The 551,186-nt window shown below is 42.6% G+C and overlaps 7 protein-coding genes, 1 long non-coding RNA gene, 1 other non-coding gene and 1 pseudogene across 30 annotated transcripts; 3 read left to right on the forward strand and 7 right to left on the reverse strand.

Moving 5' to 3' along the window:
- Positions 1-492: 492 nt before the first annotated feature.
- Positions 493-6,344, reverse strand: LOC133499343 (LIM domain transcription factor LMO4-B-like). The gene is made up of 5 exons (XM_061817267.1): positions 5,983-6,344; positions 4,822-5,060; positions 4,640-4,736; positions 3,844-4,002; positions 493-1,589 (listed from the first exon to the last, which is right to left on the reverse strand). Exons 2-5 carry the CDS (start codon positions 5,034-5,036, stop codon positions 1,581-1,583), a joined length of 480 nt encoding a protein of 159 aa, XP_061673251.1. The 5' UTR covers positions 5,037-5,060; positions 5,983-6,344; the 3' UTR covers positions 493-1,580.
- A 14,311-nt stretch (positions 6,345-20,655) lies between these two features.
- LOC133499341 (CCN family member 1-like) lies at positions 20,656-68,760 on the reverse strand (annotated as a pseudogene).
- zgc:64051 (leukocyte surface antigen CD53) lies at positions 53,328-70,024 on the forward strand. 2 transcript variants are annotated; one of them, XM_061817266.1, is made up of 9 exons: positions 53,328-53,409; positions 54,414-54,488; positions 55,695-55,883; positions 58,025-58,099; positions 58,185-58,286; positions 59,206-59,316; positions 59,436-59,519; positions 60,182-60,289; positions 68,768-70,024. In XM_061817266.1, the coding sequence occupies exons 2-8, from the start codon at positions 54,426-54,428 to the stop codon at positions 60,251-60,253; spliced, it is 696 nt and encodes a 231-aa protein (XP_061673250.1). In that variant the 5' UTR covers positions 53,328-53,409; positions 54,414-54,425; the 3' UTR covers positions 60,254-60,289; positions 68,768-70,024. The 2 variants fall into 2 exon arrangements, with proteins under 2 accessions (XP_061673250.1, XP_061673249.1); XM_061817265.1 differs by lacking the exon at positions 68,768-70,024 and having other exon boundaries at positions 60,182-60,485.
- Positions 70,025-70,220: 196 nt separating this feature from the next.
- Positions 70,221-133,302, reverse strand: araf (A-Raf proto-oncogene, serine/threonine kinase). 3 transcript variants are annotated; one of them, XM_061816808.1, is made up of 16 exons: positions 133,200-133,302; positions 132,021-132,231; positions 130,352-130,455; positions 97,143-97,245; positions 96,864-97,021; positions 93,901-93,987; positions 93,657-93,801; positions 93,292-93,319; positions 93,068-93,198; positions 92,770-92,972; positions 92,379-92,555; positions 82,124-82,170; positions 81,725-81,843; positions 81,497-81,628; positions 81,154-81,288; positions 70,221-73,802 (listed from the first exon to the last, which is right to left on the reverse strand). In XM_061816808.1, the coding sequence occupies exons 2-16, from the start codon at positions 132,126-132,128 to the stop codon at positions 73,662-73,664; spliced, it is 1,818 nt and encodes a 605-aa protein (XP_061672792.1). In that variant the 5' UTR covers positions 132,129-132,231; positions 133,200-133,302; the 3' UTR covers positions 70,221-73,661. The 3 variants fall into 3 exon arrangements, with proteins under 3 accessions (XP_061672792.1, XP_061672791.1, XP_061672793.1); XM_061816807.1 differs by lacking the exon at positions 133,200-133,302 and adding an exon at positions 132,960-133,158; XM_061816809.1 differs by lacking the exon at positions 133,200-133,302 and adding an exon at positions 132,372-132,870.
- On the reverse strand, positions 102,868-102,940 carry trnat-ggu (transfer RNA threonine (anticodon GGU)). Its single transcript has one exon. It is a non-coding gene; the product is annotated as a tRNA-Thr (tRNA).
- Positions 133,303-133,622: 320 nt separating the features above from the next.
- On the reverse strand, positions 133,623-148,058 carry imp4 (IMP U3 small nucleolar ribonucleoprotein 4). 3 transcript variants are annotated; one of them, XM_061816365.1, is made up of 9 exons: positions 147,677-148,057; positions 143,650-143,758; positions 142,576-142,659; positions 142,394-142,503; positions 140,478-140,610; positions 134,781-134,935; positions 134,595-134,689; positions 134,398-134,471; positions 133,623-133,941 (listed from the first exon to the last, which is right to left on the reverse strand). In XM_061816365.1, the coding sequence occupies exons 1-9, from the start codon at positions 147,677-147,679 to the stop codon at positions 133,829-133,831; spliced, it is 876 nt and encodes a 291-aa protein (XP_061672349.1). In that variant the 5' UTR covers positions 147,680-148,057; the 3' UTR covers positions 133,623-133,828. The 3 variants fall into 3 exon arrangements, with proteins under 3 accessions (XP_061672349.1, XP_061672350.1, XP_061672348.1); XM_061816366.1 differs by lacking the exon at positions 147,677-148,057 and adding an exon at positions 147,445-147,463; XM_061816364.1 differs by lacking the exon at positions 143,650-143,758 and having other exon boundaries at positions 147,677-148,058.
- A 20,034-nt stretch (positions 148,059-168,092) lies between these two features.
- rabl6b (RAB, member RAS oncogene family-like 6b) lies at positions 168,093-208,119 on the reverse strand. 3 transcript variants are annotated; one of them, XM_061816362.1, is made up of 16 exons: positions 207,968-208,119; positions 204,989-205,357; positions 203,891-204,025; positions 203,482-203,529; positions 202,854-202,906; positions 202,599-202,687; positions 193,385-193,525; positions 188,605-188,710; positions 188,395-188,498; positions 187,933-188,315; positions 186,910-187,051; positions 183,788-183,985; positions 178,463-178,712; positions 173,276-173,462; positions 169,675-169,733; positions 168,093-169,587 (listed from the first exon to the last, which is right to left on the reverse strand). In XM_061816362.1, the coding sequence occupies exons 2-16, from the start codon at positions 205,116-205,118 to the stop codon at positions 169,402-169,404; spliced, it is 2,211 nt and encodes a 736-aa protein (XP_061672346.1). In that variant the 5' UTR covers positions 205,119-205,357; positions 207,968-208,119; the 3' UTR covers positions 168,093-169,401. The 3 variants fall into 3 exon arrangements, with proteins under 3 accessions (XP_061672346.1, XP_061672344.1, XP_061672347.1); XM_061816360.1 differs by having other exon boundaries at positions 188,395-188,528; XM_061816363.1 differs by lacking the exons at positions 168,093-169,587; positions 169,675-169,733 and adding an exon at positions 169,749-172,740 and having other exon boundaries at positions 188,395-188,528.
- Positions 208,120-220,665: 12,546 nt separating this feature from the next.
- LOC133499037 (TNF receptor-associated factor 2-like) lies at positions 220,666-285,039 on the forward strand. Of its 4 annotated transcripts, none has more exons than XM_061816513.1 (11): positions 220,666-221,034; positions 223,401-223,479; positions 223,760-223,858; positions 236,014-236,175; positions 236,723-236,839; positions 246,197-246,271; positions 246,419-246,493; positions 267,761-268,246; positions 275,949-276,126; positions 276,216-276,364; positions 282,180-285,039. In XM_061816513.1, the coding sequence occupies exons 1-11, from the start codon at positions 220,847-220,849 to the stop codon at positions 282,396-282,398; spliced, it is 1,827 nt and encodes a 608-aa protein (XP_061672497.1). In that variant the 5' UTR covers positions 220,666-220,846; the 3' UTR covers positions 282,399-285,039. The 4 variants fall into 4 exon arrangements, with proteins under 4 accessions (XP_061672497.1, XP_061672499.1, XP_061672498.1 ...); XM_061816515.1 differs by having other exon boundaries at positions 282,136-282,270; XM_061816514.1 differs by lacking the exon at positions 236,723-236,839.
- An 8,094-nt stretch (positions 285,040-293,133) lies between these two features.
- Positions 293,134-430,904, reverse strand: LOC133499419 (tenascin-like). 11 transcript variants are annotated; one of them, XM_061817443.1, is made up of 25 exons: positions 430,744-430,904; positions 366,504-366,635; positions 366,299-366,403; positions 366,005-366,081; positions 359,637-359,830; positions 341,724-342,271; positions 339,713-340,933; positions 335,557-335,820; positions 335,349-335,464; positions 331,077-331,230; positions 324,343-324,612; positions 323,762-323,947; positions 320,298-320,387; positions 319,430-319,693; positions 302,871-302,993; positions 301,449-301,592; positions 301,099-301,218; positions 300,704-300,847; positions 300,418-300,548; positions 299,261-299,393; positions 298,639-298,790; positions 296,669-296,765; positions 296,137-296,298; positions 295,816-295,979; positions 293,134-295,075 (listed from the first exon to the last, which is right to left on the reverse strand). In XM_061817443.1, exons 6-25 carry the CDS (start codon positions 342,208-342,210, stop codon positions 294,965-294,967), a joined length of 4,533 nt encoding a protein of 1,510 aa, XP_061673427.1. In that variant the 5' UTR covers positions 342,211-342,271; positions 359,637-359,830; positions 366,005-366,081; positions 366,299-366,403; positions 366,504-366,635; positions 430,744-430,904; the 3' UTR covers positions 293,134-294,964. The 11 variants fall into 11 exon arrangements, with proteins under 11 accessions (XP_061673427.1, XP_061673420.1, XP_061673428.1 ...); XM_061817436.1 differs by lacking the exon at positions 430,744-430,904 and adding an exon at positions 390,439-391,188; XM_061817444.1 differs by lacking the exons at positions 366,005-366,081; positions 366,299-366,403; positions 366,504-366,635 and adding an exon at positions 403,192-403,312.
- On the forward strand, positions 318,000-325,479 carry LOC133499420 (uncharacterized). 2 transcript variants are annotated; one of them, XR_009794646.1, is made up of 4 exons: positions 318,000-318,093; positions 319,436-319,527; positions 319,670-319,713; positions 325,255-325,479. It is a non-coding gene; the product is annotated as an uncharacterized LOC133499420 (long non-coding RNA). The 2 variants fall into 2 exon arrangements; XR_009794647.1 differs by having other exon boundaries at positions 318,026-318,151.
- Positions 430,905-551,186: the final 120,282 nt, after the last annotated feature.

Here is a 551,186-nt window from a genome sequence, read left to right on the forward strand (position 1 = left end):
CTGGAAGCTCAGTTTTCACGAGTTGTTGACATTTTTGGGACGAAATTTTGTCCCGGTTTGCGTGAGCGATTTTTGGGGGAGCCAAAATGTGTTCCCTGTATTTATACTTCTGCTTGGTTTTCATACTTATGAAAATGATCCAAAAACATTTACCTGCCTGTGTCACCGTAACCTATTTCAAAACACATTACATTTCTTACATTATTAAAACTGAAGACAACTTGAAATTTTGGTCCAGAAGAATACGAAGTAGATGCCTGTGATTTACTAATGCAGGCCACCTGAAATAATACAGCAAGATTTAGCTGCAAGTTCTTGACTTTGAAACTTAGCTGAGGAGATATATTCTTGCAAACAATCACGCACAACAGCATCATACAGCGGGCACAATGCAACATGATAAAGAGTAAATATGTGCATTTCTTAAAAAAAAAAATCCCTCAACCTAGAAGCGACCACTCCCTTTTAATTAGACTGATTTCAGATTGGGCTTTATTAGCAGCAGACAGTCAGCCACAGGATGTGCCCCAAGTTCAGCCTCCGAGGAGCTCCAGCAGTACAGATACTCAGGGATCATGTTTAATTGCTTCTGTAAATGGTCAGAGCTCAAGCCCCCTAATTCCATTCCCCAGGGTAATCAGCCATGTTTTAACCATACAGCGCGAATAGGAGTGAGAGAGACCACTACAGCCACCACACTAGGCACCAGGAAATACAGAACAACTCCTGTGCTGCCAACTAATACAAGAAAATCATTTTAATTGGATTTTTCTCAATAAAATAATTATTTGCTTTAACACATAAACCAGGAACCTGATGAAGAATACAATTCATGATGAAAATTGAAGGCATTGACCAAAAAAAATAAAAAACCTCCTCTTTTCAGTACTGCTTTAAACATTGGTAGCATTTATTTTGAAACAGCAGTTTTGGGGGAATGCATGGATTTCTCAGGACTGAAATACTGTATACACTTTTTGCCTGACACCCATCGAATTTTATAATTCCAAACTTGGAGTACAAGATCTGAGATAGACAGTATAAAAGACTGATCAGAGTTCACTCAAAACACTGACACATGGGGAAAATAACTCCACTCGGCACAAGATGTTGACATTCATATTACAGCAGTCCATTAAACTCTCATTCAAGCATCCTTCACTTCATCCTCAAATTGATGACAATTGTTATCTTCTGGCTTACTCCAGAGTCCAGAGGAGTCTCTGCTACAGCAGTCCACACAGAATGTAAGCATCTGCCACTTTATACTGAACACCAGGGGCAACATAAAGCAGAAAAGTGAGGAGGCCACATGGCTGATCAGTTCCTTAGAAAATGGTATTTTCAATGTGCCATTTTGGTAGGGCCTTGAAGTGTGTGTGTGTGTGTTTTTTTTTTTTTTTTTTATTTTATAAACAGGGCCCAAAATCCCTAGCAGCACACAACATAAATTGTGAGATGACAATGGGACAGGATTTCTCTGCAAAAGAGCTGGAAGGGATGCGTTGATGGTGAACAGAACTCACAGCAATAGCAAGAGTGGCAGGGGGGAAGAATTAAAGGTTCGGCACACATTCCACTCAGCACACCTGCAAAGACAGCACAAGAATCTTATTCATGCAGTACTGTGGTCCCCTGATATTCGAGGTGTATGGGGGGGTAGACAGCGTATAATTGATTCCATCGGGAAAAAAAAGTTTTTTTGTTTTTTTTTTTAAATCCCCAAAAAGTTTTTGGGAGGTTGTGCCAAACCCTCCCCCCACACCTCCCAAAGAAAATTTAGAAAAAAAAAAATCTGGAGAAACATTTTAAACGACTGAAAGCAAATCCCAAACTGCAAATATCTTGGGGGGGCCACTGTAATTTGAAAAGAGATTGTCACAAAGCCCAGGAAACATCTCAACTATCAGTTCACGAGGACAACATGGCCTTCATTACACTTACATTAAATTATGTTTCATAAATCAGCGGAACAAAGAGCTTAGTTGGGTGAAAGTAGACAAATAATGTAAGTAGAGAATAAATTAGAGGAAAACAGATCACCTGATTAATGTGGAACTTTTTCAACAAAATCGCATTCATGTTCATGTTCATGTTCATGTTCATGTGTGCTGTAGTTGTAAAGTAAAGTTGGCTCGAGGGTACCTTGTGCTGCCACATTCCAAACATATACCACAGTGATGATGGTTGCAATTCTGCCTTTGGATTGTTGGTGGAAAGATGGGTCATATGTACAGACACTACAACTAATATCAATGTTTGGTTATTTCACAGGGAGTAATAAAGATTTCTTGATGGAAGAACATGTATTTAAGGACTATTTTCTTCTTCTACATTTCTGAATGCATGAAAACAAAAAGGCCTCAAACAGATATAGCTGCTTGTACGTGTCAAATAGACCAGGAAAAGCTCATTAAATGCTTGTATCTCAAAAGTAGACTTGACTACTATAATGGTCTTCTGACTGGACTCCCAAAAAAGAGCCATTAAACAGCTGCAGTTTGGGTTCTGACTGGAACAAAGATCAGAGGATCCATCCATCCATTCATTTTCTGAGACACTTATCCTCACAAGGGTTGCAGGAGTACCGGTGCCTATCCCAGCTATCATCGGGGAGGTGACTGGGTACACCCTGAACTGGTTCCAGCCAATCGCAGGGCACATGGAGACGGACAATAGGTCGCACTCACAATCAAACCTAGGAGCAATTTAGAGTCCCCAATTAATGCACGTTTTTGAGATGTGGTAGGAAACCAGAGTGCCCAGAGAAAAGCCACGCAGGCATGGGGCGAACATGCAAACTCCACACAGACGGCTTGGCATTTAAACCCTTTACTTCAGAACTAGGAAGCCAACGTTCAACAGCTGCGCCACCGTGCCGCCGAGCTCAGGCCATATTATTCCAATTCTAAAGTCCTTACACTGGCTTCCAGTCAGCATTAGAATTGATTTTAAAGTTTTGCTACTGGTCTACAAATAACTACATTTTTTAAGTCAAGAATACATGAAAAAAATGCTAATGGAATACAAATCCAGTCGAGCTCTGAGATCGACAGACTCAGGTCAAATAGTGGAGTGCAGAGTCCAAAGCAAACATGGTGAAGCAGGATTTAGCTATTGTGCTGCATGGAAATCGAAAAAGTGGCCAACAGAGGTGACGTCAGCCCCAAGTGTGAATGTTTTTAAATCCAGGTTGAAAACTTTTCATTTTCTCATGCTTTTTAGAGTAATTCCACTTTTAATGATATTTCTTGCACTAAAATGCTATTTTTAATTGTACTTTAATGGATATACAGTATACACACACAATTTTTGTTTTCTCCCCTGTTTTAAATCTATTTCTTTGCATTCAAATCCTTTTAATTCCTTGTGTACGCTTTATAAATGAATTTACTTTGCTTACTTTTCCACTTTGTGTAAATTTGTATTGGTGAATTGGATTTATGCATACTGATTTAGTATTCTTCTATTATAGGTAGCAATGACACAATATGTTGGGAAGGAACAACGGTAATGTGATGAGATTCTTTAAAGACTGAGCTCAAGATCATTTAGACACTTCAAGGCAATTTTTTTATTGTATCAGTGTAGCAATTATTTGTGTGCAACTCTTATGACCTGAGACATTGACAACTATGTTCACTTCTCATTTTAAAGTACCGTCACCTTGAATACTGGACTTTGATGTCATATTTTATACAAACACTTTTCCATTTGACTACTCAAATATACTGCATTGGCATACGAAATCACTTCTAAACATGCTATTCCAACAAAACAAACATACACTGCTTGTGTCTTTTGGGATCATTTCAAAGCTCTGTATCGTGAAAATGGATTTACCTTCTGATCTGTCAGTACTGAGTTACTCTGAAACTGTGGCAGGTGGCTATTGAGCAGGGCAGCACCAGGTCTGTCATGCTCACAGAAAATGGTACCGTTCATGTAATGGAAGCGATCTCCGGGCATCAGTCTGTTCCTGCACGTGGCACAGCTGAAACACTGCCACAGAAAAACTACATGTTGGGCCAGGAAATAAATCAAACCAACACAGAAACATCATATTGAGTTCATTGATAGCCCCATCTACGACAATGTGTTTTATATTATTTTGTGATACAAGGTTGAGCGCACAATAATGACGAAGGCAAAATTAAAAAAATAAATATAAATGCCGCGATATTCAGTTCAAAAGCTAGAGCAAAAATGTTGCCCGTACAACTAACGTTTTTTCAATGAGGGCCATCACCACCAGCGTTGTGTACCCTAGCCAGCATCACACCTGTAACTGCAATATTTAAAATAAATAAATAAATAGATTTGAGTGTGGCATGCAACAAACATCCATCCATCCATCCATTTTCCATAGCGCTTATCCTCACACGGGTTGCGGACATGCTGGAGCCTGTCCCAGCTCATTCTGGGCGAGAGGTTGGGTACACCCGGAACGGGTCACCAGCCAATCACAGACAACATTAAACATTTAAGTACAATTTTGTTTGTTCCAAAATCCTAGTATTTCTGATAGTAAGCAAAACTGAACAACATCTTTTGTGTGTCTGTCTTTGAATCTTTGACCATTGGGTGGGGAAAAATACCTCTGATGTTTCTGTCAAATAAGTGGCACCTGGGGACTTACCTTGAGGTGGTAAACGTTTCCTTGTGCCCTCATCACCATCTCATTGGCTGGGATGGACTGGCCACAGGAACTGCACGCACCACTGTGCCCAAACAGTCTGCAATTTTTTTAAAGCACATTTGAAAGAGTGTCCATCTGCTAAAGGCACTTACTTCCTTTTCCCTCATCACATAAGACCTCACCTGATGTAGTCACTGCGACACAGAATCATGCCCCCTTTGCTGTAGCAGGTGGAGCCAATGTCACCCAGCTGGGCTTGGCAGCAGGAGCACTTGAGGCAGCGAGTGTGCCAATAACGCTCCATGGAGAAGAGCAGGAAACGGTCAGCGATCTTCCCCCCACATCCTGCACATGACCTCGGGGCCGGCGCAAAGCCTGGTACTTGGCTGTTCACCATACTGATATGGGCCAGCAGTGGCTCCTGGACATGCAGGACATTTGAATTGAAAGCAAGAAAAGTGTAGGACATAAACCAGTGTAATAATGGACCATTATGGATGACAGTAGGGCTGGGAGTGAACTCATTGGAGGTCAAAGGCCACATACAGCCTGATTTGATGTCAAAGGGGCAAGACCCCTAGAATCATAGGACACTTAACACAATAATAGATCATATTTTCCCTTTTTAAATTGAAAACAAAACGAGAATATTATGAAAATATTTATGCTTAATGACTTTTTTAATTTACCAATCAATTTCAAATTTCTGGAGCAAAGTTTTGCTTCAGTTTGTATGAAGATTTAGGAATCATTACTTTCTTTGTTCTACAAGAGTACAATAATTCTTAAAAGTTATCCTTGCTTCCCATCACCACATTGTCTTGAGTATTTTTTTCACTTTTAAATTCATCCGGCGGGTCAGACTGTACACCCTAGCGGGTTGGTGTGTCCTGCTGGCCATATTATTTACACTGCTAGGCTACAGTGTGTTTAATGTATCTAAGTTTAAGGCCAAGCGTACAGTTTGATAAAAATGCATCAATAACTGATTCTCAATTATAGAGGTGATAGATCACTTAGAGTTATATTTTCTATAAATGCGTCACGCAAAATAGCTGTGGGATACCTGAACATTACCAACCGGTAACTTTCGCCAACTATGCACTGATGTCCATATGAGATGTCCACGGTCGTGTAATTTCTTTTAGGAGAGAGTGAAAGCCAGAAAGTCACCAAATGGGACCTTTGGAAGAGTGCCAGCGTTCAAACGGAACGAATTCGAGTTCAAGAGTTTCTCTCTGTTCTTACAGAGTTGTTTTCGGTGCTCCTCGTTTCCGAGGAGAACGTACAAGTTCAGGAAATGAAAGAAAGAAAATAAGAAAGAAAAGGAAACTACGTGTTACCTTGTGGAGCCAAAGGTTTTCCTCGTGCGTTGAAGTCAAACCAGAGTGGAAAACAGAGCTCAACAAAACACGGATGAGTTGAGGGCTGTGAAAGTGGATTCGGCCACGGCGTTTTTCTTATCCATAACTCCCAAACCCAATACCGGGGTGGCGCGCACAAGCCAAATTGTCACACGAAAGTCTCTAACTTGGAGAAATAAACAATTACTTTGAATTGCCGCTATTTCTACGACTTGCTCACGCACTCTTCCAGCGACCCGTGCGACTATACGCCTTGCCTTGCTTCTGAGCTTTGTGACAGCGGCGACTGAAATTGCCCAGAGCCGACATAGTCACGTGAGGCAGCATGCAACCAATAGCTGAGTGCTAGGCGCGGTCACAGTCACTGATTTATGGCTCGTCACTTTCTGTTCCCACACTTTCATGAAAGCACAATACAAGAAGACAAAATGTAGAGTGTTTTCGAAATATGAGCTAATCGACAATCTTTGCTCGACGTGCCAAAGTTTTATTTTACTCTATGCAGGGCCTCACTCTGGTTCATATTACATTGGTTCTCAAGTAGAACAAGAAAAAAAGAAACGTTACCCTCCCACCAACTTTACCAGCATACAAATACAGTATTGGAATGGAACGTAGTGTTAATCAAAAATTGTATTCCTATAAATTACATTTATTTATTTAGTACTTATTGTAATTGTAGGAAAAGTGTGCAAGTCCCCATTTTTAAGAACACATCCGATGTTCAGAGCTGTGGAAACTACAGAGGAATAAAGATGAGCCACACAATGAAATTATGGGAAAGGGTAGTGGAGGCTAGACTCAGAACAGAAGTATGTGTGAGCAACAGTATGGTTTCATGCCAAGAAACCATACTACAGATGCATTATTTGCCTTGACGATGCTCGTGGAAAAGTACAGAGAAGGTCAGAAGGAGCTACATTGTGTCTTTGTAGACCAAGAGAAAGCCTATTACAGAGTACCAAGAGAGGAACTGTGGTACTGCATGCGCAAGTCTGGTGTGGCGGAGAAATATGTTAGAATAGTACAGGATATGTATGAGGGCAAAACAGCAAAACAGCGGTGAGATGTGCCGTAGGTGTGTCAGAAGAATTTAAGGGGGAGGTGGGACTGCATCAGGGATCCGTGCTGAGCCCCTTCCTGTTTGCGGGAGTACTGGATAGGCTCACAGATGAGGTTAGAATGGAATCCCCTTGGACTATGATGTTCACAGATGATATTGTGATCTGCAGTGAAAGCAGCGAGCAGGCAGAGGAACAATTAAAAAGATGGAGGAACGCACTGGAAAGGAGAGGAATGAAGATTAGCCGAAGTAAAGCAAAATATATCTGCATGCATTTGAGCGGCGGATGAGGAAGAGTGAAGCTCCAGGGAGAAAAGATAGCGAGGGTGGATGACTTCAAATACTTGGGGTCAACAATACAGAGCAATGGTGAGTGTGGTAAGGAAGTGAAGAAACGGGTCCAAGCGGGATGGAACAGTTGGCGGAAGGTGTCTGATGTTCTAAATGAAAGAAGAGTCTCCACTAGGATGAAGGGCAAAGTTTATAAAACAGTGGTGAGGCCGGCCATGATGTATGGATTAGAGACGGTGGCACTGAAGAAACAACAGGAATCACTGGAGGTAGCAGAAATAAAGATGCTGAGGTTCTCGCTTGGAGTGAACAGATTGGATAGGATTAGAAATGAGCTCATTAGAGGGACAGCCAAAGTTGGATGTTTTGGAGACAAGGTTAGAGAGAGCAGACTTAGATGGTTTGGACATGTTCAGAGGCAAGAGAGTGAGTATATTGGTAGAAGGGTGCTGAGGATGGAGCTGCCAGGGAAAAGAGTGGGAGGAAGATAATAGAAAAGGTTGATGGATGTTGTACGAGAGGACATGAGGACAGTGGGTGTTCGAGAGGAAGATGCACGAGGAAGGCTTAGAAGGAAAAAGATGACACGCTGTGGCAACCCCCAATGGGAAAAGACGAAAGGCAAAGAGGAAGAAGAACAAGTGATCGTATAGGAACATTGCAATCAATAACAACAACAACAAAAAGGTGTTTATTTATGCTGCCTGGTCTTACAGTGAGGAAAATGAGTATTTGAACACCCTGATATATTTAGAAATCATGGAGGGGTCTGAAATTTTGATTGTTGGTGTATGTCCACTGTGAGAGATATAATCCAGAAAAATCCAGAAATCACAATGTATGATTTTTTAACAATTTATTTGTGATCCAGCTGCAAATAAGTATTTGAACACCTTTCTGTCAGCTAGAATTCTGATCGTCAAAGACCTGTTAGTCCACCTTTAAAAGTCTACCTCCACTACATGTATTATCCTGAATCAGATGCACCTGTGTCAGGTCGTTAGCTGCATAAAGACGTCTGTCCACCCCATACAATCAGTAAGACTCAAACTGGAACAAAGCCAAGACCAAAGAGATTTCCAAAGACACCAGAGACAAAATTTTACAACTCCACACGGCTGGAAAGGGCTACGGAGAAATTGCCAAGCAGCTTGGTGAAAAAAGGTCCACTGTTGGAGCTATCATTAAAAAATGGAAGAAGTTAACATGACGGTCAATCACAATCGGAGTGGAGCACCATGCAAGATATCGCCTCATGGGGTCTCAATGAACCTTAGAAATATGAGGAATCAGACCATGACTACACGACAGGACTTGGTCAATGACCTGAAAAGAGCCGTGGCCACTGATTCCAAGGTGGCTGTTGGTACTACACTAAGACGTCATGGTTTGAAATCATGCATGGCACGGAAGGTTCCCCTTCTTAAATCAGCACATGTCAAGGCCCGTCTTAAGTTTGCCAATGATCGTTTGGATGATACAGAGGAGTCATGGGAGAAAGTTTTGTGGTCAGATGAGACCAAAATGGAACTTTTTAGTCATAATTCCACGAACCGTGTTTGGAGAAAGATGAACACCATCCCTCCTGTGAAGCGTGGGGGTGGTAGGATCATGCTTTGGGGGTGTTTTTCTGCACATGGGACAGGACGACTGCAATGTATTCAGGAGAGGATGACCGCAGCCATGTATTGTGAGATTTTGGGAAATAACCTCTTTCTCTCAGTCAGAGCATTGAAGATTGGTTGTGGCTGGGTCTTTCAACATGACAATGACCTGAAGCAGGCAGCCAGGAAAACCAAGGAATGGCTCCGTAAGAAGCATATCAAGGTTCTGGGATGGCCTAGCCAGTCTCCAGACCTAAACCCAAAAGAAAATCTTTGGAGGGAGCTAAAACTCCGTGTTTCTCAGCAACAGCCCAAAAACCTGTCTGATCTAGAGAAGTTCTGTGTGGAGGAGTGGGCCAACATTCCTCTGCAGTGTGTGCAAACCTGGTGAACAACTACAGGAAACGTTTGACCTCTGTAATTGCAAACAAATGCTACTGTACCAAATATTAACATTGTTTTCTCCGGTGTTCAAATACTTACTTGCAGCTGTATTACACAAATAAATTGTTAAAAAATCATACATTGTCATAAAATACTCGCTACTCTACTTGACACTCTACCATGCACTCTTTAAAAAACGTATCTACCCTTCGGAGGAAGGCTTACTGCCTTTTGCCAGTAAATAACATCTTTGTGATTGCTTCTTGGATGGAAGATGTTCGAATAAATGTGTTTTGCTGAGCCTACAAACTAGCTACCATGTTCTTATGTTGAAACGTTGCTGGCCTAATTAGCGTGTTTGGTGGAAAAGTGACGACTAATGTTGTATTCTTTTAAAACTGCAATGGTTTCTTGGCAAAAAAGATATACAACCTTAGTAAAAACTTCAGTAAAAAAGTATTTTGGTGTCCATTCTTTCTCAAACACCCTGCACTCACTGTCGACTTTTCCTTTCTTTGACATTGCTGCAAATGGCTTCTGATCTGACCAGTAGAAGAGCAATAATTGGAAATGGATCTCTCTCATTCTTCTGGGTCCGGGCTCTGCAAAATCAAGTCACTGTGCCTACTGCGGCACCTGGTTTTTGAAATGCCTGTCATTACAAGTCCAAATGAAATGAATAAAATCTTTCAAATCAAATGTTATTTCTTCTGTTGTGGGGCTGTCTTGGTTGACACTCCTCTGCAACATCGCGTGGACATGGGGGACAGTCCCTCAGGATTGGCAGACTGGACTGATGGTCCCCCCTTTTTTAAGAAGAGGGACTCGAGGGTGTGTTCCAACTACAGGGTGACCACACTCCGCAGCCTCTCTGGTAAGGTCTATTTAGGGATGCTGGAGAGGAGGTTCCGTCGAATCTCAATTCATGAGGAGCAATATGGTTTTAGTCCTGGCTGTGGAAAAGTGGACTGACTCTACACCCTCAGCAGTATCCTTGGGGGTGCATAGGAGTTCGCACAACCAGTCTACATGTGTTTTGTGGACTTGGAGATGTCATTCGACTGTGTCTCTCAGAGAGTCCTGCAGAGGTTCATTTGGCGGTATATTGTACCGAGCTCTCGGTTTGGGCTGTTTGGTCCCTGTACGGCCGGTGTCAGGTGCTTCCTGTGAGGGGCATGGCCTTGCCACTGTCCTGGGCAGTGCCACCTCTGACAGCTGTCACATAGCTGTGTTGCATGTAGGACACTAATTGACCAGGCACTTAAGTGGTGAATGTGTCATTGACATTGGCCAGTTCATTACGTATGCATTACTGCATCTTGGGATACTCCCGGTACTGTGCGTAAGTTTGCAAGTTTACTGTAGAGCAATCCTTTGTCGCAGCGAGTCTGTGCCTCTTAAGTTTGACCACGTCTTGTCCATGTATCTTAGTTTGGCTCATAGCCATCGGAACTTGTGGACATTTTTCGATCTTTCCTGTTACCTAATGTTTTTGTGCTTCCACCTGTTTTGGACTGCCAACTCTGACAGCTGTCACACAGCTGTATTGCATGTTGGACACGAATTGACCAGGCACTTAAGTGGTGAATGTGTCTTGGACTTTTGCCAGCTTGTTACTTATGCTTTACTGCATCCTAGAATACTCCACTTCTGTGCGTAAGTTAGCAAGTCTAGTGTAGAGCAATCCTTTGTCAGATCGAGCCTATGCCTCCTTAGTTTGAGCACGTCTTGTCCATGTTTCTTAGTTTGCCTCATAGATCATTGGACGTTGTGCACGTTTTTGTGTTCCCACCTGTTTTGGACAGCCTTTCCGTATTTGACCTCCTTCTGGAATAAAAACCACTCTTAAGTGGAGTCCTGCATTTCGTTCTGCCCTCGTACCGCTGGCTTATGACATCCGCATTTCCGACAGTAAGTCAGACTCTTTTCCGGTAAGAGTTGGACACCACCATGGCTGCCCTTTGTCACTGATTCTCTTCATAACTTTTATGGACAGAATCTCAAGGCACAGCTGATGTGTAGAGGGGCTCTGTTTTGGTGGCCTCAATATTGCATCTCTGCTTTTACAGAACATGTGGTTCTGTTGGCTTCATCAATCTGTGATCTCCAACTCTCACTGGAGCGGTTTGCAGCCGAGTGTAAACCAGGTGGGTCTCAAATCTGAGAGCATGGTCCTCAGTCAGAAAAGGGTGCAAGCCCTCTCCAGGTTGTGGATGTTTGGATTAGCCCTCAGTGAAGGAGTTCAAGTATCTTGGGGTCTTGTTCATGAGTGAGGGAAGAATGGAGTGGGAGATCCACAGGCAGATCAGTGCCACGTCTACAATGATGCAAAAGTTGTATTGGTCCATTGTGGTAAAGAAAGAACCAAGTCGCAAGACAAAGCTCTCAGTTCACCAGTCAATCTACGTTCCTACCCTCACCTATGGTCACAAGCTGTGGGTCATGACCGAAAGAACAAAATCCTGGATCCAAACAAAATCCTGGATCCAAGCAGCCAAAATGAGTTTCCACTGTAGGGTGTCTGGCCTCTCCCTGAGAGATAGGGTGACAAGCTCGGTCATCCGGGAGGGTCTCAGAGTAGAGCTGCTCCTCCTGCGCATTGAGAGGAGCAAGATGAGGTGGCTGGGACATCTGATTTGGATGCCTTCCGGAAACCATCCTGAGCCACATCCCCCCGGAAAGAGACCCCAAAGATGACCCAGGACACACTGAAGAAACTATGCCTCTCAGGTGGCCTCAGAACGCCTCATGATTCCCCCTGAAGAGCTGGATGAAGAGGCTGGGGAGAGGGAAGTCTGGGTGTCCCTGCTAAAGCTACTGCCCCCGCGACCCAACCTCAGATAAGTGGTAGAAGATGGATGGATCAATGGATGGATACATATCTTATTAATATTGAATTTCTTTTGTCATTTTTTTCTGTTGGAAAAATCCAAAAGCAAATGAATTGAATCAAATTGAATGACTTTATGGCATGGTGGTGCAGCTGTAGAGCATTGGCCGAAGGCGTGATTGTGATTGTAAGTGTGACTGTTGTCTGTCTTCATGTGCCCTGCAATTGGCTGGCAACCAGGTCAGGGTGTACCCTGCCTCTTGCCCGATGACAAGTGGGATAGGCTCCAGCACTCTTGTGAGGATAAGCGCCTCTGAAAATTTATGGATTGATGGATGGGTGGATTCTCAAAGTATGGTAAGAGATACACGAACGTATCACTCCCTGAGTGCTTCTCATTCTCCATCCATCTATTTTTTTTGAGCTGTTTTTCCTCACAAGGGTTGCGGAAATGCAAGAGTCGATCCGAGATCACTCCGCGCAGAAGGCGGGGTACACCCTGAACTGGTTGCCAGCCAATCGAAGGGCACATAGAAACAAATAATGAGTCACACTCACAATTACACCTATGGGCAATTAAGAATCTTCAATGAACCTACAGTGAATGTTTTTGGGATGTGGAAGGATCCAAAGTGCAAAGTGAATACCCACCCAAGCATGAGGAGAACATGCCAACTCCACATAGGCAGAGCTGGTATTTGAAATCTGGTCCTCACTACTATGAGGCAGACACTCTAGCCAGTTGTTCCACCATCCCCCCACATTTATCAGAATGCCATTTATAAAATAAGACTTTCAAAAAACATTTGAATGTATGTACAAGATGAGATTATTTGTTTGTGACCCATATGCAGTGAAGAAAATAAGTATTTGAACACCCTGCTATATTGCAGGTTCTCCCACTTAGATATCATGGAGGGGTCTGAAATTTTCATCGTAGACTTTTGATTTTCATTGATCTGTAGCGCTTTCCTGACGGAAGGAGCTGGAAGAGCTGGTGGCCTGGATGTGGAGGATTCAGAAGGATCCTGTCTGCTCTGGACCAAGTTCGCGTTGTGTGCAAATCCTCAGTAATGGGGAGCATGGTGCCGACAATCCGTTCAGTGGTTTTGATTGTCCGTTACAGTCTGAGTTTGTCCTTTTTTATGGCGGCCCCAAACCAAACTGTGATGGAGGTACACAGTACTGATTGGATGACCGCTGAGTAGAACTGTCTCAGCAGCTCTTGTGACAGGCTGTGCTTCCTCAGAAGCCACAAGAAGTACATCCTTTGCTGGGCTTTTTTGAGGAGTGAGTTGATGTTCGTCCCCCACTTCCGATCCTCTGAGACTGTAATTCCCAAGAACTTGAAGTTCTCGACGGTTGACACAAGACGGCTAGACAGCGTCATGGGGCAGCTGTAATGAAGGATGCCTCCTGAAGTCCACAATCATCTCTACAGTCTTTAGAGTCTTCAACCCCAGGGTGTGTTGACAACACCAACGGTCCAGTCTGACCACTTCCTGTTGATACGCAGACTCGTCGGTGTCTTTGATGAGTCCAATGACCGTGGTGTCATCTGCGAAGTTCAGGAATTTGAGAGTGTTTGTTAGTTTCGTTAGTTTACCATTCAAATGTCCACTGGTTTAATTTTGATAAAAGTATGTCAATGTGTGTGGGAACTCAAATAAGAGATTATTTCATTTTTGGAGCTATTTGAGAGTGCTGATAATTTTCCGCATCTGAACGACACAGATTGGCTTTGCGATTTAGCTTTCACTGTGGACATACACACGAACGAGCTGAATTTGAAGCTACTAAGGGAAAAAAAAAGTTTGTGCAGGAAATGCAACCAAACATTAGTCTCATTGAAAGTAAGTTAATACATCAAAGCTTTTTTTCTCTTTATGTTTTATTTGTACTGTTAACAAATGCATTTTTAACAAGTATCATATCTTGTGCTCACTCAGCCCGTCTGTCAAATTTTTAAAGTTAATGTGGCCCACTAGCCAAAAATTTGCCTACCCCTGCTTTAGGAAATCCAGGCGAATCTCATCCACTCCCAGCGTCTTACCATCAAGGAGCTTTTTAACCACCTATGTGACCTTAAACCCAGAAATAGGAGAGCCCCCGCCCTAGACAACCCAGACTGTGCTTCCTTATGGGAAGCCGTGTTTGTGTAATTGAGGAAGTCTTCAAGTATTCTCCCCACTGACTCACAGCGTCCCGAGTCGAGCTCAGCAGTGCCTCATCCTCACTTACATACTGGTGATAGTGCACGGCTTCCCCCTCCTGATACGCCATATGATGGACTAGAATTTGCTTAAAACCATCAAGAAGTTTTTATTCATGTCCTCACCGATTTTCTCCCAGGCCTGGTCTTTTTCCTTCAGTGACCAGCAAAACGGCATTTCACTTGGCCAGCCGGTACCCATCAACTGCTTCAGGAGTCCCACAGGTCAAAAAGGGCTGATAGGACTCCTTCTTCTGGTTGGTGTCCACCAACAGGTTCAGGGATTGCCACCACGACAGGCACCGAGGTATTGCCACCTCAGCAATGGCGGTGTGGAACCTGGTCCAGCCGGACTCCCCACATCCTCTGAAACATGAGCAAAGATCTCACAGAGGTGTGAGTTGAAACTCCTTCTCACAGACGTTCCTAGGAGACCTTCACAATACGTTTGGGCCTGCCGTGTCGGACTGGCATCTTCCCTCACGATTGGAGCCAACTAACCACCAGATCATTGGACAGCTCCGTACCTCTCTTCACCTAAGTGACGCAAGTTCGATAACACAACCACAAAGTCGATGATCAAACTGCAACCTAGCATGTCCTGGTGACAAGTGTATGCGTGGACACCCTTATGCTTGAACATTGTGTTCGTTATGGACAATCTCTGATGAGCCCACAAGTCCAGTAACACAACACCGCTCAGGTTCTGATTGGGGTGTTCGCCCCAATCACGTCCTTCCAGGTCTCACGGTCATTGCCCACATGAGCACTGAAGTCCCTCAGCAGAACAACCGAGTCCCCAGCAGGAGCGCTTAACATATGCAGTATATATGTATATCCAGGCGGCACGGTGATGCAGCTGTAGAGCTTTGTCCTTATAATTATGAGGTCCAGGGTTGGAATCCCGGCCCCGTCTGTGTGGATTTTGCATGTTTTCTCCGTGCCTGCGTGGATTTTCTCCAGGCACTCTGGTTTCCTCCCACATCCCAAAACCATCCAATAACTGGACACTGTATATTTTCCCTAGGTGTGATTGTGAGTGGGACTGTTGTCTGCCTCCATGTGCTCTGCGATTGGCTGGCAACCAGTTCAAGGTGTATACATCCACCCATCCATTTTCTGAGCCGCTTATCCTCACAAGGGTTGTGGGAGTGCTGGGCCTATCCCAGCTGTCATCTGGCAGGAGGCAAAGTACACCCTGAACTGGTTGCCAGCCAATCGCAGGGCACAAGGAGACATACAACACTCAAACTCACAATCACTCCCAAAGGCTATTTCAAGTCTCCAATTAATGCATGTTTTTGGGATGTGGGAGAAAACCCATGTAGGCACATAGAAAACATGCAAACTCCACATAGTCAAGGCCAGGATTTGAACCCCGGTCTTAAGAACTATGAGACCAACGCTCGAACCAGTTGCACCACCACGCCACCCACTTCCCACTTTATGAATCAATAATGCGCTGCTAACTCCAAAAGGTTGGGGCCCACAATCAACAACTGTCTCGTCCTGGTTTAAAATTGTAACCTAACTAAAGAATCCCAATTTCTTCTTCCCCTGGAACAGTAATGAATACATTTTTTAGTAATCTGATGATGTAATTTTGTACAGTATCCTAATACTTTGCCACAGCATTGTCTCTCAAATCGTCTGGCATATGTTAAGAAAACACTTAGTAATGATAGTTATTTCCAACTTATTTAACCTTCATTTGTCTAGTTAAGGCAATTGAGAACAGATTCTCATTTGCAAAGCCGACTTGGCAGCAGAAAACAGAGTAAGAGAAAGCAAAATAAAAGAAAATACAAATACATACAAACTATACATTGTGGTGCAGTTATAAAATACTTTACAACATAACACATGGTGAATAAAATGTTCAAAATAATGACAGAGTCCCATTCGTGGAATGTATTAAAGACCAATTAACTACTTAATTAGTGTATACATACAGTAGAGTTGATACATTTTTCAATGTTCGGCGAATCATACAAACGGTAGTTGCAGTTCAAAATGTAGACACTAGAGAGCAGTACAGACCCGTGGTTTTGGGTAGTCTACCCTCAAAAGCAATTAAACGTGCACATTAATGAATTCCAATTTAAGATCAAAAGTTCAGTAGCTTCCACTGCAATTATATTTTTACAATATTGAATTGGAAAAAATGGGTTTTAATTTTGATTGACACCTGTATATATTAATGAACCATGTATGCTATGACTAATTTACGCAGGTGTCAAATTCAACTTCAAGCAATTGCGATTGGGATTGGCTCCAGTACTCCTGCGACCTTCGAGAGAATAAGATGCTCAGAAAATGGATGAATGGATATACAGTACATATATATATACACGCACACACACGCACGCACGCGCACACGCACACACTGTTGCTTACTGACATATTTCCTGTTCCGATATCAAACCTCTGTTGAAAGTCACAGTTAACTGTGGGTGTGGATAACACCTGCAACTTCCAGTCTGGGTTCTCAGCCCATACACACAGCAGCTCACCAACATCATCACATCTCTGAATCCAGCAAACTGTGATGTGAAGAAAGCCTTTAAACTGAGATTTGAAATCCTGCATCACAACTACAAGTACCAAAATGTCCCCAGATGTTTGTGGTATAACATGTTAAAACTTACATGCCCATTTTTCACTTTAGTTTTAATCTTCATTGTTGTTCGAGTCACTTTGAGAGTCACATTTCTGTGCAGTGTATCTTTTGCTCCCGTTCAACTATGCAAACTTGTCATGCCACAAACTTTGAAAAAAAAGTTATCTTAACACATTTCGCTCATAGTTGATGGCACAGTGGCGCAGCTGTAAAGTGTTTACCTCACAGTTCTGAGATTTGGGGTTCAAATCCTGTCCCCCCCAGTGCAGAGTTTGCATGTTCTCCCTGTACTTGTGTGGGTTTTCTCTGGGCACTCCGGTTTCCTCCCACATCCCAAAATGGATGTCTGCTGTGTTTCTTCTAAAACACATTTGTTTGCTAGATAGTAAAAAAATATTTTGATGGACACTTCTTCTTCTTCTTCTTTTCCTTTCGGCTTGTCCCGTTAGGGGTCGCCACAGCGTGTCATCTTTTGCCATCTTAGCCTATCTCCTGCATCTTCCTCTCTAACCCCAACTGCCTTCATGTCTTCCCTCACCACATCCATAAACCTTCTCTTTGGTCTTTCTCTCGCCCTTTTGCCTGGCAGCTCCTTCCTCAGCACCCTACCACCAATATACTCACTCTCTCGCCTCTGAACATGTCCAAACCATCGAAGTCTGCTCTCTCGAATCTTCTCTCCAAAACATCCAACTTTGGCTGTCCCTCTAATGAGCTCATTTCTAATCTTATCCAACCTCCTCAATCTGAAGTGAGAACCTCAACATCTTCATTTCTGCCACCTCCAGTTCTGCTTCCTGTTGTTTCATCAGTGCCACCGTCTCTAATCCGTACATCATGGCCGGCCTCACCACTGTTTTGTAAACTTTGCCCTTCATCCTAGCAGAGACTCTTCTGTCACATAACACACCAGACACCTTTCGCCAGCTGTTCCAACCTGCTTGGACCCGTTTCTTCACTTCCTTACCACACTCACCATTGCTCTGGATTGTTGACCCTAAATATTTGAAGTCGTCCACCCTCGCTATCTCTTCTCCCTGTAGCCTCACTCTTCCCCCTCCACTTTTCTCATTCACGCACATATATTCTGTTTTACTTCGGCTAATCTTCATTCCTCTCCTTTCCAGTGCACGTCTCCATCTTTCTAATTGTTCCTCTGCATGCTCCCTGCTTTCACTGCATATCACAATATCATCTGCAAACATCATGGTCCAAGGGGATTCCAGTCTAACCTCATCTGTCAGCCTATCCATTACCACTACAAACAGGAAGGGGCTCAGAGCTGATCCCTGATGCAGTCCCACCTCCACCTTAAATTCTTCTGTCACACCTAAGGCACACCTCACCATTGTTCTGCTGCCATCATACATGTCCTGTACTATTTTAACATACTTCTCTGCCACACCAGACTTACGCATGCAGTACCACAGTTCCTCTCTTGGTACTCTGTCATAGGCCTTCTCTAGATCCACAAAGACACAATGTAGCTCCTTCTGACCTTCTCTGTACTTTTCCACTAGCATCCTCAAGGCAAATAGTGCATCTGTGGTACTCTTTCTAGGCATGAAACCATACTGTTGCTCGCAGATACTTACTTCTGTCCTGAGTTTAGCTTCCACTACTCTTTCCCATAACTTCATTGTGTGCCTCATCAACTTTATTCCTCTATAGTTCCCACAGCTCTGAATATCCCCTTTGTTCTTAAAAATGGGAACTAGAACACTTTTCCTCCATTCTTCAGGCATCTTTTCGCCCGCTAGTATTCTGTTGAATAAGTTGGTCAAAAACTCCACAGCCATCTCTCCAAATTGCTTCCATACCTCTACCGGTATGTCATCAGGACCAACTGCCTTTCCATTTTTTCATCCTTTGTAGTGCCTTTCTGACTTCCCCCTTAGTAATCATTGCCACTTCCTGGTCCTTCACACTTGCCTCTTCAACTCTTCCTTCTCTCTCATTTTCTTCATTCATCAACTTCTCAAAGTATTCTTTCCATCTATTTAGCACATTGCCGGCACCAGTCAACACATTTCTATCTCTATCCTTAATCACCCTTACCTGCTCCACATCCTTCCTATCTCTATCCCTCTGTCTGGCCAACCTGTAGAGATCCTTTTCTCCTTCTTTCGTGTCCAACCTGGTGTACATGTCTTTATATGCCTCTTGTTTAGCCTTTGCCACCTCTACCTTTGCCCTACGTCGCATCTCGATGTACTCCTTTCGCCTCTCCTCAGTCCTCTCAGTATCCCACTTCTTCTTCACTAATCTCTTTCCTTGTATGACTCCCTGTATTTTGGGGTTCCACCACCAAGTCTCCTTCTCCCCTTTCCTACCAGATGACACACCAAGTACTCTCCTGCCTGTCTCTCTGATCACCTTTGCTGTCGTCGTCCAGTCTTCTGGGAGCTTCGGTTGTCCATCGAGAGCCTGTCTAATCCCTGTGCCATGGAGAGAACCTGTGGCTGTTGGGCTGGAGGGGTTATGGTCCAGATTATCAACAGCCCCCACTGTGAAGAGCCCAAGACGAAGCTGTGGTGGGGTCATAATGCCTTCTTTCTGGGTGTGCAAGCAAACTGCTGTTGCCAGCTGATTTTCCACCTGCAAGACACAACCATAGCTGACACTGAGACCCAGTTCATGGAGGTCTGTGACTGTCTTCTTGGTCCTCAAGCGGGTGTGAATGTCCGATATACAGAGGCAGTGGTAGTTCATAGTTTATTGAATGATGAGATTTTCCCGCTGACAGACCTTTCTTCCTGAAGTTGAAAAAGATGGTCTGAGAAATGGTTAGACATGCCTGTGAGTCATTTTAGTCCTGTTGTTTTACATCTGGTCCATTAAGTAACATCACAAACAGCATCTTCAGTGTCGATGGAACAGATTGTTCTTAACAGGAGGCCGGAAACGACGCTTCATAGTGAAATCCAGTTCTCTGGGAGATTTCGTTGCAAACTATTTTTGCAGCTTTTTTTCAAGCATGGCAGCATCTCCTTCGTGGTCACGATTCATAGCCTCTTTCAACATTTGCTGCATTCCCTCTGGAAAAATGAGAACAATGTGTTTTCCATCACTTTGTTCTTGGGCTCGAAGGAATTACTGCAGTATATTTATTTCCTTTGGAAGACCAAGGTCTTGAAGACACTTTTCATACAACTTTCGAAGATCCACAAGCTTGGAATTAAAGATACTGTCCTCCACAGAATTTTCGATGGAACAGGTGAGCTCAGATGACCATTTTGGTAGAATTTGTCGGTCTTTTCAGCGCTTCTCATCAGTGGCGAGGCTGGATCATCTTAAGTCAGTTCTCTTTTTCTTTCAGCTCTGTGTTATTTGTCTTTGGCAAAATTTCTGCTCCCAGATTTGTGCCACTTTGCCCGATGTACCACAAAGTTCTCAACGGTGACGCCTTCATCGAAGCACAGTTTTTGTCGTAATCTGTCTATTTTGCGGAATGGACAAACGTTAGTGAGGAAAGTCATGTATGGCGCTGTTTTATCTGTAGTGCCTGGCCCATCCAATGGGCACCTGAGGTTTTTGAGAGTTCCATTTTGCAACTTACTATTTCATCATTTCCATCTAACGACGATTTTCCCCTCGGAGTGTGAAACGTCAAAAATTGCATTTTGCTGCGTACGTGCTGTCAATTTGACCTGTGCACGTGGGGCCTCACAAAAATTATTTTAGATGTAGATAGCTTGGAAATAATGTTACACTTTTGTCAGATCTCTCCCCATCGGGTCAAGAAATCGACGTAAGATGCCAATCTATTAGGAATGTTTCCCTGTATGACTCATGAAACCCTCCCAAATTTTTCAACCCTTTTCCAGAAGGTTTTTCAGAAAAGTGGACAACCAGTTTGAACATTGTTCACAAATTCTAAATGATTTTTTTAAGCTGCTATTCAGTTGTGTACAGATGAAAACAAAAAAAGTGCATCTTAAATATGCAACATTCCTCAAAAATAAAGCACACTATGGTCAATTTCAACACAATGACAAAATATCACACCCCGAAAAATTAGGTGATTCCTGAAAATGTCACTCCACAAACACAGTATGAGTGAAGTTTAGATAGGTTAGGTTAGTAATTTGTCAGAAAAAAAAAACACTTTAGAGTGGATCGGTGATGATACAGTACACACACAGTCTGTAATGTAAAACAAATGTCACGGATTTCATTAACTGAAGCTGCGCTGACAAACATTGTGTTACTGGTCTTAACATCTCTGAGACTAACTTCATATGACCCTGTGAGCACAAATGTTAAAAAAAAGAAAGAAAGAATGAAAAACATTTCAGTACAAGCTTTCTGCCAGTAGTCTAAGAGAGCTGCAGTGTGTTTTCCTCGGAGCTTCTCTGGTGGTGGAAAGGTTGCACGCCTCAACTGAAATGTGGGCAAACTGATGTCATTCTGGCAGGGAGCTTAAAGTGCAAGCTGGTAAATTGCCAAGGGTTGGGATAGTTAGGTTAAAGGTGTAAAAGGGACAGTTGCAAAAGTCTTATGGGCCAGAGCTGATGACTTAGCATCAGCGCTTGAAGGTGTGAATGTCATTGAGGAGGCTCAGCGAAGCGCTTGAGGGCCTGCTGTGTGTGCGACAGCTTCTACTGCGTGTTGGATCCACATGATGTTTCTGAAGAAGCTCTCGCCATCCGGGCAACGGAAGCGAAGCCGCACAGTCCGGGTGATGGAGGGCCTGCAGCAGCGGTCATTCTGGAAAAATCCGCAGGAGCGAGGGCGGTAGCGCTGTACTGAGGAGGATCCGGGAAAAGTGATTGGAACTGGCTCCTGCTCGCGAACAGTTCTCTGGCACTTCTGTCCCTACATACAACATTCAACAGATGATTTGAAAATTACATTGAGAAATGCTTTTAACTGTAAACAACAATCTCTCCCGCTACTCAGAGAACTTTCATATTCTTCTTTTCCGCATTTCTCTGCATACCTTAACAGCCGCAGGAAGCTCCCAGTCACAATGTCGGATCTGACAAAGCCTAGTTTCTCTGATCATCTGACAGTCTGGGTTGTTGTTAGTGACACGACTTGATATTCCCATCCCACATGAAGTGGAACATTCTGTTGAGTCAGTGGTTTGTGAAAAACAGCTGGACTCCGGTAACAAATCAGACATTGGGAATCCTACAGTGAAGAAAATAAGTATTTGAACATCCTGCTTTTTTGCAAGTTCTCCCACTTAGAAATCATAGAGGGGTCGGAAATTTTCATCGTTGGTGCATGTCCACTGTGAGAGATATAATCCAGAAAAATCCAGAAATCACAATGTATGATTTTTTAACAATTTATTTGTGATACAGCTGCAAATAAGTATTTGAACACCTTTCTGTCAGCTAGAATTCTGATCGTCAAAGACCTGTTAGTCCACCTGTAAAAGTCTACCTCCACTCCATGGATTATCCTGAATCAGATGCACCTGTGTGGTCGTTAGCTGCATAAACACACCTGTCCACCCCATAGAATCAGTAAGACTCACACTTGTAACATGGTCAAGACCAAAGAGCTGTCCAAAGACACCAGAGACTAAACTGTACAACTCCACAAGGCTGCAAAGGGCTACGGAGAAATTGCCAAGCAGCTTGGTGAAAAAAGGTCCACTGTTGGAGCTATCATTAGAAAATGAAGAAGCTAAACATGACGGTCAATCTCGATCGGAGTGGAGCCCCATGTAAGATATCACCTCTTGGGGTCTAAATGATCCTTAGAAAGGTCAATGACCTGAAAAGAGCTCGGACCACCGTTTCCAAGGTGACTGTTGGTAATACACTAAGACGTCATGGTTTGAAATCATGCATGGCACGGAAGGTTCCCCTGCTTAAACCAACACATTGCCAATGACCATTTGGATTATACAGAGGAGGCATGGGAGAAAGTTTTGTGGTCAGGTGAGACCAAATTGGAACTTTTTGGTCATAATTCCACTAGCTGTGTTTGATCGAAGACGAATGATGAGTTCCATCCCAAGAACACCATCCCTACTGTGAACCATGGCGGTGGTAGCATCATGCTTTGGGCTTTCCCAATGCTTTTGTGTTGAGGGCAGACGAGTCACGTTCTTCCACAGCAAACTAATCCAAGGGGACCTTTATGGTCTTGCTTTGGAAGAGAAAGGGCCCTGGAAGCTTTATTGTCTAAAGAAAGATGATAGATTCCAATAGTGTGGATACTAGGCGGTTGTAGCGAAACAGTTTTGTCCAACTGTCGCGATACTGAAAGTGGTGCTATTTCTTTTAACTAAACTGAAATGCAGTCCGTAGCTCATGTTTATTACCAAGAAAGACATCCAAAAAGAAGAGTTGAAATTTAACCTTGAAACATGGTCCCGCCAGTGGCAGCTGACTGGTGAGGCTGTGGGTAGGGTGGCAGCAAAACACTGATGTGGTTTGGAAGAGACTGAATGTCTAACAGGGTGTGTGTCTCTTCTCTTGCCTCTACTCTGATGTGGTTGTTGTCGTCATCACAAATCCACTCCTCGCAGCAGCTGTCTTCTGCCCGTATCAACCGGGGCCGTAAGCAGTGCGACTTGGGAAGGGGGACTTGGTGAGGACAGAGGGGCATGCAACCCACCACTCCATCGATACACGTGCACTGGTGCTGACAGCTGGTTTGGAAGTTCTCACTGTGCTGGTACCACTGGCCGTTGAACTCGTAGGGTTGACCATGAATCTCAGCTAGCATCATGCACACAAAGAAACACAAAACAACACTGTGAGAACCTTTTGACTGGCATTCAGGGATAGAGTAGAGGGAAAACACTCTTCAGTATTTATATTTATTGCAGTACTGACTTCAAGAGATGTCAAAGATTTGCTCTACAATAGAACCTCAGGTTAAGATTTTAATTAGTTCCATGATCCTGTTCTCAAACCGAAATGTTTACAATCCAAGGGAATGTTTGCCATTGAATAAAAATGGAAATGCAATTACTCGCTTTCAGCCACAGAACAGCTTTATATTTTCTTCATTTTGATTGTTGTGTGGTTAAAATCAAATACTGGTCAAAATAGAAATTGCCTAAAAGACTGTTTCTGATGATGAACTTACAGTGGGTTCTCTCGCAAATCACCGTCCACTGACTTATCCTTTTCAGGTACAGTAATGCTTTGCTTATTGTGGACACTCCAACCTGAGGTCATTTTTTTTTTCTTCAAAAATTGTTCTTGAAACCAGCTTGTTTGCAAACAGAAGTTCCCCTGCTATCATGGTTTGATCTCGTTTTGGTAGTTTGTAACTAGCAGTATTACATGAAATCAAGTCACAAAGGGTTGCCCCTCCCAAAACAAAAAAACAACAAATAAAAATTGCTGCAGATTCAGATTGTGGTGCTGCCAGACCACCTCAATGCCATTCTCTTTTTAACACGGTGACATTTTTAATAATGTTTCCTAATTCAAGGAATAATACATTAATTGAATATTCAGCAGATGTATGCATCTTTTGAGATGAGTGGAATGTCTTCAGCATGAGTTTGCATACAATTGGGAGTTGAAGTGTTAATCCTGATCACTACCATCACATTATCGTATCGTCACCTCGGCACAGTCCTCTCTCGGGGTCTCCTTCAGCTCCGAGGTAGCAGTGTAGCCCCTTGATGTCATCACAGGGCTGAGTAACACTGCAATTTTCATTGAACTCCCTTGCACATATTTTACAGCAGCCACAGTGGTCAATCACCCAGCTGACCCCAACAGGACACATTGGGGATGTAACAGCACAGGAGCAAACAGGTGGGCATTCATCATCTGCCTAAGGAGCAGGGTCAGAGGTTATAAAAAAAACATTAATGGATGTGGAATACTGGTTTGACAGCTTGATGAGAGTGCGGACGCACAAAAACTCACCATCACGACAGTGGTGCAGATGACAAACAAGGTCGAAAAGATCTGGTGGAAACTGACAGCAACGTAAAGCATCCTTATTGCAGAGTTTGTTCAAAGTGAATAAAAAAAAATAAAAAATTAAAAATATGTTTGAAAGAAAACTATGTCCAAAGTGGAGTTGTGTCTTGTTAGTCAGTTCCAAATTGAGACATCCACAGGATCCTTGAAAAATAGTACACTAGTCAGCTCTGTTATGTTTCTCCACTGTCAGCTCAGCTCTACTTCATGAAGAGGTTTACCCCAATAGGGCCTGTATTTATAGGCACACATGGTCCCACCCACTCTGTGATATCATCAGTACAACAGATGCAGAAGGTGGGACTGACAAAAACGTGTTCAAACTACTGAATACTTTTAGTTCCAAAATAAGTTGGTTGCACTTGTTTGGAATGATATAACAATTTCACCAAAACCTGTCAAATGTGTCGGTTCATTTAGGTACCCCTCGTTACCAAACACATACTTTGAGGTGGACAGGTCCAGTCATAGTTGACTGAAGTCATGAACATAGGGAAAACAGCAGGTGTAATCGAAAAACGAAAAAGGAAAACATACTCTATGTGGCAGTTTTTAGGCAGGGATATGTTGAAATGGAGAAAGTCCCTGTGAACAACATTACACTGTGCTGTGCAGACACTGTAGCTCAGGACATCCTGTATTCCACATTCTCTTTCCGAATGGGCCACATTCCAGGAAATACAGGCCTCATCTCAGATTCTCATAAGGGGCAGGAAAGTCAGCATTCCCTTTGTCCGCCATTTTACACATTTCTCGGAGGGCAAGGAACTCATCACCTCAAGTGAAAGATCTAGATTTATGCTCCTTCTGAGTGTCTGTGGTCCAGAGAGAGGTGACGTGTGATCATTTTACAGTCTGTCTTTTTTTTAATATTGGTTTAGTGTCTCTTTGAATCCTGTTGACTTGAACTCTTTGCTATTGGACTTGGAAGTAGCACTTGACAAAATCATCTCACCACAAGGTCAGAGTTTTTAGCCATCAAGGACAAAACACCAAGTGTAATTTGCACATGAAAGGAAGCTGAACTCGTAAAACTATGAGGATACTGATGTACTCAAACGTGTGGCATCTAAATTGGAGCCACTGCACACCACTCGCCTTCCAAGAGCAGGTGCTGTCAATCAAGTATGAAGCTGACGTGTCGTTTTGTGTGCATGTGGGAAGGCACTAACCACAGTACACAAACTTACAGTGCCATGAAAAAGTATTTGCCCCCTTCTGAAATTCTCCTTTTCTTGTGTAGTTTCCCCAATTGAATGTTCAAGATGATCAAACAAATGTAAATATCACACAAAGAAAGAAACTGTTCAAAGGCACTCTGTGAGAAGTACTGTATACATCCCCTCTCGTTAAATCATGAATTAAATGTGACTAATCAGCTGAATTCATTTTCAGTGACCACACCCAATCCTGATTAACTCGAGATCTGTTCAAGCAAAAAAAAAAAAAAAATCACATAAAGATAACCTGTCGGAAAAAAATGAGAGTGGTGTGCTGTGACGGCCTTCCAAGATGTCTCCACTGGCCTAAACACCATCAAAAGTACTGACTTACAATTACAACTTAATTAAATGAATAATATTTATCCATCAATTTTCTGAGTTGCTTATCCTCACGAAGGTTGCGGGAGTGCCGGAGGCTATTCCAGCTGTCTTTGGGCAGGAGGCAGGATACACAGAACTGGTTGCCAGTCTGAAAATTGTCACAAACACCATTTCTGAAACTTTAGGATTCCAGCGAGCTCCATTGAAAACCATGATCCAAAGGTGGAGAAAACACGAACAAAGAAACTTTCTCAAGAGTGGCTAGCCTACAGAAATTACCCCAAGAGCAAAGTGACAACTCCTCCATGGTTCACAAAGGAACCCAGGACAACCTGTAAAGAATTGCAGGCCTCTCTTGCCTTAGTTTAGGTCAGTGTTCATAACATAACAATAAGGAAAAGACTGGGAAAAAAATGGCATCCATGGCAGATTTCCAAGGCCAAAACTATCCTCACCAAAAAGAACATAAATATTTGCCCTACCTTGGCAAAAAAAAAAAAAAAATATTCCCAAGAATTTGGTAGAATATTCTATGGACTGACAGAACAAAAGTTGTACTTTTTTGAAGGTCATTACATCAGACATAAATGTAACAGCATTTTATAAAAATAATATACCAATAGTCAAACACGGTAAGGAACTGTGGTGGTTTGCCGCTGCTTAGGTATTTCAGGACATGGATGACTTGCTATCGTTGATGGAACCATGAATTCTTTTCTTGACCAGAAAATCCTAAAGGAGAATGTTCTGCACTCAAGCTGAAGTGCACTTGGGTTCTGGAGCAGGACAACAATCCAAACATATCAGCAAATCAACTTCTGAATGTCTTACAGAAAAAATATAATGAAGAGTTTGGAGTGGCCTTAATCCAATTGAAACATATTAAAAAGGCCATTCCTGCTTGAAAACACTCCATTGTTGCGACTTAATACAATTGACCCCTCCGTAGAAATTGCGGGGGCCGCGTCGCTGACCAATCAGAGGCCAGAGATGTGCCTAAACCACGCCCCTTGTTGTCGTCCGCCATAACCTCAGACAAAGTCGCATGGTTCAGTAGAGCTTTTGTTTGCGTTTTATCACGTCTTAGGGATCCTTAACAATAGATACGGTTAACAGGTGTTGTCACGGCCTTTGTAATAGTGACGACAGGTATCCTGATAGGCTAGTTGATAGAGTTCAATTTGTACCCTTTCCAAAACCGAAGACCGAGTACGAAAAATGTCTTCGATGGATCAAACTTTGTGGAAGACCGCATGATCAACTGAATCTATCTAAAATCAACCGGAACAGATATGTTTGCACGAAGGTAAGCCCTATTTTTGATTTTCAATACATGTCTCATATAAATGAATTAGCAGTTCTTCGCTTGCATAATATAGCTACGTGTGAATGCTTGACACACTTGATCTGTGTTGAGCGATACTTTGCGAGGACCTGACTGCACAAACGTGTCTCTTTGTTGGCGGCTAGCGAGCTAAGCTAAACCGGACTAGCGAGTCCTAAAAGCCTTCGACGTGCACCGAGACACCAAGACTGAAGGAAGGATGTTTGAGGACACTAAAGTAGTGATTGTCATACTCGGTTGGGACTTACGTAGGTTCGGCACTAATTCAAGAATAATTATTGAGGGGAGCGTGTGACGTTACACAAAGAAAACGAGAGAAACAACTCATAAATCAAGCCTCGCCTTCTTTTCCTTCATACGGCGGTTCACAAACGGCTATACATATACACATACAGATTCTGCACACAAGTGTGATATGTAACACGAAAATAGGAAACTGTCAACGGCGAATTCGTCTTTGGGTTACAATATATTATATTATGTGGCTTCTCGGTCTTCCTCTGACTCCGGAAAGATATCGCGCTAATATCAATGGTTTCTCCGTCGATATGCATGAAAGTACCATTGAAATACCCCTCGCTGAAATACTTGAAGGCCTGCTGTCTGCTCTTCAACGACATTTCACTATTCGGTAAGAATGCGAGTGAAAAATCAGATGGTAAATCGGACAATTTCGCTCTCGACTTTTCTTCCTGCAACGCCATTTTGTCTAATGTTTGTCTGAGGTTAGCAACAGTGGGGTGACGTGACTTCAGGAGGCGTGGTTAAGTGCCCTGTACAGAGGGGTCAATTGTGCAAGGCAGAGTGCGCCTAAATATTTCCAGTGAGATGTCAAAAACACAATCCTTTTTTGAAAATGCTTGATTTCTGTTGCTAGTGAGGGTGGCCCAACCAGCTCTTAGGGTGAGGGGATTTTTTTTACACAGGGCCAGGTTGCTTCGAATAATTTTCAAACTTGGTGAAGGAGTATTCAGCTATTATGCTGAAAAAAAATGAAATAAGTTGCCAACAGAGGTGACACCAGCCACAAGTGTGAGTATTTTCAAATCCAAATTCAAAACTCTTTTTTTCCTCATGCGTTTCAGAGTAATTGCAATTTTCACTGATATTTCTTGCACTAAAAATGTTTTAATTGTATTTTTTTGTGTTTTTATGTATTTGAACACTTTTAATCACGTAAAATGTATTGAGTTAACTTGTGTATGAAATACGCTATACAAATAAATTTGCTTTGCTTTGCTTTGTTTTCCTTGATAAGTAAAATCATCATTTATAGCAGGGGTCTCAAACTGGCGGCCCGCTGGCTATTTCCGGCCTGCAAGATGACATTTTGTGGCCCCCACTTCTCGCACGGCCGCGCTGAATGGGAAGCGCACACCTGCGCCTCATGCTGGTTTATTGCCCCCGGTGTATATAGGACCCTGGGGAAGACTGGTCCTTCGCCAGATTGTTGCAGCTCATGCCCCGTTCCTGTACTCCCGTATCTCTGATCCAGAATCCGTGTGTACCGACCTCGGCCTGTTCTCCGACCGACCCCGTAAGCCTGACTCCTTTGGCACTCCTCCCTTCTTTGATCGATCTCCCGTGTACCGACTGCTGCCTGCCCGCGGACCGGCTCTCTTGCCCAACGTCCTGACTACTGCTGCTGCACCTGACCGACCGCGTGATCCCGACCTTGGAACAATAAACGTGTTCCCCGAATTACCTCTGAGTCTCCCGAGTCCTGCATTTGGGCCCTCCCTCCGTATCGATGGGTTGTGACAGAACGATCTGGTCAAAACCAGACCCAGCGGGAAAGACCCGGCGTCGCCGGGACCGACGCAAGGTAGACCGACTGCCGGAAGACCAAGCCTGTCCGATGCGGGTAGGTTCTATGATGTCCTCCGCTTCCGTGTCACACGCTCCGCCGGCGAGCTATGAATACGTCCCAACCACGACCCGTCCAGCACCTCATATTCTTTTGGACTCTGATTTTTCGGACTATGAGGAGGACCTTGATTTATATGACCGGCTGCATGACTACGACTCAGATTATTTCAACTATGAATCTCTTCACCTGATCGTTAATCCCAGTAAATTTGTTTCACCTCCCCACGTTTCCAGCTCCCGAGTGTCTTCACCCGGAAGGTACGAGTCCTCCAATCCGTTTGTGGGAACCCGCTTGGCCATCTACCTGGGTCCTCCGCGTGGCGGCCAGAGGAGACGCCCAGGTCAGGCGCTCCCTTGTGCCTCCCGCTGTGCGGCAACAAAGACGGCATCCTCGCCCACCCACTCCTCACCGGCAACGGTTAAACCAGCAGACCCGCAGCTGGTGGCGAGGCTTCCAGCACAGAGAGAGGAGGGGTCACTGAATGACAAGGTCTTGTATCGTGAAATGCAGGCGGAAATAGAGCGGCAGAGCGCCGAACTGGCGGTCCTCACGGCGTGCAGTGGCTACGGATCCGCTACCGAGCAAGGTCCACATCGCTGTGGCAACGGACTCTCGGACAAGTCACGCGCACATCGCAGTAGCAACGGACCTGCTACCAAACAAGGCTCATGTCGCTGTGGCAACGGATCCACCGCCGTGTTATGCCTACGTCGCGGTTTCAACAGACTCTCGGCTGACTCACGTCCATACTGCAGTGGCTATGGATCTGCTACCGAACAAGTTTCATGTCGCTGTGCCAACGGATCCACCGCAGCACTATTCCCACGTCGTTGTGGCAACAGATTCACTGCAAGTGCACGCTGCGATAGCCACTGATCCGCTACCGACCCGAGCGCACGTTGCAGTGGAAACTGATCCGCCGCCTCGCCACACACGTTGCGGCTTTGACAGACATGCTGCTGATCCACGCTCACGCCACGGTATCCTTCGGCCCCTTTTCAGACCGAACTCACGTCGCAGGTGGCGACAGATTCACTCCCGCGTCACACCTACGTCAAGGTGGTGATAGGCGTCCGCGCGACCGCCATAGGAAGAGGGTGGAATTGGCGATCGAGGATGAGCCTGCCAGAGCACCTTCAACCTGCATTTTCCCAAGGAACAAGACCCAGAAGCGACTTGCAGAGGGCTTAAGTTCAGAGGCTGGAGTGAATTCTGATAAAGACGAGGCAAACTATTTTCCTCCAGAGAAGAGGAGGAGGACCTTATCATTCCCATCGCTCCGTGCCGTGCCCAGGAATGATCCATTCACGACCCTAGTGTCTGCCAGTTCTCCTCCGGGACCCCTGACTATGAGCCAGTCGGTCTCCATCTGAAGGAGCCGACTCATTCAGGAACAAGCGCCTAGTTCAGGAGTGCCAAGGCGAACACCGGAAGTGCAACAACACAGTGTTCTGCCGCCTGTGGGGTTTCAGGAGCCAATCTCCAAATGTCACGTTCCTGTCCAGCAGGCAGCGGCAACAGTTCCGCAGCCGCCTCACGTTCCTGTCCAGCAGCCGGCGGCGACATTATTTTGTATCAGTCCTTTGAGATAAAGAAGGACCTACATTGCCTTGTGAAAGTATTTGGCCCCCCTGAACTTTTCAACTTTTCGCCACATTTCAGGCTTCAAACATAAAGATCTAAAATGTTTTTTTGTTATCAAGAATGAACATCTGGGACAAAATTGTGAAGTGGAATGAAATTTATTGGATATTTTAAACTCTTTTTTTACAAATAACCTGAAAAACGGGACGTTCTATGTTATTCAGCCCTCTAGCATTAATATTTTGTAGCCACCTTTTGCTGCAGTTACAGCTGCATGTCACTTGGGGTATGTCTCTATCAGTTTTGCACACAGAGAGACTGAAATTCTGGCCCATTCTTCCTTGCAAAACACCTTGAGCTCAGTGAGGTTGGCTGGAGAGAGTTTGTGAACAGCATTCTTCAGCTCTGCCACAGATTCTGGATTGGATTAAAGTCTGGACTTTGACTTGGCCATTCTAACACCTGGATACATTTATTTGTGAACCATTGCATTGTAGATTTGGCTCAATGTTTTGGATCATTGTCCTGTTGGAAGATAAAGATTCGTCCCAGTGTCAGGTCTTTTGCAGACTCCAACAGGTTTTCTTCCAGAATGGTCCTGTATTTGGCTCCATTTATCTTCCCATCAATTTGAACCATTTTCCCTGTCCCTGCTGAAGAAAATCAGGCCCAAACCATGAGGCTGCCACCACCATGTTTGATAGTGGGGATGGTGTGTTCAGGGTGTTGAGCTGTGTTGCTTTCACGCCAAAGATTTCGTTTTGTGTTGTGGCCAAAAAGTTCGTCTTGAGTTTCATCTGACTAGAGCGCCTTCTTCCACATGTTTGGTGTGTCTCCCTGGTGACCTGTGGCAAGCTTTAACCAAGACTTTTCATGGCTATCTTTGAGAAATGGCTTTCTTCTTGTCACTCTTCCATAAAGGCCAGATTTGTGGACTGTACGACTGATTGTAGTCCTATGGAAAGACTCTCCCACTTCAGCTGTAGATATCTGCAGTTCATTTAGAGTGATCATGGGCCTCTTGGCTGGATCTCTGATCAGTCTTCTCCTCGTTCGAGGTGAAAGTTTAGAGGGACCACCGGGTCTTCGTAGATTTGCAGTGGTCTGATACTCCTTCCATTTCAATATGATTGCTTGCACAGTGGTCCTTGAGATATTTAAAGCTTGGGAAATCTTTTTGTATTCAAATCCAGCTTTAAATTTCTCCACAACAGTATCTCAGACCTGCCTGGTGTGTTCCTTGGTCTTCACAATGCTCTCTGCACTTTAAATAGAACCCAGAGACTATTACAGAGTAGATGCATTTATATGGAGACTTGATTACACACAGATGGATTCTATTTATCATCAGTCAACATTGGATCATTGAGACATCCTCACTGAACTTCTGGCGTGAGTTTGCTTTACTGAAAGTAAAGGGGCCGAATAATAATACACGCCCCACTTTTCAGTTTTTTTTCTTTGTTAAAAAAGTATAAAATATCCAATAAATTTCGTTCCACTTCACGATTCTGTCCCACTTGTTGTTGAATCTTGACAAAAACTTTGAATCTTATATCTTATGTTTGAAGCCTGATATGTGGCAAAAGTTTGAAAAATTCAAAGGGGCCATATACTTTCACAAGGCACTGTAAGTTGAAAGGCGAAGCTCTAAATTTATCGTATCTACCCTCACCTATGGTCACGAGCTGTGGCTCATGACTGAAAGAACAATATCCCAGACACAACCAGATGAAATTAGTTTCCTCCGCGGGGTGTCTGGACACTCCCCTAGAGATAGGGAGGATTTCAGAGTGGACCCGTTGCTCCTCCACATTGAGAGGACCGGATGAGGTGGCTGGGCATCCGATATGAATTCCTCCTGAATGCCTCCCTTGTGAGGTGTTCTGGGCATGTCCCACTGGAAAGAAAGCCCGGTGAGGTCCCAGGAAACACTGGAAGGACTACATCTCTCACCTGTGCTGTGGTCGGAATGGGAAGAGCTGGATGAAGTGGCTGGGAAAAGGGAAGTCTGGGCGTCCCTGCAAAACCTAATGCCCCCATGACCCGACCCTAATAAGCGATATAAGATGGATGAATGGATAATAATAATAAGAATAGGTACAGTGCAATATTGGTTAGCACATTCGTCTGACAGTTCAGAGGTTGGGGATTCGAATTTGGGCTCTGGACTTCCAAGGTGGAGTTTGTGTCTGTGTTCTCCCCTTGCTTATAGGGGTGTTTAAACATGTTCCTTGGTTTCCTCCCACATTTGAAAATATGCATGTTACCTCAAGGTTGATTGAAAACACCTAATTGTCCTTAGGTGTGAATGTATGAATGGTTACTTGCCGATAGGCAGCATGGGGCGATGTGAGACACTGGGTAACGTGAGATACCCCCTATATCTAGCCAACAAACACATTTTCAAGTTCCTCCCATTTTACTTTAAGCGTGAGGAAGAGGACCTCGTGGTTTATCTGTTTTCTTCTTCTTCTTTACCTTCCAGCTTGTCCAATTAGGGGTCGCCACAGCGTGTCATCTTTTTCCATCTAAGCCTGTCTCGTGCATCTTCTCCTCAAAAACCCACTTTCCTCATGTCTTCCCTCACAACATCAATCAACCTTTACTTTGGTCTTCCTCTCGCTGGTTTGCCTGGCTCCTCCATCCTCAGCACCCTTCTACCAATATACTCACTCTCTCGCCTCTGAGCATGTTCAAACCATCGAAGTCTGCTCTCTCTAACCTTGTCACCAAAACATCCAACTTTGGCTGTCCCTTTAATGAGCTCATTTCTAATCCTATCCAACCTGTTCACTCCAACCGAGAACCTCAGCATCTTCGTTTCCAGTTCTGCTTCCTGTTGTTTCAGCCGCCATCCCTAATCCATACATCATGGCCTCACCACTGTTTTATAAACGTTGCCCTTCATCCTAGCGGAGACTCTTCTGTCACATAGAACACTAGACAACTTCCGCCAACTGTTCCACCCTGCTTGGACCCATTTCTTCACTTCCTTACCACTCTCTCCATTGCTCTGTATTGTTGACACCAAGTATTTGAAGTCGTCCACCCTCGCAATCACTTCATATAAAGAGGGAAAAACAATTCCTAAATGCTTAGCATAATGCGTTTTTAAACTGATGTTTGGTTGGATTGTTTTTAGCGTGGTAAATAAATATCAACAATGTCAAAATAGTCCTTGAATCCTTCGATTTTTCTGTATGCAGCCCTTTGAAGAAAAGGTTTGGACATCTCAACTGTCGATTGGTGGGAATGTGAGTCTGCACAGTTGTCCATGTCACCCCGATGATTCCCTGATGATCGGTACAGGCAGGGTCGACTGCACCTTTCACCCTAAATCATCTTGAAGATGTTTGTTTCCTTGTGAATTGTAAAAGTGATTGAAAAAATGGCAAAATGGAAGCAATCAAAAATATGTTTGTGCTAATAAGAAAGCACTTGTGTCAAACCGCAATTACAAATGCACATGGCACTCGGGAATGGAGGTTTTATGATCTCAGGGGGAAATTTTTGCTAACTTTGACCGTTTAAAGTAGATTGTAGTTCTGTATTGGATTCATTTGCCCTAAAATAAATGAGTACTCATAGCTCTTTGACTCTCTGCATGTGATGGAGTCTTGATAGAGTATTTCTTTCTTTTTTGAGTAAGCGTGAGAAGTGAGTTCAATACCAAGCCCAACAAACTGCAAAGTGTTGGAAAATGTTGCACAAATTTATTCTGATTGATCAAAATCTGAGAAGTGAATCTGAGCTAACACACACACACAAAGGGAGTGGGTAGGGCCATTCACAGTGATGTAGCCTTTCCCTCCAGTGAATCTGGGTTTCTTAAACGGTATCATGCATATTCAGTAATATAGAATAAACAAAGTGGCATTTCAAAGGAACTTTAGTGTGGGAGCTGCTGCTATAGCTACCTGACACAGAGAGTGCCCAGTTAGCGGCGGCGAAAAGGTGGCACCACTACACAGCATTCCCTGTGATTCAGCACGGAAAATGTTATCACGGTAAATGCGTAAGCAGAAAAGGTTCCAGGGCTCCCCTTCGGGAAGTAGGACACAAACACATAAAAGCCCACTGTGTTTTTGAGGTGATTGGAAAGTGCTTTACAGCATTTAAAAATGAAGCCACATTTGATCAAGAAATGACAGCACAGGCGCTGAAAGTGTCATCAAGGTTCACGGAAACACCCATTGCAATTTATCTCTCTTAGCAAAGTTGTGTGATCATTTGTTTGATCAAGACTTCAGAGTCCCAAGTAAAATGAAAAAAAATCTGATCAATGTTGATATTGGAGTGTTTGCAATATGATAGGGATACCATTAAGGCTTTGCATACATATTCATATTGGTGGTACTCTGAGTTCAAATAAATATTTATAATGGCCCTATATATGTTAGTGAAAACCTCCCCTCTTGGACATTCACTTATATAGAATTTGGAATGAGACTAAAATTTTCAGCCAAATTAATGGTGGACAAATAACAGAGCAGTCATTAAAATTAAAAATGTCAGTGTACCTCACAATTCTTATTTTCAGACGGCATCAAAGGAATGGGTCATGGTTTCCTTTATCCCTTCCCAAGCATGTAGACCATGAAGTGCAGCAGTGATCTGTGTGTATGTAAAGAAGCTTCATTTCTTCATCCGTATAAACGCTCAGCACTATGGGGTAGTGTTTGCAAAGTATTAATGCTGAAAATAGCTATATTTTGTCACATTTAGCTCTAAAACAATCTTGGAAAAACTGGTGGGAATTTTTGACTTCGGTTTTGCGCATTAAAACAGTCTTTACAACCTGATAGTAGACTATTATTAAAATGATCTTTTGAAAAGTCATCCCTCTCTGGCACCCTTTTCATTCATTTTCCGTACTAATTATCCTCACTAGGGTTGCGGGCGTGCTATCCCAGATATTTACAGGCACATCCTAAACTGGTTTCCAGCAAATCGCAGGACACATATAAACAAATATCCATTTTTGCTCACATTCACACCTACAGCCAATTTAGAATCTTCAATTAACCTCTCATGCATGTTTTATGATGTTGGAGGAAATTAGAGTACCACTAATAAATCCACACAGGCATGGGGCGAATATGCGAAGTCCACCCAGGCAAGTCAAAACTGTAAGCCACATATGCCCAATAAGAAGAGTTTCCTTTGAAATTTTAATGGTAATGTGGTGACTCAAAATGAAAGTTTCACTGGTCAGAACACCTGAAAAAATGCAAGCCAGCATGTCACCACAGAGAGCACACATTTACATCGCCGTGGGCTCATTCAGATGCCCCGCCCCAACATGCCAAGTCTGCTTAAACCTTTACCTATGACTCGTACAGTATAGATAAGTAAGCATAACCAAAATACAAAACACAATACTAAGAATGCTGAAGAATGAATATAAAAAATATATTATTTGATGAAATGCTTGTTTAGTGACATATCAGATGGTGTTAACATTTGGCTCACAGTTCTGGGGCTTCAAATCCGACCTCCCTGTGTGGCATTTGCATGTTATCCCCGTGTTTGTGTGGGTTTTCTTCAGGTGGTACTCCAGTTTCCTCTCGGATCCCAAAAACCTGCATGGGGGACAAATTGAAGACTCTATAATGTCCGGAGGTGAGTGGGAATGGTTGTTTATCTATTTGTGCCCTGGAATTGGCTGGTGACCAGTTCAGGGTGTGTCCCGCCTCTCGCCCGAACATACCTGGGTTAGGTTACAGCACTCCCACGACCCTTAAGCGGTAAAGAAAATGGATGGATGGATGGATGGATGGATGGATGGATGGATGGATGGATGGATGGATGGATGGATGGATGGAATCCTCTTCTGCTGTGTCTCCCTACTCATAAAACAAGGCAATGATTAAGAGCAAACCAATTAATAATGACTTAGTTTGATTATCAGTCCCAAAGTAAAGAGACTGAAGCTGTCCATTAAATAAAATCATGAAACACTTGCATATGTTTGAACTGGAACAGATGTTCCCAAATGTATTCTGTATAACTCTTTGTAGGAATGATTGTGAATATAAGTGTCATACATCTGCTTCCAATAAAGAAATGCTTTGCTCTGCTCTAGATAACGTGGCAGCCGCCTAGCAGGAGATAGCACAAGAATAAAAACATCTAATCATCAGAACTGTTAGAACCAGGAGCACCTGTTGTCTGTAAAAGAAATGATGACCTCACATGTACTCAGGAATCTTACACACGCACACACAAACGAGTACACTTTGTTTCCAACTATGTTTTGCTCGCATGTCTACTTTTTGTAACATCTATGTAAATAAGGGGCGTTTTGAAACTAAAGGTGCTGAGGAGAGGATAATCAGGAGAGTGCAGTGGGGAATTGTACAAGACAGTTCCTCTCTTCTCTCCTTGAACTGACTTGAACTGGTGTCTTTGCTTCCATTTTGTCCAGTTAAATGAATGTCTAATTGGTAAACCCGACATTTACTTGGTCCTTCAAGCCAGATGTCAAGATATCTGAGGTTTCCAGGGGCTGAGTCGACGTCCAGGCAAAGACCATAGCCACAGCACTTGAGACCCTTTCCGGGACTGGGCCTCGACTTTGCGTCTGGACGCTGAGGGTTGACGAGAAGCCGATGGAAGTCAAGTCATCTCTGGTGATAGGAAAGTCACACACTCATGAAGAATGAGTGAATGCGCATCTGGATGACTGCGGCAGAACCAAACCTCGAGAATACTTGTCCCTATCAAGTAGACAAATTAGTCTATAAAACTGACTAAAGGGCAACATGTGTCCTGTATGTACTTGAGCTCTGTGAAACGTGTGCATGTGTAAAAGTTTGAGTGGAGGTTCACTACCTCATTTGAACAGGAAATTGAGTGACAACTGTTTGAGGATGCAGACGTAAGAATTCTCCGCCACTTGTTGCAGAAGCTTTAGAATGACCTCAAACAGAAAGTAATTGTCACCCTGTTCAGGTGTAAGTCAGTATAGTCACCCTAGGCGAACCACTGACTCCAACAGGGGAAAAACAAATACCAAAATAGTTGATATAAAACATCTGAAAAAAAAATCTGTAAGGACTAGAAGTTTGTAGAAAGCCAATGTCCTACTAAAATAAAGCATCTAAATTTGTGGATAACACAATATTGCTTTGCTGGCCAGCTCAACATACACACAAAAATATATATCGTTAACCTGCAGGATGAAATAAGAAACACACGCACATAAAACTGGACTCAAGATGGTGTGAAAATGGCCATAAAAAGGTATCACATCTCATAAAGTTGAAAGAACAATTCATCCAGGGAATGGAAGACTTGAGAAAATCTTACCACTTAAATGGTGTGGAAGTACAACAAATTTGGATGACAGCAAAGTACTTTGTACACAGCAGGGAGTTCAAGGGTTAATATAGCGCACTTCTGCTAGATTTAGACAAAAGCAATTTTTTCTGCAATTGGAAGAGCAAAATAAAACAACAAGAAGAATATAGAATCGGAATGACTGCCTGTTTCAAAGCAAACAGTGGCATTCCTGAAGATTACACTTCAGGGAGTTTGTATCAAGAGACATTAAAAAATGCTCTTCATGCGAATTCAAATAATCCAACAAAACAATGGTTTGAAAAACATTGGGTTGACAAATCAACTGGCAGCCTGTAACAATATGTTAACCAAGCACTACACGCAGAAAGAGTGCTACAAAATCAGAAAAAGAAAGATGACACCTTTCTGACATAGGAAGGATAAATTGATGGAGCTTTATGCAAAATATTTAATAATTGTGGCCGCAGATGAGGAAGAAGCAGGGGAAGAGTATTGGGAAGGGGACGGGAATTTGATTAAAAAGAAATTATGTGCTGGTGTTGTGGAGAAAAGGTCACATTTCACGTGACTGCCCAAAAAACAAAACACCCACCACGCATGACTAGTGCAGCCATCTTCCCCATTAAAAATGTCACACCCAATTCTCCCAAAACGCCACTTTTTAATTTGTCCCGTAAGTTTGTTGGGAAGAGATCGCTTGCTGAAACCAGAATTGGGCTTCATTCTCTCTCCAACAGAAAATATAGAAGTAAAAAGAAAAAAGGAATGACTGGGAGGACAGTTGAATATCTTAAAAATAGAAACCTAGCACTATTTTTGAGAAATTACGGTATACCTTAAATATTCTAAACAAACCTCCCACAAGAACAGGAGATCTCTTGCTGCAAACAGCTCGAGACATGATTAAACCACAAAATGGCGTGGGAAGTGACTCATTGCATGTGACTATGTAGTATAAGATACTGTAAAGTGATAACAGCCCACACCAGCCAAAATCATGATTGATTATCTGTACTCAAATGGTATATCGTGGTGGCAGGAACAAGACTGACGGACAAACTAAATGCATTACACAAAGAATGAACACCATCACGCACATCATCGTACAAACAAACTGGACAGGAGTGGAAGAGTTTGGTACAATTTGTATAGGTAGCACAAAATGTTTCTGATTGGACAGAAAAAGAACCAGATTTGGATTGGGAATCTTATTTGACCATGTAACAAATGAAGACATATTTTCAAATGGTTGTCATGGCCCTGTCGGTCCCTGTTCTGGCCGCACCGGTCCCCGAGGCGGCACGCATTTGCCACAATCGGCGGAGGCGCACACCTGCGCCTCCTCTCTAGAAATTGCATCCCAGTTATAGAACCACCCATATGGTCTGGCCTTTGCCAGATCGTTGCTTCATGCCTCGTTCCCGCACTCTCGTAATCCCATTCCTGACCTCCCGTGTACCGGCTCCTGCCTGCCCACTGACCTGCCTCCTACGCCTGACATTCTTGTTACCGGTGCTCCCGTTGACTACCTGCCTGATCCCCGACGCTGGACCAAATAAACACTTTTCCCAAACTGCCTTTGCGTCTCCCGAGTCGTGCATTTGGGTCTAACCCCATGTTCTGGTCGTGACGGAACGATCTGGCCAAAACATGGACCCAGCCGACTCAGCTGGGTTCCGCCAGTCCCTGCAGCTCCAGGGCAGACGTATCACCAAGCAGGAAGCAACTCTCCAAGCAACTAATCACCAGTTACGGGAGAGGTATGCTCGGCTGGACGCGTGGTTTGTGTCCATGTCCAACGCAGCTCACGTCAGTCCGCTAACAGCCGCCGCCACCCCAAGCCCAAATCTATCCGCGCCCGCTCCCCTGCGGTTGCGGAAGTCCTGTGGACCATGTGTACACCCCTCTCACAACCCCAGTGGTTCTCCGGAGACATGGGTAACATTAAACCGTTCCTCACCCAATGTGATCTCCATTTTGAGTTGCAGCCTTCCCCACTGACCGCTCCCGGATAACATTTGTGATATCCCACCTGACCGGGAAAGCACAGGCCTGGGCCACAGACGAATGGAGATGCAGTTCTGAAACCTGGCGCTCCTGGATCTCCTTTGTATGTACAATGACGCAGGTGTTCCAATATGCTTCTCCGGAACGTTAGGCGGTCGCCTCCTTGATCTAGCTCTGGCAGGGGAAATGCCCCGCCGCATCGGAGTGGCGGAGAGCCAGTGGAACTCGTCGCCATGGAACTGCCACAGACCTGGACTCACTCATCGCCCTTGCCCTGAGGGTCAACCAGAGGCTCACAATACGGGGGGGGGGGAGGGGGGGTCGATTCACTACAGGGGGACGTCCAACGGCACTCTGCATCACTTACCGCGCATCAACCAGTTCAGGCTGTTGAAACGGAGCCCATGCAAGTTTAGGGGGTTCACAGCTCCCCGGAGGAACAACAACGACGCCGGTGAGAGGGTCGCTGTTACTACTGCGGACGGCTCAGCCACCTCGTGGCTCGCTGCTCAGTCAAACCCGTACGACCCACACTCAGGGTATCCACGATGGTGAGTCTGAATTACACCACGGACAGCTCAACGCGATCCCTGCTTCAGGTGACTTTAAGTGCAGGAGAACGTTCATACATGGCTACGGCATTCATTGACTCTGGCTCTGATGCCAATCTCCTGAACCCGTGAGTAACTGACTTATTGGGTTTAGAGACTTTTAGAACGCAGCGTCTCCGACGCGCTTATGCAGCCAATGGCAAGTTTTTGTGCCAGATTACTCACCGCACTCAGACTTTAAACATGACGTTCCCAGACGCACACACTGAACGCTTGAGTTTTCACGTGTTTGATTCATGAAGCAGTGACATCATCTTGGGGAGTCCCTGGCTCCGGCAACATCACCCTGTCATTGACTGGCCATTCGGACAAATCAAGTCGTGGGGTTCGAAATGCGGAGGCACGTCCTTCACATTCCCTGATAAGGAGGGCTTTCAGGTTACCTCCACGGGACTCTCCACGGGAGCCAGATTTAACCTTGGTCCCTGACTGCTACTCAGATCTGAAGGAGGTGTTTTCTGAAGCTAAGGCTAAGTCCCTTCCACCTCACTGGCCGTATGACTGTGCTACTGATTTACTGCCTGGCACCTCACCCCCACGAGGGAGACTCTTCTCTCTTTCAGGCCCTGAACACCAAGCCATGAGGGACTATGTGTAGGAGTCGCTGGTGGTGGGTCTCATCAGACCCTCGTCATCACGTAAAGAAAAAGGATAAATCCCTGCGTCCCTGCTTTGACTACCAGGGGCTGAATGACATCACCATAAAAAACAGGTACCCTCTTCCCCTAATCGCCACAGCCTTCATGCTGCTGAAGGGAGCCAGGATATTTCCTAAGATGGACCTGAAGAACTGTCGGAGATGTTCCTAGAAAAACAACTAAGACAAGCCTGAGGACTGTAGGGAGTGAACTCAAACCAACCAAGATTGTCTTTCTCGCGAGGGACAGATAAGAAGGAAGCACTGTGTGAGTGCGTTCCCTCAGACTGCCAAAGTGGTGGTCCCTGTCTGCTCTTCTTTATTGCTTTCTCAGGTCAAAGGGTTACATGGTTACACATTCAAAATGCTGGCACAGATGGCACATAAACACTAAGGTACATGTTTCTTCAAGGCTGCAAGAGTGTCCTGATAAACCCACAAGAGAAAAAGCATGGCATTGTTTAAAGACTGGTTCATGGCATTTGGGGTTATCCTCTTGCGGTAGAAGGGCGTCATCTCCTCCCAGTGTTGAGGAGTATCTGCTTAAGATCAGAAGGGAAACATGCTGAGGTTAGGATGGAGACATCGCTTCCCAGTGTTCAGGAGTATCAGCTTGAGGTCGGCAGGGGGGCATCGCCTCACCATTGAATGATTACCATTGATGCCTCGTTCCCGGACTCCTTCGACTCTGATCTCGACTCCCGGCGTACCGACCCCTGCCTGTCTCCTGACTGCCCCGTAGACCTGACGTCATTATCACTGCTGCTCTCGTAGACTGCCTGCGCAGTTAACGACTCTCGACTGAATAAAGATATTTCCCGAGCTGCCTCAACGTTTCCCGAGTTGTGGGTCCAACTCAGCGTTCTGGCCATGACAGAACCATCTGGCCAAGACATGGACCCAGCCAATTCAGTGGCGATCCGTCGCTCCCTACAGATCCAGGACAGACACCTGGCCGAATAGGAGGCTGCTCTCCAGGTAACGAATCAGAGAGTCCTCGAAATATGCGCTCGGTTGTAACCGTGGCTCACGTCCAGGACCAGCACTGCCAATGTCAGTCTGACAACGCCCACCACCGATCCAATTCCACGCATGTCCACACCTGCTTTACCGCTGGTCACGGATGTCCAGCGGTCGGTGTGCACGCCACTCTCTCGGCCCGAGTGGTTCTCTGGAGACACTGGTAATGTTAAGCCCTTCCTCGCCCAGTGTGATCTCCATTTTGTGTTACAGGGTTCCGCCTTCCCGACTGACCGCGCTCGGATTGCCTTCATGATATCCTCCCTGACGAGGAGGGCAGAGGCTTGGGCTACTGCCGAATGGAGCCGCAATTCCGGCACCTGCTGCACCTGGACCTCCTTCATGCGCGCGATGATGCACGTGCCCCAGTACGGTTCCCTGGAACCCGAGGCGGCGGCTTCATTGATCATGCTTTGGCAGGGCCAACGTCGCGTAGCGGACTATGCTATCGAATTCCGCATTCGAGAAGCAGACAGTCGGTGGAACGAGGAGGCTCTTATCTATGCCTTTCTTCAGGGACTCTCACCGCAGATTCGTAGCCATCTCATCGCAGTGGAACTGCCCACTACCTTGGACTCGCTCATCGCACTGACCCTCAGGATCGATCAGAGGCTAGCAATCCAGGGAAGGGTTGGCGCATTACAGGAGGGGGAGCAAGAAGCCCTCACACCACATCCTGCGCTCCAACCAGTGTCAGTACCTGAGACAGAACCTATGCAAGTCGAGGGGCTCAACGATCCGGCTGAGGAGCAGCAACGACACAGACGAGTTGGTCCATCCTTCTACTGCGGACGGTTGGGTCAGCTAGTGGCCCATTGCCCTGTCAGGCCAATGTGCCGTACTCTCAAGATATCTACACCAGTGAGTGTCAACTACACTGGTGCTGGCTCGAATCGGTCTTTGCTTCAGATTACGCTAAGCGCAAGTGGACGTACCTGCACGACTACTGCATTCATAGATTCCAGGTCAGATGTGAATCTGCTAAATCTGCGTTTAGTCGACTTGTTGGACGCAGAGACATTCCGGATACAACGACTCCACAAGGCTTATGCAGCTAAGAGGAAATTCTTGTGCCGAGTAACGCACCGTACGCAATCCCTGAACATGACTTTTCCGGACGCACATACAGAACGCATAAGTTTTCACTATTTTGACTCCCGAAACAGTGACATTATTCTGGGCAGCCCCTGGCTCAAGAGACAATCCATACATCGATTAGTCCACTGGCCAAATCAAAGCACGGGGCGCAGAGTGTGGTGCGGCATGCTTCGGGGCTCCAGAAGAGGGGAACCTGCAGGTCGACCCAGTAGAGTTGCGGGAGCCACAACCAGAATCGGACCTCTCACTAGTTCTGTCTTGCTACTGGGACTTAAAAGAAGTCTTTTCTGAAGCAATGTCCCTTCCGCCTCACTGGCCTTATGACTGACCCATCGAGTTATTGCCTGGCACCTCACCTCCATGTGGGAGGCTTTCTTCGTGAACAGGCCCGGAGCACCAAGCCATGAAGACATATGTGGAGGAGTCGCTGGCGGCGGGTCTCATTTGACCATCGTCTTAGCCCGCTGGAGCCTTCTTCTTTGTCAACAAAATGGATGCCACCTTACGTCCCTTTATCGACTACCGGGGAGAGAAATGCGAATTCAACCAACTCTCTGTCTCGTTCCTGGGTTTTATCCTGGTGGAGGGGGAAATCCGCATCGATCCCAGCAAGGCCAAGGCCGTCCTTCAGTAGCCCACTCCCACGAATCATACAGAGAAGTACAGAGATTCATTGGGTTTGCCAACTTTTGTCGCAAGTTTATTCGGAATTTTAGCACCATAGCTGCCCCCTTGCATGCACTCACCTCCCCCCACAGTGCCTTTGACTGGGATCCGGCCTGCTGGGCGGCTTTCAGCAAGCTCAAGGCCGGATTCACGTCAGCCCTGGTCCTCATCCTGCCTGAGCCTGACAGGCACTTTATTGTCGAGGTGGACGCATCAGATTCCGGAATAGGGGGAGTCCTCTCTCAGAAGAGTTCCAGGGATGGGAGACTACACCCCTGCGCTTTCCTCGCCAAGAGGCTGACTCCGGCGGAACGGAACTTTGATATCGGAGACCGGGAGTTGCTCACTGTCAAGATGGCCATGGTGGAGTGGAGACACTGGTTGAACGGCACTCAGGTCCCTTTCCTAGCGCTGACAGACCATCAAAACGTTGAACCATCTGTTGTCTGTTAAAAGAAATGATGACCACACATGTACTCAGCAATCTTCAACATTCATGCACACACGCACGAACACACACACACACACACACACAAACAAGTATACTTTGTTTCCAACTATGTTTTGCTCGCATGTCTACTTTTTGTAACATCTATGTAAATAAGAGGCGTTTTGAAACTAAATAAATAGAGGTGCTGAGGAGAGGATAATCAGGAGAGTGCAGTGGTGAACTGTATGAGACAGTTCCTCTCTTCTCTCCTCGCGAGACTTGAACTGGTGTCTTTGCTTCCTTTTTGTCCAGTTTAATGAATGTCTAATTGGTAAACCTGACACTCTTGTTTCATTACATTCCAGCCCGACTGGAGAAAGACTGAAAATACTTTACATATAGTATTATTAAAAGTTCTCTGATCATGTAACAAATGGAGCAATCCTCCATGTTAGGGAATACGGTGTATAATAGCAATTATTTAATTGATTTCTACTCTTTAATCCCAAGGAATTACATTCTGCAATCAGAGAAGCAATGTTAAACATCCATCGCACTCACAGGAGTGCTGGAACTTATGCTAGCGAACTTCAGGCAAAAGCCAGACTACACCCTGAATTGGTCGTCAGTCAGTGAGCAGCCACGTATCGACACCATCACTGAGCGGGAATCGATCCCAAGGTGCCTGCACCAAAGTCAGACGTGTGTACGGCTACACCATCAGTGACCTTCAAAGAAAAACATCAAATGATAAGCATTTTTAGAAGATTATAGTATTGTGGTGGACTCTCAGTACACTGTTGTGAAAATTGATGAATGATGAGAGCTTCCCAAATAATTTGTTAGTATGTAACATGATAATGTTGTGGGCAAATTCTCAACTATTTTATAATCTAGACTAGTGGAAGTTCGGATGACCTTATTCTTGTCAAGAGGAACATTTTCCAAATGGAGCCATTGGGTCAGTTTGTCACAAATAGTTTCAGTACAATTTTTGTCTTTGTTTTACTGAATTAATATTCTTGAATACTGTATTAATTAACCAAGCACATATTTAGTTGGGGCGGCAGGTTGGCTCGGCTGAAAAGCGTTGGCCTCACAGTTCTGAGGACCCAGGTTCAAACCTAGCCCTCCCTGTGTGGAGTTTGCATGTTCTCCCCGTCTGTGTGGGTTTTCTCTCGGCACTCTGGTTTCCTCCCATATCCCAAAAACATGCAACATTAGTTGGACACTCTAAATTGTCCCTAGATGTTATTGTGAGTGTGGTTGTTTGTCTCTATGTGCCCTGCGATTGGCTGGCAACCAGATTTGATGATTGTTTTAGTGTCGTTTTTATGAAGGGAGTGGGACTTGAGACCTGTAGGCACTTCAGGCAAACACGAGAGGGGTTATTTAGACCAATATGTCATGTTGGCTTGCATCAGGGTCAGTAAGTTTAAATGTCAGTAAAAATTTTAAAGAAGGCCGAATTGTCAAATGAGGTTTCTCCAAAAGGGTTATTTCAAGTATTCCTCATCACATAACACAGGAGTGTTCATTTTTTTTTCTTCCAAGGGCTACATAAAGAAAAATCAAAGGAGGCAAGGCCCACTTTGCCACCGTAAAATGTTTTAACACATTAACACCAATCCATCAGTGTAGGTAAAGCTATCCAAAGCTGTAAGAGATTAATTTTTAAAATGTAATTTGAAAAATAAAATAAACTGGGTAATAAAGCAAAGTCAGTGATTTTTCAAGATTGTGGAGTGCCCCTGAGAATAGCTCTTTCCCCTGCAAACAGCAGAGCCCCAACTCAACAATTAGCATCAAAACAGGACTACTGCAGAAATGTCGGCATGGTGAAACACTGGTTAGCACATCTGCCTCACACTTCTGAGGACTGCGGTTAAAATTCCAGCCTTGCCCAGCCACTATAGATTTAGCATGGGTGTTACGTTTAATATTTGGATTTAATTATTTAACAAATATTTTTATATATGTGCATCAATATGTTTTTGTTTTAAGGTGTTTTGTTGAGTTTGGCACTGCCACAAAATATTTTGTTGGATGATAGCAATTGTGCTTATGGTAAATCTACATCATGTCAGGCACATCCCAGCAAGCAAAGAGGGATGAAGGGAACAGGTCTGTGGCAACCTTGATCGTGACTATCCAGCGGGCCATATGTCAAAGCTCTTTGGAAACGTCCAACTGGATGTTGCTCCATGGGGTGATTAGCCATATCAAGGGTGTTAAGGAGGAGGAAGCGGCGGTATCGACTCTTACCTGCGGTGGAGCTAGTTCTACATGAGTTCTTTCACAGTTGTTTCTACATCGCTATTGATACCTGGCAAACAGAATGTAAGCAGTATTGTGTCACCCTCACAACACCCAGGTGTCCCTCCTATACCATGGATAGAACGCAGACCCTCAAGCTGTTGGGACCACATGAAGTATGTGTGAAGTATGTGTACCCCTTCACTATCAGTGACGTGTGTAGTTCCTACTACAACAGTAAAAGTCTACTAATTTTGAACACAATAATTGGGGAAAATTTCTCACAAACCAACTTCAACACAATAAAGATAATACACAAATTACACCCCTACAAGATTCAAAAGACAAATTTACTCAATCACCACAGGATATTAATGGTGATGATATTCTACAAGCGGCACGGTGACGCAGCGGTAAACCATTGGCCTCTCAGTTCTGAGCTCCACAGGGTTCAAACCAGGCCCCGCTTGTGTGGAGTTTGCATATTCTATAAATGCCTGCATGGGTTTTCTCCCGGCTCTCCCATTTCCTATCACATCTCAAAAACATGCATTAACTGGACGCTAAATAGCCCCTAGATGTGATTGTCAGTGCGACTGTTGTCTGTCTCCATATGTCCTGCGATTGGCTGGCAACCAGTTCAGGGCATAGCCCTCCTCCTGCCTGTTGACAGCTGGGATAGGCTCCAGCACTCCTGCGACCCTTGTGAGGATAATCGGCAGAGAAAATGGTTGGATCTACAACTACTACAGTATCTTAAATGCATCCACAATAAACCAAGTAAAAATGACATCAAAACATTGTTGAATAACCTAAAAATCTCTCAATTAACTTTAGAAAGTAACGCATTTTTAGAGACCTCCTTAACACTCGCAGTTGTACATAAGCCCTAAAACGAAATGCCAACAGGACAAGCTTCAGGTAATGATATTATTTTTTTCTCACAAACTTCTATAAACATTTCTGTCATGAGCAAGGCTGGACCACGGCCCAGAGGCGCATGAGCTCGCCACCGCTCTGAGTGGTTTCATCTCTGACACCTGTCGCCAGTCACAGCTGTGTCTCATGAAATGCATAATTTTTAGTATGTTATTAATGAATAAACAGCAGCCGACATGGACCCAAGAATTTTTTCACCACAAAACAGGATTTTGACATAAACAGCTTTTTGTAACTCGCCCCATGAAAATCCTCTCGAGGGATTTGTTTTCGAGAAGAAGCAGGAAGTGACATACATGGCAGCACCGCCCTCAAGTGGACTCATTTGTTTCTATTAGTTTTACCTCCGGGAAGGTAGCTCCTTGTTCCTTTGTGTTAGTCAAAATGGCGGGTTGTTGCATTGCTGGGCATTGCTTGAACACTCAGGAGGATGGATTTACCCTTCATAAGTTTGCAAGAGACCCGGTTCATCGTGAAAAATGGATTGCACGGGTGCAAAGGATGAGAGCTTTGTGGGTTCCAAATGACAGGGAGGTGTGTATACAGCTACTTAAAAAAAAAAAAAAAAAGTAGTGGGGGGGGGCGTAATCCATAAATAAGGGTTGCAAAATGTGTCGATGTGCACATCAGAAGGCTTCTGTGGAGCCGCCGCTGAAGAACGGCCTCCTTGTGGATCGCTACCGGCCTTGTCGACAAGGCCGCGCCCGCCTGCGTAAAGTTTTATTTTACCATGGAGTCGATGCGAATAGAAATTGAGCAATGGTTGTTTTCAAAGAAGAGTTAACGAAGAATGTCTTGGAAGTGAAAAGAATATCAGTTCAAGTGATGAGGCTCAAACTTGAAATTGAAGGTGTTATGTATAATATGATTAGTGGCTATGCCCCTGTGACCTAGAGTTGAAAGATAAATTCTGGAAAGAACTAGATGAAGTAGTTCTGAGTGCTTCAGTGTGCGCTCACACACTGGTGTGACAAACGGGCAGTTCATGTTCGAAAACCGCTAATATGGCAGCGTTGAAACAATTCTGCAAAGAAGATTGGGACAAAATTCCTCCAGAGCAATGTGAAAGACTCGTCACCAAATATCGCAAACACTTGGTTTCAGTTATTGCTGCCAAGGGTGGAACAACTCGTTATTAGGTTCGAGGGACACTTACCTTTTCACAGAGGGTCAGAAAGGTTGGGATTTTTTCCTGCCTTAATAAATTCAATTTTGTATTTCCTTGGGTTGTCTCTGAGCAAGATTGAAATTTGTTTGATGATTTGAAACCTTTCTGTGTGATGTGCAAAAAAAATGAGATCAAAAAGGTTGTGAATACTTTTATGTGATAACACTCACACAGATACATACAGTAGTCAACGGCTACCACGGCTAACAACAGATCTTCCTGTAATCAGTCAAATAACGCACTTTCACCAAACACTTGGCCAACAGTCCAGCATTCGACTCACTAACATCAGACACAGACATAAACATATATGGTATGCACCAACAGACCAGCACACCACAATCACTCACACCAAGTTGTTTTCATCCATAAGTTGAACACACGTTTCGTCGGTTAGAAAGTCTGATCTCTTCAGTCTCAAATAACTTTAAAGCTTTTTAACCATTTTAATTGCTGTAAAGCACTTGGTATTACATTTTTAATTTATAAAATGTGATCAATAAAAAATGTGATAGCGTTTGAAATAAAGTATTTCAAACAAAATTAAGACTGTGAATGCAAACAAATCATGGTTTATAACTGGGTTGAATTGCACATTTTCACAAAACCGATATTCTCGCCTTTCACAGAAAGTAAACATTTAGGTTTCCACATTTGTGTTAATCATTTATTAGTATCAATGGAATTAACCATTAGTTTGAGTAAAATTTTGATTAATCTAATTTCCCCAAAATAAACGTTTTTTTTTTTTTTTTTCCAAATCATCCATTAATGCATTTTAATTCTTTTTCTAAGACCAAGACCATCGCTAAAGGACAACAACAACTGTAGCTCGCCAAGATCCAAGTAATTGTCGACTGGCCCATTCAAACAAATCGAAAAGCATTGCAACGCTTCCTCGGATTTGCCAAATTTTACCGTCGATTCATCCGGAACTCCAGCAAGGTAGCCCTTCCCCTCACCGGCCTCATATCCACCCGGATTCCCTTTTAGTGGACCCTGGCACCCGCTCAAGCTCTCAAGTCACTATTCATCAATGATCCCATTCTGCATTACCCTGACCCCTCCCTCCAGTTTGTGGTTGAGGTCGATGCCTCAGACTCTGGTTGATGCAGTCCTGTCAGAGCGAAACCGCACGACTCACAAATTACACCGCTGTGCCTTTTTTCCCATCGTTTATCACCTCTTCTTCTTCTTTTCCTTTCGGCTTGTCCCGTTAGGGGTCGCCACAGCGTGTCATCTTTTGCCATCTTAGCCTATCTCCTGCATCTTCCTCTCTAACCCCAACTGCCCTCATGTCTTCCCTCACCACATCCATAAACCTTCTCTTTGGTCTTCCTCGCGCTCTTTTGCCTGGGAGCTCCATCCTCAGCATCCTTCTACCAATATACTCACTCTCTCGCCTCTGAACATGTCCAAACCATCGAAGTCTGCTCTCTCGAATCTTGTCTCCAAAACATCCAGCTTTGGCTGTCCCTCGAATGAGCTCATTTCTAATCCTATCCAACCTGGTCACTCCGAGCGAGAACCTCAACATCTTCATTTCTGCCACCTCCAGTTCAGCTTCCTGTTGTTTCTTCAGTGCCACCATCTCTAATCCGTACATCATGGCCGGCCTCACCACTGTTTTGTAAACTTTGCCCTTCATCCTAGCAGACACTCTTCTGTCACATAACACACCAGACACCTTTCGCCAGCTGTTCCAACCTGCTTGGACCCGTTTCTTCACTTCCTGACCACACTCTCCATTGCTCTGTATTGTTGACCCCAAGTATTTGAAGTCGTCCACCCTCGCTATCTCTTCTCCCTGTAGCCTCACTCTTCCCCCTCTACTTTTCTCATTCACGCACATATATTCTGTTTTACTTCGGCTAATCTTCATTCCTCTCCTTTCCAGTGCATGTCTCCATCTTTCCAATTGTTCCTCTGCGTGCTCCCTGCTTTCACTGCATATGACAATATCATCTGCGAACATCATGGTCCAAGGGGATTCCAGTCTAACCTCATCTGTCAGCCTATCCATTACCACTGCAAACAGGAAGGGGCTCAGAGCTGATCCCTGATGCAGTCCCACCTCCACCTTAAATTCCTCTGTCACACCTAAGGCACACCTCACCATTGTTCTGCTGCCATCATACATGTCCTGTACTATTTTAACATACTTCTCTGCCACACCAGACTTACGCATGCAGTACCACAGTTCCTCTCTTGGTACTCTGTCATAGGCTTTCTCTAGATCCACAAAGACACAATGTAGCTCCTTCTGACCTTCTCTGTACTTTTCCACGAGCATCCTCAAGGCAAATAATGCATCTGTGGTACTCTTTCTAGGCATGAAACCATACTGTTGCTCGCAGATACTTACTTCTGTCCTGAGTCTAGCCTCCACTACTCTTTCCCATAACTTCATTGTGTGGCTCATCAACTTTATTCCTCTATAGTTCCCACAGCTCTGAACATCCCCTTTGTTCTTAAAAATGGGAACTAGAACACTTTTCCTCCATTCTTCAGGCATCTTTTCGCCCGCTAGTATTCTGTTGAATAAGTTGGTCAAAAACTCCACAGCCATCTCTCCAAATTGCTTCCATACCTCCACCTGTATGTCATCAGGACCAACTGCCTTTCCATTTTTCATCCTTTGTAGTGCCTTTCTGACTTCCCCCTTAGTAATCATTTCCACTTCCTGGTCCTTCACTCTTGCCTCTTCAACTCTTCCTTCTCTCTCATTTTCTTCATTCATCAACTTCTCAAAGTATTCTTTCCATCTATTTAGCACACTACCGGCACCAGTCAACACATTTCCATCTCTATCCTTAATCACCCTAACCTTCTGCACATCCTTCCCATCTCTATCCCTCTGTCTGGCCAACCTGTAGAGATCCTTTTCTCCTTCTTTCGTGTCCAACCTGGTGTACATGTCTTCATATGCCTCTTGTTTAGCCTTTGCCACCTCTACCTTTGCCCTACGTCGCATCTCGATGTACTCCTTTCGCCTCTCCTCCGTCCTCTCAGTATCCCACTTCTTCTTCGCCATCGTTTATCACCTATGGTGTGGAATTATGACGTCGGGAATCATGAACTGCTGGGTGTAGTCTGGGGGCTGGAGGAGTGGAGGCACTGGCTGGAGTATGCTCCCAGTATGCTTGTGCTCGCTCTCCCCACCCCCCTCTTTTCCAGCACCTGTTCTCAATCAGCCATCACCACTACAATTTAAGTCTGCCAGTTTCTCAAGTACTGGCACGGTGAACAACTGGTTAGAGCATTGGCCTCACAGTTCTGAGGACCGGGATTCAAATCTAAATCCCGTCTGTGCTGAGTTTGCATGTTCTCCCCACACATGCGTGGGTTTTCTCCAGGCATTCCAGTTTCCTTCCACATACCAAAAATATGCATTTATTGGAGACTCTAAATTGCCCCCTAGGTGTGATTGTGAGTGTCGCTGTTGTCTGTTTCCATGTGCCATGCGATTGGCTGGCAACCAGTTCAGTGTGTACCCTGCCTCTTGCCCGATGACATCTGAGATTGGCTCACGCACTCCCGCGACCCTCTTGAAGATAAGAACCTCAGTAAATGGATGGATGGATGGATCGACAGTACGCTCTGTCCTCAGGATAGAGATTGAATCAGTTTAGAGCAGTACCAGATATTTTCACCCAGAATTCTAACATCTGTCATAAAATCTCATGGTTGATTATGTCACAGGCAGCAATCATGTCTCACAGAAGAATGAGACTTTACTTCGGTCTGTGTTCAGTCAGATATGATTTGTAGCAGGCTTTTCAGACCCCCTCCCCAAACCTCCGAAAATAATACAAGTCTGCTGTGCTATTTTGCTTTATTCCATGCTGAACTTTCTCACACATAGATTTTCCACCCAATGCAAAGAAAGAGGAAGTAAGACAGTGTTCAAAGCCCCGGGAGGCACAACTCAGTCCTCAGTATGAAGAAAAGGGGAAGTGTAAGCACCAGCAGAGTTCTCAATAAACATTCATAACTGCCTTCTAAACAGGTAAGACCTTGATCATTCACTTTGTCTTGGAATTAGTCACATCATCCGTTAGACTAAGATACGATCTTCATCATACAGTTGTTAAAATTATGTATTTTAAATAAGTGTGTACGCGTTGTACACTGTATCGACTATAAAAAATAGCACTTGTTTTTACTAGCATACACAAAGGAGGAAAAGATGTGCTAAAATAACAGCTGTGACACATTCCTTGAAACATTTCTTGTACTACTATTAGATAAGTATTTTTAGAATACTCACTTTTTTTCTCTCATAGGTTGTCCCAATTATGTTTCAAATTTAAAATTATATATTCTATGTAGGCGGCACGGTGGCTCGGCTGGAAAGCGTTGGCCCCACAGTTCTGAGGTCCCGGGTTTAATCCCAGACCCGCCTGTGTGGAGTTTGCATGTTTCCCCGTGCCTGTGTGGGTTTTCTCCGGGCACTCCGGTTTCTTCTCACATCCCAAAAACATGCGACATTAATTGGACACTCTAAATTGCCCATAGGTGTGATTGTGAGTGCGGGTATTTATCTCTATGTGCCCTGCGATTGGCTGGCAACCAGTTCAGGGTGTACCTCGCCTCTTGCCGTTGACAGCTTGGATAGGCGACCCTTGTGAGGATAAGCGGCTAAGAAAATGGATGGATGAATATTCTATGCACAATAATGCAGTAACCATTTTCACAATTCGCCATGAACACTGGCTAATGAGTTAGGAAGCAATATTTACCTCGAATAATTCATTTAACATTTGTTCAAACATTTCCACATTTGACCAAATGCTTACATATTGAGATTTTAATTGGAAAAATACAACAGTCAATGACCAAAATGTATTCGAAAGACTGTTTCGATTTGCAAACTTGGGAGGAAAGACAGGAAATGAGTCAGAATCACTTCCCTCAAGTGTGACTGTCGATTTGTGAAGACAAACTCAACATCGAACTGCAAAGACACGTCCTCTGTTTGCATTTTCATGATCTTGTGACATTTCTTAACAGAGTCATCACACAATGACCCACGGCTGCCTCAAGTGTTTAAAGTACACCATGTGTGTCGCCAACTTTCTTTGTTTTGTACGTATGTCTCCATGAGTCATCTGTTCTGATGCTGTGATGGCACAAATGTGCCAGAACCAATCCATTTACAAAACACTTAGCCTAATAAGATCATTGTAGTTGTAGTTATTATTCATTAGTGGTATGTTTGTAAGTGTACATACTCAAGATTAAATTCTTCAACTGAATACATCATTCCAGGGTGAAACTCTAGTCATCATAAAGGCATCATTAACACTACACCCTTTTTTTTAACGTTACATTTGAAATTATTACCTCGAATATTGGTCTAAATACTGGTGTTAACAATTAAGCATTAAAAACAATAACAATTAACTTAGACAGACATTAAATAGCATATAAAGTTCAATGGAAAACTGACATTTAAATTACTTGTATACAGTGGTAATAGTTGAGTCTCCAAGCGACCGGGTGTAGGACAGGAGTCCTGAAGGACAGGAGCCCTCAGGACATAAGCCTTTAGCCCTTATTTCAAATGTGGACACGAGCCCTTATCACTCCCAGTATAATCGCAATTGAAAAAAAAAGTACTAAAACTGATTATTGTTTTGGACATTAATTTTTAAACCATATATATTAGCAACCTTTAGCTCTTTTTAAGATGGAGATCAAATAAAGCCCAAATGACAGTCGAAAACAAATCTGTGAGGTCGAAAGTAACATTTAATCCATGACATGTTACAACACGTTTAGGACTGTTCACAAGATGTTGATATTTTAATTATAATTTATTTAGATTTCCTTTACAAACTTTTTAATTGATGTTGAATGAAAAGGATTCATTTTTATTTTTGTTTACCAGCACAATATTGAAGACACAAGAAGTAAAAATTCAGGCAATGAAACGAGCTTTAAATAGAGTATTTTAGACGGTCAACATTTATTTTTTATGTTGAAAATAATTAAGTTGTTTTTTTGTGAGTGTTTGCTTTATTTTATCAGACAAAATAAATACTTAAGGGCTCATGTCCAGATTTGAAATAAGGGTTATGGGGGCTCATGTCCTTAAGGGCCCCCCAGGCAACCTGTACACCCATCAAATTTAGAATGAAACAACTGAGTAACACCAGCTCAGTGAATAAATGCCAAAAACAGAAGAGAATTTTCTGTTTTAGAAAGTTCTGTGGCTAAGTCAGTGCAGAAACTGAAAGCATTTCTACTGAATATGTGCTCCGGACTGAAATTATTTTTATATGGTGTCAGATGTCTGGCGTGGCAGTCCTAGGCTTTGGCGTGTACATGCTGATGAACTTCAAACTGATTGAACTTACACCTTCCTTGGCCAAGTTGAATATAGCAAGCATGTTGCTGATCAGTGGCATCATCATCTCATGTGTTTCCTTCCTGGGCTTCCTGGGAGCGCTGAAGGAGAACCGCTGTCTCCTGCTGACGGTACCACACGCTATATATTTTTTTGTTTTATTATACAAATCGGTTTTGATATGACAAAATAAAATATGCTTGTACACAAAATACCAGGAGAAAAACAGTATTGCAGACCCCAGGTATTTCTAGGTGACAAGGGACCATGCTGCACCGCAAATAGTGAATATCTGCCCATATATATTTTTTAAACCACAAAAAATACGAGCATGGATATAATGCAAACAAATGTTCTTGGGATTGGTGTCCCAAAAATAATATATTTAAAAAAAAATGTAAAAAAGCGGTTTTTTAAGATTTTTTTTCTTTTAGGTATATTCGCAGGCGGCAAATCGCTAGGATGCATCTACTGCACTGTTGAGTCTGTCCTTATAACAGTCCTGACTCATAATGTTTTGAGGTTCTGAAAAGTTACTTGTGTTCCATGCCGCATGTTAAGAACTACACTGCTGTGAAAAATTATTTTCCCCATCCTGATTTCAGTGTTTCTGTTTCTATCACACACAAAGGTTTCAAATCATCAAACCAATATTAATATCACTCAGAGACAACCCAAATAAATACAAAAGTCATCTTTTAAATGACAATTGAATTTATTAAGGCACACGCAAAAAAAAAAAAAAAATCCAAACCTTTCTGACCCTCTCTGAAAAGGTAAATCTCCCAACCCCCGTTGGGAAAGGTGAGTCTGGAAATGGTTACAAAGCCATTTCCAAGGCTTTGGGGCTCCAGCAAACCACTGACATAGTCATTATCCACAATTACGAAAACTGGGAACAAACCTTACCAGGAATTACTCCAAGAGTGCGATGACGACTCATCCAGGAGGTTGCAAAAGAACCTGAAACAACATCAACAAGACCTCCAGGCTTCGGTTAAGGTTAGAGTTCATGACTACCATGAGAAAGACACTGGCCAAAAATGGCATCCATGGGAGAGTTCCCAGGCGAAAACCCCTGCTGTCAGAAAGGAATACAAAGGCTCTTCTCAGATTTGCCAGAAGACATCTTGATGATTCTCAAGACTTTTGGAGAAACATTCTGTGGACTGACGAGTCAAAAATGTAACTATTAGGAAAGTGAAACAGGCTACAGCCTGTTAAATCAGGCATAAAAATGGCACAGCATTTCATAAAAGGAATATTATGCCAACTGTGAAGCATGGTGGGGCAGTGTGATGGTGTGGGTGGGCTTTTCTGCCTCAGGACCAGGAAAACTTGCTGTGATTAATGGAGCAATGAATTCTGTGATGTACCAGAAAATCTGGCCATCAGTTCGTGCCCTCAAACTCAAGAGCTCTTCAGTCATGCAGCAAGTCAACGATTCGAAACACACTAGCAAGTCCACCTCTGAATGGCTCCAAAAAAAATTAAGATTTTGGAGTGGCCAAATCAAAGTCTAGATTAAATCCAATTGAAATGCTCCGTAAATGGGCAGTTCATGCTAGAAAACAATAATTCTGAGTAACCAGTGATAACAACTGAAGTAAATTGCCACATTACAGGTGATTTTCAACACAAGAAACGTGTAGTTTTTTAGACTGGCACAAGAAACAACCCGTACCATGAATCCTTCTTCTAGCAGACAGCAAACAATTCTCTTTAAAAAGGCCACACCTGGGGAATATCTTTCCTATATGAATCTGATACCATTGTCATTTTTAATCTTCCCCTTTTCGCATGCCTCCATGTTGCCGCTGTCCCTGTTTTTTTTCTTATCTGAAGTTCTCAGTCAGTCAATCAAAAAGCGACTATTACTTTTGTTTGTTTACATTATTGGCAGAGGTTGAAAAAGTAATGGCAATGAAAGTGAGGACAAAATTTGCAAATGTATAGTAAGAAGTCACCTCATACTAAACTACAGATCTACTTAAGTACAGTAATGAGGTATTTGAACTATGACACTTCCCAGCATTACCAGTGCCTGTGTGCAAATGATCTGATTTGACTTAAATCTTTGATCCTCTTGTGGAAAAATACCAACATTTCTGGATTTTTATATCCCCCAACATCAGTAACATTAAGGCAAATGCAAAGCAGCAGCAGAAGCAGAATTTGGACAGATTATCCATTGTTTCATTTTGTGCTTCTTCCGTGCAAATGCATGTAGTTGAAAGAATGCCATTAACGTGTTGTGTGTATCTATTGTCAGTTCTTCCTGATGCTCTTCTTCTTGCTGCTGATGCAGCTAACTGCGGCATGCTTGCTTCTCCTGTACGAAAAAGACGTAAGGACACATCCGGAACACTTTTGCACTTCCCTACAGTGTATAAACAATTGTTATGCCAATAATCTACATTTCACCTCATTAGATTTCTGAATGGGTCGAGCGCGATCTGAATGAGGGTTTAAAGGAAGCAAAAGGGAAAAATCCAGGGGACTTCCGCAGTGAGTGGGATCTGGTTCAGAACACGGTGAGATACAAACCAGATAAAACAATGACATACGAAGCTGTGGCACAAAATCTACATGACTGGAACCACGAGATATGTTTTAAACACAAACAAAGTACAAGTTTTCAACTAACATGCCAACAGAGAGAGATTCTGGAGAATGTTTTGAAGACATGGCCGACTTCAAGTTGGCTGTGATGACAGAACTGTGGAGAATCCTTTTAAGAATTCTTCCATGAGTACATGTATGTGTGGAAGAGAAGGCTCCAAGGGGAAAACGTGTCATTTATAGTTTGAATTTTAAATGAGTATTTTGTGACATTTTATGCACTTCTTACCTCAGTCATTCTCAAGACTGATACAGGTACCAAGGAAGTACGCTAGTTTCCTCTTGTGGTACACTTGAGTCACTACCTAAGGTGGCTCGGCAATCGTAGTTAACTTGTAAACAAAATACATTGTACTGTACTGTACTATCTACATTCAATCACAGCGTTAGTGTTCAAAATGTAATGTTACAATAGCTTACTGTATTGGAAGAAAGAAAAATACCTCCCAATTTTGATAAATACTAACCTTTACTTCACCGTATTTTAATGTTTTGTCATGATCGTGGTATTTGGAGAGCTTTTTTTTTTGTACACTGAAGGACTTAAGACCATTCTCATGACGCTGGGTGAGAAGGAGACAACTGTTGGTACAATAATTAGAAAATGGAATAAAGAAATGTCTCTAAATCTTATGCGGTCTGGGGCTCCTCCGATTTTTTTGCTTGCGGGGTTTCATGTAAAAGGTTCAGCATCAGCCCACAATTACACGGGAGAACTTTGTTAATTATTTCAAGAGAACAGGGACCACAGTCACCAAGAAACACATTGCCAACACACTACACCGTAACAGAATACTGCATAATCCTGCATCTGAATGTTTTTTCCCCCAGTTTGATTGCTGCGGGGTGCACAATGTGTCAGACTGGGGAGGCAATGTGCCTGAATCTTGCTGCTTTAAAGATTGTACTGGGCCACCACAGACTCCAGAATACAGATCAATGGTACAGTAGGTCTTCTCAATGAACACTGTGGAGTAGTCTAACGAGAACAATGCGAAAATCAAGTGTCTTCAGTGCTCCTCCCTCCTCAGTTCAGTCCAAAAAGTTTGTCTGTTTTGCAGGGGTGTTTGGACAAGCTGAGATACTGGTTTGAAGACAATTTCCTAAGCACTGGGATTTCTGTCATTTTCCTCTGCATTATTGAGGTAAAAAAATGCATAAAAGTCATTTCTCATATGGATAAAGAATATCAGAAATAAGAATGAAGAAGAACAGATTTAATCAGTTGCATTCATTGTCTTCATGAAAAGGTTTTGGATGAGCTCTTGAACCAACCTGCCAAGTCATTTTTGTTCTTTTTGCAACTAAACTAGTTGGCTACACTAACTAAAACTGATCACCCTGCCAAAACATTTTTTTCTCAGCACAAGAGTTGACTGAACAACTGTAACTTTGCTCACATCTTACATATTAATAAGGCATATAAAATACAGTCAAATTCATGAAAGTGCAATACTGTTGGTATTATAGGAATTTAGGTGAAATTGTAAATTCTAAAATTGACATATTAATGTATATATGAACTGAATGACAAACTGTGATCTATTAAACAGGTGTATCACATTGTAGTGGTACATATTACTTTTTTCTGCCAGATTCGCAGGCCCAGATGGTGGAAGCTGAGTCAGATCAAAGTATCATGTGACAAACGTTAACCTTAGCTAGAATTTGAGTCCTGAAGAGTAGCATTTTATTCAAACAGAAGAAATGCAAAACATAAATGCCAATTGATCGATTGCATGGCTTAAACATGGTTAAAACTTACAGTACAGATGATTATGGTAATTTTTTTTTGTTTTGTTGGCAGGTCTTAGGGATGTGTTTCGCCATGACACTGTTCTGCCATATCAGCAGATCTGGACTGGGCTACAAGTTGTAGAACAGAGAGCACCATGTTGTCATTCAAAATTCAATTGTATGTATTCAGTTGCGTTCATAAAATACTAATGAATTGGCTAAGATTTTTCATTAAAAAGAAAAATCATCCCACTTCCTCCATCACCACATCCCAATATATTGTTCTTTCACATTTATGTCAATCCAGTCTCTGTACTGCTCCTCTGCTTTTATTGACAGTATGCACCTAAAATACATCTCCAGTTTGTCTTCAATCTGTCCCTATTAGCAATTCACTGAAAGTTCATTCTTATTTTATTGCCAGAAAAATTTGTTTTCATCTATTTTCAGTCTTTAGAAATCAACAGAACATGGGTTGATCCTGATCAAAAACACCAGTTTTGATTTTGTGAAAAGAAACATCTATACATGCATTTTCCGAGCCGCTTATCCTCACGAGGGTAGCAGGAGTGCTGGAGCCTATCCCAGCTGTCATTGGGCAAGAGGCAGGGCACACCGTCAACTGGTTGCCAGCCAATCGCAGGGCACATAGAGACAAAACTGTTGCACTCACAATCACACCTACAGGCAATTTAGTCTCCAATTAATGCATGTTTTTTGTATGTGGGAGGAAACCAGAGTGCCCGGAAAAAACCCACACAGGCACCAGGGAGAACATGCAACCTCCACACAGGCAGGCAGGGATTTGAACCCCGGTCCTCAGAATAGTAAGGCAATCAATCTTTTGTCATAATCGTGACACACATTCTATACACTGTGATGTGACCAAACAGACTTCCATGATGGCAATTCTCTCTCTCATAATCAAAATTCAAAGTCTAATCTTCATCTTGAACTCAAAATCCGTGTTGATCTCAAATCCAAAGTGATGCAAGGCTGCCATGTACAACAATCTGTTAGTCATCACAGTGATTTACCAAACTGAATTTCAGAAAAGTAGGCTAAGAGCCTCTTCCACTTGTCCTCGTTGAAAAACTTACCGCATTTTCCGCACTCTAAGGCGCACCTAAGCGCCTTTAATTTTCTCTCTCTGTGCCTTATATATGGATCAGTATTGAGCCGCAACAAGTATCGCAACTACGGTAAGCAGGCGCCGACTCCATTTTCCCATGTAGAAGAAGCAGCTTGCGGTGCATGCTGGGATAAATGACTGCGCAAAGCGTGCCGTTTCATTTCCATTTATGTGTTTGTGTAAAGACCCCAAAATGGCTCAGACTAAGAGACACGCTTACAACGGAGAGTTTAAACTCAAGGGAATCAGTCACGCAGTGGAACATGGGAATAGAGCAGCAGTGAGAGAATTTAATATTGACGAATCAATGGTGCGGAAGTGGAGGGAGCAATAAGGATTTGATGTGCGCCAACTAAAGAAGACTAAACAGAGTTTCCGAAGGAACAAAGCAAGATGGCAAGCCCAGCCTCTACTGTAGCGTCTATTCTATGCACCTTATAATGCGGTGCGGGTTGTATGAAAACAAGTTTTAAAATAGGCCATTCATTGAAGGTGCACCTTATAGTGCGGAAAATACCGTACTTGATTATAAACAGTTGAAATCAAAAGTTTACATAGACTGCAAAAACACATTTAATTTTTGGTGTCATTGTCTTTACTCAAATCAGACTAAACTTATGTTTTAGGTCAGTCAGGATCAACAAAATTAAATTTTGTTAAATGCCACAATAATGAGAGAATTTAATACATTATTTTTTGGATGTTGAAAGTTTACATACACAAATTACTACATCCTTAAAGAACATGGGGAAACCCATATGATGATAAGGTCATGGCTTTGGAAGCTCCCAATTAGTAAGTTGACACTGTGTGAGTTAATTTACGGCACACCTGTATTCAAGTTCACACTTCAAACACTCTGCTTCCTTGTGTTATATCATGACAAAATCAAAAGAAATCGTCCACGAAATCAGAGAAAGAATTGTGGAGTGGCACAAGTCTGGAAAATCCTTGGGTGCAATTTCCAGATGCTTGATGGTGCCACGTTCATCTGTTTAAACAATTATACGCAGGTGTAAACATTAAGGAAATGAAAGGCCACTCACAGAGATTGAATCCATGACTTCTAAAAAAATAAAAATTAAAAAAAGAAATTACGATTTGCAAAAAGACCTCAAGACAAAGAGCTTAACTTCTGGAAACATGTCCTGTGGTCTGATGAAACTTAAGTGGACCTGTTTGGCCATAATGAAAAATGTTACATCTGGAGGAAAAAGGGAGAAGCTTGTGGAACCTGAGAACACCATACCAGCTGTGAAGCATGGAGGTGGCAGCATCATGATGTGGGGCTGTTTTGCTGCAGCACGAACTGGAGCACTTCATAAAGTAGACAGCATTATGAAGAAAGAACATTACATGGCGATATTAAGGCAACATCTCAAGACATCAGCCAGGAAGGTAAAACTTGGGTGTAAATGGGTCTTCCAAATGGACAATGACCCCAAGATTACTGCCAAAATGGTTTAAAAAAAGTGGATTGAGGAGAACAAAGTCATTGTCTTGGACTCGCCATCACATCTGAATCCCATCTAAATATTTGTGGGCAGATCTGAAAACGTGTGCACACAAAGGCAACCGATAAACCTGACTCAGTTACAGCCAGTTCTGTCAGGAGCAATGGGCCAGGATTCAAGCAAAGTACTGTCAGAAGCTTGTGGAATATTACCCAAAACGTTTGTCCCAAGTCATGCAGTTCAAAGCAACTGCGACTTAATACTAAGGAAATGGATTAAACTTTTGAAATTCTCTGTCTCATTATTGTGCCTTTTAACAAACTGAAATAATTTGGGTGATCCTGACTGGCCTGAAACAGAAAAGGTTTCCTGTGATTTGACTACAGTGAGACAAAACAATGAAATGTGTTTTTTTCAGTGTATGCACTTTCTGGCTTCAACTATACGTAAACTGGTGAAAAACTGGAGGAGAGGACCTGGGAACACAATATTGTGCGTCCTGAGGCTGGTCCCAAACCCGGATAAATGCAGAGGGTTGCGTCCAGAAGGGCTCCCGGCATAAAACTGTGCCAGACATATTTGACCGTTCATCAAACGAAGTCAAGAACGGATAGGTCATGGCCCGAGCTTAATACGCTCGTCCCCGGCACGGTTAATCTGCAAGGCGTAGGTAGAAATCCAGATAATGTAGGTTGAAGGCAAAAAAAGAGGAGGAAAGCGGCTTAGTCGGCAGAAGAAGAAGAGGAATGCACAGACCCGACAGCTGTGTGTAGGGACTTTGTATGTTGGGACTATGACAAGAAAAGCTCAGGAGTTAGTTGACATGATGATTAAGAGAAAGGTTGATATATTGTGAATCCAAGAGAGCTAGTCGAAAGGGAGTAAGATTAGAAGTTTAGGTGCAGGGTTTAAATTATTTGATCATGAGTAAATGGGAAGAGAAATGGAGTAGGAATTATTTTAAAGGAAGAGCTGGCGAGGAATGTCTTGGAGGTGAAAAGCATTTCAGATCGAGTGATGAGACAAAAATTTGAAATTGAGGGTGTTATGTATAATGTGGTTAGTGGCTATACCCCACAGGTAGGATGTGACCTCCAGATGAAAGAGAAATTTTGGAAGGAACTAGACGAAGTAGTCCTGAGCATCCCAGAGAGAGAAAGAGTTGTGATTGGTGCAGATTTCAAAAGGACATGTTGGCGAAGGAAACAGGGGCGATGAAGAAATGATGGGTAAGTACGGCATCCAGCTAAGGAACTTCGAGGGTTAGATGGTGGTGGACTTCGCAAAAAGGATGGAATTGCAGTGAACACCTATTTCCAGTAGAGACAGGAACATAGAGTGACCTACAAGAGCGGAGGTAGGAGCACGTAAGTGGATTATATTTTGTGCAGACAATGTAATTTGAAGGTTACTGACTGTAAGGTAGTGGTGGGGGAGTGTAGCTCGACAGCATAGGATGGTGGTGTGTAGGATGACTCTGGTAGTGGGTAGGAAGATTAAGAAGGCAAAGGTAGAGCAGAGAATCAGGTGGTGGAAGTTGAGAAAGGAAGAATGTTGTGTGGCCTTTCGGAAAGAGGTAAGACACACTTTAGACGGACAGGAAGAGCTCCCAGAAGATTGGAATACGACTGCCAAGGTTTTCAGAGAGGCAGGCGGGAGAGTACTTGGTCTTCTGGTAGGAAAGGGGAGAAGGAGACTTGGTGGTGGAACCCTAAAATACAGGAAGTCATTCAAGGAAAGAGATTAGCGAAGAAGAAGTGGGACAGGGAGAGGACTGAGGAGAAGCGAAAGGAATACATTGAGATGTGACGTAGGGCAAAGGTAGAGGTGGCGAAGGCCAAACAAGAGGAATACAAAAGATGCTGTATGATGATGCTTGTTGGATACAAAAGAAGGAGAAAAGGATCTCTACAAGTTGGCTAGACAGAGGGATAGGGACGGGAAGGATATGCAGCAAGTAAAGGTGATTAAGGATAGCACTGGAAATATGTTGACTAGTGCCAGTAGTGTGCTAAGTAAAATGGAAAGAGTACTTTGAGACGTTAATGAATGAAGAAAATGGGAGAAAAGGAAGAGTAGTGTGAATGACCGGGAAGTGGTAATGATTAGTAAGGGGGAAGTTAGAAAGGCACTACAAAGGATGAAAAATGGAAAGGCAGTTGGTCCTGATAACATACCTGTGGAGGTATGGAAGTATGAGGGCAGCAGAACAGCGGTGAGATGCTCCGTTGGTTTGTAAAAAGAATTTAAGGTGGTGGTGGGACTGCATCAGGGATCTGATTTGAGCCCTGTCCTGTTTGCGGTAGTAATGGATAGGCTGACAGATGAGGTTAGACTGGAATCCCCTTGGACCAGGGTATTTGCAGATGATATTGTGATCTGCAGTGAAAGAAGGGAGCAGGTAGAGGAACAATTAGAAAGATGGAGGCACCCACTGGAAAGGAGAGGAATGAAGATTAGTCGAAGATATATGTACGAGAATGAGAGGGGTGGTGGGGGAAGAGTGTAACTCGAGGGAGAAGAGATAGCGAGGGTGAATGACTTCAAATACTTGGGGTCAACAATCCAGAGCAATGGAGAGTGTGGTAAGGAAGTGAAGAGATGGGTCCACGCGGGGTGGAACTTTTGGAGGAAGGTGTCTGGTGTTCTACAGTGAAGAAAATAAGTATTTGAACACCTTGCGATATTGCAAGTTCTCTCACTTAGAAATCATGGAGGGGTCTGAAATTTTCATAGTAGGTGCATGTCCACAGTGAAATGGATCATTTAAAGAGAAAAATCCAGAAATAATGTATGAATTTTTTTCAATGATTCATGTGTGTGATACAGCTGCAAGCGAGTATTTGAACACTTGTCTATCAGATAGAATTCTGGCCCTCAAAGACCTGTTAGTAAGTAAGTAAGTTTCTTTCGGCTTGTCCCTTACGGGGTCGCCACAGTGTATCATCTCAAATGAACGCACATATATGTTTGGCACAATTTTTACGCCGGAAGCCCTTCCTGACGCAACCCTTCTCAGGGAGTGGAGGCCCCAGTGGGATACGAACCCACAACCCCTGGTTTACCAAACCAGTGCTCTAACCACTGAGCTACAGGGCCTCTCTCAAAGACCTGTTAGTCCTCCTTTAAAATTCCACATCCACACAGCTGGAAAGGGCGATAAGAGAAATTGCCAAGTAGATTGGTGAAAAAAGGTCCACTGTTGGAGCAATCATTAGAAAATGGAAGAAGCTAAACATGACGGTCAATCTCTATCGGAGTGGCACCCAATGCAAGATATCACCTCGTGCGATATCCTTAGAAAGGTGAGGAATCAGCCCAGAACTACACGACAGGACTTGGTCAATGACCTGAAAAGAGCTGGGTTAGGGTCACCGTTTCCAAGGTGACTGTTGGTAATACACAAAGACGTCATGGTTTGAAATCATGCATGGCACGGAAGGATTCCCCTGCTTAAACCAGCACATCAAGGCCGGTCTTAAGCTTGCCAATGACAATTTAGATAATACAGAAGAGTTATGGGAGAAATTTTTGTTGTCAGATGAGAACAAAATGGAACTTTTTGCCCATCATTCCACTAACTGTGTTTGGAGGAAAGTGAATGATGAGTTCTATCCCAAGAACACCATCCCTCCTGTGAACCGTGGGGGTGGTAGCATCATGCTTTTTTTTTTTTTTCTGCACATAGGACAGGACGACTGCACTGTATTAATGAGAGGATGACCGCAGCCATGTATTGTGAGATTTTGGGAAATATCCTCTTTTCCTCAGTCAGAGCATTGAAGATGGGTCGTGGCTGGGTCTTTCAACATGACAATGGCCCGAAGCACACAGCCAGGAAAACCAAGGAATGGCTCCGTAAGAAGCATGGCAGGGTTCTGGCGTGGCCTCGCCAGTCTCCAGACCTAGACCCAAAAGAAAATCTTTGGAGGGAGCTGAAACCCCATGTTTCTCAACGACAGCCCAGAAACCTGACTGGTCTAGAGAAGATCTGTGCGGAGGAGCGGGCCAAAATCCCTCCTGCAGTGTGTGCAATCCTGGTGAACAACTACAGGGAAATGTTTGACCTCAGTAAAAGCAAACAAAGGCTACTGTACCAAATATTAACATTGGTTTTCTCAGGTGTTCAAATACTTATTTGCAGCTGTACCACAGAAATAAATCGTTAAATTATACATTGTGATTTCTGGATTTTTCTTTTTAGATTATTTCTCTCATAGTGGACATGCACCTATGATGAAAATTTCAGATGCCTCCATGATTTCTAAGTGGGAGGACTTGAAATATAGCAGGGTGTTCAAATATTTATTTTTCACTGTATGTGACAGAAGAGTCTCCACTAGGATGAAGGGCAAAGTTTATAAAACAGTGGTGAGGCCGGCCATGATGTATAGATTAGAGACGGTGGCACTGAAGAAACAACAGGAATCACTGGAGGTAGCAGAAATGAAGATGTTTAGGTTTTCGCTTGGTGTGAACCGGTTGGATAGGATTAGAAATGAGCTCATTAGAGGAACAGCCAAAGTTCGATGTTTAGGAGACAAGGTTTGCGAGAGCAGACTTCGATGGTTTGGACATGTCCAGTGGCGCGAGAATGAGTATATTGGTAGAAGGGTGCTGAGGATGGAGCTCCCAGGCAAAAGAACAAGAGGAATACCAAAGAAAAGGTTGATGACTGTTGTGAGGGAGGACATGAAGACTGTAGATGTTAGAGAGGAAGATGCACGAGATGGGCTTAGATGGAAAAAAATGACACGCTGTAGCGACCCATAAGAAGAAGAAGACCCCTACTTAAATATATAAATATATATTTTTTGGCATATTGAATGGAGTTCTATTCATATAAAATTATAAATTAAAACGGTATACATATGTGTAAACATCAACTGTAGATCTGTGCCAGTAAATGGTTGGATTGCAGTTTACGAATGCAAACATTGTAGGTAAATTCCACTCATGGCTTAGTATTCAAAGAATTAGTTGGACGCGCCAAGTGTGAAAGGCTGAGGAATAAATTACAGCTCGTGTCAAACTACTGACTTGTGTTATGCCCCAATAAGTAATAATAAGTCATGTTCTGCTGCTACGGCCGACAAGGTTTATCATCCGCCAAGTGACTGCTGTAGCAATTTTGCCTGGGACTATAAAACAATTTAATAGACATCCATGCCAATCAATTGCGCACCCAGTTTTGTCCATAGAAGCTTAAAAGGGCTTGATTCCGACACTTAGATGAGTGGAAAAATGCAATTAACCAAAATAGAATGAAAGACGCTTATGTAACAGATGAATTTATTCATTTTTAGAAAAAAATCTTTAAAAAACTAAGACTTTCAATACACTTTGCAATAATTTTGTTCTTTTTTGAAACCATCACACAAAAACATACTTTTTTGTATTTAAAAAAACAATGAAAACAAACTAACTGTACACAGCAGAATATACCATTTATTGCAAACTGAACATCCCTGGCACCCAAGAAAATAAAGTACTGTAAATTAACCTACAGATATGAAAAGCCTATTTTTGTTATAACCCTCCTTTTGTCCACCATTTTTTTTCCTCTTTGAACATAGTCACATAATAGTCTTCTGCTAAATAAAAAAAGTTCAACATTTCAAAGAAACCTTGGACTGATATTGTAATAGTTAAAGTATTGCTCATCTTGCATTATGGACATTTTCAAAAGCTTGTATTATAGCTATTTCTGAAAGACAAACAACAGTATTACAACTTTTCAATGTGATGTAATTTACAAAATTATTGTGTAAAGTCACAAACATTTCAGGTTAACTTAGAGCTCACGACGTTGAGAGCAAATACCGTCAAAAGACATAGTTCAAATTAAGAGTACGAGCAGCAGTACCAATAGCTTTCAAAAGCATTCCTCTGTTTAGGTTGTAAAGAGTGATCGACATCGCACGTAAACATACAGTAGTGAGAAAGTGTTTGCCTCTTCTTTTTTGTGTCTGTGCGCATATCACATTTAAATGTTTTCCATCAAAATTAATTTAGTCAAAGACAACACAAGTAAACACAAAATGCATTTTTTTTTTTTTTTTAAATGAAGGTTACTGGAGGAAAAAAATCCAAACCAACATGGCCCTGTGTGGAAAAAGTGAGTGCCCCCATAAACCTAACAACTGGATGGGTGACCCTGAGCAGCAATAATGGCAATCAAGTGATGGTGATAACTTGGAATGAGTTTCTAACAGTGCTGGAGTGTTTTGAAACATTGTCCTGCTGAAGAAGCCAAGTTCACTTCAGCTTGAGATTCGCAGACAGAGGGCTGGACATTCTTCTTCAGGATTTTTTGGAAGAGAGCAGCATTCATGGTTCCGTTTATCATTAAAGGTTTTCCAGGTCCTAAAGTAGACCTAAAACACTCCCAGATCATCACACTCCCACCACCATATTTGACTGTTAGTATGTTCTTCCATAATGCGGTATTACAGTTTTATGCCAGATGTAATGGGGCAGTCCTTCACAAAAAATTTCCAAAATGTCTCAGCCTCTTTCTTATGGTGGAGCCATGATCACCAGGCTTAATTGAGGCAAGTGAGGCCTGCAGTTCTTTGGACAATGTGATGTATTTAGTGACCTCTTGGATGAGACATCGCTGCGCTCTTGGGGGTAATTTACTACTACTACTCCCAAGAAGCTTCACCACTTCTATTGTGTGAATAACAGCTCTCACTATGGAACAGTGGAGTCCCAATCTTTTAAAAATACATTTAAAGCCTTTTCCACAGTAATAGATTTCAATTACATTATTTTTCATTTGTTCCTAAATTTATTTGTATCTTGGAATAATGTTAAGCTTTTGAGGATCTTTTAGTGTATTTGAAGTTGTTTAATTTCTTGCTCAAAAACAAGTGTGGGAGTATGAGGCTTGAGTGTGGCTAGAAAAATTGAACTCGGGTATGATAAACCATTGTTTTAACAGGGAACAAACTTTCAAAAAGGGTCTTGTGGGGTTTTTCCCCCCTCCCTTCATAATAATTAAAAAACTGCATATTGTGTGTCTTGTGTTGTATTTGACTATTTCAAATTAATTGTGATGGGGAACTAGTGAGAAAAAATGCAAAACAAAAACAAAACGAAAAAAAAAATTCTGGAAATTTGCAACTTTTTCACACCACTGCTAAAACAGGCTAAATTACTCGTACGCTTCATTTAAAGAGCCACAATAATCAATGAAATACCCTAATTACTGAAAAAAATAAAAACAGGCAGTGTTTTTGTGCTTCAACAGTGTTAAACACGAATTGAAAGTAATTTTTTTTCCATTAGTGTCTGTGTGTGTGTGTGTATATATATATATATATATATATATATATATATATATATATATATTTGAAGAGGTCAGACGGAAAAGCATCCATTTTTGCTGTGTCTAGATTCTATAAATTAATGCATCTACGGAAAAAACAAAAATGGAGATACCTGCTCTTGCATCTGTACTCTTCATATATATATATATATAATATATATATATAAAATATATATATAAATATACACACACACACACACACACACAAATTTGTTGTTCGATTCAAAATGACCAAAAATAAATAAACGTGCAGTAAACTTTTCATCATGTTCTTTGAAACAAATCTGCAGGGTCATTAGAAGCAATGCCAAACTTAAGAGTCAATTCTCAGTAAATTTTGTATTACTTTGTCAGTTATTTCAATATCCACCTCACCCCCCGGTTCCTTTTAATGCAAGCATATCAACAATTTTGTCTATTTAGTTACCCTAAAATGCTGCAAGCACGGCACCGCAACTGTAAAGACGTTAATAAATAAAAGAAAGACCTAGTCTTTCCAACCCTGGTTCACAAATATCCATCTTAACACCAAATTAAAGGTTATTTCCTAACAACAAATCCCCATTTCTACGTGGAATGAGTTAGCACATAGGGTACCCAGCCCCTAACTGCAATGTTTATGAAAATCCACATGTCTGTTCTCAAGTAATCTTGTGTTGGAAACACCCAATGCTATCAAGATCTGCTCTCTCTCTCAGTGCAACAAAGCCGAGCATGTTTACAGAATCCTAAAACCCAAGTCGCAAAGTTTATGGTTCAATTTGTCATCATAAAACAATTGTGTATTGGTATCAGTGCTGAATCTCTAGCGATGAAAGTACATTAAATTGACAGAATTCAAACCTAGAGCCATCAACAAACCAATGACCAAACACTGCTCCGTTCTTCCCATTTTCACATATTCCTGCAAGAAGATGAGTTTGTAGATACTGTCACAATAAGAGGAAAAGGGGGGAAATAAAGTGCACGCTTTATGACTACACTCAAACACCATGTGTTACTTCGCTGGTGTCAAACTCCAGGCCTTGGTGCCAGATGCAGCTCACATCATGTACATCTACTTCATGTAACTGTAATCTGTACCAAAATGGAAAATTGTCTTTAATTTTCATTTTTATCCTGCTTGTTGCGTATATTATATATATATTGCGTATTTATATGGTTTCATAGTCATAACAGCCCTCCAAGATAAACCACAACTACAATTAGGTTTTCACAAAATTGAGTGAGACACCTCTGCTTTTGTTACAGATATACCCGGTCTGTAATGCTATCAGTATTGCTGCAACAACAAAAGTCATATAGGCTTTCTAGTTTGCGCCACTCATACTGATAAGGATAAACCAAAGTTAAAAGCAGCATCCAGAGCAACGTGGGTGTGAAAAATTACAAAATTTGACAGGGCAACCACATTGTAATTAAATCTAAACATAAATGACATTATTTTTCTTTTTCAATTCTATAACTGGGATTGCTGCACTTGACGCTTTTTTAATCCCAAGAGTGCCTGCACTCCGCCTCTCACTGTAGGTCAAGGATAGTCCCCAACATCCCTGTGACTGCACAGTATAAGTGGTATAGAAAATGGAAGAACGTGTAAGAACAGTGAAATTAATGAATAGATTGACCTTGTATTTACAAAACCAAGTTGTTTTCAATCTCGGCAACATTGAAACTAAAACAGACTTTGTAATGGAAACAACAAGGTTAAATATTCAAGTAAATGACAAATATATGCTTAACTATATGTTGCTTTCGCTAAATTAACCACAGCTAAACTCATTTGTGTGAGCAACCAATGACAGATTTTGAAAAGACAATGGGGCTAAACATTAAAGAAGACCTTCAAGTGCCAGTATTTTTAAGTCTTTTATGTCTAGTAATGTCAACTGGTGGGATATATTAGTTTAAACGGAGAAGCAGCTCTTGGCATGGTTCAAGAAAAAAAGAATTCATCCATTGTCAGCCCAATGCACTTCATGACATAAGGGAGTACACAGACGAGTGATTTAGGAGATTCTACAAACAAGCATGAGCATCACACCAAACAAATACAGAGTCAGACATTCTGAGAAGTTTGGAAAGTGCACGGATGGACAAGCTGGGTAGAAAATTGGTCACATGGGAAAGCGATTCAGAGGTACTTGCCTTGGATTTCTCCACTTATGGAAGCACCATTTTTAAGGAATGTTCTGATGAGCTGTACTCAACACAATCACTTCCTCTCCAGTTACTTCCAACTACTGTTTGTCGAATTTACAAGCACTAGGTTTACAAAAAAATAAAATAAAAATACACTCACAGTTGAATAAGAAAAATAATGAAGTCAATGTCAGTTCTTTTGATACACCATTACAAGTCAATCCTGTGTTCCATATTCATTTATGATATTACTCATCATTCACCAATTAGTATGTTAATGTTTATTTGACAAAATGGGTCTGAATTTGAGCAACAGTGATTAAGATAACCCGTAACAGATTTGGACTTCAGCCACATTTACTGCGCTAATGTTTTCCAGGCTTCTAAATTGTGTGTGCGTGCAGTATGGAAGTAAACATGTGCCACCAGGATTTGAATTAAAAATGCCACTGAACATTTCATGTTGTAAAATACACATTATTTCAAAGTGATCACATTTTCAATAGCTGTATTTTAATTTAACTTTTCAATGTTAAAGTTGCCATTTAAAAAATTCAACCTTTAAAACTCAAATGCATTATTTTCAGTCTCCTGAGATTCAACTGGCTACATTTCGCTGTCTGAATTTCGTCTAACAACCAGCCAATCCAGTGACTCTCAGGAGATTGGAAATATTGCGTTTTAATTTTAAAGGCTGAATTTATTTATATGGCAAATTTGTGACCATTGAAAAGTTACACTGAAATAGTTATTGGAAATGTGATCGCTTTGAAAAAACTGTGAATTTTACAACATAAAATTTTAGTGGCATTTTTAAATGAAATCCTCGTGGCACATATTTACTTCCATCGTGTAGACATTTTAAAAAGGCTACATAATGCTCACATATTCAATCTGTCTGGCTTGCAACTTGGGTCTTGTCTTCATTTTTCCATGTGTATTGTTATGGTGTTATAAATCTGCAAATCGCATGCACTCAGCTTTAAATAATGTTTTTTTTAAGTAATTGGAGAAACAGCGTTTTGGGGGTTCACTCTAAAGAAAAAAAAAACATACATAGTTATCAAAAGAGCTATGTACTATGAGAAGGACCGATATTGCTGTGATGTGACTTTTACATTATGGTCACAGTGATCCTGGCAAGCTGTGAGCCTGTATGAGACAATGCTGCAGTATTTGTTTGTCATAAAACAATGGACACCCTGTCAGAGTATCTAATGCCCACTTTGAAGATACTCAAGAAATACATAAACTGCTGACAAATAAGATAAAAAAATCCCCTTCCCGTTGTCAAACAGGTATTTGTCATTTGAAGAATGAAAATAAGAACAAAACATTCCTGCAGTGTTTGCGTGCTGGAGCTCCAAGTTCTCTGAAAGGATCTGTTATGAAATTCTGAAAAAAAAAGCAGCTGAAGCCTCTCAGAGGCACTGGAATTCTGTGGTTTTCAGAAAAGGCTGCATCCTTTCCACCGACAGCAGCTGGAATCTTACGGGGGCATCAGTCCAGTGGTGTGGAACAGGAGAGGGTTCAGGTCCGCAGCATGGACGGCCCGATGGAGAGAGGGCTCTGAGCGACTCCGCTCAATTTTTGGCAGCAGGTCCTGTACTTGCTCAATGGCTACCAGGATCTAATAAGGGAGGAGAAAATGTAAATTAGCTATGTAGCTTGTAGATTTGAGGCCCACACTGGAAACAGTTTCAAGTATTTTTTTTTTTTTACATAATTTGGCTTTCCTATTCGTAAAAACCCACAGAATCAGAAATCCAACACAAATTTTGGAGGCCATAAATGTTTTAAACTTAGTGGAACACACTAATGATCTACTAAACTCATAGCAAATGCAATGGTTTCCCCAGGTGTCATTATATTCTCCCAGTTCGTTTCAATATGGGGAACAATATCATTAACACCCTCTATAGCAGGGGTCACCGACCTTTTTGAGGCTGAGGGCTACTTCATGAGCACTGATCATATGAAGGGCTACATGTTTACAGCAAACTTCAGTCAGTTCACTATTATATATATATATATATATATACACTATTTCTTATTTTATATATTATACAGCATTTTAAAAATGTCAATGTAAGCAAGTCAGACCTAAAATTTAAAGCACAAATAACGATAATTTGTGATCTGTGCTATATTTAGAACATGCCTCGCGGGCGCCTTAAGTTAAAGGTCAAGTGTAATGCCGCCGTGGCAGATCGACACATTTAGCACCCCTGATTTACGGATTACGTCCTCCCCCTAACTATTACTTTTTTTAGTAGCTGTGTAGACACCTATCTGTCATTTGAAACCAAGGAAGCTATCGTCCTTTGCACCTGTGCAATCCACTTTTCACAATGAACCGGATCTTTTGGAAAAGTATGAAGAGCGAATCCATCCTCCCGAGTGTTCGAGCAATATCCAGCAATACAACAAGCCTGCATTTTGGGTAACACAAAGGAACAAAGAGCTACCTTCCCCCGGGTAAAACTAATAGAATTATACGAGTATCCTTGAGTGCCATACTGCCCTGTACTCCACTTCCTGCTTCTTCTCGAAAATAAATCCCTCAAGAGGATTTTAATGGCGGGAGTTACAAAAAGCCATATACGTCAAAATCATGTGTGGTGGAAAAACGGATGGGTCCATAACGGCTGCCGTTTTTTTTTATTAATAACGTACTAAAAATCATGCATTTCATGACAGTGGACCTTTTGTATTGATTGGTTTGTGTGCTGCGATAGAGCTTCTCTTCCATTGGCTATCGCCGGAGTATTTTCCTGGCATCCCATTGGATAGGACAAATGTCAATCTTTACCCATGATGCACTTCCTGTATCTTGGTTTGTGTGGTGTGATAGAGCTGCTCTCCGAATGGCTGTTCTGTAGCATATTCCTGGCATACCATTACCGAGGAGGGACGTCAATCTTTACCCATGATGCACTTCCTGTATCTTGGTTTGTGTGTCACGATAGAGCTGCTCTCCTATTGGCTATTATGTAGCATCTTCTTGGCATCCCATTGGCTAGGAGGGACGTCAATCTTTAGCCATGATGCACATCCTGTATTTAGTGTGGCATGATTTTGGACACTCGACTGTCACCGAATCATGCTGGCGCTGTTACAAGCTAACGCACAATGCAAAAATACAACTTTGTCTGTTTTAGTTTATTCAACATTCTTCACCATAGACCGCAAGGAACTTTAGTTTGGGATTAAGTTGCATGCGTACATTCATACATGTTGACTCTCGGCTGTCAAAGTTTGCCTCCTCCTCCGTCCTCCACGATACCTTTTGCCTGTCACTCACCCTTTTCTTCACAAAGTCGCCCAACGCCAAAGGTAAATCAACATTTTTTTTTGTTCATTATTGTTTACATTATGTATTTTGAATGCTTAATTTTGGCGACGGGGTAGGGAGTGGTGGAGGGGGGGGTGTTATTTACTTGTAAAATCTTCTACTTACGGAAATTTCAGGTTATGAAACGACTTCCGGAACGGATTAATTTAGTAAGAAAAGGTACCACTGTCGTCGTCTTTTCCTTTCAGATAATCCCGTCAGGGGTCACCACAGCGTGGCATCTTTTTCTCATGCATGTTCCTCTATAACACCCACTGCCCTCCTATAACACCCACTGCCCTCATGTCTTCCCTCACAACATCCATCAACCTTTTCTTTGGCCTTCCTCTCACTCTTTTGCCTGGGAGCTCCATCCTCAGCACCCTTCTACGAATATAGTCACTCTCTCGCCTTTGGATATGACCAAATCATTGAAGTCTGCTCTCTAGAACTTTATCTCCAAAACATCCAACTTTGGCTGTCCCTCTAATGAGCTCATTTCTAATCCTATCCAACCTGCTCACTGTTAGCGAGGACCTCAACATCTTCATTTCTGCCACCTCCAGCTCTGCTTCCTGTTGTCTCTTCAGTGCCTCTAATCCACATATCATGGCTGGCCTCACCACTGTTTTATAAACTTTGCCCTTCATCCTAGTAGAGACTCTTCTGTCACAGAAAAGTACCACTGTACTTATCTTGAATGATTTGCAATAAAACGTGAGAACTTTCAACTTCATTGAGGTCAGGACTGTCAACTGGATTAACATGCTGCATGACTGGCGTCACCTAAGTAAATGCTCCTCCCCGCCTTTAATCAAGTTGCAAGTTAAACAGTTGGCAATCTTGTCACTTTTTCTTACTCCTCACATCTAAATTACCGTATTTTCACGGCTATAAGGCTCACCATATTAAAAAGCGCAGTCTCAGATGCGGGTGCAATTCCAGTATTTAACACACGTACAAGGCCCACTATATTATTAGGCACAGGCAGGGTGGCGTTCGCGAGACAGTGAGGCACAATTGCACCTTTATTTTTGTGAGCAGAAGAACAAGCTTACACTCCCCCCCACCACCACTACGAGCGGTGGAAGCGAGTCATGAGTCAACACACCATCTTCACCCACTGTTTCACACCAAACCAAAATCTTTACACCACAGCAAACAGAACAGTACAACCAGCAGATGACAAAACGACGAGTGAAGAAATAATTGACAAAACATGCACGTTTAGCACCGCAAAGGATATAGCTATATAGCAACATTAGCTTAAATCATACGGGAGCATCCATGTCCATTATAACATATTTAAGTGTAAAACGTGACTTCAGTTGTACTTTAAGAATTTAAACATGTAGCTATATAGTATAGGTGTATAGCGATACTAGCCGAAACCATAAGGTAGCGTGTATGCACGCTTTTCAAATACTTCAATAAAGTACAACCAAACTCAAGTTTTCCTCCGGGTGCCTTTTTAAATAGCGTGCATGCATGCTACCTTATGCTTTAAGCTAGTATAGCTATATAGCATAGCTATATTATTAAATACGTTAATAAAGTACAATCTAACTCACTGTGTATATGGTTAATCCCACGCCGCTCGCAACTTCACGTTGCTTACCCTGTTCGCGCCGATGTCCAGCAAATGAAGTTACTTTGTTGTTTTTCTTTCACAGCGATTGTCTGTTCTTTATTAATTAACCAAGCTTGGTCTTCTTGACTTTGCAAAGCTCGTTTTCCGACTTCCTCAAGTGGAAGCAGACATGTTAGCTCAAGCATCCAGAATCCTTACAGGAATTGTGGCGTAACTCGCCTGGGCCGCCTCTTTCCTTTTGTTTTTTTTTCCCCTTTTTCATTGTTTGTCATTTGTCATCCATCGCTCCCAACTTCACTTTTATTTTGTTCCCGGCGATGTCTACCGAATGAAGTGGGTTCATTTCTATTTTTCATGGCGATCATTTGTTCTTTGTTAATTAATCCATTGTTCGTGTTGTTCTTCCAACTTGGGCCACCTCGCCTTGTAGGCTCCCAGTATGACAGCAAGCTCTGAGTTCATTAGCTGTGCTTGTTTACTCATGGTGGTGGTTTGTTCTTTGCAAGCATATCTCTTTGTTGATGCCGTTTTTGGGGGATCATAGCGAAAGCTATGTTGTTTAGCACAAACCACATACCAGCATTATGCAGTCACTCACATCTGAAAAATGTACGGGTGTGGTCAGTCATGCCCACAGACAAAATTGCGGGTGTGATTAGGGATGGAATCTCAAGGCCTTAAAATAACTTACTGAGTTGTTATATGCGAGTATGTACTTGTTACATAATACCATAATCAGAATTTATTGACATTGAGACGGACATTTTTAAAGGGCCACTGTCATGAAATGGATGATTTTTAGTATGTTATTAATGAAAAAATGGCAGCCAATATGGGCCCATGCGTTTTTTCCCCACCACAAAACATGATTTTGATTTTTTGTATCTCACGCCATGAAAAGCCTCTTGAGGGATTTGTTTTCGAGAAGCAGAAAGTGACGTAAAGGACAGGAGCGCCCCCAAGTGGACTCGTTTGTTTCTATTAGTTTTACCTGCAGGAAGGTAGTTCGTTGTTCCTTCATGTTAGCCAAAATGCCGGCTCGTTGCATTGGACATTGGTTGAACACTTGGGAGGATGGATTTATTTACCCTTCATAAGTTTGAAAGAGACCCGGTTCGTAGTGAAAAATGGACTGCACGGATGCAAACGCCGAGAGCTTCATGGGTTCCAAATGACAGGTAGGTGTGTATACAATTACTAAAAAAAAATAATAGCGTCTCATAACGTAACAAAAGATCCACGTACGTATGACAGGCGTGTTAAATGTTTCGACGTGCGGGTCGGACGGCGATGGGCTCATCAGCGTAGGGTGCTGCATCGCCTCGCCAGCGAAGGAAGAACTCTGCGGACAATGCTGCACTCAGCCGCGTGCGACGACAATGCTGTAAAGCGCCCCGGCTCAACAGTGTTGTTCATTGCGGACGGCGGCAGCTATGAACAATGCCCTAATGCAGCCTGGCTCGGCTCCGTGATAAGCCACATCGGCACCGAAAATGACCCACACCGGCCGAGGCGCCCCGTCAGCCAGTCACGGCTTCGGCGAAGGTTGCGTGTTGGGCTTGCAGACAGAAGCGGCTCTGAAGAACGCTGCGGACAATGCAGCACTCAGCCCCGTGCGACGACAACGCCGTCAAGCGCCCCGGCTTGAAGGTGTTGTTCATCGCGTACTGCAGCGGCTATGAACAACGCCCTAAAGCACCTCGGGTCGGCTCCGTGATTTGCCACTTCGGCGCCGAAAATGAGCCATACCGGCCGGCTCATCGCCACCGCGGAAGTGGATCGGACGAGGAGGCGCTTAGGCCGTGATCGCATATCATCTGAATATGGCTCGAAACTATAGGGTAATATTTCTTCAGTCTCTTCACTCGGTTCTGAGATGTTCTCTTCTTCGAAAAGAGCTTGTTTTAGAAGGGGCGTGTTCGTCTCCCATAGTTGGGTCCACCACGTGTTTTTATTGGCGAATGTCCGGGTGACGTCACTGACAAGGGATGCAGCAATATGACGACCACTTGGATGTCGTAGAATGACCCTTCTGCAACTTTGCGCATAGATGACGCGCTCTCCGCTCATATTTATTTTTTCGTATAGACATTGACATGAATAGTTATGTTTTTTACATTACAATATCTATTTTAGAATGTTTATAGGGATGACACTTGACCTTTAAAGAGGTCAAGAGACATTCCATTTCAAAACAAAATATCCATACAATCAAATCATTTTATTTCATCATGATGTATTGTCATAATCTAGCGTAATTTACAGTGGTATCTATTGTCAATCCTTTGATGACGGCTAGCAGTAGATGATCTATCTCTTCCTAAAACATGGAAAGGGGAAAAGTTTTCAACTTCAAGATAACGCAGTACCACGGTAGAAAATGACCATTCGCATTTAGATATATGGACAGACTAATCTCATGTTAGAACTTAGATGAAATCACAATCTCATATTTATTATAGTGAGATACTGAAACATTACCTGTTTATGTCGACGCACACACGCACACAGTTGCTTTCATAGAGCATAATCAGCATCCATCTATCTATCCATCTGTTGGTTAAGAGTCTTTAGAGAAGAGTACTAGGAATAGTGCGCTTATTTATGTTTAGGTACTTACTGTACTGTGTTTTAACCCTCTCAGGACCAAATAAAATTTTGCAGAGAGAAAAATCTGATACTTTCAGAAAATGATACTCTGGACTTAAAATTTTTGATTATATTAAACCTGTTGCAAATTTGCAACCCCTGCCCGGAAAGGGTTAATGTCAATTCTGCATTAAGTTGCTGATTCAACACTAATATTTAGGTTAGTGGTTCATGTTGATATAACTAACTTGTGTGGCATACCTTACTAAGTAATGGGTACAGTTAAACACTTTTTTAAAGTGGATAAGTGATATTGCCAGCTACTTCTAGATGTAAAAAACATAAAATACAAACTTGAATTTTAAACTTGTCTCATATTCATTACCACAGTGCCCATTACTGAATACATTTGTGTATGAGAACAGCATCATGTTTACCATTCACAAATACTTCATACATAAATGCGCCACTAAAACAGAAGTGTACAAAATAAAAGGTAAAACAAAGTCTAAATACAAGTGTGAATCAAATACACAACTTCCATAAGATGAGCCTCCCATCAAACAATCAATATTTCATTTGCTTGGATCCACATATATTGAAACTACATATAATATAGTGGAAAACGTGGCAAAATATTTTAATTATTTTGTAATTGTTTCATTATTTGACGCAAAGGTTACTCCACAGTCATAGCCATGAATGAAACTGGACTAATAATTTGTTAAAGGGGCTTAACTAATACACTCTAAAACCAAAAATAAAATAATCACTGAAAATTGACATATGATATCATGAATGTACTGCACCAGTGTATGCTCTGACATGGCCACCACAACTTGGCTTATGGTGTCCCCAGGCCCTGAAAACAGAACACTTGGCATCTCTGAATTCTCAAGGGTTACTAGATATTTGTTTTGAGGCCCTGTAGCTCAGTGGTTAGAGCACTGGTTTGGTAAACCAGGGGTTGTGGGCTCGTATCCCACTGGGGCCTCCACTCCCTGAGAAGGGTTGCGTCAGGAAGGGCATCCGGTGTAAAAATTGTGCCAAACATATGTGCGTTCATCTGAGATGACACGCTGTGGCGACCCCGAAAGGGACAAGCCGAAAGAAACACACACTAATTGTTTTATATCCATAAAATATAGATGCTCAGTCACCGCGCACCAGCAATACAAGTGCCACACAAACAGCAATGTCCGTCCCGTTGGATATTGTCAGACTATGTGTGTGTTTCTTTCGACTTGTCCCTTTCGGGGTCGCCACAGCGGACTGCTGATATAGATCATCTGCCTGGAACATGAGCACTGGACTGTAGTAAGCACTGGTATTAGAATATATCCATGCTGCAATGGAATTTAAATACTTTTACAGAAAAAACTCATTTGCAGTTGACTTTTTGTGGCCACTTGAGGAGTTATTACTTTTGGGTATATGAGTTTGGAATGGAAACCAATGACTTGTTACCTGTGGGAACAGGAGCCTCTCATCACGCTTGAATTTCAGGCAGTCAATGATTAGCCTTTTCATTGATTTGGGTGAGGTACTGTAGAGCTTACTGAGGTCTGGGGACAAATAACCACGTCCCACCATGAAGATTATCTGGAGAGAGAGCGAGAGAGTGTGTGTGTGTGTGTGTGAGAAGAAAAAATAAATAAAAAATAAGTCAATACACTGTTACAGGAATCCTACTGTTTTGAATGGAATATGGAAATGGAAAATGGAAAAATTTTCACAGGAACAACAAAATATACCACTCTATATAATAAAGTTCACAATATTAAAGAGTTCAAATATAGTTTTGTTTAACCTGATCTCTGTTGTTGATATTGGAGTATGGTAGCGTCCCTGACATCAGCTCAAACAGCACTACTCCATAACCATATACATCAGACTGGAATGTATATGGATTACTATCCTGCATTCGGATCACCTCAGGAGCCTTGGCACACATTAAGGAACAGAAACAAGTGTAATGTCAGGTTATAGATAATTTTTTAAATTAATTATTTCTGAAATTATGTGAAAAAAAATTTACCATCCAAAGAATTGATCCACTGGGCTGTTCAACCTGCTGGGAGCCGCTCCACCGTGACTTCACAGTCGCAAGCCCGAAGTCCCCGATCTTAACAGTCCAACCTTCATGGAGGAAAATATCTAGAAAGTAATCTCAGGAAATACTGCCACAGACAAACAGAATATATGTGATTAACAGAGCGAAATGAAGAGAAAATATTGTGGTCTGGTCAATTAGTCAGTCATTTTTAAACAGGGACGTTAAAAAAAATTATGGAAAATGAGAAAAGTGTGACTGAGGTTTTCAACAGTTTTTTTCTACTAAAGTCTGTTGTCAGGTGTCTTGACACAGGATCAACGACATTGAACACAGTGTGGGTGCTAGTTGAGTACAAACTAACACTAGACAGGAAAAGGATACTGTTTGATTTCAGGTCACGATGAATAATGTTCTTTGCATGAAGATAACTGAAAGAGACAATACATGCTTCACTTTATAATAAAAAAAAAAAAAGAGGGGAAAAATTATAATTTGGTACATAACTGAAATTTGAGAAAGCCACAGTATTTGTAGAGATCACCTAGCAACTTATTTTCCCTGTCATTTACAGTGAGAAAAATAAGTATTTCAACACCCTGTAATCTTGCAAGTTCTCCTACTTTGAAATCAGTGAGGGATCTGAAATTTTCATCTTGGGTACATGACCATAGTGAGAGAGAATCTAAATGAAGGAAATCACAATGTATGATTTTTTTTGTATGTTACTGCTGCAAATAAGTATTTGAACATCTGCCAATCAGCAAAAATTCTGGCCATCAAACACCTGTTGGTCTGCCTCTAAAAAAAAAAAAAAACAAAAAAAAACTACACTCCATTTATTATTCTAAATTAGAAGCACCTGTTTGAGATTGTCAGCAGCATAAAAACACCTGTTCAACCCACACAATCAGTAAGACTCCAAATACTAACATGGCTAACACCAAAGAGCTGTCCAAAGACACCAGAGACAAAATTGTAAGCCTCCACAAGGCTGGAAGGGGCTATAGTGCAACTGGTGCGCTGCTTGGTGAAAAAAGATCCAATGTTGGAGCAATTATTAGAAAATAGAATAAACTAAATGTGATAAGCAAGCTCCCTTGGTCTGGAGCTCAAAGCAAGATCTCACCCTGTGGTGTATCAATGATCCTAAGAAAGGTGAGGGATCACCCCAGAACTATATGGAAGAATCTGGTCAATGACCTGACGACAGCTGGCACCACTGTTACTGCTGTTACTGTGAGTAATACAATAATATGTCATGATTTAAAAATCATGGACAGTACGGAAAATTCCCCTGCTTAAATCGGCACACGTCTAGCCTGTCTTAAGCTTTGCCCATGACCATTTAGATGATCCATTGGAATCATGGGAAAAGGTTATGTGGTCAGATGAGACCAAAACAGAACTTTTTGGTCTTAATTCCAGTCGCCGTGTTTGGAGGAGGAAGAATGAAGAATCCATCCATCCATTTTGTACCACGTTTCCGTGTCGGGTTGCATGGGGAATAGCTTCAGCAGGGATACCCAAACTTCCCTTTCCCCAGCTACTTCTTCCAGCTCTTCCAGAGGGATCCCAAGCCATCAGAGAGACATCGTCTCACTAGCGTGTCCTGGGTTCTCCCCGGGGTCTCTTTCCGGTGGGACATGTCCGTAACACCTCACCAGGGAGCCGTCCTGGAGGCATCCGAATCAAATGCCCCAGCTCCCTCATCTGGCTCCTCTCAATGCGGAGGAGCAGTGGCTCGACACTGAGCCCCTCCCGGATGACTGAGCTTCTCACCCAATCTCTATGGGAGAGCCTGGACACCCTGCGGAGGAAACTCATTTCGGCCACGTGATCTTGTTCTTTATGTCACGACCCATAGCTCATGCCGATAGGTGAGGGTATTAACGTAGATCGACTGGTAAATTGAAAACTTTGCCTTTTGACTTAGCTCCCTCTTTACCTCAACGGACCGATACAAAGTCCACATCAATGCAGACATTGCACCAATCCATCTGTTGATCTCCCGCTCCAGTCTTCCCTCACTCGTGAACAAGACCCCAAGATGCTTGAACTCCTCCACTTGGGGCAGGATCACATCACCGAACCGGAGAGGGCACGCCACCCATTTTCCGACTGAGGACCATGATCTCAGATTTGGAGGTCCTGATTCTCATCCCAGCCACTTCCCACTCTGCTGTGAACCACTCCAGTGAGAGTTGGCGATCACGGCTTGATGAAGCCAACAGAACCACATTATCTGCAAAGAGCAGAGATGCGATGCTGAGGCCACCAAACCAGAAACACTCTACTCTTCGGCTGCACCTAGAGATGCTGTCCATAAAAGTTATGAATAAAATCATGACAAAGGGAAGCCATAGAGGAGTCCAACTCTCACCGGAAACGAGTCAGACTTACTGTCGGCAATGTGGACCAAACTCTGACAGCGGTCGTACAGGGACCGAACAGCTCGTATCGGGGGGTTTGGTACCCCATGCTCCTGAAGAACCCCTCAGAGAACTCCCCGAGGGACACAGTCGAACACCTTCTCCAAGTCCACAAAACACATGTAGACTGGTTGGCGAACTTCCATGCACCCTCGAGAATCCTGACAAGGGTGTAGAGCTGGTCCACTGTTTCACAGCCTGGACGAAAATGACATTGCTCCTCCTGGAGCCGAGATTCGACTTCCTGACAGACTCTCCTCTCCAGTACGTCTGAATAGACCTTACCGGAGAGGCGGAAGAGTGTGATCCCCTATAGTTGGATCACACCCTTCGATGTCCCTTCTTAAAAAGGGGGACCACCACCCCAGTTTGCCAATCCAGAGGCGCTGTCCCCGATGTCCACACGATGTTGCAGGCGTGTCAACCAAGACAGCACCACAACATCCAGAGCCTTTAGGAACTCCAGGTGAATCTCATCCAATCCGGGGCCCTGCCACCAAGGACCTTTTTAACCACCTCAGTGACCTCAACCACAGAGAGAGAGGAACCCGCCTCAGAGTACCCAGACTCAACTTCCTCATGGGAGAGCGTGTTGGTATGATTGAGGAAATCTTCGAAGTATTCTCCCCACCAACTCACAAGATCCCGAGTTGAGGTCAGCAGTGCCCCACTACACACAGTGTTGACAGTGAACTGCTTCACCCTCCTGAGACGGCGGACCCGAATATCCTCAAAGCTGTCTTGATATGAATGAAGAATACCATCTCAAAATTACAATCCTTACTGGGAAGCATCACGCTTTGGTGGTGTATTTCTGCACATGGGACAGGATGACTGCACTGTATTAAGGAGAGGAGGACCGGGGCCATGTATTGCAAAATTTTAAGGAACAACCTCCTTCCCTCAGAGGAATGAAGATGGGTCGTGCCTGGGTCTTCCAACATGAAATAACCCAAAACACACAGCCAGCATAGTCAAGAAGTGGCTCCATGAAAAGAATATCAAGGTGCTGGAGTGGCCTAGCTAATCTTCAGACATGCACCCAATAGAAATCATGCGCGTGACGTCACCGTTGTTGGCGACACCATATTGGCGGTCAAACAAAGCCGCTCGGCAGTATGGGACACGTTGAACCGGAGCAGATTTTTCCCAATGCCCAAGACCTGTTGTGCTGTTGGTAGACCAGACGGTTCTTCAAATAGATCATTCTATAGAATACCATCTGAAAAGACCAGAAAGGATTGATGGATTTTGGCAATTAAATGGGATGGATGGTGCCCAACGAAATAAACACGCCTGTGTAGTGACCATTTCATTTCAGGTAGGAATTATTCTTCTAATCTCAAATTATCAAGTAGTATTTATAATGCCAAATTGACCCATTTGAGAAGAATGCATATAAAAAAAAAAAAAAAAAAAGGCTGTCACTGAGGTTTACGGAGGTAAGCGTGTGGCAGAAATACGCTTCAGTGTACGGAGGAGACGACTACCTGTCCTAATTTTTTTTCCAATCATAGTTAATGAATGAGAGTTTGTGTAAAACCAGGGGTCATATATTTAAATATCAGCGTTTGTATTGAAAAAATCTAAGTGGGTTCATGACTATGTGGGATTTATTCCTAATTGAGAACAGATCCAGCAACGAAGTATTTGTATCCGTCCAAACTTTTATACGCTTTCAAACTGTTCTGCATAAATCTCGACGACTTATTTACCAGATACACGTGCATATCCAGTTGTCCAATACAGGGAAGCGAATTAACAGTAAATTTTCTTATCGGCGAAAACATCGACTTTTGCATTAAATATGGATCCTCTATGCCAAGTGTCTCTAATTTTACCATGTACCTTCGTTTATTAATACTTTCTAAATGTTTAACACCATCAGACAAAACTCTGGGTGTCGTGCTATCAGATATTTTCGTTTCGTCATAACGTAATTAACTTTCAACAATGCTTTGTTTGACTGGCAATAAAAAAAAAAAAAAAAAAAAAAAAAAAAAATCACATGATTTTATGACATAGGTGCGCGACCTCTATTGAAGATATTTGGAGGGAGGTCAAACTCAATGTTTCGACAGCCCAGAAACCTGGCTGAACTAGAGAAGAGCAGTGTGGAGGAATGAGCCAATATCTTTGCTGCAGTGTGTGTAAACCTGGTGAAATACTACAGATTTAAATATTAACATTGATTTGTACAGGTGTTCAAATACTTATTTGCATCTGTAACATACAAATAGGTTATTAAGAAAAAAAAAAAAAAATCATACATTGTGATTTCCGGATTTTTTTTTTAAATATTTAGTCTCTCACAGTGAACATGCACCTAAGATTAAAAAAGACCCTTCATGATTTCAAAGTGGGATAATTTGCAAAATCACAGGGTGTTCAAGTACTTTTTTTCTCACTCTATGTATCGGGCAATTTATTAATCTATATCATTTTACACTTGAGAATATGAGACTCCTGGGATCCACATCTAATGGAAACAATGATTTACAACCCTCAAAAAATTAGTCCCACCTATCAGGACGGAATATAGAACTTTGTCCACACTAATGTGTATGCATGCGTGAATATAGCTAGACAGACACAGACACAAACAGAGACACAAACAGAGACACAGACAGAGACAGAGACAGAGACAGACAGACAGACAGACAGACAGACAGACAGACACACACACACACACACAGAGTTGAAACAAGACATTTACATTGATTGTGCAAAGAAAACTTTTTTGCACTAATTTGTCTCACTGTCTGAAGTCAAATCAGACTACAATTCTTGTTTCAGGTCAGTCAGGATAACCACATTTTTAAAATTGTGTTGAATGCCACAATAATAGAAGCTTTCCGAAAGAATTTTATACTATTTGAGAAACATAGGAAATTCTTATATTTCCTCCTGTACTGTATCTTGGTTTGTGGCCCAATAGAGCTGCTCTCCCATTGGCCACCGCTGGAGCACTTTCCTGGCATCACATTGGCGAAGAGAGATGTCAATCTTTAGCCATGACGCACATCCTGTCTCTTGGTATGTGTGACAAAATAGAGCAGCTCCATCTATTGTCTAGCACGGAGCATCTTCCTGGTATCAAAACTCTTCATAGGCTCGGAGCTACGGCAAATTTGTGTGTGTGTGTGTGTGTGGTGTGTGGGGGGGGGGGGGGCATGTCAATCTTTACCCGTGATAAACTTCCTGTATGTTCGTCACTGAATCTATTGTCATACGCTCGCGCACAATTGACAACTTCTTCGCAGATTTATTCTTCTTTTTTCCCCGTGGCAAGAAAGTGATTACAGCAGATAGGGTGCGAGAACGGATTGTTCTCGACGGTTGGTGGTGACCACAATCAGCAGGTGTGGGGCGACGCGACGCTTGACCTAGAGGGAGACGGGAGCAACAAAACGTCAACAACCGCAGGCGGGAGGAGTCGGCCCACCATCCTGCGGACCAATAAAGACCAATGAGAGAGCGCCAAGGATAACTGCAGGAGACACATAACCAATAGTGAATTAGTAGATTGTACTTTTAAATTGTCCTGGGCAACTCGGATGTGTAGTACGTTGGCTGGAGGGAACAGAGACGTACAGGGTTGTATTGAGAGGGACCCGAGACCCAGGTGTTTGTTGAAGGAGTAAATCCACTCGCGTGTGAAAACGCCGGGTTCCTGGTCCTTTCTTTGCAGAACGAGCACGGAAATTGTTGGATGAGTGGTGGTCAGGTAAGGTCGCAATTTGGAGTCAGATGATTAACGGACTTTTGTATTGATCTAAAAATAATATCCAACAATAATTAAAAAAAAAAGATATACACATGTATGTATGTTCGCTGTGTTTGTGTTTCTGAGACATCCATAGCAAACATGAAGACTAAGCGACAAGTTGTTGAATGGCACATGCTGAAGCATGGATGGGGATGTGTCCGAATGGCCGGAAGTTTACAAAATATATGCGCATGCGCATTACTCACAAAGAGACTTTGCAGCACTGGTAGCGCTCAGACCGTCACACCGGTACTGTATAAGCAACAACATACTTTATGAGGCGGCACGGTGGAGCAGCTGTAAAGCGTTGGCCTCACAGTTATGACAGGGTTGATACTCAGTCGGTCCCAAAAAATTTAAGGGCTTTTTAGGGCCATTCTGAGGGGCTGACACGAAAAATTTAGGGCTGACACAGAAAAAATTTAGGGCCGACACGAAAAATTTAGGGCCATCGTGGGAAATCAAGAGTAAGGAAAAAAGACTCACCCAATGGGGCCATCGGCTGTTCTTGGTTCATCAAAGGTTCCAGTACCTCAGTACCTGTGACAGTGATCACCTGTCGCCCCTTGTGGTAGTTCTCATTGATATGACCATTGTCAACGTCTTCACATAACAGCATACAGAAAAACTGATTCTAACTACAATTGCAACTATATACACAAATGTCTTCTATTGATGTCTGTCTCAGCACCCCTATTCTAGTTCCTTGAGCCTACCCAGTGCCTTCTCTATTTGCTGCTGCAGAGGTGCCAAAGAGGCTCTCTTGTCCTTTGCTCTGCCTCTGAGTGGATTGGCCTTGGTGATAAACCTCAGCTTCCTCTTTTCTTCTGCCTGCTCACACAGCCTATCAGCCTTCTCAATAAGCGTAGATATGTCAGTCTCTATTCTGGCTTTTTTGGCTCTGAGGCAGTAGAGATGAAAAGTGGGCAGCGATGCCAAATGTAGCCAGGTACGAAGTCTTCCTTTCCCCACAGTGGTAGTTTTTAGCAATGTCACTCTCTGGGAACATGACTGCAAACACTTTTGAATTATTTTCACAAGATTTGTAACTGTAATGGCTGCAGATCACTTTTTAAGTCCACACGATCTCTGCCTTTAACGAGTCCGCCTTCGTGTATTGAACTACGTTCATAGAGCCTGACAGATTCATACCAACAGAAGATGAGAGAGTCTTCGTCAAATCAGCGTGTCTCCTTTTTTTCCGGTGCAACTCCAGCGCTTTGACGCATCTCAACGAGCCCAGCTTCCAAACTCCTTACTTTCAACCCAAGCATCTTGAAAAATGCACTTCCCCATGATACAAATTGGATCGATGAAAGACGTAACGAAGACGAAGTGAAATGCCGACTCACGGAAACAAACAATGGAATATCGACGACAAGATGGCGACTAGTTGTCAACACGATGACTTCCGTTGACAATTTCTGGCTGTTTTAGACGCCAGACGGATCTCTATTTTTTTTTTAAATAAAAGATAATTTGTTTTTTTCGGGAGAATTTTGGCGGTAGAGGTCCTCCCTTTGATTTTTTTATAATTTAAGGCCTTTTTAGGGGCTTGACCGGTTTTCGCGGAATTTAAGGACTTTTAGGAGCCCCTAAATGCACCTTCGAAAATTTAGGGGTTTTTAGGGACTTTTAGGGATGCGTGCGAACCCTGTATGAGGACTGGGTTCAATCCTGGACCTCCGTGTGTGAAATTTGCATGTTCTCGCTGTGTCTGCGTGTGTGTCACCTCCCTCCTGCTCATTGACAGCTGGGATAGGCTCCAGCACACCCGCGAGCCTCATGCGGCTCAGAAAATGGATGGATGTATCTATACGTGTAATCACTTTTGGGAAGTCTCCATTTTTTTTGCATTTTATATTCTAGATATATACATAAACCATTAGCTAGTCCTACACCGTACTCAGAAAGTAAGATCGCATTTTTGATAAACTTCGGACATAGCCCATAGCATTCACATAGAATTCCCATAGCATTCACGTAGCATTCCAAGACCATTAAAAATGTGTAAATGTGGATAACTAAATTGATATGTAAAATGTCTTCATCCAAACAAACAACATTGTATCTATTATCTAGTATCTATGTTATGCAGAGACGATCGTGATCCAAATTCATTCCGATACGCTCCATTTATTGTTCAACCTTTTCAAACTCAGGACAACACTGGCATTCCACCACAGTTGGCATTATGTCACAAAGGGAACATGAACATCAGGCTTTCGAAACTAACCTGTCTCGAACATCTCATCTCATCGAACATCTCTGCTAGAATCCTGGTACATTCCTCCTGACACAACTGGTCGGATGCGTTGATCACACACGCCTTTTAAGGTATGCCCACATATTTTCATTGGGATTCAGATCAGAGCTTTGAGATGGCATTGTTAAATTTGACTTTGTTATCCTCAAGCCACTTTTTAACCATTTTGGTCGGTTGTTTAGGGTCATTGTATGTTTGGAAGATCCACTTGCAGCAAAATTTTATCTGTCTGGCTGATGTCTTGAGATTGTGACTCATTATCACCATGTAATGTTCTTTCTTCATGATAATCTGATGTGGATGATGCATTTTTTGAAGAGCTTCACTTTCTGCTGAAGCAAAACAGCCCCACAACACAATGCCTATACCTATATGCTTCACAGTTGGTATGGTCATCTCAGGTCATCTATTTTGATTTTCCCATGATTTCAAGCAAGGAAAAAGAATATAGTGCTGTGAAATTGTATTTCCCCCCTTCTTGTTTTTGTTGCATATCTATCACACAGAAAGGTTTCAAATTATGTCAATCAATCAAATCATCAGAGACAATTCAACCAAATCCAAAATGCAGTTTCTGAATGATGATTTAATTTACTTCTTTTTCTTTCGGCTTGTCCCGTTTGGGGTCGCCACAGCGTGTCATCTTTTTCCATTTAAGCCTATCTCATGCATCCTCCTCTCTAACACCCACTGTCCTCATGTCCTCCCTCACAACATCCATCAACCTTTTCTTTGGTCTTCCTCTCACTCTTTTGCCTGGCAGCTCCATCCTCAGCCCCCTTCTACCAATATACTCACTCTCTTGCCTCTCAACATGTCCAAACCATTGAAGTCTGCTTTCTCGAACGTTGTCTCCAAAACATCCAACTTTGGCTGTCCCTCTAATGAGCTCATTTCTAATCCTATCCATCCTGTTCACACCAAGCGAGAACGTCAACATCTTCATTTCTGTTACCTCAAGTTCTGCTTCCTTTATGAGGTGAAAACAAAATTAAAAAAAAAAAAAAATCACAAACCTATCGGACTCTGTGAAGAAGTAAATCCCCGCATTCTAACACCCTTGTTAAACAGAGTCATAAGTTTGAAAAAGAATCTGTCAGAGATCGTGAAGTAGGGTATAAGAGCTAAAGAACCAATGTATCGTGCCACAATCCAAATAAATTGAAGAAGAAATTAGAGAAAAAAAGTGATTGAAATCCATCAATCCGGAAAAGCCATTACAAAATGATTTCCATGGCTTTCTGGCTCCAGCAAACCACTCTCAGAGCCATTATCCACAAATGGTGAAAACTGGGAACAGTGGAAAACCTTCCCAGGAGGTCAAAAAAGAACCTCTAATGACCTGCAGGCCTTACTGGACTCAGTTAAGATGTGCAACAAACAAAAAAAAGAAAATCAGGAAGGGGGCAAATACTTTTATACAGCACTATATTTGAGGTGTGGCATTAAACACATCCCCGGGTGTGCCGGGAACGAACTCACATGTCAGTTTACCAGTCAGGAGCTTCGAAAGCCATGACATAATCACCTGGGCTTCCCCATGTTCTTAAAAAACAAAGTAGAATTTTTTGTGGATGTAAACTTTTGAGCATGAACAAATTGATAAAGAAATTCTCTCATTATTGTGGCATTTAACAAAATTAAATAATTTTGGTGATCCTGACTGACTTGAAACAGGAATGGTTTAGTAAGATTTGACTTAAGATAGTGAGACAAAGATATCCCCCCCCCAGTGTATGTAAATCTCTGGCTTGAACTGTATATAAACTGATGGAAAACTGGAGCAGGGGACCCCTACTCATGTATACTGCATAGTGGAATGCAGTTCTATTAATGTAAAATTCATATTAAAATAGTATTATACTAATAGATTTATCATATAAGATACATGCAATGCAACTTACTCACTATAGACAAGTACAATGGGATTTTTTTGTCCAGATGTATAAATGTACTTTATACCATTCTAATGACATTAGTGGATGCGCTTCTGCGCTGGCCCTGCCAAACGAAGGAGGGCCGTTCTGTGTTTTAATGTTAATTCCATTTTGTAGATAAGAATGTAAGATAACATTTATACACAACGCTGCGCACAAATAGTCACATCAGTAGTAAACAACAGTATGAAGAAACCAAACAGTGTTGGTAAAATCTAATGTGGAAAAGTCTTACTCCATGCCCTGTGCTGTCTGTCTGGCCACGTCAATCCGCCTCATCGTGTCAAACTTTGTTTCAGAGACATGCAGATGGCGGTACAGGCTGCTCCCTTCACACCATTGTGTGATGATGGCAAAATTGGGCTTAGTCATGTAGCCCATGAACAACAGGATGTTGACATGGCGGGTTTTCCTGAATAGATGGGAACAATCTAATTTAAAAAATATATTTTTTTTCCGCAATTTGTTTTTGTCATTGCTTCTTAATTTGCAAAACACAGAATGTAAACCCACCATTATTTTTTTATTTTTTTTTTTTTTAGATGGTTCTAAGCGTAAGTAAATCTAAAATCTAAGTCAGAGGGCTGAACTGTTCATTTATAACTAAATGTAAATAGGCAACTTACCGTAAGACCTGCATTTCATTTTTAAAGGCCTGTAACTGCTCTGGTGTCGGCTCTGTGACTTTAAGGATCTTGATCGCTACATCCCCATGCCACTTGCCCTTGAATACAGTCCCAAAGGAGCCAGCTCCTATTCTCTTCTGGATTGTAACTTCTCGGGAGTGGACCTCCCAGTAGTAACTAGAGTCCCTGTAGCCCCCTCGATGCTAAAAGACAAAAAATATGCCAAAATAATTAATAAATTAACCTTTGTGTTTCTGAAAAGATTAGTTTTAAAAGAATACTGCAAAACATGACGTACTACTTTCTTTTTGTCATCTGAAGAGGAGGGCTTTCGTTCTTTGTGTTCTGAAGGGGATTTGGGTGGTCTTCTTCCTGGAGAACCTAAAGAAGAAGGTGGGCTGGTGGATGGCTTTGGTGATGGCTCAGGACCTGCAAAAATAAAAAGCAGGGCATTATCCTTTCAAGTCTAACATGAAAATGTTAGTCAATCGTAAAATGACTGCCAAACAACCTGAAGCGTACCTGTTATGTTGTTAAATTTCACCGCTTCCTAAAAAGGATGGGGGAATCAGATTTCATTCAATGGATTTCAAAGAATTTTATGGATACAGATCATTTTGAATAAAAATAAAAAGCCTTTATACAAGGCTTTTCATTCTTTTCATGTCATTTGTCTTTTATCCAAAGGGCTAAACTATTCAGTTGTCACATGCATTGAGCCAATCATATTAGGTTGCGCTTTGTTTTAAAAAAATTTTTAACCTATTGTTTTGTCGACAGAAAATGTCAGTTATATGATCAAACTTGAACTCCTCTAGCATTAAAATGGACTAACGAGGACATTTCCATAATTTCAAATTGTTACAACAAAGAACACTAACACTTGCCTCTATAAGGCTGGCAACAGCAGGGCTCACTGTGCTGACCATATGAACATTGGGTGTTGAGGTGGAACGATGTCTTTGTAGAGACTGGCCATCTCCACTGGGATTGGGGAAGCGAAAGGCTGGTGGTGGGGACAGAAGGTCCAGCCTGAGAGACACAAAAAGCCACAGTGTATTCTAATATCTGCTTGAAAAAGCGGAGTCTTATTTTTAACATGCTCATAAATAGTTTGGCCTGCAAGCTTACCCATGAGGCTCTGGGGTTAAGGGTACGTTACTCTGTGATGGGGAATTTTCTGGCAGTAGTATCTGAGGATACTCATCTGTGCAGGGACTTGGATCACAACCAACCAAAGAAGTAGAAAAGGATGAGACAAAACCAAAGAAACAAAAGATAATAACATTAATCAAGGGTGGGCTGTAGCAGGTTATAACTGAACTAATTTTGTTCATTTTTACTACAGTGGAGCCTCGGAGTTCGAACGTCGTGCTAGTTCTACCAACTGGTTTTTGACCCAATTCTCGGTGTCCGAACACCCGACCAAACCGAAGCCCGTTGACCAGGTAGCCGACTCGAGCAAAGCGATGACGAATGCACATGGAATGGTGTGGAGACGAATCGGTGCCCACTTCAGTCACTTATAGCATGCCAGTGCGTGCCCATAGCATCAGTATGCACCTTCAGTAGTGCTTCTAAAGATTGCTTTTTGTTAATTTTCCAATATTTTCTTTGGCATGGGCCCAAAGAAAGACAGCAGTACTAGAAGCAGTGAAAGAAAAGGAAGGTTGAGCGACCCAGAGTGAATCTAAGTATGCTCAGTACAGAAATGTGGTGCGTTTGTTACAGCTCTTACTAGCAAACATTGTACGGCTAAGTCGACTAGTTCAACTGTTGCTATTGCTACATGAAAATGTAATAAATGGCAGTGTTCACAAAGGAGTGAGTATCATTAAAGAGCAAAGACCACAGATAATAGAAGAAAGAAGCTACTGTGGAACTACGCAGTTAAATAATGGACAGTGACTTCGGCGTAACACTTGTTCATTCCCTCTCGAGCTATCACATCGCCACCAAAAAGATAAATGATACACATTTAAGTTGGTTTAGGTGGGTGTACATGTTTATAGGTAAACGGGAATTTAAAAAATAATGTACTATTTTGAGGTCGGAACAGATTAAAGTCATTTACATTATTTGCTATGGAAAAAATATTTCCGCGGTTAAACAACTCAGACATTGAACACTTCACAAGAAGAATTGACCCCTCCGTAGAAATTGCGTCATCCGCGTCGCTGACCAATCAGAGGCCAGAGATCTGCATATACCACGCCCCTTTTTTGGACCCGCAGTTTTCTCAGACGTTGTATGGTCCAGTATAGCTTTTGGTAGCGTTTTATCGCGTATTTGGGTTCTTTAACAATAGATATGGTTGAGAGGTGTAGTGACGGACTTTATAATAGTGACGACAGGTATCCAGAAAGGCTAGTTGGTGGACTTCAATTCGTACCCTTTCCAAAACCGAAGACCCAGTACGAAAAATGTCTTTGATGGATCAAACTTTGTGGAAAACCGCATCATCAACTGAATCCATCTAAAATCAACAGGAACAGAAGACCGAGTACGAAAAATGTCTTTGATGGATAAAACTTTGTGGAAAACCGCATCATCAACTGAATCCATCTAAAATCAACAGGAACAGTAGACCGAGTACGAAAAATGTCTTTGATGGATAAAACTTTGTGGAAGACCGTATGATCAACTGAATCCATCAACCGGAACAGATATGTTTGCACGAAGGTAAGCCCTATATTTGATTTTCAATACATGTCCCATATAAATAGAATTAGCAGTTCTTCGCTTGCATAATATAGCTACGTGTGAATGATTGTCACACTTGATCTGTGTTGAGCGATATTTTGCGATGATCTGACTGCACAAACGTGTCTGTTCGGCGGCTCCCAAGCTAAGCTAAACCGGACTTTGTTAGCACGAATGTATGCCCTATATTTGATTTTCAATACATGTCTCATATAAATGAATTAGGAGTTCTTCGCTTGCACAATATAGCTACGTGTGAATTATTGACACACTTGATCTGTGTTGAGTGATATTTTGCGATGATCTGACTGCACAAACGTGTCTCCGTTCGGCGGGTCCCAAGCTAAGCTAAACCGGACTTTATTAGCACGAAGGTATGCCCTATATTTGATTTTCAATACGTCTCATATAAATGAATTCGCAGTTCTTCGCTTCCATAACATAGCTAAATGTGAATGATTGTCACACTTGATCTGTGTTGAGCGATATTTTGTGATGATCTGACTGCACAAACGTGTCTCTGTTTGGCGGTGAGCTAAGCTAAACCGGACTAGCAGTCCTAAAAGCCTTCGACTTGCACCGAGACACCAAGACTGAAGGAAGGATGTTTGAGGACACTAAAGTAGTGATTGTCGTACTCGGTCGGGACTTACGTGGGTTCGGCACTAATTGAAGAATAATTATTGAGGGGAGCGCGTGACGTTACACAAAGAAAACAAGAGAAACAACTCGTAAATCAAGCCTCGCCTTCTTCTTTTCCTTCTTACGGCGGTTCACAAACGGCTATACAGATACACATACAGATTCTGCACACAAGTGTGATATGTAACACGAAAATAGGAAACTGTCAATGACGAATTTGTCTTTGGGTTATAATATATTATATTATATGGCTTCTCTGTCTTCCTCTGACTCTGGAAAGATCTCGCGCTAATATCAATGGTTTCTCCGTCGATATGCATGTAAATACCATTGAAATACCCCTCACTGAAATACTTGAAGCCCTGCTGTCTGCTTTTCAACAATATTTCACTGTTAGCTAAGAATGCAAGTGAGAAATCAGCCGGTAAATCGGACAGTTTCGCTCTATTCTTTTCTTGCTGCGCCGCCCTTTTTGCTAATTGTCTGACGTAGGTGCACGTGGCGTGACGTCACTTAATGAGGCGTTGTTAAGTGCCCTGTACGGAGGGGTCAATTATGTTCAAACTTCAAGGTTCCACTGTATTTTAAGAACTTAATTTGTCTCATGCAATTAAAGTTATGTTTGTTCTCTAGATTTAATGCCTCTCCATCAAATCGTATTGGCCAAAATTCAAGACTGCAATATCGGTCTCCGATTTTAAGAGAAAAAGGTAGATTGAGACATTCCCATTTACTACAATTCAACTCACCGCTGTTTGCTTACTGTGTCCATGTCGACACAAACAGTAGGCACCTTGCTACTGCAGTGCTGGTGAAATTTGTAGCCACATGTCTGACACCTGAAGCCATTAAATAAAAACTTGTGGCAAAAATCACAGTAAGCCAGTTTAAAGAAGGTTTTCCGTACCTGCGCAGATACAAATTATATTGTCATTTCTGTAGTAACTGAACATTTGAGCGGAAAAAAAAAAAAAAAAAAAAAAAAAAAAAAAAAATCAGACAAGAAAGCAGATTTGCTTGCTACTTACAAAGTTGTGCATGGTCAGAGGAATATCATCCAGGACTTCAACTAGTAACTCCTCTCCAACCAAAGGAGTGATGTCCGTTTCCCACTCTGTCAGTCTCTTACGACTGGAAGACCACAACAAAGACATATATGAACCCAGAATTATGAGCACCGTTTTTCAAAAATCAAAAGGAAGCAGAGATTATATAAAACATAACATCATACAATAAATAAAAATGAAGACAAACAAAAAAATCTCATTTAAAAACAATGACAAAGCCCAAATGCTTTTGTGTGTGTGTCTGTGTGTGTGTATATTCACATATACACACTTACGCACACTGTTTTTGATTAATTTATTTTAGCAGGCTTTGAGACATTTTTGGGCCTCTCCAGTAGGTTAATGACCTACAGTATGTGCCCAATGTTTAATATTTGTTTGAGTGCATATTTGTTTTTGTGCAAACACAGCCGAGTTAGATTTATCTATTTTTAATGTAATAGATTTATTGTTCATCCATCCATTTTACAAGCTGCTAATCATCACGAGGGTCACAGAGAATCTTATTTCTCACGACAGAGTCTTTCTGGTGTTTTTTTTTTTTTTTAAATAATTTTTAACAAAACTCCATGAAGGCTTCCATGTGTCTTGCACTGAGTAGAGGCTTCCATCGGGCCAATCTGCCATAAGCCTCGACTGGTGGAGGGCTGCCATGATGGTTGACTTACAAGAACTCTCTACTATCGCCCAACTGCATCTTTGGAACTGAGTTACAGTGATCAGTGGGTTCTCTTTACTTCTTTCACTGGGTCCAATTAGGACCAAGAACTTGATGCTGGGTTTCCTTTAGAGAATCAGGATAGAGAACACAAAGTGCATTTATACGCTGTAAAGAAAGAAAAAAAAGCCTGCAACACCAAAAGAAATTAAAACACAGAAAAGAAAAAAAATCTTGTAATAGCGAGGCCGTGTAAAGTGAACTACTTTGTAGTGAGGGAACACAGTATAGCGAGGGGGAAAAAAAAAAAAAAATAGTTTCGATCCATGGGGGGCCCCATTAGTGAGCTTTACTTTATTCAGTCACTGATTTGACGAGCACGATCGCATTCAAACGCGCTCGCAAATCTGCACAGTCGAGCACGAAAAATCACGCGCGTAAAATTTGTAATTTGAGTAGAAAAAAAGACATTGAAAGACATCACTTATTATGTGTAGTCTTGACACTAATTTACGTGTTTATTTCATAAACATTAACCAAACAAGCCTGCTCCTAAACAATCAGTATTCATCCGGAAATGGTAAATGCGAGTTAACCGTACTGAGCATGTACGGAAGTGATGCCAAAAGCGCATGATCCAACCTACTTCACATACTGCGAGCACATTTACGTTGAAAGTCATCAACATCATGAGCCATGTCAAGGGAAATTCAGTTACAACCAGGGGTTCTCAATGCGTCGATCGCGAGGCAGTGTGACGGCGTGCCCAAAAAAAAAAAAAAAAAAAAAAAAAAGACGTTAAGACTATCATCCACCTTGTCACTTGATTCAGGTGTGGCCAATACATCGCGCACACGCACGTAAAATTGCGTTCTAGCATGCAGACCTCCTGTTTACGGCAGTCGCGGCAATGTGTGCACCCTCCCAAACAATACATCACAATTGCCGACAGGAATGTTTGTTACAATGTATCACTAGCTTGTTGACACCAATGGCAATTATGTTGAAATAAACTTTCAGCATTTTCAAAACATTGCAGGTATAGACTGTTCCGTGTTTATTCCTCGACAGGCCAGTACATTTAACTTTTCTTCAGATAGTTTGTCAGATCAAGAATTTTTATTGATGAAAAATTTTAAATACCATTTGATATTATGTTCTACTAATAACAGTTGATATTGGAATGAATGAATTCAATGAGGGGTGTGCCCCCCCCCCTTTGGCACGAAATTTTAGATAGGCCTCATCGTATTAACAGCTGTCAGTTATAAAATATTTGAGAAACTTACATCCAACTTACCTTTGTGTTTCCTGGTTTGGATATACTCCTAGATATTTTTTGCTCCTATCGGAACACAGAGTGCACAGCACTTTGGCGGGAACTTCCACTTTTTGTATGTGTTCGGTGAGACATGTTGATACAGTTTTCGTTCTTATCTGCACGGTTACACATTTTTCAAGCCATGTCCATCTGAAACAGTTTTTTACCCTGTGGTTTTTATCAATTTCTCTGGCACAATCCTCTTTTCGCTCCAAGACTTTCACCATACTGGCAAATGTGCAGATCGCTCAATAACATATGCATACATATGTTCATAAGTTATAACTATGCCGTAGTAAACAGAATGTTTTGCTATGAAATGTTAGAGTGAAAATACCAACGAAATACCACCAAAATGCTGCCGGAAATCAGAATGTTGTCGTTATTATAAACACCAAATTTAATGCCAACAGATAGCAATGCCATAAACAGATAGCAATGCCATAAACAGATAGCAATGCCATATTCAGATAGCAATGCCGTTTTCCGCTACCACAGCTGTGACTATTTTTACAATGAGCGTTGTCGATAGACGCTGGAGGCCGATCTTGATCACAGCCTCGCACCGTGTCAAGCCGTAACCTACACCCCCCCACCCATATTTTCTCAACGGATTTCCACGTTTCACAAAAATGACAATTTCAGATGAAAAAACTCGGAATTCTGCGAATCTGCGGAAAATTGTCATCCCTGAATTTAGTGATGTTATATTAATCCAGTAAATTATTTTAGAGGTCTAATACAGAGGAAATGTATTTTATTTGTCTATCATACAAATGAGGCTAAAATTGAATTAAAAAAATATTTAAAAAATTCTAAACACAACAGAAATGAAAAAAACTAGCATCAAAGTCAGTCTCAAGATTTTGTTCGAAAAGTGGGTTGGATTCGGCAAGTTCCGGTTCTCTCTGGAATCTAACGTCAAGGCAACATTTACCCAGAGAATGAAAAAGCTAGCAAAGATGGCGAGAGAGTGTGTTGCATATGGATGTTCTGTAACAAACGCTGATGGAGTTAGCTTACATGAATGGCCGAAAAACTAACAGATAGGCAAGATATGGACCAGGTTTGTGAAGACAAAGCGGGTGCATTGGCGTTACAAGTCATAGTCGACAGTGTTATGTTCAAGCGTTTCATGGAGGACTGCTTTGAAAACCCCGTATGGCATTCACTTGGTTTCACCAGCAAGTAAGTACGTCTGTGTTCAATTACATCCGTGTTCAATTGTTTAGTATTGACAAGTATCTATCTTGTTTTAAATGTAAGTACAATCTGATGTTTAGGAGGTGACGAAATTTGGACACTGTATAAAGTTAGTGTTCTGTTGATGCTGAGGTCTTCCTCATATTTGATGGCAGCAGTGTGTGCTCTGAAGTGTTCGGTGCATTTTAATATGGGCGAAATGCATGCAAATAACGCGAAGAACGCGCTATAAAAAAATGGACATTACTCTAATCTGACAAAATATTCCAAATTGAAAATATGAATGAAATGTTTGTTTTATCTTGGAGAAAGCCAAGGTTACTACCGTGTGCCTGTCCAACTATCCATTCGTGCCTTTCACCAGACAATGAGAATTGTAACCCTAAACCTAAAAGACGAGCTTGTGAAAAATGAAATGTTAAAATGTTAGCAGTGGCAAGTTCCCTTAAATTTAGATTATTTGCTTGTTTTTCAGAATAAAAAACCTGTTTAGGTATAATTCACTTGCTTACAGCCATGGCCATATCCACAATTGTCGGTTTAAACCCATTATCAGAAGTTGATGTAGAGTCAAGTGAGTACGAAGAGCTGGCAGACATTATTGAAAGTGCCGATTTAAGTAAAGATGTGAGGAAGCTATCTCCACTAGGACAGACCTCCAGTATCGAGGGATACCACAGTGTTGTGGACCACTTGGCTCCCAAGATGTATCACATTGGATAAGATGGGATGAGAAACCGGTAAATGACAATTACTGAATTAGTCTGTAAAACAGCAGTTAACTTTCAATTTTGTGTTTGATAGATTACACTTAGCAGCATTTCATTTCAACGAGAATAATCAATGGGCTCAAGCAAAAGACAAATCTGGCTGTTTGATGTTCAACATAACCTCTCCAAAGGCAAAACAAGGGCATCACACGATGAAGAAGATAATGCAGGACTGTACATTTGGTGAGGCACTCACCCCCACCCCACAAACAAAAAAAAAAAAACCTGAACAACACAAACGCTATCAAAGTATAACATTGTAAGTATAATTATTCTGCAATAATATTAAACCTGTTAAATTCAGGCGAAAACTCAGTTGTTGACATCACAAAGAAGACAGTCAAAATGTAAAATAAAAACATTTATGACGTAAAGTTTATGTCTGGGCCACTCGAACAGCTTGACGAAAATTTGACGTAGTCAAATGATTCGTCCATGGAAATAGAATAACTTTGAATGCCAACAAGTGAAGTAACCTAGATTTCAGAAAGACTTTCACTATGAGGCTTGCAAGAAGCAATTTTCTTTCCTGGGGTTGTCAAGACATGACATCACACGGAAGCAGCTTAAACAGAGCCTCGGTTTGAAACAGCCACAGGGGCCATTCGGATTCCAAAAATGTGCACTTTGGTGCTAATTTATTTCATTTCTGTTGTGTTGAGAATTTTTCTAATATTTTTTATGAAAAATTAGCTATGTTTGTGTGACATATATAAATAAAATATAGGTCCTCTGGATTAGACCTTTGACGTGTTGAGATTCCATGCCTAATCACACCCGCAACTTTATATGCGGGCATGACCGACCACACTCGTACATTTTTCAAATGTGAGTGACTGCTTTATTTGAGTGTTTGTTATTAAATTTACTTCCACTGTGTAAAGAGTGATAGTGGTCTCTCTGTAATGAATTGATGTTATTCCCCTTTTTGGAGGGTGGTATTACTTTAATGAGTGTGTTGGGCAAATTATGTTTTACATATATACCAAATATTTGTTATATTAGTTCTACCTTCAACTTTAATAGCTTTTGTCCTGTTGTAGCTTCTACTTCTCCTGGTCAGGCTGTTCTTCATGTGACGATGTTCCTGCCGGCTCCTTGTGTATACAGCTTGACATAGATGTCTGGTTTTGTCTCTGTCCCTCTCACTTTAAAATAATGAAAGCTTAAGTAAGTGGTGACAGCTCCTAACAATTGTACCTTTTCCTCTCTTTGCAGACTTTCCTTTCTTTTAGTAATAAAAATCCACCAAGACAAGACTGTCTCCTTGCTTATGGTGTCAGAAAAATACTTTGCCAAAAAAGTTAGAGTTAGAAGTGAGTTTCCAGGATTGATCGCCAATCCAGTGACTTTTCGAACAAGTGACTGATCGTGCGGGATGAGCGCACTAGTCCTGCCCTTACCCAAACATTAGGATGGGGGACTGCCCGGTTGCATTCCTGGATCAGCCATCACCTTGGGATTCCAAACGAACCAAACAAAGAACTCCAGTAAACATTATTATCATTTATTTCTTTATTTTTGGTGGGGAACAATCTTGTCTTTGCATTAAAGCTCAAGTCTCATCCCTATAAACATTGTAAAATAGATAGTGAAATGAAAACTGTGTGTGTTTCTTTCGGCTTGTCCCTTTCGGGGTCGCCACAGCGTGTCATCTCAGATGAACGCATATACATGTTTGGCACAATTTTTACACCGGATGCCCTTCCTGACGCAACCCTTCTCAGGGAGTGGAGGCCCCAGTGGGATACGAACCCACAACCTCTGGTTTACCAAACCAGTGCTCTGACCACTGAGCTACGGGGCCTCTAGTAAAATGAAAACTACATAACATTATTCACTTCGTCTTTACAAAAAAAAAAAAATAAATACGAGCGGAGAGCGCGTCATCCATGCGCAAAGTTGTGGAACTGTATTTCAACATCCAAGTGGTCACCATATTGGTTGCATCTACTGCCCGTGACGTCACGCCAGACATTCGCCATTGAAAACATGCTGTGGCTCCTACTATGGGACACACCCCTTCAGACACGGAAGCTCTTTTCAAAGAAGAGAACATCTCACAATCGAGTGAAGTGTCTGGGAAATATTACCACATTGTTACGAGCTATATTTAGATGATATGTGGCTCACTTCGAACTCACAACAGATTCCCAGACAGTATGTACCAGCCCAGTCGAAGCCGCGCTCGTCCGCGAGGCACGACGGGGAAGCCTTCGCAAGCGAGCCCGACGCGGAAGAGGCATGGCTTCGGGTTAACTTGTCCGCCCACCTACTATGGGACACGGAAGCTCGGCCGAAGCCGTGTTCGGCGGGCACAGGGCCGACTGGCACATCAACAAATTTACACCTGACTTACAGATGCGGATCTTTTGTAATGTTTCTGAAAGGATTACGTCCTCCCCCCGAACTATTGTTTTTTTCATAGCGCTATACACACCTACATGTCATTTGGAACCCACGACGCTCTCGTCCTTTGCACCCGTGCAATCCATTTTTGACGACGAACCGGGTCTCTTGGAGACTTATGAAGGGTGAATCCATCCTCTCGAGTGTTGGAGCAATACAAAGCAATGCAACGAGGCAGCATTTTGGCTAACACGAAGGAACAAAGAGCTACCTACCCGCAGGTAAAACTAATAGAAACAAACAAGTCCGCTTAAGTGCGCTACTGCCCTTAATGTAACTTCCTGCTTCTTGTCGAAAGCAAATCCCTCAAGCGGATTTTCATGGCGGGAGTTATAAAAAGCCATATGTCAAAATCATGTTTTGTGGTGGAAAAAAAACAGATGCAGGGTTCATACTCAGTCAGACCCCAAAAATTTAAGGGCTTTTTAGGGTCATTCTTAGGGGCTGACACGAAAAATTTAGGGCCGACACGGAAAAAATTTAGGGCCGACACGAAAAATTTAGGGCCATCGTGGGAAATCATGAGTAAGGAAAAAAGACACCCAATGGTGCCATCGGCTGTTCTTGGTTCTTCAAAGGTTCAAGTACCTCAGTACCTGTGACAGTGATCACCTGTCGCCCCTTGTGGTAGTTCTCATTGATATGACCATTTTTAACGTCTTCACATAACAGCATACAGAAAAACTGATTCTAACTACAATTGCAACTATATACACAAATGTCTTCTACTGATGTCTGTCTCAGCACCCCTATTCTAGTTCCTTGAGCCTACCCAGTGCCTCCTCTATTTGCTGCTGCAGAGGTGCCAAAGAGGCTCTCTTGTCCTTTGCTCTGCCTCTGAGTGGATTGGCCTTGGTGATAAACCTCAGCTTCCTCTTTTCTTCTGCCTGCTCACACAGCCTATCAGCCTTCTCAATAAGCGTAGATATGTCAGTCTCTATTCTGGCTTTTTTGGCTCTGAGGCAGTAGAGATGAAAAGTGGGCAGCGATGCCAAATGTAGCCAGGTACGAAGTCTTCCTTTCCCCACAGTGGTAGTTTTTAGCAATGTCACTCTCTGGGAACATGACTGCAAACACTTTTGAATTATTTTCACAAGATTTGTAACTGTAATGGCTGCAGATCACTTTTTAAGTCCACACGATCTCTGCCTTTAACGAGTCCGCCTTCGTGTATTGAACTACGTTCACAGAGCCTGACTTCTGGCTGGTTGAAGTCGATGGCTGGACAACTGTAGGTGCGCATGCACTGCTAGTACCACTGCCTGAAGTTGATGCTTCACTATCTTTATATTTTAGAAACAGATTTATACTAACGGAAGATGAGAGAGTCTACGTCAAATCAGGGTGTCTCCTTTTTTTCCGGTGCAAGTCCAGCCCTTTGACGCCCATCATTCCTAGCTGGTAGCTCTGCTTGCACAGATGGCAGTAAAACATGTGCCAATCTTTTGCATTTCAACGAACCCAGCTTCCAAACTCCTTACTTTCAACCCAAGCATCTTGAAAAATGCACTTCCCCATGCTACAAGTTGGATCGATGAAAGACGTAACGAAGACGAAGTGAAATGCCGACTCATGGAAACAAACAATGGAATATCGACGACAAGATGGCAACTCGTTGTCAACACGATGACTTCCGTTGACAATTTCTGGCTGTTTTAGACGGCAGACGGATCGCTATTTTTTTTTTTTTTAAATAAAAGATTTTTTTTTTTGGCGGTAGAGGTCTTTCCTTTGATTTTTTATAATTCAAGGCCTTTTTAGGGGCTTGACCGGTTTTCGCGGATTTTAAGGACTTTTAGGAGCCCCTAAATGCACCTTCAAAAATTTTGGGGTTTTTAGGGACGCGTGCGAACCCTGAAATGGGTCCATACCGGCTGCCGTTTTTGATTAATAACATACTAAAACGCATTCATTTCATGACAGTGCCACTTTAAGGAGTAATGGTAGTTGCTCTCCCCACATTCCATTGGTAGGATTCAAGTCGATACCATAAAGTACAGATCAGTAAGGTGTTTGAGGCTGCAAGATCTGACGATGTGGGGTTTGAGGCCCAAGGTTTAAATTTAGTGACTGGTTCGATGCCACAAGACCTGATAGCGAGGGATAGATCTCCAAGGCTTAAATTCAAGGAGGGGGTCAGTGCCTCAAGATCTAACCGTGAGGGGTTCATGTCCCAAAGACCCATTAATTAGGGGTTCAAGGCCCCGACAGTGTCAAAAACGTTTGAAGATTGTGATAAAGAAAAAAGCTTCCAGAAAAATAGAAGTTGGATGATGAGCAAAACCAGTGATAAAACGGGGTTTTACCAGTGTACACATCACTAATCATAACCCATTGCGTGGATAGAGAAATATGTAACGGTCGTGCCAAGAAAGAGTACCACAGATGCATTATTCGCCTTGAGGATGCTCGTGGAAAAGTACAAAAAAGGTCAGAAGGAGCTACATTGTGTCTGGTGTGGCGGAGAAATATGTTAGAATAGTACAGGACATGTATGAGGACAGCAGAACAGCGGTGAGATGTGCCGTAGATGTGTCAGAAGAATTTAAGGTGGAGGTGGGGCTGCATCAGGGATCCGCGCTGAGCCCCTTCCTGTTTGCGGTAGTGATGGATAGGCTGACAGATGAGGTTAGGCTGGAAGCCCTTTGGACTATGATGTTCGCAGATACTGTAATCTGCAGTGAAAGCAGGGAGCAGGCGGAGGAACAATTAGAAAGATGGAGGCACGTACTGGAAAGAAGTGGAATGAAGAGTAGCCGAAGTAAAACAGAATATATGTGCAGGAATGAGAGTGGCGGAGGAGGAAGAGTGGAGCTCCAGGGAGACGAGATAGCGAGAGTGGACGACTTAAAATACTTTGGGTCAACAATACAGAGCAATGGAGAGTGTGGTAAGGAAGCAAGTGAAGAAACTGGTCCGCTAGGATGAAGGGCAAAGTTTATAAAAGAGTGAGGCCGGCCATGATGTACGGATTTGAGACGGTGGCACTGAAGAAACAACAGGAAGCAGAACTTGAGGTAGCAGAAATGAAGATGCTGAGGTTCTCGCATGGAGTGAACAGGTTGGATAGGATAAGAAATGAGTTTATTCGAGGGACATCCAAAGTTAGATGTTTTGGAGACAAGGAAAGAGAGGAGACTTCGATGGTTTGGACATGTTTAGAGGCGAGAGAGTGAGTATGTTGGTAGGAGGGTGCTGAGAATGGAGGTGTCAGGGAAAAGAGCGAGAGGAAGACCAAAGAAAAGGTTGATCGATGTTGTGAGGGAGGACATGAGGACAGTGGGTGTTAGAGAGGAGGATGCACAATATAGGCTTGGATGGAAAAAGATGACATGCTGTGGCGACCCCTAACGGGACAAGCCAAAAGGAAAAGAAGAAGAAGACAGATCCACTGCACTCCGTTTATCTCACACTGAAGTTGACTTTGTTCCAATCTCCGTCGTTTCTCACAAAAAATCCAACAGAGATTTCTCCACTGCTGGAGCAAGTCCCATCAATAGATTCACAATTTTGGTTTGCTTTCACTTTCGAACGGAAAAACTACATTTGGTCACACTTGTGCCAAGGGCTGACATGCAGCCCCACCCTGTTCTGCAAGACACTTGCTCGCAGTCTCGAACCTTTGACACACACCAGGCACAGCTTTGGTATAATATTTTGATGATTGCTGCTCCCACCAAAGACCAGTGTGAGACTGATACAAATACTTTGTTAAAACACCTCGCATCAGAATGCCATAAAGCATCCTGATCACAAGAGTGAATCAAGAGGTTTCTAGGACACATCCTCACGCCTAAAGGAAAATGGTTTCTCCAGCTTGAATGCATGCTGTTGTTGACACACACAAAACACTCACTCGACTTTTTGGGTATGTGCTCTTGTTGTAGACATTTCATCCCAAATTATTCTGATTATGACTCTGTCAGGCGTTCTCTCACTCTGGACAGGTCACAGACTGAATACTTCAAGTGCGCCTTGCAGTCCTACCCTAATCTTGGGCTCCCAGACTACAACAAGGCAGCATGATTGCAGACTCAAACAAACCAGTTCAGTTTATAAATGAAAATCACATGACAGTGTTGCGTCAGCACCATGGTGACCATCTCTGTCCAATGGGGTATTTCTCTTGTTAACTTAATCCAGTGGCATGAGGTCTTCCTGCATACCTCCATGCAGTGGCACCCTGTGAACAAGCTGTATTTGCTAGACTTGAGTATGTACACGCCGGTCACTCTGTATGTCCCCCATTGTGTAAGTTCTATCTTGCAAGAGCAACTATCATCACACTTGTCTGCTGCACATTGGCTCAGATACAACATGGTGTTGTTGAACATTCCTCATGTATCAGTACGATGTTGCAAAACTCTAAACCACACTACTCTCATGGCACTCCCTGATGAGGCGGAGCCACACACTTGCATAGCTGAATTACAGCACTTATGTGCACCCTGTGTTGACCTTTTTGATGTGGCCTTGTAAAATCCAGATTTAGTCTTTTATCTAGACTGCTCTACTGCACAAGATCCTGATACGAGTTCCTGCTGCTGCAGGTTTGGCGTGGTTAATCATTTTGGAGTTGTGGCTTTGTCACTACTTCCTAACCATTTCTAGTCTCAAGCAGCTAAGTTGGTGGCTTGCACAGAGGCCTGCGGAGTGAAAAATCCATCACCATTTACACGGGCTCCCGCTTTGCTTCTGCCGTGATCCATGACTTTAGTGCCCTCGGGCGCCACTGCAATATTTTAAAATCTAATGGCAAAACAATTCTTCACAATGACAAGGTTGCAGCTCTCCTCAATGTGTCCTTCTGTCATCTCTTATAATCGGTGTGTAAATGTGCAGCACAAACCCAACTTCTTTGACCTTGTGTCTCAGGGAAATGCACGTGCAGACGCCGCCACCAATGTGCATCATGCCTGCCTCTTCCTTTATTCCACCTCACCTCCTCACTTTCCACTGTCCAAAGGGCTATGTGGGTTCACCCATCACACTGGGTGAAGGTCCCAGAGCCTCAGACGGTCCTAAACCCTTCTATGGTGCTTGACCATAAAGATCATCAAGGTCTGCTATAAAGGCTAACGTCTCAGAAAGAGGGTTCACTTTTAGCATACATTTTTAGCTAGAATCGGTACGAGCAACTGATTGTGTATTCATAGGTCATAGAGGAGCAGAAACTGTCATAAATCCTCTGCCTGAACTCTCTCACACAAACACATGCACACACACACTTTGATAACTCGGCAGAAGAAAAGAAGACTACAATGACATCTTCAAGGGGTTTTCTTGGTGGTCTGACATTTATTGCCATGGTTGTTGTGATTAAATTGACTACTGTTGCTCCCACTTTGACAGCTGACACAATCCTATACCACACCAAGACGTGACAGCCATGACAAGCTTTCTTGGTTACATACAATTTGCTCTACTTCTGACAGTTTTACCTCCTACAGCATGAATCTTTGGTATTATATGTCCTCCATGTTGGACGGTTGCAAAATTTTTGTTCCTTCATGCTGCATGCAACTGCGAGTCCACGTTGTAGCTGCTCCACACCTTAATGTAACAAATTTTTTCCTCACGTCTTAGCTTCTTTTGTTGGTCAGCGATATAATCACATAGATTTGGTCAAACCTAATCATACTGTCTTGGTTGAAACAGGCTCTCCTCTTTCCTACGTCAAGGTTCCACAAAAGTTTAATGGTTTAAAACAAACTAATGATTCATGTAAGGTATTGATCCCAATTCTTTCATCCCGGGGTAACGTTCCACTGTTTTGCTATGGACAAAACTCTGTCTGGGCAGCCTGTGTGAGTTGGGAGAGTCTCAAAGTCTTATTGCCAATCTATATCATACCATGCATGCCTTTTGTCTTTAATTCCTCTCTGAAAACAAGTCAGGCTGCTTACGATGCTACTTGTCTGCCCCATATGTTGGCACCTGATCAGTTGGGCATGTTGCCTTTTGAGGGAGTGTACTGGTTTTCTGGACACAGTGTCTACACTAGGCTTGTTCCAGATTGATCAGGTCGGTCTCCTCCTATTGCTTTGACGGACCACTCATACATTACGCCTACCATGTCTTGTTCTTGCTGTCGTAGACAAACCCAGTTTAAGGAACACGATCTAATCTGGAGCACAGATGTCCCAACTGATCACAAGGTTTGGAGTACAGGTACTAAGATATATTCACCTTTCCCTCAAATTGGGGTGGGCAGACGGATGTTATGCTATGAGACTGAATTATCGTTTTGTCAACACAACCCTCTCCATTCTTGAGGCTTCATGTGTGCAAGTTAACGCTATTGGCTCTCCAAAATCACATCATGCTTGATCACTTCTCAGAGTCGTGTTTGTACTCTTTCATACCAGACCTGTTGCACCAATATTTCTGACAATGCTGGCGATACGGGCATCATCGCGAGCGGCATCAAAAAAACTTTATGGCACTTTGTGACATGCGAGGACCTCCTTGATTCAGGTTGTTTGCTGGACTTGGACAACAAGCACGGTTGGATCGCTTTGCTCTTATGGCTTGTATTGTATTATTTGTCTTCTGTCTCATGTCGTGCTGCTTTGTTCCTTTGATGATATCTCTGGTTTCTCGCATGATTTACAGAGCCTTTGTTTGCAATGGACATTTTCAGTATTCCATCTCTGACGGGCATTTTCCTGACCACTTCCCTCAATCTGACTGACTGGATGATGTCGAACATTGTTCACTTTCTTCATCCTGAATCTGCTACATATTTGACAACGACCTGCTTTCAATAGATTTACTTAAACTTGCAGTGTGAATTTCTGGTTGACTGCAAGGTTGTTGTTTTGTTGATGCATGAGGATTTGCTGTTTCATTTTCCCCAAAAAACAAGCCGTGGTTTACAGCCAGTGTTAGGGAACTCTGCCAGGCTAATGAGTTTGCATTTCATAGTGGGGATAGGGTCCTCTAAAAGCGCGGAAGAAACCAGCTGACTAAATTAATATTGCAAAGAAGGATTATGCAGCTAAACTGCAAAAAAATCTTGCCGCGAATAACACCAAATCAGTCTGGCAAGGATTACAATCGCAGATTTGAAAAGGACACCTTCACACCATGCACCAAACAAGCCGCACCACCGTGCACGCCACCGTTTAACATGCATGAAAGGGACATGAGGCAGATATGACAAAAAAAAAAAAAAAAGTGCTGGGCCCAGACCTTATGTCCCCATCCTGGCTCAATGTCTGTGCAGACCAACTTGCTTCAACAGGTCTCTAGAACTGTGTGAAGTACCAACCTACTTCAAACGCTCAACCATCATATCGGCCCCTAAAATAGCAGGAGTTTCAGGCCTTAATGACTACGGCCCTGTTACCTTGACATCTGTGATCATGAAGTCGTTTGAACGCCTTGTACTGGACCACCTCAAGAGTGTCACAAGTCCCCAGCTGGACCCACTGCAGTTTGCCCATTAAGCTAGCAGGATTGCGTATGATGAAGTCAATATGGGTCCGCACTTCATCCTTGAACATCTTGACAATGAAATAACCTATGCGAGGAACCTGTTGGTAGACTTCAGCTCTGCATTTAACACAATCATCCCTGAACTCCTGTCCTCCAAACTTCTCCAGCTCAGCGTGTCTCCTGCCATCTTCCAGTAGATCTACAACTTCCTGACAGGCAGGACACAGAAGGTGAGACTGGGGACATCACCTCATCCACTCGCACTATCAGGCCAGGACACCCCAAGGTTGTGTCTTCTCCCATCTGCTCTTCTCACTCGACATAAACAACTGCACCTCGAGGAACCTGGCTGTCAAACTCATGAAGTTCAAAGATAACACCATAATCATCAGCCTCAAAAAAGACGGCAACGAGTCTGCGTATTGACAGGAAGTGGCGAGACTTGAGCTTTCGTGTGGTCAACACAACCTGTTTTTTTTTTTTTTAATATTCTAAAGACTGTAGAGATCATTGTGGACTTCAAGAGGCATCCTTCACCACAGCTGCCCTCAAGCTGTCCAACTGTCTTGGGTCAACCGTCAAGACCTTTAAGTTCTTCGGAACAACAGTCTCACAGGACCTGAAGCAGGAGACGAACATCAACTCCATCTTCAAAAAATCCCAGCAAAAGATGTACTTCTTGCAGCTTCTGAGGAAGCACAGCCTGTCACAAGAGCTGCTGAGACAGTTCTACACTGAGGTCATCCAATCCGTACTGTGTACAATCCATCACAGTCTGGTTTTGGGCTGCCACAAAAAAAGACAAACTCTGACTGCAACGGAAAATCAAAACTGCTGAAAGGATTATCAGCACCACCCTTCCCACCTTTGAAGACTTGCATGCCACTTGAATTAGGTCCAGAGCGCAAAGGATCCTTTTGGACACTCTACATCCTGGCCAACAGCTCTTCCAGCTCCTTCCGTCGAGTAAGCACTACCAATAAATCTTCTTTTTTTCCTTTCAGCTTGTCCCGTTAATCCAAGTCAAAAGTAGCAGGCATTCTAACATTTTTTCCTTCTGTCATTTAAATCACTAAATCTTTGATCAGCGAATCTCCTATTTTCTACCTTGTGCCATTGTTGGGACACACCCTCACATCCTGCAGGTCAATTAATATTAGTATTAGTAATATATTCTGGGGGCAGCACAGTAGCAAAGCTGTCAAGTGTTGGCCTCACAGTTTTGAGGGCGAGGGTTCAATCCCAGCCCCGCCCGTGTGAAAATTGCATGTTCTTCCCATACCTATGTGGGGTTTTCTCTGGGCACTCCGGTTTTCTCCCACATCCCAAAAACATGCAACATTATTTGGACACTCTAAATTGCCCCTAGGTGTGATTGTGACTGTTGTCTGTCTCCATGTTCCCTGTAATTAGCTAGCAACCTGTAATTTATGGATGGAGGGAGGGAGCGACTATATTCTGTCGACTATCGCGAGATTTGTCACTTTAAACTGCTCCCTTTTCACAAATCTCATTGCACTGGTCTATAATGGCAACAGCGAATGGGAAAGGGCACTCTGTACAAGCTTAAGATTAGTGGGACGTTGACGCACTCTTGCACATCTGTAACTCTTAGAAGGAATCGTTCCAATTAACTGAATGTCTCTTGCTCTTTGTTCTTGTTAAAATGTTTGTTCTGAATGATGTACCAGGGCGGCAGAAAAATTCCTTGTGTGTGATTACACAGAGTCTCCAGAGTCTCCTAGGTCATCTCTGGGGTCACTATGTCCGGAACACCCCACCAGGGAGGCGTCCGGGAGGCATCCGGATCAGATGCCCCAGCCACCTCATCTGGGTCTTCTCAATGCAGAGGAGCAGTGACTCAACACTGAGCCCCTACTCTCCCAAGCTTCCAAGACACCCTGCGGAGGAAACCCATTTCGGCCACTTGTATCCGGGATCTTATTCTTTTGGTCACGACCCACATCTTGTGCCCATAGGTGAGGGTAGGAAAGTAGAAGAACTGCTGAATTGAGAGCTTTGCCTTTCAATTTGGCTCCCTCTTTACCACAACGGACCAATATAAAGTCCACATTACTGCAGATGCTGCACTGATCCACCTGTAGATGTCCCACTCCATTCTTCCCTCAGTAATGAACAGGACCTCAAAATACTTGAACTCCTCCACTTGGGGCAGGATCTTGTGCCCTCTCGACCCAGCGAGGGCACGCCACCCTTTTCCGACTGAGGACCATAGTCTCAGATTTGGAGGTGCTGATTCTTATTCCAGCCGCTTCACACTCTGCTGCGAACCATCTTCAGGGAGAGTTGGAGATCATGGCTTGATGAAGCCAACAGAAACACAAAGAGCAGAGATGTGATGCTGAGGCCACCAAACCAGACACTCTACCCCTCAGCTGCGCCTAGAGATTCTGTCCATAAAAGTTATGAAGAAAATCGGTGACAAAGGGCAGCCTTGGTGAAGTCCAGCTCTCACCGGAAACGAGTCTGACTTATTGCAGGCAATGCAGACCAAACTCTGTCACCGGTCGTACAGGGACTGAACAGCCTGTATCAGGGGGTTCGGTACCCCATACTCCTGAAGAATCCCCTACAGGACTCCCCAAGGGACATGGTAGAATGCATTTTACAAGTCCACAAAACACATGTAGACTAGTTGGGCGAACTCTCACGCACCCTAGAGGATTCTGCCGAGGGTGTAGAGCTAATCCACTATTCCACGGCCAGGACGAAAACCACATAGCTCCTCCTGAATCTGAGATTTGACTACCCGATGGATCCTTCTCTCCACCATTCCTGAATAGACCTCACCAAGGAAGCTAAGGAGTGTGATCCCACTATAGTTGGAACACACCCTCCGGTCACCATTCATAAAAAGGGGGACCACTATACCAGTCTGCCAATCCAGAGGCACTAACCCCAATGCTCACACGATGCTGCAGAGTTGTGTCAACCAGGACAGCCCCATAACATCCAGAGGCTTTAGGAACTCTGGACGAATCTCAGCCAACCCCTGGGCCCTGCCACCAAAGAGCTTTTTAACCACCTCAATGACCTCAACCCCAGAAATAGAAGAGTCCGCCTAAGAAAACCCAGACTCAGCTTCCTCATGGGAAGACCTGTTGGTAGAATTGATGAGGTCTTCAAAGTACTGTATTCTCCCTACCGACTCACAACATCCCAAGTTGAGATCAAAAGCACCCCGTCTCCACTGTACACAGTGTTGACGATGCACTACTTTCCCCTCCTGAGACGCTAGACGGTGGCCCGGTATTTTCTTGAAGCAGTCTTGAAGTCATTCTTCATGACCTCTCTGAACGGTTTATGCCTCAGTGACCACCGAAGCTGCATTCCGCTTGGCCAGCCGATACCTATCAGTTGCCTCAGGAGTCTCAGACCAAAAATGACAGCATCCCTCACTGTTCGCGTCCACCAACGTGTTCGGGGGTTACCGCCTTGACAAGCACCGACTCGGACTCAAAGTCCCTCGGCTCCCCTGGAACATGAGCAAAGTTCTTTAGGAGGTGGGAGTTGAAATTTCTTCCGACAGGGGAATCTGCCAGCCATTCCCAGCAGACCCTCACAATACGTTTGGGCCTGCCACGTCCGACCGGCATCTTCCCCCATGATCGGAGGCAAGTCACCACCAGTTGGTGATCAGTTGAGAGCTCCGCCCCTAGCTCCACGCGAGTGTCCAGGACATGCGGCTGCAAGTCCGATGACACGACTACAAAGTCGATCATCGAACTGCGCCTGAGGGTGGCCTGGTGCCAAGTGCACATGTAAACACCCTTATGCCTGAACATGGATGTTCGTGATGGACAATCCGTGATGAGCACAGAAGTCCAGTAACAGAACACCAATCTTGTTCTGATTGGGGAGGGGCGTGGGGGCGTTCTTCCCAATCATGCCCTTCCAGGTCTCACTGTCATTGCCCATGTGGGCATTGAAGTCCCCCAGCAGAATGATGGAGTCCCCAGAGGCACCGTTTCCCCAGCACTCCCTCTAAGCCAGGGGTTAGAAACCCATGGCTAACGAGCGATTTCTGGCTCTTTTGATAGTTGCATATGGCTCGCAGAGCCCTCATAACGACAATGTACATGTCATTTCTGTCGTGTAAATGACACATAGTAAGCAGAGACAGTTTGTCCTAGTGGAGTTACCGTAGTTGGCTGTGGCAGTAATGGCACAGGGACTTTTGACAATGATCACTCAAAGCAAATAAAAAAAAATAAAAATAAAAAAAAAAAAAAAGAGCACTGCAGTTTTCGTCAAACTGGACAGCCTTTTTGGAGAAAAAAAAGTTCTGCTGTGTGTCTACTTTTTAATGACAAAATTGCGATGATGAAATGCTCAAATATAAAGCACCACTTCATCACACCCTTTACTGTGTTTGTATGAAAATATCCTGTGGGGGACAACAGGAAGAAAGCATGTCAAGAGCTACTTTCCAGAGTCCAAGCTAATCAGCAGTAAATCCGTGTCTGGACCCAACAAGTTGAATGGAATTTAGATAGTGAAGTGTATCTTTATTGATGTGTATCTTTTAGTGCATCTTTATTGTATCTTTATCGATGCGTATCTTTTGCTCACACATGCCAAATCATCAGTTAACCTTACTGGGGAGACCAGGGCATAGGAATGTGGCAGTTATTACCAGCTAGAACTGGTTTAGTCATTATGATGAAGATGGTTTGTGATGCTCTTATTTTATGATGCCGTTCTCTTGTGATGCAACACGATAGTATGGGAATGCTGTAAGTCCTCTGTATCTTTGCACTTGTGATCTCCTACAGCCATTGTCTGTCACTCATTTGTGCCTGGAATATTCTGTAAATAAAAGCTTTGAAGAAACCGTTCATTGTCTCCCGCCTGTATTTAGACAACCAACATTCTCACTACCCGAAATTAAACGAACACGCGGAGGAAAAAGCGTCCTCCAACAATTGGTGACCCTACGTAATTTCGGACTGAGGTGTTGGTTGACATACAGAACATCGGCCGGCCAACAATTGACAAGGTGAGAGGACATTTATCCTCCAAAAGTGATCCTCTGTTTGTTAAATGGTGTTGAGGTCCATGTCACGTTTGAATTTGTGACAGTGTGAAATTAGTTTCTGGTTGGTTGAACAGTGGGGAAATTGTGGGTGGTATAGTCTTGGGTTAGAGGCCCTGGTGGGACACCTTCGCGTCCCGCCTAAATGGTTGAAAAGTCGTAAAGTGTGTGGGCGTACCACTCTAAAAATGGTTTGGAAGTGCCCTGTGATCGGAGGTTGTGCCGACACAAAAAGGTTGTAAATCCAGTGACTGGCAGACAGACCAGTGGGTTGAAGCCACTCCAAAACTTTCTGAACCGAGAGGTTGTTTCATTCTTTTCGGAGAATCCTAGAGACTAGAATTCCTAATTCGGAATCAAAGGACGAAGTGTGCACCATAAAAAGAAGTTGAGAAGAATAACCCGGATGAACAGTGAAATGCGCAATTGTAATTTTATTTTAGGAGAGGTTGTTTCATTCTTTCAAGAATCCTAGAAACTAGAATTCCTCAAATAAAATGAAATTTTAAGAGTACTTTTGAGAAAGAAAAAAAAAATTTAACTGCTTTTGCTAAATTGAGGTTCGAGTACTTTTGTTTGAGTGGTATCGAGTACTTTTGAGAAAATAAAGCGGTTTGAGCACTTTTGATAAAAGAAGATTTAATTCAAAATGCAGAGAGAGTTTCATAGGGAAAGTGAGTGGTTCGATTGGCGGCAAATACCAAACCATTCTGAACAAGTGGAACTAAGTGAACAAGTGAGGAATGCATGTGATGTGTGTGTTGGAGGATTGCCTGAAAAGGAACAAGAGAATGAGAAAGAGTTGAAAGAATGGATGAGGAAATGTGAGAATGGATGTTTCCTCCAATGTCTTCAACTGCATGTTTAGTGACATTAATGAGGTAAACTGTAAAAGCTTCTGCTAAAAGAGCCGCGGCTCTAAAATTGGAAGTAGAAAAAACTAACAGGTTGTTTCCAAAAGGTAGAAGGGTGAGAGAGAATGGTGAGAAAGTTGTGGAAATAAAAGCGAGAGCAAGGATCATGGCGATGGGATGTGCGTTAAAGTTGTCCCGTTTGGCTGTCAAGGAAGAGAGTGTTGGACTGGTACTGTCAAAACCGAAAGTGCCCTGCGCCCCACCTCCTTACTTGGAAGAGAAACATCTTTTGGCGTTGTCTCCAAATAACCCATGTGCACCACCTTACCATGAAGCCAGGAAATTTCAGGTTCCAGTGTTGAATGTAACTGCCAGTCGACTTGAAGTAGATGTAGATGATCAAACGTCTCTCGCTCGTTCATAACAAACATAAATACTGTTGCGGTAACACAGCCTCCTGGAGTGACCCCCGCCATTAAAGAATCAGAAGGAAAATTGGACAAAGTTGTAGATTTGAGAGCCGACCTATTCACACGTTTGAATCAGCTAGGAATGTACAAGGCGGAATTAAATAGACACCAAGAGGTTCCACAAAATATTACAGATCAACTTCAGAGAATCACCACTGAACATGAAGACAGAGCGAACGCTGAAGTGGAAGAGCAGAAACGTGCCTTCCGCGCTGAACAAGTAGCAGCCCGACTGAAGCGAGAACAGGAATTTGCTGTCCACGCTGGTAGAGGCCCTTCAAGTGGGGAAGTGGAAAACAGGTTGTACATTGATCAGTTACAGAAGCAAGTGATAGAATTAAAGTGTAATTTCCAGAATCTTTCAGGTGCCCACAATGACTCTGTTCTGAATCAGACCGGAGGTCCTGAAGACCCCGAGAAATCTTCCAAAGGTCCAGCTTATCCTCATCGGCCGGTGACTCATTCCCAAATCTTACAGGCTCCCATGTTGGCCAAAGTTGATCCGGCTACTGGTAACTCTGCTATGTTTTCCAAACCTTTCTCTCCCACTGATGTGAGTGTGCTGATACAGAAACCACCACCAATGCGATCTGGTGGTGTCAATTGGGTTCAAGCAGTGCAGAGAGCGGTTACAGGACAAATGTTAACAGCAGGTGATATCCGTGTCCTTCTTACACAATCATGTCCGCTTTCACAGTTGAATACTCTGATGGAAAATTCACGTTTTTCTTCTCTCCCCGATCATCAGGCTCTTACATGAGAAAATTATCCGACCTTGTCTACAGCACTGAACGCTTTGTTTCCACTTCCTGAGTGTATTATTTCAGATTGATGTTTGCTTCCAAAGCAGATGAGGAGGCCACGGCTTTTGTTGACCGAGCCCTCACTGATTATACTCTGAAAACAGGACACGCTCCTACGGCCTCCGCCTTGCATTCGCAAGTGTTCCGAGCAGCCATTTTGAAGGGCGTTCCCAAGTCTGTGGTGCAGGCCATGGAGGCCAATCCAGACCTCCCCGGTGGTGAGGTTGACCGGTGGTTGTCACATCTTAAGCATCATTTGAGGAGACATGCTAAAGAGAAAGAATCTAAGGTAGACAAACACAAAAGTACAGAAAGACAACTTGCTATGTTGCAGTTGTAATATCTGAAAAATCAGGAAGAAGCCACTCATGCTGTGATCTCATCTCCCTCTGTCGGTTCCGAGTGCATGATGTACCAAGCAGGTGCATTCATAGGTCGAGGTGCGCCCCCTGGTGGCCGTGACATGTGCTTCAATTGTGGACGGCCTGGTCATTGGGCCCGCGTTTACAGTTTGACCTCAAGCGTCCGAATGGAGAGGCAGAGGCAGAGGCCAACAACCTGCACATGGCTACAATCGATGAGGCTACAACCAATCCCGAGAGAGAGGACATCTTACACAGCACAAGCAACTACCGCAGCAGCAACAAGGATATCCCTCAGTGCCAAACCAACAGTATATACCGGCCTTTGGTGGTAGACAGTTTCCGCAATGATGGTGCCCTGATTTCACATGTTTAGGCCTGCAGGAGCCTTTGGTGATCCTGACGGTAGGAGGATTCACTTTATCATTTATGGCCGACACAGGAGCTCGGCATTCTACTATCACAGCCCTGCCACCTGATACCTCTCTTACCAGGAAAATGATCTCACTTGTTGGATTCAAGGGTGAAGAAACTGCCCTGCAATTGACAACTCCAGTGACTGTTCAATGTTTTTCACATACTTTTTTGCATTCTTTTGTGTTTGCACCTAACTGTCCAGTCAATCTTCTAGGCAGAGATTTCCTCATCGCCACGTGCCCTCTCATCAAATGCAGCCCTGATGGATTTATCCTGGAATTTCCGGATGGGAACAACTACTGCTGCTCTGCCGCCTCTGCCTCCGGTGCCACCTCCCAGTTTCCGTTTGTTGAACAATGCCATCTATTGAGCAAGAGTGGATATTGACTCCAGTGGTTGGCTGGAGGCTGAGCACTTTTGGACTCTCTGGTCACCTTGGGTCTGTAATCTCAGATCTTATGATATGGTAACTGATTGTATGCATTGCACTCTGTACTATGACAGATCAGGAGAAGAGATCTATATAGCGAGGCATTTCAGGACATTGATAACAACATAGGGGAATTGAACATGGGTGATTTGTTTGTGGGCAAACCAGGTGTTGCCTTTTCGGTGTTCTTGACTCCTGAACAACTCGAATGGTATAAGATGGCGGATCCTCCGAATCCTTCTATGCCTCCTTGTCACCCACATGTCTCCTTGATGGTTTCGCCTCAGCACACAGCAAAGGATCTTGGTCCATTTGTCCTGACAAGCACACAGGCCCCAGATTGGCAAAATTAATTTCACTCAATTGCTCTATTCCTCATCATTTGATGCTTATTGGATTCAGTCTAACACATTGTTGCCAACTTCTGTTTTGGAGCACCAGCTTCTGGATAGGCACCATGGACGTGAAACAACCGACAGCAACTTTGCTGGTCACCTTCTTGATTCCCTTTCTGCGTCGCTGTGATCCACGAATCCCAATGATGTTGGTCTCTGCAATGTTTCACCTGCTGCATTTCTGATGAAACCAGGACGAATATATGTTCCCCAATACTCTGTAAATGAGGCTGGTATGGTTGGCATTTCGGACACAATTCACGGCGTGCTCAAAGCAGGAGTGTTATGTGAAATTCCTGAATCTCATTATAACACACCGATTTTACCAGTTGAAAAGAAAGACACTGGAAAGTTTCGCATGGTCCATGACCTGCGAGAAATTAATGCGGCCGTTTTAACTCCCACTTTGCCAGTCCCGAACCCTCACTCGACACTGTCCCAAATTACATCAGCCCACACTCATTTCACTTGCATTGACTTCGCAAATGCTTTCTTTTGCATTCCTCTCCATCCCTCAATGAGGCAATTTTTTGCTTTCACTTGGAATGGTGTTTGTTACTCCTACAATCGCATGCCTCAAGGTTTTGTCCTTTCCCCCGGACTCTTCAACAACTGTCTTCGTCAGTAGCTGTCTCCACTTGAATTGCCTAATGGAGTTCTCCTGGTGCAGTATGTGGATGACCTCTTGCTGTCAGCTCCATCTGAAACTTCTTGTCTTGATGCCACCAAGTCTATGCTCTCTCATTTGGCCTCTGTTGGCCTGAAGTGTTCAAAGTCCAAACTTCAGATTGCCCGACCACAGGTTTCCTTTCTCGGACGACTGATCTCACGCCACGGCACAGGAATGTCTCCCTCTCACAAAGACGACACCCATCATCACCCAAAACCAATGAATGTCGAAACCATGCTGGCCTTTCTTGCACAGCTCATCACCCTGAACACGCCATCTCCACTGTCAAACATGGTGGTAGCAGCCTCATGGTTTGGTCCTGCTTTTCTTTAGTAGGGACACGGAAGATGCTTAAAATTGATGGAAAGATGAATGGAGTCATATACAGGACCATTATGGAAGAAAACCTGTTGGATTCTGCAAAAGACCTGAGACTGGAACGGAGATTTACAGTGAAGAAAAAGAGTATTTGAACACTGTGCTATATTGCAAGTTCTCCCACTTAGAAATCACAGAGGGGTCTGAAATTTTCATCGTAGTTGCATGTCCACTATGAGAGATATTCTAACTAGAAAAATCCAGAAATCACAATGTATGATTTTTTTTAACGATTTGGGTGATACACCTGCAAATAAGTATTTGAACACCTATCAGCTGGAATTCTGACCCTCAAAGAGCTGTTAGTCCGCCTTTAAAGCCCACCTCCACTCCATGTGTTATCCTGAATCAGATGCACCTGTGTGAGGTCATTACCTGCAAAAAGACACCTGTCCACCCCATACAATAAGTAAGATTCAAACTTGTAACATGGCCAAGACCAAAGATCTGTCCAAAGAAACCAGAGACAAAATTGTACAACTCCACACAGCTGGAAAGGCCTACGGAGAAATTGCCAAGTAGTTTGGTGACAAAAGGTCCACTGTTGGAGCAATCATTAGAAAATGCAAGAAGCTAAACATGACGATCAATTTCAATCAGAGTGGAGCCCCATGCACGATATCACCTCGTGGGGTCTCAATGATCCTTAGAAAGGTGAGGAATCAGGCCAGGACTAAACGACGGGACTTGGTCAATGACCTGAAAAGAGCTGGGACCAGCGTTTCTAAGGTGACTGTTGGTAACACACAAAGACATCATGTTTTTAAATCATGCATGGCACGGAATGTTTCCCTGCTTAAACCATTACATGTCAAGGCCCATCTTAAGTTTGACAATGACCATTTGGATACTACAGAGGATTCATGGAAGAAGGTTTTGTGGTCAGATGAGACCAAAATTGAACTTTTTGGTCATAATTCCACTAACCCTGTTTGGAGAAAGACGAATGATGAGTTCCAGCTGAAGATCACCATCCCTGGTGTAAAGAATGGGCGTGGTAGCATCACGCTTTGGGAGTGTTTTTCTGCACATGGGACAGGACGACTGCACTGTATAAAGGAGAGGATGACCACGGCCATGTATTGCGAGATTTTGAGGAACAACTTCTTTCTCTAAGTCAGAGCATTGAAGATGGGTCGTGGCTGGGTTTTTGAACATGACAATGACCCGAAGCACACAGCCAGGAAAACCAAGGAGTGGCTCCATAAGAAGCATATCAAGGTTCTGGCGTGGCCTAGCCAGTCTCCAGACCTAAACCCAATAGAAAATCTTTGGAGGGAGCTGAAACTCCGTGTTTCTCAGCGACACCCCAGAAACCTGTCTGATCTAGAGAAGACCTGTGTGGAGGAGTAGGGCCAAAATAACTCCTGCAGTGGAAACCTGGTGAACAACTACAGGAAATGTTTGACCTCTGTAATTGCAAACAAATTGTGATTTCTGGATTTTTCTTTTTAGATTCTCTCTCTCACAATGGACATGCACGTACGGTGAAAATTTCAGACCCCTCCATGATTTGTAAGTGGTAGAACTTGCAATATAGCTGGGTATTCAAATACTTATTTTTTTCACTGTTAAGTTTCAGACAACTCCATCTAGTTTCCTTGAAAATTCTACTGAAAAAAAACTTTCAGCATCCTCATAAAAAAATTAATTCAAAACCAGTTTTGTCATGTCAAATTACATCACTGTATGTGAATTACTATAGAAATTTGTGATTTTTTTTTTTTTTTTTTATAACCAGACTTTCTGGTCACGTGTTCCCCCAAAAGTTGTTTTTTCGTACATGTCAGGTTATCATGCTGTTCCTGACCCATGAGCTAGACCGGGGTGTTCAAAGCGTCGATCGATCGCGAGGCAGTTTCGGTCAATCGCGACAGTGTGCCGAGAAAAAAAACAAGACTGTTGTATTTTTTTTTTTATAATTTTAGTTCACCACGCATGTGCAAACAACGACAGTACAGGAAAACACTCTGTCAGTGAGTACCCCCACTATTTTAAGCTATCAGATAAGAAATATTAAACATGAGTATGGATGCTGCAGTAAAGAAGACAAAAACGTATCATTTTCATATGGAATTTGAGATGGAATTTTTTTCACGATGTCATTTTCAAAGTGTATTTGCCTCATCTGCCAGTGGAGTGAATTGTGGAACGGCATCTTTGAAGTGTTTATGGAAAATACGATACGACATTCTGCCAAAAAGCAAGCTAAGAATGAGAAAAGTCAAACTAAAATCACAACTGGCCGCACAGCAGTCACTTTTCACACACAATAGTTCAACAGCGAAACCCGCCATGAAGCATCATTTCTGGTTTCGTCACATCACACATAAAGAGGCATAGTTGACTCGTAGTTCCAATCTTTTAAAAATAAGGCAGAAATATTATCTTCAGTTACACGGCGCTGTAAAGCCATGTCTGATGTGTGGAAGGACATTGGAGTTTGTGAGTGTTTCTCACTGTATTTGGACGAATCCACTGACGTGTGTGACACAGCCCAGGTGTGCATTTTCATTTGTGTGGTGCTTAGTGACCATCTACGTGAACTCAGTTACAAAAAATGTTTATGGTTCACTATGTTGTGTTGTGCAATATTGGTTCATGCGGTTTGGCAAGACACACAAACATACATTCACATATTAAGAATTCTCAATATAATTTTAAATAAATGTGTTTTGCATTTTTGTAGTGGGTAGATCTTTGTGACTTGGTCATTCTATTTCATCATTGGTCATTCAAAAATAAAAACCAAAAAACAAACCAATCAATCGCGAGAGGCTGGATGGTTAAGAAGTAGATCTTGGGGTAAAAAAAGTCTGGGAACACCTGATCTAGACTACTGTTTTCCTGTGGTTTGTATCCCTAATCCCCTTGTCTGTTCTGTCCCCTAAATCCATTTTCTCTCTGGCTCCATTTTGAATAAACAGAATAATTTTAGAAGTTAAAAAGGGGAGATGGAGTATTTTCAAACCCTCATGTTGCACAGAAAAAAAATGTTACAGCACAAAAGAAGTTCAAATCCACCATTCTGCATGGACATGTTAGAAAAAAAATCAATCAAGAGATACACAGATAAACAGTGATTATTGGTTTGTGAATGTAGAATATTTGACACCAGTCATGAACAAGATCTCTTATACACAGGCAATGTTAATGCTAGTGAATTGACCGCTCTGTACAGGGCACATAACCACGCCTCCTGAATTGACGTCACGCCACGTGCACCTACGTCAGACAAACAATTAGCAAAAAGGGCGGCGCAGCAAGAAAAGAATAGATCGAAACTGTCCGATTTACCGGCTGATTTCTGACTCGCATTCTTAGCTAACAGTGAAATATCGTTGAAAAGCAGACAGCAGGGCTTCAAGTATTTCAGCGAGGGGTATTTCAATGGTATTTACATGCATATCGATGGAGAAACCATTGATATTAGCGCGAGACCTTTCCAGAGGCAGAGGAAGACCGAGAAGCCACATAATATAATATATTATAAGCCAAAGACGAATTCGTCATTGACAGTTTCCTATTTTCGTGTTACATATCACACTTGTGTGCAGAATCTGTATGTGTATCTGTATAGCCGTTTGTGAACCACCGTATGAAGGAAAAGAATGCGAGGCTTGATTTACGAGTTGTTTCTCTCGTTTTCTTTGTGTAACGACACGTGCTCCCCTCAATAATTATTCTTGAATTAGTGCCGAACCTACGTAAGTCCCGACCGAGTACGACAATCACTACTTTAGTGTCCTCAAACATCCTTCCTTCAGTCTTGGTGTCTCGGTGAACGTCGAAGGCTTTTAGGACTGCTAGTCCGGTTTAGCTTAGCTAATTAGCCGCGAACAAAGGGACACGTTTGTGCAGTCAGATCATTGCAAAATATCGCTCAACACAGATCAAGTGTGTCAATCATTCACATTTAGCTATGTTATGGAAGCGAAGAACTGCGAATTCATTTATATGAGACATGTATTGAAAATCAAATATAGGGCATACCTTCGTGCAAACATAGTCCGGTTTAGCTTAGCTCGGTAGCCGCCGAACAGAGACACGTTTGTGCAGTCAGATCATCGCAAAATATCGCTCAACAAAGATCAAGTGTGTCAATCATTCATATGTAGCTATGTTATGCAAGCGAAGAACTGCTAATTCATTTATATGAGACGTATTGAAAATCAAATTATAGGGCTTACCTTCGTGCAAACATATCTGTTCTGGTTGATTATAGATGGATTCAGTTGATGATGCGGTCTTCCACAAAGTTTGATCCATCGAAGACATTTTTCGTACTGGGTCTTCGGTTTTGGAAAGGGTACGAATTGAAGTCCACCAACTAGCTTTTCAGGATACCTGTCGTCACTATTATAAAGTCTGTGACTACACCTCTTAACCATATCTATTGTTAAAGAACCCAAATACACGATAAAACGCCAACAGAAGCTATACTGGACCATGCAGCGTTGTCTGAGAAAACTGCGGGTCCAAAAAGGGGGCGTGGTTTATGCAGATCTCTGGGCTCTGATTGGTCAGTGACACGGATTGCGCAATTTCTACGGAGGGGTCAATTGTGTAATAGGGGACAAAATATTCTGTTCATTCAACCTACGCGAAACAAACCATATGTGATAAAACAGAAAACATCCATCTTCATAAACATTTTTTTTAATATTGGAAAGCCTTCTATGGAAAACAAATTTGGGAGTTTGCATTTTATTTCTTGAAGAGGAGATTGATGGGACAAACCCCCAAAACAGACAAGAACTGAAAGAGGCAGCAGTCAAGGCAGGAAAAGCTTTTCAAAGGAAGAATGCAACATTCTGGTCAGTCAAAGGGAAGCAGGCTTCATCCAGTTATTCCAAAAAAAGGGTTACCCGACCAAATATTAAAATTGTAGCTATTTGAAGATAACTTAATGTCTGTTCCATTACTTTCGCTCACTTGAAACGTGGGTGGCTTCAAACAAACCGTGCTCTGTCCCAAGTTAAACACGTATTATGGTACCTCGACTTACGAATGTCTCTAGTCACGAAAAATTCAGGTTACAAAACACCACCTCGGAAAAATGTGTTCTATAGTTACAAAGGAAATTCAGGACATGAAAGGAAAATTATAAGCGCTGGATTCACAGACCCCAAATTCAGTCAAATGTTATTGTGTGACAGAGCTGCTCTCCTTTTAGCAATTGCCATAGCATCTTCCTTGCATCCCATTGGCTAGGAGCGACGTCAATCTGTACCCATGATGCACATCATGTATCTTGGTTTGTGTCGCACAAGAGTGCTGCTCTCCCATTGGTTATCGATGTAGGATCTTCTTGGTGTCCCATTGACTAGGAGGGACATCAATCTTTATCCATGATGGTTTGTGTTTCCCTGGGACACTCAACTGTCACCAAATCACGCTAGCACACATTGAAAAAGTACAACTTTTTCGTGAGTTTTTTTGCTTGTGTACTGCAAGTTCATTCATCGTTATTCACTATGGGCTCCAAAAAATTTTTAGTAAAATTAAGTGGTGTGCATGCGTATATTCATACGCATGTTTTTCCTCAGCTGTCAAGCATTTGCCTCCTCCTTCATACCCACCATGTCTTTTCCTGGTCATTCACCCTTTTCTTCACATAGTCACCCAACGCCATACGTAAATTAACAATTTTTGTTATTCTTTACATTATGTACTTGTAATGATTATTTTTGGCGGGGCGGGGGTGATTGGAATGGATTAGGCTATTTACGTGTAAAAAGCACTTCTACTTATTTCCCATTACGGAACGACTTCCGGAATTGATTCATTTTGTATGTAGATGTCCCACTGTATTACTGTATTTCTTTTGTCCATTATCCATATTTTTCCCCATTCATATTCTTTTCAACACTTCAATGGTGAGATTTCGCAGGTTCAAATTAAAAGAAAAAGGAAAGAAAAAAAAAAACTGCCACTGACTTTAAACTGTACCAGGAGTGTACGAGGTTTGACAAGAAATTTCAAGAGACTTCCACTGTAAATTCTCACCATCAACCAAATCACTGGGGTAGAACTGGTAATTTTACCCAACATAAAACTTGCCCATAAAGTGGGGTGAAAAAGTGCCCCATTGTTGATTTTTTTGCCACACTTAAATGTTTCCCATCACCAATAAAATTTAAACAGTATTCAAAGCTAATCAGTAAAAACAAAATGCACTATTTTAATGATTTAGTTTTTTTAATTTCTGGAGAAGCATTCCCAGAAGTGGCCAGCCTAACCAAAATTACCTCAATACCACAGCAACGACTCATCCAAAAGGTCACAAATAATCCCCAAAAAACGTTCAGAAGAACTGGAGGCCTCACTTACCTTATTTAAGGTCAGTGTTCATGACTCCATCATGGGAGAGTTGCAAGACAAAAACCACTGCTGAGCAAAATGAAGGTTCATCTCAATCTTTTTGGGAAAATACTCTATGGTCTGGCTAGGAAAAACTTCAACTTTTTGGAAGCTTTGTCTTCCATTATGCCTGTTTTGAAAGTAAAAGCATTTCAGATAAAAAGATCATCATACCAAAAGTAAAATATGGAGGTGTTAGTGTGATGGTCTGGGGTTGTTTTGCTAGTCAGGACCCAGAATACTTGCTGTTATAAATTGAACAATGAATTCTAATGTCTAACAAAAAAACAAAAAAAAAACTTGAAGTTGAATGTCCAGCCATCTGTTCATCACTTCGACCTGACATGAACTTGGGTTCTGCAGCATGACAATGATCCCAAACACACAAGCAAGTCCACCTCTGAATTGGTGAAGAAAAAGAAGACTTTGGAGTGGTGTCGAAAAAGTCCAGACCTGAATTCTATTCAGAAGCTTTGGCTTTAATGGATTAAACAAACAAAAAAAAAACCTCCAAGGTGGTTAAACAATTCTGCTACCAGTCTGCACAGACGAATGGGCCAAAATTCCTCCACAGCGCTTTAAGACTCGTTGCAAGTTATTGAAAAAACGCTTGACTAAAATTTTTACTACTCAGGGTAACACAACATGTTATTAGGTTTAGGAGGCCATCTGTTTTTCACACAAGGCCATGTAGGTTTAGATTTTCTTTCTCCAGTGATAATAGAAATAATTTAAAAATCACATTTTGTGTTTGTGTTGTCTTTGACTAATATTTAATTTTATTTGATGTTGGGAAACATTTGTGTGTGACAAACATGCAAAATAAATAAATCAGGAAGGGGACAGACTCTTTTTACACCACTACATGAATTGTTTTGCTTGTATGATAAATGGGTCAGATACTGTCACCATGAACAAGCCAAAATTTTGGAAGTCACAAAAGCAAACTAACTTTATGTCAGAGCCCACACACAGCATTTCATCAAATCTACTGGGATAGCGCGGTATTTATTTCTTTGATCTTGGTTTATCTGCTCAAAAGTGAATAGAAATATAGGTTTGAATGTAGTCAGTGCAGTGGTGATCTGAGATGCATGTGACCACATTATTGGGTCCTGGGCCACATTGAAAGGACTGCTGACTCAACTACAATCTGGTGTGTATGCCAATGCGTGTACTCATTCATCCAATGTTTAGTTTCTGAAAGTTCAGATACCCTGATATCGCAGACAAAAAAATAATGATTCTGGTACTATTTGTGCAAATCAATACAATTAATGAAATTGGACAACCTATTAATTATAAGTAAACTGTTCCTTAAATTCGGGAAATAGAGTATCATGCCAATCAAGTCAAAACACATGACAGACTGTGCACAATAATTTGTCAACTCAGAACATATTCACACTATTGCAGTCTCAGTGCTTCACATCTGTGATCTGATCACCCAGGATCTGTCATTTTTAGGTGGGAACAATGTCTTAACTCTTTCAAGTTTTCTCCTTTTCATTGGCAAAAACACAAAATCAAACAATACATACTGTGTGCATTAAATAAAATTGTACCACATTCATTCAACAATATCATCTTGGTATTTCAACTTCTATAGCCTGACATATTGGCAGTAAAGTATTACTTCCATATTTACAGTGCCCTCCGTAATTATTGACAGCCCTGGTTAAAATGTGTTTTTTAGCTTCTAATATTTTTTTTCTAAATAATATGGGACCTTAATGGAAAAAAGAGAAAAATCCAACCTTCAATACAAGTGCATTTATTCAGTGGGGAAAAAAATCCCACATAACGAAATAATTATTTGACATCAAATAATGTGTGTCACAATTATTAGGACCCCTAGTGTTAATACTTTGTACAACCCCCTTTTGCCAACAAAACAGCACCTAATCTTCTCCTATAATGTTTGACAAGATGGGAAAAGACCGAAAGACGGATCTTCAGCCATTCCTCTTTGCAGAATCTCTCTAAATCATCCAGAGACCTGCGTCCTCTCGGGGTTGAGGCCCGGGGACTGAGATGGCCATGGGAGGAGCTTGATTTTGTGTCTGGTGAACCATTTCTGTGTAGATTTGGCCATTTGTTTAGGGTCTTGTCTTGTCTTGTTGAAAGACCCAGTGACGACCTATATTGAGCTTTCGGTCAGAGGTCAACAGATTTTGATTTAAAATGTCCTGGTTTTCCAAAGCATTCATGATGCCATGCAGCCTAACAAGGTTCCCAGTGCCTTTGGAAGCGAAACAGCCCCACAGCATCACTGACCCACCCCCATGCTTCACAGTGGGTATTGGGTGCTTTTCAGCATGCGCATCTTTCGTGGCACTCAGACCCACTTAGAGTGTTTGTTGCCAAATAGCTCAATCTTGGTCTCATCTGACCACAGCACACGGTCCCAGTTGAAGCCCCAATACCGCTTGGCGAACTCCAGACGTTTTCGTTTATGATTGTGAGTGAGGAAAGGTTTTCTCCGTGCATGCCTCCCAAACAGCTTGTTGGCGTGTAGACAGCGCCTGATGGTTGATTTGGGACTTTGTGACCCCAGGATGCTAAAATTTGTTGTAATTCTGTAACAGTGACCTTTGGAGATCTTTTGATTTCTCTTAATCCTCCTCACTGTGCGTGGTGGCAAAATCAACATGGGTCCTCGTCCAGGCTTGTTTACCACTGTTCCAGTTGTTTTGAACTTCTTAATTATTCCTCTCACAGTGGATATGGGCAGCTGCAGTTGAGTCATGTCATATTTATACCCCAGGGAAACAGGAAGTGATGAATTACTAATTAAATGCTCCTATATACTCTGGTAAACTTTGTAAACTACTGTAGAAATGACAGAAATGCTTCAATTAGATTTATTTCCTGGGAATTGTTGAGGGTACCAATAATTGTGGAACAAGTGATTTAATGAAAAATCATTAGTTTTTAGTCAGGGATTTTCTTTATTTTCTTACAATTCATTTGAGTTGAAGGTTACATTTTCCTAAAATTTTCAGTGACAGTATTCTTCAGTAATAAACACTGAATTTATTTTAAGGTTTTTAACACATCTTAACTGGGGGTGCCAATAATTATTGAGGGCACTGTATTTCAAACAAGCACATTTTGTATCTTATCTCGCTCATGTTAGTGAAAACTTAGCAGACACGAATACAATCTTACCCTTCTAGAAGGCGATATACAGCACAGCAGTCTTGGCTTAAGCCTCTCACTTTGAGTGCTTTATCTAGACTCTCATACACCGTCTGTCCTTGCCGAACATTCACCTGTGAAAAGGAGATGGCTCTTTCACAAACACTGACAATGTCAAATTCAAGTCCCATTTTAAAAGTAAAGGTTTTTAATATTTTATGTGAGAAAAAAAACACTATAATGCCAAAGGTATTCACTTACCTGCCTTGAATTACCTATGATCTGAAGTGACATTCCTATCTCAGCAGGATTTAATATGACATTGTTTCACCTTTCCAGCCATAACAGCTTTAACTCTTCTGAAAAGTCTTTCCACAAGTTTCAGGAGTGTATGTGACCAATCTTCCAGAAATTGATTTGTGAGATTACACATTGATGCAGCATAAGATGTTGGACACTCTTTCAGTCTGCACTGTAATTCATCCCTAAGGTGTTCTTTAATGTAGGTCTGAGTACTCTGTGCAAGGCAGTCAAGTTCATCTACAACAAACTCTCTCATTTATGTTTTTATGGACCATGCTTTGTTCATTAATAAGTAATCATATCGGAACATGAAGGGGCCTTCTCCAAAATGTTCCCACAAAGTTGGGAGCAATTAATTGTCCAAAAGCTCCTGATAAGATGAATCCTTCAGAGTTCCTTTCATTGGAACTAAGGAGCCAATCTCTTGGACAATTCCACGCTCCCAACCTTGTTGGAAGTTCTTCTGTTTCTAACATGGCTCTGCAGCAGTGAACAAACCAGGGCCCATAAAGACACGCATGAGTGAGATTGGTGTAGATGGATTTGACTGGCCTGCACAGAATCTGACTTCAACTCAATAGAACACCTTTTGGATAAATTATAGCGGAGTCTGAGAGCCAGGCATTCTAATCCAACATCAGCGTGTGTGACCTCACAAATGCACTTCTGGAAGAATGCTCAAAAGGTCAGATAAATACAATCCTAAACCTTGTGGACAGCATTACCAGAAGAGCTCAAGCTGTTAGAGCTTCAAAACCTGGACCGACAAGATGAAACGTATATATTAGGAATGGGATGTCTCTTGAGTTCATATGTGAGTTTGGCAATATAATCTGTCTTCTTTGTATGGAAAGTGTCTTGAAGTGACTTTTGTATGAATTATTTATAATATACATCAATTTTCTCTACCACTTGTCCTCATTACGGTTACCAGGAATGGTTAATTTATTCAGGAGAGAGTCAGGGTTCACACTGGACTGGTCATATGTCAAATGAGAGGGCAGATAATCATTCACATCTATTGGCTTCAATTAAACTAGTCTGCATGTTACGCGGGAGGAAGCCAAAAAACAGCACCGGGGGGGGACATCCACTCATGCAATCTCCAAACAGGAGGACATTTGCCTCGACTTTAGCACCCGAACAAATGTGACAGCGTGAGATACATCTGATTTGAATTATAACTCAGAGACGAGTGAAGGATGATTAAAAGTACCATCTGCCTAACCAAATGTTAATTTTCACACTAATTGCTAAAGTGAGAAATATGTCAAAGTGAATTTTTACACTTAAACCAAGACCAACTTATTTCAAAGAGAAACCAGCACATTTTAGTATCAGACACAAAAAAATTGATAACTGATGATAAAGAGCAGCATCGCGCCACTTGTCTCACCACAGTCCTCTGCTTGTTGGGGAGGTAGACTCGGATGGTGCCCCCACCTCGGGGCACATCCTCTGGACTAGTTTCTCCAGAGGAGGAGTAGGAAGAGGTGGAGGACATGATGAGAATAAGCAGGAGGGGGATGCTCTACTTGACCTAAGCCTCAGGAGAGAGTCATGGCCCGTTGGTTCAAAAAGAGTAGACTAGACGGTTTACTTGAAACCTGTGACAAAATTGACAGGTTTCATTTTTGGAGTGTGCAGTCATCATATATGTTTAACAGAGCAAAGAAATACGTGTTGAAATGTGCATTTCACAGAAGCATTATAAACATTGTAAAGTAAAATAATAAAGAATGAATACCTTCTCCAGTGGGTTATAAAGTAAATGTATATTGAACACAAAGATGACTCAATATTTGAATAAGAACAACGGCCAGCTTGTGGTGCAGTATTTTGACAAATGGCACGAAGTGCTACATGGTCGAAAGTAATTTGTCAAGACATGAACGTCACATTTAACATACACTATTATGAGTAAACTAGCACCTAAGATTCCACAACGCTCATTATAGTCACCGTGAAAGGACGAAAGGGAGTGTTAAACGGGATTACTCGCGGAAAATCGACGCAGCAAATTTAGAAGGTACAATTGAATGATGCTAATGCTATTTCACGTTAGCCACTTAGCCTAACGTAGGATTTGTCTACTCTGTGACATTTGGAGTTGTGGGAAGCCATGTTTCTCTTCGCAGTGTCACTTAAGAGACTTTAAGCTGCCTGGTCAACAAGTTTGAGATAATGGCAACTAAAAGCAAACGGGTGACATCATTCTAACACAGCCAAGTGATTAAAACTTAAAAGCCACTTTTAACTCGACTCGAAAAAGCAGTTGTTCCTCAACTGTGTGCGTGGTGGAAGAGATTATGTAGCTACCCAGTGGCTAACGTACTTTTCAGCTACTCGTAGCCAGCTCAGTTAACAGCGTTAACCAACTTCGGGGGTTCCACAATCTCGTCGGCTGTTGAGCATTGTTGGTCCTTTCTCCGCTTCGTAAGATTTGACTCGTTACATTAAAATCCAGGACATAGCACATGGTTGTGCTGTGTTGGCGGTAATTCTCGCGCTAACTGGTAATTATATAACCGCCAAATTGATTTATTATAGTGTACATATAAATGATAACTCTTACCTGTGGCAGCCATCTTGAACTCTCACAATCTAAAGTCGAATCTGTCAAGAAGTTCAGGGAAAGCAAAAAAACCTCTGAAATGCTTGAGTTTCATTGGCCACTTCCTGTAGCTGCGCTCTTTCATTGGACACCGCCAGTTGGACATTGCAGAAATGGGCGTTGCCTCACCTCTGTCATGTAAATGAACTGTACAATACTGAGTATGACTAGCTGCAATCTGTTATTTTTCAAAACGACTGCAAGGCGAACAGAAACGGTCACCTGTACCTCAGATATGTAAAACTCTCCATACAATGTATATTGTCCATGTTTTGAATCTACTGCGTCACATTAGGATGCTGAGTGTAGACCATTTAGTCAAGTGTAGGAATTACACTTCTCATTGGAAGTGTGTTGTGTTATACAAGTATAAGCAAACACAAATTGGGCAAGGCATTTTATTACTTAAAAAAAAAAAAAACCTTAGTATATGAAACAGATGTGAGCAAACATGAATAGCTACGCATCTATTACCAAATACTGACATCTACAGTGGACATAATGTAATTGTACAGTTTTTAATGGTTGTGCTAATGAAAGTTATTCGATATAACATTTTATAAAAGTTGGATTATATTGAAGATGTAAATCTATTCAACACTGAGAAACCTTCTTTTCTTCGATGTGCGCATATACGCGTGATGTCGCCACTCAACATCTGCTGTGTCCTCATTTTCCAGGGTGCCGAGTTTGATCATATATACTATAAAAAGCAAATGAGATGAAATGAGGTGAGAGAACATTATCAACGTCCAAATATTAACAAGACTACGCAACACAAACAATATCGGTTCTATCACTAGCACATAATGAACCGGTTTGGAATATCCTTTGGTATATCAATGTTATGAGTTAGTGCATTTCTGAGTTTCTATTGTGTTTAACGTGATTTGTTCAGCGTGGTGGTAGCTCAGATGAGTAGCCAGAGTTCAGTGTAAATTCACTGGTATACTGTCAACAATGGACACATTTGTCTGTTGCAATTGGTCCTCGTCTCATCAATAATACTGAGCCTTTTCTCCAAAAAATACACTATCCTCTTCAAAACAGTGTAGTTGAGGGCCAGAACATGTTCAATACAAATTAAGGTCAAATGTTGGATTAAAATTTGCTCTTATCAGAGTTCTAAACCTGTAAACCAGGCTCAGTTTATACTTACACTTCATTTCAAACCTGGGGCCCACTTCTGTCAGTTCTATATTCTTGTGGTCTTTTTTCTTGTAGGTGTGATGTCTGTAAGAATAAATAGAGAGGGGAAATAAGATAAAAATGATCAAATCAAAAGAACACATTTACTGATTTGTCTTCTGATCACACAATGTGGTCTTTAAAATGAGGGAACACCTCCACACTGACCTGAAAGAGATGAAGTCCTCTTGGTTGGCAAATGTGATTATACGTTTACTGTCATCTTTTGGCACTGGAAAAAGATACTTGAGGATATTGGATACCTGTGTGAGTAGAATTAATTAGGCGAGCTAACGAACAAATGGTGAGAGACGATATCAGTGGCATGTGACCAGAGCATGGTTGAGTACTAACCCGCTTGCCAAGCCGTGAGGTAAAGTTGTGAAAGATGAGATGAGGGTTAGCCTCAGACATGGTGCCTATGTCTGGGACATCGTGCCTCATTACCACATTATAAAGAGTGAAATAAGATGTGGGTCCAAATGGCAGGTGGGATACCACTAGGCCATCTGCAATGGTGGACAAACAAATGATCTCATCTTGTACATACATTCACGTTTTTTTAAGACTTATTTTATAAATGGCATTCTGATAAATGTGGGGGGAAGGTGGAACAATTGGTTAGAGTGTTGGCCTAACAGTTTGAAGACCAGGGTTCAAATCCTGGCCCCGCCTGTGTAGAATTTGCATATTCTCCCGGTGCCTGCATGGGTTTTCTCCAGGGACTCTGGTTTCCTCCCAAATCCCAAAAACATGCATTAATTAGAGACTCTAAATTGCCCCTAGGTGTGATTGTGAGTGAGACTGTCTCCACGTGCCCTGTGATTGGCTGTAAACCAGTGATGGTGTACCCTGCTTTCTGCCTGTAGACAGCTAGGATAAGCTCCAGCACTCCAGCGGGCACTGGTGAGGATAAACCGCTCAGATTGTCAGATTACGCAACAAGTTAAAATAAATAAATAAATGTATAAATAAGGAAAAAAAAACAAAAAAAAAGTGAATTCCAAAATAGGGAACACTGTATGATGTGTGTAATAGTGATGCAGTATATATATTTCAAACCCAAAATTTGCATTTTCCCCTGCAATGTGCGCCAGATGATAGACAGCAATCAGCAAAGGAATCCTACTGTTTCCTTAATTCAGTGTGTGAAAATAGGTGAGAGGTGTGGCAGGACAACAGGCCTGCTCACAATGGCCGCAGGATAACAGTTCCAGGCCATGAATAACTTCATAGTGCTGGAGCAACACTGACCACACCTGGATTGATGTGATATTTTTCCACCCCTTTCTCAAGCTAATAGGGGGTCATACCAACAGACGTGTGATTTGACTGAATGAAAAAAGACTGAAAAATAGCTGGTGGTCTTGGGGCTGCAAGCATGATCGAAGAATGATCACCAATTTTAATGTGCAAGTTTTATAAATTGTATTATGAATGAAATATATCTAGTACATCGATCAATAAATGGTATTCTGATTTCAAAATGTACACAATATGATCGTTCATTATTTAGGTGCATACCTTTACCCCCAAAAATTACAAATTCAAAAATTTTTAACTACTAAATTGAATTCATATCTGCATCATGGCATGCAAGCGTGCTTTCATAGCGTGTACATCGTATGCATTCAAAAACGTTTAACTTCTTGTTTTAGTAAGTGATGGAAACATTTGAAAAATGTACAGGTGTGGTCAGTCATGCTCGGAGATAAAGTTGCGGGTGTGATTAGGGATGGAATCTCAAGACCTTAAAATAACTTACTGGATTAATATAACTGTAAATTAAAAATAAAATAAACAGATATCTAAAATAGAAAACTAAAATTTCAAACTCAGAAATGATCATTTCCAATTTCAAGTGATTTTAGTAGAACATGATATAAAATGGTATTTAAAAATTTTCATCAATAAAAATTCTTGATCTGACAAACTATCTGAAGAAAAGTTAAATGCACTGGCCTGTCAAGGAATAAACATGAACGGTCTGTACCCGCAATGTAATGAAGATGCTGAAAGTTTAGTTCAACATAATCGCCGTTAGTGGCAACAAGCTCGCGATACATCGCAAGAAACATTCCTGTCGGCAATTGTGATGAGCACCCATCGCGGGACTGCCATAAATAGGAGGCTGGCTTGCTAGAACGCGCCTTTATGTGCGTGCGCTCGACGTATTGGCCACACCTAAATTAAGCCATGAGGTGGATAAGTCTCTTTTTTTTTGGGGGGGGGGGGCACGCCGTCACACTGCCTCGCGATCGACGCAATGAGCACCCCTGGTGCAACTGAATTTTCTTTGACGTGGCTCATGATGTTGATGACTTTCGACGTAAATGCGCTCGCAATACATGAAGAAGCAATGAACATGTGCTTTCGGCCTAACTTTCGTGCATGCTCAATGCGGTTAACTTGCATTTCCTGTTTCCGGATGGATACTGATTGTTTTGGAGCAGGTTTATTTAGTTAACATTTATGAAATAAACACGTAAATTAATGTCAAGACAACACAAAATAAGCGACGTCTTTCAATATCTATTTTTTCTACTCGTAACAAATTTCACCTGTGTGATTTTTCGTGCTCGACTATGCAGATTTGCGAGCGCGGAGGGGGCGAGCGCAGCCGCGGTCGTCAAATGTGATCGACTGGAAACGCATGAATTTGACAAGAATTATTAACGTCATGTGTCGTTATCAGTGAATAATACAGACATTTTTACAAGTAATTGCTTCTGAACTCTCACCTCGTTATTGTGGTGGTCAATCGATTTTGCGAATGAAGTTGCTTAACAGAGTGATAACTTCCTTCTTTCCAACTGTATCAACGATTTCTCGTTCCATTTAATCCCATCGGAACTTATTTTTGACATATCTCCGGTGAAGAAAATAAATGAAAAAAATAACACCCTGCTATATTGCAAGTTCTCCCACTTAGAAATCATGGACGGGTCTGAAATTTTCATTGTAGGTGCATATCCACTGAGAGAGATAATCTCAAAATAAAAATCCAGAAATCACAATGTGTGATTTTTTTTTAACGATTTATTTGTGTGATACAGCTGCAAATAAGTATTTGAACACCTGTTTATCACTAGAATTTTGGCCCTCAAAGACCTGTTAGTCCACCTTTAAAAGTCCACCTCCACTCCATGTATTATTCTGAATCAGATGCACCTGTGTGAGGTCATTAGCTGCATAAAGACACCTACCCCATACAATCAGTAATACCCAAACGTGTAACATGGCCAAGACCAAAGAGCTGTCCAAAGACACCAGAAACAAAATTGTACAACTTCACACGGCTAGAAAGGCTAGAAATTGCCAAGCACCTTGGTGAAAAAAGGTCCACTGTTGGATCAAAAAGTGAGGAATCAGCATGACTACACGACAGGATGAGGTCAATGACCTGAAAAGAGCTGGGACCACAGTTTCCAAGGTGACTGTTGGTAATACACTAAGATGTCATGGTTTGAAATCATGCATACCACGGAAGGTTTCCCTGATTAAACCAGCACATGTCAAGGCCCGTCTTAAGTTTGCCAATGACCATTTGGATGATACAGAGGATTCATGGGAGAAAGTTTTGTGGTCAGATGAGACCAAAATTGAACTTTTTGGTCAGAATTGCACTAACCATGTTTGGGGGAAGGCGAATGATGTTGTCCATCCCAAGAACGCAATCCCTACTGTGAAGCATGAGGGTGGTAGCATCATGCTTTGGGGGTGCACATCGGACAGGACGATTGCACTGTATTAAGGAGAGGATGACCGTGGCCATGTATTGTGAGATTTTGGGGAACAACCTTTTTCCCTCAGTCAGAGCATTGAAGATGGGTCGTGGATGGGTCTCTCAACATGACAATGACCCAAAGCACACAGCCAGGAAAACCAAGTACTGCCGTAAGAAGCATATCAAAATTCTGGTGTGGCCTAGCCAGTCTCCAGACCTAAACCCAATAGAGAATCTTTGGAGGGAGCTGAAACTCCGTGTTTCTCAGAGACAGCTCAGAGACCTGTCTGATCTAGAGAAGATCTGTGTGGAGGAGTGAGCCAAAATTTTTCATCAATAAAAAAATCTTCATCTGATAAACTCATCTGAAAATTGCTTAATGCACTGGTCTGTCAAGGAATAAATATGGTCTATCCCCGCAATGTTTTGAAAATTCTGAAAGTTTAATTCATCATAATCAGCCTTGATGGCGACAAGCTAGCGATACATTGTAACAAACATCGTGATGTATTGTTATCTCGAGTAATTTACGGCATTATCTATTATCAATCCATTGATGAAAGCTACCAGTAGATGCTCTTTTTGGCAGTGTGTGCAAACCTGGTAAATAACGACAGGAAACGTTTACTGTACCAAATATTAACATTGGTTTTCTCAGGTGTTCAAACACTTAATTGCAGCTGTATCACACAAATTGTTAAAAAAAAAAAAAAAAAAAAAAATCATAAATTGTGATTTCTGGATTTTTCTTTTTAGATTCTCTCTCTCTCTCTCTCACAGTGGACATGCACCTATGATGAAAATATCAGACCCTCCATGATTTCTAAGTGGGAGAACTTGTAAAATAGCAGGGTCTTCAAATACTTATTTTCTTCACTGTATCAACTTCTTTCACTCGAGAGGCTTCTTTCCTCCTGAGCACCGCCATCGTGTTCACCTGAAAATGGCCCCATGATCTGCTTCGTATACAACAAGTGTTTTCATTGGTCGAATGTGACGTGCATCTAATCTTCCACCTTGCTTGCAAAAGTCGGACCGGAATATAAATCAAGTGTGGATTCTGGCACGGGTTACGGTCGGAATATTGCAGAAAAATAATATATATATTTTTTTTTAATCAATGCAATTTAAAAAAGACGGAATTCCCCCTATAAACGGAAAAATCACGTCTGTACCAAGGAGACCCACTTTAAAGATGAATAGTTTAAAGTGCCACTGTCATGAAATGCATGATTTTTAGTATGTTATTCATGGACCCATGCCTTTTTTTCTCACGACAAAACATGATTTTGACGTATACAGCTTTTTCTAACTCCCGCTATGAAAATCCTCTCGAGGAATTTGTTTTCGAGAAGAAGCAGGAAGTGACTTAGATGGCAGGACTGTTCTCAAGTGGACTCATTTGTTTCTATTTTACCTCCGGGAAGGTAGCTTGTGGTTCCTTCGTCTTAGCCAAAATGCTGGCTCGTTGCAATGCTGGAGATTGCTTGAACACTCAGGAGGATGGATTTACCATTCATGTTTTTAAGAGAACCGGTTCGTCGTGAAAAATTGATTGCACGGGTGCAGAAGACGAGAGCTTTGTCGGTTCCAAATGACAGGTAGGTGTGTATACAGCTACTTTAAAAAAAAAAAAAAAAAAAAAAAGCAATAGTTGGGGGCCGGGGTGGCTCGCCACGCGGTAGCTCATGTCCGCCGTGGACGTGGATGTTTATCACCGCCGCACGGAGGTGGATAAGGCGGGAAAGTGGTTTGGCTGTGATCCACATGTCATCTAAATATGGCTCGAAACAATAGGGTAATATTGTCCCAGACATTTCACTCAGTTGTGAGATGCTTTCTTCGAAAAGAGCTTCCATGTCTGAAGCGGCGTGTCCTACAGTTGAGGCCACAGCGTATTTTCAATGGTGAATGTCCGGGGTGATGTCACAGACAGTAAATGCAGCCAATATGGTGACAACTTGGATGCCGAATGACACTTCCGCAACTTTGCGGATTGAAGGCGCGCTCTCCACTCATATTTATTTTTTCGTGTAGACATTGAAGTGAATAATCCATGTATTTTTCATTTCAATATCTATAGGGATGACACTAGACCTTTAAGATGGCCATGACAACTGAGCCGCTGAGAATCCTTAAAGAATCCTTCCAGGAAAGCACAGGCTTGGAACATGTGTTACACTCCAGGTGGATTATTTTGAACAGGAAACCTGTAGTTTTGAAGTTTAATGTGAAATCCATCTTCAGTAATATGAGTCTGAAACCTTTTTGACACACATCTGATATTGAAGTTGTTTAACTTTTATTTTTTTAATTAAACAAACCTGGCTGTCCTCGGGTTTCATGGATGATCACAAGGTCAGTAACGTTGTTGGCTTTGCAGGCTCGCACCAGTGTAGCAATCTCATGGTTTCCCCTGTTCATGCGTTGAGCTCCAGGAAACATCAACTTTACCTCCTGGGCAGAAGTGGATGAGACACTTGTTTGTCAGACAGCTAACATAACTCAATTTTGTCAAGTCCAACCGGGTGAAATGGGAGTTAAGGACAAATACGTTCATATTTGCACAAGTACCATAATAAAGAACTTTATCAATGAAATTAAGCAAATATAATTCAAAACAACAACACAACTTCATTTATGAGGCATTTTAAACAACCACATCATATTTGATAAACAAAAATATAAGAAATTGAAAACAAAAAAACACGAGCCGAAGCTAAGTCTTAAAACAAGATGAAAGGCAATAAAAACGGGATTTGAATTTCAAAAATTTAAGAAATTGAAAAAAAAAAACACGAACTGAAGCTAAGTCTTAAAATAAGATGAAAGCCAATAAAAACGGGATTTGAATTTCAAAAATGTAGACAGGTTCCGGATTTTCGAATGTGTAGAGCAGGGATCAACAATATGGTGGCCACAGGCATCAGGTAGACTCGTGGCCAGTTTCGGATATACTTCAACATTGATTCTTTGTTTGTGTATCTTTTACCAGTGAGCTGCAGCTAACTTATGTCGCAATTCCTTTTCAAATCACACCTGGGGTAAATTTACAAATTAAGATGACTATGAAAGTATTTTGAGCAAATTTACTTCAGTTCAGAAGTGGGTCTTAAACTAGTAACAAATTTCATAAATCAGAACCCAAAAAGTAGCTCAGTTTCAAAAAGGTTGGTGACCCCTGGTGGAGAGGGAGGTCATTCTACAGCCTTGGACCAGCAAAGGAAAAGGCCCTATGCCTGTCCCTTCTGGGCTTCCGCCTATATTTTGGTACCTCAAAAATGCAGCTGATTAGTGACCTGGGGCACCACCTAGGGGTGTAAGGATGGAAAGTTCAGGAAGGAAAGGCGATTAAAGATCATTAAGAAATTTTAAAATGAAAAAAAGAATTTTAAAATGTATTCGAAAATACACAGCTGAGCAGCAGCATTTTGAGCCAATGTGTAGTTTGGCATTATATTTGAAAAAAACCTGATTGAGGAGAACTAAGGTTTGAGTTTAGAAAGTAAGGTAGATAAACCCTCTCAATAATTCTACTTCAAAGGAACTCTCCGGTCTACTTCAAAGGAATTCCATTGCCATTTTGGGCTTTTACATTTAGCCACCTCACAGGTGACCACCTGGGGTTATCACCAAGGGTTCTGGTTCCAATTCTGCATTCAGTGGTTTATATCACCCAAGTATTCAATACCCAGAGACTTCCCAGGCCAGAAAGGGGTGGTGTGACATAGGTGAGGTGGAGAAGGGAGGGTCCTGCAGGAACGATGAGAGTGCGACTTCCTGTCCATACCCATGGGTGGTAGGAGGAATTTTTTTAAGGAGAAGACAAAGGTTGAGGAGGACTTAGATTTTTTGGGCGTCCTCTAGAACGCAACAGACGATCGGACTGGCAGCTTGCAGCTGTGAAACCTTTTAATTAAACAATTAGCCCAAAATTCAGTCTGAGAGTGTTTCCTCCGTTTGCTGCCCAGAGTCAAGGGGAAAATACACTTCACCAACTCGAGACATTTAGGGTTGTCTCCAAAATAAAGAGCATTACATTAATCCAAGATTAATTATTTTTGCAGTATCTATGGCTAACACCAAATGTATATAATGTATGCCAACACGAGGAACATTGGATTTTCACTAATAGTGTAGACATCTTGGCCATTCTCAGTATACCTATGCAGGGTAACTGGGTAACTGATGTTAAAATGTTAAGCCGCATTAAAATCCCTAACAAATAATTGAGCCAAACCTTAGCAAACATTTTGAGCCTAGAACTAGGGTCTCTAGAAGTGGTGACCATCACTTTTGGATCTTCAACTCCAGCCCATTTGTATTCATCATCCATATGTGAGCCAACACCTGGAAGACAGACATGTCCAAATATGAATTATGGGGAAAATATTTGGTTATCAGCACTAAAATAACACTAACCCTCTGCGCCATCATCATCATACTCCAGAAGTTTCTGGAGGTGCAATGCATCTTTGCGTACATCAGTTGGAAGCAGACAGTTTTCTACAGGGAGAGAAACAAGATGAAACCAACGTGTCCTCTAATCAGTGATTTCCAACCTTCATTGAGCCAAGGCACATACCTTGCATTTGAAAAATCTCACAGCCCACGAAACAAACAAAAATGTCACAATAAGTCGATACACACATTATACACTTTCTGCCTTCTAATAGAAAAGTTCTGTCCGTCCTTCTATGATGCTGCCATAGAAAGACAAAAATATTTTTTTTTGCTGTAAATAACATTTTGACCAAGTCACGGAAATTTGATAATTTACCACGGCACACCACAAGAGCTCTTGCAGCACACTGGTTGGGAATCATTTATCTCATGTATGACAAGATCTATTCATATGCTATACCAGGGGTACCCAGACCCCCCATCTACTTTTCAAGCAGCCAGCCTCTCCTCATCTACCAACTGGGGGAGGGTGGGGACACGAGTGACTCCCGTGGAGAACGCAAGAGAGTGACGGTAAATAGGAAGCCAGCTTGCTACTACACGCCTTTGTGCGTGCGATCGACGCATTGGCCACACCTGAATCGAGCCACGAGATGGATGATAGGGAGGAGAGGTTTTTTTTGGGGCACACAGTCACGCAATCGACCAAAACTAACTCGGTAATCGACTCGTCGCGATCGACGCATTGAGCACCCCTGATCTATACCATTGACAGTCCACTCCAAAAGTAATGGAACGGCAAAGTCAATCATTTTGTTTTTGATGGATCGTGAAGACATTCAGGATCAAAAGATAAATATGAGACAATAGTTCGTAATTCCAGCTTTTAATTTCATGGTATTTACATCTAGATGTGTTACCTCAGGACAGAAGACCTTTTCTTTGTTTTGAGTGAGCAAATATATTGGAACATACATTAATTAATTAACTTAAAGTCAGTAGCTTATTGATGGTATAAACTCTTATTTGATATAACTGGATCAAGCCTGCAACCCACTGACATCATGTACATGTGGAGCATGGCATTCATACCATCGAGAGCACCCTTCAGCTTCTGTTTCTTTTCTTCAATTGTTCGGAGCCTGTCTTCTTGTGCCTTTCTGTACAAGTACTCCCGCCGCAGTCTCACTTCTCGACGAAGCTAACAATGTAAATGAACAAAACCATCACTTTAGCAACAATGACAAGTGGCCAGAATTTTTGTGGAATTTTCTAAAACACTAGGAATGACCACTTTAAAGTCTCACTGTCATACCTATAAACATTCTAAAATAGATATTGTAATGAAAAATACATAGAACATTATTCACTTCAATGTCTATACGAAAAAATTAATTTGAGCAGAGAGCATGTCATCTATGCGCAAAGTTGCGGAAGTCTCATTCGACATCCAAGTGGTAGCCATATTGCCTGCAGATGTTACACCGGGACATTCGCCATTGAAAACACATAGAGGCACTTGCTATGGGACACGAAAGCTCTTTTCAAAAAAGACCAGAGGGTGTGTTCCAACTATAGGAGGATCACACTCCTCAGTCTCCCTGGTAAGGTCTATTCAGTAGTACTGGAGAGGAGGGTCCGTCGGGAAGTCGAATCTCAGATTCAGGAGGAGCAATGTGGTCTGGCCGTGGAACAGTGGACCAGCTCTCCTCCCTCGGCAGGATCCTCGATGGTGCATGGGAGTTCGCCCAACCAGTCTACATGCGTTTTGTGGACTTGGAGAAGGCGTCCGACCGTGTCCCTCGGGGAGTCCTGTGGTAATTTCTTCGGGAGTATGGAGTACCGAACCCCCTGATACGAGCTGTTGGCATGAAAAATCACGCGCGTAAAATTTGTTCTTCTTCTTTTCCTTTCGGCTTGTCCCGTTAGGGGTCGCCACAGCGTGTCATCTTTTGCCATCTTAGCCTATCTCCTGCATTTTCCTCTCTAACCCCAACTGCCCTCATGTCTTCCCTCACCACATCCATAAACCTTCTCTTTGGTCTTCCTCTTGCTCTTTTGTCTGGGAGCTCCATCCTCAGCATACTTCTACCAATATACTCACTCTCTCGCCTTTGAACATGTCCAAACCATCGAAGTCTGCTCTCTCGAATCTTGTCTCCAAAACATCCAGCTTTGGCTGTCCCTCTAATGAGCTCATTTCTAATCCTATCCAACCTGGTCACTCCGAGCGAGAACCTCAACATCTTCATTTCTGCCACCTATGCAGCCCTAGGGGGGCACAAACCAGTGCAATCTGTAGGCCGGTCCCAAGCCCGGATAAATGCAGAGGGTTGCGTCAGGAAGGGCATCCGGCGTTAAAAACTGTGCCAAACAAATATGAGCGCGTAAAATTTGTTATGAATAGAAAAAGATATTGAAAGAAGTCGCTTATTTTGTGTAGTCTTGACATTAATTTATGTGTTAATTTTATAAACGTTAACTAAACAAGCCTGCTCCTAAACAATCAGTATTCACTTGGAAACAGGAAATGGAAGTTAACTGTACTGAGCAAGTTTGGACATTATGCTAAAGCGCATGTTCAGAGCTTCTTCACATATTGCAAGTGCATTTACATCGAAAGTCATCAACATGAGCCAGGCCAAAGGAAATTCAGTTACACTGAAAACATTTCTGGGATAACACAGTTTCCGTATCTAACTATAATAAGTATGACATTGTGATTTACTTTGACTTGTTCTAAGTTGTAAAGTTAGACTAGTCTGTCTATATATGTAAATGTGAACAGTCATTTTCCCCGTAGTACACGTTATTTTGAAGTTGAAAACTTTTCCTCTCTACATGTTTTAGGAAGATATAGCATAGTTTGCTTAGGGTGAACAGGTTGGATAGGATTAGAAATTAGCTCATTAGAGGGACAGAAAAAGTTGGATGTTTTGGATGGAGCTGCCAGGCAAAAGAGTGAGAGGAAGACCAAAGAAAAGGTTGATGGATGTTGTGAGGGAGGACATGAGGACAGTGGGTGTTAGAGAAGAAGATGCATGAGATAGGCTTAGATAGAAAAAGATGACACACTATGGCGACCCTTAACGGGACAAGCCGAAAGGAAAAGAAGATCATCTACTGCTAGCTTTCATCAATGGATTGATTAGATACCGCCATAAATTACACTAGATAACATCACGATTGCCAACAGGAATGTTTTTTTACAATGTATCGCTAGCTTGTTGCCATCAACGCTGATTATGTTGAACTAAACTTTCAGCATTTTCAAAACATTGCGGGGATAGACCGTTCGTATTCATTCTTTGACAGGCCAGTGCATTAAGCAATTTTCAGATGAGTTTGTCAGATGAATTTTTATTAATGAAAATTTTTAAATACCATTTTATATCATGTTCTACTAATATCAGTTGAAATTGTAAATCATCATTTGAGTTTGAAATGTTTAGTTTCCATTTTAGTTATGTTTATTTCATTTTTAATTTACAGTTATGTTATCTTAATCCAGTAAATTATTTTAAAGTCTTGAGATTCCGTCCCTAATCACACCCGCAGATATGACTGGTGGACCACACCCATAACTTTATGTCTGCGAGCATGACTGACCACACCCATACATTTTTCAAATGTGAGTGACTGCTGCACGACCATTGTCAGAGTTTGGTCCGCATTGCCGGCAATAAGTCGGACTCGTTTCTGGAGAGTTGGACTCTGCCAAGGCTGCCCTTTGGCACCGATTTTGTCCAAAACTTTTATGGACAGAATCTCTAGGCGCAGCTGAGGCGTAAAGTGTCCTCAGCATCACATCTCTGCTCTTTGCAGATGACGTGGTTCTGTTGGCTTCATCAAGCCGTGATCTCCAGCTCTCACTGGAGCAGTTCAGAGTGTAAAGAGGCTGGGATGAGAATCAGCATCTCCCATCTACCACCTACCTCTGTGACCATGGTCCTCAGTCGGAAAAGGGTGGCGTGCCCTCTTCGGGTCGGAGATGAGATCCTGCCCCAAGTGGAGGAGTTCAAGTATCTTGGGGTCTTGTCCACGAGTGAGGGAGGAATGGAGCAGGAGATCGACAGACGGATCGATGCAATGTCTGCAGTGATGCAGGCTTTGTATCGGTCTGTTGTGATAAAGAGGGAGCTAAGTCAAAAGGTGAAGCTCTCAATTTACCAGTCGATCTACGTTCCTACCCTCACCTATGGTCACGAGCTGTGGGTCGTGATTGAAATAAGATCCCGGATACAAGCGGCCGAAATTAGTTTCCTCTGCAGGGTGTCCGGGCTTTCTCTTAGAGATTGGGTGAGAAACGCAGTCATCCGTGAGGTGCTCAGTGTTGAGCCGTACCTCCTCCGCATTGAGGACCGAGACGAGGTGGCTGGGGCATCTGATTCGGATGCCTCCAGGACGCATCCCTGGTGAGGTGTTCCGGGCATGTCCCACCAGAAAGAGACCCCAGAGACAACCCAGGACACGCTGGAGAGACAATGTCTCTCAGCTGGTTTGGGAACATCTCGGGATCCGGAGGAGGCTGGAAGTAGTGGCTGGGCAAAGGGAAGTCTGGGTATCCCTGCTGAAGCTACTTTCACTGCGACCCAACCCAGAAAAGCAGTAAAATAATGGAGGAATGGATGGATGAAATATATTCACACATTACATGGTGGAATTTGATTTTGAAAAATCCTGGCTTTGCGATTCTGTAAACACAAAAATAGCTGCCCATTTTGCTTTGAAAACATTAAAGCGCCATGCCATGAAAAAAAAATGTCCTATGACGAACAGAGACTTGTTATTTTCAATTACAGACCACTAGAAAAACAAAAAAAAGAAAACCCATCCACCATTAGGTCAGATAAAGAAGGCAAGCCATTTAGTTAATTGCGGCATTACCTTATTTCGTCTGAATCAAAAGTCCAAAAGTCTTGAAAGGTTGATTTTTTTTTTTTTTACGTAATAATATTGGCTCATGGTGCAACCAAACAGCCAGGGTCGTTGAGAATTTTTTCATACAAACACCCTTTTATATTTAAGCAAGTGTTGGAACGGTTAACAATGTTGTTTCCTCCCCCCCAAAAAAATATACTTGATTTCCACCTACTAAATAGGAGTCACAAATCCTTACCATGGTTTTGCTTTTGGAGCTCGCTTCTGCTAGTACCAAGTTTCCACATGGAACGCAGAGTCGGATTTACAACAGTGATCTTTATTGGCCAAGGTTGGGACCAATAGCAACGTTTAATACTAAACAATGGAAAAGGATTCCAAAATAAGAGGGACATTTAGTAAAATTCCTTAAACGTTCCACGTATTATATAATGCGTCTATTTTTTTAATCCGCTAACACGACACATCTGTAGTACCACATACAATAAATTTGAGGGAAACTATGACTTTGAGGTTCGATGTACTCTGAATGTTAATTATCGGCCGTGTTTAAGTGGGGGCCATATTGGGGAGGTTGACGATCCCTTTAACGGCATGGACATCCGAACTTGCTCAATTGTCATACGAGATTTACTTTTCTCAAGGAGTATTCCACAAATTCAGAATATTACTTTTACTAATAATATTTTTTTTTAGATCCATGCATCCATTTCTTCGAAACTCTTATCTGCAATCAAGTGATAGTTATTCCCAGTGTTTGTGCATTAATATGAGTTCGTATCTTTTCTATTCGTGTCTATGAGTTTCTCAATCCGTTCGGATTTCGATTTCCTCTTCAGGGCACTGGTCAAAAAAAAAAAAAAAAAAAAAAAGATTGGATGATCATTGGCCACCGAAACTGAAGTCGCCATCCGCCATCTTGATAATCCCAAAATAACCATGCCGACCTGTGCAGCGACTCCATTAACTGCATTAATCGCCAGTTTCATGGCTGTGAGAGAACATTCCACAGGTGAATTAGAAAGATTCATTTTGACACTGTCAAAGCTTGTTTGTAAAGGGTTTTTATTTTCTGATTATCTTAATTAACTTGAGCAAAGTGTTGTTTACAGTTGTTGTTGTTCACTCTCTGGTTCACATTTAGAGGCCAATGTGTCTTCGCAAAAAAGCGATATAAATATTTTCCCAAACTTCAGTGAAAAAATAAGATAACACATTTTCTGTGAAATTTTTGATGAATTTCATAATACAGAACGGAGCAAATTGAATTAGATTTTCAAATGCGAGGAAACAAGTTTAAATTTTCTGTCTGAAATAGGACGTCGCAGAGACGACAAATTAACAATACGTTTAGTATGTATTTTCCCATTGCGAGTCCATATTTCCCAAAATATATCTGATTGACTTAAAATTTAATGTTTTTATGACAAAAAAATGCTTAGTTTTTTGCTATGTAATGATCATTGTGCTTCACAACGTATGTTGGGAAAAGTTAACATGTCACGAAACTCGGGCCCGAGGGAATATGCAAGGTTTCTTGGTAGTCACGGTGTTATATGTCTTTCCTTTGGACTTTGCCTTTTTTGGCCTAGGAAGTCGAATTAAAAATTCTTCATGTTACCAGAACAGAAAAAAATTTCAAGCTCACGCGACCACTTTTAATTCTACATCCCAAACTTTGAGAAAAAAAACCCGCCATAATCCAACCTTAAACCATGTCCTCCACAGGTTTTGGGAGTACCAAGAAGCCGTCCAACTGGCTTCAACCAATCGACATACCGCTCGATGTGTATGCACTATCCAGCCTTTTTTTTTTTTTTTTTTTTAAATCAGTGATTCAGGGTCAAAGGGTACAGTATATATAAATGTATAGATCCATTCGTTTTCTGAGTCACCTATCCTCACGAGGGTCGCGGGAGTACTGGAGCCAATCCCAGCTGTCATCGGGCAGGAGACAGGGTGGACCCTGACATGGTTACCAGCCAATCGCAGGGCACATGGAGACAGACAAGAGTCACAACAATGACATATTGATTCACACTCACAATCACACTTAGGGGCAATTTAGAGTCTACAATTCTTCTTCTTTTCCTTTTGGCTTGTCCCGTTAGGGAGTCGCCACTGTGTTGTCTTGTTATATTATATAACAGATAGATGAGGCGTATTTCAAAGTATTCAATCTTTACTTCTACGTTGTAGCACACATACGTACCAAAACCACTCTTGGGTTACTTCCGCATCCCTCCCATCTGGCTACTGAGCATGCCGGGTAATGTTGTTGTTATAGTTTGAGGCGGACCACGTAATCCGTCTCTCATAATGTAACAAAAGATCCGCATACATATGACAGGGGTGCTAAATGTGTCGATGTGTACATCGGACAGCTTCGCGTCGGGCTCACCCGCAAAGTCTGCTGTGTCGCCTCGCCGGTGAAGGCTGCCACATCAGGCTCACGGACTCTGACGGTTATGAACAACAGTTGCCAACAATGGCGTACTCAGCCGCATGCTACGACAACGCCGTAAAGCGGCCCGGCTCGGCGCTGTGATAAGCCACCTCGGCGACGAAAATGAGTCACCTTGGCCGCCGGCCTTGTCGGCTGGGATGGCTCGTCGCGGCGCCGGGCCGCAATGGCTCGTCTCCGCCGTGGAAGTGGATTGGACGGGGAGGCAGTTTGGTCGTGGTCGCATATCATCTTAATATGGTTGAAACAATAGGGTAATATTGCCCTGGTAACTTCACTCGTTTGTGTGACGTTCTCTTCTTTAATTAAAGAGCTTCCGTGTCAGAAGGGGCGTGTCACACAGTAGGGGCCACAGTGTGTTTTCAATGGCAAATATTAGAGGTGATGTCACGGACAGGAGATGCAGCCAATATGACGACCACTTGGATGTCGAATGACACTTCCGCAACTTTGCGCATAGATGACGTGCTCTCCGGTCATAATTATTTTTTCGTGTAGACATCGAAGTGAATAAGGTTTGTAGCAGCCCTTGCCATCAATGAGACAGCATAGAGTTCAACCTGTGCAAACTTTATTGCATCTTCAAGCACCGTGAAACTAAAAAACACAATATTAATAGGTACAAAGTTCAGTTTTCTCTAAAAACACACTTACATCCAACCATAAAACTCCCAATATCATCATCCATTTTTGTATATAATTAAACAACAATTACTTAAAACAACACACACAAATATCAAGAGAATGAGCTAACCTCGCTCCGCCTACCAAGGGTGCAAACTCTTCAATGACATAATGAAGGCCACAAGCGCCTGGCCCAAACTGTATTTGAATATCGAAAAAAAACGTTTCACGGGGTACCAAGAGAGGAACTGTGGTACTGCATGCATAAGTCTGGTGTGGTGGAGAAATATGTTACAATCGTACAGGACATGTATGACGGCAGCAGAACAATGGGGGTGGGGGGTGCCGTCGGTGTGACGCAAGAATTTAAGGTAGAGGTGGGACTACATCAGGGATTAGCTCTGAGCCCCTTCTTCTTTGGTGTGGTAATGGATAGGCTGACAATTGAGGTTAGACTGGAATTCCCTTGGATCATGATGTTTGCAGATGATATCGTGGTATGCAGTGAAAGCAGGGAGCATGCAGAGGAACAATTAGGAAGATGGTGCTGTGCAATGGAAAGGACAGGAATGAAGAGCCAAAATAAAACTGAATATATGAGTGAATGAGAAAGGTGGAGGGGGAAGAGTCAGGCTCCAGTGAGAAGAGAAAGCGTGGGTGGACAAAATGAAGAAACGTGTCCAAGCAGGTTGGAACAGCTGGCGGAAGGTGTCTGCTGTGTTATGTGAAAGAAGAGTCTCTGCTAGGATGAAGGGCAAAGTTTATAAAACAGTGGTGAGGGTCCAGCCATGATGTACGGTGGAGACAACAGGAAGCAGACGTGGATGTGGCAAAAATCTCTCACGTGAGCAGGTTGGAAAGGATGAGAAATGAGCTCATTAGAGGGACAGCCAAAGTTGGATGTTTTGGAGACAAGGTGAGAGAGAGCAGACTGACGGTTTGGACATGTCTAGAGACGAGAGAATGAGTACATTGGTAGAAGGGTGCTGGCAAAGGAGCTGCCAGGACAATCCCCTAACAGGTGGTGATGCAGGCATCTTCGTCAGACCACTGTCAGCACGGTCAGGCCAACTGCCAGCCAGCTTGGTAGATCTAGCTGTGTCCTGCTGAACCGCTTCCTAGGCCGCAGTGTCCTCCTGACTGCTGCAGCTGAAGGTCCGTGCGGTTCCTTCTCAGCGTCGGTCCACTATCCATCCGAACTCGGTAGGAACGTGGAGCAACTTCCTCCTGCACGTGTCCAGTTTGCCTCCATGTGCCTGTTTTAAAGTCACGGAGACGCACATTTTGTCTTGGTACAAAGTATTCCTCCAACTTTGCTATTACCTATGCCAGAGTCAAATTAGTTTCATCAAGTTGAAACTATTGTATATATCCAAGGCATCTTCTCCGATGACATAAAAGAATGTGAGCTTTCAGTTTTTTGATAATCTCCCCGTGCTCCATTTGCTGCCAAGTACCGTATTTTCACAGCTATAAGGCGCAGTCTCAGATGCGGATGCAATTCCAGGATTTAACACACGTACGAGGTGCACCGTATTAGTAGGCTCAGGCAGTGTGGCACTCGTGAGACAGTGATAAAGATATGATATTACTATGTTAGTTATCATGATAAAAGTATATCATTACTACTATGGTTGCTGTTGGGATTGTTTTATCCTGCGTTTGAAGAGTTTGTTTTCAAAACTCTTCGTTTGTTTCTGTTAGTCTTAGTCTGAATTATTCTCTTTGTGAGCTGCGTGCGTGTCTTGAAGTGTGACCCAGTGACACCTGGGAGGCGATGTCCCCCTGCCGACCTCAAGCTCATGCCCCTGAACACTGGGAAGCGATGTCTCCATCCTGGCCTCAGCATGTTTCTGATCTTAAGCAGATACTCCTCAACACTGGGTGGAGATAACGCCCTTCTACCGCAGGAGGATACCCCCAAATGCCATAAACATGCCTTTAAACAATGCCATGCTTTTTCTCTTGTGGGTTTATCAGGACACTCTTGCAGCCCTGAAGAAACATGTACCTTAGTGTTTATGTGCTGTTGATGTAGCCATCTGTGTCAGCATTTTCACTGTGTAACCATGTAACCCTTTGACCTGAGAATGCAATAAAAAAGAGCAGACAGGGACTACTACTTTGGCAGTCTGAGGTACCGCACTCTCACAGTATGTCCTCTGTCTGTCCCGTGCACGAAAAGATAATCTTGGTTGGTTTGAGTTCACTCTCTATAGTCCTCAGGCTTGTCTTAGCTGTTTTTCTAGGAACATCTCTGACAGACAGTGAGGCACAATTGCACCTTATTTTTGTAAGCAGAAGAACAAGCTTACACTTTTTTTCCTACCACTATGAGTGTTAGAAGCAAGTCATGAGTCAACACACCATCTTCACCCATGGTTTCACACCACACCAAAATCTTTACACCACAGAAACGGAACAGCACAACCAGCAGACAACAAACGATGAGCGAAGAAGTAATTGACACAAAACATGCACTTAAAAACGTTATTTACATACACGTTTAGTGCCGCAAAGGATATAGCTATATAGCAACATTATCTTAAAGCATACAGGAGCATCCATGCATTCTATTTAAAAAGGTACCGGATAAGAAACAGAGTTCAGTGGTACATACTTTGCAGACATATTTAACAGTGTAAATCATGAGTTCATTTGTACTTAAAAGGATGGAATTGGCGGTGGTGAACACTTATTTACAGAAGAGAGTGGAACATAGAGTGACCTACAAGAGCGGAGGTAGAAGCACGCAGGTGGATTATATTTTGTGCCGACGGTGTAATTTGAAGGTTACCGACTGTAAGATTTTGGTGGGGTAGAGCGTTGCTCGACAGCATAGGATGGTGGTGTGTAGGATGAATGGTCGTGGGTAGGAAGACAAAGGTCGAGCAGAGAATCAGGTGGTGGAAGTTGAGAAAGGAAAAATGTTGTGTGGCCTTCCGTAAAGAGGTGAAACAGGTTTGAGATGGTCAGGAAGAGCTCCCAGAAGACTGGAATACTACTGCCAATGTATTCAAAGAGGCAGGCAGGAGATTCCTTGGAGTGTCTTCTGGTAGGAAAGTGGAGAAGGAGACTTGTTGGTGGAACCCCAAAATACAATAAGTCATCCAAATTAAGAGATTATCGAAGAAGTAGTGGGACACAGAGAGGACTGAGGAGAGGTGTAAGGAATACATTGAGATGCGTAGTCGATCTAAGGTCGAGGTATGTATATTCTATTTTACTTCTGCGAATCTTCATTCCTCTTCTGTCCATTGCATGCCTCCATCTTTCTAATTGTTCCTCCACTTGCTCCCTGCTTTGCAGATCACAATGTCGTCTGTGAACATTATGGCACAAGGGGATTCCAGTCTAACCTCATCTATCAATCTATCCATTACCACAGCAAACAGTAAAGGGCTCAGAGCTGATGCTGAACTACCTCCACCTTAAATTCTTCTGTCACACCTACGGCACACCTTACCACTGTTCTGCTGCCCTCAAAGATTTCCTGTACTATTCTAACATATTTCTCTGCCAGACCAGACTTATGCATGCACTACCACAGTTCTTCTCTTGGTACTGCTGCCATTTCCATGATTTTTGCAAAGTCCACCACCATCTGTTCCTCAAAGTTCCTTTCCTGGATGCTGTACTTACCCATCACTTCTTCATTGCCCCTGTTTCCTTCACCAACATGTCCATCACAATCTGCACCAATCACAACTCTCTCTCTCTGTCTGCGATACTCAGAACTACTCTAGTTCCTTCCAGAATTCCTCTTACAACTCTAGGTCACTGCTTGGGTTAAATCCAACCGCTGGATGAGTTATGCAAATTAAGGGACAAGAGAGGTCATCAATTTAGCCCGGGGAGACAGATTTTGGCTGACCAGCTGCAACTCCAACACCCGTTCTGAGCCAGCCTTTTTATTATTTTTTTTTTCTTCAAAATAAAGGGACACAGGTTTCTGATTTCCAGCATGTTTATGGTGTTGAGGAGCATTTGCTTTCAAGTCAGCAAGGGGGTGCATCACTCCTCAAGGTGTCGCTGGGTCACATGCTGGGTCACAAAGCCGCTCGCAAAGAGAATGATTCAGGCAAGGATAATATAAACAAATGCATGATAAAATAATAAATCTAAGATTTCCCTCCTGTTTATTATGTATTTACACAAATTCTCTATCATCTCTATTATCAGTCATCATTCTCTATTATCTCGTACCAAAATATTTTTTTTCTGAAAACAAATACACATAGAGGGAGAAAAAAGTTTTTACTCATAATCTGGATCTAGAAACAAGTCAGACAAGTTTAATGGAAAATCGTCATCGCTGTCACTCCAACATTCTTCATCAATAAAGCATAAATCACCATCACCTGTTCCTTTGTGGAAAAGAGTGTTAATAAGTTTTACAAATGAGAACTCATAGACAAAAAATACAAAAGCATCCACACAAGGTCAATATTGCTGCAAAAACAGTGACTCATACCAAATTGTGGACACCAGTGCTTTGAATTTTCCAAAGGCACTCATCCAGGAGTCCCACACGGATGTGTCAACACCACCATGGCTTTTGACATTTCACCATTAAGGGTTCGGAGACTCTCATATGGCGTTGGTGTGTGACTTCTCCACAGCTGTAATGTTTGGTGAGAAGTATGCGATATTGTTCTCTAATGCAGCCCTATGGGGGCACAAACCAGTGCAATCTGTAGGCCGGTCCCAAGCCCGGATAAATGCAGAGGGTTGCGTCAGGAAGGGCATCCGGCGTAAAAACTGTGCCAAACAAATATGAGCGTTCATCTAAAGAATCCCATACCGGATCGGTCGTGGCCCGGGTTAACAACGCCCGCCCCCGGCACTGCTAACCTACAGGGCGTCGGTGGAAATTCAGCTACTGTGGGTCGAAGACAAAGAAGAGGAGGAAACCGGATCCAGCGTCAGAAGAAAAAGAGGAATGCACAGAGCCTACAACTGAGTGTAGGGACTTTGAATGTTGGGACTATGACAGGAAAAGCACAGGAGTTGGTTGACATGATGATTAGGAGAAAGGTTGATATTCTGTGCATCCAAGAGAGCAGGTGGAAAGGTAGTAAGGCTAGAAGTTTGGGAGCAGGGTTTAAATTATTCTACCACGGAGTAGATGGGAAGAGAAATGGAGTAGGGGTTATTTTAAAGGAAGAGCTGGCTAAGAATGTCTTGGAGGTAAAAAGAGTATCAGATCGAGTGATGAGACTAAAATTTGAAATTGAGGGTGTTATGTATAATGTGGTTAGCGGCTATGCACCACAGGTAGGATGTGACCTAGAGTTGAAAGAGAAATTCTGGAAGGAACTAGATGAAGTAGTTCTGAGCATCCCTGACAGAGAGAGAGAGTTGTGATTGGTGCAGATTGTAATGGACATGTTGAAGGAAACAGGGGCAATGAAGAAGTGATGGGTAAGTACAGCATCCAGGAAAGGAACTTTGAGGAACAGATGGTGGTGGACTTTGCAAAAAGGATAGAAATGGCAGTAGTGAACACTTTTTTCCCAGAAGAGTCAGGACCTACAAGAGTGGAGGTAGAACCACGCAGGTAGATTATATTTTGTGCAGACGATGTAATCTGAAGGAGGTTACTGACTGTAAAGTAGTGGTAGGGGAGAGTGTAGCTCGACAGCATAGGATGGTAGTATGTAGGATGATTCTGGTGGTGGGTAGGAAGATTAAGAAGACAAAGGTAGAGCAGAGAACCATGTGGTGGAAGCTGAGAAAGGAAGAATGTCGTGCGGCCTTCCGGAAAGAGGTGAGACAGGCTCTCGATGGACAACCGAAGCTCCCGGAAGACTGGACGACGACAGCCAAGGTGATCAGAGAGACAGGCAGGAGAGTACTTGGTGTGTCATCTGGTAGGAAAGGGGAGAAGGAGACTTGGTGGTGGAACCCCAAAATACAGGGAGTCATACATGGAAAGAGATTAGCGAAGAAGAAGTGGGATACTGAGAGGACTGAGGAGAGGCGAAAGGAGTACATCGAGATGCGACGTAGGGCAAAGGTAGAGGTGGCAAAGGCTAAACAAGAGGCATATGAAGACATGTACACCAGGTTGGACACGAAAGAAGGAGAAAAGGATCTCTACAGGTTGGCCAGACAGAGGGATAGAGATGGGAAGGATGTGCAGAAGGTTAGGGTGATTAAGGATAGAGATGGAAATGTGTTGACTGGTGCCGGTAGTGTGCTAAATAGATGGAAAGAATACTTTGAGAAGTTGATGAATGAAGAAAATGAGAGAGAAGGAAGAGTTGAAGAGGCAAGAGTGAAGGACCAGGAAGTGGAAATGATTACTAAGGGGGAAGTCAGAAAGGCACTACAAAGGATGAAAAATGGAAAGGCAGTTGGTCCTGATGACATACCGGTAGAGGTATGGAAGCAATTTGGAGAGATGGCTGTGGAGTTTTTGACCAACTTATTCAACAGAATACTAGCGGGCGAAAAGATGCCTGAAGAATGGAGGAAAAGTGTTCTAGTTCCCATTTTTAAGAACAAAGGGGATGTTCAGAGCTGTGGGAACTATAGAGGAATAAAGTTGATGAGCCACACAATGAAGTTATGGGAAAGAGTAGTGGAGGCTAGACTCAGGACAGAAGTAAGTATCTGCGAGCAACAGTATGGTTTCATGCCTAGAAAGAGTACCACAGATGCATTATTTGCCTTGAGGATGCTCGTGGAAAAGTACAGAGAAGGTCAGAAGGAGCTACATTGTGTCTTTGTGGATCTAGAGAAAGCCTATGACAGAGTACCAAGAGAGGAACTGTGGTACTGCATTCGTTAGTCTGGCGGAGAAATATGTCAGAATAGTGCAGGACATGTATGAGGGGAGCAGAACAGTGGTGAGGTGTGCCTTAGGTGTGAGAGAAGAATTTAAGGTGGAGGTGGGACTAATCAGGGATCAGCTCTGAGCCCCTTCCTGTTTGCAGTGGTAATGGATAGGCTGACAGATGAGGTTAGACTGGAATCCCCTTGGACCATGATGTTCGCAGATGATATTGTCATATGCAGTGAAAGCAGGGAGCATGCAGAGGAACAATTGGAAAGATGGAGACATGCACTGGAAAGGAGAGGAATGAAGATTAGCCGAAGTAAAACAGAATATATGTGCGTGAATGAGAAAAGTGGAGGGGGAAGAGTGAGGCTACAGGGAGAAGAGATAGCGAGGGTGGACGACTTCAAATACTTGGGGTCAACAATACAGAGCAATGGAGAGTGTGGTCAGGAAGTGAAGAAACGGGTCCAAGCAGGTTGGAACAGCTGGCGAAAGGTGTCTGGTGTGTTATGTGACAGAAGAGTCTCTGCTAGGATGAAGGGCAAAGTTTACAAAACAGTGGTGAGGCCGGCCATGATGTACGGATTAGAGACGGTGGCACTGAAGAAACGACAGGAAGCTGAACTGGAGGTGGCAGAAATGAAGATGTTGAGGTTCTCGCTCGGAGTGACCAGGTTGGATAGGATTAGAAATGAGCTCATTAGAGGGACAGCCAAAGCTGGATGTTTTGGAGACAAGATTCGAGAGAGCAGACTTCGATGGTTTGGACATGTTCAGAGGCGAGAGAGTGAGTATATTGGTAGAAGGATGCTGAGGATGGCGCTCCCAGGCAAAAGAGCGAGAGGAAGACCAAAGAGAAGGTTTATGGATGTGGTGAGGGAAGACATGAGGGCAGTTGGGGTTCGAGAGGAAGATGCAGGAGATAGGCTAAGATGGCAAAAGATGACACGCTGTGGCGACCCCTAACGGGACAAGCCGAAAGGAAAAGAAGAAGAAGATGCGATATTGTTCTCTGAACATAGCACAGAGTTCCCCTCTCTCAGCCAACATGTCAACAGCGACTCCGCCTTGGAATGCCACAAATGAAGTAGCAGATAACTGCTCGTGTACAGCTTCAAACCCTCTTTGTGTCCAACTGCCCTTTTTTTTTTTTACGTTGTCATGAATCCAGTTGATTCTGTCTACATTTTTTTCGGTTGTACACCAACAACCTGAGGACTCAAATCCTGAAACCAATTCATCAGCTGATTTATACTTACTTGGAACATCAGTGACGTCGATGTATGTTAAAACACTTTTGTTGTTCCCATTCCTCTGCTCTTTGGTTTATGCCAGCGTTTGGGTAAGACTGGATGTACAGTAGATGTTAATTCATAAACAGACATCATATGAATAGAGGAGACAATAGTGTTATCAACTATAGATGAAAGTGAACTTTTGTGAAAATTCCTGAAAATACAAATGTGAGTACTATGGGAGTCCCGGGGGTGACCCCCCCCTCGTGAAATTTTTGAAAAAAAATGGATGGCTGTGGTGCATTCTGGCGATATCTGTGAACAAAATTCAGACAAAATTTGAAAGTAAACTTTCCAAGTCCTGACAAAAAAAAAAAAAAAAAAAAATTGGGCAGAAGTTCCCCAAGGGCCAAGACCAGATTTTTTTGCCCCCCTACCCCCTATCACTGGATAGCACAAAATCACATTTGTCATTAAAATATGCCATCTTATCACAAGACAAATGAATTAAATGAACTATTCAGTAAAAAGACATTAAAATTGCCCTTTTCCCTACATTATACATATTATAGTATAGATATAGAATATACACGAAAATATATCCTAGAATTTCTACACCGTACAGCAAAACATGTTAAAGCAGTTGATCTGTAGTAATTACTATTAACGTTTAAGTCTCAAACGTTGCAAATATAACATAACTGTAAATTAAAAATAAAATGAGCAAATATATAACTAAAATAGAAAACTAAAACTTCAAACGCAGAAATGATAATTTTCAATTTCAACTGATATTAGTAGAACATGATATAAAACGGTATTTAAATTTTTTCATCAATAAAAATTCTTGATCTGACAAACTTTATCTGAAGAAAAGTTCAATGCACTGGCCTGTCAAGGAATAAACACGAACGGTCTATCCCCGCAATGTTTTGAAAATGCTGAAAGTTTAGTTCAACATAATCGGCGTTCGTGGCAACAAGCTAGCGATACATTGTCAACATTCCTGTCGGCAATCGTGACGAGTTGTTGTGGGGGGCACGCACCACGGAACTGCAGTAAATATGAGGTCTCCTTGCTCGAACGCGCCTTTATGTGCATGCGCTCGAGGTATTGGCCACACCTGAATCAAGCGACGAGGTGGATGATAGTCTGTTTTTTTTTTTTTTTTTTTACGCCGTCACACTGCCTCGCGATCGACGCAATGAGCACCCCTGTGTAACTGAATTTCCTTTGACATGACTCATGATGTTGATGACTTTCGACTTAAAAGCGCTCGCATTACGTGAAGCAGTTCTGAACATGCGCTTTCGTACATGCATCGTACACGCTCAATACGGTTAACTTGCATTTCCTGGTTCCGGATGAATACCGGTTGGAGCAGCCTTGTTGGTTAACAACGTTTATGAAATAAACACGTAAATTAATGTCAAGACCACACAAAATAAGTCACGTCTTGAGAGAGTCCGAGGGGAGGGGCGTTACTCTTACTCGTGTTAGTGTATCAACTCAAACGCATGTTCATCCAACGTTGTCAACTAATTTCCGGATTAATTTTAGGCAATTTGTCCTCAATTTTCCGGAGCTATTTTCATGAAAATTAAAAAATCCGGAATTCCGGGAAAATCCGGAGGACTTTCATCACTGTATCAACGCACAACAACCTCTTTCTCTTTCCAATTTGTCCAAAAGCCTTTTACCTCTGCATCATGAACAGATGTCCTGAGTCGACAATTACTTAAATGTACTGTCAATCACAAAAATTGATTTACACATCAAAGCTTATAAATTTCCCAATTTGCCTCCAGTTCCCATCAATTTCATGCATGTGAAATTACTCAGTGCTATGCCATTAGAAAACAATGCTGTTGTTTTTTTTTTTAATTCTCAAATGAAGTTATTGTAAACACAAAATCCCATTTTTTACATTCATTATCAGATACTGTTCCACTCCAAATTCCAAGGTACAATCATCTGGTAATAGTGCTGGGATAATCTGTAAAAGTTGTCATGCAAACAAAACAATCTTTCGAAAAGAATTTTCTGCTTGTTCTAACATCCATCCCTCCATTTATTCATTTTCTTAGCCGTTCATCCTCATAAGGGTCATGGGAGTGCTGGAGACCATCCCTGCCGCCACCAGGCAGGAAGCGAGGCACACCCCGAACCAGCCATTAGCCAACCTGCTGGGCACATAGAGACAGACAACAGCCGCACTCACAATCACACTTTGGGTAATTTAGAGTGTCCAATTAATGTTGCATCATTTTGGGATGCAGGAGGAAACCGGAGTGCCCGGAGAAAAATCACACAGGCACTGTGTCAACATGCGACTCCACACAGGCGGGTCCAGGATCCAACCTGGGACCTCAGAACTGTGGGGCCAATGCTTTTCAGGTTTAAATTTGAACCCCAGTCCTCGGAACTGTGAGGCCAACGCCCTCTGACCGCGACACCTTTGTTCTACCATAGGAAACCAATTATTATTTTGTCCCGAAATGCCTGTTGCAATTGAAACCAGTCATCAGCCTCTAACTTTTGGATTACTTTTACTTACGGTTAATCTTGATTTAGAAGAAGGGGTACTCGTAGTTATCTCTGCGGCCTTGAGTCTATTCTTGTCTTCACAGAGAAGCAAGGTGAGGTATATTTGCTTCTTCATCAGAAGGTGGTTTCAAACATACTTTGGTGGTGCTCAAAATGATTGGGAGTGTCAATGGTCTTTCATAGTAGGACAACATTCCAACGCTCCACAAATGTGTCATAAGCAGGAAGAATGTTATCATGATTGCAATCATGCCGGAGCCTCCTAATTTGGGTCTTAACCACTTTTAGGGTACGCATTTCATCTACGTGTCCCTAATAGGTTAAGTGTCTTTTCATGTCTTTTCTTTTGGCTATTTTTAGACACTATAAGTCTACACCCAGCCGAGAGTCTGCTTTCCACTCACCTTACCAAATGGATCCTAGACTGAAATTACCTTTTTACAATGTGTCAAATTAACCGAAATCGGGCATTCTGCTATTATTTTTATTTATTTTTTATTTTTCAATTTGTCAGTAACTCTTGAAAGGGACCTTCCCACTTGGGAGAGCACCAATGCCCCTTCCTCACACCTCTCACAAGCATCCATTCTCCCAGCTCCACTAATTTGGCTTCCTGCTGAGAGCCTGGAAGATTCTTATCACTTGGTGCTTATGTGCCCCCCTGTTCATCAAACGTTTTTTGTCATATAGTCAGCTAAATTCAAATCATCATTAGTGTAATATTGGGTCTTAAATTTAGGAAGTTTATAAGACCTTCTAAAGAATGTTTCATGGGGTGTTAGCCCTGAAATAGTGGTAATGGTAAAGTGCAATTTAACTAATTGTACAGATTGTCCATAGTCTTTTTCCTCCATACATTTTTAATGTGTTTGCAGATAAGTCCAAGGATATTTTAAATCAATATGAAACATTTTTCCCTATTTTGTCAATTTTTTTTCTCTTTGATTTACAAAACATATTCCATTGTCACTGTCAATTTGCTTTTGGAATGCATCGTATTATATCCCTACATAATACATTTGCTACTATTATAGCATCAAAGTGTTTTGTTGGAAATAACTATCCATTTAGAGAATGCTTCTGGAATGGCCAACCAATGTTTATTTCCTTCAATTTAATTTAATAAAATCTAAATATATTCTTTGAAAGGGATAAGTATGTGTCGGAAACCTCCCCCTTTTTGGTCTGAGCCCTGTGGGTTATGTTTAGCACAGATCAGACATGCTTTAAAAAAAAATGTTCCCATGACAAAAAGTTTTTCCCATAAATTGTATAATGTAATGTATCATTTCCCTCCTGTTGAGGCATGTAGAAAACATGTCTCAAAATGGCCTCCCATTTGTATGTTTTTTTTGTAAAATGTTTTTTTGTTCTGTGCTAACATAAACTCCATCATTTTTATTTATTTATCCCCCTTCGTTTTTGCCAATTTTCCTGTTCCTGCATTGAGCTTTGTTGTTGTATATTAATGAATAGGTGTTTGGTTATCTAAATATTGTTGTGACTGTGATTGTTTCTTTTAGTCCCAGAAATGGTTTTGAAGATTTCTTCCTTTGCCATTCTATCCGCAAAATCATTTCCTCTTGAGACTAAGTCCGTTTTGTGTGTGTGCAGCACATTTACATACAGCTAAGGTCTGTGGCCGCTGTTAGTCTTGAATAGAGTTGTCATTTTCACACTGTATTCCTCAAAAGGCTCATCCTTTTTTTTTACTCTTCATGTTTAATTTGCGATATAGCTAAAATGCTTGGTTGCTCTCTGAATTTTCAAATTTTCTGCAGACTGATTTTTGTCGGCTTTGTGTGAAGTAATAACTTCCACGCGATTTTTAACATAATTCTTAATTCAAGTCCTATCCACTAAAATAGTCGAGTCGGCGTCATTTCATGTCAGTCCTTTCTGATTTAGTCATTCTGTGTGGTGTTGTCTCATAATGTGAAGGTAGTAGAAGTATGTTTTTTTTCTTTTTCTACTACCTCTCGTCTTTTTGTGTCTAGTGTCCTTTACTCTGGTCCTGTCTCATCATCTTCCTGCCTGTTTGTTCTTCTTGATCTTTCTTTTTCTGACTCCTTCTGAACATTTTGTTATCTCGCTGTTCTGTACTGCTACATGTCTCAAGTCTCTCCTGAGGTCAAAGGAAGTGTTTGTGAGGAGTTTGCAGCAGCCTCTGCCTCACATGTTGAGAGAGCTTTTTAGATTTCACTAGTATTCTCTCTGCCCTGGACACTTATCTTCCAATTAAAATGATCAATTTTCTTTTCCCCCATCGAATTTTATCCCTTTAACACGTTATGTGTTAGGGAACCCTTTTAATCCATTTGCTAAATTCAGGAGCACAGATAACCACATACGATACTACTTTTAAATCTTTCTCTCTTTATTCATTTATTTACTTTTTTTCCCCTTCTGTAATCATCATTGGGTATCGCATGCAGAGGAACAATTAGAAAGATGGAGACGTGCACTGGAAAGGAGAGGAATGAAGATTAGCTGAAGTAAAACAGAATATATGTGCGTGAATGAGAAAAGTGGAGGGGGAAGAGTGAGGCTACAGGGAGAAGAGATAGCGAGGGTGGACGACTTCAAATATTTAGGGCCAACAATCCAGAGCAATGGTGAGTGTGGTAAGGAAGTGAAGAAACGGGTCCAAGCAGGTTGGAACAGCTGGCGAAAAGTGTCTGGTGTGTTATGTGACAGAAGAGTCAGGGCAAAGTTTACAAAACAGTGGTGAGGCCGGCCATGATGTACGGATTAGAGACGGTGGCACTGAAGAAACAACAGGAAGCAGAACTGGAGGTGGCATAAATGAAGACCTTGAGGTTCTCGCTCGGAGTGAGCAGGTTGGATAGGATTAGAAATTAGCTCATTAGAGGGACAGCCAAAGTTGGATGTTTTGGAGACAAGATTCGAGAAAGCAGACTTCGATGGTTTGGACATGTTCAGAAGCGAGAGAGTGAGTATATTGGTGGAAGGGTGCTGAGGATGGAGCTGCCAGGCAAAAGGGTGAGAGGAAGACCAAAGAGAAGGTTTATGGATGTGGTGAGGGAAAACATGAGGGCAGTTGGGGTTAGAGAGGAAGATGCAGGAGATAGGGTAAGATGGCAAAAGATGACACGCTGTGGCGACCCCTAACGGGACAAGCCGAAAGGAAAAGAAGAAGAAGAAGACACAGATTTTGGCTGACCAGCTGCAACTCCAACACCCGTTCTGAGCCATCCTTACCGGTGTTTCCCCTTTTTATTAGTTTCTCAGAACATGGGGTCACAACATTACAAAACAAATGGAAGAACAGATGGCAATACCAACAGAAAAACAAATACGAAAGTAAACATTTGTTCAAAGCTGCAGCATTGTCCTAATAATCCTGCTAGAGATCATGAGGTTTCTGATTTACAGCATGTTTATAGTGTTGCTTTCAAGTCAGCAAGGGGTGCATCATTCCTCAAGGTGTTGCTGGGATTACACACTGGGTTACAAAGCCGCTCACAAAGAGAATAATTCGGGAAAGGATGATATAAACAAATGATATGATAATATAATAAATCAAACGGTCATAACTTACCTGTGTGACATAGCCGCTAATCATATTTATACATGACATCCTCAATTTCGAGTTTCAGCCCCATCTCTCAATCTGATACTCTTTTCACCTCCAAGACATTCTTAGCCAGCTCTTCCTTTAAAATAACCTCTACTTCATTTCTCTTCCCATCTACTCCATGGTAAAATAATTTAAATTCTGCTCCTAAACTTCTAGCCTTACTACCCTTCCACCTGCTCTCTTGAATGCACAATATATCAACCTTTCTCCTAATCATCATGTCAACTAACTCCTGAGCTTTTCTTGTCATAGTCCCAACATTCATAGTTCTAGGGTCTGTACATTCCTCTTCTTTTGTTGCTGACGAAACCGCTTTCCTCCTCTTCTTTGTCTTCGACCCACAGTAACAGAATTTCCACCGACGCCCTGCAGGTTAACGGTGCCAAGGCGGGCATTTTTAACTCAGGCCACGACCGATCCAGTATGGTATTCTTTAGATGAACGGTCATATTTGTTTGGCACAGTTTTATGCTGGATGGGCTTCCTGACGCAACCCTATGCATTTATCCGGGCTTGGGACCGGCCTGTCCCCCCGTAAGGCTGCATATTAGAGTCTTCAATTAAGGCTCGATCTATCTATCACTTTCATTATTTGCTTGAGTATGACCTTATACATTTAATCAACAGTTAATGTGTTGCCCATTTGCTAATCAGACAAGGATATGTTGTGGAGCCAGTGGTTGTCCTTGATCTTTGTATGCAGAAAACCGACTGGTGGCATCCGCCTCTCCCAGGCATTGCCGTGAAGACGAATGACACCAGATAAGGAGCGGAAAGTTACCATCCTGGCCCCTCTCGGACCCTCCAAAATCTGGCCACCAGCTCTTTTACCTCCTTCCATCGGGTAAGCCCCACCGATCAATGCAAACCAAAACTAGCAGGCATTCCAACAGCTTCTTCCCTCTTGCAATTACGGTCTTAAATACTTGAACAGGTAACGTACAATTCCAATGTAAAATGCTAACAATTTTCTGCCTCAAAATGTTGTTCACACATCCTGCTGGGCCTATTAGTATTACATACGATAGACTATTGCTAGAATAGTCACTTTAATGACACCCTTTTCACAATGGTCATTGCACTGGACTATCACTGTAATTGGCATTGTAACTGCTCTAAATTCTAGAAGATTCCAAATTTCTTGTGTTTTGTTTACATACTTGGCCAATGAAGCCGATTCTGAATCTCTGATTCTGACAAAGGGAGAACATGCAAACTCCACACAGGCGGGTCCAGTATTTGAACCCCGGTCCTCAAAATTGTGAGGCTGACACTATAACCAGTCATCAGTGTTGGGTATGTTACTTTGAAAAAGTAATTAGTCACTTCTCCCAAAAAGTGTCCGTGTTACTAATTGAGTTACTCCACTGTAAAAGTAACTAGTTACCAGCAAAAGTAACTGTTGCATTATATCCCCCCACACACCCACCATGTGCATAGAGCAGGACAGCAAAAAACAGGTACCTGCACAGAGGTTTGAATTTATTGCAACTCATGTTTACATTGAACTGAAAATGTTAATGGATTTATTAAATTACATGCATGGATTCCTGTCTCCAAACATCCACCCATCCAACCCAGTCATTTCAACATTTTAGCCCTTAAAACAAGTGGTTGTATCATAGGAGAAGTAGCTTCTGAACCTTGAAGTCAGAGTCTGTGCCTCTTTGGTGTGAAAACACCTTCCCCACACTTGACATGCACATTTTTACCTTCATCTCAACGAGGTTAAAGTAATGTCTGAATCTCCATTTGGCAAATGCCGTCTGAGTCCTCATCACTTGCCATCTCTCGCTATGTGCTGTAAATACCCGCCCACCTAATTTCTCTGATTGTCTGAAGACGTAATCTTAGCCAATCATCATTGCTTAGGCGATTATCTCACCCTCCCCTCCCATGTCACTCTGCAACACTCACGCGCACACGACAAAACACGCTTGAATCCGAGTCCTATGTCTGTGTGCACAAAGTCGGATACATCTTTTGTTTTTTTTTATTGGGCGGCTTCAGTCATGGGGTGTTGATAATGGGAATGGTGTTACACTTATGCTCAGAGTAATTAGTTAGATTACCCGTTACTAAAAAAAAAAAATAACGGCGTTGGTAATGCCATTTATTTAAAGGCTGTTATTCACATCACTGTCAGTCATACACCGTGCCACCCAGCCACCCATTTTCCAAGGCAATTATCCTCACAAGGATTGGGTGAGCACTGGAGCCTATCCCAGCAGAGTAGACCCTGAACTGGTCACCATTCAGATGCAGGGCACATAACATCATCACTGAGCATGAATCGATGCAGTAGGCAGGGTACACCTTGAACTGTTTTTCAGCCAATCGCAGGACACATAGAGACAGACAAAACTCCCACTCACAATTACACATACGGGCAATTTAGAGTCTCCAATTAATGCATAGCGGAGTAGCTGAAGAAAACCCACCCAGGCACGAAGAGAAGATGCAAACTCCACACAGGTCCTGAGAACTGTGAGGCCAGCATTCTACAGTTGCGCGGCTCAGAAAATGGATGGATGGACATATGTGTTTCCGTGATTTAAAAAAATAATAATAATTGTAGTTCTTCAAGAAATACATTTACTTTTATTGTACAAACCAAACATTGTCAATCTCACACAGTGTAAAGATGGAACATGTGATGGAGTAGGAAAGAAATTATGGGATTCATTTCAAAATGTTATACTGTATATCTATTTGGAAGAAACCTGATACCTGAAAAAACTTCAAAGTGCATGTCAGTTCTAAAAACTATTACTGATGTAACAAATCATCTTTGCATTTTTCCACTTTGTAACAATTCCATGAAAAATGAGTGATACTCATTCTTTACTTGCTGTATATACACGTTTCATGGTTTACTTGAAATTGCTTTCAGCATTTGTCCTCAATAATATGACGTGGGGAAAAATAACAAGGATCAATGTTATAAAGTTCCAGCTGTGGAATTTTAAACCCCAACTAAACCAATGGAGTATAAAGTTGGAGTGTGGGAGATGAGATTGAAACTAATAAATCATTTCGTGCATCACTTATTTTAAATCCAGTTACATTGGAGACATTCTTGGGACATTGTAGATTTAATGTCTACCATGATCAGCTATTCTAGCCTGACACATACAGCAATGTATCACTATACTGTTCCCTAAAAAGCGTTGAAATAAAGTAAACCATACAACAGGTGTGAAAAAAAGATTGTGCTGTAAACTGTGAAGTATGAACTCTTGCATTCTGTTTGAACGTCACCAAAACGTACACCAAAACAACCATGCCGTCCTGTAACAAAATGGTAGGAATATCTAACCAGTTCATTAAAAATGGAAATTATGCAATATGCAGAGACAAACACAAAAACAAATCACACAGTTAAGTTAGTCATTGTAATCTTAAAACAGGCTTTATAAATGAGTCTTACTAGCAAAGGTGATATTATGATCACATTATAGTAAGAACACTTAAAATAGTTCATGATAGCATTGCAACTTCTGTTAAGGCATTCAAAGAAAACATGTTTGGATGTGGACAATGCCAGCAAAGAAAATCTAGCAGCTTTTTTAAAAAACTAATTACAGTGATCATTTCTCTGCAAGAGGTTTCAAGAAAACACAGACTCATAACATCTGGGAGCTGCAGTTTTGCTCCATCCACAAGGATCTTATTTTAGAATTATGATAGCTAATTCTGTTGTTTCATACTTGAGTCTACATAAGCAAATGCTGCCATTTAAGTAGGCTATGTAAAATTATCATTGAGTCGATGATAGACATAAGCCAATCTGTAGAGTTGTGAGAAAAATGTGCTGGTCTGTTATTTGACACAAGCTGCTTTAAACCTCTTGACCAAGGTAGCATTTAAAATCTAAACAACTTTTACTATGACATACAAACCAGACGATGATGATGGAGTCCTTTTTCTTAGTTGTGATTTTTTTTAAGGTCAATAACATCCTATTTTCCCATTCATGACAGAATGGACACGTAATATTTTTGTTTCTAACTCCCCATGCATGTAGAGTGTCATGACAAAGATGATGCAAATTGTTGCTCGAAAAACAAAAGAAAAAGTCCAATCTTCACAGTTACTATCCATACCAGGTTAATAATTACTTACTCAAATGGAGAAGCTTGTTTTATGGATGTACAGTTTTACTCAAAAAGGTTTCAGTCATTTTTACATGTTACCTTCAAAAATGTAAACCTGGGAAAGAATATCATTAAATGTTGAAACAAAACCCTATAGTGGAGAATTTGTTACTTCTAGCATGCTGGCAAACATTAGTTCCAACCACACAAACATTTAGACAGAATGGTAATCCAAATTACAGACTCATTTGAGGTGAACCTATTAAAGAGATTCAAATAGACAATGTCCAATCACATCAAAGGAAAAAAAACAAGAATACAGCTACACACAGATCATCAGTTTGTAGTCTCCTTCTCATTTATAACTGAACGGAATGAAACACACCGTGTAAGTGCAGTGAGGGAAAAATCGATCACACTAGAAGGATCTAACAGGGCCACATCCAGTGCGTCTCGTTTTACCTGGGAGTCGTCTGTAGCTTCATGTATTGCATTTTGTATGGCTTGGGATACAACTTTGTGCACATACAAGTCGGGGAGCCAGGTAGTGATCTCAGTCATTGCAACGGTTACTTCTCAGGTTCAGTTTACTCATAAAATGTGACATCTTATAATTCTTCATAATCTCCATCATCTCTTTTTGTTAAACTTGATCCGCCTCCTAGGAAGTCTTCGAGCTCATCCACTTCAGTTTTCTTGGTCCTTGATTTCTTCTTCTTTTTCTCTTTGTTGTCAACAGCTTCATCTTTTTCCTTTTTCTTATGTTTGTATTTCTTCTTACTCTTTTCGTCCTCCTGAAAAGGGAACCACATTGACTGAATTGATGGAACTCAAACACTGCAACCTTTTACATAATTTTGCAAGACGAGTAGAAACTTCACCTCTTTGCTTTTCTTCTTCTTTTTCTTCTTGTCTTTAGATGACTGTTTTCGTTCTTTCTCTGAAAACAAAGGAAATACATACTGCACATTAGTTGTGTGATGTATGGGTAGTACTGCTGTGAACAAGTGCTTACATTGAGATTAAACGAACAACCGAACCAACCTATGGCAGCATCAAACTGACCAAATAGAAGTACAGTACCTTGAAAAAGTATTGCCCCCCTTCTCAAATTCCAAGATTTTTGCAGTTTCCGCACTTTAATGTTTGAGATAAACAAAGAAATGTAATATAATAATAATATAATAGTAATATAACCCTAGCAAACATATTTTATTTTATTTTTTTCAATGGAGATTTCAATTATTAAGGAAAATAAAACAATCAAAGTTACCTGCTCCTGTGTGAAAAAGTAATGACCCCCTACAGCTTATAACTGGTTGGGCCATCCTTAGCAGCAACAAATCAAATCAAGTGTTTTCTATGACAGTGGTACCTCTACTTACAAAAATCTGTACGAATGAAACATTCAGGTTACAAAAGGCCTCCCCGGAAAATTTTTGCCTCTCGTTACGAAAGAAATTCAGGTTACGAAAGGAAAAAAATGGCACTGAATTCCACCAAATGTATACATCCTGTACTGTAGCTTGGTTTGAAAACAGCGCGATAGAGCTCCTCTCCCATTGGCCACTGCTGGAGCATCTTACTGGCATCTCATTAGCTAAGAGAGATGTCTATCTTTAGCCATGATGCACATCCTGTCTCTTGGTATGTGTGGCGCAATAGAGCTATCACGTAGCATCTTCCTGGCATCACATCCATCCATTGCCTGAGAGTGACGTCAATCTTTTTTTTGTTTGGCACATCAATCTTTACCCGTGACGCACTTTCTGTATCTGCGTCACCGAATCCATTGTCATACGCTCGCACACACTCGTACTGTACAACATCTTGGTGGATTTATTAATCTTTTTTCACCATGGGCCCCAAGAAATTGATGGCCAGTACCAGTGAGAAGAAAGTGAGAGTTGTTTTGTCCATCAAAACAAAACAAGAAATCGTTGCGAAATATGAAAAAGAGGTGTGCATGTGGCTTCATGCTGCTGCTGGTCGACTTGAGAGGTTCGAAATGGAGGTTGAACATGAAGTTGAGGAAACTGTTTTGCTGGGAAAGGCTGAGGAGGACATTGATGAGTTGGTTCAGGAGAACCATGACAATCTTTTGACAGAGAAGCGAAAAGAGCTCGAGGCGATGCAACACACAACAATGCAGGAGCAGTTTGCAGCATAGAGGAGGCATCAACTATTCCATCAGACAGAATATATAAGTGTTGATGAAATTCCATGATATTTCCAAATCATCTGGAAAATGTGTTAACTAATTGGGCTGCCGCTCACTTTGATGACACTTGCCTTGTACATTTCCCCACGATTATTAAAAGCCGTCAAAGGCAAACATCCTTGGATTGATATTTCAGGAAAAATTTAAAATTAATGTTAATGTTTGTTTTGAATTCATAGTTTGTGGAATTTATTATTTTAGAAGAATTAAGTTCTGTGCGTGCCTCCTACTCTCTGTCACCCATGATGCCTCGTCACGCACCCTACTCTTCGCATCGTTGCTCAACAACAAAGGTAAATGAAATAAATTTTTGTTCTATACATCATTTACACTTTGAATGTTTATTTTTTAAGGTAAATGAACATCATTTTGTATTATTCTTTACATTATGTACACTTTGAATGCTTATTTTTCGCGGTGGTGGGTTCAGGGGGCTTGTAACGGATTTGCCTATTTACATGTAAAATGTGTTTCTACTTACGAAGGTTTCACATTACACAACGACTTCGGGAACAGATTAATTTCATAAGTAGAGGTACCACTGTATTCGCAAACTCTCTTTTACAACTCTGTGGAGATATTTTGGCCCCCTCTTCCTTGCAGAATTGTTTGATTTCAGCAGAAATCTAGGGTTTTTGATGAGCAAGAACAACTTTTTTGCCACTAAATTGAATCGGCTTCAAGTCTGCACTTTATTTAGGCCACTTCAAAACCTTCTTTTGTTTTCTTAAAAGTCAACTGACAAGTAAAGCATAATTTTTTGTATGGTTTTAATTAAAAAAAAGTCAGCCAGAATGGAGCCATCCATTTTTTCACCACACGTCAGGATGTTGTCTTATATGGATTTTTGCATCTCCCACCATGAAAATCCTCTCGAGGCAATTGTGTTGGAGAAGAACCAGGAAATGACTTTTTTTTTGCAGTAGCAGGGTCGAGTGTTTATATTGGTTTATACCTACTGTACGAGTGAAAAATTACTTGCTTTTTTTCATCATGTTAGCTAAAATGCCAGTTCGTTAAATTGCTGGATTTTGCTCAAACACTCGGGAGAATGGATTCACTCTTCACACTTTTCCAAAACACACGGTTTGTCATGAAAAATGGATTGCACAGGTGCATAAGACGAGAGCTTTGTGGGTTCTAAATGACAGGTAGGTGTGTGTCGAGCTATTAAAAAAATATTAGTTGTGGGGGAATAAATTGTCTGTTTATAGCATAGGTTATTTGTGAATCTAGAATAAATCCCCTTGGTCAAACCGGCAAAATATAACCAAGTACTTGTATTGCGTTTAAGACAATTTTATCACACACAATACAACACAAAACAATCATAAAATAGAGTACAAAGACAGTTTAGTAGCGCGTAACACGAGCGTACTAGACGAACAGTCACCAAACTCGAAAAACATCTCCAAAAGCAGCAATAATAACAGAACGTAACAAAAGATCCGCTTCATAATAACTTCATAAAGTACGTAAGACAAGGGTGCTCAAAGCATCGATGTGTGCGGGCTGGAGTTGCTGTTGTTGGCTGCTGGCGGCTCTGCGTTGTTGTACGCCGTCCACCGGCGTCAGCCTCAACGCACAGGTGGATCGGGTGGGGAGGTGGTTTGGTGCGTGCGGGGAGGAGAACGGAGCTCTTCTCCCACTACCTCCAACACCGGTCACCAGTATCTGGGCAATTCTGAAGTAGTTACTTCGCCCAGCATAGGTCCTCCTGTGTACACTACATACACAAGACTTGTGAAAGAGTTAGGAAATCGAACAAATAGGCCTGTCATTTTGAATATTTCATCGGGTTCTTCGTCCATCTGTCAGGGAGTCTGTTGTTAGTGAGAAGTGGTCGGCATATCCTCTAAACATGGCCCGAAACGATAAGGTAATATTGCCCCGGTCACTTCACTCAATTCTGAGATGTTCTCTTCTTTGAAATGAGCTTCCATTTCAGAAGGAGTGTCAGAAAAATCCAAAAATCTCTCTTGTTCATCTCCCATAGCAGGTGGCACACCATCTTCTCAATGGCAACTGTCCCAGTGCGACATCTGCAAATAACGTTGCAACCAATATGGCCGCCACTGGGATGTTGAGTGAGACTTTCGCAACTTTGCGGATTAATGACATGCTCTGCGCTCAGTTTGTTTTTTTTTAATGTATAGACATTGAAGTGACTAATTTTATATGTAGTTTTTCATAATATATATTTTAAAATGTATATACTGTAAGCATAGCTCTGGGAATAACACACTAAAACAATGTCTTGCCTTCTTGCTCGTCGCTGCTGTCTTTGGTTGGTGCGGGTTCTTCTTGTATACCCAAGCCAAAAAGGTCAGTCACATCCTTTTGTTTAAAGGAGATCACAGTGGGATTCACAGTTTTAGGCACCTTGGCTGACTGCACTTCATCGTCTGAGAGGTCAGATAGAAGTTCATCCATGGCAGGGAATGTACTCTGAGGATAACAGAACATGATTATGGTTATGACTGACAGAATTTACACCTTTCTTTGGGAACGAGAAGTAAAAACTGTGATTATAACCTCAGGATTCACATGCACATCATTCACTGAAGCACCATGGCTATTTTTAAACTGTTGAATTAAAGTCATGATTATTTTATCTCTTGAACGCCTTGTGCTGTACCACATCAAGAGCGGTGCCGTTCCCTAGCTGGACCCCCGGCAGTTTGCTGACTGATGTCTCGACAGCGTGGGAACCTACGTGAGGACCCTGTTCGTGGACTTCACCTCTGCATTCACCACAACACCATTATCCCTGAATTCCTGTCCTCCAAGCTTCTCTAGCTCAGCGTCTCGCCTGCCATCTGCCAGAGGATCAACAACTTCCTGACAGGCAAGACACAGGAGGTGAGGCTGGGGGACACCACCTAGTCCACATGCACAATCAGTACCAGGGGACCTTAAAGTTGTGTCCACTCCCTGCTGTTCTTTTCGCTCTACACAAATGATTGCACCACAAGGGACTCAGGTGTAAAACTCCTGAAGTTCGGAGATAAAACCACTGTCATCAGTTTATCAAAGACGGTGAAAAAGTCTGCATATTGACAGGAAGTGGAGAGGCTGGAGCTTTGGTGTGGCCAACACAACCAGGAGCTGAAGACACTAAAGACTGGAGATGATTGTGGTCTTCAGGAGGCATCCTTCACCACAGCTCCCCTTCACGCTTTCCAACTGTCTTGTGACAACCTTCAAGACCTTCAAGTACCTTGGAATTACAGAGCTGAAGTGGGAGACAAGCATTAACTCCATTCTTAAAAAATCCCAGCAAAAGATGTACTTCTTGCGGCTTCTGAGGAAGTATGGCCTGCCATTAGAGCTGCTGACTGTTCTACAGAGTGGTTATCAAATCAGTCCTGCGTACCTCCATCACAGTCTGGTTTGGGGCTGCCACAAAGAAGGATAAACTCCAACTGCAACAGACAATCAAAACTGCTAAATGGATCGTCAGCACCACCCTACCCAGCCTAAGTGCAGACAGGATCCTATCAGACCCTCAAAATCCTGGTCACCAGCTATTGTACCTCCTTTGATCGGGTAAGCGCTATTGATCAATACCAACTAAACAACAACTTCTTCCTTTTGCAATTAAATTATTAAATTCTTGAACAGCTAACTTACAATTCCACTGCAACATGCTACAAATTTTCGGCCTCAAGTTGTTATTCTCACATCCTGCTGGGCCCAATAGTTTTATATACCAGGGGTCAGGAACCTTTTCGACTGAGACATAAAAGCCAAATATTTTAAAATATAATTTCAAAAGAGCTATCCAGTATTTTTAAAACTAAGTACAGGTGTATTTGCGCATTTATTTAAGAGGAACACTTTTAGAGTACAATAAGTCTCTGAATTCTTAATATTGTTGTGATGTTACTCACCAATGATGACAAAAGTACTTCTTACCATTAATACGACTTCTTGTGCTTCATAAGTCGTTAGATTAAGCTTCATGCAGGCATTGAAACTACCATCCGTGACTTGTGAACGTAATTCAATTTGATTTGCCATCATGATACTACAATGGTGACCAGTTCTTGCTGACAAAGGCTTGTCTTTTATTCATTTGATTATCTTGTCTTTATGTGAAGTTGGCAAAAAGTTGATTGGGAACATCCTCATATTTTTTTCTTTGAGCAACCTTTGTCAAAAGTTCCCATAATTAGTTGTTCCGATATGATCGGCGTTCGACCCATTTGTGCCTGTGGACATCGACTGCTACACTGTACTACAGCAAACCCACTAGGACAAACTGTCTCTGCGTCATTTGCGTTGCCCGCACGACAGAAATCGCATGTACAGTTTGTCGTTATGGGGGCTCCGTGAGCCATATGCAAACACCAAAAGAACCAGGTATGGCTCACAAGCCGTAGGTTCCCAACCTCTGTTATATATGACAGAATATTGCTGGAATAAATCAGACCTATAGGAGCACAAGCCAGTGCAATATGTAGGCCGGTCCTAAGCCTGGATGGATGCATAGGGTTGCGTCAGGAAGGACATCCGGCGCAAAAATGTGCCAAATAAATATGAGCGTTCATCTAAATTATAGCACACCAAATCGGTCATGGCTCGGGTTAACAATGCCTGCCTCCGGCACCGTTAACCTGCAAGGCGTTCAGCTACTGTGGGTCGAAGAACGAGGAAGGAATTCACAGAGCCTACAACTGAGTGTAGGAACTTTGAATGTTGGGTCTATGACAGGAAAAGCTCAGGAGTTGGCTGACATGAAGATTAGGAGAAAGGTTGATATATTGTGCGTTCAAGAGAGCAGGTAGAAAGGTAGTTAGGCTAGAAGTTTAGGAGCAGGGTTTAAATTATTTTACCATGGAGTAGATGGGAAGAGAAATTGAATAGGGGATATTTGAAAGGAAGAGTTGGCTAAGAATTTCTTGGAGGTGAAGAGTATTAGATCGGGGGATGAGGCAGAAATTTAAAATTGAGGGTGTTATGTATAATGTGATAAGCGGCTATGCCCCACAGGTAGGATGTGATCAAGAGATGAAAGAGAAATTTTGGAAGGAACTAGATGAAGTAGTTCTGAGCATCCCTGACAGAGAGAGAGAGTTGTGATTGGTGCAGATTGTAATGGACATGTTGAAGGAAACAGGGGCAATGAAGAAGTGATGGGTAAGTACAGCATCCAGGAAAGGAACTTTGAGGAACAGATGGTGGTGGACTTTGCAAAAAGGATAGAAATGGCAGTAGTGAACACTTTTTTCCCAGAAGAGTCAGGACCTACAAGAGTGGAGGTAGAAGCAGGCAGGTGGATTATATTTTGTGCAGATGATATAATCTGAGAGAGGTTACTGACGGTAAAATTGTAGTGGTGGGGGGGGTGTCGAGGTGTAGCTCGACAGCATAGGATGGTGGTGTGTAGGATGACTCTGATGGTTGGTATGAAGATTAAGAAGACAAAGGTAGAGCAGAGAACCATGCAGTGGAAGCTGAGAAAGGAAGAATGTTGTGCAGCCTTTTGACAAGAAGTGAGACATGCTATCGATGGACAGGAGAAGACTGGACTACTACAGCCAAGGTGAGACAGGTAGGAGAGTACTTGGGGTGTCTTGTGGTAGAAAAGGGGAGAAGGAGACTTGGTGGTGGAACCCCAAAATACAGGAAGTCATACCAGGAAAGAGATTAGTGAAGCAAAAGTGGGACACTGAGAGGACGCAGGAGAAGCGAAAGGAATACATTGAGATGTGACGTAAGGCAAAGCAAAGGTAGAGGTGGCGAAGGCTAAAGAAGAGGCATATTACGACATGTTGCCAAGTTAGACATGGAAGAAGAAGAAGAAAAGGATCTCTACAGGTTGGCTAGACAGAGGGATAGAGATGGGAAAGATGTGCAGCAGATAAGGGGGATTAAGGATAGAGATGGACATGTGTTGACTGGTGTCAGTAGTGTGCTAAATAGATAGAAAGAATACTTTGAGAAGTTGAATGAAGAAAATGAGAGAAAAGGAAGAGTAGAAGAGGAAATTGTGAAGGACCAGGAAGTGGCAATGATTAGTAAGGGAGAAGTTAGAAAGGCACTAATGACAGTTTCTTTCGTCTTATCCCAGTACGGGTCGCCACAGTGTGTCATCTCAGATGAAACGCTCATACTTGTTTGGCACAGTTTTTACGTCAGATGCCCTTCCTGACGCAACCCCTTAGGGGGAGTGGAGATCCCACTGAGATACGAACTCACGACCCTTGGTTTACCATACCAATGCTCTCACTACTGACCTATGGGGGCTCTTAGAAAGGCACTAATGAGGCTCAAAAGCGGAATGGCAGTTGGTCTTGATGACATACCTGTGGAGGTATGGAAGCCATTGGAGGAGGTGAGTTTTGACCTTTTGACCAATTTATTCAACAGAATATTAGCGGGTGAAAGAATGGAGGAATAGTGTGCTAGTTCCCATTTTTAAGAACAAAAGCGATTTTCAGAGCTGTGGGAACTAACGGAATAAAGTTGATGAGCTACACAATGAAGTTATGTGAAACAGTAGAGGAGGCTACACTCAGTACAGAAGTAAGTATCAGCATGGTTTCATTGCTAGAAAGAGTACCACAGATGCATTATTTGCCCTGAAGATGCTAGTGGAAAAGTACAGAGAAGGTCAGAAGGAGCTACATTGTGTTTTTGTGACTCTAGAGAAAGCCCATGACAGAATACCAAGAGAGGAACTGTGGTACTGCATTCGTTAGTCTGGCGGAGAAATATGTCAGAATAGTGCAGGACATGTATGAGGGGAGCAGAACAGTGGTGAGGTGTGCCTTAGGTGTGAGAGAAGAATTTAAGGTGGAGGTGGGACTAATCAGGGATCAGCTCTGAGTCCCTTCCTGTTTGCTGTGGTAATGGATAGGCTGACAGATGAGGTTAGACTGGAATCCCCTTGGACCGTGCTGTTCGCAGATGACATTATGATCTTCAGCGAAAGCAGGGAGCAGGTAGAGGAACAATTAGAAAGATGGAGGTGTGCAATGGAAAAGACAGGAATGAAGATTAGCCAAAATAAAACAGAATATATGTGCGTGAATGAGAGGGGTGGAGGGGGAAGAGTGAGGCTCCAGGATTTGAACTCCAGTCCTCGGAACTGTGAGGCTGACATTCTAACAAGTCATACACATGCCGCCCATCAATCCATTTTCTAAGGCGCTTATCCTCACAAGGATCACGTTAGCGCTGGAGTTTATCCCAGCTAACTTTGGTCGAAAGGCAGAGTACACCCTGAACTGGTCATCTCTCAGATGCACGGCACACATCGACACAATCATTGAGCAGGAATCGATCCCATGCGGCCCGGACACACACAAAGTTGTAAATGGATTTTACATTCCTCCTTGTACTGGCCATGAATAATTAATTCTCAGGAGAGATAATGTGGGCGTTTGTAGAACAATTTTATACAATCAGAGGCATGCTATATTGACTCTATTTTACTTTACCTTTGCTGTTTTTGGTGTGCCTGATCCTTCAGACTCAAAGTCAGGATCATCCATAACAAAAGAAAGCATCTGTTGTGCCGTGGGGGTCTCAGGTTCGCTCTCAGAATCTCCAGCCATGAGTGAGACTTTCTTTTTTCCTTGGTGCTGGGTTGGCTGCTCTTCTGCTGGAACTAAAGTTAGAAAGATGCGAGCTGAGGACTGGTCACTGGCCTTTGACTCTTGAGATGCCACTTTTGGTTTTGTGATGTAGCTGAAACAGACATTTGGGAAAATTAACTTTAAAATATGTCATGCATCTGTAGACAGATTCTGTAGTGCTAAAGCTTACTGAGATTATACAGAATGCTTTCATGGTATATGTTGGGACCCAAGCTTACAGTTGACACCAGAGGTTTACATATAATGAAGAAAATGAGTACTTGAACACCCTGCTATACTGCAAGTTCCTCCACTGAGTCAGGGGTCTGAAATTTTCATCGCATGTGCATGTCCACTGTGAGAGAGGTAATCTACAAAGAAAAATCCTGAAATCCCAATATATGATTTCTCACGAATTATTTGTGTGATACAGCGGCAAATACGTTAATTTTTGGTACAGTTACGTTTGTTTGCAATTACAGAGGTCAAACGTTTCTTGTCGTTGTTCACCAGGTTTGCACACACTGGAGGAGGGATTTTGGCCCACTCCTCCACACAGATCTTCTCTATATCAGTCAGGTTTCTTGGCTGTCACTGAGAAACACGGAGTTTCAGCTCCCTCCAAAGATTTTCTATTGGGTTTAGGTCTGGATACTGGCTAGGCTAGGTCAGAACTTTGATATGCTTCTTACGAAGCCACTCCTTGGTTTTCCTGGCTGTGTGCTTCGGGTTATTGTCCTGTTGAAAGACACATCCACGACCCATCTTCAATGATCTGACTGAGGGAAAGAGGTTGTTCCCCAAAATCTCACAATACCTGGGCGTGGTCATCCTCTCCTTAATACAGTGCAGTCGTCCTGTCCCATGTGCAGAAAAACACCCACAATGGATGATGCTACCACCCCCATGCTTTACAGTAGGGATGGTGTTCTTGGGATGGAATTCATCATTAGTCTTCCTCCAAACACAGTGAGTGGAATTATGACCAAAAAGTTCAATTTTGGTCTCATCTGACCACAAAACATTCTCCCATGACTCCCCTGCATCATCCAAATGGTCATTGGCAAACTTAAGACGGGCCTTGACATATGCTGGTGAAAGCAGGGGAACCTTCCGTGCCATGCATGATTTCAAACCATGACGTCTTAGTGTATTAGCAACAGTCACCTTGGAAACGGTGGTCCCACCTCTTTTCAGGTCATTGACCAAGTCCTGCCGTGTAGTCCTGGCCTGATTCCTCACCTTTCTGAGGATCATTGCGACCCCACGAGGTGATATCTTGCATGGGGCTCTACTCCGATTGAGATTGACCGTCACGTTTAACTTCTTCCATTTTCTAATGATTGTCATGATCCTGCCGCTCCAGCCCGGGCTGTGCGGGTGCCTGCGTGGTTGCGCTGATTGGGAGGCGCACACTTGCGCCTCATGCGGGCTGATTATCCTGTGTATTTATATGACCCCGATGACGACTGGTCGGCCCTAGATCGATGTGATTTATGCCCCGTTCGAGTACTCCCGTATCCCTGATCGACAACCCGTGTGTACCGACCTTCGCCTGTTCTCCGACCAAACCCGTAAGCCTGACTCCTTTGACACTTCTGTCTGCTTTGATTGATCTCCCGTGTACCGACTCCTGCCTGCTCGCTAACCTGCTCTCTTCACCCAACGTCCCAACTACCGCTGCTGCACCTGACTGCCTGCTCGATCCCCGACCATGGAATAATAAACGTTTCTCCCGAACGACCTTGCATCGTCCGAGCCCTGCATTTGGGTCCTACTCCCGTTCCGATGGGCCGTGACAATGATTCCTCCAAAAGTGGACCTTTTTTCACCAAGCTGCTTGGCAATTTCTCCGTAGCCCTTTCCAGCCGTCTGGAGTTGTACAATTTTGTCTCTGGTGTCTTAGGACAGCTTTTTGGTCTTGGCCATGTTACAAGTTTGAGTCTTACTCATTGCATGGGGTGGACAGGTGTCTTTCTAACGACCTCAGACAGGTGCATCTGATTCAGGATAATACATGGAGTGGAGGTGGACTTTTAAAGGCGGACTAAATTGTCTTTGAGGGTCAGAATTCTACAAGACACTTCTTCAAAAGTGCACAACACAAATTGTTAAAAAAAAAAAATCATACATGGTGATTTCTGGATTTTTCTTTTTAGATTATCTCTCTCACAGTGGAGATGCACTGACGATGAAAATTTCAGACCCCTCCGTGAGTTCTAAGTGGGAGAACTTGCAATATACCAGGGTTTTTAAATACTTATTTTCTTCACTGTATACTGCAAAAACTCACATTTATTTTTTTTTTATCTCACTGTCTGAAGTCAAATGAGACTAAATCCGTCCGGTCAGTCGGGATCATGAAATGATTTTATTTCATTTCATGCCACAATATTGAGAGAGAAAATTTCAGATTGTTTTCTTCGAGGTCAAAAGTTTACCTACACAAAGAGTACTCTCCCCAGATGATGGTGTCATAGCTTAGGAAGCTCCTGGTTGGTCAACTGACAACACGTGAATTAATTAACGGGACATCTATGTACATTGCCGTGAAAAAGTATTTTTCCCCTATCCTGATTTCTGTTTTTTTATACGTCACACACAAATTTTCAAAATCATCAAACCACTTTTAATATCACTCAAAGACAACCTAGGGAAATACAAAATGTAGTTTTCGAATGATATATACGATATATTAAGGCACAAAAAAATTCAAACCTTTCTGACCTTCTGTGAAAATGTAATTGCCCCCCTTGCCCCACTGTATCTCAATCTTTGGGACTTGACGTACCAAAAGGTGTAACAGGGCAGCACCGACTGCCAGAGACAAATTCCTTGTGTGTTGTTACATGCATGGCCAATAAAGCCGATTCTGATTGTTTCATCAAGAAATCACTGAAATAGAATCTGTCAGAGAACGTAAAATAGGCCACAAGATCTAAAAAACTAATGCATCATGCGACGATCCAAAGAAATTGAAGAAGAAATGAGAAAAAATGATTTCAATCCAGTCTGGAAAAGGTTACAAAGCCATTTCAAAGGCATTGGTGCTCCAGCGAACTACTGTCAGAGCCATCATCCACAAATGGAGAAAAATGGACGACTATAATTTCTTCAACAGTGTGACAACGACTTATCCAGGAGGTCACAAATGAACCTCGAACAACATCTAAATACCTGCAGGGCTCGCTGGCCTCAGTTCAGGTCATGCTTCATGACTCTATGAGAAGAAAGAGACAGGCCAAAAATGCAACCAAAGGAAAGTTTCCAGGGAAAAACTCCCGCTGTCAGCAAAAAATAAAAAGGGTCATTTCACATTTGCCAAAAAAAACATCTGGACGATGCTCAAGACATTCTGTGGACTGAAGAGTTAATAATAAGTTAATTTTCTGGAATGTATGCAGTGGCGTAGTCAAAGTCTGGATTTAAATCCAATTGAGATTGTTTGGTGTGACGTTAAATGGGCAGTTCATGCTCGAAATCCCTCCAATATCAGGGAGTTGAAACAATTCTGCAAAGAGGAGTGGAACAAAATTCCTCCAGATTGATGTGAAAGACTCATCAATTATCGCAAACATTTGATTTCAGTTACAGCTGCGAAGGGTGGCGGAACCCGTTACTAGGTCCAGGGGACAATTACTTTTTCACAGAGGGTCAGAAAAGTTTGGATTTTTTTTGTGCCTTAATACACTGAATTATCATTTGAAAACTGCTTTTTGTATTTCCTTGGGTTGTCTCTGGGTGATATTAAAATAGTTTTTGATGATTTTAAACCTGAAAAGCATTGGCCCCAAAGTTCTGAGGTCCCAGGTTCAATCCTGGACCCGCCTGTGTGGAGTTTGCATGTTCTTCCCGCGCTTGCGTGGGTTTTCTCCAGGCACTCCAGTTTCCTCCCATATAACCAAAAACATGCAGCATTAATTGGACACTCTAAATTGCCCCAGGTGTGATTGTGAATGCAGCTGTTTGTCTCAATGTGCCCTGCGATTGGCTGGCAACCAGTTCAAGGTGTACCCTGCCTCCTGCGCATTGACAGCCGGGAAAGGCTCCAGCACTCCTGCGACCCTTGTGAGAATAAGCGGCTAAGAAAATGGATGGATGGATTTGAAACCTTTGTGTATGATAGATATGCAAAAAAAAAAAAAAAATTGAAATCAGGAAGAGGTCAAATACTTTTTCATGGCACTGTCATCCATTTCTTCCTGATGAATATTATTGAGAACACGCTCCTTCTGGTGTCTGTGAATGGTTAGAATTAATTCAAGAGTGCTAGTACGTAACCCGTCTGAAAACACGATATACGAGCTTTCATATTTTGGGGGACAAACCAATTCACTGCAGCTGCCCATTCATGTTTCCATTAGGCTACTTCAGGGGCACTGCATGGGAGTGAATGTGTTCTTTGGTTCTTTTGAAATATGTGATTACTACGAAAATTATATGTATCAGAATTCTTTAACACTGTATGATCATACCATCACAATCAGGAATTTTTGTTTGGAATGTAAGAAAAGATAAAAACAGTTTGTTAATACAGTATAGTCAGCCACCGCTATGAGAAATGCAGTTATCAATGTCCTTTCGCCATAGTTCCTGTCATGCTATGTTCCACATTTTTTTATTTTAAATCCCAATCTTCCAAAAAAAAAAGCTTGTAATAAGTTTTCCTGATATTTTTAGATTGAAGGGTGAAAACTCCAACTGGCTGTGCTGTAGACTGAATGGTTAGCAACAGTGGGGAAATGAAATGCTTGTGTTTTGAGAGTAACTGCCCGTCAGCAACATATTGAAAAAAACAACAGTAGCTGCAACAACTATGAAGTAATTAATTTTTGGAACAGTGAAAGTTAAATTCAGTTAAAGTCAAAATTTTGAATTATGAACAACGAATTGAACTACTTACTGGAACAATGAACTTTGAACTGCTTCGCAGAGAAAATTAAGGGTGAACATGATTTGCAAATCATTCCATTCTGTTTTTATTTGTTTAACACAATGACCCACCTTCATTGGAATTGGGGTTATATATAGCAGGGTATATGTCCCTGCACTATCATGTCATGGGCCTAGTTTTTATTTCGTTCATGATGCACCCTGCCACTTGCCTGAAGATAGCTGGAACAGGCTGTAATAACCTGAAATAAAATGCATTATTCCATTTAACAAACATCTGGCGTCAAAACTTACGTTTTCAGTTCAGGTTCACTGTCCAGGTCCTGGTCCTTTTGCACAGAAGGAAGCGTCTGCTCCTCTTCATCACTGGTCGAAGTGATGTCTTTGCTGGTAGGCAGAATTTTAGGCTCTGGAAGATTGGGCTCTGTGTCATCAAGATCAAGCTCATCCTGGAAACCAGACACCATTGGGTTTCCCCTGTCTTCAAAATCACTAAGAAAAAAAACCCAACAACAACAAATACACTATATATTGTATTGTGTGTGTCTATAAAGCTGTGCAAACATGCTGTGTGTCATATTTAGACATGTTATTCATGTATACTGCAATGTTTACACTCCCTAATTTCAGGCAGGGTTAAAATCAGCATAAATATCTTGACAGAACCAAATTTGTGATACAGCTCATCCATATTTGATCCCTTAAATTGTGCTGGTACTGAATACCAAATGAATTTGCAAAATACAGCCGTGTGAACAAATGCAGTGAAGAAAATAAGTATTTGAACACCCTGCTATATTGCAAGTTCTCCCACTTAGAAATCATGGAGGGGTCTGAAATTTTCATCATAGGTGCATGTCCACTGTGAGAGAGATAATCTAAAAAGAAAACTCCAGAAATCACAATGTATGATTTTTTAACCATTTATTTGTGTGATACAGCTGCAAATAAGTATTTGAACACCTGAGAAAACCAATGTTAATATTTGGTACAGTAGCCTTTGTTTGCAATTACAGAGGTCAAACACATCCTGTAGTTGTTCACCAGGTTTCCACACACTGCAGGTAGGATTTTGGCCCACTCCTCCACACAGATCTTCTCTAGATCAGACAGGTTTCTGGGCTGTCACTGAGAAACACGGAGTTTCAGCTCCCTCCAAAGATTTTCTATTGGGTTTAGGTCTCGATACTGGCTCAGCCACACCAGAACCTTGCTATGCCTCTTATGGAGCCACTCCTATGTTTTCCTGGCTGTGTGCTTTGGGTCATTGTCATGTTGAAAGACCCAGCCACGACCCAATCTTCAATGGTCTGACAGAGGGAAAGAGGTTGTTCCCCAAAATCTCACAATACATGGCCGCGGTCATCCTCTCCTTAATGCAGTGCAGTCATCCTGTCCCATGTGCAGAAAAACACACACAAAGCATGATGCTACCACCCCCAAGCTTCACAGTAGGGATGGTGTTCTTGGGATGAAACTCATCATTCGTCCTCCTCCAAACACGGTTAGTGGAAATATGACCAAAAAGTTCCATTTTGCTCTCATCTGACCACAAAACATTCTCCCATGACTCCTCTGCATCATCCAAATGGTCATTGGCAAACTTAAGACGGGCCTTGACATGTGCTGGTGAAAGCAGGGGAACCTTCCGTGCCATGCATGATTTCAGAACATGTCGTCTTAGTGTATTAGCAACAGTCACCTTGGAAACGGTGGTCCAAGCTCTTCTCAGGTCATTGACCAAGTCCTGTCGTGTAGTCCTGGCCTGAATCCTCACCTAAGATCACTGAGATCCCACGAGGTGACATCTTGCATGGGGCTCCACTCCAATTGAGATTGACTGTCATGTTTAGCTCTTTCCATTTTCTAATGATTTCTCCAACAGTGGACCTTTTTTCACCAAGCTGCTTGGCAATTTCTCCGTAGCCCTTTCCAGCCGTCTGGAATTGTACAATTTTGTCTCTGGTGTCTGTAGACAGCTCTTTGGTCTTGGCCATGTTACAAGTTTGAGTCTTACTGATTGTATGGGGTGGACAGGTGTCTTCATGCAGCTAACAACCTTACACAGGTGCATCTGATCCAGGATAATACATGGAGTGGAGGTGGACTTTTAAAGGCGGACTAAATGGTCTTTGAGGGTCAGAATTTTAGCTGATAGACACTTCTTCAAAAGTGCACCACACAAATTGTTAAAAAAAAAAAAAATCATACGTTGTGATTTCTGGATTTTTCTTTTTAGATTATCTCTCACAGTGGACATGCACCTACAATGAAAATTTTAGACCCCTCCGTGAGTTTCAAGTGGGAGAACTTGCAATATACCAGGGTTTTCAAATACTTATTTTCTTCACTGTATTTGGTCCCTTCCTGATTTCTTCTTTGTCACAAGTATTTTCGCAAGTTTATTATTTTTTTTTTAAAGTCAAACACCACAAGTTAACACTAAATGAACCTGACCTGAATGCTATTCAGATGCTGTGGTTGAGAAGGCGGTTCATGCTCAAAACCCTCAGTTCAATTCAGAAAAGACGACAGGGCCAAACATCTTCCATGGCTGTAAGCGACTCATCGGGAGTTATCGTAAATGCTTCACTGGAGTTGTTGCTGCTAAAAGGTGTCCCTACACCTAATTGGGTTTCACTTAAAAGTATACACTTGCTTACAGTCAGCTTTGGAATAGATGTTTACATTTTACGAAAGAAATGCTTACAGAATACAAACCAGTCGGGCTATGAGATCGACAGACCTGGGCCAAATAGTGGAGCACAGAGTCCAAAGCAAACATGGCGAAGCAGCATTTAGCTATATTGCACACAAATGGAATAAGTTGCCAACAGAGGTGAGGTCAGCCCCAAGTGTGAATGTTTTTGAATCTAGGTTGAAGACTTCTTTTTTTCCCCTCAAGAGTATTTCCACTTTAAATGATGTTTCTCGCATTGTATGCTCTTTTTATTGTACTTTTGTTTTACTTTTTGTAATTAAAAAAATATTTTCTTCTTTTTTTGTATTCAAATACTTTTAATGATTTAAAGTACAATGAGTTACATTGCGTATGAAATGCGCTACATAAATAAATTTGCTTTGCTTCGCTTTATCACACAGGGCCATGTAGGCTTGGATTTTTTTCTTCCCTTAATAATAAAAAACATTTAAAACCTCATTTTGTGTTTACTTGTGTTGTCTTTGACCAATATTTAAATCTGTTCTATGATGGTAAAAACTTTGCTTTAACAAACAGGAAAAAAATAAATCAGGAAGTGGGCAAACAAACTGACACATGACTGTAAATGTAATACATAAAAATACATTAAAAAATAATTTAAACAACAACAACAAAAATAATTACAGTATGTGAAAATCATCATTCATACATTTCATTACAACTAATAAAAAAAAAACAATTTTTAATTACCCACCTGTCGCTGTCCATGACTGATTGAGGCACTTTTGTCTTTAAGGGCAAACTGTCCTCTAGGAAATTCTTGTCCAGTCTATCATCTGGCACAAAGTCATCCACACTTTGTACAAAAGTAGGACACACTGGTGCAGGCAAGTCATCTGAGGAAAACATTGCAGCTAACTTGTAATCTAGATAAAAAACTACAATATTTTCTCATTTTTTCTCATGTTAAAAGTCCATTACCCAACTCCATCTAGCCATCCATTTTCTGGACCACTTATCCTCACGAGGGTCGTGGGCATGATGGAGCCTAACTCATCTGACTCTAAGCAAGAGTCAGGGTACACCCTGAATTGGTCGCTAGCCAATTGCAGTAGCCATTAGTGCTGTGAGTATTTTCCTGTCAGCCTATGCCAGCTGTCAACGGGCAGGAGGGATGGTACACCCTGAGCTGGTTGCCACCCAATCACAGGGCACATAGAGAGAAACAGCCACACACACAATCACACCTAGGGGCAATTTAGAGTGTCCAATTAATGTTGCATGTTTTTGGGATGTGGGAGAAAACCCACGCAGGCACGGGGAGAACATGCAAACTCCACACAGGCAGGGCCGGGGTCCATAGAACTGTGAGGGCAACGCTTTACCATGTGATCCACCGTGCCACATACATACATGTGTATATAAACACACACACGCACGCACGTACACACACACAGCCTGAACTGGTTGCCAGTCAATCGTGGGTCATATAAACACACATCGGCTCATCTTGTGATATAAAGCATACAAAGTCCTGTTTTCCAATTTCAATTTAACTTCATCAGATCCCCCAGTCCAAGCATCTTTGCAGCTGGCCAACTGTATTGTATTTCAAGTCTTCAAATACTGTAGGTTATTTCTTTTTATCCCAGCAAAAATTACGAAACAAACAAAAACAAAACAAAACAAAAGTGTCAGGTTAATTAATATTCTACTCATTTTAACCATTGGTCAGATAGAACATGTAAAAAAGTAATGACGTGAAAGGGAGTCATACCCGATGCACTAACAGAAGTCTCTGGGACAGGTGATGAACCAAACCATCGAGACATGAAGCTGCGTTTCTGGGGGGCTGGTACGGGTGTGGCAGAGGACTGGATGTGCTCTGGGGATTGAGCTGAAGACTTTAATTCCACAGAAGGCAAGGTTGATCTGCCAATAGCGGCAGCGAGAGCTGGAGGAGCGTGAGCTGACACAGAGGGGGACTGTGGGAGTGTCTGTGAGGGAATTGGGGGTTGAGGTGTGCTTGGACTGGAGCTTCCCGTGGAGGCTCTACTCGGAGGAACAATGGGGGACTGGGACCCTGAGGAAGGACTCTGACCGTTTGGTGGAGCAGGTGAGCCATAGCCCTTACTGCGGGATTCTAAGTTCTCCAGGAAACTATAAAAAACAGAATAAGTTACAAAATTGACTATCAATAACAATTACACATGAGATGGGTGAGGCAGTGATATTGTACATGTCATAATTTTGATCTTCTGTCTCTTGCTGTACACAAAGTTCTTCTAGGGTGGCATCCATGTCCAACTGGTTTGTCTCAAGTTGCCTCAGAAGGGTTTCTCTCTGCAAATACAAAATCACAATGCATAACATCTGGAATTAAAAAAAAAGAAAAAAATCATGAACAAATCATTTATACTGATAACATCCAATCAGGAATGAAGATGACCTGGAGTTGTAGGAAGGGGATGTTAAAAAATCTGTGAAGGTATTTTAAGCCAAAGCCATTCTTCATAGAAGATTCAGCATAGTGGATGTAAGACGATCCCATTGGTCTGAAAAACACAATGTTTTGGAGTTGTACTTAGAGCTTTCAAAATTCTTAAACTGACAAGACTGACAATTCATGTAAATCATAGCTACCCGTTAGCAGAGATTTTTGAGAAAGTTTAACCCGTTTTTGCAAAAGAGCTCCACCAAAGTACATTTCCTTTATCTCCTAGAAGGCAGTAAAACCTTAACAAAAATCCCAGGAACCACGGGTTTCCAAGAAAGGGGTTAAATCATTTTAGTTCAGGCTAATTTGATATCAAGCAAAATTAATATAGTCTAATTAACAATAAGATGGTGTTTATTTCATCCTCTTTTCTCTATTACTCGTTCCTATACATGTAGTTATTTTCTGAAAAGTAGCTGCATATTGTGAAAAACACAAGGTCCTATCATTATTATCGTCATCCCTTTCTTTTTATTGAAGTACACAAGTAGTAGTACAGGTAATGAATGTTCTTTTTACAAAACATTACAACAGATTTCTGAAGACAAATGTGCAATTTTATTCATTTTACAAGCTCTTTGTCTGCATTATACAGACATGCAAACACCAAAGGCATGAAAAAGATGACCAAAAAAAAAAAGAACAACATCAACCTATATTTAATATAATATACTACAAAGACAATATTTTTAAAGTTCAACCTGATCTACTTAATTGTTTTTAGAAAAGAATCATGAACTTGGAATTTTGAGGCTGTATGACATTACAAAAAAGATGTGACAGGTGGCAAAAAAGACTGAGAAAGTTGAGGAAAGCTCATCAAACACCTGTTTAGAATATCTCACAGGGGAACAGGATAATCGGGAAGAGGTGGGTGCCATGATTGGGTATCAAATGAGTTTCCCTGAATTGCTCAGTCATTCACAAGCAAAGATTGGGAGAGGATCACCTATTTGTGAACAAGTGTGTGAGAAAATGGTTGAACAGTTTAAGGACACGTCACGTCAAATACCTCGGTTGGGTACTGCTATCGGTACTTGGGACAACACTATTTGAATTTAATCATGAATTCTAGTGACATCCCATTCTTCATCCTTCTTCTTTTTCTTTCGGCTTGTCCCTTTAGGGGTTGCCACAGTGTGTCATCTTTTTCCATTTAAGTCTATCTCGCGTATCCTCCTCTCTTAACACCCACTGTCCTCATGTCCTCCCTCACAACATCCATCAAACTTTTCTTTGGTCTTCCTCTCGCTCCTTTTGCCTGGCAGCTCCATCCTCAGCACCCTTCTACCAATATATTCACTCTCTCTCCTTGGATCATGTCCAAACCATTGAAGTCTGCTCTCTCTCATTTTGTCTCCAAAACATCCAACTTTGGTTGTCCCTCTAATGAGCTCATTTCTAATTTGATCCAACCTGCTCCCTCCAAGCGAAAACCAAAACATCTTAATTTCTACTACCTCAAGTTCTGCTTCCTGTTGCTTCTTCAGGGCCACCGTCTCTAATCCGTACATCATGGTCGGCCTCACCACTGTTTTATAAATTTTGCGCTTCATCCTGGCAGAGACTCTTCTGTCATGGAGAACACCAGACACCTTCCACCAACTGTTCCACCCCGCTTGGACCCGTTTCTTCACTTCCTTACCACACTCTCCATTGCTCTGTATTGTTGACCCCAAGTATTTGAAGTCGTCCACCTTCGGTATCTCTTCTCCCTGGAGATTCACTCTTCCTCCTCCACCCCTCTCATTCACGCACATATATTCTGTTTTACTACGGCTAATCTTCATTCCTCTCCTTTACAGTGTGTACCTCCATCTTTCTAACTGTTCCTCCACCTGTTCCCTGCTTTCATTGCAGATCACAATACCTGTGAACATTATGGTCCAAGGGGAATCCAGTCTAACCTTGTCCGTCAGCCTATCCATTACTACCGCAAACAGAACGGGGCTCAAGGCGGAACCCTGATGCAGTCCCACCTCTACCTTAAATTCTTCTGACACACCAAGGGCACATCTCACCGCTGTTCTGCTACCCACATACATGTCCTGTACTATTCTAACGTATTTCTCCGCTAACCAGAATTGCGCATGCAGTACCACAGTTCCTCTCTTGGTACTCTGTCATAGGCTTTCTCTAGGTCTTCAAAGATACAGTATAGCTCCTTCTGACCTTCTCTGTACATTTCCACGGGCATCCTCAAGGCAAATAGTGCATATGTGGTACTCTTTCTAGGCATGAAACCATACTGTTGCTCGCAGATACTTACTTCTGTCCTGAGTCTAGCCTCCACTACTCTTTCCCATAACTTCATTGTGTGGCTCATCAACTTTATTCCTCTATAGTTCCCACAGTTCTGAACATTTCTTTTGTTCTTAAAAATGGGGACTAGCACACTTTTCCTCCATTCTTCTGGCATCTTCTCTCCCACAAATATTCTATTGAATAAGTTGGTCAAAAACTCCACAGCCACCTCACCAAATTGCTTCAATACCTCCACTGGTATGTCATCGGGATCAACTCTCTTTCCATTTTTCATCCTGTTCAGTGCCTTTCTAACTTCTCCCTTGCTAATCAAAGCCACTTGCTGGTCATTTACACTTGCATTTTCTACTCTTCCTTCCCTCCCATTTTCTTCATTCATTAACTTCTCAAAGTACTCTTTCCATCTACTTAGTACACTACTGGCACCAGTCAACATATTTCCCACTCCTATCCTTAATCACCTTTACTTGCTGCACATCCTTCCCATCTCTATCCCTCTGTCTGGCCAACCTATAGAGCTCCTTTTCTCCTTCTTTCGTATCCAACATGGAGTACATGACGTCAAATGCTTCTTGTGTAACCTTCGCCACCTCGACCTTTGCCCTACGACACATCTCAATGTATTCCTTACGCCTGTCCTCAGTCCTCTCCGTGTCCCACTTCTTCTTCGCTAATCTCGTACCTTGGATGACTTCTTGTATTTTGGGGTTCCACCACCAAGTCTCCTTCTCCCCTTTGCTACCAGAAGACACCTCAAGGACTCTCCTGCCCGCCTCTCTGAATACCTTGGCAGTGGTATTCCAGTCTTCTGGGAGCTCTTCCTGACCATCTCGAGCCTGTCTCACCTCTTTCCGGAAGGCCACACAACATTCTTCCTCTCTCAACTTCCACCACCAGATTCTCTGCTCAACCTTTGTCTTCTTCGTCTTCCTACCCACTGCCAGAGTCATCCTACACACCAACATCCTATGCTGTCCAGCTACAATCTCCCCCACCACAATCTTACAGTCGGTAACCTCCTTCACATTCCACAGTCTGCACAAAATATAATCCACCTGCGTGCATCCTCGCTCTTGTAAGTCACTCTATGTTCCACTCTCTTCTGGAAATAAGTGTTCACCACTGCCAGTTCCATCCTTTTTGCGAAATCCACCACCATCTGCCCCTCAAAGTTCCTTTCCTTTGAATGCCGTACTTACCCATCACTTCTTCATCGCGCCTGTTTCCATTGCCAACATGTCCATTGAAATCTGCACCAACCATCGCTCTCTCTCTCGGATGCTCAGGACTACTTCATCTAGTTCCTTCCAGAATTTTTCTTTCAACTCGAGGTCACATCTTACCTGTGGGGGATAGCCGCTAATCACATTATACACAACACCCTCAATTTCAAATTTCAGCCTCATCACTCAATCTGATACTCTTTCCACCTTAAGACATTCTTAGCCAGCTCTTCTTTTAAAATAACATCCCATTCTTAATCCTTAGAGTTCAATATAACACTGGTCCTCCTGCTACATCACAACATCCATCCATCCATCCATCCATTTTCTTGGCCGCTCATCCTTATGAGGGTCGCGGGAATGCTGGATCCTATCCCATCGGGCAGGAGGCAGGGTAAACCCTGAACTGTTTGCTTGCCAATTGTAGGTCACATGTACACAGATAACACTCACCTTCACAATCACACCAGGAGGCAATTTAGAATCTCCAACTAATGCATGTTTTGGGATGTGGGATAAAACACATGCAGGCACAGGAAGAACATGCAAACTTCAAACAGGAGGGACTGGGAGTTGAACCTCAGTTCTCAGAACTGTGAGGCCAACGCTCTACAGATGCACCAACGTACCACCCTATAGGAATTTATTCCTTTTTTTTTTCCAGAAGTGCATTTGTGAGGTTACACACTGAATTTGGAGGAATAGGCCTGGCTTTCAGTCTATTTAATCCAAAAGTGTTCTTCATGGTTGAGGTCAGGATTGTGAAGGCCGTTCAAGTTCAACCACATCGAACACTTTCATCCATCTGGTTATAATGCACATTCATGCTCAACATGAAGTGGCCATCTCCAAACTGTTCCCACAAAGTTGCAAATGTTCAAAAAGCCCCTAAGATCCACTGAACGGAACTGATTGTTTTCATCATACATACTGGCATGCACACTGTCCTGCCCTCAACTTGACATTTTTAAATGGACATCAAAACATCAATCTGTGACATCACCTATCTCGTGCATCTTCTTCTCTAACACCCACTGTCCTCATGTCCTCCCTCACAACATCCATCAATCTTTTCTTTGGTCTTCCTCTTGCTCCATTGTCTAGCAGCTCCATCTTCATCACCCTGTATAAATCTTTTTGATCTGGATTTCATTGGTCATTAAAATTTTTATAATTAAACTTTCTGGATCGATGCTATTGTCAAGTGTTAGGAAATGTGATATTTGGTCTGATATGATATTTACCTGTTTAGTCCAGCGATTAGCTCCCTGATGTCATCAGGCAGGATGACCCGATGCTCACCCATGTCTCTGTGGTTTCCCAGCACACACACTGGTACATGAGTGGGAACTTTGGGAAGTTCCCTTAAAATGTAGTTAAAAGTCCTGAAAACATATTTGGGACACCTCTCAGTATTATTGAATAAAATTCACGAATCAACGAACCCAGTCAGAACTTAAACTGCAACCCTCTAAAGAACTTTTTTTCAGGAGCAGTTTTGTAATTAGACTGCATTTGTTTCAATGTAGTATTCAATGAATAGGAAAATGGAGCATCATCTTTCTACAGGGCCCATTTTAACTAAATGCACCATATTTTCCAGACGACAAGCTGCTACTTTTTTCAGGCATTATGAACCCTGCAGTATATTTAACGATGTGGCATTTTTTTTTTTTTTGTCACTACCAGCTATGGTTGGACATGCATAGAAGCTGCCAATGTGTAGAATAATAATACTTTACTTTCATCACACGTAGAACAAGAACAAGCTACCTCAATTGATTCATAGAATTCACAGAATTATAATTAAATTCATAGAAGATGAAGCTACCTCTTAGCATGTGTAGAAAAAGATGGCACTAGTTTTTGATGCCATTAAAGCACGAAGCAGCATAACATGCAAAAATGCAAAATATATATGTTTAATCTAATCAATTTAAAATCTTTCAGGAAAAATTGGCTGCATGTGAAGATCGTCCTTTTCTGAGGTCTGCTAGTGGATTTTAAACGCATGGAGTAGCGTGAAAGAATCTACAATCACCAAGGGAATAAAAGGCTGGACTGCTACGTTAGGAGAACAGCACAATGTCATTGGTAACTCAAGATGAAAATGATATTGAGAGCGACAGAGACACTGAAATGATGTGTGACGTAGACTTTCTGAGGTGCTTCAACTCAATACTAAAAATAAGGTTTCAGTGAACAGGAGGAGGAGGAATAAAAACAACTTTTCTGTTATGTCTGAGCTGATTTACTGTTGTCTTACAGTCACAGTTTGGAATGTATGTAAATAAACATTTGCAAAATCTTTCTGTGTGAATACCTAATTTTACAACATACCAGTACGTACGGTATATATCCGTGGTGTATGGTAAGGCATGGTTCCTAGATGGAGAGGGGGAAAAAAAAAAAAAAAAAAAAAAAAAAAACACTACACAGAGTAGGCCTTATTATCCGGTGCACATTGTCATCCAGAAAACATGGTAGTTGGCAGCTAAACTCACAAAGGAGAAACGTACTGTACTGTTCGGAACTCATCTGGAGAATAGTGGGAACATCAACAGTAACACTGGAAACAAGTTAAACATTAGCAATACCCAGCGCAAACAATTGACTGGAGGTATAAGAATTTGATTAATCAACAATATTTTAATAATTGATTACTTGTTTCGAGCCAGTTAGTGAAACATGATCAATTTATGGAGAAAATAAAATTTGTTTAAAGTATTTGTAATGTCTAATTTTAAACGTAAATTATCTTATCTAGACGAAAATATATGTTCAACTGTACCATAAAATACATAACCTTTTTACCAAAAAATACAAGTGTTTATGAATTAAAGTCCAGAAACTTTGACCTAGTTTCCCATGTCTGAAAAACGACTCATTTCGGGGCCGGAGCCTGGTATGTCACCACAGGTGGACCTCCTATTGTGCGACTGGTACTGTCTGGTTATGGCATCAGTTTACCACGTGAAATTATATTTATGGTGAGGCAAGAGCTATTGCTCTCAAATTGACGTGGCATCATTTTAAACTGATTTAAACGGATTCAAATCCTTATTTGTCAACTTAGGCTGTGGACTACGTTATCATCTTCTGTTTGTTTTGGTGCGATAATAAACGAGCCTTGTACACGCAAATTAGTGACGCACATCGTCACATAATGGCAGATCTATCGCACTGTACAATGAACGGCCGGGTGGTCTCATACCTATTTACTAAACACACGGCATTTGCATAATTTTAAAACAAGATAAAAAATTTCATATATACATTCAGGATATCGAATCCTTTACTAATTATCAGTTAATGACGAACTAAACCAAACAAGGACTTCAGAAATGCTTACCAGCCTATTTTTTCCAACACGAGGCATATCCTGCTCCATGTGTCTGACTGCTTGCTAGGTACTTTCTACTGCATTCAAAGGTGTGTGCTGTCAAACTGTTTCAAATTGATAACCTTTAACGCCTTTATAAAGCTCGTATTCTTCACCGTCTTTGTGGAACCCTTCAGAGTAGTGTTCATCGCTCAAAATATCGGAAAAATTAATCGTTCGCATGATGTATTTCAATGCTCACCATTGTTGACACCGGCTATGACATCACTGTCATGGCTGTGCCGGTCCCCGATGTGGCGCGCACCTGCTCCGTAATTACGTCCCACATATTTATGGCCACGCGTGCGGTCTGGTCTTTGCCAGATCGTTGATCCCATGTCACCTTCCCGAAACTCCTTGTTTCTGCTCTTGTTATCCCATGTACCGAACCCCGACCTGTTATTGACCTTCCTCTTATGCCTGCCGAATCTACTACTGCTGCCTTTGCGGCCTGCTTACTGGTATTTAGACTTTGGGATCGAATAAACACTCTTCCCAAATTACTACTAAGCCTCGTGAGTCGTGCATTTGGTTTCAGCCGCGAGTTCTGGCCATGACAGAACAATCTGGCCAAAAAGCGGACCCAGCCGACTTGGATTCGGTTTGCAACGCCCTCAAGGTAGATGCCTTACCGAACACGAAGGAGCCCTCCAAATGAATGGTCGCCATCTGCAGGAGATGATGGCTTGGCTTGACTCCTTGTCCGCGTCCTTGTCTAGTGGAGCCGGCGCCAATCCGGACCCAGCCGCTGCAGGTCTACGTACACCTGAGTCCACTCCTGCGCAGGTCGCTGACACTCAATGAGCCGTGTGCTCACCGTTCTCTCGCCTGGAGCGGTTTTCTGGAGACTCGGGCAATATTAAACCCTTAATCACCCAGTGTGAGTTGCACTTCGGGTTGCAATCCGCCGCCTTTCCCCACCAACCACTCTCGGATTGCGTTTGTGATCTCCCACCTGACGGGAAGGGCGAAAGCCCGGGCTACTGCGGAATGGAGCCATGGCACAGATACGTGCCGAACGTGGGCATCCTTCGTCACAGCCATGGCAAAAGTGTTCCAGTACCCATTGCCTGAACGCGAGGCGACCACATCGCTGATCACGCTCCGGCAGGGGTGACGCCGAGTCTCGGATTACGCAATCAAGTTCCACATTCTGGCGGCCGAGAGCCAGTGGAACGAGAGGGTGCTCCTAGACCCCTTTTTCCAGGGGTTGTCGCCCACGATCAAGGATCAACTAATCCCAGGATTAAAAGTGGGACCACACCAACCAACCAAGCCACGACTCAATCCGTAATAGAACAACACTTCTGGTGGCCGGATAGCAAGAAGGACGTTAGAGAGTACATCAATGCCTGCTCAACGTGCGCTGCACACAAGCCCTCCCAGAAACGTCATACTGGGAAGTTACACCCATTATCCGTCCCACAATGCCCCTGGTTGCACATATCTATAGACTTTGTGACGGGACTATCGGCGTCACGGGGGCACACCACAGTCCTCACGGTAGTTGACCAGTTTTCCAAGATGGCTCACTTCATCACGCAACTGAAACTTCCCTCCGCAAAGCAGACGGCCGAACTCATGATGACCAACATGTTTAGATTCCATGGCCTCCCCTCCGACGTGGTGTCCGACCGGGGTCCCCAATTCCTGTCTCGATTCTGGAGAGAATTTTGCTCCCTATAGGGGCCACTGTGAGCCTTTCTTCGGCTCATCATCTGAAATCCAATGGCCAGACCGAACGGGTAAACCAGGACCTGGAGATTTGGGGTCGATGTCTAGCTTCTCGCGAGCCGAGCTCGTGGAGCCAACAGTTAAGTTGGGTCGAGTATTCACATAACTCTCTTCCCTCCGCTTCCACGTTGATGTCTCCCTTCCATGTTGTGCACGGCTATCCACCCTCTCTATTTCCTTCTATAGAGTCCAGGTCATCGGTTCCATCAGCTTTGGCCATGGTGAGACGCTGTAGATGGACCTGGGAGCGAGCTTATAGGATAATGTTGCACAAGGGACACTCCTATAAGACCGCAGCCGACCACAAGAGGAGGAAGACACCACACTAAAGAGTGGGCCAGCGCGTCTGGCTGTCAGCGGAGGGCCTTCCACTCTGGGTGGGATCACAGAAGCTTGTTCCCAGGTTCATCGGTCCGTTCCCAATCACGAAGGTGATAAACCCAGTCACCATGAAGCGGAAACTTCCTAGAAACTTCCAATGCGGGTTCACCCAGCTTTCCGTGTCTCACGTGTCTCTCCGTTGTTCCAAAGTAGGACTTCTCAACTGTGACATCTTGTCGAATATCTCTATCCCGAAATTGTGAGTTCTCCAGTGAATACTGCAAGTGCCTACACATTAAAAGACATGAAAACTTACAAATGTCAAGTCCTACAACTATTTTCTCTGTGGATGGGTGAAAGATGTGCAAAATCACTATCAGCGATCAATATCATCATTGCGAAGGTTATTAACTTAATTCTTAAACCTGACAACAACACGAGAATGTTCAAACAGATTTCTAAATCCTAATCTGAAGCAATTGACCATTTTGCTTTTTAAAACTAGATGTAATGTGCTTATTATTCATCTACAATTCAATAACTCGACCCATGAAATATCCCCTTTTAAAGCTGAGTAATGCTTGACATAATTATCCTCGACAAGTTGATAAATTAGGAAACTATGATCATGATGATATGATGGTAACAGTCCCTACACATTGAATCTAAGTGAAAATGTATTGGCTATACCAGATGTGGGGAAACTACGGTCAGCAGGCCACATCCGGCCTATTGACCATCTCAATCAGGCCCGCCAAAGATTGGGAGAGAATTGCCCATATCATACAAACATCGTGACTACATTCATTTGACCTTTTATGCAATGCCGAGTGGTTCCACCAAGTAGCCCAGTAGATGCAGGGATACATTGACTGGATTTGGGCTGTCCTGTTTAGTGTATACTCAGCTGCAGCCCTGAAGCCTTCTTCAACCAGGAGTGGACCAAAACAAATTCCCCGGGGGGATCGACATTTACTTTGTGTAATTAATATTTCACATAATATTATGAATTTTAGCTGTTAGACGAGGGCACATTCTATTTTATTCTACGTTTAATGTCATTTGACCATTTGCAAAGGCTGTATAATTTGAATTGAATGGAAGAGATAAGGAGGTGATTATTGAGTATACAATGCACAGTGACAGTGCTTTATCAAACTGCAAAGAAATGCATGATTTCATTATTGGCACAGTATTTTTGCTATTTTCCTTTGTAAAAAGTGTATTTGGTTGGTGATACTTTTCTTATTATTATTTATGTAATAGTTTTATTGGTGTGTATAGTATGGAATGCATTGTGGGTCATGCGTTATTATACATCATGTGTTGTCATAAATTAGTCATGGAGGTTAGACTGTCTCACGAAAAGTATGAACTTTCAAGGCTATTTCAGTCCAGACTGTGAGCTGGTTTTACGTGCTGCACGGCGCTAAACCCACACTCACTTTCATGTTTACGTACATGGATGCACACACGCATAGTTGCCTGCACGGACCACAAGTTTTGAGTGTACTCCATCATTCGAATCAGTTCCTTAAAAAGATTTATTCACCGAATCGTTCAGTTCTTTTTCATAAAACAATTTAAGTTGCCCCTAGGTGTGATTGTGAGTGAGATAGAGTGAGTTTATCTGTCTCTACGTGCCCTGAGATTGGCTGGCAACCAGTTTAGGGTGTACCCTGCCTCCTGCCCGATGACACCTGGGATTGGCTCCAGCACTCCGGTGACCCTAACGACAATAAGCGGCTCAGAAAATGGATGGATGAATCATTTAAGTGGTTCCTCATTCCCCTAATGATCCCTCCCTTAAGCTCACATTCACTCAACGCATTCAACAAAGTATAGTATAAACTATGTGTTGTTGCTGTCATGTATTTTAAGGTAGAAAAGGCGGGGAGATTACAAAAAAAAAAAATACACCTTTGCCACCATGGCATGAACTCAGCGAGCGACCATCCTTCGGTATCTGGTTCCGTAAACCAGCTCGGCTCTCGCCAGCCAGCGTGACTTTTCTGCAATAACACTAATCAGCATCCGTCAATTAAGAGTCTTTAGTCTTTTCTTACTGTATTGTCTTGTCATGTCAATTCTGCTGATTTTACACAAACGTTATTGGTTTATGTTGATGTTACAGTCATGTGTGTGGCATCGATTACCAAGTAATGAGTACAGTTAAGGTAATGTTTTTTTTTTGGTTTTTTTTTTTTGGTTGGGAGGTATGGATAAGTGCGATACCTGCCACTTGGAAGCTGCTTTTCTTAGAATTTTCACAGAAAAACCAACACCAGACTTTGATGGACTGGCAGAAAAGTGATAAAACAACACTGTTCCCATTAAAAGTACAATGTATATACTATTTGAGACCACTAATAAAATCTAAGTATTGATACTACAATTCGTATGATGAACGCTCATATATGAGTGTAGCTCGTCAGCATAGGATGGTGGTGTGTAGGATGACCCTGGTAGCGGGTAGGAAGACTAAGAAGACAAAAGGTAGAGCAGCGAGTCAGGTGGTGGAATTTGAGAAAGGAAGAATGTTGTGTGGCCTTTCGGAAAGAGGTGAGACAGGCTCTAGATAGTCAGGAAGAGCTCCCAGTAGACTGGAATACGACTGCCAAGGTATTCAGAGAGGCAGGCAGGAGAGTGCTTGGGGTGTCTTCTGGTAGGAAAGAGGAGACAGAGACTTGGTGGTGGAAACCCAAAATACAGGACATCATCCAAGGAAAGAGATTAGCGAAGAAAAAGTGGGACAAGGAGAGGACTGAGAAGAGGTGAAAGGAATACATTGTGATGAGTTGTAGGGCAAAGGTAGAGGTGGTGAAGGCTAAACAAGAGGCATATGACGACATGTACACCAGGTTAGATACGAAAGACGGAGAAAAGGATCTCTACAGGTTGGCCAGAGAGAGGGATAGAGATGGGAAGGATGTGCAGCAAGTAAAAGGTGATTAAGGATAGCGACAGAAATATGTTGACTGGTGCCAGGAGTGTGCTCAGTAGATGGAAAGAGTACTTTGAAAGTTTAATGAATGAAGAAAATGGGAAAGAAGGTAGAGTAGAAGAGCCAAACATGAATGACCGGGGAGTGGCAATGATAAGTAAGGGGGAAGTTAGAAAGGCACTGAACAGAATGAAAAATGGAAAGACAGTTGGTCCCGATGACATACCAATGGAGGTATGGAAGCAATTTGGTGAGGTAGCTGAGGAGTTTGACCAACTTATTCAATAAAATACGAGCGGGAGAGAAGATGCCCGAGGTATGGAGGAAAAGTGTGCGAGTCCCCATTTTTAAGAACACATCCGATGTTCAGAGCTGTGGAAACTACAGAGAAATAAAGATGAGCCACACAATGAAGTTATGGGAAAGAGTAGTGGAGGCTAAACTTAGGACAGAAGTAAGTATCTGCGAGCAACAGTATGGTTTCATGCCGAGAAAGAGTACCACAGATGCATTATTTGCCTCGAGGATGCTTGTGGAAAAGTACAGAGAAGGTCAGAAGGAGCTACATTGTGTCTTTGTGGATCTAGAGAAGTCCTATGACAGAGTACCAAGAGAGGAACTGTGGTACTGCATGCGTAAGTCTGGTGTGGCAGAGAAGTATGTTAAAATAGTACAGGACATGTATGATGGCAGCAGAACAATGGTGAAGTGTGCCTTAGGTGTGACAGAGGAATTTAAGGTGGAGGTGGGACTGCATCAGGGATCACCTCTGAGCCCCTTCCTGTTTGCAGTGGTAATGCATAGGCTGACAGATGAGGTTAGACTGGAATCCCCTTGGACCATGATGTTCGCAGATGATATTGTGATATGCAGTGAAAGCAGGGAGCATGCAGAGGAACAATTAGAAAGATGGAGGTACGCACTGGAAAGGAGAAGAATGAAGATTAGCCGAAGTAAAACATTATATGTGTGTGAATGAGAGGGGTGGAGGAGGACGATTGACGCTCCAGGGAGAAGAGATAGTGAGGGTGGACGACTTCAAATATTTAGGGTCAACAATCCAGAGCAATGGTGAGTGTGGTCAGGAAGTGAAGAAACGGGTCCAAGCAGGTTTGAACAGTTGGCGGAAGGTGTCTGATGTTCTATATGACAGAAGAGTTTGTGCTAGGAGGAAGGGCAAAGATTATAAAAAAGTGGTGAGGCTGGCCAAGATGTAAGGATTAGAGACGGTGGCTCTGGAAAAAAAAAACAACATGAAGCAGAACTGGAGGTAGCAGAAATGAAGATGCTGAGGTTCTCGCTTGGTGTTAACAGGTTCGATAGGATTAGAAATGAACTCATTAGAGGGACAGCCAAAGTTGGATGTTTTGGAGACAATGTTAGAAAGAGTAGACTTCGACGGTTTTGACATGTTCAGAGGTGAGAGAGTGAGTATATTGGTAGAAGGGTGCTGAGGATGGAGCTGCTGGGCAAATGAACGAGAGGAAGACCAAAGAAAAGGTGGATGGATGTTGTGAGGGAGGACATGAGGACAGTGGGTGTTAAGAGAGGAGGATGCACGAGATAGGCTTACATGGAAAAAGATGACACGCTGTGGCGACCCCTAAAGGGACAAGCCGAAAGAAAAAGAAGTACACGACAATTACATTTTTTTTTATTTATAAGCATCTGGTTCTTACTTGAGCCGCCGATCAATTTTTAATCTGGCCCCTGAGCTAAAAAGTTTGGACTGGACTATAATATCATGAACTGTCAATGGAAATTATTTCGTTTTTTTTTTTTTTTTAAATCATACTTTTAAACACTGAAGTAAAACATATCGCAGGTTTTTACCATTGTTAAGTACCTGTCTAGAAACACGCGATATCCTCAACTTATTTTGTTTGTTGAACTACTAATGTTTGTTTACCCCACAAAACAGACACTGTGTCACCGGGATATGTTCTGTGATATGTGAATAGTATGTATAATATCGAGAGACCTGGGTTAAAACAGTTAAACTTAATGCCTCCACCTCCATGCAAATTGTAGCATGAGCACTTGGGCAACAGATAACTTACATACAGAGGATTCTTACCACTGCTTGGTAATATCAAACATCATGATAACGCCATTGCAGTTCTTGTACACATCTAGAAACTCTGCATCAAGGGCTACCTCGTCTGACTGCAACACAAAAATACATCGATGATGAGATGACAATACACAATAATAAATCCTTCTATTTGATATTGGTAATAGCCTTCCCAATAGCTACCCCGTTATCACTGACCCACATCAAGTAAGTAAGCTATTTGTTCTTAACTCATGACAGTCATGTGACTGATATTACCTCTTGTGGTTCATTCTCTAGTTTCAAATTATCGCCACGCTTTTTCCCTTTGCCTGAAAGATGAAGAAATCACAAGCATTAGCTTTACACAAATGAAAGGGTATCCTTAGTCTGTCTGCTGGTTTAAGTTAGGGTTAACCCTAACCTTGACCTATGAGTGGAGCAAGCAGAACAGCAGTCTTTTCTTACAGTAGTACAGCTCACAGAAGCATGTTACTTCATTATGCGTCCAGTAAATAAACATTCCCGTCAGTAGGATAGCTCAATGTTTAGATGATCAGGGCTGCTATCTAAACAAAGCAAAAAACAGCCAAACCTAATATTGTAGCCCAACAGCAAGCCTTGTGAATACTGATTCTCAGTGGAGGACGGTGTGCCCTACCAACTGCACACAACAGGGTTTGCATTTCTACACACTGCGGTGGCGCTCACCTACACCTTCAGGAAGAGGATATTTTTGGCCTGAGATGAGTGCGAACGGTTCAGAAAAGAAATGATGAATGAGTGAGTACAGGGCACATAAAAAAAACACACATGGAGTCATGAGATTCAGCAGTTTGATCTGCGGTGATGAGGTCAGATTTAGCAAAAGCTTGATACCATGACACATTTTAGAGCCACCACTCACCTTTGTCAACCACGTCCCACACCTCTACCTTGACCACATCGTCAGTAGCTGAGAAACACGACACAAATTGGACTATAATTATTGGACTGCCGTGTTGGAGAAGACATTTCTTCTAACAAACTGATTATGAAAATACACTCACACAGATTCATTTATTGTTCTATTGTTTAGAACACTACAAGAGGAGGCATTTTTTTAAGTAAGTACAGAAACGCTACCAATGAACAAGTACCAGACTGAAGCTAAATCTAACTAGTTTACCTTGATATGGAGCCACTGGAATGAATAAAAAGGCAATATCACATGTAAATGTGTGTATACATGAGCAAGATAAATAAATAACCACATACTATAGCTATGTATAAAATTAACTAATTTCTTCTCTTCAAAATTAACAAAAGCCACCTACTTTTGTAATTCCAATGGATACTTGTGGCTTGGATCTCCTGGGTGGGAATGTACGCTTCCACAAACTTCTTGCCCTGCAGTCGATACCATAAAGTACTCTTTCCAGTGTTCCTATCGCCGCGGATGACGATTTTCACTTGAAAATGGGGATTTGAAAACATTTTTACATGATAAAACACACAACTAAAGAATTTAAATAACTCCAAGGCAATTATGTGTTAATGCCCAATTGTTTGGCTAAATAGCAAAGGTACATGAAAATGTACTTTAAAAACTGACTGAATTTTTACATTTATGTAATTTTCTTTCTGTGCATTTACAATATAAGAGGAAGATGTAGAAATTTTGATATCCGGAGTAAAGGTGTGCATGTGTCAACCAGACCAAGAGAAGCTCATCCATGTTTTTATCTCAAGTAAACTTGACGATTGTCTTCTGACCAGACTCCCCAAATATAGCAGGAAACAGCTGCAGCTCATTCAGAATGCTGCAGCTTAGGTTCCGACCAGAAAAAAGAGGTCAGAGGATATTACTCCAATTCTAAAATCTTTACACTGGATTTCGGTTAGCTTTAGAATAAATTTCAAAGTTATGTTACTGGTTTATAAATCAATAAATGGTTTAGGTCCTGAATACATGAAAGAAATGCTAATGGAATATAAACCCAGTCGGGCTCTAAGATAGACAGACTAAGGTCAAATAGTGGAGCAGGGTCCAAAGCAAACTTGGTGAAGCAGCATTTAGCTGTTATGATGCAGGCAAATGGAATACGTTCCCAATCGTGAATGTTTTTAAATCCAAATTTAAAACTTGTTTTTTTACCTCATGCTTTTTAAAAGTATTTACATTTTTAAATATTTCTTGCACTGTACATTGTTTTAATTGTACTTTTAGCATTTGTATTTAATTTCTCTGTATTAAATGTTTATTTCTGTTCTTAAATGCTTTTAATCATGTCAACCATGTTGTGTATGAAATGCACTGTATAAATAAATTTGCTTTGCTCTTCACATACAATTTAGTTCCGATTGAAATTACGATTGCTCAGACATGTTGGTAGTCTAGCTTCCAAACAGAAAGGATTTGTTTGAATGCTTACTATTGTACTGGACCCCTTTAGCGAAGCGTCTTTGCAGACTTTGGTTCATGGACTGCAGGCCAGCAGGAATGTTCTTGTCCTTCAACTGGCCTGGCTCAGATCCCACCAGTTTCTTCAAGGCCGAAAACATGTTTTTAATTTGTCAGGAACCTATGCTATGACCTGATACCACTAAGGTGGACAGTGAGCTTTTCCAGAAACAATTTTTTACACAGCAAACTAAGAGAAATTTGCAACAGTGAGTCTGAGTGAATTGCTAATTGTCCACACTCTTATTATCTGCGATACTATATTTGAATTGTTGTGTTTTCAGGCCAGTTGAACACGGAAGAGGTGATCATGCCGTTTACAGTAGAAAAGGCTTTCCATCTGTAAGGGAAATAAGAAAAAAAAAAAACAACAGGAAACATCAGGAGCAATGCCTATTCCTCAGGGGTTGAAATTAGTTCAGTTTACGATTAGTATAACGCTAATTAAATATGGACTATACATGCTCTTGCTGTGAATGTGTGGTTTTTGTACTTGTAAGCCGGCATCCACCCACATTTCGAAATTGATATTAATTGGCTGCAAATTGCCCACAGATGTGAATGTGACTCTTCTTCTTTTCCTTTCGGCTTGTCCCGTTAGGGGTCGCCACAGCGTGTCATCTTTTGCCATCTTAGCCTATCTCCTGCATCTTCCTCTCTAACCCCAACTGCCTTCATGTCTTCGCTCACCACATCCATAAACCTTCTTTTTGGTCTTCCGCTCGCTCTTTTGCCTGGGAGCTCCATCCTCAGCACCATTCTACCAATATACTCACTCTCTCGCCTCTGAACATGTCCAAACCATCGAAGTCTGGTCTCTCGAATCTTGTCTCCAAAACATCCAACTTTGGCTGTCCCTCTAATGAGCTCATTTCTAATCCTATCCAACCTGGTCACTCCGAGCGAGAACCTCAACATCTTCATTTCTGCCACCTCCAGTTCTGCTTCCTGTTGTTTCTTCAGTGCCACCGTCTCTAATCCGTACATCATGGCCGGCCTCACCACTGTTTTGCAAACTTTGCCCTTCATCCTAGCAGAGACTCTTCTGTCACATAACACACCAGACACCTTTCGCCAGCTGTTCCAACCTGCTTGGACCCGTTTCTTCACTTCCTGACCACACTCACCATTGCTCTGGATTATTGACCCTAAATATTTGAAGTCGTCCACCCTCGCTATCTCTTCTCCCTGTAACCTCACTCTTCCCCCTCCACTTTTCTCATTCACGCACATATATTCTGTTTTACTTCGGCTAACCTTCATTCCTCTCCTTTCCAGTGCATGTCTCCATCTTTCTAATTGTTCCTCTGCATGCTCCCTGCTTTCACTGCATATCACAATATCATCTGCGAACATCATGGTCCAAGGGGATTCCAGTCTAACCTCATCTGTCAGCCTATGCATTACCACTGCAAACAGGAAGGGGCTCAGAGGTGATCCCTGATGCAGTCCTACCTCCACCTTAAATTCCTGTCACACCTAAGGCACACTTCACCATTGTTCTGCTGCCATCATACATGTCCTGTACTATTTTAACATACTTCTCTGCCACACCAGACTTACGCATGCAGTACCACAGTTCCTCTCTTGGTACTCTGTCATAGGCCTTCTCGAGATCCACAAAGACACAATGTAGCTCCTCCTGACCTTCTCTGTACTTTTCCACTAGCATCCTCAAGGCAAATAAAGCATCTGTGGTACTCTTTCTCGGCATGAAACCATACTGTTGCTCGCAGGTACTTACTTCTGTCCTGAGTCTGGCCTCCACTACTCTTTCCCATAACTTCATTGTGTGGCTCATCAACTTTATTCCTCTATAGTTCCCACAGCTCTGAACATCCCCTTTGTTCTTAAAAATGGGAACTAGAACACAGATGTGAATGTGACTACTTTATTTATTTGTCTATGTGCAGTAATGGATATGTGACCAGCCCTAGGTGTACACTGGCCGTGCTATTGCCCACTCAGCTGTGACCCTTTAGGATTAGTGGTAAAAAAAAGTGAATGAGTGGACATTAAAATGGTGCATAAAAATAGATTTAAAAAAAAAAAGAATCAAAAATACATTTTGAAGTATGAACTGTATATGTAATAACACTCTCATTACAAGATAGTTCATATTCATAATAATGTTGTTTTTTTACAGACTAAAAGTAGACATCGGGACAGGTTGTTTGAGACCTACAAGTCAACACCCTGAGCACTGACTGTTGATTTGTCCTAGAGATAAGCGGTGCAGCACCCAAAACACCATTTAATTTACCCTGACGTCATCGTTGATTGCATGCGTGTACAATGTGCTGTGAACAGTATGCAACATTAAGAAACAAGTACTGGTAGTAGCATGGAGAATTTACCCTTATGGGTTAAAAACGAGGCACAAACCAATAATATGATGCAGCATCTCTTTAAAACGTCAGCACTTTACGGTTTTTTATTTATATATAGAAGCCAGATACTCCCGTTTTATATATAAACGGAAGAAGAAATTACATATTTGTTGAGTGATTTTTTTCAGCTTTATGTGGCACTTCATTCATAGGAAATGCTCCAGTTGTGCATTATACGCAAGCATTCGTATTATGACTCCTAATGTGATATTTTACATTTTTATTTTTGGTATTACTTTATTCTAAAATTCCATGTCCTGCAGCTCTCGTCAACGTAACCACCTAGCATTAGCTTTGCGGAGTGTTAGCTCGTTAAGAGACTTTAAGAATATTGAGGCAATTACGATTGTAAAATTGATCATTGTCGTATGTCATGGTCGAGCGTTACTCAAACCACGACCGATTTTAATCAACCTCTGAGACCAGGTAACGCTATCTTTAGTCTCCGATCAAATAAATGCCAGCTACACAATCCACATGAGCTTAGCTTCCCTTTGCAGACAAACATGTCGCTGCATTAGGTGACGACTTCTTATTGGCAATGGGGGAAAAATACTCACGGTAGTCAAAGAAGAGGAAGTGCAGTACCGAGATCTTGTTTTAATCACAGATCTTCCCCTAAATCGATATTGCGGCTACATTCCTTTGCAAGGATATTAGTGTCGCGTATGCATTGAAACGCGCAAGTAAAATACATTCGACTTCCCCTTACTCTTTCGCAATAAAGTTAGGAGGAAACGAGCGTGGTGAACTTTTATATATATATATATAAAAGTTCACCACAATATATATATATATATGTATATATATATATATATATATATATATATATATATATTATATATATATATAATATATATATATATATATATATACACACACACACACACACACACACACACACACACAAAGGTAGAGGTGGCGACATGCATACGAGGTTGGACATCAAAGGAGAAAAAGATCTCTACAGGTTGGACAGAGGAATAGAGATGGGAAGAATGTGCAGCAGGTAAGGATGATTAAGGTATAGAGATGGAAATGTGTTGACTGGTCTCAGTAGGGTGGCACACTCAGCTGGAACACGTTGGCCTCACAGTTCTGAGGTCTCGGGTTCGATCCCAGACCCACACGTGTGGAGTTTGGATGTTGAGTGAATCTGATAATCCAAACAGTAGCCAAAGTTAGATTATCCCAAATTCCTCTTTGACATGACACAATTAATGACAGAAAAGAGGACATGAGTAAAGACATCTTGGCTCAAGTAGTTGCAGATTTGATTTCAAGCCCCGGAAAAATCCAGTCTTTATCTCGACGAGACTACAGACGTTGCTCATCTAAGTCAACATCATAGAAACAGAAGAAAACCTGAAGGCTTTTCGAAAAAAAGCAACTTTTATGGAAACGACGAACAGAGAACAATAACTTCACAAACTTTCCCCTTCTTGACAATTGTGTAAGTCAGTCAAAGATGTGTTTGGAATCGGTGACATTTCTGTACCCATGGAACTGAAATAAGAAATTGCTATGCACTTGGATGAGCTTGCAAAATTTCTTGACGGATACTTCTCTGCACGAAACTCATATCCAGCATGGGTGGGACAGCAGTTCACGTTTGATGTTGATGCAGCAGAAGTCAATGATGATCATCAAATGGAAAAGTATCTAGTTATTGCCAAGAAACCCTTGGAATTTTTTTTACACCATTTGTTAAAATATACCTTTGCGGCCAATTTTTTTTTTCGAGTATTCTGGACATAAAATAAAGAAAAGAAACAGACTTTGCTGTGAAAATGACATGAGAGTAGCACTTGGGAAGGTGAAGCCATGCATAACTGAACTGGTCTCTCAAAGGCAACAGCAGAAGTTACACTTATTTGAAGGTATTTAATTTGTTGTGAGTCCATGCACTATATTGGTTTTCTTCTAAATGGTTCATTTTGAGGACCAGTAGAAAAACTCACAGTCTTGAATTTGAAAAAAAATCACATTTATTTTACACTAAAGTAGGGTTCGATGAATGTGCATTTGGAACTGGTGGGGTTTGGTAGCTCCAACAAGGTTGAGAACCACTGATCGAGAGAAAGCCTATGACAGAGTACCAAGAGAGGAACTGTGGTACTGCATGCGTAAGTCTGGTCTGGTGGACAAATATGTTAGAATAGGACAGATGTATGTGGGCAGCAGAACATTGGTGATGTGTGACAGAAGAATTTAAAGGTCAAGTGTCATCCCTATAAACATTGTAAAATAGATATTGCAATGAAAAATACATAAAACATGATTCACTTCAATGTCTATACAAAAAAAATAAATATGAGCGGAGAGTGTGTCGTCCATGTGCAAAGTTGCAGAAGTGTCATTCTACGACATCCAAGTGGTCACCATATTGCTGCATTCCCTGTTCGTGACGTCACCCGGACATTCGCCAATGAAAACACGCGGTGGACCCAACTATGGGAGACAAACACGCCCCTTCTGACACAACCTATTTTCGAAGAAGAGAACATCTCAAAACCGAGAAGAGAATATTACCCTATTGTTTTGAGCCATATTTAAATGATATGCGATCACGGCCAAAACTTCCGCGGCGGAGATGAGCCATCGCGGCTCATCGCAGCCAGCTGGTGTAGCTCATTTTCGGCGCCGAAGTGGCTTATCACAGAGCCGAGCCTGGGTGTTTTAGGGCGTTGTTCATAGCCGCCGCAATAGGCGATGAAAAACACCGTCAAGCTGGGGCGCTTTACGGCGTTGTCGTCGCACGCGGTTTAGCGCGGCATTGTCCGCATAATTCTTCAGAGCCTCCGCCGTCCGCAAGCCCGACACGCAGCCTTCGTCGAAGCCGTGACCGGCGGATGTGGCGCCTCAGCACGTCTGGCTCATTTTCGGCACCAAGGTGGCTTATCACGTAGCCGAGTCGGGCTGCTTTAGGGTATTATGGCGCTGTCGTCGCACACGGCTGAGTGTGGCATTGTCCGCAGCCTTCACGAGTGAGCCCGACGCCGTCCGACACGCTAATCGACATTTTCCACGCCTGTCATACGTACGGGGATCTTTTGTTACGTTATGAGAAACTATTATTTTTTTAGTAGCTGTATACACACCTACCTGTCATTTGGAACCCATGAAGCTCTCGTCCTCTGTACCAGTGCAATCCATATTTTTCATGACGAACCGGGTCTCTCGTAAACTTATGAAGGGTAAATCCATCCTCCCGAATGTTCAAGCAATGTCCAGCAATACAACGAGCCGGCATTTTGGCTAACACGAAGGAATGCGCTACCTTCCCGGAGGTAAAACTAATGGAAACAAACGAGTCCACTTAGGGGGCGCTTCTGTACTTTACGTCACTTCCTGCTTCTTCTTGAAAACAAATCCCTCGAGAGGATTTTCATGGCGTGAGCTACAAAAAGCCATATACGTCAAAATCATCTTTTGTGGTGAAAAAACGCATGGGCCCATATTGGCTGCCATTTTTTCATTAATAACATACCAAAAATCATCCATTTCATGACAGTGGCCCTTTAAGGTGGAGGTAGGACTGCATCAGGGATCAGCTCTGAGCTCCTTCCTGTTTGCTGCAGAAATGGATGGGCTGACAGATGAGGTTACACTGGAATACCCTTGGACTATGATGTTTGCGGATGGTATTGTGATCTGCAGCGAAAGCAGGGAGCAGGGGGAGGAATAATTAAAAAGATGGAGACATGCATTGTAAAGAAGAGAAGTAAAAAAGAATACAGTATATCTGTGTGAATGAGAGGGGTTGAGGGGGGAGAGTGAGGCTCCAGGGAAAAGAGATAGCGAAGATGGACGACTTCAAATACTTGGTGTCAACAATCCAGAGCAAGGAACAACTGGCGGAAGGTGTCGTGTGGTATGTGACAGAAGAGTCTCTTGTAGAATGAAGGGCAAAGTTTATAAAACGGTAGTGAGGCCAGCCATGATGTACAGATTATAGACAGTGGCACTGAAGAGACAACAGGAAGCAGAGCTGGAGGTGGCGTAAATGAAGATGTTGAGGTTCTCTCTCTGCGGGAACAGGTTGGATAGGATTAGAAATTAGCTCATTAGAGGGACAGTCAAAGTAAGATGTTTTGGAGACAATGTTCGAGAGAGCAGACTTCGATGGTTTGGACATGTCCAGAGGTGAGAGGGTGAGTATATTGGTAGAAGGGTGCTGAGGATGGAGCTGCCAGGGAAAAGAGTGGGAGGAAGATAATAGAAAAGGTTGATGGATGTTGTACGAGAGGACATGAGGACAGTGGGTGTTCGAGAGGAAGATAACGGGAAAAGCCGAAACATAAAGACATAAAAAAAATTTTTTTGTCAAGAATCAACAACAAGTGGGACACAATCGTGAAGTGGAACAAAGTTTATTGGCTATTTTAAACTTTTAAAAAAAATAAAAACCTGAAAAGTGGGGTGTTCAATATTATTCACCCCCTTGGCATTAATATGTTGTAGCGCCATCTTTTGCTGCAATTACATCTGCAAGTTGCTTCATGTATGTCTATATGTTTTGTACATCGAGATACTGAAATTCTTGCTCATTCTTCCTTGCAAAACAGCTCGAGCTCAGTGAGGTTGGATGGAGAGGGTTTCTGAACAGCAGTCTTCAGCTCTGCCCACAGATTCTTGATTGGATTCAGGTCTCGACTTTGACTTGGCCATTCTAACAGCTGGATACGTTTATTTGTGAACCATTTCATTGTGGATTTGGCCTTATGTTTTGGATCATTGTCCTGTTGGAAGATACTGTTAATCTCCGTCCTAGTCTCAGGTCTTTCCAACAGGTTATCATTCAGAATGGTCCTGTATTTGGCTCCATTCATCTTCCCATCAATTTGAATTATCTTCCCAGTCCCTGCTGAAGAAAAGCAGGCCCAAACCATGAGGCTGCCACCACCATGTTTGACAGTGGGGATGGTGTGTTCAGGGTGATGAGCTCTGTTGCTTTTACGCCAAACATATTGATTTGCATTGTGGCCAAAATGTTCGATTTTGGTCTCATCTTAACAGAGCACCTTCTTCCACATGTTTGGTGTGTCTCCCAGGTGGCTTGTGGCAAATTTTAAATGAGACTTTTTATGGATATCATTGAGAAATGGCTTTCTTCTTGCCACTCTTCCATAAAGGCCAGATTTGTGCAGTGTACAACTGATTGTAGTCCTATGGAAAGACTCTCCCACCTCAGCTGTAGATCTCTGCAGTTAATCCAGAGTGATCATGGGCCGCTTGGCGGCATCTCTGATCAGTCTTCTCCTTGTTCGAAGTGAAAGTTTAGAGGGACGGCCGGATCTTGATAGATTTGCTGTGGTCTGTGGCGCGTTCCATTTCAACATGTTTGCTTGCAATGTGCTCCCTGATATGTTTTAAGCTTGGGAAATCGTTTTGTATCCAAATCCAGCTTTAAACTTCTCCACAACAGTATATCGGACCTGCCTGGTGTGATCCTTGATCTTCATGATGCTCTCAGCACTTTAAACAGAACCCTGAGCCTATCACAGAGCAGGTGCATTTATATGGAGACTTGATTACACACAGGTGGATTCCATTTCTCATCATCAGTCAACAGTGGATCATTGAGACATCCTCACTGAACTTCTAGATTGAGTTTGCTGCATTGAAAGTAAAGGGGCCGAATAATATTGTACGCCCCACTTTTCAGTTTTTTATTTATTAAAAAAAGTACAAAATATCCAATAAATTTCTTTCCACTTCATGATTGTGTCACACTTGATTCTTGACAAAAAATGAAAATTTTGTATCTTTATGCTTGAGTTCTTTATGTTCAATCCCGTACCCCTCTGGGTGGAGTTTGCACGTTCTCCCTGTGCCTGTGTGGGATTTCTCCGGGCACTCCGGTTTCTTCCCACATCACAAAACCATGCAATATTAATTTGACACTCTAAATTGCCACCAGGTGTGATTGTGAGTGCAGCTGTTTGTCTCGAAGTGGCCTGCGATTGGCTGGCAACCAGCTCAGGGTGTACCCCGCCTCCTGCCCATTGACAGCTGGAATAGGCTCCAGCACTCCCCTTATATATATATATATATAAAATATTATGCGTGTGTTTGTGCATGTGCGTAAGGGAACAAGGCTGTAATATTAGAACTTGACTCAAACATCACTGTGGTAATCACAGTGGATTGGAGCAACAGCATCTATTGTGGAAATCGAAAACACAGGTTTAAAAATAGATTGCGAATTTAATTTGTAAAAAGGAAAGTAGCGAATGGTATCAAATTATTATAAGACTTAAAATACCATTACTTATTAACATAAATACTGGAGTTAAAGTAAAACGTATGCTTCATTAAAACTACTCTGACAAGTACGATTTATCCAAAATCTAACTTGAGTAAATATAGCGGATTCCTACCCACCTCAGGTCGCAGGACACTAAAAAAACAGGCCACAAATTGCTCCCAGGCCATAGTTTAGACGCCACCGTCCTAAACACAGTAAGAAAAACATTTATCAGATTAAAGTCCATGGATTTTTTTATGCCTATTTCAATGGTATGTACTTTTCTGTTTTCATGAGTGTTTACAGCAACTAGTGTATGTGGCACCTTTATTGTGATGACAAATATTGAAATATTTGGCTGAAGCATTTACAATTAAAAAACATAACATATTTTGTTGCAAACCTATTTCCACGGTCAGGAGGTTTACTTAAAATGTATTCCCATACAGTTAATGGTCACCTGTGAAAAACGTAGTCATTAACGTAATCCAAGTACCACCATATTATTGTAATTTTACTTGATTAATTTCAATTATTTTTGGATTACTCTAATACCAAATATGAAGAAAATAAAACATATTGATATATATTTCCTGTCTTGTTCAAGTAACGCTCAGTATGCATGCTATTGGAATGTGGAACCTGAACACTGGGAACCCGGAATTCAAATCCAAAACTTCACAACTGTGAGACAGACAGAACTGAATGGACTGGTGAGCACATCTGTCTCACAGTTCTGAGCACACAGGTTTAAATCAAGCCTCACCTGTGTGGAGTTTGCACGTTCTCCACATAGCTGTGTGTGTACTCCGGTTTCCTCCCACATCCCATTGTTTGTTTATATGTGCTCTGCAACTGGTTGGTGATCATTTCAGGGTAGGGATCGCAACCGGTTACAAATAAGCGGTTATAACCGGTTTTCGGTTTACAAAAAAAAAAAGAAACCGTTGTGGTGTTTACATAATTCACCCGCGGAACCTCGAGTTGGGGTGCGGGGTTCCGCACGGACTGTTTTTGTTGTTGCGCTTCCGGAGGAAAGGTTAACAGAGTTCCCGCCGTTATGCAAGTAGTTTGGTGATGTCGAACAATAAAGCAAGTTCTGTTCCTGTGTCCGACACTCCGCCTCCGACTCCTTTTCTCCGGCGCTACACTGGTGACCCCGACGTCAGTCCCGGCGTTTTCGAGACTGGAACGAACATGGCAACCGCCATCCTCAAATTGCCGGAGTTTTGTGAGACGTCCGCGGCAGCGTGGTTCGTACAGACGGAGGCTCAGTTCGCCCTCCGCGGGATCTCAGATGATTCCACACGTTACTACCACGTTGTCTCAGCACTCGGGAGCTCAACGGCGGCCAGAGCAGTGAACTTCATCACCTCTCCCCCGGCCCGAGATAAGTATGCTGGGATCAAGGCTCACCTTCTCAAGGTTTTTGAGCTTTCACGGCCGGAACGTGCCCGACGTCTGTTGGCTATTAATGGACTGGGGGACAGCAAACCTTCCGAACTCATGGAAATGATGCTAAACCTGCTGGGCACGGAAGAGCCCAATTTCATTTTCATGGAACTGTTTCTCAGGCATATGCCACCGCATGTTCAGACGGCGCTCGCGAACAGTACTGCCACTGAGCCCCGGGCCCTGGCCGAGGAAGCCGACCGTTTCTTCCTGGCAACCCAGCGCTTCTCCCCTGAGACGCTGGCCGCGACGCGCAGTTACTCACCTTCGGGCGCGGGGGTGGCATCCAGCAGGGGCCCTTTCGGCACCGACGGCCGTGCTGGCACAGGCTTGTGCTACTTCCATGCCCGTTTCGGTGCGAAAGCGAAGAGGTGCCGCGCCCCTTGCAACTACGACGCGTCGGGAAACGCCAAAGCCGTGAGCGTGGGCGCGAAGAGCCGGCTGCTGTTCGTCAAGGACAACCTTTCCGGGCGCAAATTCCTTTGCGACACCGGCGCCCAGAGGAGCGTGCTGACAGCCACTGCGGAGGACGCCGCTGGCGGGACTCATGGGCCACCCCTACTGTCCGCTAATGGCTCCCCTATCCGCTCTTATGGCATGAGGACTGTGGACTTGTGTTTCGGGAGTCAGCGCTTCTCATGGGACTTTGTCACTGCGGATGTCTCATTCCCTCTCCTCGGCGCTGATTTTTTTTTGTGCCCACGGGCTGCTGGTGGATGTTAAGAGGGGCCGTCTGGTGGATGCACTGACTTTTTCCACGGTCGCCTGCGTCCGCAATGAGGTGACTTATGGTGGTCTCTCCAGTTCGCTATCGGACGGCACCAAGTACCAACTCCTCCTTGGTGAGTTCCCTGGCTTGACACGGCCCACTTTCTCCTCTGCCACGACTAAACATGGGGTCGAGCACCACATTGAGACCAAGGGCCCCCCGATCCACGCGAGGGCCCGACGGCTTGATCCCGAGAAGCTAGCAGTCGCTAAGTCCGAGTTTGCCAACATGGAGCGTCTGGGCATCGTCCGCCGCTCGGATAGCCCGTGAGCCTCGCCACTACACATCGTCCCTAAACCGAGTGGTGGGTGGCGACCGTGTGGTGACTACCACCGCCTTAACGACGCCACTACGCCCGACCGCTACCCTGTTCCACACATTCAGGACTTCTCAGCCCACCTGGCAGGCAAAATCTTGTTCTCCAAGGTCGACCTGGTGCGCGGGTATCACCAGGTTCCCGTGCACCCCTCAGACGTTCCCAAGACAGCTGTAATCACTCCGTTTGGACTGTTCGAGTTTCTGAGGATGCCGTTTGGTCTTAAAAACGCGGCACAATCTTTCCAGCGTTTAATGGATTCTGTGCTCAGGGACTTGCCATTTGTGTTCGTCTATTTGGATGACATCCTCGTCGCCAGCTCCTCGGAGGATGAACATCTGATGCACCTCCGCGACCTCTTCGCAAGACTTGAGCAGCATGGCCTGATCATCAACCCGGCGAAGTGTGTTTTCGGGGTGCCCTCTATCCAGTTCCTCAGGCACCTCATAGACAAGAACGGCGCCGCCCCCCTTCCGGCAAAGGTGGAGGCCGTCTCCGCTTTTCCCCGACCTCGCTCGGCTCGGGGCCTCCGGGAGTTCCTGGGGATGGTGACTTTCTACCACCGGTTCATCCGCCGGGCGGCCCACATCATGCGCCCGCTCTATGAGGCTCTGAAAGACAAGGCCCCCAACTGGGACGTTGAATGGACGGCCGAGAGGATGGAAGCCTTCGAGGCTACGAAGGCCGCAGTGAGTCGTGCCGCTATGCTGGCCCACCCGACCCACGGGGCCCCTGTCGCTTTCACTACGATGCATCGGACTACGCTGTTGGAGCCGTATTCGAACAGTGGGTCGGCGGCGCCTGGCAACCGCTTGCCTTTTTCAGCCGTCAACTGGTCCCCAGGGAGCGCAATTACAGCACGTTCGATAGAGAGCTCCTCGGCCTCTGGCTGGCGATCCGCCACTTCCGCTCCCTATTGGAAGGCCGTGAGTTCACGGCATATGTGGACCATAAACCCCTCACTTTCGCCATGTCCAAGGTGGCCGAGCCGTGGTCCGCCCGCCAGCAACGCCAACTGTCGTTCATCTCTGAGTACACTACGGACATCCAACACATCGCCGGCAAATCCAATGTGGTCGCGGACTGCCTCTCCAGGGCGATTGTCGGCACTGTGCATCTGGGTCTCGACTACTCCCGCATGAGCGCAGACCAGGCCTCGGACCACGGGGTGCAGGCCCTCAAGACTTCTGACACGGGTTTGCGCCTGGAGGAAGTCGCGGTTGGTGACTCGGGCGTCAGGTTGCTGTGCGACCTCTCAGCTGACCAGCCTCGGCCGCTGGTCCCTGCAAACTGGCGAAGAGCTGTTTTCGAGGCGGTCCACAACCTCTCCCACCCGGAAGGAAACCGTCCGTGAGGCTGGTGGCCCAGAAGTTCGTGTGGCGCGGTCTCAAGAAAGATGTGCAGGCCTGGGTCGACTCGTGCGTGGCCTGTCAGCGGGCTAAGGTGCATCGCCACACAAAAGCCCCCTTGGAGCCCTTCGCTGTCCCCGAGAGGAGGTTTGACCACGTCAACGTCGACTTGGTAGGTCCACTTCCTCCCTCGCACGGATTCACCTACTTGCTCACCATGGTGGACAGGACGACCCGCTGGCCCGAAGCCGTTCCCCTCTCCTCGACAACGTCGTCAGACGTGGCCCGGGCGTTCATCGGCACGTGGGTTGCACGCTTCGGGACACCGTGCGACCTTTCCTCAGATCGTGGCCCTCAGTTTACCTCTGAACTCTGGAACGCAGTCGCTGAGAGTTTGGGGGTCAAGCTGCACCGCACTACCGCCCATCACCCCCAGGCGAACGGTCTTTGCGAGCGGTTCCACTACTCCATGAAAGCAGCCCTGCGTGCCGGCTTGACGGACGGCAACTGGTTGGATAAGCTCCCGTGGGTCATGCTCGGCCTCAGGTGCGCCCCCAAGGAGGACCTGTTGTCCTCATCCGCCGAACTCGTCTACGGCCAGCCACTGCGCGTCCCCGGCGAATTCATCCCGGACGCCACAGCGCCCTGGTCCGCAGCCAGGCAACGGTCCTCCCTGCTGGAGGCCGCAAAAGGGTTTGCGCCGGTTCCCACGTCGCAACATGGCACCCCAGCTGCCCGGCTGACCCGTCACCTGCGCTCTGCGGATTTTGTTCGTCATGACGCCCACCGTGGACCTCTCCGCCCCCATACGACGGGCCGTTCAGGGTCCTGGAGCACGGGGATAAGAGCCTGCTCGTGGACATTGGCGGCAGACCCGAGACTGTTTCCGTGGACAGGGTCAAACCCGCTCACCTGGACATTGCCCAGCCTTTGGGGTTGGCCCTCCCCCCGCGCCGGGGTCGTCCCCCTTTGCCCTGTGCCCCTGCGCCTGCCGGGGTACCCTTGACCCCGCCTGAGCCCTTGTCCCGTGACTCAATGGACAGTGCGGCCCCGCCCCCCTCGGCCCCTACAGTGCACACCCGCCGGGGTCGGGTCATCATCCCTCCACGGCACAAGGATTTTGACTATGGGTGAATTCTGGGGGGGCTTGTGTGGTGTTTACATAATTCACCCGCGGAACCTCGAGTTGGGGTGCGGGGTTCCGCACGGACTGTTTTTGTTGTTGCGCTTCCGGAGGAAAGGTTAACAGAGTTCCCGCCGTTATGCGAGTAGTTTGGTGATGTCGAACAATAAAGCAAGTTCTGTTCCTGTGTCCGACACTCCGCCTCCGACTCCTTTTCTCTGGCGCTACACCGTAATCGGACTTTCGAAGTAATCGGACTTTCGAAATCGGTTAAAATTTCCAATCATTTTTCCCGGTTCCGGTACTCCACATTGCGATATTTTTTCAACATCATTTCCACTTTTTTCAAGTTTTGCTGTGAGAGTAAAGTTGGACTCAAAAGAATATTCAGTTAAGTCAAAGAAATATCAAACATGGCATCGAGGAAACGCTTGGTATACTTTCATGCCCTTTCTGAAAGTCCGAAAGAAGAATGTTAACATTAAAACATTTTTACAAAATAAATAAAAATTTCACTTACACGAGTGCGTTGTTGAAAGCCACATTCAACAAGCTTGTTTGTCAATATTGTATACAAATTACCCGTGGAGTAAATTAACGATTGATAGTGTAGCGCAGGAGAAAATGATTCGGAAGCGGAGTGTCGAACACAGGAACAAAACTTGTTTTATTGGCAGACATCAAAACACTACTCGCATAACGGCGGGAACTCTGTGAACTCGTCACTCCGGAAGAGCAACTACAAAAACAGTCCGTGCGGAACACCCCACCCCAACTCGAGTTCCCGCGGGTGAATTATGTTAACGCCACAATGGTACCCGTTTTAAAACCGGTTAATCGGTTTTATCCTACAGGTGTTCAGTTCAAACCGGTTATGAAAGTAAGCGGTTTTTTGCGATCCCCAGTTCAGGGGTTTCCATGCTGCCTGCATGTAGTTTGGTGGGATAGGCTCCAGCATACCCACAACCCTAGTTAGGATAAGTGGAGTAGAAAATGGATGGATTAATGTGAGACAGACATGTGTTACCTAGCTTCATGGCAAAGATTTTAGATTTTTAAATCCTCCTAACCTCTAGCATGACTCAGCTGTGTGAAACCAAGTGAAATGGAGAAAAAAGAGGAAAAAGTAATTTAACTCCTCCCTTTACTGACACCACACACACACACACACACACACACACACACACACACACACACACACACACCACACACACACACACACACACACACACACTCATAATTCATCAATAATTAATTATTATAAATAATTGTAGCTGTAATCTGATTACATGTCTTTTTCTGTAACGGTGATGGAATATAGGACAGTGACAGTGTTCTACTCACTTCTGTTCTGAGAACTCTGGTTCAAATTAGGCCTCACCAGTGTTGAGTTTGCATGTTCTGCGTGTTTTCTTCATGGAGAACCTGCAGGTATTCCGGTTTCCTCCCACATTAAAAAAACATGCAATGTTATTTACTCTAAACTCCCCATAGGTGTGGATGTAAGTGTGAATGATTGTCGATATGTGCCTTGGCGACCAGTTCAGGGTGTACCTCACTTTTGCCCAGAGTCACCCGCACGCCCCCAAATCGAGTAAGGATGACCGGTAGACAAAATGGACAGATGGATGTAATGATGTTCATATTTTGTTCTGATTATATAATCTTGTTACATGTATTCCGTTTGTCCCAAAGTCTGTCTGTTTACATCCTTCCATCCATAGTCGAAGTGCACATTTAGACACGCACAACCATTCACACTCAGATTCACACGGGTAATGAATGGGAATTGAAGCCATGCTTGCCGCACCAAAGTCAGGGGTGTGTGCCACAACACCATTAGTGACTTGATGAGTTTGAGTATGAGTTTGAAGGCATATATGACACATCCAACATGGCAAAAGTGCTGACGTAACGCAGCAACTGACTAACCATTGGCTAATCTCACGTCCATCCAGTCAGCTTCCTGATTCTCTTCTTGGGCCTACTCCCCCTAGAGGTAGAGAAAATAATGCACCAGTGAACGCAGAATCCACCAACTCTCCAGCATCCTCGTCTCGTACTTGGAACACATGAAAACGCGATCCCATTTGTATTCACTTTTTAACTGTGTTTGCTACTTTGCTTTCTTGAACACCCCTCACTCAGTGAGAGTACCCAGATATTGTTGAAGGGGAATAATGGCTGCTCAGGAGCCGTCTCCACCATCTTCCCTGGAAGGAAACAAACCAGGCTTCCCAAAGACAATTTTGGCCAACAACCTGGAGGACAAACATTTATGTAATTCTTGTCTGAAAATTCTACGAAGGCCCTTACAGGCGCAATGTGGCCACCGCTTTTGTTCGTACTGTTTCAACAAAATAGTGAGGTGGGTGGAGTGCCGTGGTTGCTAACGAGCTAGCAGCCTTAGATTAATTTCGACCTGGCCACTAAGCCTTCTTAAAACAATTTAACGCTTCTATGTGTACTGCCACAGGCGATGAGCTACGTGTGTAAATGTAGTATTTAACCATAGAAACACCTATTTTCAATTTAGTGTACGGATGTTTCTTTAATCACAACTTTATTCCTTTTAAACGTGGACTTTGGGTACAATGTCCCAATTTTCACGTTAACTATGATTTTTTTTTTTAAAGGAACCACATTTAGCGAAATAGAACGTGCCTAAAGTGTTGCGGTATATTATTTTTGATTTTGTGTTACGGTGTATTATTTTAGATTTGGGTTTAATTTGTGTATTCATCGACCGATGTTTAAATAATTTATTTTAATTTACTAACGTTGTTCTTTCGATCTAAAAAAGTTCAGAAAATAGTGCTTCTGCTTATTCATATTTGCTTTTTTAGTTGTACTGTAACATTTTTAGGTTTTGTTTTGTGTCTCTATTAGATGAATAATAGATTACACTTTTTTATTTGATCATTGTTACAGAAAAATAACGAGCAATTTTGTATCCCTCTATTACATGACGAATAGATCAGACTATTTTGTCATTATTCCAGAAAAATAACAAGCAAATTAAAAATCTATTTGTCAGTCTGTTATAAAAAGCACATGGAACAAAATTAGACTTCACAGTGAATATTAGAGATGTATTCAACAGTACATTGGTTATGTTATATTACAGTGTACAGATGTTAAGTGTTATTTTAGGAAGTGTAGCGTGGGTTTCTAAGACAAGCCATTTATGCTTTATATATATATATAGGCGGGCAGCACGGTAGGCTCAGCTGGTAAAGCTTTGGCCTCACAGTTCTGAGGTCCTGGGTTCAATCCCAGACCTGCCTGTGTGGAGTTTGCATCTTCTCTCTGTGGGTTTTTTCCGGGCACTCCGGTTTCCTCCCACATCCCCAAAACATGCAATGTTAATTGGACACTATAAATTGCCCCTAGGTGTGATTTTAAGTGCGGCTGTTTGTCTCCATGTGCCCTGCGATTGGCTGGCAACCATTTCAGGGTGTACCCCGCCTCCTGCCCGTTGACAGCTGGGTTAGGCTCCAGCACTCCCAAGACCTTTGATAAGAAAATGGATATATAGACGGCACTGTGTTAGAGCTATAGTGTGGGCTCACAGTTCTGAAGACCAGGGTTCAAAACCCGGCCCCGTCTGTGTGGAGTTTGCATGGTCTTCCCATGCCTGCATGGATTTTCTCTGGGCAATACCAAAAACATCCATTGATTGGAAACTCTAAATTGCCCCTCGGTGTAATTGTGAGTGCGACTGTTGTCTTTCTCCATGTGCCCGGCGATTGGCTGGTAACTAGTTCAGGGTGTACCCTGCCTTCTGCCCGTTGACAGCTGGGATAGAGTCCAGCACTCTCACGACCCTTGTGAGGATAACCGGCTAAAAAAATGAATGGATGAATCTTAATTTTAAAAAAATCGTGACAACCTCTTCACACTGAGTATTATGGGATTTGTCTATCTAGCTGTTATGCAAGGTCGCTGATGGTGTCATGATACACACGCCCGAATTTGGTGAAGCCAGCATGTGATCGATTCCCACTCAGTGATGGTGTTGGTATGTAACCTGTGACTTTCTGGCACCCAGTTTAGGATTTGGTCCCTCTTTCACCCGAAGTTAGCTGGCATAGGCTCCCGCATCCCTTGTGAGGGTGAGTGTCTTGGAAGATGGATGGATATCTGTAATGCATTTGTCAGGATAAAATTATTTTGTATATGAATATGTAAATCGATTAATATTCATGAATATATCATATTTGTAGGATTTTCTGGGTACAATTACCTGTCACTTATTCTTATACAATAATGCAAAGCATCACTGGGGACAGCAAAGCTCATGTACCTTTATGTAGCAAATTGTAGATGCCTTAACAATACAAAACATATCCATCCATCCATTTCTGAGCTGCTTATCCTCACAAGGGTCACAGGAGTGCTAGAGCCTATCCCAATTGACACCGGGCAGGGTGCAGGGTACACCCTGAACTGGTTGCCAGCTAATCACAGGGCACATGCAGACAGACAACAGTCGCACTCACAATCACCACTAGGGGCAATCACCAAATAATGCATGTTTTTGGGATGAGGGAGGACATTGGGGCGCCTGGATAAACCCACACAGGCACAGGGAGAACATGCAAACTCCACACATGTGGAGCTTGGATTTGAACCCCAGTCCTCAGAACTGTGAGGCCAATGCTCTAACCAGTTGCTCCACCGTATCGCCTCCAAAACACATATTTGTGCAATAATAATGTTTTGTTCGTGTAGCTCTGGACCCGAGAAATGCAACGCTTGCATCAAAGAAGACTTGTTTGAGGAACCCACCTCGATTCTCAAACAAGGAGGCGTAAGTACATTTTTAACCTTAATTGTGTCTCTCAATTATCGGAAACTTTTACATACATTAAATGTAGGAATGTAGAGTCATGTAAAGAGCAGTACTGCATCACTGTTCATTTACAGTGTAATGTGTTAACACAACAAAAACTGGCTACTTACTGCTTATGGTAGCTTACTGAATGTATTATGAAACCGGAATATGTTGCAGAGTCCCGGAACCCGTCACAATGTAACATAAAATACACATCTAACTGTTAATTGACAAGATCCCCTGCTCTTCCTCTTAGGCTTTTCCAGACAATGCAGCTCGGAGAGAAGTGGAGGCCTTGGAAGCCATTTGCCCCAATGAAGGATGTACATGGACAGGGAGTATTAAAGATTTTGAGGTGCATGGTAGAGCAAGGACTTTGACTAAATACTGATTATATTACTGGTGACGAATACAAGCCAATTTTGGCCTCACCTATAGAGTATTCTCATGCAGTGAATCTATGCATATACTGTATGATGCATAAAGCTGAAACCATACCTTTTCGATCCTGTATGCTTTGCATACGAGTACTCCCCCCCCCCCACTGTCTGAAATGAAATTACACAAAAATTTTCCTGTTTTAGGTCAAATTAGGACAAGGAAAATTATTTTTAGCTATTAAAATACCAGAAAAAAATGTTTTTTTTTTTTAAAGGCATTAAGTCATTACTTTCTTCAAAGTCAGAAGTCTATGTACATTTCATTACTATTAGGTACCATTGCCTTTAAACTGTGATTGGACATATAGATGTTGAAATATTTTGGATATGCTTCTCACAATAGTTGTTAGGAAATTTGCTCCATTCCTCCCGTTAGAACTTGTGTGATTGAGCCAGTTTTGTGGTCCACCTTTCTCTCAAATAATTTTTCAGATCTTTGAATACCTTTTCAAGAAGATTGAGATCAGGGCTTTTTGCTGGCCAGCCAAGAACATTAACTTTATCCTCCAGCCATTTTGTAGTCAGTTTGGCAGCATGCTTTGGGGCCCCTGTCAATTTGGAAGACCTATATGCACTAAAGATGGTTGATGTCTTGAGATGTTGCTTCAGTATTTCCACATATGTTCACGCACCCAAACACCCACACACAAAAATACACACACATACACGTTCTTTCGTCATAATCACATCTATTTTGTAAAATGCACCAAACCCCATCCATCTATCCATCCATTTTCTGAGCCACTTATCCTCATGAGGGTCGTGGGAGTGCTGGAGCCAATCCCAGCTATCATCGGGCAGGAGGCAGGGGACATCCTGAACTGGGTGCCAGCCAATTGCAGGGGACACGGAGACAGACAACAGTCACACCAAGGTTGAATTTAGAGAGTCACCTTGGAAACAGTTGTCCCAGCTCTTTTCGGGTAATTGACCAGGTCGTGTCGTGTCGTCCTGGGCTGATTCCTCACCTTTCTAAGGATCATTGAGACCCCATGAGGTGATATCTTACATGGGGCTCCACTCCGATTGAGATTGACCATCATGTTTAGCTGCTTCCATTTTGTAATGATTGCTCCAACAGTGGACCTTTTTTCACCAAGCTGCTTGGGAATTTCTCCGTAGCCCTTTCCAGCTGTTCAGCAAGCAGTCGTATGGTTGCAAGCGCATTTAACGAAAAAAGCAACGAGTATCACACACGACAGTGTGGCAAAACTTGTCAAGTTTAAAAAAAAAACAAAAAAAAAACGGGAATTGTTTTGGATCAGGCAAGATGTGGTCGAAGACGTACATGCAGCATGTTAGAGAAGCAATAGAGTATATTCTCGAAATAAAAATGGTTGATGTCATGAAACATTTATTTTTCCGATCTATGGAGACTTATGGGACACCCTGTAGTTGACTGTCCAGTCAGCAAATGATTGAGATGGATAGGCGTGCTGCTCTGTTGGCATTGTTTTTTATCTTAATTTTAAATCCACACCGACAAAAGCGTTTGCGTGTCCGATTAAGCCACCTCCCCTTGCTGGTCTGTCACCCTACGCTGCTACGTAACTCTGCTATTTTGTAGGCTGCTTTGTCTTGCTAAGGTTTGGTTTCCTGAGTATCTGAAGATTTTTGTAATCGATTAAAGGTCTTTGCCAATGAGCAGGAGGACAATTTCAAATGGAGACACGTAAACCAGATAATGCAGCCCTATGGGAGCACAAGCAAGTGCAATCTGTAGGCCGATCCCAAGCTAAATGCAGAGGGTTGCTTCAGGAAGGGCATCCGGCGTAAAAACTGTCCCAAACAAATATGAGCGTTCATCTAAAGTCACATACTGAATTGGTCATGGCCCAGGTTAACAATGGCCGGCACCGCAAACCTGAAGGGTATCACTGGAAATTCAGCTACTTTGGATCAAAGAACGAGGAGGGAATTCACGCAGCCGACAACTGAGTGTAGGGACTTTGAATGTTGGGTGTATGACAGGAAAAGCTCAAGAGTTGGTTGACATGATTATCAGGAGAAGGGTTTTGATATATTGTGCATCCAAGAGAGCTGGTGGAAAGGTAGTCAGGCTACAAGTTTAGGAGCAGGGTTTAAATTATTTCACCATGGAGTAGATGGGAAGAGAAATGGAGTAAGTAGGGGTTATTTGAAAGGAAGAGCTGGCTAAGAATTTCTTGGAGGTGAAAAGACTATCAAATCGAGTGATGAGACTGAAATTTGAAATTGAGGGTGTTATATATAATGTGGTTAGCGGCTACGCCCCACAGGTAGGATGTGACCTAGAGATGAAAAAGGAATTTGGGAAGAAACTAGATGAAGTAGTTCTGAGCATCCCAGACAGAGAGTTGTGATTGGTGCAGATTGGAATGAACATGTTGGTGAAGGAAACAGAGGCAATGGGTAAGTACGGAATCCAGGAAAGGAACTTTGAGGGAAAGATAGTTGTGGACTTTGCGAAAAGGATGGAAATGGCTGTAGTGAACACTTATTTCCAGAAGTGACAGAAAGATAGAGTGACCTACAAGAGCGGAGGTAGAAGCACGCAGGAAGATTATATTTTGTGCAGGCGATGTAATCTAAAGGAGGTTACTGACTGTTAGGTAGTGGTAGGGGAGAGTCTAGCTCGACAGCAGAGGGTGGTGGTGCGTAGGATGACTCTGGTGGTGGGTAGGAAGATTAAGAAGACAAAGGCAGAGCAGAGAACCATGTGGTGGAAGCTGAGAAAGGAAGAATGTTGTGCAGCCTTTCGGAAAGAGGTGAGACAGGCTCTCGATGGACAGGAGAAGCTCCCAGAAGACTGGACTACTACAGCCAAGGTGATCAGAGTGACAGGCAGGAGAGTACTTGATGTGTCTTCTGATAGGAAAGGGGAGAAGGAGACTTGGTGGTGGAACCCCAAAATACAGGAAGTCATACAAGGAAAGATATTAGTGAAGAAGAAGTGGGACACTGAGAGTGGTGCAAACCTGGTGAACGACCACAGGAAACCTTTGACCTCTGTAATTGCAAACAAAGGCTACTGTACCAAATATTAACATTGTTTTTTCTCAGGTGTTCAAATACTTATTTGTAGCTGTGTCACACATATAAATCATTAAAAAAATCATACATCGTGATTTCTGGATTTTTCTTTTTAGATTATCTCTCACAGTGGACATGCACGTCCGATGAAAATTTCATACCCCTTCATGATTTCTAAGTGGGAGAACATGCAATATAGCTGAGTGTTAAAATAGTTATTTTCTTCACTGTATAGAGGAATAAAGTTGATGAGCCACACAATGAAGTCATGGGAAAGAGGAATGGAGGCAAGACTCAGGACAGAAGTAAGTATCGGCGAGCAACAGTATGGTTTCATGCCTAGAAAGAGTACCACATATGCATTATTTGCCATGAGGATGCTAGTGGAAAAGTACAGAGAAGGTCAGAAGGAGCTACATTGTGTCTTTTAGGATCCTCGAGAAAGCCTGTGACAGAGTGTCAAGAGAGGAACTCTAGTACTGCATGGGTAGTTCTGGTGTGGCAGAGAAATATGTTAGAGGACATGTATGATGGCAGCAGAACAATGGTGAGGTGTGCCGTCAGTGTGACAGAAGAATTTAAGGTGGAGGTGGGACTGCATCAGGGATCAGCTCTGAGCCCCTTCCTATTTGCAGTGATCATGGATATTGTGATATGCAGTGAAAGCAGGGAGCAGGTGGAGGAGTAATTAGAAAGATGGAAACATGCACTGGAAAGCAGAGAACTGAAGATTAGCCAGAGTAAAATTGAATATATGTGCATGAATGAGAGGGGTGCAGGGGGAAGAGTGAGGCTACAGGGAAAAGAGATAGCAAGGGTGGATGACTTCAAATGTTTAGGGTCAACAATCCAGAGCAATGGTGAGTGTGGTAAGGAAGAGAAGAAACGGAACCAAGCAGGTTTGAACAGCTGGTGGAAGGTGTCTGGTGCCCCGTAGCTCAGTGGTTAGAGCACTGGTTTGGTAAACCAGGGGTTGTGGGTTAGTATCCCACTGGGGCCTCCACTCCCTGAGAAGGGTTGCGTCAGGAAGGGCATCCGTCGTAAAAATTGTGCCAAACATATATGTGCGTTCATCTGAGATGACACGCTGTGGCGACCCCGAATGGGACAAGCCGAAAGAAACTTACTTTTTAATCCAGAGCAATGGTGAGTGTAGTAAGGAAATGAAGAAACGGAACCAAGCAGGTTTGAACAGCTGGTGGAAGGTGTCTGGTGTGTTATGTGACAAAAGAGTCTCTGCTAGGATGAAGGGAATAGTTTACAAAACAGTGGTGAAGCCGGCCATGATGTATGGATTAGATACGGTGGTACTGAAGAGAAAACAGGAAGCAGAACTGGAGGTGGCAAAAATGAAGATGTTGAGTTTCTCGGAGTTTCTCGCTTGGAATGAGCAGGAAAGATAGGATTAGAAATGAGCTCATTAGAGGGACACCCAATTTTGGATGTTTTGGAGACAAGGTTCGAGAGAGCAGACTTTGATGGTTTGGACATGTCCAGAGGCAAGAGAGTGAGTATAATGTTAGAAGTTGTGATGAGGATGGGGGTGTCAGGCAAAGACAGTTATTGTCTGCTGCAGGGTTTATCAGAGCGTCACAGACGAGCTTGTGCTCAAGTGTGAGCGTTAAATATAACTTTCAGGAAGTAGCTTTAGGGAATAGATCACCCAAAGCTTGTCAGAATGACGGAATGTTGTTTACCAGTGTGATGTCACGCGAGTCAAGGACCTCACCTGGGTCTAGTCAAATGACTTGGACGGCAGGAGAGGAGTCTTGCGGTTGGTTGTACAAGGTGGCCCATTACTGTTACGGCGAGGTGAGAGTGTCACGGAGTTGACTGGGGTTGCAGCGGTACATAGACAGGTCCTTCGCGGAACAACATTTTCTCGTCCCTTATCACGTATCACAGTTGCCGATCAATTAATCTACTGACCTCTCGGCTAGATGTAACTTTAAGAAGGGACAGTCTGTCTTCCATAGTCGCAGAAAGGAAATTGTTTAAAGGGGAAATCCAGTGCTTTGCATGAACCGTGTATCAATAGGTTGTGTAATATGTACCCTATTTTGACAATGTGATGTTAAATCCTCTTACATTTCATAGTGTTTTGAGAACATTTATCAACAATGACGCATTTTCAGGGGCGCTGCCATTTTCGCGAGTCATTTGATCTACGTGGCCATATGTGACGTGTACCGTGTCGCAACGGCTCAATTACATGGGACATCATTACGCCCAACGCTGATTTACGCGCTCAGTCTGGCCATTTGTTCCCAGGTGATGGCCTGAAGAAAGACAAACGGTGGCCCCTATAAGAGAACAAAACTCTTTCCAGAACCGGGAAATGAACTGGGGCCCCCTGTCGGAAACCACATCAGTGGGAAGGCCGCGCAACCTGAATGTTATTTATCATAAGCTTGGCTGTGTGTTTTGCGGAGGGGACTTTAGGTAGCGGAATGAAAGAACCATTTTGGAGAAGCGGTCCACCACTCAGAGAACAGTGGTGTGACGCTGCGAAGCCAGTCACCAGGTCACGAAGTCCAGAGAGATATGTGACCATGGTCGTCGAGGAATGGACAGAGGTCGTAACTCCACTGAGGGGTGTTGCCGGGATGGTTTATTTGCTATGCAAAGAGGACGCACGTTGACGTACTCCCTGATGTCTTTTTTTTATATTTGGCCATCAGAAACGTTACTCTATTACAGGCCGTGTTTTGGCCAGGCCTGGGTGACACACTGTGTGATTGGTATGAGCCCAGTTAATTACTCTTCCCCTTAGTGGGGGAACAGCATATAGCCTGTCATCTGGGCACCCTTCAGGACGGACTGTGAGAGTCCTGTAGTGCGTCTTTGACTTGAGTTTCAGTTTCCCAGGTGAAGAGTGAGATGAAACAAGCTTCCAGTAGGATGGGCGCAGGGTCAGACTTGGTTCTTTCCCCATCATCCACATGAAACAGCGCATCGGGTTTCAGGCTGATAGGTCATCACAAAGCGAAATCGCTTAAAAAAAAAAAAAAAAAAAAAAAGTTCCCACCTAGCTTGCCTGGCATTAAGCCTTTTGGCTGACCTAATATATTCCAAATTTTTGTGGTCTGTTAATACCAAGAACGGAACCTGCACCCCCTCTAACCAATGTCTCCATTCCGACATAGCTGGCTTGACTGCTAGAAGGTCACTGTCTCCGATGTCATAATTTCATTCTGCTGGAGTTAGTTTTTTAGATAAAATGAAGAGGGGTGTAATCTAGCGTCCCTGGGACTTTTCTGTGAGAGAACCGCCCCTATCACTTTATCCAACGCATCAACCTTGTCGACAAACTGCCCATTGGGATCGGGCAAGGTGAGGACCGGAGCTGTGGTAAAGCTGGCTTTGAGCTTAAGGAAGCCTGCCTGACATGCCAGGTTCCAAGCAAAAGAACTGTGGGGTGAGGTTAGTGTATGTAATGGGGGCGCAACAATACTAAAGTTTCAGATGAATTTGTAGTAGAAGTTGCCGAACCCAAGAAACCTCTGCACCCCCTTGCGGGTAGTTGGAGTAGGCCAATGAAGAACGGCCTCGACGTTGCTAGGATCCATGCATGTCTCCCCAAGACAATGCCCAAGACTGATATGGAGGGTTGGTGGAACTCACTTTTCACCCTTGACATACAGGTCGTGACGCAATAACTGTTGTAGCACCGCATGAACACGCTTGACATGGGTTTTTTCGTCTGGGGAGGAAATCAAGATGTCATCTAGGTACTCGGGATCGCAAAAAAACGCTTACTTTCATAATCGGTTTTAACTGAACACCTGTAGCAAAAAAACGGTTAACCGGTTTTAAAATCGGTACCATCGATCGTTAATTTACTCCGCGGTAATGGGGTAGTTTGTATACAATATTGACAAACAAGCTTGATGAATGTGGCTTTCAACAACGCACTTGTGTAAGTTAAATTTTTGTTCTTTTTTTTGTAAAAATGTTTTAATGTTAACTTTCAGAAAGGGCATGAAAGTATACCAACAGGGAACAGCTTGCCAATGTTGGTGGTGATCCGAGGGCGTCCAATTCTTGAGGGGTATTTCCAGCCCACGTCCAACATTCACTGTTTGAAATTTGAATGTTGTTACAGATAATAAATTGATCTCTCATGTTCTGTATTTCTTACAATACAAGTATGTCTAGTACCAGAATACCAGCAGTATATAATCGTAAATTCGTAATAGCACACATACTATTATAAATGATTGCTTAACAAAATTTATCAATCATTTCAACCATCAATAACTTTACCAAAAATAGCCCCAAAAAAATTAACACACATGGCCTCATACATTTAGAACATTTGTATATACTGCGAATACAAAATATTTTGCATGTTACAGTAGCACACTCACCGATCAGCATTGCCCTCCTCGGCATGTCTCATGAGGTGGGGGGAGCGCCGTATAGGAAAAATATACACGGTAGAAAAATTAAAATGTTTGACAAAACAAAGTCAGTTGAAAAATTGTAATGTATGGTACATTAAGTTCTGAAAATTATCATACGGATTATTCTACACAGAACAGTTAACAAACAAAATGAGCTATTTAAGGCTTTCTGGATTTCTTAAAATAGTCTTTAAGAAAGCAGATAACATGTAAGGTTTTCCCTGACAGTCTTGCTCTTGATTTTGTGGCAAACTGTCCTGCGATTGAAAAGGCCCGTTCGGACTGCACGCTGGTCGGCTTAAATGTTAACAAGGCATTAAAGAGACATTCGAGGATAGGACTTCTGGTCAAACTGGATTCGTAAGCCTTGAATTCTTTGGACCTGTCCACTTTGGTGTCCCGTTTTGGCTGGGCAGCCTGGGTCTTCATCTGATGCATGGCAGCCGTATATTCCTGTAACAACCTGGAATATGACACAGGTGACTCATCCTTCACTGCAGAATCGGCACTAACAGCGGCTGTGTCCTCCTGAGATGCGGGGCCCTCTGCGTCGGAGTCAAGTACTTCAGGAAACAGCCTCCTGTACAGGGCCTCGGCACATCTCTTCAAGTTCTGCTTCGAGACTGGGGTTGCAAAGACTGGATCCGTTTTTGCGACGGTGGGGTTGTGTAAATACCGGAGTAGCGCAACTGCCTCGGTCTGACGCCAGCATTTGTACCATTCAAGCAATTGGGCATGAATCTGTATAGAGAGGGGGTTTTTCAATCCGTTCCGTTTTTCCAACAGGAAAACCATTGAGGTTTCTGCTTGAAGTAAGTCCATGTCATCGGCACTTATGACTTTCAAAATCATTTTAACTGGCCGTAGAGTGTCTACAATAGTTTGCAGAATATCCCACTCCCCTTGAGACACAGATTCTGGGACGAGAACAGCCCTCAAAGCATTTGGTATGCAGGATTTTAACAGCACAAATCTTTCCACCATGTAAAACATGCTATTCCATCGGGTTCTACAGTCAAGTAACAGCTTTAATTCTTTCTGAAATTTTGCTTTGACAAAGTCTTGTAACTCATCATTTTTCAATGGCGATTTTCGAAAGATGCGACATTTTTCTGACCTTGTCAATGGTTGCTCCTTACTCAGATACCAACGGCATGTACATCTATACAACTTCTGAATCCCCCTCCCCTTCAGACTCCTCATCAGCATTCCCCTCAGATTCGGAATCAGGGCTATCAGACTCTGGGTCATTGGGTTGTAGAAGTCTGGGTTCGTGTTCATTTACATTGTTCAAAACATCGCAAACAGCAAGGTGCATAGAATGGGCAATGCATTGTCTACGGTCGGGGGTAACCTCACGTCCAAACTTGACCATGACAGCTGCACCGTCCATGGTGCAGCCCACGATGTCCTTCTGGACGTCGAGTCCAAAATCTGACAAATGTTTCCCAACAGTCCGGGCGGCTTTGTTAGCGTCAAGGGATCCGTCTATCTGGACTAATCTAAGGACCAATGTTCGTCCTTGGAATGAACGTTAATATTCATAAAACGCTTGTTTTGAATTGCAGTGTACTCATCCAGCGTGATGGAATACCTATGACCGTTTTGTGTTTTTTTATTGAAATATTTTCATGAGTTCATTTTTGTTGAATACAGCATCGCCTTAACGGTGTCTCTACATGCGGGGGGAGGTTCGTCGAAATTATCTTTTTGAGCCCGAAGATTTCTCAGAATAAATTCAGAATTAGCAATTGCATTCAAGGAGAAGCCGTCCACAGCTGCAAACTTAGACTTTTTCGGTCATGAGCAGCCATAGAGGACGTCACCTACACCCTCGGCAGGATCCTCGAGAGTGCATGGGAGTTAGCCCATCCAGTCGAGATGTGTTTTGTGGACTTGGAGAAGGCGTTCGACCGTGTCCCTCCGTGAGTCCTGTGGGGGGGTTATGGAGTACCGAACCCCCTTATACGAGCTGTTCGGTCCTTTTACGACCGCTGTCAGAGTTTGGTTTGCATTGCCGGCAATAAGTCGGACTTGTTTCCGGTGAGAGTTGGACTCTGCCAAGGCTGCCCTTTGTCACCGATTTTGTTCATAACTTTTGTGCACAGAATTTCTAGGCGCAGCCGAGGCATAGAGGGTGTCCGGTTTGGTGGCCTCAGCATCGCATTTTTGCTCTTTGCAGATGATGTGGTTCTGTTGGCGTCATCAAGCCGTGATCTCCAGCTCTTACTGGAGCGATTTGCAGCCGAGTATGTAGCGGCTCGGATGAGAATCAGGACCTCTAAATCCGAGGCTATCGTCCTGAGTCGGAAAAGGGTGGCGTGCCCTCTCCAGGTCGGGAATAAGATCCTGGCCCAAATATAGGAGTTCAAGTATCTTGGAGTCTTGTTCACGAGTGAAGGAAGAACTGAGGGGGAGATCGACAGACGGATCTGTGCAGCGTCTGCAGTGATACGGACTTTGTATCGGTCCGTTGTGCTAAAGAGGGAGCTAAGTTGATTTGGTCTCACTGCCGAATGTCAGATCGTAATCTTATCAGCACACCGAGTATTGGGACTTGGTCAGTGGTTTTTAAAGAGAATGACTTCAGATATTTATGAAGACCAACTCTGTTTTCTTTACTGCCAAAATAACTACCTCAATTTTTTTGCACTTTAATTGAAGGATATTTTGGTTCATCTCGTTGCTTTAGACACAACAACTTGGAAAAAAATGACAGTCTTTTCCATGGTGTATCCCGCCTCTCAGTTAAAGTCAGATGGAATATGCTTGAAAATAACCCAAAACTCAGATGACAGTAGGTATACAGGGTTCGTACGGGTCAGGGAATTTCTGGAATATCATGGGAAGAAACATTGCCTTTTGTCAGGTCTGGGAAGTCTGGTAAATAAAAAAAAATATTTGGGTTGGGTCAGCGGATGTCATGGGATTTTCAGTCACTGTGACTTTACGGGCGCGATCGCACTCACAAATCTGTACAGTCGAGCATGAAAAATTTGTTACCAGTAGAAATACATAGACATTCTCAGCACACATGAAAACCAGTCCAGTGCGGTGAACCTCAGCCTGACTCGTTTTTTTTTTTTTTTTTTTTTTTTTTTTTTTAATACACAAAACCACATGGTCTCCTGATAGTTTACCTGACTCCGCCCCCCTTTCGGCTCTTAAAGGGGTACACTCATAATTACAAACAGTTAAACAAGCTGCTTGTGTTTACTCTCGATAATAATGGTAAAAGTAAAAAAATAAAAAGTGCTGCTGCTTTAATGAATGTCGGTGTATGTGAATAATAGAAGAAAAAGTGGTGAAACTGGTCGAGATTTTCTCTTTTTTTGAGTAAAAAAAGGTCTGGTCTGAAGCTAAGTATGTGAATAATAAAAGAAAAAGTGGTGAAACTGGACGAGATTTTCTCTTTTTTTGAGTAAAAAAGGTCTGGTAGAAGTCAAAGTACAAAGTACAGGATGAGATGGTGTATAATGTTAAAATTCCATAGAGCGTATAGTGCACAAAAAGCTAATTCTGTATTTTAAATATAGGAGACCTCATAACATTAACCTTAAAACTGGTTGGTAGCATCATTCAGCTTTCAACGTGCATTGCTAAAGATATTCTGCAAGCAATAATTCAATTTTACACCAAGAAAAACAGACTGGGATATCATTGTGGGTTAAAAAAATGAAAAAAGTTGGATGCAGCATTTCAAATTTACAGTTTATAGTTGGCTTGGTTTGGTCAGCAGTGTATTTTTCCGTTTGTTGATATTTTAATTGTAAGTTTGCAAAAACACAAAATTGTTCTTAAAAATGTTCTGATGGGAATGTAAATGCTGTCATCTGAATATTTGAATGAGCCACGTAACTTCAATGGATGACACTGATCTGACCACAGTGCATACTTGTGATGTTGCTCATGGTGGTCAAAGGGGGAGCTCACGGCCCAAGTGTGTTAGCTCAGACACGTAAAAAATTAGAGGGAACATTGGTTTTAGGCAAGTTTGAAGCCCAAGGCTTGCTTGCATAAAGCCTTCATAACTGAAGAGTACGCTTACCTTACAACACAGCAGATAAGAAACCCTTTACGAGCGTGCTTTACTGCCACGTTATAGTGATAGGATAAGCAAACTCAAAGGCGAATGGCTTTGTAAAAGCATGCCCATGTCCCTGGTGATTACACGCAAAGCCAATGAGCTCCTTATTAACAATACTTTTATACACTTGTAATTATAGTTTATATTTTTAATAACCATACATTTCACAGTCATTATGATGCACCTACTACATTGTTAAGCTTTGCCACTTATTATTTAAGTGGCAACAGATGATCATATAGCTGAAATATTGTTGTCTACCACAACCAGTCAGTTCAATATTAGTCATGGAATTTTGTATTGAGTAGCTGTAAAGTCATGGAAAATTCATGGAATTTTGATTCTCTGGAAGTGTACAAACCCTGGGTATTGAAAAGTGATGGATAAGTACATGTAAAAAAATATACTAGCAGAAATAAGATACTGGAGTAAACATCACGTTTTAATATTTCTTTTTTACCCGCATTCTCATCATTCGACTGCAGGTCAAAGCGTCAAAAGGAATCGTAACATTTCAAATAATGCCTGTTGATTGACTTCAAATTATTGTTGCTGTTCCCTGCAGGCTACCCATGAGGTCCACTGTGATTTTACCATCATCTTGTGCCCTTCCTGCAAAGAGTTGATGAGAGCTAATGAACAGGAACGCCACGATGAGCGAGAATGTCCAGAGAGGACACTCAACTGCAAATACTGTAAAGAAGCATTCCTTTTAAAGAACATCAAGGTGAGATGTTCTACCACTCTACCACAATGCCATTAACAAAGTATCCAAATCAACATTCTTTATTCACAAATAGTTGATCAATACAAGTTTTGGCAGAGGCTGTCTTATCAAGCTTATGAAAATAGGAGAAAAGGAAAAAAAACAGCAATGGCTAAATGGCTACTTAAAATAATTTTCAACTGACATGACACCGAAATACTTGGTGAAGTTGGACAAAACTACCTCGCAAAGCTAGAACAAAAAGATGTGATTCCGGCTACTTCACATTACTTTCCAGGGGAAAGTCTTCTTCTCTCTGGGATGTCCTTTCAGAGAAATTATGACAAGAACACAAATAAGGAGGTAAAACAAACATACTGGACTTCACAATGTATGCCAAAGTGAAAAAAATTGTGTTTCTTTTTTTTTTGCAAGCACAAAGCTCGCTGGTGTGTTTGTCAATATGGAAAACCGGTCAGATGGGCATACTGACGTTAACAAGAATATGTCCTTTGACATCCACCTGGTTGATGTGACAATTTGGTGACTGAGGGCTCTATTTTCATAGACATCGCAGCTGCGCTTCAGCGCTAAAAGTGAGTCTCGTGCAAGCCCAAGATTTGTGCCACCAATGCACCATGTCGATGCAGCAAGTGTGTGCCCTTGTAGATGCACGAGATGGAGGGTGAGTTTGGTGTCAGAAAGTCTCTTTAAACTTACACTTACTCGGACCACACCTGATGTTTAATAAAGGAAATCAATGGGAAAGCGGGTGTAACATTTTGGTTCTCCTGGAACCGTTCAAATTTAAAAAATTCGGTTCCCAGTTTTTATCTGTAGTCCTCCAGTGGCAAAGAAGAAGTGGCGTAAACCTACAAAGAATGCTCATAAAGACGTGCTTGTCCCCTAAATAAATAAAGTAATATTGTGTAAAGGAGGCCTTCACGTTCTGGATCGTCACCCTATACAATGTGGAGCTTTAGCCAAGTCATCTGTCAATTGGGTGAGTGAAACGATAAAATACAGCAATGCCAACATTGAGACAACTCACAAGATAAATGGTTGTTTGCAGTTTTGCAATGTTGTTTAGTGTTTATTTTAGTCTTTAAGCAGCAAAGTTTTTTTTTACCCAACCCCCTAAAAGAATTGGCATGGAAATAAGGAACTGGAATTGTTAAAATTTAAATTATGCCCAGCTGTAATCATCATAATTATTATATTTTACGTACTGGCCGGCTGCTATGGGTTTTGTGGAGTAGGGTTCATGGTAGAAATAATCGGGGCGCATATACAGTGCCGTAAAATGTATTTGCCCCCTCCTGATTTCTGTTTTTTTTTCACATCTATCACACAATGTTTTCAAATCATAAAAGCAATTTTAATATAAGTCAGCGACAACGCAAGAAAATAAAAAAGCAGAAATAACTAAAATCAACCATTTGCAATAATTGATGAGGCTTTCACATTGCTGTGGAGGAATTTTGTCCCATTCTTCTTTGCAGAATTGTTTCAACTCCACTTCATTGGAGTGTTTTCTAGCATGAACTGCCTGTTTAAGGTCATACCACAGCATCTCAATTGGATTTAAATCCAGACTTTAACTTAACCACTCCTTCTTCTTCTTCTTTTAATTTTGGCTTGTCCCGTTAGGGGTTGTCACAACACGTCATCTTTTTCCATCTAAGCCTATCTCTTGCATCTTCCTCTTGAACAACCACTGCCCTCATGTCTTCTCTCACAACATCCATCACCCTTCTCTTTGGTCTTCCTCTTGCTCTTTTGCCTCACAGCTCCATCATCAGCACCCTTCTACCAATATACTCACTCTTTCACCTCTGGACATGTCCAAACCATCAAAGTCTGCTCTCTCTAACCTTGTCTCCAAAACATCCAACTTTGGCTGTCCCTCTAATGAGCTCATTACTAATCCTATCCAACCTGCTCACTCCTAGCGAGAGAGAGAGAGAACCTCAACATCTTCATTTCTGCCACCTCCAGCTCTTTTTCTTGTCTCTTTAGTGCCACTTTCTCTCATCCATACATCATGGCTGGCCTTACCACTGTTTTCTAAACCTTTCCCTTCATCCTAGCACTATTCTGTAATAACACACCACACACCTTCCACGAGCTGTTCCAACCTGCTTGTACATGTTTGTCCACTTCCTTACAACACTAACCATTGCTCTGTATTGTTGACCCCAAGTATTTGTAGTCATCTGCCCTGTTATTTCTTCTCCCTGGACCCTCACTCTTCCCCATCCAACCCTCTCATTCACACACATATCTTCTTCTTCTTCTTCTCCTTTCGGCCTATCCCATTAGGAGTCGCCACAGCGTGGCATCTTTTTCCATCTAAGCCTATCTTGTGTATCTTCTTCTTTAACACCCACTGTCCTCATGTCCTCTCTCACAACATCCATCAACCTTTTCTTTGGTCTTCCTCTCGCTCTTTTCCCTGGCAGCTCCATCGTCAGCACCCTTCTACCAATATACTCAGTCTTTCGCCTCTGAATATGTGGAAACGATCAAAGTCTGCTCTCTCACCTTGTCTCCAAAACATCCAACTTTGGCTGTCCCTCTAATGAGCTCATTTCTAATCCTATCCAACCTGTTCAATCCAAGCGAGAACCTCAGGATCTTCATTTCTGCCACCTCAAGTTCTGCTTCCTGTTGTTTCTTCAGTGCCACTGTCTCTAATCCGTACATCATGGCTGGCCTCACCACTATTTTATAAACTTTGCCCTTCATCCTAGTGGAGACTTTTCTGTCCCATAGAACACCAGACACCTTCCGCCAACTGTTCCACCCCACTTGGAGTACCACAGTTCCTTTCTTGGTATTCTGTCATAGGCTTTCTCCAGGTCTACAAAGACACAATGTAGCTCCTTCTGACCTTCTCTCCTTTTCCACGAGCATCCTCAAGGCAAGTAATGCATCTGTGGTACTCTTTCTCGGCATGAAACCATACGCTTGCTCGCAGATACTTACTTCTGTGCTGAGTCTAGCCTCCACGACTCTCTCTCATAACTTCATAATGTGGCTCGTCATCTTTATTCCTCTATAGTTTCCACAGCTCTGAACATCGCCTTCGTTCTTAAAAATGGGGACAAGCACACTTTTCCGCCATTCTTCTGGCATATTCTCTCCTGCTAGTTTTCAATTGAATAAGTTGGTCAAAAACTCACAGCCACCTCTCCAAATTGCTTCCATACCTCCACTGGTATGTCATCAGGACCAACTGTCTTTCCATTTTTCGTTCTGTTCAGTGCCTTTCTAACTTCCTCCCTACTAATCATTGCAGCTTCCTGGTCATTCACGCTTGCCTCTTTGACTCTACCTTCTCTTCCATTCGCTTCATTCATTAACTTCTCAAAGTACTTTTTCCATCTACTTAGTACACTACTGGCACCAGTCAGCATATTTCCGTCGCTATCCTTAATCACCTTTACTTGCTGTACATCCTTCCTATCGCTATTCCTCTGTATGGCCAACCTGTAGAGATCCTTTTCTCCCTCTTTTGTATCCAACCTGGTGTACATGCCGTTATGTCTCTTGTTTAGCCTTCTCCACCTCTACTTTTGCCCTACGTCGCAACTCAATATATTCCTTCCTCCTCTCCTCCGTCCTCTCCTACACACCACCATCCTATGCTGTCGAGCAACACTCTCTCCCACCACAACGTTACAATCAGTAACCTCTTTCAGATTACATTGTCTACACAAAATATAATCCACCTGCGTGCTCCTACCTCCACTGTTGTTGGTCACTGTATGTTCCTGTCTCTTCTAGAAAGAAGTGTTCACCACTCCCAATTCCATCCTTTTTGCGAAGTCCACCACCCTCTGACCCTCAAAGTTCCTTTGCTGAATGCCGTACTTACCCATCACTTCTTCATCACCCCTGTTTCCTTTGCCAACATGTCCATTGAAATCTGCACCAATCATAACTCGCTCTCTCTCTGGGATGCTCAGGACAGCTTCATCTAGTTCCTTCCAAAATTTCTCTTTCAACTCAAGATCACATCCTACTTGTGGGGCATAGCCGCTAATCACATTATACACAATACCCTCAATTTCAAATTTCATCACTTGATCTGATACTCTTTTCACCTCCAAGACATTCTTAGCCAGCTCTTCTTTTAAAATAACCCTACTCCATTTCTCTTCCCATCTACTCCATGGTAAAAGAATTCAAACCGTGCTCCTAAGCTTCTAGCCTTCCTCCCTTTCCACTTACTCTCTTGGATGCACTGGATGCACAAAAAATCAACCTTTCTCCTAAACATCATGTCAAATAACTCCTGAGGTTTTCCTGTCATAGTCCCAACATCCAAAGTCACAACACACAGTTGTAGGGACTGTGCATGCCGACTAAGTCGTTTTCCTCCTCTTTTTTGTCTTCGACCTACATTACCTGAATTTCTACCTACGCCTTGCAAATTAACAGTGCCAGGGGCGGGCGTAGTTCGCCCCGGCCACGACCTATCAGTTATGGAAGTCATTTGATGAACGCTCATATATGTATGGAACAGGTTTACGCAGGATGCCCTTCCTACCACTACCCACTGCATTTATCCGGGCTTGGGACCGGCCGACAAATAGCATAATAATGTGCTGCCCAAAGGTCTGGCCAACCTGTAGAGGTCCTTTTCTGCTTCTTTCATGTCCATCCGGGTGTACATGTCTTCATATGCCTCTTGCTTAGCCTTTGCCACCTCTACCTTTGCCCGTCGTCGTATCTCTATGTATTCCTTTCGCCTCTCCCCAGTCTTCTCATTGTCGGCCGAGCAGCTTCAACATGAACAAATACAGGTCGTATTTGGGTACTAACATAAGACTTGTTAACTTTGAATACGTCCTCACTTCCCTTGTTCTACCTGTTGTTTAGGTCGTACACGTTATGAAGTTAAACACGTTCGATGCTTCTTCAACACCACTGTTTGATCGCAAATGCTAATTGTTGTTAGCGAGCTAAGCTAAGGCGGTCTCTGCCTTATAGGCACGTTTAAATTGGTATAAGTAAGTAAGTAAGTACTCACTGTCCTCATTGTAAACGAAACAGGTTTTGCAGGTCGTGTAGGTACTCACTCTTGAATGGTTACCTCCTCAGCAAATATTGTATTACAAACGTTGCTTGATCTTTCCGGAGCTAGGTTAGGCTAGGCTAGACTGTGCAGCTTCAACACAAACGCAATTTGCTTCATTCACACACATATTCTGTTTTATTTCAGCTAATCTTCATTACTCTCCATTCCAGTGCATGTGTCCATCTTTCTTATTGTTCCTCCACCTGGTCCCTGCTTTCACTGCAGATCACAATGTCATCTGCGAACTTCATGGTCCATGGGGATTCTAGTCAAACATAATCTGTCATCCTATTTCTGTATTTTGGGGTTCCACCACCAGGTTTCATTCTCCCCTTTCCTACCAGAAGACACACCAAGTACTCTCCTGCCTGTCCCTCTGATCACCTTGGCTGTTGTAGTCCAGTCTTCCGGGAGCTCCTCCTGTCCAACCAGAGCCTATCTCACCTCTTTCCTGAAGGCCGCACAACATTCTTTCTCAGCTTCTCACCCACTGCCAGAGTTATCCTACACACCACCATCCTATGCTGTCAAGCAACACTGTCCCTTACGACTACCTTAAAGTCATTAACCTCCAGATTACATCGTCTGCACAAAATGTAATCCACTTGCATGGTTCTTCCTCCGCTCTTGCAGGTCACCCTATCTTCCTGCCTCTTTTGGAAGAAAGTGTTCACTACAGTCAGTTCTATCCTTTTTGCGAATTCCACCACCATCCGTCCCTCAAAGTACCTTTCCTGGATGCCTTACTTACTCATCACTTCTTCATTGCCCCTGTTTTCCTTTACCAACATGTCACAAAGCCCGCCCCTAAATTTATAGCCTTACTACCTTTCCACCCGCTCTCTTGGATGCACATTATATCAGCCTTTATCCTAATCATCATGTCAACCAAGTCCTGAGCTTTTCCCTTCTCTAGTCCCAACATTCACAGTCACTACACTCAGTTGTAGGCTCTTTCGATTCATCATGTTCTGATGATGAATCCTCTTCTGCAGACGAATCCGCTTTTCTCCTCTTCTTTATCTTCGACCCACTGTAGCTGAATTTCCACGGATGCCATGCTGGTTAACGGTGCTGGGGGCAGGCATTGTTAACCCGGGCCACGACCAATCCGGTATGGGATTCTTTTGGCCACTCCAAAATCTCAATTCTTATGTTTTGTTTTTGAGCCATTCAGAAGTGGACTTGCTGATGTGTTTTGAATCACTGCATGATCCTAGAACTTTTGAGGGCACGGACTCATGGCCGGATGTTCTCCTTTGGGATCAAATTCCGAATCAGAATTATGATACACTGCAGAATTCATTGTTCATCAAGCACAGCAAGTTGTCCTGGTACTAAGGTAGCAAAGCAACTCCAGACAATCACACTGCCACCACCAAGCTTCACTGTTGGCATAATGTTCTTTTTATTAAATGCAGTGCCATTTTATGACGGATGTAATGGGTTGCACACCTTCCGAAAAGTTTGACTCGTCAGTCCACATACTGTTTCTCCAAAAGTCTTAAGGATCATCAAGCTGTTTTTTTTGCAAATGTAAAATGAACCTTTATATTCTTTCCTGACAGCAAGGGTTTTCGCCTAGGAACTTTCCCTTGGATGCCATATTTGGCCAGTGTCTTTTTTTATAGAAGTATCATGAACACTGACTTTAACTGAGGCCAGCAAGGCCTGCAGTTGTTTGGGTTTTCTGGGTTCTTTTGTGACCTCCAGGATGAGTCATCCTCGCACTCTTTGAATAATTTTAGTTGGTCGTCCAATCCTAGGAAGGTTTGCCTCTGTTCCCAGTTTTTCCTCCATTTGTGGATAATGACTCTAACAGTGGTCCACTGGAACCCCAAAGCCATGGAAATGGCTTTGTCTTGTTTTTTCCAGACTGATGGATTTCACTCACTTTTTTTTCTCATTCCTTCTTGAATTTCTTCTGATCATTGCTTGAGGTCTTGTTGCCTACTTCACATTGTCTGACAGCCTCTATTTAAGCCATTTCTTGATTCAACAATTTTGGTCGTAATCAGGTTTGTGTGTGGCTTGTGAAATTTAACTCACCTTTCCCTAATTTCTGGTTTGTCACAGTGACTTAATTTTTTCACAGAGGGTCAGAAATGTTTGGATTTATTTGTGCTTTAATAAATTGAATCGTTATTATTTGATAACTTTGTGTGTGATAGCTATTGAAGTGTGTCTTCTGCTCATATTTAGTCATGACTTTATAACTCCCTCATACCCTCAGTCAAACACTGTATTGTAATCAGATGCCAACTCATCAGTTAACCTTTCTAAACTGTTACTGGAGACCAGGACATAAGAATGTGCCAGTTATTACCAGCAAGAATGAGTTTGTCATTATGATGCAGTTATTTTGTGATCCTCTTTATTTTATGATGCGGATCTCTTGTGATGCTCTTTATTTTCCTTTCATACTTTTGTGATGCGGACCCTTCTGATCGTATAAGAATGCATAAGAATATCTTCGCACTTGTGATCTGCTACAGCCATTGTCCAACTCATTTGTGCCCAAAATATTCTGTAAGTAAAAGCTTCGAAGAAACTGTTCATTGTCTCCAGCCTGTGTTTGGATAACCAACATTCTCACAACCCGAAATTAAACGAACTGGCGGAGGAAAAAGCGTCCTCCAACACTATGCAAAAATGGAATTCAGGATGGGGGAAAATAAATTTTCACCGCACTGTAGACAAATTATATCTCCTTAAGGAATAGATATTTAGGGGGTATTTCGCCAACATTCAATCCTCCAATCACACACGGCTGATTCCTTTTCCACATACCGTATAGAGATGTTTCCGTTCAAGACTATTTGAGTATGAAAGAACTCAATTTAAATTGGAAAGGTTTGATCTCAACACTGATGTCTCATTTTGATGTGCTTCGTGTACAGCGGTCAACGAAATTACCAAAACCACTTTGTGCTTTTCACAAAAATAGTGCCTTGTAAGTCGGTCTCAACTTAGACCTTCTTGGATGTTGTTTAGGCATGTTCTCCACATACCCGCGTGAGTGTTCTCTGGGTTCTCTGGTTTTCTCCTACATTCCAAAAACTTGCATGGTAGATTAGTTGACGCCTCTAGATTAAATCCATAAATGTGAATGTGATTGTCATTGGTTGTCTATTTATATGTGCCCTGTGATTGGCTGCTGACAAGTCCAGCGTGTAACCGTCCTTTCACTCAGAGTTAGCTGAGATAGGCTTCATCATGGCTGTGACTTTAGTGAGGATAGGCGGTTAAGAAAATGCATGGATGGAGTTAGGCCAAGCAAGTTGAAGAGTTGATTTTGTCTGAAACAAGTCCTCCTGAGGGGCATCCGTTCTTATCTTTATATAAAGTCCCACTGACATCCTTTATACATTGGAAAACAGATATTAATAAAACAACATATATTATTCACTTCAATGTCTGTACGAAAAAATAAATATGAGCGGAGAGCGTGTCATTCATGCGCAAAGTTGCGGATGTCTCACTCGACATCCAAGTGGTAGCCATATTGCCTGCTACGTCATTTACATCTGTCACACAGGTACAGTTGCCATTGAGAAGACGCTGTGCCACATGCTATGGGAGATGAACAACAGAGATTTTCGGATTTTTCCGATGCCCCTTCTGACATGGAAGTTGTTTTCGAAGAAGAGAACATCTCACAATTGAGTGACGTGACCCAGGCAACATTACCCTATCATTTTTAGACATATTTAGATGATATGCGGATCACTTCTAATTAACAACAGACTCCCCGACAATATGTGACAGTATATAGCGTACTCGGGCGGAAGCAACGACAACGCCGCGATGAACCACCGCGGCCCGGCTGCAAGTGTTGCCGTTGCTCGCTGAAAGAAGGATTATGTTGTCCCACGCCCCAAACAATTTTTTTTTTTAATAGCTGTAGACACACCTATCTGTCATTTGGAACCCATGAATCTCTTGTCCTTTGCACCTGTGCAATCCATTTTTCACGACGAACCGGGTCTTTTGGAGAAGTGTGAAGAGTAAATCCATCTTCCCGAGTGTTCGAGCAATATCCAGCAATACAACGAGCTGGTATTTTGGCTAACACGAAGGAACAAAGAGCTACCTTCCCGCAGGTAAAACTAGTATAAACACACAAACCCGCCTGAGTGGGCGTTTGCAAATAATGTCACTTACTGCTTCTTCTCCAAAACAAATCCCTCAAAAGGATTTTCATGGTGGGAGTTACAAAACACCATATACGTCAAAATCATGTTGTGTGGTGAAAAAACGGATGGTTCCATTCCAACTGACTTTTTTTTAAAAATTAAAAACATAATACAAATCATGCTTTTGATGTTAGTTGGGCTTTAAGGTAACATAATATTTTGGGTGCAACAGTCGTTCCCATAGCCTGTGTTTACCGAGGTATAGTGGCTAGCATGATGCGCTGCTTTCAGGGAAAATGATGCTTCCAATCAAAATTTAGATCAGACTACAAAATGTTAAGGGCATTCATAATTCAAGGAAAAAACAGTATTTGTATTCTTCACAAAGTCTTTTTACTTCCCACTTTTCATCCATCCATCCAAGCATCCATCCATTTTCTTAGAGTCAATGGACAGGAGGCAGGGTACACCTTAAACTGGTTGCCAGCCAATCACAGGGCACATTTAGACTAACAGCCACACTCACAATCACATCTAGGGTCAATTTAGAGTGTCCAATTAATTTTGGCATGTTTTTGGGATGTGGGAGGAAACCGGAGTGCCCGGAGAAAACCCACGCAGGCACGGGGAGAACATGAAAACTCCACACAGGCGGGTCTGGGATTGAACCCGGGACCTCAGAACTGTGAGGCCAATGCTTTCCAGCTTACTACTTTTTAAAAATGTTTCTTTGTACTATAGTTGATGAAACTACAGTAATAATATAATTTGGAATATATTTTGCTTCTGATTTAATGGCTCTTTTGTAATTTTTTTGTAGGCCCATGATGAAATTTGCCCGAAGTATCCAATGATCTGTGAAGGTTGTGCAAAGAAAAAGATACCCAGAGAAAAGGTATCCTAAATACAGTCTTGAAGTGATTTCTTTTTGTTTGTTTGTTAAATGCACGATTCTCTTCTCATTTACGCTCATATAGCAGGAGATATAACTCGACTAAGTAATCTGTCGATGATTAGCTTCTTTAATTTTTTTGTTTTGCAGTATGTGGACCATATTAAGTTCTGCAGTAAATTTAAAGCACCATGCAGATTTCATGTTGTTGGCTGCGATACGTCTGTAAGTAGACATTTTCATCATAATTTGCTGTGTGACACTCGCTAATATAATAATTGCAGAATCATTTGTCGTATGAACTAATTAATAATACATCATATTAACACACTAGTGGCATGGTCACAACAGAAGTTTGTTGGTTTAGGTAGAGAATCCCAGACTTCCCTCTTCCCTGCCACTTCATCCAGCTCTTCTTGGGGGACCCGGAGGTGTTCCCTGGCGAGGTGGAAGACCTAGTTTCTCCAGCGTGTCCTGGGTGCCGGGAACACCTCACCAGGGAAGCGTCCAGGAGGCATCTCAATCAGATGTTTAGCCACTTAATCTGGCTCCTCTTGATGCGGAGGAGCAGCTGCTTGATTCTGAACCCCTGCCAAATGACAAGGCATCTCACACTAAGGGAAAACCCGGACACCCTCCTGTGTCAACTCATTTCACTTAGTTGTATTTACAATCTTTCATGATCTTTTGGTCATGAGCCAAATTGCATGACAATAGTTCTGACTTGGAGAGGCCATTCCACCCTATTTCGACTAAGTATCATGGTCTCAGATTTGGAGGTACTGATTCTCCTCCCCACTGCTTTCACAGACGGGCGCAAATCGCTCCAGCGAGTTGCAGATCGCAGCTTGATTAAATCATGACAACCACATCATCTGCAAAATAGCATAAATATACTGGATTTTTATACTGGAGGAGGGCCTTTTCGCATCTTAGTGTAGAGTAGTTTCAGGTAAGGGTGGATGTGTGGAGGAGCTTGGCGTGGTGTGGCCTGGAATCCAATGTTGACAATAGTCTTCACCCAATCCATCAGACCAAACATTGCATTCAGCCAAGGAAAGAGGGAGTCAACATCTACTGCGGATTGTTTGGTTGTCTTATTCATAGAGGAGGAATTCTGAGGTGGGGACGTCTCCCATGGGGCAGGAAAAGGTGTGGGAGATTTAAAGTGCTGGCTCATTCCGTTTGTCATATTCTCCGCCGATTGTTTGGATGACCCAAATGAGTTTTTCTGCACATTGTCTCAGCTTATCTCTTATTCCTCCAATTGTTTGGGAACAACTCCATCCTATCATCCTTGATTTTTATGACTGTTTTCTTTTCAGGGCCGTGAATGATGTACACTGTAAAAAAATGTGGAAGCCAATAACTTAACTAATTTTCTCTTTAGACAGAAGCGATCTGCTTTGTAAAGATATCTACCTCCCAAAAAGCTCAGATGTTGTCAATGTAACATACGGATAGTGCAGTACACGCTTCGCTTAATCGCTTATTCAATTGACGGAACCTTGAGAAATGTTCATCTCCAAATTCTACATGTGTGAGAAGTCCGCTTATATACACTGATGCATCCAAACATTGCACTTTTGTTTGGAGATCAATGAAATCCCGCTTCAGTACATCTGATTGCAGCTTGAGAACATCCAGGACCCCTGTGTGTATAATGACAGATTTCACAGTTGGGTGCTGATCAGTGATCACCAGCATTTTTGGGAGATATCAGATGCCTTGTTATTAGTAAAAAACAGTACTAATTCTCACTACAAAAGCGTTTCACATTCTTGACGGCTCCATCACCAAACATTAACTTTTGGAGTCCCTCTTTTTCATTGGATGATTTAATTTCATACCTTTCAGTGGTGATGGGGCATGCGCATTCTTGGCCAGGGTCTTGTAAAAGTGGCTCATTTCTATTTGTAAGTCTGATATAAATCTTTTTCATTGACTCACATTCATTTTTCTAGCTGTACGCTGTAACGACATTCCATGGCCGCTCACTTGTGGTTGAGGCAGCCTTCAATGCAGGCCAGCCGGATTCCCCTATAATCTGCTGGTATTGTTGTGTCCTCCCTTTTAGATTTCTGCCAGGTTTACCAATCAGACATTCATTAAACAGGACAAAAAGGACGCAAACACACCAGTTCAAGTTTGACAGCTCGCGAGGAGAGAGGAGAACCGTCTTTTACAATTCACCACTGTACTCTTTGATTATCCTCTCCTCAACACCTCTATTTATTTGGTTTCAAAACTCCCCTTATTTACATGGATGTTACAAAAAGGAGACGGGGGAGTAAAACATAGTTGGAAACAAAGTGTACTTCTTTGTTCATGTGTGTTTGTGTGCATGTGTGTGGAAGATTGCTGAGTACATGTGTGGTCATCATTTCTTTAACAGACAACAGGTGCGCCTGGTTCTAACAGTTCTGATGATTAGATGTTCTTGTTGTGTTCCTGTTAAGCGGCTGCTACGTTATCTAAAGCAGAGTAAAGCATTTCTTTATTGGAAGCAGATGTATGATAATTATATTCACAATTATTCATACATTTGCTGCCACGTTATCTAGAGCAGAGCAAAACATTCTTCATTGCAGGAAGAAACAGTTACTTAATTGGAGCAGAGCAAAGCATTATTCAGTGCAGGCAGGAACAGTTACTTAATTGGAGCAGAGCAAAGCATTCTTCATTGCAGGCAGGAACCGTTACTTAATTAGAGCAGAGAAAAGCATTCTTCATTGCAGGCAGGAGCAGTTTTTAAATTATATTTACAATTATTCCTACATTTGCGGCACGGTGGAACAGCTGGTAAAGTGTTGGCCTCACAGATCTGAGGTTCCAGGTTCAATTCCGGACCCGCCTGTGTGGTGTTTGCATGTTCTCCCCATCCCTGCGTGGGTTTACTCGGGCACTCCGGTTCCTCCCACATCCCCCTCTTTATCTTATGTGTGGTAGTTATAGTTGACTGAGTATAATTATTGGTTCTGTTATTTGTTTTTGTCAGCTGTACAGGTGCCCAAGGTACCATATGAACAAAAACATAATTACAGCTGTCAACCTTGTAGCCAAACATGCTATAATTTATTTTGCCATTTTGAAGTCATGTCGACTAAGTCACCCCTAAATGAGTCAGGTGTCTTTTAAATATTTACCAGCCTTCGGGTATTTTCAGGTACTATAAATCTTCACCCACCTTATGCTGGACTTGTCTCAGCTTCCCCTTTGGGTGACTCAGCTGAGATGATCTTTTTACAGTGTGTAAGGTGTATCCATGTGTTTCTCTCTGCTATTTTCACTGCTGTTGGTGTAGTCAGCAATACTTGAAACTGGCCTTCCCACTTTGGATTGTGCCAGTGCTGCTTCCTTATGCTGTGTGTCAGCACCCAGTCGCTTGGCACCACCAGTTGTTGATCCTGTTGGGAAGTAATATCACCTTCTGGTAATTTAAGTTCACTTCTTTCTTCTAATGTTTTTCTCATGTACTCTGCTAAATTTGCCTTGTCATCTATCTCCCATTGTGCTGAAAATATCAGTAAATTGTATGGTCTCCGAAACAGTTTCAAATGGAGTGAGATCTGTCATGGTTGTAATGTTGATGTATAGTTTCACTAGATCTATACATTGTGTCCATGGTCCGTGTGTTTCTTCCATGCATTTCTTCAGTTTTTCTACCAATCCTTCATGTTGTGGATGGTAAGAACAGTGGCGTTTCAAGTTAATAAGGAACATGCTTCCTATTATGTCGACCACTTTGTTTACAAAGTGTGTTCCATTATCACTATATATGGTCTCTGGGATACCAAATTGTGGTATATCTTTACAAAATGCTTTAGCTACTGCTAACGCGTCAGGTTGTTTGGCTCGGAATACTTCTACCTATTTTATAAAAGCATCATTGATGACTAAACAGTATTGTTTTCACTCACTTTATTTTAGTTCAATGAAATCCATGTGTATTCTTTGAAATGGATATGTAGCCTGAGGAAACTGACCACGTTTTGGATGCACATTCCCTTATGGATTATGTTGAGCACAGGTAAAACAAACATTTTTTTTTGCATAAAAGTTAAATCCATAGGTCATGTAATGCCTTTGTACCAGGGCTACCATTCCCATGAGACTTCCCATGGCTCAATATTGCCGCCCACTTAAAAAGATTTTTTTTAGTAGAATGGGTTTTGTATCTGTGCTGACATAAATCCAATTTTGTAATGTCAACCTTTATTTTTCTACATATTTAATTCTGCTGATAAGCTTTGTCGTTGCATTTTGTGTAACACGTCATTTGAAAGTATGTCTTCATTTGTTACATGGTCACCTTATCCCATAAAGGTTTTTGCTGCTACTTCTTTTGCTGTTTTATCTGCAAGTGGATTTCCTAATATTACTTTGTCTGTATTTGATGTGTGTGCTATTTCTTTTGGTAATTGAACTGCTATGAGCAAATTTTGCAGTAGGTATGCATGTGTCACTGATTTCCCTGTAGAGCTCACCCATCCTCTGTTTTTCCAATATTGTGCTAATAAGTGACTTGGAGCAAAAGCATATTGGCTGTCTGTGTAGATTGTAACACATTTTTCTTTCATTAATTTACATGCCTCAGTTCTTCTTCTTTTCCTTTCGGCTTATCCCGTTAGGGGTCGCCACAGCGTATCATCTTTTTCCATCTTTGCCTATCTATTGTGTGACTCATCAATTTTATTCCTCTATAATTCCCACAGCTCTGAAGATCGCCTTTGTTCTTAAAAATGGGAACTAGAACACTTTTCCTCCATTCTTCAGGCATCTTTTCGCTTTCGCTTTTCGCTAGTATACTGTTGAATAAGTTGGTCAAAAACTCCACAGCCATCTCGAAATTGCTTCCATACCTCCACCGGTATTTCATCAGGACCAACTGCCTTTCCATTTTTCATCCTTTGTAGTGCCTTTCTGACTTCCCCCTTACTAATCATTCCCACTTCCTGGTCCTTCACACTTGCCTCTTCAACTCTTCCTTCTCTCTCATTTTCTTCATTCATCAACTTCTCAAAGTATTCTTTCCATCTATTTAGTACACTACTGGCACCAGTCAACACATTTCCATCTCTATCCTTAATTACCCTTACCTGCTGCACATCCTTCAATCTCTGTCCCTCTGTCTGGCCAACCTTTAGAGATACTTTTCTCCTTCTTTCGTGTCCAACGTGGTGTACATATCTTCGTATGCCTCTTGCTTGGCCTTTGCCACCTCTACCTTTCCCCTACGTCGCATCTCGATGCACTCCTTTCGCCTCTCCTCGGTCCTCTCAGTGTCCCACTTCTTCTTCGCTAATCTCTTTCCTTGTATGACTCCCTGTATTTTGCGGTTCCACCACCAAGTCTCCTTCTCCCCTTTCCTACCAGAAGACACACCAAGTACTCTCCTGCCTGTCTCTCTGATAACCTTGGCTGTCGTCATCCAGTTTTCCGAGAGCTTCTGGTGACCATCGACAGCCTCTCTCACCTCTTTCCGAAAGGCTGCACAACATTCTTCCTTTACCAGCTTCCACCACATGGTTCTCAGCTCTACCTTTGTCTTCTTAATCTTTCTACCCACCACCAGAGTAATTCTACACACCACCATCCTATGCTGTCGAGTTACACTCTCCCCTATCACTACTTTACAGTCAGTAATCTCCTTCAGATTACATCGTCTGCACAAAATATAATCCACCTGCGTACTTCTACCTACGCTCTTTTACGTCACTATATGTTCCTCCCTCTTCTGGAATTAAGTGTTCACTACAGCCATCTCCACCCTTTTTGCAAATTCCACCACCATCTGTCTCTCAAAGTTCCTTTCCTGGATGCCGTACTTACCCATCACTTCTTCATTGCCCCTGTTTCCTTTACCAATATGTCCTTTACAATCTGCACCAATCACAACTCTCTCGCTGTCTGGGATGCTCAGAACTACTTCATCGAGTTCCTTCCAGAATTTCTCTTTCAACTCTAGGTCACATCCTACCTATGGGGCATAGCCGCTAACCACATTATACATAACACCCTCAATTTCAAATTTTAGTCTGATCACTCGATCTGATACTCTTTTCACCTCCAAGAGATTCTTAGCTCTTCTTTTAAAATAACCCCTACTCCATTTCTCTTCCCATCTACTCCGTGGTAGAATAATTTAAACCCTGCTCCTAAACTTCTAGCCTGACTACCTTTCCACCTGCTCTCTTGGATGCACAGTATATCAACCTTTCTCCTAATCATCATGTCAACCAACTCCTGAGCTTTTCATGTCATTGTCCCAACATTCAAAGTCCCTACACTCAGTTGTAGGCTCTGTGCATTCCTCTTTTTCTTCTGACGACGGATCCGGTGTCCTCCTCTTCTTTGTCTTCGACCCACAGTAGCTGAATTTCCACCGATGCCCTGCAGGTTAGGAGTGCCGAGGTTGGGCGCTGTTAACCCGGGCCACAACCGATCCGGTATGGGATTATTTAGATGAACACTCATATTTGTTTGGCACTGTTTTTACGCTGGATGCCCTTGCTGACACAACCCTCCGCATTTATCTGAGCTTGGGACCAGCCTACAGATTGCACTGGTTTGTGCCCCCATAGAGCTCCATTAATTTACATGCCTCAGTTAGTGCCACTAATTCTGCAGCTTGTGATGAATAGTGTGATGATAACAGTTCAGCTTTTAAGATATTTGTTTCTGTTACTACAACATATACCATTTGTGTTTTTCCAAGTTTTTTATTTTTATTTTTAATAATCCACCTACCAAAAGGATTTCTCCTGTTTGTAATGGTTGGTCTTTTAAATCTAGTCTGCATTTAGTAGTTTATTCAGATAATTCTGGGCAATCATGGTGTTCCCCATCGTCAGGTAGTTGGTAATAGGGTAGCTGGATTTAAAACAGTACATCTTTCCATTGTGAGGTGTGACCGAGACAGTAATATGGCCATGCATGATAAATGTCTAGCCGGGGACTAAAAGGTCGTATAGAGATCGTGCACCTACGTCATAAAATCACGTGATTTTTGTTATGTCACCATATTACCGGTCAACCAAAGCATTGTTGAAAGTTAATTCGTTTGAGACAAAACGAAAATACGTCTTATACTTCGATACTCAGAGTTTTGTCTGATACTGTTGAACATTTAGAAGGTGATAAATTAAATAAATTAGAGACATTTGGCATAGAGTATCCAAATTTAATGCTGAAGTCGATCTTTTCACCTACAAAAAAGATGACTGTTAATTTGCTTCTGCTTGTCTTGGACAACTACACATATATCTGGTGAATAAGTCATTGAGATTTACACAGAAGAGTTTGAAAGCATATAAGAAGGTCTGGACACATACAAATACTTTGTTGCTGGATCTATATTTATTCAAGAATAAATCCCACATAATGTGGACCCAATCAGATTTTTGCAATACAAATTCCAATATTTAAATATATGACACCTGTTTTTACACAAACTCGCATTCATCAACTATGACTGGAAAAAAATTTGTAGGATAGGGAGTCGTCTCCTCCGTACATGGGAAGCGTATTGCTGCCACACACTTACCTTCGTAAACCTTTCTGTGACAGACGATTTATTATTTGTTTTTAAATGCGCATTTTTCTAAAATGAGTCAACTTGGCATTATAAATACTTGATAATTCTAGATTGAGAAGAATAATACGTACCTGAAATGAAATGATCGCATGTGGCACCCTTAGTGTTAGTGGGTGAAAGAGCACGATAGAGGAACTACTGTCAACACCCTTAGAGGCTGCAACCACAGCACTAACACAGTGACGAAGTGCACATGCTACACCAGGAATGCTCAATTTGTCAATCGTGATCGACCTGCAGTCTTGGTCGATCGCGGGACGGTGTGCCAAAAAAAGTCAGCCAATATTCCCTCTAAACTTACCGCGTGCGCAATTGTGCACCACTGATGCAGTCTCTTCGCAGATAGTCTGCGTTGCGCGCAAAAACAATCCAATGCAAATTGGAAGTATAACATACAGCTATTCATTTTGTCGCATTTTGCAATGTGATTCAATGAGAGAGGGATGACTGCTTGTTACATCCAATGGCGCAATTCACATGTGTGCTGTAAAAAATGAAAAAAGTATTCCACCGGTTTCTTTGGGCAGCACACAGAACTTTCTCTAACAGCGACTGCTGCACCTCCACACACTTTGTTTCCTACTTCACTTTACACCCCCCCGATCTCCCACTCTTAAAGACGTACACTCATAATTACAAATGTTACACTACTTACGCAGCCCATCAGCGAGCAAAGACGAGCTAGACATGCTGCTTATTTTTACTTTTGATATTAATGGAGAAAGTAAAAAAATAAATACTTTTTAAAGATGCAATGACTGTCGGAGTATGTGAATAATTGAAGAAAAAGTGGTTAAACTGGACGAGATTTTCTCTTTTCCGAGTGGGAAAGGTCTCGTTTGAAGCCAAAATAGAAAGTGCAGGATGAGATGATGTGTAATTTAAAAATTCGACCTTGACATAACCTGATCCAGGATGAAAGCACAGACAATACAGTGCACAAAAAGCAAATTCGGTATTTTAAATATAGGAGGGAACATAACATTAACCTTTGGGAGCATCATCATCACCCCACCGCCCCTCTTCATTGTGGGTAGCTTGCGAAAGGCTGGCTGCTTGAAAAGTAGATGTTGATGTAATAAAGTCTGGGCACCCCTGTGCTACACTATCCAATTTGAATGAGAAATATGCCATTGGTCGCATTTTTTTCTCCATACGTTTGAGTCAATACTGATATCATATATTCTCCTTTGCAATCTACCATTTTTACAAAGGGTTTTGAATAGTCACGTAATTCTAAGGCTGTACTTGACACCAACACATGTTTTATCTCACAAAAAGCCCACTCTGCCCCAGCTGTCCATTTTATTTGGGATGCCATTTTTAAATTTTCCTCATACATTATTTTTGATAACGGTGCCGTTATTTTAGCAACATTCGGTATCCAGGCTCGGCAGTAATTTGTGAGGCCTCAAAATGACAATTTGTTTCTTTGTTCATGGTCTGGGAGCTTGTACAATGGTTGTCTTCCTATCTTCCAAAATTGTTCACCTCCTGTTACTCAAACTGGGACCTAGATACTTTACTTGTTCCCTACACATTTGCGGTTTCTTCTTGCTTATTTTGTGAACTTCTTCTGCCAAATCAGGTGAAGCTACAAGCACATCATCTCTGTAGACTATAATTTTACTGCCACCTGGTGGCTGAACCTTTGACATGCTTGCTGTCATTGTGAGTAAATAGTTGGACTTTGACAATACCCGTGGGGCAATCTTGTGAGTGTATATTTTTTCCCTCCAAATGTGAATGCTAACCAAACCTGGCTGTCTTTGTCTACTGGGACTGAGAAAAAGGCATTACTTATGTCTACCACTTTCTGGTCTCAAATTGTTTTACAACATGTGGGGGTCACAAGGACACAAGGAGCTTACTGATGAATTTACTGCTTGTAAATCCTGGACCATCCTCCATCCTACCAAATGAGCGGCCTTTTTTACAGGAAATATGGGTGTTTCATAGTAAATCATTACACTCCACTATCACTCCTGCCTTCAGCAAGTAATCGAGTACTAGTTTTACTCCCTTGAGTCATCTGGTTTCAGTGTCGCACACAGGGTTTGAACTCAGTTTTGGGTCCAATCATAAACATTTTGTTCTGCCTGTACCAATTGTCCCAAAATCTTCCACTCCTGTACAGTTTGTTTGTACAATGATATGTGTGGGGGTGTCCATTCTTTGTATAATGCACTTCGTTTGTCAGTCAGTCTTGCTCCTGCTGCCACTACTGATATATAATCTCAGTACAGATAATCATTAGTGATTTTGGCTGGTATGACCTGTAATAAATTTATTTTATACTGTTTATCAGACCTTTCTGTATTTTTGTACCACATTGTCACATGCAGTGAGTTGCTTCCCATTTCATCTTGTCGTTGTTCAATTATGTCTCGAGCTGTCTGCAGCAAGAGATCTCCTGTTCTTGTGGGAGGTTTGTTTGAAATGTCTTAACCAACCAACGCGGTGCCCGCAGGCGAATGGTAGCCCGCGAGGACCATATAAGGCGGCCGCGAGGTATGTTCTCAAAACACCATAGGCCAGAAATTGTTACTATTATTTGTGCTTTAAATTCTAAATCTGACTTGCTTACGTGAATTAAAATTTTAAAAATACCTGTAATGTCATTTAGTACAATAAATTAAAACAAAAATATTTTATGTACGTGTAATGAACTGAGTCTGAAATTTGCCGCAAACAGGTCACGTAGCCCTTCATACGATCGGTGCTCACGAAGTAGCCCTCAGCCTAAATAAGGTTGTTGAGCCCTGGTCTAAGGTGTAATAATAGGGTGCTGGATTTCTATTTTGTAAGACATTCAACTGTCCTCACAGTAATTTCTTTTTTCTTTTTACTTCAATATTTCCTGTCGGAGAGGGCATTAAGTCAAGTTCTGTATTGAGCAAGCCATCTCTTTCCAACAAATTTATGGGGCAATCTGGGACCATGAGCATTGTCAATTTACACTACTCTCCCAACGGGTCTAACACCCACACAGGATTTCGTTTCGGCGACTACAGAGAGCCTTCCCTGAGCTGTTCTGACAAACACTTCCCTTTCTGACATGGTGCATCCTGGAATGCTCTCTCTAAATGGTTTTTACATGCTCCTGTGTCACACAAAAATTTCATTGACTTCCTGTTCACTATCAGTTCCACATCAGGTCTAGCCACGTCTAGTGCAAGAATTTCCTGTACTGTGAGCACCAATTGTGACATTTTGATGGGAATATAGCTGCTCTAGTCATGCGGTGGTGGGCGTTTTGTTTTTAGGGCAGTCACATGAAATGTGACCTTTTTCTCTACAACACCAACAAATGATTTCTTTTTGATCAAATTCGAGTCCCCTCCCCATTACTCTTCCCCTGCCTCTTCCTCGTCTGCGGCCACGATTATTAAATGTTCCGCATAAAGCTCCATGCATTTCTCTTCCTCTGTCAGAAAGGTGTCAACTTTCATTTTCTCATTTTTTTAGTACTCTTTCTGCTGTAGTGCTTGGTTCATGTATTGTTCCAGGCTGCCAGTTGGTTTCTCAACCCAATGTTTTTCAATCCATTGTTTTATGGGATAATTTAAATTGGCATGGAGAGCATTTTTTAATTGCGCTTGATACACATTCTCTGTAGTGTGATCTTCAGGAATCCAGCTGTTTGCTTTAAAACATGCAGTCATTCTAATTCTATATTCTTCAAGTGTTTCACCGTCTTTTTGTTTTGCTCTTCCAATGGCTGTATAATTTGCTTTTGTCTAAATCTAGCAGAAGTGCGCTCTATTAACCCTTGAACTCGATGATTAAGTTCCATGCTTCTGTGAGAAAGTACTTAATTTCTATCTTTTGTATTCCAATCTCCCCTGATGCTATGCCAATCTTCCTTCATTGCTGTCATTCAAAGTTGTTGTACTTCCACACCATTTAAGTGGTAAGACTTTCTTAAGTCTTCCATTCCCTGGACGAATTCTGTTATATAATCCTTATGAGATGTGATACGTTCTATGGCCTTCTTCACATCATCTTGAGTCCAGGTTCTGTGTACCAAAATGGTGGGTAGTTGATCATCATCAATATTAGGATTTGCCACTTCTATCATGGGGTATGTTTGTTCAATGCTTTCATTGGACTGTTCTACTTTTGGCATGGGGGAGAAAGTCTTTCCCCATGTTTTTGACCATTCCATTTCTGCTCCTCTTGACGTTCATTGGACTGTTCTACTTTTGGCATGGGGGAGAAAGTCTTTCCCCATGTTTTTTACCATTCCATTTCTGCTCCTCTTGATGTAGTTACTCTCTTATTTGCTCCTCCACGGTGTGGAGGAGGTGAAAGGGGTAAGGACATATACAGGACTGGATACCCCGGAGCACTTGGTGTTATAACTGGGGTGGTGGTGTGCGGGTATGTAACTCCCTGTCTCCCTTTTTGTCTTACTCCTGCTGGTCCTGTCTCATCATCTTCCTTTCTATGAAACATCATTGATTCCTCTTTCTTATCTACAGTGAAGAAAATAAGTATTTGAACACCCTGCTATATTGCAAGTTCTCCCACTTAGAAATAATGGAGGGGTCTGAAATTTTCATTGTAGGTGCATGTCCACACAGAGAAGTAATCTAAAAAGAAAAATCCAGAAATCCCAATGTATGATTTGTATCATGGGGACCGGCAGGACCATGACAATAAGTATTTGAACATCTGTCTATCAGCCAATGATGAAGGTCCTTCGGATTTTCCCGGTATTCCGGATTTTTAAATTTTCATGAAAATTGCTCCGGAAAATTGAGGAAAAATTGCCTTAAATTAATACGGATAATAGTTGACAACATTGAACGAACATGTGTTTGAGTTAGTTGTTTCGATCGCGAGGCAGTGTGACGGCGTAAAAAAAAAAACAAAAAAAACCCAACAACATTAGATGCACATAAAGGTCCGTTCAAGCAAGCCGGCCTCCTATTTACGGCACTCCCGTGGTGCATGCCCCCCCTCCACAACAATATGTCACGATTGCCGACAGGAATGTTTTTTCCAATGTATCGCTAGCTTGTTGCCGCTAACGCCGATTATGTTGAACTAAACTTTCAGCATCCTCAAAACATTGCGATTATAGACTGTTCGTGTTTATTCCTTGACAGGCGATTGCATTTAACTTTTCTTCAGATAAAGTTTGTCAGATCAAGAATTTTTATAGATGAAAAATGTTCAATACCGTTTTATATCATGTTCGACTAATATCAGTTGATATTGGAAATGATCATTTGTGCGTTTTAAGTTTTAGTTTTCTATTTTAGTTCTTTATTTTTTCATTTTATTTTTAATTTACAGTTATGTTATATTAATCCAGTAAGTTATTTTAAGGCCATCCCTAATCACACCCGCAACTTTATCTGCAAGCATGACTGACCACACCCGTACATTTTTCAAATGTGAGTGTGTGTGTCTATAAAGGCAACTGATAATACTATTAGTATTACTAGATCAATATCTAAGTGAGCAATGTGGTCAAGTGTATCAATTCAACGCGACGTAACAAGTTTGAGACTTAAACGTTAATAGTAATTACTACAGATCAACTTCTTTAACATGTTTTGCTGTACGGTGTAGAAATTCTAGGATATATTTTCGTGTATATTCTATATCTATACTATAGTATGTATAATGTGGGGAAAAGGACAATTTTAGATGTCTTTTTACTGAATAGTTCACTTAATTCATTTGTCTTAAGATAAGATGGCATATTTTAATGACAAGTGTCATTTTGTGCTATCCAATAAAAGGGGGATGGGGACAAAAAAATATGGGCTTGGACCTTGGGGAACTTCTGCCCATTTTTTTTTTTTGGTCAGGACTTAGAAACTTTACTTTCAATTTTTGTCTGAATTTTGTTCGCCAGATATCGCCAGAATGCTCCACAGCCATCCATTTTTCCAAAAATTTGACAGGGGGGCATGCCCCTAGACCCTGTCATTTTGCCTCTGCCTTGGCCCCCTTGGTTGTTGGACCAGCCACCACGCCCTCGCATTGGACCTTGAGGTGGAGGAGCTGTAGGACAGTCTTTAATCCAGTGATCGGGAGAACCACAACCAAAACATTCTTGAACACGTTGATGTTGTTGCACTCTCCCCCGGCCCCCTCCACGCCTTCCTTCGTATCCACCCCGGCTATTACCTCGGAACCCACCTGCCTGTCTAGGTGGTTGTGGCTGTTTCTGGTGTGGTTTTGGACTTTTCCTTCTTATCTGCCTTCATGCCTGTGCTACCTATAATTTAAGAAGTTGTTTTTGGAGTTTAGTAATTTCATTATCCTCACCCTATTGTTGGTTTCAATAAATTTTGAGGTGATGCACGAAGTGTTGTCTAAATCTAGGCTCGTCTCCGGACAGGAGGTCAGGGTCAGCATTAAGTGTGGTCTGTACTGGTTCAGGGAGACCTGCCAGGATTGCAGTCCTGAACATAGCTCCCTCCGAACCAGACTGTCCAGGGTGACGTCCAGTCGAATCAGTCCAGAGTTTAGTGTACTTAGTCAAGTGCTCAAGTGACTGTAACAGGACTGGGGAACCTCTCTCTGACAGCTGCTGTCAGACGCTCAAAGTGTGCCCTCAATATTGTTCCATTGGGCACATTATGTGTGCCTGCAGCTGTCTCAATTTCTCGTTGTTCAATACGAGTGCATGACGTCGATGCTGCTTGTCTCTTGTCTCCCATGCAGAGTGTATACCCCTGTAAAGTTTCCACTAAATTAGACACTCACGCATTACCACCAGAAAAGAGACGAGGCAAGCGAGAAGTAAGACAATCAACATCTTTAAGATCAAACTGCTTGTATATTGGACCTGCCGGAGCCTCTATCATAGGCATCATTGTAAAGCAAACCAAATTTATTTGTATAGCGCATTTCATACACGCGGTAACTCAATGTGCCTTACATGATGAAAGGCATTTGAAAACATAGAGATAAAACATTTAAAATGCCAGAGAAACAATAAAAATGACAAACAAAATATTAAAAAAAGACAATTAAAACCACATACAGTGCAAGTAATATGATCAAAAAGTGGATATATTCTAAAAAGCATGAGAAAAGTTTTCAACCTTGTAGCATTTTGTTTGATTGTTATATAATATAATAATTTGATATATAATAAAAATAATATAATAGTCGTGTTATTTCTGCCTCCGAGAGCACGCTTTGGGTCAGATCAGTTAGACCATTTTCACCAACCCCCCCCTTCAGCGCCTCTCGCTTCCTTTGTGTGTGTGTGTGTGTGTGTGTGTGTTTGTGTGGTGTACTTACGTGGGGATCAGAGTGCGTGCGTGTTTGATGTGCCTTCTTCCTCATTTCCAGTCCTTTTTTTGCCCGCGTCCACATATCAAATACAACTTTTCTCAGCTCCATCTTTTCTTCCTCGGTCATGGGCTCCTTGATGCCCTCAATATCATATGCCACCTTATCAGTGATTCTCACCATCAGGTAGTTTACTGGTCCTGTTCCAACGTCCGTCTCCCCCGCATAGGGCAAAGAGAGTGTTGGATCCAGGGCCGCGGTCGGCACCGCTCTGGGAGTAACTGTACCATCTTCTTTACTTACTGTGCCTTCATTCGACTTGCCATTACCCTTTTTTCTTTGCTTGCTTTACCTTCGTTCGACTTACCATTACCATTTTTCTTCAACGTTGCCATCGCTGTCACTGACATTAAATACGCAGTGCGCCTTTCTCTGTCCACCTCTTTAAGTTCTCTCTTACACTTGCTCTTTTCGTTCCATGAGCCATTGTCTAATCGGTCCCTTACGTCTTTCGCCTGTTTTACATAGTCCCTATCTATTTCCTGTAACTTCATCGTCAGTTTGTCCCAATCGCAAATTTTACCCAAATTGTGCTTTTGCCATTATTTTAATGCGCGCTTCCTTTCTTTATCTTGTTTCTTTTTGTCAACATTAGCCATCATTTCTCACTGAATTTCAATGGAAATTTCATCTTTTGTCGGATTATATTCAGCACATTCACGATCAAATTCACAATTCCATGATTATTTTAATTTCATGGTCACTCTTCTTCCACTAAACCCAACCGAATTCCTATCGTGCAACAAATTAGAACTTCTATACTATTCGTTTTTTTGTACGTCACCTTGCGACGTCCCTGGCTCAAACCGACGGCAAACCCTCTGTTTTTAAGGGATCCTATCCCTCTTAGGTATAACAGGTAAACGTCAGAGTGTAATTGTACGTCGACAATATACGTCAGCTACGACAGGATGTACAACTTCTCTTATTCTCACTTCTTTATCATCACATATTCAATAATTCATATGAGGCATGAACAATCTGATACCAATGACTTCTCAAATTTAGGTAGTTCAATATGCAGAATTTGACACTCAGGAACAGGCTTCTGCTTACCTTTGGTTTTATGTGGGTCGCAATTTCGAGAAGTCAGAAGTATACACTCGATCACACTCGACTTGTCCGTAAAACACTACTGTGTTTCTCAAATGTCTCCAAAAAATGTTGTCTATTGACAGCCAATGCCCGTCGACCTCCCTTGACTTACAGTCGGGATCACCAAGAAATTGTAGGGATTTGTGAGTTGGACCATACGCGTGTTCACTGATCGAGGAAGAGATGACCATTGATTAGACGAGTGAACAGCAAATGGATTTATTACAAACGAATGTGCAATACAGACATCCGGGTTTAATCTAGGTATCTGGTGCACACGAGACGTGTGTCGTCTGGCAGGATAGGCTAAAGAAGACGACAAAAGCTGCCTGGTAACACAAGGTTTTTATATATATGGGTCCATGGTAGAAATGGCTGCCGCCCCCAAGTCCGATCCCAGGCCGCGATAGGAGCTTTCCGCTCCTTAATCTGGTCTCGTTTGTCTGCACGAGTAGGATGTCACCAACTGCTTTTCTGCATATAAAGATCAAGGACAACCGCCGCGCTGCACAACACATTATCATCTGATTAGCAAATGAACAGCGCCTGATCTATTGATTAAATGTATGGAGAAGGTTATATATAAGCAAATGAAAGTACAATGAAAGTAAAACTCTTCAATATATAAATACGATATCATACATGTAAAGATGAAGAAAGGCCAAGCGCCATCTGTTGTCATCTTTGGTGGCTCACTGGTCACATCTTTTGTCCAACTTAAAAAGGGGGCATATGCTGTCTGCTTGCACATGGTAGAAGCTTACTATTGAACAAAAAAAGAACCAAATAGATGGACGTATTAAAAATGCATATTAATTCACGTATTTGTCCATTTCATGACAATTGCCTACCCCATTAACTATTGCCTGTAATAACTATTGTAAGCAAATTATAATAGTGGTACATTGGCCAAGCGCGCTAACGTTATTACCAACGTAGAGTATACAACGAGGACCAAACAACAATCGTCGACTCAACATTGAACTACTGGTTAGGGCCATTGTGGTTTGAATCCCCTCCATCCACGTAGCCTTTAAATCGCCATATCCTTTATATTTTTAACACAGGTAGTATGTGATTTGTGTACCTCATGTGCTGACTGTGTTTATTGTGATTGCTTTCATTTGATCTTAACTCTAACATAGAGTAAGTAGTACGTAAATTGTGTATCTTTGTGCTGACTATATTTATGTGATTGCTTCTTTTTGATTATCTGCAGCCCGTTGCGCAGCACATTGTTGCGCTACCTGTCAGCCGGTCCCAAGCCCGGATAAATGCAGAGAGTTGAGTCAGGAAGGGCATCCGGCGTAAAACTGGACTAAACATATATGAGTGTTCATCATACGAATTCTACAACAGTTTGGTTGTGGCCCGGGCTTCCTACACCCACACCCGAAAATGTTAATCTACAAGGCATAGATGGAAATTCAGATAATGTACGTCGAAGACAAAAAAGGGGAGGAAAGCGGCTTCGTTGGAAGAAGATAAATAGGAATGCACAAACCCTACAGCTATGACATTTAATGTTGGGGCTATGACAGGAAAAGCTCAGGAGTTAGTTGACATGATTATAAGGAGGTTGATATATTGTGCATCCAAGAGAGCAAGTGGAAAGGAAGTAAGGCTAGAAGTTAAGGTACAGGGTTTAAATTATTTTATCATAGAGTAGATGGGAAGATAAATGGACTAGGGGTTTATTTAAAAGAAGAGCTGGCTAAGAATGTCTTGGAGGTGAAAAGAGTATCAGATCCAGTGATGAAATTTGAAATTGAGGGTATTGTGTATAATGTGATTAGCGGCTATGCCCCACAAGTAGAGTGTGACCTCGAGTTGAAAGAGAAATTCTGGACGGAACAAGAAAAAATATTCCTGAGCATCCCAGAGAGCGAGAGAGTTGTGATTGGTGCAGATATCTATGGACATGTTGGCGAAGTAAACAGGGGCGGTGAAGAAATAATGGGTAAGAACGGCATTCAGCAAAGGAACTTTGAGGGGGAAATGGTGGTGGACTTTGAAAAAAGGATGGAATTGGCAGTGGTGAACACTTATTTCCAGAAGAGAGTGTAACAGAGAGTGACCTACAAGAGTAGAGGCTGGAGCACGCAGGTGGATTATATTTTGTCCAGACGGTGTAATCTGAAGGAGGTTACCGAGTGTAAGGTTGTGGTGGGGGAGAGTGGAGCTCGACAGCGTTGGATGGTGGTGTGAAGGATGACTCTGGTAGTGGGTAAGAAGACTAAGAAGACAAAGGGAGAGCAGAGAATCAGGTGGTGGAAGTTAAGAAAGGAAGAATGTTGTGTGGCCTTCTGGAAAGAGGTGAGACAGCCTCTAGATGGACAGGAAGAGCTCCCAGAAGACTGGAATACTACTGCCAAGGTATTCAGAGAGGCAGGCAGCAGAGTTCTTGGTTTCTTCTGGTAGGAAAGGGGAGGAGACTTGCTGGTGGAACCCTAAAATACAAGTGATCCAAGGTTAGAAATTAGCGAAGACGAAGTGGGACAGGGAGAGGAATGAGGAAAGGTGTAAGGAATACATTGAGATGCGTCGTAGGGCAAAGATAGACGTAGCGAAGGCTAAACAAGAGGCATATGATGACATGTACGCCAGGTTGGCTATGAAAGAAGGCGAAAAGGAGCTCTACAGGTTGGCCTGAGAAAGGGATAGAGATCGGAAGATGTGCAGCAAGTAAAGGTGATTAAGGATAGCGATGGAAATATGTTGGTACACTACTGGACCCGTTTCTTCACTTCCTTACCACACTCTCCAGTGCTCTGTATTGTTGACCCCAAGTATTTCAGTCATCCACTTTCACTTTTTCTTCTCCCTGAAGCTTCACTCTTCCTCCCCCGCCCATCTCATTCACGCACATATATTCAGTTTTACTTCGGCTAATCTTCATTCCTCTCCTTTCCAGTGCGTACCTCCATCTTTCTAACTGTTCCTCAGCCTCTTCCCTGCTTTCACTGCATATCACAATTCCATCTCCTTAGTACACTACTGGTGCCAGTAGTGTACTAAGTAGATGGAAAGAGTACTTTGTGAAGTTAATGAATGAAGAAAATGAGAGAGAAGGTAGAGTAGAAGAGGCAAGCGTGAATGACTGGGAAGTGATTTTGTTTAGTAATGCAGAAGCTTTCAAGGCACAGAACAGAATGAAAAATGGAAAGACAGTTGGTCCCGATGACATACCAGTGGAGGTATGGAAGCAATTTGGTGAGGTGGCTGTGGAGTTTTTGACCAACTTATTCAATAAAATACGAGCGGGAGAGAAGATGCCCGAGGTATGGAGGAAAAGTGTGCGAGTCCCCATTTTTAAGAACACATCCGATGTTCAGAGCTGTGGAAACTACAGAGAAATAAAGATGATGACCCACACAATGACGTTATGGGAAAGAGTAGTGGAGACTAGACTCAGGCCAGAAATACCTGCGAGCAACAGTACGGTTTAATGCCTAGTACCACGGATGCACTATTTGCCTTGAGGATCCTCGTGGAAAGTACAGAGGTCAGAAGGAACTACATTGTATCTTTGTAGACCTCGAGAAAGCATATGACAGAGGACCAAAAGAGGAACTGTGGTAATGCATGCGCAAGTCTAGTGTGGCAGAGAAATATGTCAGAATAATACAGGATATGAGGGCAGCAGAACAGTTGTGAGATGTGCCGTTGGTGTGTCAGAAGAATTTAAGGTGGAGGTGGGATTGCATCAGGGTTCCGCGCTGAGCCCTTTCCTGTTGCAGTAGTAATGGATAGGCTGACAGACGAGGTTAGACTGGATTCCCCTTGGTCCATGATGTTCGCAGATGATATTGTGATATGCAGTGAAAGCAGGGAAGAGGCTGAGGAACAGTTAGAAAGATGGAGGTACGCACTGGAAAGGAGAGGAATGAAGATTAGCCGAAGTAAAACTGAATATATGTGCGTGAATGAGATGGGCGGGGGAGGAAGAGTGAAGCTTCAGGGAGAAGAAAAAGTGAAAGTGGATGACTGAAATACTTGGGGTCAACAATACAGAGCACTGGAGAGTGTGGTAAGGAAGTGAAGAAACGGGTCCAAGCGGGGTGGAACAGTTGACAGAAGGTGTCTGGTAATCTGTGTGACAGAAGAGTATCTGCCAGGATGAAGTGCAAAGTTTATAAAACAGTGGTGAGGCCGGCCATGATGTACGGATTAGAGAGGGTGGCACTGAAGAAAAAAACAGGAAGCAGAAATGAAGATGCTGAGGTTCTTGCTTGGTGTGAAAACGTTAGCTCGGATTAGAAATGAGCTCGTTAGAGGGACAGCCAAAGTTGGATGTTTTGGAGACAGGGTGAGAGAGAGAAGACTTCGATGGTTTGGACATGTTCAGAGGTGAGAGAGTGAGTAGGTTGGTAGAAGGGTGCTGAGGATGGAGCTGCCATGCAAAAGAACGAGAGGAAGACCAAAGAAAAGGTTGATGGACGTCGTGAGGGAGGACATGAGGACACTGGGTGTTAGAGAGGAGGATGCACGTGATGGGCTTGGATGGAAAAAGATGACACTGTGGCGACCCCTAACCGGACAAGCCGAATGAAAACGAAGAAGAAGAATATTTTATTTACACTTATGTTCAGTGTCAATGTAATAAATTAAACAGAATTGCTTGCAGGCACGACTGGCCAGAGAGTCTGCCTCACAGTTCTGAAGTCCGGGGTTTAAATCCCAGCCCTGCTTGTAAGGAGTTTGCATGTTCTTCCCGTGACTGTGTCGGGTTGTGTCCGGTCACTCCGGTTTTCTCCCACATCCCAAAAACATGCATTAATTGGACACTCTAAATTGCCCTCAGGTATGATTGTGAGTGTGACTGTTTTTTTGTTTCTGTGTGGCCTGTGATTAGCAGGCAACCAGTTCAGGGTGTACCCCACCTCCTGCCCGTTGACAACTGGGATAGGCTCCAGCACGCCCCGTGACCCTCGTGAGGATAAGCGGCAAAGAAAATGGATGGATGGATTTATATATTTTTTTGTCCTTCCCCTTGTACATCCTTTTTGTTCTGTGGTTGTGTGTTCTAGGGGTCACAATGGAGCTCCTACAGAACACTAGAGTAGCCTACTGGCCTGTTTTAAAAAAAGCTCACCAGTGATGGGACATTGTGATTTCCTATGGCTGTTGTAGACATGACAATTGGAAACACTTGCATAGATTTATAGAAATAAAGTGCTGGATATTTATATTTACCCATTTCCTCCCATGTTAACTCATTGTTGATAATTATTGTGACAAATCATGGACATGATCAGTTTCTTTTCTTAGATTAATAGCATTTAATTATTAATAATTACATAATTAAAAGTAATTTCACCCAATTTGACATGTCAGAAAAGTGTATCAATTATAGCCTTTCACATGAATTCATACACAAGAAGCAGCTCTCAGTTTCAAAACGTTTGGAGGCCCCTATTGTTTTCTATGAGAATAATTTTGTTAATAATACATACAGTTTCATCTCTGTTATCCAGGTGGAAAAGGAGAAGATCCATGACCATGAGCATCAGTGTTCTTATGAACACCTCAACCTGCTTCTGCATTTTATAATGGGCATCAAGGTGAGTCTGGAGAGCCTGCAGCCTCAGACGCTGGAGGTGGCCAGCCACAAGGTGGCTGAGCTCCACCAGTCCCTCAGAGACTTAGAACTCAAGATGAGTCAGCTTGGTAGAGGTGGTGCTGCAGCTTCTGTGCAGGGTGCATGTGTACCGACCCTCAACTCCTCCTTCACACCACTACCCAGTGCTGTGGGTGCTGCCTTGGAGCTGCAGCTCCAAAATGAAAAGACCAAGGTAGTCGAGCTAAGCAGACGGTGCCAAGAGCTGGAGCTTAAAGTGAGTACCTTCGAGAACATTATTTGCGTCCTCAACCGAGAGATGGAGCGCTCCTGCACAACCATGGAAGCCTACAACCGGCAACATAGACTGGACCAGGACAAAATTGAGATCCTCAATAACAAGGTGACAAATAGAAAGTTGTGAATATGTCAGGATATTGATAGCCATCTCCATCCATTTTCCGTATCACTTATCCTCACACAGGTCATCCTATCCCAGCGACAGTGAAGAAAATAAGTATTTGAACACACAGCTATATTTAAATTCTCCCAGTTGGAAATCATTGAGGGGTCTAAAATTTTCATCGTAGGTGCATGTCCACTGTGCAAAAGATGATCTAAAAAGAAAAATCCAGAAATCACAACGTAAGATTTTTTTTTTTAACGATTTATTTGTGTGATACAACTGCAAATAAGTATTTGAACATCTGAGAAAACCCATGTTAATTTTTGGTAGAGTTGTCTTTGTTTGCAATTACAGAAGTCAAACGTTTCCTGTAGTTGTTCACAAAGTTTGCACACACTGCAAGGAGACCCACTCCTCCACACCAATCTTCTGTAGATCAGTTTCTGGGCTCTCGCTGAGTAACACGGAGTTTCAGCTCCCTCGAAAGATTTTCTATTGGGTTTATGTCTGGAGACTGGCTAGGCCACGCCAGAACCTTGCTAAGCTTCTTATGGAGCCACTCCTTAGTTTTCCTGGCTGTGTGCTTCGGGTCAATGCTCTGACTGAGTGAAAGAGGTTGTTCCCCAAAATCTCACAACACGTGGTCGCGGTCATCCTCTCCGTAATACAGTGCAGTTGTCGTGTCCCATGTGCAGAAAAACACTCCCAAAGCATGATGCTAGCACTCCCATGCTTCACAGTAGGGATGGTGTTCTTGGGATGGAACTCATCATTCGTCTTCCTCCAAACATGGTGAGTGAAATTATGACCAAAAAGTTCCATTTTGGTCTCATCTGACCACAAACCTTTCTCCCAGGACTCCTCTATATCATCCATATGGTCATTGGCAAACTAAAGACAGGCCTTGACATGTGCTGGTTTAAGCAGGGAAATCTGTGCCATGCCGGATTTCAAACCATGACGTCTTAGTGTATTACCTTGAAAATGGTGGCCCTAGCTCTTTTCAGGTCATTGACCAAGTCCTGTCGCGGAGTCCTGGACTGATTCCTCACCTTTCTAAGGATCATTGAGACCGCATGAGGTGATATCTTGCATGGGGCTCCAATCTGATTGAGATTGACCGTCATGTTTAGTTTCTTGCATTTTTCAATAATTGCTCCAACAGTGGATTCATTTTCACCAAGATGTTTGGCAATTCCTGTGTAGCCCTTTCCAGCCGTGTGGAGTTGTACCTTTTTGTCTCTGGTGTCTTTGGACAGCTCTTTGGTCTTAGCCATGTTACAAGTTTGAGTCTTACTAATTGGGGTGTCTTTGTGCAGGTAACGACCTCACACAGGTGCATCTGATTCAGGATAAAACATGGAGTGGAGGCTCTCAGAGTGGACATCCACCGATTCATAGCAGTTTTCTCTTCCAACTTCCACCTTGTGAAGGATTGGATATTTTCAAGCAAGACAATTCATGTTTGAAAAATGTGCTAAGAGTGTATGGTCTCGTTGGGTGATATAATATTACTTTGAATTCCTGAATTCATATTGATAGGTGGATGTCCACTGTGAGAGCGATAATCTAAAAAGAAAAATCCAGAAATCACAATGTATCACGATTTATTTATGTGATACAGCCGCAAATAAGTATTTGAACACCTGAGAAAACCAATGTTAATATTTGGTACAGTGGCCTTTGTTTGCAATTAGAGGTTAAACGTTTCCTGTAGTTGTTCACCAGGTTTGCACACACTGCAGGAGGGATTTTAACCCACTCCTCCACACAGATCTTCTCTAGATCAGACAGGTTTCTGGGCTCTCGCTGAGCAACACGGAGTTTCAGCTCCCTCCAAAGAGCTTCTATTGGGTTTTGGTCTGGAGACTGGCTAGGCCACGCTAGAACCTTGATATGCTTCTTACAGAGCCACTCTTTGGTTTTCCTGGCTGTGTGAAAGACCCAGCCACAACACATCTTCAATGCTCTGACTGAGGGAAAGAGGTTGTTCCCCAAAATTTCACAATACATGGCCACAGTCATCCATTTTGCTCTCATCTGACCACAAAACCTTGTTTCATGACTCTTCTGTATCATCCAAATAGTCATTAGCAAACTTAAGACGGGCCTTGAAATGTGCTGGTTTAAGCAGGGGAACCTTCCGTGCCATGCATGATTTCAAACCATGACGTCTTAGTGTATTATCAACAGTCACCTTGAAAACGGTGGTCCCAGCTCTTTTCAGGTCATTGACCAAGACCTGTCGTGTAGGCTGATTCCTCACCTTTCTAAGATTCATTGAGACCCCATGAGGTGATATCAAGCATGGGGCTCCACTCCGATTGAGATTGACCGTCATGTTTAGTTTCTTCCATTTTGTAATGATTGCTCCAACAGTGGATTTTTTTTTCATCAAGCTGCTTGGCAATTTCTCCGTAGCCCTTTCCAGCCGTGTGGAGTTGTACAATTTTGTCTCTGGTGTCTTTGGGTAGGTCTTTGGTCTTGGCCATGTTACAAGTTTGAGTCTTACTAATTGGGGTGGACAGGTGTCTTTATGCAGGTAACGACCTCACACAGGTGCATCTGATTCAGGATAAAACATGGAGTGGAGGTAGACTTTTAAAGGCGGATTAACAGGTCTTTGAGGGTCAGAATTCACCGCTATTCTGCTGCCCTCATACATGTCCTGTACTAATGTAACATATTTCACCACCATACCAGACTTGTGCATGGAGTACCACAGTTCCTCTCTTGGTACTCTGTGTTAGGCTTCCTCTCGGTCTACAAAGATACAATGTAGCTCCTTCTGACGTTCTCTGTACTTTTCCACGAGCATCCTCAAGGGAAATAATGCATCTATGGTACTCTTTCTAGGGATGAAACCAAATTGTTGCATGCAGATACTTACCTCCGTCCTGAGTCTAGCCTCCACTACTCATTCCCATAACTTCATTGTGTGGCCCATCATCTTTATTCCTCTGTAGTTTCCACAGTTCTGGACATCGACTTTGTTCTTAAAAATGGGGACTAGCACACTTTTCCTCCTTCTTCTGGCATCTTCTCTCCCGCTACTATTTAATTAAATAAATTTGTCATTGAGTCCAACAGTCTTTCCATTTTTCATTCTGTTTGGGGCCTTTTTAACTTCTCCCTTACTAATCTCTCCCATTTTCTCAATTCATTAACTTATCAAAGTCCTCTTTCCATCTACTTAACACACTACTGGCACCAGTCAACATATTTCCATCGCTATCCTTAATCACCTTTACTTGCTGCACATCCTTCCCATCTCTATCCCTCTGTCTGGCCAACCTGTAGAGGTCCTTTTCTCCTTCTTTCGTATCCAACATGGAGTACATGTCGTCAAATGCTTCTTGTGTAGCCTTCGCCACCTCGACCTTTGCCCTACGACGCATCTCAATGTATTCCTTACGCCTCTCCTCAGTCCTCTCCGTGTCTCGCTTCTTCTTCGCGAATCTCTTTCCTTGGATGAGTTCTTGTATTTTGGGGTTCCATCACCAAGTCTCCTTCTCCCCTTTCCTACCAGAAGACACCCCAAGTACTCTCCTGCCTGCCTCTCTGAATACCTTGGGAGTAGTATTCCAGTCCTCCGGGAGCTCTTCCTGACCATCTAGAGTCCGTCTCACCTCTTTTCAAAAAGCCACACAACATTCTTCCTTTCACAACTTCCACCACCTGATTCTCTGCTCTACCTTTGTCTTCTTAATCTTCCTACCTGCTCTCAGAGTCATCATACACACCACCATCCTATGATGTCGAGGCACACCCTCCCCCACCACTGCCTTACAGTCGGTAACTTCCTTCAGATTACATTGTCTGCACAAATATAATCCACCTGCATGGTTCTACCTCCGCTCTTGTAGGTCACTCTATGTTCCTGTCTCTTCTGGAAATAAGTGTTCACCACTGCCAATTCCATCCTTTTTGTGAAGTCCACCACCATCACTCAAAGTGCCTTCGCCGAATGCTGTATTTACCTTCACTTCTTCACCGCCCCGGTTTCCTTGACCAATCACAACTCTCTCTCTATCTCGGATGCTCAGGACTACTCTGTCTAGTTCCTTCAGAATTTATTTTTTAACTCGGGGTCACATCCTACCTGTGGGGCATAGCCGCTAACCGCTTTATATATAATATCCTCAATTTCAAGTTTCATCATCATCACTCAATCTGATACTCTTTTCACCTCCAAGACATTCTTCGCCAGCACTTCCTTTAAAATAACCCCTACTCCATTTCTCTTCCCATCTACTCTATTATAAAATTATTTAAACCCTACACCTAAACTTCTAGCCTTACTCCCTTTCCACTTGCTCTATTGGATCCACAATATATTAACCTTTCTCCTCATCATCATGTCAACTAACTCCTGAGATTTTCCTGTCTCCTGTTTTTCCCAACATTCAAAGGTCTGTGCATTCGTCTTTATCTTCTGCCGACTAAGATGCTTTCCTCCTCTTTTTTTTGTCTTCGACCTACATTATCTGAATTTCTACCTACGCTTTGCAGATTAACATTTCCTGGGGTGGGCGTAGGAACCCCGGGCCACGACCTAACCATTATGAAATTCGTATGATGAGCGCTCATACTGTATATGTTTGGCACAGTTGTACGCCGGATGCCCTTCCTGACGCAACATTCTGCATTTATCCGGCTTGGTACCGGCCGACAGGTAGCACAATAATGTGCTGCCCAACAGGCTGCAGATTATCAAAAAGAAGAAGTCATCAAATCAACAAAGTCAGCACCTAAGATACACAATTCACATACTACCGAATCCATGTTAAAGTTAAGGTCAAATGAAAGCAATCACATCAACACAGTCAGCACATAAGGTACCCAAATCACATACAACCTGTGTGAAAATGTAAAGGATATAGTGATTTAAAGGATATGTGGATGGAAGGGATTCAAACCACAATGGTCCTCACTTTAGTAGTTGAAGGTTGAGTCCACGTTTGATGTTTGGTCCTCGTTGTATACTCTACATTGGTAATGTTGTTAGCGCGATAGGCTAACTTGGGTTGAGCAGCTTCAACGCGAACGATACGGCACCAATTTGGTTACTAAGATGTACTAAGATAAGACTTTTTAAATTTCCTTTCAGTCCTCACAGCCCTCGTGGTACAAGTTGTGAAGTTACTCACGTTCGATGTTTGTTCAACATCCACAAATTGATCACAAACGCGTCTTGTTGTTAGTAGGCCAAGCTAAGGAATACCAATCCGATTAGCAAGTTTAAGTTGACTTCTTATGAGTACTCACTATCCTTGATGTATATGATACGTAGATTTTTGCAGGACGTGTAGATACTAGCGTTTGATGTTTTCCTCAGTAAATATTAGAAAACAGATGTGTTTTTGTTGTTAGCGGTCTAAGCTAGGGTAACTTGGGCCGAGCAGCTTCGACGCGAACGATACGGCTCCACTTTGGGTACTAAGATTGCACAGATGGTGATTTTAGTCCACTGAAGTCGTCGCCAGGAGCGTCCCACGTGAGTATCCACAACATTCAGTCCAAATTCAGCAGGATATATTGAATTACGATCGGGATGGTCAGAGTCTTCTGTTTAAGCTGCTACCAGTTTGAAGACCGGAAGCAACAATCTTTTTATTTTTTTTAATGTAACCCATGTAAAACAAGATAACGCTATATTGTTTATAGGATGTAATTATTAATGTGCCTGCTAAAACGGGCATTTTCCTTTTCTTTTCCAGTGTTGCTGTATTATATAAACCACATGACATGGAACAAAAAAGGCATTTCTACCTGGCAATTATCCTTCAGAGGTAGTTTCAGAACTGTAACAGGCACAGCACACCTTTTTTCTGTAACTCAAAGTGTGCAGATTAACACACACACACACATTTCCCTTACCTTGTTGTTTTGAAAGCATTTTTATTGTCCAACATGTATTTTAAATGTCACTAAATATTATTAAACATAAAGTTATCTGATTGCGAAGGATGTTCTGTCACTGGTTCAAAGCGCATTCAGTTGCAGCAATGTCCCACATAGCTGTGTTTAGTTTGAAATGCAAAAGGGGCATTTTGCGTTTTACTGTAAATACTGTTGTGTCGTTAAATATGATGTATGACAATAGCATGATTTTTAGCATGTTATTAAGGAAAAAAACGGCAGCCGGTATGGTCCCTTGGCTTTTTGTAACTCCTGCCATGAAAATCGTTTAAAGGGATTTGTTTTGGAGAAGAAGCAATAAGTGACGTTACTTGCAGACGCCCACTCAGGCCGGTTCGTGTGTTTATACCGGTTTTACCTGCGGGGAAGGTAGGTCTTTGTTCCTTCGTGTTAGCCAAAATGCCGGCTCGTTGTATTGCTGGATATTGCTCAAACACTCGGGAGGATGGACCCATTCATTTTTTCACCATACAACATGATTTTGACATATGTGGGTTTTTGTAACTCCCGCCGTGAAAATCCTCTCGAGGGATTTGTTTTCGAGAAGAAGCAGGAAGTGACGTATGGGGCAGGAGCGCCCTCAAGTGGACTTGTTTGTTTGTATTAGTTTTACCTGCGGGAAGGTAGCTCTTTGTTCCTTCATGTTAGCTAAAATGCCGACTTGTTGCATTGCTGGATATTGCTTGAGCACTCGAGAGGATGGATTTACCCTCATAAGTGGTGGCTCATCTCCGCCGCGGAAGTGGATCAGACGGGGAGGCAGTTTGGCCGTGATTTGCATATCATCTAAATGTGGCTTGAAACAATGGGGTAATATTGCCCCGGTAACAGTTGTGAGATGTTGTCCTCTTTGAAAAGAGCTTCCGTGTCAGAGGGGGCGTGTTCGTCTCCCACAGTAGGGGCCACAGTGTGTTTTCAATGGTGAATGTTCCGGGTGACGTCATGGGCATGAAATTCAGCCATAATGGCGACCACTTTGGATGTCGAATGACACTTCCAGAACTTTGCGCATGGATGACGCGCTCCCCGCTCATATTTATTTTTTTGTGTAGACATTGAAGTGAATAGTTTTATATGTATTTTTCATTACAATATTTATTTTAGAATGTTTATAGGTATCAAACTTGACCTTTATATCCAAGAGTTTACTTAGTTTTTCCCTCGTAGTCCCGTGAATGTTTACATTAAACTCTATATAAATATGAGAAAACAATAATTTTCTGTGGTATTGGTTTGAATGCCACACACAAAATATCATATCCTTCCTTCCATTTTCTGTCGCATGTGTCTTCATTGGTGTTGTGGGTAAGCTTGAGCCTTTCCCACCTGACTGGGAGAGAGGCAGATTCACCTTGGACTGAACATCAGGAAATTGCATTGCACATACAGTATAGACAAATGGCCATTATAGTATTACCTACTTTCACAACTATGGGCAATTTCAAAGTCTTCACCTAAAATGGATGTTTTTTGCATATACGAGAAAGGAAGAGAAAATCTTAGAACGAACCCTTGTATACTTTTCGCATAAAAAACAAAAGATGGGAGAGCAGTTAGTTTTTTTTTTAAATTATATTTTTCTCAAGTTTGACAGCTTAGATGTGCGTGTTAAAGGTCCGTCACACAAGGAAAACTTGCAAACAACACAGGAAGAGCATAGCTTAGGTTGAACCCTTATATACTTTTTGTACGTTTTTAAAAAACCAAAAGACAGCAAATTATTTTTTTCCGAATTATATTTTTCTTGTGTTTGACATCTTATATGTGTGTGTTAAAGGTTCGACAGCTGGAGAGAACAGTGAGTCTGCGGGACTTGTCCATCGTTGAGATGGAGGGCAAGATGAGGGAGATGTCAGCAGCCGCTTATGATGGGATTTTTGTGTGGAAGATCTCAGATTTTACAAAGAAGAGGCAGGATGCTGTTGCTGGCCGAGCCCCTGCTATGTTCTCTCCTGGTAATCATTTGATGATAAAATTTGGATTATTAAACAATGATGAGTCTGCGACATCCTGCATGACAATAACATATTCTCATGTTTTCTAGCCTTTTATACGAGTAAATATGGCTACAAAATGTGCTTGCGAATCTACCTAAATGGAGATGGGACAGGAAGGGCCACCCACTTATCTCTGTTCTTTGTGGTGATGAGGGGACACAGCGACGCCCTACTTAAGTGGCCTTTTAATCAGAAGGTAATGCTTCGAGACACTATGAACAATATACTGTCATGATATTTATAATTCAATTACAGAAATGTAGAATGTACACGATCGATCTTGACTCATCATTCAAAGTTTGGCTGTACCTTTTACAACTCTAAATAGTGTTTTCAACTTTTGGAAAAATCGATTTTATGCTAACATAACACGTGTGTAAAGATATGTTTGGATAAGTTTAGTGAAAAACTTGACCTGACACTATCAAATATCTTAAAGTGTGGCAGCTGTCCTAGCTGTCCTGTACTTTTCACAAAATAGTTAAATTATTCAGTTTTGTAACATAAGATTTATTTTGTAATTTTAATAAGAATCATGTCATAGGTATAGTGATAATAATTATAATTACGAATGCGAGCAGGTTTGATTGGGAACCTCACCCCCGTGCAACGTTGGGGAGACTCGCATATTTGGGGTACTTGCACGTCGGGGTGATCGCATGTCAGAGTACGTGCGTGTGAGGGTACTGGTGTGTTGGGATACTTGCGTATCAGGGTACATGCATGTCGGGGTAACTGCAGGCTGGGATACCGGCAGGTCGGGGTAACGACTCGTGGAAGTAAGGGCTGCGAAGTTCCCATGGAAGGCAAACGGCCCCCGAGCCGTAGGTCGCACACAGCACACCCTGCACCACAACGGGGTACTGCCAGGTTGGGGTATGGGTGTGGCAAAGTAAGGGCCGGAAATGACCTACGGGTCATAGCTTGCGCACCACATAGGCGGTGCTACATTGAGGTAGCGGCGGTGGATGCTCCTGGAAAGTTGGAGTACCGGCGCTTTGAAGTGAAGGCCGCAAACGGCCCCCAGAATGGAAAAGGACCTCGGACAGTCTGTTGCGTTCCACACGGTACTACAAGAGCAATACACAGTAGGAACGGTGCGAATATGTGGAGAAAGAACTAAGTTAGAAGTAAAGTTGTAAAAAATAGGAAGATCAGGAGAAAAATGGGAAATGGCATGCCTGCACAGGTCAGTTTAAAGGAGCAGAATGTGTAGAAGATGGAACGGTGCTAATAGGCAGAGGAAAAAGGAAGTTAGGAGTATAGTAGTAAAAAAAAGGAAGTGCAGGGTATAATTTTAAATGGTTGGAAAAATTGTGAAAAACAGGTTCGCACGAAAATACAGCAAAGTGGAAACAGTGAGAAACATAGAGAAATAGGGAAGTCAGAACTAAACGAGTAAAAAGCAGCAAATTCAAGCATTTAATTAGAAAATGTCGGAAAATTGGGAAATGTGATGAGTTGAGATGTGATGAAATGTTCACAGATCAGCTCGAAGGAGATGAACACATAAAAATTGGAATGGTGATAATCCGTTGAGATTTATTTGAGTTATAACAAAATTGCTCAACAATGTTACCATCCATCCATCTATTTTCTTAGCCGCTCATATTATGCACCTGTGTGAGGTCATTAGCTACATAAAGACACCTGTCCACCGCATACAATCAGTAAGACTCAAACTTGTAACATGGCCAAGACCAAAGAGCTGTCCATTTGGAGACAAGGTTAGAGAGAGCAGACTTAGATGGTTTGGACATGTTCAGAGGCGAGAGAGTGAGAATTTTGGTAGAAGGGTGCTGAAGATGGAGCTGCCAGGCAAAAGAGCGAGAGGAAGACTAAAGAAAAGATTGGATGTTGTGAGGGTGGACATGAGGACAGTGGGTGTTCAAGAGGAAGATGCACGAGATAGGCTTAGATGGAAAAAGATGACACGCTGTGGCGACCCTTAACGGGACAAGCCGAAAGGAAAAGAAGAAGAAGAAGAAGCTCATACTCACTAGGGTCGCAGGAGTCCTGGAGACTATCCCAGATATCAATGGGTAGGAAACAGGGTACACCCTGAACTGGTTGGCAGCCAATCGCAGAGCACATAGAGACAAACAGCCCCACTCACAATAAAACCGAGACCCAATTTAGTGTGTCCAATTAATGTTGGAGCGGAAAAAGTGCCTGACACAAAAACATGCAGACACGGGGAGAACATGCAAACTGCACATAGGGAGGGCTGGGATTGAACCAGGGTCCTCAGAACTGTGAGGCCAAAGCTTTCCAGTTGAGGCCAATGTATTGGAAAGAAATTGAGGAAAACAGATGTAGTGCTTCGTTACAGCTACATGAGGGGGCCAGGGACTGCGAAATAATTGTGCAATCCAAATCCAATCCGGAAAATGCAGGCTCTTTGCATAAAAATCTGATTTGAGAGAGAGAATTTCTTGTTGATTTTAGTAAAAAGGTGTTGATTACAAAAGGGGAGAAACACCGTCTGGTACACCTATCTGGCAACTTTTGGTAGCAGTAAAAGTAAGGTAGCCAAAGTACTATACGAAGTACGACAGCAATAACCTTGCAAAAAAGGTTACTAAGTCACAGAGCACTTTGTGTTTGGTTTAGAGTATAGGTGTCTTTGAAGTTTTGGTACGTCAATAGTAGTCAGTGAGTTTGGTATCTCTCGGTGAAACGTGCAACGAATGAGAGACTGATGCTCTCGTGTACGTTTGGTGTTTTAAGGAAAAATGAAGGAAAAGTTTGAAGGTACACCCCTGGTATATAGTTTGTCGCATCTCAACCATATTCTGTACTTTTGATGTCACAAGTCTCCAGATGGTACACAGCGAGTTTAATGGTAATGGAACCAAAGCTGTAGGAGCAGTTAGAAAAAGTATTCACCCATCAAAAAGCGATGTTTTCAAACAAAAGGTCGTAGCTCACTTCCTGTATGAGCTGCGAAGATCACCCGTGATAAATTTTTGTTCGTTTCGATGCCCTCTGTCAGCATGTAAAATTTCAGAGCTGTAGCGAAAAAGATTTTTAGACATTTACGGCCTCAAAATTGGTACTAGGTGAAATGACGCAAACAATAATAACTAGACCTGCGAGCTGGTATCACAGGGGATCTAGCCCCTGCGTGACGTCAATGGATTCACACATGTTGGGGGTACGTGCACGCCGGGGTACTTGCTGGGTGCTTGTATGTCAGGATACTGGCAGGTTGGGGTAGTGGCGCATTGAAGTAAGGGCCACGAACTGCCTCCAGTCTGCAATGAGCCCCAGGCTGAATGTCTGGCTCGGCACACCCAATGTTGGGGGGTACTGGCATGTCGCGGTAGTGGCATGGCGAAGTAAGGGGTGCGCCATGTTGGGGTACCGGCGGTTGAAGGTCCGGGAAGGTCGGAGTACTGGTGCAATGAATTGAGCGCCAAAAACAGCCCCTTGGATGCAAATGCACCCCAGCCTGCAGGTTGCACTTTGTATGATGCAACAAGGGCAATAGACAGTAAGAACGGTGCGAATCTCATGAAAAATAACATAGGTATCTAAATTTGTAAATAATTGGAAGGTCAGCCATTTACTTTGAAATGTCGTGAAATAGGTCACAGCTCATCTTGAAGGAGCTGAACAAATTAAAGCTGGACTGGTGCGAATCCGTAGAGACAAGAGGAAGTTAGCAGTAAATTAATAAAAAGCAGGACTTCAGGGTTTTATTTTAAAATTGCGGGAAAATTGGGAAGTGTGACTATTTCACGGGTCAACTCAAACGAGCGGAGTACGTCGAAGTAGGAAGCTATGAATCCGTTGAGAAATAACTAAGAAATAAATTTCTTAAAAAAAATTCTTAAAAAAATAATAATAAAAGAAGGAAAAGAATGACTCAAATAATTGACACAAAATATGCACTTTAAATGCTATTTACATCCTCCCAGCATGCTTTGGAGCACTAAAGACTGCCATAGTACCGCAAACAACCATTTGCACTCATGTTCACACGGGCAATTTAGAGTCTTCATTTAACTTACCATGCATGTTTTGGGATGTTGGAGGAAACTGGAGTACCCTGAGAAAACCCATGCAGGCATGCGGAGAACGTGCAAATTCCACACAGGCCAGATGTGAATCAGTCGTCAAGAAATCATTTACCAAATGAAAGAGAATGCAATTATGTTTGTACAGTAATCAATAAGTAGTAATCCCTTCACATTGGATTTTGTTCAAAATATCATCCACATTTTACAGGCATTCAGACTTTTGGCTGTCCAGCTTTCCAGTTACTCTGTCTTAGTAAGTGACGTCACGTGACTAAGAACGTATGACTTGATTGGTTGGGTGTTTGTTCTGACCTGAAGTAACCCTGTTTTCTTAAAGGGCTCCTATCATGAAATGGATGATTTTTAGTATGTTATTAATGAAAAAACGTCAGCCAATATGGGCCCATGCGTGTTTTCACCCCAAAACATGATTTTGACGTATACAGCTTTTTGTAACTCCCGCCATGAAAATCCTCTGAGGGATTTGTTTTCGAGAAGAAGCAGGAAGTGACGTAAAGGACAGCGGCGCCCCCAAGTGCACATTGCTTCAACACTCGGGAGAATGGATTTAGCCGTCATAAGTTTGCAAGAGACCCGGTTCATTGTGAAAAATGGATTGCACGGGTACAGAGGACGAGAGCTTTGTGGATTCTAAATAACAGATAGGCTGTAATGCGCCCCGGCTCGACGATGTTCAACAAGTACTGCGGTGGGTTTGAACATCCCCCTAAAAGCAGCACGGCTCGGCCCCATTATATGCCACCATGGCCCCGAAAATCAGCCACACCGGCTGAGTGGCCGCGTTCGGCGGTCACTGCTTCTGGGAAGGCTGCGCGTCGGGCTTTGGGGACAGGGGCGGCTCTGAAGAACCCAGCCGAGAATGCCTCACTCAGCCTCGTGCGCGCATAAAGCGCCCCAGCTCGACTGTGTTGTTCAGTACTGTGGCGTCTGTGAACACTCCCCTAAAGCAGGTCTGCTCAGCTCTACCATAGGCCACACCGGCCGGCTCATCTCCGCCGCGGTGATGTGGTTTGGGCGTGATCGCATATCATCTGAATATGGCTCGAAACAATAGTGTAATATTGCCCTGAGGGCTCGAAACAATAGTGTAATATTGCTCTAGTAACTTCACTCGGTTGTGTGGTGTTCTCCTTTTCAAAAAGAGCTTCCATGTTAGAAGGGGCGCATTTGTCTCCCATAGTTAGGGTGCACTGCGTGTTTTCAGTGGCGAATGTCCAGGTGATGTCACGGACGGAGGATGCAGCCAATATGGCGACCACTTGGATATCGTAGAATGACACTTCTGCAACTTTGCGCATGGATGACGCGCTCTCCGCTCACATTTATTTTTTCGTATATACATTGAAGTGAATAAGGTTATATGTATTTTTCATTACAATATCTATTTTAGAATGTTTATAGGGACGACACTTGGGCTTTAACACTGAATTTAGATGGTGAATTTCACACAGCGAATTGTAGCCAGTTGAATCTCAGGAGACTGAAAATATTGCATTTGAATTTTAAAGGTTGAATTTTTTTAAATTGTTAATTTGTTAGCATTGAAAAGTTAAACTGAAATACAGCTATTGAAAATGTGATCACTTTGAAATAACAATGTGAAATGTACAACATGAAATTTTCAGTGCCATTTTTCATTCAAATCCTGGTGGCACATATTTAATTCCATATTATCGCCACTTTTGTGGTTCTTATGTACCGTAAACTAGAACTGCATTGCATTGTCCTGAGGGGTTTTCTTAATTTATCATGATTTCCTCATTAATGAAGTGTTTTATTCAGCAGTATGCAGACTTACCAGGCCCCAATTTTTGAGAGCTGTGATTGTTGTGTGTATGTTTTATCATAATTTTATATTTATATTTTACAATGTACTGTCAAGTCAAGGTACTGCTTTAGAATAACTGGGCTTTTACTGCAGATTGGATGACTGATTTTAAGAAAGGTGGCCTCACCTTTACCCAGGTCACCCTAATGCTGCTGGACCAGAACAGCAGGGAGCACATCATTGATGCTTTCCGGCCCGACATCTCGTCCTCTTCCTTCCAGAGGCCCGTCAGTGATATGAACATTGCCAGTGGCTGTCCGCTCTTCTGTCCACTCTCCAAGTTGGACTCTAAAAACTCTTACATTCGGGATGACACCATCTTCCTCAAGGCCATTGTAGACCTCACTGGGCTCTAGGTTGAAATAAGGCAACTTTTTTTTTTTGTCATTGGCAATATGCAAGAGTTGTAAACTAATTGTCACTATTTCTCATTGTTTACCAACATAAAACAACATTTTTAAAAATATGAACAAAAATATTTATTCATCATCAAAAACAAATTGCTGAGTGCACCAGTATGTAACTGGTGACAAGAATTTTTGTATTTTTCATTTGACCAACACAGATTAGATAGTATAGATACTCTTACATTGCGATGAAATTGTTCCTGCTTCTTCTAACAGAGATGAAACTCGTGTTTGTAAGATTCAGGAAATATGAGACCAAGATTTAATGTCCCTCATTTTAGCATCTTCTATAAATTTTAGTTTTCCTCTCAGGGTGTACATGATTCTCTAACATAGTGTGCAAATGAATTTTAATTTTAATGGGAAGACAAAACAGGTACTGACAAATTTGTATCCTCACATTCTCAAAAGAACTTGATTATAGCTGCATTTACTTGCTTTAATTTATATTTGGAAGCAGTATGATGATTCCATTTAGTTACACTTGAGTGCACTGATCAACAGTTTGTGGTTGTGTGCATTACTTGAATTCCATGAATTCTTTGTCCAATATTTTAGTCATGGTTATTGTGCAGGTGAGTATATTTGAATGTATGAGCATGTCCTTTTTTACTCTTGGATTTTGTAACAGTAGTCAAATGAACTGCCAAATTCTCCCTAGATTAAATGTTTTTGACAGTACCTATGGCCATATTTCACCATTTTTGTACTTCAGTTTAACAATTACTGTTTTACTAACATATTAGTGTAACAAATGTACCAACTAACATTATTATAGTCTGAGATTATTGTGTATTGAAAATTTATATACTGTAGGTATTAGGGTAAATTAAGACTTCCAGTTATGCCCATTATTATATTTTACATGCACTAAAAGACTATTTCAGTGTTTCATTGTGATAGCTCCTTTATAAGGAGGAACTCAATGATTGATTTGAGAGAAGTACTATATATGTGTCATCATAAAACATTGCTATGTATTGTACATGTAAAAGAACGATAACCAAAAAGTTGGTGACCCTTTGTCTTTTTAATAAATTCATTTACATGAAACAAAAACAAAAAATAATTTGGAGTTGGCATGCCTCTCATCTGAAAGTCAGGTAGGATAGGCGCTTAATCACACACGACTGAACGGGATCAGCTGTCTCAGACAAATGAATAATCACTGAAAGCCCTTGACTGTCTGTGATGATTGTATTAAATGATTTGACTGTACCATTAAGCTTAAAAATATCTGTGTGTACACTTATTTAAATGTACCGTATTTTCCGCACTATAAGGCGCAGCTAAAAGTCTTGAATTTTCTCAAAAGCCGACGGTGCGCCTTATATACATTATGGATCAATATTGAGCCTTTAGTTCAGCTCCATCTAATGGATGCATAACGTAACCCCAGCCTCTACTGTCGCGTCCATATAACCTTATAACGCGGTGCGCCTTATATATGAATAAACTTTTAAAATAGGCAATTCATTTAAGGTGTGCCTTATAATACAGTGCGCCTTATGGTGCGGAAAATACGGTATACGTGTCCTGCAATCACATGTATTCTGTGGCCAAAAACACTACACATCCCCAGCAAAAATCAGTTTGGACCCAGTTCAATTTGTCTTGTACCTTTCTGCACGTTATTTTGATCGGTGTGTAGATTGCGGTATTAAAAGGAGTTTTTCGTAAAGGAGTTTCCTTGTCATTTTAAAGACTGGTTGCAGCATTATTGATATCTGAAAGCTATCAGATATGAAGTATTTTTTCTCCCCATTAATTCAACATTGTTCTTCATAATCATCGGGTGAGACCTCTCTAGTTGCAGGTCAGGCCTTGTTATAAATATTCGACATTCATGATTAATTTTTTAAAAAATTCATAAAATATGTACTGCGATTGGCTGGTGACCCATACCCTCACTGCTTGCCTGAACTCAGCAGGGGATAGGTTCCTGCTCACCTGTGGCCCTCATGAGGATATGCAATATATAAAATGGATGTTTAAATGAAAATATGTACTAAATCTGATGTTTACTGAGAAGCAATCGCTGAAAAATTCTGAATTTGTGTCAAAAATAATTACAGTACATTATATGCACATATATGTTATACCCACTTGTTTTGTTTGTGGTTGTATTTGTGATGTAACCAGACCTTTTTCAGTCCAACCCTCATTCTTGTCATAATTAACTATATGGGTCTATATTTATATATAACTAGTGAATCTGTAACATTATTTTTAAGGTCAGAACATTTTTTGAAGACACTTTCTTAGTTTTATACTTCCAAATGTGTGTACGTTTGCTTCTGCTTCATGCACAAATGTGGAGGCTTGAGGAGGGAGAGCTGATACTATTTCTGCAGCTTTTTGACATCATCTACTATTTGCATAAAAAGTGCCTGTAATTATTTTTTTTTGTTCCATGAAGTCACTGAATTCTGAATGTGTTTTACATAACAAAGCAGTTCTAAACTTTGTGGGATTTTTTTCAATTATTTGTTTTATGCTTTCATTTGCTGAATTTTCAGTGACATTGTTTTTTTTTTTTAAATTAGAATCTTGAAACCTGAATGTAATGAAATTAAAGTGAGAATTGTCATTTCCATCTAAATTTTGTATACTTTTCAAACAAAAAAGCATTGAAATCTGTATACAAGAGCTTTGAGGTCAAACTGAAAAAACAAAACAAAACTGCATTTTGAACCAGAAAAAAATGATTTTAACCACGTGGCCACAACAAATTGAAATATAGCATTTAATGCTAACATTACCATCAATGCCTGCTATAAGTGATCCAAAGAGACGAGCCACTGAGCAGAATTCCAGAAAATAACCGTTATGTACAAGATTCAAACCTTCGCAAAAGGATTTCAGGTCTATTGCTTTAACCCAGGGGTCTCAAATTGGCAGCCCACGGGCCCTTTGTGGCCTGCGAGACGATATTTTATGCCCCCACCTTAATATAAAATTTGAATGTTAGTGTGCCTCTCAAGTTTTAAATGAATGGCACTTTTACAATGTTGTGTGCGGAGCTGATGAACCTACCAGTCAGAGTGGGTATATAGCTCTTGGGGGTGGGACATCGACCGGGCTTGATACAACTAGAGAAACATTTTTCAATAATTGAAAGTAACATGGAGTTTTATTAGTAGTTTTGCACACAACTTGTTCACACCAGCATCCTTGTTGATCTTTTTTGTTGAAAGGGCTACTGAGACGTAAAGCATGATTTTTTTTAGAATGTTTTTGATGGAAAAAAAAAAGGCAGACAGAATGGAGCCATCTGTTTTTTCACCACACATCATGATGTTGTCGTATATAGATTTTTGCATCTCCTGCCATGAAAGGCAAGGCATTTGTGTTGGAGTAGAACCAGAAAGTGACGGGGTTTTTTTTTTGCAGGGTTGAGTGTTTATATAGTACCTATTGTACCAGCAAAAAATTACTTGTTTTTTTCATTGTGTTAGGTAAAATGCCAACTCATCGTATTGCTGGATTTTGCTTGAACCCTCAGGAGGATGGATTCACTCTTCACACTTTTCCAAAACACCCGGTTCGTTGTGAAAAATGCATTGCACAGGTGCAAAGAACGATAGCTTTGTGGGTTCTAAATGATAGGTAGGAGTGTATAGACTGTTTTTGACCACATGACGACATCTAGGGCAACCTGGCGTGTTTGATGGGTTCACTCTACTGACACGCCATTCGATCTAATGCTTTTGCATATAGGCCGGTGTTACACAAATGTTCGTATGACTGTTAAAAGTGACGCATGATGGCTAAAAAGACTTAAGTTATCGGTGCTCATTAGATGTTATTTCAAGAAACCGTTACGCCAAGAAGTGTGCTTTGATCAACAATATCGACACTTATCCCTTGGAGAAACAAATGGAGCACACAACTGTAGGTGTCGGTAACCTATCCAGACATCGTCCACTATCTCCTCTTCTCGACAAGCGCTTATACCGTGGACCAACTAAAGAAATACAAAGGTCTGGAGGCCTACAACCAATGGACTTTTCCGACTGGTGATCTTCAGCCCCCCCCCCCCCCCCCCCTTAGCTGCAGTTGCCATGCCCCACAATCTTCCAAAATAGCGACTGAACATAATGGGTTTGAACTGGGTCCTCTATCGCGTATTCCATATAATATTGGGATATGATTTTGGCCAAACGCGTCGGACTTGTCCAAGAGAGTTCCAAGGAGGTCTCAACTATTCCACTCAAGGATATGTACATGGAATTAAGATTTTGGACGGAGCAGGACGCAATGTCAGAGTTACAGTGAAACATTGGCGATCGATGCAAAAAAAGTTTGACGCCTCAAACATATTAAAATCCAACAGGATAGTGGAATCATTCTGCGCATGTAAAGCAGGGTGAGTACTTTTTACTTAGACAGGGTTCACACTCACTCTGACCAAAAAAATTTAAGGGCTTTATAGGGGCATTCTTAGGGGCCGACACAAAAAATTTAGGGCCATCATGGAAAATCAAGAATAAGAAAAAAGACTCACCCAATGGTGTAATCAACCATTATTGGTTAATCAAAGGTTCCAGTACCCCAGTACTTGTCACAGTGATCACCTGTTGTCCCTTGTGGTTGTTCTCATTGATATGACCATTGTCAATATCTTCACATAATTACTTCGCATAACAGTCTACAGAAAAACAGATTCGAACTATAATTGCAGCTATACACACATTTACAAATGTCTTCTACTGACGTCTGTCTCAGCACCCCTACTCTAGCTCCTTGAGCCTACCCAGTGCCTCCTCTATTTGTTGCTGCAGAGGTGCCAAGGTGGGTCTCTTCTCCTTTGCTCTGCCTCTGAGTGCATTGCCTCGGTGATGTACCTCAGATTCCTCTTGTCTTCTGCCTCCTCACACAGCCTGTCAGCCTTCTCAGTAAGTGTAGATATTTCAGTCTCTATTCTGGCTGTTTTGGCTTTGAGGCCGTCTATCTCTACCTTAGCTGAGCAATCAGTGACTCCTTACTTAGGTTGTCCTCGGTGACCTCCTCGTTTGTGGAGAAGCCTCTTTCCACAGATGCCTGTCCATGGGACAGGAGCAGCAGCTGCTTTATGACGCCCCATAGCTCCTGGAACTGCTGCCTTTCCTGCTGATGCAGAGTCGAGTGGAAGAGAGTGTCTAGCCTGTCCTTAGAGATGTTGAAATCAGAGAACGCGACCCTAATCACCTCATCTTCTTGGATCTTTTCACTCAGTCTGGAATACTGGAACAGAATCCTGTCGCAATTGCTTTCCTCCACCCTTCTGTGATCCACCATGATGTTCAAGGATTTTTGGAGTTTTTTGTTGTTCCTCTCCTTTTCATCTTTCATGACAATCCGCCGAGGGTCCATCCAACTTAGTAGGCGTACTAAACTGTATATGATGTGGGCCTTCTCCAGCAACTGTTCTATCATCTTTACCAGGAAAGTTTGGCAGCTCATCCTAATTTCCTGCTTTACACGGTCAGTTGCAATGCCAGATTTCAGAAGCAGTAACTCATCAGCAAAGCCTATGCCTACTTTTGATAAATCCACCCAGTGTGACTTGTCACCCACGTTTATCTTGACAAGGCCGGTGAGGGAGGCTGCCTTTTGTTTAAGGACTTGAGGCTTGATGAACTTTTCCATCAGTCTTGATGAGGGTGCCCATGTCCTTTGTGATGAAGGGAAGCATAGGCTTGTCAGTCTGGTACAATTTCAGGAATGGTTCCACCAGCCTGGCGCACATAAGAAAGAAGTGAAGCTTGGCAACAAAGATGGGGTCCTGTGCTGCTTTCTGAACAACAGTGAAGGAGCTGTTGGTTGGGCTGGTCACCTTCTTCGTCCTTGCTGCCTCGCAATAATCTCATACGTGTGGCATCAGGGTGATGGCTCTCTCTGCCACATTAATGTTTTCAAGCCATCTGGGCGAGTGTTGGATCCAGTGACTTGTTTAAAGTCCTCGCGCCTGGCAGGTGCATCGCAAAACAAGTTGTAGGGGCTGGACAGAAAATCTTCCACCCCCCCATCCAGCTGCCTTGCAACCGATTCAAAATGCATTATATAGAATGTGTAGACCGCAGCTTCCAGTCTGCAGCACGTGGTGGGTGGTCATCTTTTCAATTTCTTCTTGAATAGATTTGTACAGCTTCCAATTAATATTGGGGCCATCTATCGAGAGCTGGAGCAGCTTTTGGTGACCGAAGTCACACACGTTAGGGTCCAGACGCTCATGAAGATCGGTTGCTGCTGAATGTCCCAGGAATTCAGAGGTGAGGTAGCAAGTCATCCATCCACAATCGCACATGAATGTCCAGCTGCTTCTCTTGCATCTCATGATTTAGAGACTCATCAAAGAGGAGGACATACACTGATTCAGCCTTCGCTTTGTGCCTCAGTAGAGATGAAAAGTGGGCAGCAATGCCAAATGTAGCCACAAAGTCTTCCTTTCCCCACAGTGGTAGTTTTAGCAATGTCACTGTCTGGAGACATGACTGCAAACACTTTTGAATTATTTTCAAAAGATTTGTAACTTCACTATCTTGATATTTTGATAGAAACAGATTCATACTAACAGAAGATGAGACAGTCTTCGTCAAATCAGCGTGTCTCCTGTTTTTCTGGTGCGACTCAGACGGATTTCAATTTTTTTTTTAAATTACATTTTTTTTTGGGAGAATTTTGGCGGTAGAGGTCCTCCCTTTGATTTTCTTTAATTTAAGGCCTTTTTAGGGGCTTGACCGGTTTTCGGTGAATTTTAAGGACTTTTAGGGGCCCCTAAATGGACCCTCAGAAATTTAGGGGTTTTTAGGGGTGCGAATGAACCCTGTTGGAAAGATCACGAGTAATATCATTGTAGTCTTTATAAGTAAGTGGGTGTATTCATTTGACTTGGCTCGTAATGGAACCCAGTTTTCTGTTTTAAAAGTCTGATGTGACACAAATGGGCAAATAGTCATTTCTCTTGCTTGCCATCGCGCATTTACGTATCACGAAACCAACTCGTCGGCATAAAACATTGCACACTTCATTAAGCAGGTCAGTGATACGCTAACAAAGTGAAAATTGTTCTCCGGCCATTCATAAAGCATTGATAATAATTCAATCAAACTCAGAGAAGATACTTCTCCCTCACTTACCTTCAAACATACAGCCTTGTGTTTGCTGATATTTTTCACACTGAGTTGTACTTGAGGTTTTCCGCAACCTTTAATCCATCAGAGACACCTCGCCAACTGTGTTTTAGGTTTTGGAAAATTAATCAACCGGGCCCCTTGTAACCTAGCAGGATATCTTTTGTCAAAATTGCATGTTCCCCAAGCGTATCTGAGGACCATTTTCTTCCTCACATTAACTTTTCAAAACGCACGCTACCGTCTAACAGTGTTTGTGGGACATGGCTGCGGGAGGGGGTTAAGACAAAAGCCAGGGGTTAAGACAATACGGCTATTTGATTGGCTGTTATTTTACGAGTGATTGACATGTCGGAAAGGTCAAGTCATCAATGGCTGGGTTCGTCATGTGGCGGTATCCATTGTAAGCAACCTGTCTCCCCACACTGCTAAGGTTAGTTTACCGCACAATGGAGTTTTTATATGTACCGTGTGATTATAGTCAGCGTTGTTAAATTATGTTGATTATTATTTTTGTTTTTGTTACCGAGAGGGACAGAGAGAGAGAGAGTTTCGACTGGGACGAGTCCCAAGTGGAGCCCGCACCTTTTTCTCCACTTCCACGGCTACATTTTTAACTCAACTCACGAGAATAGCGGTGCGGTAACTCATTTTTGTAAGCTTATTGTAATGAAACAGAAAATACAGATTTTGGAGACATGCATTGCATTCACACACGAGTATTGTGCTTGGCTGCTAGATCGACTCTGCTAATATGAGACAGATACAGTTGTCGCTATTTGGTTACTAACTGCTCCGTTTTCTCACACTGGTTCTTGAGCACAGCTGGCAGTCGAGAGAAAGACACTTTGCAACGCCCGTTTGACCAACCGATAACATAGCAGTGCGCCCCTATTCATACGCCTTTCTGAAATGATTTGTGGTTAGTTACGTGTGTTTATGTGAATTCACCAAACCAAGATGGCACCCGCGTTCTAAATCGGAAGGTGTGTGACGTCAGTCGAAGACAGTTTATAGAGCTATTAAAAAAATTGTTGTGGGGACTAATTTGTCTCACACCAAATTAACATATGTTACGTGTGAATTTAGAATAAATTCCCTTGGTCAAACCGGGAACATATAACAAAACACTTGTATTACGTATAAGAATTTAATCACACACACAATATAATACAACACAAAACAATAAAATGGAAGTAGAAAGACAGTTTAGTAGCGTATAACACGAGACAACTAGCTAACTAGATTTATAGTCACCAAACTCGAACAACTTTTCCGAAAGCAGCAATTATATAAAGCTCTATCCACGTCCGACGATGTAATCCTTCTCTCAGATTCGCGTTGTATTGGTAGTGTCTGTGTACTTTTACGATAGCAGCAAGATGAATAAAAAGATCCGTCCGTGTCTGACGGCTTAATCCTCTCAGAACGTAAAAAAAGATCCGCATCATAATAATTTAATAAGGTACATAAGTCAGGGGTGGTAAATGTGTCGATGTGGGCAGGCCGGCGTTGTTCGTCACCGCCGTTGGGGCCAGCATGTGGTCGCTGCGGCCGGCTGCCGGTGTTATCCCCGATCGGAGGTGGATTGGGTTGTGTGGTGGCTTGGCCACGTGCGGGAGGAGAAAGGAGCCCCACACCCACCAGCCACTGGTGTCTGGGCACCCCTGAAGTAGTTACCTCACCCGGCATGGGTCCTCTTGAATATGCCACATACTGTCATACATACTGTCGGGGAATCTGTTGTTAGTTAGAAGTGATGCGCATTCCATGTAAATATGGCTTGAAACGACAGGGTAATATTTTCCCGGTCAGTTAACTCAATTGTGAGATGTTCTCTTCTTCGAAAAGAACTTCGGTGTCAGAAGGGGGATCGGAAAAATCTGAAAATCTCTCTTGTTCCTCTCCCATAGCAGGTGCCACTACGTGTTTTCTATGGTGACTGTCCCTGTGTGACATCTGCAAATAACGTTATTGGCAATGGATAGGTTTCCGATGACATCACCACAGTACCAGGAGTTCCTTGTCCGCCATTTTGTGTGACTGAAGCAAGGGAAGCGTCCATGTCAACAAAGCAAGCAAGCCCCTTTCGTCCGATAATATGGGCCACACGTATAGTTTGGGGCTGTACTAACTGCGCTGAATCTGGGCAAAGAAAGAGGTAGTATTTTAATATTCCAAAGGTCGTTGTCAACCAGGGAAGTAAAACTAAGCGACTGTCGACAGAAGGACGGAACCTATGGTTGTCGAGGATCAACTGAGCAGGATTTCTTCCTGATCCAACAAAGAGACACTATAAAGTTTGCTCGGATTAATTTCCCAACACGTAATGTTTTCAATTAAATACTTGAGGCAACAAGAAATTAATACATTATGTATTCTACACAAAGGTATGACAGAGAATTCTTTAAGAGAAAAAAATCGACTTACACTTTTAACTGCAGAGGCCGGGAACCAGTAAGATCTGTCTTCGATAACTCTCTTGTTATCCCGTAATTTTACTGATGCCTCGACTGCAAAAAGAAGGGCAGCCACGTGTGAACACACTCCTCCAAGACCGGCCATCCAGGTACAATGACCAGAGAGAACACAGCCATCTTTTTGGGATATGATCCAGGGACGTAGTAATGGAGTGGTAGACCTCATGAATGTCTTACTTGAGCCGCCACACTGATTACCGATCACCCGTTGCCGTACATCTTGAACCTACCCACTTACAAAGTCACTGTAGTCACAGAATTCACAAGATAATTAATGATATCAGACATGTAATGTTAGGTTAGCCTTCCACATCATCACTCCAGTCACTTGCTTGAAATTCATATGGATCCTTGCTGCTGATGTCCTTCAGTTTCTCCAAGTTTTTGGCTCTGCTTAATGCATCAATTGTGGTTTTGTCCACTACGTGTGCATTTGCTTTAAACGACGTCATAACTCTTACACCAAAAGAAAAATTAACGAAAGAAAAAACTTCACGCTTCACCATTCACCACTGCAGCAGAAAAGGACAGGTTTAAAAAAAAAAAAATCAATAAAGAAAAAAAAACATTTTGACAGATACTGTGTGTATATTACGAAAGTGTATTGCTGTCACACAAAAAAAAACCCTGTTTTGCTACCGTACAACCATGTTGTCATAAGACAACAAAAATAACAAAACAAGGAAAATGGAATACACAATACACCGGAGTGCCCAGAGAAAACCCATGCAGGGACAGGGGGAACATGTAAACCTGGGGCCAGATTTGAACCCTTGTCCTCAGAGCTGTGAGTCCAACACTCTACAACTGTCCCACCGTGCTGTGTCCCACAATGATTTCATTCCTATCAATTATGTGTTAACCAGTGTTGCTGAAGTGACTGATTTCCCAGGTTTAAGAAAATGCTAAACGAGCCAGTTTAGACACATCGCAATCCAAGGAATAATGTGTCATGTCCGCATTTAAGGCTTGCTTCTAGATTTCTGCAAAATATTTCATTGCCCTGCTATTTTTTATGTGACAAATTTCTGTACAAAAGAGGGAATTTTCAGAACACATCCTTTAAAACAAACGTTTTATTGTGATACAGTTTACAGAGAAACAGCTGTTGTTCACCCAGGTATAAACAAATCAATAAGACCAGAATAAATTTACACAGGCATTCTTTTGATGGTCAGTGGCTTAGTATTCTTCAATGAGGGTGAATGGGGGACTTGAAAACATTTACTAGTTCTCTAGCTGGTTCATCCAAACATTTTAAACATCATAATTAATGAGCTTACTAGGTTATTACATTTTGAGCATCAAAATCTTTTGTGTCACAACACAACAAATCCTCTTATTCAACATCCAGTATATCTATTCGCAATTTTGCAAGTACGAAAAACAAATATACTCAATAATAGGTCCTGCCTTGGTTTCAACAAACACATAGTCTAAATGAATGTTTCAGTGTTTTAAAGGTGACACATTATGGAAAAAAATGAACTGCTTTTATACAAAAAGTTGGGTTATAGAGTGCCTGCCCACCCATCAAGTGTGAAATTAAATAATCAAGTCAATCTTTTCAGCTGCCTGTTTCTGAAACCGTATCTGAACGAGCTATTCTGAATGTTGTCTTATTCTGACATAGCTGTCGGACGTAATGGGCAAGAGCCACCACAATTTTTTCCGCTCTACACTTGAAACCTTAGCGGGGCAAAGACAACATGTTGATATGTCTGAGGTCTGACCACATACAAAAGTCCACGGCAATAATTGAAGAGTGTCATTTCGCGGGTTGGTAGAAGTGGAAGTGCTATCTCGACCGGCAAAAGTGTATGTCTTTCTCTGCTCTCTCTCCTCTTTTTCTGCTTCCCTTGGTCTTGAGAGTCTCAGCTGTTTGAGAACAAGTAGCTCCTGTAAACACAAAACCTGAGCTTTGCTCCAGGTTGTCATCGAAAAGACAGCCCATTGACCCCGTAGAACAGGTCCTTGATGGCAAGTGGCTCTTTTGCATGAGACCGAACCGCTCCCCCCGCCTTATCTCCCTTTTCCAAAAAATCCCTACTATTTGAAGTCGAGCATCCTTAGTAGATATTCAGTTGTTGGCTGTATTTATTGTATTTTGATGTAAATTAATACCAGGGACTTTTTTTTTTCAAGGCACCTGGCAGTGGTTTAATATTGTGAAAACGCATAACATGTCTCCCTTAACGCACAATACAGTGGCTGTTGACTTGGGGTTCCCCAAATAAGTGGAAAGTTTTGCTTCCTTTATGTTTTTCCCTTTTCTCACCGATATCCATTCTATCATTGTTTAGCCTGTGAAAAGGGGTGTGAGGAAACCAGGGGAGGATAAAATGGCACAGAGACAACAAGTTATGTCACACAAAGAGCAACAAATGAAAATTTATGATAAGGTGGTGCTGGAGGGTCAGGACACTTTAGGGCGTGTCTTTAATTTGACTTGTGCTATCTCTTTTCCATATTTGTAATCATTTTTGCTGTGCTTTGCTCACCATTTACATACATTTTTAACAACTATGAAATTCACAAACTTAACATGACTTAGCTTGTGCGATGAGTCAATTAATTATGATAACAAGATGTCCAAGCTGCACGCATGCCTTGTGAAAAATGCTGCAACGACAAGCGATTTAGATAATCAGGTCTGGTGTAATTGTACTATTCTCCTTGATGTGACTCAGAATTGGGTTTCTGTTAAGTCCAGTTTGCAAAATCCATATAAGGGAGTATTGGCAGCCTGTAAGAGAATAGAAGTGTGTGTTGATCTACATGGAAGCAGCGAGGGAATTGGCAGTGGCTTTGGTTGTTGCAGGGCAGGTAGAGGTTTTCATTCTGGGTTGAGGTGTTTTGTGGGGAGTCCAAAAAGTATAGTAGCAATGTTGTTGTGGTTGCAATGGTGTAGGCGACGCGTTTATGACCGTTTCCGCCGTCCCTCCAGGTTTCTGAAGTTGGATGGCCTAATTTTCATCTCTGCAAACTCAATGGAGTGCTCGTGGCCCTTCCAGTGGAACCAGTTGACGCCCTGAAGATAAAATAAGCGCAATTTATTTGGAAGTAGAAATAGATATGTATCTCACCACATTTTAGCGGAAGATAATACATCAAGTAAACCAGATGATGACAATATAATATTTTGCTGAGAATACTGAGGCCAAACACCACTCAATGAATTTGTTGGTTTGAGAATCACTAATATTTATAATTTCAATTGGAGACTGGGGAAAAAAAAGTAAACACACAATACACAACCTGCTCTTACTTCATGTACAGTAGCAGTGATGGGCTCTTGTGGGCAAATTTGCAAGTTTTCCATAGAGATTTTCTATAGCTGTGGAATTTTGTGGTGTAGATCTACCACCCACGTTGTGAGAGATCAACCATTTTGAAAAATACCTAGCTCTCCAAGTGCCATCATCATGACTGACGTTAAAATACAGTAGCATATCAGGTTTAAGAGGTATATCCAGTATTATCGTAAATCGCTGTGACATTATCCACATTAACACAGTTAACATAAACAGTGTGTTGAAATAGAAAAATTGTATCAACAACTAACTTAATAAATTAAACTTAAAAAGGTTCAAGTCAGTGTCACATTAAGCACAGACTGAACATTGAATTCACTGGGTACCACTAGATGGAACCCACATACTACAAGTGCCATTTGTACCCTCCTAAAGAATCACACAATTTGCTGATTAAAGTTTTTACAGTAATACGGTCAGTCCCCTCCTTTCTCTCCTTTTAGCAAATCAAATGTACCTTGCTGTGACTGTTATCACCATATCTTCCCATGAGGTTGACACGGTGGCAGTTTTTATACCAGAATGCACCCTTGTATGATAGAGCACAGTTGGTAACAGCAATATCATTGTCATGGTCAAACGTGGAGAATGGACGACCGTGGTGGTAGGTCATCGAATCACCTTCAAAGACAGACAATAACTGGGTCAACTGAGGTTGTTTTACTTTGTGCACATGCGATGTTAAGAAAGTAAAGAAAATTATTGTATTTTGATTAGCTTTATTAATATTGAGGACCATGCTGAATTAGGCTAGCCTTATTCATTTATTCATCTTTACCTGCCGTTCCACTGTATCCCCCAACATGGACTTTGTAGCGGGTCCTTGGTTCAGAGACAGAGAACTTGTCGTAATGAGCGAAAGCGGTTTCTCCTTTGTCCCTGAGGTCCACTCGCAGCTCATACTGACCTCCTGCTGTGATCTTATGCAGGTTGGCTAGCCCTGAAGAGCAAAACTAGTTATTTTAGTTGCGCATCGAAGGACAGTGAAACATCCATTAGAAAAGTTTGAAATCAACTCTGTAGTGTATTTTTATCCACTGTAGGTCTATGCTTGAGACCAAAATTCATCTAGTTAGCTAATTTAATGGAAATCTCTTACTCCATTATTGTAAACAAGTCATTAGACATCATTATAACTGACCCATTGTTCTCAATGTTAAACAAGAACATGAATGAAATACTTTACACTATATTTTTTACTGGAGTAGACATGGTGGTAGTTAGGGAAAATGACTATGAGAAGAGTGGCCCATAGACTAAGTCTACAGAACCTCGGACAAAATCACTGTCTATTGTTGACTAGAATTTACCCAGCCAGAATTCATCATTCATGTCACCAAAGCCAGCTGTGTAATTCTTCCAGTTACGGAAAAACTCCAGTCTACCACTTTGGCGTTTGAGGAAGATCTGGAATGGAAAAAAAGGTCAACCAAGCCTTGATTTTGCAGGATTTCCGTGGTGTGATAGTTGGCAAACACTGTTATAAAATAGTACTACAGCATATCTAGGAATTTAATTAAAAAACACAGGATTATGTATGTATAAATAAAGAAAAAATGTATGTTTAAAAACTTAAAAATCTGAAAAGTAAAATCCAAAAATCGCAATGTATGATTTTTTTAACAATGTATGTGTGTGATACAGCTGCAAATAAGTATTTGAACACCTGTCTATAAGATAGAATTCTGACCCTCAAAGACCTGTTAATCCGCCTTTAAAAGTCCACCTCCACTCCATGTATTATCCTGGATCAGATGCACCTGTGTGAGGTTGTTAGTTGCATAAAGACACATATCCACCCCATACAATCAGTAAGACTCAAACTTGTAACATGGCCAAGGCCAAAGAGCTGTCCAAAGACACCAGAGTCAAAATTGTCCAACTCTAGACAGCTGGAAAGTGCTACAGAGAAATTGCCAAGGAGCCTGGTGAAAAAATGTCCACTGTTGGAGCAATCATTAGATAATGGTAGAAGCTAAACATGACAGTCAATCTGAATTGGAGTGGAACCCCATGCAAGATATCATCTCGTTGGGTCTCAATGATCCTTAGAAAGGTGAAGAATCAGCCCAGGACGACACACAGGACTTTGTCAATGACCTGAAAAGAGCTGGGACCACCGTTTCCAAGGTGACTGTTGGTAATACACTGAGACGTCATGTTTTGAAATCGTGCATGGCACGGAAGGGTCCCCTGCTTAAACCAGCACATGTCAAGGCCCGTCTTAAGTTTGCCAATGACCATTTGGATGATACAGATGAGTTATGGGAGAAGGTTTTGTGGTCAGATGAGACCAAAATGGAACTTTTTGGTCATAATTCCACTAACCGTGTTTGGAGGAAGACGAATAAAGAATTCCATCCCAAGAACACATCCCTACTGCGAAGCATGGGGGTAGTAACATCATGCTTTGGGGGTGTTTTTCTCCACATGGGACAAGACGACTGCACTGTATTAATGAAAGGATGACCACTGCCATTTATTGTGAGATTTTGGGGAACAACCGCTTTCCCTCGGTCAGAGCATTGAAGATGGGTCGTGGCTGGGTGTTTCAAGATGACAATGACCCAAAGCACACAGCCAGGAAAAACAGGAAGTGGCTCCGTAAGAAGCATATCAAGGTTTTGGCATGGCCTAGCCTGTCTCCAGACCTAAACCCAATAGAAAATCTTTCGAGGGAGCTGAAACTTCGTGTTTCGCAGCGACAGCCCAGAAACATGTCTGATCTAGAGAAGATCTGTGTGGAGGAGTGGGCCAAAATCCCTCCTGCAGTGTGTGCAAACTGGTGAAGAACGACAGGAAACGTTTGACCTCTGTAATTGCAAACCAAGGCTACTGTACAAAATATTTAGATTGGTTTTTGCAGGTGTTCAAATACTTATTTGCAGCTGTATCACACAAATAAACCATTAAAAAATCATACATTGTGATTTCTGGATTTTTCTTTTTAGATTATCTCGCTCACAGTGGACATGCACCTACGATTAAAATTTTAGACCCCTCCATGATCTCTTAGTGGGAGAACTTGCAATGTAGGAGGGTGTTCAAATACTCATTTTCGTCACTGTAGTTATTATTAAAACGTGACTTTGAGGAAGTTACCAAAAGAAAAGACTCACTACTCATGCCATCTTTTTTCTGGATTTGACATTTTGAATATCCACATGTTAATACATTTAGCTTAATTTGTATTTAATGGAGTGACCTATAAAGGATTTTAAAATGACTACATTTCCATTGAGTCTCTGTCCAAAGTCTGTGAAATACATCAGAGACTCACAATCCATCCACCTCCATCAGTGGTCATGTCGCAGTAGACTTGAAGGGGCTGGCTCTCATCTCCGCCCAGATAGATAGTGAACAGGCCAGATGTGGTGTCACCATTTAGAAGGGCCTGGGAACAGTCCTTGGGGTGTTTGTAGAGCACACCAGCTAGACATAGGTACAAACATACACTAATGAAGCCTGGCTCCTACATGTTAGGTAAGTTAACAACCAATCAAGTCATTGTAACACTAATGATAAATGTAATAATATGCGTCATAATGGGATGCTATTAAGGGATTTTAAACAGGTTTTGGGATTTATGAAATCATTATTAAAATACCTAAGTAAAACCAGAGGTCTGTAGAACATCAGTGGTAGCCAAATTGAAGAATTACCAAATACCAATGTCAGGAGGTTTACAGAGGCACATGCACAGATAGACTCCAAGAGGTGCTTAAGCATCTGCTCTTTGTTGCAGCATCAACCCTTTTGTCCAGAAATTAAAAAAAAAAAGTGCCCTATTTTGCTGCAGCCCATATATTCCCCGAGCTGACAGCAAAGTGCACCCACCCACCCGCTTGAATGTTAGATTATTAATATTTTTGAATACAGTGGGCATTTAGTGAAGTACTTACTGGTCGTAAAGACAGTGCTGATGACTCTGCTTCTCTTGGGACCAGCAATGGCTTGCAGCCGAACAGAATATTCTGTTGAGGCACCGAGCTGAACCATGTTGTAGGAAACTGCAGTGGGGCTGAGAACCACCTCCTGAGATAAAGAGAAAATATGTTGTGTGCTACTGAGTACATTTCCCATAATGAAAGTGAGAAACTACAAAGCAAAATATATCAACTGTATTTGTATAGTGCATTTAAACTGAGAAAAAAAAGAAACTAAATGTACAATCAAAACAGCATACAGTCCAAGAAATCCATCCATCCATCCATCCATCCATCCATCCATCCATCCATCCATCCATCCATCCATCCATCCATTTTTCAAGCCACTTATCCTCAAGTGGGTTGCGGGAGTCCTGGAGCCTATTCCAGCTATCATCGGGTAAGAGGCGGGGCATACCCTGAACTGGTTGCCAGTCAATCGCAGGGCACATAAAGACAAATAAACCAGTAACACTCATAAACACACCTAATGACAATTTTGAGCCTCCAATTAATGCATGTTTTTGGGATGTGGGAGGAAACCGGAGTATCAGGAGAAAACCCACGCAGGCGGGGTCGGGAATTGAATACGGTTGTGCAGGATAATAGTTAAATGCTGCTTCACCGTGCTTGCCTTGGACTCTGCGCTCCACTATTTGACCTGAGTCAGTTGATCTCAGAGCTCTTCTCTGTTTGTATTCTGTAAGCATTTCTTTCATGTATTCAGGACCTAAACATTTAGTGATTTTATGGACCAGGAGCAGAGCTTTAAAAGCCATTTAAAGACTTTAGAAATTGAGTTATCAGCTCTGGCTTCTTTGTTCTGGTCAGAACCCGAGCTGCAACATTCTAAATGAGCTGCAGCATTGTAACGTTTGTCTCCTTTAGTCAAAAGCCTGGATGAGTTTCTCCTGGTCTGCTTGACACATGAAACCCTTCACTCTTGATGTGTTCTTCAAATGGTAAAAGGGAGTTTTAGCAAGTGATTTGAAAGTCAGGTCAGAATCTATCAGAACACCAAGATTTCGAACGTGGTGAGTAAATGATACCACAATAATAAATAATAAAAATGATCTTATTGCCAGTGTCTATCTTTTAAAGGTCAAAATATGTGAAGTGCAGATTTTATTTACCCGGATGATGCCATCAGAAGACTGAAAACTGAGAATGTACCCAGTAATGTCAGCACGTGGCGGGCTCCAGGTGAGCATGCCCGACTCTGTCTGGATGTTGCTGGCTGCCAAGTCTTGAGGGGCATCCACATCTGATCAAAGAAGATGTTATTAGCTGCCACAAATTTCAAAGTTCTAGTCAAATGCATCCTAATTTGACATTGTAGCAACATTTCAGTTATTGTAATTCAAACTGCAATGCATAAGTTTTATTTTTTAATTTAAAAAAAAAGAAATAAAACCCCACCAGTGATAAATTCTGTTGTTGTGACGGCACTCTTGGCCAAATCCCTAATGGCATAGACCTTTACGGTATATCGTGTTGCTGGCGCCAGGGTGGTCATTGCAAACTCCACCACATTTCCAGACACACGTTCCATCACTGGAGCCACTGGGGAAACAAAATGGCAAAAAAAAAAAAAAAAAAGAGCTTGAGCATAGTTATGGGAGGTGTAAATGGATAATAATTTTCATTTATTTATTTACTTTTAAGACATCTAAAAGCAGTACAGGCAAAACCTCGACAAAAAAGATTAAACTAATGCACCTTTATCAGTCACTGAAAATAGGAGAAATAGACAATGGGGATGTCCATTGTTCCTACTAGGAAGTTGTCCTAGCTTTCAAACATTGTATCCTTACCTGAATCTGCACTGTAGGTAATAACATAACCATCCACTGTAGCAATGGCAGGCTGCCAGAGAAGTAGCGCTTCGGTGTCTGTGATATTGACTGCCGTCAGACCACGGGGTTTATCCAAAGCTATAACAAAACAAACATAGTCAAACATCAGTTCAGAACGTCTGAGAGACATGGGATCAAGTCTCTACCAGTCGCTATTAAAAATATCTGCATCCAGTTTAACAGTATTGGATTATCAAATTTTGGTCTTGCATCTCATTTGAATGTTCAGGTGTACCGTTAGATGTTTGTGGCAGCTGTGTTGCAAAAACAGTATGTGTGCTTATTTGCTCGAGCGGCACAAATCTTACCAGTCATGACACTGTCTGACGCAGGCTCACTCTCCCTTTGGGCCTTGAGTGCAATGACAGTAACCTCGTAGGTAACCCCAGGTATCAGGTTTGGGAGCACAGTCTGCGAGTTTGATCCATCCACTGTCAGAGTCTTAGCATTTCCTGGGTGTCCAAACAATTAATTCCAAACTAGTCATTCAAGGAATATTACATATTGTATATGAAATGCTACTGTACAAAATGTCAATAACAGCATAAAATTAATCCAAATAATGAGTATTAATTAATGCAAATAATGAGTGCACATGCAATTAAGCGCACACACACCCAGAGAATGACTATTTCTACAATATCAGTCTGTCTCTCTCCCCAGTAGTGTGCATACATATACTGACTTATTAAATTCTATGACATACTATTCTGACTTATGAATGAACATACACTAGTAAGTATGATACTCACTGGCGACCAGTTCAGGGTGTAGTCCACCTTTCACCCAAAGTTAGCTGGGATAGGCTCTCGCATTCCCACAACCCTTGTGAGGACAACCGGCTTGGAAAATGGATGGATAGTATGAAAAAAATGGCAGTAAACAAAGCCTCGAGAGGGCAGTATTACGCTGTTTTACAATTAAATTATCATCCATTTTCCATACAGCTTATCCTCACGAGAATTTTATTTATTGAAACCAAAAATCAAATTAAAATCCCAACAACCCTAATGATATCCGTATATTTTAACAACCTGCAGAACTGTAAAATTGAATTGTGATAAAAAGCGATTGTACATGAAAAAATATATACTGGCCTCAATACTTTCAAGGAAAAATGATTTTCCCCTGACAATTTAAGAGTTTTGAGGTGTATCAGATGTCTGTAGGATGTTTTCATCAATTTAGCCATAGGATCAAGAATATGAAATCTATACTTTTTTATACCATATTCTTGGCATGGTGAAATTGTCTCATTTTAAGGACAAATCTCATCCCGCTGGAGGACAAGTCCTGCAACCAATGAGCTGATCTCCTCTACATTAATGGATTATCAGGATCTGTTAACACTGTGAGTAAAAGGTGTGTGATAACACTGCAGCTGATTTTCTTTTGGATTTAACATGATAGCGCTGTGCCTGCAGCATCAAAGTGATTCTTTTGAGAAACTCAGTACTAGGGTGGTTGCTGTGTGGATGTGAGGAACGACATGCTAACAAACACATCTTCAGAAATGGGTGGCTAAAATTTGACTTTGTACCCAATATCCAGGTGTCAGTATACTGACAAAAAAAAAAAAATAACATGTCCTATTGTCCCCTTTGAAATCATGTTTCAATAGCATGCAGTTGAAGTGTCAGGGGTAAAAATGATTCAGATTTACTCTTTAGCTTGGTTTTCATGACAGACCTCATTCAGTCATCTTACTGTTATTCAAAAATGCGGCTGACCTCCATGAGCTGGCACATACGTGACCTTGTAGCTGTCCACTCGGGCTCTTGGAACCACCCAGTGGACGGTAGCGGATGAGTCAGTGACATCAGAGAAGCGTATGCCTTTAGGTGGCCCCAGATCTAGTGCAAATAACACATAGAACACAAAATGCACAAAAAAGAAGGCTCTGAGTCAGTATGGGCTTTGCGTTCTCAGACTGGAGAGTACTAAGAAAGGGCAACACTGAGTAAGCATCTAATGATGCACGAAATCAAGCATTTTAGATTAAGAACACATTTGTTCAATCAGAATTGACGACTGTACTTTGGTCACAGTTCTTTACTAAAAGATGTAAAGGCAGAGAGGAGAAGTGTGATTGTTATGTAGACGGACAAAAGAAAACAGTGGAAGCATTCGCTGACAGAGAGCATTTCCCAGTATCTTGCGTGACAGAGCTGAGGAGATTAACTTGCCCCCATTTCATCAAGAGACAAAACATCCGCCACACAACCCAAGAGTAAAGCCTTAGCCCTAGGGAAGAAAAGGGCCACAGCCATAAACACCAGTTCTATATGACAATAGCCCCACCCCCTTCCCATTATTACAAAGTCAAAGACATTACTGGTCGGACAATCAGACACAGATGGTAACACTTTAGGATTGTCAGTAAATACCCTCCTGAGTGGTGTCCACCTGACACGTCTGATAATTTTAGGATGTAACTTTTGAGCCAGTTTCCAACATATTTTTTCAATAACTGCTGTAGTTCACTTCAACTACTCAGGATGACTGGTAGACTTCAAAGCCACGCAAACACAAATGTTAGTTCTAAATCTGTTTCTTAAAGGAAACATATTTAAATCGTTTAGTTAATATTGCTGCATCAAGTGGCTTGGACACATGCTGTTCATTGTCTGGTTAGTAAACAAATAAAATGTAGGTATTAACCTATACTTTTCTGTGTTTGTGAGAACATACAGTACATACTGCAATAGGACAAAAACACTGAACGTGTCGACAAGACAAAAATAAAAATCCCTTCCCAAGTTTTTATTTTTTATTGCCATCCTTTAAATCTGTACCTGTTCTCACCCACTCGATTACAGACTTGGGAGTGTCTTCCTACAATTAGTCCAAAGATTTCGGACTCTGTGTCCTCGCTGAGGTCTATCACTTCCATGCTTCTCTCTTCGCCACCCAACACCAGCTCTTGTGGTTGCTCTGGGCTCTTGGCCTGGCTCACCATTATGACAAAGGTGTCGAAGGCATCTTTTTTGCCATCCAGATCAATCTAAAGCTCTCAGGAGTGAGGTAAGACAGTAGGAGAGCCTACACCTGTGGTTCAGTCTCTGAGTCACAAGGGAAACTCAGTTTTGCTCTACTGTGGAACTCAAGAATGCTTTAGAGCAATGTAGTAATAAAAAAATAATGGACCAAGTATAGGTGATATTGAAGATCAGGATTATGAAGCCTGAATTTTGTAGGTGGAAATATTTTCCCTGCAAAGTCCATTAGAGCAAAAGTAAAAAAAAACAAACAAATTACTTTTAAATAAAAAGCCCTCATCCTATTGCATTAAATCAGATCACCATTACCCCTCCATCCATTTACTGAGCTGACTATTCTCACTAAGGTCGTGGGAGTGCTGGAAACTATCCCAGCTGTCATTGGACAGGAGGCGGGGTACACCCAGCCAATCGCAGGGCACATTAAGACAGACAACAGTCACACTCATAATCACGCCTAGGGTAATTTCGAGTATCCAATTAATACATGTTTTGGGGATGTGGCAACTAGAGAACCCAGAGAAACCCCCCACAGGCACAGGGATAACATGCAAACCCCACACAGAAGGCCCAGGATGTGAACCCTGGTCGTCAGAACTGTGAGGCCAACGCTCTAACCAGTTGTTCCACCATGCCACCACAAAGACATTATTGCTATGCAAATTCAATATAAGGTACCTGGCACAGTAACATTTATTAAGGACCAGATGTGCCGTGTAAACCTTAGTCCAAGCACCAAATGATCATTAACAAAATTTTATATTTATTTATTTATTCATTCATTCATCTTTACTTAGAATTACCATTATCCTCCCGAGGGTAGCGGGCGGGCTGGAACCTGTCCCAGATATCTCCGGACATTTTTTTAATTGAAGCAAGTATTTTGTATTTTTTGCAATTACTTTCCCCAATTTATATTGAACTACTTTATTTGTCAGCCAGGGCCCAGCCGGGCACAGCTCAAAAGGGTAACGTGTGTACGCCTTCCCATGGGCTCACCACCTAACTAATGTTACCTCTCTGGCAGGGAAGGACCCCAAACTGGTGTGTGAGTTCAAGAAGTTCCGACTAGATATAGTTGGACTGACCTCCACACACTCTGTAAGCTGTGGTACCAGTCTACTTTGTACCAGTCTGGAGTTTCCCATGGTGAGAGGCCCTGAGCAAGCATGAGTCTACTAATTGCTTCTCAGTTTGACGCTTGAACATTGGGCTTCATCCCGGTGGATGAGAGGGTAGCCTCCCTCTGCCTTTGGGTGGGGGGACAAGTCCTGAATGTTGTTTTTGTCTCCGCATCAAACAGCAACTGAGAGAACCCACCCTTTTTGCAATCCTTAGAGGGGGCGCTGGAGAATGCTCCCATTAGGTACTCTATTGTTCTGCCAGGAGACTTCAATGCTCATGTGTGCAATGACAGTGAGACCTGGAAGGGCGTCATCAAGAAGAAGGCCCCCCGATCAGAATCCGAGCGGTGTTCTGTTATTGGACTTCTGTGCTCATCACGGATTGTCCATAACAAACACCATGAAAAGTAAGAATGGAAAGAGAGATCAACAGGTGGTTTGGTGCAGTGATGCGGACTTTGTATTAGTCCGTTGTGGTTGAGAAGGACCTAAGCCAAAAGGCGAAGTTTTCACTTTACTGGTTCTTCTACCCTCAATTATGGTCATGAGCTGTGAGCCATGACTGAAAGAACAACTTCCCAGATACAAGCAGCCAAAATTAGTTTTCTCCACAGGGTGTCTGGGCTCCCCAACGAGAGAAGCCAGATGAGGTGGCAGGGGCATCTGATTCAGATGCCTCCCGGATACATCCCTTGTAAGGTGTTCTGGGTACGTCCCACTCAGAGGAGACCCCGGGATTTACCCAGGACAAGCTGGAGGGACTATGTCTCTAAGCTAGTGTGCGAACGCCTCAGGATCCCTCCGGAAGAGCTGGAAGAAATGGCTGAGGAAAGGGGAGTCTGGGCATTCCACTTAAAGCTACTGCTCCCGTGACCTGACCTTGGATAAGTATAGCAAATTGATGGAAGGATGGATATTTGTAGCCAATTATGAAAGTAAAATGAAGGTTGAAGTGAAGCAATTGGAAGTGTTAGTGGATAACAAACAAGGAGAAAAGAAAACTATCATGCCCATAATTTTGGAGAGCCCAGCAATTAAATTAAAAAAACATTTTTTTCTTTTTTTTTACATGACTGAATGTATGTTTTTTAAATTGTAAATTGGATGTATCTGCCAATCCTGTGTAACAGTGACTTTAAAACTTGGGACAGCACTCCTGCTGTAGGAGAGGCCTGCATCAATTGTCACAGGGCACTGGAAGCAAATGACCAAGACGAAAGGAAACACAGAGTTCAAAGGAGTTTTGTGAAGTGATATGGGATTACTGTTGCTTGTGAGTGGCTTCAAAACACCCCTTTGATGATTTAAAAGCTCCTCAATTACATTACTCAGAGTTGTGGAACAGATCGTCTCCATATTGATACAGAAATCACTGAATGCTATCTCCCCACACCTGTAACACTGATTGTTATACATAATTAAAAAAGAAAATTCAGTGTCTTGACATAATTGGTGGCCCAAGGCCAGTATGTCGCTTTGTTGGGCCACCAAGGTGCTTCAGATGCTGGTCAGTACAAATTTCCCAAGTGAATTGGATGAAATAATTATGGTTACATAAACACAACATTTTAAAATAACACCACCAATTAAAAAAACAAAAAAAAAAAAACCTGGTACGTCCACATTGAACAGTCACCAAAACGTCCTGCATCCGGTGTTTGCATCGTTTTGTTACATGCCATGTTGCACCACCCTTGCTCTAACACGGCTATATAAGGAGCCGAAAGTTCGCTTTGTGTCCATCGCTAACTCGTAAATCACTCATCATCCCCATCAATGGCAAAAGATAGTGTACACAGCTACACGTCTGACAAGTATTTATCATGAAGGGTGCCCAAGGAGTGATTAACAGGAGAAAGACAAAGAAGCCATGTTAAGTTCTTTCACATTCTGTAGGTCTGGCTGGACTGCGTTATAGTGGAGAATAGCCAACTTTGAACTTTGCAGCTGTATCACACAAATAAATTGTTAAAAAAATCATACATTGTGATTTCTGGATTGTTCTTTTTTGATTGTCTCTTTCACAGTGGACATGCACCTACGATGAAAATTTTAGACCCCTCCATGATTTCTAAGTGGGAGAACTTGCAATATAGCAGGGTGTTCAAATACTTATTTTCTTCACTGTAGAAGGATAATTGTCTAGACTCTCCACTATAGAGAGGAAACTATTTCCAGGATGTGCTCTGAAATGAATGAATTACCAGTTTTATATCTCTAAATTTAAAAGTATATCAATACGATAACAAATTTATAATGCAGGATAACATAAACTTATTCTCACCTCAGAGAAATTTACACAACTTCAACAGGAATATTGTGTCCAGAAAATGCAAACATACGATGCAAGAGAAGGTATTTGTACAACAAATACCTAGCACAATATAGTAACCTGAACTACTCCATGTGCATCAACTATCCAATCCAGTATTTCAGCAATGTTATTAATTTGTTTGCAAAATAGTCTGCTGAGTAGGGATATTATATCTATATCGCACAGTTTGGTTTTATCGAGTTATTTATCTTACAGTAGGATAATCATTGCGATATGAAGGGAAAGCTCATGGGAATGAAATCAGAGTAAAAGTATGGCAGAAGTGTTCACGGTAGATGTGGGTCGATGAGGCAAAAGCAGAAGAAGCGAAAAACCTCATTTTGTCTTGCTGTCGTGTGTTTTCCCAGCAGCTTTTGTGAAAAAGAGACCTTCAACTCATATTTTTGTGCACTTCTAGACCCATCCATATGATGTTTACATTTGCATGCAGCAACTAAAACACTATTATTCCTGTAACAATAATCATGCTATGTTCACAATAATAATGTCCACTGAAAAATTACTTCTTCACTAATTTAACAGTATTTATTGTCATATTTTTTTCATAAAATTAGAAATTGGAAACAGCCTAGTAACAGTGATTTCTCTGCTTGTTTACAAAAAAATCAAGTCGAGTCAAGTCAAGTTAAACTCGTATAGGTTACACAGGGTTAGAAATGACCAAGTAACAATAAATTAAATAATCATGGGAACTACTTAGTTTCTTTCCTACGATTAGAGGGAAGTATGTAAAATTATTTATTTTTGCAGTGATATAGACTGGATTGAACCCAGGACCTCAGAACTGTGAGGCCAATGCTTTCCAGCTGATCCGCCATGCTGAAAATTGAAATCTCAAATACAATTATTCAGGCTACAACTACTTCGGCCATTACAAGGCTCATAGAATGAGTGCAGTACAGTATGCAGAAATATTGAGTAAAACAAGCCCAAAGTTCAATAGTTGTTGTAATACTTTTGTGTTTCATGTAGAGGGGCTGTTGGAATACTTAGAGGGTTTTGCACACCAAGTTCTAACACATGAGTGTCATGGTTGATGCAAAGCTGCAAAAGGAGCAGTGATTGTTAGCAGCCAATCAGAAGGTAAAAGTCAACAGCTGCTGGTAAAAACACACCAGCTAATAAGACAGAAAAACTTCCGGTACCATGTCTAATATGGACACAAGGACACATGCACTGGAAAGAGCTTTCAAAGCAGTGGGGAAGTAAAAAGGTATGTTAAAGGCTGAGAAAAACTTAAAATAAAGCTGAATCCCCAGCTCATTAAGAGACCAGTGTGATGGTCCCAGAGGTCCGCCTCAAACCCACTTTTTCTTAAGAAGAAAAAATGCACAAGGCATTTCTTGGGAGAAGAAGTGGTGGAAATGAAAAGCAGAGCAGACAAATCCCAGGGTGCTGTCACTCTTCATTAGCGGCCAGCGGAAGCTTTAACTAGTCAGTGCAACAGAGGGAGGGTCGCATCACTCAGCTTACAAGCGCTAGCTAGCTACTGATTTCCACCTCGACACCACCGCTACTTCCACTGTCTCCCTGCACACCCCCACGTCCTGGGGGAACAGAATCCCCACTCACAAAGGCGAGTTTGTTATTTGGATGAAGTTAAGTAGTAACAATGCAGTAATAAGTGTGCGCAACCAGAAACTTTGTAGCAGTCTCACCTGACAACTTCACTGTTAGTTTGTCGTGATAGAAATGCCAAACATCCAAGCCAAATGTGGCCTGTTGTCCACATCTGCTTGTGGTTCCACCGGTCATTTGTTACATAAATCTATTTAGCAAATCAAAGTTTCCCTGTTTTTCAGTTAGAGAACTTAATCTCCCTAGTAATGTCTCGCTCCACTTGACTAGTGTTGACTACTGTACCCAAACTAATTAAGTTAGCCACTGCCTTCATTTGCTACTTGGAATGTTTAATGCTCTTGAAAAAAGACGGTTTCATCGACCATTAACATGCAGACAATAGACTGTTGAGTGTCTGCCATATTCTGCATGGCCTCAGAAGCCTCTGGCACCCAAGTACTGGAGCCCGGGGGCAATGGCAGGCTGAGAATGAAGAGTAGCCCAGTCTTTGGGGAACTCGGGATGCATACAGACGAGCAGTCTCATACAAATTGACAGAAGCCTCAAGCTTTTTATTTAATTCCAGTTCGCCCATTTTTTTCTCACTTGTGACCAATCGTCTTTCAAATGTTGAAGAAGATGGTGAATGCTGGAAAGACACAGACTCACAAAACTGTACTTTTACCACAGTGCAAATTTCCCAGACAAGACGACTCCTCTCTTCAAGAGGTATTGTTTTAGGATGTTTTATTTGAAAAGGTTTCCTTGAGCCATTACAATCTATCATGAGTAATTTGGCTTCATTGATTCTACCTGTTATCCACATACTTGTTGGAACATAGTAAATTTATTGTAATAACGGAAAATGATTGTGTGACTAAACAGATGCGCTAGTCATCTGTTTTACCAGTTAAACTTTATGATGTGTTCTTTAATGGGTTTATGATGGTAGACCAAAGAGACCAGTTTTTTTTTTCAGGCTTTGCCAGCAGGCAGACTGACAGTTTAAAGGTAGATGAAACACAGATCTGTGACAAGGTTACTACACGACTTTTGTGTGTGAGGGATAGCCTCTTTTGTAATTCTTCCATCAGAATGGGAATATTGCTTCATTGTTCAAAACTAGAAAGTAGGACATTTACAATCTCCAACAAAAGTTTGCAATGGAGCGGCACTTGAAGTTCATACTTGTAAACGAGCACAACTTCATAGCTGTAGACTCCATGCTCACAAAAAGCCCTTTTACTGTGCAAGTATAATGTATTGTATTTAATTGTCATAATATAATTGTTGTACTAGCTAAGGTACCACCATTTAGCACAACTTGTGTTATTCATGATTATAAAAATCAACCCTGGCTGCAGAAAAAGTGCCTCATTGTTACGTTTGCTAGTGAAATATTTTGGTCCATTAAAAAAAAAGTTGCTCACAGCCATTTGTTATGTTTTTTAAAAATAACATTTTACTGGGGCAGCATAGTGACACAGCTGAAAAGCGTTGGCCTCACATATCTGAGGTCCCGGGTTCAATCGCGGACTCGCCTGTGTGGAGTTTGCATCTTCTCTCCGTGCCTGCGTAGGTTTTCTCCAAGCACTCCGGTTTCCTCCCACATCCCAAAAACAAGCAACATTAATTGGACACTCTAAATTGCCCCGAGGTGTGATTATGAGTGTGGCTGTTTGTCCTGATGTGCCCTCTGATTGTCTGGCAACCAGTTCAGGGTGTACCCTGCTTCCTGCCCGTTGAAAGCTGGGATAAGCTGCAGCACTCCTGTGACCCTCGTGAGGATAAGCAGCTTGGATGGATGCATTTTATTGTAGGGCTTTAACGTTGAACCTTGTACTGTATCCTCCAAGCAAGATACTCTTGACTTTTCTCCAGCCTATAATGGAGCACTAATGGCTGAATGATGTCCAGTGATAGAGTGCTGTTTGTGAATTTATATTGGTGAGACTGCCCGAGTGGCATGTCTGGCAACAAGTCTAGCATCTAGTCTGCTAGCACGGGCAATGATTAGTCTGTCTGTGTTTTTTCCTGTAAATGAGTTTTTCCCAATAATTTAAACGTTTGTGCTCACAAATGAGAGGAAATATAACTCAATTTTCATTTCTATGCGGAGATTCAACCAAAGATCATAAGGAAAATGCAATGTTCCACCATTTGCAATATAAAAAAAAATCCATTAATTTCTGCTCACAGGATTGTTGAGAGTCGACTTTTCAGATTTTAAAAGGAAAATAAAATAAAATACCAAGTCCTTTTTTTGTTAAACCCTACGAGAGTCAATTGAACAATTCTGGGGGTTGGGATCATGAGCAACACAGCAGAAATTCACAAGTACGTTGTAATAGTCTCAACTTGCTCTCATTTGCAAAGTCCACACATAATTATTTTCAGAGAGTGAAGCAGCAAGAGTGGAATCAAGCAAAGGATAGACAAAGCCTCCAGCGATGAAGGTGTTTATACCTGTGATGGTGTCTGCAATGACAGGGTCTAAGAAGAGGCCTCTGAACACCCCGTACAGATTGGCCCTGTACCAGGTGGTGTGTGTGAGGCCAGAGATGACAATGCTGCGAGCATCAGCAGGCAAAGTGTGATTTTGCCACTCAGCGCCTGTCTCTGCATCAGTAACCTCGATCAGAAACGCTTCAAAGGCTCCCTCTTCTGCTGACCAGGATAGGAGGAAGCTGTCCCATGACACATCACTGATAGTGACATTGGTCACCATGGGCTTCTCCTCCACTGGTTGATGAAAAACAAACTAACATGGAATTACAGGATGATGCCATGAAAATTATGAACAGGTTTGACCGGTGGTTTCCCAGCATTGCGTGACCCCCACTTTTTTGGATATGAAACTTTTGGAGGCCCACCCAACCCTCTTGCCCCTCAGATGGGTGGGGAATTTTGCACCCTCCTATCCGAATAGGGCAGAAAATGTGCTTAAATTGAGTGTAAGCTCAATCATGCAACCAACTAATCTTGTTCACTTATTCATGTTAACAAAAAACAAAAACATTTACACATTTAATTCTAATTCTCACCAAGCAAATATCAATACACTATAACAGTTATTCTCAAAGTCTGTAATGAGTACCACTATTGGTACATGGCCCATTTTAGCCATATGTGAAAGAATTACTGTATTACGTATAACATTTTAAACATGAAATCCAATCAAACATATAACAATGGAGCTTGTACCTAGCAGCTCTTACTATAAATAATTTTGTGTACACCCTGACTGAGATGTTTCAGCCTTAGGTTTTCCAGCTCTCCTGTAATAGGTTAGGGTTAAAGCTTCCCTATGTGTTCTAACACACACTTTGGGAAGCTCTGGGTTTAGAGCAATAGGACTTCCAAGGTTTGCCTACTGATGCGGAAATTTTGGACTAGGTCCTTGGAAGTGTAATGGCAATATTTGGATACAATCTGGCTGATATTCGTCTAACCTTCAGCATACAACGAAATCATTGAGGAATGCTTTTTCCAAGTCACATGTTGAACTTCCAAGCAAATATGAATGGGGTTTTGTGGAATAGTTATGACAGGAGCAGAAAATGGGTGTTGACACTAATGGTGTCACATTTGTATTTAAATCATTTCATTTTGCTGTCTCGTAAGAAAATGTTGCTTACGCTTAACTGGGGTTGAAGGATTCCTCTATTTTCACTACAAAGGATGAGAGTGAACAAAGCATCTCATTATTGATGGCTGCCTATAGCCATCCTCTCCATATTACCATATGAGAGAGAAGACTTGAAGATTGAAAGCAGCAGGCAGACATGGATTGCAGCTCGAGTGCAGTAATGACCAAGAATGATCCATTAACATTTGAAGGTGCAGCGGAGCCTTGCCAGGATGGTAGAAAGTACGCTGTCCACTTCAAACCTATAGGGGGAAGCCATGCGGTGTAATGTGCAGCAACCAGTAATTGGAATCCATTGTGCCCGCGAGCATTCAGAGAATAGATTAGAATAAGATCGAGGGTGCAGATAACCAGCGCAACTCCCATTATCCTCTCAACACTGCCAAACTTATGGAGAGCAGATGTGACCAAAGACACTGTGAGTGATGTGATGAATACTTCTGTTGGAATGATGTTGTCGACGATGACCACTGCTGCACTTTTGTCTTTACATGGAGACAGACAACAGTCGCACTCACAATCACACCTAGGGGCATTTTAGAGTCACCAATTAATGCATGTTTTTGGGATGTCGGAGGAAACTGGAGTGCCCAGAGAAATCCCACGCAAGCACTAGGAGAACATGCAAACTCCACACAAGTGGGTCTGAACCTTCTCTGTACTTTCCATTAGGCAAGGCAAATAATGCATCTGTCGAACTCTTTCTAGGCATGAAACCATACAACAGATCCTTACTTCTGTCCTGAGTCTAGCCTCGACTGCTCTTTCCCATAACTTCATTGTTTGGCTCATTAACTTAATACCTCTGTGGTTCCCACAGTTCTGCAAATTGCCTTTGTTCTTATAAATGGGAACTAGCACACTTTTCCTCCATTCTTCAGGCATCTTGTACACCAATACTGTTCTGTTGAATAAGTTGGTCAAAAACTCCACAGCCACCTCTTGAAATTGCTTCCATACCTCCACCACTATGTCATCAGGACCAACTGCCTTTCCATTTTTCATCCTCACACCTCCTTCACACTTTGGGTTTTTCTCTTCTACTCTTCCTTCCTTGTCATTTTCTTTATTCAACAACTCCTCAAAGTATTCTTTCCATCTATGTAGCACACTAGTGGCACAAGTCAACACATTTCCATCTCTGTACTTAATCACTCTTACCTGCTGCACATCCTTCCCATTTCTATTCTTCTGTCTGGCCAACCTGTAGAGATCCTTTTCTCCTTCTTTCATGTCCAACCTCGTGTACTTGTCGTCATGTGCCTCTTGTTTATCTACACCATGGTAAAAAATAAATAAAAATAAACCCTGCCCCTAAACTTCTAGTCTTACTACCTTTCCACTCGGTCTCTTGGATGAACAATATATCAATCTTTCTCCAAATCATAACGTCAACCAACTCCCGGGCTTTTCCTGTCATAGTCCCAACATTCAAAGTCCCTACATTCGGTTGTAGGCTCTTTGCATTCCTTTTCTTCTTCTGCCGACGAATCCGCTTTCCCCCTCTTCTTTGTCTTCGCCCCACAGGAGCTGAATTTCCACTGACGCCCTCCATGTTAAGGGTGCCAGGGGCGGGCGTTGTTAACTCGGGCTATGACCGATCCGGTACGGGAAGAAAATTATCAAAATGCATCACAGAATAACCAGAATGGTATAGGTTCAGCCAATGATCAGCTCCAGGATGATCAAAGACAGTTTGGAGTTACCTTTAAGTACTTCGACTGTGAGAAAATGTTTGTGTGAAGCTAATCTCTTTCCAAGAATCCAAAAGTCCCTCTGTTAAAAAAAAAAAAAAAGGGGCACGTGCAGAAGAGGCTACAATTAGTCAAAGAGCACATCAAATGGCCCGAAGAGAAATGGAGGAATATTTTGTGGAGTGATGAGAGTAAAATTTTTCATTTTGGGTCCAGAGGCCAAAGACAGTTTTTGAGATGATCCCCAAACCCTGACTTCAAGCCACAGTACACAGTGAAGACAGTGAAGCATGGTGGTGCGAGCATCATGATATGGACATGTTTCTCCTACTATGGTGTTGAACCCATTTATCCCATACCAGGGATCATGGATCGGTTTGGATATGTCAAAATACTTGGAGAGCTCATGTTGCCTTATGATGAAGAGGACATGCCCTTGAAATGGATGTTTCAACAGGACAATGACTCCAAACACACATGTAAACGTGAAAAGTCTTGGTTCCAAACCAATAAAATTAATGTCTTGGAGTGCCCAGCCAAATCTCCAGGCCTAAATCCAATCGGGAATTTTTCTGAAGCAAAACCAAGAAATGTAAATGATTTGTGGAATGTCGTTAAGGAACAGCTGAAAGGTGCCAAAAGTTGGTTGACTATGCCACACAAATATGAAGCTGTTCTAAAAAAACTGTGGTCAAACAACTAAATATTAAGTTTAATGATTCAAAGGATTGGTAAATCCTAGAAACAAAAAAGTCTCTACAAAATAGTTTTGAGTTTCAAAAGTCAACGGCAGACAGATATTTTTTTTTCAACACACTGCTTTCAACAAATTGTCCAATTGTACACCCTGAAGAGTGTGTATATCATGAATGCTTGGTCTTGTTGGTTTTCTGACAATCTAGTGCACATACTGGTAACTTCTTTGACATGTAGCAATAAAAAAATATACTGAAAATATGGATTAATGTAGTGAGTCACATTAGACTCAGAAGGTAAGGTACATAGGTAAACACTCACAAACATGCACACACAATTTCTCCTGCCATTGTAATTTTGATGTGAAAAGCCAGAAAAGATGACAAGATGTTGAACTACCAAAGCTGTGGGTGATAAACCGGCAAAGAAAAATAATTAACCCACAATGCATTGCATGCTCACCACAACAGTGAAACTGTATTCTTGATGCATAACAATTAAATATACTTTTTAACAAAGGAAACAACAAAAAGAGTGTAGCGACAGTGAAATTGTGCATTTCTTTGCACTTTTTTGGTAATGGATCATTACTGTGCATTGTATAATAAAGAATCACCTCCAGAGTGCTTTGTTGTTTTTATTGAATAATGAGTGTGATCATAACAATATTTTTCAAGAGTTGGACTGCTCTTTGTACAAATCATCAGCCATAAATTAATGCTTAGAGCATGACTCAAACGTATGTACTATTGTTTTGTAGAATTAATTGTAGTCTGATTACTTACCAGGGAAAAGTAATGCGTTACTTTACTCATTCCTCAAAATGGTGAAATTTTGGAGGATATCGCTAACACGTTAGTGCCATTACTGGGTATATTTGTATCTGGACTTGCTCCTCAACGTGGCAATTTTTTTAATCCTCTCAATAACATTAAGGCAGTAAGTAGATCCCTGAAAGATCCGTCCAAATCTCACCCCACCTGCACCCCTCCTAATTTGTCCAATTCCTCCCGTAAAATGAGTCCAATTTACGTTCATGTCTGGAGACGATAAAGGCTGCAGATCAGCGCAAGCTGTGGATTAGAAGGCTGCTGATTTCAGAGACAATGTTGTAACAGGAGTCTCAGCATGTGTTCTATTATCTGACAGTCCCAGAGTTCATCGTGGTCAAATCGCACAAAACCAGAGGGGAGCAAGGCTCACGTCAACAATTACCACATGAATGAACATTGTTCAGTGCTCCCCCTCACCAATACGCCCCATTATACTAGGAATACAATCCTCCAACAATAAAAACACACAATAAACAGTTATTTATAATCTTTCCAAGGTAGTTTTTCTTCTTTTTCCCAGTATTTTTATTTCTGTTCACAGACATCAGACCTCGTTGCATAAGTGGCTAATGTACTCATGAAATCTCTGGTTTGTTTGCAATTCGACCACTGTGTGTTTAGTGAATAACAATTATTTTATTTGTCTTATTTTTAGGATGATGAAGAAAACCATAAACTGGCAAATGTATTCCCACATGCTACATTGTACATAAGTGCCAGTCAGGGCATCGAGAGACTTAGTTGAAGCAGATATCAATTCACTGCCTCTGTTTGGGGCAAATACATGAACCTATTATGATCCAGAGCCACTACAGTTTTTTTTTTTAACTTTTGTACGCATTTTGTATTAGAATTAACAGTCATCAGTGTTCCACAAGACAAAGGCGAAGAAGCTACCGGTTCGATGATGAATGGGGTTTAGTTCCGAAAAATATTTATACAAATAGAATTGGATATGGTTCTCATGCATTTAAAAAAAGTCAATAATCAACAGTTTTTTTCACATTATATTAGTAAACTTTAAAAAGTATCTGCTCAGAGATATTGGAATGTCTACAAAAAGAATAAAAAGCGACTTTTCAACATCTGTTCATGGCCAAGATGATTGTGTTGCTGTTGTTCTCTACATTTCCGTATTAACAGAGAAAGAAAACGCATGACGGAATATCAAATGAGGTAGCAGAAAAAGTGGTAAAACTCATTCAAAATGCAGTTCCTTTTGTCATGGGGATATTGACCAAAGCAATGCTGTCATTTTTCTATTAAAATTGAGACATATCTTTTGGTATTTATTGTGATAATGTGGACTAAATAATCTAATGGAAACATTATTTTTCTTTGTCTACAATGGTCTTTTTTTCATGAGAATGTTGTTACGATCTCATACGAAATGTAATGAACTTTAAGAAAAAGAAAATAGGATTAATTGCCTGAAAAAGAGAAAAGGCACCCTCCTGATACTTAACAAAACTTTAAAAAAAAACTTTTTGGGGGGTTCTGCGTGTTAGGTCAAGCAGAATGGAGAATCTGTAACACTTTTATGCCAGACTAGGTTTATTGTGTCTCGGTGGAGTTTTTAAGATTCCATTGTGGTTTCTTAGTACAGTGGAATCACGGAGTTCTAACACAATTCATTCTTGTGAAGTGATTAAAGCCCTTTTTTTTCAACCTCCAAAAATGATTTTTCCATAGGACATAATATAAATGTGTTTAATCTGTTTTCAACGTCCAAAGAGAAAATTCCCATTTTAAAACCCATTTATAAAAAAAACATGTAGAAGCTGTATTTAAATAAAAAAATGAATTAACTTAAAGCAATTAAAATGTGGATCATTTACCTCTTTGGTCGGGGTGTGATGGCTTAAGAGGGACTCGAGAGGGAAGGAGGAGGTATGCTGAAGTCACCCTCCATGATTTGTCTATAATTCTGCAGTAGCTTCTCTAGTTATTCTATTATCTGTGGTTTTCGCTTTGTAATGTTAGTCACTCCTTTGGCAACACTAGCTGCCTTTTATTACATTTTAATTTTTTTGGAGAGTCACAATAACCGATTTAGCTCTATGGTAAACACGCACCCCATTTTTGTACTTAGGGATTATCTCCTTCCTTAAATGGACTGTGGTTAGCACAATTTTCCTTTTTCCTTTGCTGCTGGTAGTACTGCTGTATTTCTTTAGACCCATGGCAAAGAATATACTGGAAAAATAAAAAGTATATATCTTGAGGTTTAGTGTGCGAATGTGTGTACTCACATGATGACTGCCTGCTTAACTCAAAGTGGGCATTGGCTCGTCTCGGCACCACCTCGCGTGATTTCAGTATCGCTCGGCTATGTGTTCAACATTGGTTCAGCTTTTTTACAAAGCTTTTTTTTGTCCTTGAAGTCCGATTTGTACAACCCTTGAGTCGTTCGAACTCTTGTGTTCCACTGTATTATAATAGAAGTTTATTGAGAATCAGAGTTGATCAGTTGAAAAAAATTTCTAGAGCGGGGAGAAAAACAAAGACAAAAGACAAAGCACTAATTGTAAAGAGGACGAGGAACGTACATAATTTACATCTTCAACAATGAAGCAATGGGAGTCGCATGGGGCTGTAGTGCTGCACCTTGTGAGGGGAGGATAGGACAAGGACAGGAGAAGAAGCATGTAGGACAAGGGTCATGAACCCCGCTGCACAATTGAAGTAGAGTGGGATTGACTAAATGATTTATAAATCTATTGGATGAGAGTATAAGTGAAGAGATACACAGGCAATTCCCATATTCAAAAATTATTTGTTGCAATAAGTGAGTGGCCGAGCCTCCAGTGAAATAGTCTAAGGGCTGTGTGCCTGCAGACACATGCAAAGGAATTGATACAGTTTTACATGCGCAAAGACTGAAAGAAGAGTCCTGTAATTTCTTTGCCTGCATCGTGGAGGCTGAGGACCCCACCCAATCAATCAAGGTATGGGATCGAGCCCAGGGGTGCACCCTAGAGCAACCCGGTGAAAGGGACACGTCCCACACAGTGGGAACCAGGGTGTTCTGCCGATCCCACCAAGTCGCCCCAGCAACTGGCCACCCGGTGAAGGCCGCAGGGTGGCAACGTTATGTACTGACCACAGGTTTTTTTTTTATTTCTTTTCTTTTTTTTCTTTTTAACATGAACGACAAAGTAACCTGTAAACAAAAAGAGGGAAAAGCACACAAATATGCTGTTCCTCATTTTTCTTCAGAGTTGGGCCTCGGCTGAGGTCTGTGCTATTGAATGAAGCTCCTTTTGTTTTACCACTTCATTTTCTTCACATAATGGGCAAGCTGTAAAACCCTCAAAAACAGAACTGAAATATTGGTCACTTTGTCCATATTTGATAATATTTCTATTGAAACATAGCTAATGATTCATCTTTACTGACCTGTAGGTGCTGAGATGCTGATCGGTGCACTCGTCCTGCGGCCCCTCTCAGCAGTGATGCTGACGGTGTAGAGCATGCCTGGTGTTAGGCCTCTCAAGGTATGAGACTCAGATCCTCCCAGGAGCACTTCTTCTGTCCTTTGGCCATCAGCGGAAACACAGACAAGTCGGTAGGAGTCCAATTTGGCCAGGGGACGCCTCCACTCTAATGTCATCGTTGTCTCTGTCACATCTGCAACAGTTAGGTCCTTTGGTGCATCCAGCGCTGAAACAGAGACGAGAGAGGTTTGGAAATTGCCATTTTACTTTCTTATTCGGGGTCCCAGAGGAGATTGAGTCCATTTGACCTGATGAGTCCGGTGCAACCTGGACTGTTAGCTTCACCAGTCAATCACAGGGCAGGCATTTGACCATACAGAGCAAAATTCAAAGTTGCATAGAAAGATTGCAACTTTCACTTCATGACCATTAAAATAAGGACACAGTGAATGTTGCCCCCACAGAGAAGTGAATTAGACACAGGGAAAGTAATGAACTAATCATTTAAAATAGCAACAGGTTTTTGTGACTTATCATTTAGTAACGTATAATACACACACACACAATTATACCACAAAAGGGGAAAATTTGTTGCAAAGATTTGAAATGCAAAGGAAAAACTGTTGGTGGTGCAAAAGCATGGACAAAGCAAACTAAACTACTGATATAGAGTATATTCTATAATCTATCACAACACAAATATACAACTGTCGTGCCAAAATATTGTGCAATGTAATATTTAAATAACAAACATCACTGCAGTCGGATAATTTAAAGACATTACAAAGTAATCGTGCTATTGCAGTCAGAGACAAGTGAAAGCTTCATACCGGTCACAGCATTGGTGGTCGTTGGCAGACTCTCCCGATCACCTTTCACTGCTGTCACTCCCATTCCATACTCTGTGGCTGGTCTCAGACCTAGGTAACCATGCAAAATAAAATGAACTCTAAATAAAAAGTGTAATATATTGTTGGCTGAAATTCCTATATCTTTCATCAGTTGAATGCCTGGGAGACTATGTCATCAAGTGGCCAGCTGTTTTTGCTAATGGCTTTGGTGGCCATGGCAAACAGAAAAACACTTTCGTGTGGCACAATAGGTTGGAATCAAATTGCATTTCATGGTAAGCTTGAGCTCATAGTGGAACATGGCTGGTGTATTTGCATCGATGGATCTATAGGGCCCTTGTTGTCTTGCAAAAACACTACTCCCAATGATGCAGCCAGCTTTAGAAGCCTTTTGGTTTGCACAATTAAGCCCTCTCTGGGCCTGATATGCTTTAATTCCTTTATTAACTCCCACAGAGGTCATCACACACAGAGTTCTGCAGCATGAAATTACACCCAGTACCCAGGAAACTCATTATCAATAAAATCACGGGCGTGAAGGCAATTACAGATAATAACTGTGTGAAAGCACCACTGAGGTGTGTGGGGAGAAGAGGGGGAGATCTGGTGAATGGACACAATGGTTTTCCATGAGATGGGCCTCCCAAGGACATGGAATTACACCAAACAAAGATACTATTAGACAAAGTTTTTCCTCTCCCTGATTGTGTCTACCGTAATCTAGAAACAAACAGAAAAAAAACAAGGCTCAAAGCGTTGCTTTATAATGTCAACAACATTCATAGATGAAAACATGTCTTCAGCTCAAAGAGAAATAAGCTGCAGTGTGATTCAATTTAAACAGTGAATGCCAAACCCCCCAAGGTGGTTTTCTCATAAAGTGGACCTATTGTAGTTGGGCAAACATTTCATGATAGAAAACAAAAACAAGCCATTGTGGAAATGTGCTCCCAAAATGTAACACTGCCCATTTAACACAGCACACAACAAATACAGTGAAGAAAATAAGTATTTGAACACCCTGCTATATTGCAAGTTCACCCACTTAGAAATCATGGAGGGGTCTGAAATTTTCATCGTAGGTGCATGTCCACTGTGAGAGAGATAATCCAAAAAGAAAAATCCAAAAATCCCAATGTATAATTTTTTTAATGATTTATTTGTATGATACAGCTGCAAATAAGCATTTGAACACATGAAAAAACCGTTAATATTTGGGCGTTTCCTGCCGTTGTTCACCAGGTTTGCACACACTGCAAGCGGGATTTTGGCCCACTCCTCCACACAGATCTTCTCGAGATCAGACCTGTTTCTTGGCTATTGCTGAGAAACACGGAGTTTCAGCTCCCTCCAAAGATTTTCTATTGAGTTTAGGTCTGCAGACTGGCTAGGCCACACCAGAACCTTGCTATGGTTCTTACGGAGCCACTCCTTGGTTTTCCTGGCTGTGTGTTTCGGGTCATTGTCATGTTGAAAGACCCAGCCACGACCCATCTTAAATGCTCTGACTGAGGGAAAAAGGTTGTTCCCCACAATCTGACAATATATGGCCGCGGTCATCCTCTCCTTAATACAGTTCAGTCTCCTGTCCCATTTGCAGGAAAGCATGATGCCCATCCTACACAGTAGGGATGGTGTTCTTGTGATGGAACTCATCATTAGTCTTCCTCCAAACACAGTTAGTGGAATTATGACCAAAAAGTTCCATTTTGGAATCAAAACTTTCTCCCATGACTCCTCTGTACCATCCAAATGGTCATTGGCGAACTTAAGACGGGCCTTGACATGTGCCATGCATGATTTCAAACCATGACGTCTCAGTGTTTTGCCAACAGTCACCTTGAAAATGGTGGTCCCAGCTCTTTTCAGGTGATTGACCAAGTCCTATTGTGTAGTCCTGGGCTGATTCCTCACCTTTCTAAGGATCATTGAGACTCCACGACGTGATATCTTGCATGGGGCTCCACTCCGATTGAGATTGATTGTCATGTTTAGCTTCTTCCATTTTCTAATGATTGCTCCAACAGTGGAACTTTTTTCACCAAGCTGCTTGGCAATTTCTCCATAGCCCTTTCCAGCCCTGTGGAGTTGGACAATTTTGTTTCTGGTGTCTTTGAACAGCTCTCTGGTCTTGCCCATGTTACAAGTTTGAGTCTTACTGATTGTATGGGGTGGACAGGTGTCTTCATGCAGCTAACAACCTTACACAGGTGCATCTGATCCAGGATAATACATGGAGTGGAGGTGGACTTTTAAAGGGGGACCAACAGTTCTTTGAGAGTCAACATTCTAGCTGATCGACAGGTGTTCAAATACTTATTCGCAGCTGTATCACACAAATAAATCATTAAAAAATCATCCATTGTGATTTCTGGATGTTTCTTTTTAGATTATCTCTCTCACAGTAGACATGCACCTACGATGAAAATTTCAGACTCCTCCATGATTTCTAAGTGGGAGAACTTGCAATTTAACAGGGTGTTCAAATACTTATTTTCTTCACTGTACACGTCCTAATAATCACGAGAGCAAACATTTGATAGTGAAAATAGTTTTCCCCCCACAAATGCTCTTCAGTTGTGTCACTAGGATGCAGAGATCATGTTAGCCCAAAATATATCAAAGAAAACAAAAACAATGGGTGCAGTGATAAAACTTGGCTCAGTACAAACAGTATGCCCTACCTATTTATCTGGACTAACATTAACTGGTCCAATTGAACAGTTATTCTCTATCAGTAACCTCTTTTAATGATATGAGATGAGAATTCATAAACATCACTAATATTCCTACTTTGTATCATATGTATGTAGATAGATATCACGCCCACCTTTGTGTATGATTTTCTTGTGACTTATTCAAATCTCTTAAGCTGCACAGAAATTCAGAGATGGAAGTGTGAACCTGCTGCCGTGTGTGACGTCAAAAGAGGCCACAACAGTTCGCATTTAGATTATTGTGTCTTTTTCTTTGCATTTGTGTGTGATCCCATTTGGGTTACGGTTAAGTTACAGTTAAATACTCCCACTTTATGGTACAGTATATTTGCCTTTATTTTGTTGTTAAATGATCTCTATACAGTTGATGACATCACACCGTGAACATGGTGACAAATCTTTTTGATGATATAAAAAGGGAAATTTGTTATTTACCGGTTGCTTTATTATTTATTATTTATTTTATTGGAAACAACTGCTAGTTTCATTTTCTTGGGCAAAAAATACATGAAGAAAATGTGTTAGTGAAATATAAATAATCAAAATGCCTCCTGTCCTTTAACTAGTTTTAAGGACCAACCATGAATATCAATATTATCAAGCTTTGTAAAAGTTAATTTTATTACCAAAATGTCACATGAGATGTGGGGCAGGCAAGGTGAATTTCCTCTATTGAATATGTAATTGAGAAGGTGTGTAACTATGAGGCACTGGGATTGTGTGTACCGATGATCTTGGCCTGCGTTGTTTCTTTTGGACCAGCAGGGAAGAGCAGTTCTCTGTGCTCGCCTCCAGACAGAGGTCCATACTTAATACGGTAGTTGTCCACCTGAGCTTGACTGTTTTTCCATTGAAGAGTGATGCTTTCATCAGTCAGCTCCAGCTTCTGAAGCTCCCTGGGGGCATCCAAGTCTAACACACACAGAGAAGTTGATTTAATATTTATGGTAATCATAGACAAGTTGTTTCCGTGAGGGGCAATGACTGAATGCTTCCTAACACAGGAAATATTTATCATTATTCTGAACTTGGTAGTATAGTTGGCCTTTTGAAGGACAAACACCATTAAACACAGCTGAGTAGGATATCTGTCCTTATAAAATTAAAGAATACGTGGTCGTTTACACACCCCTCTCTCACCCTACTTAACCATCAGATTTTAAACCTGTTTGTGGTAAACAGATATCTCGCTTTAGCCCTTTGTTCTGAAAATCCAAGTTTAGATTTGACCATTCACAATATACTGAATAAAAGGCATTAAAATACATTTCCACACCTGAAAACATAGTTCAGCGCAAGGTCTGTACCTGTGAAGAATGATTCGTAAACCGGGACACTTGACTGGTCTTCCTTCCTGGCTGTCAGAGATACCTCATATTGGGTGTCTGGGGTGAGGCCTCCAAGGTGGTATTGGGTGTCTGTGGAGGAAAGCTCAAGCACACGGTGATCAGCAGGGCTGGAGCCAGGTCCAAAAGTGATACTGATCCCATCCACATTGGCCACAGGCTGGAACCAAGTCACCAACGCTGTTGTGTCCGTTACATCACGTATGTTCACCTGGCTCGGGCCATCAATTCCTGGAGGATTAAAACACATTTAAGCAAATGTTCTTGCGTTGTCTAAAACCAGGGATGAATGTATGACAGGCACTTAGCATGTCACCAATCAACTTTTCTATCTCATGCAAAGCCACATCAATGCAATTGCAGCACACATAAAAAAAATTTTGATTTTTTTATTTTTTTATCATGAAAATGATGGCACAGAACTGGTTGCCTGACTCCATGGAAACATTGCAAACAACACTTGCTTTCGGAATATGTCATCAGAGTTTGCACTCCTTTTCAGCTGCCTGATAAGTAGTGGTTGGCAGTAAATTTTCCTTCATAAAATGTACTTAAATAGAACCAGTCCAATATGTGTTAGCCGATTGAAGTCAGCTGGGATAGGCTCCAGCTTTCCCTGGTGGGGATAAGTGGTGGAGGAAATGGATTGATGTGCTTTAGGATACAGTAGCTTATGGGGATCTGTTTTGCTTGAGTGATTTAGTTTTCTTTGGAAACTTTAACTCTACTACATTTTAAAATCACCTTTCTAAAAAGTATATGTCATATTTGCATTGGAGAGTTTCAAAAACTCAGTTTATGAGTCATCTCTTGTGCTAATGCGGTGTTTCTGTTCCTGTCTTTCACAACATCCGCTCCTCCACTTGCTTGCAGGTAAAATCGAAGTTGGAGAGGAAAGGTGACGTGGAGCAGCTGTGCATTGCAAGTCATGGACTTGGAAAGCAATGAAGAAGTATCTGCTTTTCCTCTCCCATATTATCTGTGCCTATACCTAACCTTTTGTTTTGAATGCACAGAGCTGAAAATTGGTTATACTGTTTTAATTATGTTCTCTGTTTGCCACACAATTTTCATCATGGCCTACAAGAACTTAAGGAACCCATGAGACGATGTGGGCATCTTTAATTTTTTTTAGGTCACCTGCACGTGAGATACCTAAGTCAAGTGCTTGCTAAAGTATCTGAAAGTATCAACTTAGTAAGTAAGTAAGTAAGTCACAAACATTCATTAAATATCTCCTTGTATGCAACTTGTGAAGTTGGATGTGCCCCTTACATATGTCTCACCCACAACTTAGTTACAGTGCCTTGTGAAAGTATTTGCCCCCATTGAACTTATCAACCTTTTGCCACAATTTCAGGCTTCAAACATAAAGATAAAGAAACATTTTTTTTTGGTCAAGAATCAACAACAAGTGGGACACAACTGTGAAGTGGAATGACATTTATTGGATATTTTATAGTTTTTTTTTTACAAATAAAAACCTGAAAAGTGGGTTGTGCAATATTATTCGCCCCCCTTGCATTAATACTTTGTAGATTTGCAGAGGTCTGATACTCCTTCCATTTCTATATGATTACTTGCATGTTGCTCCTTGAGATTTAAAGCTTGGGAATTTTTTTGTATCCAAATCCGGCTTTAAACTTCTCCACAACAGTATCTCGGACCTGCCTGGTGTGTTCCTTGGTCTTCATGATGCTCTCTGCACTTTAAACAGAACCCTGAAACTTTCACAGTACAAGTGCATTTATACGGAGACTTGTTTACACACAGCTGGATTCTATTTATCATCATCAGTCAACATTGGATCATTCAGAGATTCTCACTGAACTGAGTTTGGTACACTAAAAGTAAAGGGGTAAGAATTTCAGTCTCTCAATGTGCAAATCTGATAGAGACATACCCCAAGCGACTTGCAGCTGTAATTGCAGCAAAAGGTGGCGCTACAAAGTATAAATGCAAGGGGGCCGAATAGTATTGCTTGCCCCACTTTTCAGTTTTTTATTTGTTATAAAGTATAAAATATCCAATAAATTTTGTTCCAGTTCACGATTGTGTCCCACTTGTTGTTGATTCTTGACAAAAAAAAATAATTTTATATCTTTATGTTTGAAGCCGGAAATGTGACGAAAGGTTGAAAAGTTCAAGGGGGCTGAATACTTTCACACTGCACTTTACAAGTCAAACACAAAGTTAATAAATCCTGATACTTGAAGCACAGGTATGCTTTAATGGTCCACGGCCCCCCATCCTTAATCAGTCCTCGTTTCATTCACATTGAAACTCAAGTCCAGGTGAGATGTACATATTAATATTTTACATGGGCTTTACAACTCAGGGCAGATGAGGAGGAGGGTTGACATGTTTTAGTGACGCACACATCCACCTTTACTTTATTTGAATTAAATACTACAAATTCTTTTACAGCGTGACGGTGGCTCAGCTGGTAAAGCGTTGGCCTCCCAGTTCTGAGGTCCCAGTTTCAATCCCGGACCCGCCTGTTTGGAGTTTGCATGTTCTCCCTGTGCCTACGTGGGATTCCTCCGGGCACTCCAGTTTCCTCCCACATTCCAAAAACATGCAACATTAATTTGACACTCTAAACTGCCCCGAGATGTGATTGTGAGTGCGGCTGTTTGTCTCCATGTGCCCTGCGATTGGCCGGCAACCAGTTCAGGGTGTACCCTGCCTCCTGCCCGTTGACAGCTGGGATAGGCTCCAGCACCCCTCGCGACCCTCGTGAGGATAAGCGGTGAAGAAAATGGATGGGTATTCTTTAACTTGCATGTAGAAGATCCATAAATGCATAAAAGCCAGTGCAATTTGTAGGCCACTCCATGCCCGATAAATGCAGAGCGTTGTGTCAGGAAGGGCATCCGGTGTAAAACTGTGCCGAACAAATATGAGCATTCATCTAAAGAATACTATAACAGATTGGTCGTGGCCCGGGTTAACAACGCCCACCCCCGGCAGCGTTAACCTGCAGAGCGTGGGTGGAAATTAAATTACTGTGAGTCGAAGACAAAGAAGAGGATGAAAGTGGATTCGTCAGCAGAAGAAGAAGAGGACTGTGCAGAGCCTACAACTCAGTGTTGGGACTTTGAATGTTGGGACTATGACAGGAAAAGCTCAGGAGTTGGTTGACATGATGATTAGGAGAAAGGTTGATATTCTGTGCATCCAAGGGAGCAAGTGGAAAGGTAGTAAGGCTAGAAGTCTAGGAGCAGCGTTCAAATGATTTTACCATGGAGGAGATGGGACGAGAAATGGAGTAGGGGTTATTTTCAAGGAAGAGTTGGCTAAGAATGTCTTGGAGGTGAAAAGAGTATCAGATCGAGTGATGAGGATGAAATTTGCAATTGGGGATGTTATCTATAATGTGATTAGCAGCTATGCCCCACAGGTAAGATGTGACCTAAAGTTGAAAGAGAAATTCTGGAAGGAACTAGATGAAGTAGTTTTGAGCATCCCAGACAGAGAGAGAGTTGTGATTAGTGCAGATTGTAATGGACATGTTGGTGAAGGAAACAGAGACGATGGGTAAGTACGGAATCCAGGAAAGGAACTTTGAGGGACAGATGGTGGAGGACTTCGCAAAAGGGATGGAAATGGCAGTAATGAAAACTTTTTTCCAGAAGAGGCAGGAACATATAGTGACCTACAAGAGCGGAGGAAGAAGCACGGAGGTGGATTATATTTTGTGCAGACGATGTAATCTGAAGGAGATTAGTAGTGGTAGGGGAGAGTCTAGCTCGACAGCAGAGGGTGGTGGTGCGTAGGATGACTCTGGTGGTGGGTAGGAAGATTAAGAAGACAAAGATAGAGATGAGAACCATTTGGTGGAAGCTGAGAAAGGAAGAATGTTGTGCAGCCTTTTGAAAAGAGGTGAGACATGCTCTCGATGGACAGGAGGGGCGCCTGGAAGACTGGACTACTACAGCCAAGGTGATCAAAGAGACAGGCAGGAGAGTACATGGGGTGTCTTCTGGTAGGAAAGGGGAGAAGGAGACTTGGTGGTGGAACCCCAATATACAGGAGGTCATACAAGGAAAGAGATTAGCAAAGAAGTGGGACACATAGAGGACTGAGGAGAGGAATACATTAAGATGCGATGTAGGGCAAAGGTGGAGGTGTCTGAGCTCCTTCCTGTTTTCAGTGGTAATGGATAGGCTGACAAATGAGGTTCGACTGGAATCCCCTTGGACCATGATGTTCGCAGATGATATTGTGATATGCAGTGAAAGCAGGGATCAGGTACAGGAGCAATTACAAAGATGGAGGCATACACTGGAAGTCAGAGGAATCAAGATTAGCCAAAGTAAAACACAGTATATGTGCGTGAATGAGAGGGGTGGAGGGGGAAGAGTGACGGTCCAGGGAGAAGAGATCGTGAGGGCGGATAACTTTAAATACTTGGGATCAACAATCCAGAGCAATGCTGAGTGTGGTAAGGAAGTGAAGAAACGGGTCCAAGGAGGTTGGAACAACAGGCGGACGGTGTCTGGTGTGTTATGTGATAGAAGAGTCTCCGCTTGGATGAAGGGCAAAGCTTATAAAACTGTGGTGAGGCCGGCCATGATGTATGGATTCGAGATGGTGGCACTGAAGAGACAAAAGGAAGCAGAACAGGAGGTGGCAGAAATTAAGATGTTGAGGATCTCTCTAGGAGTGAGCAGGTTGGATAGGATTAGAAATGAGCTCAATAGTGGGACAGCCAAAGTTGGATGTTTTGTAGACAAGGTTTGAGAGAGCAGACTTCAATGGTTTGGACATGTCCAGAGACGAGAGAGTGACTATATTGGTAGAAGGGTGCTGAAGGCACCAGGCAAAAGACCGAGAGGCGGAACGAAGAGAAGGTTGATGGATGTTGTGAGGGAAGACATGAGGGCAGTTTGTGTGAGAGAGGAAGATGCTCAAGATAGGGTAAAATGGAAAAAGATGACACGCTGTGGCGACCACTAACGGGACAAGCCGAAAGGAAAAGAAGAACTCAAATCATAATTTGATTTTGGTACTTAGACCTTTATTAGCGTAATAATTGGAGTGTCAAACTCACTCAATTTTCGTCATGGGGTATATTATAAGTAGAGTTTCCCTTGAAGGGCCCTTATGACTGAAACCATATAAATGTTTCATGACATCATCTTATCACGGTTTTCACAACACATCAATAAGTATTTTTGAAATCAGAAGTTAACGATAAGAGTTTGATCAATAATGATTCAAGTGTGTGTAATAAGGCTTGCAATATCCATCCATCCATTTACTGAGCCGCTTATCCACACAAGGCTCGCGAGTGTGCTGGGCCCAATCCCAGCTGTCAACGGGCAGGAGGTGGGGTACACCCTGAACTGCTTGCCAGCCAATCACACATTGAGACAGACAACAGTCACACTCACGATCACACAAAGGGGCAATTTAGATCCTCCAATTAATACGTTTTTGGGATGTGGGTGGAAACTGGATGCACGGAGAAAACCCACGCAGGCATGGCGAGAACATGCATATATATTCGAATCGATGTGTCTCACACACACACACACACACACACACACACACACACCACACACACACACACACACACACACACACACACACACACAACACACACACACACTCAACTTTACGAAAGACATCCTTCTGTGAAGGAGCACTAATCCACATTAGAGCTGAGCACAATCTGTAAGTGTTTCATATGGGTGTCACAAGACACCATTCTCTGGACAGGCAGGAAGGCATCCCTCAAAGCCCTACTGTGTGGCTGACTAGTAGTTTCCAAACGTCGGCACTTCAGTGAGAAGGAAATTGAAGCACCAGGGTTTAACTGACACATTGAAAGCTCTCAGCATGTTAAGAGAGTCTCAATAAGACTAAGAACTCTAAATTCCATAATCTAACTTCTGTTGATGCTTTTTTTTTTCTCGCTACTGCACCAGAGATTTATTAAAAAATAAAATCAAGAATGATAATAATGTATAGAAATAGAATGGGCTTGACATGACATGTTCAGCCATTTTTCATGTAAAGACTAATGCAATGAAGGAGTGCCAAATTGTTGAATGTGTTTGCGTGTGTGTTTGTGGGGGTTGGGGGGAGGATACTATTCAACAAAGAACATGAGAAGACGTTTTGATCAACATGACATAAGCAATTAAGAATGTAGGAAACAGCAGAGGATTGTAAATAATCATCTTCATGAATGTTTCAAAGCATTTGCAACTTGTTCAAATAAAAGAAATTGACACAATGTGAAAATTGAAAGTAGTTTTGAGAATTTCAATTCTGATCTGAGAAATCTACCAAAGTGACTGCGAAAAACTGTAAAACACTTTCCAGGTGTCTTGACAATTAGTCTGTGACAAAATTTTGGAAATACACACTAAGGAGGAATAATTATATGCTTCAAACTCTCTTACTTGAGGCTAGCTGAACACTGTTCAGAAAAGGCAGTCCTGTTTCATGAAAATTAGCCACTCCTTAAATTTGCTTTTAACTAATTTTGGTTTGTATTTATATGAAACAATTTAATAAGAACAAATTGACAAAAAGTAACATACTTTATCAATAAGATATTAAAATAACAAAAAAATGTGGAATTTTCAAAGGAAAATAACAACACTGATATATACCCAGCCTATTGCGTAAACATATAGAAACAATATAACAAAGCTTGCAGCATGAATATGTACTCTTACTTGTGATGACATTCTTGGAGGCAGGAGGTCCACGCTTCTTGTTCTTCACTACCTCCAGTTTGACTTCGTATTCCTGGCCAGGGCCCAAGCCAGACTGCTCAAAGGTTGTGTCTGGACGGCTGAGGGAGCTAAAAATCTCACCATCTTCCTCTTTCTGGCATAACAAAAAAAAAAAAAAAAAAAAAAAGAAGAAAAAAATAGGGAAACACCACTTCAGGAGCATCTTTCAACGCCTCATTCTATTCTGTTGTCAAAGAATGGCCCAAACCAGAGTATCCTGCCCTTTGGGCTCTCCAGAAACCAAACCTAGATATCAATTGAAGTTAAAAAAAATATTACCCTCCCATTCACCAGGAAAAAAAATACAACCCTTACAACCCCTATAATCCTCCAAATAATAGGAAGTAGTTTGACTGATATATTCATAAACAATGGTTGTACTTGCATGATCAGAGTAAAAAAAAAAACTGAAAATGAGTCATTGTTCCTCAAGATAGTGTAAATCATTGTAATTTTGTTTTCTTACTCTTGTTTATTGTTATTAATTTTTGTTTATTTAATTATCCAATAGATGAGCTACAGTGATGAAAATAAGTATTTGAACACCCTGCTATATTGCAAGCTCTCCCACTTAGAAATGGAGCGGTCTTAAATCTTCATCATAGGGGGATAATCTAAAAGAAAAATCCAGAAATCACAATGTATGATTTTTTTAACGATTTATTTGTGTGATACAGCTGCAAATAAGTATTTGAACAACTGTCAATCAGCTAGAATTCTGACCCTCAAAGATCTGTTAGTCTGCCTTTAAAAGTCCACCCCACTCCATGTATTATCCTGAATCAGATACACCTGTGTGAGGTTGTTCGCTGCATAAAGACACCTGTCCACCCCATACAATCAGTAAGACTCAAACTTTTAACATTACCAAAACCAAAGAGCTGTCCAAAGACACTAGAGATAAAATTATACAACTCCACATGGCTGGAAAGTGCGAGGGAGAAATTTCCAAGCAGCTTAGTGAAAAAATGTCCACAGTTGGAGCAATCATTGGAAAATCGAAGAAGCTAAACATGACGGTCAATCTCAATTGGAGTGGAGCCCCGTGCAAGATATCACCTCGTGGGGTCTCAATTATCCATAGAAAGGTGAAGTATCAGCCCAGGACGACACGACAGGACTTGGTCAATCACCTGAAAAGAGCTGGGACCACCATTTCCAAGGTGACTGTTGGCAAAACACTGAGACGTCATGGTTTGAAATCATGCATGGCACAGAAGGGTCCCCTGCTTAAACCAGCACATGTCAAGGCCCGTCTTAAGTTTGCCAATGACCATTTGGATGATACAGATGAGTTATGGGAGAAGGTTTTGTGGTCAGATGAGACCAAAATGGAACTTTTTGGTCATAATTCCATTGACCGTGTTTGGAGGAAGACGAATAAAGAATTCCATCCCAAGAACACATCCCTACTGCGAAGCATGGGGGTAGTAACATCATGCTTTGGGGGTGTTTTTCTGCAGATGGGACAGGATGACTGCACTGCATTAAGGAGAGGATGACCACTGCCATATATTGTGAAATTTTGGGGAACAACCGCTTTCCCTCAGTCAGAGCATTGAAGATGGGTCGTGGCTGGGTCTTTGAACATGACAATGACCCGAAACACACAGCCAGGAAAACCAAGGAGTGGGCTCCGTAAGAACCATATCAAGGTTCTGGCATGGCCTAGCCAGTCTAAAGACCTAAACCCAATAGAAAATCTTTGGAGGGAGCTGAAACTCCGTGTTTCTCAGTGACACCCCAGAAACCTGTCTGATCTAGAGAACATCTGTGTGGAGGAGTGGGCTAAAATCCCTCCTACAGTGTGTGCAACAACTACAGGAAACTTTGACCTCTGTCATTACAAACAAAGGCTACTGTACCAAATATTAATGAAAATTAAAATTGAAATGAAAATTAAAATTTTAGACCCCTCCAGGATTTCTAAGTGGGAGAACTTGCAATTTAGCAGGGTGTTCAAATACTTATTTCCTTCACTGTATTACAGTGATTTAAATTTTGAGGGGAGTTTTTCATATTCCCTCCTTGAGCTGTCACTTGATTGTGGTGGAGGGGTTTGTGTGTCCCAATGACCCTAGGGCCTCAGGGAATTCATGCCCTTGGTAGGATCACCCATGTCAAACAGGTCCTGGGTGAGGGATCACAAAGTACAGTTCCAAAGCCCCCATGATCTTAAAGATTCAGGAGGATGTTTTCCCTTGCCCGGACACAACTCACCAGACCCCCGGAACCAGGCTTGTGGGTGGGACTTGAAGGCAACCACTTAGTGGCTGGGCCTGCACCAATGGGGTCCGGCCAGGCACAGCCTGAAAGGGTCACATGGGTCCCCCTTCCTATGGGCTCACCACCGGTGGGAGGGGCCATAAGAGTCAGGTGCAATATGACCTTGGCGGTGGCTAGAGGTGGGGAACTTTAGTACCCACCCATTTTGGAGTCCTTGGAGGAGATTCTGGGGACTCCATCATTCTGCTAGGTGATTTCAAATGCTTATGTGGGCAATGACAATGAGACCTGGCAGTTCGGGATTGGTGATCGAAGGCGAGCATGTGATGGATGAGCATCCACTGGGTCTGGCCTGGCACAGCCTGAAAGGTTCACGTGGGTCCCCCTTCCGATGGGCTCACCACCTGTGGGATGAGCTATTAGGGTCAGGTGGAATATTACCTAGGCAGTGGCCAGATATGGGGACCTTTAATACATACTCTTTTTGGAATCCTTGGAGGGGGTCCTTGGGACTCCATCATTCTGCTTGCCAATTTCAATACTTTTGTCGACATTGACAGTGGGACCTGGAAGGGCGTGATTGAGAGGACACCCCCAACACCATCAGACACCGAGTGGTGTTCTGTTATTGGGCTTCTGTGTTCATCATAGATTCTTCATGGTGCATGATTGCAGAATTCGACTCGACGGTGGAGAGAATACTCGAAAACCTCCTAAATTACAGCATGCCTTCCCATTAGGAAGTAGAGTCTGGGGTTTCTGAGGAGGTCCCTCCCATCTTTGGGACTGACATTACCGAGGTGGTTAAAAAGCCCCATGGTGGCAAGGCCAAAGGGGTGGATGAGATTCACCCAGAGTTAATAAAGGCTCAAGATGCTGTTGAGCTGTCCTGGTTGAAATGTCTCTGCAATATCATGTGGACATCTAGGGGTTGGGGTTGGGGGGGTCAATGCCTTTGGATTGGCAGACTGGAGCGGTGCTCCCCTTTTTTTTTTTAGAAGGGGGACAGGTGACTGTGTTCCAAATACCAAGGGATCACACTCCTTAGCCTCCCTGGTAAGGTCTATCGTGGGGTGTTGGAGAGGATGGGCTGTCGGGAAGTTGAATGCCAGATTTAGGAGGAGCAGTGTGGTTTTTGTCCTGGCTGTGGAACAGTCCAGCAGGTCTTCACTCTCTGCAAAGTTCTTGAGGGTATATGGGAGTTCACCGAAACAGTCTACATTTGTTTTGTGGAATTGGATAAGGTGTTTGACCATTTCCCTCAGGAAATCCTGTGGGGGCAGGAGGTGGTTGATTCTGGAGTATGGGGTACTGATCACTCTGACATGGGCTGTTTTGTCCCTGTACGGAAGGTGTCAGATTTTAGTCCAAATTGCTGGCAGTGTGTCAGTTTCCTGTGTGGTTAGGACTCTGCCAGGGTTGCACTCTTTCACGGGATCTGTTCATAACTTTTATGGAGACAATTTCTAGGCATAGCTGAGGAATAGTGGGGGTTGGTTTTGACAACCTTGGTATTGTATCTCCTTTTTTTATGTTTGCAGATGATGTAGTTCTGTTGGCTTCATAAAGCCGTGATCTTTAGCTCTCACTGGAGTGATTCACTGCTAAGTGTGAAGCGGCTGAAATGAAAAGTAGTGCCTCCAAATCTTAGACCATGGTCCTCAGTCGGTAAAAGGTTGGAGGTGAAATCCTGGCACAAGTGCAGGATTTCATATAACTTGGGGTCTTGTTCACGAGTGAGGGAAGAAGGGAACGAGAGATATACAGGCTAATCACTGTGGCATCTGCACATTATAAAGAGTTAGACAGTATCAGATTGTTTTGTTATACTGTATATTTCCGTTGTACATCCAAAGGAAGGGTGGAATTTTGAGTTAAAGTTAGCTTCCAAATGATTTACAGCATTAAAAAAATCTATTTAACGCTAGAGTATATAATGAAATTTGAAAGTCATTCTTGTGGAATATCACAGTATTTTTGACTCACAGTGTTTCTGAAGATGAGGTTCCAGCCATCAAAGGGGATGTCCAGTGGGTCCCACTGTACCTCCACAGATGTCTCACGCACTGTCTTGAACTTCAGTCCTTCAGGCTCAGGAAGGTCTGGGATTAATTAGGAACTGTTAGTTTTTAACATTTTTTACGTGTATGCTTGAGACTGTTTTATTGTTACTAAAAAACTGGAACTTTCATACGTGTTGCCACCCTGGCAGTAACAGGAATGCTCCTCTTGTTATTGAGAATAGCATACACACTGATCAGGTACTCAATGCCTGGTTCTAGCTCTATAATAGTGGCCTTCTTCTGGTCGCTGGGCACCCGCACATCCAAATCCAGGCCTCCAGGGGCTGTGGGAGTGTAGGTGATGAGGTGCTCTGTTACATGCATCTCATTCTCCCAAGACAGATCCACTGTCTCAGGTGTGACTTCTTCCACAGTTAGGTCCTTTGGCGGTGAAACTGTGGGGAAACAGAAAATATTTGGCATGCACAAAACATAAAAAAACTTTGTGGAAATATTTGTCATAAAGAGAGGAAAAAACACACTTCTTCATTGGCTTTTTTAATGGGGTCACAGAAAATCCCCTCAGGTGTAAGACAGTGTACAGTCTAGAGTGGTCCTAAGTCAATTACAGGGTGATAATGAATGGGGCAGTGACTTGGTAATGAACCTGTGCCTGATACCTGAAAGACAGCTTCGGTACATAAGCTTATACATTACCAGTGGGTTCTTAATGCGAATCAAGATTTTTTTTTTTGGTCTCTGTCAGTTGTTTGTTAGTCCTTCCATGAGCCGTCACCTTATCTTGGAGGAGAGGTTTGTGTGTCCCAATGATCCTCGGAGCTAAGTTGTCTGGGGTTTCATGCCCCTGGTAGCGTCACTTATGGTAAAAAGATTAGAGGTGAGTGATCAGACAAAGGACGGCTCCATAAACCCTTATGATGAATAAAAATAATGGATTGAGGTTTCCCTTGCCCGGATGCAGGTTATCTGGGCCACCTTCTGGAGCCTGGCCCGGAGGTGGGTCTCAAAGGCGAACGTCTTGTGGCGGGCCTGCACCCATAGGGCTCAGCCGAGCACAGCACGGAAGGGCAAAGTGGGTCCCCCTTCTCGTGGGCTCACCACTTGTGGGAGGGGCCACAGGGGTTGGGTGCAATCTGAGCTGGCCAGTGGCCAAAGGCAAGGACCTTGGTGATTCCCGGCAACAGAAGCTGGCTCTAGGGACGTGGAATGTTACCTTTCTAGCAGAGAAGGAGCCTGAGCTGGTGTGTGAGGTCGAGAAGTTTCGACTACATATAGTCGGCCTCGCCTCGATAACAGTCCTCTTGAGAGGGATTGGACTCTGTTCCACTATGGAGTTGCCCATGTTGGAAAGCGCCGACTAAGTGTGGGTATACTTATTGCCCCCCTGACTGTTGTGTATGCCAATGCAGCAAAAAAACAGTTCAGAGTACCCACCCTTTTTGAGTCCTAAGTGGGAGTGCTGAAGAGTGCTTCCGTTGGAGACTCCATTGTTCTGCAGGACTTCAAAGCTCATGTGAGCAATAACAGTGAGACCTGGAAGGGCGTTATTGGGAAGAATGCCTCAACTGACAATAACCCGAGTTCACGAGTGAGGGGAAAAATGGAGGGGGAGATCAACAGGCAGATCAATGCAGCGTCTGCAGTGATGTGGTCTTTGTGGTAAAGAAGCAGCTAAGTTGATAGGCAAAACTCTCAATTTACCTGTCCATCTACGTTCCTATCCTCACCTGTGCTCATGAGCTGTGGTTCATAACCGAAATAACAAGATCCTGGGTACAAGGGGCCAAAATGAGTTTTCCTCGCAGGGTATCTGGGCTCTCTCTTAGAGAAAGGGTGAGAAGCTTAGTCATCTGGGAGGGGCTCAGAGTAGAGCTGCTGTTCCTCTGCATTGAAGGGAACCAGATGAGGAGGCTGGGGCATCTGATCCGGATGCCTCTCGGAGGCCTCCATGGTGAGGTGTTCCTGCCATGTCCTACCGGAATGAGACCTCGGGGACGGCCCAGGACATGGTGGAGGGACGACATCTCTCGGATGGCCTGGGAATGTCTTGGGATCCAACCAGAAGAGCTGGTTGAAATGGCCGGGAAAATGGAAGTCTGGGCATCCCCTTTAAAGCTACTACCCCCCCAAAGCCGACCTTGGATAAGCAGTTCATGGTGAATGAATGAATAAGTTGCTTGTTAGCTCTAAATGAGTTTATAATGAGCATTATTGCCACCAACTGCGCATTCTTGTATTTTAGTTTTTTAATGTAACCTTGGCTATTTTTTGTTTTGGTGTCCATCCATCCATCCATCCATCCATCCATCCATCCATCCATCCATCCATCCATCCATCCATCCATCCATCCATTATATGAGCTGTTTATCCTCACAAGGGTCGTGGGACCCACGTTATTTTCGGGCAGTAAATGGGGTACACCCTGAATTGGTTTCCAGCCAATTGCAGCTTTTACCAAAAGAAAAATTCATTGTGTTTACTTCCAGATGTTCAGTCTTGGTGGAGGTCTGCAGTGTTAGAAAGTTATTTCAATTCTACATACAAAATATTCATACTAAAAAAAAATGGTTCGTCTATGTATGCTCTTGGCGACTAGCTGAGGGTGTACCCTGCCTCTCACCAAAAGGCACCTGGTATGGGATGCAGCACTCCCGCAACCTTTGTCAGGATTAATGGCATGCAAAATGGATGGATAGATGGTTGAATTTCCCAAAAGAAATATCTGTGATCTTTGAACATTTTAACAAGTTAAAGGTCAGAGGACAAAGATATAAAATTTTTCTAGGACCCCTTTACAAAGCATCACTGCCATTGCAAAGTGATTTATATAGCCGATATAAAGCAGTTAAATTGAAAAATATGACGCGGAATGTGCCTTCTGCTTTCTGCATCCCGGGCTTTCCAGTCGTCTTCTCTTTCTAGCGCTGTTATGTCACATAAGCCATACATCCTGCTCATTCGCTGTTGTGTGCTATTATTCCATGCTGTTGTTTCCGTCGATGTTGTATGATTTAACAATGTCACAATGGTTTATTTATGTGAGATTTGGTTGCACAAATGGTTCAGGCAGCGGTAAGATTTTTTTTTTTTCAAGTGGGGGGCTTCCAAGTGAAAAAGGAATACGTGACCACTGGATAGGGAAAGAATCATGCTCAGAAATGGGTGCCTATCAAACATTCCACACTGTGCTGATCACTTCGAACCGGTTTGTTTGCTTTGAGAAAAATGCCGAGAAGAAAGCACTGGATGCAGAGGCAGAAGATGGAAATAGCTGCAGTGCTAACTATTTTTCCTACAGACATGGGGACCTCAACCGGCAGCAACAGAACTAAATCTCACAGCCATCTCGGTACAGCAGGGACGTGGCACAGACTCGTGGTACCTACAACTTTTTTTGTGATTAGTGTGCATTGGGCAGTTTGGAAAAAAAAAAAGCCCCACATGGTACTTTTCAGTACAGTCATCTGAACTTTTGCCTGTATGACAAGCCAACAGAGACACCAAAAACTTTGTGTGCGGTGTATTATAACAGAACTGCATACCAATTAAAAGCTTGTTCCATCTTACTGAAAAAACATTTCTGAATATGCAAGTATAAATGTGTAGTTGTGCTGAAAAGTATTCCCACCCTTGGGGTGCCAATATTTCAAGCCATGAGTACATAGAAAGACATGCTTTTTAAATACCATAACATATGAGCTTGTGATCACTCCCTTTTCTGTTGTACATCTGCTACTTGGCTCGTCATCACTGTCTGATCGGCTCAAACATGTATAGGTACATTTTGACGATGCCAAGCTGGTTTACATTGAAATCCTACTCCACATATTCCAACTCCTTGCTCACCATTGTGTATAGTGTGTAACCCACTGTGTATGGCAGTTGCAGTGTCACTTCTGCTTACCCTTGCGGTCAATCGAGTGACCACACCGTGTCTTGAACTTCGGGTATGTTCAGGGAAGACTCAATATGGGTCATCAAAACCTAATTTTTCGCTCTATGGTTGAAAACTTGCTTGAAGTTACATGCATATATTGCATAACATATGAACAATGCAAATATGAACTTTAACTGACTCCATAACATCTTTGTCATTCGACCTTTAGATGGAAGGAGTAGCCAGTGCAATTTCATTTGTTCACAGGAATTACAAAGAAAATGACATTTTTTGTTGTGCCACAATATTAAAATGGTGTGTCAAGTGGTAGAGATAGTGTCCAATCTGCATTTATACATGATTGAATACCTTAGTAGCAGATTAATTGCAAGCAATTTAACAACCACAATATCTGAAAGGCAAAGTAATAATTGAGACATTGTCCTTACCAGCAGAGCAGTCTTCACCAATGAAACCCTCATTGCAGACGCACACTCCATTTTCACAAATTCCCTGGTTCTGGCAGTCTCCAGGGCAGGTTATGATGGAGCAATCGAACCCAGTGAAGCCTTCATAGCAAACACAGATGCCATCATTGCAATATCCTCTGTCCAAACAGTTTTTGGGGCAGGTCTTCTCACTGCAGTCATCACCAGTGAAACCCTTGTGACAAATACATTGGCCGTTCACACAGTGACCATGGCTGAGACAGTCATTGGGGCAGGTCAGCTCGCCACAGCCTTTACCCGTAAAACCAGCAAAGCACACACACTTGCCATCTACACACTCCCCACGTCCCATACAGTCTTTAGGACAGGTCTTGATGCTGCAGTCCTTGCTGGTGAAGCCCTGATCACATATGCATTGGCCAGAAACACAGCGCCCATGATCTAGGCAGTTGTTAGGGCAGGAGAGCTCGCCACAGTCCTCACCTTGGTATCCTTCATCACACAAACATTCTCTATTTATACACTGGCCTTTGTTGCTGCAGTTTTCAGGGCATGACAGAATAGAGCAGTCTTCACCCTCAAATCCTGGGTCACAGATGCATTTCCCGTTGAAGCAGTGCCCTTGCTCATTGCAGTTCTGGGGGCAGGTGAGCTTGGAGCAATCTCCCCCACTGTAGCCACTCTGACAGACACACTGTCCGTTCACACACATGCCACGGTTGTTACAGCTGCCAGGACAAGTGAGGTCACCACAGTCTTCTCCGGTGAAGCCATCATCACAGAAGCAAGTGCCATTCACACAGCGTCCACGGTCGTAGCAGTCATTTGGACAGATGAGTTCAGAGCAGTCAAAGCCAGTCCAAGGCTCATTACAGACGCACTCATCATCAACGCATCGTCCACGACCCAGACAGTTGTTGAGGCAGTTTGTCTGGGAGCAGTCCTCACCAATGAAGCCCTCCTCACATAGACAAGACCCTTCCACACAATGACCATAATCACCACAGTCCAGCAGGCATATCTCTGTGCTGCAGTCATCACCACTGAAGCCTTCAAAGCATTCACATTTTCCATCCACACAGCGGCCTTGGTCCTGGCAGTCATTGGGGCACTCAGGTTCAGTGCAGTTGGGGCCTTTCCACCCTGGCTCACAAACGCAGCTGCAGGTGTCTGTGCTCCAATTCCCACGGCCATTACAGTAAGGCTTTATGGAGACCTCGCCTAATAGATGAGAAATAATCATTAAGAAATATTTCAATTCCAAAACCAATTTTGGATGCACTAAGCTACTTATAAAAATAATTATTAATCAATTTTTCGAGCTGGAGACTTACTGAAACCCTCAGGGTAATCAGTGATTTTCATCACAGCCACATTATTACAACTTTTTTTTTTTTAAATCATGCTAAGACGTGAGCAATATTCTCTACACAGAGTGATCCAAATACAAGGGTTCGCTCAATAGTTCGTGTTCCTTAGTGTGGTTGTATTTTAATGCAGCTGTATATTTTTAATAGCCTTCCCAAAAGAAGCAAAGCAGTTCTACATCACTCAACTGTCAATGACAATGAAAAACATTCCTTATTGCTCAATCAAAACTGCTATTATTATCACCTTTGTGAAGACATGCTGTTTGATACAATACTTGAATTGGAAATCATTGGATTAGAAGTACCCAGTGACTCTATTTCAATGCACACCCTGGTACAATTTATGTATCAAACTGAAACAGTGACAATCTTTTTTATTGTCAGTAGACAGTTCTGAAGAAAACTGAGCAGTAATTTGCATTTAAAAGTTTACCACTGAGTTTTTGATTTGACATCTACAATCAGAGATGTTTACCCAGGATATCACGTTTTGAGTTTATGTTGGAATTGCTGGAACAGTCGTGATGGATAGCCTTGTCTGTATTTTTCATGCATGCCTTTGGGTAATTCTTTTCAAATCTATTTATTTACATCACATACACTACATCTAATCCCTTGTGTAGTGTTTCATGTTAACCTACCAGTAATTTGCGATCCACAGCAACCTGCCCCACTGCCACACTGCTCTCTCAGACTGGAAAATTCCGATTCCAACAGCTCCAGTCTGTTTAGGATTTCTTTTATATCAGGTGGCTGGTTGTTGCAGCCACATGCCTGCTTGGGGATATTGATGCGGTGGGTAAATACAATCTGATTGTCACCATCCACTGTGTGCTCCATGTACTCAGTGTTTTGCATGTCCAGTGGCTTATTCTTGTAATTGGGCACGGTGCCTCCAGGTGACTCGAGGTCCACGGAACAGAGGGATGTGGAGGGAACATTGATGTTGTAGACATGGTTGAAGACAACTGGTTGGTCAGGGTTTGGTAGTGTGAGGTTCTCTTGGTTCTTCTTAGGCATCAGAGCCTCTCTGCGATGGCGTATGACCTTCTTTACTAGGCCAGCAGTGGCGGGCTGAAGGACCATCGCCACAATCACGCAGCCCAAGATGAGGCCTTTCATCCTCATGATGACCTTACACTCGTACCAAGAGTGGAGTAGATAATTATTCCAATTCTTCTTTTCTGACCTTTCATCAAAACAGAAAACATTGAAAAGAGAGGAGACAGAAAAGGAAGGAGATTTGATTTATTCTTTTCTTGACCAGGATGCTGAATAAATATTAACATGCATCCATTCATTTTGCCAATTCTACGTGTACCAGTTGTGTCAATCTAAACATGCATATTGTACTTACTAAATGATTCTATATTATGGTCTATTAACCATGACAAAAAGAGGATATTGTAATTACCACTGGTGTTAATTTAGTTGTAGCATACACATTGGAAGATGGTCTAATAAATTCAAATTGTATTTATCATTTTCCAACTTCGGATCAAAACAGCTTGCTAACCTTACAGAAGTAAACACTATTAGGAACTTCATATGCGTTTTCTTTTTTCAGAAGAGAAATACAGTGCTTTCCACTTTCCATCTCGTTCAATGACTGCCTACTATTTGGATGGTGCATGACTACGGTGGTCTGAAAATGTCTTTTTTGACTCTACATTATAAAGACAATACCGCCATGGTGTTGAGCAGGATGCTCTTTCCTCTGGAGATGAAAGCTAACAGAGTAATTCAGCTAAACCATCTATGGGCTGCTTGTAAAGCACACCAGTCTGCAGCTTCAGAGCTACCTGGAAAATAACAGGTCAGCATGCCCAAACAGCCTTCCCGGCAACCACTGGGGCTTCTTGTAGTTGTGTAACATGATTCTTATTACCTTTTACCCAACCTCTCTGAGAGATGATTTGTTTAAAAGGTCTAATAGAAAAAATGCTTAGCTTGTGCCTTTGAGGGCTTCTTCAAAACTGTTCTTTTGATTGTTAATACCATGTGTATTATTTATTTAGATCAGTACCAGATTAATAATCAATTACAAGACTGTCTTTGTTAACTTCAACCACTTCAGGAGAGGCACACAACCACACATAATGCGCAAAAATAAAGTTGTAAGAAAAAGTGTATGAACCCATTAGAAATAATTAGATTTCTGCACAAAGTGGGCATGATCTGAAGTTGACTTCTCTCTGTATAAGGAGTCGTCTCATCAGTAGCTCATCATTAAGACTTGGGCTTTCAAGTTCAAGTGCCAGGGCTGTAGTTCCGCTATGGACAAATATAAAATGAAAAAAAAAACACTAGCTATTGAAGGAATGCTCGTTGGGTTCCTGGTATCTGGTGAGGTGCCTTAAAGCAAGGTACTGTCCCCTCAGCCCACTTAACAGCTATAGCACACTTTGTGCACTCCTTTTACTCTGACATCTGTCCTTGCATGTCTGCATGTGTGTAATCTGGTTTGTTATCATGTGAAATGCAGAGAATATACAGAGGACTGTAAGTCAATTTATTCTGAGGGATTATAATCAATAATAATAACAATGAAAAAAAAAATCTAAAAAAACTCAGTTTTGAGTTTGCTATTTTGCCTGATGTGAACAATGCCTCACATACAAGATCTCTTGGAAGACCAATGATTGAAAATTCTTGACCTGCACAAAGGTGGGAAGGGTTACAAAGTATCCTAATGCTAAAATCAGTCCATGGTTTCACAGATTTTCTACAAATTGAGAAAGGTAATCGCAGTTGCTACTCTCCCTACAAATGGCTGTCCTGTAGAGAAGACTCCAACAGTACAGCACCCAAAGCTCAATGAGTTGAAGAAGAATCACGGCCACCATAAACAAAGTCAATTTCACTGGAAAAAAAAAAAAAAAGCAAAAAAACAACAACATTGGCACAGGTTTAAATTCTGCACAAGAGAACTTGCATGTTCCACACTAATACTAGAAAATGCACACAACCCTCAAAACCTGATCCCCAAAAGAGAGGTATGGTGAAAGGGGCATAATGCTTTGAGATTGATTTGCGACCTTAGAGCTGAGACTGACTGGTGTTATCAATAGATTTTTTTTTTTAACGTTTATCAAGAGGAGACATGGTGAATGACTGGTTAGCACACCTGCCTTAATGTTGTGAGGACCTGGGTTCAAATCCTGGCCCCGCCTGTGTGGAGTTTAGATGTTCTCCTCATCCCTACGTGGGTTTTCTACGGGCGCTGCAGTTTCTAATTTACCCGGAGGTGTTAATGCGAATGATTTTGTGTGTTCCCTGTGATTGGCTAGCAACTATTTCTGGCCAAAGATAGCAGGGATTGACTCCAGCACTGCCATGACCCTTGTGAGGAGAAGTGCTTCAGAATGTGACTGGATAACCGCAATCTGAGTGTTAAGGTAACGATGTTAATGGTATTATTAGTGAGACCAAACATGGTCCAATACTCAATGAATTACAAACAGTATTTTCATCGAACAGTATACAGTACTTTTTTTTTTTAATATAAAGACATCCGTCCATTTTATGACCTGCTTATCCTCACAAGGGTCGCGGGAGTGCTGGAGCCAATCCCAGCTGTCATCGGGCAGAAGGCGGGGTACACTCTGAACTGGTTGCCAGCCAAGCCTAGGGCACATGGAGGCAGATAACAGTCGCACTCACAATCACACTTAGGGGCAATTTAACGTGTCAAATTAATGTTTTTGGGATGTGGGAGGAATCCGGAGTGTGAAGAACAGTGAGGCCAACGCTTTACAGCTGCGCCACTAGTGACATGGGCTTTACATCAAGAATGTATTGTATATTCATATGGACGACAGGGTGATGCAACTGGTTAGAGCGTTGGCCTCACAGTTCTGAGGATCGAAGTTCGAATCCTGGACCCGTCTATGTGGAGTTTGCATATTCTCCCCGTGCCTGCATGGTCTTCCTCCCACATCCCAAAAAACATGCATTCATTGGAGACTTTAAATTGCCCTTAAGTGTGATTGTGAGTGCCACTGTTGTCTGTCTCCATGTGCCCTGCAATTGGCTGGCAACCGGTTTAGGGTGTACCCCACCTCCTCCCCAATGACAGCTGGGATTGGCTCCAGCACTCCCACGACCGTCGGGAGGATAACTGGCTCAGAAAATGAATGGGTGGATGGATACATATATAGTATAATAAATGGATTTCTGTCTTCAATTTACAGTCTTACTTTTGGGAAAAACATTGGGGATGTTCACCAGCCAGTGTGTGTTAAAACACAGCAGGTACTGATCCAGGGCAACATGTTCATTCCTTTCCGCTTTACATGTGACGAGGCAAGCAGACAGATGAGCTCACTGTGGAAGGATCCCATGGCTTCAGCCACCAATCGCCTGATTAGACAGCTAGAGATGAGCGTCATGTTGGGTAAACTGCAAATGTGATAACGAACTATGCTGCTAGGAGTGATGAGAATCTGGACCCAGGGGAGCACAGAAATCCTCTCAGCATCTCAATCGCTGACACACTATGTTGCTTGTGCTCATTGGTCCATGCACACCAGTACAGAATCACAGCTGAGTCTAAGCATCTTAAAGTAGGGATGAGATCTAGAAAATGGCTCCAAAAATTGCTTTGAATTGCAGCTCAAGTTTTATTTCTGGCCCAATGGTTAGCTTTCCCGCTTTGAAAGGTGACTGCTCTCCACATGGACCTGTAAATGAGGGAACCCTGACAAACTTTGTGGGAAAATCTGGCACCAGCAAGATGCTGCTTTATTCAGAGATTGATTAAACAAACTGTAAAAGAGTATGAGAAACATGTTTACTCTTACTTTAGTGCTGGCTGCTTAGTATTGCATTACTCCTCCATCTAAGGAGACTGAGCAATAAACATTTGCTGCAAAAGAAGTGAAAATGTAGTGAACAAGAGTAAAGATAGGAGTTTATACAGTGGCTGGAATAAGGTAGAATGGCCCCGCCAATCATCTGACTTGAATCCAATTATTAATCAATGGAAGTAAATGAAACTCAACATCCATAAAAGAAGCCCATGGAGTCTTAAATTTTTGATAACTGCTTGTGTGGAGGAATGGTCCAAAATCACACCAGAGTAATGCATGCAACTAGTTTCTCCACACAATCTTGAACATGTCATTGTAAACATTGGTTGTTGAACAAAGTATGGAATAAATACCAGTTGGTGTGTTCAATACTTTTTCCTCTTGTCCTTTCTCATTATTACACAAACTTGATTCCTGAGCTAACCTGTCCTACTTTCTTTGTATGTATGGGTTATATCTGGTGAAATGATCTGAGAGTATGTGAGGGTATGATAACATGGATTTTTAATGGTGAAGGAAAGTTATGGATTGACTTAAAAGGCAAAATAAATATTTTTTCATCACATGCCTCAGAAATGTTGCACGATTACCGTACTTTATTGGGGACATGGGGGGACAGGAGTCAAATGACTTGACCCAAGCCAACTCAAGTTTCCAGTTTTATGATTTATGACTTGTTCGGCAAATACAGTACATAAGAAAGACTTGACTTTGGACTTGGTAGCCAAGAGACCTGACAACTTTGACTTGAACTACATGATTGACAAGTGATCTAGTTTAGATTTGGCAATCTGCATTTTAATAGAGACCATTTGCCTTTTATTTATCTCCTTTAAAAAAAAACAACACTTTTTTTTTGGGGGGGAGGGGTCCTTCTGCTAATCTGGGAACACACTCTGCATTTTTGCTCACTTCCCAGTATGAAGTACCCACCTCCTTGAAAAACAATAGAACGCGCTCCAAAGGTAACAAAATATGGATTAATAGATTATGCTGTCGCTGAAATCTTCAAAAAGAGGATGTTAACCAGCATGGGATAGAAGACACAAACAACAACAACAACATCAACCTACACTTATCACACAAAGACCGGTAAACTAATACAACAGTTGAGCTAGCTGGTCAAACATTAAGTGTTAATGACTGGTTTGGGACGATAGAAAATACAAATAATGTCATTTAAGTAAGAGTTTAATGACAGCTGATAATTGTTGAACCACGTGCAGGTAGCCCTTCCTTGCACTAAATTCCTCCTCAGCGTCCTTGCCTTTCTGTTTTTCAAAGTTTGGAAAATATGCTGTGTTTTTTTCCCCTAATGAACATTAGGTGGATATTAAGCCTACGTTGATTCTGATCCTCAATCCATAACGTAAGTAATCTTTCTATCTTGGCAATGATCGAAGACTGTTGCTTTTTTTTTTTCCTTCACGAAAAAAGTTGCTTTGTAATCACTGCATCCTGCATAGGTGCGAAACCCTTCCTGTGTGCTAAAATACAGGCTTTGTCCTTAATATTGATCACCACAGTCGATCGACTGAATCCCAAGTCTTTACTGATGTCCATCAGTGTTACTCCTTTCTCCGATCATTTTATAATGTTAATGTTTGTTTCCATGGTAATTGCTTTTCTTTCGGCAGCAGCATTGCGAAAAAAAACCCAGCTTACTTCTTTTGAGCCATAATGTATAAAAATATGGGCTAAAAAGGCAAATCTACTCCCGCCGCACAAACACAGATCAGCAATATGCATTAGCTAAGCTGAAAACTATGGTACTCTGGAAAAATAGCGGATGAGACACGGGCGCCATAAAGTTGATATGTCGTAGGTCAAGGACTCCCTGTAGCTACCACTGAATGCAGATGTTTAAGTGGCGTTGTTAGTGGTCAGTTGTAGATATTAAAAAAAAGTGTGGAGATGTTTGAAAGGCATGACGAAATAGCGCGGGAAGATGCAAGGTGCGTTAAAGGTCTGCTGTATGGGATCACTTTAGATTACGAGCATGATGATTTAAAAACATTGTAAACACAAGTGCATTCTACTGGGAATAAGTGCAGTACAAATATAGCTATGAGGATCCATCCATTTTCCATGTCGCTTATCCTCACTGTGGTCATGAGTCTGTTGGAGCCTATCGCAGGTGACTCTCGGAGAGTGGCAGGGTACTCGGTGAAGTAATCGCCAGCCAATTGGAAGAAACACATAGAAACAAACAAAATTCACACTCACAGTCACACCTACAGGATATTTAGAGTCTCCAATTTTTGCATGTTTTTGGGATGTGGGAGGAAACTGGAGTACCTGGAAAAAAACCCATGCAGGCGCTGGGAGAACATGCAAACTCCACACAGAACCCTGATCCTCAGAACTTTGAGGCAGACACTCTAACTAATCTATGTGGGAATATAATTTTCATACTACTGAATGCGTGTTTGAAGTGTCAACATTAAAGTTTCATCTGTTGTGTAAACTAAACTAAAACTGTTTCCCTCACACAGGCCTATCTCAATAAATTTGAATCTATCCCAATAAATATGAGTTCTCTTTCATGTGCGGATCACTTATAAATCTGTAAGTCAGATAGTCTGTTCACATAATTCTTACATCCCTAATACCGAAAAACATTTGCAATTACCTTGTCTGTCCCTGAAGGAACATACATCTTGTTTAAGTGTTGAACTTGTATCACATGTGATCACATGCTTCGTGTCCAAAATATTCTGTAACCATCTCACATATCATGTAGCAGCTAGAGCCTTTGCATATACATTTGTATTCTCAGTGCCAAAGGCTTAGAATTAATAATACAAGCAAAAGTTAGAATTTCTCTCAAATTAAGTCAATCCCACATGCTCACACATTGATCTTAGTAGGTTACTGTACTTCTCATATGGCATGATGACAACTTGCACAAGTGAATAAGATCAATTACCTATCCATCCATCTTCTTAGCCACTTATCCTCACAAGGGTTGCAGGGAGAGCTGGAGCCCATTCCAGCTGTTAACGGGCAGGAGGTGGGGTCCTGAACTGGTTGCCAGCCAATCGCAGGGCACATCAAGACAAACAGCCGCACTCACAAGCACACCTACGGGCAATTTAGAGTGTATAATTAATGTTGCATGTTTTTGGGATGTGGGAGGAAACCGGAGTGCCCGGAGAAAACACACGCAGGCACGGGGAGAACATGCTAACTCTACACAGGCGGTTCCGGGATTAAAGCTGGGACCTCAGAACTGTGAGGCCAATGCTTTCCAGCTGCTCCACTGTTTTGCCCCAATTACCTAATTAATATTCATTATTTAATAATAATAATGTTCAGTTTTGTGTTCAGTTTTAAACTGCTAGAGAGATTAATTTATTTATTATAGTTTTTGTAGCTTGCAATGTATGTACAACTGTACTACAATTGTAATATTTTGCCTCTTTTTGTGGCAACAAAATACAACCACAACATTAAATGGATTGTAAAATTTATGTGTATCTGACCCAATTATGATTATTCATCCAGCCATCCATTTCCCTGTCATGTGGTTGGGTAGCAGGGACACCCAGACTTCCCTCTCTCCAACTCTTTCGGGGGATCTCGAGGCATTCCGAGGCCAGCTGGGAGACATTGTCACACCACTGTGTCCTTGGTCATCTCTGGGGTCTCTTCCCACTGAGGATATTCCAGGAACACTTCACCAGTGAGACGTCTGGGAGGCGTCTGAATCAGATGTCCCAGCCACCTCCTCTGCCTCCGCTCAATGTGGAGGAGCAGCGGCTTTACTCAGTCCTCCTCCCAGATGACTGAGCTTCTCACCCAGACCTTCTCACCCTTAGAGCTTCACCTTTCAGGTTAAGTCCTTCTTTACTACAATGGATTAATGCAAAGTCCACATCACTACAGATCCTGTGCCGGTTCCAGTTCCATTTTCCCTCAGTCATGAACAAGACCCCAAGATACTTGAACTCCTCCACTTGGGGAAAGATCTTATCCCCGACCCAGAGAAGGTACGCCACCCTTTTCTGACTGAGGACCATGGTCTCAGATTTACAGGTGCTGATTTTCATCCCATCTGCTTCACACTTGGCTGTGAACCACTCCAGTGAGATATGTAGATCACAGCTTGATGAAGCCAACAGAACCACACCATCTGCAAAAAGTACATGTAATACTGAGGCCACCAAACTGGAGACCCTCTATGCCACAGCTGCACCTACAAATTCTGTCCAGAAAAGACATGTAAAGAATCGGTGCTAAGGGGAAGCCTTGGTGGTGTCCAACTCTTATAGGAAACGAGTCTGACTTTACTGCCGGTAATACGGACCAAAGTCTGACACCGGTCGTCACATCTTGAGGTTCGTTTCCCCTTACTCCTAAAGCACACCCGGAGGGACATTGTTGAGCGTGTTCTCCAACTCCACAAAGCACATTGAAAAGATTGGGCGAACTCTGATTCACCCTCGAGGACCCTGCCAAAGGTGTAAAATTGGTCCACTGTCCTACATCCAGGGCAAAAACCACACAGCTAAAATGTATTGTGGACAGATCTGATGGGATGTACGTTTTCTTTTAGTTTCTGAATAATTTATGAACCTTCTCTTTTCTTGTCATCCATCCATTACAAAAACTCAGTTGCCTACAATAGTAAACAATCCCAATCTAAGAAAATAAATGTGGGATTATTGCCCAGCACACCTCTGACCTTGAGATGGCATCATACAGTGATGAACAAATACAAATAAACACATTACCACCTCTGGCCATAACTTGAAGACCAATTCCATTTCCCCCCTAAAACTGATTTGCTGATAAATAAATCTAGCATGGTCAACCTTCCTGATAGGTGAAATAAACCTGCAGTTAGAGAAGAAGAGTATTGATTTGGCTCCTGCATCTCTACCAAGGTCATAGCTGGAGAGATAGTGAGTTGCTGAGGACAGCACTACGACTGTGAGTTATGATAACACAGACAAAGGCAGAAATTAATTCCCAAGAAGAATACTATAGCTTGAGTGGACTGCTCCATCGTGATTGATGGCTTAGTTTAATACTGCTTCTCAAAAGAGGTTTTGTACATTTTATCACCACACGCTCTGGAGGAGCAAGTTCTCTTTTTGACTGTTATGACAGATGTGGCTGTCGCTGTTGTGCCGAACTACAAAAACCATTGACACCTGCATTAAAAAAAGATCACTGGTGTTCTTGGACAAAATTATGCATTGTTGGAGAATATGACTGGACAGATTCCCTGAAAAGGTAAGATAAGGAATAGTGACAGCCAACTCGCTGATTGTCTCTTCAATAATGATGATTAAAAAAATGAAATCATTCACAGCTGTCATGGTTTCCATTAACAATGAGCTTCATCACCTTCACCAACTGGAAACGGTTTTTCCCCCATCCTTTCATTTTTAACAACTGACGAGAGCAGGGATGGCGAACCTGCGGCTCTTTGCCTGTTTTCATGTGGGTCTCGTGAAGGCACAAAAGCATATCGAAGATCTGTTTTTTTAATGTGCATGCGGGCACACTTTGCGTGAGTTCATTACAGTAATTGCGAATGTGCTTTGCTTGCATTTATTACAGTATTTGCGTCCACGCTTTGCTTGAGTTTACTACGGTTGTTACAGGTATTGTGACAACACGCTCAGTATGTGTGACGTGTGTGTCGATGTGTGAGTGAGACCAGACTGCGCAAGAGTTCAGGGCAGGTGTGAGTGAAAGTAGCGAAAAGTTTAGTAACAGCGACCGGGGAAGCACATGTTGATTTTGAATGTCCAGAGGAGTTAATAAAGCTACTCAAGCAGACCTATTGCCCTATTGTCTTACAACTCAGTAAGTGTATTTTTTTTTTGTGTTGTCAGGTCATCCTTGACTGGTTGGTCACCCCTGTACTAAAGGGAGTAAATAAAATACTCTTGCTATCAGATTCATGGACAGACATTTTCGGCAGCCTGTGGTCAAGCCCAAAAAAAGAGCCAAAATTATTGAGACAATTAAAAAAAAAAGTTTTCACTCATATATTTAAATTATAGATGATATTTACATTTAACTTAAATATTTATTTCTGTTAACACAATCCAACACAGTAAAAACTACAGTTTCTATACACAGGAGGTGAAAGGGAGATGATATAAAAACACCCATGTTCAAATGTCAAGTTGTTGTGACATCCAAAAAAGAGGCCAAGATAAAACAAATTAAGCTTTGAGAGGGGGAAGCAAAAGTTCTACAAACTGAGATAATGTTGCACAAGCACACACCATTCTTATAAATGGGCGATGTGACTGTGTTCAGAATCAAGCAGTCACTTTCTAACTAATATTAAATGGAAGTCACCATAAATCTGGAAAAATTAAAAGTGCCTCTAGTTCAGCCCAAATAAATAAGGCGGTGAAGATATATACAATTATTTCAAGGACTCAAATGTCTCCCAAATATCAAAACCCTTTGGGTGAAAGTGATGAGAAAGAGGGTAATTTTCATTTTTTTTTAAATATTGATGAATGATAAAAAAAAAAAAAAAAACACTGCAGCTCTTTTTCCATCGAGGAAAAACTGGCAGGTGTTTGAGCAATTTGGGCTTTACGTATGCAGGTGCCTGTCTGCTATCATGTTTCCTCCTATGATAACGTATTATTAATGGTTTGACTTGCCCAACAGACGATGAGATGAAAGGGAATTTTGCCAAAAGATCCCATCGAACTGAGGCTACTCTCATCGATTTTAAACTCTGGGACACAGATAAGAAGAGAGTCGTGGGGAGTAGTGTGCTCGTAGCTGATAAGAATTGAACCCATTGGATCTAAGATACCATGCAGGAGAATCACTGTATGTGTCAGTTTCAGACGTTCCGTCACTGCCAAGACTGAGCCCTAATGGGCCAGCTGGCGTGAACTAAAGCTTCAGTTAACATGCCTAAATGATAGCATCCCCAAAAAAATGATTCTTTAAGAAAAAAAAAAAAATTTCACTTTGGCAGTACAACATGGAGGATGTAAACCGAATGGCAGTGTCTCACTAGGTCAACCGTGCAGAAATGACAGCTCAATTCCATTTGTATTGTATTGTTATTTTGATGACTTATCGCTGTGAGGCCCATCAATATTCTTTGTGTCTCTTTCCCTGCAGTGCCTCTGTCTACAGCTTCTGTTTTCATTGGGTCCAGATGGAAGGGTTGGATGCAAGTCATTATTTATCAGCTTTTTAAGAGGATAGGATCCAACTTATTCGTGTTTTCGCTGTGTGGTAGAAGGATGGGCAACATTGTGCAGTGTTTTTCCACATCCACCTGCTGTTTTGTTGAAAGACATGTAATTACGTAGATCTTTGTTCTCTCCAGTCCTCCACCAGCTTTCTTTATGCACTATAATTTCCATGAAAATCTGGCATCCACCTGGCTGCCTACAGTAACAAGCTAATGGCGTAAGATGATGTTGTAGGACTTCTCTAAACATACACCGAGGCATTCCTTCACATAATAATCGGATGCAGGAATCGCTGAGAAGTTATTTTGCAGAGTTGTAACTTCTATGACACTTTAAGCTCAGACAAGTGTATTTAGAGCGCGAGTAGCATCGAGGCCTGATATATGATAGATTTGTGTGAAAAGTCCAACAGTAAGACCCAAATGATTGACAAGCTGAGAGATCCCATCACCGAATATACTCAGTGACCCAATTCATCTTTCTAGCTGCTTCCCAAGTAAACCATTTTAAACTCTGCAGAAGAAAATACCACAATCCAAACACACTATAATGAATTCATGATGGATGGACATTTTCCATTTTATATTGTATCTTTACCATTTATTATTGAAAACCTGTTCATGACTTCCATTCCAACAAGATAGCAGAAGTGATTCTCTTTTCTCTAGAAAACCGATGAGTAAGTTGGCAGTGATACTGGGACATCTGTTAGTCCTTGTCGGTGATGAAACCCTGAAGTGTGTTGCATGTCCCAATTGGGAGTGTCATGCATTCAGATACTTGTATGAGTCTAATGACCCCAGTGCATAAAGACTGCTGCTCATTGGCTTCCATTGGCTCCCCCCCAAATATTTTTTCTTTTGCCCCCTTTCAAAAGGAGACCCGTCCTTCCAAGTTCCACGTGGTGTATATATTGCAATGTGTAAAGTTGCCAATGGAGGCACAGTGTCACAGTCAAGAGCTTGACACGCGTGTTTGCTGTGGGCTGACCAATACAAAGCCATCCTGAATATCAGTGTTTCAAGACTTCCATTGTTTTTACTTTACACATGAACATCAGAGTGACATTATTTGAGGAACCAACCCATCAGGGATGGTTTAAACATAGTGATACTTTGTTGGATGGTGGTGACTGATCTGTGTAGGTTTGTCTGGAAATGCTGTTCCATTGTACGCTTGATCCCAAAGTCATGGGAGGATTAAATCATGGTTACTGTCAAATGAAGTCAGGATGTATAACTCAATGATCTGTCAAATGTCCTGATTACAAATCTAATATTTTTGACATTCATTCATTCATTTTTTAATCAAACTAGTTTAATATTTTTAAATACCTTGCAGAGACTATAGCAATATGTTTACAAAACTAATCTCCATGTAGAAATAATCATTTTAATGCATGAACAATAAAATAATCAAATATATTTTTTGTTGCTTTCTTTTAAAGTGTGCTCATAAAAATTCTACAGGGTATTTCTCCATTCCAACTTATTATATCAGTTGTTGAAAATGTTCCCCTTTTCTGTAATGCTGAATAACATTTCTCATTGAGTCATTATTCAATCATGAGGACATGTTAAAGGCGGCGCGGACGGCGACTAGTCAACACATCTCTCTCATAGTTCTGAGGAACGGGGTTCAAATCTGACCTCGCCTGTGTGGAGTTAGCACGTTCTCCGCTTGCCTGGGTGGGTTTTCGCTGGGTACTCTGGTTTCCTCCAACATCCCAAAATATGCATGGTAGTTTAATTGAAGTCTCGAAATTGCCTGTAGGTGGGAATTTGAGTGTGAATGGTTGTTTTTTATGTGTACCTTGTGATTGACTGGCAACCAGTTCAAGGTGTAGCCTCTCGCCCAGAGTCAGCTGGGATAGGCTCCAACACGGCTGAGACCCTAGTGAGGACAACTGGTAGGGAAAATGAATTGAATGAATGAATGAAGACAGCAGATACACAATTTCTGATTGATCAACGACATTCTGATCGACAATTTTATCAATAAACTTAATTATGAGAGGCTCCACAATGAACATTTGATCTGAGGTTTATTGTTGCTTATGTCTTGTGGTCTGCCCCCTTTTTTGGGAGCCATCTGGTTCACAGCTGGTAATATATTTACAGCAATAGTATAATCCACGTGAAATTATCCAAACAACCACAAATACATTTTAAAGAATCCGCCAAAATGTCTGCAGCCATGTAAGAACTTTCTTCAAAAGTTTGATTGAATTTCATTATTCCTGGGTCTTTCCAATCATGAATTGTCATGCATATCCACAATTACTGTTTGTGCTCCATCACCAGTGAAGGAGCTAAGTGGGGTTAAAACCATCCTCTCATTGAGCTTTGTAGGGCACGGGCCATAGGGAGCTAACAGCTGTCCAAACAATGACCCATTTCCCACTCGTCGTTACGCTGCATGTCACTGTCTGACAGTGCCTACTCACGTGTAGCCAAATAATCCCAAAAGACCACCTATGAATGGATAATGCACATGCTATACTGAAGTTATCACAATGTAAACAGAGAGCTGAGTTGGTGTTGCTTAAAAATAGTGCCATAAAATTGGAGAAGATATATCTGCGGGATATTTCAGTTTAATTGTACAAAAACCTCAGTGAGCATTTATTTACAGCTGCCGAACACTGACATGCTCCTTTCTTGTATTTGGATTTCACCAAACATGATTGGCATGCAGCACACAATACTCTGGTATCTTGTGGGTATCTTCCATCACTTCCCACGTCCATTTATTATAATTCCTCTCCCCAAGGCTCTTAACTTTACGCCATGACTTTACGCAAACAGCTTCAGGGTAGTGTAGCTATAATAAAAGTGCTTCATATAATGCTACATTAAAACTTTCAAAATGTCTTTTAATATGGAAGTTTGGATTTTAAAGATTAATACTAAACAAATGCTCCAATAAAATAAACATTATCTAGACACATTTATGAATATGTTCCTTATATTCACAATGGATGACAGCAATGTACTGTAATGTAAAATGCAATGTTCTTTTGCAAATATAGGTTATCTCTGACTAATAATTTAAGGACTGCTGACTTAGTATTGCCAGGTATGAGTTGTCTGGATTAGCAGCAATATTAGCATTCATCATTATCCAATCATTCCTTCTGACCACAGTGGCCACTACTCTGATAAATTACTGAGCCTAAATGTACAACATAAAATTACAAATCTACACATAAACCTGATACATACAATCCAACTGATTTGTACTGACAAATAGCCAGAGCTTGTTTAAAAATTCCCGTATTTTTTTTTTTTTTTAACAATCATGCCTGCTTACCATTTTGGATTCTCCCCCTGGGACTGAAGTAAATAACAAATTCTGCTGAGGTGGAAATTTGAGATACGGAATTACACTGAAAGAACAGTCAGTGTGTGTGTGTGTCCGTGAAGCTGCTAGTTTACAGCCTGCAGTGTCTATGCTGGAGATCTGGGAGAGGAACCAAGCGGCGGCATATAATGTAAAGCAGCTGTCTGTTTCCTGGGTTACACAAGCCCACTGTCTGCTGCCATGTACCATAAAGTATACATCTGGACTTATTCTGGCAAACAGAACACACACTTGGGCATACACATGAAAAACACACACACGCAGTCATGTGCACACTCATGCGCACACACACGCATACATACATGCACAGAGACCTACAGTAGCACCCTCTGATCTTTCACCAAATCATCTGCTAATGCAGTGTTTTTCAATTTTTTTTTTGAGCCAAGGCACAATTTTTTCATCCATCTATCCATTTTCTTTGCCGCTTATCCTCACGAAAGTCACGGGGAGCGCTGGAGCCTATCCCAGCTGTCAACGGGCAGCAGGCGGGGTACACCCTGAACAGGTTGCCACTCAATCGCAGGGCACACGGAGACAAACAGCCGCACTCACAATCACACCAAGGGGCAATTTAGAATGTCCAATTAATGTTGCATGTTTTTGGGATGTGGAAGGAGAAAACGCACGCAGGCACAGGGAGAACTTGCAAACTCCACAAAGGTGAGGCCGGCATCGAACCCGGGTTCTCAGAACTCTGAGGCCGACGTTTTACCAGCTGATCCACCGTGCCGCCACTTTTTTCATTCAAAATTTTTTTTTAAAATGAATCTCTGTTGCCCATAAGAATGATATGCAGTTGTTCTCACCAAAGCATAGTGAATAAAATTCAAACAGACACAAACAAAATACATATAATGATTATATTTTCCTAAATTAATGTGACACTGTTTGGATGAACATAGAGCTGATATTGTGGCAGGAATCGATGAAAGACATAAGCAAACCTCTTTCTCAATCTGTCTTAGTCTCTCTCTGGTTTTAATTTCTGATAGTAGTCAGGCGTGAAAAACTCACCTCACAGAGATGTTGTGGAAAATGGGAGCAATGCCAAAGTCGCTTTGTTTCACAGAATGGGGTACTCATTGGCAGTAGCCAACCAAAAACTGTCCGAAGGTATATCAGCAAAGCTTAGCTTTAAAGTACCATCTTGTCTCAGTTCAGTTACTCCCTCCTGTTCCTGTAAAGTCATGTCCCTTCCACCAACCAGTGCTGTACGGTATAGGTCTCTTACTCAGTCAAGGGATTGAATGCAGGCTGAAGAAAAATAAAATAACATCTTCTCCTCAGGTGATTTTGAACGTTTCACTATTATCTGACATAATGCTGTGTTGACATTTTGCCATTGCATGGTGAGTATGAACATTTCAAAATTTCCATTTTCCACGTTGTTTCCAGAATTGCAATTTCGAGCAGAATCCATTGATCTAATCTGTGCTTGTAAAAAGGTTTTCATTTCAGCCTAGCATACATGTGTTCAGTTCATTCAGATGATGAAAAATGTCAGCCAGGTATGCCAGGTTTGCAAACCACTCATCAGTTACGAATAGTTTTGCGTAATCGGACCACTCATTTGTCAGAAACACTTTTATTTCCTTCAGCAGTTCATAAACACAGACTGGTTACTTGCAACGGGACAAGCACCTCACCTCCGTATGTAACAATAAGGCTTTGTGTTCTGCATCCATTTCCTCACATAAAAATGCAAATATGCGACTTTCCATGAGTCGTGATTTTACAAAGTTCACCATGCACACAGCATCATCCAACACAGGAACACGGTCTGCTGGTAAGATCTTGGCTACAAGGGGCTCACAGTGTAAAAAGCAGTGTGTAACAATCATATTGGGGATCTTTTTCTTTCACTCTGATTACAAAGCCTTTGATGCGTCCGACCATGGCTGCCCCTCTATCAGTGCAGACACACATGCAGTTTTCCCACGTAAGTCCACTTTGTTCAAGATATTCAGACAGACGCTGAAAATGTTCCTGTCCTGTTGTTTTTTTTGTTGCAATGGCTTGCAAAAAAAGTCTTCTCTTATTGCATATTCACCCCCAAACTGCACATTTGCCAGGATTGGTCATGTCCACTAAGATCAGTAGAATCGTCAAATTGCAATGCTAACTTACTACTGAACTAAACTTTGGATGCCTGCAGGCATAACGGAGTCATAATCTTTGGCTCCCCAGTGAGAGTAAATCCAAATGAAAGATAGCTTTTGGTATATTGCCTCACGCCAGAGACTTTCCACGAGCAAACCATCTTTGGTTTCTTTTGACCGGCTCTCATATTGGGGGGTTCATCTGAGTCCGAATTTTGTCCAGAGTCCAATTGTGAGTGAGCATCTTTCCTTTTCAAAAACCTCTCCATCACTCTCACTGTATAGCTTCACTAGCAACAATGCGGCTGTCACCACCAACTGACACATTTCAAATCACTAATCTAATCACTAATCAAAGTAATTAGCTACCTGTTGCCACCTACTATTATAGAAGCGTATTGAATGCACTGCACATTATCTGCGGATTCATTTTTCCCAATTAGTTGAAATCGGATGAGTTCCCACAGCACACCAGATACGAGGCCACGGCACAGTAGTGTGCCACGGCCCAGTTCTTGAGAAACACTACACATACACACAACAATAACACAGCTACTGTCACAGGTACTTTTCACCTTCAAGACAACACCTTTTCTGACAGCAAGACAAAAATGAAAAAGTATATCAGTAAACAGCTGGCACTAATGTGTATGCGGTTAGAGTCCTCAACTGGTTATAATATTGAAAAAAAAGCAGATAAAGTCTGTTTTTGCAATACATTCATTGAACATTCAAGAGCACAAGTTATAGTTACCACATTGTCTAAACAAGTGGACAAAAGATACAATTTACTACTATTTGAATTATAGAGCCGCATGTCAATCTTTGCTAATTATACAACTACACATGAGCCACAATACACTCTCAGAATGGTAGCAAACTAGTAGAAAATGTCTTTGTTAAAAAAAAAAAAAGGCAAACATTGGCAATGATGTTTTGATATTCACAGCATATATGTGATTCTGGTTTCACAGTTGCGAAATGTTTCAAACTTTGCAAATGTATATTTTTTATCTGGATCAAATCAATCACTTGTGTTCCTTGAGCAATATTAATGTTGCATACGGGTAAAGAAGGTAACTTACCCCCTGCACAATGCCCACAGGCTCTTCTCTGGTCTGGGGATCTTTGCTCAAGCGGTAGTGAATAGCAGATTATCAGACAAGCCTAGGAGCAGTCTGCACCTCTCAGAGCACTGACAGCTTTGTCATCTTCTTGCTTCTCTCTCCTCTCTTTCAGTATTTACTGGTATCTACCTAGAGAGATTGCTGATGTTGTTCTGCCAGTGAGAAAAGAGAGAAAGACAGAGGGTGAGAGGGTCCAGAGTGTGTCTTAAATGAGAGAGAGAGAGAGAGAGAGAGAGAGAGAGAGAGAAAGAGAAAGAGAGAGAGAGAGCGCAAATGAAAGCGAGAACTCCCTTTCTCCTAAACAGTGGACCCTCTGCGGTCAGACTCCACTCCCACTTACTGCTCTCTTTTAAACGCCCCCCACCCATTCACCCTCTTCATAGCATTGTGACTGAAAGCGAAAGAGCTGAAACGGGATGGCTCAAGGCTGGAAAGAGGGAGAGAGAGAGAGACAGAGAGAGAGAGGGAGAGAGGAGAGGGATAGGTGTGAGAAGTGGGTGAAGAGATGGATGGAGGTGGTGGGTTGTTTGCGGTCTATTAGCTACTAATTGTAGTAGCGAGCCAATAGTATGTGAGATAAGAGTGAAGGCACACCCAACATTAGCATAGCGTTCAAGGACATTAAAGCAGTGACTGAAATGAGACAGCCTCAGCTCAATTTCAGAGGGGGAGGGGGGGTAGTGCTTTTCCCAGGTCCAACCAAACATAAACATAATTTATCATCATATGATTTATTCCCAACCAATTGATGAATACATAAAAAAAATATGTCACCTCAGCTACCAAACAAATTTCCACAACTCACTTTTGGCCATTTATTCCTGGCTACTTTTCAGATGAGAGTAAAATAAAATAAATATAAAAAACATAACAGACGGAATGTAACATTGCACTCATAAGGTAATTACACAGATGTATATATACATATATAAGACTGAGCTTCAGTGGGGAGTAGCATAAACTGTATTTTCCACACTATAAACCACAAGACACTGGACCAGCAAAACAATTAAAAAAAAAGTGTGCCTTATTGCCTGGACAATACCGTAGTTGAAATGGGGATTATTTTTCTCACCATCTTTGCTTTCTTGTGTGTGACACACACCAGTGTAACGAATCAATTTGAAGCTATACACAGACAATAAATGTTCTTCCAACCGTGTTTTAAAATTTCCAATGGTAAATGCGCCACATGTCAAAATATGCATGTGCTATGTGAGTGATGATCCGGTCTGACCGTTTTTCATGTGTGTTTATGTGAGAAGACTGTTCCATGCTGAATGAGCAGAGTTTTTCTCAGCAGGGAAAATGATCCTCATCTTGTTGCTGAGAGCTCCTGTAGCCAGTCAGGCAGAAATAATCTTCACTAATCCTATACAGCACAATGACACATATGGAGCACATCTTTTGGGTGACAAAAAAAAAAAAAAAAAAATTCAATGACACGCCGGCGTTGGCCTCACAGTTCTGAGGTCCCGGGTTGAATCCTGGACCCACCTCTGTGGACTTTGCATGTTCTCCCCGTGCCTGCGTGAGTTTTCTCCGGGCACTCCGATTTCCTCCCACATCCCAAAAAGATGCAACATTAATTGGACACTCTAAATTGCCCCTAGGTATGATTTTGAATGCGGGTGTTTGTCTTGATGTGCCCTGCGATTGGCTGGCAACTAGTTCAGGGTGTACCCTGCCTTCTGCCCGTTGACAGCTGAGATAGGCTCCAGCACTCCCTGCGACCCATATGAGGATAAGCGGCTAAGAAAATGGATGGATGGATGGATGAATGGATGGACCAACTTGAGGGGCACTAAATTCATTCTCACCCCAGTTCCCAAAGGGAGAAGCAGGATATCTATGCTCTCTGGGGGAAATCTGAGTTCTGGCTATAACAATATTATTTAGATGATATAATGCTTTGAAAGCTTGTCTATGGAGAGCACCTGTTTTAAAAGAGTGTCACTGTAGTCCTTGCATCTCACCATCTGGTCCTCTTCTCACCTTCCTGTCACTCTCACTTTCTGTCTCCTTCCCTCAAAGCCTCACAAAGCGAAATAAGGAATTGCTGTAGGAGTTCTCCACCTGATGAAAGCATACCTGTACATTGACTTTCAATGAAACTGAGCAGGGTTGATGCCCCACATGACAGCCATTAAGGTCACCAGTCATCAAATTTTTTTAAGGGACCAATTTTTGTGTCACTCACCATTACATGGGGTGACACAGACTATCTCAAATAAAATGTGCACTCATAAGACACAGCACATTTTTCCAATTTGCGCCAGCCCATCTCAGATGAACACAGGCCCAGAGAAGAATGTAGCATTTGTAGATGTAGCGACAAAATATTTTTGGACAATTGTTTTCTGAAGTGTTCCTGAGCAAACAATCAAAAATCCTTTAGATAATATTGACAGTGTCATTACAGTGCCACCCGAGGCATCGAATGTCATAGGCATTCATTGTAGGTTTTTGGCCTCACTGCTTACCTGCATGAAACTCTCCAGATTCACAGAATCTTTTCAGATGTTATGTGTGGTAAATGATGAAATCCCTTAATTGAATTACATCGAGAAACTTAGTTGTTAAAATGCAGGACTTTGGGCTGATGCAATTGTTCACAATGCTGTGAACATCACCCCATCCTGGCTTGTGAACCATTGAGCCTTTCATGACATTTGCCCGTTTCCAGTTAACTGGGTCACCTTTTTTTTTTTTTAAAGCATTACTCATCCATCCCAGTCTTTTGTTGCCCGTATAAGCTTTTGTGGAACATGTTGCAGGAATTAAATTCAAAGTGATATAAATGAAATAAATGCAATACAACAATTACGTTCATCTGTTTGAACATTAAATATTTCGTTTTTCCATTGATTGGAAAAAAGTCGGAAAAGGATTTGCAAATCATTGCATTATGTTGTGATATGTTACACAATCTCCCAACTTTACTGGAATGAATTTGGGTTTGTCAATAACAACCTAAAATGAGAAAAAAAAATTCAAAAATGTTTCATATTTAAAATTTTCACTAGTTTATAAAACAACCAATCTTTTCAGGGACAAAATTCAATCACATACCTACGTAGAACTAAATTACAATGTTGGGTTCCCAGTTTTTCACTCCAACTTAATCGACAGACAGAGTAAAACTATGAAAAGTTGGCTGGAGCAGCTGAAATAAGGCTTTCTTGACTCCGTATAATTGGTGCCGTCTAACCTGGAGCATAGAGAATGTGAGAAGTGAGACATGATCTCTCAATGACAGTGCGACCCAATTATGCTATGGAGCCCCTATAGCAATCGAGGATGTCAAAGTGGGCAGTAATAAGATGGTGGTGAAAACACACCACCAGCCATGGGTCTGTGTGAGCTTGTGGGTGACCTGCAAAGACCTGTTTACCTCATTAAAAATGAATCACAAAGTAATAAGGGCCCTGCGACTATACTCCTCCTCCCTTCCAATGTCTGTCCTTCATCCATTATGTAGCAGAGAGGAGGGATACCATGGGTTAAGTCCTCAGGGAGGGTCACTTGGACAACGACCCAGACCAAATTCTCTTCCTGGAGCTCCTGCCTTTCTGATGTTTTAATGAGACAATACTAAAGCGCTGAGATGTATGATGATAGTAATGAGCATTGAGTATAGGAGTGAAAGTGGAAGCAGGTATCAGGAATAAGCAAGTCACCGTGTTAAGTTAAACAAAGATGGAAAGAACCCATTAAGGTTTCATAATTCATATCAAAGAAAGTACACAGACTGTAGTAGAATCAAGATAAAGGAAATATGGGGGGAGGGAATCAGCAGTTTTTATCACATTAGTTTTTATCATACAGTATTTACATGGAGTATAGAGCTCATGCACGTCACCATTTTCACCAAGGCATATTGCGGGTCAAACAGAGCAGCTCGATATTGCAGCAGACATTGAACCGGAGGAAAATATTTACAAAACCAGAGACCTGTTGTGTTGTTGGTTGTCACAACAGATGAGACAGATATTCAAAGAGTTCATTCTATGGAATGCCAGCTGAAAAACCCAGAAAATATCACTGGATTTCGGCAATTAAACATGATGGATGGTGGCCAACCAAAATACGCGCACGCCTGTGTAGCAATCGCTTCAATTCAGGTAGGAATTATTCTTCTCAATCCCAAATTACCAAAAACTATTTACCATGCCCAGTTGGCTCATTTGAGAACAATGCGTGTTAAAAAAAACGTCTGTTGCAGAGGTTTACATTGGGTACGAGTAAGTGTGGCCGCAATCGCTTCCATGTACGTTCCATGATTCATTGATCTGTAGTGTTTTCCCAACGGAAGGAGCTGGAAGAGCTGGTGGGCAGGATGTGAAGGGTCCGAAAGGATCCTGCCTGCTTTGGACCTAGTTCGTGTTGCGTGCAAGCCCTCTATAGTGAGTAGTGTGGTGTTGACAATCCGTTCAGCAGTTTTGATTGTCCGTTCCTTTTTTGTGGTGGCCCCAAACCAGACTGTGATGGAGGTACACAGTACTGATTGGATGACCGCTATGTAGAACTGTCTCAACAGCTCTTGTAACAGGCTGTGGTTCCTCAGAAGCCGCAAGACGTACATCCTCTGCTGGGCTTTTTTGAGGATGGAGTTGATGTTCGTCCCCCACCTCAGGTCCCCTGAGATTGTAATTCCCAAGAACTTGAAGGTTGTGACAGTTGACACAAGAGTGTTGGACAGTGTCAGGGGCAGCTGTGGTGAAGGTTCCCTCCTGAAGTCTACAATCATCTCCACAGTCTTTAGCGTGTTCAACACTAGGTTTTGTTGACCACACCCAAGCTCCTGTCTCACCACTTCCTGATGATACGCAGACTCGTTGTCGTATAAATGAGTTTGTGCAGCCATCAGTTGGTGACCTAAAACTAAAACGCACTTGGGTTCTACATAGGGATTTGGCACCTAGATGTCCTCCGCCCCCGCTGATGGGCAAAGAGGTTGCTTACAAGTTATGGGAATGGACTAGCAAATACAGTACATAAATGTAAGTGAGGGTAATTATTGATATTCCTAACTAAGGCAGTCATGTTTAAAGAAGGGCTTATACATTGCTTGTCGGCCGTCAGACTACGATGACAGATTCACATTAAACCAACTTCACTACAATGTACTGCATTTTAACAAAGATTAGAAAAAATTATCAAACAGCTGTGTCACATCCAGAAGCTATGCAGCTAATGTACCATGGCTTGTAATGTTGCTTCTCAGTGTGCTGTGATGTTTTCTTTGCATATAGTTAAGCTGTAGCTCATGTAATGAAGTATTTCATTGTTGCGAAGCCATTAGTATAGTGTTTGAATGATCTCGTCCAACATTGATTTACTAAACACACATGAGGTCTGGTTAACATTATAAGTAACAGGACGCCTTTTACAAAAGGAAACAAAACCCCGGAAAAAAAAACCCAGTGCCAAAATACCAAGTGACACAAAATGCTAAAGTTCCATTTAGAGGACAATGAATAGAAATGACAGGACTACACTATAACATACTAATATCAAAATCCTCCCAAACGTTGGTAAGTGTATCTTCTGTCTTCTTGATTTTGTGCTTCTGTTTTACGTCAATGCTACAAATTATGAGATGCCAAATTAATATTCATTGATCCTGTGACAGTGACAATAGTTATTTTCTATTCTATTCCGTCTGTCAATTTTCTGAGCCGCTTATCCTCACAAAGGTCAAGGGGGTGCTAGAGCCAATCCCAGCTGTCATTGGGCAGGAGGCGGGGTACTTGAACTGGTTGCCACCCTATCAAAGTACAGGCAACACTCGCACTCACAGTTACACCTAAGGGCAGTTTAGACTGTCCAATTAATGCACGTTTTTTTTTGGGATGCGGGAGGAAACTGCAGTACTCTGAGAAAACCCATGCAAGCACGGGGAGAATATGCACACTCCACACCGACGGGACGGGGATTTTAACACCAGTCTTTAGGGCTACTCGACAATACAATAATACTCTAACCAGTTTCTTTACCGTGCCCTCCATTTATATTCCGTTTCAGAATTCTTTTTTTGTGTTTGCTTACCAATGGGTAGCACGGTGAACGACTGCTTAGAGTGTCTGCCTCACATCTCTGTGGACTGGGGTTCAAATCCTAGCCCTGCCTGTGTCGAGTTTGCATGTTCTCCCTGAGCCTGCATGGGTTTTCTCCATAAACATCTGTTTCCATCCATCCATCTACAGGGAGTATTCAGGTTAAAACAATTCGACTTTACAACACCTGCCCGCTCTTTTTTCTTGCTAATGTGCATAGCGCTCATCTGTGTTTGTGTGGGGGAATATTTTTGCATTTTCACCCACCTTTTTAGACATTGTGGCCCCAAAGAAGAAAGTTGTGTCTTTTGCCAATGCTTCTGCAGCCAATAGATAATCCATTACTGTGGAAACGAAGCTCAAGATCATAAAAAGATCGGAGAAAGGAGAGACACCAACAAAGATTGGTAATGAGCTAGGCTACAGTCAGTTGACCATGGAGACAATTATTGAAGACAAAACCCGTACTGCAGCGCATGCGAAAGGTTCTGTTCCTATGTCAGCTACAGTGATCACAAAGCAACGTTCTTTGATACTTGTTGAGATGGAGTGGCTACTTACACTATGTTACGGGTTGAGGACCAAATTTCTTTGCAATTGCTAAGCACAGCCTCCTCTTGTTCTCCATCCACTTCTCAGCGGTAATGGTAAGTACAGCATCTTATCCTTTTAGTTCAATTTATTTGTTTGTTATACAAAGTATTTTGACGTAAATTCTGACTTTAATGGTGAACTCTGACTTATAACGAAATTAGAGTTACATTACCAGCATAGGAACAGAACTCCTGCAGGTGGGGCTCGAAGGCGAGTGCCTGGTGGCCGGGCTTGCACCCATTGGGCTTGGCCGGGCACAGCCCAAAAGGGTAACACGGGTCCCCCTTCCCACTTCAGAAAAGTGCTTATAAGACAGCAGAAACAAATGACATTAGATTCATTCATTGTGTCATTTTCTTTTACTCCATTAACCCTACCTCGAGTTGCAATTTTTTTAATGTTACGTACTTTCTGTGCAAATAAAAAACAGTTTGTCTGTTTTTTCCCCTTCATTATTGCTTTTTTAAAGTTACACTGCACTTTTGTTAATAAAAATAGTTTTACAAGGCTGTAGAGCGAGTTGCTACAGATACGGCAATGCACTCCCGGCCTTACATACTTTACTAGGCTAAAGCATACATTTTAAGCAAAAAATAAATATATTTCTTAAAGGATTTAATTATATAAAGTATTTAAACTATACATGTATTCCTACTATGCAGTTTATTATCAGGAAAAGCTAAAAAAATCACTTAAGAAAAACTATTTTTTCGGCTTGGAACGCATTATTTCATTTTCCATTCATTGTAATGGGAAAACGTGCTTCGGTTTTTGAACATTTTGGTTTCAACCCTGCCATCTGGAATGGATTGTGTTCAAGAACCAAGTCACCACTTTATTTAAAATACAGAATTAGCTTTTTGTGAACTGTATTGTCTGTGCTTTCATCCTGGATCAGGCTGTGCCAAGATGGAATTTTAGAATTACACGCCATCTCATCCTGCACTTTCTACTATGGCTTCAGAAAAGACCTTTCACAATCGAAAAGAAAAAATCTCGTCCAGTTTAACCATCTTTTCTTCGATTATTCACATACATACATCATTGCATCTTAAAACAAGCATTTCTACTTTAACTTTCTCCATTAATATCAAAAGTAAACATAAGCAGCATATCTAGCTCGTCCTTGCTCTATGTTGCTCAGACTGTGTTGCGAACTAAAGCAGCGGTGGTGGACACTGTCATTATAAAACACTTTGATGGGCTGCGTAAGTACTGTAACATTTGTAATTATGAGTTTACGTCTTTAAGAGCACTTGATGTGGGCAGGTGTAAGGTAAACTAGGAAAAAGAAAGTGTGGTGGCGCAGCGGTCATTGTTATAGAAAGTTCCGTGTGCTGCCTAAAAGGAACCAGTGGCTTCTTCGTTTTTTACAGTACGTATGTGAATTGTGACATTGGTTGTAAGAACCACTCATCCTCCACTCATTGAATCACATTGCAATGCTATATGTTACAGTGAAGAAAATAAGTATTTGAAAACCCTCCTATATTGCAAGTTCTCCCACTTAGAAATCATGGAGGGGTATAAATTTTGATCGTAGGGGCATGTTTACTGTGAGAGAGATAATCTAAAAAGAAAAATCCAGAAATCACAATGTATGATTTTGTAATGATTTATATGTGTGATACAGCTGCAAATAAGTGTTTGAACACCTGTCCATCAGCTAGAATTCTGACCCTCAAAGACCTGTTAGTCCACTTTTAAAAGTCCACCTCCACTCCTTGTATTAGCCTGAACCAAATGCACCTGTGTGAGGTGTTTAGCTCCATAAAGTCACCTGTCCTCCCCATAGAATCAGTAAGATACAAACTTGTAACATGGCCAGGACCAAAAATCTGTCCAAAGACACCAGAAACAAAATTGTACAACTCCACATGGCTGGAAGGGGCTACGGAGAAATCAGCAACTTGGTGAAAAAAGGTCCACTGTTGGAGCAATCATTAGAAAATGGAAGAAGCTAAACATGATGGTCAATCTCAATCGGAGTGGAGCCCCATGCAAGATATCACCTTGTGGGGTCTCAATGATCCTTAGAAAGGTGAGGAATCAGCCCAGGACTACTCGACAGGACTTGGTCAATGACCTGAAAAGAGCTGGGACCACCGTTTCCAAGTTGACTGTTTTAAAACCCTAAGACGTCATGGTTTGAAGTCATGCATGCCATGGAAGGTTACCCTGCTTAAACCAGCACATGTCAAGGCCTCTCTTAAATTTGCCATCGACCATTTGGATTATACCAAGAAGCCATGGGAGGAAGTTTTGTGGAATGTAGAATCACCCCAGGACTACACGACAGGACTTGGTCTTCTTCTTCTTTTTCTTTCGGTTTGTCCCATTTGGGGTCACCACACCGTGTCATCTTTTTTCATCTAAACATCTCGTGCATCCTCTTCTCTAACACCCACTGTCCTTGTGTCCTCCCTCACAACATCCATCAATGTTCTCTTTGGTCTTCCTCTCGCTCTTTTGTCTGGCAGATCCATCCTCAGCATCCTTTTACCAATATACTCACTCTCTCACCTCTGAACATGTCCAAACCATCTAAGTCTGCTCTCTCGAACCTTGTCTCCAAAATATCCAACTTTGGCTGTCCCTCTAATGAGCTCATTTCTAATCCTATCCAACATGTTCACACCAACCGAGAACCTCAGCATCTTCATTTCTGCTACCTCCAGTTCTGCTTCCTGTTGTTTCTTCAGAGCCACCGTCTCTAATCTGTACAACATGGCCGGCCTCACCACTGTTTTGTAAACTTTGCCCTTCATCCTAGCGGATACTCTTCTGTCACATATAACACCAGAAACCTGCTGACTGTTCCATCCCGCTTGGACCCATTTCTTCACTTTCTTACCACACTCACCATTGCTCTGTATTGTTTGCTATCTCATCTCCCTGGAGCTTCACTCTTCCTCCTCCGCCCCTTTCATTCACGCACATATATTCTGTTTTACTTTGGCTCATCTTCATTCCTCTCCTTTCCAGTGTGTACCTCCACCTTTCTAATTGTTCCTCCGCCTGTTCCTAGCTTTCACTGTGGATCACTATATGCATTCCAGGATGACATTTATGGCAGAGGAGCTATGGCTTATGGTAATAGGAGAGAGAGTGAGCAAGAATCTATAGCTGTCGAAGTGTTTATGAATGGGGAAGGAGATGGGGATGAGGTTCAGAAGCTGTTATAAAGGCATCCAGTGACACTTGCCCAAGCATATGAAATCGCCCGCTGCCATGAGACCACCATAAGGTCTGCGTCATGTCACGAATGCCATGTGGCAGCATATTGCCGAAGGTCGGTCATGTACTGCTGTCATACAGAAGAAAGATAATAATACTATTCTTCCAGCCAGTTCCTTCTCCAGTCCGTGTGGCCCGTTCACACCCTCAACATTGAACCAGCGGAGAAACTTTCAAAAACTAGAGTACGTTGCCACAACTGTAAAAGCTGGGGCCAAATCTACAAGCAGTGTTCTTTCGCTCAACACATCACCAGAACGTCATAAATGAGGAGTACCCTTTGCAACAGTCCTGAACCAACAATGCTCCATCTCAAATCCCAGGACCGAGAAATGTGTATAGCTGTGCATATTTACGAGCTGAGAGTATGTGCAGTGTTGGACAGTAGTGCTACCTCCACATTACTACGTGGCTATCCACCCAGATGTGAGCCCCCCCTGCAGCTTTCGACTGTTGAGACCTTGATGGGTGTGGAACCAGGGGACGTGCCTGTACTAGGTGAAGCCCATATCCTTGTCAATGTCATGACCAGAACACGGGATTGAACCCAAATGCACAACTCACAAGACGCGAGCAGTTCGGGAAGCGTCTTTTTTCAGTCCGATGTCAAAATACCATCAGGCAGTCCACGGGGGCAACATTAGTAGAATCGACAGGCGTAAGAGATGGGTCAGGAACGAGTCGGAGGTCGGTGCACGGGAAAGCAGAAGCATGAAAAGGAAGTTGCGGGAACACAAGACAACAATCTGACAATGTCATGCTGTTCGGACTCCGCAATGCTCCAGCAACATTCCAATGGCTGATGGACTGTATGCTGCCTGGTCTATTTGGACGACATCATCGTGCTGGCCAAGGACGTGCCGGAGATGCTTCAGCAGTTGGGTCAGGTATTCGACCAACTCCAGCAAGCTAATTTGAAATTGAAACTGGCCAAATGTTTCCCATTTCGTCGCCAGGTTTATATCTATATCTGGGCCATATAGTGTCCAAGTGTGATGTGGCCATGGACCCCAGAAAAGTGGAAAAAGTCAGAACGTGGCCCCCACCAACAATGACCCAGGAGGTCAGACGCTTCCTTGGCCTGGCTTCCTACTAACACCGGTTCGTTAAGGACTTTGATAACTGAACCACTGCATAACTTGACGAAGAAGAATACTCACTTCCAGTTGGATTCGGAGCACCAAGCAGCTTTTGATGTGCTTAAGTCTCGTCAGCCCCTGTCCTCGGCTATCCACTGGACCATGGTGACATGGTGCAGACAGTGATGCAAGTGATACAGTTATTGGTGCTGTACTCCCACAAATGCAACAGGGCATAGAGCGTGTGCTGGCATATGGCAGTCGTAAGTTCACAAAAACTGAACAGAACTACTACACAACAAGACGAGAACTGCTCGCCATTGTTGATTTCACATCCGATTTTCGTCAGCACCTCCTTGGATGTCCTTTCAAGGTGCACACTGATCACAGCACCCTGCATTGGTTGACAAAAATGAGAGCACTAGAAGAAGAACTAGCTCATTGGCTTGAGAAGCTGGCCGAGTACGACTTGAGATTGTCCACTGTCCAGGTCAGATGCACACCAAAGTTGATAGCCTCTCCCGAAGTCAGTGCCGGCAGTTCTGCCCCTGCGAAATACATCAGCGCTTCCTGGAGGCGTCACTCATCAGTCAGTCCAATGTAATTTGAACTCTGACCACAGATCTCTGTTGCCGAGTCTAGTGGGTTTGGGAGTGCTTGCGCCTGATACGGCACTGAGTCCAGTGGGGGTGGAAGAACTGTCGGCCGTTACAGAACTGTGTCCAGTGGGTGTAAGTCAAAGCACCTCTACCCCTGTAGTTTCCTAAACGGGCTAATCTTGATGGATCATTCCTTCTTTACTTGCACCATAAAAGGGCCAAACAAAGGTAGTCCATGACGCAGGTTATTTGTTCAAAGAAAATGTTTTACTTGAACTCCAACAACCAATATAAAGTACATAAATAAAATTGTTTCCAGATCGAATGGGCACAGCATATCCAGGTCAATGAACAAACAATTTGAAGGAGTGGACCCTTTCCTCACACTCCTCATTGATGAACAGTGGGACCGGGTTGACACTGCATTTCAGGAAGTACAGGATGATTTTCTTCGACTTTGTGGTGTTCACTGTAAGGTTGTTTACAGAACACCACTTTGACATTTACCAATCTCATCGCCTCTGGTGCCAAACTTGTACCAGCTGTGCATCCAGAGCTCACCCCCATAAAAGACCACAAGCTCAAAAGGGGTCTCTCCGAGTGGGAGCCCCGATGGAACGGATTGCCCAGACATTATGAAACCGTTGAATGAAATTGAGTTCAGAAAACCATATGTGCTGGTGATACAGGATTATCTTTTGAAGTGGATGGAGGCGTTCCCGATTCCCAATGAGCGAGTTAAGACTGTCGCTGAACTTGTTGCGTCTGAGTGGGTGTGTCGCTATGGGATACCTCAAGCTCTGCACAGTGATCAGGGCTGCAACTTTGAGTCTGAGGTATTCCAAGGGATGCGGAACCTGTTCGGCATAGACAAAACTCACACCACGCCATTCAAACATCAGATAGCCAAGTTAAATGCTTTAACACCACTCTCCAGAAGATCCTGGTTTCCACAGCAGAACGTTGTAATTGGGACTGGGGCCTTATGGTCCCCTACGCTGTCATGCCCTACAGGGTCACCAAGCACAGTGCGACAGGATTCACTCCAAACTTCCTGATGTTCGGGCAATAAGTAAGTGAACCAGTGGACCTTGTTGCTTGAATTACAGTCTCAGAGGACCTGAAGTGGGAGATGAAGATCAACGCCATTCTACAAAAAAGTTCAACAAAGGATGTATTCCTTGCACCTTCTTAAAAAGCAAGGCCTCTCACAAGAGCTGCTTAGACAGTTTTACTCAGAGCTTATCGAATCAGTACTGTGTACCGCCATCACAGTCAGGGGCTGCCATAAAAAAGGACAAACTCCGACTGCACCGACAATCAAAACCACTGAACAGCTTGTTGGCACCACCCTACCCACCCTTGAGGACTGGTACGTCATTTGAACTAGGTCCAGAGCAGGTAGGATCCTTTCAGACCCTTCACATCCTGGCCACCGGCTCTTCTAGCTCCTTCCGTTGGGTCGGCGCTACCGATCAGTGCAAATCAAAACTAGCAGGCATTCAGTTTTGTTCCCTCTTGCAATTATGTCATTAAATTCTGGATCAGTGAATCTACTATTTTCTGCCTTGGGCCATTGTTGGGACACGCCCTCAGATCCTCCTGGTTCAATCAGTATTAGTATTAGTATTAGTAATATATTCTGAAGACTATCGCACGATTTTTCACTTGAAACTGCTCCTTTTCCACAATTGCCATTGCACTGGTCTATAACGGTGAACCGCGAACAGGTAAGGGGACACTGCATAAGATTAACAAAATGTGGGGCGCTGACACACGCTTAACTGCTCTAAATGAAGAAGACTCTGCATCTTGCACATCTGTGACTCTTATAAGGAATAGTTCGTTTTAACTAAATGTCTCCTGTTTTTTTTTTTTGTTCTTGTTAGCTTGTTCTTTGGTCATACCAGGGCGGTAAAAGATTGGTGTAATATTCAGGGGTTATACCTGTTAATGCGAAGCAAAAGATTGATACCATGTGAATTCACACTTTCTTTCTCAGAATGATTGTTTTTCCCTGGATGCGGCAATTTCTTGTACATTAAATTATGGATCAAGGTGAGGCTAGGGACAGCACCATTTATTCCCAGATCATATTGAGAAAAAGGGACTTTAAAAGAAATGACCACATCCCCCAACTATGTAAAATATTACACTGCATTACACAATCATGAACGTTTTCATTTCTTGTGACAATAATTGACGATACAATATTGTGAAGTGAGTGTATTAGACCGTATGCTTATAAAACTACCTCTCACAATAGTTTTCTTTCATTGCGTATAATGGAAATCCAACTAACAAAGAAGGATGTTATTTATTTGTTGTTGAAGGTGTACACACTTATACCAAGACAATTTTCTCAGAGTTGAAATCATTTTCATCAGATTATGGCATTTTAAACCACTAGCTTCATCTTACCATTCTTCATGTCTCATTTCTGGGTGGAACACATATGAGCACATAACAGTTTTGTCTTGTAATAGTATGTCCCCAACACATCCGGAGACTTGGTGCTTATCTCTTCTATTTTTAAGCTTTCCTGAGCAGTCCCTTTACAACCTGATGGCAGATCCCACCCGTTGTCTCCTAGTTGAACCCCAGCTCACATTCAGCATCAAACAGGTGGAGACAGATACAACACCATATGTGCCAGCCTTTCTTGCTTTGTAGATTAAAATGTCAATGAGTTCAGAACATTTCAACAAGCATATAAAGTCTCAGCCACATTAAGATAACTGATGATTTAAATGGGATGTAATTTCTGCCACAAACCATAACAGAGGTAGAATATAAGATGGAGGAATCAATCTGACAACATGGATCCAGATTTGATATTTCACCATCGGAAGCAAGTTGCTCTTCTGCAGAAGGAAATTTAAAGTCCTGTATTAAATTTCAAGTCACACAAACCTAACACATAAGTACAGTACCTGCTGTCTGGAGGGGAAACACATTCTCAAAATGTTAAACTCATTCATCCTATTATTTGATATCTTTTGCACTGGCAGTTAATAAAAATAGACAATTCACAACCTTAAAACAAAAAAAATCATATGCAAATAAAGAAAATTATTAATTGTTAATCAATTGTTAATAATTGTTATATTATAAACATCACTCATTTAAAGCCCAGGCGTCATCCCTATAAACATTTTAAAATAGATAGTGTAATAAAAAATACATATAACATTATTCACTTCAATGCCCATACAAAAAAATAAATGTGAGCGATCCATCCATGCGCAAAGTTGCAGAAGTGTCATTCTACGATATCCAAGTGGTCATCATATTGGCTGCGTCTTCTGTCCGTGACGTCACCCGGACATTCGCAAATGAAAACACGGAGTGCACCCTAACTATGGGAGACAAACGCGCCCTGTCTGACACGGAAGCTCTTTTCGAAAAGGAGAACACCACACAACCGAGTGAAGTTACCGGGGCAATATTACACTATTGTTTTGAGCCATATTCAGATGATATGCGATCACGGCTAAACCTCATCCCCGTCCGATCCACTTCCGCGGCGGAGATAAGTCATCACGGCGATGCACAGCCTTTGCAGAAGCAGTGACCGCCGAACGCGGGGGCCTCAGCCGGTGTAGCTGCCGTGGTGGTATATAAGGAGGTGGAGCCGAGCCGTGCTGCTTTTAGGGGTATGTTCAAAGCCACCGCAGTACTTGTTGAACACTGTCGAGCTGGGGCGCATTACTGCCTACCTGTTATTTGGAACCCACGAAGCTCTCCTCCTCTGAACCTGTGCAATCCATTTTTCACAACGAACCGGGTCTCTTGCAAATTTATGAAGGCTAAATCCATTCTCCCTTCCCAGAGGTAAAACTAATGGAAACACTCGGGGGCGCCTCTGTCCTGTACGTCACTTCCTGCTTCTTATTATTTCTTCCCTGCTGAAGCAACTTCCCCGCGACCTGACTCGGAAAAGCGGTAGATAATGGATGAATGGATGGATGGATGGATGATCATAAATGGCATAGTGAGATGAAAAGGAACTAAAAGGGTTCAGTCACCTTGTGTGGATGCCAACCACAATAGTGATAATGGCACCTGGTGAGCATGTTTGATCAGATCTGTAAAACTAGAGCTGCGATATCTTTCAAATTCGTAAACCGATGTCCATTTCTTTTTTCAATTTCATTAATTTCCATCTGACTTTGGTGAAAAAGTAGCACACACGTTGGCCAGACTGTTGCCATCAGTCACAGGACTGACAAGCATAGATGGAGAAACATTCACGCTCATTCATACCATGAACAGTTGAAGATTCTTTAGTAAAACTATCATATCATTTTGGACTGCAAAAAACCCTCAAAAAGACCAAACTCAACATGGAAAGTGATATAACAAAATGATCCAGCCATCCATATTTCATAACGCCTAAGTGCAGTTTGCATGTTCTTCCCGTGCCTGCTTAGGTTTTCTCCAGGCACTCCAGTTTCCTCCTGCATCCCCAAAACATGCATTCATTGGATACTCTAAATTACTCCTCGGTGTGATTGTCAGTGCGACTCTTGTTTGTCTCTATGTGCCCTGCGATTGACTGGCAACCAGCTCAGGGTGTATCCCACATCCTGCCCAAATATAGCTGGGGTAGGCTCCAGCAATCCCTTGACCCTCGTGAACATAAAAGGCTCGGAAATTGGATGGATCGAATACTGATACAAACGTCAGTGGGAATGGATATATTGTTATAATATAATATATAATATTTTATTGTTATATATGCTATTAGTAGCAAGCACAAAAACATGAGTCATATACACCATCTGAGTTCTTAAGTTTCAATCATCTGAAACATTATTCATTTGTGCAGCTGTAGATCAGTGGACAGAGCGGGTTGTCTTGTGACTGAAAGGTCAATGGTTCGAATTCCGGCTCCGACTATCTGCATGTCAAAGTGTCCTTGGGAAAGACACTGAAATGCTTACATTGCCTCGCAGCTGCCCATTGGTGAGTAAATGTCTTACTGGGTGAATTTGAGAGCACCGGGATTGTGTACATAAGAGCTGTATAAGTGCATTTACTATTTCATTGACCATTAACTATCTACCCATCCATCCATTTTCTGAGCCACTTATCCTCATGAAGGTCGTGGGAGTGCTGGAGCCAATCCCATCTGTCATCGGGCAGGAGGCAGGATACACCCTGAATTGGTTGCCAGCCAATCACAGCTGAACCACCATGCCCGGTTTTAATATACACTTTATATTAAGTTTCCGCCACTCATCCTCTGACTTTTATGTGAAAGGTGGAGAGATCACCAATTAGTTGCAAGGCACATATTGACAAATAATTCACATTTCCTTTGGTACTTAGAGTGAAGAAAATAAGTATTTGATCACCCTGCTATATTGCAAGTTCTCTCACTTAGAAATCATGGAGGGGTCTGAAATTTTCATCGTAGATGGATCTCCACTGTGAGAGAAATAATCTAAAAAGAAAAATACAGAATTAACAATGTATGATTTTTTTTCATGATTTATTTGTGTGATACAGCTGCAAATAAGTATTTGAACGGCTAGAATTCTGACCCTCAAAGACCTATTAGTCCACCTTTAAAAGTCCACCTCCACTCCTTGTATTATCCTGAATTCGAGGTGCCTGTGTGAGGTCGTTAGCTGCATAAAGACACCTGTCCACCCCATACAATCACTAAGACTAAAACTTCTAACATGGCCAAGACCAAAGAGCTGTCCAAAGACACCAGAGACAAAATTGTACAACACCACACGCCTAAAAAGGACTACGGAGAAATTGCCAAGTAGCATGGTGAAAAAAGGTCAACTGTTGGAGCAAACATTACAGAATAGAGGAAGCTAAACATGACGGTCAATCTGAAATGGAGTGGCGCCCCATGCAAGACCTCACCTTGTGGGGTCTCAATAATCCTTAGAAAGGTGAGGAATCAGCCCAGGACTACACGACAGGACTTGGTCAATGACCTGAAAAGAGCTGGGACCACCGTTTCCAAGGTGACTGTTGGTAATACAATAAGACGTCATTCATTTGAAATCATGCATGGCACGCAAGGTTTCCATGCTTAAACCAGCACATGTCAAGGCCCGTCTTAAGTTTGCCAATGACCATTTGGATGATACAGAGGAGTCGTGGGAGAATGTTTTCTAGTCGGATGAGACCAAAATGGAACTTTTTGCTCATCATTCCACTAACCGTGTTTGGAGGAAGATGAATGATGAGTTCCATCCAAGAACACCATCCCTACTGTGAAGCATGGGGGTGGTAGCATCATACTTTGGGGGTGTTTTTCTGTACAAGGGACAGGACGACTGCACTTTATTAAGGAGAGGATGAACACAGCCGTGTATTGTGAGATTTTGGGGAACAACCTCTTTCTCTTAGTCAGAGTATTGAAGATTGGTCATTGTCTTTCAAAATGACAATGACCCGAAGCACACAGCCCAAAAAACCAAGGAGTGGCTCCGTAAGAAGCACATCAAGGTTCTGGCATTGCCTGGCCAGTCTCCAGACCTAAACCCAATAGAAATCTTTGGAGGGAGCTGAAACTCCGCGATTCTCAGCCACACCCCAGAAACCTTTCAGATCTAGAGAAGATCTGTGTGGAGGAGTGGGTCAAAATCCCTCCTGCAGTGTGTGCAAACCTGGTGAACAACTAAAGGAAATGTTTGACCTCTGGAATTGCAAACAAAGGCTACTGTACCAAATATTAATATTGGTTTTCTCAGGTGTTCAAATACTTATTTGCAGCAGTATCGCACACATAAATTGTTAAAAAAAATCATACAGTGTGATTTCTAGATTTTTCTTTTTAGGTTATCTCACACTGTGGACATGCACCTGCGATGAAAATTTCAGACCCCTCCATGATTTCCAAGTAGGAGAACTTGCAATTGAGCAGGGTGTTCAAATACTTATTTTCTCCACTGTATGTTATAGAATGTGGGAGGAAGCCGAAGTGTCTGGAAAATCCACACAAACAAGGGAAGGACACACAAACACCACACAAATTTAAACCCAGAACCACTTGAGTGTGAGACAGACACGCTAACTACTCCACAGTGCTGCCTATACATCCATCTATTTTCTATTATTATTGTCCTCACTAGGGTTGTGTGCCTGCTGACTTATATGAGAGGCAGGTTACAACCTGGAGTGGTCACCAGCCAATTGCGTAGCAGATACGAGCAGACAACTGGTCACACTCGCAATGACACCAATTAAAAAATAGCCATACACAAGCATGGGGGGTACAAAGGATAAAACAAGGGAGGCAAGTCTATTTGTTTTAATTTTCCTGATGTATTTATTTTTTCATCAGGCCATTATTTTCGACACGCGTGTTCCTCTCCCTTTTGTTAGAATTCTTCTAGATTGAAAACATGTTGAATATTATAGCAATTTAAAATAACAAACTAAAAATATCCCAAAACAAACCCAGACGTGATAGATGTAGCAATTGCTGTAGTTGTGGTTTAAATTACCATTGATTTTCTTTGCACTATTTCATTACCGTAATACACAAAAGCTACCATTAAAGCTTGGGAGCGATGTGTCACTGCGGAGTTCCATTCAAGCCCTGCATTTCTTTGTGGTCGGTTTACCACAGTCTGTCTGGGTAAAGGGTCCAGGCCTGTGTCTTTTATGCTTTTGTCTGCTTTCGTAGAGGACGTGAATGGAATGTTGTGGACCAAACAAAAGGCAGATCATGGTTCTATTGAGGGGGACAAATGAGCTTAGTTTGGGTAATGTCAGCCAAAAGGAAAGGGAGGTCTGAGACTCACCTAAAACCGGAACGGGCATGGAGATGAGTTCTTCAGAGTGAACAGCTGTGATCCTCCTACCACACAGCACATGCTCTGTCACTATCTGACAACAAGGGACTCATACTGTTGACGGGTGGAGGAAGGGACAGAGTTGACGGATGGTGAAAGGCAGGGGAATGTCAGCTGATTGCATGTTTCTCTATGGCAACCATGAGCTCTGATTGGGGATTTACCTAAAATAAATAAATAAAAACAACAAGCATGTAACCATGACATAGTGATTATTACCCCAGATTTGACTGCACTGTGGCTACCTTTCATAAAAGCCCCACGTTTAATTGCCAGCCATTGCCTCAACACCCAGCCAAACCCCAATAAAAAAATAAAAATAAGAAATGGGTGCGTTGTGTCAGGAAGGGTATCCTACATAAAAAGTGTGCCAATTTGATCATGCGAGTGACTCACGATGTCGACTCCTGTGGCGATTAGCCAAATGTTGCAATAACAACCTAAAATGATATTGATGGAAAATGGCCAAGGTGGTTTTGGTAAGGGGGTCTTTTCAGGCCATTGAATAAGTCCTGTTGTATAGTCCTGGGCTGATTCCTCACCTTTTTAAGGATCATTGAGAGCCCCCGAGATGATGATGGGGCTCCACTCCGATTGAGATTGACCATCATGGTTAGCTTCTTCCATTTTGTAATGATTGCTCCAACTGTGGACCTTTTTTCAACAAGCTGCTTGGAAATTTATCCATCACCCGTTCCAGCCGTGTGGAGTTGTACAATTTTGTCTCTGGTGTCTTTGGACAGCTCTTTGGTCTGGGCCATGTTACAAGTTTCAGTCTTACTGATTTTATGGGGTGGACAGGTGTCTTCATGCAGCTAACGACCTCACACAGGTGCATCTGATCCAGGATAATACATGGAGTGGAGGTGGACTTTTAAAGGCGGACTAACAGATTTTTCAGGGTTAGAATTCTAGCTGATCGGCAGGTATTCAAATATTTATTCACAGCTGTATCACACAAATAAATCATTTCAACATCATACATTATGATTTCTGGATTTTTCTTTTTAGATTATCTCTCTCACAGTGGACATGCACCGACGATGAAAATTTCAGACCCCTCCATGATTTCTAAGTGAGAGAACTTGCAACTTAGCAGGGTGTTCAAATAGTTATTTTCTTCACTGTACCTCACCACAAATGGTCATGTTACAGGGTTAATGGTCACCCGTTGGAGACCTGATCATCTTTGTAAAAGGGTGGGTGATGTGTTTTCACATTTCTCTTGGCTTGGCCGTGCACTTTTGGTTGTCAGACCACGGAGGGATAGAGGTCTTCCTCCATCTTTGCATCCTGCCTTCCTCTCCCCTCTTCTGTCGCCCTTGCCCATCTTTGCCTCATGATGGGCCTTAAGATGGGCTAATTTTTCACCAGCTACACCCGTCTTGGATGGCGGCCGGCTCCTGTGTTGGGCTCTGCTGGGAACTGGAATCCCCATGTTCTCCGGGGATGGTGGGTGCGAAGGCGGCGGTGGGGTCTGCTGCCCATTGTCTATCTGTGCCACTTCTTTGTGACCACTCTGTTGTTTCTAGTTTTTGGTTTGGTTAAGTTTCTTTGTTACTTTGTTACTTAGTTTGCTTTTTTCCATGTGCTTTGTTTACCTCTTTTGAAAATGAAATACCATTTTGTTGAGACTCCAGGGCTCTTGCCTTGTCTCCCTGCTTCCCTGCATTCACGTCATCCATGTCTTTGTCTTGCCTCCCTCACTTTCACAAGCCTAAACCATGACACAAATATCTCGACATTCTCACTATTTTTCTGCTGTGGTTCTCATCCTTAGTCACCTTGTCCCCTTTGTCCTTCTGCCAGTACCTTTTCTATCTGGTTACATTTTCAATTAGCATCAGAATTCTTAAAAAAATAAAATAAAAAAGAAGCAGAGGAAGTGTTTCAAACTCCTTTATTGCACAACAAAACTGTTCCAGCACAAATGGCATACAGATCCACGATTCTGCAAGCCGATGCAGCGGAACAGAACAAGTCATAAATACATACATACAAATGTACATACATACTGTACATACAGAAATAGGGTAAGAAGCTCGCTCATCTGGCAGGAGCTCTCCACATTGAGAGGAGGTCGAGATGTGGCTTGGACATCTGGTAAGGATGTCTCCTGGACCAAAGGTTTGCTTCATAGACCTGATACAGGTTACTCCATTAACATAATAATGATTGTTTTTCTTCTTATAAACCTGTCTGTTCAGCTGCATTGCCTTGTAATATGGTGGATCTGTATGCATTTGTGCTGGAACAGTTTTGGTATGCAACAGGGGAGTTTGAAATGCTTCCGTAGAGATATTGATTATGTTTGGCAATGTCAGTGCAACAATTGTTTCTCAACACAAAGGAGTTTGGACAAGTGTCAGAATACACGTTGCGGTCGCAGTTTGCTGCATTCTGCCTCTGATACTATGTTGGAAGCCAATAAATTACTCCGTTTCATGAATGACACACTGTGATTGACTGGTGACCAGACGAGAGTATATTCAGAACTTATTCCTGTCAAATTAATCGTTGGCTTCACAGGCACAGCTCAATGTCTGTTTACGTCTTTATTTAAAAATTAATCAGATTAATTAATTAATCAATTAGGAGGCCCCGTAGCTCAGTGGTTAGAGCACTGGTTTAGTAAACCAGGGGTTGTGGGTTTGTATGCCACAGGGGCCTCCACTCCCTGAGAAGGGTTGCGTCAGGAAGGGCATCCGGTGTAAAAATTGTGCCAAACATATATGTGCATTCATCCGAAACGGACAAGCCGAAAGAATTACAATTAATTAATTAATCAATCAAATTAATTAATCAATTAATCTGTACTGTGACAAACAGCCACAATAGTGTTAAAGACCATCCAATCACATACAAAAATCTGCTGTCACCTTCAGCCAGCAGTGAGAACCTTCGGCGGGAATATGTGCTTGGACTGCTCAAAACACTTCATCTATCAGCCAAGACGAGTTTTATGGGGTTATAGTTCTTTTAGCTTTCACCCCTGTTATTGAGACATTGTTTTGCCTTTGGATTGAATATTTGTCTGTTACAAACCTAACAAATTGCGAAGGCTTTACGATGCCACTTTTTGTAGGAGTGCAAATGCAGGAATTTTTGTTGCAAAATTCTTTCAGAGGTGGGAGTTGAGGGAGTCTGTCATCCATTCCCAGCAGACTCTCACAATATGTTTGGAATTTTCATGTTGGACCACCTTGTATGTATTTTTGCATTGATAACTAGCACAGTAGTCAATACTAAATCATGTTCTTAATATATTACAAATGTACTTCATATTCAATGATGCATAACTTGGTCTTCCATAATGTCATGCGTTGAAGCACTTCAAGCTCCTTCCTTTGGATGGTCATGGGAAAGGATGGGGGAAACTGTACTTGGGAATGCTTTGCAGATCTGTTGAAGGCTTTTAAATTTGGGTTGTGGTAACCCTCCACAATTGTTACCAAACACAAAACAACATTAAATACTGCCAATGCGATATCAATTCAACCAAAGACCTGAGCACAGTACTGATGGATTGATGTCCTAGAAAAAACAGCAAAACAAACAACCTACATAGACTCCCACAAGAATTATTGAGTCCTTAGAGGGAGTGCTAGAGAGCAATCCCACTGGAGACGCCAACATTCTGCCGGGGGACTTCATTGCCCGCGTGAACAATGACCTGGAAGAGCGTGCTTGGGAAGAGGGCCCCCCTTGATCAGAACCTGAGTGGTGTTCTGTAACTGGACTTCTCTGCTCATCATGGGTTGCCCATAACAAACACCATGTTCAGGCATAAGGGTGTCCACATGTGCACTTGGCATCAGGACACCCGAGGTCGGAGTTTGATGACTGACTTTTTTGTCGTGTCATTCGAGTGAAGAGTGGGCCGGAACTCTTACCTCCGAAATAACTTTGCTCATGTTACAGGGGAGGCAGGAGATATTGAGTCAGAGTGACCAATGCTCTGTGCGTCCATTGCTGAGGCGGCTGACTGGATCTGTGGGTGTAAGATGGTCAGTGCTTGTCGTGGCAGCAATCCCTGAACATGTTGGTGGACACCAAGAGTGAGGGATTCTGACAAGCTAAAGAAGGAGTACTACTGGCCTTCCTGGTCTGTTGTTTCCTTATAACCTGTACCACTCAGTCACACAATGTACTGTAATTCAGCAGCATATTGTGCTTTTTGCCCACAGTGATAATCCTTATAAGAAATATTGATCATTATTAGAAGAGTATGTGATCTATGGACCATATGTGAGGCATTTGTGGAAGTATGGGTCAGTTTTTATTTTGATAGCATAAGTGAGGGTTTAATACCAAACTGGACCAAAATATGCACGTTTATTGTCGATCCATGTATAGCTGCCACAAAGGATGCCTCTAACTGTTGCATCTTTTTGTTCACATTTGCGCATACTTTACATAATGCATAGTAAATAGCAAGTACACATACTATTCTGTTTCTCTATCAGTTTTTCTACTGTTTGCTCTATTCATTTCTGTATATACATAAATATTAATTGATTTACATCATTTACGTGCATTATAATTTTTTTAATTAATCCATAAATGCCAAACACACTACTGCTGTTTATTCTGCTGGGCCTTCTTGCCTGATGTTGTGGCTATGTACACAGCTATTTTTGGATTGTTTGATTTTATTATTCGTGTGTGGTGCTACTGTCCACATTGCTATAAAACCTCAATTTTCCTATTGGATGACTGATAAAAGCTTACTGTGCTCTGATCTATTCTTAGCATTTAATTTCCAGTATTTCCAAACACATTCTTAACATTAGCGTCAATCGACAGTATATGGTCAAATCGGCAGAAGCTGAGTGCAAAGTCCTTTGATCAAAGAAGGAGTACGCCAGCCACCAATACTGGGGTTTATGGATGACTTGACCATGTCAGCATGTGTACCATGCTGTAGGTGGTTGCTGAAAGGCCTGTAGAAGCTGATGTCATGGTTTTAATTGAGCTTTAAATCAGCAAAATCCAAGTCTTTGGTCCTGAAGAAAGAAGAGGTCGCGACCCATTGTAATTTTTCTTAGAAGGCATATAGATATGTACATAGGGTTTTAGAGAATTCCACAAATAGCTTGGGCAAGGTTGCTCCCTAAAATACAGAATGAAATCAAAATGAGAATTGGGGAGGCACTTAATCCCGGTTAACAAGTCGACCTTGCTGGGAATGTTCATCATATCACCCTGAAATTTTTGTGTACACCAATTATTTTTGTCTACAGATAAGGGGCTAGAAAAAAAAAATCAATTGTACCTCCATACGGTAGCTTGGTTTGCCAGAATGCTGAGCATTATGGTGGTCTCCAGATAAAAGAACAAACATATGCTTCCATTTAGCAGCAAGAAGGCCAGGGTCACCAGCATTAGAGAGTTACTGTAGAGTGTCAACAGATACCAAAGTGTAGGGATCTGAAATTAAATTGGAGTAAAAATAGGCAGGAAGCAAAATCCCACAGTTTTGGGGAGAGTCTTCCTTTAATAATAATAATAATAAGAAGAAGAAAAAGGGTGGCACAGTGGATCAGCTGGTAAAGCATTGGCCTCACAGTTCTGAGGACCCGGGTTTGATCCCGGCCCCGCCTGTGTGGAGTTTGCATGTTCTCCCCATGCCTGTGTGGGTTTTCTCCGGCCACTCTGGTTTTCTCCCACATCCCAAAAACAAGCAACATTAATTGGACACTCTAACATTGCCCCTACTGTGATTGTGAGTCCGACTGTTGTCTATCTCCATGTGCCCTGCGATTGGCTGGGCACATGGAGATAGACTGTGGCTGTCCCCCACCTCCTGCCCGTCGACTGTGCTCCCATTCCTATTATTTTGGAAAAAGTGTTCCTTTAATCATCCAACTTGCTGGCGCAACAATGACAGTGGAGGGGGGAGCTCACCGATGATCAGTTGTAGGGATAGATACATGAGGTCTGCGGACATATTTAAGTTCTATGGGTACCCCCTCACGTTTTTTGTTGCCACACTGGTCGAGAACAGTGGCAATGCATGGATTAATGATTGATTACAAATCATCATCTTTAGCGTCATCCTCTTCCGCACAGTGAATTGATTGGAAATTAGAGTTGCTTGGACTAAAGTCGGAATTGCTTGGATTGAAGTCCGTTATGATCACACCCATAACATCCCTCCTTTGAATGTACTGGGGTGTGTGCGCTGGTCCATGAATGACCAACAGTGATCAGGGCTGTCCAAACATTTTCTTTCGAGGGCTACACACACAAAGGGCTACTCTGCCAATCTTTGTCTTTTTTTTTTTTTAAACATGCTGAAACCAATCCATCAAGCAATCATACATCACATTTATTTTTATAAACAGCTACATGACATTAGTGAAAGATGACTTAGTAAATAGGATTTTTCATGATTTTGAGGGACCCGCACCCCTGTATCCCACAGGACTAGATCTGCACCAGTTGTGAGTAGATGTCTATATTCACAACCAAAACAAAGCAAAGCAAACCAAAGCAAACCAAAGCAAAGCAAATGTATAGCGCATTTCATACACAAGGTAACTCAATGTGCTTTACATGATTAAAAGCATTCGAAAACAAAGAGATAAAACATTTAAAATGGCATAAAAACAATAAAAATGACAAATAAAATATTTAAAAAAAGACAATTAAAACCACATACAGTGCAAGTAATATAATCAAAAAGTGGATATATTCTAAAATGCATGAGAAAAGAAGAATTTTCAACCTGGATTTAAAAACATTTATACTTGGGGCTGACGTCACCTCTGTTTCAACTTATTCCATTTGTGTACAGCATAATAGCTAAATGCTGTGTCACCATATTTGCTTTGGACTCTGTGCTCCACTATTTGACCTGAGTCAGTTGATGTCAGAGCTCTGGTGGGTTTGTATTCCGTAAGCATTTCTTTCATGTATTCAGGACCTAAATCATTGAGTGATTTATAGACCAGTAGCAGAACTTTAACATATATTCTAAAGCTGACTGGAAGCCAGTGCAAGGACTTTAGGATTGGAGTTAGATGCTCTGACCACTTTATTTTGGTCAGAACGCGAGCTGCAGCATTCTGAATGAGCTGCAGCTGTTTAATACTCTTTTTTGGGGGAGTCCAGTCAAAGGAGCATTACAGTAGTCAAGTCTACTTGAGATAAAAGCATGGATGAGCTTTTCCTGGTCTGCTTGACACATACAAGATTTTACTTGAGATATGTTCTTCAGAGATTAGAAGGCAGTTTTTGTGATTGATTTGATATGATTGTTCAAAGTCAGGTAGGAATTAATCAGACTACCAAGGTTTCAGACTTGGTCCTTGGTTTTTAAAGATAGGTAGTCCAGGTGTTTACAAACAGCAATTCTCTTTTCTTTATTGCCAAAAACAATTGTCTCAGTTTTGTTGTGATTTAGTTGAAGACAATTTTGGCTCATCCAGTTATTCATCCAATTTAGACAGTGGAACAATACCTCAATTGAACTGTAGTCATCTGGAGACACTGCTAAATATAACTGCGTGTTATCAGCATAGCTATGGTAGTCAAAATTAAAGTTTTGAAGAATTTGACCCAAGGGTAGAATATACAGGCTGAACAGGAGAGGTCCAAGAACTGACCCTTGAGGGACCCCATAGGTCATTGCCCTTCGCTGAGACTGAGCACATCCAATAGTCACAAAGTAGCTCCTTTCCTCCAGGTAGGACCTAAACCATTTAAGGACTGTTCCATTTCGTCCTACCCACGTTTCCAACCTGTTAAGCAGTATATTGTGATCTTCTTCTTCTTCTTCCTCTTTCGGCTTGTCCTGTTAGGGGTCGCCACAGCATGTCATCTTTTTCCATCCAAGCCTAGCTCGTGCATTCTCCTCTCTAACACCCACTGTCCTCATGTCCTCCCTTAAAACATCCATCAGCCACCGTCTCTAGTCCGTACATCATGGCTGGCCTCACCACTGTTTTATAAACTTTGCCCTTCATCCAGGCAGAGACTCTTCTGTCACATAGAGCACCAGACACCATTCGGCAACTGTTCCACCCTGCTTGAACCCGTTTCTTCACTTCCTTACCACAATCTCCATTGGTCTGTATTGTTGACCCCAAGTATTTGAAGTCGTCTACCTTCGCTATCTCTTCTCCCTGGAGCTTCACTGTTCCCCCTCCGCCCCTCTCAATTACGCACACATATACTGCTTTCCTTCGGCTAATCTTCATTCCTCTCCTTTCCCGTGCACACCTCCATCTTTCTAACTGTTCCTCTGCCTGTTCCCCGCTTTCACTGCAGATCACAATATCATCTGCGAACATCATGGTCCAAGGGGAGTCTAACCTCGTCTGTCAGCCTATCCATTACTACTGCAAACAGGAGGGGGCTCAGTGGGGAACCCTGATGCGGTGTCACCTCCACCTTAAATTCTTCTGACACACCAATGGCACATCTCACCGCTGTTCTGCTGCCCTCATACATGTCCTGTACTTCTAACATATTTCTTCGCCACACGAGACTTGCGCACGCCCATACCACAGTTCCTCTCTTGGTACTCTGTCATAGGCTTTCTGTAGGTCTACAAAGACACAATGTAACTCCTTCTGACCTTCTCTGTACTTTTCCATGAGCATCCTCACATCTGTGGTACTCTTTCTAGGCATGAAACCATACTGTTGCTCACAGATCCTTAATTCTGTCCTGAGTGTAGCCTCAACTACTCTTTCCTATAACTTCATTGTGTGGCTCTTCATCTTTATTCCTTTGTAGTTAGCACAGTTCTGAACATCGCCTTTGTTCTTAAAAATGGGGACGAGCACAATTTTCCTCGATTCTTCTGGCATCTTCTCTCCCGCTAGTATTCTCTTGAATAAGTTGGTCAAAAACTCCACAGCCACCTCACCAAATTGCTTCCATACCTCCACTGGAAGCCGCACTGAGATCCAATAAGACCAAAATTGACACCTTTCCTGAGTCAGTATTCAACCTTATATCATTTAGCAATTTGATGAGAGCAAATTCTGTACTGTTATGAGATCAGAAACCTGTTTGAAATTTGTCAAAAAGTCCATATAAATTCAAGAAATTGCTGAGTTGATTAAAAATTACTTTCTGAAGAATCTTGGCTATGAACGGGAGATTTGAGATGGGTCTATAGCTTGCTAACATGGAATCGTCAAGTGCTCTGTTTTTTAGAAGAGGCTTAACAGCAACTACTTAAAAGCCTTGGGAAACTCGCCAGACTGCTGCTAATCAGGTAGCACTGACTTCACAATAGTTTTGAAAAAGTCAGATGGTATTGAGTCGAGATAGCTCGTTTATGTTTCAACTGCTAAACAGTTTTCTCTACAGTTTTTTTCCTCAACTGTGTCAAATTCTGACAAGTTAATAGAGTTTTCTCTGGGTGGCTTCATATGTGAGCTCATTCTATCTTTTTGCTCATTTGTGCTGACATTTACCTGATGGATTGTATTTTTTTTTACTAAAACAACAGGCAAACTCATTGCATTTGCCTGTTGTTACGAGTTCTGGATCTATCTGATTCGGGGGGGTTGTAAGCCTGTCAACCACAGCAAATAGAGCACGAGTATTGTTGAGGTTCTTACTGATGATTTCAGAAAAGTGTTGCTGTCTAGCTCTAACTAAGTGTTTGTTAATATTACAAAGACACTGTCTGTAGAGGTCATAGTCAATTTGCAATTTTGTTTTTCTCCACTTGTGTTCTACTTTCCTACACTCTGATTTAGATCTCTTGACCATCATTGTGCTCCTCCACGGTGTTGTAGGTCGCCTCAGGATGGTCTTAGTTTTAACAGGAGCGACAACATTCATGGCATTTGTGATTTTCGAGGTGAAATTGTCCAAAAGTTCATCAACTGTCTCAGCATTCAAAGTCTGTGGCACAGCCACAGTCTCTATAAACTTAGTGGCAGTACTGTCATTTATGTACCTTTTCCTAATAGAGATAGAGGTTGTCTGAACTTTTGGAAGAATCTGTAATTCAAAAAATACAAAAATATGGTCAGAAATAGCCATATCCTTAATATCAATCAATAGAATTTCAACATCCTTAGAGATGACCTGGTCTAAGATGTGATCTTGAATGTGTGTTGGTCTCTTAATATGTTGAGACAGGTCAAATGTGTCTGTAGTATTGGAGAAAGTTCTTTGGAATGTTATTGTCCATGTTATTGTCAACATGAATGTTAAAGTCCCCAGTTATGACAAAATAGTTGTACTGAGTACAAATAACTGACAACAGTTCTGAAAAATCCTCCATAAATTTTCCATTATATCTTGGAGGTCTATAAATGATCAAATTGAAAACCTTTGGGTCACCCTTAACTAAAATACACAGATATTCAAAAGAGCTAAAATCACCCAGTATAATTTCTTTACATTGAAATAATTATTTAAAAATAAAAGTAATACCACCACATTTTCCCCCTGTATGACATTTCTTCATAAAATTAAAATCTGACGGTGTTGCCTCATTTAAAATGATATTACAGCTACTTTGTGTTAACCAAGTTTCATTTAATAACAAAAAGTCCAGACCATACGTTGTAATGATGTCATTGATCAACGTTGATTTGTTACCCAATGACCTGATATTAAAAAGAGCTAGTCTTGCAGAGATGGCTGGAGAGAATGGCTCGATAGACTCCCATTTTATCCTCACTAAGTTGGAGGTTGTACTTTTTTGGTGCCATATCTTTTTGACCAACTTTCTGTCCTGTAATGCAGGGATGAAAAATGCCTGATCTCAATAGGGGTCTGAGTTATTCAGAAAAAGACCTGGTAAATATTAGTCAAATTTACAGATAGTCTTCATGGGTGGAGGAGGGGCTTTTCACTTCTTAGTGGACGGTGGTTTCAGGCAAGGGGGGATGAGAGGAAGATCTTGGTGTGGTATGGTTTGGACTCCATTGTTGACAATAGTCTTCATCCTATCCATCAGACCCAACATTGCATTCACGCTGGAGCCAACATCTACTCCAAATTGTGTGGTTGTGGTAGCCACAGAAAGGAGATTCGGAAGTGTGGATTGCTCCAATGAGGCAGGAAGAGGTGTGGGGGATTTAAAGTGCTGGCACATTCCATTTATCATTTGCTCATCAGATTATTTGGATGACGCAAATGCATCTGTGTGCACCTTGTCTCGTCTTATCTCTTGTTCTTCCGATTGTTTGGGAACAACTGGATCCTTTTGTCCTCGGTTTTTGTAAACATTTTCTTTACAGGGCGGTGAATTACGCACATAGAAAATGTTGGCAGTTAATAACTTAACTCCTTGTCTATTTAGACAGAAACTAACTGCTTTGTATAGATTTTTACGCTCCCAAAAAAGGTAGAAATTGTCAATGAAATTCACACCTTTTTCATACCTTTCAGTGGTGGTGGAGGATGAGCATTCTTGGCCTGGGCCTTGTAGGAGTGCCTCAAATGTATTTTTAAGTCTGACATCAATATTTTGCACTGACTCACATTCTTTTTTCTTGGTCTTTGCTGTAACAACCGTCCATGGCTGCCCCACTTGATGTTGAGGTGGCCCGCAACACAGGCCAGCCAGATTCTTCAGTAGTTGCCTGGTGCTGTTGTGTCTTCCTTTTTAAATATCCCATATGTTTGGGCTTTGCTCTCAGTAAATTCCAGAGAGAACTGCTGGGGTGTCCGTTTTCCTTTCAAATGTTCACTTCAGTCCTCCTTGGTGAGCCAGGTGGCTGTCTGTTAGCAAACCTCTGCTCACCATTTTGAGACATCTGTAGAGTGGTTTCATTTCCCGACTGTCCATTTACATCCACATAGACTTCAAGGCGGCAGATTTTCGATTCCAGAATTGAAACCCTCTGCAGTAGTCCATGATAGTCCGTTGTAGAGAAGGAGGCATCTTGATGGCTGGTCTTGTTGCTAACACCAGGCTTGTGCTAATTAGCAGGCCACGATCACGTGATGATGAAACAACTGATTATCCACAAAAAAAAAAAAAAGTCCCATAGATTTAAAAGTATTCAGGAGTCGACGCTTCTAAAAAAATATTTCCGAAGAAAACGAGCTTATCAGCAAGAAAAAAAGTGTCAACAGAGGCAGAGCAAGCAGAGGAAGAGCAGAGAAAAAAGCGTCTGCACTGTATGAGAAGTGAGAGAAAGTAAAAAACAAGGTTAATCTACAATAAATCGACAATTTTTTGTAATGTGTTTATTTGAGGATCATCATAAATCAGGGGTCTCAAACTGTCAGCCTGGGGGACATTTGCAGGCTGCGAGATGAAATTTTGTTGCCCCACTTTAATATGAAGGTTTAATGTTCTTGCGTCCTTTGTAATTTTTTTTTGTATGAATGGCACTTTTATACTGCTGTGTGTGGAGCTGAATAACCGACCGATCATGGTGAGGTACATGGCTCTCGGGGGCGTGACATCGACGGCTTGATACAAGCAGAGAAACATTTTTTAGTGAATGAAATTTACAGCGTTTCCAGGGAGAGTTTTATCAGTAATTTTGCACACAACCTGTTTATCCCAGCATCCTTATCTTATTTTGTGTTAAAAAAATAAGAAATATGTTTGAGAAGATTGTTTTTTTTTAATTAAATTCTAATTTAAATTGTGCGTGCATGTCTATCTGCAATTCAGGATTAGCCATATTCTGCCTCCAGTGCCCCAAAGGTAAATTGACTTTGAGACCCCTGTCATAAATTATTGTTATATACCAAAAACAACAGCAAAATCAGACTACGAGACAACAGAAAGTGTTTGGAAACATGTTTGGTTCTGTAATTGTAATGGTAAAGAGAAATGTTGATACTATTTTAGTTGAAGTTTCTTTGTGTGCCTACCAAAACTATATAAACCCAATGTACAGCATTATTATTAATACAGTAATAGTATTTGTAGAAACACACAGAAGCAAATTTGTTCAACATCCACATTCAAAAGGATTATGGAACATGTCAAATATTATTTTTTATATCTAAAGATGGACAACATACCACAAATGGCCACTGGGTAATAGTTTAGATGAACCTGGCGTCACCTACCTGGATGCCTCCCTGGATAATCACAGCGCAACTAATACGTATATGCCACTCACGAAAATGGAGCCCATTGTTGTCTTTTGCTTTTGCAGCAAACAAAAAAACATGTCATGTTTTAAAAATGTATTTCATCTCATTAAATAAAACCTGTGGCACGGTGAAGCAGGTGTTGATCGTTGGCCCTACAGTTCTTAGGACTGGGGTTCAAATCCCACCCCACTTGTGTGGAGTTTGCATGTTCTCCCCATGCCTTCGTGGGTTTTCTCTGGGCACTCCGGTTCCCTCCCATATCCCAAAAACATGCAACATTAATTGGAGACTCTAAACTGCCCCTAGGCGTGATTGTGAGTGCGACTGTTGTCTGTCTCTACGTGCCCTGCGATTGGCTGGCAACCAGTTCAGGGTGTACCCCACCTGCTGCCTGATGATGGATGGGAGAGGCTCAAGCCCTCTCGCGACCCTCGTGAGAATAAGCGGTTCAGAAAATGGATGGATGGATGAATAAAACTGAATGAAGGATGGATATCATCTTTTAAAGCTTTTTTCAGGGATTTTTTTTTTTACTTGGCAGAAAACCTGGATGTACATCCATTATTTTTCTTAGTCAGCTTCAAGGATGAATTATTCGCAAATGTTGTGTATTGAGGTTGTGCCACATATGAATTGATAACTGGCCTTCAAAAATACGTTTTCGTAAATCACACTGAATCTAGACTGTGTATTATTTGTAGTTCTCCCTATTAGCCAATTAAAGAAGTTTAATCTTAACCTACTGTTGATAACCTACTTGTGACGTCATTTGTCTATCTCACACAACAGGTATGCGAGGTCTATCAGTGGTTACACTTGCCAGTAAGTAAAGAAAGTGCATCCTATCTATCCATTTTCCTGAAGTTGATCTTCAGGTGAGAGGCAGTGTACACTCTGAACTGGCCAACTGGCCAGACAGTTGCAAAGAACGTGTAGACAAACAAGCACTCGCACATTCACACCTATGGGAAATTTGTAGAGTTATTGTAATAATTATATTGTAACTAACCTATCGTGCATGATTTTTGGAATACCAGCGGAAACCGGAGAACAAAAAAGGTCTACTTCTGATTTCCTAAAAATCGCTTTAGCTTTACCAAGTAAGATAGAGACGATGACAGGAAAGGGAATCGGAACTGCACTAAGCACTTATTAATGATAAACGAGTCACTCCAGACTGTTTCAAGTCTGCTCCATTTATTCATACAACCTACCAGGCATGTTAAAGAGAATTTATTATATTTGGACCCCCGCTGTGCTTCATTATGACTACTCACAAGAAGACTTGAAAATTACGTACAAATATGACAACAGAATTTGCCAAAACGAAGACTGGGTTAATTAATTACTAATGGTGAAATTACTCTGTGAGCATTTGGGTCGCACACCTACAGTATTTCATTTACAGAAACAGCAAATGATGAGAACATAACATTCCTTAACCCAGAGACTTACACCGACCACCGACAACATTGTGACCACTTGATCAATATCATGATATCCATTACATGAGCTGGATAGAATATTCTTCCATTACAAAGATAATGTTCAGTCTCAATGACAACCATTCGTAGTGTATGTCACTGTCTTGTGAGGTAACCAAAATATTCGACTCTACTGTCATTATGAAGCTGAAAGTTTCTCCACTGAAATTAATCCTGCTTTCAAGAGATGCTCCATTTACTACCTTCAACAAGGCAGAATTTTTAAACTCTTGCACTGGATGTGATTATATTTTACAAATGGTCATTGTGTTGTGGTTTTGGTTGTGTGTATATGCATGATATAATGTACTGAATGGAGCTATGCAAGTCATTTGAGCAGAAAACTACAAACCAAATTCTAATGACGTTGGGGCATTGTGTGAAACATAAATAAAAAAGAATTAAATAAATTTTCAAAACATTTGTTTGCAATTACAGAGGTCAAACCTTTCCTGTAGTTGTTCGCCAGGTTTGCATGCACTGCAGGAGAGATTTTGGCCCACTCCTCCACACACATCTTCTCTAGATCAAACAGATTTCTGGGCTGTTGCTGAGAAACACGGAGTTTCAGCTCCCTCCAAAGACTTTCCATTGGGTTTAGGTCTGGAGACTGGCTAGGCCACGCCAGAACCTTGATATGCTTCTTACGGAGCCACTCCTTGGTTTTCCTCGCTTTGTGCTTCGGGTCATTGTCATGTTGAATGATCCAGCCATGACCCATCTTCAATGCTCTGACTGAGGGAAAGAGGTTGTTCCCCAAAATCTCAGAATACTTGGGCGGGGTCATCCTCTCCTGAATACAGTGCAGTCGTCCTGTCCCATGTGCAGAAAAACACTCCCAAAGCATGATCCTACCACTCCCATTCTTTACACCAGGGATGGTGATCTTCAGCTGGAACTCATCATTCGCCTTCCTCCAAACACGGTTAGTGGAATGATAAGCAAAAATGTTCAATTTTGGTCTCATCCGACCAGAAAACATTCTCCCATGACTCCTCTGCATCATCCAAATGGTCATTGGCAAACTTAAGACAGGCCTTGACGTGCTGGTTTCAGCAAGGGAACCTTCCGTGCCATGCATGATTTCAAACCATGTCGTCTTAGTGTTCATTGACCAAGTCCTGTTGTGTAGTCCTGGTTTGCTGATTCCTCACCTTGCATGGGGCTCCACTATCTGACCATCATGTTTAGCTTCTTCCATTTTAAAATGATTGCTCCAACAGAAGACCTTTTTTCACCAAGCTGCTTGGCAATTTCTCCATAGCCCTTTCCAGCCTTGTGGAGTTGTGCAATTTAGTCTCTGGTGTCTTTGGACAGCTCTTTGATCTTGGCCATGTTATAAGTATGAGTCTTTCTGATTATATGGGGTGGACAGGTGTCTTTATGCAGCTAATGACTTCACACAGGTGCATCTGATTTAGGATAATACATGGAGTAGAGGTGGACTTTTAAAGGCAGACTAACAGGTCTTTGAGGTTCAGAATTCTCACTGATGGATAGGTGTTCAAATACTTATTTTCAGCTGTATCACACAGATAAATTGTTATCATAAAAATCATACATCAATAATACATACATACATCATCATTGGGATTTCTGGATTTTTCTTTTAGAGTATCTCTCTCAGAGTGGCCATGCACCTACGATGAAAATTTCAGACCTGTGGGAGAACTTGCAAAATAGCAGGGTGTTCCAATAATTATTTTCTTCACTGTATGTTATGTGGTCACACGGTGGACGGCTGGTTAACACATCTGTCTTTCAGTTCTGAGGGGTTCAAATCTGGCCATGCTTATATGGCTTTTGCATGCTCTCCCGTGCCTGCGTAGGTTTTCTCCAGGTACTCCGGTTTTCTCCCACCTCCCAAAACCATGCCCGAGAGGTCGATTGAAGACTCTAAACTCTTGGTGTGAGTGTGAGTGCAAATGGTTCTTCTATTTATTCATGCCCTGCGATTGGCTGGTCACCAGTTCAGGGTGTATGCTGCCTCTTTCCCAAAGACAGCTGGGATAGGCTCCAGCATGACAGCTGGCTGGGTGGGTCCCAGCACACCGGCACTGATTAGGAGGCGCACACCTGCGCCTCATCCTCGTTGATTAACCCCTGTATATAAGACCCAGGGGACTTCACCAGATCGTTGCAACTCATGCCCCGTTCCTGCACTCCCGTATTCTTCATCGTGAACCCTCGTGTATTGACCTCCGCCTGTCCTCTGACCGACCCCGTAAGCCTTCTCTGATCAATCTCCCGTGTACCGTCCCCTGCCTGCCTGCGGACCTGCTCTCTACGCCCGATGTCCTGACTACCGCTGCTCCACTTGACTGTCTGCCTGATCCCCGACTTTGGACCGAATAAACACTTTTCTCAAACTGCCTCTGCATCTCCAGAGTCCTGCATTTGGGTCCTCGTCTGTACCGATGGGTCGTGACAGAACGATCTGGCCAAACCAGGACCCAATAGGAAAGAGCCAGCGTCGGTGGGACTGATACGAGGTAAACCGACTGCCAAAGGACCAAGCCTGTCCTATTCGAGTAGGCTCCATGATGTTGTTCACGTCTTCCCTGTCACACGCACCGCCTGCATGTCATGATTACGTTGCAACCACGACTCTTGTATTCTTTTGGACTCTGATTTTTCAGATTTTGAGGAAGACCGTTTTATATATGACCGGCTGCCTGACTACGATTCAGATTATGACTGTAAATTTCCTCTCCCTATCTTTAATTCCAGTCATCTTGCTTCACCTCCCCATGTTTCCAGCTCCCAAGTGTCTTCGCCCGGTATGTCCAAGTCCTCCAATCCGTTTTTGGGAACCCACTTGGGCATCTACCTGGGTCCTCCGCGTGGCGGCCAGAGGAGACGCCCAGGCCGGGTGCTCCCTTGTGCCTACTGCTGCGTGGCGACCAAGACACCGTCCTCGTCCATCCACTCCCCATCAGCAACGGCCAAACCAGCAGATCCGGAGCTGGTGGCGAAACTTCCAGCTCAGAGGGAGGAGAAATCTGCTAATCCCAAGGTGCTGCAACCCGAGAATCACAATGTCTTGTATCGCGAAATCAGGGCGGAAATAACGCTGCAGAGCGCCGAACTGGCGGTCCTCACGGCCCAGGTTCGGCTAGGATTAGATAACCAGGCGAGCTACGCCTACGTCGCGGTTTCAACAGACTCGTTGCTGACTCACGTTCACGCCGCAGTTGCAACTGACCCGCTCCCGAGACATGCCCATGTTGCGGTTTCAACAGACTCTCTGATGACTCACGTTTACGTTGCAGTGGCAAGGGACCCGCTACCGAGCAAGGTACATGTCGTAACAGATTCATTGCAAGCGGACGCCGCAGTAGCCACTGATATACTACTGAGCCGAGCTCACGTGGCAGTGGAAACCGATCCGCCACCTCGCCACACTCACGTCGCGGCTTCGGCAGACACACTGCTGACCCAGGCTCACGCCATGGTATCCTTCGACACCTTTTCGAACTGAGCTCATGTCGCGGGTGGCAACAGATTCACTGCTGCGTCACACCTATGTCGCGGTGGTGACAGGCGTCCGGGCGACTGTCGTAGGAAAAGGGTGTAATTGGCGATTGAGGATGAGCCTGCCAGAGCCCCTTCAACGTGCATGTTCCCATGGAACAAGACCCAGAAGCGAATTGCAGAGGGCTCAAGTTCAGAGGCTGTACTGAATTCAGATAAAGACGAGGAGAACTCTTTTCCTCCAGTTAAGAGGGGGAGGACTTTGTCATTCCCGTCGCTCCGTGCTGTGCCCAAGAATGAGCTATTCATGCCCTCTAGTGTCTGCCAGTTCTCCTCCGGGATCCCTGATTATGTGCCAGTCGGACTCCGTCTGAAGGAGCCGACTCTCATTCATGAACAATCACCCGGTGGGGATCCTGGTGCTTGGCGTCCAGGTCGTCCTCCTGACCTGTCCAGCCGGACGCCTCAGTTTTGGTGGCCAGGACGGCCACCAGACAGACTAGGGTTGGGGGGGGATGCCATCCCCTGGACCCCCTCCCACCAGGCACACCTGCGCCTCATCCTCGTTGATTAACCCCTGTATTTATAGAACCCAGGGATCGTCACAACTCATGCCCCGTTCCTGCACTCCCGTATTCTTGATCGTGAACCCTAGTGTACCGACCTCCGCCTGTCCTCCGACCGACCCCGTAAGCTTGACATCTTTGATACTCCTGCCTTCTCTGATCGACCTCCCGTGTACCGACCCCTGCCTGCCTGCGGACCTGCTCTCTACGCCCAACGTCCTGACTACCGCTGCTCCACTTGACTGTCTGCCTGATCCCTGACTTTGGACTGAATAAAACACTTTTCCCAAGCTGCCTCTGCGTCTCCGGAGTCCTGCATTTGGGTCCTCCTCCGTACCGATGGGTCGTGACAGTTTGTGATCTATTTTTAGACATTCGTTTTTGACTCCCTAGTTGGGCGCTGTTGCTGCAATCCACTGTGATTAGCGCAATGATGTTTGACTAAAGTTCACCAATCAAACGTCACATGATCCCACACAAAGTCTTCCATTGGGCTTCACAGGCCAATCAAAATGAGTCATAAGAGCTTGGACTCGTGTTTACATTATTTTTTTTTCTATGAATGACATCTTGGGTATGTCTGAGGTTTTTTTTTTCAATAGTTGATCCTGCCTGGTCTTGCTGTGCTCTAAATTTTTTGCAGTATACAAAGAAAAACAACTAAAAATACATTGATGAATCATGGCTTTCTGGTTAAATCGTGCATTTGAATTGGGCCCAGTATTTTGGTAATAGAAGTTTTTTTTCACTGGATACAGTCTAAATAAAGCAAGTACCTTACAGTTTCCCTTTCACAGTGAACACAAAGTGTATTTATTGTCAAAACCAATTCTGAACTGCATTACACAGTATTAATTTAATTTGTTTTATATTCCTATAGATACATTTATTGCCTTCACGGTGGTGTGTGGTTGGAGCGTTGGCCTCACAGTTCTGAGGACCAGGTTTCTAAACCCGGCCCCACCTGTGTGGAATTTGGTACGCAGGTTTTCTCCGGGGACTTCGGTTTCCTCCTGCATCCCCAAAATATGCATTATAATTGGACACTCTAAATTGCCTCTAGGTGTGATTGTTGAGTGTGACTGTTGTGTGTTTCCATGTGCCCTGCGATTGGCTGGCAACCAATTCAGGTTCTACCATGTCTCCTGTCCAACTGCAGCACCGACTGCCGGAGAAAACATTCCTTCTGTGTTTTTACACACTTGGCCAATAAAGGTGATTCTGATTCCGATGATAGCTGGGATAGGCTCCAAAACTCCGCGCACTTTGTTAGGATAAGCGACTCAGAAAATGGATGGATGGATGAATGTATATATTTACTTTAGGGGTGTTGATAGGCCAAATGTTTTACATCAAAGTGGAAGCATAATTTATAATTTTTGAGTTGGTTAGAGGAACAAATGGCCAGCGGCATAAAAATGAATATTAACTCAGATTGAGGCTGACCTAAAAAAAAAAAAAAAAAAGCACTAAAAGGATCATACCAGTATAGACTGGCTCTGGGTTGTGGGTATGCATCCCTTGAGGTCAGGAGTTGGGGGATTTCTTCCTTTCCCTTCACTGTTTCTGCAGCTTCTCGTTTTCCAATCGGTGATGTCTCATAATATGTTGGAATACATTTGTTGTTTTCACAATATGTTCTCCTCTTTTTACAAATGCTCCCTAAAGGGTGGAAGGAGTGCAGTTTAAGGTTGCTTGCTGCTCTGCCCCACCACGATAATGATCATACTGCAGAGGTGTGCTCTTTAAAACGGGAGCATAGAAATATAATGGCTTCTATATGCAGGTTACACAAATGCACAGTTTTCATCCAAATATATATTTTTCTTCTTTATTATACAAACTGTTCACAACCTACATACATCTATATGGTGTGTCCATACCCTCTATGAATTCTTGAGCTTCATGTGTCATGCATGGACATCTTTACCTGCATGTTCGTGTTCCTTACACAAAAGTGTGGTCCACAGAGAGGACAAGCTCTTGCCTCTGCACCAGAAGCATATAATTACCGCGGCAGCTCTGAGCGGAGAGGAGATACCCTGCTGGGTAATTGCTACTATGAGCTCAAAAGGGAGTATGGCTTCTTTATTTTCAGCACTTATTCCATCAACTCAAGCAACCGAGTCAAAAAGACATACTGCATGTATATCTCTGCAGGTCTGCAGGTAAAAAGGGCACCTTTATACATGCTTGATAAATATCATTATCTCTCCTGCAAGACTTTAAGTGAGTTTGGATTGAAGCCAATTAAAATAATATCTAAGTTGATTAATCGATTAATGTGGTCCACAAACGTTTTTGACCAGTTATAGTTACTATATATATTATAATAAAATCTATTATATATTTTGACACACCAGCATTGAAATAAATAAAAACAAATACTATCCACCCTTATGCCGAATGTAGTGTTTGTAGTTAGTAGGACCCCTGAGAACATCTTCTCTTCAACGAGCTGATTGGCATTATCGTGTTTTCCATTGGATTGCGTGTTGTAAGACGGAACATCGTAGCCATGCAGGCCGAAAATAAATATGTTTCCCCTTGTTTCTTTTCTGTCTCACTATTTCCATTTCACTTGTGCTATTGCTGTATTTGAGGATAGACGTACATTGTTAAAAGATTTTAGGTAAAACATTTTCACACACGGCAGCACGATGGGCAGCTTTAAAGCGTTGCCCTCACAGTTCTGAGGACCCGGGTTCAATCCCGGCTCCACCTGTGTGGACTTTGCATGCCTGCGTGGGTTTTCTCCAGGCACACTGATTTCCTCCCACATCCCAAAAACATGCAGCATTAATTGCCCCTAGGTGTGATTCTGAGTACAGCTGTTTGTCTCGATGCGCCCTGTGATTGGCTGGAGACCAGTTCAGGGTGTAGGCTGCCTCCTGCCTGATGACAGCTGGGATAGGCTCGAGCACTCCCGCGAACCTTGTGAGGATAAGCGGTTAAGAAAATTGATGGATAGATTTTCACACACTTGTTACATCGTACACTTGTAGGCCATACTGCAGAAATATGCTGAATATGGCACAGTGTGGCGAAGTGAAACAAGTGTCATGTTGTTGGTGTGTTTTGTGTAAGTGACGTAAATATTGTTTTTGTTAGCACACAGTTGCTTTCCTCGCATTATTGGATATAACATTTTGGGAACAACAATTGCACTCCACTTCATGTGATTTCTATAATTTTTTGTCACCAGTCTTGTGGTCGCTCTGGTATCCCTCAATTGGTAATTGACCCCTCCGTAAAAATTGCGCAATCCGCGTCGCTGACCAATCAGAGGCCAGAGATCTGCATAAACCACGCCCCTTTTTTTGGACCCGGAGTTTTCTCAGACAATGCTGGATGGTCCAGTATAGCTTCTGTTGGCGTTTTATCGCGTATTTGGGTACTTCAACAATAGATATGGTTAAGAGGTGTAGTCACGGACTTTATAATAGTGACGACAGGTATCCTGAAAGGCTTGTTGGTGGAGTTCAATTCGTACCCTTTCCAAAACCGAAGACCCAGTACGAAAAATGTCTTCGATGGATCAAACTTTGTGGAAAACCGCATCATCAACTGAATCCATCTAAAATCAACCGGAACTGAAGACCGAGTATGAAAAATGTCTTCGATGGATCAAACTTTGTGGAAGACCGCATGATCAACTGAATCCATCAACCGGAACAGATATGTTTGCACGAAGGTAAGCCCTATATTTGATTTTCAATACATGTCTCATATTAATGAATTAGCAGTTCTTCGCTTGCATAACATAGCTAAGTGTGAATGATTGACACACTTGATCTGTGTTGAGCGATATTTTGCAATGATCTGACTGCACAAACGTGTCCCTTTGTTCGCGGCTAATTAGCTAAGCTAAACCAGACTAGCAGTCCTAAAAGCCTTCGACGTGCACCGAGACACCAAGACTGAAGGAAGGATGTTTTAGGACACTAAAGTAGTGATTGTCGTACTCGGTCGGGACTTATGTAGGTTCGGCACTAATTCAAGAATAATTATTGAGGGGAATGTGTGACGTTACACAAAGAAAACGAGAGAAACAACTTGTAAATCAAGCCTCGCCTTCTTCTTTTCCTTCATACCGCGGTTCACAAACAGCTATACAGATACATATACAGATTCTGCACACAAGTGTGATATGTAACACGAAAATAGGAAACTGTCAATGACGAATTCGTCTTTGGGTTATAATATTATATTATGTGGCTTCTCGGTCTTCCTCTGACTCTGGAAAGATCTCGCGCTAATATCAATGGTTTCTCCGTCGATATGCATGTAAATACCATTGAAATACCCCTCGCTGAAATACTTCAAGCCCTGCTGTCTGCTTCTCAACGATATTTCACTGTTAGCTAAGAATGCGAGTGAGAAATCAGTCGGTAAATCGGACAGTTTCGCTCTATTCTTTTCTTGCTGCGCCGCCCTTTTTGCTAATTGTTTGTCTGACGTAGGCACACGTGGCGTGACGTCACTTCAGGAGGCGTGGTTAAGTGCCCTGTACGGAAGGGTCAATTCAACTCCCACTCTACATTTGTGTTGCACACCACACAGACCTGATTACATAGAGTACATGCAGACATGTAGGGAGAAGTCAGAGTTAAAGCGAATACAATTAATATTGCAGCTGTTGAGTTAGGGGGATGGGGTCCGTTTCTTTCTGAACGGCACCTCGGAAGGAAACAGACAAGTGTCTTTACATCAACTATTGTACAGTATTTTCTATTTTGTCCACAGTTGGATTCAACCTGTCACTTTTCGTACATATTCTTACAAATAAGCTTTTAGTTATAGTAGTTCTGTCTGATTGGGAAAGCAAATTTGTAAATGACAACTCTGCTAAGATCTGATGCATTCATTTGCTATGAAGGCATGTGAAAGTGGATTCAATCTCATGGAAGAAGCAACGAGACCCACATAGCAGAGGTATGGGTGTTTTTGAAACACTATCTTCACATGAAATTGCCGTTTTTGATCTTTTTTTTTAATAAGATGAATTTATGGTTATTTAAACAATGTTCAGGTTGAAGATGCAAGTCAAAAACTACAAAAATTATTATTATTATTATTTTTTTTACATCCCAGTTTCAATAGTCCAGGAAAACCGTGGAGGTTTACCACTTTTACACCATGGTGGCTGATCCCAAACTTGTGTATATATAGAAGCAAATTTCTGGTAACATTTTACTGTATGTAACACTAACACTATTAACATCATATGAGTGTAAAGAACACAATTACAGGTGGTTTTGAAATCACCGTCATTCATAGTTTCGTCTACAAATTTTCAAGTATCTACCCACTACGTGGTCAATACCCACCCACAAACTGTGGTATCTGATTTGAAACATTTGGGTGCACTATGTAAAAATACGATATCAAAAAGATGCAAAGAAAATTACATAAAGAAGAATGCAGTTTCATGATGAAGAGATGCTACCTGTTTGCTGATAGTTTGATGAATAAAGGGAATAAACAATGAAATACAGTGCAAGATTGATTATTGACACCACTATGCTGACAAAACCAGACTGTAATGTACCTGATGTCATGGCCAGAACTCTCATCTGAACCCAAATGCATGACTCATGAGGCTTAGGAGCAGTTTGGGGGGCGTCTTTATTCGGTCCAATGTCCAAACACCAGTAGGCAGTCCATGGAGGCTGCAGAAGCAGATTCGGCAGGCGTAAGAAGAAGGTCAAGAACGAGGCGGGGTTCGGTACACGGGATAGCAAGAGCAGAGAAAAGGAGTTGTGGAAACGTGACATGGGATCAATGATCTGGCAAAGACCACACCGCAGGCGTGGCCATAAATACGTGAGAAGTAATTACGGAGATGAGGCATCAGGGACTGGCACAGCCATAGCAGGACCGGCATAGCCATGATAGGACCGGCAGACCCATGACACCGTAAGCCCAGACAATACATGGCAGGCTCGCCATGTAACTACTGTATTTGCCTGATCACTCACAAAGCTAGCTGGTAATGCTGACGGGGGAAAAAAACATGTGACATCAGCCGCGTGATTCCCACAATGCAATGTGGATTTTTATTTCCAATAATTCAAGTCCTTATTGAAATGTTAAATATATGTCGTTGTCATCTCTGTGTATGTTTATAGTATATATACCTTGCCTCTATAGGGGCACAAGTCAGTACAATCTGTAGGCTCGTCTCAAACCCGGATGAATGCAGAGGGTTGCGTCAGGAAGGGCATCCATCTTGAAACTTTCCCAAACAAATATGAGCGTTCATCAAAAGAATACCATACCAGATTGGTCATCGACAACGCCCGCCCCAAAAACGTTAACTTGCAGGGCATCAGTGGAAATTCAGCTACTGTGGGTCGAAGACAAAGAAGAGGAGGGAAGCAGATTTGTCGGCAGAGGAAGAGGAATGCGCAGAGCCTACAACTGACTTTGAAAGTTGGGACTATGGAAAGAAAAGCTCAGGAGTTGGGTGACATGATGATTAGGAAAAACGTTTATATATTATGCATCCAAGAAAGCAGGTGGAAAGGTATTAAGGTAAGAATCTTAGGGGCAAGGTTTAAATTATTTTACCATGGAGTAGATGGGAAGAGAAATGGAGTAGAGGTTCTTTTAAACAAAGAGCTGGCTAGAATGTCTTGGAGGTGGGTTAGATCAGGTATCAGATTGAGTGGTGAGACTGAAACTTGAAATTAAGGGTCTTATGTATAATGTGATTAGTGGCTATGCCCCGCAGGTAGGATGTCACCTAATCTCAATGAAGAAGTGATGGCTAAATATGATATCCAAGAAAGGAACTTTTAGGGATAGGTGGTGGTAGACTTTGCAAAAAGGATGGAAATGGGAGCAGTGACCACTTTTTCCCAGAATAGGCAGGAACATAGGGTGACCTACAAGAGCAGAGGTAGAAGCAGCAGCTGGATTACATTTTGTGCAGACAATGTAATATGAAGGAGGTTCCTCATTGTAAGGTAGTGGTAGGGGAGAGTGAAGCTCGACAGCAAAGGATGGTGGTGTGTAAGATGACTCTGATGTTGGAGAGGAAGATTAAGAAGACAAAGGTAGAGCAGAGAACCATGTGGTAGAAGCTGAGAAAGGAAGAATTTTGTCCACTCTTTCGGGAAGAGATAAGACAGGCTCTTGGTGGACAGGAGGAGCTCCCGGAAGACTGGACTACTACAGCCAAGGTGATCAGAGAGATGAGCAGGAGAGTACTTGATGTGTCTTCTGATAGGAAAGGGGAGAAGGAGACTTGGTGGGGGAACCCCAAAGTACAGGAAGTCATTCAAGGAAAGAGGTTAGCAAAGAGGACTGAGAGCACTGAGGAGAGGCAAAAGGAACACATTGAGATGCGACCTAGGGCAAAGGTAGAGGTGGCGAAGGCCAAACACGAGGCATCTGATGACATGTACACCAGATTGGACACAAAAGAAGGAGAAAAGGATCTCTACAGGTTGGCCAGACAGAGGGATAGAGATGGGAAGGATGTGCAGCAGTTAAGGGTGAGGGTGGAAAGAATACTTTGAGAAGTTGATCTTCTTTTTCTTTCGGCTTGTCCCACGTCATCTTTTTTCCATCAAAGCCGATCTCATGCATCCTCGTCTCTAACACTCACTGTCCTCATGTCCTCCCTCACAACATCCATCAACCTTTTCTTTGGTCTTCCTCTTGCCCTTTTCTGGCAGCTTCATCCTCAGCACCTTTCTACCAATACACTCACTCTCGCCTCTGAACATGTCCAAACCATCAAAGTCTCCAAAACATACAACTTTGGCTGTCGCTCTAATGATCTTATTTCTAATCCCATCTAACCTGCTCACTCCTATAGCGAACCTCAACATCTCCATTTCCACCACCTCCAGTTCTGCTTCGTGTTGTCACTTCACTGCCACCATCTCTAATCCATACATCATGGCTGGCCTCAGAACTGTTTTATACACTTTTCCCTTCATCCTAGCAGAGACTCTTCTGTCACACAAGACACCAGACACCTCCTACCAAATGGACCATCCCGCTTGGACCCATTCATTCACTTGCTTACCACATGCGCTCACAATTGCTCTGTCTTGTTGACCCAAGTATTTGAAGTCGTCCACCCTCGCTATCTTTTCTCCCTGGAGCTTCACTCTTCCCCCTCTGCCCCTTTAAATAATGCACATATATTCTGTTTTAATTTAGCTAATCTTCATTGCTCTCCTTACCAGTGCGTACCTCCATCTTTCTAATTGTTCCTCCGCCTGCTCCCTGCTTTCCCTGCAGATCACAATATCATCCTCGATCATCATGGTTCAAGGGGATTCCAGTGTCACCTCGTCCGTCAGCCTATCCATTACTACCGCAAACAGGAGGGGGCTCAGTGGGGAACCCTGATGCAGTGCCACCTCCACCTTAAATTCTTCTGACACACCAATGGCACATCTCATCACTGTTCTGCTGCCCTCATACATGTCCTGTACTATTTTAACATACTTCTCTGCCACACCAGACCTACGCATGCAGTACCACAGTTCCTCTCTTGGTACTCTGTCATAGGACTTCTCTAGGTCTACAAATATACAATGTAGCTCGTTATGACCTTCTCTGTACTTTTCCACGAGCATCCTCCACACAAATTATACATCTGTAGTACTCTTCCTAGGCATTAAACCATACTGTTGCTCGCAGATACTAAGGATATGTAAATTTAAAGGATATGTGAAAAAGGAAGGGATTCAAACCACAATGGGTCTCACGCTAGTAATTCAAGGTTAAGTCCATGTTCAGTGTTTGGTCCTCGTTGTATACTCCATGTAGGTAATGTTTTTAGCGCGGTAGATTAACTTTGGCCGAGGAGCTTCAACGAGAATGATATGGCACCAATTTGGGTACTAAGATGTACTACGATATGAAATGTTAAATTTCCTATAAGTCCTTGTGGCCCTCGTCGTACAAGTTATGAAGTTAATCACATTTGATGTTTCTTCACCATCCACAAATTGATCACAAACGTGTCTCGTTGTTACCAAGCTAAGCTAAGGAATACTAGGCCGTTAGAGGTCGCCACAGTGTGTCATCTTTTTCAATCTATGTCTATCTCATGCATCCTCCTCTCTAACACCCACTGTCCTCATGTCCTCCCTCACAACATCCATCAACCTTTTCATTGGTCTTCCTCTCGATCTTTTGCCTGGCAGCTCCATCCTCAGGAGTCAGCACCCTTCTACCAATATACTCACGCTCATGCCTCTGAACATGTCCAACCCATCTCAAGTCTGCTCTTGTCTCCAAACCTTGTCTCCAAAACGTTCAACTTTGGCTGTCCCTCTAATGAACTAATTTCTAATCCTATCCAACCTGTTCACACCAAGCATTAACCTCAGCACCTTCATTTCTGTGACCTCTAGTTTTGCTTCCTGTTGTTTCTTCAGAGAGAGAAAGAAGAGTAAAAGAGGCAAGTATGATGGACCAGTGGCAATGATTCCACAAGAGGAAGTTAGAAAGGCGCTAAAGAGGATAAAAATGGAAAGACAGTTGGTCCTGATGACGTACCTGTGGAGGTATGGAAGCAGTTATATTTTTACATTATTTATGAATACAGTATACTATATGTTGGAAGCAATGGAGAGGTGGCTGTGGAGTTTTTGTAGAACTCGTTCAACAGATTACTAGCAGGTGAGAAGATACCTGAAGAATGGAGAAAAAGTGTTCTACTTCCCATTTTTAAGAGCAAAGGTGATTACTTTGGTCAAAATAACTTATCATTTCAAATCAATTACTTCAAGTATAGGTCAATTCATGAGTTTCTGTTTAAGTTCTTCATACAGATAGATACAATTGTAGCTTTAAAACAAAATGGCAAAGTTCTTTCTCTTTTTGAAATAAATGAGTCGTGTTTTTTGACACTGCGATTGGCTGGCAACCATTTCAGTGTGCACCCTGCCTTCTGCCCGATGACAGTTGGGATATGCTCTAGCACTCCTGAGACCCTCTTGAGGATGAGCGCCTCAGAAAAGGGATGGATGAATGTTTTTTGAAATAAGAAATGGCAATTTTTAACAGAAATCTATTTGTTTGAAATTGCCTTATTAGAAACATTTTTCGACAAGAAAATAGTTCCTTATTGCTTTATGTATAATGTGAATGTATGAAAAATACTGTTGATAACCTAAAAGAAGAAACTACTTGAAATCTCATTCTCTCATGTGTATTCATAATTCCTGTTGAACCCAGTTTTTTAATCCTTCTGCTTGATTATTCCAGTGGAACTGTCAGTTGAAGACTCAATTACTCAACTACTGGATGCAAATTTGCAACACCCAGAAACACCACCGTCTTCTTTGTGCTTGAGTTGGATGATGCAAAGTGGAAAAGTGTTTTGTGGTCCGACGAGTCTACGGGCCAAAGAGGAAAAGAACAATCTGGACTATTTAAAATTCAAAAGCCAGCATCTGTAATGGTATGAGGCTGTGTTAGCGCCAATGGCCTGGTTAACCTACACATCTGTGAAGACACCATTTTTGCTGAAAGGTGCATACAGGTTTTGAAGAACCTGCCATCCAAAGAATCTTTTTCATGGACGTCCCTATTTATTTCAGCAAGACAATGCCAAACCACATTCTGCACGTGTTACAACAGCATGGCTTTGTAGTAACAGAGTGCAGGTACTAGACTGGCCTGCCTGTAGTCCAGATCTGTCTCCATTTGAAAATGCGTGGCCCACTATGAAACGTAAAATACAACAATGGAGATCACGGACTGTTGAAAAGCTTTAGCTAGCTCTACACCAAGAGAAAATGGGAAAGAATTCCACCAAAAGAGCTGCAACAATTAGAGTCCTCAGTTCCCAAATGTTTATTAAAAGTTGTTCAAAGAAAAGGTCGTGTAACACAGTGGTAAGCATTACCCTTTCCCAGCTTTTTTGGAACATGTTGCTCCCATAAAAATCTAAATTAATGATTTTTTGCTAAAAACAAACAGTTTATCAGTTTGAACAAAATATATCTTGTCTTTATAGTGTATTCAATCAAATAAAATGGGATTGAAAATTTGCAAATCATTTCATTCTGTTTTTATTTTGGTTTAACATAACATCCCAACTTCATTGGAATTGAGTTTGTACTATCGAGCAGTTCTAAAAGGGAAATAAGCAAAACTCCACCAACCACCCGCCCCCAACCCCCTTCTCGATTGATGTTGAAGGTGGAAAAATTACTACTAATTAATCCTGTATATTCCAATATTTTGTTTTATTTTCCTGGTAAAATGACTCAAAAGGATTCAAAACTCATAGAACTTCCAACTGACTTGTCCATCTTGACTTGGCTCTGCGTTCAGGACTTGACGGCAACGATTTAAGATTTACTTGACGTGCAAAGCAAAGACTTTGCTACTCATTCCAGATTTTTTGCAGTGCGAGATAATGGCAATTGACAAAATGTTCACATGCAACTGTATATATATTTTTGCTTCTGGGCAAATTTATCATCTAACAAAAAGGCTCACACATTTTATGCGGATGACCCTCCAAGTGACAGGAGCTGCTGTTCCATAGACTCAGATACATGGGTGTTATTTATGGTCTTTGTGATAGGCTTTACGATCGTATCATAGTCTAATTTATATATCTAAAATGAGAAAGGAGAAAAAAACTATTCTTACTTTGCAGAATCTGCAAAACTGGGAAAAAATTAAACAAGTTTCGGCCTTAACAACTTCCAATTTGCAACAGGCCACCTTGAAAGTATTGGCTGCCTCACAACTCAGTCCCTGTATGCCATGGCTGCAGCATGCTGTGAGGTCTTGGCAGCTCTCCTATACCTGTATTTGTTTTGCTAGTGCATGTGCTAAAAATTGAGTGATGTGTACAATGCCACAAACAAACCAAATGTGACTTGGGTTCAGCAAGAGAAGCAACTGTGGAAGCTATTAAGGTCGAAACAGAGGCTCAGTACTAGATACTAGTGGTGGAATACAGATGGACCCAAGGACACCATGGCTTAGATGGCTTAGATCAGGGATGCTCAAAGCAGTTTCGGTTGATCACGTGATGGCGTGCCCAAAAAAAAAAAGAAAAAACTATCATCCACCTCGTCGCTTGACTCAGTTGTGGCCAATACGTACAATACATAAAGGCAAGCTGGCCTCCTTTTTACGGTAGTCACGGCGATGCGCGCGTGCCCTACCACCCGCCAGTCGGTCACAAGAGACTGCCTGCTTGAAAAGTTGATCTTGGGGTAAAAAAAAGTCTGTGCACCCCTGGCTTAGAGAGATAACTTGCTTTGGGTGCTGGCAATCAATGTGAAGTCACTGAGTGGACATTGGATATTTTGACTTATTTACAGAAAAAGGATGTCTGAACAAAATAGTTGTGCCTCTGCAAATCAATGTTGGAAGAACTTGGAGTGTAGAAAAGAAACGCTATAGCCTACTTGTGTCAGTGTGTCAATCAATAAGTCTACTTCTCATGCTGAGATTGTGAACAGGTCTTAAAAACCAGATGACAGCAACTAAATTGGGTATAGCATGAAGACAGCAGGGGGTTGCTGAATCCAAATATTTTCCTGAGCTCATGTTCGCAAACTCAGCCTGTGGTGGCTTTGGAGTCTTGCAGTGTGAGCTCATCCCGCTGGGCAAGGCAACATTAAAAGTTTAATGTTGGGCAAACTTCGACCAGACCACACAGAATAAAGAATACATACACCACCTCTTCCTCAACAACCTTGAACCATGCTTTAGGGTCCCTGTGTCTGATCTGAGTGCATGTAAGCATTAACTAGTTTGCGTATTTCTTGAAACACCCTCGAAAGTGAACTGTAGATTTTTTTTTGTTTCTACATGCAATACACTGTATTTTTATGACAACTGCTAAAAATTAACACTGGGGGCAATGTAGTACTGAAATTGGTGAGTTAAAGTGTTAAACTATTTTTCAGCATTTCAGTTGTCCAGATTTTTTTCAGCATGGCTAAAATGAAGCCCAGTTCTGTGCTTGCACTTTTTGTGATGAGTCGGACCTTCCCCTCTATTAAAATTCTTCAGCGCATTCTGACATTAGTGGTTTTCCTGTCCAAATGAGATTTACTTGAGTGCGCTTTTACTACAAGGCCCATTTCTACCACTACAGTGTGCAGTTAGCTAGCAAGCAAAGCGTACAACTCAAAAAATGTCTTACAATTGAATGAACAGCTCAATCTCAGTATTTAAATTCCCAAGCATTATGCATTATGTAATATTGGGGCTATCATAATGATTATTTCATTCCAATTTGGCAGGCTTGTTAATAATAATTATGTCTGTGTCACATTTACATTACATCTTTATTTTCCTTTTACAAGGCCTCCAAAAGCTGGAAACACTGTCTATACAGTATTTTGCTTTTTCATTACTCTAAGCCCAAAAGAGTGAGGTATTGCTGTGCTTCTTCTTTTACAAGCTCTACTGTTTCAACAGCCATATTGCAAAGGTGAGAGGCACAATCTGTGACATAGTGTATGAATTGAGCCTTTGCATCACAATATGGATCAAGTCCTTGGATTGAATTGATCGCGACCTGTGGTTTCCTCCAGTTGAGTTCCACTTTTCTTCTTCAACTAGCATACACACAATCAGGCAAGAGCCTGTGGAGAAGTGATACAAAGAGTCCAGTGTGTGAATGTGTAGGTGAAGAAAAGAGTGACAGGAATACTGTTTATACAGTAGGTCAGTGTCAAACCAAACACAGACACCAAGACTTCTGGCTTAACAGATGGCGAAAAGCCCTTAGAATATAGCTTTTCATGGGAGTTTTGTGTTGTCGCAACAGTGGATTTCAAAGTTTTAGTTGGATTTACACAATACGGAATCAACGAGTACATAGTTGCATTTCAGTTGTTACACACAACTAAACCGCGGTATGAAGTGGGAAAAGCTCAAAATGACATTTAACAGGGTTTCACTCAATGATCTAATTGTATTTATTTATTTTATTTATTATGAGTTTCAAATACTGGAGAGTTGCAGTTTATCTCTATAACTAAGCAACAACCGTGCTGATTTTCACTGATCTTCATACAAGGGCTAGCACCCCAGCAAAGTTAGTGAGGATACAGTAAGTGCTGCAGGAAATGGATGAACAGATGGATAGAATGATTTGATCTTAGATGTTTTGTTAAAATGCAATCAGACAACAGATGTATTTCCTTGTCAACATTGTACAGGTGGATACTTTAAAACCATATTTCTTACAGTCCTGAAATCAAAACGCTATTATCCAACATTAGATATATTAACTCCTAATATTAAGATGATTCAATTACTGTTCAAAATAACACTTGCTGTGAAATTAAAACTTTCAGACCTCCAGTTACAGTCTCATGAAAATTGCAAATGTAAAAAAAATTCAAGAAACCAATTTCCCTTCCAGAAGTTAACAATGCAATCTTCTTCTTCTCCTTTTGGCTTGTCCCGTTAGGTGTCACCACAGCGGGTCATCTTGATGAACGCATATTTGTTTGGCGCAGTTTTACACTGGATGCCCTTCCTGACACAACCCCTCTGCATTTAGGTGGGGAGAGAAGCTTACAGCACCTGCCACCTGGCGGTCTCCCATCCAAGTACTAACCAGGGTTAAACCCGCTTAGCTTCTGAGATCTGACGAGATTGGGCGTTCTCAGGGTAGCTTGGCCGCAAGCAATTTAACAATGTAAAATCAAAATATCACCTGCAATCATTTGCTACTTGATGGGTGGAAGCGTCAATGAAAGCAGTCCATTTCAATGATGATAAATAAGTCATGGCATTTATGCTAGATTATAACTGTGATAGTGAAGTCATGTCATTATCCAAGCTGCTTATCCTCACAAGGGTTGCGGGAAAGCAGGAGCCTAACCCAGATCGCTTTGGGCAAAAGGCAGACTACACCCTGAACTGGTCGCCAGTCAGTTGCAGGCCAGATATCAACACCTTCACTGAGCAGGAATTGAGCCCATGCTGCCCGCACCAAAGGCAGGCATGTGCACCACTACACCATCAGTGACTGCTAGGGAAGAGTATCTTTCAATAAGCATTATTATGCATATTATGGCTAAAATGAAAAAAAATCTTACTCCAGTACTTTTAAATAAACAGTTGAGTAATATTAAATTAGTCTTGAAAATACTGAATTTGATCCAAATATTTGTCTGTGCTTCACTTTATTTTTCAAAAAGGTCTTTTAATCAACCATGTGAGCCACCTACTCAGGTGAACATTAAATGTAACAAGCTAATAGTCATGTACACTTGCAACTATAGCCCCAAGAACAACATGGATTGGATCCTCATTAATATGGACATCCTCTAGATGAAGAAGTGAAACGGATTATTTAAAAATGCACGAGAAGGGCTCTTTACCATTTAATATGAAAAATAGATAAAGATCATATTAAAGTGAATAATGGTAGGTTAGGTGATTTAAAGGACCACTGTCATGAAATGCATAATTTTTATTATGTTATTATTGAAAAAATGGCAGCCGACATGGACCCATGCGTTTTTTCACCAAAGAACATGATTTTGACGTATACAGCTTTTTGTAACTCCCGCTATAAAAATCCTCTCGAGGGATTTGCGAGAAGAAGCAGGAAATGATGTACATGGCAGGACCTCAAGTGGACTCGTTTGTTTCTATTAGTTTTACCTCCAGGAAGGTAACTCTTTGTTCCTTTGTGTTAGCCAAAATGCTGGCTCATTGCATTGCTGGACATTGCTTGAACACTCGGGAGGATGGACCCTTCATAAATTTGCAAGAGACCCGGTTCATCGTGAAAAATTGATTGCACGGGTGGAAAGGATGAGAGCTTCGTGGGTTCCAAATGACAGGTAGGTGTGTATACAGTTACTAATAAAAATAATAATTTGGGGCGGACCACGTAATTGGTCTCTCATAATGTAACAAAAGATCCGTGTACGTATGACAGGCATGCTAAATGTGTCGATGTGCGCGTCGGACGGCGTCGGGCTCGCTAGCGAGGCGACGCAGCAGCATTCGGTTCGCGCCGGCTCGCGGATGGCAGGGGCTATGAACAACACTCCGGACAATGGCGCACTCAGCCACGTGCGACGACAATACCGTAATGCGCCCGGCTCGGCTCCAATATAAGCCACCTTGGCGCCGAAAATTAGCCACTCCGGTCACGGCTTCGGCGAAGGCTGCGCGTCGGGCTCGCGGATGGCGGTCTGGACAATGCTGCCAACAATGCCGCACTCAGCTGCATGTGACGACAACGCCGTACAGCGCCCCAGCGCGGTGGTGTTGTTCATCGCGGACGGCGGAGGCTATGAACAATGCTGTAAAGCAGCCCAGCTTGGCGCCATGATAAGCCACCTCGGCGCCGAAAATGAGCCACCCTGGCTAGCCTTGTCTGCTGGGGTGGCTTATCGTGGCGCCGGGCTGTGATGGCGGTTTAGCCGTGATCCCATATCATCTGAATATGGCTCGAAACAATAGGGTAATATTGACCTGTTAACTACACTCGGTTGTGTGATGTTCTCTTCTTCGAAAAGAGCTTCCCTGTCAGAAGGGGCGTGTTCGTCTCCAATAGTAGGGTCCACCGCGTGTTTTCAATGGCGAATGTTCGGGGTGACGTCACGGACAGGGGACGCAGCCAATATGGTGACCACTTGGATGTCGTCGAATGACACTTCTGCAACTTTGCGGATGGATGACGCACTCTCCGCTCATATTTATTTTTTCGTATAGACATTGAAGTGAAGTGTTATATGTATTTTTCATTACAATATCTATTTTAGAATGTTTATAGGGATGACACTTTACCTTTAAAGTAATTTCCCCATTTCCATTTCTTGTCCCACAAAAATTCATTTTGTGTGGCAAGACATATTTCAGAAGAATGTGATGTGCAATGTTGTGGGAGTACTGTAAACTTTCACATGCCAGGATGCGCTTTGATACCAGAAACATAAAGTCTGTGTGTTTAATACAAGTGTACCAGTTTTCAAAAGCTCAAGTTTACACTTTTAACATAACTGGGATAGGCTCCATCACTGCCGTGACCCTTGTGAGGATAAGCAGCTTGGAAAATGAATGAAAGGATACTGACAAAGTACATACAGTATTCTTCTCTTGGGCGGTCGAACTCTCAAACGCAAGCCATGGCCAACATCGCCCCTTGGTAAACTGCTGAAAATGTCAAGGTCTTGGATTTTGTTGGGTCTCGCTTTTCTATACAACACTGGCACATTCGATGTCAGTCTGTCCCACCATGTGACAGTTTACAGTACCACCATGATACTGCCACCTGCATTCGTCTACCTGAGGTTGTCACATTTGTAAGTACCCACCCTTGCTGCTTACAGTTCTCCAAATGTGAAGCCATTTGTTTAATTTTAAATTCAATTTAAATACTTTGGCGGCATAGTTTAGGATCGTTTGGCACACTTACCTCACAATTCTTAGGTCCCATGTTCAAATCTGGCCTTGTCTGTGTCTGCATGGCCTATGCGTGTTCTCACCTTCATGGGTTATTACTGGTTTGAGAGAGCGAGAGTGAGAGAGCCATTTCTTTTCTTGCATTGTGAGCGTACTGCAATGTCTATGTGATGATGGCTTTGTGATGAAAAACTAACATGCATACACGTAAGCCTTGACGGAACATAACAAATGTGAGGGACCTGATCAAAGCACCTCGGCCTGGGAGGGAATGTCCTCGCAATTGTGGTAGGCAGCAGGATAAATCGTGATTGACCATGAGATAAAAGATTTTAACCAGAATTTAAAAAATGGCCAAAATCTCACAGCACAGTACATTTACAGGAAAAGAGGGTTCCGGGTTTAAAGTTTAAATGTAGCCTAATCGTCATTTTGACGATGTTGGTGACTCGTGAATATAAAATGAAGAAAGAAAAATACTGGTGTTGGAACCAATTCTGTGGGAAAATAAATATTGGGCAAACCTTTTCCATGTAGACAGAAACACGTTTCCTCACCAGACACCAGATGGTTCAGTTGAAGTTATTTTCAGGCCTGGTTTTGATCCACTTTGACAGGGCAAAAAAAAAAAAAAGTAATTTGAGCACATGCTAATTCATAACAGTCTTTGCTCTCTTCCCCTTTGCACCTTTTTGTGTCACAAATTCATGTGAACCCTAAAAACAATCATTTGACTGTAATTGAAGCAAGAAGTGGACGCAAGGCTAGTATTAAATTGTCGTGAGCAGTGAGCCATACGGCTGATGGAGGGCTTCTACACAGACGCTTTAATGATATGTCAACCAATGGGGGGATTGATCACACAGCTACTTCACTGTGCCATTCGTCTGTGCCTTCTTTTCAAAGACCCTATCTCAAGAAATTCTCCATTATTGGGAAAGCATTTTTAACCATTGAAATATTGTCCCATCTTGCTTCCATTTTAATTTCTTGCCAACATGTCTTTTTCTACTTATCCTGAAAAACAAGAAAGGGGATGAAACTTTCACCCAACAATGATCTTCCTCAAGCCTGAGACATGTTTTTTTTATATATTGGATACACAAAAGTAATGCTTGTAAAACCTAATTTTCTGAACGGATTCAAACGAAGAATAAAAACCCTTTCACTTCAAGGAAAAAGCGAGCTCTTAAAGCAAAAAAGAAAACAAAAGATAAAAAAAAAACCCGTACAGGCCACTTAACCATGCCTCCTGAAGTTACGTCACCCCACTGTTGGTAACCTCAGACAAACATTAGACAAAATGGCATCGCGGGAAGAAAAGTCGAGAGCGAAATTGTCCGACTTACCATCTGATTTTTCACTTGCATTCTTACCGAATAGTGAAATGTCGTTGAAGAGCAGACAGCAGGACTTCAAGTATTTCAGCGAGGGGTATTTCAATGGTACTTTCATCCATATCGACGGAGAAACCATTGATATTAGCGCGAGATCTTTCCGGAGTCAGAGGAAGACCGAGAAGCCACATAATATAATATATTAAAGACGAATTCGCCATTGACAGTTTTCTATTTTCGTGCTACCTATCACACTTGTGTGCAGAATCTGTATGTGTATCTGTATAGCCGTTTGTGAACCGCCGTAAGAAGGAAAAGAAGAAGGCGAGGCTTGATTTAAGAGTTGTTTCTCTCGTTTTCTTTGTGCAACGTCACGCGCTCCCCTCAATAATTATTCTTGAATTAGTGCCGAATCTATGTAAGTCACGACCGAGTACGACAATCACTACTTTAGTGTCCTCAAACATCCTTCCTTCAGTCTTGGTGTCTCGGTGCACGTCAAAGGCTTTTAGGACTGCTAGTCCGGTTTAGCTTAGCTAATTAGCCGCGAACAAAGGGACACGTTTGTGCAGTCAGATCATCGCAAAATATCGCTCAACACTGATCAAGTGTGTCAATCATTCACATTTAGCTATGTTATGCAAGCGAAGAACTGCGAAATCATTTATATGAGACATGTATTGAAAATCAAATATAGGCCATACCTTTGTGCAAACATAGTCCGGTTTAGCTTAGCTCAGTAGCCGCCAAACAGAGACACGTTTGTGCAGTCAGATCATCGCAAAATATCGCTCAACAAAGATCAAGTGTGTCAATCATTCACACGTAGCTATGTTATGCAAGCGAAGAACTGCTAATTCATTTATATGAGACATGTATTGAAAATCAAATATAGGGCTTACCTTCATGCAAACATATCTGTTCCGGTTGATTTTAGATGGATTCAGTTGATCATACGATCTTTCACAAAGTTTGATCCATCAAAACATTTTTCGTACTCGGTCTTCTGTTTCGGTTAATATTAGATGGATTCAGTTGATGATGCGGTCTTCCACAAAGTTTGATCCATCAATGATATTTTTCCTACTGGGTCTTCGGTTTTGGAAAGGGTACGAATTGAACTCCACCAACTAGCCTTTCAGGATACCTGTCGTCACTATTACAAAGTCCGTGACTACACCTCTTAACCATATCTATTGTTAAAGAACCCAAATACGCGATAAAACGCAAACAAAAGCTATACTGGACCATGCAACGTTGTCTGAGGGAACGGCGGATGCCAAAAAGGGGCGTGGTTTACACAGATCTCTGGCCTCTGATTGGTCAGTGACGCGGATGACGCAATTTCTACAGAGGGGTCAATTAAAAGCTTTTGTTCAATTCTGTCCTCTTCCTGTCAATCATTTTGGACATGGGTTATGGTCATGTCATCAGTGATGACAAACAATGGTAATTTCATCTAAAAGAGTTTAACCGAAGAAGATGAGCTGTATCTTCTTTGCTTCTCATGCAGGTCATGGAAAATTGGCTCTTGTTTTGTGCCTTTGATCTTGGACACCCAGTTTTTCTGTTCGAGACTTTTACATCTTCCCAAACACATTTTGAAATCTTTTGAAATTGTGGTGGTTCCTCTTCCAAAGCAGGGACTTCTATCACAAATCTCTGCTTCTGATGGGCATCAATCAGTGACCCCATTCTCAAAATGACTGACGGGAAGACGACAAGCTTTAACATTACTTTTCAAGTAAACTTTTAAATGAGTACTTAAACTACAAGCCGTGAAAATAAAAAAAAAAAAAAATTTTCATTTATGAGTAGGTTAAGTTAACTTGGGGTCATTACTTTTTGACTGCTCCTCATATGCAACCATGTTTTTTTTTAAGCTTTCTACTGACTGGCAGCCCTCCCACAACCCTTGTGAGGATAGAAAATAGATAATATATAATAAATTTAAAAATTATGGATTGTAGCTCCAATGCTGTGGAACGCCCTCTTGGATCATCTGAGGGCCCCATAGAATATAGAACTAACTTGAACCGTAAATGAATTGCTTCACAAGTGTGTCACTCAACAGTCTGGAAGTGCTTTTCTAGAGTGATGGCAGACTGAATAATGCATTCATTTGTTCTGTGTGAATGAGAAGCAGTTGGCACTATTTTAGTTCTACTGGCAGACTATCCTATGGCAGAATGCTGCCTTAGGGGGAGCAAAAAGGGTAAAAAAAAGTGATGTGAAACAGACTCTTCCGTCAGTGAAAAATAAGAGAACGGGGGCAGAGGGAGAAATCATTCATTTCAACAGCCTCCAGGTTGCAAGATTTTCTGACAGGTAAAAACATCCCTACAAAGTTGGATTTTAACTCAGACCCAGCTGAAGTTATTGTGTGGTCAGCGCTTTCGGTCAAAATCCAGCCTTTAGCAGGGCTCGTGATCTTGGAAAAATAGTCAAGGAGAATGTTAAGGTGTTTTCTTTTTTTAAATGCAATTTCATTTTCCACTTGCTAATACAAAGATAAATGCAAACAGCAACTGACAATGGTAAATTAAAGTCTCGTTTATGCCCAGTCCCGCTAGAGTTGAGGGCCAAATTCGATACAGGTTTTGCCAGCTCCCACTGCCAAAATGCCAGCAAGGAAACTGCACAATTAGGTTGTAGTTGTGGGTCAAACAAGGCTGGATTTAGCCTGGAAGAATTTCTTAACTTGCTTGAGAGGAAATCCCTATTTAGAGCAAATCAAATTTTTTTTTTTTTTTTTTTCTCCCAGGCCAGTGTTGACAGAGACTGGGAGAGTGGTGGTCTCCTATCTAGGTCACTAGATCAAGTCAACTGAAAGTCAAGAGATGGGTGAACGCAGAGTTACAAACCATTCACCCATGCTACATCTCCAGTCCCCTCTAACACACACACACACCTACACACACACACACCACACACCTACACAGGCACACACACACACGCACGCACACACACACACACACACACTACAGCAGACCTTGTTAAGAGGTGCCACAGAAAACTATGAGGGGATATCATTGCTCAATCAACGGCTGCTTGCTAATTCAAAACATCTGCATGACACACTGGCCACCTTTCAGTAGTGCAACAGTCCTCAATGTCAGTTAGAGGGTTAGGTTAGAAGGTTAGAATTGTTTAGGAAAAGTTGAAGTACTAAACTACGTAAGCGTAATGCTGCCACACCAAAAAAAAAAGAAAAAAAAATTCTGAACCTGAAGATCTGAATTCAGGAACCCAAATAAGACACACCATTTCGCGATTCCCACATAGCTCCTTGCAAATATATCCCCCACGAAGACTTTAGGGCACCGGTGTCAAACTAAAAATCTCTACCAAAATTTGAAATTGTCATATCATAAATGATAACATTGAGATATCGCAAGCATTGTTGTGTTCCCAAACATCAACAATAGTTGAAAACCCCATTACCCTTGATTTCTGATTCTAAAAGTAGTTCATAAATTTCACGTGTAAATAAAATGAAGGCAAATATTTTCATGGTTTCACAGTCATAACGGCCCTCGGAGAGAAACCATAACTACAATGTGGCCCACAACAAAAATGAGTTTGACATTCCTGCCCTAAGGCAATCTGCTTAGACTCTTACAAAGGGATTTGAGGCAATGATCATGGCATTTTTTTTGTTCATGGTCTTGCCTTTGATCTTGATTCATAAAAAAGTCCCTTCATTCTTTTCTTATTATTATTATTAATAATAGTAGTAGTATTGTTGTTGATGCTATTACTATTATTACTATTATTAGCTGCATGCTGGTCGATGGGTCAGCACATCTGCCTCGCAGTTTTGAGGACCCGGGTTTAAATAGAGCGTCCCTTGTGTGGAGTTTGCATGTTCACCCCGTGCCAACATAGGTTTTTCTCTGGGTACTCCGCTTTCCACCCACATCTCAAAAACATGGGAGACATGGGATACATTATACTAATGGAGGCTTTGAATTTTGATAATGAGAAAAGATTTGTATTTTATACATATTTTATTTGAGTTTATGTTATTATGATGTTATAATGTCATACTTTCAAGTTTCACGTTGACAGAGTCAGTATTTGGGTCATATATTCTTTTGCATAGTGATTTAATGATTTTACTTCTGTTATTAGGTCCCAAAAAGTCAAAAGGGTTTTCTTCTGTAACCTTGTATTCTGCCAACAAAAATGATTGTCACAGTCATTTGTGGCTACGGAAGATTTTGGTTATATCCTGGAAAATACTTCCACTTCCACTAATCGTATATCCAGAAACATTTGCATCAAGGGATAAGCAGAAGTTCTTGAGAGCATGACCTCAAAATGTCTTTGGTTTTTACTGCTGCAGTGTGGCTTATGATACAATGCATTATGTTCATTATAATGATACATTATATTACATACATTATATTATGATATGACTATTTGTTAGTAGGAAAATTCTAATCAAAATAATACAGTTTCAGCGAAGATCCTCCAGATGAATGTTATTTCTCTATCAGCCTTCAGTTTTCCAGGAGTCTGACTGAGATCAAAGCTGGGCTGATGGAAAGCAGAGCTTACAACTTATGCTGTATCCTCTGAAGACGTGAACAAATGTGTGCTGAGCCAATACTGTCACCCCCAAGGCCACCTACCCTTAAGTGGAGCAGAGCCTGGAGGCATGCAAAGGTAAAGTGTGCATGGAAAGAGGCTCTCCAATCACCTAGATTCGAGGGCCTGGCACAGCTGAATCACCATGGTTTCCTCTGCCTGAAGATATTTCCCGAGCTTTGTTGAGCCCGTTATCTTTGGCTGCAGATAATCCTGTATTTGCTGGATGGATCACAGCTGCTACACCAGAATTCTACCACCAGCTCAGCAAGCATGTTAAACTCATTACATATTCAAAAGGAAACTAAATCTCCTGCATATCTCGTTGCTGGAGGGGCGTCTGCATGAGTGCTTACCCAGGGGTGGAAGTGTGTATGTGTGTGTGTGTGAGTGAGAGCGAGAGAAAGAGAGAGAGACAGAGAGAGAGAGAGAGAGAGATTTGGTCTACTCCATTTTTAAACTGGCTAGGCTGCCGTTTTCAACCCATATTTCATTCTCTGTTCTGTCCTTACTTTTGATCACCATGGAAAACAGATTGACCCCAAACTTTATTTTTTCTGTTTATTGTTGATCGGACAACTGTAACATAGCAACACAAGTCGAAATATACAGATGTGTGAGTTGTATGGGAAACTATGAGTTGTTTCAGAAAAGTTTCAGCCCTGGTGTCACTCAAGATATATTTCAATCAAAACTATAAACGATGTTTATCCCTTCCAAATTATCCTCTTGGTGTCTAACACACTTTCTCTGCCATGCCTTCATACACTTCCTGGTGGGATTCTTGTGGGATCCTCTTTTGCTCCAGCGTCATAGCCTTCTCAATGTCTTACAAGTCTTCAAATCGTGTCCTCTTGATCACCCCCTGGAACTTTTAGATAGAGGGGAGGAAAAAAAGTCAAACAGAGCGAGGTCGTATTTTCTTCTCATCCAGGAACTGTCAGATGCTCAGGATATTGTATCCACGCATTTTGTAATGTAATGTAATGAACCAGCCACAAGTTGACCTCTCACAATGCCCGGCTCTTCTCACGTATTGAATGAAACAAATGGCACATCTCTTTGAAGATGTGCTGGCGGATCGTATGGCGGACAATGAAAGGTAAAACTCGTTTGGCTTTTATATGTATCTTTTGTGACATCAGTCCTGGAACGTTTATGACACACCGCATTTAAGGGTGATAACTGATCACCTTAACGCCATCGAAGCATGTTTCAAGTAATAAAGTGCATATTTCCTCCAAATGTGTATCGAGGCTTGTCTCGTTTAGGGGAGGAGCTGGAAGTACTGAAGTCCGAAAACCACACTGCCTGTCTGAATGACGTGATTTTTTTCAAGAAGCGGTTCAGATTCTTCCAATATATAAAAATTAAAATAAAAACCCTCACACAAGCTCCATTCAAAATGGTTTTTGTTTGTTTGTTTGATTTATAGTCTTGCACTGACCTAAAAGTTTGGATGATGATTTTATAGTTTGTATAGGCAACTAGATTTTGGAGAGTCTATGGACGTTGGAGCTATCTTGGACAGTTGAGTGCTGTTGTCCTCAAAAAATGACTTGCACTGGAGAACATTTCTTGCCTTTTAGGGAACCCATTTTGACACCCCACCCCGACATTTAAGACATGCTTATTTTATTTACTGTCGTTTCCTTGAGACAGGGTGGTTTTTGATTGGCTATATTCCATTCACATCACAACTGATGGCAGAATGATTTAGAAGTCACTTCTCCTCCACAGACCAAGACTTTTTGTCTTGAATATTAAACACTGTAATCATTATTTAAGATTGTTGGCCTCGACCTGTTTCTTCTTTTCCTTTCAGCTTGTCCCATTAGGGGTCGCCATAGTGTGTCATCTTTTTCCATCTTAGCCTATCTTCTGCATCTTCCTCTCTAACCCCAACTGCCCTCACATTCTTCCCTCACCACATCCATAAACCTTCTTTTTGGTCTTCCTCTCGCTCTTTTGCCTGGCAGCTCCATCCTCAGCACCCTTCTACCAATATAGTCACTCTCTCGTCTCTGGACATGTCCAAACCATAGAAGTCTGCTCTCTCAAACCTTGTCTGCAAAACATCCAACTTTGGCTGTCCCTCTAATGAGCTCATTTCTAATCTTATCCTTCCTGCTCATTCCTAGCAAGAACCTCAACATCTTCATTTCTGCTCAGCCTGTTTAAGAACCTAAAATTGGAATGAATTGAAATGAATCCACACTTAACACCTGTGAGCCCTCAGGGCACTCCCATAGGATAATCTTATATGATTTAAGATTGTCTGGTCTGCTTGGTCGGCAAGGGGAAAAAATTGGCACAAAAACAGGCCAAATGTCTTTATGTGTATTGGGCCTTAGCAGTAATGTAAATCACTGTCTAGGTGTGTGCTTTACTACCCTAAAGTTTTATATACAGGCATATAAATTGGATAAATAAACTAGTCTAATGTTAAGTGATCATGTCAATATATAATGTTTATTTTCTTTGGTTACTAGACTTTTTTTTTATTACGCTTCCCTTTTCTAATGTAAGTACTAATATAAATAGCATACACACTTATGTACAGTTTAAAAAATACTTGAAATTTGTCCAACAACCATCTGTATTCATGGTTTCACTAAACTCAAATGTCTTGTATTTTTTAATTATATTAATGAAAAGGTTTACATATTTCTAAATATTAACTTCAATCAATTACATTTGATTAATTAAGTACAACACCAATCTAGGATCGTGTGCTTTTTGAAATCATTACTGATTTAAAAAAATGTACAGATTTATAGTTTAGCTTTCTATTCAGGGGACACTCCCCTTGACTTTTGTAGATACAGTATGCCCCCTCAGTAAGAAAATCAATGTCATTGCCAAACAACCCTAGCCTCACCCAATTGGGGGCAAAGCAAGGAGGTCTCAGCAGTTCGCATTCTCCTGGAACCTGGTGTGTGTGTGTGTGGGGGGGGGGTGTAAATGGATGGAGAGAAGTGATGAATAGATGAAGCGGCGATGGAGGAAGAAAAAGGATGGATTATGAGGATGAAGGTTTTCCGTTTCAGGTCTTAAAATTTCTCAGACCTACACTGAAAGAAGTAATAAGAGGTTAGTAATATGAGCCTTACCTTTTAATTATTTCTTAAATAAAAAGAGGGAATGTCTTATTTTATTTGGTATTACTGTGAAATAGCTTAATCAAGAAAGGGAGGGGAGGAAGGGAGAGATGGGGTTAGGATAAATGTGATTTGGTTGGGCGTCTTCTAAGGGAGAAAGGAAAGCTAGGGGAAGAAGGGATGGAAAAGGGGGTCATGGTTCAAGTTAGCGCAGTCCTATGCGCAATGTACCCCACACGTGGGGTAATTTGAAGCATTAGCCTTTTTTGGGACACGGTATATCACCAAAACTGTTCCGTTCATATTGAATCTGTCTGTTTGAAGGAGTGCACGACATCCTGAAATATAAATTAATTTATTAGTTAGCCCAAAAAAAGTTGAAAACGAAAAATGGCTAAATTTACCCCATTGTCCTGACCATGCACTACACTACCGGTTGAATTTATTTACTCCATCCATGCCACTGTGATGCGGGCGTAGCTGAGTCCTTGCTCAATATTAGTTTTTTTTAGATGTATTATTTATTTATAAATAGAATTATTGTTGTATCTTGCAGCATTTTTATCCAAATCTATACTGCTTTTTTATCTTCCTCTTCATGACTGTGCTTGTCAACACAATTTTTTTTTAGCACACTCCTTGTAACAGTCTTGGTGAGTAATTTCTGCAATATTTAATTACATTTGTGTACTGGACACAAATGGAACAATATATCAACAGCATCTTCTTTTAAAGTAAAATGAAAGCACGTGAGGCTCTTCAACCAGTTTCCAATTATTAGTAAGCTTAGTATGTTGCATTTTATCGTCTTCCAGCTGTCATGAGGTCCATCTGACTTTGGCCAATCAGCGATTGTGTAGCAGTTTACCGCTGCTTGCTATATAGATAACATTTCTGTGATAATGAGTTATGAGAAATAAATGGTTAAAAACATACAACCCTGATTCCAATAAAGTTGGGGACGTTTTGTTAACCATAAACCAAAAGTGAACACAAGTACTAGACTGGCCTGCCAATTGTCTAGACCTGTCTTCCATTGAAAATATGTGGCCCCTTATGAAGCAATGGAGACCCCTGACTGTTGAACAACTGAAACTGCACATCAAGCAAGAATGGGAAAGAATTGCACCTACAAACCTTCAACAATGAGTGTCTTCAGTTCCCAAATCTTTACTGAATGTTGTTAAAAGAAGAGGTGATCTAACACAGTGGTAGACATGACACTGTCCCAGCTTTTCTGGAACGTGTAGAAGCCATAAAATTTAAAGTTAATAATTATTTTATCAGTTTAAGCATTAAATATCTTGTCTTTGTACCAACATTTCTTCTAAGCTGCGTGCATATGGAGTTGCACACTGCTAATGTGGTCTCTGCGCACAACCCTAACATACAACTATTCAGTTTTTGGCATTTTCCAATGTGATACAATGAGTGAGGGATGACTTTTTGCTAAACCCAATGGCACGATTCACATATATTCTGTAAAAAAGCAAAAGGAGTCACTAATGGGTTCTTTTATTGAACACTTCAGGAGCACACCGAACTCTCTCTAACAATGAGCTGTTGTTTGACCACACATTTTCCCAACTAGTTTACCTTACGGTGGCCCCCTCCACACTTAAAGAGTTGCACTCATAATTACAGATGTTACAATACTTACGCCCATCAATGAGATTTACAATGACACCATCCTTATGCGCTGCCCACCACTGGTGCTTTTGTTAGTAACACAGTTTGCGCAACATAGAGCGAAGACGAGCTAGACATAGTACTTATGCTTACTCTCGATAGTAATGTGAAAGTAAAAAATGAAATTTAAGATGAAATCACTCTGTATGTGAATAATAAAAGCAAAGCCATGAAAATGAACAAGATTTTCTCTTTTTTTGACTGAGAAAGGTCTGGTCTGAAGCCAAAGTAGAAAGTGCAGGATGAGACTGTAATGTTAAAATTCCATTTTGGCACAGCTTGATCAAGGATGAAAGCACAGATAATACAGTGGACAAAAAGCTAATTCTGTATTTTAAATATGTATAGGGACTAAAATAACGTTTACCTTCAAACTGTGAGCATCATTTATCTTTAAGCATGTATTGTCAAAGATATTGTGCAAGCACAAATTTTGTTTTGCATGAAGAAAAACACACTGGAATATCATTGTGAATTAAAAAAAATGAAGAAAGTTGGAAGCGGTCTTTCAAATTTATAGTTCATATTTGTTTTGGTTTGATTAGCTATGTATTTTTCTGTGTAGTTAAAAGAACATTTATTGACATTTTCATTGTAAATTTGCAAAAACAAATTAAATTGTTCTTAAAAATGTTCTGATCAAAATGTAAGTCTGAGTCTTTTAATGAGCAATGTAACTTCAATGGATGACGCTGACCTTACCACAGTGCCCACGTCTGATGTTGCTCGGAGTGGTTAAAGGGAGCGGTCAGGGGCTTTGTGTGTTAGCTTTGACATAAAAAAAAAAAATTGACGGAACGTTGCTTTGTAGTGTATTTGATTGAATATAGGTTGAACATGATTTGAAAATAATTGTTCTATTCTATCCATCCATCCATTTTCTTTGCCGCTTATTCCTCACGAGGGTCGCGGGGTTGCTGGAGCCTTTCCCAGCTGTCAACAGGCAGGAGGTGGGTACACCCTGAATTGGTCGCCAGCCGATCGCAGGGCACATAGAGACAGACAGCCACGCTCACAATCACACCTAGGGACAATTTAGAGTGTCCAATTAATGTTTTATGTTTTTGGGATGTGAGAGGAAAACAGAGTGCCTGGAAAAAACCCATGCTGGCATGGGGAGAACATGCAAACTCCACACAGGCAGGTCTGGGATTGAACGCAGCACCTCAGAACTGTGAGGCCTACGCTTTACCATCTGAACCACCGTACTGCTGTTCTATTCTATTCTATTTTTAATGTTTAACAAAATCTCCCAACTTCAATGGGAATTTGGGGATGCATATGGAATACATTACACAAATAGCAAGAATTTGACTCTATTTAGGTAGTCGAGATGGAGAAAAAAATGGTAAATTACTGCAACCACAACAAGATCTCTTTTGTTTACTGTGGCATATGACATGTATGTTCACTCATCGGTTACATGTTGCCTGCTCAATTGCATCACATCATTGACCAAGTGTTTAAAGCTCCAGCTTGATTTATAATGCAGTGAATGGCCACTAAGTAGTATGTAGATGTAAGTGGTCCTGTTGATAATGCGGTTGTTTGCATGAATGGCTCAGCCAGTGTCTGTTGATCTAACAACTCATTACCTCCACAACCCCCCTAATCCTGTCCCCAGACAGACTGATGCCAGATCAGATGATTTCAAGCCTAAGGGACCCCTCTGTCAACAAAAACTGTAATATTACTCACTAGTCAATGGATCACCCTCCGTCAGTTACAGCTCTGAAATTAATTTTTGAACATTTGTCATGCTACTTTTCCACTATACCTTTTTGCATCATCAAGCAAACTCCTTGCCCTGGCACAAATGGTCAGAAAAATCAACCCACAACTTACGGGGTATGTACATACTTCCCCACAATTTTGAGGATGATGATGATGACCATCATCATCATTCTCAACATTGTAACTGACGATGTAAAATATTTACATCTCTATGGTTTGTAGATTTATGAACAATCAAATATTTGTGTAACGGGAAAGTTGCATTTTTAAAAATGTACATTTACCCATTCATTTTCGGGGCCGCTTATCCACACAAGTGTCGCAGCCTGTCCCAGCTATCTTAGTAGGCGGAGTACACCCTGAACTAATTGCACCCAATTGCACAAGTTAAGTTAAAAAGTTTGCAAAAAAATGTTATTTAAGGAAGAGCATTTGTAACAGATTTATTTTGAATGAGTTTGGCGTGACGTGGCCTCTCAGGGTTGGAGATGAGATCCTGCCCCAAGTGGAGGAGTTCAAGTATCTTGGGGTCTTGTACACAAGTGAGGGAAGAATGGAGTGGGAGATTGATAGCCAGATCAGTGCAGCGTCTTCAGTGATCCAGACTTTATATCGGTCCGTTGTGGTAAAAAGGGAGCTAAGTCGAAAGGAGAACCTCTCAATTTACTAGCCAATCTACATTCCTACCCTCACTTATGGGCACGAGTTGTGGGTTGTGAACCAAAGAACAAGATCCTGGATACAAGCAGTCAAAATTAATTTCCTTCACAGGGTGTTCAGGCTTTCCCTTAGAGATAGGGTGAGAAGCTCGGTCATCCGGGAGGGGCTCAGTGTTAACCCGTTGCTCCTCCGCATTGAGAGGAGCCTGTTGAGGAGGCCGGGATATCTGATTCAGGATCCCTCCCAAACTCCTCCCTGGTGAGGTGTTCCAGGCATGTCCCACCGGAAAGAGACCCGGGACGACCCAGAACACGCTGGAGAGACTTCGTCTCTAGGCTGGCCTGGGAACGCCTCAGAATCCCTTCAGAAGGAGCTGGATGAAGTGGCTGGGGAAAAGGAAGTCTGGGCATCCGTGCTGGAGCTACTGCCCTGGTGGCACAACCCGGAAAAGCATTAGAAGATTGATGGATGGATGGATGGAAGGATGGATCGAGTTTTCCATTGCTATTCTGCTTTTAAAAAGTCCTGTTAACAGCATTTTTTTTTTTTTTTTTTTTTGCACAAGGATGTCGACTAGAAACATTGTATATGCAATGCAAACACAAGTATTTGCATCACATCCACGTTTGCTTAGTTCTGGTAACCTTATAATAAGCTAGCAAAATGTATGTATGGATCTTTAATTTGGGGCATGTATACCAATGAAATTTAATTTTAGTAGTTGCATCCATCCATTTTTACACCACATGATAGTGCTCTATTAAAATACAAACAACTTCATCACTGTCATCGCCACATACTGTAATTGATATGAGATATGAGAAACAATTTAGTGCTCTATTTTTTTACTTTGATTTTTTAATTATTACAGAACCCGTTACTTATTTAAATGTATTACTACACACTAAACTTGAAGATCTTATTTATATGTTTAGCTAATGGTAGTGATACTAGAAACAACACAAAGATGTATGGTAGTTATTGTACTAGTGGTAGATAGATAGATAGATAGATAGATAGATAGATAGATAGATAGATAGATAGAGATAGATAGATAGATAGATAGATAGATAGATAGATAGATAGATAGAACTTTTCCTTCCATTTTCCTTCCTGATCCATCGATCATTGAAAACAAGGACTGGTGGAGGACTTTCCTCCGCGAGGATTTGTTCTGAAGGTTTTACTGTTCTTTGGTAAGAGTTCCTGTTACATCTGCAACTGGTCCCCTTAGTACACGATAAAACTCCCTATTTGACAACATATTAAAAAGTAAGGATGAAAATGTAACAAACTAAAGTTTCCCCAATCCCCAATCACCACCATCTGAATTTTCTTCATGCTCTCAATATTTGAGTAGGGGCCCATTCTACAGATGCACAAGAAACCTCAAAACACAAACATTCAAAACAGTCCGTAAATATAAGATCAATTTCACCTTCTGGCCTTTGTTATTTACAGGTGCTTAATGGAAACAGAGAGACGCTGAGATATTGTGTGATCAGAATGAAATGACGTCTGACGCCACAAGGCTTTGAGAGCAAGCCATTACTATGACACTTCCATCGAGTCACAATCTGTTTTTCCTATTGCTATTTCAACCCTTCACTGATATTTCCAGCACTTATAGATCATTAAGGTAGCACATTTCCTCTTTCTACTTTTCAGTTGCATGAGTTTGACATGAAACACTTTATAATGTGTTTCATTCACTGAGTTTCGAAATAGGTCTAATCCACAGTGTTCTTTTCACACATTGCATGGGATTCACTGCCATTCCTGTGCATGTTCAGAATGTTTATGAGGTTCTCCTGGAAGCTGCCCGCTCCCCCTTTGCCCCGAGTTCAATATCAGCACAGGTCCCTCAGCACAACATCCTGCTGCCACCCCGACATCGTACATTATTCATTATTCTATTAGAATTTAGTGTTCAAGAAGCTCTTGGGGATCAATGTCTGTTCAGCAAACTCACAAAGCAAGACATTCTGATGTGAAAGCTTTTTACAGCCACAAAAATGATCAGTATCTGTTACAGTTGCTCAGCGCAAGTCAGACAGAAGTGACGTGACAGAGCCTTTGATTAGACTACAAAGTCTTTTATAAATGCACTTGGGTCAATAGAAAGCAAACTTGGATCGATGGTCCCCAAGAATCAACAGCCTTGAGGGTTTGTCAACTTGATGAGATTCAGAAGGAAAGTGGGTTGATGAGTAAACATGACAGCATCAATATTACATGAGAGTCAGCATCCAGCGATTTCTTTCTTTAATGTCTGCAAGAGATCTGGGTCGAACCCTCTTAATACTTTGCATGAAAACCTCTTTTTTTCATGGATTAAGCTACATTGAGTATCAGGATATGAAAAATAGAAAGTTTCAACCACAGAAGACAATTTTTTCTGTAAAGGAAATGCAAAAGCAAATGTGTTGTGCATTTTTAGTTGAAACAACTTCTCTCTATAGCTACGTAATACTGTATTTTATGAAATTGTAAAATGAAAAAAATATAACAGCTTTATATATTAAAGCCACAAAAGACCAGTTCCCAACAAAACATGACAAATGATTCCCCTGGATCCCAAAACTGAAACAAGAAGATGTCTACCTTGTTTATAGGGAGTCGGGGCACTCCTGTGGGATAGTCAGTGGTGCAGCTGGAGGGTTCTTGTGTTTCCCCAGAGAACTGAAACAGATGTCAGCATTGACACCTGTTCTGGCTCAAGCCTCGTCAGTGCTTCCTGCTTGGCCCGGGTGTCGGGGGTCGTTGCCCTGCCCCAAATTACACCCATCTCTCAGCCCCCTCACATGCTCTTAAGCACCGGAGCGGATTTATTCACTCATTAATACATTTCCACACATTTCTCATCTTTAGTAATTGGAAGTTTAAGAGCTTACTTCAATGATAATATATTCCTTAAACAATTTGGAAATAATAATAATAATAATTGCAATGATAGATTTGATAGAATAAACTAAATTAGTGATAAATATTTAAAAAATCTAAGGAGCTTACAGTCTTTTACCAGGGGACTACACCCAGGCTGCAAGGGGGTGTAAGCATGTGGTAGTGGTGGCTGGCCATCTGTTTGCCATGTTTAACAGTGGTCTCACATTCACATCAACGCCTTTATGATTGATTGATAGTCGGGAAAGCCAATATCTGCTGTGGCAAGAGGCACAAAGTAATGCTCATCAGTGACTAAGGCCACTGAATCAAGAAGAAGCCTTAACAAGAGCAAATAATGGCAAATGTGTAATTTGCTTGTGGTCTTACACAGGTTTCTGCTTTAATCAGGCCCTGCTCAGCTAAGGCACCAGGAACATTGACCTACATTTGTCTTCATCTGAATGACAGATGTCCCCAGTGTCTTTGGTGCAGAGTAATACTATGTGTTGAGTCTTTAATGATTACTGTGGCACGCCATGCGGCTCAAGTATTCACAGCTCCTGCAGCAGGAATGAAACTGAGCGATGTGGTGATGTGTTCTATTGAACTGTACAATGATGCCTTTCATGAAAGCAACTGGGGCACAGAAATAACAGAACACAAATATATTCATTTTAAAAGTTATGTGATGTGTGGCAACCGAAGACTCTTTATATTTCTTGTTACCATTCTACCCATCAGAATAACATAGAGTTTGGAGTTTTCCTGAGACGTGAATGCAATATAGAAATCGATTTGGAAAATATATCAGTTTATTTGTGAAATTAACTAATGAAGCAGATAAAGTCAATTGTCGCTAGTGAGATGTGAGCCCCACTGATGTGTGAACCGCTCGTCTGGGAAGCATGTGTTTACTGACATATAAAAGACATCTAATAAAAGTAATTTAATCAGAATACTGTGCAAATGACTGAACATGTTTAGAGCTCATCGTAGAAGAGTGGATGAGCCAGCTCCACTGATGTGTGAACCGCTCGTCTGGGAAGCATGTGTTTACTGACATATAAAAGACATCTAATAAAAGTAATTTAATCAGAATACTGTGCAAATGACTGAACATGTTTAGAGCTCATCGTAGAAGAGTGGATGAGCCAGCTCTCATCTGTCAGCATCACTCTTCAACCACCTTGCACCGCACATGATGACGGATGATTGAACTATCTTGCCATTATGATGAGTGTAGTTGTTATGAAAGTGAGCAGCATATTCAGACAGCTGGAGCTGCATGTTTGAAGCTAAAAATCACAGGTGAAGGAGTCCTTCTTTTATGGATGACTGCAGAAGCTGCACCGATCCGCCTGTCGATCTCCCGCTCCATTTTTCCTACACTTGTGAACAAGATCCCAATATACATGAACTCCTCCACTTGGGGAAGGATCTCATCCCTGAAACGGAAAAAGGCATGCCACCCTTTACCGACTGAGGACCATGGTCTCAGATTTAAAGGTGGTGATTCTCATCCCAGCCGCTTCACACTCTGCTGCGAACCGCTCCGGTGAGCGTTGGAGATCACGGCTTGATAAAGTCAACAGAATCTGCAAAGAGTAGAGATGCAATGCTGAGGCCACCAAACCAAACACACTCTATGGCTTGGTTGCATCTATAGATTCTGTCCATAAATGTTACGAGCAAAATCGTGTAAAGGGCAGCCTTGGCAATGTCCAACTCTCACCTAAAACGAGTCTGACTTACTGCCGGCAATGTGGACCAAACTCTGAAACCAGTTGTTCGGGGACCGAACAGCACCTATCAAGGGGTTCAGTACTCCTTACCCACAAAGAGCCCCCCGCAGGACTCCCTGAGGCACGTGGTCAAATGGATTCTCCAAGTCCGTATTTAGACAGGTTGGGCGACTTCCACGCCCAATTCCAAGGTCAGGACAAAAAACAGATTGTTCCTTCTGAATCTGAGCTTCGACTTCCCAGGGGACCCTGCACTACAGCACCCCTGAATAGACCTTACGAGGGAGGCTGAGGAGTGTGATCCACTTGTAGTTGGAACGCACCTGCCAGTCCCCTTTCTTAAAAAGGGGGACAACCACCACAGTCTGCCAATTCAGAGGCACTGTTCCTTATGTCAATGCGATGTTGCAGAGCGATGTCAACCAGGACAGCTCCACAACATCCAGAGTCTTTAGGAACTCTTGGTGAATCCCATGCACCCCTGGGCTCTGACACCGAAGTGCTTTTTGACCACCCAGGTGACCTCAACCCCAGAGATAGAAGAGCCCACCTCAGACCCAGACTTCCTCATGGGAAGGCATGTGGGTGGATTTGAAGAGGTCTTTTAAGTATTCTCCTCACCAACTCACAATGTCCCAAGGTCTGCAGTGCCCCATCCCCACTATACACAGTTTTGAGATGCCGGACGGTGGACCAGAATTTTCTCAAAGTTGTCTTTAAGTTGTTCTCCATGGCCTCGCCGAATTCCTTCCACGCCCGGGTTTTTGCCTCAATGACCACCAATGCTGCATTCTGCCTGCCCGGCTGGAGTCAGGAGTCCCACAGGGCAAAATGACCTAATAATAATCAATCCTGCTTCAGCTTGATGACATTCCTCTCTGTTGGTGTCGACCAACGTGTTCAGAGGGTGCTGCCACAATAGGCACCGACCACCTTATGGCCACAGCTCTGGATGGCCGCCTCAGCATTGGAGGCGCAGGACATCATCCACTCGGACTAAATGTCTCCTCCGGGAGATGAGCTTTGGGAGGTGAGAGGTGAAACTCCATCTGAGATGGGAATCTACCAGCCACTCCCTGCAGAGCCTCACAATACGTTTGAGTCCGCCACGTTGGAACGGCATCTTCCCCCACCATCGGAGCCCACTCACCACCATAATAAGTTTCTTTCGGCTTGTGCCGCTAGGGGTCGCCACAGCGTGACATCTCAGATGAACGCTTAAGTGAGGTATTAACTCACGACCCATGGTTTACCAAACCAATGCTCTAACCACTGAGCTATGGGGCCTCTAGCCAATTCACGACCATGTGGTGATCAATTGACACCTCCGTCCCTCTCTTCACCCGAGTGTCCAAGGCATGCAGCTGTAAGTCCGATGACACGACTACAAAGTCTATCATCGAACTGCGACTTAGGATGTCCTTGTGCCAAATGCACATTTGGACCGGATTATGCCTGACCATGGTGTTCATTTTGAACAGTCCACGAATAGCACAGAAGTCCAGTAACAGAACAACACTCTGGTTCTGATCAAGGGGACCGTTCTCCCCATTCACGCCCTTCCAGGTCTCACTGTTATTGTTCACGTGAGCATTGAAGTACCCCAGCAGAACAATGGAGTCTTCAGAGGGAGCGGTTTCTAGCAATCCAGCACAGAGTTCAGTACTCTGAATTATTTGGTGCAAACAATAGTCAGGACCCTTCCCAACATCCGAAGGCAGAGGGGAGGCTCCACTCTCATCCAACAGGGTGAATCCCAACTTACAGGTACTGAGCCGGGAATGAGGGGGGTACAATAAGAATACCCACACCTGGTCGGCGCTCCAACTCCAACTCCAGAATCCAGAGTCCAACCCCATGGCAGCCATGTCACTGCATCGAGCTGCATGGTGTTATCCTTCTCCAGTATTTAGACAGAATTTCTGCAGTGACAAAAGTAGGACCAAGTAGTTAAGGAGGACATCTTTTTTTAATAATTAAAAGAGTTTAGATAGCTAAAGCACTGTATTTAAGTGTTTAAAGCAAATTATTGTGGTTGTGATGGCGCTAGGAGCAGCTAGAAAGTGTTGACCTCACAATTCTGAGGACCCAGGTTCAATCCCGGCCCTGCCTGTGTGGAGTTTGCATGTTCTCCCCATGCCTGTGGGAGTTTTCCCCGGGCACTCCGGTTTGCTCCCACATCCCAAAAAACATGCAACATGAATTGGCCACTCTAAATTGTCCCTAGGTGTGATTGTGAGTATGACTCCATGCACCTTGCAATTGGCTGGCAACCAGTTCAGGATGTACCCTGCCTCCTGCCTGTTGACAGCTAGAATAGGCTCCAGCACTCCCACGACTCATGTGAGGATTAGCGGTGAATAAAAAGGATGGCTGGATGGGTGATAGCGGTTGGGTGTGACTAGATTACTCCTGCTTAGAAAGAGCCCATCTATCTGTATTTACCGTGAAGAAAATGAGTATTTGAACACCCTGCTATATTGCAAGTTCTCCCACTTAAAAATCATGGAGGGGTCTGAAATTTTCAGTGCAGTACATGTCTCGAAATCAAAATCTAGAAATCAGAATGTATATTTTTTTTAACGATTTATTTGTGTGATATAGCTGCAAATAAGTATTTGAACACTTGTCTATCAGCTAGAATTCTGACCCTCAAAGACCTGTTAGTCCGCCTTTAAAAGTCCACCTCCACTCCATGTATTATCGTCAATCAGATGCAACTGTGTGAGGTAGTTAGCTGCATAAAGACACATGCCCACCCCGTACAATCAGTAGGACTCAAACTTGTAACCTGGCCAAGACCAAAGAGCTGTCCAAAGACACTAGAGACAAAATTGTACAACTCCACACGGATGGAAAAGGTTACGGTGGAATTGCCAAGCAGCTTGGTGAGAAAAGGTCGACTGTTGGAGCAATGAGTAGAAAATTGAAGAAAATAAACATGATGGTCAATCAAAATCAGAGTGGAGCTCCATGCAAGATATCACCTCTTGGGGTCTTAATGATCCTTAGAAAGGTGAGGAATCAGCCCAGGAGTACATGACAGGACTTGGTCAATGACCTGAAGAGACCTGGCACCACCGTTTCCAAGGTGACTGTTGGTAATACACTAAGACAACATGGTTTGAAATCATGTATGGCACGGTAGGTTCCCCTGCTTAAACCAGCACATGTCAAGGCCGTCTGAAAGGAGAAATCCAGTGCCTAGCATAAACAGAGTAACCAATAGGTCACGTAATATGTACACTATTTTGACAATGTGATGCTAAATCCTCTCTCATTTAATAGTTTTTTTGAGAAGATTTTTGTGGACAGTTATGAATTTCCAGGCGCGCTGCCATTTTCGTGAGTCACATGATGTACGTGGGCATATGTCACGGGTATTGTGCCGTTCCAAACGCTCGATTACATGGGACACCATTATGCCCAGATCTGATTTCTCAGATTTATCCTAATCTGATGAAGGAATAGCAGTATCGGTTGATCGGGAAAACAGACGAATACTTTCATACAGATTTGAACCTGTGGCTGTAATTAATGTTGAATATTAGGATGGTTCTTTGGGCGGAAAGTAGGGAACAGGCGGAGGAACAGTTAGAAAGATGGAGTTATGCACTGGAAAGGAGAGGAATGAAGATTAGCCATAGTAAAACAGAATATATTTGTGTGAATGAGAGGGGCGGAGGAGGAAGAGTGAGGCTCCAGGGAGAAGAGATAGCGAAGGCGGACGACTTCAAATACATGGGGTCAACAATACAGAGCAATGGAGAGTGTGGTAAGAAAGTGAAGAAATGGGTCCAAGCGGGATGGAACAGTTGGCGGAAGGTGTCTGGTGTTCTATGTGACAGAAGAGTATCCGCCAGGATGAAGGGCAAAATTTCTAAAACAGTGGTGAGTCCGGCCGTGATGTACAGATTAGAGACAGTGGCCCTGAAGAAACAACAGGAAGCAGAACTTGATGTAGGAGACCCAAACCGGAAAAGTGGTAGAGGATGGATGGACGGATTGATGGATGGATGGATGGATGGATGGAGTTTTTTCTGCAATTTCCAGTAAAAAATGTTCAACTAATTCTCAAAGTTGAAGTCCCTGATATACTTTATGAATATGTAATTTGTAAAATAATTGATAACATTTGTGTTGGATTTTCAGTTCAGAGGTCATTTTTTGGACTTTAATGACAGTTGAGTTTCCATGTTGACTACCTTCACTTCCTAATAACGTTAACATTGGTGAATCACCATTGTATATTGCAAAATAGTGAATCAATTTCACAAATTCAGAGTACATCCACTTTTTAACACCTACTGAAAATGTTTTATTCTCATCTACATGCTCCATATAACTATTACTTCAAACCTCAATAAGTGATGTATCTAGATCTTGCAGAATGAAAACAGGGATGCACCGTCAAATAATAATTAATAAAGAGAGGAATAATGAAGAGAGCAGCATGGCGGACCAGCTGAAAAGCATTGGGCTTAGAGTTCTGAGGACCGCGGTTCAAATCCTGCCCCGACTGTGTGGAGTTTGCATGTTCTCCCCCTGCCTGCATGGGTTTTCTTCGGGCACTCCGGTTTCCTCCTACATCCCCAAAAAAATTAAACATTACTTGGACACTCCAAATTGCCCCTCGGTGTGATTGTGAGTGCAGATGTTTGTCTCCATGTGACCTGCGATTGGCCGGCAACCAGTTCAGGCTTTACCCTCCCTCCGGCCCGTTGACAGCTGGGATAGGCTCCAGCAATCCCCGCGACCCTCATGAGGATAAGCGGCAAAGAAAATGGATGGATGGATGGATGGATGGATGGATGGATGGATATTTTCTGCTGAGAGGAAAATCTTGTTCCAAACATGTCAGTTGTCATTTGGAAATAAGAATTAATGGTCGTCATTGTTCCAGTTGAACATCAAGTTTTTGTTTTTGATGGTGTTTGCAGAAAGTTTAACATTGTAAGCCAAAGGAAAAGTTTGACCGCTTTTCCTTTGATGCACAAAGGGAAGGTTTTGATTATTTCAAAGGTAGATGTTCAGGTTCAAATACAGACCAAGCATTACTTTAAGTATCAACAAAATGAGTGAAAAACGGCACCATTGGCAGGTTTCAATATCCAATTTGCACACACACAATGACTAACTCAGATACACCTGTCCAGCATCTGGGAATAGAACTTGAGGTGAGGTTTATCTAAATTTAAATGCATTAAAGTTACTGATTACTCGTCTGCCACCGGTCTTGGGTAATATTGACTCCCTTGACACATCAATGAAATGCATCAATAATGACATTTCCAAAACAGTAAGAGCCTCGTGATATTCAGATCAAACCTCATCCATGAGGATGGCAAATATGGGCATTAAAATCAGTCCATAAGAGGACACACCTTGAATAACCTTCATATCAGTGATGGGTGATCAAGAGAGAGTGATGCGGGTTGCCACATTTCTGCTGGGTCACCTTAAAAAAAACATAAAAGTGAATGAAATAAAGTAAGGGAATGAAAACGATATGCTTGAAAAATCTGACAAATCTAATGTGTATTTATATTAAGTTGAATAGGATGAATATCATAGAGCTAATCTTCTTCTTTCCTCTTTTCCTTTCGGCTTGTCCTGTTAGGGGTTGCCACAGCGTATCATCTTTGTCCATCTAAGCCAATCTCATGCATCTTCCTCTCGAACACCCACAGTCTTCACGTCCTCCCTGACAACATCCATCCACCTTTTCTTTGGTCTTCCTCTCGTTCTTTTGCCTGGCAGCTCTATCCTCAGCACCCTTCTACCTAGATACTCACTTGCCTCTGGGCATGTCCAAACCATCGAAGTCTGCTCTCTCTAACCTTATCTCCAAAACATCCAACTTTGGCTGTCCCTTGAATGAGTTCATTTCTAATCCTGTCTGTAGGAATAACTGTGATCATAATTATCATACATTTGCTTCCAATAAAGAAATGCTTTGCTCTGCCCTAGATAACGTGGCAGCCTCCTAGCAGGAGATAGCAAGAACAAAAACATCTAATCATCCGAACTGTTAGAACTGCTGCCTGTTAAAGAAATGATGACCACACATGTATTCAGCAATCTTCCACACATGCACACGCACATGAACAAACATTTACACCTTGTTTCAAACTGTTTTGCTTGTCGTCTCATTTTGTAACATCCATGTAAATAAGGGGCGTCTCAAAACTAAATAAATAGAGGTGCCGAGGAGAGGATAATTAGAAAGTGCAGTGGTGAATTGTACGAGACAGTTCCTCTCCTCTCTCCTCGCGAGACTTGAACTGGTGTCTTTGCTTGCTTTTTTGTCCTGTTTAATGAATGTCTGATTGGTGAACCTGACATTTACTTGGTCCTTCGAGCCGTATCTCAAGATACCTGAGGTTTCAAGGGGCTGAGCCGACGTCCAGTCGAAAACCGTGGGCACAGCAGTTGAGATCCTTTCTGGGACTGGGCCTCGGCTTTGCGACTGGAGGCTGAGTGTTGACGAGAAGACATCTCTGGTGAGTAGGAAACTCCCACACTCATGAGGAATGAGTGAATGCGCATCTGGGTGACCAAACCTCGAGAATATTAGTCACTATCGAGTAGACTAATTAGTCTATAAAACTGAGAAAAGGGCAAGGTGTGTCCTGTACGTGAGCTCCGTGAAACGTGTGCATGTGTAAAAGTGTGAGTGGTGGTTCGCTACCTCATTTGAACAGGAAATTGAGTGACAACTGTTTGAGGATGCAGAGGTAAGAATTCTCCGCCACATGTGGTAGAATCTTAAGAATTACGTCAAACGGAACGTAATTATCACCCTGTTCAGGGGGAAGTCAGTATAGTCACCCTACGTGAACCACTGACTCCAACAGGGGTAAAACAAATAGCAAAATAGTTGATAAATAGCAAAATAGTTGAAACACAACATCTGAAAAAAAAAAAATGATATGTAAGGAGTAGAAGTTTGTAGAAAGCAAATGTCGTACTAAAACAAAACATCTAAATTTGTGGATAACACAATATGACTTTGCTGGCCAGCTCAACATACACACAAAAAATATATATAGTTAACCTGCAGGATAAAATAAGAGAAACACACACACACACAAAAACAAAAAAACCAACAACAACAACAAAAAAAAGCTGGACTCAAGATGATGTGAAAACGGCCATAAAAGGTATCACAACTCATGAAGTTGATGTAACATAATTCGTCCAGGGAACGGAAGACTTGAGAAAATCTTACCACTTAAATGATGTGGAAGTATAACAAATTTGGATGACAGCAAAGTACTTTCTCACAGCAGCAGGGAGTTCAATGGTTAATATCGTGCACTTCTACTAGATTTAAAAAAAAGCAATTTTTTCTGCCATTGGAAGAGCAAAATAAAACAACAATGAACCATTTGAAGAATATCTCCAGGGAGTGTGTATCAAAGGGCAATTAAAAAAATAATTGCATGTGAATTCAAATAATCCTATAAAACAATGGATTGAAAAACATCGGGTTGACAAACCAACTGGCAACCTGTAACAATACGTTAATCAAGCACTATACGCAGAAAGAGTGTTACAAAATAAGAAAAAGAAAATTGACACCTTTCTGACAGAAAAAGGAGGAATTTATGGAGCTTTTATTACATTTAATAATTGTGGCCACAGATGAAGAAGAGAGCAACAATCTCCCCATCAAAAATGTCACAAAAAATGCTCCCAAAATGCAACTTTTTAATTTGTCCCATACGTTTTTTGGGAAGACATGGCTTGCTGGAACTAGGACTGCGCTTAATTCCCTCTCTGACAGGAAAAATAGATGTAAAAAGAAAAAAAAGAAATTACTGACAGTTAAATATATTACAAAATAGGAATCCAGCGCTCTATTATTACGCCTTACATATTCCAAACACTTTCTTGCTGCAAACAGCTCAAGACGTGATTGAACAACCACAAAATGACATAGGAAGTGACTCATTGCATGTGACAATGTAGTATAAGATAAACTTATAACAGCCCACACCAGACAAAATCATGATTATCTGTACTCAGATGGTACATCAGTCATGGTGACAGGAACAAGACTGAATGACAAACTAAATGCACTACACAAGGAATGGACACCACCACACACGCCATTACAACAGGAGTGGGAGAGTTTGGGACAATTTGTTTTGGTAGTACGAAATGTCCCTGATTGGACAGAAAAAGAATCAGATTTGGATTGGGACGACTGAACTGTACAGACAATATATTATTGGACAGTCTTAAACAATAGGAGACCAGATGCTGCTGTATTCACGGTGGTATCACAATCTACACAAACAATACTGGAAAAATAGAGGAATAGCGACAACTACAGGGAACACAGTGACATATGCAGAGCTACTACAAAATTTGCTCATAGCAGTTCAATTACCAAAAGAAATAGCCATATGTAAATTTGCAGTACACACATAAAATACAGAAAAAGAATCATTAGGAAATGGATTTATAGATAAAACAGCAAAAGAAGCAATAAAACCTTTATGGGATTATCTGACCATGTAACAAATGAAGACATACTTTGAGATGATGTGTTAAACAAAATGCAACAACAAAGCTTACCAGCAGAACTAAAAATGTGGAAAAAAATAAGGTACTACATTAAAAAATGGGAATTATGTCAGCACAGATACAAAAAAATTCTACCAAAATCCTTTTTTAAGTGGGCGGCAATCTTGAGCCGTGGGAAGTCTCAGGTCTCAACAGGGGGATGGTAGCCCTGATACAAAGGCATTACATGATCCATGGATTTAACTTGTATGCAAAAAACTTTTTTTGTAGGGCTTGTTTGATCTGCGTGCGACATAATCCACAAGGGAATGTGTATACAAAATGTGGTCAGTTTCCTCAAGTTACACATCCATTCATCCCTCCATCCATTTCTTAGCCACTTATCCTCACAAGGGTCGCGCGGAGGGCTGGAGCCTATCCCAGCTGTCAACAGGGAGGAGGCCAGGTACACCCTGACCTGGTTGCCAGCCAATTGCAGGTCACATGGAGACAAACAGCCGCACTCACAATCACACGTAGATGCAATTTGGACACAATGATAGATTTAGTCAAACTATACATACATTACAAGCACATAAGGGTCTCATTCCATTCAAAACACAGTTTGGGAGACCATACAAATTACCAATAATTTCCACACAATGAGAGATAGACGAATGATGAAGGAAAAAAAAAAACACACAAGTGGGTCCCTTTCAGGAGTTATTAAGAACCCCAAACAGATTTAAAAATTGCAAAAAGGCATACTTGAATTCATTTGTTGATTGTAGGAAAGTTATTGCTTTTGAAACCATTGTTAATACAAACAAAACTAATTTGTTTTTATTGGCCACTTGTAAGATAGCTTTTCTCATTCCCACTGCCAAGCCGTGTAACCGGACTACAGCGAAGTCCGGTTACACATGGGAGTGAGACTGCTGTCATAATGGTGACTAAACAGTGAAATTTTGCTGTTGGGTGTTGGATGAAAACGCTATCCGTTATTTTCATTTTTCTGTTCGAGTGGTACCTGTGGGAACCACTCAAGGTCCCACCCCCAAAAAATAAATAAATAAATAAATAAATATATAAATAAATAATAACAAAACAAATTGGATAACTACATACAAAAAAACGTGTCCAAAAGATTGTAGTGTTTGCACAGATCCAGAGATAATACCAATGCTATTAATTGATAACGAATGCAAAAAAAAAAAATAAAAGTTGTGGGATTCTGTGTATCCATTAACTTCTTTTGAAAAACTAAAAAAACATTGTTTTCCAATGGTGTGTCACTAGGAAATTTCACATGCATCAATTTGATAGGACTAGAAACAAATTGGGAATTTTATCAGCATTGATGTGTGAAGCCATTTTTGTGCCACTGTCATGGTGGTGCGGCAGTCACTGTCTTTTTTATTTTTTTTTTTACCCCGGATGCCTTTCCTGACGCAACACTTCTGCATTTATTCGGAGAGAGAGCTGAAGCCAATCCCAGCTAACTTCGGGCAGCGGCAGACTACACGCCGAACTGGTCGCCAGCCAGTCGCAGTGCAGATGTCGACACCATCACTGAGCGGGAATCGATTCCACGCTGCCTTCACTCCCTCTGAGGCAAACCCGAATTACAACGTGGCTCGCAAGAGAAATGAGTTTGACATCTCTGCACTACACCATCCAAAAAAAAAATAATAAAAAAAAGTAACAAGTTACTGTGCTTTAATAACCTTCTTACTGCCATTTCTTTATTCAACCTATATCTGTTTATGAATTAACATCTACTGTACATGCAGTTTTATCCGAACACTGGCGTAGACTGAGCAAGAGCTGAATGACATGGACAAAATAGCAGAAAGAAACACGTGGATACACCTTACACACTGTAAAAGGTCATCTCAGCTGAGTCACCCAAGGGGAAAGGTGAGCAAAGACCAGCATACGGTGGGTGCAGATTTATAGTATCTGAAAATACCTGAAGGCTGGTGAAGATTTAAAAGACACTTGACTCATTTAGGGGTGACTTGGTCGACATGACTTCAAAATGGCAAAATAATATGATAGCATGTTGGGCTGCAACATTGACAGCCGTAATGATATTTTTGTTCATATGCTACTTTTGGACACCTGTAAAGCTGACAAAAATACATAACAACAGAACCAATAATTATACTCAGTCAACTATGCCTACCACACATAACATAAAGAGGCGCAACCTAATTTCAAATAACTTTGGTAAACAACTATGCGGGAGGCATGAGGCATGAGAGGAGGACTCCATGTGTGCCTCCCAGTGAATCAGTTCAGCACTTTTTCAATTCCTTGGCAGAGTCTAATTGCTCACCACTGTTTTATAAACCTTTCCCTTCATCGTGGCGAAGACTTTTCTGTCACATTGAACACCTCCTCCGAGCAGAGACTCTTCTGTCACATAACACACCAGACACCTTCCGCCAGCTGTTGCAACCTGCTTGCACCCGTTTCTTCACTTCTTTACCACACTCATCATTGCTCTGTATTGTTGACTCCAAGTATTTGAAGTCGTCCACCCTCACTATCTCTTGTCCCTGGAGCTTCACTCATCCCCCTCCACCCTCTCATTCATGCACATATACTGTGTTTTACTTCGGCTACTCTTCATTCCTCTCCTTTCCAGTGTGTGCCTCCATCTTTCTAATTGTTCCTCCCCTTGTTCCCTGCTTTCACTGCAGATCGCAATATCATCTGCGAACATGATGGTCCAAGGGAATTTCAGTTTCACCTCACCTGTCAACCTATCCATGTCTACCGCAAACAGGAAGGGGCTCAGTACGGATCCCTGATGCAGTCCCACCTCCACCTTAAATTCTTCTGACACACCTACGGCACATCTCATCAGTGTTCTGCTGTCATCATACATGTCATATACTATTCTAACATATTTCTCCGCCACACTCGACTTGCGCATGCAGTACCAATGTTCCTCTCTCGGTACTCTGTCATAGGCTTTCTCTAGGTCTCCAAAGACACAATGTAGCTCCTTCTGACCTTCTCTGTACTTTTCCACGAGCATCCTCAAGGCAAATAATGCATCTGTGGTACTCTTTCTAGTGATGAAACAATACTCTTGCTTGCTGATACTTACTTCTGTCCTGAGTCTAGCCTCCACTACTCTTTCCCATAACTTCATTGTGTGGCTCATCAACTTTATTCCTCTGTAGTTTCCACAGTTCTGAACATCACCTTTGTTCTTAAAAATGGGAACTAGCACACTTTTCCTCCATTCTTCTGGCATCTTGTACATCAATACTGTTCTATTTAATAAGTTGGTCAGAAACTCCCCAGCAATCTCTCCAAATTGCTTCCATACCTCCACTGGTATGTCATGAGGACCAACAGTCTTTCAATTTTTTATTCTGTTCAGTGCGTTTCTAACTTCCTCCTTACGAATCATTGCCACTTCCTGGACATTCATCCTTGCGTCTTCTACTCTTCCTTCTCTCCCATTTTCTTCATTCATTAACTTCTTAAAGTACTCTTTCCATCTATTTAGCACACTACTGGCAGCGGTCAACATATTTCCATCACAATCGTTAATCACTTGCTGCACATCCTTCCCAACTCTATCCCTCTGTCTGGCCAACCTGTAGAGATCATTTTCTCCTTCTTTCGTATCCAACCTGGTGTACATGTTGTCATATGCCTCTTGTTTAGCCTTGCCACCTCTACCTTTGTCCTACGTTGCATCTCAATGTATTCCCTTCGCCTCTCATCAGTCCTCTTTGTGTCCCACTTCTTCTTCTCTAATCTCGTTCCTTGAATGACTTCCTGTATTTTGGGGTTCCACCACCAAGTCTCCTTCTCCCCTTTCCTACCAGAAGACACCCCAAGCACTCTCGTGCCAGTCTCTCTGATCACCTTGGCAGTAGTATTCCAGTCTTCCTGGAGCTCTTCCTGTCCATCTAGAGCCTGTCTCACCTCTTTCCGAAAGGCAACACAACATTCTTCCTTTCTCAACCTCCACCACCTGATTCTCTGCTCTACCTATGTCTTCTTAATCTTCCTACCAGCTACAAGAGTCATCTTACATACCACCATCCTATGTTGTCGAGCAACACTCTCCCTCACCACTACCTTACAATCAGTAACCTCCTTCAGATTACATCGTCTGCACAAAATATAACCCACCTCAGTGCTTCTACCTATGCTCTTGTAGGTCACTCCATGTTCCTGTCTCTTCTGTAAATAAGTATTCACCACAGCTAATTCCATCCTCTTTGCAAAGGCCACCACCATCTGACCCTCGAAGTTCCTTTGCAGAATGCCGTACTTACCCATTACTACTTCATTTCCCCTGTTTCCCTCCCCAACATGTCCACTGAAATCTGCACAAATCACCACTCTCTCTCTCTCTGGGATTCTCAGGACTTCTTCGTCTAGTTCCTTCCAGAATTTCTCTTTCTACTCGAGGTCACATCCTACCAGTGGGGCACATTCTACATAATACCCTCAATTTCGAATTTTCAGCCTCATCACTCGATCTGATACTCTTTTCACCTCCAAGACCTTCTTAGCCAGCTCTTCCTTTAAAATAACCCCTACTCCATTTCTTTTCCGATCTACTCCATAGTAAAATAATTTAAACCCTGCTCCCAAGGTTCTAGCCTTACTCCCTTTCCACTTGCTCTCTTGGATGCACAATATATCAACATTTCTCCTTATCATCATGTCAACTAACTTCTGATCTTTTCCTGTCATAGTCCCAAGATTCAAAGGTCTGTGCATTCCTCTTCATCTTCTGCCGACGAAGCCGCTTTCCTCCTCTTTTTTGTCTTCGACCTACATTATCTGAATTTCTACCTACGCCTTGCAGATTAACAGTGCCAGGGGCGGGCATATTTAGCCCGGGCCACGACCTATCCCTTATGGAATTTGTTTGATGAACGCTCATATAGGTTTGGCACAGTTTTATGCCGGATGCCCTTCCTGCCGCAACCCTCTGCATTTATCCGGGTTTGGGACTTACCTATAGGATGCACAGGAATTGTGCCCCCCTTCGGGCTGCAGATAGTCAAAACAAGCAATGAAAAAAACAAAATCAGCACATAAGACACACAATTCACATACAACCTAATTTATGTTAAAGTTAAAGTTAGATGAAAGCAATCAAATCAACACAGTCAGCACATAAGGTACACAAATCACATACTACCTGTGTCCATATATAAAAGGATATGGCGATTTAAAGGATATGTGGATGGAGGGGATTCAAACCACAATGGCCCTCACTCTGGTAGTTCAAGGTTGGGCCCACGTTCGATGTTTGGTCCTCATTGTATACTCTACATTGGTAATGTTGTTCACGCGCGGGGCTATCTTGGGCCAAGCAGCTTCAACACGAACGATGCGGCATTAATTTGGGTACTAAGATGTACTAAGATAAGACTTGTTAAATTTCCTATATTTCCTCACGGCCTTTGTCATACAAATTATGAAGTTACTCACATTTGATGTTTCTTCAACAGCACAGTTTGATCACAAAGGTGTCTCGTTGTTAGTCAGCAACGCTAAGGTGGTCTGGGCCTATAAGCAAATTTAAGTTGACGTTTCTTCTTGCTCAACTTCTTACTAAGTACTCACGGTCCTCATTGTAAACAAAACGTAGGTTTTTCTGGTAAGTAAGTACCAACGTTTGATGTTAAATATTAGTTCATCTCAGTTAAATATGTGAATACAGACATGTTTTGTTGTTAGCAATCTAGGCTAGGCTAACTTAGGCCGAGCAGCTTCACCCCATAATTGTATGGCTCCTATTTGGGAACTAAGATTGCACAGATGATGATGATGATTAAATTATTCCACTGTGGCATTACAAAGCGTGCTTCATTATTTTGCAAGTATCCATTCAATGCCCATCAACGTTGAGCCTGCATCGTTCCTGGCATCATCACAAGTAACTAAATAAAATATTATTTTCTAATTAGACTATACAAGAGCTCTTGATATTTGCATAAAGGATAAATTATTCCCTCTTGATGCACATTGTGGAACACAAGCTACGACTACCACAAGAACAATAACAACAACAACAACACGGGACAAAGACCAGGTGCCTTCCTGTGGTGTCCCGCGATGGGCTCTCCTCCTGTGGAGCCTTGCGAAGCCTGGTCACTTCACTTGACTCGTGCCCTGTAACTTTTTACCTGTACAGCCTGGGCAGACCCGATATTCAAAGGGACTTTAAGGCTTCATTTAGTTTCTGCTCAGATTCTCTCCAGCTAGCCCCGGTGGCATAGGCTGGTGACAGCGCCCCCTCTACCTCCATATCTATCAACTTGTCATCCTCTGCTCCTGACATTCTTTCGTCACCTTCTTCTACTTCTTCTTCTTCTCTTTGGAGGATTACGGAGCCTCTCAAATGTGAATCTAACGCTTCTGAGGACCATCCTTCAGGCGCGTTGAGTGACTCAACAACAACAACAATGACAACCACACTACTACTACTACTACTACTACTAATAATAATAATAATATAGAATATGTAGAATAATATTTAAATTAGTATTAGAATTACTTGTTAATAATCCATCCATCCATTCATTTTCTGAGCTGCTTATTGACACGAGGGTCACAAGACTGTTGGAGCCAATTCATCTGTCATCGGGCAGGAGGCAGGGTACACACTGAACTGGTTATTAGCTCATCGCAGGGCACATAAAGACAGACAACAGCCACACTCACAATCATACCTAGGTACAATCTAGAGTGTCCTATTAATGTTGCATTTTTTTCGTATATGGGAGGAAACCAGAGTGCCCAGAGAAAACCCATGCAGTCACGGGGAAAACATGCAAATTCCACACAATGGGGCTAGGATTTGAACCGCGGTCCTCAGGACTGTCAGGCCAATGCTCTACAGCTGTCCACCGTGCCACCTCCTTTTCAATAATGTTTAATTTCTTCTTCTTTTCCTTTCGGCTTGTCCCATTAGGGGTCGCCACAGCGCGTCATCTTTTGCCATCTGAGCCTATCTCCTGCATCTTCCTCTCTAACCCCAACTGCCCTCATGTCTTCCCTCACCACATCCATAAACCTTCTCTTTGGTCTTCCTCTCGCTCTTTTGCCTGGGAGCTCCATCCTCAGCATCCTTCTACCAATATACTCACTCTCTCGCCTCTGAACATGTCCAAACCATCGAATTCTGCTCTCTCGAATCTTGTCTCCAAAACATCCAGCTTTGGCTGTCCCTCTAATGAGCTCATTTCTAATCCTATCCAACCTGGTCACTCCGAGCGAGAACCTCAACATCTTCATTTCTGCCACCTCCAGTTCAGCTTCCTGTTTTTTCTTCAGTGCCACTGTCTCTAATCCGTACATCATGGCCGGCCTCACCACTGTTTTGTAAACTTTGCCCTTCATCCTAGCAGACACTCTTCTGTCACATAACACACCAGACACCTTTCGCCAGCTGTTCCAACCTGCTTGGACCCGTTTCTTCACTTCCTGACCACACTCTCCATTGCTCTGTATTGTTGACCCCAAGTATTTGAAGTCGTCCACCCTCGCTATCTCTTCTCCCTGTAGCCTCACTCTTCCCCCTCTACTTTTCTCATTCACGCACATATATTCTGTTTTACTTCGGCTAATCTTCATTCCTCTCCTTTCCAGTGCATGTCTCCATCTTTCCAATTGTTCCTCTGCGTGCTCCCTGCTTTCACTGCATATGACAATATCATCTGCGAACATCATGGTCCAAGGGGATTCCAGTCTAACCTCATCTGTCAGCCTATCCATTACCACTGCAAACAGGAAGGGGCTCAGAGCTGATCCCTGATGCAGTCCCACCTCCACCTTAAATTCCTCTGTCACACCTAAGGCACACCTCACCATTGTTCTGCTGCCATCATACATGTCCTGTACTATTTTAACATACTTCTCTGCCACACCAGACTTACGCATGCAGTACCACAGTTCCTCTCTTGGTACTCTGTCATAGGCTTTCTCTAGATCCACAAAGACACAATGTAGCTCCTTCTGACCTTCTCTGTACTTTTCCACGAGCATCCTCAAGGCAAATAATGCATCTGTGGTACTCTTTCTAGGCATGAAACCATACTGTTGCTCGCAGATACTTACTTCTGTCCTGAGTCTAGCCTCCACTACTCTTTCCCATAACTTCATTGTGTGGCTCATCAACTTTATTCCTCTATAGTTCCCACAGCTCTGAACATCCCCTTTGTTCTTAAAAATGGGAACTAGAATACTTTTCCTCCATTCTTCAGGCATCTTTTCGCCCACTAGTATTCTGTTGAATAAGTTGGTCAAAAACTCCACAGCCATCTCTCCAAATTGCTTCCATACCTCTACCGGTATGTCATCAGGACCAACTGCCTTCCCATTTTTCATCCTTTGTAATGCCTTTCTGACTTCCCCCTTAGTAATCATTTCCACTTCCTGGTCCTTCACTCTTGCCTCTTCAACTCTTCCTTCTCTGTCATTTTCTTCATTCATCAACTTCTCAAAGTATTCTTTCCATCTATTTAGCACACTACCGGCACCAGTCAACACATTTCCATCTCTATCCTTAATCACCCTAACCTTCTGCACATCCTTCCCATCTCTATCCCTCTGTCTGGCCAACCTGTAGAGATCCTTTTCTCCTTCTTTCGTGTCCAACCTGGTGTACATGTCTTCATATGCCTCTTGTTTAGCCTTTGCCACCTCTACCTTTGCCCTACGTCGCATCTCGATGTACTCCTTTCGCCTCTCCTCAGTCCTCTCAGTATCCCACTTCTTCTTCGCTAATCTCTTTCCTTGTATGACTCCCTGTATTTTGGGGTTCCACCACCAAGTCTCCTTCTCCCCTTTCCTACCAGATGACACACCAAGTACTCTCCTGCCTGTCTCTCTGATCACCTTGGCTGTCGTCGTCCAGTCTTCCGGGAGCTTCGGTTGTCCATCGAGAGCCTGTCTCACCTCTTTCCGGAAGGCCGCACAACATTCTTCCTTTCTCAGCTTCCACCACATGGTTCTCTGCTCTACCTTTGTCTTCTTAATCTTCCTACCCACCACCAGAATCATCCTACATACTACCATCCTATGCTGTCGAGCTACACTCTCCCCTACCACTACTTTACAGTCAGTAACCTCCTTCAGATTACATCGTCTGCACAAAATATAATCTACCTGCGTGGTTCTACCTCCGCTCTTGTAGGTCACTATATGCTCCTCCCTCTTCTGGAAATAAGTGTTCACTACAGCCATCTCCATCCTTTTTGCAAAGTCCACCACCATCTGCCCTTCAAAGTTCCTTTCCTGGATGCCGTACTTACCCATCACTTCTTCATCGCCCCTGTTTCCTTTACCAATATGTCCATTACAATCTGCACCAATCACAACTCTCTCGCTGTCTGGGATGCTCAGAACTACTTCATCTAGTTCCTTCCAGAATTTCTCTTTCAACTCTAGGTCACATCCTACCTGTGGTGCATAGCCGCTAACCACATTGTACATAACACCCTCAATTTCAAATTTTAGTCTCATCACTCGATCTGATACTCTTTTCACCTCCAAGACATTCTTAGCCAGCTCTTCCTTTAAAATAACCCCTACTCCATTTCTCTTCCCATCTACTCCGTGGTAGAATAATTTAAACCCTGCTCCCAAACTTCTAGCCTTACTACCTTTTCACCTGCTCTCTTGGATGCACAGAATATCAACCTTTCTCCTAATCATCATGTCAACCAACTCCTGAGCTTTTCCTGTCATAGTCCCAACATTCAAAGTCCCTACACTCAGTTGTAGGCTCTGTGCATTCCTCTTTTTCTTCTGACGCTGGATCCGGTTTCCTCCTCTTCTTTGTCTTCGACCCACAGTAGCTGAATTTCCACCGACGCCCTGCAGGTTAGCAGTGCCGGGGGCGGGCGTTGTTAACCCGGGCCACGACCGATCCGGTATGGGATTCTTTAGATGAACGCTCATATTTGTTTGGCACAGTTTTTACGCCGGATGCCCTTCCTGACGCAACCCTCTGCATTTATCCGGGCTTGGGACCGGCCTACAGATTGCACTGGTTTGTGCCCCCCATAGGGCTGCATTGTTTAATTTAATAATGTTTTATTTATTTATTTATTTTTATTGAGGACCCAAATCCAGCCCACCCCATCCCCAGCAAAAACTCGATCAGCCACCCTTGGATGACATACATACCAATTACAGTACATGAATCACTACATGGACACCCGTGGTAGTGGGTGAATTCTTAGTTCTGGTGATCAGGGGATTCATAATATCACTTGTACTCCCTGTATACATTCTCAATAAATTCTTCTGCATTGTATTTCTTTATTGTATTATGAATGGAATTTCCTTTACTCATATTTGACTGCTATCATAATAAAGGTATTTTTAAAATAGCTCAAATATGGACTGGGCTACATTTTATACACATTTACTACATGCAAAGAATGGAGCATGAAGTTGAAGCCACATTTTTGCCATTACTCTTTTCTATTTATTGCACATTAACTTGGGAAGCTATCTTTTTGAGGTGATAAATCATTTACTATAACAACTACAATAGCCACTAACTATGTGTATTAATTGTAAAATGTGTGAGTGTTGGAAACAAGGTAGTTAAGAAGATAAATCCAAAACAGTCATTGCTTTTGCCAAACAATCATTTCTGCAGTGTCAGATCCAGTGGGCCAAAAAAACGTTTGTATGAATGTATTTTTCCCTTGAGACTGACATCAATGACACATTTATGAAAATCTATATACGCACCTTCAAGTTAGTTTGTTTTTTAGTTAAACAGGCAACACATAAAAATGCAATATTTTCCTTCCTGTGGTCTTTTAACCATCATGAGAATAAACTTACAATGCAGACTACAGCATTTTCCCTGTGCGCTACATTAACAAATACTAATTTAAAAAATATACATATTCTTGTCATGGAGCTAGGATGCAATTTTCTGTTTTGTTTGCAAATATTAAAAATTACCTGCAACAGTCCTGAGGAACGTCATTTCAGAAACCATATCAAAATAAAAGAAGACCAGAAGATTAGATTAGATTAGATGTTACTGTGTCCCTTGTTCAGAAGAGAACAGTTGCTCAAATTTTGATTACAAGCATTTTCATCTTTGATTGACATGACAACTGACTGCTATAATGCGCTTCACAAATATTTTCAATTATTCTTGCTTTGTCTTTCTTTTTTATGCAATGAAAAAAAAAAGGGTGGGACGGTAGAGGACAATTGTTTGGCATTGGTTGGCACAATTTCATAATAGTTCAGAGGACCAGGTTTAAAATCCTCGCCCTGTCTGTGTTGGGTTTGGATATTCTCCGGGTACTCCAGTTTACTCCCACATCCCAAAATCATGCATGCTTAGTTAATTGAAGACTCTAAATTTATGTATATGTGAGTATGGATGATTATATGTCTCTATGTGCCCTGCGATTGGCTGACAACCAGTTCAGGGAATACACCTGGTTCTTGCTCAGAGTCAGCTGGGATTGGCTCAGAACCCTAGTGAGGATAAATGGTATAGAAAATGAATGAATGAAACACGAAAAATTCAGCATAAAGTTCCAGTTGCATTAAGTACCATATCAAAGTTTAAAATATGTTGTCTCTTCATTACTTTAAAATACAACCAACAGCCTCCAAACATCAAATACCTTAAATATCTATATCTATATTTGTGATGATAAAAGAATTGGCTCCCTGTCACATTGCATTTTGGAGCCAGTTTCCAATATTTAACACTCATAATTCACTTATTAAGGTGTGTAAATCTTTGTCTTGAATTGTCATTATCTGTGTTGCAACTAAGACTCAAAATAGAAACGGGACTTTTTTAGTGAGTGGGGGTTGATCTATTCATTAACACTGCAAACGATTAGAATTCACTCTAATTATAGCCCAATACCTTGAAAAGCAAATTTAGGTTACTGGGACACAAGAAACTGTCTTTGTCTTTTATTGAAGTCTCTTGGTGTTTGTTTAACATGAAAGTATTAGACTCTGGGGGTGCAGAAGAAACTAGCATAATTTATTTGTCACATTGTTTTTTTTTATGGGACTCCAGTATCTATTGTGCTTTCCATAGTTGATATTTGTGAGCGTAAATCCGAAAAGAACTATTAAAAGATGTTCCTGTGAAGTATATTGACTGTATTTAGAAAGTTATGTGAAGAATACATTTCAGTAGTGGCACAGTGGAGCAGCTATAGAGCATTGGCCTCACAGTTCTGTGAACCGGGGTTCAAATCCCGGCCCCACCTGTATGGACTTTGCATGTTCTTCCCATGCCTGTGTGGGTTTTATCCGGGCACTCTGGTTTCCTCCCACATCCCAAGAACATGCATTCATTGAAGACTCAAAATTAAATAAAAAAAATATATTTCACAGTCAGTAGTAAATTTACATCAAACGCCATCCACTATGATATAGTGTCCTTATAATTAAAGGTCAGATCTTTGAAGGTGTTAATTAAGGACGCTCTGTTGCATCCCCCTATTATTTGTTCCTTCCTTCTGGAATCAGGTTCAGAGCTAAGAATTGTCAAAGATTACTTTGTTACTTGATACTATTGTTCAAATGAGAACTTGCTGCAGCTCAGCCAATGATTATAATCCTGTCTTTTCATCAAATATCTCATTTTTTTAAGACGTTGACTCTGACAATGAGATTTTGGTTAGTAACCTGAGAATATACTGCTCATGGATAAAGTGACAAAGAAATAGTATTATGGATTTTTGTTGCAATTTAAAATAAATGTCAACATGAACCGGTGGAATGGTGAATGACTGGTTAGCACAAGGGCCCCAGAGTTCTGAGGATTCCGGTTCAAATTCAGCCTCACTTGTGTGAAGTTTCCATATTTTCCATGTGCCTCCTGGTACTGTACTCTGATTTTCTCCCGGGAGGTTATTTAGAAACTCTAAATTGTTTGTGAGTGCAGTTAATGTATGTGACCTTCCATTGGATGAAGATCAATTCAGCGTGTTCCCCGCCTCTCGCTCAGAGTCAGATGGGATAGGCTTCAGATCTCCTGTAAACTAAGTGAATATAAGATTTATGGCAAATGGACGAATAGATAGATAACATTAACCACTGCTCACCACACCCCAGTGTACTACGGGGCCGATCTCAAGTATGTCTAGGTTGGAAACTTGGTGTAGGGTAGGGACTATGTTACATGTGAATTTAGACTAAAATCCTCTTTGCTCAAACCAGCAAAATGTGACAAAGCAGTTGTATTCCGTTAAAACAATTTAATCCCACACACAACAATACAACATGAACACAATAAAACAACTAACACAAAATAGAAGTTCAAAGACCGAGAATTTGAGCCAAACACCGAACCGTCATCAACGTTGAATGAATGTTCCCAAACAGGCAAACATTCTTTCCAGCAAATATTCCAAGTGAGTGAATGTTCCAGAAATGTCCAAAGACGAAAGGGGGAAGGCGTCTGTGTATTTGTCCCAAGCAGTGGTGCGGTGGTATGAAGCCCCATTGACGGTCTTTCTTGTCCTTATATAGGCACTCCACGGAACATTCCAGAATTCCGTATCACATAAGATCTGCATCATAATAACTTAAAAGTATGAAAGGAAACCGCATCAAAAATGAGCCCCTTCATAACTTAAAAGCATGAAAGGAAAATAAAGAGAATAAAGAATAAATATACACACACACACATAATAACTATTTAAAATTGGCACATCTTCACACATAAAAAATTGGTGCTACCCATAGGGAAGGCTGGAAAAGTGACCAGAATGATTATTCAGTCAAAAAAGTATATGCAGAACAACTGTACACAAAGGGTTTAAAACTATTTCCATGTAGAATCCAATAAATTTTAATGTGATCCAAAAATGTTTTTGTGTTTGTTGCTAACTCCCAGTTATATCTAATTTAGGGTAGGTTACATTCTATCTAGTTTTTCATTTAGTCTTGCTGTTGTCACCCTCCTGCCATTGCCTTGTCCACCTTGTTTTGTTTAAGATATTTAGTACTCAATTCATGATGACCTACATGTCAGTGTCACCTTGTGTTTGTACTTTTTTCTGTTACATGCTCCTTTTATTTACCCGTTCTCCTTGCATGTTTACTACTCCTTTAGACATTAAAACTTTGGTATGCTACCTTTGTCTTGTGTCTGGTTAGGGGTTAGTTTGGTAATTTTGACACTTTGCAACAGAATAATTTAGCCAAAATATGGAAGCTGGCCACTTGGGATGAGTCATCGTGGGTGGAAGAAGTGCTCGAACTTGAGAGAATGAGAACACACAGCTAAATCCAGGGACACCCAGTTCACCGCCACGCCATTGGGGAGATCTGATGTGGGTAAAGTGGACATCATTCATCTTTTGACGCCTTATTCCTTTATTACTCCCCCTCAGTAGGGGAACGTATGGAGCGAGGAGGGGGTCAACTGACTCCTGCTGACAGCATCTGTGGTTTTACTATTCCTGCCTGGAAGTTTGTGCATCACCAGTCAACTGCGCTGCTCCGGAGATGCGACACCATGTAAACAGAAACCCCCATGCCTTCTCTGATTCTCGGGCAGTCCCTTTGGCAATGTCCCTTCTATCCACAGTAGTGGCAAGTGTCATCATTGAAGTCACTACCCTCCCAGTTGGCATTGTCACAGCCTCTTCTTACCCCTCCAGATTTCATGCAATGTCTACCGTGTCCTCGGGTCTGAAATGGTCCTTGAGCGAGTGCAGTTATCACTTTGTGTGGATTCAGCAATGCTTTTGCCATCCTCTTCTTTTTTCTTCTTCCGGTTGCATTCTTTGGTCTCACCATATTTGCCATGTCCCATAATTTCTGCCAGGCGGTTGCCTGGACAACTTGCACAAATGCTGCCTTCACAACAGACTCGAAAGGACTCTACTCGCAGTCAAAAGTAGCTTGTTTAGAAAGTCCAGAATGGGTTTCACAAACGTCTATGAGGTGGTGCAAGTACTCAGCTGCAGTCCCCTCTGCTCCTTACACACAGGCACGCATCCGTGATAGGCCAGTGCAGAGTGGGAGGTGCATTTCCAACGTCTCCACTATGACTGTCATTCGGACTTCGCATGATCCATTTGAGTTCCAAGAGGCAGTCCTTGCTTGTTGCTTCTCATACTCCCATTGTTCCTCTATCACAGCAATTTTCCCAGAATTCTCCGCTCCAAGATGGGGTACAAGAAGTTTGCGGATCTCACATGCTGATGGGCCTCCACTGTTGGGGAAACTGGAGCAAAGCTTGATGCAGCCACTCTTTTATTGCCTCTTTCAATTCCGGGTCCCTGTGATGGTGCCCCAGGATAGGTTAACCATCTGGATCAGGCAACTTGGGAAAAGCGAAAGTTTGGATCCATCTTGGCCTTCCGTCTAGTAACGACAGTGTTGGCGAACCCAGAACCCATTTTTCTGTCCCATGACAGGACGTGGCAAGCTACCACCAGGAGCCATATGAGCAGGTTGAGAGCAGGAAGGAGCAGCAGCAGCTTGTGTGCAGAGGTGAGGGAGTGTAGCGGTTGGAAGCCACTGGCCATCATTGTCACTTGGTTACTTGCGTTGCCGTTTAACTTGTGGATAATAATAATATGAGGTTACTGACACTGGTGTCTTCCCGACGTATTCCACCAGGCATCCGCGGATACAGTGTCACTGGAGGAGATACACAGTCATCAGTTTCTTTGCACTCTTTCTTTTTGCACTTTTCTCTTCTCTAAATTCTATTCAATGTCGATTTAGATATATACATTATAGATATTTCTCCCATAATTCCCATCATATGGGTCATGTTTGGTGATGTGTACACTGGTAAGTCCCTATTTTTAGTCTTATCACTGGTTTTGCTCTTCCTACTCCCCATTTTCTGGAAGCACTTCTCTTTATGACAATATTCAAACCTCTTCAAAATTGTCAGGGCCTCGAACTTCTAATTGTTGGGTTTTGGGGAGACAAAACCCTCACCATCAGACCTTGTGGCACTCACCCCTCACTGAATTTAAACCTCAGGAAACAAACCCCACACAGTCAGATCCTGTGACATTGAACCCCTCACTGAACTGTACTTTATTGTACAGACTTGAACCCTACCAATACACCTTAAGAGGTAGACAAGATTGTTTGCACCATATGTCAAGAAGTAGATAAAATTCCCAACTGTAATTTTTTGTTGTGGTTTGTTTGAAATCTCGAGGTGATGGCCAATCCAGGAATGCAACCCGGCAGTCCCCCATCCTAATTCTTGGGTAAGGGCAGAACTAGTGCGCTCATCCCGGATTATCAATCACTGATCTGGGAAGCCTCTGGATTGGCGATCAATCCTGGAACACCACTTCTGACATCAACTCTTTCAGTAAAATCTTTTTTTCACACCATTAGCAAGGAGACAATCTTGACATTGTGGATTTTTATTACAAAAAGAAAGGAAAGTATTTTCAAAGAGATGAAAAGGTACAAGTTGTCACCCCTTACTAACGATTCAACTAAAAGTCTTTTGGTTTTATAAAACTGAGAGAAACAGAAAGAGAAAACAACAAGATAAAATAAGACAGTTATCTATGTCCAACTGTATAGAGCTCGTGCACCTACATCATCAAATTATGTCACTGGCCGGAAGTGTTGGTCAAACAAACCATTCTTCAATGCTAAGTCGGTTGGCAATGACGTGAAAATACGTCTTATGGCACGATGCCCAGAGTTTTGTCGGATACCGCTAAACATTTAGAAGGTGATAATAAACGAAGGTACGTGGAAAAACAAGAGACACGTGGCATAGAGGACCCATATTTAATGCCAAAGTCGATGTTTTCACCAATAAGAAATTGGACTATTAACCAGCTTGTCTTGGACATCTACACATGTATCTGGGGAGTAAGTCGTCAAGATTTACACGGAAGAGCGTAGAAAGGTCTGTACGTATACAAATAATTCGTTGTTGGATCTGTTCTCAATCAAAAATAAATCCCACATAGCCACTCAGATTTTTTCAATACAAATACCAATATTTAAATAAATGACCCTTGGTTTTACTTAAAACTCGCATTCATTAACTGATTCAAAAAAAAAAAAAAGACAGCGAGGCTACACATTAAACTTTGGTAAACTTCTCTGTGACAGATGTTTTTTTTTTTTAAATATGTGTTGTTCTCAAATGAGTCCAATGCATATTTTAAAAAAGAAAATAAACCGCTGGGATAGGCTTCAGCCCCCATACACGGAAGCATGTTTTGGCCAAATATTAACCTACGCAAACCTCTGCGTGACTGACGGTTTATTTTCTTTTTTTAAATATTTATTGGACTCATTTGAGAAAAATGGATATGAGAAAAAAAAAAGTCTGTTAGGGAGAGGTTTACCAAAGATTAATGTGTGGCTACAACATGCTTCGTGTACGTTGGAGACGACTCCCTGTCGTTGTTGTTGTTTTTTTTAACGCATTGTTCTCAAATGAGCCAACTTGGCATTGTAAATACTTCTTGGGAATTTGAGATTGAGAACAATAATTCCTACATGAATTGAAGATGTTGCTACACAGTCGTGTGTATTTGGTTGGGCACCATCCATTTCGTTTAACTGACGAAATCCATCGATCTTTTCTCGTCTTTTCAACTGGTATTCCATAGAATGATCTCTTTGAATATCTGTCTCGTCTGTAGTAACAACCAACAGCACAACAGGTCTCCGGAATTGTGTATATTCTGCTCCGGTTTAATGTCTCCCACACTGTCGAGCAGCTCTTTTTGACCGGCAATATGGTGCCGTGAAAATGGTAAACTTACATGCACGAGCTCTATACACATGGAGCAGGTAGGAACATAATCACAAAAGGAACAGCCTGACCCGGAGAACTAAAAGCCTCAACTTGATAAAACCTGTTAAAGTTGAAGATAGGAGTAATAGAACTAATATTGGATATAGATGTAAAAAAAAAAAGAAAAAAGAAAAAAAACACAATTTATCAACCTTTCTCCTAATGATGTCAACCAACTCCTGAGCTTTTCCTGTCATAGTCACAACATTCAAAGTACCTACACTCAGTTATTGGCTCTGTGAATTCCTATTCTTCTGCCAACGAAGCCGCTTCCCTCCTCTTCTTTGTCTTCGACGCACAGTGGCTTAATTTCCACGACATCCTGCCCGTTAACGGTGCGGTGAGCGGGCGTTGTTAACCCGGCCACGACCGATCCTGTATGGTATTCTTTAGATTAGTGCTCATATTTGTTTTGCAGACTTTTACGCCGGATGCAATCCTGATGCAACCCTCTGCATTCATCCGGGTTTGGGACCAACCTACAGATTGAACTGGCTTGTGCCCCCGTAGGGCTGAATTCTAAAATGATCTCTAATGCCTTAAAATGGAGAGCAAAACTAGAGACACGTGACAGAAAATGGAAGACAATCATCAAAATGGATCACAGAAGACCCAGAATGGCAAAGGCTCATTCAATGATCAGCTCCAGGATGATCAAAGACAATCTGGAGTTACCTTTAACTACTGTGACAGTGAGAATAAGTCTGTGTGAAGCTAATCTATTTACAAGATTCCTCTGTTAAAAAAATAAAGTAATATTCAGAAAGAGGCTACAATTTGCCAAAAAACACATCAGGTGGCCTAAAACAAAATGGAGGAACAATTTGTTGACTGATGAGAGTGATTTTTTTCTTTTTGAATGCAGGGTCTGCAGACAGTTTGTGAGAGGAACTCCTAAAGTCTGAATTCAAGCCACAGTACAGACTGAAGATAGTTCAGCATGGTGGTGCAGCATCATGATATGGGAATGTTTCTCCTACTATGTTTGTCCACTTTTTCACATACCATGGATCATGGATCAGTTTGCATTTGTCAAAATACTTGAAGAGGTCCTGTTCCCTTACGCTGAAGAGGAATTGCCCTTGAAATGGATGTTTCAACAAGACAATGACCCCAAACACACTAGTAAACATGCAAAGTCAAAATTTATGTTATGCAGTGGCCAGCTCAATCCCCAGACCTTAATCCAATCGAGCATTTGTGGGGTGACATGAAAAATTGTATTTCTGAAGCAAAACCAAGAAATGCCACACTCACAATCACACCTAGGGGAAATTTAGTGTGTCCAATTAATGGAGAAAACCCACGCTCAGGCCTGGAACTGGTCGTCGCTGAGTTCTGGTCGGTAGGTGGCCCGGGATCGGTCATCACCAAGGCTTGGTTGGGAGGCGGCCAGGGATCGGTCGCCAGCGAGACTTGGTCATGTGGTGGCCGGGGATTGGTTTCCCTTGAAGTGTGGTCAGATGGCCCCAGACCAATAACAATCAAAGAAGGAGAGGGAGGCGACAGGGGCGTGAGGCGGCTTTATACCTGTCGCTGTCGAGACAGGAGCGTGAGGGTGCCGCGTGCCGGTCGCTGTCTAGACAGGAGCGTGAGGCCATGAAAGCAGGAGCGGGGAGCAGCCGGGGCCAATCGCTGTCTAGACAGGAATGTAAGACGGCCAAATACCTGTAGCCGCCGGCACCGGAACGAAGGGGATCGTGATGTCGCCGTCGACTGGACAGGAACGTGGAGTGGCTGACAAGCCGTTGCCGCAGCCTGGACAGGAAGAATGTGAAGTGGCTGATGAGGACTCGCCGCCGCCTGGGCAGGAACGTGGGGCGGCAAATGAGGCGCTGCCTGGGCAGGAACACGGGGTGGCCGAGGAGCTTCCACCGCTGCCTGGACAGGAATGTGGGGCGGCCGATGAGCCATCCCTGCTGCCTGGACAGGAACAAGGTTCAAAGGAACATGGCTCACTTGGAAGTCTGTCGCCACCGCGACATGTGTGTAGCGTGGAAGTGGGTCAGTTGCCACCGCATGGTGGGCTTGGCTTGGAAGCGGATCGGTGGTGACCGCAGCGTTTGCATGGTTCACCAGGAAATCTGTTGCCACCGCGACATGGGCTTGGCTCGGTAGCAGGTCCGTTCCGACCGCGACGTGCGCTTGGGTTGGTAGCGGGTCTGTCGCTACCACGACGTGCGCCTGGCTTGGTAGTGCATCTGTTGCTACCGCAACGTGCGCTTGGCTTGGTAGCACGTCTGTCTCTACCGTGACGCGCGCTTGGCTTGGTAGCGGTTCAGTTGCTACCGCGACGTGAGCTTGGCTTGCTAGCAGGTCAGTTGCTTCCCGGGCGTGAGCGTGGTTAGCCATGAAGTCAGTCACCACCACGACATGGGCTTGGCTTGATAGTGGGTCGGTTGCTACCGTGACCTGGCTTGGCCTGGTAGCCGGTCAGTTGCTACTGCGACATGGGTGTGATTCACCAGGAAGTCTGTCGCCAATGCAACGTGGGCTTGGCTCCGTAGCGGGTCAGTTGCTACCACAACATGGGCGTGGCTCAGCAGCGGATCTCTCATCCATACTGCACGGGCTTGAAATAGCTGTGGCCATCCTGGGACGAGAATGTCCAATTGCCGCTGAATCCCGTCCATAAGATCCGCAATTTCAAAGATCGACAACTCGGAGCCCGCCGGCGAAGCATTAGGGGAAGTCACCTGAGACTCGACCGTCACTGGAGTGGAAACAGGCTGCCACTGTTTCATGGTTTGTGGTGTTGCGCTGAGGTCGACTGAGGTTCGGCTCTCGTTGGAGCGGAAGCGGGATGACGCTGTGGTTTGGTTTTTGGCGAAGTGCCGGCGGAGGTCGGCTGAGGCTCGCCTCTCGTTGGAGCGGAAGCGGGATGACACTGTGGTTTGGTTTTTGGCGAAGTGCCGGCGGAGGTCGGCTGAGGCTCGGCCGTCGCTGGAGCAAAATGCCACTGTGGCTTGGTTGTCTTGGTTGCTGCACCGTGGGAGACGCAAGGTGGCACCCTGCTTGGGCGTCTCTGTCCACCATGCGGAGGGCCCGGATAGATGGCCAAAGGGGTTTTGGGATTGGACTTAACGGGCAAAGGCATACAGTGTAGGACTGCGAAGCAAAATCCTCGAGACTCATCACCGAGTGGGAAAGTTCAAATTCATTGTCCGAGTCAGAATCAGGCAGTCGGTCATATAAATTTAAGTCTTCCTCATAATCCAAAAAATCTGAATCCAAAACAATATGTGGTGGTGAACGTGTCGTGGTGGGAACGTACTCATGGTACACTGGTGGTGCGGGGGGCAAAGAAGAAGAGAATGGCATAACGGAGCCCACCCAGATAGGAGTTGGTTGATACTCAGGGAGATCCTTTGACGTGCCCGGCGACGCAATGGCTTCCCTGCTGGGTCCTGTTCAGGCCAGTTCGTTCTGTCACGAACCAATGGTCCATGAGCGGACCCAGATGCAGGGATCCCAAACAAGGACATGATGTTCAGTGAGTTTTATTATAACGAAAGTTATGCATGACAACACAGTCCAAGAAGGCATGATCCAAAACACAAGAAACAATCTCCATTAACTGTAAGTTAACTAAAGAACATAACCAAAAGCGTGACTTGACTATAATGGCGCCGTGGCGGAGTAACCCTGGATGCCGGAAAGCACACTCAACAAACTGGCAACTGCCAGTGACAAAACCCCAACTGAAATACATTGTCTAATGACAGTGCTTTATGTGAAACTGCTGTGACCGGCGACAGGTGAACAGATGAAACCGCTGGGAGTGGTGGCCAGGCCACGCCCTCCTTGGCTGTGATCCAGTCTTGCACATGACGGTTTGTAGTCCATATGTGACTTATATTTATACTATATGTTGCTCATACTTTTTTATTCTATTAAAATGTTTCATATGTGTCAATGGATGGCTAAAGTATATCCTATTGTATCTTTTTTTTTTTGGTTTATGCAGTATATTATCTGCTCACTCAGTCATAATGTTGACATTGACGTTCTTCAGCACAAATTGAGTTGTATACTTCAAATGTGAATGCTACTGTCCAACAGAGACACACTCTTATATTTGTTTTTTATTTATTTTAATACACAAAAAATAGTTTTGTGGAATGTACACAAATGTTTTTTTTTCAAAGATAGCTTCTCTCTTGTTAAGCCCCATGTCAGCATGTCTGTTTTTGTCAGATGTGTATCTCATTTAAAAATTGAACACTTCCCCGATTATCCCAGAATGGTAAACTCAAGAAATGAATATTGAGGCCCTGGGGAGCATGATATTGTCATGATACCATGTTGACCATAACTCAGTTCAGACACAGAGAGGCTTATGTCAGAGGTGGACAGCAAAATAGAGACTAGGTGAAAAAAAAAAAGTAAAAATATAGGGTGCAACTTGATAGCCAGGTCCATTCTCCTATTCAAAATCACGTACTGCAAAGCACAATTTTGAACAGATAAAAAGGTGTACTGTAATGAATGCATTTAACTGTTGATTATCTAGCAACCATAGGATATATACTGTCTCATTTGATGAGAAAAATACAAGATTAAGATTTTTATTGTTTCCACTGTTGGCTCAAATTGTCCTTGGATATATATTGCATCAACAAATGTACGGGCAAAACAGTGTGAGGCTCTGACGACAAAGACAATTTCCTTGACTCAACAGCTCAGCTTCAGTTCACTTGTTTTGGTTTTACAATTTGTATTGCAATAAAGTACATGATTTCTTGATAAACCTCTCAGACATTAGTCAGTGGACATCAGTCCCTCATATTACTCCCAATCATACCATGGTTGTTTACATTACAAAAACAAGGCTAATACAAAGATTTAAATCTTTGAGTTAGTCCAATGAGGGTTCAATACTGAATAAAGAGAAATTTGCTTGAAACCAGGGAAAATTTGTGAGAATACATCATGCTAAATGATAAATCATGTGTCAGGTTTCAATGTAAACCTGGGGACCCCCCTGTGTCTCGTTCAGGTTGTACTTGGCAGTCACAGAAGAAATGTACTTTTGCGAGATGGTTGTCATTTTGAAATCAAGTCTTTTACAGTTAAAAAGTGACACTATTTGCTGAGAGCCTTTTACTGGCCACATACATTTCTTCTCTCTTGTCAATCTATTTTGGGATAAAACAATTCATGTGTTGCATGCTAAAAAAAAATCATGGTGTCTTCATCCCTCAAACCCCCCCCCCCCCCCCCTTTTGAGTTGGTGGCATTTGTCCAAGTATTATGCAGATCACAGTGAGGGAGATTTGTGCAATCAGTCACATTTTCAAAACAAACCATGATGGCTGCAGAAAAGCGATCAATGCACCCATGATTATTTTTTTTTGACAGTTCTAAAACCCCCCAGATCTATTTACTTTGGATTCAAGACAGGGGTTGTCTTTCATTTTATTATTTTTTTAAACATATGTCAAAATTGTCATGTTTAATATAAGTAAAATGATACTTTGTTTAAGTATTACATTATTAGGCGGCATGGTGAATCAGCTGGAACGCGTTGGCCTCACAGTTCTGAGGTCCAGAGTTCGACCCCGAGTCCGCCTGTGTGGAGTTTGCATGTTCTCCCCATGTCTGTGTGTGTTTTCTCCAGGCACACAGGTTTCTTCCCACATCCCAAAAACATGCAACATTAATTGGACACACTTAATGTTAATAAATATAAAAAAACACAATGTTGTCCTGAGGTGTGATTGTGAGTGCATCTGTTTGTCTCAATGTGCCCTGCGAGTGGCTGGCAACCAGTTCAGGGTGTACCCCGCCTCCTGCCTGTTGACAGCTGGGATAGGCTCCAGCACTCCTGCGACCCTCGTGAAGATAAGTGGCAAAGAAAATGGATGGATGGATATTACATTATTATTCCATGTCGCCTGACTCACCTCAATAAATTCACTGCTTGAAAAAAATATTTTTGTCCTTCAATATACAGTATATATTTGAGTAGATCTGACCCCAGATCTTCTCTTTCCCTCTCAGGCTCTCAGTCCCAAAGCTGATCTTTTCTGCCTTTCCACTGATATCCAGATGGGGCACGTTTAGAATGGCATTTGCTGGTGTTTGCTGAGGGTTTACAGTTCAACAGCTACCCAACATGGTTAAGTAGAGTTTCTGTTGCTGCTCATGTTACAGCTCATTAGAGTCACAGCTCTGAGTCGAGTGTCCGGAGGTAGAACGGAGAGGGGCAATCTGGGCAAGAAAGGCCACTGCAAATTTCAGAATGCTGACTCAAATAATTGAAGACAGGTTGAGTGTGTTTCCAGCGAGAAAAAAAAGAATCAACACATTTCAAGATTTTGTTGTATATAGTGGGACAATCCATCTATTTTTCAAATCGCTTATCCCCACTAGGGTCACGGGTGAGCTGGAGCATATCCCAGCTGACATCAGATGAGAGGCGGGTTACACCCTAAAACTGTGGTTGGTAGTCTGTTCTAGGGAACATAGAAACAACCAACTATTCCCACTGAGTTTCACACTTACGGGTGATTTAGAGTCTTCAATTACGCTACCACGCATGTGTTTGTGACATGCACCCAGGGTGAGAACATGCTCACTCCAAACACGCGAGGCCGAATTTGAATCCGTGTTCTCATGTGAAGCAGAAGTCTGAACTGTTTGAACACCGTGCCACACAACTCAATCATGTGAAATCTGAAGATGATTATAATGCATGAAAAAAATGAATCAATTCATGTACAGGATCTCAATGAAGACAGCAATATTTAATCTTGTTTTTTTTTTTTTTATTCTAGCCTACAGTAAAGCATCCTCACCTTACACTGTGATATAAGTTAAACACAGGATGCCTGTTTACACCTGTGATTAATACTTATATGGATAGTAGAAAAAAAGCATTTCAGTTTCCATTGCTTCAACTTAGCTGTCCATTCAGAGATCATACAGTACACTCCCCTCCAAAATATTGGAGCAATATTGTCAATTCCTGAAAACATTGGGCTGTGACATCAAAAGACAAATATGAAACAAAAGATCAACCATTCATTCAGTTTTTATTTCTAATTAGTTACATCTGCACCTGACACACAGTTTGGAAGAAACAGTATCATAATGTTTAGCATATGTAAATCTAATAGGAATACATACCATACATTGCAATGAAAAAGTATTTGCCTCTTTCCTGATTTCAGCTTTTTTTTTTTAAATCACATTAAATTGTTTTAGAACATCCATCCATCCAATTTCTTAGCCACTTATCCTCACAAGAGTCACGGGAGTGCTGCAGCCCAACTCAGCTATTACTAGTCAGGAGATGGGGTACACCCTGAACTGGTTGCCACCCAATCACAGGGCCCATAGAGACAAAGAGCTACATTCCCTATCACACCTCAGGACAACTTAGAGTGTTCAATTAATATTGCATGTTTTTGGAATATGGGACGAAACCAGAGTGCCCGATGCAACCCACGCTGGCATGGAGAGAACATGCAAACACCACACATCTGGGGCTGGGATTGAACCCGGGTCCTCAGAACTGTGAGGTCAATGCTTTATAGTTGCACCACCGTTCCTCTCACATCCCAAAATCATACAAAATTTATTGGACATTCTAAATTGCCAGTAGGTGTGATTGTGAGTACGGGTGTTTGTCTCGATGTGCCCTGCGATTGGCTGGCAACCACTTGAGGGTGTAGCCTGCCTCCTGCCCGTTGACAGCTGGGATAGGCCCCAGCACTCCCGCGACCCTCGTGGGGATAAGCGGTTGAGAAAATGGATGGATGGATGATGGATGGATGGATGGATGGATGGATGGATGGATGGATGGATGGATGGATGGATGGAACTGGCTTCAAGTTCCAATACTTTAGGAGTTCATTGTGTATAACACGAAGTATTGCAAGACTTAAAGGAAAACCATTTGTGCATTCCTTTTCTTTCAGTATATCTTCGTATACAGCTGACTCTGCAAAATGCTAAATATTCTGCTCCCTTTCTTTCCCTGCCGGCAAGTTTTCCCCAGTATTCTTTACAGTGAAAGATGAAAAAAAATTCCCCTCATACGAAACAATTTTTTATGAATGGTCTGATATTCATATTTGCAGATCCAATATCCAAGTTCTCAAAATGCTTGAAGCATGACATTTAATCCATTAGGTTTTGAGATTTCAAGGCTTTTGTCTCTCAAACAAGCTTATATTTAGCATTCTGATACACTGCTGAAGGATTAACATAAACTGATTACTGACTTGTTCAGGATCTCTGAATGAGGTTTTTGATTTACACAAGCCCAAGTTTGTAATTTATAATTGTTGCATTCCCAATGGGTTATTATGATGTTTTCAACATCAAGGGATGATAAAGTTAACACTTCATCACGCAATTACCTATTATAGTTTAAAAACATCCATCCAACTTTGACCACTTATCCGAAGCCTGGTCACAGGGCAGTAGCTTCAGCAAGGAACTCCACATTTCCCTCTCCCCAACCACTTCATCCAGCTTTCCTGGGAGGTTCCCGAGGCGTTCCCAGGCCGGCCGAGAGGCATAGTGTCTACAGCGTGTCCAGGGTCGTCCCCAGGGTTTCCTTTAAGTCGAAAGTCGCACATCACCAGCGAGGCATCTGAATCGGACACCCCAGCCATCTCATCTACCTCCTCTCAATGAGGAGGAGCAGTGGCTTGACTCTGACTCTGACTCTCTTGACTGGTAAATCAAAAGGTTTGCCTTTTTTGCTTACCTCCTTCTCTACCACAATACAAAGTCTGCATCACTAACGGAAGCTGCACTGATCCACCTGTTGATCTTGTGTTCCATTATTCATTCAATCATGAACAAAACCCAAAGATACTTCAACTCCTCCATGTGGAGTAGGATCTCATCTTTGACCTGGAGAGGAGACGCTACCCTTCTCCGACTGAGGACCATGGTCTCAGATTTGGAGGTGCTGATTCTCATCACAGCCACTTCACACTGCAAACCGCTCCAGTGAGTTGCTTCCTCATGGAAATTGAAGAGGTCTTTGAAGTATTCTCTCCACAAACTCACAACGCCCTGAGTCAAGGTCAGGAACGCCCCATCCTCACTATGCAATGTGTTGATGGCGCACTGCTTCGCCCTCCTGAGACCCCAAATAAACCAGAATTATCTCAAAGCCATCCGGAAGTCTTTCTCCATGACCACACCGAACTCCTTCCATGCCCGAGTTTTGCTTCAGCAACCACCAAAGCTGCATTTTTGTTTGGCCAACAGGTACCTATCAGCTCACTCGGGAGTCCCATAGGCCAAAAAGTCCCAATAGGACTCCTTTTTCAGCCTGATGGCATCCCTCATCTTGGTTATCCACTAACCTGTTGGGGAATTGCCACCACAACAGGCACAGATAACCTTACAACTACAGCTCGAGTTGGCCACCTCAGCAATGGGGATGCGAAACATCATCCCTCAGACTCGATGTTCCCCATCTCCCCCGGAACATGAGCAAAGTTCTGTCAGAGGTGGGAGTTGAAAATTCTTCTTCTGACAGGGGATTCTGCCAGATGTTCCGTACAGACCCATCGGCCCCAACTCACCGCTAGGTGGTGATCAATTGACAACTCGGCCCCTCTTTTCAGCTGAGTCTCCAAGACATGAAGCTCAAAGTCCAATGAGACGACCACAAAGTCTGATCGGGTGAGCCTTCCTCCAAATCATCCCATTGCAAGTCTCACTGTCATTGCCCATGTGAGCATTGATGTCCCCCAGCAGAAAGCTTGGAGTCCCCAGGGTGAGTGAGCTTGGGCACTTCAAAAAAGGACTCCAACGGGGGTGGGGACTCAGAACTGCTGTTTGCTGCACAGGCACAAACAACAGTCAGGACTTGTCCTCCCACCAAACAACGGAGAGAGGCTAACCTCTGTTCCACTGAGGTGAACCCCAACATACACATTACACTCCAGTTTGGGCTCTTTCTGTGCCAGGGAGGTGATGTTTCCCATTCCTAGAGCCAGCGCTCTGTAGACATAGATGTGCTTGTCAATGTCGCTGCCATTTGTCACCATCCAGGTCACACTGCACCTGACCCTCTGGCCCCTCCCCCAGGGGACCCATGTTACCCTTTCGGGCTATGCATGGCCGGGCTCCATAGGGAAAGCATGGCCACCAGTCACTCACCTTCGAGCTTCACCTCCTTCCTTGGATTCAAATGGGGGCCCTGATGACCTATGTCCAGGCAAGGGAAACTTCATCCATTTGTATTAGTCATCATTGCGGTCTTTTTGCCATGTTTTTTCTGGTCCCTCACCAAGGACCTGTTCGTCAAGGCTGACCCTAGAAGCGGCGTGAAGCCCCCGACAACTTAGCTCTAAGGATCATTGGAATATACAAACCTCTTCCACCATGATAAGGTGAAGGCTTCCAGGAGAGATGTAATTTATATCACTTGACTTTTTTTTTCTAAATTGGTACCAGGTTTTTTGTTGGATATGTTCAACTTAGAGGATATTTAACTGTTCTATGTTATATGTTATGTATTTTCAGGTACCTACGTCAAGCGGGATTCTGTATTGCTGAAGAAATAAAGCCCTTGAGTTCTGAGACAAAGACTTTCATGTAATTATCTATACAGAATCAAGATGCCTGATATCAAATGTCCCGCACCACAGTGTGAAGTCACATGGCCCTCAACCACAGTTCCTGAAGTTCTTCTCAAACTCCTCGACATTCATGAGAGGACCACTCATTCAGTTCATGGCCCTACAACAGCGCTCACAGCCATTGGGGGAAAACTTAAGAAGGTGAAACGCCCATTCATCTCTGCATCTGGAACAAGTGAAGAATAGACATATTTCACCCAATGATGGTCAGAATACAAATAAACCACACACTTCACTGGCCAGGACATCATCTTCCAACTCCTCGAATGCTGCGATGAGGTCCTCTGCCAAGATCTATCCAGGAGCTTCAACAACAACATATCATATGATGAGACCACTCTTCTTGGCCACATCAAGTCCCTGGCAATATGTCAAGAGAATGTGATGGTAGCCCGACTATGACTTCAGCAAATTCGGCAGGACAGAGATGAACCAGCGAGAACCTTGTTTGCACACATTAAAGGCCAAGCAAATGTATATGAGTACAACATTTTGTGCGAGTATGGAGCCCAGCTATCATATAGCGATCAAATAATCAGATACACCCTCATAGTCAGCCTTGCAGATGATGATATCCACCTTGACGTGCTTGGCCAGGCCAATCAAGGAATGTCCCTCGATTAAACCATCCACTTCATTGAAGCCAAAGAAAGCGGGAAGTGTTCGGCCAACACATTGCATTGCCTTCAACCATACTTGCACCAACTGCAATATTCCACACATTTTGAAAGTGTCTGCCATAAACCAAGACAGAGTCTGCACACCAATCAAAATATCTCTGCAATGGTGGTCCTCGATAGGTCTGCTCAATTGAACAACTGGCCAACACAATCATACGAGACCACCATGTGTATGGTTGATTCCCTGTGTGATGTGGTAAAAGCGTGGATCCGCACCTAACCGACTATCAATGTCGAGATTCAGGCCCTCCCGTCAGATGCCAAGGACTTGGGAATTGAATCTACTCTGCGCAGTCCCACTAGATCTGCTACCATACTGGCGGTCGCAGACACAGGCTGCCAATCGTGTCTTGCTGGCACTTCGTCCCTGCGTCAGGTAGGTTTGAACACCTCATCCCACCTCAATGAAGATGAAGGCCGCAAATTGGGACCCAATTGGAATCCTACGCAACACTGGCTTTACACAATCTATGCAGCCAAAAACAACTTGTCAGATTGTGTACATTTCCTGATCAACAGACAAATTCTTCCTATCCATGGAGGCCTGTAGGGATTTAGGGATTATACCTCATTCATTTCCTTCCTTTGAGTCAGTCATAACAGACTCTTCTGCCCTACACAGTGACACTGACAATAGCCCTGGTGAAGACTGTTGCAACTGTCGTCTCCGCCAAAACCTACCTCTCTCCCTACATCCCTATTCTTTCCAGCCACTGAAGAGAACAGAGAAAAACTACAGTAATGGCTGTTAGACGACTATAAAAGTGGCATATTCAACGACTGTGAACATCAAAAGCTGCCCATGAGCAGAGCATCACACTCGACCCTAAGGACATGCACCTGACAAACTTCGTCACACCCTGGGGCCGGTACAGGTATCGAGTGTCCCCTCAGGGGTACATAGCATTTGGAGACGCATAAACTAGGGAAAGTAAGTTTCTTTCGGCTTTTCCCATTAGGGGTCACCACAGCATGAAATCTCAGATCTTCTTTTTCTCCTTTTTCTTTTGGCTTGTCCCATTAGGGGTCACCACAGCGTGTCATCTTTTTCCATCTAAGCCTATCTCATGCATCCTCCTCTCTAACCCCCACTGTCCTCATGTCCTCCCTCACAACATCCATCAAACTTTTCTTTGGTCTTCCTCTCGCTCTTTTGCCTGGTAGCTCCATCCTCAGCACCCTGCTACCAACATACTCACTCTGTTGCCTCTGAACATGTCCAAACCATCGAAGTCTGCTCTCTCTAACCTTGTCTCCAAAACATCCAACTTTGGCTGTCCCTCTATTGAGCTAATTTCTAATCCTGAGGCGTGAGGCATTGTCGGCTCCGTTCTTCAGAGCTGTCGCCGTCCGCAAGCTCGATGCGCAGCCTTCGCCGAAGCTGTGATCGGCGAACCCGGGTCCTCAGCCGGTGTGGCTCATTTTTGGCGCCAAGGTGGCTTATCACAGAGCCGAGCTGGGGTGCTTTAGCGCGTTGTTCATAGCCGCCGCCATCCGCGATGAACAACACCATCGAGCAGGGGCCCTTTACAGGGTTGTTGTCGCACAATGCTGAGTTCGTCTGCAGCGTTTTTCAGAGCTGCCGCAGTCCGCGAGTCTGACGCGCAGCCTTCACTCGGCGGAGCGACGCAGCAGCCCAACGCCGTCCGACGAGCACATCGACACATTTAGCATGCCCGTCATATGTACCCGGATCTTTAGTTACATTATGAGAGACTGATTACGTGGTCCGCCCCAAACTATTATTTTTTTTGGTAGCTGTATACACACGTACCTGTCATTTGGAACCCACGAAGCTCTCGTCCTCTGCACCCGTGCAATCAATTTTTCACAATGAACAGGGTCTCTTTCAAACTTATGAAGGGTAATTCCATCCTCCCGAGGGTTCAGGCAATGTCCAGTAATGCAACACATTTTGGCTAACCACGAAGGAACAACGAGCTACCTTCCCGGAGGTAAAACTAATAGAAACAAACGAGTCCACTTAAGGGCAGTCTTGTCCTGTACGTCAAATCCTGGTTCTTATCAAAAACAAATCCCTCGAGAGGATTTTCATGGCGGGAGTTACAAAAAGCTGTATACGTCATAATCATGTTTTGTGGTGAAAAATGCATGGGTCCATGTTGGCTGCCGTTTTTTCATTAATAACATCCTAAAAATCATGCATTTCATAATAGTGGCCCTTTAAATTGTCTTGAACACAAAATAACTACTTTGTCATATTTTGATGGTTTGAGTAAGGGGATTTATTCTAAATTCACACGTAACAAAAAGTGGGGGCTCGGCCGGGATCAAATTCATTTGGGATTGAAGACATCTTTTTAAAAGCTTATGATAATTTTTTTGGGGATATTTGCAACTTAAACTGTGAAGCCAGCAAAATGGAGTCTGAACTTGAGCCCTTTATTAGGTCCTCTACCGCTGAATCAGTCTGTGCTTTGCGCAAGTCTGATCTTTTGCAACTTGCTAGGTATTTCCGACTTGATGCCAAACCTGTTATGAGAAAATTCAAAATGTTTAAAATTGTTCTGAGTCATTACATTGACGAGATTTTTTTTGTTCCTGATGTTTTGGCCTTGGTTAAGTAACCTTGAGACGTTTTGGAATGGAAGAAACTGGAATTACAACTTCAGATTGAAAAAGAGAGATGAAGGAAAGAAGAGATTCTTCTTCTTCTTTTCCTTTCGGCTTGTCCCGTTAGGGGTTGCCACAGCGTGTCATCTTTTTCCATCTTAGCCTATCTTCTGCATCTTCCTCTCTAAACCCAACTGCCCTCATGTCTTCCCTCACCACATCCATAAACCTTCTTTTTGGTCTTCCTCTCGCTCTTTTGCCTGGCAGCTCCATCCTCAGCACCCTTCCACCAATATACTCACTCTGTCGCCTCTGAACATGTCCAAACCATCGAAGTCTGCTCTCTCAAATCTTATCTCCAAAACATCCAACTTTGGCTGTCCCTCTAATGAGCTCATTTCTAATTTTATCCAACCTGCTCACTCCAAGCGAGAACCTCAACATCTTCATTTCTGCTACCTCCAGTTCTGCTTCCTGTTGTTTCTTCAGTGCCACTGTCTCTAATCTGTACATCATGGCCGGCCTCACCACTCTTTTGTAAACTTTTCCCTTCATCGTGGCGAAGACTTTTCTGTCACATTGAACACCTCCTCCGAGCAGAGACTCTTCTGTCACATAACACACCAGACACCTTCCGCCAGCTGTTCCAACCTGCTTGGACCCGTTTCTTCACTTCCTTCCCACACTCACCAGTGGTCTGGATTGTTGACCCTAAATATTTGAAGTCCTCCACCCTCGCTATCTCTTCTCCCTGGAGCTTCACTCTTCCCCCACCCCTCTCATTCACGCACATATATTCTGTTTTACTTCGGCTAATCTTCATTCCTCTCCTTTCCAGTGCATGTCTCCATCTTTCTAATTGTTCCTCTGCATGCTCCCTGCTTTCACTGCATATCACAATATCATCTGCGAACATCATGGTCCAAGGGGATTCCAGTCTAACCTCATCTGTCAGCCTATCCATTTCCACTGCAAACAGGAAGGGGGTCAGAGCTGATCCCTGGTGCAGTCCCACCTCCACCTTAAATTCTTCTGTCACACCTAAGCCACACCTCACCATTGTTCTGCTGCCATCATACATGTCCTGTACTATTTTAACATACTTCTCTGCCACACCAGACTTACGCATGCAGTACCACAGTTCCTCTCTTGGTACTCTGTCATAGGCTTTCTCTAGATCCACAAAGACACAATGTAGCTCCTTCTGACCTTCTCTGTACTTTTCCACTAGCATACTCAAGGCAAATAATGAATCTGTGGGACTCTTTCTAGGCATGAAACCATACTGTTGCTCGCAGATACTTACTTCTGTCCTGAGTCTAGCCTCCACTACTCTTAATAACTTCATTGTGTGGCTCATCAACTTTATTACTCTATAATTCCCACAGCTCTGAACATCGCCTTTGTTCTTAAAAATGGGAACTAGAACACTTTCCCTCCATTCTTCAGGCATTTTTTCGCCCGCTAGTATTCTGTATTCAGCCATCTCTCCAAATTGCTTCCATACCTCCACTGGTATGTCATCAGGACCAACTGCCTTTCCATTTTTCATCCTTTGTAGTGCCTTTCTGACTTCCACTTTACTAATCATTGCCACTTCCTGGTCCTTCACACTTGTCTCTTCAACTCTTCCTTCTCTCTCATTTTCTTCATTCATCAACTTCTCAAAGTATTCTTTTTATCTATTTAGTACACTACTGGCACCAGTCAACACATTTCCATCTCTATCCTTAATCACCCTTACCTGCTGCACATCCTTCCCATCTCTATCCCTCTGTCTGGCCAACCTGTAGAGATCCTTTTCTCCTTCTTTCGTGTCCAACCTGGTGTACATGTCTTCATTTAGACACTCTCATCTGTGAAGGGAAATTAGAAGCAAAAGAATGCAGTTGTGTCCAAAACAGTTTATGAGAAAACTTGGGAAACACAGCGCCTTCCTCTAGCGGTTGGAGTGAGGAGGAAGGGCCAGGCATCAGACGACCTGTAAGAAGTTCGTAAGGAGAGAAACCAGGAGAGGGAGATACAGTTTGTCTCATTGAGATTAGAGCAAGGGGGAGAGCCTGAACCCAATTCATGCCTTTTCCCTACATCGCATCTTAATGTACTCCTTTCGCGTCTCCTCAGTCTTCTCAGTGTCCCACTTCTTCTTCGCTAATCTCTTTCCTTGTATGACTCCCTGTATTTTGGGGTTCCACCACCAAGTCTCCTTCTCCCATTTCCTACCAGAAGACACACCAAATACTCTCCTGCCTGTCTCTCTGATTACCTTGGCTGTCGTAGTCCAGTCTTCCCGGAGCTTCTGCTGTCCATCGAGAGCCTGTCTCACCTCTTTCCGAAAGGTCGCACAACATTCTTCCTTTCTCAACTTCCACCACATGGTTCACTGCTCTACCTTTGTCTTCTTAATCTTCCTACCTACCACAGAGTCATCCTACACACCACCATCCGATGCTGTCGAGTTACACTCTCCACTACCACTACTTTACAGTCAGTAATCTCTGCACAAAATATAATCCATCTGCGTGCTTCTTCCTCCGCTCTTGTAGGTTACTATATGTTCCTCCCTCTTCTGGAAATAATTGTTCACTACAGCCATCTCCATCCTTTTTCCAAAGTCCACCACCATCTGTCCCTCAAAGTTCCTTTCCTGGATGCCGTACTTACCCATCACTTCTTCATCACCCCTGTTTCCTTTACCAATATGTCGATTACAATCTGCACCAATCACAACTCTCTCGCTGTCTGGGATGCTCAGAACTACTTTATCTAGTTCCTTCCAGAATTTCTCTTTCTACTCGAGGTCACATCCTACCTGTGGGGCATAGCCGCTAACCACATTATACATAACACCCTCAATTTCAAATTTTAGTCTCATCACTCGATCTGATACTCTTTCCACCTCCAAGACATTCTTAGCCAGCTCTTCTTTTAAAATAACCACTACTCCATTTCTCTTCCCATCTACTCCGTGGTAGAATAATTTAAACCCTGCTCCTGAACTTCTAGCCTTACTCCCTTTCCACCTGCTCTCTTGGATACACAGTACATCAACCTTTCTCCTAATCATCATGTCAACCAGCTCCTGGACTTTTCCTGTGCATTCCTCTTTTTCTTCTGACGACGGATCCGGAAAGAAGAGATTGAATTGATAAACTTGAAAGATCCTCTGATACAGTTAGTTCTTCATATTTTGATATTACACGGTATGCCAAAATGGCCCCTCCGTTCGATGAGAAAGAAGTTGATAAGTACTTCCTCGACTTTGCAAACAGTCTTAAAGGGAAAATACTCCGGATACCTATTCGGCTCTTTCTGTCAAGCAGTTGTGATTATGATTTTGTTAAAAAGACCCTGCTAAAAGCTTATGACTAAGTGCCCGAAGTGTACCATCAGAAATGTAGAAATGCACATTAAAGGAACAATGAGTTTTGTAGATTTTGCTAGGGAAAAGGAAACTTTCTTTGAGAGGTGGTGTAGTTCAAAGGGGGTTTCAGATTTGGAGGATTTTAAGAAGTTAGTTTTGATGGAAGATTATCAGGAGTGTGTTTATTCTGATATCAGGTCTTATTTGGATGGAAAGAACGCTCAAGCCTTACATAATACAGCAGTGTTGGTAGATAATTATTTGTTGACTCACAAGAGTTCTTTTCAGTCTCCCGGCAATTCCAAGTTTTTTCACCAAAAGGACTTTCGTGGGTAAAAACAACCTATCATACAGGTTCAAGTGGTATTAAGGCAGGTTCAAATTCTTCTGAGAAACAGTCAACTTCTTCTTCCAAACTCAAGTCTTCTAATGACTCTTGTGACTCTGGTCCTGTCTATGCTTATTGTAAGAAGCCTGTTCAGTTAATTTCTGCTTGCAAAAAGCGCATGTACAAAAATCTACTAGTTCCCCAAACGCTCTTGTATCTATCGCACCTCAGCCTTTTTTTTCGACGTGGTTCTAAGGAGGGTTTTGTTTCTGACAACAAACTTTCAGATTCGGAAGTTCTGGAGAACTATTTGCCTTTTATTCACACTGGTTCGGTTTCACTTATAGGAGATTGTCAGGTTTACAAATTAGACATTCATTAAACAGGACACAAAGGAAGCAAAGACACCAGTTCAAGTTTGACAGCCCGCGAGGAGAGAAGAGAGGAACTGTTTCGTATGATTCACCACTGCACTCTCTGATTATCTTCTCCTCAGCACCTCTATTTACTTGGTTTCAAAATAACCCTGATTTATATGGATGTTACAAAAAGGAGATGGCGGAGAAAAAAAATAGTTGGAAACAAAGTGTACCTGTTTGTTCATATGTGTGTGTGTGCATTTGTGTAGAAGATTGCTGAGTACAGATGTTGTCGTTGTCATCATTTATTTAAAAGACAACAGGTGTGCCTGGTTCTAACAGTTCTGATGATTAGATATTCTTATTCTTGTGGTGTCTCTTGTTAAGCAGCAAACGCATTATCTAAAACAGAGCAAAACATTTCTTTATTGGAGGCAGATGTATGATAAATATATTCACAATCATTCCTACATTTCCCCCCTGTTTATCACACATTTGCTGCCACATTAACTAAAGCATAGGAAAGCATTCTTCATTGCAGGCAGAAACAGTTTCTTAATTGGAGCAGAGAAAAGCATTCTTCATTGCAGGCAGGAACAGGTATTTAATTGAAACAGAGCGAAGTTACACTCGGAGGAAAATATAGCACTAATCACTTGCAATCTTCTGGATCAGTGAACAGGTCTGGAAGGGAAGTCATTACATCATCATCGTGGTCAAAAATATCATTCTCATTACTCTTTTGTGCCAATAGTGCATATATTTCTGACAATTTTGAATTTGTCGGGGCAATAGCAGTGGTTATAAGTTGGTTAAGTGATGACCTTAAGCAGGGCATGCAGCAACATCCACACAATGTAAGAATAGGTGCAAACACAGCTATAGAAACTAGGACAGAGAATATAAAGTTTTGAGATTTGCCAAACTTTTTTTCACACCACTCAGACCAAGTTGATGTGTTCACACCAGAGTGCTCCCTCATCTTGTGGTTCAGGATGCAGAGGCCTTGAATGAAATTGTGAGTGACCCATCAGGTGTTGTGTTATTTGGAATAAACATACAACACTGGTCATCGAACAGTGACATAGGTGTCAACTGCTTGGAGTGCCAACCTGTAAAAACTACCAAAAAAAATCCTTATAGAGAGCAAAAAATCCTTATAACAAGCAAAGAAAATCAGAAGGGAAAAAAACAATTTCAATGATTTTTATTGTAGCTCTCCATAACGATAATATCTGAAGTTAATGTCTCATTCTACTTAGTAGAATGATCAAATAGATGGCTATTTATCAGCCAGGCTACATTTTTTTGGACATATTTTTAAGAGACATTAACCAAAGAGAATCAGTGATGGGAAAAGAATAATGTTTTGAAAGATTACATATCTACTGAATGCTGATGATCAATTCCTTGTTTTTAGTGAATAAGGAAGGAGCTGCTCTGTATGATAAGCCTAACAATAACCTATAGATGAACTCACTGACTTTAGGCACTGTTCCTATGAAGCCATTCTCAAGCTTAGTAAATGGAACATCTATCTTGACATACATATGACACACTTGTGGTGAAAACACAGCATTCAATTATATTATTGTCAGCTGTTCTAAAAACATGACCATGAGCTAGAATGCTAGCAAGAGAGCTACAATGTCAAATACAATAATTGCATGTATTTGTAATGAGGTCCAGGCGACAAACTAGCCAGCATGCATGCTACATTAGCTACGAGCTAAGTCAAATTAATTTGAGCCACAAATAATCAAAGTCAAGACAAAAAATGACACTCACTTTTTGTTGTATTATCCCCAGATAGTTCCTATATCGATAGGTCATCGTCACCAATAGCGTATCATTAACGATTTGATTGATTGCGACAGATAGCCGAGAGCCTTCCAACAGCTCATCGGCCGCAGCCTCCATGTTTCCTGTGGTGAGGTGTCCGGCTCAGCGGTGCTTGATCCGGGCCAAGGATTTACTGGAAAGTTACCGGAAGTGAAAGTATTTTGCTAATCTAAAGCAACATTTGCCGCTGCGCTAAACATCATGAATGCTGCGACAAAAATCTTTGATGCAGGCTACCTTTGGAATTCCCCAGCTTTGGGTTTTCCCCACAATAGAGTAGACTAGTGCCATTCTGGCCAAAAGCAAACGGAAATTTTCAGAATCCGTATGATTTGTGATATAGGGCCGTACACATAACATTCACCACAAAATCCGTATGAACTACGAATTAACCGTACGAGTTGACAGGTATGCAGTGAGCAGACGCCAGCCTTCTCGGCCAGGAGCATGTCGACTGCTGTGCGGTTCTGGAATGCCATGAGTGAGGTTGCAGCTAGTTGTTCTCTTATGCCAATAAAGCTTGCTTCTGTATAGTTTCTGTACAACGTAATGTACGTAGTTGATTCTGTCAATGTTTCTATATGGGGGTATCCTAACAAGATGGATTCCCATCCTGCAGCAATCTGGTTAGCCAACTTATATTCATCTTGTATGCCTCGTGGGATGCTAATTGCATCAATGTATGTTAAATCTCCATCAAGATGACCTTTGTTTTTGGGAGAAACCAAGCGAGGTCCAAAGATGGATGCAGCCAATTATACAGTGAATAAAATAAGTATTTGAACACCCTGCTACACTGCAAGTTCTTCCACTTACAAATCATGGAGGGGTCTGAAATTTTCACCGTAGGTGCATGTCCACTGTGAGAGAGATCTAATCTAAAAAGAAAAATCCAAAATTTACAATGTATGATTGTTTTCACGATTTATTTGTGTCATACAGATACAAATAAGTATTTTAACACCTAAGAAAACCAATGTTAATGTTTAGTACAGTAGCCTTTGTTTGCAAATACAGAAGTCAAACGTTTCCTGTAGTTTTTCACCAGGTTTGCACACACTGCAGGAGGGAATTTGGCCCACTCCTCCACACAGATCTCCTCCAGATCAGACAGGTTTATGGCTGTTGCTGAGAAACACAGAGGTTCAGTTCCCTCCAAAGATTTTCTATTGGGTTTAGGTCTAGAGACTGGCTAGGCCATGCCAGAACCTTGATATGCTTCTTACGGAGCCACTAGTTGGTTTTCCTGGCTGTGTGCTTTGAGTCATTGTCATGTTGAAAGACCCAGCCACGACCCATCTTTAATGCTCTGACTGAGGGAAAGAGGTTGTTCCCCAAAATCTCACAATACATGGCCGCGGTCATCCTCTCCTTAATACAGTGCAGCCATACGGTCCCATGTGCAGAAAAACACCCCCAAAGCATGATGCTACTACCCCCATGCTTCACAGTAGGGATGGTCTTCTTGAGATAGAACTCGGCATTCACCTTCCAAGCACAGTTAGTGGAATTATGACCAAAAAGTTCAATTTTGGTCTCATCTGACCACAAAACATTCTCCCACACGTTCCTGATGCATTTATCAGTGTGTCATACAACTTTTGACCACCACACCACCACACATTGTTGCATGGAAGCAGGGCCAGTTTTCCAAGAGATAACATGACACCATGTTTTGTTGAGAATTCCTACCTGAACACCTGTCCCTGTAAAGCTAACATCCTTGAGCATAAGCCCATTGATGGAATTCCCAGGAAGATGTGGGAGAAGGCTTAAAAGCCGGGGAAATAATTGAAACTTTAGTCAAATTTACCCATGTGTAAGGCCTATTTTTGTCTTAAGCAAGGCCGTTAGGTGTTTTTGATGCAGAGAATATGATGATGTTCCCCAGGAGGGGGTCCTTATGATACCTTCATCTGCTACCAGGGTATTCCACCTGGAGTCTCGTACATTATTGGTCAGATACCATTTATTTGATGTATACTTATTCCTTGTAGAGTCCCTTTGTTTGAGTGTTCAATTAGACTCGACCAAGAAATTGAAATAGTGCTTAACCGATTCATTGGGAGGCACACATGGAGTCCTCCCCTCATGCCTTGGTGACTGCCGCATAGTTATCAATGTTATTTGAAATGATGCCTCCTTATCTTCAAGTGTGTGCGGTAGGCATAGTTGACTGAGTATAATTATTGGTTCTGTTATATGCTTTTGTCAGCTTTACAGGTGCCCAAAGGTACCATATGAAGAAAAATATCATTACGGCTGTCAACATTGCAGCCCAACATATGATTTAGCCATTTTGAAGTCATGTCGACCGAGTCAATGACTCAGGTGTCTTTTAAATTTTCACCAGCCTTTGGGTATTTTCAGATACTATAAATCTACACCCACCTTATGCTGGACTTTGCTCACCTTTTCCTTTGCGTGACTCAGCTGAGATGACCTTTTTACAGTGTGTAAGGTGTATCAACATGTGTAATTTGTTCCACTTTTTTTTTAATTTGATGGTGTAGTCGTATACACGTGCAGGCAGCGAGGGATTGATTCCCGCTCAGTGATGGTGTCAATATCTGCCATGCGACTGGGTGGTGACCAGTTCAGGGTGTAGTCTGCCTTCGTCCGAAGTTAGCTGGGATAGGTTACAGCTCTCTCTCTGAATAATAACAATAATAAGAGGGGTTGTGTCAGGAAGGGTATCCGGCGTAAAAAATCAAAAAGACCGTTACCGTCGCACCACCGTGACAATGGCACATAAATGGTTTTACACATTAATGCTGATAAATTCCCCAATTTGTTTCCAGTTCCTATAAATTTCATGCATGTGAAATTTCCTGGTGACACGTCAATAGAATTTTTTTTTTTATTTTTCAAAAGAAGTTAATGGATACACAGAATCCCCCCTTTTTTCTTTTTTCTTTTTGCATTTGTTATCAGGTAATAGCACTGGTATTATCTGTGGACTCATGCAAACAACACAATCTTTTGTACAGGTTTTGCTGCTTGTTTTCCTCTAAAAAGCCAATTAATATTTTGTCCGAAAATACGTGTTACGATATGAAACTAATTTTCTATCTCTAATTTAATGTTAAAATAAGCAATAACTCCTTTTTACCTCAAAACTGTTTCAAAGGCAGGTTATTGTAGTTTGTGACCTGCAGAAATCTACACAGGGATTTGAGGATTTTTGGAAACACATAAGACCTACGTCCATTTGCAGGTACACATATTGTAACACCGACAACTCTCATGGCCTGATAATTGTCACACAAATGTGGTTTTACATTTATGGATCTACCACGTCATTTTAATGAACTCGAATTCAGTTTTTTTGTATGTAGTTATCCAATTTGTTTTTCTGGGACCTTGGGTGGTTCCCACAAGTACCACTTGAACAGAAAAATTTAAGTTATGGATAAATTAATAATAATGTGTTGCCATTATACCAGCAGAATCACTCTCTGCCTTGGTTGGGATGTTTTCTTCACTGGGTTGAGATGGAAGGGTTCTAAATACTACTACCCCCTGCGTAACTGAACTACAGTGACCTTGGCAGTGGGAGCTGCACCACAACTCAGGGTGGGGCAGTGAGTGTGGCTCTCCACCAAGGATTTCCCGCTGTGGATGGAATCCTGCAAACATGCTCCTAGGTTCATTGGTCCGTTCCCGATCACCAAAATCATTAACCCGGTCGCCGTATCACTTAGGCTATCCAGGTTGATGAGGGTGCACCCTACATTCCACGTTGGCAGACTGCGCCCGGATCGTCCTTCGCCGCTGGCTCCTCCGGCCTTTGTATCTGTGCTGATATAAATCCCATTTTTAATGTAGCACCTTTATTTTTCCATATTTTTAGTTCTGCTGGTAAGCTTTGTTGTTGCATTTTGATTAACACATCATCTGAACATCTGATCATCTTCATTTGTTACATGGTTAGTTCAGCATCCCAATCCAAATCTGGTTCTTTTTCTCTCCAATAAGAAAACTACACAAATTGTCCCAAACTCTTACACTCTTGTCCAGTTTGTTTGTGCAATGATGTGCGTGGTGGTGTCCATTCGTTGTGTCATGCATTTAGTTTGTCAGTCAGTCTTGTTCCTGCCACCATGACTGATATACCATCCGAGTACAGATAATCAATGATTTTGGCTGGTGTGGGCTGTTATCACTTTACAGTATCTTATACTACATAGTCACATGCAATGAGTCACTTCCCACGCCATTTTGTGGTTTAATCATGTCTCGAGCTGTTTGCAGCAAGAGATCTCCTGTTCTTGTGGGAGGTTTGTTTAGGATATTTAAGGTATACCGTAATTTCTCAAAAATAGTGCTAGGTTTCTATTTTGTAAGATATTCAACTGTCCTCCCAGTCATTCCTTTTTTCTTTTTACTTCTATATTTCCTGTTGGAGAGAGAATGAAGCCCAGTCCTGGTTTCAGCAAGCGATCTCTTCCCAACAAACTTACAGGACAAATTAAAAAGTGGCGTTTTGGGAGAATTGGGTGTGACATTTTTAATGGGGAAGATGGCTGCACTAGTCATGCGTGGTGGGTGTTTTGTTTTTTGGGCACTCACGTGAAATGTGACCTTTTCTCCACAACACCAGCACATAATTTCTTTTTAATCAAATTCCCGTTCCCTTCCCAAAACTCTTACCCTGCTTCTTCCTCATCTGCTGCCACAATTATTAAATATTTTGCATAAAGCTCCATCAATTTATCCTTCCTATGTCAGAAAGGTGTCAGCTTTCTTTTTCTAATTTTGTAGCACTCTTTCTGCGTGTAATCCTTGGTTAACATATTGTTACAGGCTGCCAGTTGGTTTGTCAACCCAATGTTTTTCAATCCATTGTTTTGTAGCATTATTTGAATTCGCATAAAGAGTCTTATTTAATTGATATTGATATGCACTCCATGGAGTGTGATCTACAGGAATACCATTGCTTGCTTTATAACATGTAGTCCTTCTAGTTCTATATTCTTCAAATGGTTTATCATTGTTTTGTTTTGCTCTTCCAATGGCCGTATAATTAGGTTTTTGTCTAAATCTAGCAGAAGTGCGCTCTATTAACCCTTGAACTCGATGATTAAGTTCCCTGCTGATGTGTAAAAGTACTTCGTTTTTATGTTTTGGATTCCAATCTCCCATCATGCTATGCCAATCTCCCTTCATTGCTGTCATCCAAATCTGTTGTACTTCCACACCATTTAAGTAGTAGGGCTTTCTCAAGTCTTCCATTCTATGGACTAATTCTGTTACATCAAATTCATGAGATATGATACCTTTTATGGCTGTTTTCACATGATCTTGAGTCCCATTTTTTTAAAAATCATTTGTTGTGTTTCTTATTTTATCCTGCATGTTAACTATATATATATTTTTGTGTGTTGAGCTGGGCAGCAAAGCCATATTGTGTTATCCACAAATTTAGATGTTTTATTTTAGAAGGACATTGGCTTTCTACAAACTTCCTGTCCTTACACATTGTTTGTTTCAGTTCTTGGTGTTTCAACCATTTTTCTGTTTGTTTTTCCCTTGTTGGAGTCAGTGGTTCAACTAAGGTGACTATACTGACTTCCCCATGAACGGGGTGACAATTACTTTCTGTATGAGGTAATTCTCAAGCTTCTACCGCAAGTGGCGTAGAATTCTTGCCTCTAGATCCTCAAACAGTTGCCACTTTTCATTTCTTGTTCAAACGAGGGTACGAACCTCCACTCACACGTTTACACATGCACATGTTTCACGGAGCTCAAGTACATACAGTACACACGTTGCCCTTTACTCTGTTTTATAGACTAATTTTTCTACTCAATAGGGACTAGTATTCTTGAGGTTTGTTTCTGCTGCAGTCGCCCAGACGCGCAAATTCACTCATTCCTCATGAGTGTGTGAGTTTTCTACACACCAGACATGCCTTTATGTCCTTTTCTTGGCTTCTTGTCAACCCTCAATTTCCAGACACAAAACCGAGGCCCAGTTCTGGAAAGGGTCTCAAGTGCCATGGCCACGGTCTTTGCCTGGACGTCGGCTCAGACCCTGAAAACCTCCGGTATCTTGAGATCCGTCTCGAAGGACCAAGTAAATGTCAGGTTTACCAATTAGACATTCGTTAAACATGATAAAAAGGAAGCAAAGACACGAGTTCAAGTTTGACAGCTCGGGAGGAGAGGAACTATCTAATACAATTCACCACTGTACTCTTAGATTATCCTCTCCTCGGCACCTCTATTTATTTGGTTTCAAAATGCCCCTTATTTACATGGATGTTACAAAAAGGAGACGGGAGAACAAAACCTAGTTGGAAACAAAGTGTACTTGTTTGTTCATATGTGTGTGTGTGTGTGTGTGTGTGTGTGCATGTGTGTGGAAGATCGCTGTGTACATGTGAGGTCATCATTTCTTTAACAGACAAGAGGTGTGCCTGGTTCGAACAGTTCTGATGATTATATGCTCTTGTTCCTGTGCTATCTCTTGTTAAGCAACTGCCACGGTATCTAAAGCAGAGCGAAGCATTGTTTTTTATTGGAAGCAGATGTATGGTAATTATAGTCACAATTATTCCTACAGAGATAATTCTACCCCATGACCCCTTACTATTCTGAGGGACACTGGAGCACTTCAATCTCTGATTGTGAATGATGTTTTGCCTTTTTCTCCAGAGTCTTCAGGTAAATTCGATATTATTCTCTAGGGTATAAGTGGCAGTTCTCTTGCTCCTTTGCTTTTTGTAAAACAGACTTCAGATCTAGTTTCTGACACCACTGAGTTTGGTGTTCTTGACTACTCCAGTTCTGGGTGTTGATTTGTTGATTGGCAATGAATTTATGGGGGCTCGTGTTGGTGCTGATCTTCTTGTCAGTTTCTCCAGAGTGTTACCAAGTACAGAGAACTTGGAGTGTGACTTTTCGGGTATTTTTCCATCTCGTGCGGTGACTCATTTGATGTCAAAAGACATTTTGTCTAAGACTTCTTTCCCAAATGATTCCATTTGTGATTTATCAGATACATTTATGTTTCATTCTTTAGCCTCTGAGGCTGATGACTTATCTTCAAACTCTTCATTTGTTGAGTGGTGATCACATTTTCTCAAGCAAGCAACTTATTAGTGCGCAGAGTGACAATGTTGAGCTGCAGAGGTTGGCAATCAATGTTGTTTCTTTCGACGAGGCTGGTAAGGATCCAGCTTGGTATTAATTCCAGAATGGTGTTTTGATGATGAAGTATAGGTCACTGGACATTTCTGCGGAGGATGAATGGAAATTACATCATCAAAATTGTAGTTCCAAAAGTTTTTTCGAGGTCATGTACTTTCATTGGCACATAAAAGTCCTTTGGCAGGTCATCTAGGGGTAAAAAAAAAAAAAAAAACTTGAGAAAATTTTAGCACATTTCTTTTGGCCCAGTCTAAGGAAAGATGTTGCTGAATTTTGTAAGACCTGTCATGTATACCAAGTTGTTGGTAAACCAAATCAGAAAATTCCTCCTGCTCCTTTAAAACCTATTCCGGCTTTTGAGGAACCTTTCAGTCGCGTTATCATTTATTTTGTTGGTCCACTGCCAAAAACCAGATCAGCTAAACAGTATCTTCTCACTATCATGTGTGCTTCTATCAGATTTCTGGAGGCTATTCCTATACGTCGGATTGTTGCTCCTGTGATCATCAAGGCTTTAATCAAATTTTTCACTTTATTTGGGTTGCCAAAAGTTCTCCCGTTGGATCAGGGCTGAAATTTTATGTCCAAGGTGCATTGTGCAACAATGTTTCAGTTGGGCATAGAACAGGTTAAGTCCAGTGCTTATTATCCAGAGTCTCAGGGAGCATTAGAAAGGTTTTCATCAAACTTTGAAGAATATGATCAAGACTTCTTGTTTTGAGACAGAGAAAGTCTGGGATGAAGGTGTGCATTTGTGGTTGTTTACTGTCAGGGAATCAGTTCATGAAAGTTTAGGGTTCAATCCCTTTGAGGTTATTTTTGGTCACAATGTATGCGGGCCACTAACACATCTGAAACAGCAATGGCTCAGTTGCAATCTTGAGATTAACCTTTTGGGCTATGTTTCTACCCTTCAGAACAGGCTTTCGAAAGCTTGTGGGGTGCCCCGACAAAACCTAAAAACTTCTCAAGCCAAAATGAAACAAAATTATGACAAAAAGTCAAAAGAAAGAAGTTCATTCCTGGTGAAAAGATGTTAGTCTTACTTCCCATTCCTGGCCAACCACTCAGAGCAAGATATCAGGGTCCATTTCTAATACACAAAAGGTTAGCAACACAGACTTTATTGTCCTGACTCCTGGCTGTCATAAACACACAAGGTTATGTCATGTGGACATGATTAAGAATGATCATGTTTGACCTTCTGAAGGGCTTCTGGCAGGTGCCGCTCACAGACCGTGCTAAGAAGTTTGTGACATTCGCTACACCCGGCGGACTGTGTCAACACATAGTGATGCCGACTTGAAGAATGCCCCAGTAATGTTCCAAAGGCTCATCAACAACGTGACATCGGGTCTGGAAGGTGTCAAAGGCTACATGAATGATGTCACCATTTACACCACCGAATGGGATGTTCACCTGAAGAGGATTTGGGAGTTATTCGAGACACTGTCGGCAGGGAAACCGACTGTTGATCTTGCGAAGTGTGAGTTTGAAAAGGCCCAAGTTGAATGTTTGGGTCATGTTGTAGGGCGCGGCCTGGTACAACTAGTTGGTGCTGACGTTGAGGCTGTTGAACATTTCCCAATTCCACGGTGTCAGAGAGAGCTCATGAGATTCCTGGGCATAACAGGCTATTACAGGAAATTTTGCCGAAATTTCTCTGATGTTGTGTCTCCACTTACTAAACGTTTGGGGAAAAGACTTACATTTCGGTGAGATGGAAGTTGTCAAGCTGCATCTGAAAAAGTCAAAGCCATACTCATGAATTCTCCAGTGTCGCAGACACCAAACTTTAAATTGCAAATTGATGCAAATGATGTAGGTGCAGGTGATGTCCTGATGCAAGAGGATGACTCAGGTCTTGATCATCCAGTGTGCTACTTTTCCACAACGTTTGATAAACACCAAAGAAATTCTTCAACCATTGAAAAGGAAACTGAGTCTTTTATTGGCTTTGCAGCATTTCGAAGTGTACTTAGGTACTAGAACATTTCCGATTGAAGTATTTACTGATCATAACCCATTGACTTTCCTTTACAAAATGAAGAACAAAAATCAGAGACTTATGAGGTGGCGTTTGTGTTTGCAAGGATTACATTTTGTGATCAAGCATCAAGTTATTATACAAACATTCACTTAAATGTCTATACGAAAAAATAAATGTGAGGGTAGAGCGCGTCATCCCTGCACAAAGTTTGCAGAAGTGTCATTCTACGACATCCAAGTGGTTGCCATATTGACTGCATCCTCTATCCATTACGTCACCCGGACATTCGCCGATGTAAACACGCGGTGCACTCTACTATGGGAGACGAACACGCCCCTTCTGACACCACACAACCGAGAGAAGTTACCGGGGCAATATTACACTATTTTTTCGAGCCATAGTCAGATGAAATGCAATTTGAAAACCGCCAAGCCAAACCACCTCCCTCCTCTCCATCGTGGCTCATCGCAGCCGGCTGGTGTGGCTCATTTTCGGTGGCTTATCACGGAGCCGAGCCATGCTGCTTTAGGGGGTTGTTCATAGCCGCTGCAGTACGCGATAAACTACATCGTTGAGCGTTTTGTTTGAGACCAATTACGTGGTCTGCCCCAAACTATCATTTTTTTAGTAGCTGTACACACACCTACCTGTCATTTGGAACCAACAAAGCTCTCATCCTCTGCACCTGTGCAATCCATTTTTCACGACGAACCGGGTATCTTGCAAACTTATGAAGGGTAAATCCATTCTCCCGAGTGTTCAAGCAATGTCCAGCAATGCAACGAGGCGGCATTTTGTCTAACACGAAGGAACAACAAGCTACCTTCCCGGAGGTAAAACTAATGGAAACAAATGAGTCCACTTGGGGGTGCTTCTGTACTTTACGTCACTTCCTGCTTCTTCTTGAAAAAAAATCCCTCGAGAGGATTTTCATGGCGGGAGTTACAAAAAGCTGTATACGTCAAAATCATGTTTTGTGGTGAAAAAAACGCATCGGCCCATATTGACTGCCGTTTTTTCATTAATAACATACTAAAAATCATTCATTCCATGACATTACCCCTTTAAGGGAGAGAATGTTATATAAATGTGTATATATAGTCTTTATTCTATTTATTGTCCTTTCGTATTTTATTGAGTTATTATAATGCGGGGCTTTTCTGATGCGTAATTCTGGAATGTTCTGAGAAGTGCTTATTTAAGGACAAGAAGGACTGTTGACAGGAGCTTCTTCTGACCACTGCGGCCTTTGGACAAGTACACAAGTACACGGATGCTGCACTGCATTCTCCCTTTCGTTTTTTGGACATTTCTGGAACATTCATTCCCTTGAAATATTTGCTGGAATGAACATTTGCCTGTTTGGGAACATTCGTTGGACTTTGGTGACTATTCGGTCTTTCAACTTCTATTTTGTTTTGCGTTGTGTGTGTGATTAAATTGTCTTAAATTCAATACAACTGCTTTGTCATAGATTGATGTTTTGAGTAAGGAGATTTATTCTAAATTTGAGTAGGGAGATTTATTCTAAATTAATCAAAGAGCAGGTTAGTCAAAGATGTGCAATACCTGATCATGTTGTCCTAGCAAAAGTTGTGTCCATCCGCAAGCCTGGTGGATGCAGTCCAACATTCGGACGGCCTGGAAAGAAGATCTTAAATGGGGACAGATTGTATCGAGGAAGCACGCGCTTCCTCATATCCAGCAAAATAATTGACAGACACTTGATCTTTACTCAATTTGGCTTTTAGAATCCAATGTTCTTTTTGTACTGCACCGCTGGATTGGTGATGGTATCTTCAATGTGCTTTGAGGTCAAATTGTAGTCTATCTGAAAGCTGAGTCATCCCTTGATTTAGTGTCTACCATTGTCAGACGAAAGTATTTCAGGAATTCCCCATCTCTGAATAACAATGCTTTTGCCATTGTAACCACTGACACATGCTTCGCTGGAAACATTCCAATCCATTTTGAACATGCCAACCATAACTACACAATATTTCTTTCCTTCACAGCGTGTTAATTCTACTAAGTCCATCAGTACAATTGGAATGGCCCTGTAGGTGATGGGTCTGTTGTGTGAGTGGCCGCAGTTTACCAGAATTAAAGTGAGCAAATTTGAGGCAAGGTTTACAAAAATCGGCTGCGAAAGCAGAAAACCCTTTTCTAAACCAATGATATTGTACTGCGGAAATCATACACCCTTTTTCACCATGGTCCAACCATCCCTCATTTTAGTGTACCAAAAGAAAAGACCTTGAGGAGACAAGGCTTACCATCAGGGCCCATCCAAATGCCATTCTCAAAAGTTGCCCCGCACTGTTACCACACAGCACGTTCAATGGAGTAGTGACTGAAGGTAGACGGGTGGCGAGTGGGCAGTGGCGAGGGAGGAGTGGAATGAAAGAAGTGGCAGGCATGATGCAGCCTTGGCGATGGCCTCCACACATACATTTCCTGGAGAGACAGGGTCAGACAAGTTGGTGTGTGCACATGTACACACCACTGTAAGAAATAGAAGGACAGCATCGAGGAGACCTGAAACCTTGTCATGGTGAAGAATTGGGTTGCCATGACATTTTAAATTTCGCAGTGGTGCCAGAGGATGCCAATAGCAGGAGTCTGTGTAAATGGTGACAGATTTTCCCTCCACCAAACAACAGGCTTCTGTGAGTGCCACCAACTCAGCTGCTTGCGACAAGTAATGTGACAAGAGTTGGGATGAAGCCTCAACTCCAAAATATTCAACCACCGCAAAGCCGCTGCGGCAGGAACAAGGAAGCAGAACTGGAGGTGGCAGATATGAAGATGTTGAGGTTCTCTCAAGGAGTGAGCAGATTGGATAGGATTAGAAATGAGCTCATTAGAGGGACAGCCAAAGTTGGATGTTTTGGAGACAAGGTTCGAGACAGTAGACTTCGATGGTTTAGACATGTCCAGAGGTGTGAGAGTGAGTATATTGGTAGAAGGATGCTGAGGTTGGAGCTGCCTGGCCAAAGGGCGAGAGGAAGACTAAAGAGAAGGCCCAACACTCACATTTGAAAAATGTACGGGTGTGGTCAGTTATGCCCACAGATATAAAGTTACAGGTGTGGTCCACCAGTCATGCCCGCAGATATAAAGTTGTGGGTGTGTGATCTGTATGTAATTATGAGTGCACCACTTTAAGAGCGGAGGGGGGGAGTGTCAGGTAAAATAGGAAGTAGAAGTAGGCTGAGCAGCAACTCATTGTTATTGACCGTGTGCTTCCATGTAAAAAAATAAAGACATCAGGCTGTGGTTCTAAGCACTGGATTGTTTTTCATGTGCACTGTGTGCGCGACAATTGCACAATTCCGCATTGGCGCAGCTTCGAGGGAACATTGGTCAAGACTACAGAAAATTAGCAACGTCTTTCAATACCTACGTATTTCTCCTCGTAACAAATTTTACACGTGTGATTTTTCGTGCTCGACTGGACATTTGCGGGTGTGATGGCGCTCGGGCCCATATGCGCCTGTCAAATCACAGTGACTGTTGTATCTGAGCCAACATACGGCAGACAAGTGTGATGAGCGTTGCTATTGCAAAATAAAACTTACACAGTGGGGCACATGCAGAGTGAGTGGCGGTTACTTCACAAAGTCATGTGTAGCAAGTACAGCCTGTTCACAATTTGAACTCCTGAATCATCAAGGAAAGCAATGTGTGTATTATTTACCAAACAGTCAACCGTGAGAACGTTCATGTAGGGGGCAGTTTTCAAAAGCATCGTTGGTCTGGAATTTCTTTCTCTAAAGCAATCATCTTATTCTCAGCATGCAGTGTATCAGTTGCAAGCGTATCTTCATTGCAGAGAGTGAGTGATGGATGCAGGTGTGTTTGTGTATCAGCAATCAACTGCACTGCTCCATGGCCAATCAGGAATCAGTCAGACGCAACATCATGTGAGCTGATCCCTGCACAACCCCTCCAATGGTCAGCAATCTTATCTTGCGTCTGTTTGGACAGCCAATTTGCCAATATCCCTTCTCTTCATAATAGTAGCAAGTCATCAAAGTTGTCACTCCCCCAGTTGGCATTGTCGCAGCCTCTTCTACCCCCTCTATGTTTCATGCCTTGTCGAACTAAAAAAATATTTTTCATACTGCTTTGAAATAAATAAAAAAATACACATCTGTGTATTTAGATAGACATCGGTGCTCTCTTATAATGCAATTGAAAATGCGTTAAATGTCTTGATTTTTGATTGAGAGGATTTTCATGGCGGGAGTTACAAAAAGCTGTACATGTCAAAATCATGTTTTGTGGTGAAAAATCGCACGGGTCCATGTCGGCTGTGGTTTTTTTCATTAATAACATACTAAAAATCATGCATTTCATGACAGTGGCCCTTTAATGGGCAACGTTGGGCTGTAGCGCTTCTCTTCATCTCTGCTTGTAGCCGGCACAGCGCTACACGTGACGCTACCAACCAACCTAATTGCATATTCACTTACAGCAGTTCTGCTGCCCAGTGTGTCCATGTAACTTTGTTGCTAGATTTACTGACTTTTCAGAACCAAGTAAGGATTTATTGTCTCCAAAGAAGCGCCATAACTAGCAACTTTCAGTTCAAGTGTTGCTGTATTGCTGTATATCGAGTGTGAGGTTTTTCTCCCTGTGTCTGTCTCTGCCTCTGAGTGACAGAGGAGCAGCTGTAGTGGGTGTGTCGTCACTTTTGGCTGTGTGCCTGAGATCTCTGGTTTTAGTCGAGCCACAGTGACCATGACAAAAGGGCTGCAAATACCAACAGTTAACAGGTAGTTTTACTGGGCCACGTTTCATTCAGTATTTCGTTTGCTCCATTGTGCAACAGCAGAAACGGAAAATATGCAAATGGGAAAAACTTCATGAGGAATTCGGCTCTATTGAAATACTGTGTGTAAAAGTACAGTAACTGAAATTTTTTTAGAGGAACATTTTAATTTAAAGGACATTCCTTTGTTTTATACTGACCTTTTTGCACTGCGGGATAGGTCTTTATTTGGATATTTGTATTTTTAATTTATATTTGCAGATATTTAGAGTTTTACTTTAAGAATGCAGGTGTCACATGCACAAAGTAAACTGTACTGTAAACTAAATACACTAAGTAAACAGATTAACTCAAGGAAATTGTTTTGGTCATTTATTGAACATATGAAAATATTTTGTGGAGAAAGTACAGGAGAGAAAGAAGGAAAGGAATAAACGTTGAAGCACTCTGGTTAAATGTACAAAATATAAGGTACAATTGTTGAAAATGACGCTTCTCCAAAGCTTGGGGGGGGGGGGGCTTACTAGTGTATGTTTTGATAACTTGATTCACACTGTAGCAGCTGAAAATGTTCTGGAAAATAATTTCAAGAAAAGAGTGGGCTGGATACTTGAGAAGCAGATCTTGGGGTAAAAAAGTCTGTTCACCCCTGAGCTAGAGACTCACTTCTTTTTTTTTGACATACTCAGAAATTTATGCCGGGCTAGATTAAATCATCCAACAGGCCCGGGGGTTTTACATGCCTGATCTACACAATCATCAGTTTCTTTGCACTTTTTCACTTTTCCCTGATCTAAATTCTTTTGACTCTTGTCTTGCTTATTACCCTCTGTCAACCATATTTCCAGACAGTGGTTTTTCTCAAGGTCTTCTAAATCCATCCATCTGCCTATTTTCTGAGCCGCTTATTCTCACAAGGGTCATGTGAGTGCTGAAGACTCTCCCAGCTGTCATCGAGCAGCAGTCGGGTTACACCCTGGACTCATTGCCAGCCCATCCCCTGGCACACCGAGACAGAGAACAGTCACACCTCAATCACACCTAGGGGCAATTTAGAATCCCCAATTTATGCATGTTTTTTGGGGTGTGGGAGGAAATGGGAGTGCCCGGAGAAAATCCACGCACGCACAGGGAGAACAAACAAACTCCACACAAGTGGGGAACCTCGATCCTCAGAACTGAGAGGCCAATGCTCTACCGGTATTACACTGTGCCGCCTCTCCTAAATCCTGAATTTTAATTGTTTTGTTCTTCTTTAAAGTACTTTTCTCTTTCTCAAACTTTCTTTTAAATGTTCTAACTGCCAGATTCTTAGCCTTCCCATGATTGGAAAACCATAGTCAGTTACTTATTTATCTAACCACGATGAAGATTTCTCCCCATATTTTGCCTGATATTGGTCACAATTTGTGATGTGTACATTGGTAAATCTCTGTTTTTGCTCTTATCACTGTTTTTGCTCTTTCCACTCCCCACTTTTCAGAAGCGCTTCTCTTTATCACAATATTTGGATGTCTTTGAAGTTGTTGGGGACTCGAACTCCGAATTGTTGAGTCTTGGGGACTCAAACCCCTTACTGCCAGATCTTGAGGTACCAAACCCCTCACTAAATTTAATCCTGCGAACTGTATCCCTCGCGATCAGGTCTTGTATCACTGAACCCCTCACTGAAATTAAACCTGGGGCCTTGAACCCCACACTGAACTTTATGGTACGGACTCAAACCCTACCAATGGAACATGGGGAGAGCAACTATCAATAGCCCTTAATAAAAGACGAGATTGTTCCTACCAAAGATCAAGAAATAAATGATAAAATTCTTTACCATAGTTCTTTGTTATGTTTCATTTGGAATCCCGAGTTAATAGCCAATCATGGAAGGTAGCCACCCAGTACCCCGTCCTAATTCTTGAGTAAGGTGAAGACGAGTGCTGTCCTCCTGAATGATCACTGGTTACTGGTCCAGAGATCCTCTGTATCAGCGATCAATCCTGCAACCCCAAAGCCTCTGGTGGACCAGAATTTCCTCAAAGCCTTCTGGAAGTCATTTTCAATGGCTTCATTGAATTCCTCACATGTCATTGTTTTTGCCGACAAATCTACATTATGTCTGGTTACACAGTACTCATCAGATGCCTCTGTAGTGTTTTGGCAAAATATTTTTCTGACACATTAGGCAAAGAGACAATCTTGTCTGTGTGGATTTTTATTACAAAAAATAGGGAAGTCATTGCAAAGAGAGGAAAACATACAAATCTTGTCACTCCTAACTAAAGTTCAGACTAAAAGTCCTTTCGTTAGTGTAAAGTGTGTGTGCGTGCGTGTGTGTGTGTGTGTGTGTGTGTGTGTGTGTGTGTGTGTGTGTGAGAGAGAGAGAGAGAGAGAGAGAGAGAGAGAGAGAACAAAACAGTTTTATATGGACTTCTGTATACACATGGAACCTGTAAGAACAACATCACAAACGAAACAGCCTTACTGGGAGAACTATAAGCTACAAAAGGACAAAACCTGTGAAACTTGAAGGTGCAACTAATAGAAGTAAGATTTAGTATAGATGTATTAAGGCCATAGCTCAAGTTGGCCAACTCAACAATGGAGGTCCAGAACATCGTCCACTCTAAATAAATATCCAGCACCTACCCGGCAGATGCTGGAAGTGCTGCTAGAGGTGGGACTTGAACCTTCTTCTGACAGTAGACTCTGCCATAGGGTCCCACCATTTGGTAGAAATCGATTGACAGCTCTGTCCCTCTCTTTACTTAATTGTACAAGAGGGAAGAAGTCCAACGATATGGCCAAAAAATTAATCATCGAACCCCAGCATTGGAGGTACTGGTGCCAACTGCACGTTTGACATGCTTATGGCTAAACATGGGGTTTGTCAGTCTGTAACAAGCACAGAAACCCAGTAAAACAACATGACTGGGCTTCCTCCCAATCATACCCTTCCAAGTGTTACTGTCTTTACCCACATGAGTATTGAGGTACCCCAGACTATCTGCAGCCCAAAGGAGTGCACAATTCCTGTGTGTCCTGTAGGCCGGTCCCAAGCCCGGATAAATGCAGAGGGTTGCAGCAGGAAGGGCATCCGGCGTAAAACTGTGCCAAACATATATGAGCATTCATCAAACTAATTCCATAAGGGATAGGTCGCGGCCCGGGCTAACTACGCCCGCCCCTGGCACTGTTAATCTGCAAGGCGTAGGTAGAAATTCAGATAATGTCGGTCGAAGACAAAAAAGAGAACGAAAGCGGCTTAGTGGACAGAAGAAGAGGCATGCACAGACCCTACAACTGTGTGTAGGGACTTTTAATGTTGGGACTATGACAGGAAAATCTCGTTAGTTGACATGGTGATTAGGAGAAAGGTTGATGTATTGTGCATCCAAGAGAGCAAGTGGAAAGGGGGTAAGGTGAGAAGCTTAGGAGCAGGGTTTAAATTATTTTACCATGGAGTAGATGGGAAGAGAAACGGAGGAGGGATTATTTTAAAGGAAGAGCTGGCTAAGAATGTCTTGAAGGTGAAAAGAGTATCAGATGGAGTGATGAGGCTGAAATTTGAAATTGAGGGTATTGTGTATAAAGTGATTAGTAGCTATGCCCCACAGGTAGGACGTGACCTCGAGTTGAAAGAGAAATGCTGGAAGGAACTAGACAAAGTAGTCCTGAGCATCCCAGAGAAAGAGAGGGTTGTGATTGGTGTAGATTTCAATGGACATGTTGGTGAACACTTATTTCCAGAAGAGACAGGAACATAGAGTGACATACAAGAGCGGAGGTAGAAGCATGCAGATGGATTATATTTTGTGCAGACGATGTAATCTGAAGGAGGTTACCGACAGAAAGGTAGTTGTGGGGGAGAGTGTAGCTCGACAGCATAGGATGGTGCTGTGGAGGATGACTCTGGTGGTGAGTAGGAAGATTCTGAAGACAAAGGAAGAGCAGAGAATCAGGTGGTGGGAGATGAGAAAGGAAGAATGTTGTGTGGCCTTTTGGAAAGAGGTGAGACAGGCTCTAGATAGACACGAAGAGCTAAGACTGGAATACTACTGCCAAAGTACTCGGAGAGGCAGGCAGGAGAGTACTTGGGTCTCTTCTGGTAGGAAAGGGGAGAAGGAGACTTGGTGGTGGAACCCCAAAATACAGGAAGTTATCCAAGGAAAGAGATTAGCAAAGAAGAAGTAGGACATGGAGAGGACTGAGGAGAGGCAGAAGGAAAACATTGAAATGCAACGTAGGGCAAAGATAGAGGTGGCGAAGGCTAAACAAGAGGCGGATGACGGCATGTACACCAGGTTGGATACGAGAGAAGGAGAAAAGGATCTCTACAGGTTGGCCAGACAGAGGGATAGAGATGGGAAAGATGTGCAGCCAGTAAAGGTGATTAACGATAATGATGGAAATATGTTAATTGGTGTCAGTATTGTGGTAAGTAGATGGAAAGAGTGAATGAAGAAAATGGCAAAGAACGTAGAGTCGAAGAGGCAAGCATGAATGACCGGGAAGTGGTATTGATTAGTGAGGGAGAAGTTAGAAAGGCACTGAACTCAATGAAAAATGGAAAGACAATTGGTCCTGATGACATACCAGTGGAGGCATGGAAGCAATTTGGAGAGGTGACTGTGGAGTTTTTGACCAATTTATTCAATCGAATACTAGCGGAAGAGAAGATGGCAGAAGAATGGAGGAAAAGTGTTCTTGTCCCCATTTTTAAGAACAAAGGCGATGTTCAGAACTGTGGAAACTATAGAGGAATAAAGATGATAACCCACACGATGAAGTTATGAGAAAGAGTAGTGGAGGCTATCCTCAGGACAGAAATAAGTATCTGCGAGCTACAGTATGCTTTCATGCCTAGAAAGAGTACCACAGATGCATTATTTACCTTGAGGATGCTCATGGAAAAGTACTGAGAAGGTCAGAAGGAGCTACATTGTGTCTTTGTGGACAGAGAAAGACGTATGACAGAGTACCAAGAGAGGAACTGTGGTACTGGATGCGCAAGTCTGGTGTGGCGGAGAAATATGTTAGAATAGTACGGGACATGTTTGAGGGCAGCAGAACAGTGGTGAGATGTGCTGTATGTGTGTCAGAAATTTAAGGTGGATGTGGGACTGTATTAGGGATCCGCAGTGAGCCCTTTCCTGTTTGCGGTAGTAATGGATAGGCTGACAGATGATGTTAGACTGGAATCCCCTTGGACTATGATGTTCGCAGATGATATTATAAGGAGGCGGAGGAACAATTAGAAAGATGGAGCCACGCACTGGAAAGGGGAGGAATGAAGATTAGCCGAAGTAAAACAGAATATATGTGCATGAATGTGAGGGGCGGAGGAGGAAGAATGAATCCCCAGGGAGAAGAGATAGCGAGGGTGGACGACTTATACAATAAAGACAACAATAAAGAGCAATGGAGAGTGTGGTAAGGAAGTGAAGAAACGGGTGCATGCGGGGTGGAACAGTTGGCGGAAGGTGTCTGGTGTTCGATGTGACAGAAAAGTCTTCGCCACGATGAAGGGAAAAGTTTATAAAACAGTGGTGAAGCCGGCCATTTTGTATGGATTAGTGACGGTGGCACTGAAGAAACAACAGGAAACAGAACTGGAGGTAGCAGAAATGAAGATGCTGAGGTTCTCATTTAGAGTGAACAGATTGGATAAGATTGGAAATTAGCTCATTAGAGGGAAAGCCAAAGTTGGATGTTTTGGAGAAAATGTTAGGGAGAGGAGACTTCGATGGTTTGCACATGTTCAGAGGCAAAGAGGAAACCGGAGCCCCTGGAGAAAACCCACACAGGCAAGGAAGGTCATGTAAACTCACAAAAGAGTGAATATATTGGTAGCAGGGTGCTGAGGATGAAGCTGCCAGGCAAAAGAGCGAGAGGAAGACCAAACAAAAGGTTGATGGATGTTGTTAGGGAGGACATGAGGACAGTAGGTGTTCGAGAGGAAGATGCAGGAGATAGGCTTAAATGGAAAAAGATGACACGCTGTGGCGACCCCTAATGGGACAAGCTGAAAGGAAAAGAAAAAGAAGAGTATCGAAGTTCCCCAGCAGAACAAGGGAATCTCCAGTGGGACGTTCTCTACAACACCTCCTCCAGTTACTCTGAAAAAGTCGCATAACCTGAACTACTGTTTGGTACATGGGCACAAACAACAGTCAGGATCTGTGCTTGCACTCAAACTCACAGGGAGGATAGACTCTCGGTGCCGCTCACCGTGAGGAACTCTATCGTGAAAGACTCAAACACTTCTCAAGATGGCTGGTACCAGAGCCCAAACTGTGTGTAAGTGAGTTCGACTATATCGAGTCAGAATTTTTTCAACCTTGCAAACTACCCACCACATTATCAGGCTCCTTACCCACCACAGAGGTGACATTTATTGTCCCAAGACCCAGCTTCTGAAGTTGGGGATTGGCCCACCAAGTTTCTCACCTTCAACCTCCATCTAACGCCGCCAACAGAGTAAGATGACAGTTCCAGGAGTGGTGAAATTCTCCTAAGTCAATTTAAAAAAAGAGAAAGTTATTTGTTGTCGACAAACACTTGTGCAGTGAAAAGAACCTCAATGTACTGTATTTTACTAATGACAGTGTCGCTAAAAATATCCTGGAAATCCCTGACCATTAACCAACTGTGAAATCTATCATGATACACAAAGGTAGCCTGGATGATCTCAAGCAGCAATCAGATGGACTAAAGTGAGATTTCATTGGTCTAACATAAGTGCAATGTTTGGATTTTGAGGTTTTTATAAGCAGACTTCTCTGCTCATTTGTACAATTTGGAGATGAATATTTCTTGAGGCTACGTCAATTAAATAAGTGATGAAGCAAGGTGTGTACTGCAATATCCACGAGTTTCATTGACAATTTCTGCATTTTAAGATGTGCAGACATCTTGACAAATCTGGCGGTTTCTATCTAAATAGACAAGGAGTTCGGGTTTTGACTGCCAACATTTTTTTACGGTGTACATCATTCACCAGTCCAAAAAGAAAATAATGGAAGTGATTACAAAACTCAAGGACGAAAGGATGCAGTTGCTCCCAAACAATCAGAGAAACAACATATGGGATAAGGGATATAGAAGGCTGAAATACTATCAACTGACATGAAGGGTATTGCTATTTGTGAACATTTTTAAATTATAAATTCTTCCAAAACTTCAGACAACCTCTATGTCTATGAAAGGGTATTGAAAGTGTTCAAATTGCCTTTTCCTTATAGTGTACAGTTTTTTTTTAGATAAATTTGAATCTGAATTCAGATATGAAGGAAAGATTCTTGGGTATCGATTATTGGCAAAAATTTATCGCACATTGATAAATTCCCCGAGACAACCCAAGCACACAGTGGAAATTCCCGAGAAGATTTGTGACGTCATACCGAGCAAAGCAAACATGGCCGGCATGCAAGATCAATTTGAGAACAACGATGAATTCTCCAATAATTCGAGCGATGGACATGATCGTGAAAGGTCCTAAGAAAATAATGAAGAATACAAAGTATATAAAAATGTGAAAGGTTATCTAATTGAGCCAGTTAGACAAAACATAACTTCAAATGCAGATCAAGCGGGTGGCCATGAAGGTGCCGATCCACTCTGTCAGCAGTCAAACCCAGGGAGGAAAACATACTTTGTGCAGGAAACACAGACAGGTGAGTATTTGTGAATTTTTATTTTTATATTATTATTTTTTGGGCCATATATTGATAAATAGAAATGGCTTAGCTACCCTGAATGAATATGTATATGAAGTTTTTGGTCTTGTTTTAAATTTGTGCAAAGACCCTGTATTTTTCTGAACACTTTGACACCAAGTAGCTTGAGTCTAAGTTGGTATATTTTCACAAATAAGGATTTTAAGGAGCAAAATATGTTATTTATATTATTATTTTTCCTGCGAAATTTCGATTAAAAAAAATTGTAATATGAATATATTTTCTTATTTTCAGGTTATTGAGACATATAGACAGATTGTGAGATGGTGTTGGCATGCCGCCTCCATCCTGCTGTATGGCAAAGATTCGTGACACCTTTCCCAAATCAGATGGCCAAGATTACACAGGATTTAAATGGTCTACATCAGTGGTCGGGAATTTATGGCTCGTGAGCCATATCTGACTCTTTTGATGGTTGCATATTTCTCACACAGCCCTCATACAACATACGGTACATGTCATATTTGTTGCGTAGGCAATGCAAATGTGGCGGTGACAGTTTGTCAAAGTAGGGTAGCCATAGTTTGGCAGTCGATGCGTGCAGGTGCAGAAGGGTCAAACGCAGATTGTGTCAGAACAACTAATTGTGGAAACACTTTTGCCAAAATCGCTGAAAGAAAAAAACATGAGTCGCGCAGTTTTCGGCAAGAATGGACAGAGGAATCCGCCTCAGGTGGAGAGAGAAAGTTCTGCTGTGTCTAAATTATAATGACAAAATTGCGACAATGAAATACTCAAATATAAAGTACCAGTTAAAAAGTTTGACACGCGGCAACCTATGTTTGCATCAAAATATCCGGAGGGGGCAACAGGAAGAAAGCATGTCAAGAGCTACTTTCCCGATTCCAAGTGCTCTATGATATGAGGTTGAATATTGACTCAGGAAAGGTGTAAATTAGGGTCTTGTCGGATCTCAGTGCGGCTTTTGATACGGTAGATCATAATATACTGCTGAACAGGTTGGAAATGTGTGTAGGACTATTGTAAGGGTTTTTAAATGGTTCAGGTCCTACCTGCGGGAAAGGAGCTACTTTGTAACCATTGGATGTGCGCAATCTCAAGAAATGGCAATGACATATGGGGTCCCTCAAGGGTCAGTTCTTGGACCACTCCTGTTCAGTCTGCATATGCTACCCTTGGGTCAATTTTCTCAAAACTGTAATTTTGACTATCATAGCGATGCACATGACACGTATTTAGCAGTGTCTCCAAATGACTACAGTTCAGTTGAGGTGTTGCGGCACTCCGGTGCTCCTGAGTGCCACAAAGCATGCTGAGAGGATGTAAACAGCGTTTAAAGTGTATGTTTTATGTCAAGTGTTTCTTGAGTCTTTATTTTATTTGTTTTATTAGTTGCTAGTTATGCTATTCCGTTTATTATGGTGTGATTATTTTAGTTTGGTGTGGCACCGTGACTGCGAACACGTTGACTAATGACTTGGCCACACTGTCAGTCTGTGGTGAATGTAAGCTTCTTCTGTTTATAGATGTGAAATACAATTGCTCCCCACTGTCTCTTGAGCACCATCATATGATAGCTTACATGCATGCTAAAACGTGTTGGCATGCATGCTAACACTGTAACCAGTGTGTTCAACTATACTTAATTGGACAAGTCACCCAACAATTTTGCACATAAGGTTTGCTGTCCATTTTGGAGAAAATTTAAGACATTTAAGTGCATCGTATGGTTGCAAAAATATGGTTCTTATTGTACATAGGTATATTAATACTGCATTCATTATTCATTGATTGTTATTATTCACGGGAGTCTAAGGAATGTAACCCCTGTGTATAATGGGGGAACACTGTATGATTCAATTTGCTTTGCTTTGGTTTTGCTTTTGTCCCTATAACTGTATTTGCCATATCACAGCGCAATTGCTATCACTTGGAAAAAATTAAAATATCTTCTTGAGAATTACTCTAAGTATTGGAAACCACATCTTAGGATGCTGAGAACATGAGGACAGGTTGGTAAATGACTGGTCTAGTGGTAAGGCTATACTTCATCAATCCATCCATTTTCATAGCTGCTTATCCTCACAGGGGTTGTGGGGAGTGCTGGAGCTGTACCAGCTGTCAACGGGCAGGAGGCGGGGTGCACCCTGAACTGGTTGCCAGCCAATCGCAGTTGTTTATATGTTGTATTGTCATGACCAGAATACGAGGCTGAACCCAAAATGCACGACTCACAAGACCAGGTATAGTTCGGGAGATGTCTTTATTAAATCCACAGTCAGTACACGGGCAGGCAGTCCAACAAGGCAGCAGTAACAGAATCCGCAGGCATAAGAGGAAGGTCGAGAACGAGGCAGGATTCGGTACACGGAATATCAAGGACGTAGACAAAGGGTTCTGGGAACGTGACATGAGTCCAACGATCTGGCAAAGACCATTCTGCACGGGCGGCAATATACGTGAGCTATAATCACTAAAACGAGACGTAGGTGTGCGCCACATCGGGGACAGACACACCCATGACTGTACCGACCCCCCAATGGCAGGCCCTAGATGGCCCAGGAGGCTCAGGATGTGATGCATGGAAGTCCCTAATGAGAGAGTCAACCACGGACCGGTAAGGGATCCAAGACCGCTCCTCGGGGTCGTAGCCGTCCCAGTCCACTAGCTAATGTACTCCCCCTTCCCCAACAGTGCGACAACAGGAGCCGTCGTACAATGTCAAGAGGACCCCCGTCAACCATGCTTGGGGGGGCCAAGAGGGACAAAAGAGGATACTTGAACCGGTTTAAGCAGGCTGACGTGAAAAGCTGGATGAATCCGTATCGATTTCGGGAGTTTTAACTTCATAGTGACTGGGTTGATCACCTTCGCAATCGGGAACGGTCCAACAAACCTGGGAGCAAGCTTCAGTGATTCCACCCGGAGTGGGAGAGCCTTCGCTGACACCCAGACACGCTGACCCACTCTGTAATTCGGTGCCCTCACCCTCTTAACGGTCTGCTGCAGATTTATGTGTGCGTCTCTTGTGCAGAAGCATCTTATGGGCTTGCTCCTGAAGACTATTTTACTTTTATTGCACTTTCATTATTTGCTTAAATATGACCTTATACGTTTAATCAACGGATAAAGTGTTGCCCATTTCCTCATCAGACAAGGATGTGTTGTGGAGCCGGTGGTTGTCCTTGATCTTTGTACGCAGAAAACCAGCTGGCGCCATACTCCTCTCCCAGGTGTTGCCGTGGAGACGAACGACACCAGATAAGGAGCGGAAAGTTACCATCCCAGCCCAGGATCTGACTGCGGGGGGGGGGGGGGGGGGGGGAACCACTTCTACCATGGACCCATACATATAAAAACTGTGTTACTGGGCAGCTTTTGTCTTCTTCTTTGGCTATCCTGCCAGAAGACACACGTCTTGTGTGCGGCAGATACCTAGATAAGACCCGGACGTCCGTACTGCACATTCCTTTGTAATAAATCCATTTGCTGTTAACTTTTTCTAATCATTGGTCATATCTTCCTCGACTCGTGAACACGTGTAGGGTCCTCGCAAATCCCTACACTCCCAGGTCTGTCTACAGCATCTCACCATGGACAAAGCTGATTGCACCAACAAGTCAGAGTCTATAGATGGGAAGAGAGAGGGCAGACAGCCGTGCACGACATAGAAGGGAGACATACCAGTGGATTCAGAGAGAAGGGAGTTATTTGAGTACTTGACCCAACTTAACTGTTGACTCCATGAGCTTGTGTTGTGAGAAGCCAGGCATTGGAAACTTTTTCTAGGCCCTGGTTTACATTTTCGGTTTGGACATTGGATTCTGGATGATGTCCTCAGGAAAGACTCACGGTGGCCCCTATGAGTAAAAAAAAATATTTCCAGAAATGGGGGACGAATTGAGGACCCCTGTCGGACACCACATCAGTGGGCAGGCCATGTAATATGAATATGTTGCTCATCATGAGCGCACCCGTCTGCTTTGTGGAGGGGAGTTTTTGTAGTGCGATAAAGTGTGCCATTTTGGAAAACTACCAACCACTTTAACTACCGTAAGAAGTACGGTGTGACCCTGTGATGCCGGTACCCCCTTCACAAAGTCTAGCGAGATATGTGACCACGGAAAACGTGGCACAGATAGTGGGTGTAACTCGTCAGTGGGGCTTATGTGCGGCGCACGTAGAATAGGCATTGACGTACTCCCAGATGTCTTTCTTAGTATTTGGCCACCAAAAGCATTGTTCTGGCATGGACGACATCTTGGCTATGCCGAGGTGACATAAAGTGCGGATGGTGTGGGCCCAGTCATTTACACGACTCCGTAGCGGAGGAACGACGAACACCTTGGCTTTAGGGCATCCTTCCGGGCTGCGAGAATCCCTAGTGCGACTTTTACTGCTGTTTCTATTTCCCAGGTAAACGATGATACAAAACATGCTTCAGGGAGGATCGGTGCCAGTTCAGATTCTATTTTCTCGCTATCATGAACTCGCGATAGTGCATCAGGTTTGCCATTCTTTGATCCCGGTCGATAGGACACCACGAAGCGAAAGCTTGTGAAGGAATGAGTTCACCTGGCTTGCCTGGCATTAAGTCGTTTGGCGGATTTCTGGTATTCAAGATTTTTGTGGTCTGTATCTACCACGAAAGGAACCTGAGCCCCCGCCAACCCGTGTCTACATTCTGTCAATGCCGTTTTGACTGCTAAAAGCTCCCAGTCTCCAATATCGTAATTATTTTTCCGCAGCAGTCAATTTTTTGGATAGTAAGGCGCAAGGGTGTATCCTCTCATTGTTCGGACTCCTCTGTGGTAGTACCACTCCTGTAGGTGAATCTGATGCATCCACCTCGGAAGATCACCTGTCAACTTGGGTTCCACTTTAACGAACTGTGGGCTGCTGTGAGTGTATGTAATGGTGCCGCAATGGAACTGAAGTTAAAAAAAAGAATGAATTTTTAACAAAAGTTCGCGAACCCAATAAATATCTCAACCTCCTTACAAGAGCTGGGCATGGGCCAATGGATAACGGCCTCCACCTTGGGGGGGTCCATGCGGACCTCGTCCTCCGCCAAAAGGAACCCCAAAAATGACACAGAGGTTTGGTGGAAATCACATTTCTCTGCATTGACATACAGACTGTGACGCAGCAGCTGCTGCAGAACCACTCGAACGTGATCGACATGGGTTGCTTCTTCTGGAGAGGAGATCAGAATGTCGTCTAAATACACAAAGACATGTCAGTTGAGCATTTCACGTTGCACATCATTGACAAAGTTTTGGAAAACCACTGGCGCATTAGTGAGTCCAAAAGGCATCACTAAATATTCGTAATGCCCAGTGGGCGTGTTGAATGCGGTTTTCCACTCATCTCCTTCTCTTATCCACACCAGGTGGTAGGCACATCTCAAGTCCAACTCGGTAAAGATTTTGCCCCCCTTCAGGAGCTCAAAGGCTGGGGAGAGGGTACCTATTATTGACTGTAATACTGTTCAGTCCTTCATAATCAATGCAGGGCCGTAGGGTTTTGTCCTTTTGTTTCACAAAGAAGAAGCGCGCGCTGGCCGCCGAGGACGAGGGTCAGATGAGTCTCGCTGCCAGCGACTCCTCCACATACTCCCGTCAGGCTTGGTGTTCTGTACCTGAAAGAGAAAAGAGTCTCCCTCGAGGGGGCGAGGCACCAGGCAGCAAGTCTATTGCACATTTATATGGCCTGTGTGGCGAAACTTGGCCTTAAAGGGGAAATCCAGTGCTTTGCTTGAACAGTGTATCAATAGGCCATGTAATATGTACCCTATTTTGACAATGTGATGTTAAATCCTCTATCATTTATTAGTGTTTTGAGAAGATTTTTATCGACAATGACGAATTTTCAGGGGCGCTGCCATTTTCGCGAGTCACATGATCTACATGGGCGTATGTAACGTGTACCGTGTCGTTCCAAACACTGGATTACATCGGACACCATTATGCCCAGCGCTGATTTCTTGGATTTTTCCACATCTGATGAAGAAATAGATGAAGAAATGTAGAACATGTGACTCACGAAAATGGCAGCATTTGGCAGATGTCCGAAGTGACATCCTTGCCCACCTTCCACTGGGGTGAGAGGCAAGTGAAGGGGCATTTCGCCCCCAAGACTTAACATGTCCGGACGACCAGTCGATATGAGGGTTATGCAGCCCCAGCAATGGACTTCCCAAGATAATGTCACTGCTCTGGGTCTCAAAAACATGAAAGCTGAGACGTTCAGAATGTGAATGTTGAAATGTCATGGTGAGCGTCTGGGTGTGGTAGGTTATTTTGCAGAGGAATGTGCCATTTCCCATATATGCGTTACGGGGGCAATGTACTTTGAAGGTCTCCAAACCCAAACTGCTAATAAAACGAGAATTAAGGAGGTTGGCATCTGAGCCTGAATTGATGAAAGCTGTCACCGTGCAGGATTGTCCGCCTAAATTTAGGTTACACAAAGGAGCGTTTGAGCGGGACAGTCCGAGACGTGGTTAAGTCTCACCGTCATGGACACTCTGAGTGCGGGTCCCGCTGGCTTGACCAGGCAGCGAGCCGCTGTGTGACCCGACAGCCCACAGTAGTAACAGCGTCCCTCCCGCAGGCATCGTTCACATTCTTCGGGTGACAGGCGGAGACGGTCCAGTTGCATGGGCTCTTCCGTATAGGCAGGCGCCTGTTGAAGAGCATTGGATTCTCTGAAGCACGGCTGGGAGTTCCCCCGCCGGGCGTTGTCCCGATTCACGAGTCTGTGGTCGATTTTCAGAGCGAGCACTATGAGTGAGTCAAGTTCTGTTGGCAAGTCTATTGGAATTAACCGATCCTTGATAGTGGGTGACAGCCCCTGAACAAAAGCAACCTATTGTTCCACCGGCTCTCGGCTCCCAAAACGTGGAACTCGATGGCGTAGTCGAGACTTTGCGTCGGCCCTGCTGTAACTGATTAATGAATTCGGCGCCTCGTGTTCAGGGTTGTATATTGAAATACCTGCGCCATAGCGATAAGGAAGGGCGTCCACATTCAGCACGTGTCTGTGTCATGGCTCCATTCAGCGGTCGTCCATGCTTCTGCCCTTCCCGTCAGGTGAGATATCATGAACGCAATATTGGCCCAGTCAGTGGGGAAGGCAGCAGACTGTAATTTGAAATGCAGCTCACATTGAGTCATTAAGGGCTTGATAATGCCCGAGTCCCCTTAAAACCTTTCTGGACGGGAGAGCGAAGAGCAGACGACTTTCTGAGCATCAGGATTTGGTGAAGGGGCTGGTTCGGGGGTACAGAGGACTGCCACGGCAGCTGCTGGATCCGGACTGGCGTCAGCTCCACTGGAAGAGGATGCGGGTAAAGATTCCAGCTGGGTCATTACCTCCTGCAGCTGGTGAGCAATCATCTGGTGGAGTCCTTCGTGTTCAGCGAGACGTCGACCTTGTAACTGGAGGGTGTTACACACCGGATCAGAGTCGGCTAGGTCTGTGTTTTGGCCAGATCATTCTTTGATGACCAGTATACGAAGCTGAACACAAAATAGACAAGTCACAAGACCAGGTACAGTTTAGGAGGTGTCTTTATTCAAACCACAGTCGGTACACAGGCAGGCTGTCCATTGAGGCAGCAGTACCAGAATCAGCGGGTGTAAGAGGAAGGTCAAGAATGAGGCAGGGTGCGGTACATGAAATAGCAAGGATTTAGATGAAAGGTTGGTCTGTGACATGTCATGATCCTGCCGCTCCAGCCCGGGCTCTGCGGCTGCCTGTGCGGTCACGCTAATTGGGAGGCACACACCTGTGCCTCATGCGGGCTGATTATCCTGTGTATTTATGACCCCAATGACGACTGGTTCCCCCGCCAGATCGTTGAGCTTCACGCCCCATTCGAGTACTCCCGTATCCCTGATCATCAACCTGTGTGTACCGACCTCCGCCTGTTTTCCGACCGACCCTGTAAGCATGACTCCTTTGACACTTCTGCCATCCATGATCGCTCTCCCGTGTACCGACTCCTGCCTGCCCGCTGACCAGCTCTCTACACCCGACGTCTCAACGAGCGCTGCTGCACCTGACTGCCTCCCCGATCCCCGACCACGAAATAATAAACGTTTCTCCCCAAACTACCTTGCATCTTCCGAGCCTTGCATTTGGGTCCTTCTCCCGTTCCGATGGCGCGTGACAGAATGATCTGGCCAAAACAGGACCCAGCAGGAAAGACCCGGTGTCGCCGGGACCGACGCAAGGTAGACTGTCTGCCGGAGGACCAAGCCTGTCCGATCCGGGTAGGCTCCTTGACGTCCTCCGCTTCCGCGTCTTACGCTCCGCCAGCGAGCTATGAATACGTCCCGACCACAACCCGTCCGGCTCCTCATATTCTTCTAGACTCTGACTTTTCGGAATATGAGGAGGACCATGATTTGTATGACCGGCTGCCTGAGTACGACTACGATGATTGATGAATCTCTTTGCCCGGTCTTTCATCCCAGTCAGTTTGCTCCACCGCACCAAGTTTCCAGCAACCGAACGTCTTCACCCGGTGGGTACAAGTACACCAATCCGTTTGAGGAGACCCGTTTGGCCATCTACCCGGGACCTCCGCATGGTGGCCAGATGAGACCTCCAGGTCGGGCACTCCCTTGTGCCTCCTGCGGCGTGGCAACAAAGACTCCGTCCTCGTCCTCCCACTCCTCGCCGGCAAAGGTGAAACTGGCAGACCCGAAGCTGGTGGCGAAGCTTCCACCCCAGAGGGAGGAGGAGCCGTCAAATCATGAGGCGTTCTGCCGCGAAATACGGGCGCAGATAGAGCGGCAGAGCGCCGAATTGGCGGCTCTCACGGCCCAGGTCCGGCAAGTATTGGCGAACCAGCCAAGCTATGCTTACGTCGCAACTGCGACGGACTCGCTGCTGACGCAGGTTCACGTGGCAGTTGGAAGTGACCCGCTCCCGAGACACGCCCACGTGTCAGTTTCGACTGACTCTCTGCCTACTCTCGTTCACGTCGCCGTGGGAACGGACCCGCCACATTGCCAAGTGCACGCTGCAGTGGGAACGGACCCGCCACCTAGCCAAGCGCATGTAGCTGTGGAAACGGATCCACCTCCTCACCATTCCCACGTCGAAGTTTTGGCTGCTCCGTGCAGAGCTCATGCGGCAGTTGGAACTAACCCGTCCCGACACGCCCACGTGTCGATTTCAACTGACTCTCTGCCGACTCTCGTTCACGTCGCCCTGGAAACGGACCCGCTACTGCGCCATGCTCACGTTGCTGTCCACGAGGTGGCGACGTCTCCACAGCCGCTTCTCGTCCGTGCCCTGGAGTACCAGTGGCGACCGGCCCGCAGTCGCTCCCCGTTCCTGCTTCGTCGGCGACCGGCCCACGGTCGTCCCCTGTTCCTGCTCCGACGGAAGTCGTCCGCCCGAATCGCTCCTTGGGGACCCTGGTGCTTGGCGTCCGGGTCGTCCTCTTGACCTGTCCACCTGGATGCCTCGCGTTTGGTGGCCTGGATGGCCACCAGACTAGGTTTCGGGGGGAGCGTGCCCTCCTCCGGACCCCTTTCCGCCCAACCCCTGTGTTAATTATTTTCTGTTTCTTTTGTTTAGGCACGTCTGGGAGCCATGCCTTTGAGGGGGGGTACTGTCATGATCCTGCCACTCCAGCCCGGGCTGTGTGGGTGCCCGCACGGTTGCGCTGATTGGGAGGCACACACCTGCACCTCATGTGGGCTGATTATCCTGTGTATTTATATGACCCCGATGACGACTGGTGGGCGCCAGTTCGTTGAGCTTCATGTCCCGTTTGAGTACTCCCGTATCCCTGATCGACAACCCGTGTGTAGCGACTTTCGCCTGTTCTCCGACCAACCCCGTAAGCCTGACTCCTTTGACACTTCTGCCAGCTTTGATCGTTTTCCTGTGTACCAACTCCTGCCTGCCCGCTCACCTGCTCTCTTCGCCCGACGTCCCAACTACCGGTGCTGCACCTGACTGCCTGCCCGATCCCCAACCACGAAATAATAAACGTTTCTCGCCGAACTACCTTGCATCGTCCGAGTCCTGTATTTGGGTCCTACTCCCGTTCCGATGGGACGTGACACACGGCTTTTCTCCGCTGCAACTTTTTTGGATGTGTGCATGCAGTTACCCAGACTTGCTGCATGGGGCAATGCGTCACATGATGAAATGAGGGGCTTGGTGACAGCACGAGTACAGTAGTATAAAGAGTCCTTCAGCTAGTCAGAGCAATAATTTATGTAGTGGTTTGTAGGGAAACGTACATCATGCAGGTATTGCATTGTATTCGGTTCCTCGTTTTTGATTGTTTGAAACCTCATCATCCCCTTGTCATTGTGCAGTAGCCAAGATGAATCACCCACACTATTTCCACATTGAAGACTCAGTGGATAATCATGAAATAAAACATGAAATAGATTGTCTGCTCTCCTTGAAGCAGCCGACCTGTCATGTGGAATAATCCTGTCACCAATGGACAAGTGTAAAGGACTGCAATCATCTGAAGCGTATCATGAAGTAATATTCCCAGTGATGAGACTATCTTCAAAAGAAAAGTCAACACCACAAATCCTCATACTATTTTTCACCATCAATCAGACTATTCCTCAAACTGTAGTGTTGATGTCCTTTGGGGGATTTAGGGAGACAATATCAGCTGCTGCTGAGAAAGTGTGTGTCAAATTGATGGGAAAAAAATGCATCATTGCAGCTGTGGTGTACAAAGGGAGGTAATTGATTATAATCCTCTGATAGGCAGAATCTTATTAGCCATGGGTTTGTGATTTAGAAGAAAAAAGAGTCAGGTCTTGGCTCTGATCTGGCTTCAGGCTGTAGAAATCACAATCATACTGTCTGTCTGTCAGTCCTGGTCCTACTATTAACCCCAATTTTGTGTAAAATCATGCAATTGTCCAAGAACTATCATTTTCACCGGCAGAATGAAAATAAACCCACCGGAAATAGGGTCACAATTTACAGTGAAACTACCTCATATTATTCAATATACTGTACAATGCTGTGAAAAATTATTTGCCCTCACCTAATTTCAGTTTCTTTTTTGCATATCTGCCACACACAAAGGTTTACAATCATCAAACCAATTTTAATATCAACCACAGACATCCATCCAGCCAGACAACCCAAGGAAATACAAAATGTAGTTTTCAAATTTAATTTTTCACAAAATAAAAAAATCCTAACCTGTCTGACCCTCTGTGAAAAAGTAAGAGTCCCCTGAACCTAATAATGGCTGTTCTACCCTTGGCAGCAATAACTGAAATCAAGCATTTGTGATATTTGGTAACAAGTCTTTCACATCACTCTGGAGGAATTTTGTCCCACTCTTCTTGGCAGTAGCATGAACTGCCTGTTTAAGGTCACACCATACTATCTCAATTTGATTTAAATCTGGACTTTGACTTGGCCACTCCAAAACCTTAATTATTATTATTTTTTTTTGGGGGGGGGCATTCAGACTCGGACTTGCTGCTGTTTCGGAACGTTGTCGTGCTAGTTGATCCAAGAGCACTTCAGTTTTAGGGCACAAAATGATGGTCAAACGTTCTCCTTCAGGATTTTCTGGTAGACAGCAGAATTCATTGTTCCATCAATCACAGCAAGTCACACTGCCAACACCATGCTACACCATTGGCATAATGTATTTTCTATCAAATCCTGTGCCATCTTCACACCAGATATAACGGGCTTCGGACTGGCGGACGGCCGTGGCTCTGAAGAACCCAGCCGAGAATGAATCACTCAGCCGCATGCGCGCAGTAAAGCGCCCCGGCTCGACGGTGTTGTTCATCGCGTACTGCGGCGGCTATGAACAACCCCCTCAAGCAGCACGGCTCGGCTCCGTCATAATCCACACCGGCCGGCTGCGATGAGCCACGATGGCTCATCTCCGCCGCGGAAGTGGATCGGACGGGGATGCGGTTTGGCCGTGATCGCATATCATCTGAATATGGCTAGAAACAATAGTGTAATATTGCCCCAGTAACTTCACTTGGTTGTGTGATGTTCTCCTTTTCGAAAAGAACTTCCATGTCAGAAGGGACATGTTCGTCTCCCATAGGCTGCATTTGCAATTACCGTGTGTTTTCATTGGCGAATGTCCAGGTGACGTCATGTACAGAGGATGCAGCCAATATGGCGACCACTTGCATGTTGTAGAATGACACTTCTGCAACTTTGCGCATGGATGGCGCGATCTCCGCTCACATTTATTTTTTCGTATAGACATTGAAGTGAAAAATGTTATATGTATTTTTCATTAAAATATCTACTTTAGAATATTTATAGGGATGACACTTGGGCTTTAATGTGAGGCAGTTCTGGTCGATCGTGTGACAGCGTGCCCAAAAAAAAAAAGACGTCAGCATGATTTTTTTAACATTTTGGCAACACACGTAACTTTCCCTAACAGGGTTTGGGTTAAACCCTACGACTTGCTGCAGTGCTCTTCTTCATAGTTTACCTTGCACCGCCCGCTTCTCTGCACTTAAAGTGGTACACTCATAATTACATATGTTAGTCCTAACACAGCCTGTGAATGTGTTTTATAATGACAGTGTGCTTATACGCTGCCCACCACCTTATTTTTTTTTTTTTACATGAAGACGTGCCTCTGTCAGCAAGCAGGTGAACAGTTCTTGCCGACAAAGGCGTGTCTTGTCCTTTTGATTATCTTGTTTTTATGTGAAGTTGGCAAAATGTTTATTGGCAACATCGAGGACGAATGCTTTGGCATACTCCCCATCTGTGAATGTAGACACATGGGAGAACCTTCCCTCTCCACAAACGCTGTCAATTCTTTCTTTTTTTCTTTTTTTTTTCTTTTATTTCTTTTTTATTTTTTCCACACTTTTACATACAAGCAGAAAAAGAAAGAAAGAAAGAAAGAAAGAAAGAAAGAAAGTGAAAAGAAAAGAAAAGAAAACAGAAAAAAGGAGAAAGAAAGAAAAAAACATGATTAATTTACATTCATTAACAGTGGGCTAATAATCCCTTTATAAATGACAGGATAGGAGGTTTTCTCTCATCTCCAATTATCTGATCTAGTACGTCATCCTCAACCAAGTTCATACTCGTAAGTGAGCAAAGAAATTAACTTTAAAGGGAAAACAATAACAATAATCATAGTAGTAAAAAAAAAAGGAGAAAAATGATACCTCCTTAAAGCACCTTACAACAAATCTTCCAAAAACTATGTACAATGATTTGAATATTTGCTTCAAGTAAAAAAATTTGTAGGTTTCAAATTTTCTCGGTATTGGAACCCTTGGGTGATACCTGTTATGACAACAAGACAAGATGCAATACTTATGCATTTTAAAAAAAGGACTGCACAGCACGCTAAGAAAAAAGGAAAGATAATAATAATGACAACAACAAAAGCAATAAGTGGTGGGAATCAATGAACAAAATTAAAATAAACTTGATTTGACATGATGTAGTTGCATCTTTTGATGTTTTGGCATATTTTGTCCAGTTTTCTCAATGTCTTATTCTTGCCTCAAGATTAAACTTAACTTCTCCATTTTGAAGATATCTTGAACCACTTTAATCCAATCCTCAACTGTGGGAGTATTCTTTATCAACTATTTCCTTGTAATAGCTTTTTTGTTTGCTAGTGACAAAATACTGTATACATATTCATTTTCTGAACCCTTGATAGTGTCCAGAATTAATCCCAAGTATAAGGTCTCAAATTTTAAAGGAATCCTGACTTGTTTTGTTTAATGTCTTTCGAGTATTTTAAAATGATTGGACAGTCCCAGAACACATGAAAATGTGTCGCCTTATTCCCTCCACAATCTCTCGAGCAGGAGGTACTTGCATCCGGTGAGATCCTCTGAGCTGGAACTTTAAAATAAATCTAACTACATTTTTCCAACCAAATTCTCTCCAGGATAGAGCAGATGTCCTTTTCCACTGGTTAGAGATTATCTTTTTCCATGTTTCCACTTGCAGTATGATGTTACTATCCTTTTCCCATGTCTCTTTTATATATATATGGAATCATCACTGTCTAACTCCTGTAATATTCTATAAATCTTAGATATTGTCATGGTCTTGCCGGTCCCAGCCCTAGTGGTGCAGGTCCCCTGCACACCTGCGCCTCATCAGGGATAATTAACCCTTGTGTATATAGGACCCAGCGGACCGTCTGGCTTTGCCAGATTGTTGCCATCCATGCCTCATTCCCACACTTCCTTGTTCCTGATCCTGAATCCCTGTGTACCGACCTCCGCCTATCCGCTGACCAGCCCCGTAAGCTTGACGCTCTTGATACTGCTGCTCTCTCTGACTGACTCTCCGGCTTACGACCTTGGAACGAATAAAGACCTTCCTCTAACTGTCTCCCTGTCTACCAAGTCGTGCATTTGGGTCCACACTAGAATTCTGGTTAGGATATATTTCCACCCCCTGGGTCTGACTTATCCACTAAGCAAGAAGGAATATTGTTACCATAGACAGTTTAGTTTGTGATTCTTCTTTTTTCATTATTTTCTCGAGGTAATGTCTCAATTGCCAAAATCTATAAAAGTCTTGATTGGTTAATCTAAACTGATTTAATTCCTGGAATTGTCAAAGTGCACCCCCTTCATAAAGATCGCTGTGTATGATGATCCCCTTTTCTGCCCATTGTTTGAATCTTATGTCAAACCTGTTGGGTGGAAAATCAGAATCATATCTGATCCATTTCATTATCCAGTATGGTTCCTTATGCTTATGGTATGTTTTCATTCATTATTCTATGCCAAATCTTGATGGACACTTTTATTAATGGGTTGGTGCCTTTTAAAAACTTAACCAGGCCAGTGTCCCTATCATTGCTTGTAATGGAATATCACTTGATGAAATACATTATATATCTTTCCATTTTGCTTTCTAGGAAAAGTAACAAATGTCAACTAAAGTTTTTATCTGCACCGCTTGATAGTAATTTTTAATATTTGGGAGAGCAAGGCCTCCCTTGTCTTTTGATAACTTGAAAGTCTTATAATGAATTCTTGGTCTCTTGCTTTGACAAATAAATCCATCCATCCATCCATTTTCATTGCTGCTTATCCTCACAAGGGTTGCGGGGAGTGCTGTAGCCTATCCCAGCTGTCAATGGGCAGGAGGCAGAGTACACTCTGAACTGGTCACCAGCCAATCGCAGGGCACATCGAGACAAACAACCACATTCACAATCACGCCTAGGGGCAATTTAGAGTGTCCAATTAATGTTGTATGTTTTTGGAATGTGGGAGGAAACCGGAGTGCCTGGAGAAAACCCACGCAGGAACGGGGAGAACATCCAAACTCTACAAAGGCGGGGGTGGGATTGAACCCGTGACCTCAGAACTGTAAGGCCAACACTTTACCAACTGCCCCACCGTGCTGTTGCTAAATAAATCTTGATATTAATTTGTCTAATTCTCGAAATGTCCCTTTTGGGACCTCTATTGGTGTATTTTGGAACAGATGAGTAATCTAGGTAGCACTTTCATATTTATTGTTTCCACCCTCTGTCGTAATCCTAAAAAAGGAAGCAGATTCCACCTGGTTAAATCGGATTTAAAGGGGTCGTAGTTCTCTGATATAATTGTCTCCAGATGTATAGGAATATTCACCCCTAAATATTTGTTTTTGAATTCCAATTTACATTGAGTTCTTCTTTGATGGGCAGGCTAAGGCAATAATTAAATGACAAAATTTGAATTTTGTGTGTATTCAATTTCTAACCTGATACCAGGCCATATTCTCTTGGAATTCTAAGTAATTCTGGGAGGGATCACCTTGATTCCCTTAATCTGTTCATTCTGTTTGATCCACTGACAGTGGCTCAATAAAAAAGAGCAAACAACAGTCGTGAGAGAGGGCAACCCTGATGACTACCACTGTCCAATTCAAAACCACTGGATAATCCTCTGTTGAGTCGTATTTTAGCAATTGGTTAGTAATATGAGGCTCGTATGGTCTTAGTAAAATCATTATGCAATTGGAATCTCTCTAGTATCTTATATTAAAAAAAAACAATCAACGGAATCAAACGCTTTCTCCACATCAAACCCTAATAGGACAGCATTTAGTCTGTTCTTGTTACTGTGGTTAATTACATGTAATGTCCTCCTGTGGATTGTCTTGTGTTTGTCTTTGTTTGATGAAACCTGTTTGATCCAACTGTATAATATCTGGGAGTATTATTTCAAGGCGTTTTGCTAAAATTGAAGTGAAAAGTTTATAGTCCACGTTCAACAAGCTGATTGGCTGATAATTAGAGCATTCTGCCGATAATTAGAGCATTCTGTCATATCTTTCCCTTCTTTTGGTATTAGTGGAATAATTGTTTCTCTCCAAGATGGAGGTATTTCTCCTTTCCTCAAGAACCAGTTAAATGTTCTAAGCAACAGTGGGGATAACAAATCTTTAAAGATCTTATACCGCTTTCCTGTAAACCCATCAGAATCTGGGCTCTTGTTTGGTTTTAATCTAGAGATTGCCTTCTGTGATTGTTGGGAGACAGAGCGGTTATTCCCTTTACAGTCCATCTGTATCAGTTTTTGGAAACATTTTTCAAAGGTATAAATATCCAGAAGTTAGTATTTCATTTCTTTAGTAATTGGGTCTTTAAATTTGTACATTGCCCTTTCTGCTTGTTGTTTTCTCAACCTATATGCCAAAATTTTGGCTGCTTTACTACCTACTTCGTAATGCCACTGTTTAAAAAAAAAAAAGATTTTTCTGAATCTCAATATCATAGATTTCCGTTTTCTGTTTTTTTTTTATTTCCCTGATTCTCTGAGTAATTTCCATTTGAGTGTCTTCTTTATGTTTTTTTTCCAGGTCTTCCAATTCTTTTTCTAGTTTATTGAATTTTTGTTGTTTTAACTTCTTGTGAAGTGCCAGTTTAGTAATGATCTTCCCTCTCGAGACAGCTTTACCTGCATTCTAAATCCTGAGAGGGAAGACTTCCCCATTATCATTCTCTTACAGGTATAATTTGATGTCTTCTTGGAGTTCTTTCATTTTTCCTTTAAAGGGGAAATCCATTGCTTTGCATGAACAGCGTATCAATTGGTCATGAAATATGTACCCTATTTTAACAATGTGATGTTAAATCCTCTCTCAATAGTGTTTTGAGAAGATTTTTATCGACAATGACGAATTTTCTGGGGCGCTGCCATTTTCGGGAGTCACATGATCTATGTGGGAGTATGTGACATGGACCGTGCCACAACAAAGTCTCGATGTAATACCATTATGCCCAGCACTGATTTCTCAGATTTATCCTCATCTGATGAAGAAATAGCAGTATCGGTTGATCGGGAAGATGGAGGAATACTTCCATACAGATTTGAACCAGTGGCTGTAATTAATGTTGAATATTCAGATGGTTCTTCGGGCAGAATGATGCGGAGTCTGACTACTCTATGCGCGACATAAGTGCATGTAAACAAAAAGCCCCTGGGAGCTCCAGGCCCCGGATGGTTCTTTGGACGGGAATGACGTGTGGTCTGATGAGCGAGCTCGGCGGCCGGCCGCGAGCTGAGCTTTCAGGTGGGGGAGGCCTTTAGCTGAGCTTTGGTGGTGGTGGAGGCCGTTAGCCTAGCTTTGGCCTCCGCCGCCTGGAAGTTCGCTTCCGGCCCCTGCCAGAGCCTGTGGCCCGCCTTTGGTGGTGGCGGAGGCGTTTAGCCTAGATTTCATTGTATTTTAGTTACCGGGTATTTGGAGTTACATGGATGGTTTGGGTAAACTTCTTAGTGTGTTATTTATGGTATGTGTGTGTTTCTTTCGGCTTGTCCCTTTCGGGGTCGCCACAGCGTGTCATCTCAGATGAACGTATATATATGTTTGGCACAATTTTTACGCCGGATGGCGCAACCCTTCACAGGAGTGGAGGCCCCAGTGGGATACGAACCCACAACTCCTGGTTTACCAAACCAGTGCTCTAACCACTGAGCTACGGGGCGGGGCCTCTGGTATAGTTATCAGAATAACTCTTACTATATTATGTCAACATGCCAGGCACGTTCTCAGTTGTGTCATGTAACGTAAGCATACCGTTCAGCCTGTTGTTGCCTCTATTCTATTTTTATTTTAGATTGTTTGTTATTTAAATTTTAAATGACATGTCTGTTCTTAGTGTTGGATTTTATCAAATAAATTTCCACCAAAAATGTGACTTATACTCCAGTGCAACTTACATATGTTTTTTTTCCTTCTTTTTTATGCATTTTATGGCTGGTACGACTTGTACTCTGGAGCGATTTATAGTCCAGAAAATACTGTAATTTTAATCGGTCGTCCACTCCTGGGAAGGTTTGCCTGTTCCTTGTTTATTCCATTAGGCCGGAGCCTATTCCAGCTATCATCAGGCAGGAGTCGAGATACACCTTGAACTGGTTGCAGACCAATCACAGGGCACATAGACAGATAACCGTTCACACCCACAAACACATCTAAGGGCAATTTCGAGTGTCCAATTAATGCATGATTTTGGTTTGTGGGAGGAAACCAGAGTGCCCGGAGAAAACTCAAGCAGGTGTGTTTGTCCTCGTGTTCGGACTTTCTGGACTTTGAATTCTCATTTTTGATCCTGGCTCTCCAAACCAAACCAAATTTGCCATTTTTTTGACACATTGTTTACAAGAGAACAAGTTTTGCCTCTACACTCTTGACTCTCCTTTGCCTGTCTTGCTGCACTTGGGTTCACCTACATTTACCTTCACTCCTCCAACACTGAACTTGGAAAGTATGGCCAGAACTAACACCACACACAAATAGGATATTAGCTTTCACTGTTAAATACTATACTATACTATACTCAACTATACATGTTGACAGAAGTAACTCATCCATACAATTGCGGTAATCTGAAGCTGTGTCTCAGTGAGATTAAGCAATTGATGTTCAAATTTTTTACCTCTTAATCATGAGAAAACTGACATCTTGAGTATTCGTCCTGCCAAACACAGGCATCTGTTGATGAAGAACACCACTCTGGGTTTAGAGAAATGTAACAGTACCCAAAGGGACACAGCAAAACATCTCAGTGTTATATTTTACTTAACCCTCCTTTCAAATCATTATCAAGAATATTACTGGAACTGCTTTTTCATCGTCACAACTTTTTTAATATACTTCATTCTATCCATTAATGACGTGAAGACTATTGTTCATGTATTTGTTGCATGAGCCACCAGGGTGTTGAATGAAGAGTTATTGTAGTAGACTTTAAGTGATGATAGTCAAACCGACAACACATAAATTATGCCATTAATGTTTATTTTTCAGTACCAATTGCTGTGCACCCTAACGTGAGGGTGAAAAAAAGCCTGGACAAGATGCTGCAGTAAGACTTTTAGCTAGGACCATAAAGTTTGATCATATTACCACGCTACTGGCCGGCTTCCACTGGCTCCCTGTCCTGTTGAGATATATATATAATTTTAATATTTTTTTTACTCAATCATAAAATATTACACTGTTTAGCACCTTCCTGTCCCACACCCTGAAATGCCCTCTCCGAGGCTATTAGAATGGCTACCTCTGTAGAAATTTCGATTTATAACACATTTTTACACTTTCATTCATTCAACCACGCCTCATGTGCAAATTGTTTCTTGTAGTGTCTCACCCAGTAATATCTGGATTTTGACTTGTTTAACAGATTTCAGTTTTCCAGAAACTAACAATTCCAACCTGACACTTTATAACCTTCCTTTTAATCAAAGTCCTATTTAGATATGACTTTCCTTCGTTTCTTACCTTACAGATTGTGTTATCTTGGTCAGTTTCTGACTCTCTCCCCTTTATCCCTGACTTAAAATTTACTGTACTTGGCCATCTATTTGGGGTCACCTCATGGTAGCCAGCACAGGGACCCATGTGATGGTGTTAATCATCATTCTGTTCACCGTTTCTTTGCCAACCTCATGCAGTATCAGCAACTCCATCTCCTTTGGTTTAAAATCTGTAAAGGTTAGTTCACCAGCACATTGAGCCCAGTTGTTCCTAATTTGACAGTATCTCCATGATGGCAGTCTTACCAGCCTGAATCAGAATGAGTTCAGGCTCTATGGCAGCTCAAGATTCCAGTTCATTTTTGGCAGCAGCTCATGATATATTTTCTGGCTGGGTAGCAAGAACCGTGCTGAATCTGTCATTAAATAATTTTCCCATAGATATTAGATCTCTTATTACATCATCACACATTTAAAATACCATTTCATCCGTTAAGGTCAGGGAAAGATGAAAGAAAAAAAATGTAACTTTACAAAATACAAGTACTATTAATATACACACCATGAACAAAGTCTATGTCACTGATTTTTGAGACACAAATTTATATGGCATAACTGGATATTATGTCTCTAGAAACGCATGACCCATTTTCACTTTACGATCTGTGCAATGCAACTTCTTGAAAATGTTGTATCTGTGATAAAATGTATTTCTGCTCCATGTGAGGGTTGACATTGCGTGAAATCAATCATATGAGCCCCTTACCTATGCCGAGAAGGTGGAGAGCCGATCACCCAGGTAGAGGTCCACTTGTCAACCAGCGGGGAGTCCGTACGAAACCCGCAGCAGACTCTACCTGTTTGTACTCTGCATCTCTCTATTATACTTTTCAGTTGCGTGAGAGAGAAAGGACGGGTGGCCTACCCATCCCACCTGGCGCCGCAACAATTGTTTCCTGATTTACTATTGACACCTAAGTGTGTCCTTCAGGCTCTGAGAGACATCTTACGCAGCCATAACTGTCAAGACATCCCACAACAATGTTCGTCTTTGGTATGCATGTGAACAAGATAGTGAAACGGTCCAGACGTCTTGACCAGAAAAACAAGTGAGTGAAAAACAACTTATATGATGCATGCGAACATGATAGTGAAACGGTCAAGACGTCTTGACCAGAAAAACAAGTGATTGAAAAACAACTTATATAACCATGGTTGTACAATACATTTGGGTATTCAACGGTTATGGGAAGCATCACTAATTCACACTCCTTTCATATGGGCTGTGGAGATTTGTTTGATGCTTTTCTGAGGACTTGGTTTAGATGTAGAGAATAAACAGCAGGCTTGACCAGACATTTTTTTCCCCCAAGTTGTACTTTTCAAGCAGCCAGCCTCTCGCAATCAACTCGCAGCAGGGGTGGGGGGCGTGGAGATTGCACGCGCACATCGCTGTGAATAGTAACCGGGAAGTGTTGTGTGCTAAGAGCCAATAAAGCGAGTATAACAGCGAGTCGATGCTTCGTGTTATTACTACTCCCGCCATAGAGCAAACAAAACAAAAACAACAACATACAATGTTCACGCGTTTGAGCCAGAATACACACAGGCATAACTTGACGTGTTGGAAAGGGGCGTGGTGCTGACGATGAACAATAAAAGTCCCACAATATGGACCGCAGAGATTTGTTTGATGCTTTTCTGAGGAGTTGGTTTAGATGTAGAGAATATACAGCAGGCGTGGCCAGACTTTTTTACCCCAAGTTGTACTTTTCAAGCAGCCAGATTCTCTTCACACTTTTCCTGCAGTCTTCTGGCATCTTCTCTCCCGCTAGTATTCTATTGAATAAGTTGGTCAAAAAGTCCACAGCCACCTCACCAAATTGCTTCCATACCTCCACTCGTATGTCAGTGGGACCAACTGTCCATTTTTCATTCTGTTCAGTGCCTTTTTAACGTCCCCTTACTACTCATTGCCACGTCCCGGTCATTTACTTCCATTTTCTTCATTCATTAACTTCTCAAAGTACTCTTTCCATCTACTTAGCACACTACTGGCACCAGTCAGCTTATTTCCATCGCTGACATTAATCACCTTTACTTGCTGCACATCCTTCCCATCTGTAACGCTCTGTCTGGCCAACCTTTAGTGATCCTTTTCTCCTTCTTTCATATCCAACCTGGTGTACATGTCGTCATATGCCTCTTGTTTAGCCTTTTCGACCTCTACCTTTGCACTACGTCGCATCTCAATGTATTTCTTCAGCCTCTCCTCAATCCTCTCCATGTGCCACTTCTTCTTCGCTAATCTCTTTCCTTGGATGACTTCATGTATTTTAGTGTTCCATCACCAAGTCTCCTTCTCCCCTTTCCTACCAGAAGAAACCCCAATTACTCTCCTGCCTGCATCTCTGAATCCCTTGGCAGTAGTATTCCAGGTTTCTGGGAGCTCTCCATCTAGAGTCTGTCTCACATTTTTCCAAAAGGCCACACAACATTCTTCCTTTCTCAACTTCCACCACCTGATTCTCTGCTTCCTACACACCACCATCCTATGATGTCGAGCTACACTCTCCCTCACCACTACCTTACAGTCGGTAACCTTCTTCAGATTACATCGTCTGCACAAAATATAATCCTCCTGCGTGCTTCTACCTCTGTCATAGCCAGGACTCGAGGGCGGACCCAAATGCATGACTGGGCGGACAGGAAGACAGTTAGTAGAAAGTCTTTATACATTCCAAAGTCGGGGGACCAGTGGTGACGGACGGGTTGGACGGAGCTTGCTCACATGGACGGTGGGATGGACCCTCATTGACCTGGGGAGCTTCAGTGAGACGCCAGCAGAGTTAATGACCTTGTTGATGGGAAACGCACCCACGAACCTGGGAGCAAGCTTGCGCGATTCCGTCCGCAGTGGGAGATCCTTTGTGGACAGCCACACACGTTGTCCCAACTTGAACCCCCGTGCCCTTCTCCGCTTGAGATCTGCTGCGGACTTGTAAGACTTGTAAGCACTAGCGTTTTCCGAGCTATTTCCCAGATCCGCTTGCAGCGTCTCACTACTGCCAAAGCGCATGGTACCGCAGAGTCTGTGACCACCAATGGAAATAGAGAGGGAGGATAACCGTGCACTATGTGGAATGGAACCATACCTTTGGAGGTGGAAGGGAGAGAGTTGTGAGCATACTCCACCCATCCGAGGTGCTGGCTCCATGTGCTGTGGTCATGCAATGCCAAGTAGCGTAGGCCGGTCTCCAGCTCTTGGTTTATCCTCTCAGTCTGGCCGTTGGACTTCGGGTGATGTCCTGAGGTCAAGCTTACCTTCACCCCGTCCCAAAAATGGGATATGAACTGTGGTCCTCTGTCAGTTACGATGTCCACCGGCAGTCCGTGGTAGCGGACGACCTTGTCCAGTAGCAGCTGGGCCATTTGCTTGGCGGATGGGATCTTCGGGGCTGGCACGAAGTGGACCATCTTGGAGAAGCGATCAATGATGGAGAGCACCACCGTGTTCCCCTGCGAGGGGGCTAGCCCAGTGACGAAGTCCAGGGAGATATGTGACCAGGGACGAGAGGGAATCGGCAGTGGCCGCAACTCCCCCATAGGTCGCAGGCGGGAAGTTTAATTGGCCATACATACCGAGCGTTGACGTATTCCCTTATGCCCCTTCTAGGTTCGGCCACCAGAACCACTGCTCGACGACTGAGTGTGTCTGGGTGGCAGACAGTCTTGTTGGTGTGGGCCAGGTCAATGGCGTCCCCTCGTAGTGATGGGACAACAAACAAGCGGCCAGGAGGACATTCGGCTGGACTTGGAGTCTCCCTCAAGGCCTCCTTCACTCGTGTCCCGATCTCCCAGGTAAATCTGGACACGAAGCAGGCCTCCGCAAGAATCAGGACACTCACAGACTCCATTCGCTCCCCTTCGTGAACCCGCGAGAGTGCATCTGGCTTGCCTGTCTTCGAACCTGGACGGAAGGACAGCGTAAACCGAAACCACGTTTAAAAAAAAAAAAAAAAGTGCGAGCTTGGCAAGCATTTAGTCTCTTGGCGGTCCTCAGATACTCCAGGTTCTTGTGGTCGGTGAGAACCAAAAATGACAATTGTGACCCTTCCAGCCAGTGTCTCCACTCCTCCATAGCCGTCATGACCGCCAGCCGTTCGCGGTCACCAACGTCGTAGTTTCGCTCGGCCGTGGTCCGTCTTTTCGATAAGAAGGGGCACGAGAGAATCTTTCCATCCTTTGCACACCTCTGGGAGAGAACTGCTCCCATTACAGAGTCAGACGCCTCAACTTCAACTACAAACTGCAGTTCTGGGTCTGGCATTATGAGGATAGGCACGGTGGTCAAGGTCGCCTTGAGCCTGTCGAAGGCCTCCTGACAGGCCCCATCCCACTCGAAAGTGTTGGGGGGAGACGTGAGGGCGTCTAATGGGGCAGCAATGGAGCTGAAGTTCCGGATGAACTTGCGGTAGAAGTTGCCAAACCCGATGAACCTCTGCACATCCCTAGGACAGGTGGGAGTGGGCCATTGAAGGACCACATCAATTTTCCTGGGATCCATTCGGATCTTTCCTTCTGCCAGGATGAACCCCAGGAATAAGACGGAGGATCGGTGGAACTCACACTTCTCCACTTTGACATACAGTTGATGTTGCAGGAGTTGTTGTAACACCTCCCTGACATTTTTGATGTGGGAGGTCTCGTCTGGGGAGAAAATCAGGATGTCGTCGAATTAGATGAATACATTTTTGTTTAGTCTCTCCTGTAGCACATCATTTATAAAGTTCTGGAATACGGCTGGTGCGTTAGTGAGCCCGAACGGCATCACTAGGTATTCATAATGACCCTTGGGGGTATTGAATGCCATCTTCCATTCATCCCCCTCCCGGATGCGTACCAGATGGTCCGCACTCCATAAATCCAGTTTTGTGAAGTAGTTCGAACGCGGTACCGATCAGGGGGAGAGGGTACCTATACTTTATGGTGATGTCGTTGAGCCCTCTATAGTCTATGCGGGCCCGTAATGAGCTCCAGCTGGTGAGGCAGATGGTCGGATGAGTCCTGCTGCCAGCGACTCCTCCACGTATTCCTTCATGGTCTGGTGTTCCGGACCTGTCAAAGAAAAGAGCCTCCCTCGAGGGGGCGAGGTGCCGGGCAGGACCTCAATGGTGCAATCATACGGGCGGTGTGGTGGCAGCGATTTAGCTTTAGCCTCCGAAAAGACCTCCTTGAGGTCCAGATAACAGGATAGCACCGCGGGTAACTCTGGTAGGGGGCTCTTCTATGTCAACGGGCGCGACTTGAGTACTCCCCTCCTCTTGAGTCCCGAAACACCCCTTGCTGCACTTTTCGCCCCACGCCCTGATTTGACTCGTGGGCCAGTCAATATGCGGGTTGTGCTCCCTAAGCCACGGGCTGCCCAGGGTGATGTCTGTGCTGCGCGAGTTGAACATGTGAAAACTTATTCTCTCCGTGTGAGCGTCCGGAAACGTCATTCCTGGGGTTTGCGTGGCGTGCGCATTGCGGAACCACTGCGTCTGGAAGGTTGTCGTGCAAATGCTTCGACTACACGGGGGTTAAATAAATTAGCGTCTGAGCCTGAGTCGATAAACGCTGTGACGGAACACGAATGGCCCTCCGTGCTTAGGGTGACCTAAAGCAGCGCTCAACTCGATTCTGCCGCGGTATATCTTACACTCACCGGAGTAGTGATCTTGAGGCTGGGACGCTTCGGTTTGACCGCGCAGTAGGCTACTAAGTGACCCAAGCGCCCACAGTAGAAACAGCGTCCCTCCCGCCTATGTCGAAGGTGCTCCTCTGCCGAGCCATCGAGGCCTTCCACCTGCATAGGTTTCGTCGCGGGTGTGGCCGTTGGTGGCAGGGAAGCCGGCGGGGTGGACGCCCCCGTCTCTCCTCCGACAAGCGTGCCCATTTGTCCCTGGATCGCTAGTCTCTGGTCGATTTCGACCGCCAGGGTGATGAGTGAATCCAGGGAGGTAGGGAGGTCCACGGCAAGGAGAAGGTGGCGGATCTGCGGGGAGAGCCCGTGGAAGAAGGTGTCGAGGAGGGCGTCTTCGTTCAATCGGCTCTCCGCTGCCCAGATGCGGAACTCGATGGCGTAGTCAGCCACGCGGCGCTTCCCTGTTGTAATGTCAACAGCGTCGCCGCTGCTTCGCATTCCGGCGCGGCGTACTGGAACACCTGCATCATGGCGCAGACGAAGGCCGTCCAGGACTGATATGTTTCAGAGTTGCGACTTCACTCCGCCGTGGCCCATGCCTCCGCTCTTCCGGTCATGTGGGAGATGACGAAGGCGATCTGTGCACGGTCCGTCGGGAAGGCGGAAGCCTGTAGCTCGAAGTGGAGGTCACACTGAGCGAGGAAGGGTCTGATGTTACCTGAGTCGCCAGAAAAACGTTCGGGTCGGGAGAGAGGTGTTACTTCGGTACGCTGAATCTCTGTGGCTGGCGGCGTAGTCGGAGCGTGCTGGCCAGGGGTAGACATGGTAGTAGCGGCGTAAGCCTGAGAGGCTAGCCACGGCTCCAGCCGGGCACAGATCTCATGGAGCCTCTGGTTTGTTACCTGGAGGGCAGCTTCCTGGTCAGCCAGGCGTCTGCTCTAGAATTGTAACGAGCAGCGTATGGCTTCGATGTTGGCTGGGTTCATTTTTTTGGCCAGATCATTCTGGCATAACCAGGACTCAACCCAAATGCACAACTCGGTGGACAGGAAGGCAGTTAGGAGAAAGTCTTTATTCATTTCAAAGTCGGTAACCGGGGAGTCAGTCAGCACAAGCAGCAGGAACAGGAGCGACAGGCTTACGGAGTTAGTCAGTCAGGAAACAGGCGTTGGTCAGTACATGGGAGGTTGGCGTCAGGAATGCAGGAGTGCGGGAACGAGGCATGGGTGGCGACAATCTGGCAAAGACAAATCGTCCGCTGGGTCCGATAAATACAGGGGTTAATCACTGCCGATGAGGCGCAGGTGTGAGCCTGCTAATCAGTGCAGGTGTGCGGGGACCTGCACACCCAGGGCTGGACCAGCAGGACCATGACCACCTCCGCTCTTGTAGGTCACTCTATGTTCCTGTCTCTTCTGAAAATAATTGTTCACCACTGCCAATTCCATCCTTTTTGCGAAGTCCACCACCATCTGCCCCTCAAAGTTCCTTTCCTGGATGGCATGCTTACCCATCACTTCTTCATCATACCCTGTTTCTTTCGCCAACATGTCCATTGAAATCTGCACCAATCGCAACTCTCTCTCTGTCTGGGATGCTCAGGACTACTTCATCGAGTTCCTTCTTGAATTTCTCTTTCAACTCAAGGTCACATCCTACCTGTGGGGCATAGCCGCTAATCACATTATACATAGTACCCTCAATTTCAAATTTCATCCTCATCACTCGATCTGATACTTTCACCTCCAAGACATTCCTAGCCAGCTCTTCTTTTAAAATAACCCCTATTCCATTTCTCTTCCCATCTTCTCAATGATAAAATAATTTAAACCCTGCACCTAAACTTCTTCCCTTACTCCCTTTCCACTCGCTCTTTTGGACGCACAATGTATCATCCTTTCTCCTAATCATCATGTCAACTAACTCCTGAGGTTTTCCTGTCATGGTCCCAACATTCAAATGTCCCTACACACAACTGTATGGTCTGTGCATTTCTCTTCTTCTTCTGCCGATTAAGCCGCTTTCCTCCTCTTTTTGTCTTCGACCTACATTATCTGAATTTCTACCTACGCCTTGCAGATTAACATTTCCGGGTGCGGGGGTAGGAAGCCTAGGCCACGACCTAACTGTTATGGAATTCGTATGATGAACGCTCATATATGTTTAGCATAGTTTTATGCCAGATGCCCTTCCTGACTCAACCCTCTGCATTTATCTGGGCTTGGGACCGGCCTATAGGACGCACAGGAATTGTGCACCCCTTCGGGCTGCAGATAGACAAAAACAAGCAAGCAAATAAACAAAGTCAGCACATAAGATACACAATTTACACACTACATAGTCTATGTTAAAGTTGAAGTCAGGTAAAAGCAATGAAATATACAAAGTCAACACATAAAATACACACTTTACATACTACTTAATCTATGTTAAAGTTGAAGTCAGAAAAAAGATATAAAATCAAATAAACACAGTCAGCACATAAATTAAACATATCACATATTACCTGTGTGAAATTGTAATGGATATGACAATTCAAAGAAAATGTGGATGTAAGGGATTAGGAAAGGTTGTTAGCACGCTAAGCTAACTTGGGCCGAGCAGCCTCAATGTGAACGATACGGCTCGTATTTGGGTACTAACATAAGATTTGTTAAATTTTCTATAAGTCGTCACGTCCCTCGGTGTACCCGTTGTTTAGGTCATACACGTTGTGAAGTTACACTCGTTCGATTTTTCTTCAACAGCACGGTTTGATCGCAAACGTTACTCATTGTTAGCCATCTAAGCTAAGGTGGTCTGGGCCTATACACAAGTTTAAATTGGCATAAGTAAGTAAGTAAGTACCAGTTTCTATTGATCAGTTTTTGGCTAAATCAAAAAACAAAACTTCACAAATCCTTACCAGTCAATGTTTCCAACACAAGGCATGCCCTTCTACCTTGGTCTGACTGCTAGCTCGGCACCTTCATCGCCAGCTATTTCATCTGCATTTGAACGTATGTGCTGTCTAACTGGCACAAATTGAACTTTAACGCATTTATAAAGCTCATATTCTTCACCGTCTTCATGGTACCCTTCAGAATCATGTTCGTTGTTCGAATTACAGGGAAATCCATCGTCATTCTCACGTTGGAGTCAAACAGGAGCCATGTTGATCTCTTCCTCTGAGGGTATTTCCGGCGAATCCAGCAATCTGCGATCAATTTTCGCCAATAATTGAAAAATAAAAGTTTTCTTCATAACGGATTTCAGATTCAAATTCAGCATAAAAAAACTGTATCACTCGTATAAGCAAAAGGTGCATTGAAGACTTTACATACCCTTGAAATAATAGAAGAATAGATTTTTCATTTTAAGTTACATTTCATACAAAGTCCCAGATACATTGTAGTCAGAGTTTGTAGATGACAAAGAAGATCCGGTCAGGAGTGTAGATGGTGACAAATAAGCAACACATACTGAAGTGAACGAGACCAATTTACATCCTCTCTGTCCTTCTTTGTCCATCCTCCAGCACCATTTGATGGCTTTGTTCCACAAATGTATGTTGTTGCACACCTAGGGATTCCCCAAGTCTGAAGACATCACTAACCAGAAATTGGAAAAAAAGAATAGGATAAAAAAAGGATAGCCTGTTTATAAATTGTAATTTAATGGCATAATCCCATTTCATTAGATATTTCTGATGCACCTGCAGGCCAAAGATTACATCAAATGCCCTGGATACACCAGACAATTGAGACAGCCAGATTTCTTGTTAATAGCCATCCATTCGTCCATTTTCTTTGCCACTTATCCTCACGAGGGTCATGAGGAGTGCCAGAGCCTATCCCAGCTGTCAACAAACAGGTGGCAGGGTACACCCTGAACTGGTTGACAGCCAATCGCAGGGCACGTGGAGACAGACAACAGTCACACTCACAATTACATCTAGGGGCAATTTAGAGTGTCCAATTAATTTTGCATGTTTTTCTGATGTGGGAGAAAACCCACGCAGGCAAGGGAGAACATGCAAACTCACAAAAGAGTGAGTATATTGGTAGAAGGGTGCTGATGATGGAGCTGCCAGGCAAAAGAGCGAGAAGAAGACCAAAGAAAAAGTGTATGGATGTTGTGAGGGAGGACATGAGGACAGTGGGTGTTAGAGAGGAGGATGCATGAGATAGGCTTAGATGGAAAAAGATGACACGCTGTGGTGACCCCTAACGGGACAAGCCAAAAGGAAAAGAAGAAGAAGACTATCAATGTGATCATTGGGTTTCTGGCCCACTAATATAGAACTTTAACCGAAAGGGGACAGGGGTGAAAATAAAAGGGGATATTCTGAAAGGATGGTCCCGCACTACCATTCACTTGAACATAACCAGCAGGCGACGTTCATCGTTCATGCATATTGGGGTGACAATAACTGCAAGCTTTGCTCTTTCATCCACAGTTACATTACAAATTATAAATATAGGTAAGTATTGTTGTAGAACAAACTTTACCCAAAAATTGCCTTTGTAACAGGCCTAAACACATTATATATATATATATATATATATATATATATATATATATATATATATATATATAGCATGGGATTACTGAATCTATATTCTGTGATCTGCATACTTTCTATATTCCATGATGATCCACACCTGTGAGAGATCTGTTAAACAGAATCTGTCCCAAAAAAATAATCAAGTCAGACAAAAGGTCTAAACTGTCACAAAATGACATGATGAAAAGAAATTCCAAAACAGTGGAGAAATAAAGTAATTGACATTGTGGAAAGTCTGAAAGGGGTTACAAAAGGCATTTCTAATTCTTTGGGATTATAACGAGCCAGAGAGAGAGCTATTATCCTCACATGGAGAAAACATGAAATATAGTGAACCTTGCCAGGAGTGGTCGGCCTACAAATATTACCCCTAGGGAACAGCAACAACTCATCCAGGAAGCTTCTAAAGAACTACAAGCCTCTCTTAACTCACTTCAGGTCAGTCTTCAAGACGCAATAAAAAGGGTGAGACTGGTTACAAATACCATCCATGGCAGAGTTCCAAGGCCAAAATCTTTGCTGACCAAAAAGAACACAAAGACTTGTTTTACTTTTGCAAAGACTGCTGACCAAAATGAACATAGAGCCTGGTCTTACTTTTGCAAAATATCTGAATGATTCCCAAGACTTTTGGGAGAATATTACATGGACTGACGAGTAGAGCTTTTTGGAAGGTGTGCATCTCATCTCATTTGGAACAAATATAGCACATCATTTCAGAAAAAGAAAATCATTCTGAGAGTCAAACGTGGTAATGGTAGTGTGACAGACTTAGGCCGCTTTTCTCTTTGAAGAGGTGGACAATTTGCTGTGATTGATGGAATCAGGAATTCTGCTCTTAAGAGAAAATCCTGAGGGAGAATGTTTAGCCAACAGTTTGTGACTTCAAGACGAAGTACACTTGGGTTCTGATGCAGGATAAAGACACAAAATCTGCATGTCAATTTCTGAACTCCTTAAAAAAGAGAAGAATTGAGGTTTTGGAGTGGCCTTGTCAAAGTCTAGAATTTAATCATATTGCAATGCAATGATATAAACATAAAAAGGACATTAATGTTTGAAAACAAGATTTTTGCTGAAATCAAACAATTCTGCAAGTAAGACTGGATAAACATTTTCACAGAGCTGTGAAAGATTCATTGCCAGAAATAGAAAAGGCTTGATTTCAGATGTTAAATTTGAGGAAGGGCCAGTGCAGCAATACAACTTGGTAATTCCTTGACAATTCTGTAGTTTTCTTGCCTTATGTAGTAAATTCAAAGATGTTTTAGGTTGTTAACAAGGACGTATCAAATAAGGGACCACTTTGAAATGATGCAATTTTAAATTTAGTAATGTGAGAAGTTTTGTCATATTTTCCAGTTATAAGTCACGTGGGTGACTTCTTACTACACGTGTCTGCATTTTCAATACATAGCAGGAAATCTACCATTCATCATAACCACACATGGGTCTCGTTGAGTGCTTAACCACCTGCTTCCTGGAATAACTCAAAATGTTTCCTGACCTTTTCAATAGCTTGACCTAAGCTTGAAGAGTTGAGGGGCGCTCCTTTGGTCAGGTCTGATGATCGACAAGACAAAAGGTAGTATGTTCAAAGTTCAAGGGAAAATAGGTGGAGATAATAAGCCCTATTCCCACTGCAGCACAATAAGGTTTGTACCTGCTAGGAGAGCAATACTGTTCTGTTAATTTTAAACTACTACACAGAGAAAGGGAAGGTTAAGTGATCAATAAATCTCATATGCCCCTTCACTGCTCAGAACAATTCGAAAGATACAGTGAACAGGCCTTTAATGATACATCTTGGGATTTCTACCAGCAGGAGTATTTTCCCATCTACTATGATATGGCATCAGTCAGCCTTGCAAGTAGAATATTGTCGCCAGGCCACTGCAATAAAATTACCTGTATTAAAATATGTAATACATAATATATTCTTGCACTACACATTGTATCGTAATGTAAATAGACCCTGACATGTCATGATTTAAAATTAGTGTCCATCTGTGTTTTTCTAAAATGATTGTGTAGTGGTTGTGAATGGTGGCGCATGTCGGTGTGGAGGAGGCATGTGCAATCATACAGGTTGTTTTTATTTTGATTTTAAGTATTGAAGTAGCTTTAAAACTTAATATACACTGTATTATCATTTGTGTATGAGTACAGTGATGTACAGTAAAGAAAATAAGTATTTGAACACCCTCCTCAATTGCAAGTTCTCCCAATTAGAAATCATGCAGGGTTCTGAAATTTTCATCGTAGGTGCATGTCCACTGTGATAGAGATAATCGAAACAGAAAAATCCAGAAATCACAATGTGAACAATTTATTTGTGTGATACAGCTGCAAATAACTATTTGCATACCTGTGTATCAGCTAGAATTCTGATCCTCAAAGACCTGTTCATCCGCCTTTAAAAGTCCACCTCCACTCCATGTACAGTGAAGGAAATAGGTATTTGAACACCCTGCTATATTGCAAATTCTCCTACTTAGAAATCATGGAGGGGTCTGAAATTTTCATCGTAGATACATGTCCACTGTCCAAAATCCAGAAATCGCAATGTATGATTTTTTTAATGATTTATTTGTGTGATACAGTTCCAAATAGGTATTTGAACACCTGACAAAATCAATGTTAATATTTGGTACAGTAGCCTTTGTTTCCAATTACAGAGGTCAAACGTTTCCTGTAGTTGTTTACCAGGTTTGCAGACTGTAGGAGGGATTTTGGCCTACTCCTCTGCACAGATCTTCTCTAGATCAGACAGGTTTTTGGGCTGTTGCAGAGAAACACGGAGTTTCAGCTCCCTCCAAAGATTTTCAATTGGGTTTAGGTCTGGAGACTGGGTAGGCCATGCCAGAACCTTGATATGCTTCTTACGGAGCCACTCGTTCGTTTTCCTGACTGTGTGCTTCAGGTCTTGTGTGCTTTGGGTCATTGTCATGTTGAAAGGATCCCAAAAACTCTGACCTAAGCATGGTTCTCTTCCACCATCAATACCATTAAGACACTTGCGTTCCTTGCTGCTCAGACTATATAAACAATTTACTCCAAAGCATGCAAACTGTGAAATTACCTGGAGTTACTTATAAATGAGGGGCAATGCTTCGGGATTATATTACAGCACAAGACAACAGTTATGACCCTGTTCGCTTGCAGTTAGCTTGAGGATCTTGAGAGCAAAAGGAAAAAAAAGAAAAGTAGTCACACGTATGTGCAGGCTGTTTCTGCAATATGGGGTGTTAAAGCAACAGAAAGTGAGGATCATCATTTTGTAATTCTGATCATTTATGCGAAGGATGAGATTATATTGTGATCGATGATGGCAATTAAACATAAAAAAGTTGCATGCCCAATCTCTCAGTCTTTGGTATCAAGGAAGAGTGAAGCCTTAAAATTGGTCTTATTGTTTAATTGTATAAATCTCTGCTATGACCAGCTGCCTGACTACAACGCAGATTATTTCGATTACGAATCTCTTTGCCCGATCATTAATCCCAGCCAGTTTGTTTCACCTCCCCGCGTCTCCAGCTCCCGAGTGTCTTCGCCCGGTAGGTGCGAGTTCCCCAATCCATTTGTGGGAACCCGCTTGGCCATCTACCTGGGACCTACGCATGGTGGCTCGAGGAGACGCCCAGGCCGGGGGCTCCTTGTGCCTCCGCTGCGTGGGAACTGAGACACCGTCCTCGTCCTCCCACTCCTCGCCGGCAACGGTTAAACCGGCAGACCCGCAGCTGGTGGCGAAGCTTTAAGCCCAGAGGGAGGAGGGGGCGCCAAATCACAAGGTGTTCTGCCGCGAAATGCGGGCGGAGATAGAGCGTCAGAGCGCCGAATTGGCGGCTCTCACGGCCCAGGTCCGGCAAGGATAAGAGAACCAGCCGAGCTACGCTGACGTCGCAACTGCGACGGACTCGTCACTGACTTTTGCTCACGCGGCAGTGGCAACGGATCCGCTATCAAGCAAGGCTCATGTCGCTGTCGCAACGGATCTGCTGCCGAGACACGCCCATGTTGCAGTTTCGACGGACTCGTTACGGACTTTTGCTCACGCGGCAGTGGCAACTGATCTGCTACCAAGCCAAGCGCATGTTGCAGTGGGAACGGATCCGCATCCTCGCCATTCCCACATCGCTTTGGGAACGGATCTGCCTCCTCGCCATTCCCACATCGCTTTAGGAACGGATCCGCCTCCTCGCCATTCCCACGTCACAGTTTTGGCTGTTCCGAGCAGAGCTTATGTCGCAGTGGATACTGATCCGCCGCCACCTCACGTTGCTGTCCAGGAGGTGGCGACGTCTCCGCAGCCGCTTCTCATCCATGCCCAGGAGTACCGGTGGTGATCGGTCCGCGGCCGCTCCACGCTCCTGCTCCGACGGCGACTGGCACGCCCACACGTTCCCGTCCCGGAGGAGGTGGCGATGGTGGCGGCGGCGCCACCTTCTCACGTTCCCGTCCAGGAGGAGGTGGCGACAGTGGCGCCGTCCCCGCCTTCTTATGTTCCCGTCCAGGAGGAGGTGGCGATGGCACCGCCGCCTTCTCACGTTCCCGTCCAGGAGGATGTGGCGATGCCGCTGCCGCCGCCTCACATTTCTGTCCAGGAGGAGGTGGTGATGCCGCCGCCTCACATTGCTGACTAGGAGGTGGCGATGGTTCCCCAGCTGCCTCAGGTTCCTGTCCAGGACTACCACACCAACCAGCCTGCGGCCGTCCCACCCTCCTGTCTCGACGGCGACAGGAGCTGGGGAGTTCTGATGAGCCACCCCAGAGCTGGAGAGACTTAGGTATGGCTGTGAGGGTGATGGTGGTGGTCATGGCTCTGCTCTTTCTCTCCATCATCCTCTTCGCTCCTGATGGCTCCCAGCCGCTTCATGACCTGGCCTCGTTGGTGACCAATCCACGGCTGCCTCCTGACCAAGCCTCGGTGGCGACCAAACCCTGGTCATCTCGCAACCACGTCGTTGGAGGTCCTCATCCGGAGCAGTGGCATGCCTTGGTCTGGTTCCTCCGTCGCCGTTTGGTACCTCACCAAGGTTGCCCACCCGAATCGCCCCGTGGGGATCCTGGTGCTTGGCGTCCGGGTCGTCTTCCTGTCCACCTGGATGCCTCGCATCTGGTGTCCTGGATCCCTGATCGTCAACCCGTGTGTACCGACCTTCGCCTGTTCTCCGACCGATATCTCTGTTGTTCGGCTTCCATAGTAGCAGGCACTGCGCATTTTCAACGGCGGAAGTGACGATGACGTCAAAGACAGAGGACGCGGCTAATATGGTGACCACTTGGATGTCGAGGGACACTCAATTGCTCAACTTTGTGCATGGATGACGCGTTCTCCGCTCACTTTTTTTTTTCGTATAGACATTGAAGGGAATACTGTTATGTATTTTTCATTACAATATCTATCTTAGAATGTTTATAGGGATGACAGTCCCACTTTAAAGATGTTGACTGTCTTACTTGCTTGCCTCGTCTCTCCTCTGTTGGTAATGCATGGCTGTCTTGTTTTGTGGAAACTTTAAAGGGGTATACACTGCATGGGAGACTGGAGACAAGCAGCATCTAGATCATGCTCTAGTATTGAACAAGAAATAGGGACAACTGCAGGTATGCTTAACGTACCCAATGGAACCATATTGAGAGCACACTTCAAGCGTCTGGCCCCGGCTATCAGAGAGAGGTTCCCCACTCCTGTTACAGCCGCACCCACTTCTTTCCCTTATGTTAAACGACCCACATGAGCACTTGACTAAGTTTACTAAACTTTGGACTGAATCAACTGGACATCACCCTGGACAGTCTGGTTAGGAAGAGGCTATGTTCAGGACTGCGATCCTGGCAGGTCTCCCTGAACCAGTACAGACAACTCTTAAAGCTGACCCTGATCTTCTGTCCGGATATGAGCCTAGATTTAGACGACATTTAGTGCATCACCTCAAAATTTATTCAAGACAACAACCGAGTGAGGGTAATGAAATTGCTAAACTCCAAAAACAACTTCTTAAATTACAAGTAGCACAGGCAAGACGTAAAGGTCCAAAACCACACAAGACATAATTTTTTGGCAGGCAGAACCACCGAGGCAGGCAGGTGTGTTCCGTGGTAATAGCCGGGGTGGATACCCAGGAAGGTGTGGGGGGACCGGGGGAAGGTGCAGCAACATCAACATGATCAAGGATGTTTTGGCTGTGGTTCTCTTGATCATTGGATTAAAGACTGTCTTACAGCTCCTCCACCTCAAGGTCCAATGCAAGGGTGTTGTGGCTGGTCCAACCCCGAGGCGAGCCAAGGCGGAGGCAGAAACGATAGCTTTGGCAGTCCACATTAGCAGCAGGATGGAAAGTAGCAGCTTGGACAGTACCACTAGGGGTACCCGGGCTGCCAGGGGTCCAGCGATGCAGGTGCTATGATCCTCATCTCTGTTGCGGGGCAAAAAGTGAACACTCTTGTTGACACAGGGGCAACACACTCCTCACTCAACATCTCGCTCCCGGACACCTTATTGTTACAACCGACCATCCAATTGATGGGGTTCTCAGGGACTCAGCAGGCCCTGCAATGGACTCAACCCCTCCCGACAATCTTGGCTGGACAGACCTTCCACCATTCGTTTGGATATTCACCACAAACACCAGTGGCAGCTGACACCGTCTGCCATTCTGGACAATGGCTTATGACACCTGTGAGTGAACCAACTCCAACTGTGGACTTGAACCAGAAACACCGCTCAAACCTGATATCACACATCAGTTTCTGTTGTGGAAGCCCTGGTTAAACACTCTTACAGCCTACCTGCCTCCACTAGATCCATACCATTGCACACTATATTATGACCGCAACCACGATTTAGTATACATGGAAAACTTTGCATGCATGCAAGGTGATCCTTGGGACATTACATCCACACATATATATACACAGCAAGTGAGGGTGTAGCGGCATCCTACTCTCTTAGACAAGACCAAATGACATGCTTCAAAATGCAGGAAGAGTCAGTACGCCACATTTCACTCACTTTGTCTCCAGGACACGAGGCCCGGGAGCTGGGAACCATGGTGAAACGACTGACTCAAATGACTGACTGGGAGGACACACCCCTCCCTAAAATACAGATCTCCAAATCTGCAGATGCATAGTGCATCATTGTTCCTGACGCACCTCTGATTACTAATATGACCATATTAGAACACGGACGTGACTACTCTGACCATGACGATGCCAAGTCAATGTTAAACGAACTGCCTAAATTAGTTTGGTTCTCTGGACCCTTTGATGTTGAATATTGTACTAAGACACCAGACATTAAAATCACTGTTTTTCCAGGGTCTCATGTTTACAGACCTCAATATTCTTGGCCCGCGGCTGCTAACCAGGGGATGGAGGACACTCTCACTGGCCTGTGGAATTCTGGAGTCCTAGAAACATCCACCTCCTCGTGGTGTACACCACTCAGGCCAGTTTTAAAAGCAGATGGTAACACCTATCGTAAGGCGCATGATTTGCGAGCCGTTAAAGATATAAAGACCACACCATTGTTACCTGTACCAGACCCCGACAGAATGCTGTCTACCATCACACCTGATTTGAAATACTTCACAGCAACTGATTTGGCAAATGCATTCTTCTGTGTCCCACCCGCACCTGAGTGTAGACACTTGTTTGCATTCAGATACCAGGGACACAATTTGTAATACACGAGGTTGCCAAAAGACTTCAAAAATTCACCTTAAATTATTAATTAATGTTGGAAATCATTCCTGCAGGATCTAGATCTCCCAGACGGATGTAAACTCCTGATGTATGTTGATGATCTCCTGTTGGCAGCCCCAACAGCAGAGTTGTGTTTGTCTCTAACTAAACTTGTTTTGCTTCGTTTGCATGAGCTCGGATTCAAAGCTTCCAGAAAGAAGCTACAGTGTTGTTACAAATCGGTGACCTTGGGCAGAGTGGTGTCCTGTGAAAGGTCCACTTTGTCCTCGGAGCATCGTTCTTCTATTGTACAGATTCTCTTCGTCCACGTGCTGATCTCTCTCTCCAACCTCTGACTAACGGCAGGGTCCTGTTCACTGATGGTTGCTGTTACCGTAAGCCGAATGGCTCTTTGGCTGTGGCGGCTGCTGTAGTGGAGCAACACCTCTCAGGTGAATTTTTAACTGTTTGAAGTGCTCACACTTTGTCTCGCACTGGAACTGCCAGTCGGACAATCTGTTACTGTCTATTCTGACTCATCTTACGCTGTCTCAGCTGCTGTGTTGGACCTGTCTGCCTGGAAACAGAATGATTTTAAAACAGCTAAAGCTACTCCTATTGCACATTTGACACTGATCCAACGATTAGACAAAGCCCTGGCCAACCCTTCGGTGGTGGCTATCGTCAAGGTCCCTGGCCACTCCAAATCTACTCCAACCACAGCCCTCGGCAATAATGCTGCCGACTTGGCTGCCAAGCAGGCTGCGGGCTATTTTCCACAGATGCTTGTCCAATTATCTGACAAATCCTCTCCTGACCTGCTCAAATCTCTGTCTCTTAGTGAATTGGTTAAAATACAGCAAAATACAGCCTCTCCTGAACAAAAGATATTTTTGACCAAAACTCACTCTATGGCTCATATTGGCCCCAGAGCCATGCTAACCAAACTTTGCATGTGGTGGCATCCTAAAATGTCTGACTTGTGTCATGCCCACTGTTGTGACTGCAATATTTGCCAGCTACCCAATGATCGCCCCACACTTAAACCGTTGCCAGGTTCATTTGACCCTCCCACCCGTCCCGGAGCTGAACTGGTCATGGATTTCACAGACATGATCACTCCTGTTCGAGGTGAACGCTACCTTGTTGTTTTTGTTGAGACCTTTTCCGGATGGCCTGAAGCCTCCCCCTGTGCTCGTCAAGATGCCATGTCGGTTATGTAAACTTTGGTGAACCACTGGATTCCAACGCACGGTTTCCCCGCCCTCATCTGCTCGGACAACGGTACACATTTCACATCCACACACCTAGGTACTGCAGAGAAGTGGTTAGGTTTAATTCACAAGTTTGGTTCTGTTTATCACCCCGCCAGTCAAGGTTCAGTTGAACGTATGAATCGCACGTTGAAGGAAAAACTGGCTAAAATATGTGCCTCTTCTGGCATGAATTGGGTTCAGGCTCTCCCCCTTGCTCTAATCTCAATGAGACAAACTGTATCTCCCTCTCCTGGTTTCTTTCCTTACGAACTTCTTACAGGTCGTCTGATGCCTGGCCCTTCCTCCTCACTCCAACCGCTGGAGGAAGGCGCTGTGTTTCCCAAGTTTTCTCATAAACTGTTTTGGACACAACTGCATTCTTTTGCTTCTAATTTCCCTTCACAGATGAGAGTGTCCATATGACGACATGTACAGCAGGTTGGACACAAAAGAAGGAGAAAAGGATCCCTTCAAGTTGGCCAAACAGAGGGATAGAGATGGGAAGGATGTGCAGCAGGTAAGGGTGATTAAGGATAGAGATGGAAATGTGTTGATTGGTGCAGGTAGTGTGTTAAATAGATGGAAAGAATACTTCGAGATGTTGTTGAATGAAGAAAATGAGAGAGGAGGAAGAGTAGAAGAGGCAAGTGTGAAGGACCAGGAAGTGGCAATGATTAGTCAGGGGGAAGTTAGAAAGGCACTACAAAGGAGGAAAATTGGAAAACACTTGGTCCTGATGACATACCGGTGGAGGTATGGAAGCAATTTGGAGAGGTGGCTGTGGAGTTTTTGACCAACTTGTTCAACAGAATAGTAGCGGGTGAGAAGATGACAAGGGTTTAGGTTTAGGTTATGGATAACAAGACAAAACAAGAGAGTTATCTACAGTATGTCCAGCTGCATACACATGGAGCAGATAAAAACATCTCACGAGGAACAACTTGACCGGGAGAACGAGAACACACATCAGAATAAAACCTGTTAAAGATGATGGTATAACTAATGGAACTTATTTTTGATATATATGTAAAACACAAATCTGCCATCACACCGCATCGAGGAAATTCTGGTCCACCATTTGGTGTATCAGGAGGGGGAAAGCAGTGCACCGTCAACACTGTGTATAATGAGGATGGGGCACTGCTGACCTCGACTCAGGACATTGTGAGTTGGTGGGGAGAATACTTTCCAAACCTCTTGAAATTCCACCAAAACACCTTACCATGAGGTGTGGGTTCTCTGAGGTGGACTCTCCTTTTTCTAAGGTTGAGGTAACTGAGATGGTTAAAAAGCTCCTCAGTGGCGAGGCCCCAGGGGTGGATCAGTGGCAACGCCAAAGGGGTGAATGAGATACACAATCACACCTGGGGCAATTTAGGGCTCTCGATGTCATAGGACTGTCCTGTTTGACACACCTCTTCAATATCACATGGACATTGGGGGAAGTGCCTTTGGATTGACAGACTGGGGTGGTTCTCCCTCGTTTTAAGAAGGGGGACAGATCGGCATCGCACTCCTCAGCCTCCCTGGTAAGGTCAGGGGTGCTGGAGTGGAGGGTCCATCGGGAAGTCGAATTTCAATGTGGTTTCTCCCCAGCCCATCGAACAGTGGACCAGCTCTACACCCTTGGCAAGGTCCTCGAGGATGCACAGGAGTTCACCCAAGCAGTCTATTATGTGTTTTGTGGACATGGAGATGATGTTTGACAGTGTCCGTGTCATGATCCTCAGTCGAAAAAGGGTGGCATGCCATCTACAGTTCGGTGATGGGATCCTGCCACAAGTGGGGAGTTCAAGTATCTTGATCATGAGTGAGGGAAGAATGGTCCACGAGATCAACAGGCGAATTGATGCAGCATCTGCAATGATGCGGACTTGTGTATGTATCTCTTTGTTGCGGTAAAGGAGTTAGACAAAAGATGAATCTCTCCATTTACCAGTCGATCTACGTTTTTACCCTCATCTATGGTCATGAGTTGTAGGTCATGACCGAAAGTTCAAGATGCCAGATACAAGTGGTCAAAACAAGTTCCGCCAGAGGGTTTCCGGGCTCTTCCTTAGAAATAGGGTGAGAAGCTCAGTCATCCGGGAGGGGCACAGAGTAGAGCCACTGTGACTTTGGGCACAAGCCAGAAGTGAGATTGATGAAAGTTGATTGCTAGAAATTAAATAATTTCATTGGCATTAAGATGTGATGGAGGTACACAGTACTGATTGGATGACCGCTGTGTAGAACTGTCTCGGCAGCTCTTGTGACAAGCCGTGCTTCCTCAGAAGCTGCAAGAAGTACATCCTTTCCTGGGCTTTTTTGAGGATGGAGTTGATGTTCGTCCCCCACTTCAGGTCTTTGAGACTGTAATTCCCAAGAATTTGAAGGTCTCGATGGTTGACACACAACAGTTGGACAGCATCAGGGTCAACTGCGGAGAAAGATGCCTCCTGAAGTCCACAATCATGTCCACAGTCTTTAGAGTGTTCACCGCCAGGTTCTGTTGACCAGCCCAAAGCTCCAGTCTCGCCACTTCCTATCGATACGCAGACTAATCGCCGTCTTTGATGAAGCTGATGACCGTGGTGTCATCTGCAAACTTCAGGAGTTTGACAATTAGATGCTACGAGGTGCAGTCGTTCGTTTAGAGCGAGAAGAGCAGAAGGGAGAGGACACAACCTTTGGGTACCCCAGTGATGATAGTGCATGTGGATGAGGTGGTGTCCCCCAGCCTCACCTGCTGTGTCCTGCCAGTCAGGAAGTTGTAGATCCACCAGGAGATGGCAGTTGAGACACTGAACTGGAGAGGTTTGGAGGAGAGGAGTTCAGGGATGATTGTGTTAAATGCAGAGCTGAAGTCCACAAACATGATCCTCGCATAGGTACCCTCGCTGTCAAGATCTTCAAGGATGAAGTGCAGACCCATGCTAACACCATTATCCGCAGACCTGTTAGCTTGATAGGCAAACTGCAGTCTGTCCAGTTGGGGATCTGTGACGCTGTTGAGGTGGTCCAGCACAAGGCATTCAAAGGACTTGATGACCACAGATGTCAGGGCAACAGGCCTGTCGTCATTAAGACCTGAGACTGCTGATTTTTTGTTGACCGGTATAGTGGAAGAGCGTTTAAAGCAGAATGGTACTTTACACATTTGTAGAGACCTGTTCGATATCTTTGTGAAGACAGGAGCAAGTTGGTCTGGCAGGATGGAGACACAAGGTCTGGGCCCGGTGCTTCGTTGATCTTTTGTTGTTTGAAGATCTGTCTAACGTCGCTTTCATGGATGTTAAACGGTGTAGTGGAAGGTGCTGTCGCTTGTGGTGCGATTTGGCGGATGTGTGGTGTGGTATTTCAAATCTGCAGTAAATGCTATTTAGGTCGTCGGCTAGCCCGTTCTTGTTTTCTGCCGGGGGAGAACGTCGCTTGTAGTTAGTGAGGGATTGTAATCCGTGCCAAACTGATTTGGAGTCATTAGCACAGAGATGTTTTTCCGATTTAACTGCATATTCCCTCTTTGCAAGGTTAATTTCTCAAGTCACCTGGTTTCTAGTGCAATTGTAGAGGGCCCTGTCCCCACTACGATATGCAATATCTTTAGCATGGCGGAGTTGTCTAAGTCTGGCTGAAAACCACGGCTTGTTGTTCTTGAACGTGCAAAAAGTTGTTGTTGGTACACATACCTCCTCACAGAAACTGACATACGCAGTAGCAATATCTATGAATTCATCTAGGCTGCGCGTCAAATTTTCAAAGACACTCCAGCCTGTGCAGTCAAAGCAGCTTTGAAGTACTAATTTTACCTCATTGGTTCAGTGGATCAGATGGTAAAGCGTTGGCCTCACAGTTCTGAGGTCCCGGGTTCAATCCCGGACCCACCTCTGTGGAATTTGTATGTTTTCCCCGTGCCTGCGTGGTTTTTCTCCGGGCACTCCAGTTTCCTCCCACATTCCAAAAACATGCAACATTAATTGGACACTCTAAATTGCCCCTTGGTGTGATTGTGAGTGCGGCTGTTTCTCTCAATGTGCACTACGTTTGGCTGGCAACCAATTCAGGTTGTGCCCCGCCTCCTGCCCGTTGACAACTGGGATAGGGTCCAGCACTCCCCATGACCCTTGTGAGGATAAGCGGTGAAGAAAATGGATGGATGGTTCACTTTTTAACTGATTTTACTAAAGGCTTTGCACATTTAAGTGCTTGCCTGTGTGTAGGTATTAAGTACAACAAGCAGTGCTCAGAGGAGCCAATGGTACGACTTGTTATTGTTATCGTCGCGATGGTAATGGGTGTATCCGTCCCTTTGACCAAGGTTTTCTGGTCCCGACTATCCGACAGTGTCTGACTTGCGAAGATAAAGCCCAGTAATTGTAAAAGAAGAGATTCAGTGATATTGTAATAAATGTCATGTTGCGATTGGCTTGCCAAGATACGGCAAGATTTTATGGCAATCGTCTGACATAGTACCACCATGAAAGACGACATTCATTTTATAGTCCGATTAAGGCATAAAGCTTCAGGCTCACAACCCTATTGGATTTCCATCTGATGAATCACATCTGTCGTCATATGAAAGTTTCTGTTGCATAATCTACCTCAATAAAATGTATTTAAAAGTACAGTACCTGTATATCACTGTATGCAGCACGGTGAGCAATTAATTAGTAGAGAAGTGTATTAACTGCCACATTAGGTGTAACTGCCACACAATTCTGAGGGCCTGGGTTCAAATCTAGTCTTGGCTGTGTGGAATATTGCATGGTCTCCCCATGCTTGTGTGCATTTACTCCGGATATTCCGGTTTCCTCATTTGGATGTTCCTGTGCTCTGTAGGTTTTTTCCAGGTACTGAATTGCCCTCGTTTGAATGTTAGTCCAAAGTGTACCTGTTATTCAGATATTTATGGAACAAAATACATTGTCCATAAATAATCAATTATTCTATTATGATATAAGTCAAAAAAAGGTTTTCATTTTTCACTTCATACTCCTTATGAACGTAAACTCTGCCGAATGATGTAATTTGTTGCCACTTTTTGTCTTTTTCTTTTTAATAAATTGTCACTGATGGTGTGTAGTGGGGCGGCACGGAGCTCAACTGGTAAAGCGTTTATCCTCCAAAAGTGATCTTCTTTCTGTTAACTAGGGTTGAGGTCCATGTTGCGTCTGAATTTGTAACATTGAGAAATTATCGTTTTTGGCTGGATGAACAGTAGGGGAAACTGGGTGGTATAGTCCTGGGTTTGAGGGCCTGGTGGGTAACCGTCACGTCCCACCTAAATGGTTGAAAAGCCATAGAGTGTGTGGGTGTACCACTCTAAAAAGGGTTGAGAGTTAGGTTAAGTTAGTTGGGTTTTTTTTCCCTGTGTTCGGAGGTTGTGCTGACACAAAAAGGTTGTAAATCCCGGGGATGGCAAAATACACCAATAAGGTTGAGGCCTGCCCAAAACCTTCTGGACCACGAAGTTTTGTAGTTCTTACCCCAAAGTTGACCCGGCTACTGGTATGTTTTACAAATCTTTCAATTCCCACTGATGTGAGTGTGTTGCTGCAGAAACTTCCACCCATGCAATCCGGTGGTGGCAATTGGCTTCAAGCAGTGCAGAGACTGGTTATGCGACAAATGTTAACAGCAGGTGACACCCGTGTTCTCCTTACACACTCATGTCCGCTTTCACAGTTGAATACTCTGATGCAAAATTCACGTTTTTCTTCTCTCCCCGATCATCAGGCTCTTCCACGAGAAAATTATTTGACCTTGTCTTAGAGACTTTATTTCCCGTTCCTGAGTGTATCATTCCAGATTTGGTTGCTCCCAAAGCAGATGAGGGCTTTTCTTGACCGAGCCCTCGCTGATTACACTCTGAAAACAGGACATGCCCCTACAGCTTCCGCTTTGCCTTCGCAAGTGTTAGAAGCAGCCATTTTGAAGGATGTTCCCAAGTCTGTGGCACAAGCCATGGAGGCCAATCCGGACCTTCCTGCTGCTGAGGTCACCGGTGGTAAACGTCATTTGAGGAGACAAGCTAAAGAAAAAGAGTCTAAGGTTGACAAACACAAAAGTCTTACAAAGCAGGAAGGAGCCACTCTTACTCTGATCTCATCTCCCTCTGTCAGTTCTGAGTGCATGATGTATCAAGCAGGTTCATTCATGGGTCGAGGTGCACCCCTGGTGGCCGTAACGTGTGCTTCAATTGTGGACTGGTCATTGGGCCCGCAAGTGCAGACAGCGACCTCAAGCATCTGGATGGAGCACGTGGGTACAATCGACAAGGATACAACCAACCCCAAGAGAGTCAAACCAGCAGTCACAAACTCTTTTGCATTCTTGTGTGTTTGCACCTAATTGTCCAGTCAATCTTTTGGGCTGAGATCTCTTCATCTCCACATGCCCTCTCATCAAATGAAGCCTTGATGGACTCATCCTGGAATGTCCGGATGGTAACACCGACTGCTGCTCTGCCTCCGGTGCCACCTCCCAGTTCCCGCTTGTTGAACAATGACCTGTGGCATGCGCCACTGCCGACATCTACTGGGCAAGAGTGGATATTTGACTCCAGTGGTTGGCCCGAAGCTGAAAACCTTTGGACTCTCTGGTCACCTTTGGTTCGCAACCTCAGATCTTGTGATATGGTAACTGAATTTATGCATTGCGCTCTGTACTATGCCTCATGCGGTTCTCCTGGTGCAGAATGTGGATGACCTCTTGCTGGGGGCTCCATCTGAAACTCCTTGTCTCGAAGCCACTAGGTCTTTGCTTTCTCATTTGGCCTCTGTTAGACTGAAGTGTTCCAAGTCCAAACTCCAGATTGCAACTACTCAAAGCATCATGTTCCAAACTTTGCTAAACTCACTCACCCACTCAGACAGATGAATGAACAAGGTATGCGCAATCTTTCTAACACTCTTTGCTGGACCACGGAAGCAGACACTTCCTTCATCTCCTTGAAACAACATCTTTCCACTGCTGCAGCTCTTGCAATTCCTGATTACAGTCACATGTTCTATCTTGACGTGTTTGAAAAGATCAGTGGTGTTTCTGCTGCTCTTTATCAGAAAGGGGAAAGAGGAAGTCGAGAAGTTTGTCTATATACATCAACTCCATTGGAAAAATACGAGCAAAGACACTCAATTTGCGCTTCTTTCGCACCTGCTCAAACCAGAGTGATTTAGAAGACATCTCACATTGTTCTTCATCATCCGCTGACTGTGCGAACATCGCACAGTACATTCCAGTACGTCACGAGTCAAGCGTTCACCATGACCAGGGGAAGACGGAGGAAAATTGAAGTAATTTTAACACAACCACACATTCTCTTTACTCATGAAGGGGTTAACGTGGGTGAAGGTCTGCTCGGAGGAGAACCGCATTTTCGTGTACAAAAAATTATGGAAGAAAACTCACTCCTCACTGGTCTTTACGAGAAACCTTTTGACAACCCGGACTTGATTCTTTTCACAGACGCTTCCAAAGCAACGATGACCTACAATCTGGATTTGCAGTAACCCAACCCACCGAAAGATTTTGAAAAACTTCAAGCAGAAATAATTCTAGGCTCCTAGTCAGCACAAATAGCAGAAATTTTGGCATTAACAGCAGCATTCAAGTTGGCAAAAAATCAGTCAGTTAACATTTACACAGATTCGACATGACAGTTCATGTTGCATTAAAAGAATGGCAGCGAAACAATGTCCAAACTGCAACTGGTACACCTATTAAACATCTCAAATTCCGAGATGCTTTAATGCTCCTGAGAGCGGTTGCAGTCCTTAAATGCAAAGGTCACTCCCAAACTAATGATTTAATGAAAAAGCAAGTCCAGAAGCAAAGAGTGTGTGGATGTCGAAAAGGGGTGTCAAAGATAAGGATGGCATATGGCAAAAAGAGGTTAAGTGCATTCCTGTCACGACCGATCGAGACGGAGGAGGACCCAAATGCAGGACTCTGGAGACGCAGAGGCATTTTGGGAAAAGTGTTTATTCGTTGCAATGTCAGGGATCAGGCAGGCAGTCAAGTAGAGCAGCGGTAACTAGGATGTTGGGCGTAGAGAGCAGGTACGCGGGCAGGCAGGAGTCGGTGCACGGGAGATCGATCAAAGATAGCAGGAGTGTCAAAGGCGTCAGGCTTAAGGGGTCGGTCGGAGAACCGGCAGAGGTCGGTACACACGGGTTTACGATCAGAGATACGGGAGCACAGGAACGGGGCATGAGTTGCAACGATCTGGCAAAGCCAGACAGTCCACTGGGTTCTATCTACACACCGGGGTAATCACTGCCAATGAGGCACAGGTGTGCGCCTCCTAATCAGAGAAGCTGTGAGGGGAAACGCACAGCCGGGGCTGGTCCGGCCGGACCATGACAATTCCATCTCAGACACAATTGAAAAATCTAATTTCTCAAGCCCATGGAACATGCCATATAGGTGTGGATGAAACACTGAGACGACTCCACACCTGGTGGCATCCTTTCATGAGACAAATTGTTAAAGGTGAACTGCAGGTCTGCATCGTTTGCAGTAGGTATAACAGTATGCCTACAACGAAATCACCACAGGGAGTCCACGATCCGGACGTGGATGCCCCTGGTCAACTGATTTCAATAGGATTTCACTGAAATTATTAGGGATACCGGTATTTGCTAATCATAGTAGTTTCCTTTTTGGAATGGCCAGAGCCATATCCCTGCAAATCTAAAACAGCAAGCATAATGTTAAAACATGTGGTTAATCACTACATTCACAACCAGACGCTCCCCTCGAAATGAATACTTGTGAATCTGTGTGGTTAAAAGTAATTAAACATAAATAGTCTGAACGGAGGTGTACAGGTCCCTTTCTGGTCAAAGAGCAGACAATCACAGCAGTACGTCCTGTGTGGTTCTACATCTCGTCTACACAACTCGCCAGATCCGCCTCAGGTTCAGCGATCCCTCCAACTGACGACAACCGGAAAACCACGTCTTCTGCAGTGCTGGCTGGCACCTGTTGATGACATCGTTTCGACAAGGAAGCTCACTGTGCCCCAGCTCGACTCATCCCAGAGGAAAAGGCCCCATGCCCGATGCGCCACCCACTCCGGACGATGACGACGCTGGCAGCTTTCTTTAATTTTGTTCATTTCAAGTGTCGGACTCTTTGGAGTCCCGAAGGGGGATTGAAGTATGTCTTATGCCCATATTTAGTCATGATTTCATAATTTCCTTATGTCCTCACTGGGGCTCTGTTCTGTAGCCAGATGTGTCCTTGAGCACATCTCTGCACGTAGGCTAACTTTGATGAACTGCATACTGGACACTTTGTAATAATCCATTGCCAGCTAGAACCGGTTGAGACAGAAACCCTTTGTCTAAGTGGAAAGCCCCGATCTCACGCCACAGGTTTGATACCGCTCATGGTCTGCCCTTCTGACAAGATAAAGGATGTATGCTTTTTCTGTATCCTCGCACTTGTGATCGGCTCTCTACAGCCATTGTCTGTAACTCATAAGTGCACGGAAAATTCTGGAAGTAAATTCTTCGAAGAAACTGTTCATCATCTCCTTTATTTGGATAACCAACATTCTCACTACCCGAAATTAAATGAACACGCGGAGGAAAAAAAAAAGCATCCTCCAACCGGAGTTTGCATGTTCTCCACGCGCCTGCGTGGGTTTTCTCCAGGCACTCCGGTTTCATCCCACATCCCAAAAGCATGCAACATTACTTGGACACTCTAAATTGCCCCAAGGTGTGATTGTGAGTGCGGCTGTTTGTCCCGATGTGCCCTGCGATTGGCTGGCGACCAGTTCAGGGTGTACCCCGCCTCCTGCCCATTGACAGCATGGATAGACTCCAGAACTCCCTGTGAACCTTGTGAGGATAAGCGTCAAAGAAAATGGATGGTGTGTAGTGGTACATTGGCCCAACTTCAGTGCAGTTATTGTGGGCTCAATTCCCACTCAGTGAAAGTGTGAATGTGAACATGAAGAACGTCTTTAAATGTGGCCTGCAACTCAATAGCATTCAGTCCAAGGTTTAATTTGCCTTTCACCTGAAGTTAGCTGGGATATTCTCCAGCTCATCTGTAACCATGGAGGGGCTATGGATGAGTACGGATGTATTTGTATTTTTCTGTTTATATTATTATATAAAGTAATCAATCAATTACTAACTTGCCCTCGCCAAATTCAGGTGGGAAGCCTCCAGCTGAACCAAATCCCTGAAAAGGGGAAAGGTAGAAAAAGAATGAATAGATGTATATGGGCACCACGGTGGAGCAACTGATTAGAGCGTTGGCCTCACCATTCTGAGGACCAGGGGTTAAAATCCAAGCACCCCCTCTGTAGAGTTTACATGTTCTCCACGCGCCTGCGTGGGTTTTCTCTAAGCACTCTGGTTTCCTCCCACATCCCCAAAACATGCATTAGGTGGAGAGTCTAAATTGGTATTAGCTGTGATTGTGAGTGTGTCTGTCTCTATGTACCCTGTGATTGGCTGGCAATTGGAGACTCTAAATTACCCCTAGGTGTGATTGTGAGTGCAACTATTGTATGTTTGTATGTAAAATGGCTGGATAGATGATTGTGTGTGTGTGGGTGTGTAAATATATATATATATAATATATATATATATATATATAGAGAGAGAGAGAGAGTTTGCTGTCAGGAAAAAAAACAATAATGTACACACATTACAGATTCAATTTCCACTGTCTCCTGGACTATAACACATTTGTGTAGTCATGTCCACTTTGTTTTCTTTAGCAACCAGATATATGAAATATTCTTCCCTCAAGGCCCTCAAAGCAGTAGTAGCTGAGTAAAAGGAAACCTGGGGAGGATGATTTACTGGCCTAGGATGTCTCATCTGCTTTTGTTTTTATGACTTCCTGCTGTTTGTCATCATTCTTTTAAGACACTTAATTATTTCTCCCAATCTGGGTTATGTGGGATTGCATCAAGAAGTGTGTCATGTCAAAGGCCTATAATAAGAATGGAGCGGTGTTGAACTACTGCATTTGAGCTAACCGGATATACTGTATTTCATAGACTACACTGTCACGACGCATCGATAAGGAGGGAGGACCCAAATGCAGGACTCGGAAGACGCAGAGGCAATTCCGGAAAAACGTTTATTGTTCCAAGGTCGGGGATCAAGCAGACAGTCAGGTGCAGCAGCGGTAGTCAGGACGTTGGGCGTAGAGAGCAGGCCCGCGGGCAGGCAGGAATCGGTACACGGGAGATCGATCAAAGAAGGCAGGAGTGTCAAAGGAGTCAGGCTTACAGGGTCAGTCAGGGAACAGGCGGAGGTCGGTACACATGGGTTCACGATCACAGATACGGGAGTGCAGGAACAGGGCATGAATTGCAACGATCTGGCGAAGGACCAGTCGTCCCCAGGGTCCTATATACACCGGGGCCAATCGGCCAGCATGAGGCTCAGGTGTGCGACTCCCAATCAGCGCGGCCACGTGGGAACCTGCACAGCCAGGGTTGGACTGGCCAGACCACGACATACACAGAGTCTTCACGCTGCAGATCTTAAAGCTCTCTGGCGTGGTCTGCAAAAATTTTGAAAACCCTACAGTATGAACAAGACATGAACTCCCTGTGAGATTCAGTGTACATACTGTATTTTTATAACATATTAGGTGCCATTAAGCACTGAAAACATAAATCTTTCCCATACCAATTCTAAGTTTGACAGTTTTAAATGGTTACCCAATTTTGTTAATGTTGTAGGTTTAAGACACAAAAATATTATCAAGAGATTGTGTAACTGTTGATAAAATACCCTAGAACATAGCTCGGGGAATAATACCACATGCTCTGTG

Source organism: Syngnathoides biaculeatus, chromosome 4 (genome assembly GCF_019802595.1).
Source record: "Syngnathoides biaculeatus isolate LvHL_M chromosome 4, ASM1980259v1, whole genome shotgun sequence".
Taxonomy (NCBI): Eukaryota; Metazoa; Chordata; class Actinopteri; order Syngnathiformes; family Syngnathidae; genus Syngnathoides; species Syngnathoides biaculeatus.

Coding starts and splice junctions, on each gene's coding strand:
- LOC133499343 (XM_061817267.1), bottom strand. CDS start 5,036: ATGGTGAACAGCCAAGTACCAGGCTTTGCGCCGGCCCCGAGGTCATGT. Junction 4,737..4,821: donor TGTCGCAGTGACTACATCAG/GTGAGGTCTTAT, acceptor AAAAAATTGCAG/ACTGTTTGGGCACAGTGGTG. Junction 4,003..4,639: donor GAAACGTTTACCACCTCAAG/GTAAGTCCCCAG, acceptor TTTCTGTGGCAG/TGTTTCAGCTGTGCCACGTG.
- zgc:64051 (XM_061817266.1), top strand. CDS start 54,426: ATGACCCACGGCTGCCTCAAGTGTTTAAAGTACACCATGTGTGTCGCC. Junction 58,100..58,184: donor TTCTCCTGTACGAAAAAGAC/GTAAGGACACAT, acceptor TCACCTCATTAG/ATTTCTGAATGGGTCGAGCG. Junction 59,317..59,435: donor CTCCAGAATACAGATCAATG/GTACAGTAGGTC, acceptor TCTGTTTTGCAG/GGGTGTTTGGACAAGCTGAG.
- araf (XM_061816808.1), bottom strand. CDS start 132,128: ATGTCCTCCACCTCTTCCTACTCCTCCTCTGGAGAAACTAGTCCAGAG. Junction 82,171..92,378: donor CAGACAGCACAGGGCATGGA/GTAAGACTTTTC, acceptor TGTCTCTTTCAG/TTATCTTCATGCAAAGAACA. Junction 73,803..81,153: donor AGAGGCTCCTGTTCCCACAG/GTAACAAGTCAT, acceptor CTCCCTTATTAG/ATCCTGGTAGCCATTGAGCA.
- imp4 (XM_061816364.1), bottom strand. CDS start 147,833: ATGTCCCTCTTATTTTGGAATCCTTTTCCATTGTTTAGTATTAAACGT. Junction 142,504..142,575: donor TGATGATGATGGCGCAGAGG/GTTAGTGTTATT, acceptor TCTGTCTTCCAG/GTGTTGGCTCACATATGGAT. Junction 134,690..134,780: donor CCTCACGGCTTGGCAAGCGG/GTTAGTACTCAA, acceptor CTACTCACACAG/GTATCCAATATCCTCAAGTA.
- rabl6b (XM_061816360.1), bottom strand. CDS start 205,118: ATGTTTTCGGCCTTGAAGAAACTGGTGGGATCTGAGCCAGGCCAGTTG. Junction 202,688..202,853: donor TAGAGAATGAACCACAAGAG/GTAATATCAGTC, acceptor TTTGTGTTGCAG/TCAGACGAGGTAGCCCTTGA. Junction 193,526..202,598: donor TTTGATATTACCAAGCAGTG/GTAAGAATCCTC, acceptor ATATGTTTTCAG/GACTTTTAACTACATTTTAA.
- LOC133499037 (XM_061816513.1), top strand. CDS start 220,847: ATGGCTGCTCAGGAGCCGTCTCCACCATCTTCCCTGGAAGGAAACAAA. Junction 223,859..236,013: donor GGAGTATTAAAGATTTTGAG/GTGCATGGTAGA, acceptor TGTTCCCTGCAG/GCTACCCATGAGGTCCACTG. Junction 268,247..275,948: donor TTGAGATCCTCAATAACAAG/GTGACAAATAGA, acceptor TGTGTGTTAAAG/GTTCGACAGCTGGAGAGAAC.
- LOC133499419 (XM_061817446.1), bottom strand. CDS start 390,675: ATGGGATATTTAAAAAGGAAGACACAACAGCACCAGGCAACTACTGAA. Junction 311,901..319,429: donor CAGCATCTCAGCACCTACAG/GTCAGTAAAGAT, acceptor TTCATCAACCAG/TGGAGGAGAAGCCCATGGTG. Junction 300,848..301,098: donor TACCTACAGTGCAGATTCAG/GTAAGGATACAA, acceptor TTGTTTCCCCAG/TGGCTCCAGTGATGGAACGT.